The following is a 570897-nucleotide window of genomic DNA, read 5'->3' as shown; positions in this document are numbered from 1 at the left end:
GGCTGGACCCTGGGTTCTTGAGCGTGCCCAAGTGTGCACTCTACCAGGAGAGCTATCTCCCCACCCCTCTAGCCGGCTCTCAGGAGGCTGTTTCCCCTCCCCCCAGTGCTGGCCCTAGCCCACCAGGGACCCACCTGTGCTCTCCAGCGGCATCTGCTGGTTGTTCAGAGTCACCACCAGATCGTTAGCCCCAAAGGGGGCAGCAGCAGAGGGTACAGGGGCTTGGGGGGGATCCTCCGAACTATACATGGTGTTGAAGTAGTTGCTGAAAACGTTGCTGATTTCACAGGTTGCAGCCATGAGGTTACCTGGGGAGGGAGGAGGACCAGGCCAGTGAGGGGTGCAGGTCCAACGGCGCCACTGCCGCCACCACCACCACCACCACCACCACACTAGCCCAGCACTTGGGGCACAAAGGTCAACATCTCTTGAGACACCCTCCTTTCAAGAAGGGCGCTGAAATCCCAGGTTCGGTTGGGGGAGTAGCCTCGGGCTGAGATTCCCCCCTCAGTCCACCTGAACTCCACTGTGAATGGGACCGGCAGAATCACGGTGGTCACTCTGCCCCTCCCAGGGTGGCACCCTCTAAGCTCTAGGAGCCCCCCCCCTACTATCCCACATGCTGAATGGAACCACCAGCCCCAAGTCCTGAACCGCAATCCCCAGGCCCCTCCCCAATCTCTCTAGCTCCAAGTTACTGAGTAGTGGGGACCTACCGGGAGTGCTGGGGCGTGGCAGACAGCAGGATCAGGGGACGGCGGGCAGGTGAGGGAACCAGAAGGGAAAAAGCTCCACCAGGTAGCACAGGCACCTGGGCTCAGACTTCCCACCCGTCCTGGCTAAAGGCTGCGCGCTCCACCGGGCACTGGCCTTTATAGCGTGGCCCCGCGGTAACCCGAGCCGGTGGCTCATTGGACGGCGGGGATTTCCTGGCCTTGGACTGGGCTCCTGGCCCCAGGTGATTTGCATACTGTGTGCCATTTGGCCCTGATCCGAGCGGGCGGTGCTGGGAAATCAGGCCCAGCTGGTTTAATGATTGCCAGAGTCTCATCCCGCGCCCTGTGGGGCTGGGCACGGGGCACCAGCGGGTGGGCAGCGGAGCTGTCTGCCACCCACCGGCTCAGGAAGTTGGTTCCTCCCGGCCACACCTGGGAGGGGTTAAGGGATGGGGGGAGCCTGACCCTACGTCAGAGTGGCTGCTACTCCTCACCCCCCAGTGACCGCTGCAGGAAGAGAAGAGCCTGAAGTTTCGAATGCTCTGCCACAGTGCCCACGGTTGGAGTCAGAGTCTTGGGGTCAGAGAAAACAGCCAGGGGCCAGCAGTGGGATCCATTCTCAGGCCCACACACTGCCATCCACTTTGTGGGCAATGTCTCTAAAGACCATCTGTGAAGGCTTGTGGGGAGACCAGACTGCTGAAAGGGCCAGCCTCCAAAGGTCCTCCGAGGAGCCCTTCCTTCCTCAGGCTGCCTGAGGTGCTGGAATCCACCTGGATCTGTTTATTCCCTCGATCCAGACTCCATCTAATCTATCTATCTATACAGGCTCCAGCAGCTCACTAGCACCTGTCTGCTGCCCCCTAGTGGCCAGAAGCTTGAATACCTGGGCCAAAGAAAAGGCAATTTGTAATCATTGTAACCATATGCCATTTACCATCCCATAACCCGCAGGGACACCCAAGACAGGGTGGGCAGAGTGGTAAGGAGGCAGAGACGCTGTTCTGGGGTCTCCCCAACTGTGTGATCTCAGATGAGATTCTTGGATTGTGCATTTCAGTTCCTCTGTCTATAAACGTGCTGTGCTGTGCTGTGCTGTGCTGTGCTGTGCTGTGCTGTGCTGTGCTGTTGCAAGTCTCATATCTTCCAGATCTGGGTTTGGAGACACCTGCGACACCAGCTCAGTGGCCTTTCCCTTCCCTCCATCAGTGCCACAAGACTCTGGGTGAAACGGTTCAGCAGGCAAAAGGCAGTTCCACCTCTTCTAAAGAAAGAGCCCCCCCACCCCCACCCCACCCCTAAGACAGCCAGAGGGCCTACAAGGGTTCCCGCCACTGTCACTTCCCAGACACCCCCACCTCTCACCATGGTCTATCTCCCAAGTGCTGGGTGCCCTCAGAGAGGGCTGAAGTCCAGAGGCCCCTCTGCTGGCGGGGAGCCCAGCCCAGAGGCAGGATTTTCCCCAGCCCTTCAGGGGGCCCTCCCGGGAGCCTAGCGGCACACCCTCTACCCAGTCACTGGCCCTGGAATGCAGGGGAACCGGCTCTTAGCCCTGGGGCTGGTCACGTGCTCCCAGGCCCCAGAGAACACCTGGCTGGGGCTCTGGAGGTGGGATGAGGCTGAAGAGAAAGGGTTGTGCTCCCTGGCCTTCATGGGCTTCAGAGACTGGGGGCCAAGATAAGGAATCCCCGGAGGCTAGCATGTGCCTTAGATCCTTAGTGTTCACAATAGCCCAACAGCCTGGGAAAGACTAAGATCTGAAGTCTGTGCCTTGGAGAGATGGGGGTGGGGCGAGGGGAAGGTCCCAGCACAGTGGTCAGAGCCTGAGGAGATGAAGGTCTTCCCAGCAGGCTGCCCAAGGCAAGAAGGGTCACTGAGCACCCCCTGAGCTCCTCTCCGTGTTGGTAGTGGCCACATCACTTCCCAGCCTTATAAAGGAACAGGCACATCTAGCAGGACTGCTGGGAGGCAAAGAGAATAGGGGGTGGAGGACTGGTAGAGCAAGGACCCAGGTTCAAGTCCTGATTGCCAGCTTCATGAGCTGTGTGTAAAGCAGGGTCGTTGCTGTCTCTCTCCCTCTCTGTCTCCCCCTCACTCTCTCTATCAGAGCACTGTTCAGCTCTGGCTTATGGGGGGGGGTTTGAACCTGGGGACTTTGAAGCCTCAGGCATGAAAGTGTCTTTGCATAACCATTATACTATCTACCCCCACCCTTCCCCTCATGCTCTCAATTTCTTTTTGTCCTACCAAATGACATTTTAAAAGAAGTAAGTTTAAAGGGGGCTGTACGGGGCAGGCAGAGCGACTCTGGATGCCTGTGCTGTGAAACGGGGCCCAGTCTGTCGGAGCCAAATAACAGCAGCGGTTGGAGGCACCGACCTCTTGCTTCCACCCTGGGTTCAGTAGCATGGCAGGAGAAACAGCCATAGGCCTCAGACCCATTAAACTAGATACCAAGCCGGGGATCCAGAAAGCAGTCCTTGCCTGTGACAGCCAAGAACAGCTAAGAAGGAACTATGGAGACAGTCTGCTCTCAAAAGGCCAGAGTCCAGACTGAGGATACAGCTCACCAGGATAATGTGCATGCCTTGCCCTGTACAGGACCCAGGTCCCAGATCCCCAGCACCAAATGAGAAGCTCTGGTGCTGTGGTGTCTCTCCTGTCTCTAGCTGAGTGAAAAAGCACCCCGGAATGGTGAAATCGCTTATGTGTAAGGCTTTGAAAAAAACAAAAAATTAAGAGTCTACAGGAGGTCTTAACAGTCCTGGGTCCCCAACTCCCCGAGAGCCACTCACCAGGGAAGCCCCAGGTGCCAGCCTGGCCCTTCCACTCTGCTGAGTGAGGAGAATCCTCCCGCAGCCGGGCAGAGGCGGCACACCCTCCCTGATGACCTCAAGCAACAACAGCCAAGGACAAGGCACAAAGGGAAGCAGGGGGGCCTGTGTGTAACAAAAGCAACTTCCACCTACCGGATTGTTGCTCTGCAGCCCTCCCCACACCCCACTCTAACTGCTCAGGTCTCCGGGTGAGTCCAGGAAATCAGAGCTGGTTGCCAGGTCTGGAGCAGACTCCTCATGACGTGGCCGTCAAGGTAGCCGTCCAGGATCAAAGGCAGGGGCAGTCTGGCGAAGCCCTGGGGTGATGAGAAGGCAGAGAAAAAAGCACTGGCCTGCACCTCCTTTCCTGAGTGATGAGTAGGATGAGCACAGCGAAATCAGCTGCCTCTGTGGACAACTGGCTGCTATATATCTGTGCTGCAGCTACGCTTATTCATTTATTTTCAATAATTTTTATTTATTTTATTGAGAGATACAGAGATGAAAGAACTGATCAACTTTGGCTTATGACAATGCTGGAAACTGAACCAGGGACCTCGGAGCCTCAGGCCTGAGTCGTTAGCATGACCAGTAAGATGTCCTTCCAGCCCCTCTCTTTGTCTTTTTACCCTATTATCTTATGTCTTAGTTGTTTGTTTATTTATTTATTTTTTACCAGAGCACTGCTCAGCTCTGGCTCATGGTTGTGCTGGGGGGTGAACCTGGGACCTCAGAGCCTCAGGCATGAACGTCTTTTGCATCACCACAAGCTGTCTCTCCGGTCCTATATTTTCTTTGTTTAATAATAGTATTATTGCTTTTCCTTTGAAAGAGACCAGAGCACCCACTCCAGCATATGGGGTGTCGGGGAGTGAACCCAGGGCCTCATGAACGCAAGGTCTGTGCTCCTCCTCCCCAGCCGCTGTCCTCTGCCTTTCATACCCTGTGTGGGGCCAGGCCCTTGAGTCAGGGAGTTCTTGCAGGACTGGGAAATACAGCCAACCTCTGGAGGCCCCCAGGTGACCTCAGGAAACACAAGGAACAAGGAGGGGGGTGAATTGCACTCCAAATTAAATCTTTTTTCACTTAAAAATATTTATTAAAGTAAGGATTAAACCTGGGGGAAAGAAAAAGAATTAACAGGAGGCAGCCCTTTGCATAGTGATCAAGAATCATGGAAAGAGAATCTCTTCGTTGCTCCTCCCCAGACTTCAGTGGGGAGGAGGGAGAAAAGGTCGGCCCCTCGGCAGCTATTGAGAGTCCAGGGCCCAGGAACCTGAGCTGGGGAGGCCCCTGGCCTCAGGACCCAGCCATCCAGAAAAAGTCTAACCACAGATGGGCCCCTAGAGTCAGATCAGTCAGGATCCAACCAGATTCTCTTCAGGGATACAAGCTTTAGAAAGTGTATTGGAAAACTGGCCTTCAGGAATCACAATTCTCAGGCTGTGGTGGCCACACCCGAACTCTAGCTGCCCTTGGGTTTCAGGATCTGCTGGACGTAGTGAACCACGTTGCTGTGGAGCTGGGAGGCTGTGGCCTCGAAGGTTTCCTTGGCGAGGGCCCGGGCCACCTCGCTGCCGCCCATCATGGCGTGGTACAGCGGGAGGGTATACTTCTGCTTCCCCTGCAAGAGACACGGGTGTGGGTCTGGCCACCCCTTGGACCCTGAGGATCTAACAGCCCCATGGTCAGTTCCCAGAAGGGGTTTGAGCATCAAGACCTGATGCTCCAACTCTGGCGTCTTCCCGGGGTCAACAACCCAAGGAGAAGGAGCTGCAAACACCCACAAACAGGCACACAGCGCCCTCCGCCATCAGACCAGGCAGGTGACCGTTGCCAACAGGCCAGCTCTCACGGGGGACTGGGATGCAGTGAACAGGAACCTATGATCTCAGCCATCACGGGCCTGGTGTTTTGGCCTCTCTCCTGCTGAGTTGTCCCAAAGACCAGCCCGCATTTCACGTCACCCATTACCCTTCTTCCCAGTTACCGTCAGCTCTGGCCAGCCCTTTTCCCCCAAGGCCTCACACGCTGATCTGCACAAAGTTCTCTGGCCCACACACCTCACCTGGCCTCCCCCCTGCCCCCAGGCAATGCCTTCTCAGCCACTCAGGCTCCTCCTCTCCCCTCCGCTCTGCCCACAAGCCCCAGGGCACCAGGCAGTGGGGGCCCACCTGGCTCTGCAGGAACTCCTTCACTTTCCAGAAGTCCCCCTGGTGGTCGTTCTTAAGGACAATCTGGCCCCACCGCAGCCGCAGCTCTGCATTGCGAGCATTTGAGATGGTGGGGTACATCTCGCCCAGTTTCTGTACATTCCCTGGAAAAAAAAATTTGGGCCCTCGGAGCCTGGGAGGACAGAGCCTGGGAGGACCGAGTCTGCCGCCACTGAAACCACACTCTTTGTTTTGTTTCAGAGTCAGTGTGTGTGTGTGTGTGGGGGGGGGGGGGGGTGGCTTTCCCACTCCCAGCCAACTTTCTCACCCAGAGGGAGAGACACTACAGCAGTAGGCCTCCCCCTAGTTCTGTGACACCCCCACAAGCCTGGCCCACACACAGCAAAGCATGTGCCCTACCTGGCGAGCAATCTCTCCACCCTCATCCTGCTCATGTGTAGCTCCTAATGGGCTTCTCCCAGGCCCAAACTGACCCTAATTCCTAAGACTCGCCCTCCAAACGCCACTTAGTAATATTAGTGTCAGCATGAATCCTAGTTCCCGTCCAGCACAAGTGGTTCAGAGAGAGCTTTAGCCAGTGAAGACACGTCAGCACCAGCCCTGGCAGCCATGCTGCCACCTGTGAGAGCCTCAAGTCCGTTCTCCGTGGCCTGGGATTGGAGTCACAGAGCGGTTACAAAGATGAGATGACTTCATGGGAGCGAGGAGTCTAGGAGAAGCACCAAGCCACGGCAGCCCAGCTCTGTAACTGGGCACTTGGGCCTATTGCCCCCACTCCCTGCAAAGTGCTCAGCTCTCACCCACCCCCCTCCTCCCTGGCAGCAGCTCGGGCAGGCACTTGTCCGAACCGGCAGGGAGAGGGGACTTCTGCAGGATCTTATCCAGGAAGTAGACCAGCTGGTAGGTCTTCCAGGCAGAGATGGCCACGGCGCCAATGGCCTTCATGTCCAGCTCCTCGGCCACCCACAGCTGGGCCAGCTCCTCGGCTGGCTTCATGAGAGAATCCCCCGGGGAGAGGTCAGGGAGGTAGGGGGGCCAGCCAGGGGTATTCAGCCAGCGGTCAAACTCAAGGCCTGTCGGGTAGGAGGAAGAAAGACGCTGTCAGAATTCTCTAGCAGCCTCATGGTCAGCTTGCCCAGGCACCTCCCAGAGGCCTCCGGCACCTCCCACTGCCTCCATCCACACCCCACACTGTCTGCCATCTCTCTCTCTACGAACCCCTGCTGCAGCGGCATCCCATGGAGGGCAGCTGGGGAGTGTCCTCATTATAAGTAACTATCCCGGGAATCGGGCGGTAGTGCAGCGGGTTAAGCGCACATGGCGTGAAGCGCAAGGACCTGTGTGAAGGATCCCCCGGCTCCCCACCTGCAGGGGAGTCGCTTCACAGGCGGTGAAGCAGGTCTGCAGGTGTCTATCTTTCTCTGCCCCTCTCTGTCTTCCCCTCCTCTCTCCATTTCTCTCTGTCCTATCCAACAACGACGATATCAACAACAACAACTACAACAACAATAAAAAGCAACAAGGGCAACAAAAGGGAAAATAATAAATATTTAAATAATGAAATAAATACATAACTATTATTTAAAGAAAAAAAAACAAATTCACTATCCCTTCTGCTGTGAAGGTGCATTTGCTCCAAGTTAGTACTGCAGAGGCAAGTGCAGACACTTCGCTTTTCTTTCTTTTTTAATTTTCTAAATCTGTATTTATTTATTTATTATTGGATTGAGACAGAGAGAAATTGAGAAGTGGAGAGAGAGAGGGAAAGAGAGAGAGACACCTGCAGCCCTGCTTCACCATTTGTGACGTTTTCCCCCTGCAGGTGGGGATCAGGGGCTTGAACCCAGGTCCCTGAACACTGTAATGTTTGCACTTAACCAGGTGCACCACTGCCTGGCCCCCTTTCTTTCTTTCTTTCTTTCTTTCTTTCTTAACATAGAGACAAAGATGCAGAGACCTGGCCCTCTTTCTTTCTTTCTTCTTTCTTCCTAACATAGAGACAGAGATGCAGAGAGACCACAGCTCAAACCTTGTGCGCATGGCAAAGCAGTACACTATTCCAAGCCAGCTATCTCTCAGGCCCACAGAAACACTTTTCTAACTCCAAGTTCACGTTCACCTCCTGGGACTCTGGGTTTGTCTCCCAGCTCAGCTCAGCCAGGGGCCAGGGCACCCCAGTGTCATCTGTACAGTAAACAGGCTGTTGTGAGGATTAAGTAGACAAATCCTCACTGAGAACATACGCTTAATAAGCACCCAATAATCACTAACCCTGATTCACTGAGTGTCCCACGGCCTTGAGAGGTGGGCCTCCAAACAGGGGCCAGGGCCCAGCCAGTCCCAGCAGCTGACCTCAGGAGGCCAGCACAGGAGCTCACAGCATGGAGTGCAGAAGGGGGGGCGGTGTTCAGCCCACCTGGATGGTCTCCACATTGCCTCGGGAAGCAGTGGCTCCCAGCAAGGACCCAGGGCCACCATGGAACTGTCCTTTGCCCAGGAGGTGAGATGGGCAGCTGTCACTGCTCTGGCCTGTGTGTCATCTCGGTCAGTGGAGGCCCTCTGGCCAGCTTGTGTGTGTGTGACTGTGTGTGTCCAGGCGCACAGACAGGAGTGGAGGATGAGGGAGCAAGGTGGGAGAGAAGGCTGCTGCTGAGAAGATTCCAGAAAAGCCATCCTCAGGGGGCAAAGTCTGGGGTCCTGAGATTGCTCCCCCAAAGTGTGGCTTTCCCACTCTTTCTTTTTTATATAAAACTTTATTGGCATAAGGACCCCAGTTCAAGTCCCCGACTCCCCAGCTGCAGGGGAGTCGCTTCACAGGCGGTGAAGCAGGTCTGCAGGTGTCTGTCTTTCTCTCCCCCGTCTTCCCCTCCTCTCTCCATTTCTCTCTGTCCTATCCAACAACGAACGACATCAACAACAACAATAACTACAATAAGGCTACAACAACAAAGGCAACAAAAGGGGGGAAAAATGGCCTCCAGGAGCAGTGGACTCACGGTGCAGGCACTGAGCCCCAGCGATGACCCTGGAGGCAAATATATATACATTATTGGATAGATACAGCTTTCCCCCTGCAGGTGGGACCAGGGGCTTGAACTAGGTCCTTGTGTACTGTAGTGTGTGTGCTTCAGCAGGCATGCCAGCTCCTGGCCCCCTCCCATTCTTTTTTTTTTTTTTTATTGCCACCAGCATTCTCACTAGAGCTCAGTGTCTGCACCACAAATCCACCACTCCTAGCAGCCATTATTTCTCTTTTTCTTTTCTTTCTTTCTTCCTTTCTTTTCTTTTTTCTTTTTGTATTGAATAGGACAGAGAAATTGAGAGGGGGGGAGATATAGAGGGAGGGAAAGAAAAGGCACCTGCAGCCCTACTTCACCACTCGTGAAACATCCCCTCTGTAGGTGGGGAGCAGGGGCTCAAACCCAGTGTGTGGTCATATGTGCGCTTAACACGGTGCACCAATGCCTGCCACCACCACCACCACCACCCTTTTTAAAAAAATATTTTATTTGTTTTATTTTTGAGAGAGATGCAGAGGAAGAGAGACCGAAAAAAACACCAGAGCACTGCTCAGTTCTGGCTTATGGTGGTGTGGGGGATTGAACCTGGGATTTTTGGGCCTCAGGCATGAGAGTCTGTTTGCATAACCATTATGCTATCTCCCCTGCTCCACCCCACCCCCTTTTTAACCGCTTGAACTCAGTGGCTGCACGATGAATCCACCACTCCCAATGGCCATTTCTCTCTCTCTTTCATTTATTTATTTTACATGAAAGCAAGAAATTGAGAGGGGATGGAGAAAGACTCCCCTCCCCCTCCAGCAGATGGGGACCAGGGGCTTGAACCCAGATCCTTGCACATGATAACTCGTGCACTCAACCAGCTGTGCCACCACCCAGCCCTAAAGTGCAGCTTTTGATCCACTGTCTTCCTCCTAGTGTGGGGCCAGTCCCCATGCTCACCTGGGGTAGAATCTACTTTCCTTTTCTTCAGCTCAGGGAAATACTCCAAGTAGAACTCCAGAAAGTCATCAGCTAAGATACTTTTGAATTTAAATTCATCAACATAGGCCTGTGAGGAGGGAGGGGCTTCTCAGTTACTCTGCATCCTGTGGGGAAGGGGTGGCCTCTGTGCCCAGCCCTATATCCGGCTGCCTCAGCCCCTGTCCTCACTGTCCTGCACCCCCCTTCCTCCGCCCTCTGCCATCTCCTCCAGTTTCCCACTTGACTGTACCTTGAGGAATTTGTCGAACTGATCCTGGTCCCCCACCAGGTGGGCCAGGTAGGAAACAAAGCAGAAGCCCTTCTCGTAGGGAGTCTCATTGTAGGTGTCGTCTGGGTCGACCCCTGGCAGAGGAGAAAGCAGGTCGGTGAGACGAGAGCCATTGCGAACCTCCCTATGGTGTGGGGCTCAGACTCAGGTCCCTAAAAGTATCAGCTACAGGGGAGATGAGAGCTCAGCTCCCCTACCGACAGCCAGGCCAGGGGCTCCTCCACAACTTGCCTCTCCCAAAGTGAGCCCTAAAAAGAGGATGGAGACCAGCCTTCCCAGGGAGCCACCTGGGTTCCCCCTGCTGAACTGTTTTGCTTAGGGGGCTGGGGGGGCCCATGGACTTCAGCCCCCTCACCTGCACACTCAACCACCCCGTCCCCCAGCAATGGCTGTGTCCACCAATGATCTCAGCTGAAATATTCTAACCACTAGTCTGTAAGAAGTCAGTCACAATCCACCGCAGCAAGGAACATGAGCTCCAAACTGCACAGAAAAGCTTCTCAGGTTAGTCACACATGGGCTGGGAGACGGCTCGCCCAGTAGAGCGTGTGCCCTTCCATGACTGAGGCCCTGGGTTCGACCCCCAGCACCACGCAGAAGCACAGGGGGAAGCTCCACAGAGGGTGGAACAGTCTCTTCTCTCTCTCTCTCTCTCTCTCTCTCCTTCCCTCCCACCTCCCTCTGAAAAAGCATACCCAGGAGCAGTGGAGCTGTGCATGCGTGTGGCCCTGGAGCCACCGAGATATAAAGAGATGAGTCACAGGTGGAAGGAAAGAAAAATGTGAGCAAACAAAAACAGATGACCTTGTCCAAGTCACTGAGCCTGTCACGTCCCCTGCACAGTGGAGCCAACACTGGCTCCACTAACCCCACAGGTCGGACCAGAAACAGACAGAAGAGGAATGGCAAGGGGCCCTGTAAAGGCTCACAGCCCTGCACTGAGGCCGGAGGGGGGGGGGGGGCATGCAAAGCCATTAACGTTGGACAGAAGCAGACAGGCCTCCCAGTGGGCACCCGCAAAGCGCCCCTCCTGGCAGGAGTGAACCCGCACAGGCCAGCCTGGATGAAAAGACCCGGGTCTCCAAGTTGGGGGACGGAAGGAGGGAAGGGGGGGGCCGAGGCGCCTCCCGGACCTGGTTCGATCTTCACCCGGAGTTTGTTGAGCGGGTGCTCCTCGCCGGTGATGTCCATGTGCTGCCGCAGCAGAGCTCGCCCGGTCGCTGCCTCCAGGCAGGTGTAGGCGGCGCCTGGGGTGAAGAGAGACCCCAGAGCTTGTGAGAGGCGCCCACATCCCAGCAGCCTCCCATCAGGCAGATGGGACGGTGCTGCCCTCTGGTGGTCACAGGAGCAACATGCCGCCTCCTCTGATGGTTCCAGCTCCCTATCAGTCTTCTCCCCGCCCCCCCCAGAGATAGTAATTGATCTCTGAGGAAATTAGAACATGGGGGGGGGGGGGCGGGCAGGTGGTGGTGCACCTAGTTGAGTGCACTTGTTAGCATGTGCAAGGACCTGGATTGAAGCCCCTGGTCGTGAAGCTTCACGAGTGGTAAAGCAGTGCTGTATCTCGGATTCCTCTTCTCTCAACTTCTCTGTCCTATCAAATTAAACAAATACTTGTTTCAAAAAGAAAGGAACTGGGGAGTCGGCGGTAGCGCAGCGGATTATGCGCAGGTGGCGCAAAGCACAAGGGCCAGGGTAAGGATACCGGGTTCTAGCCCCTGGCTCCCCATCTGCAGGGGAGTCGCTTCATAGGCGGTGAAGCAGGTCTGCATGTGTCTTTCTCTATCCCTCTCTGTCTCCCCCTCCTCTCTCCATTTCTCTCTGTCCTATCTAACTACAACAATAAAACAACAAGGGCTCTACCTGCAGGGGGGTCGCTTCGCAGGCGGTGAAGCAGGTCTGCAGGTGTCTATCTTTCTCTCCTCTCTGTCCTCCCCATCTCTCTCCATTTCTCTCTGTCCTATCCAACAACAACGACATCAATAACAACAACAATAATAACTACAACAATAAAACAACAAGGGCAACAAATGGGAATAAACATTTTTAAAGAAAAGGGCAACAAAGGGAAATAAATATTTTTTAAAAACTTAAAAAGAAAAAAAAATAAAGGAACTAGAACATGTTCATCTATTCCTGCTACTGGAAATGTACTAGGGTCTGGGCATGGGTAAATAGTATAATGATTCTGAAAAGAGACACTCATGCCTGAGGCTCTGAAGTCCCTGGTTCAATCCCCCCACACCACCATAAGCCAAAGCTGAGCAGTAATCTGGGCTTTTTTTTTGTTTTTTTTTGTTGTTTTTTTTTAAAGGAAATATACCAGGGTCTCCAAGTTCTGGCTCTAAAAATGACTGGGGGGGTGGAGGAGGGAAAGAGTCATGGTTTTTATTACTTTTTTTTATTATTGTTGTTTATTTGCTATTTATTTTTGTTTGTTTTTTCCTTTATTGGGGATTAATGTTTTACATTCAACAGTAAATACAATAGTTTGTACATGCATAACATTTCTCAGTTTTCCACATAACAATACAACCCCATGAGGTCCTCTGTCATCCTTTTCCAGAACCTGTATTCTCCCCTCCCACCCACCCCAGAGTCTTTTACTTTGGTGCAGTACACCAACTCTAGTCCAGGTTATTTATTTATTTATTTATTTATTTATTTATTTATTTATTTTAACCAAAGCACTGCTAGACTCTGGCTTCTGGTGGTGCTTGGATTTGAACCTGAGGCACCCTATGCTAACATGATGTCAGATGAGGACCTTGTGGGGCTTGAACTGTTATGTGGAAAACTGAGAAATGCAACACATGTACAGACTATTATGCTTTACTGTTGACTGTAAACCATTAATTCTCCAATAAAGAAATTAAAAAAAATATGCTATCTCCATATATTTTACTACTATTTATTTATTGTTACCAGAGTTCTTGCTGGGGTGCAGTGCTTACACAACAAATCCATCATTTCTGGTGATCATTTTTTAAAAATTTCTTTTCTTGTGGTCGGGGAGGTGGCGCAGTGATAAAGCTTTAGACTCTCAAGCATGAGGTCCTGAGTTTGATGCAGCACATCAAACATGTGTGATGTCTGGTTCTTTCTCTCTCCTCCTGTCTTTCTGATAAATAAATAAATAAAATCTTTAAAAATATATTTCCTTTTTTTCCCCTTATTTTTTCTTTTGGATAGAAACAGAAATTAAGAGGAGGGCAAGGAGGAGATGGCATAACGGCCATGCAAAGACTTTCATGCCTGAGGCTCAGTCCCAGGTTCAGCGACATCCGTAACAACAATAAGAGCGACAACAACAATAAGCAACAAGGGCAACAAAAAGGAGAATAAATAAATAAATAAATGAAAATTTCAGCTCCACTGCATCCAGGGAGGTTTCAGGTTCAATACTCTGCACTGCATATGGTGGAGTGAATGGTCTGGCCTGTCTCAATCTCTCTCTCTCTCTCTTTCATATTTTATTTATTATTTTCCCCTTTTTTTGTTGCCTTTGTTGTTTTTATCATTGTTGTGGTTATTATTACTGTTGTTATTGATGTCGTTGTTGCCAGATAGGACAGAGATAAATGGAGAGAGTAAGGGAAGACAGAGAGGGGAAGAGAAAGACAGACACCTGCAGACCTGCTTCACCGCCTGTGAAGTGCATCCCTGCAGGTGGGGAGCCTGGGACTCAAACCAGGATCCTTACACCAGTCCTTGCACTTTGCGCCATATGCATTTAACCCACTGCACTACCGCCTGACTCCCTCAATCTCTTTTTTTTTTTAATTATCTTTATTTATTAGATAGAGACAGAAATCGAGGGGGAAGGGGGTGATAGAGAGGGACAGAGACAGACAGACACCTGCAGCCCTGCTTCAGCACTTACGAAGCTTTCCCCCTGCAGGTGGGGACCAGGGGCTTGAACCTGGGTCCTTGTGCACTGTGATGTGACCGCTTAGCCAGGTGCGCCACCACCCAGCCCCCTCAATCTCTTTCTTAATAAATATATATATTTTTTGCCTCCAGGGTTATTGCTGGGGCTCAGTGCCTGCACCATGAATCCACTGCTCCTGGAGGCCATTTTCCCCCCTTTTTGTTGCCCTTGTTGTTGTAGCCTTGTTGTGGTTATTTTTTTATTTTATTTGTTTATTTATTTATTTTTATTATATTTATTTATTTTCCCTTTTGTTGCCCCTTGTTTTTATTGTTGCTATTGCTATTGATGTTGTTGTTGTTGTTGGATAGGACAGAGAGAAATGGAGAAAGGAGGGGAAGACAGAGAGGGGGAGAGAAAGATAGACACCTGCAGACCTGCTTCATGGCTTGTGAAGTGACTTCCCTGCAGGTGGGGAGCCGGGGGCTCGAACTGAAATCTTTCCGCCTATCCCTGCGCTTTGCGCCACCTGTGCTTAACCTGCTGCGCTACCACCCGACTCTCAAAATAAATATGTTTTTTTAAATGTTCACATTTAGGATTTTTCCCCCCACTGGGGATATAGCTGGAGCTTGGTGCAAGCACAGTAAATCCACTGCTCCTGGCAACCATTTTCCCTTTTTTTCAACCCCCCTGGAGGTGGGGAGCAGGAGTTCGAACCCAGGTTCTTGCAAACATGGTAATATGTATGCTTAACAGAAATTGTGTTTCTAATAACTTACTATATTGAAATCATGTAAGTTGGTGGGGAGACAGCACAGTGGTTATGCAAAGAGACACTCATGCCTGGGGCTCCAAAGTCTCAGGTTAAATCCCCCACACCACCATCAAGCAGAGCTGAGATGTGCTCTGGTAAAAGAAAAAAATCATGGGCCTGGCAGTGGCACACCTGGTTAAGTGCACACACTACTGTGTGCAAGGACCTGGGTTCAAGCCCCTTGTCCCCATCTACAGGGGGAAAGCTTCATGAGTGGTGAAGCAGGGCTGCAGGTGTCTCTCTGTCTCTCTCCATCTCTATCTCACCTTCTCAATTTCTCTGTCTCTAACAAAAATAAAGGTTTTTTTAAAAGAAAAAAAGAAAAAATAATCTGCAATATAAATCAATACATAGTAGTGAAAATACTTGTTAAAGTGTTTTACTGGAGGGTTGAGGAGAAAGCATAATAGTTATGTAGAAAGATTTTCAGGGACATGGGGAGATAGCATAATGTTTATGCAAAGAGACTCATGCCTGAGGCTCTTAAGTCCCAGGTTCAATCCCCAGCACCACCATAAACCAGAGCTGAGCAATATTCTGGTAAATAACAATTACAGTAATAATAATAAAAATAGGGAGTTGGGTGGTAGCACAGGTGGTGCAAAGCGCAAGGACCCGAGTAAGGATCCTGGTGCGAGGCCCCCACTCCCCACCTGCAGGAAAGTCCCTTCACAGGTGGTGAAGCAGGTCTGCAAGTGTCTGTCTTTCTCTCTCCCTCTCTCCATTTCTCTCTGTCCTATCCAAACAACGATGACATCAATAACACAATAATAACTACAACAATAAAACAAGGGCAACAAAAGGGAATAAATATTTTTTAAAAGAATGTAAAAAAAAGTTTTTTTAAAACAAAATAATAATAATAGTAAGTTTTTTTAAAACAAAATAATAGTAGGGGGTCGGGCGGTGGCGCAGTGGGTTAAGCGCATGTGGCGCAAAACACATGTGGCGCAAAGCGCAGGGATGGCGTAAGGATCCCGGTTCGAGCCCCCGGCTCCCCACCTGCAGGGGAGTCGCTTCACAGGTGGTGAAGCAGGTCTGCAGGTGTCTCTCTTTCTCTACCCTTCTCTGTCTTCCCCTCCTCTCTCCATTTCTCTCTGTCCTATCCAACAACGAATTGCGTCAACAAGGGCAATAATAATAACCACAACGAAGCTACAACAAGGGCAACAAAAGGGGGGAAAAAATGGCCTCCAGGAGCGGTGGATTCATGGTGCAGGCACCGAGCCCAGCAATAACCCTGGAGGAGGAAAAAAATAATACTAATAATAATAATAGTAAGTCGATTTTAAACAACCTCTCTAACAACTAGAGGCTTAAGAAACTATGGAGGAGGTCGGGCAGTAGCGCAGCGGGTTAAGTGCACATGGCACAAAGCACAAGGACCAGAGTAAGGATCCAGGTTCGAGCCCCCAGCTCCCCACCTGCAGGGGAGTTGCTTCACAATCGGTGAAGCAGGTCTGCGGGTGTCTATCTTTCTCTCCTCCTCTGTCTTCCCCTTCTCTCTCCATTTATCTCTGTCCTATCCAACAACAACATCAATAACAACACTAATAACTACAACAATAAAACAATAAGGGCAACAAAAGGGAAAATAAATAAATATATATATTTTTTAAGTTTTTTAAAAAATTATTTACTGGATAGAGACAGTCAGAAATCAAGAGGGAAAGGAGGAATAGAGAGGGTAAGAGATAGACACACCTGCAGCATTGCTTCACCACTTGTGAAGCTTTTCCCCTGCAGGTGGGGACCGGGAGCTCAAACCTGGGTCCTTAGCACTATAACATGTGCACTCAACCAGGTGCGCCACCACCCGGCCCCAATAAATATTTTTTTAAAACCCAAAAAAACTATGGAGTGGGATTCGGAGATTGCATAATGATTGTGCAAACAGATTCTTATGCCTTACACTCCAAGGTACCAGGTTCAATCCCCCACACCACCATGAGCCAGAGCTGAGCAGTGCTCTGGTCTCTCTATCTCTATCTCTCTTATATTAAAAATAAATAAAATAGGGAGTCGGGTGGTAGCGCAGCAGGTTAAGTGCACGTGGCATGAAGCACAAGGACCGGCACAAGGATTCCAGTTCAAGCCCCCGGCTCCCCACCTGCAGGGGAGTTGCTTCATAGGCGGTGAAGCAGGTCTGCGGGTGTCTGTCTTTCTCTCCCCCTCTCTGTCTTCCCCTCCTCTCTCCATTTCTCTCTGTCCTATCCAACAACGACGACATCATCAACAACAATAATAACCACAACAGTAAAACAAGGGCAACAAAAGGAAAAATAAATAATAATGATCTTTTATAAATAAATAAATAAATATTAGGGCCAGGCAGTGGCGCACCTGGTTAGACGCATACATAACGGTGCGTAAGGACCCGGGTTTGAGCCCCCGGTCCCCACCTGCAGGGGGAAAGCTTCATGAGTGGTGAAGCAGGGCTGCAGGTGTCTGTCTCTCTGTCTCTCTCTCTATCCCCCTCTCAATTTCTCAGTCTCTATCTAATAAATAAAGACTCATGCTTTAAAACTATGAATAAAAATAAATATTTTTAAAATAACATTTTTAAAAAAGGTGATTGGTTGTAAAATGCTGTGGCAGTCTGATGACCTCCATGCACAGGAGACAGAAAGGGTATGCGATCAGTAGGTTTAAGCAGTGCAGTTATAATTATGAGTGTGCTTTTTCATATATGCCATATTTTCAAATCTTAAGCTGTTTTTAAGCTTAGTTATTTATTAATGAAGGGGTGGTAGGGGCAGTAGAGAAAGAACCAGACCATCACTCTGGCACATATGATGCCAGGAATTGAACTCAAGACCTCATGCTTGAGAGTCCAACGCTCTCTCTTCTGCATCACCCCCTGGGCTCCTGAAATCTGCTTTAGATTTGGAAATGTAATAAAGAACAAAAGGTACATTTCTAAAGTACCTGATAGTGGGTGATTAGTTGAGGGCGTCTCTTTTTTTATTTTATTTTTTTGCCTCCAGGGTTATTGCTGGGACTCAGTGCCTGCACTACGAATCCACTGCTCCTAAAGGCTATTTTTTCCCTTTTGTTGCCCTTGTTATTTTTCACTGTTGTGCTTATTATTGTTGTTGTTGGATAGGACAGAAAGAAATCAAGAGAGATGGGAAAGCCAGAGAGGAGGAGAGAAAGATAGACACCTGCAGGTGGGGAGCTGGGGGCTCAAACTGGGATCCTTAAGATGGTCCTCGCGCTTTGCATTATGTGCGCTTAACCTGCTGCACTAACGATCCCCCCCCCCCCCGACATCTCTTTTAAAAAACGCCTGGTTTAGTTTGAGAGTCTGCTCGCCCCTGCTAAGTAGCTGCTATGCGTTTCCTATTCTTGGTGTCAACAGGAACACACACATAGAAAACAGAGATAATAATGTCTCTCCCATAAGGTGACCGGGAAACTCTTTCACAAGGTACTGAAGACTAAGCCAGTCAACGCATAGTCAATAGACAGTAACAGGGAGAGAAACAGTTAAGCTTGTAGGGCACCTGCCCTGCCATTTGTTCGAGACCCAGCCTTACATGTGAAGTGTTATAGTTACAGAGGACACTCTGGAGCTGTGGTGTCTCTCCCTCTATCTCTGTCTCTTTATATAAATGAAAAAAAAAAGCAGTTTTTCAGCAAAATCATTCGTGCAAGGGGAGTCGGGCGGTAGCACAGCAGGTTAAGCACACGTGGTGCAAAGTGCAAGCACCAGCGTAAGGATCCTGGTTCCAGCCCCCAGCTCCCCACCTGCAGGGGAGTCGCTTCACAAGCAGTGAAGCAGGTCTGCAGGTGTCTATCTTTCTCTCCCCCTCTCTGTCTTCCCCTCCTCTCTCCATTCTCTCAGTCCTATCCAGCAATGACGACATCAATAACAATAACTACAACAACAATAAAAAACAACAAGGGCAACAAAAGGGAAAATAAATAAATATTTAAAAATTATGTTTAAAAAAAATCACTCGTGTGCAAGGCTCTGGTTCCTCAAAAGAAAAAAAAAGGTAATAATTAGAATGATTTTATAATTCATTCGTAAAATTAAGTAGCCACCTGGGTGGACAGCTGTGGGGAGGTCTCACCTTAAACCACCATGGATTATACTGACTGTAGCAAAGATAATATCAAGTGGGTGGCGATACATGTTACCATGCACAAGGATCTGGGTTCAAGCCCCACCTGCTGAGGGGACAGTTCAGGAGCGGTGAAGCAGTTATCTCTCTCTCTCCCCCTCTCTAACACCCTCTCCCCTCTCAGTTTCTCTCTGTCCTGTCTAGTAAAAATTTAAATTAGTGGTCAGGGAGGTGGCGCAGTGGATAAAGCATTGAACTCTCAAGCATGAGGTCCTGAGTTCGATCCCCGGCAGCACATGTGCCAGAGTGATGTCTGGTTCTTTCTCTCTCCTATCTTTCTCATTAATAAATAAATCAAATCTTTGAAGCCAGCTTAGATTTTTTGGGGGGGAGTGTGTGCTAAAGTCCAAGGACTTTAATTGTTGTCATCACAGGGTTTCACTGCCCCAGGCCAGCTTTTTCAAACAGAAAGAGAGACTCCACAGCTCTGAGGCCTCCCCAGTGCCACAACACTGCCAAGTGGTGTACCATGCTTGAACCGGGTTAGTACACACAGCAAGGCGGGCACCTTCCCAGGTGAGCTCGCCTATGAGCTCATTAGGTCAGTATGTTTTTTGAGACCCCCTCACCATTCCCACTGAGTTCATGGGTCGCTGTGAGATGGTGATGATTTGACTAAAATGAGCTTTTCCCCAGCCTTGGGCCTCCAGGGCCTTTCTCCAGCACTATCTGCACACTGCTACCTCCTCCTGTAAGCCCACCTGACTCCTGGAACTCCAGGAGCAGCCCCTCACACCCCCAGGCTCAGGGCCAAGAGGTTTGGCTCACCGAAGAGTGTGGTGGAGATCCTACGCTGGGCGTACATGGTGAAGCCCTCGTTGAGCCAGAACTCGCCCCAGTTGGCGTTGGTAACCAGGTTCCCAAACCAGCTGTGGGAGATCTCATGGATGATGACATCAGCCAGTGAGCGGTCCCCCGCCAGCAGGCAGGGAGTGACAAAAGTCAGGCACGGGTTTTCCATCCCTCCAAACGGAAAGGACGGCGGCATGAAGAGCACATCATACCTGCTGGGGAACTGGGGGTCAGGGAGTGCCCCCATCCCAGCAGAGAAATTCCCAGACCCTCTCCAGGCCCCTAGAGCTGCCACCTGGCTCCTTGATTCCCAGGGATGCCCCCTTCTGTGACAGCTCTCTTGAGTCCTCTGCTTGGCACCCTTCCTCTAAGAGGGCCACACCATCAGCTCTGTCACAGGGAGCAGGTGGTCAGCTTGAGATGACAAAGACCAAAGCAGAGCCGCTTATCAGCTGAAGTGTGAAGATGCCAGAGGGAAGCGTGGGGATGTGCGGTGGAACAAGAAAGGTCAGACAGCAAGCAGGTGATGTGCTCCACACCCAGCAGCTTAAGGTCCATTCTCATCACTTCCAGGCCATTCTCTCGCATGCCGCCCCCCTCCCTGACCTCCAGCCCCGGGGTTGGGAAGCTCTGCTCCAGCAGGCAGCAGGGACAGAGAGAGAAGCCAGAGGCGCAGCTGGACCAAGGACACGAGCGCCCATGGGATACCCACCTTCCCCAGACGTAGGGTCCGAAAAGCTTCTCCCCCGTTGCCAGGAATTCTTCTATCACCCCATCATACTCGTCCTTGGCCTCCTTGATCAGGCAGGGCTCAGCCCACACGTGGCTCCTATAGACGAGAGCACAGGGACAGGGACAGGGACACGGACACAAGGTGTAGGTGAGAGGCCGGCTCGGTGGCCTCACCCTGTATCATTTGAAGAAAAACACAGTTTCACATCTGAGCTGAATGTGATCATGCAGTCAGTCAGGGACACCAGGCGCAAGGTCAGGCCGCCTGCACAGAGGCAGGGGACTGTTCCCCACAACTGAGAGGAGAGAGCCCAAGGCGACCCTGTGTGTGGGGGGGGGCTGCCAGCCACCCCCATCCCTACAATAGGTTTGGCCCCACTGAGCTGCCATTTTCCAACTCTAATACCAAATATAATCTTGCAGAAGTTGTTTAACCTCTCTGCACCTTCATTTGCTCATCTTTAAAAGCAAGTGGTGAAGGGACAGGCAATGGTGCACCTGACTGAGCACACGTTACCATGCGCAAGAACCCAGGTTCAAGCCCCTGCACCCCACCTGCAGGGGGAAGCTTCACAAGCAGTGAAGAGTGTTGCAGCTGTCTCTCTTTATCCCTCTCTCTCTTCCCCCACCCCATCAGTTTCTCTCTATCCTACCACATACAAAAAAAAAAAAAAAAAAGGAAAAGGTAACAGCAGCAAATGCTGGAGAGGGTGTGGGGTCAAAGGAACCCTCCTGCACTGCTGGTGGGAATGTCAATTGGTCCAGCCTCTGTGGAGAACAGTCTGGAGAACTCTCAGAAGGCTAGAAATGGACCTACCCTATGACCCTGCAATTCCCCTCCTGGGGATAGATCCTGAGGAACCCAACACATCCATCCAAAAAGATCTGTGTACACATATGTTCTTGGCAGCACAATTTGTAATAGCCAAAACCTGGAAGCAACCCAGGTGTCCAACAACAGATGAGTGGCTGAGCAAGTTGTGGTATATATACACAATGGAATACTACTCAGCTGTAAAAAATGGTGACTTGACCATTTTCAGCCGATCTTGGATGGACCTTGAAAAATTCATGTTAAGTGAAAGAAGTCAGAAACAGAAGGATGAATATGGGATGATCTCACTCTCGGGCAGAAGTTGAAAAACAAGATCAGAAACGAAAACACAAGTAGAACCTGAAATGGAATTGGCGTATTGCACCAAAGTAAAAGACTCTGGGGTGGGTGGGTGGGTGGGTGGGGAGAATACAGGTCCATGAAGGATGATAGATGACATAGTGGGGGTTGTATTGTTAAATGGGAAACTGGGGAATGTTATGCATGTACAAACTATTGTATTTACTGTTGAACGTAAAACATTAATTCCCCAATAAAGAAATAAATTTTAAAAAATAAATAAATGTTAAAAAAAAATAGCCTCCAGGAGCAGTGGATTCGTGGTGCAGACACCAAATCCTAGTGATAACTCTGGAGGAAAAAATAATAATAATAATAATATAAAATACTATTTATTGGGGCTGGGGAGATAGCATAATGGTTATGCAAATGCCTTAAAAGCCTGAGGCTCTGAGATCTCAAGTTCAATCCCCAGCACCACCATAAGCCAGAACTGAGCAGTCCTCTGGTCTCTCTCTCTCAGTATCTTTCTCTCTGTATCTGCTCTTTCTCATTAAAATAAAGTAATTCAAAATATTTTTTTAAATACTATTTATTGGGCAGAGGTAGATAGCATAATGGTTATGCAAAGAGACTCTCATGCCTGAGATTCCAAAGTCCCAGGTTCAAACCCCTGCACCACCATAAGCCAGAGCTGAGCAGTGCTCTGGTAACAACAACAACAACAACAAAAACTGTTTCTTTATCCTAGGTGTAATAATTATTGTGATTATAAGGGAGAATGCCTTTACTCTTAGGTGTCCTGATTATCTTTTTATAAGATTTATCCATGGGAGTCGGGCGGTTAAGCGCATGTGGCACAAAGCGCAAGGACAGATGTAAAGATCCCGGTTCGAGGCCCTGCAGGGGAGTCGCTTCGCAGGCGGTGAAGCAGGTCTGTAGGTGTCTGTCTTTCTCTCCCCCTCTCTGTCACCCCCTCCTCTCTCCATTTCTCTCTGTCCTATCCAACAACGACAACATCATCATCAACAACAATAATCACAACAACAATAAAAAACAAGGGCAACAAGAAGGGAAAATAAATAAATATTAAAGATTTATCTTGGTGTTAACCAATGAGGGAGAGAAAACCAGAGCATCACTCTGGTATATATAATGCTGGTGATCAAACTCAAAACCTCATGCTTTTAAACCCAGCACTTTATCCACTGGGCTACCTCCTGGGCCCCCCAGGTTTCTTTTTTTTTTTCCTTTTAAATATTTATTTATTTATTTATTTATTCCTTTTTGTTGCCCTTGTTGTTTTATTGTTGTAGTTGTTATTGCTACTGATGTTATTATTATTGTTGTTGTTGTTATTATTGTTATTGATACCGTTGTTTGGATAGGACAGAGAGAAATGGAGAGAGGAGGGGAAGACAGAGACGGGGAGAGAAAGACAGACACCTGCAGACCTGCTTCACCACTTGTGAAGCGACTCCCCTGCAGGTGGGGAGCCGGGGGTGCTCGAACCGGGATCCTTATGCTGGTCCTTGCGCTTTGCGCCACCTGCACTTAGCCCACTGCGCTACCACCTGGCTCCCTAGCAGGTTTATTTTTAAATGGTCTAGTAAACAGAAAATCTAATCCACATATAAATAAAATGAATGTGAGGGTTGGGAGACAGCTCATCCAGTAGAGTGCATGCCTTCCATGTGTAAGACCTGAGTTTGAGGCCCAGCACTACATGGGAACAGCGTAGATGATATCTGGGAAACTCCACAGATGGTGAACTGTGCTGTAGTATCTCTCCTCTCTGTATATCTGTCTCTCTCTCTCTTTACTTGCTCGAAAATGAATGACAGACAGGAAGATAGCATAATGAGGAAAGTGTTGAGCTCTCAAGCATGATGGCCCGAGTTCCTTCCCCAGCATCACATGTGCCAGAGTGATACTCTCATTCTCTATCTTTCTCTCTCTCTCTCTTCTCATTAATAAAAAGTCCTTAAATTTTTTGAAAAAATAAAGAAAGAAGGGGAAAAAATTGGAGTAAGGAGGCCACTCAGCAGTGGTAGTTATACAGGTCTGAGGACCTGGGTTCACTCCCCAGCACTGCATATGTGAAAGAAAACTAGTATCACAAAATGTATGAAGGCATTCAATAGATCATTCTTGCAACTTTCTGTATGAAATTTTCAGGACAAAAAGAAGGGTAAACAGAGGTGAAAGGGCAGAGAACGCAGCTCAACGGGAAGTGAGGCCTCCTGTGAGTGCTTAAGGCCCAAAGCCAGTCATGGCCTTCAGGACTGAGCTGAGAGCAAAGCTCACCCACAGCTGAGCCTGTGCCTTGGCCAAGAGCCCCCACGCTCATGGCACTGTTTTCCACACAGCCGTGCTGGACCAAGAGGCAGACAGCAGAGCGGATGCATGCCAAGGACAGGAGGAAGAAAGGCTTCCTTTCTGTCCCTTCATGAACCTCGGGAGAGCCATGGAAGACAGTAATATTAGCTCTAAGTCTTGTAACTAACACTGTTAAGGACACCGCCAGCTCCAGGAACTGAGAGCAGGGTCCAGAGATAAAAATCAGTCACGGCTCTGGCCAACCTCTGAGCCTCTCAACCCAGGACAAAGCTGTACCGGCAGATAGCACGACAGCCAGGAACAACCTGCACTCTTGGTCAAATTTCCCAGGAAAACTTCCCGAATCCTTATGGCTAATAAATCCATCAAGCTTCACTGGAGGTGAACTCATAGGTTCAAGTTTATGCATCTGGTGAAGGAGAGAGAGAGAGAGAGAGAGAGAGAGAGAATAGGGAAGTCTCACTTCTCTCTCTGGTGGGAAACAATGAGCTTGAAGTCATTTATTTCCAGGAATTAAGTGCTAGAGAAAAATGGAACATTTGGCACAGAGTTTGAAAAAAGAAATGAGGGAGTTGGGCGGTAGCACAGTGGGTTAAGCGCATGTGGCATGAAGTACACGGACCGACGTGAGGATCCCAGTTTGAGCCCCCGGCTCCCCACCTGCAGGGGAGTCGCTTCACAGGCGGTGAAGCAGGTCTGCAGGTGTCTGTTTTTCTCTCCCCCTCTCTGTCTTCCCCTCCTCTCTCCATTTCTCTCTGTCCTATCCAACAATGACGACATCAATAACATTAACAATAATAACTACAACAATAAAACAAGGGCTAGAAAAATGGAATAAACAAATATTTTTTAAAAAATTAAATAAATAAATGAAGCATCACTGCTAGAAGGGAATTTAGAACTTAAAGATGCCACTGGGGCCAGGTGGTGGTGCAACTGGTTAAGCACATACACTATAATGCACAAGGACCCAGGTTTCAAGCCCCCAGTCCCCACCTGCAGGGGGAAAGCTTCACAAGTGGTGAAGCAGAGCTGCAAATGTCACTCTGTCTCTTTCTCCTTCTCTATCTGCCCTCCCTCTCAATTTCTCTCTGTCCTATTGAATTAAATAAAGTTAAAAATATTTTTAAAAACCATTATTTAAAAAGATGCTAATAAATAATAAAGTTCAATCTTCTAAAATGAGTGTCTTCGGGACCAGGTGGTAGTGCACCTGGTTAAGTGCTCATATTACAATGTTCAAGGACCCAGGTTCAAGCCCCTGGTCCCTACCTGCAAGGAGGAAGCTTCATAAATGGTGAAGCAGTGCTGCAGGTCTCTCTGTCTCTCTTCCTCTCTGTCTCTCTCCCTTTCTCCCTCCCCCTTCCCTCTCGATTTCTGCCTGTCTCTAGCCAATAAATAAAATAAAATAAAATAAAATGAGTGCCTTAACTCTAAAGTCACTTCTAGGCAAGACAGCACAGGACGACAATTTCTGCAGATCTGCTTCCAGACAGCAGGGTTAGAACTGGAGGGAGGGAGGGAGGGGAAGGAAAGGGAGACAGGAAGAAACTCTGCCAGCTGCACTCTGCTGCCCACTTCCCTGTGGTAGGAGAGCTCTAGACCCAGAGAGAATTCCAGCTGCTCCCAGAACCACACCAGCAGGTCCACTGGTCAGAGGGCCCCTTGCCTTCAAGGTCTTTATCTCCTACCTGGGTCCAACTTTAGCAGAAACCAGATCTCCAATGGCCAAGGCAACCAGATAGGAGGGGATGGGCTGGTCCATATGGAAGAAGAACTTATTTGGACCTCGTTTCTCCCAGATGTTAGAACTCATCACAGCTGTGAAGCCATCTGGGACCTGTCAACAGAGGAACTTTCATTTGACCTGAGGAGTCTTCTACTCTCCAGTCTGTATGATGACAACAGTGACCTGGAGTCCATCTTTGGGAGCACAAAGGTTTCAAGAAACAGAAGGAATTTAGCACCAATGAAATTTCTGTAAGTGGAGGAATTTCCCAGAGGCCCCACTGGATGGATGTAATAATTTACCAGATAGAACATGGCCTGATGTCTGAAATTATATTTTGAATCCCAAGGGCAGACACATCTGAGCTTTGCCTGCTTACCTCAATAAGAGCTGAATACGTGAACTTCACTGCAGGAGTGTCAAAGCAAGGGAAGAAGGCTCGGTTCAGGACAGCCTGGCCCTGGGTGTACAGGAAGGGCTTCTTCTTTCCTGCAGTCTGCTCAGGAGACAGCCAGCAAACCTGGGAGAACACAAGGACATTGCCCTCCCTTCTTCATTTCTCTTTTCACCTCTCTTCCCACCCTTTCCCTCTCCTTCCTTCTTCCCTCCCTCCCCCTCCTTCCCTTCCTTCCTTCCTTCTTATAGAAGCAAAAAGACAGGGAGAGAGTGAAAGCAGCTTCCTTCAATGCAGTGGGGGTCATGCTTGAGCCTGTGTCATGCACGGGAGTACCACATAGTCTATTTATCTGACTGAACTATTTTGCTGACCCCAGAAAACACTTCAAGACTGGAGATGTAACTCAGTGGCAGAGTACCTACTTCATACATGAGACCCTGAGTTTGGCCTCTGGTACCAGAAGAGAGAGAGAGAGAGAGAGAGAGAGAGAGAGAAGATAGGGAGGGAGGAAGGGAAGAAGGGAGAATAAAAGAATAAAAGTGAAGAACATTTCAGAAATGTCTCTCCCTAGCTGAGCTCAAGTGAGCCAGAGAAAGGAGCAGTTTGCAGGGGAAATCTTGGGTCACCATTCAGTCTCTCCTGGATCTGTCTGGGAAACTCTCCTGTGTATTCAGCCCATGCCAAGGTACTGCACATACTTCATAGGGAGCAGACACTCCTCACTGGACCCCATGGGCCATCTCCGGAATCCCAGCCTGGCCTCTGAGCTCCCTCCTCTCTTCTGGCCCCCTCTGGATGCCCTGCTCCCTGTAAGACGGAGACACCACCACATCAAACCTTCCTCCGTTGCTTTAGTACCTCCCATGTGGAGCTAGGGCCCAGAACTGAGTCCATGCATGGCAAGGCAGGCACCCTACCTGGTGAGCTAGCTCTGCAGCCCTGGCTGACTTTCTGTTCCTTCCTGTTCTCCTTTAATCAAGGGCAGATCTGAGCCATCACAAACGCAACTGTTGCCCAGCACAAAAAAAAGGTCCCTCATGGCACAGGTATGAATGAGGGTAGGGGACAAGGACATGTCAAAACCAAATGCCATTCCAAATTGAGGAAAGGACTAGATGATTCCAGAAAAATGTCATCAGAACACAAAAAAGCATTTTGGCTGGATCTCAAAAACTGAAAGGGAGAAGACATTCTTTTCTCTTTCTCTTTTTAAAGATTTTATTTATTTATCTTTTAAATATTTATTCCCTTTTGTTGCCTTAGTTGTTTTATTGATGTTATTGATGTCATTGTTGTTGGATAGGACAGAGAGAAATGGAGAGAGGAGGGGAAGCCAGAGAGGGGAGAGAAAGAAAGACACCTGCAGACCTGCTTCACTGCCTGTGAAGCGACTACCCTGCAGGTGGGGAGCCAGGGGCTCAAACTGGGATCCTTACTCCAGTCCTTGTGCTTTGTACCACCTGCACTTAACCCGCTGCACTACCGCTCAACTCCCAAAGATTCTATTTATTAATGAGAAAGAAAGATAGGAGGAGAGCAAGAGAGAAAGAACCAGACTTCACCCTGGTATATGTGCTGCCAGGGATTGAACTCAAGACCTCATGCTTGAGAGTCTAATGCTTTATCCACTGCGTCACCTCCCAGACCACTTCTTTTTTAAATTTTTATTTTATTATGTAGTGACAGACATGGAGAGGGAAGAGGGAGAAAGAGAGGGAGAGAGACACCTGTAGCACTGCTTCACTATTAATGAAACTTCCCCCTTGTAAGTGGGGACCAAAGGCTTGAACCTGTGTCCTCATGGACTGCAGCATGTGCCTTCAACCAAGTGCACCACCCAACTCTCGCACTCTTCCCCCCCCCCCCCCCGTTTTAAAGATTTTACTTATTTCTTGGCAGAAGAAGGAAACAGAGAAGCAGAACAGCACTATGGCACACGCAATACCAGGGACTGAACTCAGTACTTGATGCTTCCAAGGCCAATACTCTAACCACTGTGCCTCCTGTGTCACATCGTTAAGGAGGTAGGCAGTCACAGAAAAGACACGGAGGGATGCCAGCTCTGGGTGGTCAGGTTCCAGACACCAAAGTGGGAGGTGTGATGAAGGCTTGACTCACAGGTAGTTGAGACACTTTTTTTTTTTCAATTTTCTCTTTTTTGCCCTTGTTTGGTTTTTTTGTTGTTGTAGTTATTGTTGTTATTGATGTCGTCATTGATAGATAGGACAGAGATAAATGGGGAGAGGAGGGGAAGACAGAGAAGGGGAAAGACAGACACCTGGTCCAGGAGGTGGCGCAGTGACAGGGCTTTGGACTCGCATGCATGAGGTCCTCAGTTCGATCCCAGGCAGCGCATGTGCCACAGTGATGTCTGGTTTTTTCTCTCTCCTCCTATCTTTCTCATTAATAAAAATATAAATAAAATCTTTAAAGGGTGAGGGTATGGTATAATGGTTAGGCAAAGAGACTTTCATGCCTGAGGCTCTCAAGTCCCAGGTTCAATCTCCCACACTGCCATAAGCCAGAGCTGAGCACTGCTCTGGTAAAAAAAATAAAATAAATAAAAATAAAAAACACGATACCTGCAGACCTGCTTCACCACCTGTGAAGCAACTCCCCTGCAGGTGGGGAGCCTCAGCCTCAAACCGGGATCCTTATGCTGGTCCTTGCACTTTGCACCACGAGCGATTAACCCGTGGCGCTACCGCCCAACTCCCAAGACACTATTTTTAAGAGACATAAAGAGGGAGTCGGGCGGTGGCGCAGCGGGTTAAGCGCACGTGGCGCGAATCACAAGGACCATCGCAAGGATCCGGGTTTGAGCCCCCGGCTCCCCACTGCAGCGGAGTCGCTTCACATGCGGTGAAGCAGATCTGCAGGTGCCTGTGTTTCTCTCCTCCCTCTGTCTTCCCTCCTCTCTCCATTTCTCTCTGTTTTATCCAACAACAACGACATCAATGACAATAATAACCACAGCTATAAAGCAAGGGCAACAAAAGCGAATAAATGTTTTTAAAAAACAAGAGACATAAAGAAGCTACTATGGGATGTCAAGTCTTTCTCTGCTTGGGTGTGCAAGTTGAGTAAGTCTCCTGGCCAAGGCTAAGTTAAGTTGACAGTGGGGAGAACTAGAGGCGCCATTTCAGCTCGGGGGTGAGGTTAACATCAATAGTCACACGTAGGAGTCGGGCGGTAGCGCAGCCGGTAAGTGCACGTGGCGCAAAGTGCAAGGATCAGCGTAAGGATCCCGGTTTGAGCCCCCGACTCCCCACCTGCAGGGGAGTTGCTTCGCAGGTGGTGAAGCAGGTCTGCAGGTGTCTATCTTTCTCTCTCCCTCTCTATCTTCCCCTCCTCTCTCCATTTCTTTTTTTTTTTTTTTTAATTTTGTTTATTGATCCATGAGAAATGGTAGGAGAAAGAGAAAGAACCAGACATCACTCTGTACATGTGCGCCAGGAATTGAACTGAGGACCTCATGCTTGAGAGTCCAATGCCTTATCCACTGCACCACCTCCCGGAGCACTCCTCTCTCCATTTCTCTCTGTTCTATCCAACAACAACGACATCAATAATAGCTACAACAAACTATAACAATAAAACAACAAGGGCAACTAAAGATAATAAATAAATATTTTAAAATAATAGTAATAACTACAACAATAAAACCACAAGGACAACAAAAGGGAATAAGTAAATAAATATTTTTAAAAAATTTTTAAATAGTCAGACGTGTCTACAATATAATGCAATAAAAAAGGCATCTTAGTGATCTGGGAGGTAGCACAGTGGATAAAGCACTGGACTGTCAAGCATGAGATCCTAAGTTCAATTACTGGCAATACATGTACCAGAGTGATGTCTGATTCAATCTTTCTCTCTCTTCCTATCTTTCTCATTAAATAAATAAATAAAATCTTTTAAAAAGAAGAAAGAAATCTTATGGCTGATGGGGGAGACAGCATAATGGTTATGCAAAGAGACTCTTAAGCCCAGGGCTGGGGAGACAGCATAACGGTGATGTAAAAGGTTTTCATGCCTGAGTGTGCAAGATCCCAGGTTCAATACCCAGCTCCACCATAAGCCAGAGCTAAACTGTGCTCTGGTTTCTGTATCTTCCTCTGTATCAGTCTGTCTCTTTCTCTCTCTCTAAAATAAAATACAATATTTTTTTAATTAAAGAAAAAAACTCTTATGCCTGAGGCTTCAAGATCTCAGGTTCAATCCTCAAACCACTGTAAGTCACAGCTAAGCAATGCTGTGGTAAGGGGGGGGGGGAGAAGAAGAAGGAGAAGGAAGAGGAGGAGGAGGAGGAGGAGGAGGAGGAGGAGGAGGAGGAGGAGGAGAAGAAGAAGAAGCATTTTAGGCCTGGGGAGACAGCTCACTGAGTCCACCATCTTACCTCACCAGGCACAGCATGTGCCAGAGTAATTAATGTTCTGGTTCTCTCTGTCCCATTGATAAAGCGAATAAATATATTTAAAAAGATAGAAACAGAGAGGTAACCCCTACCCCAGACCTCCATCAGGGGCAGGAAGGGAAGAAAACAAAGCTTCCTTCCGTGTAATAGGTATGATGCAGCAGTAAATTTAATCCCCGATACTGCAAATGTCAGAGGTGCTCTGGTCTCGGTATCTCTCTGTCTATCTGTCTGTCTCATAAAACAAGGAAAGGCCCAGGAGGTGGTGCAGTAATGGGGTTCTGGACTTACAAGCCTGAGTTCCTTAGAGCCCTGACATTAAATATGCCAAAGTTATGCTCTGGCTCCTTCCCTCTCTCTCTTGTGAAGTAAATAGAATATTCTTAAATAAATAAACATTAAAAAAAACTTATTTACCCCAGCTCCCCACCTGCAGGGGAGTCGCTTCACAGGCAGTGAAGCAGGTCTGCAGGTGTCTGTCTTTCTCTCCCCTCCTCTCTCCTCTCTCTATTTCTCTCTGTCCTATCTAACAACGACGACATCAATAACTACAACAACAATGAAAAACAAGGGCAACAAAAGGGAAAATAAATAAATATAAAAAAATTAAAAGAAAAAACCGTATTTAACTTTTGTCAACCACAGGGACTTATGCCTGACATATCAATTTTTTTTCTTGCATCTCTGAGGTCACCCAAGTGTGACTTCACTGCTGTGTAGCTAGAGAGAGAGAGAGAGAGAGAGCAAGAATAAGAGACACACAGAGAGATACCAGAGCACCAGAACTTCCTCCAGTGCAATGACACTTCCCATGTGGTGCCAGGGATCAGACCTGGGTTCCAGGCTTAGCAAAACACTCTACCTAGTAAGCTAGCTCTCTGATCCACTAGCATATTTTAATCATTTTTCATGTGGTGCCTGGGGATTAGCTGAAGACCTCCCTGTCCCAGTTTTTTTTAAAAAATTAGTTGACTGATTTATGAGAGAAAGCCAAAACATCACTCTGGCATATGCAGTGCTAGGGGTGGAACATGGGACTTCATCTTTGCAAGTGTTGTGCTTTTACCACTGTGCCAGCTCATGGGCTGCTCTGGTCCAACTTTTAAATTCTATATATTTAGAGATAAAGACAAAGAAACAGAGGGGGGCACCAAAGCACAGCTCCACCACCCATGACGTTCCCCTTGGTGCTGCCCGTGGTGGTCACCACACGTGGTGCTGGGGACTGAGCCCAGGGCCTCGAGCACAGCAAAACACAGGTTCTTAACCCTTAATAAATAGTGGTCATCACCCTGTTCCACCCACTCTGCACTCCTTGAGTTTTTTATGACATTAAAAAAAATAAGAAGAGGCCTAGGACACAATAGAAAAATCAGAGGCAGCGGTAGATAGCATAATGGTTCCGCAAAGAGACTCTACTGCCTGAGTCTCCAAAGTCCCAGGTTTTGTCCTTCACATCACCATAAGCCAGAGCTGAGCAGTGTTCTGGTAAAAAAAAAAAAGGGGGGGGGTCGGGCGGTAGTGCAGTGGGTTGAGCGAACATGGCGCAAAACGCAAGGATCAGCGTGAGGATCCCAGTTCAAGCCCCGGGCTCGCCACCTGCAGGGGAGTCACTTCACAAGTGGTGAAGCAGGTCTGTAGGTGTCTATCTTTCTCTCCCCATCTGTGTCTTCCCCTCTTCCCTCCATTTCACTCTGTCCTATCCAACGACGATGACATCAATAACAACAATAATAACTACAACAATAAAACAAGGGCAACAATGGCAAGAAGAAAGAAACGCAGCTGCCATTCATGTAGACCTTAAGGTGCCAAGGACAGTTCTTTGCAAAGCATGGGTCTGGGCCATGATGTCTAAAGTGAACGCTTCTGGGAGGTGGCACAGTAGGTAGAGTGCAGGGTTAACAATCAGAGGGTCCTGAGTTCAATGCTGAACTGTATTAGTCAGCGGGAAGCTCCAGTTCCCCCTCATTACGCCAGAGCTGAGCTGTGATCCAGTTTAAAACAGTAAAAATAAAACTGAGGGCTGGGGAAACAACACAATGGCTATGAAAAAAGACATTCACACCCCCGGCACTAAAGGTTCAGTCCCCAGCACCACCATAAGCCAGAGCTGAGTAGTGCTCCGGTAAAAGTAATAAATAAATAAATAAATATCAAAGCTATTTGGTTTTGGTGTTTAGCTGGAGGATATTTTCAATCAAGTTGGGAGGGAGGGGACGCTTGATTTTTCCTGCTACCCTGTAAATTTTCTAGTTCCTGCCCCAAACCAGGAACAAAAATATATAGCAGACCAAACTATCATCTGAGTTACCCGCCCCAGGGTCCTACGCTTCTCCTTTGCCTTCAAAGGAGATCAGCTTGCATTAGTCTAAACTTTCATTTTTAGACAAGTTCTACCTGTTCACATATCCGCCAATCCCCTAAGAGAAAATGGAAGCAAAAATGCCCTTTACTCTAGGAGTGAAAGGAACCTTCCAGCCACGTCCGCAAATTCTTATCTCTGCTACGTGTGTGCAGTTTGCATCTGCGCCTAGTAAGAGCTTTCTGACTGTATGATGAAAGCACCTAACTTTCCATCCTTTTATTTGTAATAACCTCCCCATCAAAAAAAGAAAAGGGCGAGGGAGAGAGGGAAGGAAGGAGGGAAGAAGGGAGAAAAGGAGAAAGAGAAAGAGGGAGGGGGAAAGAAGGAAAGACTTCAGAGTCGACAGCGAGAGGGTCAGGTGCACAGCCCAGCGCGCCCTAGCTCCTGTCCCCGCTTGCGAGGCTCTGCCGCTAAATCGCCGCAGGAGGGAGGCTGCCCGGGCCGCCAGGAAGGGCCGGAACAAAGGCCTGAGTCACCGGGCCGAGCGGCAGCCCGACCCCGGCTGCGAGGAAGGAGGCGCCGAGGCCTTGACCACGAGGACCCAGGAGCAGCGCCGGGCGGCCACACTAGAAGCGATTTGCGCCGAGGTCCTCATTCACGAGGTGGTAGAGGGGACCCCGGGGGCACAGCCGGGGCGGGCACCGGTCGGACCCGGGCCCCCTGCCCTCCCTCGCTGCGCGTGGAGGAAAAGAGGGTCCCCGGAGGCGGGAAGGGGGGCAGTGCGGCGGGGCGGGGCGGGGCCGGAGCGGTGGGCACTCACCCCGGGTCCCTCCCCGACGCGGTAGCTGAGCCGCAGCTCGAAGCAGGCGCCGCGGGCCCAGGGCTGCGGGGGCACCACGCACAGGGCCTGGCCGTAGCGCGCGAAGGGCTCGGTGCGGAAGGCCGCGGGCTCCCAGGCCGGCTCCTCCGCGCCCGAGCGCGCCCGCCGCAGCGCCGCGGCCGTCACCTCCAGGCACTGGTGCGAGTCGAGCCGCAGCTCGGGGGCGCCGTCGGGCTCCAGGCAGCAAAGTTCCAGCACGGCCGTGCCGCGCAGCGCCCGCGTCCCCGGCGGCCCGAAGTCGGCGCGCAGCTCCAGCGACAAGTGGCGCATCTGGAAGGCGCGGAAGCTGGAGGCCGTGGCCACGTCCACCGCGCTCGCCGAGTGCAGCGGCCGCCCGGCCGTGCCGTCCCCGGGCCCCGCGCCCGCCATGGCCCTGCCGCGCTGCGTTCCCGCTGGGGACTGGGGACCAGAGAGCGGGGACCCGGGGCCAGGGACGGTCCTTGGCCAAGCCCCGCCCCGGGCCCGCCCCCAAGGCGCCCCGCCCTGCCCCCGAATCTGCCACCTCCTTGGGTTTCTCTTTTTCTCCCCCTTCTTCTTTTACATTATTTGAATAGGAAGGAGAGGTATACACCTGCAGCCCTGCTTCGCCACCCGTGAAGCTTTCTTTCCCCTGCAGGTGGTGACTACGGGCTTGAACCCGGGTCCTTGTGTATGGTGATTGTATGCTAAATTAGGTGCCCCAGGGCCTGGCCCCAAAACCTGACACATTTTTCTCCCCTCTTCCTGGCAAAGCACGGGACTGTGCACGCCAGAGGATGGTGGAATGACTTAGTCCACGTGTGTGGCCACTCATCCCACTGAGTGTCCCCGTAGCACCTTTATGTTGTTGTTTTCTTTTACCAGAGCACTGGCTAGCTCTGGCTTGTGGTGGTGGTGATGGGGATTGATTTGGGACTTCGGAACTTTAGGAATGAGAGTCACTTTGCACAATCATTCTGCTATCTACCCCTGCCCTGGCACGCCCTTCTCTGTTCCTTGATCACCTGCCCCTGTACTCACCCCACCTGTGGTGTGTGGGTACAGCCCAGACTGAGCTCACACCGCACACACACACACACACACACACCCTCATGAGGACTGTCACTCTGGGCAAGTCCCTACCCCCTCCCAGAACCCCAATAAGAAGAATCTTCAAAGTCGCCATCTGCAATAATATCTACCCCACCTTGAGCACTAATGCATTTGTTAAACATGGTAGTTCACACACACTGGGCCAGGGTTCAAGGTTCAGTGCCCAAGGACTCCAGGCACCCCCTTCTTTACATTTCTTCTGGCAAGGACCAGGTATCTACAGAAGCCCAGGGCAGTAGCACAGCGGGTTAAGTGCACATGGTGCAAAGCACAAGGACAGTGTAAGAATCTGGGCTCAAGCCCCCCCCCCCCACACACACACACTGCTCCCCACCTACAGGGGAGTCGCTTCACTGGTGGTGAAGCAGGTCTGAAGGTATCTTTCTTTCCTTTTTTTTTTAATATTTATTTATTTATTTTCCCTTTTGTTGCCCTTGTTTTTCATTGTTGTTGTAGTTATTGTTGTTATTGATGTCGTTGTTAGATAGGACAGAGAGAAATGGAGAGAGGAGGGGGAGAGAGAGAGACACCTACACACCTGCTTCACTGCCTGTGAAGCGGCTCCCCTACAGGTGGGGAGTCGGGGGCTCAAACCGGGATTCTTTAAAAAAATATATTTATTATTTATTCCCTTTTGTTGCCCTTGTTGTTTTATTGTTATAGTTATTGTTGATGTCGTTGTTGTTGGATAGGACAGAGAGAAATGGAGAGAGGAGGGGAAGACTGAGAGGGGGAGAGAAAGATAGACACCTGCAGACCTGCTTCACTGCTTGTGAAGTGACTCCCCTGCAGGTGGGGAGTTGGGGGCTCGAACTGGGATCCTTACTCTGGTCCTTGTGCTTTGTGCCATGTGCGCTTAACCCACTGCGCTACCACCCAACTCCCGGTGTCTATATTTCTTTCCCCCTCTCTGTCTTCCCCTCCTCTCTCCATTTCTCTGTCCTATCCAACAACGATGACATCAATAACAATAATAACTACAACACAATAAAAAAAAAGGGCAACAAAAGGGAAAATAAATATAAAAAATTAAAAAGAAAAAAAGAAGCCCGGTAGTTTCTCTTGTGGAAGTAAATGTAAGTCAAGAGAAAAGTAATAGGTTTCCCGATCAGCCCTCAGAAATATTTTCCTTTGAGGCAAGCTAGGAAGGGGATTAAAGACACCCTCCCCTTTTTGGTTTTTACATCAAGGGCCTGACACTCCTCTCAAAGCAGATGCAGTGCACCCTTTTGTCACTTATTTTGTATTTTCTCTCATCTGGAGCGGACTTCTGCCCAAGAGATACTGGGACGTCTGCCCAGAGAGACACTGCGCTATTCAGGTGACAAAAGATGTTAATGTGTGCCCCATGGAAAGCATCACCCTCACTTCTGATTGCATCATGGTCCATGTGGTGTGAACTTTTTTTTAGCCAAAGCACTGCTCAACTCCAGTTTATGGTGGGGGGGTGGGGGGGATTGAACCTGGGGTTTTGGAGCCTCAGGCGTGAGATTCTCTGCATAACCATTAAGGTATTTACCCCGCCCTAGTGTGAACTTCTATCATGGAAATTTCTCCTCTTCAGTTTATAAACGCACCTCTGCCCTAGACTGGAGAGAAGCAGCCTGGCCCTTCAACAGGCGGAAATGTAACAACTCTAAAATCAAAATCAAGAGGAAGTCCTTTTGTCTTTTTCTCCCCTTGCCATGGTGGTGATTTTGTAGAACTTCACCCAGGCTTGGCTGAGCCGGTAGAGCAGTTCTGCTTTCTCTGCCTTGGCTGCTGCTTCTTCTTCTTCTCCTTCTCCTTCTCCTTCTCCTTCTCCTTCTCCTTCTCCTTCTCCTTCTCCTTCTCCTTCTCCCTTTTTCTTTGTAACATTTGTAGAAGTAGGTCCATTGTCAGCTTCCTTTTTCTTCTGTGTGGTTGGGATCCACAACCCTTCTGACATGAAGGCATCTTTTTTCTCTCTCTTTTTTTTAGTTTTATTTATTCCCTTTTGTTGCCCTTTGTCGTTTTATTGTTGTAGTTATTATTGTTGTTGTTCTTAATGTCATTGTTGTATAGGACAGAGAGAAATGGAGAGTGGAGGGGAGGACAGAGAGGGGGAGAGAAAGACAGACACCTGCAGACCTGCTTCACCAATCAACTCCCCTGCAGGTGGGTAGCCAGGGGCTCAAACAAAGGCATCTTTCTTACTCATCAGCAGAGAACCCTCTAAAGAAACTGTAGGGAACTTTACATGAAAGAAGTCTTCTTCTATGTGTTTCCTAGTCTTACAGTGTTAACATATATTTATTTTACTAGATTCCTAAGGTAGTTTGTTTTTTCTTTTAGCTCCACATGAAGTCAATGTTAGTTTTATTTTTCCTTTTTGTTTGTTTCTGCATAAACATTATGTCATCTCCCCAGCCCCCCCCCCATATTTATTTACTTATTTTGCTACTGGGGTTATTGCTAAGGCTTGGTGCTTGCAGCTCCCAATAGTTTTTTTTCCTCCCCTTCTTTTTTTTTTTAATAATTATCTTTATTTATTGGATAGAGGCAGCCAGAAATCACGAGGGGAGGGGGAGATCGAGGAGAGACAGAGAGACACCTGCAGCCCTGCTTCATCACTCGTGAGGCTTCCCCCTGCAAGTGGGGACCAGAGCTCGACCTGAGTCCTTGTGCATTGTAACGTGTGTGCTCAGTCAGGTGCACCATCACCCCCCCTTCTTTCTAATAGAAGTGGGAGACAGAGACGTGCTGCTCCATTGCTTGCAAAGCTTCCCCTTTGCAAATGTAGACTGGAGGCTTGAACCTCAGGTCATCAGGCATGATAATATGTGTACTCTATACCAGGTCCCAAGAATTTATTTACTAACATAAGCTTTTTTTTAATTTAAAAAAAAATATTTTTAAAGTATTTTATTTATTTATTTATATTTTTGAGAGAGATGCAGAGAGAGAAAGACACAGTGAGAAACACCAGAGCACTGTTCAGCTCTGGCTTATGGTGGTGTGGGGGATTGAACCTGGGACTTCGGAGCCTCAGGCATGAGAGTTTCTTTGCATGACCATTATGCTATCCCCACCCTTTAAAAAAATTTTTTATTATTTATTTTCCCTTTTGTTGTCTTTGTTGTTTTACTGTTGTTGTAGTTATTGTTGCTGTTGTTGATGTCATTGTTGTTGGATAGGACAGAGAGGAATTGGAGAGAGGAGAGGAAGACAGAGACCCTGGGGGAGAGAAAGACAGACACCTGCAGACCTGCCTCCCCACCTGTGAAGCAACTCTCCTACAGGTGGGGAGCGGGGCTGAAACCAGGATCCTTACACTGGTCCTTGTGCTTTGAGCCATGTCTGCTTAACCCGCTGTGCTACCGCCCAACCCACTGCACTACCGCCCGACCCCCTAACATAACCTTCTTATGTTCCCCATGTGTCTAACTAACCTGCTTCAGTAAGTTATGCAATTTAATCACTGAGACATTTCCCAGACCTTTAGTTTATTTCTTTTTCATTTTTATTTTTTTATTATCTTTATTGGGTAGAGACAGCTAGAAATAGAGATAGGAGGGGGAGGCAGAGAGGGAGAGACAGAGACCTGCAGGCCTGCTTCACCGCTTGCAAAGACTCCCCCCTGCAGGTGGGGACTTGGGGCTCAAACCCAGGCCCTTGCACATGGTAACATGCCACCACCCAGCTCCCCAAGACTACATTTGTAAAAATACATATTTATTTTTCATAAGAAAGGAAGAGGGAGGGGCCAGGTGGTGCCGTACCTGGTTCTTCTTCTTCTAGCGTTTGCCCTTCTTCCGTAGCCAGTCAACAGCGTCAGGTTGAGCCTGATGTCAAGTTTCGAGACCTCCTTTGAATCTGGAGAGGTGGCAGTCGTTGACTATGTGGGTCATAGTCTGTCTGGAGCCGCAGGGGCAGTTCGGGTCGTCTCTGGCTCCCCAGCGATGGAACATAGCGGCGCACCGGCCATGGCCTGTTCGATAGCGATTGAGGAGGGCCCAATCATAACGTGCTAGGTCAAAGCCGGGTTGACGCTTGCAGGGGTCTGTGATGAGGTGTTTGTTCTTCACCTCAGCTGACTGCCAACTCTGTTTCCAAGAGACTGGAACAGAGAAGTTCAGTGTAGGCGTAGGGGACCAGATTGGGTGACGAGACGTCAAGCGTTGGACAGGGTGGGCGAAGATATCCGCGTATATTGGCAGGTCCGGTTGAGCGTAGACGCGGGAAATGAACTTAGAGGATGCCGCATCCCGACGAATATCTGGCGGGGCGATGTTGCTAAAGACTGGCAGTCATGGAACCGGGGTGGAACAGATGGTTCCAGAAATTATCCTCATGGAGGAATATAATTTGGAATCGTCCAAGTGGACATGGGGGCTACGGAACCATACTGGGGCACAGTATTCTGCAGTGGAATAGCATCATGCCAGAGAGGATGATCGTAGTGTGGAAGCGCTCGCGCCCCATGAGGAGCTGGCCAGTCTTGCAATGATGTTATTCCTCGCGCCCACCTTTGCTGCAGTTTTTATGAGATGTTCCTGAAATGACAGGGTGCGATCGAGAGTAACGCCAAGATAGACTGGCTGGGCTTCATGCCGGATGGATTCTCGTATCGCCAAGCTGCACATTAAGCTCACGCGAGGCCGAGGCACAGTGTAGATGGAAAACAGATGATACCATTTTTGCAGTGCTAGGGATTAGTCGCCATTTTTTACAGTAATCAGATATCAGAGACATATCTTTCGTGAGTGTTTCGTCGAGGATGTCGAACTTGGATGCCTGAGTTGCACAGAGTTGTACCTGGTTGAGTGCATGTACAATGCGCATGGACGTGGGTTCAAGCCCCCGGCCCCACCTGCAGGCAGAAAGCTTTGAGAGTGGTGAAGCAGTGCTGCAGGTGTCTCTCTGTTTCTTTCCCTCTCTATCACCCCCTTCCCTCTTGATTTCTGGCTGTCCTTATCCAATAAACAAATAAAAAAATTAATAATAATAAAAAAAAGTGGTCCATGAGGTGGCGCAGTGATAAAGCTTTGGACTCTCCAGCATAAGGTCCTGAGTTCGATCCCCGGCAGCACATGTGCCAGAGTGATGTCTGGTTCTTTCTCTCTCTTCCTATCTTCCTCATTAATAAATAAATAAAATCTTTAAAAAAGAAAGAAAGAAAGAAATGAAGAAAGGGAGCTGGTGGTAGCGCAGTGAATTAAGTGCCCATGGCACAAAGCACAAGGACCAGCCTAAGGATCCCAGTTCAAGCCCCTGGCTCCCCTCCTGAAGGGGGGGGCTGCTTCACCAGTGGTGAAGGAGGTCTGCAGGTGTCTTTCTCTCCCCCGGGGTCTCTGTCTTCCCCTCCTCTCTCTAATTCTCTGTGTTCTGTCCAACAACAACAGCATTAACAATGGCAAGAGCAGTAACAAGGGCAACAAAAATGGGGAAAATGATTTCCAGGACCAGTGGATCTGTAGTGCAGGCACTGAGCCCGAACCAGAACATCATGCTGGTCACACTGGTGAAGCCTCAAGCATGCAGTTCTAAATTTAATCCTCAGAAAAGCCAGTTAGTCTGTTTATTTAAGTGTCACGTGCAGTCCAGTAGTTGGTGCAAAAGCTGAAGTGTTGGAATGGAGAGCAGGAAGTACCAAGTTGAGTCTCTGGTGCTGCATGTGCCAGAGTGATACTCTGATTCTCTTCACCCCTCTCATACATAAATAAACTAATTTAAAAATCAACACTGCAGGAGTCGGGCAGTAGCAGCAGGTTAAGCGCACGTGGCGCAAAGCGCAAGGACCCGCGTAAGGATCCCGGTTCGAGCCCCCCAGCTCCCCACCTGCAGGGGAGTCCCTTCACAAGTGGTGAAGCAGGTCTGCAGGTGTCTATCTTTCTCTCCCCCTCTCTGTCTTCCCCTCCTCTCTCCATTTCTCTCTGTCCTATCCAACAATGATGACAACAGCAGCAGCAGTAATAACTACAACACTAATAAACAACAAGGGCAACAAAAGGGAAAATAAATAAATATTTTTAAAAAAATCACCACTTCATGGGAAAAAGCAGGAATTTTATTCTATTTTACCTTTGTACCTGAGGCTGAGGCCTCAAGTACAGTCTTAATTTTTTAAATATTTATTTATTTTCCCTTTTGTTGCTCTTGTTTTAAAATTGTTGTTGTAGTTGTTGTTGTTATTGATGTTGTTGTGGTTAGATAGGACAGAGAGAAATGGAGAGAGGAGGGGAAGACAGAGATGGGGAGAGAAAGACACCTGCAGGCCTGCTTCACTGCCTGTGAAGAGACTCTCCTGCAAGTAGGGAGCCAGGGACTCAAACTGGGATCCTTATGCCAGCCCTTGCGCTTTGCGTGGGCCACGTGCGCTTAACCCGCTGTGCTACCGCCCAACTCTGTCTTTGTTTTTTTTTTTAATATTTATTTATTACTGGATAAAGATAGAGAGAAATTGAGAGGGGAGGGGGAGATAGAGGGAAAGAGTCAGAGAGAGACACCTGCAGCTCTGCTCTACCACTCGTGAAGCTTTCCCCTGCAGGTGTAGACCAGAGGCTTGAATCCAGGTCCTTGCGCACTGTAATGTGTGCGCTTAACCTGGAATTGTATTTTTTTTAAAATATTATCTTTATTTATTTGATAGAGACAGCCAGAAATTGAGAGGAAGGGGAGATAGAGAGCAACAGAGAGACACCTGCAGCACTGCTTCACCACTTGTGAAGCTTTCGCCCCTGCAGGTGGTAACTGGGGACTTGAACCCAGGTCCTTGCACATTGTAACATGTGTGCTCAACCAGGTGCGCCTCCAGCCGGCCCCTGGAATTGTATTTTTAATGTTAGAACTGGTGTCATGGGTAGCACACCTGGTTGACTGTACACATTACCATGCACTTAGATTCAAGCCCCTGACCCCCATTTACGGGGGGGAAGCTTCATGAGTGATGAAGCAGAGCTGCAGGTCTCTCTCTCTCTTTTTCCTCCAGCGTTATTGCTGGGCCTCACCGCCTGCACTACAAATCCACTGCTCCTGGAGGCCATTTTTCCCTGTTTATTGGATATAACAGTGAGAAATTGAGAGAGGAGGGGGAAATAGAGAGGGAGAGAAAAAGACACCTGCAGACCTGCTTCACTGCTTGTGAAGTGACTCCCCCAATCCCCCGCAGGTGGGAAGCCAGGGGCTTGAACTGATATCCTCGCATGGGTTCTTGAACTTCGTATTATGTGTACCTCTCTTCCTGTCTCTCTCAATAAGATTTTATTTATTTATTTATTTATTCATGAGAAAGATAAGAGTGAGAGAAAGCACCAGACATCACTCTGGTACATATGCTGCCAGGAATCGAACTCAGGACCTCATGCTTCAGAGTCCAATGCTTTATCCACTGCACCACCTCCCCAACCCCCCTCTCTTCCTCTCTATTCCACCTTCCCTCTCAATTTCTCTCTGTACTATTAAAATTAAAAAAGTGGGGGCCAGATGGTGGAGCACCTGGTTGAGCACACAGGTTACAATGCGCAAGGACCCAGGTTTGAGCCCCCGGTCCCCACCTGCATGGGGAAAGCTTCACAAGTGGTGAAGCAGGGCTGCAGGTGTCTCTCTGTCTCTCACCCTCTCTATCCCTCCCTTCCCTCTAGATTTCTGACTGTCTCTATCCAATAAATAAAGATAATTAAAATAACTTAAAAAAAAGAAAAGATCTCTGTGTAGATGTGGGGGGAGCAGAACTAGTACAGAAATACTGACCTATTTCTGCACCTCTTTTTATAACCAAAATTTGTGTAACATTAGAAAAAAAATTCCCATAGTTTAAGGTAAAAAAAAAAAACAAACACTTGTCTGTGAGGGCATGAGGTGACTCCTAGTGAAATAATAATGAATGTCTCCTAAGTGACTCACACTTTTTTTAAAAAATTTTTTTCTTTGTTCATGAGAAAGATAGGACGAGCGAAAGAACCAGACATCATTCTGGTATATGTGCTGCCGGGGATCGAACTCAGGACCTCATCGTTGAAAATGCAATGCTTTATCCACTGCGCCACCTCCTGGACCACACACTTTTTTTAAAAAAAAGATTTATTTATTTATTTATGAGAGAGACAGAAGGAGAGCATCACTCTATCACATGTGATGTGAATGCTGGAACCCAGGACCTGACACTTGAGTCTGACACCCTACCCACTGTACCACCTCTCAGGCAGAAAAATCACCCTACTCGATCCCGGTTCGAACCCCCGGCTCCCCACCTGCAGGGGAGTCGCTTCACAGGCAGTGAAGCAGGTCTGCAGGTGTCTTTCTCTCCCCCTCTCTGTCTTCCCCTCCTCTCTCCATTTCTCTCTGTCCTATCCAACAACAACGACATCAATAATAACTACAACAATAAAACAACAAGGACAACAAAAGGGAATAAATAAATAATTTTTTTTTAAATCACCCTAGGTGAGGAGAAGTGCAAATTAAGGCAAAAGGTCTGCTCAATGTTTGTTTTTGTTGTTGGTTTTGGTCATCACTGGGGTTTCAAAACTCCTGGCCCACATTTTCAGCTAAAGAGAAAGGGGGGTGGGGGGCAAGTAGCCACAGCACCAAAATTTCCTCCAATGCAGTGGGAGCAGGGCTTGAACCTGGGTCACACACATAGTAAAGCAGCACACTACCCCAGTGAGCCATTTGTCAGCCCTGTTCATTGTCTTAAGAGATCTTTCTGGTCTGTCTCCAGTCTTCCTGCCTGCTGTCAAAAGGAGCTGGAAATAAATGAGAAGGCAGAAGTAGGAGTGACTGAGTGTGTGTGTGTGTGTGTGTGTGTTTGCCACTGGGGTTCTTTTCTTAAAAAATATTTATTCCCTTTGTTTTATTGTTGTAGTTATTATTGTTGTCGTCATTGTTGGATAGGACAGAGAGAAATGGAGAGAGGAGGGAAAGACAGAGAGGAGAAGAGGAAGACAGACACCTGCAGACCTGCTTCACTGCTTGTGAAGCAACTCCCCTCCCTGCAGGTGGGGAACCGAAGGCTTGAACCGGGATCCTTACGCTGGTACTTGCGCTTTGTGCCACCTGCCGCTGAGGTTCTATGCTGACACATTCCACTGTTCCCAGCAGACATGAGTTTTTCTAGGTAGAAGATGAGAAGGGAGTCAGGCGGTAGCGCAGTGGGTTAAGTACAGGTGATGCAAAGTGCAAGGACCGGCATAAGGATCCCGGTTCGAACCCCCGGCTCCCCACCTGCAGGGAAGTCGCTTCACAGATGGTGAAGCAGGTCTGCAGGTGTCTATCTTTCTCTCCCCCTCTTCTCTCCATTTCTCTCTGTCCTAGCTAACAACAATGACATCAATAACAACAACAAGAATAACTACAACACAATAAATAACAAGGGCAACAAAAGAGGAAATAAATATTTAAAAAATAAATAAAAAATAAAAAGATTTAAAAAATGTCACATCTCATAAAGTTTATCAATGAATTTCATAAATAGGTCTAGTATAAAGCAAGTATTGCAAAAACGGTAACAGCATTATCTAGATAATGGGTATGTGGATGCTCACCATAAAATTCAACTTTACTATCTGAGATTTTTCATTGGGAAAAAGGGAGGAGAAAAACCAAAAACAAGTCCCTTCCAATCCCTTCCTACTGTGTTGGGTTTGACAGCAGAGCAGAGAAAGGAGATCTGGCCCAGTTCAAGTACTCAGAAGGCTGCAGAAACACCCTTATGGGGTCTTTGAAACTATCAAGAAAGGGTTAGGAACTGTGGCCTGGGAGGTGGTGCAGTGCACAAAGTGTTAGACTATCAAACATGAGGTCCCAGGTTTGATTCCCCCAGCATTGCATGTGCCAGAGTGATGCTCTGGCTTCCTCTTTCTTACTGATAAATAAAACTTTAAGAAAGAAAACAGAGAGGCCAGGAGGTAGCACACCTGGTTAAGCGCACGCTATATTGCTCAAAGACCCAGGTTTGAGCCCCCAGTACCCACCTGCAGGTGGAAAGCTATGCGAGAGGTGAAGCAGTGCTGCAGGTGCCTTTCTCTCTCTCCCTCACCTCTTAATTTCTGGCTGTCTCTATTCAATAAAGAAAATTGAAAAGAAAGAAAGAAAGAAAGAAAGAAAGAAAGAAAGAAAGAAAGAAAGAAAGAAAGAAAGAGAAAAAGAAAACAAAGAGCCGCCAACAAGAAAGGGAAACAACCCAACTAGAAACTTGTGAGTGGTTAAAAGTTCTTACATCTTCAAACTAAAAGAATAGGGCAGGAGAGACAGCATAATGGTTATTCAAACTCATGCCTGAGACTTTGAGGTCCCAGTTTCAATCCCTGGCACCACCATAAGCCCCAGCTGAGCAGTGCTCTGGTAAAATAAATAAATGTCTTTCCATGTCTTCCACTTTTTCACACTATCCTCACCTCCAGGTTGAACTTGGGAACACATCAGGAGTAAGACTGAACTTTCTAAGATAGAGAAATAGCATGATGGTCATGCAAGATTTTCATGCCCAAGACTTTTTGAAATCCCAGGTTCAATCCCTAGCACCACCATAAGCCAGAGATGAACAGAGCACTGGTGCCTCTCCTTCCCCGTTACAGTAAAATAAAGGATATTAAGACAGAGAGAGACAGAGACATAACCAGAAAGATTCCTCTAAGGGTCTCCACCCACTGTCCTGCATACAATGGGATAAAAATTAAAGCCATTTAAGAAAAACTGGTTTTCCATCTTTCTCAAGCCTCTCTCCCACTGCATCCCTTATTCCAAGGGATACTGCAGACAAGCTGAGTTGGACACCAGAATTAACCAATAAACCAGCAAAAATAATACCAGCATCACACATCCGCAACAGTTAAGAGTGGGATCAAGGAACTTTTTGAGTTGATCTAAGAGAAGCAATTTAGGAGACATTAAAGAGAAGCAATTTAGGAGACGTTAAGAAATAAATCTGAAACAAGAGCCAGGCAGTGGTGCACTGGGCTAAGTGTACATAGTACAAAGTGCAAGGACCCACAAAAAGATCCCTGTTCAAGCCCCCAGCTCCCCACCTGCGGTGTGCGTGCGTGCGTGCGTGCGTGCGTGCGTGCGTGTGTGTGTGTGTGTGTGTGTGTGTGTGAATCACTTTGTGAAATGAAGCAGGTCTGCAAGTATCTTTCTCCTACTTTCTCAATTTCTCTCTGCCCTTCCCAATGGGGAAAATGGCCTCCAGGAGCAGCAGACTCACAGTGCAGGCACCAAGCCCCAGTGATAACCCCCAGCATGGTGCATGCCAGAATGATGCACTGGTTCTCTCATCTTCTTTTATCTGTAATTTATGTTCTCATCTCTAAACTGCTCTTCTGGTACATCTTGTATTTATGATCAAACATCCCAGAGATAATAGAGTTACAAACAGATCTCCACAGAAGATAAAAATCAGCCAGTTGGGTAGATTAGCAGGCAGAGGACTTACATGCATGTATGAGGCCTAGGTTGACTTTCTGCACCAAACCAAAGCACTGCTGTGGTCTCTCTTGCGAATCCACCTTTTAAAAAGTTATAGTGGTGGGGTCCGGGTGGTAGCTCAGTGGGTTAAGCGCACACAGCGCAAAGTGCAAGGACTGGCGTAAGGATCCCTGTTCTAGCCCTTGGCTCCCCACCTCCAGGGGGGTCACTTCACAAATGGTGAAGTAGGTCTTCTGGTGTCTATCTTTCTCTCCCCCTCTGCTCGCCATTTCTTTCTTTCCTATCCAACAATGACTGCAATAACAACAATAACAACAACAATAGACAACAAGGGCAACAAAAGGAAAAAAATAGCCTCCAGGAGCAGTGGATTCGTAGTGCAGGCACTGAGCCCCAGCAATAAAAAAAAAAAAAAAAGGGTCTGTGTTCAACAATTTGTTTGGCTTTGTATATTAACTCTCTTTTCAGCCACCAGGTTCCGGATGCCAGCAAGATGCTGACCAGACTTCCTTGGACAGACGACCCCATCAATGTGTACTGGAGCTCCGCTTCCTCAGAGCCCCACTCTACTAGGGAAAGAGAGAGGCTGACTGGGAGTACGGATCGACTGTCAATGCCCATGTTCAGCGGGGAAGCAATTACAGAAGCCAGACCTTCCACCCTCTGCAACCCACAACGACCCTGGATCCATACTCCCAGAGAGATAATGGGAAGGCTATCAGGGGAGGGGATGGGATGGGATATGGAGATCGGGTTATGGGAATTGTGCGGAATTGTACCCCTCTTATTCTATGGTTTTGTTAATGACTCCTTTCTTAAAAAAAAAATGGTCTGGACAGTGGTATACATGGTAGAGTATATGTTACATTTTTTTTAGAATAGAGCTGCTTAGATCTGGTTTATGGTAGTGCTGGGGATTGAACACAGGATCAAGAAGCCTCAGGCATGAGTTTTTACATAATCATTATGTTATTTCCCCACCCAAGAATACACATTACAACAGGGACCCAAGTTCAAGCCCTTAGTCCCCACCTGCAGGGCCATGATTCATGAGCAGTGAAGCAGATGTCCTTCTCTCCCTCTTGTTTCTGTCTCTATCCACTAGTAACTTCTTGAAATAATATTCTTAATAGATTTGAAAATAAATGTATCTTTAATTTTTCAAAAGGGACTTTAGAGCCTTTAGTAAGTATACAATTTCTATCCATTAGAGAAATGCAAACCAAAATCAGGGTAAGGCTCCACACATACTGTGACGGCTGTACTTACTTTTGTCATTACAGGGCTTCACCACTGTAGGTGGACATTTTTACACAGAAAGACAGAAAAACAGCACAGCACTGACACTTCCTTGAGTAGTGTGAGCTGGGCTTGAACCTGGGTCATGACCATAACAAAGCAAGTGCATGAACCCAGTGAGCTACCTTGCCAACCCAAGGATGACTGTACTTGGGGACTCCCTTCATCCATGTGCTCTTGACTCGCTGTGCTACAGCCCGACTCCCCAGCCTTTATTTTTTAATTTTATTTTTAAAATTTTTTAATATTTATTTTCCCTTCTGTTGCCCTTTTTTATTGTTGTAGTTATTGTTATTGATGTCATTTTTGGATAGAACAGAGAGAAATTGAGAGAGGAGGGGAAGACAGAGACGTGGAAAGATAGACATCTGCACACCTGCTTCACCACCTGTGAAGCGAACCCCCTTGCTGGTGGGGAGCTGGAGGCTCAAACCGGGATCCTTAGGCTGGTCCTTGCGCTTTGCACACGTGAGCTTAATCCTCTGTGCTACCACCCGACTCCCAGCCTTTATTTTATTTTTAAAAATTATCTTTGTTTATTGGATACTAGAAACAGCCAGAAATAGAGAGGGAGGGGGTAGATAGAGATAGAGACACCTGCAGCCCTGCTTCACCACTTGTGAAGTTTTCCCCTGCAGGTGGGGACCAGGGGTTCAAACCTGGGTCCTTGCACAATGTAACATGTGTGCTGAACCAAGTGCAACGCCACCTGGCCCCGAAAACTAGCTTTTAGAAATGGTTAAACATAAAAGGTTAAGTGTAAAGTTAACATGCACCTTAGCAAATTCACCCCTCAGTATGTTCAAAAGAACCCCAAACAGCTATCTGTACACCAGTGCTCACAGAGCATTGTCCATGATAGTCAAAAAAGTTAGCAAGGACACGCGACCGACAGATAAGCAAAATGGGGTCCATACACAAAATGGGGTTTTGTCCATTCATATAAATGAAATCTTGGAAGGCCCTGAAACACACTAAATAACACAAGCACATGATAAATATTGTGTGATTTCACTTACGCGAGGTACCTAGAATAGTTAAATTCAGGACAGAAAATAGAATGATGGTTATTAGGGACTGGGAGAAGGGTGAATGATGATTATCTGATGGGTACAGAGTGGGGTGGGGGAAGGCAGCAGGACAGTGCCTGGCTTGCATGAGTGAGGTTCTGGGTTGGGTCTCTAGCACCACAAGAGCAACAAATTCCAAATGACTGTGTGTGTGTGTGTGTATGTGTGGTGGTGGGGGGAGGGCAGTGTTCTGCATATGCTACAAATAGGTAGAGTGGACGTTGCTGATGACAAGTGTTGGGTATACATCATGGTGGTGGCTACACGCCATTTTAACTGTATTCAAATTGAAATATTGGCCAAGGAAATGCACAATGGCTCTCAGGCATGGGTTCCCAAGTTCGATTCCCAGCATAACATGTACTAGAATGATGCTCTGGTTTTATCTTTTATTAGTAAGTAAGCTGGCCTATTTTAAAACTGCCTATCTACTTCCCAGTCAGATCACAAAATGTTACTTTAAAGACACCCGCAGTACTGCTTCGCCACTGGTGAAGATTTATCTCCCTCTGCAGGTGAGGATGAGGGGCTTGAACCTGGGTCCTTGTGCATGGTTAACTTGTACACTAAAACTAGGCCCCACAGATAAACTTCAAGGGACCTGGAACACATCAAAAACAAGATATATGGGAGTCGGGCAGTAGTGCAGCGGGTTAAGCGCACATGACGCCAAGCGCAAGGCCCGGCATAAGGATCCCGGTTTGAGGGCCCTGCTCCCCACCTGCAAGGGAGTCGCTTCACAGGCAGTGAAGCAGGTCTGCAGGTGTCTGTTTCTCTCCCGTCTTCCACTCCTCTATTTCTCTCTGTCCTATCCAACAATGACGACAACAATAACTACTACAACAATAAAACAAGGTCAACAAAAGGGAATAAAAAAATTTAAAAAACAAGATATATACTATTAAATATTTATTTATTCCCTTTTGTTGCCCTTGTTGTTTTATTGTTGTAGTTATTATTGATGTCCTTGTTGTTGGATAGGACAGAGAGAAATGGAGAGAGGAAGTGAGGACAGAGGGGGGAAAGAAAGACACCTGCAGACCTGCTTCACTTCTTGTGAAGTGTCTCCCCTGCAGGTGGGGAGCCAGGGGGCTTGAACTGGGATCCTTATGCCGGTCCTTGCACTTGGCACCACGTGTGCTTAACTGGCTGCGCTACCGCCCGACTCCCAAGATATGTATTATTTGAAAGCACACAAAGCCCCTATAACTTTCCCAGTGCTATTACACCTCCACAAGAAAGGATGTACTGGAAGCTAGTTGCTTCTGGTGGATTCCAAATGACCAGGAGTCAACACACACACACACAATAGCCTCAAAGGTAAAGAATTCTGTTATCTGGGGAGCCGCGTGGTGGTGCAGCCGGTTAAGCCCACCTGGCAGAAAACGCACAAACCGGCATCAGGATCCCAGTTCGAGCCCCTGGCTCCCCACCTGCAGGGTGTTCATTTCACAAGTGGTGAAGCAGGTCTACAGGTGTCTGTCTTTCTCTCCCCATCTTCCCCATCCCTCTCCATTTCTCTCTGTCCTATCCAACAACGATGATGACTATGAACAAGGACAACAAAAGGGAAAAAAAGAATTTTGTTATCTGTCACCCCCAAATTAAGACAAACCATATTTTACTTTCAAAATAAAGGTTAAGTGCATCGTCACACCCTTCAATTCACAAGAGAATCACCGCTGAATAATTCACATTGACACATCATTTAGCTCAAGTGAGATAAGGACCCAACCATGAAGCATACCACTCTCAGCGGGACTTTGCATCATTTGAAGTAGTTGCGGATAAAAAGCAGAACTCTACAAGTTATCTGAAAAGCAAAGGCAAGTTCCAGGAGTATTTTTTTATTTTACTGATTAACAGGACACACAAAACCAGGCACAGAAGTCCCCAAGGAAATGGTGATTATATTTCACTGCTGCTTGCCCTTTGGTCCCGTCATCTTCTAAGCACTTATCACATTCTCTTTTACAGATATCAGACATTTATTTGGATCACAAATGCAGTTCAAGTGTGAATAAATAAATGTATTATCTTTTAACAGCCCCTCCCCTCGAGTTTCTTTAAATAGAAAAAAAGTGCTAAATGTCTCTTCATAGCCCATTTGGCCATAGTTGTCACTCCTATGGTTGTAAAAACAAGACTAACTTGATCTGCAATCCCTTCTTCAACTATAGCACATTCTGTTTAAGAAATCCTGGGAAAGAAATCCTATTGATATTGTCGATAGTCTCCAAAAGGTGATGGTGGCAACTGAGTTGAAGGCAACTGGGAGGGGTCTTCAGCGAACTGAGGACCTGCAACAAAGAAAGAAAATCTCTAAAACCATCTGAATATAATTGAAACGAGTAAGTCCCAGGTTCAATCCCCCGCACCACCATAAGCCAGAGCTGAACAGTGCTCTGGTTAAAAAAAAGAAGAAGAAGAAAGAAAGGGAGAGGAAGAAGGAATGGAGGGAGGAAGTACAATGGACGAACTACCTCCAAAACCGCCCCACTACTTATGAAGCTTACCCCCTACAGGTGGGTACCAGGGACTTGAACCCAAATCCTTACATGCTGGGGAATTATGCAGATGCAGTCTTTGCCCTCAGGCTTTGCCACTTCCCACGATATTTTCAAGTGCGTGTCCCAACCAATCCTGTCCTGACACGTCACTCCTGGCTGTTGCCCTATGAAAAGCCCTCCTACTTCCGCCCCCCCACCCCTGGATTTTACCTGGGGGATGGAAGGGTGGTGCGGGTAGCGGGCTTGCTGCAGGACGCGGAGGAGAGAGAATCCAAGCACAGAGGGAACACAATCTTTTATTCGTGCACGGGACCCTCAGGGTTGGGTCCAAGTGCAGTGGTTCGGGCCACGTGGAGTTAGCCAAAAATGGCCATCCCCCACTACCCGCACCACGTGAAAAAAACCGGGAGGGGGGCCTGAGGGCAAAGACTGCATCTGCACAATTCCCCAGCACTTAAACATGGTAATGTCTGCACTTAACATGGTGTGCCACCACCTGCCCTGAAAAAAGTTAACTTCTAAAAGACAATGTAACCTAAGATTTTATTATATCAATTTCTTTTATTATTATTATTTTTTAACTTTTTCATTTTGGTTGCCTTTGCTGTTTATCATTGTTGTTGTTACTGCTGTCATTGTTGGATAGGACAGAGAAAAATGGAGAGAAGAGGGGAAGACAGACACCTACAGACCTGCTTCACTGCCTATGAAGCAAGCCTGCAGGTGGGGAACCAGGCACTCAAACCGGGATCCTGAAGACGGTCTGTGCACTTTCTGCCATTGTGCGCTTAACCTGCTGCACCACCGCCTGGCTCCCTGTATCAATTTCTAAAGTAAAAGCCAGCAAGAGGGAGTCAGGCGGTAGCACAGTGGATTAAGCACATGTGGCGCAAAGCACAAGGACCGGCGTAAGGATCCCGGTTCAAGCCCCCGGCTCCCCACCTGCAGGGGAGTCGCTTCACAGGCAGTGAAGCAGGTCTGCAGGTGTCTGTCTTTCTGTCCGCCTCTCTGTCTTCCCTTCCTCTCTCCATTTCTCTCTGTCCTATCCAACAACGATGACATCAATAATAACTACAACAATAAAAAAAAACAAGGACAACAAAAGGGGATAAATAAATATTAAAAATATATATATATTAAAAAAAAAAAAAGCCAGCAAGAGAGTTCCCCTGGGACAGTGCTGCTTTGCCATGCGAGCTACGCAGGTTGGAGCCCAGTCCCCAGCACACAGGGGAAGACATAACCGGGGTTATGGCTGGGGTCAGTGCCAGGACTATGAATACACTGCCCCTGGCAGTCCTTTTTTAAAAAAATTTTTTTCTGTTGCATTCAATAGAATAGAGAAAAACTGAGACAGGAGGGGGGAGATAAAAGGGAGAGATCTGCTTCACTGCTGAGAAGTGCCCCCACTTCAGGTGGGGAGTGGGGGGCTTAAACCCTGGTTCCTGCATGAGTCCTTGTGCATGGTACTATCTGCGTTTAGCCGGGTGGGCCACCACCCAGCCCGTCTATTTGAAAATAAACAAATAAATAAATAAATAAATCAGTCCAGAGCAGTGAAGCTCCACCAAGGGAAATGGGGGGAACAACAGCCTTTTCTGATGTTTTAAGTGAAGTCTTTCATGCAAAAGTGGTAAAAACAGGGCAGGGGTAGATAGCATAATGATGATGCAAAGAGACTCTCATGCCTGAAGTACCAGGTTCAATCCCCTGCACCACCATAAGCCAGAGCTGAGCAGCACTCTGGTAAAAAAGAAAAGGGGGAGTCAGGCAGTAGCACAGCAGGTTAAGCTCACATGATGCAAAGCACAAGGACCCATAAGGATCCAGGTTTGAGCCCCCGGCTCCCCACCTGCAGGGGAGTCACTTCACAGGCGGTGAAGCAGGTCTGCAGGTGTCTCTCTTTCCCCCTGTCTTCCCCTCCTCTCACCATTTCTCTCTGTCCTATCCAACAACAACTACAATAATAACTACAACAATAGAACAACAAGGGCAACAGAAGGGAAAATAAATATTTTTTTAAAAAGTGGTATAAAACAAACTAGGATGCAAGATGAGAAAGTGGTCTTCACTCAAGAGTATTAACTCAGAGCAAGGACCGAGAAGCAGAAACACAAGCTGAGAAGGTCCATGAGGTCATCCAGGTCATCCTGCCGGCATTTAGTGAGCAGGCACAAGGAAACTGTGCCAAGAGGACACTTAACTCTCTCTAGGTGCCACAGGGAAATCAAATCAATCGAGAGCTATGATCTAGTCCTGATTCTGCGCTGAATCTTTTTCAAGTTCCAAAAATGGTTTCCAATGTGTCTCACTAGTCTTTGCCTCAGCAAAGACCTGGGCAAGGTTTTTTAATCTATAATCCTCTTATCTCTCTGCTTCCTCCTAACACCCAGGCATATTTTCATCTCAGACCAGTTATGAGAAACTGCATAAGTTCCCACTGAGCAGAGTTCCACGATGATGGTGTGCTCACTGCACAAGATGGGCAAGGAGGGAGGGAGCTGGTTCACGGAATGCAGGACTTGCAGACAAACAACACGGCAACTAGTAACAAATTAGATTACCAACTTCTCAGAGATATTCCCTAAAGTGACCCTTACAAATGGTCACTTCCACCAATAGCAATTTAACCAAAAATGTCTGGTTAAATTGCAGCTATAAGCAAGATTCCACCCATATCCACTTTCTCAAATAAAACCAGAACCTGGTTATCATAATCTTTAATAAAAACTATATCTATTATTGATGAGGGAGGACAGGGGGAGACAAAGCCAAAGCATCACTGGCTTGTGTGGTGCTGGGGATCAAACCCTGGGCTGAGTGGCACTTTATCCACAGTGCCATCTCCCAGTTCATTATCATAATCTTGAATGACAACATATTAATATATAAAGGACAAATGACCTCCTTTAAGCAGACGGAAGACTCACCATTGGGGAATTGTGTTGAGGCAAATCTTGTCAATAAGATACCAGCTCCTTCAATTAAAGCGAGGAGAATGCCGCCCATTGCAGCCGACCCGACCATGGCCACTGGTCCATCTAAACAGACCAACAACAGAGACTGCTATTAGCAACTAGGCAGGGAGTGATTACTGGATTGAGAAAAGAGAGGGTTCGAGTGGTGGTGCACATGTTACCATGCTCAAGCCCCTGGTCCCCATCGGGAGGTGAAGTGGTGAAGCAGTGCTGCAGGTGTCTTTCTCCCCCCCCTAGTGGTGAAGCAGTGCTGCAGGTGTCTCTCTCCCCCCCTAGTGGCTGCAGGTGTCTCTCTCCCCCCCTAGTGGTGAAGCAGTGCTGCAGGTGTCTTTCTCCCCCCCTAGTGGTGAAGCAGTGCTGCAGGTGTCTCTCTCCCCCCCTAGTGGCTGCAGGTGTCTCTCTCCCCCCCTAGTGGTGAAGCAGTGCTGCAGGTGTCTCTCTCCCCCCCTAGTGGCTGCAGGTGTCTCTCTCCCCCCCTAGTGGTGAAGCAGTGCTGCAGGTGTCTCTCTCCCCCTATCTCTCCCTTCCATTTCAGTTTATCTTTGTCTCTACCCAGTAAATGAATAATTTTTTTTTAAAAAGGAAAGGAAAGTTGTGTTTATGACTGTATGTTATCCCCTTTCCCAAATCCTACTACTGGTCCAAACCAAGTCAAATTCAGCTCACTGTTGGGTCTTGCTTTCTAATTTTTCTTATTTATTTTTTGCTTTTATTTTATTTATAAAAGTTTTTTTTTTAATTTAAAGTATAGTTTCACATGGTATGTCTTCCTAATGTATGTTTGAGTGGTCCCTCCTGCTTCTTTTTTCTTTTAATATATATATATTATTATTTTTTAGAAGATTTTATTTATGAGAAAGATAGGAGAGAGAAAGAAGCAGACATCACGCTGGCACACGTGCTGCCGGGGATCGAACTTGGGCCCGAGGGCCCTCGTGCTTGAGAGTCTAAAGCTTTATCACTGTGCCACCTCCCAGACCACTTAATATATTTTTTATATTTATTTATTTTCCCTTTTGTTGCCCTTGTTTTTTTGTTGTTGTAGTTATTATTGCTGTTGTTGTTGTCATCATTGTTGGATAGAACAGAGAGAAATGGAGAGAGGAAGGGAAGACAGAGAGGGGGAGAGAAAGATAGACACCTGCAGACCTGCTTCACTGCTTGTGAAGCGACTCCCCTGCAGGTGGGGAGCTGGGGGCTTGAACCAGGATCCTTATGCTGGTCCTTGCGCTTTGCACCACTTGCACTTAATCCACTGTGCTACCGTCCGACTCCCTTTATAAAAGATTTTAATTTTTATTTTCTTTTATTGCCCTTGTTTTTTGTTGTTGTAGTAGTTATTGTTGGATAGGACAGAGAAATGGAGAGAGATGGGGAAGACAGAGAAGGGGAGAGAAAGACAACTGCAGACCTGCTTCGACGCCTGTGAAGCAACTCCCCTGCAGGTGGGGAGCTGGGGGCTTGAACTGGGATCCTTACGCCAGTTCTTATTTTATTTTTTAATCAGAGCACTGATCAGATCTGGCTTATGCAAGTATGGGGGATTGAACCTGGGACTTCAGAGCCTCAGATATGAGAGTTTCTTTGTGCTGGTATTCTTCGTGTTGGTTTGGCCCCCTTCCCGCTACCTCTGAGAGAAATGGTTTGGCCCTTGCTAGTTTCGCGCCCCGCTTTCTCCCCGCCCCGTACGCTAAGGACGTGCAGAGTCCCAGCAGCAGCCGCGGAGGGAGAATGATGGGGAAGCACATGGTGTGATTTGCCCACTCGTGAATAAAGATTAAACTGCAGCTTCTCAGCCCAGCCGTGTGTCCCCGAGTCTCTGTCTCTGTCTACCGCCGCGACACTAGCCCGGCCAGCTGGCGCCCCCGAAATTTAAACAACATCTTTGCATAACCATTATGCTGTCTACCCCGGCCTCACTGTTGAGTTTTAATGAAGACACAATCTTGCCCATTCACTGATGTATGCGTGCTGTGATGGCAGAATTCACAGTTGGGACAAAGCCTGAAATAATTTACTAGATGGCCCTTCATGAAATTTTTCAAATTATTCAAAGGAATTTGGGGCTGTTCTGTCACAAAGATTCAGATGGCAGGCATTAATTTCAGAGTACTGATGAGGAAACAATGGTACAAGTTTGGTGAACTGCCCCATCACATTCCTGGGCAATGGAAGAATTGGGACTTGAACTGTCCTCATCCACTGGAATGACAGGTGAGAGCTTCATGATCTTTCACTTTGCAAATTATTCCAAATACATTTACTCCATCACCTGAACCCCTCAAGTCTCCACATACACTCACACTCTACCAGATTAAGCTATGCTTGGTGTTCTACTGCAGCTGTCACTAAATTAGGGCAGATAAGGTCTGCTAACTTCTATGAAAGACTGCTTACTTCTTGCTGCCAGGATGGCTCCGGTTAAGGCACCACTTGTGATGGAGTTCCAGGGGTCTTCTTTCCCTCTGACTTGAACCATACTGCAGTCAATCATGGAAAACAAGCCCCCCCAAACTGCAAAGCTTCCTATGATTGAAAAATGAAAGAAAACACAAATTAAATTTTCTTACATTTAAAATGTCTAAGTAACACTCACTTAAAAAAAATTTTATTATCTTTATTTATTTATTTACTTATTGGATAGACACCTGCAGCCCTGCTTAACCACTCGCAAAGCTCTCCCCTTGCAGGTGGGGACTAAGGGCTTGAACCCGGATCCTTGTGCCATCGTAACATGTGCACTCAACCAGGTGCGCCAACACCCAGCCCAACACTCCCTTGTTAAAGTTTATTTTTATTTTATTTTTTTGCCTCCAGGGTTAGCTATTTCCCCCAATTTGTTGCCCTTGTTGTGGTTGTTATTGCTGTTGTTGTCGTTGGATAGGACAGAGAGAAATGGAGAGAGGAGGGGAAGACAGACAGGGGGAGAGAAAGACACCTGCAGACCTGCTTCACCGCTTGTGAAGCGACTCCCCTGCAGGTGGGGAGCTGGGGGCTTGAACCAGGATCCTTATGCAGGTCCTTGCGCTTTGTACCATGTGCACTTTAACCTGCTGTGCTACCACCCAACCCCTAAAGTTGTTTTTTTTTTATCTTTTTTTTTTTAATTTTCCCCTTTGTTGCGCTTGTTGTTTTTCATTGTTATAGTTATTGATGTCGTCTTTGTTGTTGGATAGGACCGACAGAAATGAAGAGAAAACAGGGGGGGGGGAGACAGACACCTGCAGACCTGCTTCACCACCTGTGAAGTGACTCTCCTGCAGGTGGGGAGCCGGGGGCTCAAACCGGGATCCTTACACTGGTCCTTGCGCCACCTGCACTTAACCCACTGCGCTACTGCTGACTCCCATCTTTTTTTTTTTTTTTTTAACCAGAGCCCCACTCAGCTCTAGTTTATAGTGGTGCAGGGGATTGAACCTGGGACTTTGGAGCCTCAGGCACAAGAGTCTCTTTGTATAACCATTATGCTATTTACCCCGCTTAAGCTCTACCACTGGGCCCATCCTCCATGGCCTGTGACCCTATAATATTCTTTTATTTTTTTATCAAACAGAGACAAATCAAAAGGGAAAGGGAGATAGAAAGGCACCTGCAGCACTACTTCACCACTCATGAAGTCTTCTCCCTGCAGGAGGGGGTCAGGGGCTTGAACGCGGGTCCTTGTACATGGTAATATATGCCAATACCCAGCCCCATAAGTGAAAATAGTCTCTGACCTATACAATCTTTTTTTTTTCTTTTCCCAGCTTCTGAATAAGCAAGCTGGCAAAGTGTAGAGGACATGTACCTTTTCAAATTCTGCACTAACTTCTGCATAATATCCAAAAGCTAAATTTGGAGACAAGTCAAACCAGCTTTGGTCGGTTTCTCTCAGGAAACCCTGACTCTGCAAATCACATTGTCTTCAGCTCTAAGTGACCTTAGGAGGTATCACTCCTGACCCACAAACCTGACCTTTTTTTTAAAAAAAACTTATTAATGAGAAAGATAGGAGGAAAGACAGAACCAGACATTACTCTGGTACATGTGCTGCCAGGGACTGAACTCGGGACCTCATGTCTGAGAGTCCAGTGCTTCATCGCCTGCGCCACCTCCAGGACCACCAAACCTGAGCATTGTAGTCTTTCTCCTAGATAAAAGTGCAAAATAATAAGAATAAAACTACAAGTAAACAACCTTACAGAGGGGCGGGGGTAGATAGCAGTGGTTATGCAAAGAGACTGTCATGCCTGAGGCTCCAAAGTCCCAGGTTCAATCCCCCGCACCACCATAAACCAGAGCTGAGCAGTGGTTTGGTGTTTCTCTGTGTCTTTCTCTCTCTGCATCTCTCTCAAAAAGAAATAAAAAATACTTAAAAAGATAATAATTCATGACAAATTGGTAGAAAGGTAAAGCCACTAATTGAGAGCCAGTGAAATAGCTATCTTGGGTAGTGTATGGCTTTGCCATGTCTGTGATTTATGTTGGAGCCTGGCCTTTAACAGCACTGAAGGAAGCTTTGGTGCTGAGGTCTCTTTCACTCTCTTTCCTCTAAGAAGGGAGGGTGAGGGAAGAATGAAGGGCAAATGCTTGAAAGTTAAGTGCAAACTATCAGATGGTTTCACTCATATGAGGAATCTAGAGATCTGATTTACATTAATATGCAAAAAAAAAAAAAATCCCCAAACAGATGCAAGCAAACTGACTTGTGAAAACTCTGGTGGTTATCTTTGGGAGGTGGGGAGAAGGAACTTTGGTGGTGGGTTGATGTGTAACTATACATTGTATTCTTACAATCTTATGACAAACTATTAATAACAAAAATATCAAAAAATAAAAAATAATAAAAGTGAGTGCGGCCCGAAGTCAGATCCTCAACAACACACAGGAGAACGATTGACAACGTCACGGGGGTATGATGGATGGTACAGCACTGCTTTGGCGGCTCTCCCTTTTCTCTTTTTTTTAAAAAAAATTATTTATTTATTCCCTTTTGTTGCCCTTGTTTTTTTACTGTTCTAGTTACTATTGTTGTTTCTGATGTCGTCGTCGTTGGATAGGACAGAGAGAAATGGAGAGAGGAGGCGAAGACAGAGAGGGGGAGAGAAAGATAGACAGACCTGCTTCACCACCTGTGAAGCGACTCCCCTGCAGGTGGGGAGCCGGGGGGGGGGGGGCAGGGGGCCCCCTCGAACTGGGATCCTTACTCTGGTCCTTGCGCTTTGCACCACCTATGCTTAACCTGCTGCGCTATCACCCAACTCCCCCCCTCCTTTCTTTTTTAAATTTCTTTATTGGAGAATTAATGTTTTACATTCAACAGTAAATACAATAGTTTGTACATACATAACATTTCTCAGTTTTCCATATAACAATACAGGTCCAACGCGGGGGAGACAGCATAATGGTTATGCAAACAGACTCTCATGCCTGAGGTTCCTAAATCCCAGGTTCAATCCCCCATACCACCTCTCTCCTTTCTAAGTACACAGAATACAAAAAGAAAATAGTTGAAGAGGCTCTTGGTTTACTCCCTAGTGCCACATTAAAGAGAGGGAGGGAGAGCCAGAACTTTGTCTTCAAATGGGAAAAAGATATTTTTGAGTACAAATGGAAAAATTCTGCTTACCTCCCAACTGTGGAGCCCTGGTTTTGATAGCTGTCAAACTCCCCCATAGTCTGTGGTTTACTCCCTATAAGCAAACAACCAAAAATACATTAGAAGTTCAATACCTTTCCATCCCACTGGGGGGGGGGGGGATTGGAGACACCAGGGACATTGGGCTCCAAATAATGAGAAGATAAAAACCAGTTAATCACTTACCACTGGGGAATTCCGAAAACCTTTGATTGCTTGAAAGATGCCACCGCCTATCGTACCCATGGTAAAGGCCCCACCGCAGTCATCCACAATCCGCCAGGGGCTAAAACAGATCGGGGAATAAAGATGACTATTATTTCTCATTTACAACCACAAAACCTTCACTAACATCCTGGTACAAGAGATTCCAATGTGGGGCCTTCTGTAACCAATAAACATGTGGCCCCTAAAATAAAAACAAGAAGAGATCCAGGACATACCCACACCCCCCCCCCCCAATCATCTACAGTAGAAGGAATGGCATTGGCTCACTCCCTATAGCTCCCAGCACTTATGAATTCATTAAACAGCATATTTGTAAGTGAGCACTGTGCAAAAGCAAACAAGCATGTGAGCAATTACATTATAATCAACAATGTCAAAATCCAGTGGTCTATAAAGAGACACACCCGGCCTATGTTGGTGGCAGTGCTCTTTGCATAGAATAGACAAGATGTAGTAAATATATGTAAAAAAGATGTAGCAGATATTTACACAATGGGCTACTATTAATACTTAGTTGTAAGAAAGGAGGAGTGGTCTGGGAGGTGGAGCAGTGGATAAAGCTCAGGACTCTCAAGCATGAGGTCCTGAGTTCAATTCCCGGCAGCACATGCACCAGAGTGATGTCTGGCTCTTTCTCTCTCCTCCAATGTTTCTCATTAATAAATAAAAAATTTATTTTAAAAAAAAGAGTAGAGCTTGCCTTCTGCTACAATATGGATCAAGCTGGAGGTGGCCATGTTAAAAAAATAAACCAGGAGGTCAAGGAACTGGATGATCTCACACAGGCATGCACAGAGACAAAAGCACAGAGCAAAGCAACAAAATCAACTGAAACAAACCTTGAGGTTACCAAAGGAGGGGTGGGGAGAGGAAAGGGAGAGCAGGAGGAGAGAGTTCCGGGGACTGAGGGAGAGAAAGAATGACCTCTTGGTGGTAAGAAATGGTGTAAGAACACACAATTTGAAGCGAGATGAAATCATAGTCTTATCAACCAATAATCAAGTTTCAATAGCGGCCCAGGAGGTGGCACTGTGGCTAAAGCTTTGTACTTAAAACTCATGAGGTACTGAGTTCAATGCCAGCATTGCAAATGCCAAAGTTATACTCTGGTTCTCTTTTTCTGTGTCCCCTTCTCTCCCTCAGGTTAATAAATATATTTTTAAAATATGCCACAACCAAACAAAACAAAAACAATGTTGATCCATCTACAATGGAAGTTCTCCAGCTGCAGGAAAATTTAAAGCCAAAAGAATGAAAAATGAAGAGGCAGAGGAAGCAAATTTGGAAAGGTCTGAAATTCTTTTTGGGTTTGAGTCCAAGTGGGCATTGAGAACCAGTTCGTGTTAAATTCATTTAACACACTGGGATATGCAAATATCCAACAATCAGGTTAGATTTTTGTGTTTTTTAGATTTTACTTATTAATGAGAAAGATAGGAGAGAAAGAACCAGACATCACTCTGGCACATGCCTCAGGCATGGGAGTCTTTTGCAATAACCACTATACTCTCTCCCCAACCCAGAAACTCATCCCCCCCCCTTTATTGGGAGATTAATATTTTATAGTTAACAGTAAATACAATAGTTTGTACATGCACACTTCTCAGTTTTCCAAATAACAATACAAGCCCCACTAGGTAATCTACCATCATGTTCCAGAACCTGAACTCTCCCCTCTACCCACCACTCCAGCATCTTTTACTTTGGTGCAATACACCAACTCCAATCCAAGTTCTGCTTAGTGAAACTCATTATTCTTTTATTTTTTAAAGACTTTTTTTAAAATATTTATTTTATTTATTCCCTTTTGTTGCCCTTGTTGTTTTATTGTTGTAGTTATTATTGTTGTTGTCATTGTTGGATAGGACAGAGAGAAATGGAGAGAGGAGGGGAAGACAGAGAGGAGGAGAGAAAGATAGACACCTGCAGACCTGCTTCACTGCCTGTGAAGCGACTCCCCTGCAGGTGGGGAGCCGGGGTTCGAACGGGGATCCTTATGCTGGTCCTTGTGCTTTGCGCCACCTGCGCTTAACCCGCTGCGCTACAGCCCGACTCCCTAAACTCATTATTCTTATAACCTTTTCTTTCTTTCTCTCTCTCTCTCTTTTTTTTTTTTTTGAAGACAGGTACAAGAATTCAGTTGTGGATACAGCTCTGAAGTTTTTCTTTTTTTCTTTTTAATTTAATTTTATTTATTTATTCCCTTTTGTTGCCCTTGTTGTTTTATTGTTGTAGTTATTATTGTTGTCGTTGTTGGATAAGACAGAGAGAAATGGAGAGAGGAGGGGAAGACAGAGAGGGGGAGAGAAAGACAGACACCTGCAGACCTGCTTCACCGCCTGTGAAGCGACTCCCCTGCAGGTGGGGAACCGGGGTTCGAACCGGGATCCTTATGCTGGTCCTTGAACTTTGTGCCACATGCGCTTAACCCACTGCGCTACAGCCCGACTTCCAGCTCTGAAGTTTTTCTAAGAAAAAGGAAAGGCCAGCCATCTCTCTGGCACCAACAGGACAAAGGACTATACATTCAAATTCACCTGCATTAAACTTGGTAAAATTCCACTTCTTAGAAATGTGGGTCTTGTAGAGGCCAGGGAACTTGAAACTGCCCCTGTCCTAGGGTCTCAATCACTTGCTCCTTACTCTGCAGCTAGAGGCAATAGTCACGATGACCGGCCAATGTGGATCCTGGAGCTTTCCAAAGACACCCTGCATACCTGCCTGGAGTCTAATACTGGGGACAGAAGGTCTGGCATCAATGTCCCCTGTGAAGGCTCCAAGGTCCCTCAGGACACCTAGACAAACAACAGGCCACACTGCAGGCATTGCACACCAGTCCTATGAAGCGCACGGTCTGCTTCATTGGTGGGAGAATTATTTTCTTTCTTTCTTTTTTTAAAAAAAAATAAATATTTCTTATTGGGTAGAGATAGAGAGAATTTGAGAGGGGATGGGGAAACAGAGAGGGAGAGAGACAGAGAGATACCTGCAGCCCTGCTTCACCACTTGCGAAGCTTTCCCCCTGCAGGTGGGGATCAGGGGCTTGAACCTGGGTACTTGCACATTGTAATGTGGGCGCTTAACCAGGTGTCCCTCTGCCTGGCACAAGGATTTTTTTAAAGGAATTATTTATGGGGCTGGGTGGTAGCACACCTGGTGAGTGCACCCATTTGTGTGCATGTACCCGGGTTCAGGCCCCTGGTTCCCACTTGCAGGGAGAAAACTTTACAAGCACTGAAGCAGTGCTACAGATCTTTCTCTCCCCATCTCAATTTCTCTGTCTCTATCTGAAATTAATATATTTTTAAAAGTGTGTGTGTGTGTGTGTGTGTGTGTGTGTGTGTGTGTGTGTGTGTTTTACCAGAGCACTGTTCAGCACTGGCTTATGGTGGTGTGGGGGATTGAACCTGGGACTTTGAAACCTCAGGTATGAGCTTCTTTGCATAACCATTATGCTATCTACCCTCCGCCCAACTATTTATTTTCATGGCAGCAACAGTGTGTGTGTGTGTGTGTGTGTGTGTGTGTGTGTGTAAGAGACTAGAGCACACAGTGCAGGGACCCACACCTGGTGCCTCAGGTGCTCACATTCTGTGCCCTACTGCTGAGCACTCTCCCCAACTGGAGCATTTTTACTCAACGAAGTCAAATAATTTACCCATCTGCCAACATGTCATTATAAATAAACTTATCAACCAGCAATGACAACATCAGTCTACAATGTGCTGAGCCCTGCCTATCTGTGTACGACTACCTTTGCAGAAGGGAAGCTTACAGGGCTGGGAAGCACTGACACAGGCAAGGCACAGAAGCATAAAAAGGCAGCAAGCGGGACGGTAGCGCAGCGGGTTAAGCACAGGTGGTGCAAAACGCAAGGGCCGGCTAAGGATCCGGGTTTGAGCCCCCGGCTCCCCATCTGCAGGGGTCGCTTCGCAAGCAGTGAAGCAGGTCTGCAGGTGTCTATCTTTGTCTACCCCTGTCTTCCTCATCTCTCTCTGTCCTACCCAACAACAATAAAACAAAGGCAACAAAAGGAAATTGACTTTTCATTTATAATCCCCGAAACCTAAACTCGGGAAAACGTGTGGCTGACGGTAATATTAAAAAAAAAAAAAATTTTTTTTCTTTTGAACGTAAGTGGTGGGCAGTCTTCACTTAGCACACGGTGAGTGAATGAATGAGCTGAGGCTTTTCAGGGAACACGTGCTATTATCTCTACTTTCCAAATAACGTGCGACCCCTTCTCATCCTCAAAGAGAGAAATCTAAGCAAGAAAACGAAGCAACTACCTACAGGAGCTTATGCAGACCCTTTGGACAAAGCCTATGCTCCGATCATTTGGAATACCTCACCCTGTAAATCACAAGTAAAGCCTCAAAAATGGCACCTGCCTCTGAGGCCTCTTTCCTTCTCAACGACAAGACCCTGGGCAGAGGGAAGTGAACGGACGCGTCCAAGGTCACCTCGGCGGGCGTGGGGAATTATTACTGTCCTAGCACAAGGTCGACCGGGCCCTGGGTTGGGGGCGGGCCTCGATGCCCCGCCAAGCCCAAGCCTGGACGCCGAATCTCTCCCCGCAAGGTCACCGAGGAGCTGGGCGGACTCAGCGGGCGGCGGACAGGGCTAAGGAGTCTACTGGCCTCTCGAGCCCGCGCGGCCTATGGTCACCGAGTCCAGGCCGGATTGCACCTCGGAAGACTGGACAGAGGACAACACGGGCGGTGGACACAGGAGCAGGAGGCAGGCAAGGAGAGTTGCTGAAACTCACCAGGGCTCTCGCGCGTACTCCTCCATCTTGACTCGGGCGCCCAAAGAGAAGCCGGGCCAGCTGGGCGGAGCCTGACCCCAGCGGCGGAAGTCATCCTGAGAGGAGGGCGTTAAACTCTACGGGGATTGGTTCGTCTCTTCTTCAGCCAGCCAATGAGAGCCGGCCAATGAGAGCTCTAGGGTGTGGGGCGGGGCATCGGCAAGGCGAGCCCCGCCCAGGTCCTTGAGGTGGCGTGTCTGGGCTGCGTGGGTGGCAGGAAGTCAAATTACCTGGTTAGAGAAGGGTCAGTGGCCTGAAGTAAACCCAGTGTTATGTGAGGTTCAGTAGAGTTCACCAAACATCAGAAATACACACACACACACACACACACATATATATATATATACATATATATATATATGTATGTATATATATATATATGTATATATATATATATTTAGTATTTTGCCAACTGTGAATTAATGCTCCCTAACTCATAAAGGTTAGTAAGCCCTTTCAGAAAGTCTTTGTTCTTCATAGCGCTGGAATGTACCGCTTGTTCAACACAAGTTTGTGAAATGGAAAACCCTGGTCATCTCCAGTGCCCCCTTTACTGGAGGCACAAGAGCAACAGCGCCTCCTCCTGACCGCTCTCCTAATATCAACCAGATTTTAGGATGTGTAGCTCAGAGAATGATACAGAAGGATAGAGACTCATTTTACTTTACGGTCAGCAAACCTCAGTCAACGCTTCTCCATTCTGCAATTTTGAGATTGACTTTTAATTTTGTATCTGATGGGACAGTGTGCTAAATAACAGAAAACTGAAAGTGAGATGTGTCTTTTTTATTATAAGCATTTATTTATTAATGATGGAGAACCAGAGCGTCACTATGGCATATGCAATGCCAGGGATCAAACTCAGGACGACATGGTTGTCAGTATATCATTCTAACCACTGTTACACCTTCAGAACAGTTCAAATTCATCACCTGCTTTGGATGTGTACAAGAAGTCCTTTTTGTAATATGAGTCTAATGAAGCTTAATTTTTAAATTTTTATTTATAAAAAGGAAACACTGACAAAAACCATAGGATAAGAGGGGTACAACTCCACACAATTCCCACCACCAGAACTCTGTATCCCATCCCCTCCCCTGATAGCTTTCCTATTCTTTTTTTTTTTTTCTTCTTTTTTAAATATTTATTTTATTTATTCCCTTTTGTTGCCCTTGTTGTTTTATTGTTGTAGTTATTATTGTTGTTGTTGTTGTTGGATAGGACAGAGAGAAATGGAGAGAGGAGGGGAAGACAGAGAGGAGGAGAGAAAGACAGACACCTGCAGACCTGCTTCACCGCCTGTGAGGCGACTCCCCTGCAGGTGGGGAGCCGGGGTTCGAACCGGGATCCTTATGCCGGTCCTTGTGCTTTGCGCCACCTGCGCTTAGCCCGCTGCGCTACAGCTTTCCTATTCTTTATCCCTCTGGGAGTATGGACCCAGGGTCATTATGGGGTGCAGAAGGTGGAAGGTCTGGCTTCTGTAATTGCTTCCCCGCTGAACATGGGCGTTGGCAGGTCGATCCATACTCCCAGCCTGTCTCTCTTTGCCTAGTGGGGCAGGGCTCTGGGGAAGCGGGGCTCCAGGACACATTGGTGCGGTAATTAAGCTTAATTTAATAGGTTGGAGTGAGAGAGAGGATGATGGACATCATGGAACTTAGAAAGAGGAACTCCAGGTGGTCCAGGAAGTGACGTAGTGGATAAAGCATTGGACTCTCAAGCTGAGGTCATGTATTCAGTCCCCGGCAGCACATGTACCAGAATAATGTCTGGTTCTTTCTCTTGCTCCTTTTTCATGAATAAGTAAATAAATTCTAAAAAATAAAAAAAAAAAATGAGGAAGTCGGGGAGCAAGAATCTGCTGTGTAGCCAGCATTCCAGATCTGGTGTGTATTGGGATCAACACCCCCAACCACAGTTGTGTTCAATTGGTAACTTGAATATAGTGGTCTCCCCTCATTTGCAGTTTCAGTCAATAGCAGTCAACTGAGATTTAGAATGTTGTGTGCGATAAGAAAATTTGAGAGGAAGAAACCATATTTGCATCTCTGTATTTACAGTACATGGTTATACCTCTTCTACTTTACTAGGTTCTTTCCCCCCCCATTTGTTGCCCTTGTTGTTTAACATTGTTGTGGTTATTGATGTCATTTTTGGATAGGACAGAGAGAAATGGAGAAGTCCTTGTACTTTGCGCCACGTGTGCTTAACCCGCTGCGCCACTGCCCGACTCCCTCTTTTTTAAAAAATATTTATTGGGAGTCGGGCTGTAGTGCAGCGGGCTAAGCGCAGGTGGCGCAAAGCACAAGGACCGGCATAAGGATCCCGGTTCGAACCCCGGCTCCCCACCTGCAGGGGAGTCACTTCACAGGCGGTGAAGCAGGTCTGCAGGTGTCTATCTTTCTCTCCTCCTCTCTGTCTTCCCCTCCCTCTCTCCATTTCTCTCTGTCCTATCCAACAACGACAACAACAATAATAACTACAACAATAAAACAACAAGGGCAACAAAAGGGAATCAATAAATAAAATAAATATTAAAAAAAAATTTTGAAAAAAAAAAATAAAAAAAAATAAAAAATATTTATTTATTTATTCCCTTTTGTTGCCCTTGTTTTTATTGTTGTAGTTATTATTATTATTATTATTATTGTTATTGTTATTCATGTCATCATTGTTGGATAGGACAGAGAGAAATGGAGAGAGGAGGAGAAGACAGAGGGGGAAAGAAAGATAGTCACCTGCAGACCTGCTTCACCGCTTGTGAAGTGACTTCCCTGCAGGTGGGGACCCGGGGGCTCGAACCGGGATCCTTATGCTGGTCCTTGAGCTTTGTGCCACCTGTGCTTAACCCAATGCACTACCACCCGAATCCCCAACTCCCTCTTTTTAAAATTTTGTTTATTGGATAGAGATGGAGAAAAAAAAATTAAAGGAGTAGTTAGGGAGAGAGAGAGAGAGACCTAGAACACTGCTTTACCACTACTGATGTCTCCTCCCTTCAGATGGGGGTGGGCACTTGAACTTGGAAGAATTTTTATCTCCTTCACTTATGATCCAAACATTTATGAGTATGGGGCAAAAGAGTAAGTAGAAGCCCACATACTATAGCTCTAAAGCTTACAAGTTATAAACCAATGTATTCTTTCTAGTTTTTTTTTTTTTTTTCTTCCAGGGTTATTGCTGGGGCTTAGTGTCTGCACTACAAATCCACTGCCCCAGGAGGCCATTTTTCCCATTTTGTTGCCCTTGTTGCAGTTATTGTTGTTATAGCTGTTATTGTTGGATAGGACAGAGAGAAATCGAGAAAGGAGGGGGAGAGAGAGAGAAGAGCAAAAGATAGACACCTGCAGACCTGCTTCACTGCTTATGAAGTGACCCCCCCCGCAGGTGGGGACCTGGGGGCTCAAACCGGGACCCTTACACCAGCCCTTGCATTTTGCACCATGTGCGCTTAACCTCCTGTGCTACCTTCCAGCCTCCTGCTCTCTAGTTTATTAGTAGTTATTGTTGCTTATCACTTACTGTGTCTAATTTATTTACTTAATCTTAAAGATGGGTTTTATTTATTAGTGTCATAGATAGGAGAGAGGAATAGAACCAGAGCATCAGTCTGGGACTTGTGAAGCCAGGGATTGAACTTGGCTTGTAAGTGCAGAATTCTAGCCAATGCAAAATCCCATCCACTTCTGTGTCTAACTTACAAATCAAACATATAAGTGAGTGCACATAGATGAAAAGTGTTCAGCTCCCTCTGTGGTTTGCATCATCTGGTAGGTACCTTGGGGCACACTCTCCATGGACGTGGGCAAACTACTGTACTAGCATATTACATGCTTCTACTGAGTCTGATGCTAGGCACTTTACATGCATTATCTAACTTAATAACTCCATAACCCATAGGGACATTTTCCCCCTTTAAGCAGATATTTTTAATATCCTCATGTTCTATTTCATAAGCCTTAGAGAGGTTAAGTAACTGACTCAAGGTCACAGATCTCAGATTTGAACCCATGTCACTTGACTCCAAATCCTGTGACCTTATCTGCTATACTATACTGTCACCCTATATTCCTGAAAATGTGACTTTCCTGGGGTCATTCAACCCAGTAGAGAGACTCCCTGAACATTAGTTAAATTAGCTCTGATTCCCTGTTCTTCACCTGTGCCTATTTTGCTTAGACCCTGGGCAGCTCTCCTTTCTTCTCTCCCCACCCCTCTGGCACTAGAGCACTTTTTTTTCTCTGGGGATAAGCCATGCCAGAATCCCCAAAGCCCAAGAAGAGTTTGTTTCAGGCAGAAGGAGGTTCTGAAGTTGAATAACCATGACCCACCCCATGATCCCCTCCCACACAGAACAGTGGGGCAAGGTCAAGTATTATAAGGGCTAGAGAAGCTATACTCCTGGGTTCTGGGTTCCAGAATACTCCAGTCCCAGCTGTGAGGCCTTTGAAATAAGGCTTTTAGAATCTGTGAATGGTAGAAGGGTAGCTCTAGGGCTCTAGGAAATGAAAGACATCAGTCTGAACCATATGAAAAAAGCCAGTGGTTTGGCATTGTGGGTCCTAGGGTGGAGACAGAGGTGCCTATGTGGACACCGTCAGTAGGAAGCCAGTTCTTCCCTTCGAGTCTGGGAACTCTGGATTCATAATTGGAATATGTCCCTGGAAAGAGCCCACTCGGCCCAGACGAGAAGGGTGCTGAATGCAGATTGCCCATGAGCTAGAGGAGAGTGTTTGCATTCAGACCCCAGCTCCTGTTTGGGAAACACATTTTTTTTTTAATCTTCACTTATTGGATAGAGACAGCCAGAAATCAAGAGGGAAGGAGGAGACAGAGAGACACCTGCAGCCCTGCTTCACTACTTGCAAAGTTTTCTCCCTGCAGATGGGGACTGGGGACTTGAACCCAGGTCTTTGTGCATTATAACATGTGCACTCATCCAGATGTGCCACCACCCGGCCCCCAAGAAGCACAATATATTTTTTTAAGATTTTATTTATTCATTCATGAGAAATGATAGGAGAGAGATATCACTCTGAACATGTGTTGCTGGGAATTGAACTCAGGACCTCATGCTTGAGAGTCCAAAGCCTCATCCACTGTGCCACCTTCCGGACCACGCACAGACATTTTTGACAGAAAGCCTAAGAAAGAAGGATTGTAGGGGACTGGGTAAGAAAGCTGCTCTTGGCGTAGGTAGACCTCAACTTAGATGCTGCAGAGGACAATAGATCCCAGAGGATGATGCCTCTTTTGGAAGTCCTTTCTGGACTAGAATGAAAAGGAAAGCAGACTGAAACAGCAGTTTCTTTTTCTTCTTTCTTTCTTCCTTCATTCCTTCCTTCCTTTCTTTCTTTCTTTTGTTTTTTTAGGGGGGAAGTGGTGGTAATAAGACAAAGGGGGATCTATATGATGGTCACCAGTGATGTACACTAAAATCTATATACCACTTTTGCAGTTTGTTTTCACCAGAACACTGGCTTATGGTGGTGCCGGGGACTGAGCCTGCTACCTTTGAGCCCCAAGTGTGAGAGTCTGTTACATAGCCACTCAACTATCTTGCCAGTCCCCTATTACATTTTAATACAGTGATACTTCAATTAAATAATCTGTTACTGTGAGTGTCGGGTGGTAGCGTAGCGGGTTAAGCGCACGTGGCATAAAGCGCGAGGACCGCGTAAGGATCCCAGTTTGAGCCCCCGGCTCCCCACCTGCAGGGGAGTTGTTTCACAGGTGGTGAAGCAGGTCTGCAGGTGTCTGTCTTTCTCTCCCCCTCTCGATCTTCCCCTCCTCTCTCCATTTCTCTCTGTCCTATCCAACAACGATGATATCAATAATAACAACAATAATAACTACAATAGTAAAACAACAAGGGCAACAAATGGGAATAAATAAATAAATAAATAAATAAATAAATAAATAAATAAATCTGTTTCTGGAGAGCCAGGCAGTAGCGCAGTGGATTAAGTGCACATGGCCCAAAGCGCAAGGACTGGTAAGGATCCCAGTGCAAGCCCCCAGCTCCCCACCTACAAGGGGGTCACTTCACAATCAGTGAAGCAGGTCTGCAGGTGTCTGTCTCTCCCCTCTCTGTCTTCCTCTCCTCTTTTGATTTCTCTCTGGTCTATCCAACAGCAATAACAACAGCTGGGCGGGGGAGATAGCATAATGGTTATGCAAAGAAACACTCATGCCTGAGGCTCCAAAGTCCCAGATTCAATCCCCCATACCACCATAAGCCAGAGCTGAGCAGTGCTCTGGTGTTCCTCTCTCTCTCTCCCTCTGTATCTCTCTCAAAAATAAAATAAATAAAATATTAAAAAAACAAACAAAACAATAACAACAGCTATAACACCAATAACAATAAAAACACCAAGGGCAACAAAAATGGGAAAATGGCCTCCAGGAGCAGAGGATTCGTGGTGCAGGCACTGAGCCCCAGCAATAACCCTGGAGGCAAAAAAAAATTTTGTTACTGTTGCCAGGCAGTGACATACCCATTAGAGTGCATGCATTACCATGTGCAAGGACCTGGGTTCAAGCTCTTGGTCTCCATCTGGGGGGAGAAGTTTCACAAGTGGTGGAGCAGTGCTGCAGGTGTCTCTCTTCCTCCCTCTCTCTTCCTCCTCCCTCTGTATTTCAGTATCAAATAAAAGAGAAACAAATAATGGAATAGGAAATTAAGATTTATTAAAAAAAAATGGTTAATGGGGCCAGAAGATACCTCACCTGGTAGAAAGGACACTTTACATGCAAGGACCCAAATTCAAGATCCTGAGCACTACATAGAAGCACCATGCAAAAGAGAAGCTTCATGAGTGATGCTGTGATATCTTTCCTCTATCTGGATCTCTGTCTCTCACCCTTTAGCTGGAAAAAAAAATAGGAGTCTGGGGAGTCGGGCGGTAGCACAGTGGGTTAAGCGCAGGTGCTGCATCCCGGTTTGAGCCTCCAGCTCCCCACCTGCAGGGGGGTCGCTTCACAACTGGTGAAGCAGGTCTACAGGTGTCTCTGTTTCTCTCCCCCTCTTTGTCTTCCCTCTTCTCTCCATTTCTCTCTGTCCTATTGAATGACTACAATGACTACAACAACAATAAAAAAACAAGGGCAACAAAAGAGAAAATAATAATAAAAATTTTAAAAATTAGGAGTCTGTCAGGAGCTGTTGGTATCTTTTAATTCTGCTTTTAAAAACCCCTTCTGTTTCATTTGGTTTAAATCCCCCCTGCTTAACACTGCATTCTATTTACATAACCACTGTATTCTATTTACATAACCACTGCCGTCTATTTACATAAATCACTTTTACATTTACATAAAGCACCACCTTCCCTCCAGGGCATTGGTGGTTTAGTGGTAGAATTCTCACCTGCTCCACCCCCTCTCCTTGTCACACCCTGATCCTCTCCTTGTCACACCCTGATTTTCACCAGTCACTTTTCTCTCCACCCTCTCTGCATCACATCCTGTTCACACCCTACTTGGGAAATATATCACACCCTACTTGGGAAATATATATAAAGACAACATTGTTCGTTTTAGTTAGTTGTTAGTTTAGTCTAGCTTGGTATAGATTGCGCTGCGTCCTGCATGAATAAAGAGATACTGCGTACAGCTCAACCATGAGTTCCTGGTCGTCTGTCTCCCGTCAACAACCTCAGCCCGACAAGGAGCAGTGGAATGACACATACAAAATAGAATACAATTAAAACTAGGGGTTGGTCCTGGAGGTGGTGCAGTGGATAAAGCATTGGACTCTCAAGCATTAGGTCCTAAGTTTGATCCCCGTCAGCACATGTACCAGAATGATGTCTGGTTCTTTCCCTCTCTCTTCCTATCCCTCTCATTGATAAATAAATAAAAAATATTTTTTTAAAAAAGTTAAAACTAACAAGTCGAACCTAAAATGGAATTGGAGTATTACACCAAAGTAAAAGACTCTGGGGTGGGTGGGTGGGTGGGGAGAATACAGGTCCATGAAAAATGATGAATGAAATAGTGGGGGTTGTATTGCTAAATGGGAATCTGGGGAATGTTATGCATGTAAAAAAAAAAAAAAAAAAGGAAGAAGAAGTAGAAACGCAAAGCAGAAATTGACTGAGTTTGGAGTATGGCACCAAAGTAAGAAAGCAGAAGTATACTAGAGTTTGCAGCGAGTACCTCCCTAATACTTCCTCTCCACTCTTCCAAGCTTTGGGTCCATGATTGCTCAACAATTTGTTTGGCTTTGTATGTTAACTCTCTTTTCAGTCACCAGGTTCCAGGTGTCATCAGGATGCCAGCCAGACTTCCCTGGATTGAAGACACCACCAATGTGTCCTGGAGCTCAGCTTCCCCAGAGACCCATCCTACTAGGGAAAGAGAGAGGCAGACTGGGAGTGTGGACCGACCAGTCAACGCCCATGTTCAGCGAGGAAGCAATTACAGAAGCCAGACCTTCTACCTTCTGCAACCCTCAATGACCCTGGGTCCATGCTCCCAGAGGGATAGAGAATGGGAAAGCTATCGGGGGAGGGGGTGGGATATGGAGATTGGGCGGTGGGAATTGTGTAAAAAAAAAAAAAAAAAAAAAAAGTTAAAACTGGGGGGGGGGGAAATCACATGCCTGAGGTTCCAGGTTTGATCCCTAGCACAGCATGGTGCTCTGACATCTCTCATGAAATAAATTAAAATTTTAAAATTATATATATTATATAGGGCTCGACGCTTTCCTGATTGCACCATTCCTAGTAGATACTTTATTTTATACTTTACTTTATTCTTTCAATCTCCGTGCTCCCATGGAATGTCAGAGGTTCGAACCCAGGTCTTTAAGCATGGTAAAATGTGCACTTTACTAGCAGAGCTACTTTTTAGTTCTAAAAGAATTTTATTTTATTTTATCTTATTTTATCTTATTTTATTTTATTTTATTTTATTTTATTTTTTGTCTCCAGGGTTATTGTTGGAGCTCGGTGCCTGCACCATGAATCCACAGCTCCTGGAGGCCTTTTTTTTTTTTTTTCCCCTTTTGTTGCCCTTGTGGTTATTATTGTTTTTGTTGATGTCGTTCGTTGTTGGGTTGGACAGAGAGAAATGGAGAAAGAAGGGGAAGACGGAGAGGGGTAGAGAAAGATAGACACTTGCAAACCTCCTTCACCACCTGTGAAGTGACACTCCTGCAGGTGGGGAGCAGGGAGGGGTGGGGGCGGGGCTCGAACCGGGATCCTTATGGTGCTTGCGCTTTGCGCCAAGTGCACTTAGCCCGCTGTGCTACCGCTCGACCACCCTAAAAGAATTTTAAACAGTGGTCCGGGAGATGGCAGTGATAAAGCTTTGGACTCTCAAGCAGGAGGTCCTGAGTTCGATCCCTGGCCGCACATGTGCCAGAGTGATATCTGGTTCTTTCTCTCTCCTCCTATCTTTCTCATTAATAAATAAAATATTTTTTAAAAATTTAAACAAACAAAAAATGCACTTACCTTGGGTGGGGGAGAGATAGCATGATGGTTATGCAAATAGACTAACTCCCAAGGCTCTGAGGTCCTAGGTTCAATCCTCCATACCACCATAAGCTATAGCTGTGCTGCGCATAGATAAATAAACAAATATAAATAATAAGAAGAAATTTAAATTACAAAATAAACAAAAAGCCCCAAAGTGCTTATCTTTATTCTTCACTTTACCTTAGAACACACTTATTTTCATTCCATTAAACTATGCATTTCACTTTATTAAACATTTCTTTGTTTCTTTTTATATTTATTTATTTTCCCTTCTGTTGTCCTTGTTGTTTTATTGTTGTAGTTATTATTGTTGTTCTTGATGTCATCCTTGTTGGATAGGACAGAGAAATGGAGAGAGGCGGGGAAGACAGACGGGGAGAGAAAGATAGACATCTGCAGACCTGCTTCAACGCCTGTGAAGTGATGCCCCTGTAGGTGGGGAGCCGGAGGCTCAACCGGGATCCTTATGCCAGTCCTTGCGCTTTGCGCCACGTGCGCTTAACCCGCTGCGCCACCGCCAGACTCCCTCATTAAATATTTTAAAACCATTTTTTAATTAATTAATTAATTAATTTTTATTTTCCCTTTTGTTGCCCTTGTTTTTCATTGTTGTTGTAGTTACTGCTGTTGTTATTGATGTCGTTGTTGTTAGATAGGACAGAGAGAAATGGAGAGAGGAGGGGAAGACAGAGATGGGGAGAGAAAGATACACACCTGCAGACCTGCTTCACCGCCTGTGAAGCGACTCCCCTGCAGGTGGGGAGCCGGGGGGCTCCAACCGGGATCCCTACGATGGTCCTTGCGCTTGGTTCCATGTGGGCTTAACCAACTGCACTACCGCCGACTCCCACCATTTCTGTTTTTTGTTTGTTTGTTTATTTATTTATTTTCCCTTTTGTTGCCCTTGTTTTTTAATCGTTGTTCTAGTTATTATTGTTGTTGTTATTGATGTCGTCTTTGTTAAGACAGATAGAAACGGAGAGAGGAGGGGAAGACAGAGAGGAGGAAGCGACTCCCCTGCAGGTGGGGAGCTAGCTAGGGGCTCGAACCGGGATCCTTCTTCTGGTCACTGCGCTTCGCGCACGTGTGCTTAACCCACTGCGCTACCGCCCGACTCCCAAACCATTCCTTTTTACTTGTGATTAATCAATAGTGGTCTACAAGATTGTAAAATTTGGAGGCTGGGTGGTGGTACACCTGGTTAAGCACATATATTATCAAGTGCAAAGACCTTCGGGGGAGCGGGGAGACACTTCATAAGCGGTGAAGTGGGTCTGCAGGTGTCTTTCTCTCACTTTCTCTATCTCCTTGTCCTCTCTCAATTTCTCTCCATCATAGCTAAAAATAAAATAAAATAAAAATAGGAAAAATTGACTGCCTGGAGCAGTGAGTGGATTTGTAGTGCCGACGCCAAACCCCATTAATAGCCCTGATCACAATTAAAATAACAATAATAAGTAAAAATAAAATTACAGGATATATGCAGTTCCACGGCACCAAAGTTATTATTTTTTTAATTAGTTAACTTATCTTTTACCAGAGCACTGTTCAGCTCTGGTTTATGGTGGTGCAGGGAATTGAACCTGGAACTTTGGAGCCTCAGGTACAAGAAATAAAATAAATATTTTATCTCTTTGCATAAGCATTATGCTATCTCTCCTCAAATAACCAGCATAGTTCTCTCTCTACACTTCTCAGAGAATGATCTTGTTGTAAGTAATTTTCTATGATGACCGGCAGGGTGTTATATAAACATAATAGTAGTAGAATAAATGTGTCATTGAATGAATGAAAAGATCAGTATGTGTGCACATGTGTGTTTAGGGAGGTTGCTGCTGACAAATAGAAAGACAAAGAGGAGAGAAGTGGCAGGGTGGCGAATGAGCCCAGGACAAGAAGAAACACAAATAATTTTAATAGTTACAAATTATTATTGTCTGTTTAGTGTGTGAGAGGCAAATGGACTAGGTGGGTTAACTGATTCAAATGTCTGTGTACATTCAGCTTTCATGTTCTTATCAGTTCTACAAGGTCAGCACAACCACCTTATTGTCAAGATGATGGAGCCCAGGCTCAGAGAAGAGGGTGCAGTCACACACAGAGGCCCTGACACAGGGTCCCAGAGGTGGCAGAGGCTACACTTTAATCCAGAGGCCATCCTACTGCCCCGCTTCCCCTACTGTATTTGTTCATGACTCTAGTACACTTTTGAGGCACTTTGCAGACTTTTAATATTTTCCTCCCTTCTTTTAAAATTTTTTTAAATATTTATTTTCCCTTTTGTTGCCCTTGTTGTTTAACATTGTTGTGGTTATTGATGTTGTTATTATTGGATAGGACAGAGAGAAATGGAGAGAGGAGAGGAAGACAGAGAGGGGGAGAGAAAGATAGACACTTGCAGACCTGCTTCACCCCTTGTGAAGCAACTCCCCTACAGGTGGGGAGCCGGGGGCTCGAACTGGGACCCTTACGCCAGTCCTTGTGCTTTGCGCCACGTCCACTTAACCCGCTGCGCCACCACATGACTCCCTAATTTTTTTTTAAAGATGTGTTTATTGGGGCCAGCCCCAACTAAGCACACACAGTATAGTGTACAAGGACCAGATATGAGTCCCTGGTCTCCACCTGCAGTGAGAAGCTTCATGAGCAATTTCTTTCTTTCTTTTTTTTTTTTAATTGAACATTTTTATTTATTTGGACCAGAACACTACTTAGCTTGGGCTTATAGTCGTGTGGGGGATTAAACCTGGGAATTTGAAACCTCTTTGCATATAACTATTATGCTATCTCCTCTGCCCAGCAATTTCTCTCTGTCCTATCACATCAAAAAAAAAAAAGGGGGGGGGGAGGAGCACAAGAACTGGCTCAAGGATCCCGGTTCAAGCCCCGGCTCCCCACCTGCAGGGGAGTCGCTTCGCAGGCGGTGAAGCAGGTCTGCAGGTGTCTATCTTTCTCTCCCCCTCTCTGTCTTCCCCCTACTCTCTCCATTTCTCTCTGTTCTATCCAACAACAAATACAACAATAAAACAACAAGGGCAACAAAAAGGAATAAATAAAATAAATATTTTAAAAAAGGAAAAATGGCTGTCACCAAGAGCAATGGATTCATAGTGCCAGCACCTAGTCCCAAGTCGCGAGCCCCGAGCCGCGAGCCCCAAGCCCCAAGCCCCAAGCTCCAAGCCCCAAGCTCCATCGATAACCTAGTAGCAATAAAATAGAAAAAATATATTTACTTGTGAGAGAGCGATGGAAAGAACTAGAGCATCACTGTGGCGCATGTGATGCCGGGGATTGAAACCGGGGTCTCGTGCTTGAGAGCTTGACACTTTTCTGGACCACTATTTATTTGAACTTATTTTATATGAGGTAAAGTTGAGAGAGAAGGAAACTAGTGCACCACTCTGTTTTATGTGATGCTAGGGATCAAACCAGGAGCCTTAGGCTTGCAAGTCTTTGCCTTACCGGATGAGCTTTTTCCTTAGTTTAAGGTTTTTTTTAAGTTTTAAAAAATTTTTTTAAAGTTTTTTTTTAGGTTTTTTAAAAAGTATTTTATTTATTTATTATTTTTGAGAGAGATGCAGAGAGAGAAAGATACAGAGAGAAATACCAGAGCACTGCTCAGCTCTGGATTATGGTGGTGTGGGGGATTGAACCTGGGACTTTGGAGCCTCAGGTGTGAGAATCTCTTTGCATAACCATTATGCTATCTTCCCCCACCCATTTCTAGGTTTTAAAAAAAAATTTTTTGTTATCTTTATTTATTGGATAGAGAGTCAGAAATCAAGAGGGTAGGGGAGATAGAGAGGGAGAGAGAAAGAGAGACACCTGCAGCCCTGCTTCACCACTTGCAAAGCTTTCCTTCTGCAGGTGGGCACCAGGGGCTCGAACCCGGGTCCTTGTGCACTATAACATGTGCGTTCAACCAGGTACACGACCACCCAGTCCTTAAGCTTAAATTTCTTTCTTTCTTTCTTTCTTTTTTTAAAAGACTTTATTTATTTATGAGAAAGATAGGAGGAGAGAGAGAGAAAGAACCAGACATCACTCTGGTACATGTGCTGCTGGGGATTGAACTCAGTACCTCATGCTTGAGAGTCCAATGTTTATCTACTGCGCCACCTCCCGGACCACTAAACTTAAATTTCTTTTAAAGATTTATGTATTTATTAACACAAGGGAAAACCAGAACATCGATTTGACAATTAATGAGCTCACTAATTCATGCTTTAATCTGTTTTGTTTTTTTTTACCAGAGCACTGCTCAACTCTGGCTTATGTTGGTGTGGGGGATTGAACCTGTGACCTTAGAGCCTCAGGCAGGAGAGTCTGTTTGCATAACCATTATGCTATCACCCCCACCCGCTTTTATCTTTTTATTTATTTCAATTTTTTTCTTAGTGCTGTTTTTTTTTTTTTTTCCCCAGAGCACTTCAGTTCTGGCTTATGGTGCTGTGGTGGATTAAACTTGGGAATTTGGAGCCTTAGACACCAGAATCTCTTTGCATAATCATTATGCTATTTACCTCCAGTATTTTTTTCTTTATGATTTATTCATTAAATATGTGTGTGAGAGTGAAAGCTTCACATGAGACACACACATACAGAGAGAGAAAAGCCAGAGCACCACTCTGGTAAATGTGGTGCTGGGAATTGAACCAGGAACCTCAGACATGTGAGCCCAACATTGTACCAGTTATTTCTCCATTCACCCTTGTGCTTTAAAATCCAAACTTCAAAGCCACTGCGCCACCTTCTGGGCCTTAACTTTGACTTTTTATTTATTTTTTAAAATTTATTTAAATTTATTTTTTATTTTATTTATTTTCCCTTTTGTTGCCATTGTTGTTGTAGTTATTATTGTTATTGATATTGTCGTTGTTAGGACAGAGAAATGGATAGAGGAGGAGGAGACAGACAGGGGGAGAGAAAGATAGACACCTGCAGACCTGCTTCACCGCTTGTGAAGCGACTCCCCTGCAGGTGGGGAGCCGGGGGCTCAAACTGGATCCTTACTCCAGTCCTTGCGCTTTGTGCCACGTGCACTTAACCCGCTGCTCTACCGCCGCCCGATTCCCAACTTTGACTTTTTAAATGAATCATTTGAAATGAGTCGTTTACTGTCTTCACTGACAGAGTGGCAAACGCTAGGAGAAGAACTGACAGTCTCCAAGAAGGCAGGGGCTAAGCTGGCTTGGTCTCTGTATTCCACCTACTGCTCTGAGAACAAGCCCTGGCATGCAGTCAGCACTCAGAAGCACCAAGTGCTTAAACCTAGGCTTCTTCTCCCCTCTTTCTCTGAAGCTAGCCGCCTCCCCTCTGGACCCTCCCCACCAACCCCCTCACCCCCAGCCAGCCATTCCCCACTTCAGCCTTCACCTGAAGCTGGACTAGTGAGTGTGAAGAGGCTGGGCCAAGTTTTTGTCCCGGGTGATCCCTGGACTCAGTAAATGCTGATCAAGTGACTGTCTCTCTGCCTTAGGATGGAAAGATGCCAGGAAAGATCGAAGCATCTACCCCGATGGGTTACACCAGGGCTTCTAGAAGGGATTTTGTGGCTGGAGGGAGGGGGGCAGGAGATTGAATGTCTCTGTGACTTGTGCAGGGCGGTGTGATGGATGAGCAGTGGAAAGCCCTTCTACAAAAGCTGCCAGCCCTGCTGCAACCGTATCTCTCCCTGCAGCCCAGAACTGCGTTTCCCTGAAGAAGCTCTGATGAGTCCCTCTGGATTTCTGTGTGGGTGGTGGCCTGTGGGCGCCGGCTCCTCTTCACTTTTCCAGAGGAGGTCTGGTCTGTCTGGTGCTGCTGTAGCAGGGGAAGAGACAGATAAGAATGAAGGGAGCCTCAGGCCCGCTTCCCATGAGCCTCGGAGTGTTGTGGGAATCCACAGCCATTTAAGAGGTCCCTGACTTCAAACATGGAGTCCCAGATGGCCTGCCAGGGCTCAGCTCGGGCACACACACAGTAGGGGTTTGTGTTCATTTTCTCTCGCTCTCTCAAGTGGCCAAAGTGGACAGGGGCTCCGATGCTCAGCTCTTAGACTCTCCCAGGCAGAAGAAGTGTGTGTGTGTGTGTGTGTGTGTGTGTGTGTGTGTGTGTGTTGGGGGGGGTTGGGGGGTTCCCCAGTGCCTTGAACCCAGGCTCTTCCCAGGTGCTATAAAAGACCAGGAGTCCCCCCAGCACATGCCCAAATACAGCAGAGAGGAGTCAGTGGACCACACACTGACCACAGCAGCGTCTCCTCCACAGAGAATTCCTAATGAACCCAGTGCTCCAACCCTGCCCTGCTCTCCTGGCTCTCGGTGGTTCTAGTCCGCCTCTGCCAGCCTCTGCCAGCCTCTGCATATTTTGGTATCTTTTTCTCATTGCATACCCCCCCCCCCAACTTGTCTTTAAAAGGCTAAATGCTCCGAACTAAATTTGGTCACACAGCGCTCCAAGATTCCCTGGAATGTCCTCAAGTTTCAAACAGCTCTGACAGAGAGGCAGGCCCGCCCCCCAGGAGATGATTGGCTTGCCAGGGCCAGGCCGGCAGGCCTGGGGCCTCATTGGTCGCTGGGGAGGCAGCCAGGGTCCACTAGCCCCAGGCCTGGGGACCGTGCTCCTCCAGTTAACGCTTGAGCACCTGCACTCAGCTCAACTGGGCAGAGGAGCTGCGGTCCTCAACCAGCTGGGGGTTTGCTTCCAAGTCTGCTCTGCTCCTTCCGGAACAGCTCAGCCCCCTCACCAGGAATCCCCTGGAACAGCCCAGCCAGCCCTTTCCCAGCCCACAAGGACCCCCCTGAAACAGTTCAGCCAGCCCCTTCACAGACCACCAGGACCCCCTGTTACCACACATAAGAGCTGTAGCCCACTTTGCCAAGATGTCCAAGGTGGCTAAGTACCGGCGGCAGGTGAGCGAGGACCCTGACATTGACAGCCTGCTGTCCACCCTGTCCCCCGAGGAGATGGAGGAGCTGGAGAAGGAGCTGGACGTGGTAGACCCCGACGGGAGCGTCCCGGTGGGGCTGCTGCAGAGAAACCAGACTGACAAGCCAGCCACAGGTACCTACAACCGCGAGGCCATGCTCAACTTCTGTGAAAAGGAGACTAAGAAGATACTCCAGAAGGAGATGTCCATGGAGGTGAGTGAGTGACAGTGGGGCTGGGGACGGGGGGGGGGGCGGAGGGGGGACTGGAGGGAGGCCCGGAGATCCCGACCCCACCACTAGGATGTGTCTCCCCTTAGAGATGAAGAGTGTTGGCAAAGCACTTGGTGCTTCAGAAGTGATGGCCCTGCAAAGAGCTGGCAGTATGGATCTCTCCTTCACCCCAATTTCTGCTTCATGAAACAGAAGCTCAATAGTGTGTGGGGGGAGACCTCCTCACTATCCCATAATATGAAATGGGACTGCTATCAGATGGGGGGCTTGGGGTGTCCTGAAGATGTTCATTATCAAGACTCCTCTCTCCTGGTCCCCCAACACCTGCCTTTCTTTCTGTCTCTCTCCTTTCTTTCTGTCTCTCTCTCTCTCTCTCTCTCTCTCTCTCTCTCTCACACACACACACACACACACACACACACACACACACACACACACACACACACATACATTTCCCATCCTCTCTGAGGATATGTGGAAGGATAGAATGATGCTTGTGGCTGTGGGACCAGGGGTCTGAGGAGGGTGACACGTTTTATTCTGCCAGCTTCAGGTTCATTTCCAGGGGAACTGGGGTGCTGGCACATTCTGGAGGTGCTTCTGGGAGGAACCAGTTGGCAAGTCCACAGGGCTCACCCCAGAATGCAGATGTCTCCCAGCAGTGTTTTGTCACCAGGAGGGGCCGGAGCCGGGAGGGGGGTGTCCTACCCTGTTTTCCTGGGGTTGGCATGGGAAGTCTCTCCTCCGTGCGTGGGCATGTGAATTTCCTTGTGACAAATGAGGCTGCTTCCAGAGGAGGCGGAACCTGAGTCGGCCCTAGTGGGGAGTGTTTACTGGGAAGACTGCCCTGAGACTGTGCACTGGCTCTCTCTGTGTGGCTTACCACTGCCTGGTTGTGGTGCTGGGCACTGTCCTTAACTTGGGACTTCTTGCAAGGAACAGTGAGCTCCCGGCAGCGCTGGTCCATTGCACACTCCTGTGGAAAATGGGGGTCCCAGAACTTCCAGTGACACCCTCATTCTCCTGGCAGGATGGAAGCGGGATGGAGATAAGCACTTGTCCTTTCTGAGACTTCTATGAGGTCTCTGGCTGGGTGTGCAAGGACACTGGTTACGGGTCCCCGGGCATGCTCGTGGACACAGCCCTGGCTTCTGCCATGTGTGGGTGGGGGGTGGGGGAGAAGGATGTTTAAGAAGTTCCGGGAAGCACAAAGTCCTAATCCTGTGAGCTAGGGGCTGATTCTGGTGCAGCTCTGATCCTCATTAATGAATGCTAGAATGATCTAGAGAAAACGAGAGGGTGTAGGGGACTTACCGTGAGGGCTTGGACGCTCCAGACAGAAAACACAGGGGATGAAATAAGGAGAGGAAGGTGGCTGAGAGGAGAGGGTAGCTTTGGCTGAAGCTTGGTGGTGCTCAGGCCAATCTCTCTCAGGTGCTCCCCCCCCCCACACACACACACACATAAGAAAAGAAATGACATGTATCCAAAGGCTATGGTACATTTGTTACATGAATCCAAACTCTCTCTCTCTCTCTCTGGAGTTCAGCCTCCCCCTCCCTCATTCCTTGTCCCCAGGGCCCAGTGACTTCTTTGTGACTTTCTTGACTTCCTTGTGGCTTATGTCAAGCACATAGCCCTCTTAAAGCCAAATAAGATGTAGGGGCTGCAGAGAGTGTGGGACTCTCAGGCCCCTCTGACATGTCTTTTTCCTTGTCCAGTTACTGCCCCAGGAAGTCTCCCCCTGCACCCACCCCCTGAGTTTCTGTAGACTAAGTCAGAGTTAGGGAAGACAAGGTGGTGTGTGCATGTATATGTCCGTGTGTGTTCATGTGTGCACATACTGGCATGAGGACAGTCACATAGGTGTACAGGCTTGGCCAAGAAGGACACTCTTAGGGACCTTCTTCCATTGGGGGACACACTGTCCCTGACCCCTTGCAGTCTGCAGAGTGGTTGGCTGGAGTTCCCATGCACCTTGAAAAACAAACAGAGGTCTTCTCTGCAAATCCAAGTGGGTAGGAAAGAACTCTTTTTAAAAAAGTGGTTTCTACTGCAATAATAAAACAACAAGGGCAACAAAAGGGAATAAATAAATAAATATTAAAAACAAAAACAAACAAATGGTTTCTCCCAGGCACTATTTCCCTTATGGGGGGGGGGGGAGGAAGGACATTTGGAAATAGTAATAGGTGTAGGTGTGACTTAGAAAGGAAGTGAAGGGGGGTCGGGATGTAGCACAGAGGGTTAAGTGCAGAGGGTTAAGCGCAGGTGGCGCTAAGAACAAGGACCGGAGCAAGGATCCTGGTTCGAGCCCTGGCTCCCCACCTGCAGGTCTGCAGGTGTCTATCTTTCTCTCCCTCCCTCTGTCTTCCCCTCCTCTCTCCATTTCTCTCTGTCCTATCCAACAACAATGACAACAATAATAACTACAACAATAAAACAACAAGGGCAACAAAAAGGGAATAAATAAATAAAATATTTTTTAAAATCCTTTTAAAAAAAAGAAAGGAAGTGAAGGCAAGAACATAGAAAAATTGGGCATATATGTAGTTATAGATAATTATAAGGTCAACCCATATCTGTGACCATGGGAGAACTATTGCAGTTTCCAATAAGGGAAATGAGGACACAGAACTCTGGTGGCAGGAACGTTGTGGAATTATATCCCTATTATCTTAAGATTTTGTGAATCAATATTAAATCACTAATAAAAAGGAAAAGAAGGTGCCAGGCGGTGGCACACCTGATTAAGCGCACACATTACACTGCACAAGGTCCCAGGTTCCTGGTGCCCACCTGTAAAGGGGAAAGCTTCACAAGTGTGAGGCAGCGTTGTAGGTGTCTGTCTCCCTCTCCCTCTCTATCTCCCCAACTCCTCTCAATTTCTCTCTATCTCTATCCAAAAATAAACAAATAAATAAATATAAAAAATAAATAAAAAGGAAAAGAAAGTGGCTTCTCCAGCATCATTAGTCAAGAAAAAAAATAATAATAGGGCAGAGAACCTGGATTTAAGTAGCAGAAAGACCCAGTATGAGTTCTTTTATTTATTTATTTATTTTTATAAAAAGGAAACATTTACAAAACCATAGGATAAGAGGGGTACAACTCCACACAATTCCCACCACCAGAACTCCGTATCCCATCCCCTCCCCTGATAGCTTTCCTATTCTTTAACCCTCTGGGAGTATGGACCGACCCAAGGTCATTATGGGATGCAGAAGGTGGAAAGTCTGGCTTCTGTAACTGCTTCCCCATTGAACATGGGCATTGACAGGTCAATCCATACTCCCAGCCTGTCTCTCTCTTTCCCTAGTAGGGTGGGTCTCTGGGGAAGCGGAGCTCCAGGACACATTGGTGGGGTTGTCTGTCCAGGGAAGTCTAGTTGGCATCATTCTAGTATCTGGAGCCTGATGGCTGAAAAGAGAGTTAACATACAAAGCCAAACAAACTGTTGAACACCAGTGTGAGTTCTGGCCTCTCTTCTTCTATATGAAACAAGTTATCGAGGCCTCAGTTTCCTCATCTGCAGAAATACCCATGTGGTAGGGTGGCTGTGAAAATGACCACAACCATGGCAGGTACACAGAGTGAGCTTGATATGTGACAAATGCTCAGTGCGTGACAGCTATGGAATGACAAGTCCATTTGGGTGAAAGAAGCCCAGAGTTGGCAGAGTGAACACAGTCTATCTAGCCCCCAGCCCCCACTACTTTGTCCCAGGTATGGGAGGGCTGTTCAGGCTAGGCCTGTGTGTCTGGCCAGTGACCAGAGGAAACATGCAAACTGGGAGCTCAAGGGGGGCCTTCCACTTGGGCACAGTGCTGCAGTTCTCTCCACCTCTGGCCTTGGTCACATGTCAGGGACCGAGTACTGTGCACCTAGTCTCCTTGACTTTCAGAAGCCCAGCGAAACTGAGCTTCAATTTAACTGAGCGCCGTTGACATTAGGAGCAAACTCACCTTGTATTTAGGCCTCATGATTCTTAGGATGAAGGTGCTATGTCCACACTACACAGATCAGGAAACTGAGGCTCACAGATGTTGAATGACTGGCACACAGCTAACAGGCAGTCCACCTGACTGAGGGAAACGAACAATGCCTTTCGTAATACTGAAGAATTCAGGGTCAGGGTCATGGGACACAGCTGAGTGCTGGCACAGGAGTGGAGCTCTGACACAGTGGGGTCTGGCTGCATACTTGTGTTCTGTCCCCGTAGATAGAAACAAAACAAACAAGATGGCGTCAGGGAGGTGTCTCCGTGGTAGAGCACAGGACTTGCACACAGAAGGTGCTGCAGTTGGATCTCCTGCTCCACACACGCTAGAGCGGCACTGATCCTCTTTCTCTCCGCCTCTCAAAATAAATAAATCTAAAGAAAAAAAAACTTGCAATAAAAAATGAAGTGTGTGTATGTGGTACGGGAAGTGGCACAGTGGCTAAGGCACTAGACTCTCAAGCATGAGGTCCTGAGTTCAATCCCTGACAGCACATGTACCAGAGTGATGTCTGGTTCTTTCTCTCTCTCCTATCTTTCTCATTAGTAAATAAATAAATTTTTAAAAAATGAAGTTGTGTGGCCAGAGAGGTGGCACAGTGGATGAAATATTGAAGTCTGAAGCGTGATGTCTTGAGTTCTGTCCCTGGTATCACGTGTACCAGAGTAATGTTCAGTTTCTCTTTCCTCCTCTCTCTCTGCCACCAGGCTTATTGCTGGGGCTCAGTACCTGTACTATGAATTCACTCTTCCTGGTGGCCATTTTTTTACTTTCTATTCTTATTTGATAGGACAGAGAAATTGAGAGGGAAGGGGAGACAGAAGGGGATAAAGAAAGACACCTGCAGACCTTTTTTATTTTCTTTACTCATATGCTTTTTTAAAATTAAAAAAAATTATTTATTTATTCCCTTTTGTTGCGCTTGTTGTTTTATTGTTGTAGTTATTATTGTTGTTGTCATTGTTGTTGGAGAGAGAGAAATGGAGAGAGGAAGGGAATACAGGGGGAGAGAAAGATAGACACCTGCAGACCTGCTTCACTGCCTGTGAAGTGACCCCTGCAGGTGGGGAGCCAGGGGCTCGAACCAGGATCCTTATGCCGGTCCTTGCGCTTTGTGCTGCCTGTGCTTAACCCGTTTTAATTTTTTTTTAATATTTATTTTATTTATTTATTCCCTTTTGTTGCCCTTGTTGTTCTATTGTTGTAGTTATTATTGTTGTTGTCGTTGTTGGATAGGACAGAGAGAAATGGAGAGAGGAGGGGAAGACAGAGAGGAGGAGAGAAAGACAGACACCTGCAGACCTGCTTCACCGCCTGTGAAGCGACTCCCCTGCAGGTGGGGAGCCAGGGTTTGAACCGGGATCCTTATGCCAGTCCTTGTGCTTTGCGCCACCTGCGCTTAACCCGCTGCGCTACAGCCCGACTCCCTTAATTTTTTTTTTATTGCTGCACTTGTTTAATTTTTTTTAAAATTTTAAACCTGGGTTCCCACACATGGTGATATGTGTACTTAGCCAAATGTGCCACCGCCCAGCCCATTCTTCTTTCTCTCATTAATCAATAGGTAAGTCTATAAAATAAAAGAGTGTGGATAGGGGATCAAAACTATTCAAAACAGATGTGATTAAGAGGTCTCAATTTCTTTTTAAAAATTTTTAGAAATTATATTTATTTATTTATTTTGTCTCCAGGGTTATTGCTGGGGCTCAGTGCCTGTACCACAAATCCACTGCTCCTAGAGGCCTTTTTTTTTTTCTCCCCCTTTTGTTGCCCTTGTTGTAGCCTTGTTGTGGTTATTATTGTTGTTGTTGATGTCGTTCATTGTTGGATAGGACAGAGAGAAATGGAGAGAGGAGGAAAGACAGAGGGGGAGAGAAAGATAGACACCTGCAGACCTGCTTCATCGTCTGTGAAGTGACTTCCCTGCAGGTAGGGAGCCGGGAGCTTGAACCAGAATCCTTATGCCGGTTCCTGCGTTCTGTGCCATGTGCGCTCAACCCGCTGCGCTACCGCCTAACCCCCAATTATCTTTATTTTTAAAAAGTATTTTATTTTTGAGAGAGATGCAGAGAGAGATGCAGAGAGAGAATGACACAGAGAAACACCAGAGCACTGCACAGCTCTGGCTTATGGTGGTGTGCTACCACCCAGCCCCACCCAGAAAATATTCTTAGATTTTTTTTTCTAGAAAAAAATGATAAGAGACAGAAAGAGATGAAAGAGACCACAGCCCCAAGGGGTCAGGGTATAGGCTGACTGAGGTCGCTCAGGTGCTGCTGAGTGCTGAGCCGGGCAGTGGGGTCCTCTGGTAGTCACATGTCGCTCTCTTGCCTTCTGTGTGTGTGTCCGTCATTCCCCATAATAAAATGCGGGCTGGAACATTTTAGACCAGGAGTGGAAGGCAGACCCAATGTGAGTCTAGTGTTTCTTTTTTTATTTTTTAATATTTATTTATTTATTCCCTTTTGTTGCCCTTGTTGTTTTATTGTTGTTGTTATTGGACAGAGATAAATGGAGAGAAGAGGGGGGAAGATGGAGAGGGGGAGAGAAAGATAGACACCTGCAGACCTGCTTCACAGCCTGTGAAGCGACTCCCCTGCAGGTGGGGAGCCAGGGGCTTGAACCGGGATCCTTATGCACTTAACTCGCTGCGTCACCGCCAGACTCCCGAGTGTAGTATTTCATGAGAAGAAGCTCTAAGTTTCACTCTCTGCCCTTTCTGGCAGGTGGGTCCACTCTGTGCAGGGGACACTGGGCTGCCTCTCCCTTAGTGGCAGTGGGATGCAACATTCCAGAGATTTCCTGCACAGGTTTATGGTTTCTTTTGTGAATACCCCTCTCTATGCCTCTCCTTATTCCTACAGTTCTCTCAACTCCTGTTCAACTCTCAAGTGCCAATTCCTCCAGGCAGTCTTCCATGATGCCCTGACAAGATCAAGGACCTTGTCTGATCTGAGCATTCTAACACCTCAGGACTATAACAAACCCATCCTGAGGTCACACTGTTGTCATATCTGTTTTCTTTCTTTCTTTCTTTCTTTCTTTCTTTCTTTCTTTCTTTCTTCCTTCCTTCCTTTCTTCCTTTCTTCCTTTCTTTCTTTCTTTCTTTCTTTCTTTCTCCGTCATTGGCATGAGTGATTGTGAAGGCTAATTGCTAACACTGGGTCTGGCATGCCTTAGCCTTTGCTGGTTGAGTGAATCTTAGGGGGAGGTAGGAAGCAGCTTCCTTCCCTCCCTCTGGGGCCAGATCTCCCAGCTGGCATGTGCCACCCTGGTCCCTGCAGCCTGGCTGCCTGCCTCCCTTCTGCTCAGGTAGAAAGAAGACTAAGCCCCCGGCCAGGTGTGTTGTCAGCCACACAGTGACACCCTCGCCCATCCCCAGCTCAGCTTTCAGGAACTGACTCCCACTAGGCCAACCCAGTCTGTTCTCTTTCCTCCCCAAATGGGAAAGAAAATCCCCAGCCTCTTTCCCCCTCCTCCTCCTGGCGAGACCAGGCCTGGGATTAGCACCTGAGCCCAGCCAGGCAGGGGCAGCTGGGGCAAGGATGCATGAGCCCTTTTAGCCTCTCCCTTGGAGAAAACTCAAGAAGCCAACCAGGAGCACCCCACTAGCCAGCCACTGTGGGGCTCAAGCCCATGCTGTCCCCTTTTGTCACCAACTGTTCAGCCCCAGCTCACACCCCGAGCCCCGGGTCTCTCCCTCGCAGGCACAGGGGTGTGGGCAGCCCAGTCCGAGGCACTAACCCTCAGCTTGCTCTTTGCAGAGGCGGGCCTGCGGAGTGCACCTCGCAGCACGGCTCATCGCTTAAGGAGATTAACCCCAACTGGTACACACCCAAAATAGCCCTGGAGGCCGGGCTAGAGGGCAGCAGAGGTGATGGGGGCCTGCTGACCTGAGGAGGCAGGAGGGTTAGATCAACATAGACTCTCCCTGGAATTTGAAAGCTGACTCCTTTCACTCAGAATTTGAAAAACCAGGTGACCTTCAGTTAGGCAGTGGGGTCCACAGGCCTTCATTTTCATTATGCCCTTATCTGTAAGTGAAACTTTTCTGCTTGTAGAGAATACGTGGAGAGCTTGAAGCCAGTGAAGCCTCAGCACCTGCTCCCACCCTCACTACCACCCCTGGGTGCTTCCTTCCCCTTCAGGACGGGGGTGAGGGGTAAGAGCTCAGCAGGGTGGGGATCAGCACAGGTGGACGCAGCTGAGGAGGACTTGCAAAACCAAAATGACTCCAAATGAGAGGCCATGTTCACAATCAGAAATGGGGTATGGGCTGGAGCCAGGCAGTGGTGCATCTGGTTGAGCACACACATCTCAGGGTGCAAGGACCCGTGCTCAAGCCCCCAGTTCCCACCTGCAGGGGGGAAGCTTCATGAGCAGTGAAACAATGTTGCAGGTGTCTCTCTTCCTATCTCCCCTTCTCCTCTCAATTTATGTCTCTGTTCAAAATAAAAATTAAAAAGTAAATAAATAGAAATTGGATACAGGTGCCACCAGACATGGGGAAGCTGCTCCCAATACCTGGCAGGCTGAAGGCATCAGGGTTTCGGGGAGCCCTGGGTGCCCAGGCTGGGGCAGGACAGACATCTGAGCAGACACACTGTACAAAACCATAGGGAGGTGCACACAGAGAGAAGGACAGAGGACAGTGAGGTCACTAGTGTTGTCCTTGGAATCACATGCACCTTGTGCATGTGAGCACACACATACACACACACATACACACACACACACACTCGCACACACACACATGCACATGCACACGCACTCGAACACACACACTCACACTCACACACACACACTCGCACACACGCACACGCACTCGCACTCGAACACACACACTCACACACACACACACACACACTCTCGCACACATGCATGCTTGTGCACAAAAGGTAGTGAGGTCGACACTAGTGTTGGATGCACAAGGCACCAGCACAGCAAACATGGCCCACCAGCTGTTTTTTTTCTACAAACTTATTTTTATTTTTATTTATTTATTTATTTTTAAGAAAGGATTAATTAACAAAACCATAGGGTAGGAAGGGTACAACTCCACACAATTCCCACCACCCAATCTCCATATCCCACCCCCTCCCCCGATAGCTTTCCCATTCTCTATCCCTCTGGGAGCATGGACCCAGGGTCATTAACATGGACCCAGGGTCATTCAAACTTATTTTTATTAATGATTGAATAATGGTCATAAGATAAGATTATAAGGGTAGAGCTCCAAACTACACCCACCGCATTCCTGTGCCCACCTCCCTCCCCAAGGATAATCACTGTAGTTTTCACAGTCTTAGCAACAGTTTGACATGGTTTTTAAAACAGGTCCAGGTGTTTCAATTCTTTATATTGCATAGATGAGTGAATCCATCAACCAGTTGTTTTTCAGAGAAAATGCAAGTCATTTGATAACAGAGAAACTATTCTCAACAAGAGTTTTGAACACAAACACCAAATTAAAGAAATTCAGGGTATTATGTATGATAAGAAGGATGAGATAAGCAAACAAAAAAGATATTAGAAAGATTAAAAATACTAGAGAAAAAATAACATCTGTTAAATGCATTATACAAAAAGTGTTGGGGGAGTTGGGCGGTAGCACAGCAGGTTAAGCACAGGTGGCGCAAAGCCCAAGGACCAGCATAAGGATCCCAGTCCGAGCCCCCAGCTCCCCACCTACAGGGGAGTCACTTCACAAGCAGTGAAGCAGGTCTGCAGGTGTCTGTCTTTTTTCTCCCCCTCTCTGTCTTCTCCTCCTCTCTTCATTTCTCTCTATCCTATCCAACAACGACAACATCAATAACAACAACAACTACAACAATGAAAAACAACAAGGGCAACAAAAAGGAATAAATAAATATTTTTTCAATTTATTTTTTATTTAAGAAAGGATAAATTAACAAAACCATAGGGTAGGAGGGGTACGACTGCACACAATTCCCACCACCCAATCTCCATATCCCATCCCCTCTCCTGATAGCTTTTCCATGCTCTATCCCTCTGGGAGCATGGACCCAGGGTCGTTGTGGGAATAAATAAATATTGAAAAAATTTTTAAAAAGTGTTGGGCCATCAGAAAAGTCATGACACTTCTTTGCATAGAAAAACATAGGGGAGGGCAAGGGTAGATAGCATAATGGTTATGCAAAGAGACTCTCAAGCCTGAGGCTTCAAAGTCTCAGGTTCAGTCCCCTGTACCACCATAAGCAAGAGCTGAGCAGTGCTCTGGTAAGAAAGAAAGAAAGAAAGAAAGAAAGAAAGAAAGAAAGAAAGAAAGAAAGAAAGAAAGAAAAGAAAAACATAAGGGAACTGGCGTAAGGATCCTGGTTTGAGCCCCCGGCTCCCTACCTGCAGGAAAGTTGCTTCACAGGCGGTGAAGCAGGTCTGCAGGTGTCTATCTTTCTCTCCTTCTCTGTCTTCCCCTTCTCTCTCCATTTCTCTCTGTCCTATCTAACGACAATGACATCAATAACAACAACAGTAACAACAACAATAATAACTACAACAACAATAAAAATAATAAGGGCAACAAAAGGGAAAATAAATATTAAAAAAAATAAAAGAAAAACATGGGGGGGGGGCATGCTGTAGTGCAGTGGGTTAAACAAACATAGCACAAAGCACAAGGACCGGCGCAAGGATCCCAGTTCAAGCCCCCGGCTCCCCACCAGCCAGGGAGGTCACCTCACAAGCGGTGAAGCAGGTCTGCAGGTGTCTATCTTTCTCTCCTTCTCTATCTTCCCCTCCTCTCTCAGTTTCTCTCTGTCCTATACAATAACAACAACAACAACAATAATAGCAACAACAAGGGCAACAAAAATAGGAAAAAATGACCTCCAGGAGCAGTGGATTTGTAGGGTAGGCACTGAGCCCCAGAGATAACTCTGGAATTAAACAGAAAAGAAAAGGAAAACATAGGAAATTTTGTCATGATTTTTCCAACGACACACCATCATATATATATATATGGGAGTTTTTTTTTATTATAGGGGAATTAATGTTTTACATTCAACAGTAAGTACAATAGTTTGTACATGCATAACATTCCCCAGTTTCCCATATAACAATACAACCCCCACTAGGTCCTCTGAATCCGAGAGTCTTTTTTTAATATTTATTTATTTATTTATTCCCTTTTGTTGCCCTTGTTCTTTTTTATTGTTGTAGTTATTGTTGTTGTTATTGATGTCGTCGTTGTTGGATAGGACAGAGAGAAATGGAGAGAGGAGGGGAAGACAGAGAGAGGGGAGAGAAAGATAGACACCTGCAGATCTGCTTCACCACCTGTGAAGCGATTCCCCTGCAGGTGAGGAGCCGGGAGCTCGAACCGGGATCCTTATGCCGGTCCTTGTGCTTAGTGCCACATGAGCTTTACCTGCTGCACTACCACCCAACTCCCAGTCTTTCTTAAATTGTTCTCGTCTCACGACTCTGCTTGAACAATCCCTATCCATTTCTGCCTCCTCTTTCATACTTTAAATGGTTTTGTTTCTGGGGCTGCTTTACTGAACCCACCAGCTTTTATGAAGAGTTGCTTAAATTGACCTCCCCTTTCTTTGTTTTAGAGACTTTTGAAGGCGGAATTAGAAACTTCTGTCTTGTTTATTTCTTGATAAACAGGGCTGGCCTCTTAGAGGTCATCAAGCCATCTGATTTTCTGGATCATGACAGGATTTTCTTGACTTCTGCAAAACAGTTTCTATGATAGAGTGCAAAAGGGCTGGCTACCTGGAAGGTGTATGTGTGTGTTTGTGTGTGTGTGTGATGTTATCAGTGTCAGATCACTTCACCCCTCCAGGGTCATGGCAGGTAGCCCTGTTCCCATGGAGCCTTGGTCCCAGCAGTCACAGCAGCAAAGCACAGTGAATGGGGGGTGGAGAAAGGTTGAAATTGCCTACCAACCTGGATAGACAGGTTTAACCTAGACTATAACGCTCAGACCTTTCCAGACCAGTATGTCTTTTCTTGTTTTTTGGGTCATTTTTGGCAAACACTGGCAAAAAGAAGGGATCTGAACTCAGAGTCTTTGTTCCCTCCTCCCTCCCCTGAGGACTTGTCTGGACCTGACAGCCTGGAAGGAGAAAGCCCATGGGTGTCAGGAATGTCTGAGTTCTGTTTCTGCACCTTTCTGAGCCGGTGAACCTGATAAGCCACCTAAGGCAGAAAGAACATTAACTCTATTGCATCCCTTCTGGTGCCAGAGCCATTATCAAAGCCATCTCATTCAGGTAGCTTCTTGAAGCTCAGTTACTTTACCTGGCAAGTGGGCTGGATAACATCAACCTTGAGGGGATACTACAGGGATGAAAATGGATCAGGTATTGAAGAGTTTGGCAGAATGAGGAGAGAACTCCGTCTCACTCTGAACTCTTCAGACTGTGTACCTGTGCATATGTCTTGTCGACCCTTTGAAGATGAAACCCACCAGTGGGAGCTAGGGAGTGGCAGAAAAAAAGAGGGAGAAGGGAGGAAGAGAAGCAAGGAGCTAGGGGGTGGGAGTGGGTAGATAACATAATGCTTATGCAAAAAGACTCTCATGCCTGAGGTTCCAAGGTTCCAGGTTCAATCCATTCCCTGCACCACCATAAGCCAGAGCTGATCAGTGCTCTGGCAAGAAAAAAGAAAGAAGAAAAAAAAATCAAGTTGCTGACTGAAAGAAGGCAGTCAGGTTGATTTAATGACTTCCTGCCTGGCCCCAGCAGCTCAACTTTCTTTGAGCTGCTGCCCAATTTATTTTACACCCCAGGCTTCAGGGCCCACTAGGAGTGGCTGGGATGGTGACGTGACAGGGCCAGGGCAAGACTTGGAGAAGGCTGGAGGGCTGCTGAATTCTCCTTGTGTACAACCTTCCACCCCAGTGAGAGCTCAGAGAAACTCAAGCTGCTGTGGAAGAGCCTGGTCCCTGGGGTCCACTTCAGAAAAGACAGCCAGGTCTCCAGGACACTGTTTACAAACAGCTAGGAATAGAAAAGCCTGCCACTTGCACACCCCCTCTGCCCTCCTGTCCCCTCAATGTGCATTCTCTGATCGAGGACCCACAGGCTTCTGGGGTCCCCACTTCATCAGCCCTTACTTCTCCATCAATTCGGCAGGGCCAGCAGGACCCCTGAGTCTGGCACGTGAGTGGTAGAACATTCCAGTGGCATCACGGGTGCAGAATACGTTTAGTCTAGTGGTTGGATTCGTGTCTTCCCAGGCCAACTAGACACCGTTCCTGACTACATGACCCAAACAAGTGACTTTCCCTTTCTGAGCCCTAGTCTCCCCACATGTAAAATGGAAATGGTCACATTTAGTCCTGGAATCATTGTGAGGTTTGAACAGAATACTCTGAATACAGTGCTGAGCTGGAAGGTGCTGTCGTAGCAAGAGTTCACGACTATGCCTCTCGCCTCCTGTCTCCTCCTTTTTAGCCTTTTGTTGTTTTTTGTTTTAATTTTTTATATTTACTTATTTATTTTCCCTTTTGTTGCCCTTGTTTTTTATTGTTGTTGTAGTTATTGTTGTTATTTATGTCGTTGTTAGGACAGAGAGAAATGGAGAGAGGAGGTGAAGACAGAGAGGGGGAGAGAAAGATAGACACCTGCAGACCTGCTTCACCACCTGTGAAGCGACTCACCTGCAAGTCTTTTTAGCCTTTGTTTGTAGGCAGGAGTCATAAATTGTGCCTTATGTTTAGAAGGAGGAAGAAGGACTCTATCAAATAACGGACTCTGCAGCCATGCAGGGATCTCCTGTGGCACTAAGCACTCACTAAACGTTAGAACAGTGTGGCGTGTCAGACGCATTCAGGATCCTTGCCCTTGTGGAGCTTATATTCTTCTTCATCTTCATCTTCCTCTTCCTCTTCCTCTTCACTAAGCACTCACTAAACTAAGCACTCACTAAGCATTAAGCACTCACTAAACGTTAGAACAGTGTGGCGTGTCAGACGCATTCAGGATCCTTGCCCTTGTGGAGCTTATATTCTTCATCTTCCTCTTCCTCTTCCTCTTCTTCTCCTCCTCCTCCCCCTCCCCCTCCCCTCCCCCTCCCCCTACCCACGTATGAAGTGACCCCCCCTCCCTGCAGGTGGGGAGGTGGGGGTTCAAACCAGGATCCTTGAACCAGCCCTTGTGTTTTGTACTATGTGTCCTTAACCCAGTGCATGGTCCCTCTTTTTTTTTTTTTATTTGATAGGATGATAGAACAGAGAGAAATTGAGAGGGGTGAAGAAACTGAAAATGGGGATAGAAAGAGAAATACCTGTAGCCCTGCTTCATCATTTGTGTAGATTTCCCTTTTGCTAGTGGGGACCAGAGGCTTGAACTCTGGTCTTTGAGCATGGCAATATATGCTCTCAATATGTGCACCACTGCCCAATCTCTGAAGCTTCTATTCTTTTTTTTTTTTTTCCTTTATTGGGTGATTTAATGGTTTACAGTCAACAGTAAAATACAATAGTTTGTACATGTGTAATATTTCTCAGTTTTCCACACAACAACTTAACCCCCTCTAGGTCCCCCTCTGCCATCATGCTCCAGGACCTGAACCCTCCCCCCACCCCAGAATCCTTTACTTTAGTGGAGTCCACCAACTCTAGTCCAAGTTCTGCTTTATGTTTTTCCTTCTGATCTTATTTTTCAACTCGTGTATATGAGTGAGCTGATCCCATATTCATCCTTCTGTTTCTGACTCGACTCACTTAACATGAATCTGAAGCTTATATTCTAATGTTCTTGTGGGTGGAATGGCAATCATATACTTATATAATACATTAGAACAGGCACACATAAAATATATGGGTCTGCCTGTCTGCCTGTCTGTCTGTGGGTACAAGAGCCACAGAATTGGTGAGGAACGATTTCTCCTTGGGTGGTCAGGAAAGTCATCCCCAAAGAGATGACCTTGGAGCAGAGCCTGGACTGGACCGCAGGAGCCAGCCACGAGACGGTCTGGGAACAGAGCTTTCCTAGCAGAGAGAACAGCAAACACAGAGAGCAGGTGTGAGCAGGTTTAGTGTATTGGGAGGAAGCCAGGCCACGTGACTGGAGCAGAGCAAGAGCAGGGGAAGCAGAGGAGGCAAGCAGGGCGCAGGTGATGCAGGCTCAGAAGCGCAGCACAGGGAAGCCTGGGTTCTGAGTCCAGCTACAGGAAGACTTCACTGGGTGACTGTTTTATATTTGTCACCAAGGCTATCCCTGGGGCTCTGTGCCTATACAAATCCACCACTCCTGGTGGCCAATTTTTAACAGAGGATGACAGACGAAGAGATATGAGAGGAAGGTAGTCAGGGAGAGAGAGACAGGGAGAAGGAAACACAGGCAGTACTACTCCACCACTCATGAAATTTCCCCTGGGGCTTACACCCCAGTCTTTGCACACGGGTAACATGCACTCTACCTGTTAGCCACTGCCCACCCACCCCGCATGTGGAGGGCTTTGAGCACCTGGAGAGATGTGATCCAATTCATGTCTTTAAAAGGAATTACTCATTCTATGAGGTTGAAAATGAAGAGATAATTGCTGGGGAAGACTGAAGGAGAAAGGAGACTAGTTAGAAGAGTTATGATGGACAACTCAGGAGGTGGCACAATGGATAAAGCATTGGGCTTACAAGTAGGAGGTCCTGAATTTGATCCCCAGCATTGCATGTGCCAGAGCGATGTACTGGTTCCTTCTCTTTTTCTCTTGTAAATAAATCTAAGGAGGAAAGGAGAGAATGCCTGAGAGAAGTAGCTTGGCAGAACCTTGGGTTGATGTAAGGAAAAGTTAACTGATTCAGGAAAAACTTAGGGAAAAAATGTTTTTAATTATTTCACTTTAATGAGAAATACTAGAGCCAGGTAGTGGCGCACCTGGATGGGTGCCATGTTATAATGTGCAAGGACCCAAGTTCAAGCCCCCAGTCCCTACCTGCAGGGGGAAAGCTTTGCGAGTGGTGAAGCAGGGCTGCAGGTGTCTTTCTCCCTTTCTTTCTTTTTTTATTTAATTTAATTTAATTTTATTTATTTATTTTCCTTTTGTTGCCCTTGTTGTTTAACATTGTTGTGGTTATTGATGTTGTTGTTGTTGGATAGGACAGAGAGAAATGGAGAGAGGAGGGGAAGACAGAGAAGGGGAGAGAAAGACAGACACCTACAGACCTGCTTCACCACTTGTGAAGTGACTCCCCTGCAGGTGGGGAGCTGGGGGACTCGAACTGGGATCCTTATACCCGTCCTTGCGCTTTGCACCACGTGCGCTTAAACCGCTACACCACTGCCCTACTCCCTCTTTTTCCCTTTCTATCACCCCCTTCCCTCTTGATTTCTGACTGTTTCTATTCAATAAATAAATAGAGATAATTTAAAACAAAAAGCCAAATTTACCAAAAAAGAAAGAAAGAGAGAAAGAAGGAAAGAAAGAAAGAAAGAGAGGAAGGGAGGAAGGGAGAAAGGAAGGAAGAAGGAAATAAAGGAAGGAAGGAAGGAAGGAAGAAAAAAAGAAAGAAAGAAAGAAAGAAAGAAAGAAAGAAAGAAAGAAAGAAAGAAAGAAAGAAAATACTGAATGAAAGGCATAGAGAGACCAGAGCACTATTGAGCTCTGGCTTATGGTGATGCAAGAGATAGGACCATTATGCTGTCTTCATAACACTGAGGAAATACTTTAAAGATAGTCACCATATTGGGGGAAAAGAAGAGTCAGGATGACAGATTGTGCTGGGCCATTGCATGCATTGGCTGTAACTTACTGAGCTAGGACACAAGAAGAGAAATGGTCTTGAGGAGATCCTGAATTCTGACCTAATAAATTCAGGTCGTTGTGCTGAGTACATCTCCAAGGAGAGCTAATGGGTTGGTGGAGAAACAGATCTGGAGCTCAGTGGGGAGATAGGCCTGGAGATTACACTGGAGCCTGTCAGTATGTAGCTGATACATGAGCCGAGAAGAGACCGTCTGGAGTGAGTGCAGACAAAGATGTGAGTGAAGGCCCAAGGCCTCTGTTGGTCTGACATGTAGGCCTTGGAACAGGAGGAGAATCCAGGAGAGCACAGTGGAAAAGGATTCAAAATGGTTTCACAACAAAGAGAAACAGACTTAAAGGAGCAAGCATCCACCAGGTTCCTCCCTGCTGACATGCTCCCTAAAATGAAGACAGAGAACCAGCCATAGTGACTGGCAAGATGGCCCCAGGGGCTGTTGAAAAGATTGGTCCTTGGCTGGGATGAGTTCACTCATCATTAGTGGAACAGTAACCGGGTCTGAACAATAATAACATGAAGCAGCGAGGAGCTGACTCTGTGAGGAGAATGGTAAGGCCTGGAAACATGGTTCAGCTGTGCTTGGGTGGAAGGCTCCAAGTCTTTTATTTTACCTCTGAGTGTTGCTCTAGTGGAAAGCAAAGAAGTAGGGTAGTAGCAGGAGCTAAGTGTAGAATAATGAGAGGATTTTGCTTTCTTTATGTATTTACCTATTTAAATTTTGACCAGAGTACCACCCACTCTGGGTGTTGATGGTACTGGGGATAGACCCTGGGCCCTCTCACACACATATCCTGTGTGTTACCTCTATGCTGTCTCCCCTGTCCAGAGAATTTCTTTCTGAAACAGCGATAGTCTAGCGTGCCTGATGAGGATAATTCAGTTGTGAAAGTGAGAAAGGAAGCAAGTAGGCCGTTGCCTCTGAGAGTAGAAGGGGAGGGAGGGGACTGGTCAGTGGCACACCTGGCAAAGCACATATATTGCCATGTGGAAGGACCCAGGTTCAAGCCCCTGTCCCCTCTTGCAGGGGGGCACTTGAAAGGCAGTGAAGCAGTAATGCAGGTGTGTCTTTATCTCTCTCCCTCTCTAGTCTCCCTTCCCCTCTCAATATCTCTCTCTGTCCTATCAAATAAAATAAGGTAATTAATTTAAAAAAAGATATGAAAATAAAATTAAAAGGAGTGGAGGCAGCAGAAAAGGGCAGGGGTGAGTCAAAATGATGAGGAGGGGAAGATGAGATTGGTCTCTCTTGTGTTGATATGTACAAAATATGGGCCAGGTTAAAGGGTTAAAGAAACCCAGGAGGCAGTGACAACAGCCAGAGGTTAAGCCTCAAGTCACAAGAAAAATGCCAGCGCTCCCAGGGTGAGGTAGAGAAAACATGAAAATGTTCTCAGAGATGAACCAACCCTGCCATGCGCACAGCCAACAGACACCAGCCAACTGCCAGAGCTGTTTGAAACTCCAGTAGATTTTCACCTCCAGGGCATCCGTCTCTGTCCTTAAGGCTGCTGGTGCCCAAGGAGAAGGAAAGAGCCCAGGACCCTCACCTGCCCCCCAGCTGATGGTGGGGATGCTGAGACAAGCACTTGGGGGTGCCAGCTGAGCTGGGAAGCTAGGACTCCCCCCCTGTTTACTAGTCCCGGCCTCAGACAAGCACTTCCCGCTGGTGAGCTTTACCTCCTTTCACTTTTTTTTTTTTTTTTAGAAAATGACCACATCATTTCTTTTTTAAACTTTTAAAAAAGTTTTTAAATATTTATTTTATTTATTTATTCCCTTTTGTTGCCTTTATTGTTGTAGTTATTGTTGTTGTTGTTGTTATTGATGTTGTCGTTGTTGGATAGGACAGAGAGAAATGGAGAGAGGAGGGGAAGACAGAGAGGGGGAGAGAAAGACAGACACCTGCAGACCTGCTTCACCGCCTGTGAAGCAACTCCACTGCAAGTGGAGAGCCGGCGGCTCGAACCGGGATCCTTACGCCAGTCCATTAACACTTTGCGCCACATGCGCTTAACCCACTGTGCTACCTCCCAGCTCCCTCCTTTCACTTTTTTATTCTTTTATTTTACTTATTTATTTTTTAATACCAGAGCACTGCTCAGCTTATGGTGGTTCGGGGGATTGAACCTGGGACATTGCAGCCTCAAGCATGAGAATCTCTTTGCATAACCATTATGCTATCTACCCTCTCCCCCTCCTTTCACTTTTTTATTCTTTTTTCTTTGCCTCCAGGGTTATCACTAGGGCTCAGTGCCTGCACTACAAATCCACTGCTCCTGGAGTCTATTTTTCCCATTTTGTTGCCCTTGTTGTTGTTATTATTGTTGTTATTATAGCTGTTGTTGTTAGATAGGACAGAGAGAAATTGAGAGAGGAGGGGAAGACAGAGAGGGGGAGAGAAAGATAGACACACCTGCAGACCTGCTTCACCACTTGTGAAGTGACTCCTCTGCAGGTGGGGAACTGGGGGCTCGAACCGGGATCTTTACACTGGTCCTTGCGCTCGTGCCATGTGCCCTTAACCCTTTGAGCTACTGCCCAGCCCCCCTTTTTATTCTTTTTTTAAAGGAAATTTTGATTAATTTTTTTAGAAAAATAATTTTATTTAATTTACTTATTATTGTATAGAGCCAGAGAGAAACTGAGAGGGGCAGGGGAGATAGGGAGATAGACAGATGCCTGCAGCTCTACTTCCCCACTTGTGAAGCTTTCTCCCTGCAGGTGGGGAGCAGGGGCTTGAACACAGGACCTTGTGTACTGTTACATGTACACTTAACCAAGCGCACCACCGCCTGGCCCTTCATTTTTTACTATTTTTTAAAAACACTTTATTTATTTATTCATGAAGAATGATAGGCAGAGAGAGAGAGAAAGAACCAGATAGCACTCTGGTACATGTGCTGCTGGGGATTGAACTCCAGACCTCATGCTTGAGAGTCCAACACTTTATCCACTGCACCATCTCCCAGACCACTCATTTTTTATTCTTTAGTGTCTGTCACTCATGTTGTACTTGACCATAATGGACTTATTTTTTAAATAATGTATTTTTTTTCTAATCCATGTCATTACTGAAATAGAAGCTGCAAAACAGAAAAGTAGACACAATCTGAATTCTCACCAAGTGAACAGGAACCTGAATACTGCCCATACTGCAATGCCCCACCCCCAAGAAACTTCTAACCCACTTTCCAAACCCTATTTTTATTTTGGTTTGATTTTGTTTTTCTTATTGATAGGAAAGAGATATATTGAAAGGAGAGAGAAAGAGAGAGGGAGAGGACGAGAGACCTGCAGTGCTGCTTCATCATTTGTGAAGAACCTGGGTCCCTGCGCTTGCTAACATGTGTGTTCAAGCAGGTACACCTCCACCTGGCCCTTTTATTTTGTTTTGCTCTATTTTTTGCGTGTTTATTTATTTTACTAGAGTACTGATCACCTCTGGTTTTTGATGGTGCAAGGGTGAACCTGGGACCTCTGGTACCTTTGGCATCAAAGTCTGTGTATGAAGTCTCTGTGTTATTTCCCTGGTCCTTGTTTTTGTTTTTCAAAAAAAAAAAAAAAGATTGAACATGAGTATAGCACTCTGGTAGATTCAGTGTCAGGAATTGAACTCTGGACTTCTTTCTTTCTTCCTTCCTTCCTTCCTTCCTTCCTTTCTTCCCTTTTGTTGCCCTTGTTGTTTTATTGTAGTTGTTGTTGTTATTAGTGTGGTTATTGTTGGGTAGGACAGATAGAAATGGAGAGAGGAAGGAAAGACAGAGAGGGGGAGAGAAAGAGAGACACCTGCAGACCTGCTTCACCACTTGTGAAGCGACTCCCCTCCAGGTGGGGAGCCGGGGCTGGAACCAGGATCCTTACGCCGGTCCTTGTGCTTTGCGCCCCCTGCGCTTAACCCGCTGCGCTACCGCCCGACTCCCTGCTGTACTTATTTTCTTGGTTGATTTATGACCATTCTCGACATTATCTTTTGTTCTCACACTCAATCCCCAAGCTTTCATCATCTCCAACCTCAACAAGACTTCAGTCCCAGAGGGATAGAGTCATACAGCTTTGCCTAGTCGAGTGATTGTCCGATTTTGAGAGAGTAGGGGAATCTGTATATTTCAGTGCTGCTATGATTTAAAGTCCTATGTCTTTCCTCAGGGCTGTCCAGAACCCTTCCTCTGCATGTGTGCTTCTCAGTCTCTATGAGGTCACTTGCCTTTCTCCCTGTTTCCCCACCACCTCTAATATGGTGCTGGGTTCGGATCTGGGCTGTGCACATGGCAAGGCAGGTACCCCACCTGGTGAGCTATCTCTCCAGCCTTGCTTCGCTCCTTTGAATATCCATTCTCACTCAGCCTCTTTCAGAGTCTCTTTCTCCTCTTCAACACTCCTTCCCACGGGCGCTCCCTCTCCAGTTCCCACCTTCTCTCCTTTCCTTCCTCACCAAGCTGTAGGAAACAGAATCTATGCTCACTCTCACACCACCACCCTGAGCCCCTTGCCACATGGACACCAGCCTAGGGGGTCAGCAAGACCTCCACTGTGCTTCAGCCAGTGGGCCCTTTCCCTTTACTACCCTCTGTGTTTACTGGGTGGTGCCAGACCTCTCGTTCTTGCTCAAAACACTGCTTACTTTTTAAATGTCCTATTAGTTTATTAGTTAATGATGTGGGGGTTAGAGAGAACCAGGGTATCACCCTGTCTCATGCGATGCTGAGACTCGTACTCAGGACCTCTTGCTTGAAAGCCCAACTCCTTATCCACAGCACCACCTCCCAGGCTGCTCACCTGTTTCTTGCTGTTGCTTATTGCTTTGAGCCTGTCTGCGCTGCATCCCCGAATGCCTCAGTCCCCATGTTCTTCAGGGCTCCCCCCCAACCCCATGCCATCTTCACCCCCCACCCAGATGCTCCACCTCTATCTCTGGCCTAGATCTCTATTTTGAGTTCTAGATCATTCACTTGCTTCTTGGACTCCTCCAGTGTCTCAAATTCAAGCAGTCTAAAAATAAATGCACCAGCGTCACCTCACCGCACCCTACCCTACCCCACCCTTCAGCTTACTTTTCCTCCCTACCCTGCTCTCTAACCAGACACCTGGGTCACAGCTCTGGGGACTAGCCGGCTCTAATCCTGCCTCCCACCCCAGCCACCTCTACTATAGCCCATATCACTGCTCAGCTAGAAGAGTGCTGTGACCTCCTAGCAGACGTCCTGCCATCTTTCCCACCCTGCTGCAACCCATCCTTCCCAAGCTGCTGGCGTCTTATTATAAGACGAAGGAATGAGCTCAACACCCTTCTGCGCAAAAGCCTTCAGTTGCTCAACACAGGACCATGATTGAATTCACACTCTTCCATGGGGCTTAGAAAGCCCTTGGCAGCCCAGCGCCTGCCTGGTTCTCTGGCAACTGAGATTGTCTCCTCCTTGACTTTTACCCTTCGCTAGAGCTGGACCTAAACTTTGGTTCTCCAAAGAGTCCGCTTTCACTGCACTTCCTCTGAGCCTTTTGCACAGACTTTTGCCTCCACTTGGGTCTTGCTGATGCTCACCATTCGCTCAGGGCTCAGCTCAGGAGACAGCCCTCTGTGGCTTTGTGTGTTATACACCCCTAGGCACCTTGCCTGGCTTTCCCCAAACTTCCCTTCCTCTCTCAGCTTCTCTCTGTCCTATCCAACAACAACAATAACAACAAAAATGGAAAAAATGGCCACCAGGAGCAGTGGATTTGTAGTGCAGGCACTGAGCCCCAGTGGTAACCCTGGAGGCAAACAAAACAAAATAAAACAAAATAAAAAACTCACTGGACGCAGAACTCTTCTGATGTCCACATCTCTTAGGAGAGCATCCCTCCTCCTGGCACTCAGAGACCATCTCTGGGGACAGGTTCAAGGACATGTAGACAAATGACCCAGCAGGTCTGCGGCCATGCAGAAACCTGACCCACTGTAGCTGCAGCTGTGAGGCAGGAGCAGAGGTGAGGCAGACATAGGTTCAGAACCCTGTGTGCCAACCACCAGCCCTTCTCAGCCAGGGTTTTACAAAAGAATGAAGACCCACAGAAACTGAACTGAGTGACTGTTTTCTCATTTCTCCCAAAGCTGGTCCCATTCTGGGTACTCAGGAAAGAAAGTAGTTCATGCCATACAGCAGACCCCTTAGGGCATTAAGGGCTGAGGAGTTCTCCTGGAGTCCCAACTGGCAGGACTGACACCAGGCATTTTGTCTGTACCACATTTCCCCAAGGTGGATAACCCTACCTACTCCAGTGTGTCTCCCCCACTGGCTCCCAAGTGACAGCCTACCTGTCCCTTGTCCATAAGTACCCTGCAATCAATTTCTAAATCGCAAGGATAATGACCCCAGAGTGCTAAGGACACAAGTACTCCTGTGGTCAGGGGTCTTTCAGGCTAGGGACACCGTTTACCTCTGGTCCATGTGGTCTTTCCCTTAATAGACAGGAGCAGGGAGTGGAGCACAGAGTATAGAGGAGCTATTGCTTTCTCTCTCTCTCTCTCTCTTTCTTTCTTTCTTTTTTTTTTGCCTCCACAGTTGTTGCTGGGGCTTGGTACCTGCCCTACAAATCCACTACTTCTGTGGCCATTTAAAAAATATTTTTGGATAGGACAGAGAGAAAATGAGAGGGAAGGGGAAGACAGAGAGAGAGGGGGAAGGAAGATAGACACCTGCAGACCTGTTTCACTGCTTGTGAAGTGACCCCCCCTGCAGGTGGGGAGGCAGGGGCTCGAACCGGGATCCTTGTGCCTGTCCTTTTGCATCCTACTATGTGCACTACTGCCTGGCCCCTAGGAGCTATTTCTATATGTGTGCTTACAATGTTATAAAGCTCACTGCAGACAATGCACAAAACAACAAGGGGGGGGAAGGAAAAAAAAAAAGAAGAGGAAATTGTTGTTTTGTCTTCTTAACTCAAGGTACTTGTCATTGCCAGGTTTTTAAGTGTACACATTTTCTTCTTGAGTTGAAGTCATTTAATGCACATTCAGATATTCACATAAATTCTACTCTTAGCTCTTTTTTATTATTATGTGCATATCACAGTCATGCTCCCACATTACTAAGAATTCTCACTAAGCAGCATTTTCAATGGATGTTATCATAGTCCATCCTATGGCTGGAGAAAGCCATTTGTCTATATTTGGACATTTACATGGTTTCCAATAAATGTACTTTCCAAGGCTCCAAACAGCTCCCCAGAGCTCAAGCTCCTTCCCTTGGCCTTTGGCACCCATCCCCAGAGAGAAAGAGTCAGCCAAACAAGATGATGAATGGGGCTGTTAACACAATCTTTCCCCCCAGCTGAGAGTCAGGGCCAAATGAGTGAAACAAAACCCCAAAAGGAGAGGAAAGTCTCACTGAACACAGGAAGTGAAAGGAACCAATGGTCACAAACTAGACCGATACCCCAGGGGAACAGGAAGCCACACATGTTTTGGTTTAGGGGATCCAGTTCCTGGTGTTGGAAGATCCTCCAGGTCAGGCAAACCTCTCAGGATGCGCTAGCTTATGTGACTGAGGATGGAGCCCTGGGCTGGGCCTGCTTTCTCTCGGCTCAGCAGGAAAGTCATCACTGCTTTTGCGTGTTCTGCTCCCCAAGCCTGGCCATGCTCTCTTACAGCTCCCTGAAGGCATGGGAGTCAGCCTTACTGCCTGTTATTAATGATATTTAGAGGGGTTTCTTGCCTGTCACCAATGAGTCAAGGAAGGCCGTAAGACTAGGCCACAGGGAAAGGGAGAATCAAATGGACCTGCACTGGCCAATATGGTGGCCCCTGTCTTTTCTGAAGTAGCCAGTCGACGCTGAGCTGTATGAAACAGCTTGGCCAGAAAAAAGGTAAAACATTTTATTAGCGAGTATTTATTGTCTGCATGTTGAAAAATACTCTTTTTATGGGTTCAAACTGGATATTGGGAAAATTAGCTTATTACTTTTTCTTTTTTATTGTGATGACTAGAGCATTTAAATGTGTGTACTGAAATAAATTATATGTCCATCAGCGAGTGCTGGCCTGCAGTGCGTTGCTTCTAATCATAATTCTTGGCATAAAGCCCCCCCTTTTTTTGTTAAGGTTTTTTTTGTTACTGTTGTGTTTTCCCTCTTATATTTTTAGTTCTTCATTTAACCTTTACCCTTCAGAAATAAAAGCAAGAAGAGGGAAGCAGTGTGTGGAGTAAGATATTTTTAAAGGGAGCAATGCTCAGCACTAGTACTGGGAACTAAGCCTGGGACTTCACAACCTCAGGCTGCTGTGCCATCTACCCAACACTGGAATAAGATTTTGTTTAGTGTGGCCCTTCTGTTATTGTCTGTGTGGTTAAGACTAGAATCTCTTTCACATGTGTGAGGACCCAGGTTCAAGGCCCTGGTCCTCATTATAGGAGTGAGGCTTCTTTAGCAGTGAAGCAGTGTGTCAGGAGTCTTTCTCTCTCTCCCTTCCTCTTTATCTCTCCTTCCCTCTCAACTCCTCTGTTCTATCAAATAAAAGAAAGATAAAAAGGGAAAAAAAATAAATATGCGGGAGTCTGGTGGTAGCACAGCGGGTTAAGCGCACGTGGCACAAAGCGCAAGGACTGGAGTAAGAATCCGGGTTCAAGCCCCTGGCTCCCCACCTGCAGGGGAGTCGCTTCACAGGCGGTGAAGTAGGTCTGCAGGTGTCTATCTTTCTCTCCCCCTCTCTGTCTTCCCCTCCTCTCTCCATTTCTCTCTGTCCTATCCAACAATGACGACAACAATAATAACTATAATAATGGGGAAAAGGGGGGCAATAAAAGGGAATCAATAAATATTAAAAATAAATAAAGTCATTTAAAAATAAATAAATAAATAAACGTGCACACGTGCACACACACACACACACACACACACACACAGGGAGAGAGAGAGAGCCATGGCACTCCCATGTGGTTCTGGGGCTCCAACCCCTGCCATGCAGGTGGCAAGGCATGCAACCTCCCAGGTGAGACACCCCTTGTCTAAACCACTTTTTCTTTTCTTTTTTTTTTTTACCACCAGGATTATCACTGGGGCTCGGTGACTACTCCACCATTCCTGGTGGTTATTTTTCCTTTTTCTGATAAAGGCTGAGAGAGAAGGGGTGGGAGAGACACCTGAAACACTGCTCCACCCCTTGTGAAGCTGCCACCTGCGTCCTTAGGCCTGGTGATGTGTCTTCTATTCATGTGCCCGCAGAGTCTGACAGGCTTGGTCAGGTATAGGTGTTAGAATGACCTCCCTGGCTGCGGCGTACAGCTGGTTTGATGGGAAGATAGATGGGAGGCAGGGAAAAAGGGCAGGGGAGACAGCATAATGGTTATGCACCAGACTTTTATGCCTGAGGCTCTGAGTGCCCAGGTTCAATCCCCAGCACCACCATAAGCCAGAGATGAACAGTACTCTGGTAAACAAACAAACACTGAGGCAAGGAGGCAGAGAGAGCAGCCAGGAGGCAAAAGGTGAAGGTGCTCCCCAGCCCAGAAGTGGCTGTGAATACAGGAAGAGAGGAAGCTGATGAAGGGAATGTGGAGAGGGAACAGACACCCCCATATCCTGGATTGTGGGGGTGCCATTTTATTTAATTTTATTTATTCTCTTTTGTTATCCTTGTTGTTTTATTGTTGTAGTTATTGTTGTTGTTATTGATGTCTTCGTTCTTGGATAGGATAGAGAGAAATGGAGAGAGGAGGGAAAGACAGAGAGGGGGAGAGAAAGATAAACACCTGCAAGCCTGCTTCACCGCTTGTGAAGCGACTCCTCTGCAGGTGGGGAGCTGGGGGCTCGAACTGGGATCCTTATGCCGGTCCTTGTGCTTTGCACCGTGTGCAATTAACCCGCTGTGCTACTGCCTGACTCCCCCTTCTTAATTTCTGGCTGTCTCTATGTAATAGAAAAAAATTTTTTTTAAAGAGAGAGAAAATGAGAGTGAGCCCAGGAGACAGCTCTGAGGGCCCTGGTTCAGTCTCGGGGATTATGCCCTGTGTGGGGCCCTTTGGAGCACGAGGTCCTGAGTGCTGCAGAGGTGACAGCACACAGAACTGATCTCCAGGGACTCTGCAGCCTTTTCTGGTGAGGACAGGCAGGAGGGTGACTGTGAGAGCGAGGCAAGAGGACAGCGCGTTCCCTTGCCTCCCCCAGGAGTCTGCAGGGCTGGCCGGCTCCGGGGACACAGGCTCCCATCTAAGTGGCTCTTCACAATGTTTCCAAACTGGCGCTGGGAGGAGGGGAGCCCGGCACCCAAGTGGCTTGCTTTCTTCTCCCAAGACTTTGTCGGGTTTCTCCACAAACAAGGGTTCACTATGGGCTTCCCAGTGTGAGTCGGCAGACCACCTGGCAAGCATTCAGGTCCACAGAGATCTCTGAAGCTCACCCTTCACAGGAGAGAAGACCACCCCCAACAAGACCTCTGTCCAGGCCAGCAACCCTCCCCTCCCCACCCCCCAAACCATGGAAGACCTGTCCCCAGAAACAGAAAAACATGGAAGTTAAACTGTTGGGGAGGGAGGTGACAAGGCCCCAAGCCTAGCAGGGTGGCTCTGGGTGGGGCGGGAGGGCTGATCTAGATGCCGCAAGGGCAGGCAGTCGGCACTGGCGTTCCTGTAGCAGGGCGTGGGGGCCAGTTCCCAGGGTGAGTACAGTGAGGGAGAGTTGCTCTGTCCCTGACAGCCCCTGCTTTCCTCCCTTCCCCTTCCCCTTCCCACTTCCAGTCCTTTCTTTGTTTTAGCATTTATTTACTTATTCCTTGTGCTTTGTACCACTTGCCCTTAACCCGCTGCGCTACTGCCCGACTTCCATTTATTTACTTATTCCTAATCAGAGACCCGGACCAGAACCCTGCTCAGCTCTAGCCTATGCAGTGAACCTGGGACTGAACCTGGGACCTCTGGGCCTCCAGCCCTCAAGTCTGGTGCACTACTGCTGTGCTGTCTCCGGCAACCTTGCCCCTGTGTCTCTCTCTTTTAAATATGATTTAATTATTTAAGGGGCTGGGTGGCGGTGCACCTAGCTGAGCACACATGTTATCATGTACAAGCACCCAGGTTCAAGCCTCCAGTCCTCACCCACAGGGGGCAGCTTCCCAAGGGGTGAAGCAGGGCTGCAGGTGTTTATCTTTGCCACTCCCTCTCTATCCCCACTTCCTTTTCAGTTTCTCTCCGCCTCTATCAAATAGACACATATTTTATTTTATTTTATTTTATTTTATTTTATTTTAATGAGTGAGAGAGAGAGAGAGAGAACATATCACTGTTAAGCTCTGGCTGATGGTGGTGCTGGGGGTTGAAACTGGGACATCAAAACCTCAAACATAAGAGTCTTTTGCAGGGAGTCAGGCAGTAGATCCACAGGTTAAGCGCACATGGTACAAAATTCAAGGACCAGCCTAAGGATCCCAGTTCTAGCCCCCTGCTCCCCACCCGCAGGGGAGTCGCTTCACAGGCCGTGAAGTAGGTCTGCAGGTATCTTCCTTTCTCTCCCCCCTCTGTCTTCCCCTCCTCTCTACATTTCTCTCTGTCTAACAACGATGACAACAATAACAACAACAATAATAACAACAACAACAATAAAAAAACAAGGGCAACAAAAAGGGAAAAATAAATATAAATAAATTATTAAAAAGAGTCTTTTGCAAAACCATTATGCTGCCTCCCCAGCCTGTCACTGTTTTTCGTTTCTTTTTAATATGTCTTGTTTATTTATTTTAGATAAAGACAGAGAGATTGAGAGGGAAGTGGGAGATAGATGATAGATAGATAGGTAGATAGGTAGATAGGTAGATAGATAGATAGATAGATAGATAGATAGATAGATAGAGACTAGCAGCACTGCTTCGCCACTCATGGAGCTTCCCCCTCTGTAGGTGGAGACTGAGGACTTGAACCCAGGCTATTGCACACTGTAATGTGTACACTCAACTAGGTGAAGTCCCAACTGGCTCCACACCCCTGTTTTCCTCTGAAGCCCACCACTGACTCCAGATTTGCAGGACTTGATACAGAATCACCACACAAGTGGCTTGCTCTAGAACTAGTAAGACTTGCACAGCAGTCCTCCAACCTTGGGAACTTTACGCGGGTCCTTGTGCCACCTGTGCTTAACCCATTGTACTACCACCCAACTCCCAGACACACTTGTTTTGTTTTGTTTTGTTTTTAAATAGAAGCAGAGTGAAAAAGATCATGGTACTGAAGCTTCCTTCAAAGTGGTGGGGGCTGCACTCAAACCTGAGTCGTGCACATGGCAAAGCAGTGAACTATTCAATGAGCCGTTTTGATGCCTCAAGCCCTTGCTCTTAAACACTGAAAGCATTAGGGGTCACTGCCTGAGGGGCTGGGGCTGTTGCTCAGAGATAGAGCACATGCCTTAAGATGTATGTGATCAAACCCCTCACTGCCCCCACCCTAATCATCCCTGGAAGGAAGCCTGGAGGTGGCCTGTTTATACTGGAGTCAGTGGCATTGCCTCAGACGCTCTGGCCCTTCTGCTGTTCATCACCAGTTGGTGTGTCGTTGCTGGGCTGGAACCAGAAGGGGGTCAGGCACACTGGGTTCTGGGCAGGCCGACCTCCCCCATCCCAGCCCCCTAAGTTCTGTTCCCACCCAGCCCTCCATCTCTTCTCTCCACCCCTGGCCTGCTCCCTCCTTTCTGTTGTATTTTCCCTATAAAATTGAGTTCTGTTAAGACAGTTTCCAGAGGGCTAGGCGGTGGTGTTCCTGCCTAAAGTGATGTATATAATCCACAAGGACCTGGGTTTAAGCCTCTAATCCCCAACAGCATGAAGAAAGTTTCACAAGCAGTGAAGCTGTGCTGGATCCTTTCTCTCTCTCTTTCCATCTCCTCTTGATTTCTCTTTCTTTCCAATAAATAAGTACACAAAACTAAAAATAAAGATAATTCCTTTCTTTATTCCTTTCTTCTTCATCTTCTTATTTTAAATTTATTTTTTAATTATTGTATAGATAAAGACAGAGAGAAATTGAGAGAGGAAGGGTAGATAGAGAGGAAGAGAGACACCTGCAGCCCTGCTTCACCACTTGTGAAAATTTTTCCCTGCAGATGGGGACCAGGGACTTGAACCTGGGTCCTTCCACACTGTAATGTTAGCACTTAGCCAGGTGTGCTGCCATCTGCCCCCTTCTTGTTTTTAAAGAGCCTTTGTTTTTTCCTCATCATAAAAGCAGTCTAAGCATCAAATACTTGCTTGGGAAAGAAAAAAGTCAGATTGCTATCACACTCCAAATTAAACAGCCTTCACAGTGTTATTCTCACCACACAGCTTTCTGTGATCTTCCTCTTTTTCCTAGAGAGGATGAGTGAAGGTTGGGGGATGGGCACCACTGGGAGGGGCAAGCTAGGGGGCTGTGGGAGGTTAGAATCAACCAAAAAGACCCCTGGAAGAAGTGGTCAAGTGGAGTTGTGCCCCAAGAGCCCCCCATGACTGCTGTGTGCAGCCTGCCCTCCATGGGGGGCGTGGTGGTGGTGGTGGCAGGAGACACCTGTGAAATGACCAGCTCCACAGCCTCCTTCCCTGGCCTTTGAGGTGGGGAGGAGGAGTGGGGGAATGGGGGCTCTTCGGGTTGCTCCAGGTCCCCCACCTCCCTGGTCAGCAGTGGCAAAGGGTCAGAGCGGCCCTCTGGGAGATGTAGGGTGGCTCCACGTGGCGAGGGCAAAGTTCGCAGAGAGATAAATCAAATAGTCAGCTCCGGGAGGGCCTCAGAGGGTCATCTCATTTATTGGGGGAGAAAGCAAGCAGATTTACCCATAGTCCAGGAAGAAGGTTGAGGTGATCATTAACCCTAACACAATGCATAGTTACATCCTGACCTACAAACTATTTGATCACAAGTATAAAGTTACCATACAAGGTTTGATCACAAGCTTCACAATGTGTATTTCTCTAGAGGTAAATTGCAGGCGCTTAAAAAAAAAATTCAGGCACTTCAGGACAGGGGGGGAAGGGGGGAAGGGGGGCAGTTGAGCAACAGAATGTTTGCAGCAGTTTTCAAGTTAGCCATACACAGTAATTCATGGCCTTTGTTTAAAGGGGGGGGGGGAGTGGCATGTGTAGACAGGCACCCATGTCCAGGGGTCCAACCATCACAAATCCAGAGGTCAGGGGACCTGCCACTGTCTCAACCCGGAGGGGGGAGGGCCTGGGGTCTACTCGCTCAGATTTTCATGGAAACAATGGCTTGGACTTCCCAGACATTGAGCCCAGTTCCCAACAGGGCTCTCCATCCTCTCCCCCACACCCCCACCCCCACTGTGGTTTTAGCCAGAGCGTGTTCACAGGAGCTGTTCACAAGGCGGGGCGGGGGGGGTGGCGGTTGGAGCAGTTGCGGGGGGATGACTTTGACTCTGGAGGAACATGGGGACTCACAGCCGAGATGTGAAAGTTCATGACAGTTGGTCCAGAGAACCACCTCAGGGGACAGGAGAACCACAGGGGTCACCACTGATGCCCCCAGGGTGAGTTTTAAGTCCGGGGGGGGCAGGTGGTGGTGCACCTGGTTGAGCACATATGTTATCATACGCAAGGACCTGGGTTCAAGCCCACACTCCCCAGCTGCACCCACCTGCAGGGGGGGGGAGATTCATGAACAGTGAAGTAGTGCTGCAGGCACCTCTTTCTCCTTCTCTATCACCTCCTCCTCTCTCAATTTCTCTCAGTCCTATCAAATAAAATAGAAAGAAAGAAAGAAAGAAAGAAAGAAAAAGAAAGAAAAAGAAAGAAAGAAAGGAAGAAAGAAAGAAAGAAAGAAAGAAAGAAAGAAAGAAAGAAGAGGGAGGGAGGGGAAAATGGCCATGTGGAGAGATGGATTCATAATGTCAGCATCAAGCCCCGGCAACGACTCTGGTGGCAGAGAAAGAGAGACGGAGAGGGAGAGAGAGAGAAAGAAGGAAAGAAAGAAAGAAAAGAAAGAAGGGGCTGAGCGCTAGCACAGCGGGTTAAGCGCACGTGGTGCATAGCGCAAGGACCAGCACAAGGATCCCAATTCGAGCCTCTGGCTCCCCACCTGCAGGGGCGTCACTTCACAGGCGGTGAAGCAGGTCTGCGGGTGTCTATCTTTCTCTCCCCCTCTCTGTCTTCCCTCCTCTCTCGATTTTTCTTTGTCCTATCCAACAACAACAGCTATAACAACAATAACAAACACAACAAAAAGGGCAACAAAATGGGAAAACTAGCCTCCAGGAAAGAGCACATGTCTCCAGTTTGACTAAACCAACCTGCCCTCCCTCAGCTGCTCAGTAGATTTGTAGAGCTGGCACTGAGCCCCAGCGACAACCCTGGAGAAGAAGAGAGGAGAGAGAGAGAGAGAGAGAGAGAGAGAGAGAGAGAGGAGGAAGAGGAGACTGGAACCAGGGAGGTTTCGTAAACCCTGGAGCAGGCAGGGTAAAACTCGATGCAGCAATAGTTTCCATGGAATGCAGGGACTTAGGGAAGATTCCTCATGAAGAGATGATGAAGGGTTACAAAAGGACTCGGGGCTGGAAACATAGTCCCCTGGGTCAAGCATGTACCCTGCCAGGTGTGACCCAGGTTCAAGCCCTGGCATCACATGGCAGTGCCATGGTAGTGCCAGGGGCAGCTCTGATTCTTTGTTGTCTCTCTCCTTCTCTCTGCTGTGGGGTGGAGAGGCAGAGATGTCGCCATGGATGGGATGTGAGCATGTTCACAGAGCAGCAGGAAGGAGCTGGAGAGACAGAGGTTGGGCTGTGATCACAGTGGAGGTGCTCCGTGTGGTGGTGGGGAGGGGGAGCAGAGCCACTGAAGGTGCAGCTTCCTTCCCAGGAGAGGAGGCAGGGCTGAGGCTGAGGGAGGCTGCAGGAAGACTCCCCCGTGCTCCCTGTCTGTGCCTGGGCAGTGTGACGGGAGCGATTTTGGGAGAGAGACAAAGATATAGAGATGCTATGGAGAAGCAAGAGAATGCTGGGTGGAGGCTGTGCCCAAGGCTGCCATGGGGTGCTTCCTTGAGGTGTCAGAACCTGGTGAGAGGGTGTCACCCCATATTCACACACAGCAGCAGTCCAGGGTTCCAGCTCCAGAGCAGACTGTCAGCACCCCCATGCCATATGTGAGGTCGCCAAGTGTGAGTGGTGTGACCCCAGCTGGATGGCTATGTGGGGGAAGGGAGGATAACAGACATGGAGGGAGATGTGGGGGGGTGGTAGTGTTGTGTCCCTGTGGAAAGATTTGCAAGAATGTGACTAAGGTGGTGACTAAGGTGGTGGTGACAGAGGGTGGCACTGTCAAGGAAGATAGTTTAGAAAAGTCAGAATTCAGTGGTTTGGAAGATGGTGCAGTAGATAAAGTATGAGGTCCCAAGTTCAGTCCCTGGCAGCACATGTACCAGAGTGATGTCTGGTCCTTTCTCTCTCTCCTCTTAACTTTCTCATTAATAAACAAATAAAATATTTTTTAAAAAAAGAAAGAAAGAAGGGGGGATCAGGCGGTAGCACCATGGGTTAAGCACACATGGCACAAAGCAAGGACTGGCCAAAGGATCCCGGTTCGAGCCCCCAGCTCCCCACCTGCAAAGTAGTTGCTTCACAAGCAGTGAAGCAGGTCTGCAGGTATCTCTCTTCCTCTCCCCCTCTCTGTCTTCCCATTCTCTCTCCATTTCTTTCTGTCCTATCCAACAACAACAGTATCAATAATAACTACAACAATAAAACAAGGGCAACAAATAGGGAATAAATAAATAATTTTTTTTTAAAAAAAAAGGAAGGAAGGAAGGAAGGAAGGAAGGAAGGAAGAAAGAAAGAAAGAAAGAAAGAAAGAAAGAAAGAAAGAAAAGAAAAGTCAGAATTTGAATCTTCTTTCAATGATGTCACTTTTGGGTACAGAGTCCCAAAGAACTGAGAACAGGATGCCATGTAGGTAACACTCACGCCTGAGGCTCAGAGCCCCAAGTTCACCCCCCCCAGCACAACCATATGCCAGAGCTGAGTAGTGCCCTGCTCTCTCTCTCATCCTCTCTCTCTCTCTCTCTCTCTCTCACACACACACACACACACATTTAAATAAATACATCTTTAAAAGGGGAGGGGGTGGGCTGGAGAGTGTCACATATGGTAGAGCACACATATTACCAAGCACAAGCACCTGGATTCAAGGTCCCAGTCCTCACCTCCTACCTGCAGGGGGAAGCTTTACAAGTTGTGAAGCAGTGCTGCAGATGTCACTCTTTTTCTATCTCTCTCTCCTCTCTCAAATTTTCTCTGTCCTATAAAATAATAAAGAAAAAAAAGAAAGACGAAAAAACGGTCACCAGGATCCATGGTGCAGACACTGAGCTTCAGCAATAACCCTGGTGGAAATTTTAAAAAAATTAAAAGAATTGAAAGCAGAAACTCAAGTAGATATTTGTTGCATCCATAGTGGTTACTTATAATAGCAGGAGGTAGAAGCAGGGATGGATGGGTTAATAAAATATGGTATGTACATGCAATGGAAAATTATTCTGCCTTAAAAAAGGACGGATCTTCTGAATCTAAACTTTCTGAGGTGTTCCCATTTACCACCTGGTGACATCCTCCATTATGCTGGGCTCATCTTGTCTCCTTGATGCTCTGGGTGAGAACTGAGGCATCCAGGGGAACCCAGTCTCATGCCAAGAGAACATTTTTTTTTCTTGCCTTCAGGGTTATTGCTGGGACCCGGTGCCTGTACCATGAATCCACTGCTCCTGGAGGCCTTTTTTTTTTTCTCCTTTTGTTGCCCTTGTTGTTGTGGCCTTGTTGTGGTTATTATTGTTGTTGATGTCATTCGTTGTTGGATAGAACACAGAGAAATGGAGAGAGGAAGGGATGACAGAGAGGGAGAGAGAAAGATAGACACCTGCAGACCTGCTTCACCGCCTGTGAAGCGACTGCCCTGAAGGTAGGGACCCAGGGGCTTGAACCAGGATCCCCATGCCGGTCTTTGCACCTTGTGCCACGTGCACCCAATCTGCTGCACTACCATCCAATCCCCGAGAGCATGTTTTGAGTAGCGGCCCAGGAAGAAGGCACGCAAGAGAGGGACTAGTGGGGATGTTTCTGGGCTCAGCCTTTTCACCTGGAGCTGGCATGTCTCAGGTTTGGCTAAACCAATCTGCCCTCCCTCAGCTGCTCAGTCCTTGGGTGCAAAGTGGCCTGAGAGGACAATAAGTAGGCTCTGCAGTCCCTCTGTCCCCCGCCCCCCAGCTCTAGCCCTGATGTTTACTACATTCCTGCGAGAAGCATCACTGCAGGCAGACAGCCGCTCAACCTCCTCCCGCTAGCTTGGACAGACAGCCTCAAGGCCACAGCCTCTGCTGGCAGCCGCAGAGCAGAGGCCAGCTCAGTGTGGACACTAGGAAATAACATATTCAGTGTCCACACTTCTACTGGTGAGGAGGCGGCCGGGGACACAAGGACCAGGGCTCGTGGCAGCACCTAGGCCATGCCTTCCGAGCAGAAGGTGCCTCAGGGTCCTGCCCTCACACTGGTCCCATGGCTGACTGTGCCTGTGCTGCACCTCAGCTGTGTCCCACAGCAACCCCAGCCCAAGGGGTCGTGAGGTGAAGGTGCAGGGTGTGGCTTCAGGGCTAGGTCAGGTCCACATAGGCTGAGAAGGTGAGCTCTTGCTTCCAGTCTGGGGGCTGCCTGTGGTGACACTGGCTCTCAATATCCCTGGGGCAGCTTCATCCTCAGATGGCCATTTTCAGTCCCCAGCCACTCATTGTGCTCAAGTCCTTGTGCACAGTTCTCTCTCTCTCTTTAATATGTATTCAATATATAGTATATATTAAGTATGCATAGACAGATATTAATACTAGCACTGCTCAGCTCTGGCTTATGGTGGTGCCAAGGATTGAAACTGGGACCTCTGAGTCCCAGGCTTGAAAGCTTGTTACATAAGCCACCATACTACTTCCTCTGCCTTTACAACTGATTTTTTTTAAAAAACTACTATTGTTTCCACTGTGATTTATAATATTTTTTAATTTTTTATTTGCTATTAATAGTCGGTCACAAAATTGTAAGATTGTGGTCCAGTGGATAAAGCGTTGGGACCTCAAGCAAGAAGTCCCCAGTTCTATCTCTGGCAGCACATGTACAGAGTGATGTCTGGTTCTTTTTCTCTCTTTCTTCCTATCTTTATCATTAATTAATAAATAAAATATTTTTAAAAAGTAATTATAAGATTACAGTGTACAGTTCCACACTATGCCCGCCACCAGAGTTCTGTATCCCTACCCTCTTACCTCCCAAAGATAACCACCAGAGTTCTTGGAAGTCTTAAAAATAGTTTTCTTGGGTGCCAGTGCAGTGGGTTAATCACACATGCCTCAAAGAGCAAAGAACAGCTTAAAGATCCAGGTTCGAGCCCCCGGCTCCCCACTTGCAGGGGGGCCGCTTCACTGGAGGTGAAGTAGGTCTGTAGGTGTCTTATCTTTCTCTTCCCCTCTCTATCTTCCCCTCCTTTCTCGATTTCTCTCTGTCCTACCCAACAACAACAGCAATGGAAACAATAACAGTAACAACAACAAGGGCAACAAAATGGGGAAAATGGCCTCCAGGAGCAGTGGATTCGTAGTGCAGTCCCAGCAATAGCCCTGGAGGTAAAAAAAAAAAAAAAAAAAAGGAAAAAGAAAAAGAAGAAAAAGAAAAAAGAAAAAAAAAGGGAGTCAGGCGGTAGAACAATGGGTTAAGCGCACATGGCACAAAGCACAAGGACCCGCGTAAGGTTCCCGGTTCGAGCGCCGGGCTCCCCATCTGCAGGGGAGTCGCTTCACAGGCGGTGAAGCAGTCTGCAGGTGTCAATCTTTCTCTCCCCCTGTCTTCCCTCCTCTTTCCATTTCTCTCTGTCCTATCCAACAACGACAACAATAACAACAACAATAATAACTACAACAATAAAACAACAAGGGCAACAAAAGGGAAAATAAATAAATTAATTAATTAATATAAAAAAAGAAAGGGGGCTGTGCAGAGGGTAATGCGCAGGTGACACAAAGCACAGGGACTGGCGTAAGGATCCAGGTTGGAACCCCCGGCTCCTCACCTGCAGGGGAGTCGCTTCACAGGCGGTGAGGCAGGAAAAAAAGAAAGAAAGAAAGTTTTCTAGCTCCTGTTTTTCTTTTCCCCAAGTTCATAGATCTCTAGATTCCACAATGAGTGGAGCCATCTTGTAGTTGTCTTTCACCTCGTTGCTTATTTCGCTAAGCATCATCACCTCCAATTCCACCCATTTTGTCCCAGAGGACACAATATCATCTTTTTGATTACAGAGTAGTATTCCTTGGAGTATAGATGCCATAACTTCTTTTTTTTAATTTTTTTATATTTATTTTCCCTTTTGTTTACCTTGTTTTTTTATTGTTGTTATAGTTATTATTGTTGTTGTTATTGATGTCATCATTGTTGGATAGGACAGAGAGAAATGGAGAGAGGAGGGGAAGACAGAGAGGGGGAGAGAAAGATAGACACCTACAGACCTGCTTCACCGCTTGTGAAGTGACTCTCCTGCAGATGGGGAGTGGGGGGCTTGAACCGGGATCCTTACATTGGTCCTTGTGCTTTGTACCATGTGCACTTAACCCACTGCACTACTGCCCAACTCCCCCCATAACTTCTTTATCCAGTCATCTGTTGATGGGCATTTAGGCTGCTTCCACTCTCTGGCTATTGTGAATAATGCAGCTATGAACATAGAGGTACATATGTTCCTTCAAATTAACGTTTTCATGATCTTTGGGTAACTAAGATCATAAGGTAACTATCTTTACTTGTTTAAGGACTCTCCATACAGTCTTCCAAAGGGGCTGCACAGTTTTCACTCCCACAGCTCCACTGTGATTTATTATAAAAGAAAAGAAAGGGGGGCCGGGTAGTACTGCAGTGGGTTAAGCACACGTGGCACAAAGTGCAAGGACCAACTGAAAAATCCAGGTTCGAGCCCCCGGCTCCCCACCTGCAAGGGGGTCGCTTCACAGGCAATGAAGCAGGTCTTTAGATGTCTGTCTTTCTCTCCCCCCTCTCTATCTCCCCTTCCTCTCTCCATTTCCCTTTGCCCTATCCAACAATAACAACAGCAACAACAACAACAATAATAACAACAACGATAAACAACAAGGGCAACAAAAAGGAAAAAATAGCCTCCAGGAGCAGTGGATTCATAGTGCAGGCACTGAGCCCCAGCAATAACCCTGGAGGAATAAAAAAGGAAAGGAAAGAAAGCGAAGGGAAGGGAAGGGAAGGGAAGGGAAGGGAAGGGAAGGGAAGGGAAGGGAAGGGAAGGGAAGGGAAGGGAAGGGAAGGGAAGGGAAGGGAAGGGAAGGGAAGGGAAGGGAAGGGAAGGGAAGGGAAGGGAAGGGTGGGGTGAGAGGACCAGGCCACACCTTGGTTCTGATATAAAGGGATACCTGTGATTGATCCTGCGGCCTCTGGGGCTCCATCATGCACTTCGTGCTCTTGGAGTCAGAGCTATTTCCCAGCCCTCAAAGCTTCACAACTCTGAGATAATTTTTTTTTTCCCAAATAGACTGAGACAGAGATGACACCACAACACCAAAACTTCCCCCAGTGCAATGGAGGCCAAGCTCCAATCCGAGCTATGAGGATGGCAAAGCAGGCACCTTCCAAGGGAGCTATCTCTCTCTCTCTCTCTTTTTTTTTTTTTTGCCTCCAGAGTTATTGTTGGGACTCGATGCCTGCACTATGAATCCACTGCTCCTGGAGGTCATCTTTTTGCCATTGTTGTCACCATTATTGTTGGATAGGACAGAGAGAAATGGAGAGAGGAGGAGAAGACAGAGGGGGAGAGAAACATAGACACCTGCAGACCTGCTTCACTGCTTGTAAAGTGACTCCCCTGCAGGTGGGGAGCTGGGGGCTCGAACCAGGATCCTTACGCAGGTCCTTACACTTTGCCACCATATGCACTTAACCTGCTGCGCTACCGCCTGACCACTACCCCCCCCCTCGAGGGAGCTATCTTACTGGCCCTGATTTCTTTCTTTATGTGGTGTTGGGACATGGACCAAGGCCTCGTGCTTGTATGACACTGCTGAGTGACCCTTCTAGCACACTTTCCTAAATTCTCATTTATCTTGAGGGAAGGAAGTAGTGACAGGACCACTCCACCACCCATGGTGCTTCCCCTGGTGCCACTGAGCTGCTCTCAGGTGGTGCCAGGGCTCAAACCCAGGGCCTCACACACAGCAGACAGGTACTCTACCAGGTGAACTCTGACCTACCCCTCAGCAAGCTATCTTCTGTCTGATATTTGTCTTCATTTAGAGGCCGTCACCCCTTCACTTATATGATAGCTGCCTGTCAGAACTTGTGTGCCAGGCACCGCATGACCTGCTGGGCGGGACCCAGTGGGTGAGCAGGCAGAGACCAACGGAAGGAGGAGTGATAGGAGGGGAGGAGGGAGACCAGGTGACTACCCCAATGCCCACAGCACTGATTCCTTTTGTTCTTTCCCAGAGCACTGCTTGGCTCTGGCTTATGCTGGTGTCAGGGGTTGAACCTGGGACCTCAAGCCAGAGACATGTAGGTCTTTTACTGACTGCTTTGTGTCTCCTGGGCTCCCTGGCTCTGTATGCATCATTGCCCTATAAGGTCCCTCAAAGATAAACTTGCCCCCTCACCTGTGCTGTCATCACCAGCAGGGCACCCACAGCCCAGCACTGCCTGCCCCTTGCAGTGCCCAGGGCCCTGTGCCCTCTGCTTTCATCTCCCAACACCAATGGCAGAGTCTGGCCGTTTTCCCAATTCCCCACCTGCAGTGCAGGGGCGTCACTTCACAGGTGGTGAAGCAGATCTACAGGTGTCTATCTTTCTCTCCCCCTCTCTATCTTCCCTTCCTCTCTCAGTTTCTCTCTGTCCTATCCAACGACAACAGCAACAGCAACAGCAGTAACAACAACAGTGGAAAAAGATGGCTGCCGGGAGCAGTGGATTTGTCGTGCCTACACCAAGCCCCAGCGATAACCCTGGAGGGAAAAAAAAAAAAGAGTTACAGAGAAGCTGCATGTAAATCACTTAACCTGGTGTCTTATTCCTCAGCCACTAGACTGAAAGCCAGGTACTCTTTGTGTTTTAGTGCTTCACACCTGGGGCTGAAGGGCTCTCCCTGCTTGAGAGAGAATGGCCTAGCCTGTGGCCTGACTAGGCCTTAGACTTGTTCATATTCCAGAGCCTGAATCCTTGCTTCACACAACAGCTGGAGGGATGGGGCTCCAGCTCTTTCTGTAGAATGGGGAGACTGACAGAACTACCCAGGAGAGCCCCTTGGTGAAGACCAGCAATGCTGTGGTGGGGATCAGACATTGGGCAGCTGCGGTGGCTGGGGAGGTGGGGAACATGGCTTCTCAGGTACCCTGTCAACCATAGGTGGGGACTATGATCTTTAGAGAAAGGAGGGTCAGGGGCTGTGTGGTAACGAAGTGGGTTAAGCGCAAGTGGCATAAAGTGCAAGGACCAGTGGAAGGATCCCAGTTCAAGCCTCCGGCTCCCCATCTGAAGGGGAGTCACTTCACAGGTGGTGAACCAGGTCTGCAGGTGTCTATCTTTCTCTCCCCCTCTCTGTTGTCCCCTCCTCTCTCCATTTCTCTCTGTCTATCCAACAACAACAACAATAATAGTAACAACACCACCAATAAACAGCAAGGGCAACAAAAGGGAAAAAATGGCCTCCAGGAGCAGTGGAATCATAGTGCAGGCACCAAGCCCCAGCAATAACCCTGGAGGTAAAAAAGAAAGAAAGAAGAAAGAAAGAAAGAAAGAGAGAAAGAAAGAAAGAAAGAAAGAAAGAAAAAGGCGCATCTTAGGGCCAGGTGGTGGCACACCCAGGAGAATATGCTTGAGGAGCCGAGTTCAAGGCCCAGGTTCCCATCTGCAAAAGGGAAGCTTCACAAACAGTACTGCAAATCTCTCTCCTTCTCTCTCCATCTCTATCTCTCTTTGTCTCTTAGCCTCTGTCAAAGAGAAAGAAAGGAAAGGAAAGGAAAGGAAAGGAAAGGAAAGGAAAGGAAAGGAAAGGAAAGGAAAAAAATGGTCACAGGGAGAAGTGGATTTTCCATGCAGGTGCTATCCCTGGTGGGGGGAAAAAGAAAGAAAGAAAGAAAGAAAGAAAGTGAGAGAAAGAAAGAAAGAAAGAAGGAAAGAAAGAAAGACATTTATTTATTAACATAAGCAAGACAGAGAATTAGAGCATCACTCTGGCACATGTGATACTGGGGGCTCAAGCCCAGGACCTCCTGCCAATGTTTTAGCCACCATGCCATCTCGAGGCCACTCCTCCACTTCTAGGTGGGCCAAGTTTGCCTTGGTCCACCCCCACCTTCCATGGAGCCCCTCCACCCACCCCCAACCCTCTGTATTATCCTTGGTGTTCCCATGTGATGTCTGGATTCAAACCCAGTGGCCCAAGTTCTGCAGGAAGATGAGGGGACCCACCACCTGCCATGTTGAGGAGTGTGGGCCAGCACCCACACTGCCAGTTCATAGGACTTCCAGCTGGAAGCAGGAGGTTGTGTTTTTTTTTTTTGAATATTTTATTCCCTTTTGTTGCCCTTGTTGTTTTATTGTTGTAGTTATTGATGTCGTCATTGTTGGATAGGACAGACAGAAATGGAGAGAGGAGGGGGAGCCAGAGAGGGGGAGAGAAAGATAGACACCTGCAGACCTGCTTCACCACCTGTGAAGCGACTCCCCTGCAGGTGGGGAGCCGGGGGCTCGAACCGGGATACTTAGGCCGGTCCTTGTGCTTTGTGCAGCGTGCGCTTAACCCGCTAAGCTACAGCCCGACTCCCTGGAAGCAGGGGGTTCTGAGACAGCACTGGTGTCTGAGGTTGAGGGGCCCTGGTGAAGCCTGCGGTGGGGGGGGGTCTCCTCTGATCTGTGGATGCCTTCCCTTTTCTCTCATTCTCCTTGTGAATTATCTGTGGTCTCCCTGTGGGTGATACCCTCATCCCATGAGGCTCACCGAGCGCCTGGAGTATGCACCCCCCCCATTGCTGGCCCTTACAGCCCCTGCTGGCCACATGAAGGGGGCGGCCAGGAGCTTAGTACTGTGTCTCTGCACAATGAGAAGGCAGGGCTGCAGCCCCTTACATCCATGATCTGGCCCTGAACCCCCAAACTGGGGATTCAGTTTTAAAGAAAAATACGTATGTGTCTATTTTCATGAGAAAGAAACTGAGTGAGAGAGACAGAGAACAGAGCACTGCTAAGCCCTGGCATATGGGAGTGGGGGTGGGGACTGAAGCTTGAAGTTCTGGGGCCTTGGACGTGCTGGCCTGGGGCACAAAACTCCGCTCTGAGCCATTCCTGGGGGATTATCTGTGCTCCAATCCTGAGTGGAAACCATATGTGCGTATGCGACTCTGGAGCCCTAGAGCCCCCAAAAGGATGCGGTAAGACAGGCGACTCCCCTCCAAGGGGAGATGAGTCAAAAGCCCAGCCATCTCTCCCCCCCAATTCCCTACCATCTTCCCAACTCATCCTCTGAAGCCTCAGTTTCCATGTAACCCTGGAAGAGTAGGGAGGAGGTCACAGGGATCTTGGGAAGGGGAGCTTTGTGGCTTTGTCCCTGAGCCACGAAAAGACAGAACATTAAACTGGGAAGGGTCAGTCAAGAAGGGCTCAGGGGTTGTTTATTCATGAGAGAGAGAAAACCAGAGTATCGCTCTGGCACATGTGAAGCGTGGGATTGAACTCAGGACCTCACACTGTGAGTCCAGCATTTTACATGCTGTGCCACCTTCCAGGCTACTTCTCTGGGCTTTGCAGGGAGGCCATGCTGAGTCTGTGGTCAGGCTAAAGGAATGCTGTGGATAGGAGCAGTGTCTCTTGGGCAGGGGATCCCTGCCCTGTGGGGTCCTCCCTCCTTAGCATCCTCTGCTGTAGGCACTGTGATACCAGCTGCCTTCCTTGTGCTCCCACCCCTACCTTCAGCCTTCACTGCCAGGGCTCCCAGGCTGGTTTGGGCACAGACCTCCTGGAGTGAGGCTCTGAGTGGAGGAATGGGCCAGGCCTCCAGGAGCCCAGTGGGGGAAGTACAGGAGGTCTGTCCCCCAGGAGCACAGACACCCCTGCACCCTATTCCGCACACTCCAAGGCCCCTAGTACTAGTTGTCATTGTAGGTGAGGATGATGCCTGCCCCCCACTCTTTTCCATCCTTTCTCCACCACCAGTGGGGGTCGGGGTGGCAGGGTAACTATGGCTGGTTTCTTGTCCAAGCCCTTATCGGCAAGGAGCCCAAAGCCTATGTTCTGGTTCTGCCACTGACAACCCACAGAAGAGCTCTAGACCAATCAGGCTCATTTTTAGTGAGGCAATACATTCAGGGGGGGTAAGTAACTTCCTCTAAGCCACACAGCTAATTGGGATGGGGGCCAGACTGGGATTTACCCACTGCTTCCTGCAGAGCCAGTGAACTCCCATAGTTCTTTTAGAACAATCTTCAGACAGCCCTGGAGGACTCCAGCTTTCCTGCACAAAGTCAGCTGTTAAGGGATCTGAGATTCTGCCTGGTAGACTGTCTGAAGCTTCAGCAGGGAAGCCCTTGCTCCACAGACCAGGGGAAGCTGTCATTGTCCCTAAGGCAGCTGACCGTCCAGAGACTGTGGGGCCAGGCCAAGGTGCAGCAGATCTGGGGAGAGGGCACATTGCACACTGAGGTGGAAACTCCACAGTCTCTGCAATTTGGCTGGAACATTCTGGATGCCTCTAGTGAGAAAATCTTCAGGGTCCTGGACAGCTCTGGAGCCACTTGGGCAAGTCGCCTCTGGCCTGGCTCTGGAGAAGGAGCAGCAGGGTCACACATGAGGGGGTTGCTGTCCTCTTGGCTTGGCCCACCTCGCAGGCATGGTCCTGAACTTCCTTCCCCTTTGAGAAGCTTCCATAGGTCTCTCTTGTCCTGGTGCTGTCCTCCTGGGAAACCCCCAAAACACACACACACACACACACACACACACACACACCTACCTGAAGACAGTAGGACTGCCCTGAAGAGAATCACACTCCCCCCCCAGTCCTGGGATAGGAAAAGGTGCCCTTGGTGGCATTTGGTGGTAGGCTAAGGGCTGAGTAGCAGCGAGTTTGGCCCTCACCCTTAGCAAGTTCTCATTTTGGAGGGTGTCAGGGCTGGGGAGACAGCACAGCAGACTCACAAGCCTGCGGCACCAGAAGTCACAGGTTCAATCCTGAGGATGACTAGGAAGTCCGGTCAGTGATTCCTCTCCTCCATGGCAGTGGAGAGGGTGAAAGAGTCTCTGCCCAGTCAGCTCAGATATGCAGGGGACAGACTGTCAGAGGGCCCAGCTAGGAGGACAGATGCCCATGTTTCTACCCATCAGAAGCACCCAAGGGACAAGGCTTGATCCAGCCACACAGCTGCATGGGTGGCCACAGATGGGGAAAGCCACTGCTCCTGGCTCACCAAGTCTTCCCAAACCCCATCCTAGGCTTCCCTGGACCTGAAAAATCTCCCCAAAAGGAGACAGAAATAGTGCTGCTGAAGTCTCTCCTCTAAAGCAGCTCAGACCTTTGTTCTCGAATGTTCTCTGTGTCTCACCTAAACCACCTCCCGGCCTCCTCCTGTTCTATGGGACACATGGGCCACCGAGGCACAGAGACAGGGACAAGGCAAGCGTGACCCCCGGCTGGGCTGTACAGCCAGTTCTAGTAGCCCAAGCATTTGGCCTGGGCTCCCTGCAGATAAGCAGGAAGGAGGCAGCTCCGCAGAGATCCCAGGACTCAAGGCTCCTTCTCCTTTTAAGGCAACAGTCTGAGCTCTGCACTGCCTCAACCTCAGCCCAGATCATTCCTGGCTGTTTGGAGGGCCGGTGGTGATTAATCAACCCCCCCCCACACACACACACACACACACACAGCCTGTTTCTCATTAGGTTCTTTTTAAAGGGTTGGCACACCTCTTTCAGAGCGGGCACACAGTGGGGCCAAGCCAACTGGGACCCTGTGAAGAGGGAGCTGGGGTGGGCCCAGGAGTGATTCTGGGTGAAGGAAGACAAAGGAATGAGGTGGGGGCTGGGGGGTCAGAGGTCAGGAGAGGAGTGAAGTGTTGTGTGGAAAGTGAGTTCTGGCTTGGTGGGGGGTGTTGGAAGGGGAGCGGGGTGGAGCCCTACTGGGAAAGAGGCACTGGGCAGACAGAGGGGTGCTACCTTTGTTCCCCAGGAAGGTCAGGGAAGGTCACAGTGACTCTGAAGCTGCTGGTGGGGACAGTCCAGTGTAAAACCTGGTTTTGCCTCTGGTTTGCTTTCTGTCTAGTTCACACTCTACATGATCACTCCCTTCTGAGTGAGGCCTGGGGGGAGGGAGGGCTCGAGTGTGCACATTCAGGGGGAGGGGAGGGCATCTCCCCTGGGGGCCTGACCCGCCCCCTCCTATAGAGCTGGGAGTCTGTGATGCAGTCGCTCTGAACTTCGTGGGTGAGGCTGGCAGAGGGAGAGCCCAGGCCTCACTGAGGGCAGCTCTGGGGTATTCAGTCCTCAGCCACCTGCTGTTCCCACATGCCTCTCCTCCTCTCCCTTTCAAACCAGGCACAGGAAACCACAGAGGGTCCAGTGGGGTCTGGCAGAGAGTTCCCTGGGATGATCACTGGTAGCTCCATCACCACCACCACCCCCCTACCATGGGTCTTAGTTACCATCCAGCCAGCAGAGGCCTAAGGAGCGCATTCCGAGGCCCTGGCTCACCACAGCCTGGGGGAGGGTGGGGTTTGCCCTGGCTGCTGGTGCTGTGATTCTAGGCCGAAGCCAAGGACTCTTGCTGTTAAATAAACTCCAGGCTGGTCCCCAAGGACCTGTATTTGTGTGGTGCAGGTACAAACAGTCTCCACAGGCTCCCTCTGGGTGGTGGGGGTGGGTAGGGAGAACGGGGCTGGAGGCGGGCTGGGAGTGCTTCTCCTTTCCTCTCCCCACCCCAAGGATCAGCCCCCTCCCCTCCATCCCTGGGGGGATGCCACGGGCCCTTTCCCCTGACCCACCACCTAATCCAGGCAGTTCTGCTGTGCACAGGGTTCCCTGAGGAGGAAGTGTGCAGGTTCTCTTAAAACAAACCTCAGGGGGCTGAGTGGTGGTGCACTTGGTTGAGTGCACATGTTACAGTGCACAAGGACCCAGGTTCGAGTCCCCAGTTCCCACCTGCAGGGGGAAAGCTTCGTGAGTGGTGGAGCAGGGCTGCAGGTGTCTCTCTCTCCCTGTCTATCACCCCCTTCCCTCTTAGTTTCTGGCTGTGTCTATCCAATAAAGAAATAAGTATTTTTTTAAAAAAAGCTCAGACTCATGGAGAAGAAATGGACCCCTGTGGGGGAACAGTCCCCACCCCACCCCACCCCTGTCGTCACACCACCTGCCCCCCACAACCCCCTGAATCAGCTCTGGGTCTGTGTGCTCCCAACAGAGTCACAGCCCCTCAGACCCCAAATCTGGCTGGTCCCCCCCAAAGGTCATTGACCCCGTGGATTCCAGAGCTCCTCTGGGGACATACAGAGATTTTATGATAAAAATAAGGTCACTTTTTCCAAAAGCCACACATCTTCAAAGCAGAAGTCTGTCCTTTATTCTACTCTTGCTTTCCTTATGCTTTTGCTAATGCCTTCTTACTTCAATGTGACAACAGTGACAGAATATATGTCTGTGAATTTTTTTATTTATGAGAGGGGGGGAGAAGAACTCCAGAGCATATTGTGGTGCTGGGGATCAAACTCAGGACCTCATTCATGCAAGTTCAGTCATCTCACCTCTGTGCCACCTCCCGAGTCACAGCTTCATCAGTGTCTCTAACTGATGTGTTGGCAGCCTTGTGCTGAGTCCTCTGATGTTTTCTTTACTCCAGAAACACATGTGCTATAAAATCGCAATGTTGAGGATCTCTGGCCTACATCCTTGGAAACAGGGCCAGGACTACAGAGAGATGTGCAGTAAGAATGGCAGGGAGCGGGAGTTGGGCAGTAGTGCAGCAGGTTAAGTGCAGGTGGTAAAAAGCACAGCTGGTAAAAGCACAAGGATCCTGGTTCGAACCCTGGCTCCCCACCTGCAGGGGAGTCACTTCACAGGCGGTGAAGCAGATCTGCAAGTGTCTGTCTTTCTCTCCCCTCTCTGTCTTCCCCTGCTCTCTCTATTTCTCTCTGTCCTATCCAATAACAACAACAATAAAACAACAAGGGCAACAAAAAGGAAATAAACAAATAAATAAGTGTAAAAAAAAAAAAAAAAAAAAGGTGGTCCGGGAGGTGGCGCAGTAGCTAAGGAACTAGACTCTCAAGCATGAGGTCCTGAGTTCAGTCCCCAGCAGCACATGTACCAGAGTGATGTCTGGCTCTTTCTCTTTCTTCTTCTATCTTTCTCATTAATAAATAAATAAAATCTTTAAAAAATTTATAATAAAAAATAAAAGAATGGCAGGGGGCACCAAAAGCTCGGCAATCAAGATAGGTACATAATAGACAGGAACACAGAGGCAGCAATGGAAAGAGACATGGTCTGGGAGATGGCACAGCTGATAAAGCATTGGACTCACATGCAGGAGGCCCGGAGTTCAATCCCCAGCAACACATATAACAGAGCAATGTCTGGCTCTTTCTCACTCTCCTCCTATTTTTCTCATTAATAAATACAATCTTAAAAAATGAAAGAAAGGGAGTCGGGTGGTAGCACAGCGGGTTAAGCGCACATGGAACAAAGTGCAAGGACTGGGTAAGGATCCCGGTCCAAGCCAGCTCCTCACCTGCAGGGGAGTCACTTCACAAGCGGTAAAGCAGGTCACAACATCAACAACAATAATAACTACAATAAAACTACAAGGGCAACAAAAGGGCATAAATAAGTAAATATTTTTTAAAAGTAAGTAAATAAAATACTAAAAGAGGAATCTATGATGATTTTAAAAAACATTTAAAACTGTCATAGGACCAACGTGAGTGATTTTTCCTCCTCACTTCAGATTTCAGTGCAGATCAGCAGGGCACTGAATCACTAAAATCGAGAAGAAGGGAGGGGAATAAATTTTAAAAAACCACTCAGGACAGAAAAGGGCAGTTCTGGGTTAGGAACCCTCTAGGGAAGGAACTGTGGCAAGCACCATAGATGTCCCTGTGGGATCCCACCAAGTTGAGGTTTGCTGAGGGCCTCAGGCCCCTCCTGCATCCTCACTAGGGGCTGCCCCATCCTCACCCCTCTTCCTCTGTAGTCAGCCCTTCATGCTAGTTCTCCATTTCTGAACTCCTAGGAAAGCAAGCCAGTGGAGCCCCAAACAGATACCAAGAACGGAGGGGACAAGGGCAGCAGCAAGAAGTCCTTGGGCCCCCGACGGGACTCAGACATTAGGAAGGAGCCCAGGAAGGGTGTCTTAAAGAAAAGTTTCTCGAAAGATCTGGAGGCTTCTGACGGTCGGAGCGGAGAGAGGCCCAAGGAGGAGAAGATCATCAGGGGCATTGACAAGGGCCGGGTGCGGGCTGCTGTGGATAAGAAGGAGGCCGGGCGGGACGGGAAAGGGGAGGAGAAGGCCGCGGCCCCGCTCAAGGACGAGGAGAAGAAGGAGACGAAGGGGAGAGACAGGAGCTTAGGCTTGGGCAGAGATGGGGTGAAGAGAGATGAGACGACTACAGAGACCGCAAAGAAGGAGGATGCGGGGAAGACCCCAGGGGACCCCAGGAAGGAGGAAGAGAAGGTGAAGACAGCCAGGGGGAGCTCGGATGTGAAAAAGAAGGAGGAGGAGCAGGTGAAGAGAAGGAGCGCCGAGACCAAAAGGGAGGACGAAAAGGCCCCAGAGAAAGCGCCTCCAAGCGAGAAGGCAGCGAAAGAAGACAGCAAGTCCAAGCAAGCCCCGGGAGTGGCCCCCAAGGCGGAGGAGGAAGCGGCCCCCAGCATCTTCGACGAGCCGCTGGAGAAGGTGCGGAACAACGACCCCGAGATGACGGAGGTGAACGTGAACAACTCGGACTGCATCACCACCGAGATCCTGGTGCGCTTCACCGAGGCCCTGGAGTTCAACAGCGTGGTCAAGGTGTTCGCGCTGGCCAACACGCGCGCCGACGACCACGTGGCCTTCGCCATCGCGCTCATGCTCAAGGCCAACAAGACCATCACCAGCCTGAACCTGGACTCCAACCACATCACGGGCAAGGGCATCCTGGCCATCTTTCGGGCGCTGCTGCAGAACTCCACGCTGACCGAGCTGCGCTTCCACAACCAGCGGCACATCTGCGGCGGCAAGACGGAGATGGAGATCGCCAAGCTGCTCAAGGACAACAGCACGCTGCTCAAGCTGGGCTACCACTTCGAGCTGGCCGGGCCGCGCATGACCGTCACCAACCTGCTCAGCCGCAACATGGACAAGCAGCGCCAGCGGCGGCTGCAGGAGCAACGCCAGGCCCTGGAGGCCCAAGGGACGCTGCAGCCGCCCAAGGCCCCCGCCCTGCCCCGCATCTCCCCGCAGGCCTCGCCGCAGCCCTCGCCCAAGGCGCCCGCCAAGAACTCGCCCAAGAAAGGGGTCACCCCGGCGGCCCCGCCTCCGCCACCCCCTCCGCTGGCCCCGCCGCTCATCGTGGAGAACTTGAAGAACTCCCTCTCGCCTGCCACCCAGAGGAAGATGGGCGACAAGGCCCTCCCCGCCCAGGAGAAGAACTCCCGCGACCAGCTGCTGGCCGCCATCCGCTCCAGCAACCTCAAGCAGCTCAAGAAGGTGAGTGTGTTAGCGCCAGAGGCCCACCCCCAGGCTCAGTTCCCTGCGCCACGAAATTGCTTGCTGAGCTCTTTTTCTGGTCTCTCCCTTAACTCTGGCTCACGCTCATGAAAATAGTTTTAGGGGCCAAGTGGTGGTGAACTTGGCTGAGCTTGTACGTTACAGTGCTCAAGGACCTGGGTTCAAGCCCTGGCTTCCCACCCAAATGGGGGGAAGCATCACCAGCGACGAGGCAGTGTTGTAGATGTTACCTCTCTCAGGCGGGGTGGTGGCCACCTGAGCGCACATGTTATAATGCATAAGGATCCCAGTTGGAGCCCCCGGTTCCCACCTGCAGGGGGAAATCTTTGCCAATGGTGAAGCAGGGCTGCAGGTGTCTCTGTCTCTCTATACATATATATCTCCTCCTTCCTTCTCGATTTCTGGCTGTGTCTATCCAATAAAGATAATTTTTTTGAAACAAGGTTTATAAAGGTGGCCAGGTGGTTGCACACCTGGTTAAGCATACACTTTAAAATAGTCAAGGGCCTGGCGTCAATCAAGCACCTGGTTCCCACCTGCAGAAGGAAAGCTTCATAAGTGGTGAAGCAGGATTCAGGAGTCTCTCTGTTTCTCTCCCTGTCTCCTCCTCCCCTGTCAATTTCTGTCTCTATCCAATAATAAATATTTAAAAGCTTATAAATAGTATATTTCTCTCTCTGTCTCCCCCCTTAATTTCTCTCAGTCCTATCAAAAATAATGAAAATAAAAATAATAAAAGGCCTCCAGGATCAGTGGATCCATCATGCAGACACCAAGCTCCAAGTATAACTATGGTGGCAACGGGGGGGGGGGATAAATATATCATTTAAAAGATTAAAATGCTCTTTGCCATTGCTGGGGTTTCACTGCTCTAGACTGATTTTTTCAGATAGAGATACACAGAGAGAGGGAGAGGGTGGGGAGGGAGGTAGCATAATGGTTATGACTCTCATGAAACTCTCATACCTGAGGATCTGAGGTCCCAGGTTCAATCCCCTTGCACCACCATATACCAGGGCTGAGCAGTGCTTTGGTAAATAAATATATAAATAAAAGTAAAGAGAGACAGAGGAAGAGAGAGAGACACCACAGCACCAAAGCTTCCCCTGAGCTATGGTGCTTCCACATGGTATGTCAAGCACTGAAGCCTGGGTCATGAGTTTGGCAAAGCAAGGCACTTCTTGGATACTACGTCCTAAAATTTCTTTCTTTTTTTCTCCCTTCTTTTAAAAATATTTTATTTATCTTTATTTATTAATTTTTCCTCCTGCTGTCTTATCGTTGTGGTTATTGTTGTTGTTACTGATGTTGTTGTTGTTGGATAGGACAAAGAGAAATCAAGAGAGGAGGGGAAAAGAAAGATAGACACCTACAGATCTGCTTCACTGCCTGTGAGGCGACTCCCCTGCAGGTGGGGAGCTGGGGGCCTGAACCAGGATCCTTATGCCGGTCCTTGCGCTTTGCCATGTGCACTTAACCCTCTGCGCTACCAGCTGATGCCCTCCTCCTTTCCTTCTTTCTTCTGTGTTTCTTTTAGAAAAAAAAATAATAAGTAGATCAGTGAAGTAGCTCACTTGGCTAGTGTTCTGCTTTGCCGTGTGAGTGACCCAGGTTCAAGCCCAGACCCTACCACACAGAAGGAAGCCTCGGTTCTGTGCTCTCTTTTACTCTCTGCCTCTCTGTCTCCATCTGAAAATAAATAAGAAGGTAGCTCTTTTTTTAAAAAAAAATATATGTATGGGAGTCGGGCGGTAGCACAATGGGTTAAACGCATGTGGCACAAAGCGCAAGGACCGCGTAAGGATCCCGGTTCGAGCCTCCGGCTCTCCACCTGTAGGGAGTCACTTCACAAGTGGTGAAGCAGGTCTGCAGGTGTCTGTCTTTCTCTCCCCCTCTCTGTCTTACCCTCCTCTCTCCATTTCTCTCTGTCCTGTCCAACAATGATGACAACAACAATAATAACTACAACAACAATAAAAAACAAGGGCAACAAAAAGGAAAAATAAATAAAATATTTTTTAAAATTTTTAAAAAGTAGGGAGAAAAATTTATTTATTCTTTTTTGTTGCCCTTGTTGTTGTTATTGATGTTGTTGTTGTTGGATAGGATAGAGAGAAATGGAGAGAGGCGGGGAAGACACAGAGGAGGAGAGAAAAATAAACACCTGCAGACCTGCTTCACCACTTGTGAAGTGACTCCGCTGCAGGTGGGGAGCCAGGGGCTCGAACCAGGATCCTTACGCTGGTCCTTGCACTTTGCACCATGTGCACTTAACCTGCTGCGCCACCGCCCGATTACCCTTAAGAAGGTAATTCTTTCAACTGAGGACAAAGCTCAATTGGTAGAACACTGACTTTTCATGCCTGAGGTCCCTGATTCTGTTCCCAGCAACACATACCCTGGAATGGTATTCTGGGCTCTCTTCCTCTCCTCTCCGCCTCACCTGAGTTTATTATCTTAATTGTAACAAGTAAAATAAATAAATTTAAAAAATGGTAAATAGCTAAGTGGTGTAGACTGGGGTCAGCAGGACTGGGGCTGGTGGGGGCCTGGAGGAATGGGTGGGGGTGGCAAAAAAATGTGTGTGCAGAGGCTTGGGGGGGGGGGCTGTGTGGGACTGCAGGTACCCAGAGGCTTTCCTGAGGGGACTCAGCTCTCCACTCTTTCAGCCTCTGCTCAGTAGTTGCATATCCAGCCCTTCCTTCCTCTTCCCCCAAGCACAAATCAGCTCTACTTTATTTACTGGGTTCTTCCTTCCGGCCTATGAGAAACCCAGCCCTCAGGAAGGACCCAGTGTCAGGGACAGGAGAGCCAGCCCTACCTCCCGGGGTTCCAGTTTGTGCTCAGCTGCCAGGCTGGTGACAGTTCACCTCCCACATCATTTGGAAGCAGACACTGAGAGAGAAGAGCCACCTTGGTTGTAATCCCAGTGGCCAGCTGGTGACACCCTGCTTCTGTAGACAAGGGTAGCCTCATTCAGTCACTCAGCAGACACAAGCCAAGGGGCTTGGGGGCCACCCCTTCCAGAAAGAAGGGAGGTGAGACACCACTCCAGGCTCCTGGCTGACCCTCTAACTCATCTCCTCTCTGACCCCCACAGGTGGAGGTGCCCAAACTGCTTCAGTAGGACCAGCCACCGGGCACTGCACAGTAACCCCCCCGCTCGCCTGCCCCCCCTGCTGTGGACACCCCTCTTCTGCCGCGGGAGAGCCAGAGGCCTGAGCCATGCCAGGAGGCCACCTCATCCACCTCACACCCCTTTTCTTGTCCCTGAGGCTCCGCACCAGTTTCTTTGTGATTCTGAAGCCAGGACTTCTGGACCAGAAGAGTCCAGTGAGCTGAAGGTCGAAGCTGGCAGGTTGGGCCCACAGAGCAAGGCCTATGATCCCAGAAAGAGGCCCCACGGCGGCCATACAGCCACCTCAGCCTGCTGCCCACAGGGCCAGGATCCAGGCTTCTGAGGAGCCCTATGGGCAAGGCTGAGGGGAAGTGGTTCCCTGCTGGGGCAGAGGCAGAAGATGGAGGCCCTGAGAGAAGAGGGGCTGAGGGGCCCCCCAACGTCTCCTGGTCTTGTCAGAGGATGTGGCGAGGTGGCTGGCCCAGACTGCCTGGTGGGGAGTGGGCTGCAGAGGGAGAAGGTCAGGCAGCAGCTGGACCTAGGGGTTTGATGCCAAAGCAGACATTTCCCTCACACCCACCTGCTCTTGTATAAATAGCTGTGGACCTGTTTTTCCATAAGATTTTGATAATATATACAAGCCCTTAGCTGATAGGAGTGACAATGCTTCATCGAGGGACCTGGTGCTCACTCTGGGCTCCAGGGAAGATTTGGGAAACACCGACTCTCACAGACCAAGTGCACACCCAGTATCGGGTGAGCCAGAGCCAGTATCGGGGAGCACCTGAGCCCTGAGTAGAGGCTCCGCTCCTGGAGGCACTAGTGGGGCATCCCTCTGTAGGTGGCAGGCCATGGAGCCAGCCAGGATGGCTATATTAGGCATGTTCCCCAGACACTCAGCCCAGGACTCTTCCCACCCTGGGCTCTGGGCCAGCTGCTCTCTGCAGCCTAGCACCCAGAGAGACCGGCAGACAAGTGGGGGGACCACTGGGGTATAGTACCCACACCTGTGTGTTCATCGATGCTGCCCCCCTACTTGCCCACCCCACCTCTGCCCCTCCCCATACACTGGGTGGACTTTCTTTTTCTTTCTTTTTTTTTCTTTTCTTTCACCTGCCTGCCTTTCTTTCCCAGAGCACTGCTCACCTCTACTTATAGTGGTGCTGGGAATTGAACCTGGGACCTTGAAGCCTCAGGCATGAGAGTTTCTTTGCATAACTATTACGCCACCTCCCCCACCCCCGGGGGACACTTTCCAAAGCATCTTCAAGCTCCCTGGTGGCGTGGGCAGCAAGGAGCTGACAGGCTTTTGTGCACAACACACCCGGGGTGTTGCCAGCTCTGCAGGTGTAGACAGAAACAGGCTGGCCGTGGAGTGAGGCTCAGACCACAGGCCTCTCAGGTCTCCGGAGTCCTCCACTTCTGCACCTCAGGAAGCTAAGACTGGCCCAGCAGAGGGAAGACACGCTGCCCCCGCCCCCACCCTGAGCCCCCGAGGGCTTAGCGGAGCCAGGTCCAGCTCGGTTCTGGAACCTGCACTGTGGGTGCAGCACTGCCTGCACCTCAGGTGAGTGGCAGGGCTGTGTGTACTCTGCAGGTAACTGGAGGCCCAGAGAAGTCAGACCTAAGGCTGTAGCCACACAGCCCAGCTCTCCCGCCCTGCACTGCATCTGTAACACCCGCACCAAGCTGCAACACCGCGGGCTAACCGAGCCCGAAGCACACCCCACCACCACCACCACCTTGTGAGAGTCTGTTACTTTAAGAGCCCTTTCTACAGTGAGTCGGGTGGTAGCACAGCAGGTTAAGCGCATGTGGCACAAAGCGCAGGGCAGGCTTAAGGATCCCGATTCGAGCCCCCGATTCAAGCCCCCGATTCGAGCCCCGGCTCCCCACCTGCAGAGGAGTGAAGCAGGTCTGCAGGTGTCTTTCTCTCCCCCTCTCTGTCTTCCCCTCCTCTCTCCATTTTCTTTCTGCCCTATCTAACAACGACGACATCAACAACAACAATAACTATAACAAGGACAAATAAATAAAAATTAAAAAAAATTTTTTTAAAGAGCCCTTTCTACCAAACTTAAGTGTTTAGCCAGAGTGGGGCAAGTTACTTTGTGCTGTCCACAAGCAACCAGGGCAGCGCCCCGCCCTCTCCCGGTGGACCCCGCCCGGCATGACGTCACCAGCCTCTGGCAACTTGGGAGGCCGACGCAAGGGCGCAGCGCCCCCTCGGGGCAGACGGTGCCCCAGGTTCCCTCTCCGCGCGGGGAGCGCCAACCCCACTGCCTGGGGGTGAAACTGGGGTGCTGAGTCGGCGCACGCGCCCAGAAACCTGCTGAACTAAGCGGGGTGGGTAGCAGTTAGCCACCCAGCAGCCTCTCTGCCCAGTGAGCCCCTAGGCGGCGGCGGGGACGAGGCTGGAAAGAATCTCCCCTGACCACCACCACCGGTCCACCCCACCCCCGCCCCTTACAAGGACGAAATGAGATTCAAAGGGAGTTTAAGCAAGCTGATGAGTGTGGATTCAAACCCAGGTCTCCTGCCCATCCTAGACGCAGGCGCTCCAGGCTTCATCTCCATCCATCCCACCCCCCCAGCTGAGTTGCTTGGGGACAGTAGACGGTGACTTCTGCTCTGCAGGTCCGTGGGCACCAGCAGTCTTCAAACCAGCCTCGCAACAAGTGCCCTCCTGGGTTGCCCATCCGTCCTTAACGGGCCCTACCTAGCCTAGGGCCCAGCTGTATCTGCTCTACCCTTCCTCACACCCCACGTGCTGGTTACCCTGTCCCTCCAGGTCTGTCTCTGCTTCAGCACCCCCCGCCCTTGGGGGTCTGCTCCCCGCATTCAGCTGAACTGTCCTGCTGTCCCAGACCTCCGCCCTCAATGCCCCCTGCCTGCTTTGTTGAGCTGACAGGCAGCAGAGGTTGGAAGGGGGCAGTCCTGGGCTGGGGGTGCTGTGATATGGACTAACTTGCTCTTGCCTCCTGGTGGGCGCACCTTCACACTCCACTTATTTTTTAAATAATTTTTTTATATTTATTTATTTTCCCTTTTTTTTATTGTTGATGATGTTGTCGTTAGAACAGAGAGAAATGGAGAGAGGAGGGGAAGACAGAGAGGGGGAGAGAAAGATAGATACTTGCAGACCTGTTTCACCGCCTGTGAAGTGACTCCCCTGCAGGTGGGGAGCCGGGGGCTTGACCCGGGATCCTTACACTGGTCCTTGTGCTTTGCGCCATGTGCGCTTAACCCACTATGCTACCGCCTGACTCCCCACACCCGCTTCTTAGGGAAACACAGGAGCTTTATCCACAGGCTTCCTCCTTCTCTAAACTTCAGTAGCACAAAGAAGATGGGCTAAGACCTCCCAGGGCTGGGTGACCCTCTCTCTGGAGAAGGCAGAGCCTATGGGCAGGAACTGGAGGCCCTGTAGTCCCACTCCCACCTTTTATCCATGAGCGAGGGACCGAGAAGTAGAGCATCTCTGACACGTGCGACGTGTGGAGTGAACTCGGGACCCCATGCCTGAGGGCCCTGTGTCTTGCCCACTGCATCACCTCCAGGGCCACATTCTCCTGGAGAGAGAAGGTGGATCCTGGAGAGTCCACTGGGCTGAGAGGAGGTGATATCAGGACTGAGCTCTGCTCCCCAGCTTCTTCTCCCCAGGCCCCTAAATCATGTGAGTGGCCGGGCCTGGGAAGAAGCCGAGGGGCAGGAAAAGGAGCTCAATGAGGAAGGTGTGGGGAGTAGGGCTCAGCACAGGGGATGCCTCGAGAAGGGGCCTAAATTAAAGGTCAACATTTCTTCCCTGGACCTGTCACTAAGCAAGACCTTGGGAGCACAAGACCCTTCTCAGACAGGAAGGCAAAGGGGCCAACTGCTCCCCCCCCACACAGTCCCTTGCAGTACATGGGGGGCTAGTCATGCCTCACAGTGCCTGGCTCAGTCAAGTACCAAATTGGGGATGGGCTGGGGGGAGCTACTGTCCTGCGTCCCTGGATGAGTGAGGCACCAGACAAAGCCCTGGGACAGGAGGAAGGGCAGAATGGCAACCTCCCAGTGGCCCTAAGGCAGTGCTCCCCTTCCACACATGGAGAAACTGAGGCAGGAGCCTTGGAGACTTTTGGTGACATGCAACGCCACACAGTGGTGGAGCTCTGTGATCTAAGCACGCCCAGCAGTGGGGGTGGGGGTGGGGGTGGGGGTGGTAGAGCACACATCTTCCTTCCATGCCCACAACCCTGGGTGCAGGCTATGTTCTGCAGCCAAGGACAGAGCTGCTGGGAGGTGCAGATGAGCCCAATGACATCACCACTAGGAGTCACACCTTTACAGTTTTAATCCATCAGATGGGAGCCTGGCTTGGAAGAGAGTTCCTGCAGACTCCAAAGGCAATTCTTCTCCCCTTCCGGTCCTCCCCAGCCCAGGGGTGCAGCACACAGGAGGGGTGCCTGAAAACAGGTGCCCTGTCCCCACCTTGACCCTAAGGACACAGTTCACTGGTCCTCACCCCACCTGTCCAGCCCTCAGTCACTGTCATGTCCCAGATCAGCTCCTGTTGCACGTGCCTCAGGCTCCATCCCCAGGAAGACCCAGGGCCTGGTGAGGAGAGCCCCTGCCCACCCCCAGGGCCAGACGCTGATGCAGGTGGGCATCACTGAAGAGGCAGCAGAGACCAGCTGACTCCTCAGGCTCCAGGGTAGGAGGCTTGTGGTGGCATGTAAGGGGGAGGAGCTGAAAGCCAAGAACACAGGGTGAGGGGTGGTAGTGGCGGGAGAAAGTGACACCCCCCTCCCCGCAGCCCTGGAGCAAGCAGGCCCTATGGGAAAGAGGCAGCTGGAGGCCAGGGAGGTGTGCAGTGGATAAAGCAAGGGGTTTTCAACTATGAGGTCCTGAGTTCAGTGTGGATCGCATGTGCCAGAGTGATGCTCTGGTTCTCTCTCACTCTCTCAAATAAATGAATAAATAAATCAACAAGCAAAGTCAGCCTGGAGGTCTTCCAGCTGGAAGAGGCAGCTGGGTGAGGGTCTCAGGGCAGGGGTGGGGCAGGAGGGAGTGAGAGGACACCCTCCACTCTGCTGCTTACTCACCTGTAGTGTTGTAGATGGGCGGCCCAGCCGGGTAGAGTGGATACTGGGGAGCAGGACCACTAGGTGGGTACATGAAGCCAGGCTGTGCGGATGAAGGGCCAGCTTTGGGGTCCTGGGGGTATGGGTACATGGGCTGTACCGGGATGCCAGTCATGGGAATCTCCTGGCCTGGGTGGGGGGGAAGAGGTCAGGATTCCATGGACTGTCTCCATGGAAGGGCTCCTCTGCCTAGACCTTGGGAAGCACCCTGGGATGCTCCTGCCTCATCTTCTGGACACCGTGGCCAGTCTGTGCTCAGCCTGCTCACATTTCTCAGCCAGATGCAGAGGCCGCATGGGTGTGGCCTAGGGGACAGTCCACTCAGGCAAAGAGAACAGCTTCAGGCCTGCCTGTCATCACCCAGTGGGCCCCACCAAGCGAGTGCTCCTACAGGGCTCTCCCATATGGTGTCACCATCCTGTGTTCAGTGCTTGTGGGTCCACACACAGTCCCACACCCACATGCTGACACGTTCCATCAGATCTCGAGCCCCTTAGTTCATGCTCCCCGTTGCCAGCTGAGAGGCGTGTGCAGGCACTGTGACAGGTGGCTCTCCGTGACATGGTAGTTGTCACAAGCATGCACGTCCACATGGTTTGATGTCTACAGAGCCTTGGTCTGTGCTCAGCTAGGGACCCAGCATCACACAGCTCTGGTCCAGTGGGCCCGGGAATCAAACCCTGATGCTCGCCTCCCTGAGCTTCCCCCACAAAGCCACACTGCTGGCAGGCGTATGTACACTGAAGCACATGCCCTTGAATTCCCTGGTGCCTCAGTGGGGCTCAGCTGCATGTGTGTCACAGGGTTCAGCACCCGTCTGTGTAGTGGTCCCATCCCCCACCCCCACCCCTGTACCTTCGAAGGGGCTCTGCAGCTGCTGGCGCCGGCGGTACAGGTAGCAGCAGGAACAGAGGAAGCAGCAGATGGTGGTGGTGACCACCGCCACAAAGAGGATCACAGCGGAGGCGATGCCTGCTATGGTCTTGGGACTTGAGACAAAGAACAGGTCTTCTCACCTTCCATCATTATGGCCTATCTGGGGGCCATAAACTGTGCCCTCCAACTCCTGGCCAGCAGGGGGCCACGGCGGGCTGAGACTTGGGGGCTCCTGGTGGGGCTGTGCCCAATCCCTGTGGAGGAGATCTTAGGGGACCTCTGCCTCCCAGCAGGCTCTGCTGCCTGAGGCATGCTGGGATCTGGAGTGTGCACCCCACTTTGAGAGGCACCTGTACCCACAGCTTCACTGGTCGGACTTACACTTTATCCTTGAGAGGGGAATAAGACATAAGGGGACTTTTTTTTTCCAACTTCCACTTCAAGCACAGGGTCCGGTCCTGTCTGTCTGTATAGATTAGCGGCCCCCTTCATATAGAAGCCTGAACCGCTACTCTGGGCTCCCCTACTTGATGAAGAAGACTCAGAGACCCAACATGACACAGCTCTGGTTCAGTGGACCCGGGAATCAAAACCTGACCCCCAACTGCCTGAGCTCCCCCTGCAAAGCCACACTTCTGTCTGCGCGCTGATCCTGCACCCTCCTTGGCTCCACCAGGACCGAGGCCAGGGCAGCAGAAGACGCCTGAGAGCCCACCTGGGCCCAGCCCCGAGGGTAAACGATCCGCCTTCCCTGGAACCCCCGCCGCCCGCAGTGGGTGAGGGAGCCCCGGTTCGTGAGAGGCGCGGGCGGCCGGAGCCCACCTGAAGGCCAGGCAGTGCTTCTGTTGCCTCTCGGTGATGAGCAAGGTCACGTCCCGGCAGCAGTAGCGCTGGTAGCAGGTCCCGCAGCAGAAGGTCAAGAACTCGCAGTCGAAGCCCGGATGCCAGGAGCCGTTGCGGTCCAGGTACCACAAGCAGTCCTGGCTGGCCAGCGCTGCGGGGCGTGGGGGGGTGGTTACCCCGCGGCTCGAGGCCAGCTCCCGGTCTCCGTGGGAGGGGTCACCAGCCCACTGGCTCCCGGAAACTGGGAGTTGCGACCCCGTCTCTCTCCACTCCCGGGATCCCCGAATCCCAAAGGATTCGGCTCTGCCAGAGCTGACCCTGCACCCCGGCGTAGGCCTCCAGCGCCGCGCCGCACCGCGCCGCACCGCGCCACCCCCGCCCCAGCCTCCGGGTCGCCCCCTACCCCCAGCTTACCCAGGGGCGCCCCCAGCACCAGCAGGGCGACGGCGGCGAGCGGCGCGGCCCCGCGGAGCCCTGCGAGCTGCATAGCGGGGAGCGACTGGCCGGAGTCCGGCCGCCGTGGATGGACCGCAGCACGGAGCCCGCGGGCCAGAGCTGCAGCCGCCCAGCCCGCCGCCAGGCTCCCGCTCCGCTCCACCCGCCCCCGGGGCGGCGCCACCACCAGGCTGCCCCGCGCGCCCCCACGGCGCTCGCCCCGCCCCGCCCCGCGCCCCCCGGGCCCAATAGCTGCGTGGGACCTAGAACCCGGGTCCAGGGCCAGCGCGCGGCCCAGGCACGTGGGTTGACCCCGGGGGGTGGTAGGGGTGGGGACAGAGCCCGGCCGGGGCTTCCGCGGGGTGGGGGGGAGCGGAGGCCGGAGTCGCCCCACCCCCACTCGGGGACACAGGCGCCCATTGAGAGGCGGCTCAGAGCCGCTTTGTCCCCGCCGGCGGGCGGGCCGCGGGCCTGGACCCTGCCAGCTGCACTGACTGCCCGGCCGCCCTCCCTCTCCAGGGGCAGCGCTGGCACCCACCCGCCTGTGGCCTCGCAGCTGGGGTGCGGGATGCTGTGGCCATCCAGCGAGACAAGACAGGCTTCCCGGTGAATAAACCCGTTTTTTCCCTGAGCAGGCCTGGGGGGTAGCCGCCAGAGCAGTGCAGAGAGTTAATGGCAGTGGAGTCTGCGATTCAGGACCGGAGGGGCCCACAGGCCCCATCTCCAGTATGGTCAGTAGGTTAGGCACTGGCCCCTGACCACACACGCACAGCAAACAGGGAAGATGGGGGGTGGGGGCAGGAGCTGCCTTCAGGATGATCTATTTATGACAGCAGGGGAGAGAGAGAAGGAACCAGACCACCACGCTGGCATATTCAGTGTCAGCAATTTAGCTTGTGTTTGCAAGTCCTGCACTCTACCACTTCACCACTGTCCTGCCTGCTCAGCCCATTAAAAATAATCTGTAGGGAGTCAGGCGGTAGTGCAGCTGGTTAAGCACACCTGGCACTTTACCATAGCGTTAAGGATCCTGGTTGGAGCCCCCGGCTCCCCACCTGCAGGGGAGTCGCTACACAGGCGGTCAAACAGGTCTGCAGGTGTCAATCTTTCTCTCCTCTGTCTTCCCCTCCTCTCTCCATTTCTCTCTGTCCTATCCAACAACGACGACAATAATAACTACAACAATAGAAAAAACAAAAGGGAATAAATAATTAAAAAAAAAAAAAAAGAAGTCAACTTGGCTTGTAAAGCTCCTGGAATTGTGGAGTTACAAGAAGTAGACATTAAAGTGTCCAAAAGGCTGTACATGACAGCGGATTACGGTCAGCTTTTGAGCAACAGGAGCAAAAGCACAGTGTTGGCAGGTAGGACTTGCAGGCACAAGGCCTTGTGATCAGTCCCTGGTGCTGATTATGACAACATGAAAAGCCCTGGTTGTATTTTGCTTTCTCTTTAGTAAATAGATAAATCTTATGACTATTATTATTTTAACTGGGCCAAGGTAGGCAGTACCTTGGCACTGTGGAGACCCCAGTATCACATAAAAAAAAGTTGGGGGTTGGGTGGTGGTGCAGTGGGTTAAGCGCATGAGGCGCAAAGCGCAGGGACCGGCGGAAGGATCCCGGTTCGAGCCCCCAGCTCCCCACTTAAAGGGGAGTCGCTTCACAGGCGGTGAAGCAGGTCTGCAGGTGTCTATCGTTATCTCCCCCTCTCTGTCTTCCCCTCCTCTCTCCATTTCTCTCTGTCCTGTCCAACAACGAACAATATCAACAATGGCAATAATAATAACCACGAGGCTACAACAACAATGGCAACAAAAAGGGGGGAAAATGGCCTCCAGGAGCGGTGGATTCATGGTGCAGGCACCGAGCCCAGCAATAACCCTGGAGGGGAAAAAAAAAAAGTTAAAGCAAGCTCAAGATAATACAGTAAGGGAGACAGCATAATGGTTATATAAAAGACTTCAATCCCTGAGGCACCTGAGGTCTTGGGTTCAATCCCTTGCACCACCATAAACCAGAGCTGAGCCCCCAGCTCCCCACCTGCAGGGGTGTTGCTTCACAGACAGTGAAGCAGGTCCACAGGTGTCTATCTTTCTCTTCCCCTGTCTTCCCCTTCTCTCTCCATTTCTCTCTGTCCTATCTAACAACGATGGCATCAATAACAACAATAATAACTACAACAACAATAAAAAAACAAAAAAGGCAACAAAAGGGAAAATAAATAACTAAATAAATAAACCAGAGCTGAGCAGTGCTCTGGGAAAAAAAAAAAAAAGGTGGTCCGAGAGGTGGCACAGTGGATAAAGCATTGGACTCTCAAGTGTGAGGTCCTGGGTTCAGTCCCTGACAGCACATGTACCAGAGTGATGTCTGGTTCTTTTTCTCTCTCTCCTCCTATGTTTTTCATGAATAAATACAATCTTAAAAAGAAATAAAGTAAACAGCAGAGGCAACAGCGGGATCCAGGTTTTCTGAGTCTGGGTGGGTCCCCGTTGCAACAGCAGGGGCAGCTGCCCCCTCTCTTCTCTTAGTCCCCATGGTCCATGAGGCCACTGAGGACACTGCTGTCCCCAGCCCTAAGCCAGTCAGTCCTCACTGACTGACTCCAAGAGGAAAGGCTCCCGCTCTCTCTCTCTTTCTCTCAGTCTCTCTCTCTTCCTGCCCAGGGTGCTCTAGGCCATAATCTAATCTCTCCTTTTCTCTCTTTTTAATACATACACCTTATATATACTCCTCCTCCCCTTTTTATTTTCCCTTGTTTTTTTTTAATTGTTGTAATTATTATTGGTGTTGTTATTGATATCATCGTTGTTGGATAGGACAGAGAAAAATGGAGAGAGGAGGGGAAGACAGAGAGGGGGAGAGAAAGTTAGACACCTGCAGACCTGCTTCACTGCCTGTGAAGTGACTCCCCTGCAGGTGGGAAGCTGGGGGCTCAAACCGGGATCCTCCCACCAGTCCTTGCGCTTTGCACCACGCGCCACATGTGCGCTACCGCCTGACTCCCACTCCTTCCCTTCTTCTCCTCCTCCTTCTCTTTCTCCTCCTGCTCCTTTTTCTTTGCCTCCAGGATTATTGCTGGGGCTCAGTGCACCTGCACTATGAATCCACTGCTCCTGGTGGCCATTTTTTCCTTTTCTTTTTTTTGTTGTTGTTGGATAGGACAGAGAGAAGTTGAGAAAGGAGGAAGAGATAGAGATGGAGATAGATAAAGATAAGACACTGGGTTGGGGAGCTGGGTGGTAGCACAGCAGGTTAAGCGCACATGGTGCAAAGCGCAAGGGCCGGCATAAGGATCCCGATTCAAGCCCCGGTTCTCCACCTGCAGGGGGTTGCTTCACAAGCAATGAAGCAGGTCTGCAGGTGTCTTTCTCTTCTTTCTGTCTTCCCCTCCTCTCTTGATTTCTCTCTGTCCTATCCAACAACAATAGCTATGACAACAGTAACAACTACAACAAGCACAACAAGGGCAACAAAATGGGAAAAATAGTCTCCAAGGAGCAGTGGATCTGTAGTGCAGCCACGGAGCCCCAGTGATAACCCTGGAGGCAAAAAAAAAAAAAAAAACCTGGGGTGCAAATAGATAGCATAATGGTTATGCAAAAGACTCTCATGCCTGAGGCTCTGAAGTCCCAGGTTCAATCCCCCGCACCACCATAAACCAGAGCTGAGCAGTGCTCTGGTAAAAAATAAATAAATAGGAAGTCAGGCGGTAGCACAGCGGTTTAAGCACAGGTGGCACAAAGCGCAAGGACCAGAGTAAGGATCCGGGTTCAAGCCCCCGGCTCCCCACCTGCAGGGGAGTCGCTTCACAAGCGGTGAAGCAAGTCTGCAGTTGTCTTTCTCTCCTCCTCTCTGTCTTCCCCTCCTCTCTCCATGTCTCTCTGTCCTATCCAACAACGACATCAGTAACAACAACAATAACTACAACAATTTAAAAAAAAAAGGGCAACAAAAGGGAAAATAAATAAATATAAAAAATTTAAAATAAATAAATAAATAGAAGACACCTGCAGACTTGGTTCACTGCTTGTGAAGTGTCCTCCATGCAGGTTGGGAGTTGGGGGCTCGAACCTGGATCCATGCACAGGTCCTTGCACTTAGTACTATATGCACTTAGCTAGATGCGCCACCCACCACCTAGCCCTTCTTTATTATTTGTCTTTAGGGTCTGTCATTTTCCCTCTCCTTATCATCTTTCTTTCCTCACTGGAAAACAAGCTTCCAAGTCTGTCTCTGTCTCTTTCATTTTAAACCAGAGCACTGCTCAGCTCTGGTTTATGATGATGCAGGGGATTGAACCTGGGACCTTGGAGGCTCAGGCATAAAAGTCTCTTTGCATAACCATTGTGCTGTCTACCCCCTGGCCCCAAGTCTCTTCCAATAAGACAAAGACAAGCCAAATCACATGCTCCTGGTAACAACTCTCCTCCTTTCTCCAGCTAGTTCTCTTGAAAGCTCACCCTCCCCAACTCAGTCCCACTCAGCAGGCCACATAGTGATTTTCTCACTATGGAATTCTAGGAAAGCTGCTCAGTTCATGGGACAGTTTGTGACTGACTAGGACACAGTATGTCTTTGGTTCACTCGTTAGAGGGAACTGTCCCTGCTGGGAATGCTCACACCTCCAAGAAAAGAGGCTGGGGAGGGAGACCTGGACTAGTTACTTGCCACTTGGGGTCTGAGTCCCCACGGAGGCCATGGGGTCAGAAGGGAGAGTGCTGGCAGCAGACTGGGGCTCTGGGAAGTGCTAGTCCAAGCCTTCAGTCCTGGAGGGGCGTCACCACAGCTTTTTCAGGTGCAGACTGGAGCATCTCCCCCTCAAGCCTGTGCCCAGACCCCCTGAGGTGGGGCTTTGTGCAAGCTCTCCCCAGGGTCATGATACTAGTGATGAGCTGGCCCCACTGTACAGATGAGGAAACTGAGGCTAGAAGAAAGTCATTTTCCCAGTTCACACAACTGGAATTTCCACTTGGGCTTCTGTGACTGCAAAAACCTCACGCCCTCTCCCCTCACTCCCCACCCACCCCCATCTGAAGTGCTGGCACACAGCACACACCCAGGGGGACCTGCTCAGTCAAGCTTTTTTTTTTTTAATTTTTTATTTATAAAAAGGAAACATTGAATAAACCATAGGATAAGAGGGGCACAACTCCACACAATTCCCACCACCAGAACTCCACATCCCATCCCCTCCCTTGATAGCTTTCCTATTCTTTAACCCTCTGGGAATATGGACCCAAGGTCATTGTGGGTTGCAGAAGGTGGACGGTCTGGCTTCTGTAATTGCTTCCCCGCAGAACATGGGTGTTGACAGGTCAATCCATACTCCCAGCCTGCCTCTCTTTTTCCCTAGTGGGGCAGGGCTCCGGGGAAGCGGAGCTCCAGGACACAGTGGTGGGACTGTCTGTCCAGGGAAGTCTAGTTGGCATCCTGCTAGCATCTGGAACCTGGTGGTTCAAAAGAGAGTTAACATACAAAGCCAAACAAATTGTTGACCAAACATGGACTCAAAGGCTGGAATAGTGCAGATGAAGAGCTGGTGGTGGTGGTAGTGGTGGTGGTGGTGGTGGTGTGTGTGTGTGTGTGTGTGTGTGTGTATGTGTGTGTCTGTTTTGTAGCTAGCTAGTAGGCATATTTTAGTTATATATATATATATATATATATATTTTTTTTTTTTGGCCTGAGCCTGAAATCTGATATGCAGATGGATCCTAATTATTGTCTGAGGAGATGATGTCATGGCTGGAAGAAGGACCAGAAAGCTGGATCAGGGAAGAGAGTAGCTCCCAAATATGGGAAAGGTGTATAAATATTGTTGACTGTAAACCTAATTGATTTGATGTGATCTGGGGCCTATATTCAGCTTAGGAGCCTATGTGACCTCTGCATCCCTGTAGATCTGAGCTCACATTCTATGGTCATAAGTAGGAACATTCCAAGCTGCCCCAATATCAGAACCCATCTTCCTCAGGTGTAGCATAGAGTATATTGTTCATCCTCCCTTCAGAGGATGGAACATTCTCTACCACTGTTGATCCAAGTTGAGAGCAAGTTCCTATGGGAGTCAGTCAAGCTTTATCTGTGGCAGGCTGTCTGCAGTCACTGGGTGGGGGCAGGATAGGGCCAGCTCATGACCCAGTTTGGATCTGGCCTGGGGCTGTGGTAGGAGTGATCTGCTGAGTCATCTCACTGACCAGCCCTGGGCTCCTCCCAGCCCCATTAGCTCCTCTTCAAATGGGGGCAGATTGAGACCTTGACATTCCCCAGGCCCTCCATTCCAGAGGTTCCTGCCCCACCCCAACAGCTGGCAGATGGTCTGAGCCACTCTGAGGTCAGACTGATTCTCTTCTCCTCTGCTTGCCTTTCTGCTAGTCAGTACTCTGCAGAGTCCTCTGCATAGGTGATTGAATACACAAACTTTTCCTCCCAAGGACCTTGCTTATTTAGTCATACTTATCCACATCACACCCACTCCAAGGTGTGCTGAAGGCGTGAAGTTCTCCTTGCAGTCCTCAGCAGGGGAGAGTAAGGCTCAGGGACCTGCCATGGGCAGTCACGGACTGAAGGAGCCAGATCTGCCAATCCCCACTGCCCCAGAACAGTTGCTGTGGAGATGGCACAGCAATTGAATGCCAGGATCATATGCACATGACCCTGGGTCTGATCCCTGCCATGGCTTATGCCTGAACAGTGTCATAGTCTCTGTCATGAAATAAATAAATGAATAAATAAATAAATAAATAAAATCCTGGGAGTCCGGTGGTAGCGCAGCAGGTTTAAGCACAGGTGGTACAAAGAGCAAGGATCCCTGTTCGAGCCCTGGCTCCCCACCTGCAGGGGAGTCGCTTCACAAGCGGTGAAGCAGGTCTGCAGGTGTCTTTCTCTCCCCCTCTCTATCTTCCCTTCCTCTCTCCATCTGTCTGTCCTATCCAACAACGATGACGACATCAATAACAACAATAATAACTACAACAATTAAAAAAAAAAGGGCAACAAAAGGGAATATTAAAAAAAAAAAAATCTCCACTCCCAAGATGTGTAATCTTTCTTATAAATAAAAGGCTGTCTCCTGCAATTGTCTCCTTGGAAGGAGGGGCCTGCGGCGGTGCTGCCTCAGTTCCTGCGGAGGAGCACCCTCCCAAAGGGCATTGCCAAGGCCTCTGAAGGACAACCCCTCTCAGAGTGCCCAGTTCTGTGCTGCTGAGTCCCGGGCCCATCTGTGCAGACCTTCGGCAGCCTGGGCTCAGGAAAGGAGAGGTGTGGGCAGCCTGGCCTGGTGGCGGAAGTAGCAGTGTCTGGCCTCAGGAGTCCAGGCGGCCAGTGGGGCAGATGGGGAGGGCCAGGTTATCTTTAAATGGCACCTTACTCAGCTTGAAGCCCTGCCAGCTGGGCAGGGTGGGGACAGACAAGTGTTATTTTGGGATCTGAGGGCTAGGAAGGAAGAAGACTGTGTTTATAGCTCTCTTGTCTGTCCCTGCTCCCTCTCCTGGGAAGGGCTGGAGACATGGGCCTCAGCCCTCCCTCCAGTGGCTTGCCCAAAGACCCACGGCCCAAGCTCTTCCACTAGGCTGTCTTCAGCCTAGTCCTGTTAGCCATTTGCACAGACAGAAGTTACTGGATTTGTCAAAGGAACCCTCCTGCACTGCTGGTGGGAATGCAAATTGGTCCAACCTCTGTGGAGAACAGTCTGGAGAACTCTCAGAAGGCTAGAAATGGACCTACCCTATGATCCTGCAATTCCTCTCCTGGGGATATATCCTAAGGAACCCAACATATCCATCCAAAAAGATCTGTGTACACATATGTTTTTGGCAGCATAATTTGTAATAGCCAAAACCTGGAAACAACCCAGGTGTCCAACAACAGATGAGTGGCTGAGCAAGTTGTGGTATATATACACAATGGAATACTACTCAGCTGTAAAAAATGGTGACTTCACCATTTTCAGCCGATCTTGGATGGACCTTGAAAAAATCATGTTGAGTGAAATAAGTGAGAAACAGAAGGATGAATATGGGATGATCTCACTCTCAGGCAGAAGTTGAAAAACAAGATCAGAAAAGAAAACACAAGTCGAACCTGAAATGGAATTGGCGTATTGCACCAAAGTAAAAGACTCTGGGGTGGGTGGGTGGGGAGAATACAGGTCCATGAAGGATGATGAATGACATAGTGGGGGTTGTATTGTTAAATGGGAAACTGGGGAATGTTATGCATGTACAAACTATTGTATTTACTGTTGAATGTAAAACATTAATTCCCCAATAAAGAAATAAATTAAAAAAAAAAAAGAAGTAACTGGATTTGCACAGTCTGCTGATGTTTCTTGGTGACACCAGCCCTGGAAGGACAAGGTTGGATGGTGAGAACTGTATGAAGCTAACAGCTCTCATTAATCATGCTACATGGCGTGCCTGCACAACTTCAATCTTCCCAGTCACTCCATGGGGCAGATACTAACCCTGTACCTGCACTGTGGGCTAGGAAATGGAGGCAAGAATGGTTTAAGTAGCTTGCCTCATCACTGCTGGCACGTCAGCTGGGATTGAATCTGAAGCAGCCTGGTTCCAGAGTTATTCTCAAGCTCAGTGCAAACCTGGCTCTGACACATCAGTAAGCTTGCTTACTGCAGACTTTTTTTTTTAATTATTGTTGTCGTCGTCGTTGTTGGATAGGACAGAGAGAAATGGAGAGAGGAGGGGAAGACAGAGAGGGGGAGAGAAGACACCTGCAGACCTGCTTCACCGCTTGTGAAGCTACTCCCCTGCAGGTGGGGAGCTGGGGGCTTGAACTGAGATCCGTAACGCCAGTCCTTGTACATTGTGCCACATGCGCTTAAACCGCTGCGCTACCGCCCGACTCCCTTCTTACTGCAAACTTTGAGGATGTCCCTGTCCTCCCAATTCTACCGACAGTTCTCTGTTCTTGCCAGTGACCTTCCATGAGTCAGGGATGAGGTCAGTGAGGGCTGCACGACTGGGTATAAATCCGCAATCTCACACCCAGGTATGGAGAAGCGCATTTCTTTTGAACCGACTCAGATCAGAACAAGCTTCTGCCCTGCTAGCTGGTGGGGTCATCAGCCTCTTGCTTCCAGGCTCGCAAAAAGACCCTGGCATCTCACACAGTGCAGTTCTCTCCACACAGACAAGCCTAGGGCCTGTGTGCCCATCAGGCTTGACCCCAGACCCAAGTGCTCTGCTGGGATCAGGGCACGGTCCTCACGACTACGAGCACCATGACTGTTTTCTTTCCATCTGCTGGGACCCCTCCCCATCTCTCCTAGTCTCAGTCTGTGCAAACTTGAGCTCTCCTCAAATACTTCTCCTTTCCATTCTGCAACATTAACTAAGCTAAGAATCCAGCTACCTATGCTCTTGGAGTAAGAGGAACGAGAAAACCTGGAGAACATGACTTAGCACACAGAAACTATGGAGACTACAATGTCATTCTGATAAGCCGGGCGCTGCTTAGCAGGTGGCAGGCAGGCGCTGGGCCACCCACCTGTTTCCATCATGCTCCCCAGGCAGGGCTGCAGTCCCTCCTCACAGCACTGTCCTCCCAAAGACTCAGCGAGGCCCTAATTTAGCAGCGGCATCTGTGAAACTGAATTGAGTCACTCCCCTCCAGTGAGTCAGGGAGACTGAGCCAAACATAGCTTCCAGCTCTTAGTGCGCAGGAGAGACAGGGATGGGGGCACTTTGCAGCATATGAAGTTCCCTTTAATCCTAACCGCAGCCCTATGAGGTAGTATTAGTTCCCCATATTACAGATAAGGAAAGCACAGCTTGGAGGAGGTGTCATTTGTTCCAGCTCCCTCACTTTCCAGGTCTATAATCACACCAAATCAGAACTCCCCGACTTGTCTTTCCAGGCCTTCCAGTTAGCTAAGAGGCCCTTCGCCATTTTCCCTTTACAGCGTCTTTGCATGTAAAACGTTCAACTGTGGGGTTGGGCGGTAGCGCAGAGACGCCTTTCTGCACATGTGGCCAGAGCACAGGGACTGGTGGGCTTAGGGATCCCGGTTCAAGCCCCTGGCAGGTCTGCAGGTCTCTATCTCTGTCTCCCCTCCTCTGTCAGTTTCTCTCTGTCCTATCCAACAACATGGATAGCATAAAGGTTATGCAAGGGACTCTCATGCCTGAGGCTCTAACAACAACATCAGTGACAATAAGGACAACAACAAAGGCAACAAAATGGGAAAAAATGGCCTCCAGGAGCAGTTGACTTGTAGTGCAGGCACCAAGCCCCAGTGACAAGTCTGGAGGCAAAAAAAAAAAAAAATTGGAAAAAAAAATTTTTTTAAACAACTACCACAGTTCGCCATTTAAGGAAATCAATAATACCACCACACCCTTCTCACCTATTCAAACTTCAAGGCAACATGGGGGACCTTATTAGCTGGCTAATGTTGAACTTGCACTAATCCACAAAAAAAACAGGTTGTGGGAAATGGGCCCACTGTCCAGGAAGTCCAGGCCATGGTTTCCAGGAGAGTCTGGGCGAGCAGACCCCAAGTTCTCCCCCTTCCTGGGTAGAGACAATGGCAGGTCTCCCCTGACCTTGTGAACTGATGATGGATGGCTTCTTTGGACTGGGGCTACCTTTCTGTACATGTCACTCTGTCCTCTTAAAACAAAGGCCATGAATTACTGTGCATTGTGTATGGCTGACTTGAAAGCCACCGCAAATGTCCTGATTTTATTCAATTGCTTCCTCCCCTCCTGCCCTGAAGTGCCTGTAATTTACCCCCCGAGAAAACTGCTATTGAGCTCATGACCAAGCCTTGTTTGGGTTAATGATGACCGCAACCTTCTTTCTGGGCTATGGGTATATCTGCTTGCTTGCATCCCCCTAGTAAATGAGATGGCCTTCTGAGGCTTCTCCCAGAGCCGGGTAAGTCTGGCAGAGTCACCCTAGATCTCCCAGGGGCTGCTTCACCCTCCTCCGCCTGCGGCTGGGAAGGCGGGGGACCCAGAGCGACCTGAAACCTGGCAAGTTAGCTTGGGTGGATTGTGTGCCTGGCTTTGTCATGGGCACAACCCAAGTTCAAGTCTAGCCCCTACCACATGGAAGCAAGCTTCAGTGCCTTTCTCTACCTCGATAAAGTGCACATAGTATGAAGCACAAGGACCTGTGATAGGACCCTGGTTTGAGACCCTGGCTCCCCACCTGCAAGGGTAAAGGGAGAGGGGGGAGAGGATTGCTTCATAAGTGGTGAATCAAATCTGCAGGTGTCTTATCTTTTTTTTTTTTTTGTTACCAGAGCTTATGGTGGTGTAGGGGATTGAACCTGGGAATCTGGAGCCTCAGGCATTTTTTTGTATAACCATTATGCTATTATCTACCCTCCACCCTCTCTCCTTCTTTATCTTCCTTTCCCTTGCAGTTTCTCTCTGTCCCATCCTATAAAACAGGTCCTCCAGGAACAGTGGATTCACAGTGGTGGCACAGAGTTCCAGCAATAACCTTGGAGGCAAACCAAACCAAACCAAACCAAACCAAACCAAACCAAAAAGGTACCATCCCGATAAAGTATAGCTAAGGTCCAGTCTAAAGCCCAATGAGAATAAGGCTTTTCCCCAGGGGTCAGCCCCTGGTCCCCATCTGCAGGGGGAAACTTCCTAAGTGAAGTAAGGTTGCGGGTGTGTGTGTCTTTCCCTATCTCCCCCTTCCATCCTCAATTTCTGTCTCTAATAAAATAATAAAAAAGTTTCCCCCCAACAGAACTGTGAATGAATTCAATATCCAGTCTGTGGCCAGGTCCCTTTGTTGATGAGAAGGAATTCACTGCAGCACTGCAAGACAACTTAACAGCTTTCGCTTCAAAAGTCACCAGGTCTTGACTCCGCCCACCCACACCACACTCACCTGTCTGCACTCCCTGCCTAGTTACCACCGAGTCCAGGTGCTCAATTCTCACCTAGAATCAATGGCAGCTGCTTCCAAACTGCATAGCTCTCATCCTGTGCACCCAGATTCTAAGCTGCTCTTCTGGTCACATTTGGTTCAGCATCAGAATGCTTCTTAAATTGCTAACTTCATCAGTCACATCTCTGATTATAAACCTTGGGTGGTCTGGGGCTGGGTGGTGGCACACCTGGTTGAGCGCACATTACAGTGGACAAGGACCCAGGTTCGAACCCCAGGTCTCCACCTGCAGGGGAAAAGCTTTGCAAGTGGTGAGGCAGTGCTGCTGGTGTCTTTCTCCCTGTCTCCCCCACCCTCTTGACTTTTGGCTGTCTCTATCTAACAAAGATAATAAAAAATAAATCTTGGGTGGTCAGGCCTGGGCAGTGGTGTACACAATAGAGCACAAACAGCACCATGTGTGAGGACCGGGGTTCAAGCCCCAGTCCCTACCTGTAGGTGGTTAGCTTCATGAGCAGTGCTGTATTTCTCCTGTCCAAAAAAAATAATAATAAAAAAAATCTTGGGATGGTCTAGTGTTTGAAGAGAAGGCTTTTCAGTGCCCTTCACCATGTGGGCCTCAATCTTTCCAACTTATTTCTGGCCAGGACATTGTGGGCCATCATGAATTTTAACACTTTTTTTTGCTTCCAGTTGCTGGGGCTTGGTGCTGGCTCTATGAATTCACTGCTTCTGGCAGCCTTGGGACATTTAGAGAGTAGATAGCAAGAGGGAAAGATAGACACCTGCTTCACCGCTTGTGGAGCGACCAGGGCCTGAACCAGGATCCTTGCGCTTTGTACTAGGTGTGCTTAACCTGGTGTGCCATCAGCTGGCCCCCAAATTAAAATACCATTTCTTTACTATCGGATAGAGACAGAGAAATTAAGAGTGGAAGGCGAGAGACAGAGCATCACCACTTGTGAAGCTTTCCCCCTACAGGCAGGGACCAGGGGCTTGAACCTGGGTCCTTGTGCACTGTAATGTCTCTGGAATGTTTTAACCCCCTTGTTCTGTCTAGAAGGTGCTCTGGGGAGGCAAGACAGAATCAAGAAAAGATGAGGTCAACCTGAATTGGTATCACACACTTGCTATGTGACCTGTGGTTGGTAGTGCTTGTCTCTGTACCTACTTTCACCAATCTGTGTTTGGAGTAAACAAAATCAGCTACTTTGTAAGGTTATCAGATGCTCCAAATGACCCAAATACAACTCTAAACTTTCAGTAACGGTCTATCAATTGAAGGTTTACCCCCAAGTAAGCTTACCTGGCTAACTTCTGCACTCACTACCATGAACCATTTCCTGTCTTTGGGCCATGGCAACAAAATCCACTACATCTTCTAATTGCCCTCTCCACATTATTTATTTCCAATTGCCTACTAGATGAGACTGGAAGGAGCCAAACAGAGCTCTGGAGGTGGCACAGCAGATAAAGCATTGCATTTGGGAGTATAAGGTTCCGAGTTTGATCCCTGGCATAGCATGTGCCAGACTGATGTTCTGTTTCTAATAAGACTTTTTTAAAGACTTTCATATATGTATATATTCCCTTTTGTTGCCCTTGTTGTTTAACATTGTGGTTATTGATGTTGTCATTGTTGGATAGGACAGAGAAATGGAGAGAGGAGGGGAAGACAGAGGGGGAGAGAAAGACAGACACCTGCAGACCTGCTTCACTGCCTATGAAGCAACTCCCCTGCAGGTGGGGAACCGGGGGCTCGAACCGGAATCCTTACGCTGGTCCTTGTATTTTGTGCCACATGCGCTTAACCCGCTGCACTACCGCCCGACTCCCAACCTTTTTTTAAAAGAAATATGCTGAAACAGAATAGCCAGAATTTAAAAAAAATTTTTATTTTATCTATTTACAGGCCATAGTCCTGCCTGCCTGGGGAAAGAAGCATTTTTTTTTTTTAATTATATTTATTTTCCCTTTTGTTGCCCTTGTTGTTTAACATTGTTGTGGTAAGAAGCACTCTTTCACTAGACGAGACCTTACTTTCCCTAAGTCTTCCCTTAATAGTCTTCTTGGTTCTATCCAGCTCTCTCCTTGGACATACCTGGGTTCAATACCCCTTGGTTTTCCTCTTACAGAGAACTGTCTGTCAGGGAGTCTGACTGACTGCCAGAACTGAGCAGCACTCTAAGATCAACAAAAGGCACAGAAACACCAAAATAAATGCCACCGTCTGGTCAATCTGTGTCTACTCCCCCATTATGGGGGGACAATGTCACATTGGATTTTAATTTTATTTATTTTAAAAATATTTATTTATTCCCTTTTGTTGCCCTTGTTTTTTTATTGTTGTAGTTATTATTATTGTTGTTGTCATTGTTGGATAGGACAGAGAGAAATGGAGAGAGAAGGGGATGACAGAAGGGGAGAGAAAGATAGACACATGCAGACCTGCTTCACCGCCTGTGAAGCGACTCCCCTACAGGTGGGGAGCCAGGGCTCGAACCGGGATCCTTGAGCCAGTCCTTGCACTCTGCGCCACCAGCACTTAACCCGCTACGCTACAGCCTGACTCCCCCACATTGGATTTTTAATGTTAAAAAAAAAAGTTTCTGACATCACAAATACTATTGACACAAAGAATTGTTAACAAGAGCATGCAGTGCTTTATACTCTACAATCCTTACCTATTTCCAGATGCTCTCACCAATCCATATTTACTGAAACAATCTGACAATTAGATCCTGCCAACTTTTCCAGTTTCCAGTTATCTGGATGCCTACTTGTCATTCTCCCCAAGGGATTCCTGTCATATGAAATAGTGATCAGCATCTCTCTCATATCTAGTGATCTCTCTCTTACGACCACTCTCAAATTTTCTTCTGGGACAAGTAAGATATTAAAAATAAAAAAGACTTAATTTATAGCAAGGGTCGAGGAGATAGCATATCTGTTAATGCAAAAGATTTTCATGCCTGAGGCTCAGAAGTCTCAGGTTTAATCCCTGGTGTCATCAAACACCAGAGCTGAGCAGTGCCGTGGTTAAAAATAATAATGGGGCCAGGTGGTGGCGCTCCTGGTTAAGTGCATGTTACAGTGCTCAAGGACCCAGGTTCAAGCCCCCAGTCCCCACCTATGGAAGGAAAGCTTCACAGTGGTGAAGCAGGGCTCTAGGTGTCTCTCTCTCTCCTTTTCTGTCACTCCCTTCCCTCTCCATTTCTGGCTGTCTCAAATAAATATTAAAAAAAAAATTAATAGCAACAGAGGGAGTAGAGGACAAAGCCCCGAGGCACATCATAAACCACCTCACAGCAGGCAAGTTTATGGTCTGGCAGCTGGCAGCCAGATAACTTAAATTTCCCTGTTTCTTTTTCAAAAAAATCTTTTTATTATATTTATTTATTGGGTACAGTCAGAAATTGAGAGGGAAGGGGGAGACAGAGACACCTGCAGCACTGCTTCACCACTCACAAAGCTTTCGCCCTGTAGGTGGAGAACAGGGGCTCGAACCCCGGTCCTTGCGCATCGTAACATGGATGCTCAACCAGGTGCACCACCACTTGTCCCCTCCCTAACGTTTCCATCTTTCTGTGTCCAGATTTTATCTTGTCTATTAACAAAATTGACTATGAAGCCAGGTTGGCATCATAAGGTCTTTTTTCCTTCTTTTCCACCAGGGTTACAAGCCTGTGTAAGATTTAAAATATTTCCCCCTCCAGTCAGGGACAGAGAGACAGAAGACACCCTCTGAAGCATCCCCTTTACAAGGTGCTACCTACCCTGTGGTGGTTGGGAGGCTTGAACTCAGGTTCTTAAGCACTGTTAGGTGAGCTGTCCTCTGGCCCCGAGTTTGGCACCCCAAGTTAGACTCAACATCTATTAAACCTCAGTGATGACTTCCTCATCCTGACTCTCTCCCTCTAATCAGTGTCCCTCACAGCTGTTGAGCTTTCTCCAACTTTCACCTCCTTTTCTGTTTTCCCTGATATATTCTCTCCAACCAACTCCAACTAAGAGCTCAGCTAGCTCTTGGGAAGCCTGGCAGTAGCCTTGCTGGTATTCACCTGTGTCGGGAGACCTCTAATCATTACCTCATCTGTCTTACCTCGAGCTAGTTAGGTGGTTCTTTTCAGACTGGAACTAATTCTTTTTGATGAAAGAGTTACCAGGAGAGTTCAAGTTTCTGTCAATATTACTGGTCTCAAGCAGATCTTTTTATCCTTCTGCTCTGACACTGAATGTGGTCTAAATGCTTTTCCTCTTCAGTAAAACGGAAGTGACATGTGCCCACTGCCAACAGTGAGGCGCTGCATATGAAAATGTTCTAGTAATGCCAAGTGCCTGCACACCGAGGGATCTAAGAGACCCTCTGCTTTCTTCTGCCGCAGTTTAGCTGTTGGGCTGGGGAGGCCTCTACAGTGATTTTGGGATCTTTCTCTTCAGGACTCAAAGTTCTCTATAGCTGAGGTCTAGCAACAGATCAGAAGAGGACTTTTGCTCAAGGACTGTTTTTGGCACTTCAACAGTCCATTTTCCCAACTGGCCAGCTCCAAAAGGGCCCACATCATTCCCAGCCTATGTGTGGGAGTTCCAAGCCTTCTCAGACTCAGCAGTCGGTGCTGTTGGCACAAGATCATTCTTTCATACCAAAATCAAGGGCTGATCTGGCCTCATAAAACCTCTGGCACTGAACCCAACTGGCATTCCTCTGAGATCATCAACTATGGAGTGAGTTCCGAGGCTCAGAATCTGTTTCTTCTGAGCTTCAACTGGCCAGATATGCCAATTTCCCAAGACCAGTGACTCTCCCAACTCAAGGGGGAGGTCGAGGCAGTATCATCTGTGGAGCCTGACTGGTAGCAGAGCTAGTGAACACACACCCTACCCCACTCAGTTGTGGGGGCTGAACACTGGTGACACCTAGTGGTCCGAACGCGCTATTAGCTTCAAATTGTTTTAAGTGGTCCTCAACAGGCTGTAGGGCAAGTGTCTCACTGTGAGCCTCCTGGAGAGTGGAGGTTTACATCTGCTTTATATATGACTGCCTTGAGTGTGACCACTAGCTCAAGAAATATTCTGACTCATTTCAAACGGGATTAGCTAAAACAGTAGATGTGGGCTCCACCTAGTGACCCCCCCCCCCCCTTCTTACCTTCCAATGGGAAGAGAAGGCAGAGGTGCCAAGGCTATTTATACCATGTGGACTAAATTCATTTGTAAAGATTACTTTACTCTCCTATAAAAATACAACATTGCAAATTTGAGGGCTACAACTTAACCACTTCAGAGGATTCCTGAGGGAGAGAGGGTGACCTTTGAATATCAGACTGTGGTAATGTGTGGGAGAGGCAATATTAAATATAGTTGGGTCAGGAGGACATTTTTTTTTTAAAAAAAAATCTGTTTTTCCCACTTTCTTTCTAAAAAAAGGAAAAACAAATTGCCATCTGTCTGGCTTACTGTGTGTGTGCGTGTATACAGAGGACTAGCTTGGGCGGAGGGGCTGTGTCATGCAACCAGGCAAAAACAAGACGACTTCCTCTGGCAGGGGAGCCTTAGTGTTGCAGGTGGGGAACAGGCGTGGTCACAGGAGAGGATTAGAAGGTAGCTGCTGCTTCTTGTTCCTATGGAGAACCCAGAGCGTCTGTGTGGGAGGGCAGGAAGTTTAACTGTCTCTCAAGAGTTTTCCTAACTGAAAACACCCAATGTCCTATGAAAGCAGCCAGGTCTGTTTTTAGGATAGAAATGGTCGTGACTTCCTGTGCTTCTGAGATGGAACAAAGTAATTCATAATCCTACTGGGTAGTAATGTTTCTGAGCTGGCCAGCAGAAGACTCTAGAAATAGAGGTAGGGGCATAGTTGGGGGGCGGGGGGAGAAGGGCTCTAGAGATGGTCTATCTTCGGGGGGACTTTGAGAACTGTCCTTGTTCCAGCATTCCTAAGAGACAGCACTGGTGAGCTTTATCTGAATTATTATCAGTGTCACTCTGCAATGGCCCCTGGCCAAGCATCAGGAGGCCACTCTAGGTTGAGAGCAAATGTACACCTCAAGGCCAGCAGGGCTGCAAGATGGTTTGTGGCTGGGCCAGAGGAGCAGACGTGGAAAAGCTCTTTTCTAGATGCCGATGGTCTGTAGAACGCGCCTCTCGTTGTCATTGAGGTGGCCTGAGAACATTATGTAGCAGGGCTGCTGAGCAAACTGGCAGAGGAAGTTCGTGAGATATGCCTGGGCGGAGGGAGGGAGGAGAAAAAGAGCGGCGTTACTGAAGGCTCCCGCTTAGCTGCAGTAGGGTGAGAAGCACAGTGGCACAGGGAGGAAACACTGGTATATAGACCGGTGCCAGCACCCTGAGGAATGACTTCCTACGTTAAGTTCAACCTTGAGATTAAACGCCACAGTTAACAACAGTTCCCCCTAGAATATACCTCATGCTCCACCCCAAGGATGTTTACACCATCACCTCAAGAAGCTGGGCTATAAAACTGGTTTAAATTCCACGGTGCAAGTTCCAGCCCATCCAAAGTCCTTGACCACTCTGTCCCGAGACCCCCGAGAATGCACTGCGAAAAGCTTCCAGCCCATTTGCTGTGTTGGTGGACTGAAGCGCTGTCACCCGCAAGAGACATCTCCAGACACCCTCACCTGCAGATCAATCTGATAGAGGGGATCTTTCAGGGCGTCAGGGTCGTCTTCCTCATCATCCTCGTAGTAATCTTCTTCTGTCAGACGCAGCCAACACAGGGAAGAGGGTAAAAGCCATGGAATGCCTGTCCCTGTGGACCCACTTTTTCCCCGCTCTCAGGAGCCCCATTCAGGATGCAAAGCAAAATGTCAAAATGGGCAGGCCTCCTCCCAAGGTGCTTACCGTATTTACTTGTGGCTAAAATGTCAGATAACAGTTGTCCACCTAAACTGTCCTCTTCCTCCTCATCTTCTTCCTCTTGGTCCTCCCACATATCATTGGAGTCATCTACTTGGAGGTGAAAGGCAGTTGGGATACATTTGGGCTTTTTCTTCCCAAATCCGAGCAAGGCAGAAAAGAAGTATCCCAGACATTTCCGTGACACACCCTCTCGTTCCCAGAGGCACAGAACAGGGGTGACCAAACCCTACTACTAAGTCTGATTAGAAGAACCAAGAGTGTTCTGGTGGGGAGATAACAGGCCTTGAGCAAACCAAACATGGGCAGGAAGACCATGTTTGGAGACCTAAAAAGCAGCTCTTCATATGCCTAGGCATACACTAGACACTACAGACAAAACAACAAAACCCTGAGCCAATGATCCAAACTGATACTCTGAAAATTGCAGCCACCTGCTCTCTCACTAAAGGTCCTGGAGGAGGGAAGAGCCCGGAGCACCTTGATTCCATTCTGCAGGGGTAGCCTGGCGGGCAGCGTTGGCCTCCATGACGTTGGAGAGCTCGTTGATGATCAGCTTTAAGATCTTGACCAGCAGAGGAATGTTTGTCCAGCGCTCGGGGTCTGGTGGGGGTGGGGGGGGGCAGGTTTTAAGGGAGGTGCACCCAGGGCTCAGTCCTGACCCTGGCAGTGCTGCTCCCCATCCCAGACCACCACAGCCACCACAGAATGCCTTAAACTGGACTCCATTCTGCTTGCTGTTAAGAGCTCAGAAATTCGAGCCCCTGGCTCCCCACCTGCAGGGGCGTCAATTCACAGGTGGTGAAGCAAGTCTGCAGGTGTCTATCTTTCTTTCTCCCTCTTTGTCTTCCCCTCCTCTCTCCATTTCTCTCTGTCTTATCTAACAAGGACATCAATAACTATAACAACAATAAAAACCAAGGGCAACAAAAGGGAAAATAAATAAATAAAAGAAAAAAGAGCTCAGAAATTAGCAGAGATGACAAATTCAGGAGTTAAAGGAGAGAGCTTTTGGTTTGTATTCTTCTTTTTGTTTTTAACCAGAGCACTCACTGCTCAGCTCTAGATTGTGGTGATGCTAGGGATTGAACCGAGGACTTTGGAGACTCGGGCACGGAGTCGGTTTGCATAACTATTATGCTGTCTGCCCCAGAGAGCACAGTACTCCAGTGCACAGGTTATCACCTACAGAGAGCAGCTCTGTGCTCACCCCCACGAGCCATCAGTCTCAGGCCAAAGCCAATGTTAACAAAGACCTGTTGCCAGTGGGTCTCTAAGCCCCGATGAAGCTCAGGCCATCTTGGTCTATTTTCCACACCAGAAAGGATCTGTATTTCTCCTCGGATCCATCCCTAACAATTGTGTCTTTAAAAATAGAACTCAGTAGTGCAGCAGGTTAAGCGCACATGGCTTGAAGCACAAGGGCCGGCTTAAGGATCCTGGTTCCAGCCCCCAGCTCCCCACCACAGAAATCACCATGATCACCTGCAGGGGAGTCACTTCACAAGCAGTGAAATGGGTCTACAGGTGTCCTTCTCTCCCCCTCTCTGTCTTCCCCTCCTCTCTCCATTTCTCTCTGTCCTATCCAACAATGACATCAACAACAACAACAACTACAACAACAATAAAAAACAACAAGGGCAACAAAGGGGAAAATAAATAGTTGGACACAGGTTCAAGCCCCCAGTCCCCACCTGCAGGGGAAAGCTTTGCAAATGGTGAAGCAGGGCTGCAGTGTCTGTCTCCCCCTCTGTATCACACCCTTCCTTCTCATTTCTGCCTGTCTCTGACAAATAAATAAAGATAATTCAAACTAAAGTAAGTAAAATAAAATACAGCTTATAGTGCACTTCTGCTCTCTCCCCCAAATGTCCTTAGTCATTCAGGAGGGGTTTGGAGGGACAGCAGCGTCACCCACTTTTGGCGGTCTTGGAGCGGGTGCGGATGCCCTCGTCCATGCTGTAGATCTCCTCGCCCTTCACACGGATGTCCTGCAGTCGCTTGTCGTCGGCATTGATGCCATGCTGGAGTAGCTTACACAGCGCCACCGAGCTGGCAAGGGAAAATCAAGATGGACCAGTTAGCTCCCCCATGCTCAGCCCACTGCAAAGAGAAGCAACTGTGACCTAAGAGAAGCAACTGTGACCTTTCGCTCATGGTGAAACTGTCTGTGACTAATCAGGAAGAGAGTTCAGCTGGTAATGCTGTTAGTATTCAAGAGGATGGTCTGTGAACAAAGGTGGGGGTGGGGAGTGGCAGGTGATGAAAAACAGTGTGAAAGAAGTCCAGGAGAGAAAGTGGGCTTGAAGGAAGAATGAGCCACGGGCAGGACTTGGCAGGGCAGAGTCTGTGGCAGAGGAAGGCTGCCAGCAGGAGTAGTCAAAAACATATGGTCTGTCTGTGGCTGTCTTTGGGGAATTTTAGGATGGCAATTATTAAAACAGAAAGGTTAAATAAAGAGCAAAATAAAAGAGGGGGGATGTAAAGGGCGATATGATGTATCCAACAAAAATCAGGTCAGGGAAAGATGAGGAGAAGCCGAACATCCCAAGGAGAAAGATGCAGCCCTACCTGACTTTGCCTTCATACTGCCCATAGAACAGGTGCTGCCGGCTCGTCCACTCGGCCATCACAAACTCCAGGGCGGGCTTGCCGGTAGGCCCCGGGAGGCTGCAGAGGAACTCAAGGAGGGGCTCCAGCTGTGTGTGCACCAGATGAGCGAACACCATGATCAGGGACTGGAGGGGGAGGGGTGACAAGAAGGACAACTGCTTCAGGGAAAGCACTTCCACAGACACAGGAGATGAGGTGGATGGGGCTGGTCAGTCAACAAACAGGAACACAGGAAGACTTTCTCCCTGATATTGCTTGGCAGAGAATACTTTTTACTAAGCTGTTCTCCAAGGGCAGTGAGAAAGAGTCAGACAGTTCAGGAGCAGCATAATGATTTCCACAGGCCGGGAGGTGGTGTAGTAGATGAAGTGTGGATGCTCAAGCAGGAGGTCCCAAGTTCAATCCCTGACACTGTATGTGCCAGGGTGGTGTCCTGGTTCTCTCTCCTCTCTTTTTTCTAATGAAGACACTAATGTCCCTCTCTCCCACCCGAGTGAGGGCGGGCATGCCCAGGCTACGTGGCCCACTCACCTGCATGACACTGAGCGTCTCCGCCTGCTGCATCTTACTGAGGATGGCACGAAGAATCTGGTCCAGGTTCTCTCCCAGCTCGCGTCCCGCCTTGGAGATCAGGGTGGAGACCAGGCGGCCCACAAAGGCTGCAGTGAACTCTGAGGTGCGGGGGTCCAGGAGCTGGCTCACGACTTGCATCACATACCACAGCCCATTATGGCCCTGCTCATCGTGCCACTGGGCCACCTGCTCCAGCGTCACAGACACGTAGGCCCGCAAGCACTCACCACCATTCTGGGAGGACAAGGGTGTCAAGTTATCAGTGAGATGAGCAGCTGGGGCTACAGGTCGGGAGGCCCTCAGTCTGACTGGTGAGTGTTACTTTAGAGGTCTACGTGTGCGCCCATGTCACAGAGAGACCTGTATCACTCAGCCCCCACTTCACCTACCAAGGTTCTAAAAACAAAAAAGCATGTTTCTGATCACAAGGGACAATAACTTAAGTCTTTCTTTTTAAAGATTTATTTATTTACTAGATAAAACAGAAAAATTGAGAGACAAAAGGAAGACAGAGAGGGTGAGAGACAGACAACTGCAGAACTGCTTCACCACTTGTGAAGCTTTCCTCCGCAAGTGGAGACTGGGGGCTTGAACCTGGGGCCTTGCTCAGCTGGGTGTGCCACTGTCCAGTCCCAGGAGATTTTCTTTCTTTCTTTTTATTTTTAATTTTAATATTTTCCCTTTTGTTGCCCTTGTTTTTTATTGTTAGTTATTGTCGTTATTACTGATGTTGTTGTTGGAAAGGACAGAGAAAAATGGAGCGAGGACGAGAAGACAGAGAGAGGGGAAAGACAGACATCTGCACATCCGCTTTACCGCCTGTGAAGCGACTCCCCTGCAGGTGGGGAGCTGGGGGCTCGAACTGGAATCCTTACGCCGGTCCTTATGCTTTGTGCCACGTGTGCTTAACCTGCTGTGCTACCGCCCGACTCCCCCCCAGGAGACTTTCTTATGGCCCCGAAGTCTATGTTTGTAATCTTTCCCATAGTAGCAATACCCAGATACTACTGGGTTGAACGCCTGACATCTACTGGGTTGTCAGAAAACTCATGACACATTTTTGCAGAGAAAAACACAACATAGCTTTTCTGACGCCAAAACAATTCAGGAAGATTATAATCTTTTATTTATTTAAAAATTTTTTCCCTTCTGTTGCCCTTGTTGTTTATTGTTATTGTTATCATTGTTATTAGATAGGACAGAGAGAAATGGGAGAGAGGAGAAGACAGAGAGGGGGGAGAAAAAGACAGACACCTGCAGATCTGCTTCATCGCTTGTGAAGTGACTCCCCCTGCAGGTAGGGAACCAGGGGCTTGAACTGGGATCCATGCACCTGTCTGTAAGCTTTCTGCCATGTGAGCTTAACCCGTTGCGTCACTGCCCGGCTCCCGAAAATTATAATCTTATCCCCAAAGGATAGAACGCTTGCTTTCCCTGGGTCCTTTAGGTAAACGTGGATTTGAGACTTAGGTCTCAAAAGCAAGCAACTGTGTCAGACTTCTCAGCCTACGATAAGCCCACACCAGGGAACAACTTTGTGTTTTCTGGTCGCTGTGGCTCCAGTACCTGCATAGTGGCATTGTCATCCGTGTGGAGCGTGCACTGTGCTACAGCAGGGAACGCCTGGCAGATGAGGAGCTGGGAGAGAGGAGGCTTTGTGTTCCGTACTACTGTGGTCAGGATGTCAATGGCTGTCTGAAGAAGAGGAGAAAGAAGAGTCAGAATGGCCTCTGGGGTGGGGGAGGAGGGGAAGGAACCAAAATCCCTACTGGAGGGGGGACACTCAGCATAGCAAGGCAGAGACAAGCAAGTTCCTGAAAGAAACCAGTGATGTGCTCTCCTTATGACAGCTCGTTACTTGGCACTGCAGAGGCAGGTGGTGTTTGCAGTCTAAGGTGGGATTTGTGGATGACCCCTTTCTCCCCCACCCATCACTTACTGCACAGAGGCCTGCAGGGATCTTGTCTGCTGGAGCCTGCATAATGCTGACCAGAGTGGGAATCAGCCGCATCTGCATTGGGCCCTGACAGGCTTCAATCTGGGACAACTCCTTGAAGATGTCCTGAGCCAGCGAGGCGACGACGGGATCTGAAGTGGACAAGGCAACAGGGGATGTCCCCACCTCATGGTCTATGTGTGACTCAGGCTAAATTATGCCTGTCATTTGGCTCTAATGTACAGCGATAACTTCTTTCATTGCAAATCGCATACTCAGGACCTAGTAGGGGCACAGAATTTAAGTTGGGGGGGCCAAGTGGTGAGTGCCACCTGGTTGAGTGCACACATTACAGTGCACAAGGACCCAGGTTCAAGTCCTTGGTCCCTAAATTTGTGTATGTGTGTGTTTGGGGGGGGGCTTCATAAGTGGTGAAGCAGTGTTGTGGGTCACTCTCTCTCTCATCTCCCCTTCCCTCTCGATGTCTGTCTTTATTAAGAAAATTAGTTTGAAGACAAGAAGAGATGCTGATTTCCTAAGACAAAGTTTGCATGGCTTTGCTATGGCAGGAACAGCCAGTGACAAGTTACTCCTTAGACACAAATCTGGTTTTTCTGGGGCAAAAATTTCATGTCTTTATGCCTGTAAAACATGAATTGACTATAAATTTGAATGCTTAAATAAATAATAAAGTCCCCTGATATTTTGTCAGGAAGATAGAAAAGTTTTAAAAACTGGCAGCCAGGAATGAGGTGGTGCAGTGAGTAAAAGCATTAAACTCTCAAGCATGAGGTCCTGAGGTCAATCCCCACCCAGCATGTAATACTCTGGCTCTCATTCTTTCTCATTAATAAATAATTTTTTTAATGTTTCACTAACTGTTCTCTCCCAACTTTTCTCTAGCTGTCAGGGGTTGAAGACTGCTTATCTCTTGGTGGGCAGCTATGACAGACCTAAGAATGGCTCAAATGTTTCCAGGGGAAAAGGTAACCTTTTGTGTATAGAAAAACATGTCATGACTTTGCCAACAACAGTGTTTTCTTCTGATATTTTTCTATGTACAGATTAATTCATCCTTTCTGTTTTTTTGTTGACTGAGTTGGAGTTTAACACATGTGCCATTTCATTGCTGCTGGGCTTTTTCATCCAGATAGAAGAGAGACATACAACACCAGAGCTTTCTTCATTACTGTACAGAATTCTTTTCTAAGACACCCTCCCAAATTTGGGATTAAAATCTATGCACTTTTGGGAGAAAACTGTCTTTTATTTATTTACTGTACATGCTATAATATGACTACTTTCTTGTGGTTTTAAGGATTCGTTTTGAAGTAGCAATTTTAACGTCTGTGTGGTATTTCATACAGAATTAATCTTATTTCCAATTTATGTTATTATAAAAACACATGATGGCCACAAATTTGTGATCTTTGCTCACAAAAATTTGCATCTATCTTCTTTTCTAAATTATAGTTCTAGGCCTTTTCATTCAAGAAGTTTTTGATTTAGTTGTTCAGTTTCTTGCTTTTTCACTAAAGTTTGTAATTATACTTTAGTCTTTTTTTTTTTTTTTTTCCATTTACATCAGAGCACACTGATCAGCCTTGGTTTATGGTGGTGCAGGGGATTGAACCTAGGACCTCAGAGCCTCAGGCACGAGAGTCTCTTTGCATAACCCTTACGCTATCTACCCCTGCCCATCTTTAGTCATTTATTCACCCTCACCTCCCGGCCTAATTTTTATTATTAGAGTTTGAGCTATAGGAATAGGCACTCTCCTTTTAGCGCTGCCAGGGCTATAACCCAACTCTACACTCTGCAAATTTCAAGCTGCGTTCTATGTTTATGATGCTTCAAACCATCAGAGCCATGGGAACATTGTCAGATTCACCACCCCACCACCTTAGCACCCCCCTCCCAACCTATCTCCCCTGGCAGCGTACCATTACTGTACTTAAGGAAAATGGCAATGGTGAAGGGGCAGATTTTGCTTTCCATGCTTGCTGTGAATTCTGGGTCTACTGTACAGACGATGCACAGGGTCTCCATCACCAGGTTGAGGACCTCTGAGCTGAATTGGGCTGCTAGGTGAATCAAACCGTCCAGGATGCTGGGGAGGAAGGGCTGGAGCACGTGGGTACTCTCAGAGACTTTCAGCTGGTCGCAATAACTAGAGAGAGAGAAGCCAGAATTACTCACAGGTGGACCTGTCAATGTGATTTCTTTTTTTTTTAAATTATTTTTATTTACTTATTAGAGATAGAGAGAAATTGAGAAGGGAGGGGAAATAAAGAGGGAAAGAGACAGAGAGAGACACCTGCAACCCTACATCAACACTCATGAAGCTTTCCCCCTGCAGGTGGGACCTGGGTCCTTGTGCACTGTAATGTGTGTACTTAACCAGGGCCTCAATGGGATTTCTCCAGCTAAAAGCACAAGGAACAGCATTTGAATGTATAACTTTATGACACTACTTGTAGAGTTACTTTTTGTAACGCAGGTCATAAACCAGCACCACCATTTCTTTTTAAAAAAATATTTATTCATTTTTTGTTGCCCTTGTTTTATTGTTGTAGTTATTATTGTTGTTGTTATTGATGGTTCTGTTGGATAGGACAGAGAAATGGAGAGAGGAGAGGAAGACAGAGAGGGGGAGACAAAGATAGACACCTGCAGACCTGCTTCACCACCTGTGAAGCGACACCCCTGCAGGTGGGGAGCTGAGGGATCTTTATGCCGGTCCTTGAGCTTTGCGCCACCTGCGCTTAACCCGCTGTGCTACCGCCCGACTCCTGACACCACCATTTCTATGCTTTCTAATGTAGTTCAGCTTTGCTATTTCCTATAAAAAAATAGCTCACTGGGACAGTGTACCTGCTTTGTTATGTGCACAGCCCAGGTGTAAGCCCGATCTCCACTGCACTGAAGCAAGTTTTGGTGCTGTGACCTCTGTCTCTCTTTCTATGGCTGTCTGTCAGTCTACCTGAAAAAGTTGGCTCAGGTAGTGAAGCCCTGGTGATAACAGCAAAAATATTTCTCTCATCCCTCTGCCACTTCCTTTTGAAACTTAAAAATTATTAAGATATGTTAACTATTTCATTTCCTCAGACTGCTGTGTTAGACACATTACTAAGGGGTGTGTGTATGTGTGTTATTTGGGGAAAACTGGGAATACTGTATATATTCCTAATTTTTTCCAAATAGTTACAGTATTTAAAAAATATTTTGAACTTAACCATTACTTAAGGCTACTTATTGTCACATTATAAAAAATTGTTTTGAGGGGGTTGGGCGGTAGCACAGTGGGTTAAGTGCAAGGACCAGAGCAAGGATCATGGTTCAAACCCCTGGCTCCCCACCCGCAGAAGAGTCGCTGCATAGCCGGTGAAGCAGGTCTGTAGGTGTCTTTCTCTCCCCCACTCTGTCTTCCCCATCTCTCTTGATTTCTCTCTGTCCTATCCAACAACAACAACGATAAGCAACAAGGACAACAAAAGAGAAAAAATAGCTACCAGGAGCAGTGGATTCATAGTGCAGGCACCGAGCCCCAGCAATATCCCTGGAGACAAACAAAAAATTGTCTTGAATTTTTCCATCCTAAAATTAGATCAATTCATGTAAATGTTCTAGTGCACATTTCTAAAACTGGAGTCCTGTGGCTGGGGAAAGAGCTCCAATGGTAGAACACTGGACTTTCATGTCTGTGGTTCCTATTTCCACTGATGGAATTGCATTTACTGGTCTCTCATGTGAAACTCACATTCTCACATGTAATAAGTCAAAGACTGGTGTACTATTATTTGTAAAATTTGACATTTTATGTAATAGTTCTACATTATTCACTCAGTCAAGAGTGGCACTGCCTGATGTTCAATGCGGTGCAACTATTAACTACATTGTCTAAGTTTTTACTATTGTTTAATTCAGAATAGTAACAAATTAAAATTAACCAAACACACTGTATCTGCATGTTAAAAGGACAGACTGTTAGGATAAAAACAGTTCCTAAGTCCGCCTCAATACTTGTTTTGTTCTAAGTGTTTCATAACCATGCTACTTGTATCAGTTGCTAGGTTCAAAGTCTCACAAAGGTCTGAAATTGTGGGCTTAGAGCTCAGATTTACTCACAGACTTTTTATTCTACCATTTTTGACCTATCAACACCTTTTTTCAGTACCACCTTGCTCACAGTGGGTTATATACGCTGAATCATCTTTATATTCCAGGAGTAAACCCCATATCATCATGTGTGATCCTCTAATGTGCTTTTGAAATCTGGTTTGATAGAATTCTGTTGAGTCATTTCTGAACTATATTTATCAGGAATATTGGCCTGCAGTTTTCTTTTTCTTCTTTTATTGGTGCATGATAATGAAGTTCCATTCTTTTTTTTTTTTGCCGGGTTATTGCTGTTGCTTGGTGCCATCACTAAGAATCCACTGCTCCTGGCGGCCTTTTTTTTTTTTTTTTTAAATTGGACAGGACAGAGAGAAATTGAGAGGGGAAGGGGAGATAGAAAGAGAATGGTCTGAGAGGTGGCACAGTAGATAAAGTGTTGGATAAAGCTTGAGAAAGCATGAGGTCCCGAGTTCAATCCCCAGCAGCACATGTGTCAGAGTGTTGTCTGGTTCTTTCTCTCTCTCCTACTATCCCTTTCATAAAAAGAGGGGGGAGAAAGATAGACTTTCTTTCTGCAGACTTGCTTCACTGCTTGTTGCTTGTGAAGTGTCCGCCTTGAAGGTGGAGAGGCAGGGGCTCAAACCTGGATCCTTGCACTTAGTACTATGTGTGCTTAATCAGGTGTATGCCAGGCCTCACTCCTTTCTTTCTTTTTTTAAAATATTTATTTATTTCCCCTTTTGTTGCCCTTGTTCTTTTTATTGTTGTTGTTATTGATGTCGTCGTTATTGGATAGGACAGAGAGAAATGGAGAGAGGAGGGGAAGACAGAGAGGGGGAGAGAAAGACAGACACCTGCAGACCTGCTTCACCGCCTGTGAAGCGATTCCCCTGCAGGCGGGGAGCCGGGGGCTCGAACCGAGATCCTTTCGCCAGTCCTTGTGCTTTGCGCCGAGTGCGCTTAACCTGCTGAGCTACCGCCTGACTCCCCACTCCTTTCTTTTTAAATTTGGTGGTAGAGAATTAATTCAGGACTCCACATAAACTCATGTGATACTCCCGGTCTTTCTATTTCTTTATTTTATTTTTCAATCTTTCTTTCCTTCTTCCTTCCTTCCTTCCTCCTTTCCTTCCCTTCCCTCCCCTCCCCTCCCCTCCCCTCCCCTCCCCTTCCCTTTCCTTCCCTTCCCTCCCCTCCCCTTCCCTTTCCTTCCCTTCCCAGAGCACTTATCAATTCTGGCTTATGGTGGTATGGTGGATAGAACCTAGGACCTTGGAGCCTCAGGTATGAGTCTTTGTACAATTATTATGCTTTCTACCCCCACTCAATTTTCTATTACTTATTCCTTCTTTCTACCTACATGCCTATCAGGAGAGAAAGGAGTGAGCAAGAGACAGACAGAGAGTACAAACACCTCCCCACCATCAATGGGCTCCCATGTAGTGCCAGGGCTTGCATTCAGTGCCTCACACACAGAAGAACATGTTCTTTACATGCTCTGGTAGCAACTGCCTTATAAAGGCACTGCTGGGGTTGCTCCCTCCTCTTCAATTTTTGAGAAGAGTTTGAGAAATAAATCAACAAATATATATATATATTTGCCACCAGGGTTATTGCTGAGGCTCAGTGCAGGTTCAACAAAGCCATTGCTTTGGCTTTTCTTGGGTGTGGGGTGGGAAATAGAGACAAAAAAAAATTAAGGGATGGGGAGATGGGGAGAAAGAGAGACACCTGCAGCACTGTTCCACCCTTATTGAAGCTTCTGCACTACAGGTAGGGTTCATGGGCTTGACTTACTCCTTGAGTAGTAACATCTAAGAAGTCAGAAAATAACCTCAAACTATCCGATTTCTAAAAATAATCTAGATCCAAAGTAACTAACAAGTCTCAATATTTCTTTTAAAAAATCTGTTCAAATTCATTAGTAAGTGTCTCATTTCAGGCCTTTCTCTCTAAACAAAAAAATTCAACACATAACCCTTCCCTCTCACCCCTTCCACATACACTAGGGTTATCACTGGGGCTTGGTAACGGCATGAGAACACTATTCCAGCACCCATTTCTTTTCTTTTTAATAATGATAGAGACAGAGAGAAACAGGGAGACTAAGAGATACCTGCAGCCTTCTCCACTGCTCATGAAGCTTTCCCCTTGCAGATGGGGACCAAGGGCTCGAACCTGGGTCCTTGTGCATGGTAACTTGTATACTTACCAGATGCACTACAACCTGGCCCCTTTACCCCTATTTTTTAAATCAAACTTTTAAATTTGGTTTTGAGGTACCCTGGTATGTAGGACTATACATATTTAAGAAGTACAATTTCACACTTCTTCAAAATATGTAACCACATCACATGACATTTCCATCATTGGGGTGCCCAAAGGAGAAAAGAGAAAGGGACCAAATACTTATTTAAAAAGACTAGTGTAAGGATCCTGGTTCGAGCCCCCGGCTCCCCACCTGCAGGGGAGTCGCTTCACAGGCAGTGAAGCAGGTCTGCAGGTGTCTTTCTTTCCCCTTCTCTGTATTCCCCTCCTCTCTCCATTTCTCTCTGTCCTATCCAACAACAATGACAGTAATAATAACAACAATAATTATCACAACAATGATAAAACAAAAAGGGCAGTGGTCCAGGATGTGGCACAATGGATAAAGTATTTGACTCTCAAGCATGAGGACTGGAGTTCGATCCCCAGCAGCACATGTACTAGAGTGATGTCTGGGTCTTTCTCTCTTTCCTATCTTTCTCATTAATAAATAAACAAAATCTTTAAAAAACAAACAAAAGGGAAAAAAGTAGCCTCTAGGAGCAGTGGATTCGTAGTGCAGGCACCGAGCCCCAACAATAACCCTGGAGGCAAAATAAATAAATAAATAAAGCCAAGAACTTCCCAAACTGAAATAGACTCTCAGAAGCAGGAAGCTCTAAGAGTTATTTTAAAAAATAAACCCACACCTAAGCTTGAGAAGATATGCAGTAATTTAAAAAGTTCATTTTCTTTTCATGGAGGCTTTTGATGATTCTCATTTTTTTAAATAGTTTTTATTTGTTTTAATATTTATTTTCTCTCTTGTTGCCCTTGCTTTGTTGTTGTAGTTATAATTGTTGTTGTTATTGATGTCATCATTGTTGGATAGGATAGAGAGAAATGGAGAGAGGAGGAGAAGACAGAAGGGGAGAGAAAGACAGAACTGCTTTACCACCTGTGCAGCAACTCCCTTGCAAGTGGGGAGCCGGGGGCTCAAGCCAGGGTCTTTAGGCCAGTCCTTGTGCTTTGCGTCACGTGCACTTAACCCACTGCGCTACCACCCGACCCCCTCAGTCTCTTTATTGATCTGTGTTGGTCTGTTCAGATTTTTAAAAAAAATATATTTATTTATTCCCTTTTGTTGCCCTTGTTGTTTTACTGTTGTCATCATTGTTGGATAGGACAGAGGAAAATGGAGAGAGATGGGGAAGACAGAGAGGAGGAGAGAAAGATAGACACACCTGCAGAACTGCTTTACCGTCTGTAAAGCGACTCCCCTGCAGGTGGGGAGCTGGGGAGCTGGGGACTCGAACCGGGATCTTTACCCTAGTCCTTGCGTTTGTACTACCTGCGCTTAACCCACTGCGTTACCGCCCAACTCCCCCTCCCCCCTTTTTTTTAACCAGAGCACTGCTCAGCTCTGACTTGTGGTGGTGCAGGGGACTGAACCTGGGATTTTTGGAGCCTCAGGCATGAGAGTCTCTTGGCATAACCATTATGCAATCTATCCTTGCCCCAGATTTCTATTTCTTCATGATTCAGTCTGTATGTTTCTAGAATTTATCCATTCTTTTTAAACAATTTTTTAAAATATTTGCTTATGCCCTTTTGTTGCCCTTGTTTTATTGTTGTAGTCACTATTATTATTATTGATGTCATTGTCATTGTTGGATAGGACAGAGAGAAATGGAGAGAGGAGGGGAAGACCGAGGGGAGAGAGAAAGATATACACCTGCAGACCTTTTGGGAGTTGCAGTAGTGCAGTTGGTTAAGTGCACGTGGCACAAAGTGCAAGAACCGGTGTAAAGATCCCGGTTCCCCACCTGCAGGGGAGTCACTTCACAAGTGGTGAAGCAGGTCTGCAGGTTCTATCTTTCTCTCCCCCTCTGTCTTCCCCTCCTCTCTCCATTTCTCTCTGTCCTATCCAACAATGAAGACATCAATAACAACAATAATGACTACAACAACAATAATAATAACTACAACAATAAAACAACAAGGGCAATGAAAGGGAATAAAATAAATTAAAAATAAATAAATGACTGGTTGACGCACTATCCACTAGGACACAGGTTTGTGGCAAAAAGGTAGACTAGATACGAAGAAGGTAAAATTGGAAGGCGGAGGGTAGACAGCATAATGGTTATGCAAACAGACTCTCATAGCTGAGGCTCCAAAGTCCCAGGTTCAATGCCCCACACCACCATAACCTAGAGCTGAACGGAGGTAAAATTAGGAAACTAAAAAAGCAGGGCTTCTAGGTCACATTTTTCCCAACTTGGTTTCTTATACAGAGGCAATCAATCAACAAAATGACCTGGGACGATTTTGTTTCAACGACTTATCACTGTGCACCTCTGAAAGTTATGTTTCTTAGAGCCTCGGGGTCTTCCTCTTTTCAAGAAGGGAGTTGGCCTACATTATGCCAATGTTGGGGTGAATTTAAAGGACACAAGAAGCCAAAGGGACCAAGTATCTTTGGCATTCACAGCAGCCATGTTCCTGATGTGGCTTCCTTTCTTGTCCATCCAACATTTATTCTGCAGGAGTGCTTCATCTGAAATGTCCAAACACAGTCCACTAGAAAACTTGTTTTGGGACATCTACTCTGAGTAATTGTCTCTTAAAATAGAGTTCATGTTGCCCGAAGGTGGCAAACTCACCCCCAGATGGCTCTCACAGCAGAAATGCGAACAGATGGCGGTTGGGTCTCGTGGAGACCACTGACTGTTGCCTGGAGGAACTGCTGGATCAATTCAGGGGACATGGCAACAGTGAACCGGCTGGCAGCCCAAAGTGCCCGGCCCAAGAGGAAAGGAGACACTAGGAGAAAAACAAAAAGACAATTAGGGCTTCAGTGGTAAAGGTTTCTGCTGCTTTGTCTTTCTTTCTTTCTTTTCACCTCAACTTATCTGAGAGGAAAACATCATTTTATAAGACAAAACCTCAATGGCCTATGGGTACAGAAGCATGTTCTTAGTTTAACTTTTCATTATCTGCAAAGCAGATCACAAATGGGGTTTTCTTAGACTTGGTATCCCTGTTCACATCCTGAGCTCTCGTTATGCCTTACCTGCACTACTACTCCTTCCTCTAACTGCTTTCCCCACCACCAGTTTGTTCCTACTCTTAAAAGAGTTATTGGGCCATAAATTACAGCTGCCATTCTTTCATTTAAAAATTGTCAATGAATGCCACAGTTCATTAAATATAGAACAATATAGGTAGAGTGGCATTCAAGATCCCCTAAAAGCAATGAGTCTAGAATCACTAAAGATTTTCCTTTATTCCTTCTTAGTAAACTCTCATCGTACGAACATCTTTTTTTTATTTTATTTTATTTATTTATTCCCTTTTGTTGCCCTTGTTGTTTTATTGTTGTGGTTATTATTGTTGTCGTCGTTGTTGGATAGGACAGAGAGAAACGGAGAGAGGAGGGGAAGACAGAGAGGGGGAGAGAAAGATAGACACCTGCAGACCTGCTTCACCGCCTGTGAAGCGACTCCCCTGCAGATGGGGAGCCGGGGTTTGAACCGGGATCCTTATGCCGGTCCTTGTGCTTTGCGCCACCTGCGCTTAACCCGCTGCACTACAGCCCGACTCCCCGTACGAACATCTTATTTCACTACTTCTTTGCTTTGTCTATATTACAAGTCAGTATATCCACCTTTCCTCATATTACCTAGCTCATCTCTAAATTAAGCAATCCCAACCGTCTCTGTATCATTTAATACTGTCTTTAACTTTATTGTAAGCCAAGTGGATTGGATTATCCATGTGAACTATCTTGTCAGCTCTTTATCTATTTTTTAATTTAATATTCCAATCACTGGTATAAGGATAACAGTCAGTTGCTTTCTAGAAGCTGCTTTAGAAGAGTCTATAGTAATTCAGTCTCTCAAAGGGCTCAGTTTAGATACAAAGTTCTTAAGAACTATAGAATCTGACAAATTATGTCATTATAATAATTGTGTACTAATTTATGTAATATAGAAAAGCAGTCCTCAAAGTATGGCCCAGAGACTACTTTGAGTCCAAAAGTTAAGATTCTTTTCCTTTCCTTTTAATATTTTTATATTTATTTAAAAAAAATTTTTTTTTATTCCCTTTGTAGCCCTTTGTTGTTTTATTGTTGTAGTTATTATTGTTGCTGTTATTGATGTCATTGTTGTTGGATAGGACAGAGAGAAATGGAGAGAGGAGGGGAAGAGAAAGACAGACACCTGCAGACCTGCTTCACCGCCTGTGAAGCAACTCCCCTGCAGGTGGAGAGCCGGGGGCTTGAACCGGGATCCTTATGCTGGTCCTTGCACTTTGTACCACGTACGCTTAACCAGCTGCACTACTGCCCGACTCCCATTTTTAATTTACTTATTCCCTTTTGTAGCCCTTGTTGTTTGATTGTTGTAGTTATTATTGTTGTTACTGATGTCGTTGTTGTTGGATAGGACAGAGAGAAATGTAAAGAGGAGGGGAAGACAGAGAGGGGGAGAGAAAGATAGACACCTGGAGATCTGCTTCACCACTTGTGAAGCGACTTCTCTGCAGGTGGGGAGCCAGGGGCTTGAACCAGGATTCTTAAGCCGGTCCTTGCACTTTGCACCACCTGTGCTTAAACCACTGCACTACCACCCAACTCTCAGTTATTATTTTCATAGTAACACCAAGATATTACTGGTCTTTTTCATCTTTCATTGTCATTCTTTTTGAACATACAATGGAGTTTCTCAGAGGTTACACAATGTACACAATCATGGTTCTGAAAATTAATAGAATGTGCACTTGTAGAGGCCAGGTGGTGGCACATCTGGTTGAGTGCACATTACAATGCGCAAAGACTCAAGTTCAGGCCCCTGGTCCCCACCCACAGTGGGAAAGCTTCACAAGTGGTGAAGCAGGACTGCAGGTGTCTCTGTCTCTATCCCTCTCTCTATCCCCCTTCCTCTTGATTTCTGGCTGTTTCTATCAAATAAAGATGAGATTTTTAAAATAAAAAATGTGTACATGTACTTCTTATATTTAAAAAAACTGCTCAGGTCAATAATTTCTAATATGCTCAACTGCTGACATGTAAACTCAATAAAATCTCTCTGGTGATAATATTTAAGAATAAAATGGGGTCAGGTGGTAATACACTTGGTTGAGCACACAGGTTACATTGCACAAGAACTAACCTAGTTCCCAAGTCCCCAAGTCCCCAGTGCCCACCTTCATGAGGGAAGTTTCATGAGCAGTGAAGCAGCACTGCAGGTCTCTGTCTCTCTGCTTCTCTCTCTCTGCTTCTCTCTCTCTCTCTCTCCCCCCTAGCTCCCAAATGGTTGACAGAGAAGTTATTAGCAGTGCCTGGCAGTGGAGCTCTTGGTAGAGAACACACATTACCATGTGTGAGAACCCAAACTCAAGTCCTTAGCCCCACCTGCAGGGAGCAAGCTTCATGAGGGGTAGAACAATGTTATCAGCTTCTCTTTTTTTCTACCTCTCTCACTCTCCCTGGAGGAGGAGAGCAGGAGGGAAAAGGAGAAGAAAGAGGAGGAAAAGGCCACCAGGAATGTGGAGTTGTGATGTAGGCACTGAGCCCCAGTGATAAACCCTGGTGCCCCCCCCCCAAAAAAAAAAAACTTTTTGTGGGCTATAAGCAAGATAATAAAGACTACATATTAAACTTTTATTTTTCTTTCTTTTCTTTTCTTTCTTTTTTTAAAAAGATTTTTATTTATTAATCAGAAAGATAGGAGAAGAGGGAAAGAACCAGACATCATTCTGGCAGATGTGCTGCCAAGGATCGAACTCAGGACCTCATGTTTGAAAGTCCAACGCTTTACCACTGCAGCATCACCTCCCAGACCACAACTTTTCTTTTTCTTTTTTCCTTCCTTCCTTCCTTCCTTCCTTCCTTCCTTTCTTTTTACCGGAGCACTGTTCAGCTTTGGCTTATGGTGATGTGAGGGATTGAACCTGGAACTTTGGGGTCTCAGGCATGAATCTGTTTGCATAGCCATTATGCTATCAACCTTCCGCCCCATATTAAAATTTTTCTATACTTAATTTTTGAAGATTCTTTGCTGGGACACAATCTGTAAGAAGTATCTTTGAGAAATTCTTTTTTTTTTTTAAGACTTATTTTTTTAACTCAGCTTCTTTATTATTATTTATTCCCTTTTGTTGTAGTTATTGTTGTTGTTATTATGTCATCGTTGTTGGATAAGACAGAGAGAAATAGAGAGAGGGGGGGAAGATAGAGAGGGGGAGAGAAAGATAGACACCTGCAGATGTGCTTCACTGCTTGTGAAGTGACTCCCCTGTGGGTGGCGAGCTGGGGGCTCAAACCGGGATCTTTACACCAGTCCTTGCGCTTCGCAGAACGTGCACATTTGGGAAATTCTAGCACATTCATACAAAACATAAACATTGAATGCCTAGACTATGTCGTCGGCTATGAGACACACAGATGTGTCAGATTCAAAGAGCACATTCATTGACTGTAGGATATAAGCACAGAGTGAAAAAGCATATTCCCAATCTGAAAGTGGCTGTCCAACAGTTGTTTTTTTAATATTTATTTATTTATTCCCTTTTGTTGCCCTGTTGTTTTATTGTTGTAGTTATTATTGTTGTTGATGTCATCATTGTTGGATAGGACAGAGAGAAATCGAGAGAGAAGACAGAGAGAGAGAAAGAAAGACACTTGCAGACCTGCTTTACCGCCTGTGAAGCAACTTCTGTGCAGATGGGGAGCCAGGGGCTTGAACTGGGATCCTTAAGCTGGTCCTTGCGCTTTGCACATGTGATTAACCCGCTGCGCTACTGACTGACTCCCACTGTCCAACTTTTTAATTTTATAATGCCAAGAATGGGAGTGAGAGAGATTTCCTGTAACAGATTACATATTCAGAACTGCAGTGAAAATGTTTTCAAATGACTTAAGCTACTTCTCTCTCTTTTTTTTCACTCCAGGGTTATTGCTGGGGCTCGGTGCTTGCACTAGGAATCCACTGCTTCTGGAGGCTATTTTTTCCCCTTTTGTTGCCCTTGTTGTTTAACTTTGTTGTGATTGCTGTCTTTGTTTTTGGACAGGACAGAGAGAGACTTAAGCTACTTCTATGTCTACCCTATGAAGGAGAAAAGTGAATAGACTGACGAACAATGGCAAAGACAGCACTTCAGTGATGCAGACTTGGCTCTAAGGGTGAAACAAGATGGGACAAGAGCAGAAACAATGCAGCAGGAAAATTTACATAGCGAGAAAATAATTCTTTAGCTATGTACCTTCACTGCTATCTGAAAAATCAGTTTAAACCCAGTAAACAATTAGTTGACAAGGACAAGAGAATGGAATGTTTTAATTATGTGGATGCTGGCTGAGAACAAAGTTTGAGGGGAAAAATGACAGGAAATCAACAGGAAGAATCGGCTTGACAAACTGCCTGAGGGTCTTCTGAATAATGAGCAGAATGCAAACTAGAATTCAGGGTAGACAATCAGATTTGCATTCTATCCAAATACCAAAGCAGCCATCATTACCAAGGAAACATAAATAACAGGGAAGAAAGATTTATGAACTAGGCAGTATGTAGTCTCTTAGTTGGTGAAGCTTGAGCAGCTGGCTGCTTTAGAGATTCAGATGAGTCCATACATTAAAGTGGAAAAGAATGCTCGCCCAAAAGACACAGAATACCTGGTGTGCCTGAGTCAAAACTATGTGGTTAAGTTGCTGACAAGTCTAGAAGCCTTCCAGAACCCTGGCATTATGCTGAGATATACCTGAGAGGTTGAGGTCTGCAAGGATGACGCTGGTGAGGAAGCCGTGCATGTCAAAATGGATCCTGCCATTTTTCACACTGTCCGTGATGATGGACTTCACTGAGCCAAGGGCAAGCATGCATGCCTCGTGGATCTTCCACCTGTGAAAGGGTTGATACCAACGTCTGATAAAACAATCCACACCAACAAAATGATAAATATGTGAGGAGAGAGGAGTCTGGAAAGGGATGACTCCAAAAGGCTATTTACCTGGTATTCCAATCTAAACATATCTCAGCTAACGAGACTGAGCTTTATGAAAACAGGATTCTTCTAATTAAAGACAAAGTTAAGGAAACTCTATGAAAGTTCCTTACAGAACTCTCAGCAATTCTACCTTGGATACTTATCTAAAGAAAATGAAAACACTAGCCCTTGTTCAGTGCAGTATTATTAAGAATAAACAATATATAGAAATAACCCAAGTGTTTATCAATGGATAAAGGAAAAAAAAAATGTCACACACACTGGAATAAGATTTGTGACAATATGGGTGGACCTTGAAGGTGTTATGTTAAGTGAAATGAGACAAAAAAAGACAGCTACTACATAATCTCTCTCACTCACTCAATAAATAAATAAATAAAAGAAAAACCAAGCTCACAGACAGAAAACAAATCAATGGCTGTCAGAGGCAGGCTGAATGAATTGAGTAAGGGGGAATGAAAAGGTACAAAAAAAAAAGAAAAACCAGTTCAGGCAAGAATTGAAAAACGAAGTTGAAGGAGACACTGTCTTCAGCCTGGTAACACATCCTTAGAAGATTTCCGTATTTTTATGAGGGGAGGAGAGATCAGCGCTTCACTCTGGCATATATGTTGCCGGGGACCGAATCCAGGGCCCTGTGCTTGCTAGTACTGCACTCTACCCACTGAGCCATCTCTTCAACTGCTAAGACATTTCTAAGTGTGTAGTTATGACTAGCATTGCCAGAACTCAAGGGAAACTGGCTAGAACTATACCACACAACTTTTTAAGAGGGTGACTGGTGGAAGCCAGGTAGTACCGCAGCAGGTCAAGTGCACATGGCGCAAAGCACAAGGACAGGCATAAGGATCTCGGTTCGAACTCCTGGCTCCCCACCTGCAGGGGAGGGTCGCTATAACATAATGGTTATGCAAAGAGACTTTTATGCCTGAGGCTTCAAAATCTCAGGTTCAATCCCTAATCCCACCCTAAACCAGAGCTGAGCAGTACTCTGGTAAAATGAATGAATAAAATATCTTAAGAAAAAAAAAAAAAGAAAAGAAAAGGTACAAACTTTTAGCTAAAAGATAAATAGGCCTGGTGTATTGCACCAAAGGAAGGACTCTGGTGGAGGAAGAGGTGAAGAAGACCTGGGGTCCTGGTGCGTGACAGTGAAAAGGACCCAAGTTGGGGTGAGAGTGTTTTGCAGACACCTATCGTAGGGAGATGAGGAACTGTACCATGTGTCAGTAACTGTGCTGTAGACCAGTTATCCCCAACAAAGCAGATACTCCACAAATAAATAATCCATGGAAGAGTAATGGAAAATATAGCATCCATAAATAATTTTTTACTGTACACTTGAAAGCTGCTACGAACAAATACATATTTCTTGGTTGTCATGGGGATTTCACTGCTCCAGGCTGACTCCTTAGACAGCTACCTGTATGCAGGTAGATAGGTCGATGATAGATAGGTAATAGCACCAAAGTTTTCCCCAATGCCAGTGTGCCACATGCTACACTAGGGACTTGAGCCTGGATCACGTGTATGGCATAGTGGGCGCCCTCCCACGTGAGCCACCTCATAGCCCTCCTGCTAAGAGTAAATCTTAACTAACTACTAGACTTCTAATGGCAACCATATCATCATACATACATACAAATACTGAAATATTTTATACACCTGAAATCACACCATTTATATATTAATGCCATATTATGTGCGTTATGCTAATTATACCTCAAAAATCAAGTCAAACACAGAATCAAAATAATACATCCTCCTTTTCAAGGCCTTTTAAAAAGAGGTTAAGCAAATTAATTAATTAATTTTAAAAAAAGGAGGTTAACGAAAAGCCCATCAGCCAACTATGTTAAGGCTTAGGAGAGCATTCATTTACTTCACAGCTAATGCCCATAACTGAGCCCTACAATGAGGATCTGCTGCCCACTCATACCAGTGCTCAGTGCCGCTATTTTTGGTTTGCTCAGCTTCTTGTAAATGTCGAGTGGCTGCAGCAGCCAGGGCTGCTGCGCTCTCATTCTGGAAATCTGTGGCCACAGCCTAGGGACAAGGAAGAGTGGTTAATACAGCTGTGCAAATCAAACCCAATTTAACTGTTGGTTCCATTCAAATCATATGACTGAAACTTTTACAAGAACTTGATGAGACTTGATTAGGCATACTAAATATGACCACCATCAGCTCCAAGTGCCTAATGAAGTTGAAGTAATACCTCTATTTCTCTCTCTCTCTCTCTCTCTATTTTTATTGGACAGAGATAGCCAGAAATTGAGAGGGAAGAGCATGATACAGAGGGAGACAGAAAGACACCTGCAACACTGCTTCTTCAGCAAAGTTTTCCCCTGCAGGTGGGTGCCAAGAACTCAAACCTGGGTCCTTGTGCATCGTCGTGTGTGCTCAACCAGGTGTGCCACCACCTGGCCCACATGCCCCTAGTTCTCTAGTTCTCAGGCACTATAGAGCCAGCCAGTTGCTACTTATTTCTAGATTTAGCAGAGTAAAAATGAGCAATAACAGATTCAGTTCTGGATGACAACAGATCACATATTTATTTTCTGGGAACCTGACTGCGGAGAAATCAAGATCATCTACCAAGTGGAACAGAGTGGTCTTTCATAAGTGCCCTAGAGATACTAAAGGGGTGGTCTGGGAAGTGGCGCAGTGGATAAAGCACTGAACTCTCAAGCATGAGGTCCTAAGTTCGCTCCCCAGTGGCACATGTACTAGAGTCATGGTTCTTTCTCTCCTCCTTTCTCATTAATAAATAAATAAAATTTAAAAAAGAAAAAAGATATACTAAGGGGGGGGAAGGTGGTGGCGCATCTGGTTGAGTGCATGTGTTACAATGCACAAGGACCAGGGTTCAAGCCCTCGGTCCTCACTTGCAAGGGGAAAGCTTCACGAGTGGTGAAGCAGTACTGTAGGCCTCTCTCTCTCTCTCTCTCTCTCTACCTTCTTCTTCCTCTCAATTTCTGGCTGCCTCTATCCAATAAACAAACAAACAAAACTAAAGAGGCCAGGTACTTAGCTTAGTGGTAGAGCACATGCTTTGCATGGATGAGGACTACTGACATTCTTCCCCCCGCCACTCCCACCCAAGAAACCTGAATATGAGATGTGATTCACCAACAAGAGCAAGCCTCCCACCTCAGACAGAAAGAGGCATCTTCTTCATGGAACTTCAGCCTACAGATGAGTCTATGCTCTAGTCAGAGCCAAAGAAAACAGAAGCAGATTGGATGCTCATCTCGGTAATCTGCTTTTAAAAAAGACTTGCCAGCGCCAAGGGTGGTGGCTCAATAACTCAAGTGCTGGACTTAAGGCATAAAGTCCTGAGTTTGATCCCCAGCACAGCATGTGTAGAGTGATTCTCTGGTTCATTTTCTATTTCTGTGTCTCTCTCTTTCCCACCCCCCATCATTAATAAAGAAAAAAAGATACTGTTGACTGTAAACCATTAATGCCCCCAATAAAGAAAAGAAAAAAAAAGATTTACCAGGCTATGGTTTGGGTGGATCAAACTAATGTTTTGGATTCAACTATGCTTACTCATTTAAATACGTTGACCTTTGAACAGTCTTCTACCTTAAACTTAGCTGTAAATCAAAACTATCAGTAATGACTTCAAGCTTATTTGAAATGATCTCTCATTTCAGAATATGAAATAAAGTTATTCACCAACATAACAGTGTTCAGCTTCAGTTAGGTGTTTAGAAAGAAAAGGAAAAACTTAAGTGACAGATTTGGATTATTTAATTCAAACAGTAAGGCCGGCCTCTTACCAGCAGTAGATCTTGAGCTGCAATCCTGACAGTATAAGAGAAAGTATCATCATCTTCATCTTCCACAAACTGCTGGGGATTGGCCGTCCATACTTTAATCTGAAAGGACCATGAATTTAGGTCTTTGTGATACTGTCAATTTGGTTCACATGCTCCTTGTCATCAACTGACAGATCTCAACTTTTTTTTTGTAATCTTGAATAGAACCCTAGCCTCAAAACTCTTCATTGTAATATATAAGCAAATCTTTACCAAGAAATGCTAACTTCTGGGGCCAGGTGATGGCACACCTGGTTGAGCGCATGTGTTACTGTGCACAAGGACCCAGGTTGGAGCCCCTGGTTCCCACCTGCAGGGGGGAAAGCTTCATGAGTGGTGAAGCAGGGATGCAGTTGTCTCTCTTTCTCTTTCCCTCCCCCTTCCCTCTCAATTTCCTGCTGTCTCTATCCAAAAAAGAGGTAATAAAAAAAAATTAAAAATAGAAAAGAAATGGTAATTTCTCTAACATTTTATTTTAGAATGGGGGGGCTGATTATTAGCTCTCTGCTATTATCAATCAGCTTTTTATACTTGACAGATCGATTTTTTGAATACATTGAGACATTTAATGTGAATGTCACGTCAATTCTTAAGCTATTACAATGAGAGGTATTACAGGGAATATTTTAGCCTTTTTTTTTTTAATTGCCACCAGGGTTATCACTGGAGCTCAGTGTTGGCACTACAAACCACTGTTACCAGGAGCCTTTCTTTCCCACCCACCCCCTTTCTCCTTTCTTCCTATTTTAATTAATAGGACCGAGAAACTGGGAGGGGAGAGAGAGGAAGAAAGAAAAGGAGACACCTGCAGACCCGCTTCACTTCTCCTGAAGCATCCCTGAAGCAGATGGGGAGTGGGGGCTGAACCCGGGTCCTAGTGCATGGTGACATGTGTGCTTAACAGGTTATGCCACTGCCTGGCCCTCAATATTTTAATTCTCGTTTCTGGAGTCAGTGAAATAGCTCACTTCAGTAGTGTGCTGCTTTGCCACTCTCGTAAGACCCAGGTTTGAACCTGGTCTCCACTGTATTGAAGGAAGTTTTGGTGCTATGATCTCTTTTACACACACACACTCTGTGTCTTTCTGCCTGTCTCTAGGGGATAAAAATCCTTTCTGGCCTAATTATCCACCAACCAGGCTAATCACTTAATCTTTTTTTTTTAATATATACGTTTATTTATTTTCCCTTTTGTTGCCCTTGTTGTTTTATTGTTGTAGTCATTATTATTATTGATGTCATCATTGTTGATAGGACAGAGAGAAATGGAGAGAGGAGGGGAAGACAGAGAGGAGGAGAGAAAGATAGACACCTGCAGACCTGCTTCACCGCTTGTGAAGCGACTTCCCTGCAGGTGGGGAGCCGGCGGCTTGAACCGGGGGCTCCAACCAGGATCCGTACACCGGTCCTTGTGCTTTGTGCCATGTGTGTGTGCTTAACCCGCTGTGCTACCGCCCAACTCCCATTACTTAATCTTTCTATTACACTTTATGAAAAGTTCTTCTAGGGGGTTGGGCGGTAGCGCAGCGGGTTAAGCGCATGTGGCGAAAAGCGCAAGGACCGGTGTAAGGATCCCGGTTCGAGCCCCCAGCTCCCCACCTGCCGGGGAGTCTCTTCACAGGCAGTGAAGCAGTTCTGCAGGTGTCTATCTTTCTCTCCCCCCTCTTCTCTCCATTTCTCTCTGTCCTATCTAACAACGACGACATCAATAACAACATTAATAACTACAACAACAATGAAAAACAACAAGGGCAACAAAAAGGGAAAATAAATAAATAATATCAGGTTCTTTGCATTTGTTAATGGTTAAAGTATTCTGAAGTCCAGTCAGTTAGTACAGGAGTTAATAAAGCCTCAACACCCAGGGATTTGGCAAAATTACATCAAAGCTCTCCTAGAACTTCACATGAAGCAATTTTCCTGGAGCCTATTTTTGGAAATAAATTGTTCTCTTGGCCTACATCTCCCACTGAAATTGTACTTCCCAAATATAAACTGTAAGTCGCCCCAAACACCACTTACCTGCTCCTCAGTGATCTGCATGTACAGGATAATGTAGTAAATCAACTCAGGCAAAGCTTTCTTAACAGTGCTTTTGAATTTGCTATTTTCAAGTAGAGCGTGGACAAATTCGAAAATGCTAAAGACAAGATTTTCAAAGCCCAGGACTTCACCTACAGAAAAGACATGGCAGAAAATCTAACAAAAAGACATGGTTGCTGGAAATAGAGATATCTTAATAAATCAATGAGTTAAGTATTCATTAGTTACCATCCCAAGGGAATGGAAGAAAGGGCTGAGTAATCACAGAAATGAACTTTGATAGTAAGTTATTTTTCAACAGAAAAAATCAGAACACTGAATATATCTTTAGAACATCTATCTTTCATCTAAAATCCAGAAATAGAAGCACAATCACTTAGTACACCAAAATTGAAAGAGGAAATGTCAAAAGCAGACTGAATTTGATAGCCTTTACATAGTTTCTTCCAACTGAAAAATTCTGATTTTTAAAAAATTTATGCAAATGCTTGAGGAACAGATTAATTTTTTTATTTTTTAATATGTTTATTTATTTATTTAAAATATTTATTCCCTTTTGTTGTCCTTGCTGTTTTTTATTGTTTTAGTTATTATTGTTATTGTTACTGATGTCATCATTGTTGGATAGGACAGAGAGAAGTGGAGAGAGGAGGGAAAGACAGAGAGGGGGAGAGAAAGATAGACACCTGCAGACCTGCTTCACTGCTTGTGAAGCGACTTCCCTGCAGATGGGGAGCCAGGGGCTCAAACTGGGATCCTTACGACACTCCTTGCACTTTGTGCTACCTGCGCTTAACCCACCGCATTACCACACAACTCCCTAAACATTTTTCCTTTAATTTTTTTTTTATTATCTTTAGTTATTGGATAGAGACAGAAATCAAGAGGGAAATAGGTGATAGAAAGGGAGAAAGACAGACAGACATCTGCAGCACTTGCAAAGCTGTTCCCCTCCAGGTGGGGACTGGGGCTCAAACCCAGGTCCTTGTGTATTGTAACATGTGCTCAGTTGCGCCACCACCCAGCCCCCAGATTTTCAATTTGTAATTTCCCCACACACTAAATAGAAACTCAAGTAGAAAACTCATTTAAAAGAGTGGCGCTTCTAAATCACAGTTGTGTTATTTTTTTTCCCATCTGACTTTTCTTTTCCTAACCCTCTTGATTTTTCGGTTAAAGATACTTTTGTAAAGTTAAGTTACATACCATCGGAATCCACAGGATCTTCCACTTCCTCTGTGTAATTGACTTCTGTCCTCACATAAGTATGATGAAGAGTAAAGAAACAGAATTTGGAGTCTACTTTACAACAAATTATAAATTCTAACTACGAGGAGATATTTTGAAAACCTCGCTTAAAGAAGAGCAACTAACCGTATGCAAGACCCAGTGCTAGCCTCCCAACCAGGGGTGGTGGCAGGTCCCCGAGCTTTCTAGAAAGGATATAAAGCTGCACTCTCGGTCAGCGTGTTCCAGACAATAGGCAGAATCTGCTGCATGGAGGACACCATGTGCTTTGGGAAATTTTTCACCAGGGCTGTCACTGCCTGAAAAGATAAAGAGAAAATACTCAAGAGTTACAAGTGATACAGTGGGGAAAAAAATCACATCACTCGAATAATCAAACTACAAGTATCTCCACTGTAGTAAGGTTACCTTCAGGACTTCCATCTTAAACCCACTGTCAGATGTGGGGCCATCTGGTATCTGGAGGGCCTGAACAAAGGCCTCTGTAAACTGCTGCACCACAGGAAAGATCAAGACTTTGGCTGCGCCCTGACAACAGAAACTGAGGTCAATATTGGGCATTAACAATTGTCTTCAACGCACATATCAGAAACACTGAGATTAGAGACACCAGGATATATCTAGGCTCCAGTTCCAACAGAAGGGTATAGTCGAGAGTCGGGTGGTAGCGCACTAGGTTAAGTACAGATGGCGCAAAGTGCAAGGACCAGGGTAATGATCCTGGTTCGAGCCCCTGGCTCCCCACCTGCAGGGGAATCACTTCACAGGCAGTGAAGCAGATCTGCAGGTGTCTGTCTTTCTCTCCCCCCTCTGTCTTCCCCTCCTCTCTCCATTTCTCTCTGTCCTATCCAAGAACGAGGATATCAATAACAACAATAGCTATAACAATAAAACAAGGGCAACAAAAGAGAATAAATAAATAAATATAAAAATAAATAAAGTTTTTTAAAAAAGAAGGGTATAGTCTTTGGAGGTACTACAAAAGTTTCATATTTTCTTAACACTTCCAGTTTCTCACCCTGATTTATTTTCTTTTTAAAATATTCACTTAACTGAAGGGGGGGGTAGGATACTCTATATGCTTTTAGCATATGCATTGCTCGGGATCAAACTCAGGACTTCATGTCTGAAAGCCCAACACTTTCTCCACTGTGCCACCTCCTGTGCTGTACTATGATTTTCTTAGAAAGTGATTATACATGCCTAATTTTTCATCCTACTTCTAAATCACCAGGACTAGTGATTTTCAGCTACTTTGTTTCACATAAGAGGAGTAAAGAGGTGGTCGGGCGGTGGCGCAGTGGGTTAAGCACATGTGGCGCAAAGCGCAGGGACCGGCTTAAGGATCCCGGTTAGAGCCCCCAGCTCCCCACCTGCAGGGGAGTCGCTTCACAGGCGGTGAAGCAGGTCTGCAGGTGTCTATCTTTCTCTCCCCTTCTCTGTCTTCCCCTCCTCTCTCCATTTCTCTCTGTCCTATCCAACAACGAATTGCGTCAATAAGGGCAATAATAATAGCCACAACGAAGCTACAACAAGGGCAACAAAAGGGGGAAAAAATGGCCTCCAGGAGCAGTGGATTCATGGTGCAGGCACCGAGCCCAGCAATAACCCTGGAGGAGGCAAAAAAAAAAAAAAAAGAAAAAAAAAAAAGAGGAGTAAAGAGTAGTAAAGTTCTGGGTAAGGGTTAGTGTGAAAAGAATGCAAGAAAAAAAAATTAGAATAAGGCCAAAACAAAAAAAATAAGCTATATACCAATGAAAATTTTAATCACCAAGTTAAATCTATGCTATAAAGCAAAGAGCCATTGTTTTGCCTGTAGTGGCAGACACTAAAATGCCTAGTAAAGAGTGGTAGTTAATAAGATCAGTTACTGAGCCCATAGGTTAGCTTACCTTTTCCAGTTCCTCCATGTTACAGATCATATGGGCACAAGTGGTAAAAATCTCCACAGCGCGGGAACGGGTTCGAATCCCATACACCTGGGGAGAGTAAGAGCACAGATAAGAGACTGCTGTGTGTATGCAGCAGTCCCCCCTCCCCAACCCCCCAGCACTGCTCAGCTCTGGTTTATGATGGTACAGGGGACTGAACCTGGGACTTCAGAGAGTCACAGGCATGACAGTCTCTTTTCATAACCATTATGCTAGCTACCCCCTGCACTGCAGCAGTTTTGAAAAACCATTGAATCCTGACATGGAACTAGATTTCTCAGAGATGAGAAATGTCATCCACTTGAGTCTGCTCAGGAAACAGACGGCTGCAATTCAGAGAGTCAGCAGAATCATGCCAGGATTTACTGGAATTGGTCTTGCATACTGATCTCTGCAGGGTGGTATAATTAAAAACATTAAGTAGGGTAGTGCTTATAATTCCATCAGGGTCAGTGTATTTCTTTCAGAATAAAGACTTTTGGCTGGGGGTGGGGGTGGGCAGTGAATAGGGAAGCTAAAGCACTACCCACCCTGTATGTACACTTTACTGTTAATGAAATATCATTCAAATACATCAAATGAATATATATTTATCAACATAGCACAAAGGCACTAGATAATTATGGAGTATAGGATGCCCAGAGGTTTGAAATATGAGAAGAAATATTGTAGCAACTGTACTAGAGGCTTATGCTTGTAGTTTATACATAAAGGTAATCTGAAGAACCATGCAGATTCAGAGATTTCTGAGTTTTCCCAGTGGTGCTGGCTGACCAATGTCTGAGCAGCTCTTACTGCTGTAATCGTGGAGCTGGGATCGCCTACCTCGGCCATGGTGAAGATCTTATACATCTCTGGGAGAATGACAGGAGCAACAAGTGGCATCTGTGTGTCTGTTACTTCTCGAGTGAATTCTACAAAGGAGAAAGTAGAGTTTCTAAATACTTCTCTTTTTAAATAAAAACATTAAGTGTGAAAAAATATTAACGACTTCCATGAGGAAGTTCCCGACTAGCATACATAGAAGGACACTGGCCTGGTGGCCTTCTCTTAGGGAAAGAAAATCTGCACTAGTTACTGACAATTTGTTAGAAGAGGAAAGGAAGCAATGTGGAGAAAAGGGAAAACTACTTAAGATCAAGAAATCAAACATACATATTAGGGAAAAAATTAAAACAGACTTGCATAAAAGTTCTTGGAAAAAGTCTGGATTCTTCTAATTCCCGCCCAAGTATCAACATTCAGGTGGATGTTGAGGTCACTTGCCTTTAGTTCCATTTTTTTAAAAAATAATTTTAAATTTATTTATTTATTTTCTCTTTTGTTGCCCTTGTTTTTCATTGTTGTTGTAGTTATTGTTGTTGTGGTTATTGATGTCATCGTCGTTGTACAGGACAGAGAGAAATGTGTGGGGGGGGACAGAGAGGGGAGAGAAAGATAGACACCTGCAGACTTGCTTCACTGCCTGTGAAGCGACTCCCTGGCAGGTGGGGAGCTAGGGGATCACTTTAGTTCTATTTTAAATACTCTTCCTTGGCAAGCTGCTTTGATTCACATAAAATATGCACAGACTGGGAGTCGGGTGGTAGCACAGTGGGTTAAGTGCATGTGGCGCGAAGCTCAAAGACCAGCATAAGGATCCTGGTTCGAGCCTCCACCTGCAGGGGAGTCACTTCACAGGCGGTAAAGCAGGTCTGCAGGTATCTATCTTTCTCTCCTTCTCCTCTCTCCATTTCTCTGTGTCCTATCCAACAATGAAGACATCAATAACAACAATAATCACTACAGCAACAATAAAAAACAAGGGCAACAAAAGGGAAAATAAATTTAAAAAAATAAAATAAAAATATGCACAGACTAACTAGGCTTCAGCTCCATTCTGTATATGTTACTGATGCCAGAGAATGACAGTGTTTCATTGGAAAAGAGACTCCCTGCTCCCCGCCATATGAATGCGGCAAAAGCAACCTATACATGGAGTGAAACATGAAGAAGAAAAATATTGATAATAGCTTTTCTTTATTATTATTACTATATTTATTTATTTATTTGGATAGAGACAGCCAGAAGTTGAGAGGAAGGGGAGACAGAGGGGACATCTGCAGCACTTGAACCTGAGTCTTTGCACCACCCAGCCCCTTTTTTTCTTTCAATTCCAATCGTTTCTTCCTGAGGAATAAATCTGAGCTTTGAATAAGAAATAAGTGTCCTATTTAGAAACCCCAAGAAATCAGTCCTAACAACTGTGATGGACAGAATATTAATGAAAACAAGTTTTGGCCGGTAAGACAGCACACCTGGGAGAGAGCCTGCTTTACCAAGCAACCCAGGTTCAAGACCCTAGCATGCCACATAGAACACTAAGGCATTGGGGGAAGCTTCAGTGCTTGGGTGTCTTTCTCAATCTGTGAAAAAGTTGGCCTGAAGTAGTGAAGCAGCCCTGGTGAAGATGGGGGGGGGGGAGGAAGGGAGGAAGGAAGGCAGGAAAGAAGGAAGAGGAGGAAGGCAATATTACCAATAAAAAACAAATCTTATGAAAGATTTGGTATAGCTTAATTTTACCAATCAAGTGCTTAACCACATTTTAGGTTCTCCTGTCATCAATTAATCAGTCATTTCTGGTAGTCCCAATTTATTATTTTACAGGCTTGTATCCAAAACAATTCTTCTGAGGTCACTTAGTAAGTCAGAAAAGGCTTGGGACACCATCAATGTTTCAATTTCTGATATTTGAAACTGAAGATTCGGTTTATGCATCAAATACAATCCTTGGCTGGAATGTTTAAATTTCCTTCACTCTATTACCCTCAGTAAGTCTTCCTTTAAAAATTTAAAAGAGGGCAGGGGTAGATAGCATAATGCTTATGCAAACAGACTCCCATGCCTGAGGCTCCAAAGTCCCAGTTTCAATACCCTGCACCACCATAAACCAGAGCTGAGCAATGCTCTGGTAAAAAAAAAAAAAAAAAAAAAAAATTAAAAGAGAAATGTTAGTAAAGGGAGACCGGTATAGAAGATTAATCCTGAAGTTCTATTCTAATGATTTTCCAATCATAGCTCCCAATCATTGCTATGTTCATGTGTGCCTGAGTTGCTGTGGTCAGAGTACAGCTGACCCTCACTTGAAAGTATGTGGAACAACTATTTGGGGAAAGGACATTGAGTGTTAGCCATTCTGAATCTGTTGACTCCATTACAAAAAGATGCATATTTCTCCTGAAGTTCTTCTATGTACTCTCACTGAATATTAATTTTGTTTCTTAGTCACAACAATGAAGGTTCTTCAGTATCCCAATTCCAATGAACATGAAACCATCTCCTCTTTTTAGATTAACAAATCTAACCAACCAACCAACCAAACAAACAAATAAACCAAACCTGAACTTTGTGAGGGGAAGCAGGAAGGGAGCAGGCAATGTCTGTGAATTGACATTCTGGCACCATGAACTCATGCAAAACTTCTACTGAGAAGAGTGTGATGAGTCATAAAAGAGAAACCAGGGAAGCAAGATCTGAGTAAAGAATGCTTTGATCTTTTCTGGTAAGCCTGCTCTACATCCTACTATAGATAACCCCTAAGAATTTAGAGTTCAAAAAGGCAGCTGAGGTATGGGAAGGAGGCTTTGAAATAAAAAGAGAGTGGGAGCCAGGCGGTAGCGGTAGCACAGTAAGTTAAACGCACTGTGGTGCAAAGTGCAAAGACAGGCGTAAGGATCCAGGTTAGAGCCCTGGCTCCCCACCTGCGGGGGGCGGGGGGGTCGCTTTCACAGGCAGTGAAGCAGGTCTGCAGGTGTCTATCTTTCCCTCCCTCTCTCTGTCTTCCCCTCCTCTCTCCATTTCGCTCTGTCCTATCCAACGACGACGACAGCAATAACAACAATAATAATCACAACAATAAAAAACGGGCAACAAAAGGGAAAATAAATAAATAAGTAAATATGAAATAAAAAGAGAGATTTGTTTTTGAATGCAGTACTGATATTATCTATTACCAATATTTTGCAGACTAGTAAAATTATGCCTAATATCAAGCTTGGTAAGGTGAGAGTAAAAAAAAAAAAGTAGAAATGGTACTTATGATTGGCATAAAGAAACAAAACGAACAACAACAAAAAGACCACTTCAGGTAAGACAGCAAAAAACAGAGACAGATAAGAAGTGGCGGGCAGCCCGGGTGGGGGTGGGGGCGGGGGGTGGCACAGTGGCTACAGCCACAAACTTACAAGCCTAATTCTGGCTTATGTCAGAATGATGTTGTTTCTCTTTCATTAATCAATAATAGACATATTGTGGGGGCCGGACAGTGGTGCATTCAGTTGAGCACACTCATTACTATGCTCAAGGACCTGGGTACGAGCCCTAACTCCTCACTGCAGGGGGGAAGTTTCACAAGTGGTTAAGTAGGTCTACAGGTGTCTATCTTCCCCATTTTTTTCAATTTCTCTGTCCTATCAAATAAAAATCAGAAAGAAAAAAATTTATTTATTTATTTACTTAATTTAGGATAGAGAGAAATTGAGAAGGAAGGGGTAGACAGGAAGAAAGAGAAACACCTGTATCACTGCTTCACCAACTCATGAAGCTTCCCCCTTACAACTGGGGCCTGGAGGCTTGAAATCAAGTCTTTGCACATGGTAGCATGTGTACTCAACTGGGTTTGCCACCACCCTACCTATAAACACATTAAGAAGGAGGACGGGGAGATACAGGAGGGACTTCTACAATTTTTATGAACAGAAGAGAAATAAATTTTCTTTCTTTTTAAATATCTTATTTATTTCATTTGAATGAGAGAGATACAGAAACCCGAGCAATACTCAGCTCTGGCTTATGGTGTCAGTGATTGAACCTGTGATCTCAGTGTCTTATGCATCAAAGTCTTTTGCATCACTGTTATGCTGTCTCCCTGGTCTGATCAAAGATTTTTTTTTTGCCTCCAGGGTTATTGCTGACCGGGGCTTATTACCAGCACTACAAATCCACTGCTCCTGGTGGCCACCCCCACCCCCTTTCATTGATAGGACAGAGATAAATTGAGAGGGGAGGGGGAGATAATGAGGGAGAGAAAAAGACACCTTCAGACCTGCTTCACCCCTTATGAAGCATCTCCCTTGTAGGTGGGGAGCAAGGGGCTTGAACCCAGATCTTTGCACAGGCCGTTGTGCTTCATACTATATGTGCTTAGCTGGGTGCAACACTGTTCAGCCCCAAAAAGAGAATTTCTAAAAGACCAGTAGAAGCTGGTTAATGTCCAGGTAAGAATTCCTTGATGGCCAACCAGAGTTGAGACTTTTTCTAGAGGAAAGAGGCAAGGAAGAACTTGTAGGAGACTGGGACACTCAAGTCACTTATCAGGAATATGTGACAACAGATTCTGTGAGAGGCCGACAGATTACTCATGCTGAGAAAAGATATCCAAAATATCTCCTTTGTAAAAGTTCACATGTTGTTACCACTTTCTCAGAACAGAAAAAAGAAATCACAGACTCAAAGCTAACCATATGAAGGTTACCTACATTATTTTAAGCTTTTTTTTTAATTTTTAATATTTTCATAACTTTGTCCAGGCTAAGTTGAAAAATAATATAACTATATAACTAATATATATATATATATATATATATTATTTATATATAACTATTCTTTTTTTTTTTTCCTCCAGGGTTATTGCTGGGCTTGGTGCCTGCACCATGAATCCACCGCTCCTGGAGGCCATTTTCCCCCCTTTTTGTTGCCCTAGTTGTTGCAGCCTCGTTGCAGTTATTATTGCCATTGTTGACGTTGTTTTGTTGTTGGATAGGACAGAGAGAAATGGAGAGAGGAGGGGAAGACAGAGAGAGAGGGGGAGAGAAAGATAGACACCAGCAGACCTGCTTCACCGCCTGTGAAGGGACTCCCCTGCAGGTGGGGAGCCGGAGGCTCGAACCGGGATCCTTACGCCGGTCCCTGCGCTTTGCGCCACGTGCGCTTAACCCACTGTGCCACCCCCATATATAACTATTCTTATATATTATATATATCTATAAAAATAATATAACTAAGTTGAAAAATAATATAACTATGCTAAGCATAATGGCCAACATTCACAGAATGCTGACCACATATCAGATATATAGATCAGTTGATTCAAAATAACAAAAATTCTTTCAAGGTACATATTACTATTATTTTAATATATGTGGAATTCAGGGTTAAGAGACTAAGCAACTAGGACCAAGGTGAAGCCAAAATACAAACTGAAGTCTATGTACTTAATTAGCCCGCTGTGGTGAAATTTCAATATTAGTAAGAGCAGTGAACCAACTTAATTTCCTGGAAAGAGGCAACAAAAGAGAAGGACATAGAGACAAAAACAACAACAGTAACAGCAACGAAGGAGTAACATCAGAGGAATTATGCATGTCAATTCCAGCTAGTCTGAGCCATTTTGTCACATGGCTTCTAAGCATTCTTGGGGGTCCATGCACCAACACTGGGGAGAAGGCTTCTGATACCTGTCAGCACGCGCATGGCTCCATGGACTGCATTTAAGTCTCCGCTCACCAACATCTCCATGAGCAGGTTGAAGAGTTGTGGCCAGGCTTCAGGCCAGTCCCAGTGGGCAATGGCGGACACTGCATAGGCCACACTAGAACGCACTTTGCTTATTGATTCTCTCAACCCATTGGGCAATAGCTCCCGGATAACAATTTTTGCCTGTGAAGAAGAAAAGTCCACCTGACATTAGACCAGGTAGGTTCGAAGTGACTGGTAGAGTCTTATCCAATTGATATTAGAAAAATGGCATGCCCAAGATATTGTGTATCTGGTGAAAACTACATATAGCCTTGACAAATAATTCATTCAGGAAGTCCATTTCTGATCTCTACATTTATATGGTCTGTTACTGTATACACTAGGCTACACATAAATTAACTAAATAAATTAAATAAAATTAAAATTGACTAAAATGAAGTAGAATTTCACTTCACTAGCCACATGGAAAGTGTATAACACCTATACATGGCTAGTAGCTGCTGTACTATGCTGCACAGACAAAGAGCCTTGTCATCACCCCAGGATGTTTCGATGGACAGCTCCTCTCAAGACGATGCACCTCAAAATCTCCTGAGGGAGGCAAAATGTTAACAGTTTCTAAGCAAAAACAACTATTGTCTCTCATTTTCAATCCTTTGATGTTGACATTTTAATTCTAATTTTATTTAGGACACTGAAACTTAGAAGTTAAAATACATTTCCAATATTTCAATGCTAGTACACTAGGAGTCTGAGCACTGGCCAGCCTGATACTTGAGCTCTCTCTAGTATAGATCCATAATCCAGTTATCAACAGCCCTGCCCTCTGCCCTAATCTTCAGATGGCTTCACACTGTCAAAGAATGCCAACAGCCTAATCTCTTAACATGGCTCCCGAAGTCTCTACATGTAGATGAATCAAGTAATTCTCCTTACCCGCTCTGTGGTTTCAGGAGGCCTAAACTTCTCTGACTGAGCACACCAGTGCGTCTCCACATACTGCTTCAAAATGACTGATGCCAGCTGTGAAAAGAACAAGCCAAACAGGACAGTGAGGAGAAAACTTTCTGCACATATAAAAATCACACGTGTCCGTATGAAGTACAAGTAAATCTGGGATAGATTCCTAGGCCATTTGTAAAGTGGCCTTATTTTCCTCTTTGCTGTAGGAACAGCTCATTACCCAAAGTCAAGAGGAAATCACTTACTAACTGGGTCAACCTGGACCTACCTGTCGAATTGCCAGTGCCCCCTGGGGATCTACAGTCAGCTCTGCCAGGTGAACGCCAAATTCTGAAAGACAAAAATTTATTTTCAGTCTTAAGAGCACTCAGGAAGGCTAGTCAATTACTCAGCCCTAGTGCTGATGCCAACAAGTTTTCAGAAAAGAGTATGATGAATGCTTCTACAAATGCTGATAACTATAAGATTAATTCTTCTATGAAGAGAAGTAGGCTGTTCTTCAGGGCAGAGGTGCTGACAATAAACAGTTCCAGCACTCTCATTTTTTTTTTTAAATATTTATTTATTCCCTTTTGTTTCCCTTGTTGTTTCATTGTTGTAGTTATAATTGCTGTTGTTATTAATATCGTCATTGTTAGATAGGTTGTTGGATAGAACAGAGAGAAATGGAGAGAGGAGGGGAAGACAGAGAGGGGGAGAGAAAGAGAGACACCTGCAGACCTGCTTCACCGCTTGTGAAGTGACTCCCCTGCAGGTGGGGAGCCAGGGGCTTGAACTGGGATCCTTACGCTTGTCCTTGCGCTTTGTGTCACATGCGCTTAACGCACTGCGCTACTGCCTGACTCCCAGCACTCTCATTTTCTTTCTTCTTTCTATGGTAATTAATAGGATGGAGAGAAACTGAGAGAGGAGGGGGAGTTAGAAATGGAGAGAAAGGGGGTCGGGCGGTGGCGCTGTGGGTTAAGCGCATGTGGCGCAAAGCGCAGGGACCGGCTTAAGGATCCCGGTTCGAGCCCCCGGCTCCCCACCTGCAGGGGAGTCGCTTCACAGGCGGTGAAGCAGGTCTGCAGGTGTCTGTCTTTCTCTCCCCTTCTCTGTCTTCCCCTCCTCTCTCCATTTCTCTCTGTCCTATCCAACAACGAATTGCGTCAACAAGGGCAATAATAATAGCCACAACGAAGCTGCAACAAGGGTAACAAAAGGGGGAAAAATGGCCTCCAGGAGCGGTGGATTCATGGTGCAGGCACCGAGCCCAGCAATAACCCTGGAGGAGGCAAAAAAAAAAAAAAAAAAAAAAAAAAAGAAAGAAAAAGAAAGGGAGAGAAAGGAGGCCAGCTGTAGCGCAGTGGGTTGGGCGCATGTGGCGCAAAGCACAGGGACCAGCGGGAGGATCCCCACTTGCAGGGGAGTCGCTTCACAGGTGGTGAAGCAGATCTGCATGTGTCTGTCTTTCTCTCCCCCTCTCTGTCTTCCCCTCGCCTTTCCATTTCTCTCTATCCAATGGAAACGACAACAATAATAGTAACAACAACACCGATAAACAAGGGCAACAAAAGGGAAAAAATGGCCTCCAGGAGCAGTGGATTCGTAGTGCAGGCACCGAGCCCCAGTAATTAAAAAAAGAAAGAAAGAAAGAGAAAAAGATAAGACACCTGCAGACCTGCTTCACTGTGAAGTGTCCCCCCTGCAGGTGGGGAGCGGGGGCTTGAACCTGGGTCCTTGCACATGGTGGTATGTGCCACTGCTCTACCCCCTTAGCACCCTCATCTTCTCTACCATTGTGTAGTATCCAATCATCTTTCCTTCCAAGATGGCAACACTCCTTAGATCAGTAAATTCAGCATCTACTATCTAACTCCAAGTAATAATTAAAAGGTGTGATTTCAGGGGCTGCCCAGATACACATCACCAGACAAGACATGATTAAGAAGTCTAAAAAAATCTGGCATTAAACTTGTAGTGGATAAAGATCCTGGGAGAGATGAGCTGAGGTTGTGCCAATGTCTTATTTCTCTCTACATTTCCAACCACTGATTTTAGCATCCATCTAAAACTCCTGCCTAATATCTTCACTATGCTGTTTGGCATATATCAGTATGGACTCATGATTACTTGTTTTACAGCTTTTTAAAAACATTTTCTTGGGAATTGGACAGTAGTGCAGTGGGTTAAGTGCACATGGTGCAAAATGCAAGGACCGGTGTAAGGATCTGGGTTCGAGCCCCCAGCTCCCCACCTGCATGGGAGTCGCTTCACAAGCAGTGAAGCAGGACTGCAGGTGTCTTTCTCTCCCCCTTTCTGTCTCCCCTCCTCTCTCCATTTCTCTCTGTCCTATCCAACAACGACATCAATAACAACAACAATAAAAAACAAGGGCAACAAAAGGGAAAATAAGTAAATAAAAACATAATTTTTTTTTTCTCTTAGCGAAAGAAAGATACAGAGAAAGACCAAAGCACGGCTCAGCTGACTAGGAGCTCAGAGCCTCAGGAATTTAAGTCTTTTGCAGTGTCTTTATGGTATCTCCCCCAGCCCTACAGGGCTTTGTTTGTTTTAGATTTTATTTATTTATTAATTTATTAATTATTTATTTACCCTGGAGGCATCACTCTGGCACACATAACCCCAACAACTGAACTGGGGGGCCTCATGTTTGTCAACCCATCATGCTAGGCAGGCACTGTGCTGCCTCCCAGGCTGCTGCTTTTCTAGGTTTGAACATACTACTGCCATTATTTATTTCACTGCTCAATGTAACTGTTCCACTTTGATCACTGGGACTCCTTCCAGTTGGCTCCTGTGTAGTTCTCCATGCTCCCAATCTTTTTTAAGCACTTCCTCATTTCCTGTTATCTAGGTTCACCTTGTATTATCTCTGCTTAAGCCACAGAAACAATGTTGCCTCCCCCTACCCCTGAGCATCTGAGGCAGGTAGAGCACATGCCTTGCCAAGCATGAGGTCCAGGTTCAAGCCTCAGCATCATATGGGAGGTGCTGGGGCACCAGAAACAGCTGTGGTGCAGTGGTCTCTCTCTCCCTCTCTCCTTTCTAGGGGGTGGGGAGGATCAGTCCAGAGTTGTAAAAACTACCCATGTGCAAGGTGAGAGAGAGAGAGAAAGAGAGAGAGAGAGAGAGAGAGAGAGAGAGAGGCACTAAAATCTGGGTACTAGTGTTTCCATTGTGACTAAGGTGTTACTGTTCTTAGCCCCTCCCAGAAAACCTGCATACTTGCCTGCTTGCCTGCCATCCATCCATCCATCCATCCATCCATCCATCCACCCACCCACCCACCCACCCATCCATCCATCCATCCATCCATCCCATTACACATATGACAATCTAATGCCTTAAGGCATATTCTACGAGCTTTCCTTTCCTTAGTCCTATTTTTAATCTGACAGTGATAAATCTGGGTCTCACTATCTACATTAAGTTTTAGTATATACATAATTACAAAATAACCCATGTTTGTGAAAATAGATATGTAATATATAATACAAATATAATGTAATATAATACAATATAATACAAATATTACGTAAGTACAGTTTTTCTTGTTGCAGGCATATAAATGGTGGTCAAAATACTACTACAGTTATGTTACTAATTATAACAGATGCACTTGTTACTACTTGTTTTACATTTTGGCTCCTTCCATTGCTTGCTTTAGATTTGTACTTATTTGGAGGGTTATACAGAACATTACTAGGATTCTTAGAGGCAAAGCTATACCAAAAAAGCATTCTTCCTTATCACCCTTGGTTCCTCCTAGCTTTCCCACACCCACTCAATGTAATGTCTCCGGTTTGTTTTTTCTGTCTTTCTTTTGCAAAAATGAGCAGATAGAGGTGCATTTGTATGCGTGGACAATATAGCTAGCTACTCTTCCGCTTTATTCAGTTATGAGACTCTTCATTCTCTTCTGCAATGTTACAGTACTCACAACATATACATAGATAGTTCTTCATTCAACCACTGTCCTAGGTCTGGGTAGTTAGCAGAAAATGACTACAGTTGTTTATTTATTTATTACATTATCAAATGTGAACTCTAGGCAGCCTGGAGTAAAACGCAGGTAGGTGTGTAGTACACATGTGGCCAAATTTCCCTCCTGAAAGATCTTCTAATTTGCATCCCCACCAACGATGTTAAAAGTGTTTCTCCACAATCTTAAAACAGAATGTGTTTTCATATAGTAGATTTTTTGCCAATCTGTTGAGAAATGGCACTCATGTATTTTTTTTTTTTTTAATTTTGTATTTCTTTAACCACAAGTAATTTTCGACTTTCCCTCTATGCTTTACTTTCTTTTTTATGGGGACAGAGGTGAACTGTCTGTTCATGTCTCTGTGTCTCTCTTTCTTTCTCTCTCTCTCTCTTTTTTTTTTTTTTGTCTCCAGGGTTATCGCTGGGGCTTGGTGCTGACACTATGAATTCACTGCTCTTGGCAAGCATCCTTTTTTCCCATTGTTGTTGTTGTTGGACCGGACACAGAGAAATCGATAGAGATGGGGGAACACACAGAGGTGGATAGAAAGATACAGACACCTGAAGACCTGCTCCACTACTTGTGAAGTGAGCCCCCTGCAGGTGGGGAGCTGGGGGCTTGAACCAGGATCCTTGTGCTTTGCACTATGTGTGCCACCATCCGGCTCCCTCCCTATCTCATTTTTTCTACCAGGGTTTTGGTATTTTGTTCCTCAATTTCCAAGTGTTCTTGATATATTATATATTAAGGATATGTTCCTTTTGTCTGTGATATACGCTGTAAAAACTCTCCAGATCTGTCAGTTGTCTACTTAAGGTGTTTTGTCATGCAAATTAAATGTTTAAATATAGTTAAAATTATATAATCTTTTATTATCTCTAGATTTTGAGTCATAGAAAGCTTTTTTTGTACATCAAGGTTAGGGAACAATTCTTTTTTTTTTTTTTTAAATATTTATTTTATTTATTTATTTCCTTTTGTTGCCCTTGTTGTTTTATTGTTGTAGTTATTATTGTTGTTGTCGTTGTTGGATAGGACAGAGAGAAATGGAGAGAGGAGGGGAAGACAGAGAGGAGGAGAGAAAGACAGACACCTGCAGACCTGCTTCACCGCCTGTGAAGCGTCTCCCCTGCAGGTGGGGAGCCGGGGTTCGAACCGAGATCCTTATTCCGGTCCTTGTGCTTTGCGCCACCTGCGCTTAACCCGCTGCGCTACTGCCCGACTCCCGGGAACAATTCTTTTTTAAAAATTTTTTTCAAATATTTATTTTCCCTTTTTGTTACCCCTGTTTTTCATTGTTGTTGTAGTTGTTATTGATGTCATTGTTGTTGGATAGGACAGAGAGAAATGGAGAGGAGGGGAAGACAGAGAGGGAGAGAGAAAGATAGATACCTGCAGACCTGCTTCACCACCTGTGAAGCGACTCCCCTGCAGGTGAGGAGTGGGGGGCTTGAACCGGGATCCTTAAGCCAGTCCTTGCACTGTGCGCCACGTGTGCTTAACCTGCTGTGCTACCATCTGACTCTCGGAACAACTCATTTGTATTTTCTTCTAGAATATATATGTTTCTGTTTTGTTTTTTTTTTAAATAGTGATTCTTTTTTTCTTTTTCTTTTTAATTTTTATTTTCCCCTTTTGTTGCCCTTGTTGTTTATCATCGTTATTATTGTTGATATTCTGCTGTCATTGTTGTTGGATAGGACAGAGAGAAATCGAAAGAGATGGGGAAGACAGAAGGGGAGAGAAAGATAGACACCTGCAGACCTGCTTTCACCTCTGCCTGTGAAGAGAACCCCCTGCAGGTGGGGAGCCGGGGGCTCGAAACATCCTGATGTCAGTCTGTGCACTTTCTGCCATGTGCGCTTAACCACTGCACCACCGCCGGCTCCCAGTATTTAGAGTCTTAACCCATCTGGGTGTGTGTGTGTGTGTGTGTGTGTGTGTGTGTGTGTGTGCGTGTTTCACATAGTGTGTGCGTGAGTGTGCGTGCGTGTGTTTCACATAGTGTGAGATACTGACTAAAACCCAAAGGCTCTTCACCCATCCAGAGGTGTGTGTATGTTTCACATAGTGTGAGATACTGACCTAATCTCAATGGCTCCCAGTTACTACAGCACTTTTTATTAAAAATTTTCTTGGGGTAGAGTGGGGGGGGGGTGGCCTGCAGAATATGGCTCAGTAGGTAGAGTGCATAGTTTATACATAGCTTACCATGCCTTAGGCCTTGAGTTTTAGTTCCTGGTACTACATCACAGTACCAAACACAGACCAGGGAAATTTAATGGATAGCAGATAGGTGCTAACCATGTCCCAAAGAAATACAGGATTTAAAAAATGATGACAGAGGGGCTGGGTGGTAGCACACGTAGTACGTGAAGCGTAAGGAGCACACAAGGTCTCATGCCCTGGCTCCCCATCTGCGGCGGGGGGATGTCCCCCCACTTTGCAAATGGTGAAGCAGGTCTTCAGATGTCTTTCTTTGCCCTCTCCTCTCTCAATTTATCTATGTCCTATCCAGTAAAATGCAAAAAATGGTCTCCAGGAGCAGTGGATTCGTAGTGTTAGCATCAAGTCCCAGCAATAACCCTGAAGGTAATAAATAAATAAATTCAGAAGTAAGCTTAAGGTAGTATATATGCACGAGGCTCTGGGTTCAATCCCTGGCATCACACTAAAATAAATCAAAGTCCACCATTATGCCCAGTGATTCGAGATGCTACCTTTTTATACTTAATTTCCGTAAATACTTCTATTTATTTGTAGACTTTTACTTCTGTTCTATAGTTCTCAGTCTATTCACACGCCAGTGGCATGCTATTTGTTAATTAATTAGAAAAGCTTTAAATAAGAGGCTGGGCAATGGTACACCTGGTAGAATGCACACTTCACAGTGCGCAAGGACTCAGGTTCAAGCTCCCAGTCCATACCTGTAGGGGGAAAGCTTCATGGTGAAATAGTGCTGCAGGTGTCTCTTCCCCAGACCCATCTCCCCCTTCACTTTTAATTTCTGTCCAAAATAAATAAATAAATACCCTTGACTATTTTAATGTCTGGGAGAAAGCTCCTCCTCTTCACAGCTTTCCTTTTTCAGTGTTTTAGTTCTATTCTAACAGGCTTTTTTTTTTTTTTTTTTTTTTTGCCTCCAGGGTTATTGCTGGGGCCTGGAGTCTGCACTACGAATTCACGGCTCCTGGTAGCCATTCTTTAAATTTTTTGGATAGGACAGAGAAAAACTGAGCAGGGAGGAGAAGATAGAGAGGGAGAGAAAGACAGACACCTGCAGACCTGCTTCACCACTTGTGAAGCGAACACTCTGCAGGTGGGGACCAGGAGCTTGAACCCAGTCACTTGCGTGCATGCTCAACCAGGTGCCCGAGCGCTTGCCCCACCCCTGCTTATTTTTCTATGAAGTTAAGAATCAACCATAATGGCATCCTGGGAGGTAGGGCAGTAGCTAGAACACCACACTTAAAGCATGAGGTCCTGGGTTTGATCCCTGGCATCACAGGTGCCAGAGTGATGCTTTGGTGTCTTCTTCCTTCCTGCCTTCAAAAAAAAAAAAAATATATATATATATATATACCATAATGTTGAATTGTTCTATCCAAGGACAGTGTCTTTCCATTTGTTCACATCTACATATTTGTGACTAATTTATTTATTAAATGAATGATGTGGGTGTCTGTCTCTCTACCCCACTTCCCTCTAAATTTCTCTTTGTCCTATTAAGTTAAATAAAGTTCTCTCCCCCTTCTGTCTCCCCTCCTCTCTTGATTTCTCTTTGTCCTATACAACAACAGCAATGAAAACAACAATAATAACAACAACAACAAGGGCAACACAATAGGAAAAAGGGTTAAGGGTTAAGTAATAACCCTGGAGGCAAAAAGATAGTAATAATAAAATAAAAATTAATTAATTAATAAAAAAGACATTTTATCAGGGGAAATAATGGCTTACAGGACAGTTGCTGGCACATGAAAACAAACTCTCATCTCCCCGCGGTAGTGTCCCACCACCTGAGTGGGAAACAGTCTGGTGATTCCTTCGAACATGAGAAATAGGTTTACTCTTAAGTTTGCTTTTAAGTCTTTCAGGAGTGCTTGAAATGTCCTCTAACAGGTTATTATATATTTCTATTGCTAAATATCTGGGTTATTTTTTTTTTGTTACTGTAAATGTACTTGGAAAAAAAGTTATCATTTATATGAATGTACTGTTTGCTTGTGAAGACCTGTGTTCAATACAACCCCTGGCATTTCATATTCCCAGGCAGAACTAGTCTCTCTTGCTTTCATAAAACTCATAATAAATCTCTCAAAAAAAAAAAAAAAGAAAGAAAGCAACATCATTGATGTCTTCTGCTCTGTTAATTGTCTGTGTATATAAGTTATTGATTTTTGAATTTCAACTTTATGTTCTGCTATTTGTACTGCCTTCTTAGGTTCTCATTATACCGACATCTCAAGCCATACTTTCTGCGACCTCTGATGGCAACTATCATTTCACTCAGGATAGGAGATGATGGTGATTACTGCAAGTCACATTCTTTCTAAAGTATCAAGTGACACATGAAACTTGCTGAGTTAGCTCTAGAGATACATGAAATCCACTCCAATTATTAGATCTGGCTAGTTTATACTCTAATGATCTATAAAATTCCTTTTTGTGATCACCAGGGTCCTGCAGGAAGAATTCATTGCTTCCAGTGGCTATTTTAGTTTATTGCTGTTGATAGAAAGAAATAGAGAGAGAGAGAGAGAGAGAGAGAGACAAAGACACCCAGCCCTCTATAAAACTCATTTTTAGCAGAAGCAGTTGAGCAGTCGGTGTCTATAACCTAAAGATGTAGATGTCTGCTTTCAGAATTAAATCAAATATAGCTAAGTCAGACATAATTTACAAAGACCTCTGAAATACCAATGCCCACGCTTAGTGAGAAAATAAAAAACCCGCTCCAGGATGCATGTATGAAATTTAAAGAAGAAAGAAGAACAAATACTTGAATTCAGATACTGAATTCTACATAATGAATTCTAACTTTATAGTCTCAGTGTCCCTGCCCATCCAGGCTTGGCCTCCTCGGGTACAGCCAATTGATCCTGGTATGCCTTACACGACACTCCTCAGAATGATCTGCATGGGTTACCTGAGACTCATGGTACCTTCTTTTAAGGTACCATTTCAATGACTTTTGTATCATTACTCTAGGGACAAACTGAGATAGGGTCAAGATGAACAAAATCTTTAATTGTGTGGTGTGAAAAAGATACTGAGGAATAAAATGAAATTTGGGGGGAAGGGCTTGTACTCCGAGTCGAGACTATCTGGCTTAAACAAACTAATCACTGCCACAGCTGTGGGTGACCCTGAGACTCATGACCCCTAGATTTTCCATCAGGCAGTCCATGCTGGCACCAAGTGAAGAGTCAATACAGCAGGAAGAGCAGGCAACCTTGTACACTGGTCAGTGGCATGTATGTGTGTATGGGGGGGAAGGCACTTTCTCATTAACCTGAGAACTTCAAGTCTACTTTTTTCAGAGAACAGTTTACTTCCTTTTCCATATTAGTGCCTGGAGCAGGTAGTGCTCTAAGGATGAACACAGTGGCTGGGAACTCTTTATTCTAACTCAGTCTTTAAATAGTATCTGGCAACCTGTCAAAGGTCACACACCCTGATTCCAACTAATCACTCTGCTTCATTTATCAGTAAGGCGATGATGATGAGAGTAAGAGATCAAGAGAAGATTAATGGCGTAGAGGCCGGAGTAGGAGAAATGGCCCAGAAACCCAAGTCAACTAGGGGAGATGCAGCTAGGACAGACATAAGATGGGTTTTCTCTGCAAGTTTATTTCCTCACGAAGTAAAGAAGTATGCAGGTTTGAGTAGCATGAATCTCTGCACAAGTCTCAATAGACAAGAACATCTTCAAAGAACAGAACTCATTTATATTAGGCTATAGGCACATATGACGGCGAAATCACTGATTATTCTTTTTTTTTTTTTTTTTTTTTTTAACCAGAGCACTGTTCAGCTCTGGCTTATGGTGGTGTTTGGAGCCTCAGGCATGAGAGTCTGTTTGCATAACCATTATGCTACCTACCCTCTGCCCATCACTGATTATTCTATTGAATCTAATTCATTCCACCAACACCAGATGTCCATTAGAAATGGGGTGCAACTCAGTCACTATAGAAAAGTTATTTTATGGGAGTTGGGCGGTAGCACAGCAGGTTAAGCGCACGTGGCGCAAAGTGCAAGGACCGACGTAGGGACCCCAGTTCGAGCCCCCGACTCCCAACCTGCAGGGGAGTAGGTGCCTATCTTTCTTCCCTCCCCCTCCATTTCTATGTAAAAACAACGACATCATCAACAACAACAATAACTACAACAACAATGAAAAACAACAAGGGCAACAAAAGGGAAAATAAAAAAAAAAAGTTATTTTATTCAGGGCCAGGCAGTGGTACACATGGTTAAGCATACACAAGGACCCAGGTTCAAACTCCTGGTCCCTACTTGCAGGGGTCTCTCTGTCTCTATTTAATAAAATAAACAAATAAATAAAAAGACTTAAAAAAAAAAGAAAATTTATTTTACTCTATAAAAATTTAGTCTACGGGAGTCGGGTGGTGGCGCAGTGGGTTAAGTGCACATGGCGCAAAGTGCAAGGACTGGCGTAAGGATCCCAGTTCAAGCCCCTGGCTCCCCACCTACAGGGGAGTCACTTCACAGGCGGTGAAGCAGGTCTGCAGGTGTTTGCCTTTCTCTCCCCCTGTCTGCCCCTCCTCTCTCCATTTCTCTCTGTCCTATCCAACAACAACGACATCAATAACCACAACAATGTTAAACAACAAGGGCAACAAAAGGGAAAGATAAATAAGTATATAAAATAAAAATTAAAAAAAATTTAGTCTACTTAAAAGCTACATGAAGAATTGCTTACAAGGAGTGACAATGATGGTACAGTGTTAATGGTGAACTCAACTATAAAAGGAATGCACAGAAAGGGGAAGTCAGGAAAAATTCCAACTTATATTTTAAGTCTGATCAACCCACTTGCTCCTAATTTTTGTTAAGTAGTAAACATCTCAAGATATGTTTTCAAAGTGACTTCTACTGAGATGTGAGTCAGGATAAAAGTACTTTTATTTTAGTATATGCTGAGGATTTTCTCTCTTTGCTTATGGTGTTTTTCAACATAATTTATTTAAAAAGCAATAGCTAGAGTAGCTGATTAACTTCATTGGAATATTAAAGGCAGGGAAAATACAAAAGAAACACAGTTGTCTTATACAGTCTTTCACATAAAGGGTCAATCCAGATTAAACTAGATTCAATCTAAAATTAAGCCAAAAAGGAAGACATCCATGTAGGTTGTATAAAGTCAGTCTTCTAAAGTTGTTTTCATTAAGAAATTAAATTTCTCTCTGTGTGATTTCTCTAGGGAAGATAAAGACAGTGCCATTCTGTTCCTCTGAGTTTTCACTGATTATACCTCTGTCCACTACAAAAAGGCATCCTAACTCTCTGGGAGTTACTGAAGAAATCCTTAGACCCTCTCTCAATTCATTCTCTGTGTTTTTATCCTTGTTCCCCTTTCTCTTCTGTTATGCCCCCAGGCCAAAGCACTATCTAGAATTTGGCTCAGAAGGGAAGATGCAAAGGAGAGTATGGTGGATAGAGGGTAAATTAAGAACAATCTGCTACTAGCCTTAAGGACCTACCAGAAAGACATGAGACCTGGCAGTGATTTGATAGGTAGGGTAGCTGCTAGTAGGAAGAGCTGTGAACGGGGATTATCTGGGGAAAGCGGGAGTACTGAATACAGTTTAGAGAGGCCCAACTTTTACTCATGGAGGCTAATAAGCACCACGAAACCACAGATGAAAAGAAAAAGAAAACTCCACCACTGGCCTTTTTCCGAGCGTGGCCGCCTTCAGCTCAGCTCAGTGCCCGCCACATGCCCAGGTGTGCGTCTGGATCCTGGAGGGGCTCACTTCGCAGGTGACAGTGCTTACGCTATACTGTAAGAGAGCCAGAAAAGCGCCCATGAGAAGCAGAAAGCAAACCTCCAGCCTGCAGAATTCTAGACACCTAAGATGGAGGAAGTCAACGCCGACATCTGGGCAACATTTGAGTGCCAGCAAAAGTGAGGGAGAGATAACTTCACCTCCCCAGTTAAATCTAACAGTGATGGGAGGAAAGGGGGTGAGGGGAGTCTGTTTTCTGTGACATATTCACTGGGAGAAAGAAAAGTAAAAGCCAAGACCAAATGCTGGTAGGGGTGTCTTCAATTCTAACAGACAAGAAATACCTAAAAGAAGAAAAATTCTGGTCTATTCAACCTACAGAAAAAAGCCTGTGCTGTGCATTGCATTGCATTGCAGTGCAGTGCAGTGTTGTGTTGTGCAGTGCTGTGCAGTGCTGTGCAGTGCTGTGCTGTGCAGTGTTGTGCAGTGCTGTGCTGTGCAGTGCTGTGCTGTGCTGTGCTGTGCTGTGCTGTGCTGTGCTGTGCTGTGCTGTGCTGTGCTGTGCTGTGCTGTGCTGTGCTGTGCTGTGCTGTGCTGGCCTGGAATGTTAGTGAATAAAAGCAACCATTCTACCTCTTGGATAATGTTGCTCTTAGAAGATAGTAGAGAGAGAATAGGGAACAATTTCATTGTAAGATCTGTGTCTGTGTGTGTGTGTGTGTGTGTGTGTGTGTGTGTGTAACAAATAAAGAGCTAACATTCTGAAAAGTCATGACTTCATCCTAAGTCAGACAAAAGAGTAGATGAAGCTGAGTACAGAATATCAGATTTTGACATAAGGAATATTTGGTAGTCCACTTTTTAATTCTTTTTTAATTCACTATATTTATTAAATGGTTTATGGGACTAATCTACTAAATACAATAGAATAAGAAGAATCTTGGGAGTTGGGCGGTAGCTCAGTGGGTTAAGCGCACGTAGCGCAAAGCACAAGGACCGGCGTAAGGGTCCTGGTTCCAGCCCCCAGCTCCCCACCTGCAGGGGAGTCGCTTCATAAGCAGTGAAGCAAGTCTGCAGGTGTCTTTCTTTCTCTCCCCCTCTACCTTCTCCTACTTTCTCCATTTCTCTGTTCTATCTAATAATGACGACAACAATAATAACTACAACAATAAAACAACAAGGACAACAAAAGGAATAAATATTTTTAAAAAATAATAATCCTGTAATAGATCTAAAAAGGCTTTTATTTTTACTCTATTAATGCAGAACTATAGTCCCACAATCCCTGTTGATCAAACTAAAACTATAAATCCTTGTAAGAAAAATGAGAAGGTACCAATGATCTGAGCAAACATTTTCCAGTATAGAAACTTAAAGTTCAAGTAACATGCTTCCCATTAGGATGGTGAGCTGACTAAAGAAGGTGGTCAGGGGCAGGGGTAGGTAGCATAATGGTTATGAAGAGACTCTCATGACTGAGGCTCCAAAGTCCCAGGTTCAATTCCCTGCACCACCGTAAGACAGAGCAGAGCAGTGCTCTGGGAAAAAAAAAAAAAAAAGTGGTCAGAGCCATCGTCTCCTCTAATTAACTTTCATAAACAGGCTTTAACTATTCAGAAAGGTGTACTGGGTCACTCCCAAATCTAAGTACTAGGGAAAACCCAAAGCGCAGGGACTCAAGAAAATTCTCCCAGGTCAGGTTATTTTGATTCTCTCAAAATCGACCCACTGTAAGAGTCAGGTGAGTCTCTCACTTACACACACTTCCTTGGTTCCTATTCCAGAGAACACAACAAGCTCATTATATGCAAATTATTGCTTGGAAAATTATACCAAACTAAATGACCAGAATGTACTCTGGGCTACAGCAATCTCAGCTTCCTAAAAATCACTGCTTCCTAAAAACCTCTTCTACCCTACAATCCAGTGAGAACATGTCAACAGGGTTTTGACAGTTGACCTGCACACTTTCCTTCAAGATCCAGAGATTCTTTCACTTACATCTTGAAGACTGTGCACCATCATTGAGCAGCCAAGGAGGGCGCTACACAGATTTGTCAAAGGGAAGAGACTGGTTAATCTCAAAGATCAGCTGAGACCAGCCTCCCATGTAAGGTAATAATACACTGTGGTTATTTGAAGGGACAAATGAGACTGAAAATAACCAGGCCTAGCTGTCATATGATTTCGCTTTTTACATGAAACGTAAAAAGAATCAAGAGATTGCCAAGATACAAATAAACACAGATCATAATTCCCAGCTTTCTCGTTGACTTTGTTTTAAAGAAGTATTTCCTAGGACCAGAATACACCGTGAATGAAGCAACTTCCGAGGCATGGAAAATGATTCCATTCATTTGATTCAAATGATCTATTTGTTCAATCACTTGCAAGAATGGCCCTGGCCTTGGCCTTGGCCTCGGCCAGAGTTTTCTAACAGTAAGAGTAAAGGCCTGCCAGACTAAACTCTGGCTGGGAAGGCAGGTGGTTTTTTTTTTTTTTTTTTTGTGATGGAGGCAATGGCTAGGAAGAAACAGTTAAGGAGACACTTGAGATTCAGATGAAGACAGAAGGTACTCTGGACCCAGAAGCAAAAGAAAAAAAAAAATTGTCAAGGGCAGAGAAAGGAAAGGGAATAAGAAAGGGTCTCTTCCTCCATTTTCAACATAGGTTATTGTAGGGGGTACATTTCCAGCTTTAAAACAGTCAGACTGTTTTAAAAACACAAAGAGCCTCTAATGGGTCCAAAGCACCACATCCAGCTCTGTATACCACATCTCAAGCTATGAGTCATGTTACACTTAGACCACTGATGTTATCACTGTATCAGTCTTTTCCATGTATCCCATAATAGCCCTCGGCGCCCCTCAGCTAAGGGGTGAATGTGTGTATGTTTCCATCTCTTTCTGTCAGTCACCTAGGCCAAATGAAAATTCTGCATTTTTTATTTCAAGACAAAAAAAGAAAGAGAGAGAGAGAGACGGAACTTAACTTCAAGAACACCTCAAGAACATTACAAGTGACTTTGCCCAGTCTGATCAGAGCCCAACAAGAACTGCTTGGAACTGTTCAAACACAAGCCAAGGGACACTTTTCCTAGGTCCTTTTGGGGCACCAGGAACAGTGGGTATCATTCAGGGAAGGCATTAGCTCCTCCACTTGTATCCGTGTGGTAGCCTTCATGTGCTGAGGTGCCTCTGCTTTGTGACTCTTCCTCCTTCATACCCAAGGGAGGCAGACACTAATGTGAATGAATTCTGAATCAGAGGCAATAATAACAATTTAGTGTATATGAGGCTCTCAAAGAGCTTCCTCCTATCCAGTGGAGGCTCATGGAGGACCAGACACTTCATAGAACAATGACAGTTACAACCAGGCCTCCAAATACTCATTAGTTGGTGAGATCCCCTGCATCAAATATTGCCAATAGAGGGAAACTGGTTTTCAACAGCTGTTGTAGTGCAAGGGAATATAAAATTAAAGTTAGGGGGTCAGAGAGTGGCACCCCTGGTTGAACACACACTTGTAGTAGACAAGGTTCAAGCCCCTGGTCCCCACCCACACAAGTGACATTAACAGTGATGTCTATTTCTCTCTCCCTTTCCTCTCAATTTCCAATTTGCTTCAATCCAACAAACAATAAAACATTTATTTTTTTAAAATATTTTATTCCCTTTTGTTGCCCTTGTTGTTTTGTTGTTGTAGTTATTATTGATGTCATTGTTGTTGGATAGGACAGAGAGAAATGGAGAGAGGCGGGGAAAACAGAGAAGGGGAGAAAAGACAGACACCTGCAGACCTGCTTCACCGCCTGTGAAGCGACTCCCATGCACGTGGGGAGCCAGGGGCTCGAACCAGGATCCTTATGCTGGTCCTTGCTAACCTGCTGGGTTACCGCCCAGCTCCCAACAATAAAACATTTTTAAGATGACATTTAAAGGCTATTTCATGAGGTCCGGGAGGTGGAGCAGTGGATAAAGCATTGGACTCTCAAGCATGAGGTCCTGAGTTCAATCCCTGGCAGCACATGTACCAGAGTGATGTCTGGATCTTTCTCTCTCTTCTCTTCTCATGAATAAAATAAATACATAAAAAAAAAGGCTATTTCTTCCTAACTGCTCCCAATAACAATACTAAGTCCTACAGCAGAGACAGTTCAAGGTTCTGTGTGTAACTGGTAAGATCTTGGACAATTACAGGCCTTTGAGGGATGGCGGGGATCCTCTTGAACTGGGGGGGGGGGGACTCTGAGAATTTGGAATGCTTTCAGAGAAGCCCTGACAGACAAGATACATTTTAAAGGCCAATGGGATTGTCCCCTCCTCCTGTTTCAGGATCAAACTGTTCTTTGTTAGAGTGGCTACTCTGGGTTTGGCGAAAGGCCCACTCAGCAGGAAACTGACAGTCTCAAAACACTTTCTTTTCCTCCATCACCTATCTTCAAGCATACAATAGGAGGATGGGGACAAAGGATCAAAGACAAAGGCTGGTCTGCTCCTCCAAAGAGAACCAGGGGTACTTAATAGGTGCAAACTATTATTATTTGCCAATACAGGGAGGGTGAAGCAGCTCCACTTAATCTGAATTGGGTGGGGGGCTTAAAGGGAGGAAGACAACCCGCTAGCTTTATGACCTGGGAGGAAGAAAACTTGTCTGATGACACCTAGGACGCTCTGATAGCCTCCCAGGCCATCTCCTTCCTCTCACCGCCCCAGGAATAGCAGCTGCCCTCGCTCTTCGCCCAGCGCAGGCGAGCGGGCGGCGAGGAGCACCGGAGCCCGGCCCCCCGCGCAGGCCGCGACTCGTCCCGAGCATCCCGCCGGCTCGTCCCGTCTCCACCCTCCAGCGCCCCCGCGGCCCCACCTCCCCGACCCTCTCCCCCGGGCGCGCCTGCCCACTCGGGACTTTCTCAGCCAGCCGACACCCAGCCGCCAGCCCACTCCCGCCGCGGGGCCGCGCTCTCCACGGCTCGGGCTCCCGGTGCGCGGCCAGACCGGAGTCGCGGTCAGCGGAACGCACTGGGGGCCCAGGTCCGAGCCATCCTCGAGATGGTCCCGCCTCACTCACCCTCTGTCACCTCGAGCACCTTAATCTGTTCCTCGGCAGCCGCCCGCACCTCCTGCACCGGGGACAGGATCCCGGTGAGCGTATCCACCAACGCCTCCTTCAGTCCTTGTGCCACTGGACCTGGCAGCCCGGAGGCCGCACCAGCCGCCGCCGCTGCCGCCATCTTCCCTCACTCCAGCCCGCCAGCCCCGCGGCCGGGACCCGCCACTGAATGACGGCTCCCGCGCGCGGCCAATCCGCGAAGCCGCGCCTGCGCGCCAGACTTGGGCGGGAGCGAGAAAGGGGCGGGGAGTGAGGCCAAGCCTCCAAAGACAGCGCCTCCTGCGGCATCAAGGAAAACTGCGTCTTCTCAACAAGAATCTCTTGCCCAGGGGGAGGTTCTCCAAAAACCGCACAGCAAGTTAGTGCGCTCCTTGGAATAATGGCAACGAGATACGACTTTAGACTGATGGGTCGTTGAGGAATACATGCATTTTTTTTTGCCCCTCGAACAATGAAACACTGTTAGCTAAAGTGTCTTAGCCTCAGGAAACCCAAATCAGAGTGTGTGGGAGAAATTAGCAGACTGGGCAGCAGTCCTTTGGTCCAGACCATTGGCTTTGCAGCTTGGATGAGCACAGTCTCAAAGCTGGAAATTGACAAGCCAGGAGGGCACTTGCATACCCAAGGATCACTCCTCCAGAGTAGATACTATATACCACTATTTGAAAATGAATCCTATTGGCTGAGGATGCTTAAAATTGTTTTGCCCCGAGAAATAATGGCTGGACATTTAAGAAATGGAGGAACAAGAGTGGTCTAATATGAATAACTTGGGTGTGGGTTTTAAGGTATAGAGAGATACACCCCAATAGTAGAACAAATAGGATTCTCAAAAGGGGTTTACAACACAGGGCAGGACGATGAGCTCTTAGTGGCAGGAAGGATGGAGTGGCATGTTTGGAGTGGGACGTTCCAGAGCAAGGGAACAGGTATCTTTTAGTAAGCTGGTCAAGTTGTGGACTTTACAAGGCTTCCTAGAATCTCTGACTTTCATTCCCAAGTGGCAGAGGACACCAGCTAGCAATTCCCAGTCCAGGTCCAGTTTCAAGTCCGTAGATGTTAAGCTATTTGGGATTTGGGTTGTTAGGAAAGTCATGACACATTTTTGAATTGAAAAAACAGAAAAAGGGAGGTAGCACAGTGGGTTAAGCGCATGTGGCGCGAAGCCCAAGGACCGGCATAAGGATCCCGGTTTGAGCTCCGGCTCCCCAGCTGTAGGGGAGTCGCTGCACAAGCAGTGAAGCAGATCTGCAGGTGTCTATCTTTCTCTCTCCCTCTCTATCTCCCTTCTTCTCTCGATTCCTCTCTGTACTATCCAACGACAATGACAGCAACAATAATGCTACTGATAAAAAACAAGGGCAACGGGGGTCGGGCGGTGGCGCAGTGGGTTAAGTGCATGTGGCGCAAAGCACAGGGACCGGCATAAGGATCCCGGTTGGAGGCCCCGGCTCCCCACCTGCAGGGGAGTCGCTTCACAGGCGGTGAAGCAGGTCTGCAGGTGGCTATCTTTCTCTCCTCTTCTCTGTCTTCCCCTCCTCTCTCCATTTCTCTCTGTCCTATCCAACAACGAATTGTGTCAACAAGGGCAATAATAATAACCACAACGAAGCTACAAGGGCAACAAAAGGGGGGAAAAATGGCCTCCAGGAGCAGTCGTAACTTTCCCGACAACCCAATAGTAAATCACATCATATGAGAATTCATTGCATATTAACGATTCATTCCATTGCACCTGAGAAGTCTATATTCCTTTGCCACCTCTTATCAGAGAGCAGAGGTGGGCTGCCATTGCCTTACCACCAATTTCACAGGGAAAAGATGTGAAAGCGAAAGCCCAAGGTATGAAGAATGGAACTCCTTATTCTCATTTTTTTTTCCTTTTCTCAGTGGTCAGAAGCTGAACTTCATTAGAATAGCTTCATATCTCTGTGGCCAAAGAGGTGGCACATGGACAAAGTGGTGAACTCCCAAGCATGTGGACCAGAGTTTGATCCCCAGATTGCATGTAAAGAATGATTCCCCCTCCCTCCCTCTCTCCCTCTCTTTCTCTCTCTCTCTCTCTCTCTCTCTCTCTCTCTCTATATATATATATATATATATATATATATTTAAAAATAGCTTCTCTCATAGGTTAACCTTTACCCCAAGAAGAAAACTTGGGAAAAGTCCAATATTTGCATTGGTCATTATGGCAGTGTGGTAGAGGACCCAAGAACCATACTTTCTGGGCCGGACACTTTGAGTTCTCACATAGGATTCTGTATCCATAGTATGCAAACAGATTTCTTATCTCTAACCAAAGGAGTCAGGAAGAGACTCTGCTCAGGTACTGGAGAAGACAGCATAATGGTTATGTAAATTGTTTTTCATGCTTGAGGCACCAAATATACCAGGTTCAACCCCTACTACCACAAGCCAGCACCAAGCAGTGCTCTGGTGGGGGGGGGGGGCCTGTTTAGGATTTGAGGATCAGACATTTCCAGGCAGATGGGCTTTTACCACTGGGTAAGTCAAATAACTACAAGCAATCTCATGGTCCACAAGGACCATGGCCCAGGAGTGGGCCACAAGGTAACCAGAGGCAGCAATCAGACAGAGGGAGCTATGGAGAAGCAGTGGACAATACAGGAAATAACTTTATTGAAACGCAAATGGCATTGAACAGGTGATACTTGCTGGGAGGACACATGCCAGAAGGACAGAGGGTCCAGATGAGGGGGGGGCCTTTGGTGTTGATAAAAGAAAGGCCTCTTTAGCAGGCCCTGGCGTAAATGTAATTGTCAACCAATGTTAAAAGGGGATAACCCAGCTCGCTTGGTGATTGTTACCGCAGTTAGATATAGCACTTGGCCTTCCAGACTTAGTTCTGTTTTCTTGACATTAGCTCCAAAAGGGGGTTGATTTAAAAGAAACGAGAGTCAAATTAAAATTTTAAAAAAGCATAAACACACAGACACACATGTATGTGGGGCTTGGGGTCTTGCACCCAATAAATTAAAATTAGCAAGTTTTGCAAGAACTACTGCTGGCTTCCCACCTGAGGCTCACTACAAATCTGAGAAACACACAAGACTCGTCACAGAAACAGGATGAGGTGGGGGACAGAAAGGAATCCGTTTGCTCAAAAGATTGTTCTATTCAAACAAACAGAAAGTTAGGAAGTGGGAGGTTACTGCATAGCAGTAGCTTCAAGACTGGCTAGGTATTAGGGTGGGGGGAAAAAGCTTGGGGGGAAAAAGCTTGTCTTATTAACGTGTATCTGTGGTCTCTTAGCAGGAAAGCAAGAAGAGCCCACAGGAAATGAGCAAAGGACAAGTCACTAGCCTCCTTAGGACTGGGGAAGTGACTAGTGGAATTGGTTTCCATTTGCCTTTCTCCAGATCTTAGTTCTGGGTCTCAGGGCCTGGGCCTGGTGTGCTGCTTTGTTCTCTGCCCACAAGTTCCCTGGCAGGGAAAACTGAGCAACTGGAAACAAACCCAGTTGTAAATAGTCTAACCACCATCCCTGGGGCTCCATCAGCTATAAGACTGTGAATCTGAAGAGATAGGAAACTCCTTTCAGATTTTTTTAAAAATGATTTCACTTTATCACCATGGTTATCTAACTCTGCACCTGGGTCTTGATGTGGGGAAGGGATGAGCCCAAAGACTTAGTGACCCAGCTCAGTATCTTCACTCTGTTGAATTCCCTCCTGTGAGGCCAGCAGAGGCTGGAGAAGATGTTGGAGCCCTAGCTAGAGCTGTTAGCTACCTTGGGAAGAGGTGCTGGTCAGGTTCTCACACCCCACAGGGAAAATGGAAAGAGAAGGATGTTGCTGGGAGAACAAGTTGTCATGGAAACACAAATTAGATTACAAAAAAAAAAGACTTTACCCATCCAATTACATAAGTAGAAAAAAGCTCTGAGCAGATGCAAATCAAATAGCAGAAGAGCGATTGGTTAGAGCTCCCCCCCCCCCAGGAATCTGTCTTTAGATTTTTCTCTGAAGCTGCACATTTTAATCAGCAGAGTCTTACTCTGCTGACTGCCACCCAAAGGCATTCACACCTTTTCTGTGTTAAAAGTCAAAAATCTGAATTACCACCTAGGGCATATCTTATTTTTGGTCCTCTGAAATTTCATTTTCCTTTTAAAAACAGTGACTCTCAAGCAGTGTGCATCACAGCTGCCAAGAGGGTTTATTTAAAAACACAAGTTACAGGGACCCTCCACATAGCTTCTGATTTGGGAGGCCTGGGATGAGGCCTGAGAACTGCATTTTTCTCAAGTTCCCAGAGGCCATCTGTGCGTCTGGCCTGGGATCCTATACTGAGAATCACTCATTTGGAAAGAATCATGATACCTGGAGGTGGGTTATTTACTATGACCACTGCCATAGGATATCCTCTATGTCACCATCATTCAGAGAAACGGTCAAAACATCAACATGGAAGGATCCAGCAAGCCTAGGGTTAGCTCTCAATGGTATTGGTCTCCCTGCAGCTTCTAAATCTCTGGCAGAGTTCTCCCTTTGGGACTTTGCCATCTTCCACAGGTCTGTGGCCTCCAGTGTTTGCTTCCAGGGCTAGACTGAGCAGTTAAAACACTTGGCCCCTTGGTAATGGGGAGCATCAAGCTGGCGGGTCTATATATCCTTTCTAAGGTTTATTTAGGACGTGTGTGGATATACAGCCAATTTAGTTATTAGGGCAGTAGCGCTAGGCATTGATCTTTTGGGGACATTGTGTCTCTAATAGAATTTTATTACTTACAGCCTCACTAGTGGGGTCATGAGCCAGAATTCACTAGCAGTTATTAGTTTTCCTCAAAATGAACCATTTCTGTTGGAACATCCTCTGCAAAAGCAAACTCCACTCCATTGCTGGGCTTGGCTTCTAAAGTTGACATTTTAGAGTTAGCTTAACCCAAGAGGAAGAGAAGAAGAAAGTATGAGGCGAACTCTCTTTGGTGATGCTGATTACTTGAGCACGCAAGCCTCCTGTTAAACATGTGAAGAGGATAAGAGCAACTTCTTCCAGACACTTTGCAAAAGAGAACCCTAAAAATCTCAGGGCCATCTTTCCTTGACCTTGCTTTGTGGGGCAAGGTCTCCCTCAGTCACACCTCTCTACAGGGTCTCCTTATGTAGCTGCTGTCACAGGTCTTCTGCTGAGAAACCCTGCATCTACCACTGCCGCCCCCCACCCCCACCCCTTTGGACAGTTTCCTCTGCAGTCACTATAGAGTGACCCCTCCCTCAAGGAGCTAGAGCAAAGAGCCAGTAAGATTTGGCCCACTTGGGTGGAATCCTACAAACCAGGAAAACCTCCCTTAGAAAAAGAAAACCCATGGCTTCCATTCTTAAGGGATATGGGTAGATTAGCTACAAGGCTGGCAATCTCAAAAGTTAACATACCAGCCACCAAAGACTTGAATATTTGGGGTGTCTCTAGGGACTTTCATCCAATTCCTATTCCCTGCCAGCCTCTAGTTCCCCCAAAGATTAGGCTACACAAAGAAGACACCAGTACAGGGATTTACACAGAGACAGAGGTAAGCACCAGAGAGCTGTTACAAAGAGAAGACTTGGAAAAAAATCACTCCACAAAGCCTCACAAGATAGGAAACAGCAGCAGCAAACTGCCCTTGTGTGACACACACACACACACACACACACACACACACACAGCAGGTCGCATGGTAGCCTCCAGTGACCTAGTATTTTATTGTTAGTACGTAGGCAAGGACTGAGAGACAAATACACTGGACAAGATGTTGTGGTCTTCATCCAGACAAGGAATCCCACCTCGAGCTGGAGCTCCCTACAGGTGGATGTTGGGTATCCAACCCTGGCATCTGCAAGCCAACGTTGCTGATGGGTAGTTGGTAGGGGAAGCTAGAGAGGAGGGGGACAGCACAAGTTCCAGTCTTAGGTAAGCTGGAGTCTTCTGAAGGCGTCTGGGGATGGAGGACGTAGCCGCAGGACTCCGCTGTTCTTTCTAAGAGCTCCTGTTGGTCTCCACCAAGAAGCAGGTGCACAGGTTAGACAGGAGGTTTTGGATCTGCTCTCACCGTGGATTCTGGGGCAGTGTGAGGGGCTCAGGGTTTCTGCTTCCGAGTTTGTTTCTGAGAAGTCTGGATGAGCATCCCAAGGGGTTATAGCACCAGGAGGGGGCTCAACCTTCTACAGATGCCACATCACCAGGACTACTTGGTAAGCTGATCGATTCCAGTGGTGATTATAGGGGCCCAGTGAGCAACTGTAAACAGGGTCCCAGGTTTCCAAGGGAGATCTGAGGGTGCAGTCTTAACTGCTTAGATGGAAACCTACTTCAGGGAGGGAAGCCACTGGAGACCTGGGCTGAATGCAGCAGTCACATGAGAGACAAAAGGGTGGATCCCAGGTCAAGAGCTGAAGAGTCACGCCACCAGAGGCCCCAAGCATCAACCTGCCAGGATCCAGGTCAAATTCCTGGTGGTGTCCATGATTACCAGAGACAAGAATCCCCTTGGGGGAGGGGTCTGAGGCAGTTGGGATGGAGGAAGGGGTTACCTCCTTCCCTTGTTCTCAAGTAGCCAGTAACATCCATAACCCAAGGCACTGGCTGGGCAGCACCAGAAAATAAAGATAGTTAAGGGCTTTTGTCTGAGCCTCATCATGGAACCAGCTAAGGATGGGGTTCAGAAGAGGCCTCAGTCCAAAGAAGGCCTGTCAGGTCTTCCTGTCCTTCCAAGTTAGCACCCCCAGCACTGGGGGCCCCTCCTTCTGCACAGCAGACACCTTAAGGCAGTGTTTCAGCACCATCCTGGGCCAGCCTCTTCCCACTACAGATTGCAGATTGGACAGCTGAGTAGGCTGGGGCATCTTCAGAGCAGGGGAGTGTAGCAACAAGACTAGTCTCCAGCACAGAGGGAGGATCCTCTTTTTATCCCTGGGGCTCCTAGGTGAATGCAGAAGCTTTCTCAGCGTGCAATCTGGACCATCCTTGGGATCTAAGTGAAAACGTTCTGACAGAATGATGCAGATGAACTGGTTCATTGGTTGGGGTGAGGCAGACTGACCCAGGTTAGTGCGCCTCTCTATTCTGATAAGGTCTTGTATTATGGAGGAATCAAAGAGCAGATGCCTGGGCCCAGACTTATCACATAGCCCTGATCTGCAGAGTCCTGGGGCTCTGGCCTCACCAGGCAGCTCAATCTGAATCTGGTCTGAAGAGGCTGTCAGAAGTAGTAGGAAGCTGTCCTATCCACTTGAGACAAACAAGATTACACCATCCTCTGGGTTCTATTTTAACTGACCTCAGATTTTCTCCCATTACAGGATATCTAAGCAAAGACTTTTTCTGGTTAGTTCCTTGGGTTTGGGCTAACTTTTTAGATGATCCTGAAGGTCTAGAAAACCCGGGAACATAAATTTAACAGAAACTAATGTAACCTATTGAATTGAATGGAATTGTAGGGCCCAAGTGTTATGTTTTTGTTTGTTTTTGTTTTTCCTTTTCAACATAATGATTGGTAACGTGTAAGTACTCAATAAGTGCTTGCTTAATCAAGGAATACAGACTGCCAGACCAGGGCAACTTCTGCAAAAATAAGATCCTTTTGGAAGAATCAAGCTCCCTGAGCCTTGAGTCTTAGTTTCTGATTGGGAATATTTCATAAGGTCAACCAATCTCCTGCAAGTGAATATTCACTTGCTGAAAAATTGCAAACACCAGCTAGGGAATGCAGGTAGGCAGGTGGCCACCATCAAAGCAGATAATGAGGGGGGCCACACTGGTCATAAGATTGAAGACTATTTTGAGTTTTCTGGTTTTCCTCCAGGCCATGGTCAAGCTCTGAGTCAATCTTCTAGTAAGACGGTGTGGTAAGTTCTTGTGCCTTATAGAAGCCATTCTTCTTCTTCTAGCGTTTGCCACATAGAAGCCATTAAGGCCTTAGATAGAACATGTGTTTTCTCAGAAGGGAAACCAAGGTTCCTCTTCTCCCACTTCCCTGAGCCAATGCTCCCTATCTCAGTGGGCTCCAAAGATGTTGAGGACAGTGCTACAGCAGGTGTCCAGCCCATGCCAATCAGAAGACATCAGATTCTCTAATGAAAACCCACTTGGAAAATGCAACATTAGCCCAACTTGGGAAAACCAACCTAAGCATCTCTTGGACACATGATAAAAAAAAAAAAAAAAAAGGAAGGTGGGCAGAATAAAGAAAAGGAAAATAAATAGGCAAAGAGGAGAAAAAAAAATTGAAAGGTAGGACTGGTTGACTCTCGTGCATGTTGAATGAGGAGGAAGACAGAGCGAGCAATCTTCCTCTGAGGGCTGGAAGGCAACGCCTGTGGCCTGGCAACGCGTCAGGCTGGCAGCCAGCTTGTCGTGGTCCCTGTGTCATCTAGAGTTTGTGGGAGGCACCCCTCTCTCCAGCTTCATTTTTTTTTCATTCTTTTTTTTTAATCCTTTAGAGATTTAGACTTTTTTTTTTTTTTTTTAAACCACATGCTTCTCTTGCAGGTCTCCAGCCAGATCTCTTGGGGAAGAGTTGTTGGCAGTGGTGTTGGAGTGGGGAAGAAGGGGTGGCGAAAATCTGGGGAGGTTCTGCTCTCAGAGACCTCCCCCAAGCCCCCCAGTCACCAGGATTGTCTCTCAGAGTTGTTGGAGAGAATCAGGAACTGCTGCAGCTTTGGACGGGCTCTCCTGAACCCCTCCCCAGAAACCCCAGGAGTCTATAATTGAGACAAGAAATCAAGGGAAAAGATCCGGATTCACCTTTTCCCCCAAAGTCGTGAGAGGAGGCCGGTAAATGAATCCAAGGGATGTGTGTCCCCAAACTCCACCCCACCAATCCTTACTCAGAAGTTCTCAAATGTGCAGCACCAAGACCTGGCCCCCACCTGGCCCCCTTCCTCCACCCTCCTGGTGTCCCCTTAGGCTGGGGTGCCAAGAGAGGGGAGGGGAGGAGCAAACACGGTGGATGCCAGTGTCCTGCTGTCTGGGGTGATGGTGATGCCACAACCCTCAGAGCGTGGCCTGGAGGTTGGGGTCCAGGATAGTTTCTCGATCTGGAGACTCGATGTAATTGGCAGCTTCTTGAAGTTTCAGCAGCATCGCCATCTATGGAGGGGAGAGAAGGCGGGTTAGTGAAAGCTGAACCTTGGCTTGGAAGTGATTTGGAATCCAAAGAGTTTAGAGATGGTTTATGAACAAGCCTCGAGGATCTCTTGCACCCTGGTCACAAACATATGCAGCATCTTGGCTGTCAAAGGCCCCCCGCTATGATACAGGGGAAGCCAAACAGAGCAAGACCACTGGGCTCAAGAGACAGCTCACCAGGTGAATATGGATTGAGTCATACGAGTGGCCGAGGTTTGAGCCCTGGCACTGGTGGGAGGTGCTATCCACTGGGAAAGCTCCGATCCTGTGGTGTCTCTCCCTTCACCTCTCGATCTGAGAGTCAGACTCCACAAAAATAAAAAGACCTTGAGGTGCTTAGACTCCAGTAGAAGACAGCAGGCCTCTAGAATATACTGGCTAGTACTGCCAAGAATGTGGAAGTGGCAGAAGACCATCTCTACAACTCCATGCACCCAAACTCAGTATTTGAAAATTAAAAAAAAAAAATTTATTTATTCCCTTTTGTTGCCCTTGTTTTATTGTTGTAGTTATTATTGTTGTTGTTGTTGTTGGAAAGGACAGAGAGAAATGGAGAGAGGAGGGGAAGACAGAGAGGGAGAGAGAAAGATAGACACCTGCAGACCTGCTTCACCACCTGTGAAGCGACTCCCCTGCAGGTGGAGGGCCGGGGGCATAAACCAGGATCCTTATGCTGGTCCCTTGTGCTTTGCGCCAGCTGTGCTTAACCTGCTGCACTACCACCTAACTCCCCAAACTCAATATTTTTATAAACCTCTCTTTCCCCAGGTCACAGCCACGCTGCTTCATGTCAAGACTAGACTCTTAGGCATATTCACTTGCATTGCACTTTACCCCACATGCTTCCAGACCTCCATTCAGCTAAGTGAACCCCATTGATTCGCTACTGAATGCACCTTCCCCCAATCTCTATATAGTGTCAGCAACAGCCGCCTTATATGCAAGTGTTTGTAAACAGAGAATGCCTGTTTCTAACAGTCACAATTCAAATTCAAATGAGTTAACATTCAAACAGAAGAACATCCTCCTTGAAAGGCAAAAAAAGAGAGAGAAAAAAAAACTAGTATAGCCACAGGCCCTTTGTAATATAACTAAAATAGGCCTACTAGCTATCTACAAAATGGAGGACACCCCCAACTCTTCATCTGCACTATTCCAGCCTTTAGGTTCATGACTGGTCAACAATTTGTTTGGCTTTGCATGTTAACTCTCTTCTCAACCACCAGATACCAGATGCTAGCATGATGCCAACCAGACTTCCCTGGACAGACAACCCCACCAATGTGTCCTGGAGCTCCGCTTCCCCAGAGCCCTTCCACACTAGAGAAAGAGAGAGACAGGCTGGGAGTATGGATCGACCTGCCAATGCCCATGTTCAGCGGGGAAGCCCATGTTCTGTAATGTTCAATTACAGAAGCCAGACCTTCCACCTTCTGCATCCCATAATGACCTTGGGTCCATACTCCCAGTGGGTTAAAGAATAGGAAAGCTCTCAGGGGAGGGGATGGGATACAGAGTTCTGGTGGTGGGAATTGTGTGGAGTTGTACCCCTCTTATCCTATGGTTTAGTCAATGTTTCCTTTTTATAAATGAAAAATTAAAAAAAAAAAGAAAGCTAACATTTTCACATTTTCACGTTTTAGATGATGGGATTTGTGTACAGGAAGTTTTTTGTTTGTTTGTTTGCCTCCAGGGTTATTGCTGGGGTTCAGTGCCTGCACCGTGAATCCACTGCTCCTGGAGGCCTTCCCCCCCTTTTGTTGCCCTTGTTGTAGCCTTATTGTGGTTATTATTGTTGTTGATGTTGTTCATTGTTGGATAGGACAGAGAGAAATGGAGAGAGGAGGGGAAGAAGAGAGGGGGAGAGAAAGATAGACACCTGCAGACTTGCTTCACCGCCTTGAAGCGACTCCCTTGCAGGTGGGGAGCCAGAGGCTCAAACTGGGATCCTTACACTGGTCCTTGCGCTTTGCGCCACATGCACTTAACCCGCTGCTCTACTGCCCGACCCCCGGAAGATTTTTTCTTCTTTTTTACCTCCAGGGTTATTGCTGGGGCTGGTGCCTGTACTACGAATCCACTACTCCTGGAGGCTACTTTCCCCCCTTTTGTTGCCCTTGTTGTTTTATCATTGTTGTGGTTATTATTTTTGTTGTTATTGATGTCATTGTTGTTGGATAGGACAGAGAGAAACAGAGAGAGGATGGAAGACAAGAGGGGGAGAGAAAGAGAGACACCTGCAGAACTGCTTCACTACTTGTGAATCGACCCCCCTGCAGGTAAGGACCCGGGGGCTTGAACCAGGATCCCTACGCCTATCTTTGCGCTTCGCACCATGTACCCTTAACCAGATGCACTACCGCCTGACCCCCTGTGCAGGAAGTTTTAATATGATCTGTCAAGTCATCCTCCCTAACAGTCTGACTAGGGAACACTCCCACAAGGCAAGTGTGAGTGGCTGTGCTTGCGTTTGCTCTATCCTCCTCCAGCCCCCTCACTTTTGCCAGTGTGCACTTCCTTAATTAGTAGAGTGGTTAAGAATTTATTACTTGGGGCTGGGTGGTGGTGCACCTGGTTGAATGCACGTTACAATGCACAAAGACTGGGTTCAAACCCTCCCCCCCACCCCGTCCCCACCTACGGGGGAATGCTTCATGAGTGGTAAAGCAGGGCTATAGGTGTCTCTCTCCCTCTCTCCCTCTACCTACCCCTTCCCTCTCAATTTCTGGCTTTCTCTATCCAATAAACAAATAAAGATAATTAAAAAATATATCTATTTAATTAATTTTTTGGGTTAAGAATCTCCTCAGGATTTCACTGCTCATTTGGATTTTCTATGGTCAAATGGCCACTCAGTTTTTTTTTTTTTAAAGATTTTATTTATTTATTAATGAGAAACATAGGAGGAGAGAGAAAGAACCAAGCATCACCCTGGTACATGTGCTGCCGGGGATTGAATTCAGGACCTCATGCTTGAGAGTCTGATGCTTTATCTACTGAACCACCTCCCGGATCACAGCTTTTTTTCCCTTCCCATTTCTCATTATGTTATTAGGGAAAGAATGATTCTTATGACAGTTGTTATGATGTGGGTACAATTTCTTTCGTTTTTATTGCCACCAGGGTTATCACTGGGGCTTGGCGCCTGCACTATGAATCCACTGCTCTTGGGGCCACTTTTTCTTCCTCCTTCCTTCCTTTCTTTTTTTAATTTCTAATTTTTTATTCAATAGAACAGAGAGAAATTGAGAGAGGGTGGGGGGAGATAGTAAGAGGGAGAGAAAGACAGACAGCTGCCGATCTGTTTCACCGCTGTTGAAGTAAAATGTCCTGCAGGTGGGAAGTGGGGGCTCGAACCTGGGTCCTTGTGCTTGGCAACATGTGTGCTTACTGGGTGTGCCACCACCCGGCCCCCATGAGTCCAATTTTCTTTTTCTTTTTTAATATTTATTTATTTATTTTCCCTTTTGTTGCCCTTGTTTATTGTTGTTGTGGTTATTATTGTTGTTGTTATTGATGTCGTTAGATAGGACAGAGAGAAATGGAGAGAGGAGGGGAAGACACGGGGCGAGGAGAGAAAGACAGACACATGCAGACCTTTTTCACTGCCTGTAAAGTGACCCCCTGCAGGTGGGGAGCTGGGGGCTCAAACCAGGATCCTTCCGCCAGTCCTTGCACTTCACACTACTGCCCAACCCCCCTTACATTTATTTTTTAAAGTTATGCCAAGGATTTAACCTGGGGCCCAGAGCATGCAAGTCCTGTGCTCCAATGCTGAGCTACCTCCTCTTCACAAGCCAGGACTCTGACCACCAGATCTCCTCACTGGCCTCACAAGACCTTTAGATTCTCCTCAGCACCCAACCTTCAGACCTAGTTAGGGACTGCAAGGAGAGTTCAACTGCATAATACTGTTGACTTTTTTTTTTTTTCCCTCTCTGAACAGCTTATACTCACCAGTGGGTCTGAGTCCAGAGAGTTTGGGGTGCTATCTTTGACTGTCCTGTCCTCAGGGGGTGAGGCGATGCTGTGAGGGCCCACGGTGGGTGGGGGCAGATGGTATAGCTTTGACTGGTCCTGCTGTGCTGATGGCCAAGGAAGAGTGTCCCGGACCCACTCCACTGGGTCTTCCCAAGCGGCTTTCTGTCCGTGTACCTGGAGAACAGGAGGAATGTGGTCACTGGAGAGGAAGCCAGACCTCAAAGAGGCTTCTTCACATATTCTCCAGGTGGAAAAGTGGACAACCTCCATGAGAAAGGCAGAGAGACTGACTCCCAAGGGGATTTTCTTCAGAGAAATAGGTTGATATAAGTCAGTAAAACAACAACAACAATCTGGAATAATTTGGCCAATTGCACTGAAACTTAACATACAAGCATCTTGAGGGAGTAGATAGCATAATGGTTATGCAGAGACCCTTGCCTGAGGCTCTTAAATCCCAGGTTCAATCCTCTGTACCACCATAAACCAGAGTTGACCAGTGCTCTGCTTTTAAAAAAGATATACAGACATCTCAAGACTCTGTGGAATTTTATTATTTATTTATTATTGGATATAAGTAGAGAGAAATTGAGAGGGGGTAGCATATAGAGAGACACCTGGGTCCTTGCACACTATAAGTGCTTAACCACTTGGCCCCCCAAATTTTATTTTTTATCTTGCAAATTCTTCTACTGAAATCATGTAGCTTTAATATTTTTTAAAATTTCCTGAAATCCAATTTCAACTATGAAAACATGCCTTTAAATTGGAAAACTCTTAATAATCAAACAAACTTAAAGGCAATGGTCATTTCTGATATAGATCTGTAGTTAGTATATTTAGAAATGTATTGCCTCAAAAAAAGGGAGGGGGAGGAGGCAGGGGGTGGTGTCCTCAGTTCATCATGTGCTAGGATCCAGATTCAAACCGCACTCCCCATTTGCAAGGATGACACTTTATGAGCAGTGAAGCAGGTCTGCAGGTGTCTTATCATTCTCTCTCCCTCTCTATCTCTCCTTCCCTCTCAATTTCTCTCTGTCCTGTCAAGTAAAAATAAAGTAGAAAGAAGAAAAAAAAAAGAGGCAAAAATGGCCACCAATAGCCGTGGATTCGTAGTGCTGGCACCAAGCACCAGCAATATCCCTGGTGGCAATAAAAGAAGAAAGAAATGTATAGCCTCATCAGGAGATATCTACTGCAATTAGAAATCACTCGCTTTGTTTTGTTTTGTTTTGTTTCCTTTAGCAAAGCACTATTCAGCTCTGGCTTATGGTAGTGCCAGGGACTGAACCTGGAGCTTCAGAGACTCAGGCATGGAAGTCTCTTTGCATAACCATTATACTCACTCTCCAGCCCTACAAATTATGTCTATGGCTAATCCATTAACAATAGGGGGCGACCACAGTTCATTAGTACCAGAAGGAATTTTATTGAGGGATATGCCCAGATTTGCACATGAGCAAACAGTGATTTCAAAACTACCAGTGATTCAAAACTACCAGTTTACAGTGAGTTCAAAACTACCAGTGATTTAGGCAGAACAGATTCTTCTTTGCTTTACATAGATTACTAAATACACAGAGCAAGTTGGGCAAAAGAATGCTTGTTGGGGGGAGTCGGACGATAGCACAGCGAGTTAAGTGCAGCGGGTTAAGCGCACGTGGCGAGAAGCACAAGGACCGGTGGAAGGATCCCGATCAAGCCCCAGGCTCCCCACCTGCAGGGGAATCGCTTCACAAGCGGTGAAACAGGTCTGCAGGTGTCTCTCTTTTTCTCCCCCTCTGTCTTTCCCTCCTTTCTCCATTTCTTTCTGTCCTATCCAACAACAATGACATCAATAACAACAATAATAACTATAACAATAAAACAAGGACAACAAAAGGGAATAAATAAATATTTAAAAAATAATGCTTTTTGGATACAAGTCCCACACACTATTGTCATGTTATCTCCCTGGCCCCCAAAGTAATGCTTTTCATGAGCAGATAGTAAAGAGCTAGAGTTTCAGTTAATTCTTGGTTTGAGCTTAGTCTAGGACAAGAGACATGGCCCCAGAGATAGAAGCCATGCAGTCATCTGGTGAGTGGAGACTAAAGACAGAAAGTTAGCTTTGTCTACCCAGTACCTCCCTCTGCCTGTTGGGAAGAGAGGCTACAATGACTATTAGCCCCCATGCTTTGCACTGAGAAACACTTCTGCTTTGTTAGATGGGACAGCCTGACCTGGGAAGCTAGTAGGGGCAGAGGGTTAGAGGGTCAAAGGTCAAGCAGGGCTCACCTTGATTCCATCCTTGGCTCCTTCCTGTAGGTAGGGGATGATAGAGTTGTTCCACAGGTCAATAAACCAGGTCCGGAAGTCCTCAATGCCAATGGGACAGGATAGGAAGAAACAGGGGCCTAGGGCAAAGGATGTGACTGTGAGGGGATGGCTGAGATCCAAGCTCTCCCTACTCACCTGCCTCTTCTGCCTCTTAACCAGGCAGAGGGGTCTGATAAATTAAAGGCATTGAGAGACGAGCCACAGCCTGATGACTGTCAGTCAGGAGGATGATCGCCTGGCTGGCAACCTTATAATAATGCCTCACTGAGGAAGTGAGATGAGGGAATGCTTTAAAAGTTCCTGTGTCTGGGAAGTCGGGTGGTAGCACAGCGGGTTAAGCGTATGTGGCACAAAGCACAAGGACCAGTTTACGGATCCCGGTTCTAACCCCTAGCTCCCCACCTACAGGGAAGTCGCTTCACAAGTAGTGAAGCAGATCTGCAGGTGTCTGTCTTTCTCTCCCCCTCTGTCTTCCTCTCCTCTATTTCTCTCTGTCCTATCCAACAATGACGACATCAATAACAACTACAACAATAAAACAACAAGGGCAACAAAAGGGAATAAATAAATAAATACTAAAAAGAAAAAGCAAAAAAAAAAAAAAAATCCTTCCTCTGGGGAAGCGAAGTCCTGCTTCCCCAGATCCCTGGGTTGACCTGTCAATGGGGAAGCAATTAGAGAAGGCAGACCTTCCATTTTCTGCACCCCATAATGATCCTGGGTCCACACTCCCAGAGGGATAAAGAATAGGAAAGCTATCAGGAGAGGGGGTGGGATATGGAGTTCTGGTGGTGGGAATTTTATGGTATGGTTTTGTCAGTGTTTCCTTTTTTTTTCTTTTTGCCTCCAGGGTTATTGCTGGGACTCAGTGCCTGCACTATGAATCCACTGCTCCTGGAGGCCATTTTTTGTTGCCCTTGTTGTTTATCCTTGTCATTGTTGTTATTGTTGTCGTTGTTGGATAGGGCTTAGAAAAACCGAGAGAGGAGGGAAAGACAGAGAAGGGGAGAGAAAGACACCTGCAGACCTATTTCACTGCTTGTGAAGTGATCCCTCCTGCAGGTGGGGGCCAGGGGCTTGAACTGGGATCCCTGAGCCTGTCCTTGTGCTAGGCACCAAGTGCACTTAACCCACTGCGCCACCGCCCGACCCCCAGTTTTTCCTTTTTATAAATAAATTTTTTAAAAATCCTTCCTAAGTACCTCCCCCTGCCCTTGAACTGGAGGAAAAACAATGAAGAGCCAGCTTTCTGCAGGTTAGACTTATTTCCCTAAGCCAGGCTGTAGCTGGGCTGGGTGTGCCTGTGGACTAAGTAGGCAGTCTTAAGTCTCCAGTCACAAGACTGGCAATTCCTTTCCATGTCCAGGACACCAGAAAGAAAGGGGTCCCCTCAATCCCAGGTGGCAGACCCCATGGGGAAAACTGAGCCCTGGTACCAATGAGGAAGTCTGAAGTGCTGTGCTTCTCAAGGAAGGTGTGGAGGTGGTACCACAGCTTGGGTACCCAGTCAAGCACCCGCAGCAGCTCCTCCTTGTTGGCATTGATGTCGCTATCTGACTCTACCAGCTTCCTCCTCAGGTAGCGGACCAGGAAGCCATTGGCCGGCTCTACATTGTTGGAGAAGGTCAGCATCCTGCCGGCAGGGGTGGGGAGGGAGATCAGGGTCAGGATGCTGGTGGGGCACATTCCTCCTACTAATGCCTTCCAAGAGTATCTGCCTCTTTCTCATTTTTTAAAATATTATTTACTTATTTGTTTATGAGAAAGGTAGAGAGAGAGAGAACAAGAAAATTACTCTGTGATAGAACTCAGGTCCCCATGCCTGAAAGTCTAATGCCTTATCCACTGTGCCACCTCATAGGCCATGTCTGTTTGGTCTCTTTTCAAATAAAACGGGATAACTGAAACTTAGGGCCTCAGAACTGCTGCCCCAGACAGGCAGAGATGATTCTCAAATCAGTGACCCCCTTCAGCCAGATCTAACCTCTGTCTGACCTCACTGACCCGTATGAGGGGATCTGGGGACAAAGAATCCAGATGATAGCAAACTAGCACCAGCTTGTCCCTTTCCTCACCACAAGAGTCCTTCTCCATCCTGGAACCAACATGGCAGATACTTATTTTCCTTAACTTGGAAGGCTCAGACTAGGCATCCCCACCTTCTGCTTCCTTCCCCCACTCTGTCCAGATCTGGGAACTCTACTAGTTGACAGACTCTTAGACAGTGCCAGAAGGGTCATCTAGGACCACTGTTCTTACCTGAAGCTCAAGTGCAAGCCATGATTGGGTGTCATTTTTACAGGCTGATTGGTGGTACCTATAATATAGGGACTATGGGGAGAAAGAAGAAAAAGATTCACTTAGAACTGCCTTAAAAAAAAAATCATTGTGTGTGTGGGGGGATGGTTTACAGCACAGTTGTTGGCACACAGGCACAACTTCTCATCTCCCCATGATAGGTGTCTGCAAGACATTCTCGCCCCAGCTTGGGTTCTTCCCCACCATCATGCAGGGGACCCTAAAGCCACCCCTCACGGCCTCGTTGCCCTCCTTCTCTAGAGTCTTCTGCTTTGGTGCAATACACTGTAGATTGTCTTTTTTTTTTTTTTTTTTTAATTTTTTAAATTATCTTTATTTTAGTATTTTATTTATTATTTTATTATCTTTATTTACTGGATAGAGACAGCCAGAAATCTGAGAGGGAAGGGGGTTAGAGAGAGAGAGACAGCGAGACACCTGAAACACTGCTTCACAACTTGCAAAGCACTGCCCCTGCAGGTGGGAACTGGGGGCTTGAACCTGGGTCCTTGTGCACTATAACATGTGCGCTCAACCAGGTGTGCCACCATCCGGCCCCTGTAGAATTATCTTAACACTTGCTTCCCATCATGTGCCCACTGGATGGGCCCTCCCTCTCCTCACTACAGTAAGCTTGTCCCCACCTCCCTCTCACCATTTGTGATATTTGCAGGTGAGGGCCCCGTTGACTAGCTCACTGATAGAGCCTGCTTCACTCAGGTCATCCAAAAGGATCACCAGGGGGACATCGCCAATTCCCGTCTCCCGGTCAATCTGGTTGGCTAGGTTGGAGAGATACAGTTGCAGATCCTGGAACGAAAGAAGACAGCAGGTGGGTCGACACAAAGTCGTGGGTACCTGCATCAGCCTTGCAGAGGAGGGTCTCAAAGAGGCGGCTATTTCTAGATTCCTTGGGGCCTCTGGTTCCTGTTTTTTGTACCTGCACATTGCATGGTAGACTCCAAGCACCACAGAGTGGAAATCAGCAGTCCTGAAGACTCTCTTAGAAACCCTCTTAAGCTATGGCCCCTAACTCCTCCAAATATGAGGAACCCACACTATTTCCTGACTGGATCTTCACCAGACAGGTGCAGGGGAGATGCAAGGCTTGAATACCAGGAAGTCACAACATTAGCTTGACAGATACCAGGGCGTGGCAGGGGGCAGCACAACAGGCTAGGCTGAATTTTGAGTGTTTTGTTCCCAGAAAGCCTGAAGTTAGACAGCCAAAGGCAAAGCAACACAGAGTGAAGAAGAGGAGAGGGGAAGGGAGGGGAGGAGAGGAGAGGAAAATAGAAGGGGTGGGATGGACAGGACTGGCATGCAGTGAGATGGAAACAAGGGCATATCCAGTCAATGATCAGCTGGAGAGAGGGACGCTTAAAGAAAGCTAAGTGATGGAGAAAGACAGGAAGGGCATGTCTGGAAAGATGCTGGAGGCAGGGGGGGTACCATAAAGAGGGAGTTGGTGGAAGGGAGGGGAGGGGCAACAAGGGCCTGGGAAAGGGGCAGGGACCTCAGAGGCAGTCACCTTGCAAGACTGCTGGTGCATATTGAAGGTGCTGACGATGCCCTCAGTGACCTCGCGGCCTGAGCGCTCCACCAGGTACTCGGCCAGCCGATTGGTCAGGTAGGTCTTGCCCGTGCCGCTGGGGCCTGAGAGCACAAGGCGCCGGTGCTTGAGCAGGAGGCTGATGTAGTGCTGCATCATGGGCTTGGGGATCAGCGTCTCAAACACCAGGCTGTCCACACACTTCTCCTTCAGACCTGCACCCCAACCCCAGACCCTGTGAGTTGTTGTTCTTTGGAAAGGAGAAGAGGCAGAGACAGAACAGAGAGAAGGGAGAGACACCACGGTACTGCACCACTATTCATGGAGCCCTCCCTGGTGCTGTCTATGGTGCTCTCATGTGATGCTGAGGTTCAAACCCTGGGCCTCACACACACTAAGATGATCACTCTACCAAGTCAGCTACTCTGGGCTCTAAAGACTGAATCTTTATATATATATTTTCCCCCTTTTTGTTGCCCTTGTTTTATTGTTGTAGTTATTATTGCTGTTGTTATTGATATCGTCGTTGTTAGATAGGACAGAGAGAAATAGAGAGAGGAGGGGAAGACAGAGGGGGAGAGAAAGATAAAGACACCTGCAGACCTGCTTCACCGCTTGTGAAGCAACTCCCCTGCAGGTGGGGGGCCAGGGGCTCGAACCGGGATCCTTCCGCTAGTCCTTGTGCTTTGCACAATGTGCACTTAACCCTTTGCGGTACTACCTGACTCCCGGAGACTCAGTCTTAACCAGGGCCCTTAGGACTGGTCTTCCTGCATCAAGGAACCCGCAGAAAAAAACTAGATACATTTGCTTAAGGGCACTACAGAGAGCCTAAACTCCTTTGTTGTGAATAGGGACATCGCCTGGGTTGGTGAGATAGCTCACCTGGGAGGGTGTCTGCTTCATCCTGTCCTTGACCCAGGTTTAAGGCTGGTCCCCAAAAGGAGATTTTGTTTATGGACACAGGGACATGCTATCAATACAGGTGAATCAGCAGACAGCCTAGGGCTGGCTTAAACTCCCCCGGAATACATTATGCTCAGTGGAAAGCTGGTGCTTACTCATCTTCTTCTAGCTCATAATGCTTAAGTGCAGTGAGGTCCTGCTGTTTTGGTGCTGGGACTAAACCCAGGGCATCCTACCCACCAGGCACCGAGCTGTGTCCTTACTGTAATGTCTCTAGTGCTTATTGCTGAATGAACATAGGCTGGATTATCTGACTATCCCCATGATCACCCCAAGAGACAGAAACTGACCTTTGAGGTTGACGGATATGTTATTGACCCCTCGGCGGCAGGGAGGCACCTCTGGGGGCTCGGCATCCAGCACCCGCTTCACGTGGCTGAGGCTGTAGCCATGGATAGACTCAGTGCTCAGTCCCAGGGTAGAGGCTGGGTCCATTTTAGAAATATAGTCCTGACAGAAGAGACAGGGAGACAAGGAGATGGTGAGGGGCTGGGGAGATAGCATGGTGGTTTATGCAACAGGCCTCCATGCCCAAGACCCAGAGGTCCCAGGTTTAATCCCTGGTACAACCATAAGCCAGAGCTGAGTAGTGCCCTGGTAAAAGAAAAAAGAAAAAACAGAGGGAGTCGGGCGGTAGGGCAGTGGGCTAAGCGCAGGTGGCGCAAAGCACAAGGACCGGCGTTAAGGATCCCGGTTTGAACTCCACCTGCAGGGGAGTCACTTCACAAGCAGTGAAGCAGGTCTGCAGGTGTCTGTCTTTCTCTCCCCCTCTCTGTCTTCCCCTCCTCTCTCCATTTCTCTCTGTCCTATCCAACAACAACAATAATAACTACAACAATAAAACAACAAGGGCAACAAAAAGGGAATGAATAAATAAATAAATATATAAAAAGAAAGAAAAAACAGACTCAGCCACCATGTGAGAGCACCACACAGAGGCGGCTTCACGAGAGGTGCGATAGTTGTTTCCGTAGTGTAGTGGTTACCATGTTTGCCTCACAAGAGATGAAGTAGGTAGGGCTGTGGTATCTTCCCTTCTCTTCCTCCCTACTCTGCCTCTTCCTCTCTATTTAAAAAAAGTAAAAAAAAATCCACTGAAAAAGTAGTATTAGGGAAGTAGACAAGAGAAAGGGAGTCCCAGCAGGTGTTTTCTATTAGCTTTGCTCTGTCATATGTTAAAAGCTCCGAGACCCCAGGGCCTGACGGTGCAGCGACCCATAAGAAAACAAGCTCCCTGTACCTTGAACACCTGGAGAACTGCCTCATCCAGCATCTTCCAGTCGACTTTCCCGCTGACCTTGCTGCACCCCAGGAAGAATTCCTGCTGCTTCAAGTCCTGTAAGAACAGGCAGCGGCATGTGAGCCTCAGAGAAACTGAGGAAAGAAAAGTGGCTTCCAAGGGCCCAAACCGTGGAGCACTCAGCTTTGGACAGGATGCTTTGGAGCCCAGATTTTCTTGGATAAAAACATGATCATTGGCCTTCCAAGTTCCTTACCCCTTTGATGATGTGCTGTGGAGGCATCCTCACCACCACCCGAAGCGTCACTTCCTCCTTGGGCCCGCAAGTGCTGATGCCATCCATGGGTGACAGGTCTGCAGGCAGCGGGAGGAGGGCTGGCTTCAGGAATAGCCATGAACTTTGCTGAACCTTCCACGTGATAGCCCTCCTAGACTGCTCTTTATTTACCACAAGGAAGCAGGGGCCCCAAGTGGAAGCAATCAAGGTGCAAGATCAGGCACAACTGCTGGTATCTCACTGCTGGTGTCACATCACTGCTCTCTTCTCTATCCACGAAAACTGCCACCAAAGCAGGCGCCAAGCTCTCCCCCCAGACAAGTACCTGCGTCGGTGAGACTGGGTGCAAAGGAGTGGGTGAGTGCCAGGCCCAGGGAGCGGCGGGGGGATGATAAGGCGGAGGACCCAGGGACCTGCCCTGGAGTGGAGCCCGTCGAGGGCCCAGGGGCAACCTTCAGCCGGTCATTCTCAGCCTTCAGCAGGTCCACCTCCAGCTGCAGCAAAGACAAACAGGGTGGGACAGAATCGGGGCAAACTCCCTGCTCTTCCACAGCTCTGTGCTCACATGCCACCCACCTGCATGTTGTGCATGGTCTCCCGGAGCTGGTCCAGCTGGTGGGCAGAGTTGAGGGCCTCCAGGCGGATGTCTGTGAGCTTCATCTCTTTCTCCCACAGCTCCGAGCGCAGCTCGGAGACCTCCTTCTTCTCTGGCTCCTCCTCCTCATTGGCATGGAACAGCCTGGTATGGGGAACCGAGTGAGCACTGCCCCTGTAAGAAAGCAAGAGTCAGGGGCCAGGTGGTGATGCACCTGGTTGAGCACACATGTTACAATGTGTTCTGGGTTCAAGCAACTGGTCCCCGACCTGCAGGGGGAAAAATTCACAAGTGGTGAAGCAGTGCTGCAAGTGTCTCTCTGCCTCTCTCCCTCTATCTCCCCCTTCCTCTCAATTTCTGGTTGCCTATCAAATAAATAGTTAAAAAAAAAAAAGAGAGAGAGAGAGAAAAGAAAGTAAGAGTCAGTTAGGGGCCAGGTGGTGGCGCACTTGGCTGAGAAACAGGTCAGCATGTATGAGGAACCGGATTCAAGCCTTCACCCCTTGCTCCCTATCTGTAGGTGGGAAGCTTCACAAGTGGTGAAACAGTGCTACAAGTGTCTCTCTCCCTCGTTCCCTCTAGCCTATCAAAAACTACAAAATAAAATAAAATAAAATAAAGGCCACCAGATGCAGTGGACTCAATCCTCAGGCACTGAGCCCCAGGGATAACCCAGCAACAACAACAAAAAGGAGTCAAGCCAGACAGGCTGCACAGCAAGTTCTAGGATCACCAGGTGATGCTGAGGTCGGGGGTGGCAGCCCTGGTTCTTCCTGCCAGCAGACACTCAGCTGGCATTGACAGACAGGTTCGTCTGTCTAGCTCACATGCCCAGGAGAGGCCTGGAGCAGGGCATGTCTTGTCTGGGGTCTTACTGCCACCTCCAGGAAGGGCTGAGAGGCAGGGAGTGAGGGAGCACGTACTCGGTGACTTCGATGCCCACAGAGGACGAGTTAGAGGACTTGATGGAGGGTGAAGCGGCCTCAGTGGAGCTGTGCTGCAGCTTGGGGGACGAAGGGGCTGATGAATCGGGTGTGGCGATCTCCTCGATGTCGGAGTAGGAGGAAGCGGATTTGGGCCCCTTCTTTATGCTGAAGGCCTTGTTGAAGGAGCTTCGGAGCTAGAACAAAGCAGACCCAGGAGGGAGGCAGTCAAGGCTTGGCTCTGGAGCTGGGAGGGCTGGTCTGGGGTTTCTGAGACAGAGTGGTATATAGGCAGGGGGTCTGCTTGCTATGACTAGGCTGCCTCTCTGAGGCTTAAAGTAAGAATGACAGAGTTGCCTAGAGTTAGGGAGCAAGAGGGACACATTCTGACTCATTACTATTGTAGGCTATGGATCATCTAGGGTCTCCTCTGTCCTATGTGGGAACTGTGCCCTAGTGGTCCCATGGGATACCTTTCAGTGGTCTAACTCCACCTTCTCTGCAGCCCTGACAGCTCAGTCTAGAGCCCAGCACACCATGGGTCTCAAGACCCAGCCCAGACCAGGGCTCATCAGGCCAGAATTTATTCATTCATCACCCCCAAACCAACAATCTGATTCCGAGGGGACAGACTGTCAGTAAGGGGTGGTAACAGGTTTGTTGCAGTGCTCAGCACATGGCAGAAGGGTTAAATCAGGCAGGTGCAGGTCGGCATGACCCCCACGTGACACCCCAGAGCAGGGCTGTCCCCCAAGGTTTTCTCACGGTACTTGGGAAAGGTGACCTCAGGCACCCATGGGTTTGGGCATTAGGAGTGTGAGCTGCAGGGGCAACCAGGACCCTGTCGCGCGCCCGCTCCCATGCATCCATTCAGCATGCACACACGCACGGACACAGAGATGGAATGGCAGCAGAAGACAGCAAAGGAGGGCCGCAGGCTTCAGGGGACAAAGGGAAGTCAGAACTCGGGGACAGTGACAGGAGAGGAGGAAAGCCTCTTGAGGCTGCTCTCCTCAAATGTCTCGTGGAGCACTGCAAGGCTGTTGGTAGGGGGTAGTGGGAATGGATGGGAAATGTGTGTTGGGGTCTTCACAGCATGGGGTACAAGAGAGAAGTGTTTGGGCTCTGAGGCTAAGAGACCGTATGTGCAGTTAGCTGGAGTGTATGTCAGGTCTCAAAAGTACTGTGAAGCTTTTTTCCCCCCTCTATTTTATTTGATAGGACAGGGAGAAATTAAGAGGGGGCAGAGAGAGACAGAAAGGGAGAGAGAAAGATAGACACTTCTAGATCTGCTTCACTGCTTGTGAAGGATCCTCCCCACCCCGAAGGTGGGGAGCAGGGGCTTGAACCCGGGTTCTTGTGCAGGTCCTTGCATATAGTATATGTGCACTTTGCCAGGTGAGTCTCTGCTAGGCCCCCAAGCTCACTTCTCTTTAGAGATGAAGAGCTGAGGCTGGGGAGGCCAGAGAGAGATTTGCCTTATTTTGTATAATTAAATGAAGAACTGAGACTGGAATTCAGGCTTCCTAAAAGTTCCCCCAGTACCAGTGCCTGTGGGAAGGTATGTGTATGTAGGTGTGTGTGTAAAGAGACGCTATGGCCATGATCTGCCTGAGACCTCTATGATCACTAAGATGCACAATGAGTACATCCGGTTCTCCCAAAACAGAACCAGGAGATGCTGACAGGGCTGTGGCCAAGGGAGTTCAGGAAATGACAGACAAGCAAAATGAAACAGGACTGTTTACCGAGGGCCGTCTCAGAGCTCCCCGGAGTGGGGTGCTCTGTAGAGAGAAGATGCTCCTCATACTGGCAGGAGCTGCACCACTAGTTTATAAACATCTCAGCTGATGCTTTGGGAAATGCTGACCTTGAGGGTGGCATTCAGACAAGCCCCAGGCACTGAAGCCCTTTGAGGTATGCCCTGTCCCTGTCCCTCTGGCCAACTGGCTCTCACCACCCCACTGTGTCACTCTTCCCCAATAACTCTGTAGGATCCTTGATGGCTAACTCTGTTTTTTGTTTTTTAATTTTTTTTTTACCAGAACACTGTTCAGTTCTGGCTTATGGTGGTGCGGGGGATTGAACCTCGGAGTCTGTTTACATAACCATTATGCTATCTACCTTCCACCCTGCTGGCTAACTCTTTTTTTTTTTTTCCTTTTCTTTTAACCAGAACACTGTTCAGCTCTGGCTTATGGTGGTGCGGGGGATTGAACCTCGGACATTGGAGTCTCAGGCATGAGAGTCTGTTTGCATAACCATTATGCTATCTACCCTCCACCCTGCTGGTTAACTCTTATAGGCTCCATTTCTCATCTCTTTCACAGCCTGAAAAGACAAAGGTTGGGACAGTGGGAGACTAGACTTTGAGGTCTGATTTGTAAAAAAAAAAATAAAATAAAAATTCAGGGTTCCCATTCTGTCCTTCTGAAACTATTTTTATCCCTAAAATGTCTGGAAACTCCACAGATGCTCAGTGGGTTTCAAGATTTGGGGTGACTTCAGGGAAACCCAGAATGAATCACACTCCTCTCCTAGCTCTCTACACAGCCTACTCCAGAGGTACATCTTCATGCTGGGCTCTGTCTGAATGACTTTTAGGAAACTGGTCTCAAAAGAATGTTCATCCAGTGACTCCCATTTTGAGCTTCTGGGTTTGACGGAAGGAAAAGTAAAGACGCTCACTTAGGAGCTCCCTTTACCTTTATGTCCGGCTGCTCTTGTAAGAGGGGATGGGTCAGGATTTTGTCTGACCGTCCCTTTGGTCCCCAGCCAGACTCTTCCTCTGTCCCCGCGTGGGCCCACCGTCGATGGGTCATGCAGTGAAGTGAGTGAGTGAGGAACTCTGGGGTGGGTGGTTATGGTTAGTTTTATGAGTGGTCGCTCTTTATTTAGGGGAAGAAGTCGTTCTGGAAATGGGGAAGGTATGGCACAGGGGAAGAGGAAACAAGGGAGAGGAACTGGGTCTCTTACCTCATAGACCTGGAAAAAAATAGGGATGTGAAGTCAGCATTTTGGGGGGGGGAGAAAAAAAAGCAACACTTAATCACTCATTTCACACAGCGGGCACCTATCTGATCTGCACGGAGGTGAATATCTGAGGGGGACAGAGGAGCAAGAAGTCTCCATTTGTGGGGGGGAGACTCCTTGTTAGCGCCGTCAGCAGAAGACTGTGTATGGGGCAGGGATTCCCATGAATACTGTCAGCAGAGGATTTACAAGTATTTTATTTCATTTAAAATTTATTTTATATTATTATTATTGTAACTAGGGCACTGCTCAGCTCTGGCTTATGGTGGTGGCTGTGTTTGAACATGGGACCTCAGAGCCGTAGACATGAAAGCTTTTTTGTATCACTGACATGCTCTCTCCCTGGTCCTGAGGTGCAAGCATTTTTAGACCTGTCTGGAGCATTTCAGGAAGGTCAAACTTGATTTAAGGTTAAGGGTTATCTGGGCACAAAAAACCCGGCCACTATCTTTGGATCAGACAAAGGCACTATAAAAGGTTCTTTTTGAAGTCCTCCAGGAAAGTTCCCTAAATATCTTTCCAAAAATGGAAGAAGTGGCCTCTAGGAGCATCTAGACTAAATGGCTTTATTGATAAAACCTTCTCTGTGATATGGGAGGGTGAGGGGTTATGGAGGGGGGAGATGACTGAAGGATGTTCACTTTTAGAAAGTCCTCAGCTTCCTGCTATGACCCAATATACCTGTCCGAATCAAATGCGTGAAGGGTCTGAGAAGCAGGTGTGTTGCAGGGAGGCCTGGGGACAGGTAGGGGACAAATGGGGGGGGGGAGGATGAGCTTGGCTGGCCCAGTGCTGAGCAGACACCAGACTCCTTGGTTTCTTGGTTACTCCTGAAAGCAAGTGTTTCCTGCACTGAGGTGGAGTGAGTCCTATGGGGCTCTGCGCCCCACCCTCTTCCTCTCCTGCACCTACCCAGCTCTTCTTCTTCTTCTTCTTTGCATCAGCGTCTTTGCTGCTGCCAATGCTGGAGTGGCTGGTGATGCTGTTGAGGCTGGAGATGCTGTCTGAGGAGTTCTGCCTCTTGATCCGGAGTTCTAGGGGCCAAGTGGAAGGGGGAGGACATAGACAGGGGAGCTTGAAAAAAGACCAGGAATCATGGAGCCTCACTGTGGGAGCTGCCAGGGCCACATTCACTATTTATTTATTTATTTTCCTCCGGTGTTATAGCTGGGGCTTGGTGTTGGCACTATGAATCTCTGCTCCTGGTAGCCTTTTTTTTTTTCTTTCTTTCTATTTTATTTTATAGGACAGAGAGAACTTGAGAGAAGAGGGAAAGGACAGAGAGGGAGAGATCAAGACAGACAACCTGCAGACCTGCTTCATCATTCATGAAGTATCTCCCCTGCAAGTGGGAACCAGAGACCTTGCGCATGATAATGTGTACGCTTAACTGGGTGTGTCAATGCCTGGCCCCATGTCAATCATTTCTTTTCTTTTTTTTTCCTCCAGGGTTATTGCTGGGACTCGGTGCCTATACCATGAATCCACTGCTCCTGGAGGCCGAGTGGAGGAAGGGCAGGAGCAAGGTAAGACCAGGGCAAGAGGCTAAGGAGGAGTCTTTCTGGCTTCGGTGATGGGGTGGATGATAATATTTGAGATGGGAAGAACTGCAGAAAAGAGAAGGCTAGTTAGTGTATTTGTCAGGGAGGGAGGGGGCTTTTTTTTTTTTTTGAGGGAGAGAGCGAGAGAGAGAGAGAGAGGAGAGACAGAAAGGAGTCTTCACAGCATCATTCTACCATCCAAGAATTTCCCCTGATGGTGTCCACTGTGTTCCCATGCGATGCCAAAGTTCAAGCCCAGGGTCTCATACACAGGAAGGCATGGACTCTACTGGGTGAGCCATCCCTACCCCCTAGCAGGGGATGGTTTTTGCCTCTGGATGTGCTGAGTTGCAGATACCCATCCAACATTCTAAGTGGAAACCTGCCAAGTAGATGGAAACAGAGGTCTGGAACTCAATACAATAGGGTGGATAGAGAGATCACATTATGAAGAGGTTATAGAAACCATTTGCTCTGCAAATTAGCTCAGCAAGTTTGTAAGCTACAAGAGCAACGTACAAAAAAAATGGTTTTTTTGCACATTCAAAAAATGTTTATTTATTTTCCCTTTTGTTGCCTTTGTTGTTTTATTGTTGTAGTTATTATGAAGAGAGGAGGGGAAGACAGAGGGGGTAGAGAAAGACAGACACCTGCAGACATTCTTCACCACCTGTGAAGCGACTCCCCTGCAGGTGGGGAGGCAGGGGCTCGAACCCGGATCCTTCCACGGATCCTTGTACTTTGCGCCACCTGCTCTTAACCTGCTGCACTACCACCCGACTCCCTTCTGCACATTCTAATGAATAATCTGAAAAGGAAATTAAGAAAACAATTCTACTTAGAATAGCAGCAAGAATAAATTCAACAAAAGAAATGTAAAACTTGTCGCCTGTGAGCTTACACAGTGGATAAAGCACTGGACTCTCAGACATGAGGACCCAAATTCAATGACCAGCTTGCCATATGCTAGAGTGATGTTGGTTCTCTCTCTCTTCCTCTATCACACATATACTTCCTCTATCACACATATACAAAGAAAAAAAACCAAAGAAAGAAATGCCAGACTATTGCTCAACAATTTGTTTGGCTTCGTATGTTAACTCTCTTTTCAATCACCAGGTTCCAGATGCCATCAGGATGCTGGCCAGGCTTCCCTGGATTAAAGACCCCACCAATGTGTCCTGGAGCTCAGCTTCCCCAGAGACACACCCTACTAGGGAAAGAGAGAGGCAGACTGGGAGTATGGACCGACCAGTCAACGCCCATGTTCAGCGGGGAAGCAATTACAGAAGCCAGACCTTCTACCTTCTGCAACCCTCAATGACCCTGGGTCCATGCTCCCAGAGGGATAGAGAATGGGAAAGCTATCAGGGGAGGGGGTGGGATATGGAGATTGGGTGGTGGGAATTGTGTGGAGTTGTACCCCTCCTACCCTATGGTTTTGTTAATTAATCCTTTCTTAAATAAAAAAAAATTAAAAAAAAAAAAAAAGAAATGCCAGACTGAGGAGTCGGGCAGTAGTGCAGCGGGTTAAGCACACAAGGTGCAAAGTGCAAGGACTGATGTAAGTATCCCGGTTCAAGCCCCTGGCTCCCCACCTGTAGGGGAGTCGCTTCACAAGTGGTAAAGCAGGTCTGCAGGTGTCTATCTTTCTCTCCCCCTCTGTCTTCCCCTCCTCTCTCCATCCTATCCAACAATGACATCAATAACAATAAAAATAATAACCACAACGATTAAAAAAAAACAGGGCAACAAAAGAGGAAAAAAAATAGCCCCCAGGAGCAGTGGCTTCATGGTGCAGGCACTGAGCCCCAGCAATAACCCTGGAGGCCAAAAAAAAGAAATGCCAGACTTAATATACATAAGGTTGCAAAACAACATCAAAAGAAACCAGACTATCTGAATGAATGCAAAGACATGCCCTGTTCATGATTTGGAAAACATATCATGGAAGTGAATAGACATCTTACAGAATGGGAGGATAGTTTTTACAACTCATATCTGGTAAGAATATAGCATCCAGAATGCAGAAATAATTCTTAAATTCTAACAATTAAAAAAGACAGAAACCTCAGTTGAAATGTAGAGCAAAGAGCTGATGAGATGTTCTTCCATGAAGATACATGATAGTAACCACATAGCGAGACGTTCAAGATCCAGTCACGATGAAGTGCATGATACAACCTGGATGACTCATGAAGACATTCTGCTCAATAAAGAACTCCAACCACAAAGACCACAGTGTGTGTGATCCTATGTACATGAAATGTTCAGAATAATCAAATCTAAAGACGCGGATAACAAACCAGTGGTTGACAGAGGCTGGAGACGAAGGAAACGGAGTGACTACTGCTGGATATGGGTTTCTATCTGGGATGGTAAGAATGCTCTGGATTGGGCAGAGGGGTAGATAGTATAATGGTTAAGCAAATAAGACTTTTACGCCTGAGGCTCCAAAATCCCAGGTTCAAGCCCCAGCAACACCATAAACCAGAACTAACAGTGGTCTAGTTAAAAAAATAAATAAATAAAAGAGTGTTCTGGATTTAGACAGTGGAGGTGGCTGCTTTGGGGACAGAAGACATAACCTCGGAGGATAGAGGGTCTCCGCTATCCGGACATGGATTACATCAGCCAGCAGAACAGGGGACCTCCACATCACTGGACCATATACATTCCAGAACCTATCAGGTGGGAGACTATCAGGTGGGACCAAGGCTAAGAAGTGAGCACCTTATTTGGTCAGGAAAAAACAGACAAAAGGGAGGATAGAGGGAAAACCAAGAGGACAAATACAGCTTTTAAAACTGTGTGAGGGACCTGTGCTAGCTCCAGGTCTAATCCTATTTCTGTGTTGTGCACTGTAACTTGCTTCAGAATAAATCCATCCAGCTGTTTCAGCCAGAGGATCTTACTCAATTCTTTGCTGACATCTGCTTGGTCAATTTCCAGGGATCCCCAAGGCCTCCACCAGAAAAGCTGTATGACTCTGTGAATGTGTTAAAAACCAGTGAACTTCAAGAAAGTGAATTTTTTTTTTTAAAAAAAAAATCTTTATTTATTTTGAATAGAGAAAAAGAGAAAAAGACCAGGGGCTTGAACCTAGATCCTTGTGCACTGTAATGTGTGCGCTTAACCAGTACGCCACCACCTGGCCCCCAAGAAAGTGAATTTTTAAGGCATGTGATTTATACCCTAACTTAAAAGAAAAAAGAGGTTCTAGAAGCTTCAGGACTATCGGGAACACTGAGGAAGGATACAGAGTGCTAAGAAAGATGGGCTATGCCTGGAGTCCCAGGCACTCCAGCCCTTGAGGATGAAGTGGAGGGAAAGAATGGGCCAGCACAAGGCCAGCACATGAGTCCCAGCACAAGGCAGAGACCAAGGTTTGAATTACCACCAGAAGCTGGAAGAACTTGAGGGGTCTGGCTCTGTGTGTGTCTAAGTTTTTTGTTTGTTTGCTTGTTTTCCTTTTTTGGAAAAAAAAATTTATTGGACAGAGAGGTGGTGGTGTGCCTGGGTGAATAAACATCACAATGCACAAGGACGCAGGTTCAAACCCCTGGTCCCCAACCACAGGGGTAAAGCTTCACAAGTGGTGAAGCAGTGTTGCAGGAGTTTCGGTCTCTCTCCCTATCACCCCCTTCCCTCTCAAATACTGGCTGTCACTATCCAATAATAAAGATAATTAAAAAAAGAAAGAGAGAGAAAAAAACAAAGCACTGCTCAGTTTTGACTTATGGTGGTGTAGAAGACTGAACTTGGGGGAGTCAGGTGGGTTAAGCGCACAAGGCGCAAAGCACAAGTACCAGTGTAAGGATTCCGGTTCGAGCCCCCGGCTCCCCACCTGCAGGGGAGTCACTTAATGAGTGGTGAAGCAGGTCTGCAAGTATGTATCTATCTTTCTCTCCCCCTCCCTGTTTTCCCCATCTCTCTCCATTTCTCTCTGTCCTATCTAACAACAACATCAACAATAACTACAACAACAATAAAAAACAACAAGGGCAACAAAAGGGAAAATAAATAAATAAATAAAACCTTTTTTTTTTTTAAAAAAAAAAAAAAAAGAAGACTGAACCTGGGACTCTGAAGGCTCAGGCATGAAAATTCTTTTTGCAATTTTCCCCACTATCTTGTTGGTTTTTTTTTTTTTTTTTTAAACCATTAGAATTATTGTTGGGTTGGGACCATTCCAGCTTGTAGCAGCCAGTTTCTTCTTTCTGTTTTGGTAGTGATGGAGAGATACAGATAGAAAGAGGAAAGGCACTTGCAATACTGCTTTACAGCTTGTGAAGCTTCACCCTGAAGGTGGGGACTGAGGGCTCGAACCTGGGTCACCATGCACAGTACTGTGTGTGCTCAACCAGGTGATTTGCCACTCAGCCTCGTGTAAGCTTTTGATTGGACACAGCAACTTGCATGTCTGAGATCCCAGGAACTGAAGATTAAATCCCCAAGTGTCATCTTGTGCCAGAGCTGTGTTGCTCTAGTCCTCTCTCCCTCTTCCCACGTTCTCTCTCTTCCATCTCATACTGAATAAATCTTAAAAGCTACTTTTTTTTTTTGAGCACCAAGTACATGCCTAGTACCGTGGTGAATGCTAATACACAGTCTCTGATTTAACAGACTTCTGGTTCAGAGTTATCTCCATTTTGTAGACATCACATAAAGTAAATACTAAAAACTGTTAAGTGAGATTTTTGAAAACGCCGGTCACTGGTGACATTAGAAAATGAAGTTTTGGTGGGATGATGTAACCGAAGCAAAACTATGGTGGGCTAGGTATGAAAGAGAAATGTGAAAGTAAGTTTGAGTGTAAAGGACAGCAAGAAGTAAGATTTATTTTTTTTCTGCCACAAGGATTATCACTGCCAGCACTATGAATCCACTGCTCCTGGTGACCATCATCTCTATCTTTTTTTTTGTTTGTTTGTTAAATAGGACAGGACAGAGAGAAATTGAGAGGGGAGGAGGAGACAGAAAGGGAGAAAGAAAGACAGATGCCTGCAGACTTACTTCACCGCCCGTGCAAATGGGGAGTGGGGGCTAGAACCTGGGTCCTTGAGCAGGTGCTACCACCTGCCCCTCCCCTAAGAAGCAGCTTTATATGCAAAGAGAAATAAGTGATAGATAAAAAAAACAAAACTAAGACATAGAAAAAATGTGTGTGTGTGTGTGTGTGTGTGAGTGAGTGTACATAGTGCCCTTAGATAAAATGTGCAGCACTGGGGCCAGGTGGTACTACACCCACAGAGTGTAAATATCACCAATTACGAAGAGCTGGGTTTAAGCCACTGCAGGGAGGAAGCTGCACGATAGGGAGCAGTGCTGCAGATGTCTCTCTTACTTTCTCTACCTTTCACTCTCTATCAAAAAGAAAGAGAGGAAAAAAAATCTGGTCACCAGCAATGATGGAGTCATGTAGACACAGAACACCAGAGATAATGTTGATGGCAAACAACAACAAAAAATATGTGAAGTGCTCTTCTTTTTTTTTTTTTTTTTTTTTCCTCCTCCAGGGTTATTGCTGGGCTCGGTGCCTGTACCATGAATCCACCGCTCCTGGAGGCCATTTTTTCCCCCTTTTGTTGCCCTTGTTGTAGCTTCGTTGTGGCTATTATTATTGCCCTTGTTGACGCAATTCGTTGTTGGATAGGACAGAGAGAAATGGAGAGAGGAGGGGAAGACAGAGAAGGGGAGAGAAAGAGAGACACCTGCAGACCTGCTTCACCGCCTGTGAAGCGACTCCCCTGCAGGTGGGGAGCCGGGGGCTCGAACCGGGATCCTTACGCCGGTCCCTGCGCTTTGCGCCACATGCGCTTAACCCACTGCGCCACCGCCCGACCCCCTGTGCTCTTCTTTTTTTTTAAAGTCTTTTTTTAAATTCTTCTTTCTTTTTTTAAATATTTATTTATTCCCTTTTGTTGCCCTTATTGTTTTATTGTTGTAGTTATTATTGTTGTTGTTACTGATGTTGTTGTTGTTGGCTAGGACAGAGGAAAATGGAGAGAGGGGAAGACAGAGAGGAGGAGAGAAAGACAGACACCTGCAGACCTGCTTCACCGCCTGTGAAGTGACTCCCCTGCAGGTGGGGAGCCGGGGCTCGAACCAGGATCCTTATGCCAGTCCTTGTGTTTTGAATCACCTGCGCTTACCCCACTGCACTACCACCCAACTCCTTTTAACTTATTTTTTAAGAGCAGTTTTAGGTTCATTCTATGGGTTCATCTCCTACTCTGGCTGGCTTTCCCCAAGATGTCCAGTGTAGACCTTTCTCTACTACCTGTCACCTTGGATGTGAGGTCAACCGAGGCCCTGAAAGCTGAGGACAGGCTCTTGATTTTTCCTTTCCCAGTCCTTCCTCCCAATTAAAGATAAGACCACTGAATTCTTTAATAATCTAGAAGAATGTAGTGTGTGGGGGATCTGCCCAGGTCTGAGCTTATGAGTGAATATCTGACAGCACCTCTCTGCCTGGTAAACTCATCTTCCTACCGGTCAGAGTGAAGGTGAAGTCATCCATTGCTTCCTGTGTGAGACCTCCCCTTTTTTCCTCAATGCCCCAAACCCCTCAACACAGGATATAAACCAGTTTTACCCCATTTAACTTTAGGAGTTATAGCTATGCAAATTCCCTATATGCATGTTACTAAATTTGGTCTTTTCCTCCTCCGAATATGCCTAATGTTAAAGTATTCATTCGTCCAGACTCAGAAGAAAACAGTGGGATAGAAGAGGCCATCCAGAGATTCCCCGCCTCCCCTTTCCTCTCCCACACACCGTCTCTTCCATTCTCAACCCTGGCAACCACAGATCTTTGTCTTGTCTTTCCAGAGAGTCATATAGTTGGCACTGGTCAACATGTAGCTTCTTCCAATTGGCTTATTTTTTCTCACAGACTAATGTGCATTTAAGAGTCCTCCATATTTTTTTCTAGAGTTTGATGGCTCATTTCTTTTTAATGTTGAGTAATATTTCCTTCTCTGACTAGAGCACAGTTTATTCATCCATTAACCTGCTGAAAGACACCCTTGTTGCTTCCAAGTTTTGTCAATTATGAATAAAGCTGCTATAAACATTACTGTGTAGGGTTTTTGTGGGAACCTAACATTTCAACTCCTTTGGGTAAACACCATGGGCCATGATTGCTGGATCATGTGTTAAGAGTACTTTGAGTTTTGGAAGGACAAAGCGTGAGTTTAAAGAGCTTTCTGGCTCTGAATGAAGGGTTGCGGGAAGGACTCACAGGGACTATGGGTTCCCTCAATTCTCCCTCATTCCTAGGATGGGGGGGAGCAGTGTCCCCAGCACTCCTCACAGACCAGTACAGGGTCCATGGCATCGCTCTGAAGGGCACCCAGGGGCCCTCACCTCCTAGAAGTGTGATATGGGACCTGGCATATTGAGGGCACAGATGAAAGTCTGAGCAGCCTCTCCCACTCAATGCTGTCCTTCCTCAGCCCGTGGCCGGGCCGCCTACCTTTGGGAGCAGTATCTGAGGCGTTGAGGGCTCCCTGAATGACTGCCTGGGCCTCAGAGTTCTTCTTCTTCAGGAAGTCGATGGTTTCTCGTAAGTCCAGCAGCTCAGTGTCCTGAGAAGGGAAGGATGCAGAGCTATCAGATGGGGGTGGAACGCCTACTATGTGCGGGACAGTGGATTGGTGAGGCGCTGGAGTCCTCCCAGACTGACTAGAGAAGAGAAGGAGCTGGGTCACCTGTGCTGAAGGGCAGGAAGAAGAACTCAGGGTGACAGAAAAGGAGGGAGAAGCTGGCACTCAAAGTGGCCAAGAACACAAGTTACACTGCCCAAGGACCCAGGGCCAAATAACTGGTGCCCACCTGTAGGGGGGAAGCTTCATCAGTGGGGACACTTACGAAGGGCTGCAGGTGTCTCTCTCTCTTTCTCTATCTCCCCTTCCCTCTTGATTTCTTTCAGTTTCCATCCAAAAATAAACAAACAACTAGGCTAACATTCAGCAGAGAAAGAGGAAGCAAACCCCTCCCAGCGGCAGCCTCTCCATGCAGAGGCCTCTTACCTTCTCCTCCGCCGTCTCTGCCAGATGTCGCAGGCGTGATGTCATATTCACTAGGCTCTGCTCGAAAGCTGCCACAAGATTAGCCTGCAACAGACAGACAAAGAGGAGGTCCCTGAGGTGCCTGAGATGTGGGCAATGGCTTAGGCTGACTCTCTGAGCAGCATTAGTGAACCGCTTAGTGATTTTCAAACACTGACCTCTGGAGGAGACACCTTTCTAGAACAAGTTTCTGGTGGGGGGGGGGAGGGGAGAGCTTGAGAGCCTGTTGAACTGAGAGGTGACAGAGGCAGCAATAGAGGCAAGGGGGAGGCCAGGGCTTTATTTACTTTTTTTTTTAAAATTGAGAAAGATAGTACAGTGCTATCTTTTTCTTTCTCTCTCTCTCTTTTTTTTCCCCCTTGGTGGTGCTGGTAATCAAATATCAGGCCTCATACCTACTATTAATTAGGGCAAGAGTTTTTGAAGGCTACTGGAGACCTGAGACTTATCATTTACAAGAGGTGGAACTGTCTCGCTACTCAACAGGAGGGCAAGCCCCAGTGCGCATGCCTAGTCTCTGGGTTGAATTCCTTCACTGTTGAGCAGGCAGAGGCTGGTCCCTGAGGCACAGGCTGGTCCCTGAGGCACAGGCTGGTCCCCGAGGTACAGGCTGGTCAAAGCTGCCACCCTGAGAGATTGTATGATTTGGCTTCTCCACTTGAGCCCCCGGTGGATCTCGATTTTTCATGCTTCTTTGCTGCTCCTGCTTCTCCACTGGGCAGGGCTGGTGAGAACTGGAGAAGCTTCTCCCATTTGGCCAGCAGGGGGCGGGGCTGCCTCATGGGGAACAAAGGCTCCCCAAAGCAGGCAGAGGGAAAGTGGAGTGGAGGCCTCCTGCAGCCTGGCTTTTGTGAACTCTGCCTGCCCTACTGGCCACAAGATGTGCAGGAAAGGAGAAAGGAATGAGGTGTGAGGTTGGGAAGGGGGTCACTGAGCAAAAAGTGATGGAGGGACTCTGTATAGCCCCTTCATTCAGAGGTTTAGGAGGTCCAGCTGCCACGACTTCTGGTCAGTTAATAATTCCCTCTCCCTACTGGAGCAACTCCAGTTTCCTTCCCTTTCAAGATTAATTAATTTTTTTTCTTAGATTATTAGTATGAGAGAGAACCAAAGCATCACTCTGGTACATGCAATGCTGGGAACTGAACTCTGGACCTCATGTTTGTCAGGCTAGCACTTAATGTACTGCACTACTTCCTAGGTTGTGATGTTATTATTTGTTGTTTTTTTTTTTAATTTTTCCTTTTGTTGCCCTTATCGTTATTGTTGTTATTGATGTTGTCATTGTTAGATAGGGCAGAGAGAAATGGAGAGAGGAGGGGAAGACAGAGAGGGGGAGAGAAAGATAGACACCGGCAGACCTGCTTCACCGCTTGTGAAGTGACTCCCCTGAAGGTGCGGAGCCAGGGGGCTCGAACCAGGGTCTTTATGCTGGTCCTTGTGCTTTGCGCCATGTGTGTTTAACCTGCTGTGCTACCGCCCGACTCCCGATATTTGTTTTTAGGCCATCAGGTTATTGCCGGGGCCTGGTGCCTGCACAATGACTCTTAACTTTCCTGGCAGTCGTATTTTTTTCTCCCTTTAAAAATTTTTTTTAAGTTTATTTATTTATAAGATGGAAACACTGATAAGACTATAGGATAAGAGGGGTACAATTCTCACCACCAGAGCTCCGGATCCCATCCCCTCCCCTGACAGCTTTCCTGTTCTTTATCCCTGTGGGAGCATGGAGCCAGGGTCATTGTGGGTGCAGAAGGTGGGAGGTCTGGCTTCTGTCACTGCTTCCCCGCTGACCATGGGCCTCTTTTTGATGGAGGGAGGAGGGAGAGAGGAAGAGAAGAAGGAAGGGAGAAAGGTACTTGTAGCACTGCTCCACTGCTCATAAAGCCCCTCCACACACCCTACAAGTGGGCACCAGGGCCTTGAACAGTCCAGCCCTACAAGTGTAGTGCTCACCCTCTGACCTTGGAACATGCCTGGAGGCTACTGTCACTTGGCTGTGGCTGGAGACAGTCCCTTTTGGTCTTGTGAAAATCTCCCTGTCTGCTTGGACCACAAATCTGTCAGGGCTCCTTAGTGGCTCTGCCCTTAACCTTCAGTACGGGTACTCACTGAGCAGGGAATCCTCAGGGTCTCCCTGCTCACGTCTATAAACAGATGCATGGGGTCCCTGGAAGCCTACTCAGGAGAGACCTGAGGACCACTACTTCTCATGTGCATTCTGTGTCTGTCTCAGGAAGAACTGGAAAGGCTCCCCGCCCCATCCCTCATCTAGTTACATTTCTTCTCCCTCCTCTGAGTCGCCCTCAACCTCACTAAGGTGCCTGCCTATAAACTGTGTGCACATGGGAGTTGGGCAGTAGCGCGGCAGTTAAGCACAGGTGGTGCAAAGCATAAGGACCAGCAATAAGGATCCCAGTTCAAGACCCCAGCTCCCCACCTGTAGTTGTTTCACAAGCGGTGAAGCAGGTCTGCAGGTGTCTTTCTCTCCCTCTCTCTGTCTCCCCCTCTTCTCTCCATTTCTCTCTGTCCTATCTAATAGCAATGACATCAATGACAACAACAATAATAACTACAACAATAAAACAACAAAGGCAACAAAAAGGGAAAATGAATAAATATTAAAAAAAAAAGACCAGTCAAAAAAAAATTGTCTGCACATGTATCTGGGACCTCACACACGGGTGATTTAACCATTCCAGGCCACTTTTTCATTCAGTTAGACACAAGAGAGACACACATCACTGGGCCTTCCTCTGTTGCCACACATCCTACCCAGTGAGCTATCTCTCCAGCTCCTCAGGGTGCCCATAAGGCCCCAAGTCTGAGCCACAGTACCAAGAGGCTGGCACTTGGGGTGGGAATGTGGCTGAGGACCCTCCCCTGTTTAGGGCATACCTCCAGCTCAGTCAGCTGGGCAGGTCACTGGAACAAAATAGATGTTCCACCTGGAGTCAGGGGTCCTGAGGAGGCTGTGATCTTCCCAGCGTCCTGGCATCACATCTCCTGCTTGAGGGCAGGGCTCCGACTCTCTGACAAATCTGACTCTTCGACTCAGAACTTGTCATGTCTGGGTGTGTAGTTTGTTCTTCTGGAGCCAAAAGGAACTTCCTGTTCTAAGAAAAATCACTCTCTCGATCCCTTGTCCTGGCCCACACCCAGCCTCGACAGCAGGCTGGCTGACAGACTGCAGTGCAAATGAATCAGACGCACTAGTGTTCTCAGCCTCCCCAGTGCCTCTCCCTCAGCACCTCCCAGACGTGAGTTAGCTGGGGGTGTGCAGGATGTGACCTGGGCCCCTGGCTTTGGTGGCCAAGAGAGAGGAGAGATGGTTTTTGGTACCATGACAATTCTTATCGGTCTCCCAAGAGTGCAAAGAAAGTGCTTGATCTGCGCTTCAAACAAACTTGTAAGCATGTGATTTATGAATTGAGGGTTTGGGAATGGAGAACAGTCATTATGGTGAGGGAACTGCTATTGAAATATATTAGAAACAGGCAAAAAGCCTTCTACCTGATTCCAAGGAAAGACTCTAAGCCTGACAGCTGGGTTCCCCAGAGAGGAAAGGGAAGGGGAGGAAGGGGGGAATAGACCCAGAAACGACTGCGGAAATTGCAGACATGGTTCCTTTTGTGCAAACACTTGGAAAGCTCCTGCAGATCCGGCTCAGCTGTTGTTTACAGCTTTGGGGGGAAAGGGCTCTTATGTTCTGTTTGCAATTCAGTCACAGGGCAGAAACTATCTTGCAACTCAGCTCCATTCTTCCCATCTCACAAGGTAGAGTGATCAAGGCCTCACGAAAGAGAAGAAACTCACTCTAACCAGATGTGCCTGGAGCCAACGGGGGGGGGGGGGGGGGGGGGGGCAGAAACACAGAACTCTAGCTCCCAAGCTAACGCTCCCATCACTTCTATCAGCTACCCAAGGAGGGCAGTTGTAGGCCAGGGAGAGAGCACAGTGGTTATACAAAAAGACTTTGATGCCTGAGGCACTGAGGTCCTAAGTTCAATCCTTGGCACTGCTATATGCCAGAGCTAAGCAGTGCTCTGGTTAAAAACAAAACAAAAAGGGGACCAGGCGGTGGTACACCCGGTTAAGTGCACTTAGTACAAAGTGCAAAGACCAGTGCAAGGATCCCCACCTGCAGGGGGGCCGCTTTGCAAACAGTAAAGCAGGTCTGTAGGAATCTCTCTCTCTCTTTTCCCCTCCTCCCCTCTTCTCCTAATTTCTCTCTATCAAAAAAAAAAAAAAAAAAGCACTGAGCCCCAGCAATAACCCTGGAGGAAAAAAACAAAACAACACAGTAAGGTGGGGCCAGGTGGCGGCACAACTGGTTGAGTGCACAGGTTACAGTGCACAAGGACCCAGGTTTGAGCCCTCGAGCCCCTAGTCCCCACCTGCAGGGGGAAAGCTTTGCAAGTGGTGAAGCAGTGTTGCAGGTGTCTCTCTGTCTCTCTCGCTCTCTATCACCCCCTTCCCTCTAGATTTCTGGCTGTCTATCAAATAAATAAATGAAAAAAATTTAAAAAAAAACCAGTAAGGCAACTGTGCATGAAGGAGTTGGGCTAGGAGGGCTGGGTCCCTATGCCGTATCTTGGTCAGCAGACAGAGTTCTAATAACCAGCTCTGTGCCTGTCCACTTATGTTGCATGAGCATTATCTCAGGGCAGTGAAGAGTTTGCAGAAAGCCCTGGTCCATAATCCATCACTACTTTGGTCCCTGACCAATGACAAAGTTGTGCCACCTCAATGAACAACCAGACAAGCCTCCTTTCTTTCTCTATGGTGTCCAGAGGACATCAGACAAGAGGCCCTCCATATGTGCTAAGGTGGTGACAAAAATGACTCTGTGAGAAGAAGCTGAGAGAAGGTTCTAGAAGGTCACACCGCAAATCTTCTGTTGCAGAGCTCTGGCGAGGACCAATTCCCTTGGGGTTTAAGTGGAGGAGATGCTACATGAGATCATTCACTTTGGCTGAACTCCTTTAACCTGGGGCCAAAGCAGCTGGCTGGGTCTTTACCCACTTCATGGTACTTACGTTGGCAGAGAGTTGAGACGTCAGGGTGGCCACTTTTTCCTGGGATGATTCCAGCTCCCTCCTAAGCTTCCTGATTTGCTATGAAGCAAAGAGAAACACAAACTTAATGGTGGCAGCAGAAATGCAGCACTTGGGGGTGGGGTGGGGAAGGGGACACGGGACACAGTGGTGTTAGTGAGCAGAGACAAAGGCTTTGCACCCTACCTCAGACTGCATCCTCTCCTCAGCCTGAAGCAGGGAGCCCAGGAGGAAAGAGAGAAGGAGATGGTTACCGTGGAGGTGGAGAAGCAGGTCCCAGTAGCAGAGCAAGGAGTGTGGGGAAGTGTGACTTCGAGCTGTGAAGAGGCTGATCCCCAGCCTCCTGAGGCAGCTGCTACAGCACAGGCCCAGACCCCAGACATAGGATTGAACGCAAGAGTTCTTTTTTAGTCACTTCCTATCGGCTCTATCATGGCTAAGACTGCTAAAAATGATCTGGAGGCTAATCCTTCCTGCCACCAACTTGATGGAGTAAAGAATTAGGAGCACAACAAATCTTAAAGTCACAGAACACCTTGCTTCCACAGGCATTGCTGAGCACTGGGGAAAGGCTGTGCGCCATGAGGGCTCTGGTTTTTAGTGGTCCTAGGATCTCAGCCTTCTCACCTGACCAGGAAGGCTGTCCCCTCCTTCTGGCATAGAATGGATGACTTTACAAGGGCCTCTCCATTTATCAGAGGCAACGGAAAGTACCAGGATGGCTCAGGAATTGGTTATAAGGCCAGCAAGACCACTAAGGTTCCCAATTGATTCTCTAGGTTCTTGTCTTTCATTCATGCTCACCCCAGACCTGTGAGTCATATGAAGAGACAGCAGTACCCCCCAACCCCTGCCTCCCAGTTACTCAACTAACGGAGGTCCTGGGGAGCAGGGATGGTTGAGGAGGGAGGATGAGGGAAGAAATGAAGTTGATGTTCTTACTGAGGAGTAGGTGGAGGAGGCACTGGAGGCCAGGGACAGCACCGAGCCATGAACTGGAAGAGAAACAGAGAGCACAGTTAATGGGGGGTGGGGGGTGGGGGGGCTCCAGGGGCCAGGGGCTCCCCGGGGAGAGAAACCCCAAAGCAGGAATTTGGATTCTGGAAGGGATCCACAGCCAGTACAGAGAAAAGTCCAAAGCAGGCTAAGATGTGCTGAGGAGGTGAATTCAAAGCAAAGCTAGCCTCCTCCTTAGCTTGCACTCTCTCTGACAGACCTAGGGTGCCCCCCTTCCTCCCCAAGCCTGCTCTCAGGGGCACTGGAGAAGGGAGAGGGAAAGGCAATGTTTACAGGGAGGCACCATCTTCTTAGACAGGAAAAGGGCTTTAGCTGCAGAAGAGGGGAGTTTCTGATCAGAGCTGCTTAGAACAGACACTACAGTCCCACCTACGCCTCCCCTTCACAGCACTGGGGGTGGGGGGGGCAGAGTTGGGGGGCAGTTGGATTGGAGGTCCTAGGATCCCAGGGAGTGTTCAGAAGAGAAAAAAAATGTGACAGGCAATATGCTCAACCTCATTACTCGGTAGGACCCTGTATAAGAACCAGAACCTCTACAAGGACTGTGTCTTGGGAGCAAACACACTGAAGGTAGTAAAGGAAGGTTTAGCCTCCCACGAAGCCTAGTCCACCCAGCTCTGGTGTCTGACACACACACTGCCACCAGCAGCCACAAGGTGCTCACTGACACTGACACTCTGAACGGTCCTGAAAAATTGATATGCCTACCTAGGTCCTTTAAGGGCTGCCCTTGTGTCCTGTGGCTTTATAGGGACTCTGAGTGATGGTAGGAAGGACAGACTGCCAGGACAAGGACAACAGAGCACTTGGTAAGGGACCTCTGAGCCCCTGTACACTTCAGCTACCTCCCCCTGTACCCGTGGGAGATGCTTCATCCCAGAACTCTGGTGGTAGACAAATAGTGCCACCCAAGGTTTCTGGGCCTACAAAGGGATGGGGAGGAAGAACTGAAATTATGGCCCCGACTTGATGTTCCGTGACTCGTGTGCGTGTGTGAGCGGTGGTGGCAGTAGTGGTGAAGGTGGAGGTGGGTGAGGAGACCCAGCAGAGCTGGAATGAGCGTGAACCGCGCCAGCGTGAAGTCTCACCATCATCCGTGGGGTCTCGGAAGGATCCTGACCGAATCATCCCCTTGGGTCTCTCGGCCAGGGACAGGGTGCTCCCCATTTGGGAGCCGCTGTACAGCTCGAAGGCCGCCTCGTGGGTAGGGATGCTGTTGGAGCGGGTGATTCTTGGCGTGGTGGCCGCAGTGGGACTCACTGGAAGGACAGAGGGGAGGAGGGGGGCAGGAGAAGAGGCAGGGTCATCAGCTCTCCGGTCCCTTGAGGGGTGGAGTACCAGGAGCATGGGGGGCAGATGGTGGGAGGGCAGAAGAGGAGGAGGAGTTGGGGCAGCGGGTGTGTGCATGCAGTTGGTGATTAGGAGCGGGGGTCTCTCTCCTGGGGGGTGCAGGCCCTAGTGGAGAAGACCCCTGTGGTCTGGAACGAGGGTAAACAGTGTCTCCCTCAGTCCCATTTGGCCCCGAGTTGTGGATTTTGAGGGTCAGGCTGGGGGCCTGTCAGCTTATCCGAAACCTTCACATCACTCGGATGTGCCCATGAAAATGGAAATGCGGTGGTTCTCTCCAATACAACACACAGCTTGGGGGCAGGGGGAGACTCTGAATCCTGATCTTGACTTGGGTCAAAATAATGAGAAAAATGCCCGCTAGAGAAGGGAGGCAGACTACAGGATTCGGGGTTGGGGGGCTGCTGTCATCATGGAAAGGAGTGAGGCTTGCCCACTCCCAGAGTAGGGTCATTCTAGGTCACTGGTCGGTTCTATAGCAGCAAGAAATTCAGCCCTCTTTGCCCAGCGTCCCCTTCCTGGCTCAAAGGTCAGACAGACAAGTGAGACTCATTTTCTGATGAGGCTTTTGGAAGCTGGTCTCAGCTGAAGCCCTGTGGACCCACAGAAACCTGCCTCTTTTCCCTGCTGGGGTTACCGTCTCCCTGGGGTTCACACCCATGTGGAGGCCCCTTGGCTTCTCTTGCCTCTACCATGGCTGTTGAGGGGTCTAGTCTCCCTGTAAACACCTGTGAAGGAGAGGTCACACCTCTCCCCTAGTTTTTTTGAGCAAGGAAAGTGATCACTGCGCAGTGCAACCCTTCATCCTATGATATCAGTGCTTTTCCCCTTGTTTGCACTGAGTGGAGATGGAAAACAAGCTGGTCCCATTCTGTCACAGCCCTTGTGGGAGCAGATGAACTTTCCTTAAGAGCTGTTCCCTTGAGGTCTGGAGATGGCCCAGTGGCTCGAGTTCTGGACTTGCAGGCATGAGGTATAGAATCCAGTCTCAGGCTTAGCAAGTGCCAGAGTGATGCTCTGGTTCTTTCTCTAATTCCTGTCATTAATTATATATATACACACTATTTTTTGAAGAACTATTCCTTTTTTTGGTCAACAATATAGCTCACCTGGAGGTATGCCTGCTTTACCATGTACATGAACTAGGGTCAAGTCTGACCCCCCCCCCCCACACACACACACTGGGGGAAAGTTTCTGTAGTTTCTGTTGTGGTCTCTCTCTTGTCTCTGTATTTCTATCTGAAAAAGACAGCCTGGAACAGTAACACTGCCCCCCCCAAAAAAAAATCTAACAACAACAACAACAAAAAAAACCCAACTTCCCAAGTGATCCCCAATTTTTCCCCAAATTCCACAATCTTCTGGCAGGTAACAGGCTCTTTCTTTGTCCTTTCTAACAGGAGAGTCCCAGGACTTAGGCAGATACTGCAAGCAAACATCAGGCCCATCCCAGTACTGTTCTACAAAGGTTCTCTCCAGACCCAGTACTGGGGGATTCTGGGCTGGGGTTGGCTGAAAAGCTATCCCCTCCTGAAAACTTCTGAAAGCTTCACTGAAAGTTTCTCCCCCTCCTGGTCTCTGAGTTCACTCTGAATCATAGAACCACTTCCCTCTCCCCTACCTTTCCTGTCTCCCTGGGCTTAATCAAAGGTGTGGCAAGCTTTAGATAGCTCTGCCTGCAGGGCTAGGATGTTCCTGGACCAGTCAAAGCAGCTTGGGAATCTGCATTTCTCTGGCTTGAAGGCAGATCCCCTCCATCTCCATCAACCTTTCCCACCTTCCCAGCAGCCCATCCTGTTAACATGGCGGCACTGGTACAGTGGTTCCTGTCTAGAATGGATGGCCTGCTCACAGCTCTAACCACCTGAGCCTCAGTCCCAAGCCATCACTCATTCTCTGATGCTCCAGAGAGCCTAACAGTTTGTGCCCAGGGTCAGCTTTTCCATATAGGAGCTTGACACTTTGCCTTTGATCTTATTTTCGAAGGTGCCATGAAGTAGCCCAGCAAACAGGAGAGGAGCCCAGTGCCCAGCCACTTGGGCATGGAGAGCCCTGCTTCATCCCAGGCCACAACGAGTGACTGTAAACACTGACCTATATTGGTGAGCTGGCCCTTAGCACTCAAGGACATGGAGAGTGCAGGGGGGGAAGGCAGCTCTGACTGGTTGTCGGACTCGGGCAGCCCACCGATGGTGTGGGAGTGACGCCGCTCCTTGGCCTCCTCCTGGGACTGAAGCTGGTACCTGTAGGAGGAAGCAGAACTCAGTCTGGGTAGCTATAAAGTATCAAGAGAGGCTCAGTTGGTGGGGGCTGAAAAAAACAGAACAAGAGACAGAGGGAGCAAACAGGGTTGCCCATGGAGAGAAGCAGTGATGAGTGGTCACTCCTAGGCCATGAAGATGGTGCCCAGCAGGTTGAACCATCCAAGTTTTGAGTCTGAGGCTCCCAGTTCAACCCCTGGTGCTGCATGTACCAGAGTGGTGCTCTGGCTTCTCTTTCTCATGTGAAATAAAATAATCCTAGGGCAGGGCTATGGAACACCTGGTAGAGCATTTATCTTACAATGAGCAAGGACCTGAGTTCAAACCCCAGCCCCCACCTGCAAGGGGAAAGCTTTGTGAATGGTGAAGCAGTGTTAGAGGTGTCTCTCTGTTTCTCTTTCTCTCTTGATTTCTATCAAATAAATACAATATTAAAGAAAAAAAAAGAAAGGAATTCTTTGAAAAATCAGCAACAAAAGGTAGCCCTCTGTGGGATTTCTTGAGGTGGGGACTGGAGTAATGGAGACAGGATTAGAACTTCTTTCCTGAAGCTTAGCACAGAGTTGGCTGTGAGCATCAGCATAGCGGGAATTAGCTCGGTGCTGCCATGAGGGTGGAGAGCCAGGTGAATTCTGCCCTGGCCCATCTGGTGGGCACCAGAAGCAGGCTATCTTCCCTTACACTTTGAGAGAGGAAAATTACAGAGGAAGAACAGCCAGGATGGGGAAAACACAGGCTACTACAGGTAAGCAGGCGCATCCCAAGTAAGAACTTGTTTCTCTTCCGTGGCTGAAGAGGAGCAGCTGGCTACAAGGCTGACTCATCCATCACGTGTAATGGCTCCCTTGGGCAGGACGCAAGGAGGGGTATGTACACACAGGGACCACAAAGACATGACTCTGCTAAACAGGGTCACTCACTTAACCACAGGGGAGTAGAAGGGGGGCTGGGACAGAGCAACTTCTGGTTTGCCAGACAGATCAGGGGCCCTTGTTTCAATGAAGGAAAAACACACTTCAGGGTTTACCTGAGTCCTTTCTTGGGAAGGGTGTTCCGATCCCGCTGAGCACTGTGGAGAAAAAGAAAGAGAAACTTGTGGGTCTGTTTTGGAAACAGAGAATTTGGGATCACAGGCTGGATAGGCAGAACGCTGGAACATGGGCATCAAAAAGCAAGATCCTTCAGTTCTATGGTGAACTGAGGAGACAGTCATGTCTGCCTTTGTGGTTCCCAACTTGAGCAATCTGTCTTTGGATGACAGGTTTAACCCACTATAAGACTTGAATAGTCCTGCATTCTGGCCTCCCCATCTATGAGAATTACATAAGACAAAACAAGGGAGTTGGGCGGTAGCACAGTGCATACGTGTTGCAAAGCGCAAGGACCGGCATAAGGATCCCGGTTCATGCCCCTGGCTCCCCACCTGCAGGGGAGTCACTTCACAGGTGGTGAAGCAGGTCTGCAGGTGTCTGTTTGTCTCTCCCCCTCTCTGTCTTCCCCTCTTCTCTCCATTTCTCTCTGTCCTATCCAACAACGATGACATCAATAACAACAATAATAACTACAACAATAAAACCACAAGGGCAACAAAAGGGAATAGATAAATATTTTTTTTTAAAAAAAGACAAAACAAAATCCCACCGAATGCCTGGCACTGTTGTGAAGCAAAGGGAATTAAGTGTATGTGGGAAAAAAGTAAGAGAAAGCGACAAAGTGGCAAATCGAATCTTTGAGATTATCAGCAAGGAAGCAATGAGCCAGAGGGGTTGGGACAGACAGGCCCAACTCTGTCTCTGTCTACCTACCTATCCATCTGCCCAGCTCTGGGGCTCCCACTCCATGTCAGCTCTTCTGTCTCTTCATCTGGGGGTGCAGCCGGGGGAACAGGAGGCGTGGGGATGGGAGAGCTGCTGGGGAAGGCACTGGGCAGGCTCATTGGCATCTGGAGGGACTCCATGCTCCTGTGCAGGCCTGAGAGTTTGGGGTACATGCGGGTCTCTTTGGGTACGCTGAAACCGCTCATTAGCTCCAGGCCCTGGGAGAAGCTGGCAGAGTTAATATTGAGGATGGGTGCTGGGCTGGGGGTGAAGCAGGAAGGGAGAGGGACCCCAGTTGCCGAGCTGGTGGTGTGCAGATCCGGAACCTTCGTGGTGTGGGCATCACCACCGGATGAAGGGAGGTCCAGACTGTTGGAGTTGACTTTGTCAAGATTGGCCAGTGAAGGGGGCTTGACGAAGCTCTTAGATGTGGTCCTGACGGGGGTGGAGAGAAAGCAACATGCTTAGAGGGACAGAGTCACCACATCAAAAAGTAGATGGGACTTTAGAGAAATGTTAATCTGCTTTCCTTACTTTCTGGCTACTGGCTAAGCACTGCTGTGAGTGACAGTGGAAGGAATTCCAATACCTGACTTGGGGCACCTTCTGCTCTATGTGAGGGTATGGGTATGCAGAAGGGAGGCATAGATGGGGTATCTGCAAGAGGGTATTTGTGTAAAAACGAGCACAGTAAAATCACCTATGAGTATGGAAGACAGGTGAGGGGTTGATCTGGGAATGGAACAAGTGAAATGAGCTTTGAATGCAGTTTTGAAAGAGGGTGAAGGAAAGGGGAACCGAGGGGAGAAAGCCACCCGAAAGCTGGAGATGACGCCTCACTGAGCCTCAAGAGGGCAGGACACGTAAAAGATACGGCAGGAGCGGCCTGGGAGGTGGCACAATAGCTAAAAGTGCTGGACTCTCAGGCATGTGGTCTCAAGTCTGATCCTCAGCATCATGTGAGCCAGCCAGAGTGATGCTCTGATTTGTTTTCTCTTCCTCCTCTCTCAGTATGTAAATATAGACAGAGAAAGCAGTAAAAGAGAGGTAGAGAGAGAGAGAGAGAGAGGCCGAGACCACAGCACCAAAGCTCCCTTCAATTTGGTGTGTGTGTGGGGGTGTCAAACCCGGGTTGCACACATGGCAAAGTAGTACACTGTCCCAAGTAAGCCATTCTGTCATTTCTAAATAAGTGAATCTTTGGAAGCCACCCAGTCTGGGTACCTGAGAGGGGTGGGTGGTAGCTCTGCCAGTTTGGTGACTGGGGGGTGGCTTGGCTGGTTCTTGGGAGTACTCTCCGGGGAACCAATACTCTTGAGGGAGATGTTGTCGGAGTCCAAGGCCACTGCTTTGGCCTTGGCCTTCTCCTTCTCCCGGTCAGTTTGGTTAACTGGAGCCGGTGTGCTCCGTCCGCTGGCCACCTTAGAGGGCTCCTTTAGCCTGGAGGGGGTCAGGCCACCCTGCTTGGTGCTGAGAAGACTAGGGTCGATGCTGCTGCTCACAGGCCGAGGTCCTGGCCGCCCACCAGTCACACTCATGGAGCTGGACTTGGCCGGCCGCGGTAGGCTTCGGTACTGGATGTTGGAGCGGGCCCCAGGGGCCAGGAAGCCAGGTTCTGCACCAGACACATCTAGGCTCGTCTTACGTCCATTCACTGGCTTGACAGGGATGCCAGAAGTCTTTTGGATCTTGCTGAGCGTGGCCGAGCCTCCAGTCTGCATGACGGTGGCCGTGCCAGTAGCAGGGGGTGGCTTCTTGTAGCCAAAAGACCCCGATGTGGAGGGGCGCGCGATGCCTGAGGGGGGCTTCTTGGCGTCGCTCAGACGGTCTCGGCCAGCGTCAGAGGAGGAACGCTGCAGTCCAGTGTTCTTCACTGCAAGCTTCCCTTTGTCAGTGGCTTTGCCTTCAGGTTTACCTGCAAGAGGGGCAGGGCGAGGTGAGAGGGCCAAACACTGGCCTTTTACTCTTTTCTTTCAGCTCAGTGGCCTCCACAGCCCAACTTTGTTTTAAATCTATGTAGTTACTATTTCTTAATTTTATAAGACAGAGAGAGATTGAGAGGGGAGGAAGAGGTAAAGAGGAAGAGAGAAGGAGAGACACCTGCAGACCTGCTTCAGCATTTGTGAAGCGTCCCTTCTGCAGGTGGGGACTGGGGGCTCAAATCCGGGTCCTTACACATGGTAACGTGTGCTAAACTAGGTGTGTTACCTACCATTAAGCACTGCCCCCCCCCTTCTTATTAGTTATGGGTGTTTTTATGGTCTTGCTTCCACATCTGCAGGATGGGGCTACATACCTGTCCTTACAGGGCAGTTGTGAAGTCCATATAAGACACTAAGGTAAAGCTCTCTGCAAATGTTTGCTCCTACCTTATGGATCAATGACCAGTAAAGGAGTGGAGCAACTGGGTGGGGTGAGATAGAATAATAGTTATGCAAAGAGACTCTCATGCTTGAGGCTCCAAGGTCCCAGGTTCAATCCCCTACACCACCATAAACCAGAGCTGAGCAATGCTCTGGTAAACAACCAACCAGAGTGGAGCAACCAGAGAGACAACACCCCCCCCCCCCATTATTCTGGGCTTACCAGCAACTTTGAGGGCACTCTGGGCGGTGTGAGTGATGGGTGAAGTGACCGCCACAGGTGGCGTCTTGCCCTTCTTCAGGTGGCCCAGGCTGATGGGCTTCTTCAGCTCTCCGATCTTGGAGGAATCGTCACAGCTCTCGGGCCGCTCTCGCCGCCATTTGGAAGTCCCAGGCTCCATCTTCAGACTGCCACTGTCGTATTCCAGCTTCTTGGGGGCCTTCTCCTCCGACTCACTGAACCAGCTCAGCCCACTCTCTGCCAGCGAGCGCTTCTCTGAGTCTGTGCGGAGCTGGAGAGAGGAGACAAGGCAGAAGGAGGAAGGTTGTATTTCTGGGTGACCCTACTCTTCCCAACCTGTGGTCTGTACCCACAGCTCTAGGGTACCTAGAGATACCTGCAACATTGCTTCACCACTCGCAGTACCTGCAGGTGGGGACTATGGGCTGGAACCCAGGCCCTTATGCATTGTAACATGTGCACTCAAGCAGGTGCGCCACCACCCAGCCCTGGGTTTACTTTCTTCTCTTTCTCTCTCTCTCTCTTTAAATTTTATTTAATTTAGTAGGACAGAGAGAAATTAAGAGGGAAGAAGGAGAAAGAGAGGGAAAGAGAGACAGGGAGACATCTATAGTCTTGCTTTCCCACTTGTGAAGCTTTTTCCCCCTGCAGGTGGGGACTGGGGGCTTGAATCCAGCTCCTTGAGCATGGAACATGTGCACTGAACTAGATATGCCACCACCTGGCTCCCTGGAGTTTTCTTCTCTAGCTGGAACGGGTGTTAGTCAGTTCAGTTCAAATTGGTGTGGGCACCAGGTACAGGCACAGCTCATTAAGGAAACCACTAATGCCTTAGGTGTCTGCTAGGCAGCTCCAAGTTTCTCCCCCGGGCTGTAAGGAGACTCGGCCAGGGCTTAACCTGGTTAAGCGCACATGTTACAGTGTTCAAGGGCCTGGGTTCAAGCTGCTGGTCCCCCCCAGCAGGGGGAAAACTTCATAAGTGGTGAAGTAGGGTTGCAGATGTCTCTCCGTCTCTTTCTCTATCTCCTCCTCCCATCTCAATTTCTCTCTGTCTTTATCCAATAATAAATAAAAGATGAAAGGAAGAAAGAAAGGAAGAAAGGAAGGAAGGAAGGAAGGAAGGAAGGAAGGAAGGAAGAAAGAAAGAAAGAAAGAAAGAAAGAAAGAAAGAAAGAAAGAAAGAAAGAAAGAAAGAAAGAGAAAGAAGAGGAAAAAATCTTTAAAAAGACTTGGCCAAGAACATCAGGCATAAATTGCATGGAGGGGAAGAGTGTGTCTGTGAACACGTAACCAGGCACTGTTCAGTGTGCCCTGTGGTTCACGGTGTGTGTGGGGAGGGGGTCATGTAGACTCACATACCACTACTGTAGAGTTCCTGCGAGAAGCAGTGGGTGTGGTTGGGAGGGAGTTGAGGGAGGAGCTGGCATTGAACTCTTCTGAGCTGAGGTTGTCGGAGGCATCGCTGAGCCCGCTGCTGATGGAGCTGCTTTCATCCCAACTGCAGGGTGGGAGAGAGAATGGTAAACAGTTCAAATAGAAGCCGAGGCAAGATGGGTTTTTCTTAGTAAAGGAAAGATGGCTCCGGTCCAGTAGACAGACTGGCTCAAGGAGACAGCCTAGGTGCTACTCCCAGGTATGCCAGTAACTCAAAGTGCGACTTAACCCCACCTTGTAATGTGGGGTCTCCTTTTCCCTCTTCACTGAAGTGCTGTGGCCATGCACAAGTGTGATTCCCCCTATCCTGGGCTGATCTTTCGTTCTTTTTATTTCTGAATTTTATATGGTCAGATAGAGACAGAGATAGAGAGAGAGATATCACAGCACAGTCCCACAATCCATGGAACCGCTCCAGGTGCTGTGGTGCTTATAGAGGGTCCTAGGTTTTGAATCTGAGGCCTCACACATAGTGAGGTTCATGGGCTTTACCAGGTGAGCTAACGCCGGACTGTGGCAATTCTCTTTGATAAAGAGACTACCCTCACCTGGGGAAAGGAGATGCTACGTCTCCTTAAGGGAAAAGCCTATTGTAAAGACAAGGTAATTGCTGGAGCAATCTAATTCTGTAAGCCAGCCTCTTCTTCCTGTCAACAGCCTTCATTCTTATAACTACTGTTTTTGTTGTTTTTCATTTTTAGGTGTGCTCTCCAGGAATTTTCTCTTCCTTTTCTAAAATTTTTCATGCTGCATAGTAAGGGCCAGGATAAAGATCTTTTCTAGAGCCTCTGAGATCTATCATTTCTCACTGTTCCCATTTCTGCAGTTGACCCTCTCCCGGGACCAGACTTTGTTTCTAAACAGCATGCACTGCCCACCTGGTAGACAAACCACGCTTAAGGTGCCACTGCTAAGCAGAGGTGCCAAATGTGTCCTGAATGGATCCCATGCGTCTGTTTCCAAGAATAGATTCGAGGCATCTGCAGAGACTGCTCTTAAACATCTGTCTGACCATGCTGAAGTAAACTCAACCCAGCCTCTGTGTCTTGAACTCAGCACCCTTCTTTTACTGTTCACACTTGCATCAAACAACTTTCACAGACAGAGCATTTATTCTTAAAATCTGAACACTCTTAAGCATAGGTGGTGCAAAGCTCAAGGACCGGCGTAAGAACCCTGATTCGAGCCCCCGGCTCCCCACCTGCAGGGGAGTCGCTTCACAGGCGGTGAAGCAGGTTTGCGGGTGTCTATCTATCTCTCCCCCTCTCTGTCTTCCCCTCCTCTCTCCATTTCTCTGTCCTATCCAACAATGACGACGTCAATAACAATAAAACAAGGGCAACACAAGGGAATAAATAAATAAATAAATAAATACTTTTAAAAAATCTGGACACTCTCCTCCTGCCATTTATACCAATGTCCTTTTGTTTTATCCTGTGCACTGTTCACAAACTTCCTGTTGATCACATCGTTTCTAAGTTGAAATTCTGCCTGCTACAAACTTTCTTCCGAGGTCCCATTTTCCATAAGGGTGCGGGAGATAGTGTGGCAGCAAAGCACTGGATCGCATGAGAGAAGGTCTAGGCTCAATTATTGGCACCAATAATCGCTAAAGTTGGACAGTATTCTAGTCATCAATAATCGTCCCTCCTATTCCCCAAGTCTCCCACCATTTCAATGACTTCTTTCTGGAATCTAAAACATTCAAATATCAAGTCTTAATGCAAAATTGAATGCAGTTCTTTAGTAACTTTAGAACTGCAATATTCTACAGATGTCTTATATTCATTTCTAAATCCTTATGTATGCACCCATGTTTATCAGTTTTGTGTGCATGCAAAAAGGGAAAAAAATCGATGTGTGTGTTTGTGTGTGTGTATATGTGTGTGTGTGTGTGTGAACTAGCTGGTCTTCTCTGATTTATTTGAAGTTTCATATCACAGAATAACAAGCAGACATGCAAGTTATTTAAGTGCTTGGCTCAGATTTCAGCTGGCCTCCTAATTCATGTGCTGGGAATAGGAAGTGGGTGGTTTGGACATTTGGCTTGGCTGCTTTGTGGTGATTAATCCAAACACATTGAGAAAGAACAAAGGAAGCAGGAATCAGAAAACCCTACAGAGTGATTCCAATTTTACTGCCACAAAATATAACCATTATTAAAAGACTGCCTCACGCACAGCATATAGGAAATTTCACATTTTGTCCTGGGCTAAGCCACTGCATTCCCCATTCTTTCTTCTTTATATTTATATATTTATTATTTTTTAAGTAGAGATAGAGAAGGCAGAAAGAGAGCGTGTGAAAGAAACCCTAGCACCGGGAGTTGGACTATAGCACAGCAGGTTAAGCGCAGGTGGCACAAAGCTCAAGGACCAGCGTAAGGATCCCGGTTCGAGCCCCTGGCCCCCCACCTACAGGGGAGTTGCTTCACAAGTGGTAAAGCAGGTCTGCAGATGTCTATCTTTCTCTCTCCCCCTGTCTTCCTCCATCTCTCTCCATTTCTCTCTGTCCTGTCCAACAACGATGACAACAATAATAATAACCACAACAATAAAACAACAAGGGCAACAAAAGGGAATAAATAAATAAATAAATATTTTTTAAAAAGAAAGAAATCCTAGCACCAAAGCTTCCTTCAATATGTGTGTGTGTGTGTGTGTGTGTGTGTGTGTGTGTGTATTGGGGTGGGGGGGGAGGCTGAGCTCAAACCTGGGGTGCATGCCTGGCAAAGCAACACACTATCCAAGCAAGCTAACTTGCTGGCCCCATATCCTCACTTTGCAGAGAAGGAAAGATCAGTTCTGGCTATATGCTCTCATTAGCTCTTCTGAATCAAGAGACCATCTCTGGCAAACAAACTCTTCACACATTCTCTTAGGTCACAGAGGAAGCCCACTGAGATGAATCACTGTTGGCTAAGGTCCTGGCAAAGAAAGCTCCTGTGGAAGGGTCCTTGAGAAAAGGAAGGGACGGCTGTAGCCACAGCCTGGAAGAAACCCTGTCTTTGCCCTGTATTCATAAAAAAACCTAATATTGGGGAGTTGGGCTGTAGCTCAGTAGGTTAAGTGCATGTTGAGCAAAACACAAGGACCAATGTAAGGATCCTGTTTCAAGCCCCGGGCTCCCCACCTGCAGGGGGATCGCTTCACAAGCAGTGAAGCAGGTCTGCAGGTGTCTATCTTTCTCTCCCCCTCTCTGTCTTCCCCTCCTCTCTCCATTTCTCTCTGTCCTATCCAACAGCGACATCAATAACAACAACAATATAACTACAACAACAATAAAAAACCCCAAGGGCAACAAAAGGGAAAATAAATAAATAAATAAATATTTAAAAAAAAAACGTAATACTAAAGTGGAAGGGGCTTTCACTGTCTGAGTTCAGGTCCTCCTTGCTCAAAAGTTAAGTTCCTATAGCAGGAACTTAAAAACGTATCCCTCTTCAGATCTCTGTCTCCTAGCTCTTGCTCTCTGCACTAGCCAAGGAGCTGCCGCTGTGACCCCATCTCATCCTGGACACTTCTTTACCTGTCCCTTAGGCTGGAACCTCACTCTTCCTTTTTTTTCTTAAAAATATTTATTTATTTTCCCTTTTATTGCCCTTGTTTTTCATTGTTGTTGTTGTTGATGTTGTTGTTAGATAGGACAGACAGAAATGGAGAGAGGAGGGGAAGACAGAGAGGGGGAGAGAAAGATAGACACCTGCAGACCTGCTTCACCACCTGTGAAGTGACGCCCCTGCAGGTGGGGAGCCGGGTCCTCGCCCTTTGCACCACATGAGCTTAACTTGCTGTGCTACCGCCTGACTCCCCTCACTCTTCCTCTTTATCGGCTTGCTCTTGTTTGGTGATGTACACCTCCCAGGAGGCTCCTTGAGAAGGATACTGGAAAGCAGTCTTTGTAAGATCTGAGATACCACACAACATCTTTTTTTATTTTTTTGCCTCCAGGGTTATTGCTGGGGCTCAGTGCCTGCACCATGAGTCCACTGCTCCTGGAGGCCACCTTTTCCCCTTTTGTTGCCCTTGTTGTTGTAGCCTTGTTGTGGTTATTATTGTTATTGCTGACGTTCGTTGTTCGATAGGACAGAGAGAAATGGAGAGAGGAGGGGAAGACAGAGAAGGGGAGAGAAAGACAGACACCTGCAGACCTGCTTCACCGTTTGTGAATCGACTCTTCTGCAGGTGGGGAGCCAGGGGCTCAAACCAGGATCCTTACTCCAGTCCTTGCACTTTGCATCACGAGTGCTCAACCCGCTGCACTACCACCCGACCCCCAACATCTTTTTTTAAAATATTTATTTATTCCCTTTTGTCGTCCTTGTTTTTTATTGTTGTAGTTATTGTTGTTGTTACTGATGTTGTTGTTGTTGGATAAGACAGAGAGAAATGGAGAGAGGAGGGGAAGACAGGGGGAGAGAAAGATACCTGCAGACCTGCTTCACCGCTTGTGAAGCAACTCCCCTGCAGGTGGGAGCCGGGGTCTCGAACTGGGATCCTTACTCCAGTCCTTGCGCTTTGCGCCACATGTGCTTAACCTGCTGCACTACCACCCGACTCCCACAATATAACATCTTTATTCTATTCTCGTGTGAGACTGCTGGCTAGGTATACAATTCCAAGATGAAAATAATCTCCTTTCAGAATATAAAGGTATCAGTCCATTGTCTACTCCCTACTGCTGTCACTCTGATTTCCTTGCGCTCATAAATTGTTAGTAACTTTCCCACTGCTCTAAATATCATTAATGAGGCGTCTGACAGTAGTCAAATTTAAAATAAAATTATGCTGCTTTAAAAATATTTTATGAGGCCTGATGGTGGTGCACCTGGTTAAGCGCACAGACTACAGTGTGCAAGGACCCAGGTTCAAGCCCCTGGTTCCCACCACCAGGGGGAACGCTTCACGAATGGTCAGTTAGAACTGCAGGTGTCTCCCTTTCTATCTTCTCCTCCCCTCACAATTTCTCTGTTTCTATCCAATAATAAATAAAAATTTAAAAAATATTTTAGGAAAATATTTAAATATTTTACTTATTATCAAGAGGGGAGGAGGAAAAGGGGGGGAGAAAGAGGTGTCATCACTAACATGTGATGCCACGAGTCAAACCTGGGGCCTCTCTCTCACACACACACACAGCGCACTATACCTCAGGTAATAGCAGAAGCCAATGTTCACTCACTGAGTTGGATGCATTACTGGACCCTTGTAATCCAGATGTCTACCCTTATGTTTGGGGAAATTTTCTCAATTTTTTTTTCCAAATTATTTCTTTGATGATTACCTCTCTTCTTTTGGACTGGTTTCCTTTCCTTTTCTTTTTTTATTCTCTAGGGCTATACAGAGTTCAACCCTATTGTGTTTTTTAAAAATATTTATTTATTCCTTTTTGTCACTTTTTTATTGTTGTAGTTGTTGTTGGATAGGACAGAGAGAAGTGGAGAGAGGGGGAGAGAAAGACAGACACCTGCAGACCTGTTTCACCTCCTGTGAAGTGACTCCCCTGCAGGTGGGGAGCTGGGGGCTCGAACCGGGATCCTTAACGCCGGTCCTTGTGCTTTGCGCCACCTGTGCTTAACCCGCTGCGCTACCGCCCGACTCCCTGACCCTACTGTTTAGGGAAGGGCCTCAACTTTATTGTATATTTCCTCCATTAAATTTTTCCTGGCTCTTTGTGCGCTGTATCATGTGCATTTAACCAAGTACACCAATACCTGGCCCCCTTAGGTTTCCTCTTGGGCCTCTAGTGGGCCCCCTACTTCTACTTCCAGCTAGAGTGTCTCCTCAGCACACCAGGTGCCAAGAGCCATGCCCTTCCTCTGCTTGGACACCTTCGGCAGCTTCCATTGGCCATGGGCACAGTGGCTCCTGGAAGACGTGCCCTGCCCTGAGCCTACTCAGTGTGACCTTATTTGCAAAGAGGGTCTCTGTACACGTTGCTATGCTGGGGGTCTGCAGTGAGAGCATCCTGCCTAATCCAGGTGGGCCTGAGTCCAATGGCACATTTGCACACAGGAAAAGCAGACAGGGACACAGACCAGGGAGGAGACCCTGGGAAGAACAGGCAGAGAAGGAATGCCTTCACACTGCAGTCCCCAGAGCCACAGAGAAGACAGACCCTGTAGTTGTTTATGACCCAGGGTGGCTCCATCTTCGGGAGACAGCCTTGATTTTGTTATTTATTTATTATGTATTGGATAATAATTACTAGAGAAATTAAGGGGGGAAGACAGAGAGCAAGAGAACGCAAGAGAGATACCTGTAGCACTGCTTCACCACTTGTGAAGCTTCCTCCTGAAGGTAAGGATGGGGACTTGAACTTGGGTCTTATATATTGTAGTATGTGCACTCAACTGGTGCACCACTACCTGGCCCAGATCAGAAAGTCTTTAGGAGAGTCAGAATATCACAGAGTAACTGCCTGGCCATCTCATATAGCAAGGAGAAAAGCAAGCAGTTTACTACAGCACCAAGAGGAATGGGGTCACTGAATCTGTTGTTTGGCATAAGGATCCTTCTGTTGGGGCTGAGTGGTGGTGCACCCAGAAGAGGGCACACATTGCTTACTGTGTGTGAGGACCTCGGTTCAAGCCCAGTTCCTACCTGCTAGAAGCTTCTTGAGCAGTAATTTCTGTCTCTGACTGAAAAAAGAAGAGAGAGAAGAGAAGAAGAAAGGAAGAAAAAAAGAAAGAAGGAAGAGAAAAATAACAAAAACTCGGCCACCAGAAGCTGAACCCCAACAATTATCCTAGTGGGGGGAAAAAAACCTTTCTATTTACTCTTAGCTGGAGCTGGACTTTGCCATCTCCATTTCTCTTTAAAGTTGTTTCTCACATCAATCTCAAGACAAGAAGGTTGAACAGAAACAAGCTAGCTCTAAATTCAGGAGGACAGGGAGAAAAGAGAGATCGCAGACCCTAATATTCCTATCTAATCTAATCTAATCTAATCTATTTCTGAATCCAAACAACAACCATCAAAAGTCAACTGATGTAAGAGAAAGAGAAGTGTGAATGTCTGCATCTGGGAGGGTTAATATAAGGACAATGATACTTCAGTCTCATCTGCTCTGGGGAGAGACTAGGAAATTAGTCTGAATAAGCAAATGGGAGATGAAGTCAGATAGAGACAAGACAATAAAAATGACTTGTCAAAGGATATTTCTAAAGTGATGACACAGGACAGAGGTATATTAACTTTTTTTTCCCTGCAGGGTATTATTTTCTCATTTATTGATCGCTTATCCCTAGATTCTTTCTCCCAATCTTAAACGTCTCATTTCCTATTTTCTCTAGAAGTATGCCCCCCTTTCCCTATCATCTTAAAAAATAGAAGCTAAGTTATGACTTCAGCTTTCTTCTCTTCACATTCCTTGTCAAGGAATCTCAATGACTGTATTCCCACTTGCTTGCCTTCTTCATGTTTGTTTTGCTCTTGTCTTCACACTTGAACTACTGCCAAAGCCTTCTTACTGGCCTCATTGCCTATGGAGTCTCCCTCCTCCCAACACACAGGTTTGGTCATCTCTAAAGTGTAGCCCTTCCCAGCACCTTAATTAGCTCCTTGTTGTTATAACACAGTCAAATACCACACGCCATCAGTGGCAATGTAGTAATGACTAAGAACACAGACTCAGGAACCAGACTCTGAATTTGAGTCTAACAAACTCTGTCCAGGCTAGGGTTCAAATCAATTCCAACTTGGTAAACTTTCACTAGCTCCTATTATTAACCAGTATCAGTTACCAGGTCATTTAAAAATGACAGTTTATAAGGGCCGGGTGGTGGTGCACCTGGTTGAGTGCACAAGCTGCAATGCACAAGGACTCAAGTTTAAGCCCCTGGCCCCCACCTGCATGGGGAAAGCTTTGTGAGTGGTGAAGCACTGTTACAGGTGTCTCTCTGTTTTTGTATCACCCGCTTCCCTCTTCATTTCTGGTTGTTTCTAGACAAGAAACAAATAAAGATAATTTTTTAAATGACAGTTTATAGGGGTCAAGTTGTGGCACACCTGAATAAGTGTATGTGTTACAATGTGTTAAGACCCAGGTTCAAGTCCCCAGTCTCCACCTGCAGGGGGAAAGCTTCATCAGCGGTGAAGCAGTGCTACAGGTTTCTCTCTTACTCTCTCTTTTAAACAATATTTTATTTATCTTATGAGAGAGAGAGAGAGATATGCACCTCCAGAGCTCTGGTCCACTAGGGAAAGATAGAAACAGGCTGGGTGTATGGATCAACCTGCCAATGCCCATGTTCAGCAGAGAAGCAATTATGGAAGCCAGAACTCCTATCTTCTGCATCCCATAAACAACCTTGATCCATACTCCCAGTGGGGAAGAAGTGATAGGCTGAAGATAAGAGGGCTCTGAACTCCAGCTCCATCAGCACCCAGAGAGAGAGAAAGAAAAGGAGAGGGACATATGGAGGTAGTAATGTTGTCATGAGTGACTTGGAAGGGAAGAGAGGACTGAATCAGGGAAACAAAGGGGGGAGGATTATGTGTAAATGGAGACAGATAGTCGTAGAGATGATGGTTGGCCCATGTCTACAACCTTAGGGGAACTGCGGTGGATTGCAGTGGGGAGAACTAAAGATTCAGAACTCTGGTGGTGGGAATGGTGTGGATTTAAACCCCTGTTGACATGTAATTTAGTAAAATAAAAAAAATTTAAAAAGGCAAGGACAAGAGAGAAAGAGAGAGAGAGACAGAGAGAGAGAGAGAGACAGAGAGAGAGAGACTCCGAGACTCAGAGCACTGCTTAGCTTTGGCTTATGGTGTTGCTAGGGATTGAACCTGGGACCTCAGCACTTTAAGCATGGAAATCTTTTGCAGAACTATTATGCTATTTCCCCAGCTCACAGTGCTTCTCTCTCTGTTTTTTAAATCCCTCTACTTCCCCATCCCCTCTCAATTTCTCTCTGTCCCATCAAATAAATGAATTTTTAAAAAATGGCAGTTCAGGATGAACTCATAATCCAAGGGGAGAAAAAGATATATAAAATGACATGAAGTCCATGTCACAAATATAAACAACATACAAGAGAATTCAGAAGGTGGAATTATTTATTCCTCCATAGAATCCATCAATATGACTCCACTGTACTAGCATACAGATAAACACAACACTCACCTCCTTTCTCCCACCCTGCTCCCAGTTCCTGTGGCTCTGAAAATTCCTCTTAGGCGATCAGCTACCTCACATCATTTCTTTTGGGAATTACAGATTCACATTCCTGTCATGCCACAACCTGGCAGCTGCCCAAGGTTCTGGCATCCTGGTATAATCCAGAGATATCATAGCAATGGCCACAAACATGTTTCCCAGTGCCCCCCACCCCCTGCATTTTAATGATTTCACCATTCTTCAAGGCCCAAAGCAAATGCCAAGTTTTCTACAAGACTTCCCGTGAGCTTCCTGGTCAGAATAATCTCATCCATTGTATGTTTCTGTGGACTCATCTATTAGAGCATTCTGCTTGAAATGCAGCTCTGAAGGCTAGCCCAGGGCCTCAAGCCATAGTCTGGAGGGTGGGTGGGAGCAGTAAAAGGAGAGACACTAAAACATTACTCCATCATCCATGCAGTTCCTCTGGTACAGTCCCTAGTGCTCTTTTGTGGTTCTAGGGATGAAACCTGAGGATCTAAGGTCTGATAAGGCATGTGTTCTATCTGCTGGGCGCTCTCTCTCTCTCTCTCTTTTAGGTTTAAGGAGGTGCTAGGGAATGAAACTGGAACTTTGGAGCCTCAGGTATGAATTTTTTTTTTCATTTAAAAATATTTTATTTATTTTAATTAGAGACATACAGAAAGACCAAAACACTGTTCAGTTCTGGTTTATGGTAGTGCTAGGGATTGAACCTGGGATCTTTGGGGCCTCTGGCATAAAAGTCATTTACAAATTTTTTTTCCTTATTGGGGGGATTAATGGTTTACAGTCAGGTAAAATATAGTAGTTTGTACATCTGTAACATTTCTCCATTTTCCACATAACAATATAAAAAAGTCACTCTGTGTAACTATTATGCTGTCCTCTAGCGCTGGATACCATCAGGCTATCTGTCCAGCCTCCTAGGCTGAGTTGTGGGTTATAGTTACTCCCAAATATTTCTTTACAAGATTCTATTTCCACAAGGGTTAGGTCTAAGTGTTACTGTATACTTGTACCCTCTTATAAATCGTTTCTATAGTATACTTGTACATGCTTGCACATTTGAATTCCTGACTTACTCAGGGAAGGGATTATGATTTTGGAACTGCTAATCAACTATTCCTCAACATGGACTAGAAGCTGGTTTCCAGATAACACTTGCTTCTGTGGGATGTATATATATATATATATATTTGTGTGTGTGAGTGTTTTCATTTTTTTATTTCTTTCTTGAGGAATTAATGTTTTACATACAACAGTAAATGCAATAGTTTGTACATGCATAACATTTCTCCATTTTCCATATAACAATACAACCCCCACTAGGTCCTCTGTCATCCTTCTTGGACCTGTATTCTGCCCCGCCCCCCCATTCCCAGTGGGGATTTTTTTTACCTAAATTTTCTTGTTAGAAATTCTGATTCTCTACTGAAATTTTCATCTGCCTACGAATATCCTACCTTCTCTCCAAGATCCCCGCAAATATTTTTTTTTTAAGTAGATTACAATCAGGTCCTCAGTCATTATTACAACATTTGTGTCACCTGCAGGTCTGCTTCTATTGACCATTTTTTCCTCTCAGGCATATTTGTCCACTTTTTCGGGAATCTCCTAACTTTGTATCATCTGTTAGACGTGTGTGTGGACAAGGTAAAACTAGAAAAGGACCTGTCCTGCCATGTCAGGGCTGAGAGCTGAGTGAGCCTCATCTCTAGCAGGGTTAGGTGCGGACTTTGTTGACACTTGTGTTAAATCAGTTCACTACTGACTTCAAGTGTCTGGAGAACAGGATCTAGACTGTTCAGCAGGGCTTGGGATGATGAGCTTAGTGAGACATCTCCCTCTATGCTTCAGAGTTCAGCACCAGCTTTAAGAGCTACTGTAGAGTTTTCTTTTCTCTAGGTGGGTCACTTCTCTGCACTTGATCACGAGTCCTTTCTTAGGGGGGTGGCTTCTTTCCTCTCCTGCACTGCTCTCAAGGTTTCTCTGTCATAGGCTCTGCTGTATTTTAATGAATTCTCTGTATACCTGGGATGGGGTAGCATGTGTCTTTCTCAGCTTTCTGCTCTGCTTCCTAGTCATCAGCTGTGTAGAATTAAAACATATACAGTGCGAGAAAGTCAGAAAGACAATCAAGAGTTTCTGTCTAAAATCCCATCATCTGAACAAGAGATATTTTATATGAAAGTTGAACTGAAAAACAGAGAGGAGTAAGCCAACGAAGAAATAATTGGAGAAAATTTCCCACAACAGGAGGAGCATGAACTTCTAGATATCCAATGCAACAAGTAAAAATTGGCCCAAGGCACTTCCATTGTGTATCAATGAAGGTCTCATTAAAAGAAAGAAAGAAAGAAAGAAAGAAAGAAAGAAAGAAAGAAAGAAAGAAAGAAAGAAAAGAAAGTAAATAAAAAGGAAGTTGATTGTTACATATTTGCCATGTGACTGAGTCTCCTTATAGCCAATCCACATATAGTGTCAAAAGTTTTTCTTTATGAAACTCAGCTATCTTCTCCTTATCTAGCGGTAGATTTGCTTCCTTCTGCTGTGCCCCCAGGAGAAAAGCAGCCAGGCATTCCTTTGCTCCTAGGAAGAGCCTCTTTCTGAAATTCAGTTCCATTAGAATTCAGTACTCTCAGAAGGCTAGAAATCGACCTACCCTATGACCCTGCAATTCCTCTCCTGGGGATAGATCCTAAGGAACCCAACACATCCATCCAAAAAGATCTGTGTACACATATGTTCTTGGCAGCACAATTTGTAATAGCCAAAACCTGGAAGCAACCCAGGTGTCCAACAACAGATGAGTGGCTGAGCAAGTTGTGGTATATATACACAATGGAATACTACTCAGCTGTAAAAAATGGTGACTTCACCGTTTTCAGCCGATCTTGGATGGACCTTGAAAAAATCATGTTGAGTGAAATAAGTGAGAAACAGAAGGATGAATATGGGATGATCTCACTCTCAGGTAGAAGTTGAAAAACAAGATCAGAAAAGAAAACACAAGTAGAACCTGAAATGGAATTGGCGTATTGCACCAAAGTAAAAGACTCTGGGGTGGGTGGGAGGGTGGGGAGAATACAGGTCCATGAAGGATGATAAATGACATAGTGGGGGTTGTATTGTTAAATGGGAAACTGGGGAATGTTATGCATGTACAAACTATTATATTTACTGTTGAATGTAAAACATTAATTCCCCAATAAAGAAATAAATTAAAAAAAAAAGAATTCAGTACTTTGTGGCCTTAAATTTCTTTCTCCTCCCCCTTTTTCTAAGTTATGTTTATTATTTGGCCAGCTGTCCCTTGTTTTTAGCCGTGAAGAGACAGTCCACTGTGACATTACACCATCCTTTTCAATAAATTGCCTCTTGAGCACTAATTTATTAAACCCTCCAGCCAGAGCCACAAGCCTAGTAACTGAGCCTTCTTCTTGTTCCCTTGCCCACTTCCTAACATTGATACCACAGTAGAGGGGACACTCTGGTGCACCCGTTCCCCTCTGCAGCATGAAAAGAAGGACTGTGAGGAGGCCAGTGGGACTGAACACTGCTCTGTTTGTGTCCATTGAGACACATGGCTGTGCACGGAGCAGGGTACTCGCCTCCCTCCGGGAAAAGCACCAACACTAACGTAGCTCTTGGCCAGGGTCAGGCAACCTCCCACACATCTCTCACAGCATGTTCCCCACATCTCAGGCCTGGTCACTCTGCAACTCGAATGACCAAGGGAACTTGCAAGAGCCAGAAGACCAAGGGTGTGGGCTGGCTAGCAGGCAGGGTGGACTAGTTGCTGACAGCACAGGAAAAAATCCTTAATGCTGGGGGTCGGGCGGTGGCGCAGTGGGTTAAACGCATGTGGTGCAAAGCGCAGGGACCGGAGCCCCCGGCTCCCCACCTGCAGGGGAGTCGCTTCATGGGCGGTGAAGCAGATCTGCAGGTGTCTATTTTTCTCTCCCCCTCTCTCTGTCTTCCCCTCCTCTCTCCATTTCTCTCTGTCCTATCCAACAACAAAGCAACGTCAACAATGGCAATAATAACCGCAACGAGGCTGCAACAACTAGGGCAACAAAAAGGGGGAAAAATGGCCTCCAGGAGCGGTGGATTCATGGTGCAGGCACTGAGCCCAGCAATAACCCTGGAGGAAAAAAAAAAAAAATCCTTAATGCTGCTCCAACACAGCCTGGCTCTCAAAACTCAAACACTGCAATAGTTCCCCTTTGGTCTAGAATTGCTATGCCTGATGCATCAGTAACCACATTTCTGATAATCTGTCATTTAATGGCTTTAAGCTCAGAATTTGGGGCCTACTTTCTCTACCAAGAGTGGTGAAATAACTGTAGCCCACTTTTGGACTTATTTCTGTTTCCAAGCACTTAGAAGCCTAATGTTATACCTTCAGGAGATATAGCTCTTCTATCCAGGGGAGAGAACTATCCTTACTCTAAAAGCTGGAAACAGGCTCAAGGGCAGCTTGAAGCTAGTTTGATCACTTGTGGACCCAACTTCCAGGAAATGAAACCCCACAATACCAGAACAAAGAAGTCAGAATCAGACTTGGGAGCTTTTGTCCCTATCAGGCCCATAGGGGTGACTGCTTTCTGTGAAGGGGATACGTATCAAGTTGGGGAGAGAGGGGAAGAGCTGAAGTTGTCCTCTCGCTTGCTACACATTGGATGGTCACCAAGGTTAGGCAGTTAAGGAGGGGACAGTGGCTGGTGGGGAGAAAAAGTGAATGAGACCCAGGGCACAAGCAGCATCAGGTGAGCTGTGTGACAGGCAAGTAGAGCTTGAGACTGGCTCAAAGTCCCTGGAGGCCAGAATGGCTATGGGTCAAGATACAAGGGACATGTCCACAGTGTAAACATTTCATTGCTGCTGTTATTGATGGTTCTGCAGACATCTGCCCCAGAACTCTGATTACTTTCCAAAGGTGGAGGAAAAAGAAGGCATAAAGCATGGCTAGACCAGGAAGACAAGAGTAGATACAGAGATGAAATAATGATCTGTCCTGTTGCCTATAACCTGATGGCTAGAAACAGCTGGACTGACTTCAAACACTAAACCAGGATGGGCCAGAATACATTCCTGACACTTACTCTTATCTCAGAATTCTCCACAATGTCCATGGAACTATATCAGCTTAGCATAAAGATGTCATTTTCCAGGGCCAGGCGATGGCATACCTGGTTAAGCACATATAATACTATGTGCAAGGACCCAGGTTCGAGCCCCACCCCTCACCTGCAGAGGTAATGCTTCACAAGCAGGTGTCTTTCTCTCTCCCTACCCCCACCCCCTCAATTTCTCTCAGTCCTATCCAATAAAATGGGGAAAATTAATGGTGGGTTTGTAGTGCCATCACTGAGCCCCAGCGATAACCCTGGAGGCCAAAAAAAAAAGTCATTTTTCTTGCTCACTACTGCATCAAATACATTCACGTTTGGCCTATGCTTTGGTACTTATCTGCTCCTTACAAGTGTGGTTGTAGATTCTAAACTCTTTTTGTTGTTTTTAGGATTAAAACAACAACAACAACAACAACAAGATTTTATTTAAAAAAGATTCACTGGCCAATGGGGGGAAAGAGGAGGGAGAAGTTAATGCCTGAAGTCATTTTAAAATTATTTCCCTAGATTTTAAATACTTAATACAGAGAAATCGAGTTTTGAAATCCAAGTCAAATGACAGAAATGCCAATCTGTCTAAACTTTGTTTGGAACAGCTGAAGAAGGGAACATACTTCAAACTTGCCTTATTCCAAAGCCCCAGAGACTTCCCACTCTTCCTCTTTTTAGGGGGTGATTGCTGAGGCTTTCCACTCCATGTAGACTTTCCCAGGTAGAACTACACATGCAGTGCTCCCAAATGGTGAGCGAGGGCTTGAGCCTTATGCATGGGTCATGTGCATGGCAAAGCAAGTGCCCTCCTCAGGTGAGCTAACTCACCCTCTCTTTTAACTCCCTCTCTTTTAACTTTCTTCAGGCCTCTTCTTGGAGGGAAGTCATGCAGCTGATGGCCAAGTTAGGCTTCCCCAAAGGTCATTTAGATAGCCAAGGAGATCTTTTTTTTTTTTTTTTTTTACGTCACCACAGGAGCTTTGCTTTGTGACACAGAGAAACAGAGACAGAGACACAGAGGGGGGAAGATACCAAAGCATTGCAACCGCCTCCAATGTGGTGGGGGCCAGGCATGAGCCTGGGTGCATTGGCCAGGTGAGCTGTTTTTCTGGCCTTGGATGTGGGCTCCTCAGGAGAGGATTAGTGCACACTGTTTCATCCCTGGTCCCGGCACTGAGCACATACTCTTGCTTCCCTTTGATAACAAGGCACCATCTCCTATAGCTGCAAACCACCTGTGACGACTGAGGACTTGAAATCTGGCTTGTTCCAGGCAGAGAACAAACCCAGAAGAGCAGAGCACACACGTTACAATGCCCAGGGACCTGGATTCAAGGCCCCAGTCCTCACCTGCAGAGAGAGGAAAAGCTCCCTGAGCAGTAAAGCGATGCTTTAAGTCTCTCTCTCACTCTATCTCCCCAATCTCTCTCGATTTCTCTGTCACTACCCCCAAAATACATACACAAATAAAATGTAAAAAGAGAGATGGAGAAAATTTTAAGTATCTGGCTTGTCCAAATGGAGATGTGCAGTGAGATTTCAAAGACTTAGTATGAAGAATGGAAAAGACCTTATTAATAACTGTACAATTAGACATTAAGCTCACAGTACTTTAAATGTGTTGGGTGGAATAAAACATTGCTGTAATTGATTTCACCTGTTTTTAACATTGCAACATGTCCCTGCCAGAAAATTGAAACTCACATATGTGTGCATTCCATTTCTATTGGAAAGCGCTGTCACAAACAGAAAACGTCTGTCTGGTTGATGCTGTGTCAGCTGTGAAGAGGTGGCATTCTTTCATTATGACAGCGGCTACATTTGGTCCCTGGCCTGAGAGACGAATGGAAGAATTGAGTGAAACTGTGCACTACTGTGACAATCAGCTTCAAAAGTGAAGCAAGGCCACACAGAGAAACTAACATTCTCCTCAGGTACCATTGGAGATCGAAGTTGGTAAGCTCTTCTCCTTTCCCATCCCACGACTACCCTCCCAGTGTGGCTTCAGAATGTTCCAAGAGCAAGGGCAGTCCAGTGTCTGCTTCATTACATGTCTGTGGTTTGGCAGAGAACACAACAAGCCAGGCAGCTCTGGCCCACAGAGCCAGGCAGAGGGAGAAGAGGATGAATTGCAGGGTGAAAGGTTTGGAGAAGGGGTGGGGGTAGGGAGTGAAATGCCAATACCCATTTTTTGAGCTAACGGCTTGTCAGACATTAATGGTAAAGATTCCCAAGAAGAGTGGGGTGGGGGATAGCATAATGGTTATGCGAAAGATCACCAATAAGAAGGGACTCTAAAATTCAACGTAGCCAGTCTAGCAGGAAATTGGAGGATATATACAATTACAGAAATTTTTCTGACATCCTTGATGTTTTGGCAGCAAGCTCAAACTCTGAATCCACTTTGTAAGAAAACTATTTTTCTTTTTATAAAACATTCAAAGAAGAACTGATACCCATCCTCCTCAAACTCTTCCACAAAATAGAAGGGACACCCCCAGACACATTTTATGAGGCTAATATCACTCTAATCCCCAAATCAGGAAAGGACTCCACCAAAAAAGAAAACTATAGACCTATATCCCTGATGAACATTGATGCAAAGATCCTCAACAAAATCTTGGCTAACTGGATCCAACATAATAAGAGGATAATCCATTAAGACCAGGTGGGAAACATCCACAAGTCAATCAATATAAGCCAACATATCAACAAAAAGAAAGATAAAAATCACAGGATCTTATCAATTGATGCAGAAAAAATCATTTGGGTTCAATACCCATTTATGATAAAGGCCTTCCAGAAACTGGGAGTGGAAGGAAGAGTTCTCAACATAGTAAAGGCAATATATATGACAAACCCATAGCTAACATCATGTTCAATGGCGAAAACTGAAAGTCTCCCCCCCTAAAAATCAGGAACCAGGCAAGGATGTCCACTCCCACCACTTCTATTCAACATAGTCCTAGAAGTCCTTGCCACTGCAATCAGGTAAGAAGGACATCTTAAAGGAATCCAAATTGGGAAGGATGAAATTAAATTATCATTATTTGCATATGATATGCTGTTATACCTAGAGTATCCTAAAAGCTCTGCCAAAAAACTACTGGAAATCATCAGTAAATTCAGGACAGCAGCAGGTTACAAAATCAATACTCAGAAATCTGTGGCATTTCTTTATACAAAAGATGGGCCAGAGGAAAGGGAACTCAAGGAAGCGATCCCATTTACAACTGAATCCAAAAAGGTAAAATACCTAGGAATAAATCTAACAAAGAAGGTGATGAACCTTTTCACTGAAAATTATAAGACACTGCTAAAAGAAACAGAGGATGGCACAAAGAAACAGAAGAACATGCCCTGTTCATGTATTAGAAGAGTAAATAACGTTAAAATGGCAATCCTGCCAAAAGTGATCTATAGGTTCAACGCAATCTCTATTTAAATCCCAATGACATATTTCAAGGAAACTGAATAACTTATTCAAAAATTCTTATAGAACTATAAAAGAACAACAACACATGAATTGAAAGGAAGCACTCCTGAGAAAAAGAAGAAAAACAGAGGCATCACAATTCCTGACTTCAGCTTATATTACAAAGCAATAGTGGCTAAAACAGTGTGGCACTGGAACAAAAATGGACATATGGACCAATGGAACAGGCTAGAGAGCCCAGAACTAAACTCACACATGTACAGGCACATAATATAAATGGGCCAAAACAGTTCAGTGGGGGAAAAGAAAGTCTCTTTAATAAATGGTATCGGGTGAATTGGACAAACAAGAAAGGAGGAAGTGAGGAAGAGAGAAAAAAGCCAGGCAGGAAGAGAGGAACAAACAAATGAAAGAAGAAAAAGAGGGGCTGGGGAATTAGCATATGGTTATGCAAAGAGACTTTCATGCCTGAAGCTCTGAGATCCCAGGTTCAATCTTCAGCACCACCATAAACCTGGTCTCTCTATCTCTCTCTCATTAAGATAAAATATTGAAAGAAAGAAAAGGGGCGAGATAACGAGACATATAGGCCAGGGGAGTGATTCAATAATATCACACATGATTTTGGTTCATTCACACTAAAGAAAAAAGATGAAAGGTAAATACTACAGGTGTATTTATATTTATTATCCTTTATTGCCAAATCTCATCAGGGTTATTGCTGAGGTTTGGTACTGGTACTATGAATCCATCCACCACTGCCAGCAACTATATATGTATGTATATACATACATACATATATACACACACACACACACATATATATATATGATTTTTTTTTTTGATAGGACAGAGACAAATGGAGAGGGGAAGAGGAGGCAGAGAGAGAGAAAGATACCTGTAGACCTGTTTCCCCAATTGTGAAGGTTTCTCCCATAAACACATAGGTGGGGAGTGGGGCTTGAACCTGGTGCTTGCCCATGGTAACGTGTGTGTTCAACCATGTGTACCACCTTTGGCCCCGATCCTACAGATTTCTAAAATAATTATTGCCTACCAAATCCAGCTGAAGCAAAAGTCAAGGAAAGTCAACCCAGATGCTCAACTGTACTGCAACAGATTTCTGCTGCTCTCTTAAAATTTCTTTAGTGACTACCATGTTTCTTGTGGCATCTAGCTAAGAGTTAATGTAAATAGACTCGGGGCACCTTCTCATCAAGAGAGGCACTCCAACACAGTCACTGAAAGAGGACTTCATTGTTATCTCTGACAAGTTTCCCTCAGGGCACGCAGTGAGAGTCCCAGCAGCACTTCCTGGAACTCACTCTCCTCTCCTACATAGTGAGGGTGCCCAAAGCGCCACATGGCCCATTCCTAGCAAAATCAATCCCTGGGATTGGGTGGCAGCACACCTGGTAGATTGCATATACTGCCATGCTTGCTCGAGGACCTAGTGCAATCCTTCTGTCCAGCCTGCAGAGGGAGAAGCTTCAGAAGTGGTGAAGTAATGCTATCAGAGAAAGGAAGGAAGGAAGGGAGGGAGGGAGGGAGGGAGGAAGGGAGGGAGGGAGGAAGGAAGGAAGGAAAGAGGAGGTGCAAGAGGAAGAGGGAGGAGGAATAAGTGGGGGGGGGGTACAGGAAGCCTGCATAACACTGTGGCAAAGAAATAAACATCAAAATAAAGCCCCGGGGGGGGGGGGGCTGGGTCGTAGTGCAGCAGGTTAAGCACACATGGCACAAAGTGCAAGGACTGGCATAAGGATCCTGGTTCAGGCCCCTGGTTCCCACCTGCAGGGGGGTAGCTTCACGGGTGGTGAAGCAGGTCTGCAGGTGTCTGTCTTTCTCTCCTCCTCTCTGTCTTCCCCTCCTCTCTCCATTTCTCTCTGTCCTATCCAACAACAAAGGCAACAAACCAGGGAAAATGGCCTCCAGGAGCAGTGGATGTGTAGTGCAGGCAGAGAGCCCCAGCAAAACCCCTGGAGGCAAAATAAACAAATAAATAAAAAATAAAGCCGCAAACTCAAAAAAACGCAAAACGTTTATTTTTTCCCCCTCCAGGGTTATTGCTGGGGCTTGGTGCCTGCACCATGAATCCACTGCTCCTGAAGACTATTTTTTCCCTTTTGTTGCCCTTGTTGTTTATCATTGTTATTATTATTGTTATTGCTGTCATTGGAAAGAACAGAGAAATGGAGAGAGGAGGGGAAGACAGAGAGGGGGAGAGAAAGACACCTGCAGACCTGCTTCACCACCTGTGAAGTGACCCCCCCCCATAGGTGGGGAGCCAGGGGCTCAAACCAGGATCCTTACACTGGTCCTCGCACATGGCACCATGTGTGCTTAACCCTCTGTGCTACCACCCAGCCCCCCAAACTCGTATTTTATAACCTGGGCCTGAATTGGTATAGACACCCCCCCCCCCCCCGCAGTGGCAGATGTGCCTACTGGCAGGAAGTGTTTTCTTGGTTTGGAGCCCTGTATGTACAAAATCCTATGCATCTGTGCCATTTCCTGGCCTCTGATTCTCATGTGTCTGTCACCTAGGGGAAAAAAAATAACATCTTGCCTCACGACACCACAATTTAAACTCTTTTGATGCTGGTATTTATTCGCTTATTTTCTAATGAGTTTTGTTGGTTTGTTTCCAGTGGTTTTCCGCCCCTTCATTTTTATTTATTTTTAAATATATTTTATTTATTTATTTATTTTCCCTTTTTTGTTGCCCTTGTTTTTTATTGTTGTTGTAGTTATTATTGTTGTTGTTATTGATATCATCATTGTTAGGACAGAGAGAAATGGAGAGAGGAGGGGAAGACAAAGGGGGAGAGAAAGACAGACACCTGTAGACCTACTTCACCGCCTGTGAAGCGACTCCCCTGCAGGTGGGGAGCCAGGGGTTTGAACCGGGATCCTTACGCCAGTCCTTGGGCTTTGCGCCACGTGCGCTTAACCCGCTGTGCTACCACCTAACTGCCTGCCACTTCATCTTTAATTCCAGGTAGAGAGACAGAGAGAGAAGGAAAGATGAAACAGTACTGCTGCACCATCTATGAATCTTGCCCTGGGGCAGTGCACACTGTTACTGTGTGGTGCTAGAGGCTTGAGCCCTGGTCATTGTGCATAGTAAGGCGTGTGCTCTACCTGGTGAGCTATTTCCTGGCTTCTAAGGCTGATACTTAAACTTTGCTCTAAGGGTAAGAGTTCCATCAACTCTACTAATTGTTCTTTTTAAAAAAAATGTTATTGTGTCTATTTATTGGATAGAGATTGCTAGAAATTGAGAGGAAGGTGGAGAGAGACAGACAACTGCAGCCCTGCTTCACCACTCGCAAAGCTTTCCCCCTGCAGATGAGGACTAGGGGCTTAAACTCGGGTCCTTGAGCATTATAACATGTGCACTCAACCAGGTGCACAACCACCCGGCCCCTCTAGTCTTCTTCTTACTACGACTATGACTACGACTACTAATATTACAGAGAAGGCTGGGGAGAAGTGAGTGAATGCACCAGTAAGTGAAAGAGACCATAGCCCTGTAGCTTCCTTCAACGTGGTGGGGGCTGGGCTCGAACCTGGGTTGTGCACATGGCAAAGCAGCTCACTATTCAACTGAGCTATTTTGCTGGCCCTGAGTTTCCTAAACTCATGGAAAAAAAAAAGTGTATGTGTGGGGGGCAAGACCTCACATTTCAATGCATGTGCAATTCCACTGCTCCTTTTTCATCCTCTTTATTTCAGGGAGGGATGGGGGGCAGGCTTCAGTGACACCCACCATCCATAGAACTTCCTCTGGTGGTGCGGTGCTCCCCTGTGAAGGTGGACTCTGAAGCCAGGACTTCAAGCACAGTAAGGTATACACTCTACTGGCTGAGCCATCTCCCAGTGTTACACACTGACTGTGAACCCTTAAATTCATAGGCTGAAGTCATAGCCACCATCGACTACAACTGAAGACAAAGTCTTTAGGGAGGTAACTAATTTAAATGAAGTCATTCTGGTGGGCCCAGATCTAATGGGACCTGCCCCCTCCCGTGAAGAGGAAGTGGCGATGTGAGAGCAGAGAACAGGCCACATGAGGACAGAGAGAAGGCCAGCGAGAGGGAAACCACTCCTATGGGCACCTTGTACTTACACTTCCAGTCTCCAGAACTGTCAGAAGAGAAATTTCTGTTGCTGAAACCACCCAGGCCTTGACATCGTGGTGAAGCAGCTCAAACAGTTTTTTTTTTTTTTTTTTTGGCTTATGGTGGTGTGGTACGGGGTATTGAACCTGGGATGTTGAAGCCTCAGGCATGAGAGTCTGTTTGCATAACCATTATGCTATCTACCCTCTGCCCTCAAACAGATTAATGTAGCTGACAGGGATGGAAACTAACTCTTAAAAACAATTTTTTGGGGGGTCGGGCGGTGGCGCAGTGGGTTAAGCGCATGTGGCGCAAAGCGCAGGGACCGGCGTAAGGATCCCGGTTCGAGTCCCTGGCTCCCCACCTGCAGGGGAGTCGCTTCACAGGCGGTGAAGCAGGTCTGCAGGTGTCTATCTTTCTCTCCCCTTCTCTGTCTTCCCCTCCTTTCTCCATTTCTCTCTGTCCTATCCAACAACGAATTGTGTCAACAAGGGCAATAATAATAACCACAATGAAGCTACAACAAGGGCAACAAAAGGGGGAAAAAATGGCCTCCAGGAGCGGTGGATTCATGGTGCAGGCACCGAGCCAAGCCCAGCAATAACCCTGGAGGAGGAAAAAAAAAAATTTTTTTTTTTGCCTCCAGGGCTATCACTGGGGCTCATTGCCTGCACTACGAATCCACTGCTCCTGGTGGCTAGGACAGAGAGAAATTGAAAGAGGAGGGGGAGACAGAGAGAGGAAGAAAAAGACAAGACACTTGTAGAGTTGCTTCACTGCTTGTGAAGTGAGCCCTTGCAGATGGGGAGGTGGGGGCTCGAACCAGGATCCTTGTGCTTCCTATAATGTGCACTTAACCCGGTGCACTACCACCCAGTCCCCCCAAAATTATTTCTTTATTGGATAGAGACAGAGAGAAATTGAGAGGGAAGGGGAAGGTAGAGAGGGAGAGACAAAGAAAGACACCTGCAGCTCTGCTTCACCCCTCTGAAGCTCTCCCTCTGCAGGTAGGGACCAGGGCTTGAACTTAGGTCCTTTTGCATTACAGCATGTACACTCAACTGGGTGTGTCACCGCCCAGCCCCATAACTGACTCTGTTCATACATCACTGCCTCGTTAACCAAACAGGGCATGGACACCTGCTGTGATTCAGGCTCATTTTCATCTCTAAGACTTACTAATAGAGGGTTTTTGATTCTAGGACCAAGGACATGACAGTTAAAATAAAATACCCAAATCCAGGCTTGGGAAGTGGCACAATGGATAATGTATTGAGACTTTCAGGCATGAGGTAATCAGTTTGATCTCTGGTGTCCCACATGCCAGAGTGATGCTTGGATTCTCGCTCTCTCCCTCCCACCCCTAACCCCCCCCTTTTTTTAACCAGAGCACTGCTCAGCTCTCGCTTACGGTGGTGCTGGGGATTGAACCTGGGATCTCAGATATGACAGTCTTTTTGTATAACCATTAGGATATTTTCCCAGGGAATTGGGCGGTAGTGTAGCAGGTTAAGCACACGTGGTGTGAAGTGCAAGGATCAGCATAAGGATCCCAGTTCGAGCCCCTCGCTCCCCACTTGCAGAGGGGTCACTTCACAGGTGGTGAAGCAGGTCTGCAGGTGTCTATCTTTCTCTCCCCCTGTCTTCCCCTCCTCTCTCCATTTCTCCCTGTCCTATCCAACAATGACGACATCAATAACAACAATAATAACTACAACAACAATAAAAAAAGACCAAGGGCAACAAAAGAGAAAATAAATAAATTTTAAAAAGGGTATTTTCCCAGTCCAATAAATATTTAAATGAAAGGAAGATGGTGAATTCACCTTCTTTACCCCATCTTGGATGGAGCTTGAAGAAATCATGTTAAATGAGATAAGTCAGAAACAAATGGATAAATATGGGATGATCCCACTCACAGACAGAAGTTGAAAAACAAGATCAGAAGAGAAAATACTAAGCGGAACTTGGACTGGAGTTGGTATACTGCACCAAAGTAAAAGACCCTTGGGGGGGAGGGGTCACGTCCTTGAACATGACGACAGAGGAAGACCTAGTGGGGGCTATATTGCTATGTGGAATGTTATACATGTATACATGTACAAGCTATTGTATTTTACTGTCAACTGTAATCCACTAATGAAATAATAAAATAATAAATAATATTAATAAATAATAATGAACTGTAATCCATTAATGAAATAATAAAAAAAAGAAAGATAGAAAGAGAGGAAGGAAGAAGGAAGAATGCCCAAATCTATTCCATAGGCACAAGAGAAGACATGGAGAAAGACTGAGTGGAAGGATGATCATTGCTAATTGGACTTACCACCAATACCAAAGATGTTATCTTTCTCATTCTCTTTCTATCACTCTCTCTGACAAAACCAGTTTCCACAAGTACCCCTGGAGGAAAAGGAAAGACTCGCAGTCCCTCAGCCCCACAATGAGCTCGAGCAGCACTTGGTGGACCTCAATGGAGGCGGGTGGATGAGGGTCTCTGCAGTCTTTACTGGGATCTCCATGTGGGAAAGGGTAAGTGCTGGCAGTGGGAATGGGGCAGAGAAGTTTGAGTTGCAGGGGGCAGGCATGAAAGTCTGTTTCCGAGCTGCGGGCTCAGGCGGCTCAGGCTTTGCCGCGTCAGCTGGCAGGGCCAGAGCAAAGCAAAAAAGAAAAAAAAGAGCAGAAAGTTAGAAAGTTGAGCTGTTTTACTGGGAGTCTCTAGAAGAGGACCAACTGTGGGCGAGGAGCGCTGACTCAGCCGACCACAATTTATTTGAGTTTTCTCTAGTTTCTGAGATTTCCCTTTCTGTCTGCTCCAAACCTCCTCTCCTTTTCACAGGGCTAAAGATGAAAACAAAGCAAAACAATAACAAGGCACCTTCCTCTCTTTCACAGAGGTTTCCAGACAAAGAAATGTAAATCCTTGAAGGAGCAAAAGGTGACTGGGAATCTCTCAGGGGGGTTACCCATCCCACCTCAGAAGATCAAAGGCAGCTGGCCCAGAAATCGGGGAGCCCGCCTTCCTGCCTGCCGCCTGCCCAGCTCTTTTTACCAGAGTGGAATCAGTTTATTGTCTCAGCCTAGATTTCCCCAAGGACAAATAAACAGGGAATCCAACCCACTAACTCAAGTATCTGGACAGTTGACCAACAGGGTAAATCATTCTGATTTTTCACTTGGGCAAAAGAGACACAATAAAAATCTTGAGAAAATAGAAAAGGTCACCAAATGAAGGTGTCCACTGATAAAAGTCATCTTAGTTTTATTTATTTATTTATTTTTTACCAGAGCATTATTTCAGCTTTGGGGATTGAACCTGGGATTCTGTAGTTTCTGGCATGAAGGTCTTTTTGTATAACCATTATGCTATCTTGCCTGCCAGACTTTAATTTTCGTTTCCAGATTTTTATTAAGAGGGGACCAGAGGGAGGCCCTGAGGATAGTTAGGAGGGTCCCATTTAGAATCATTTTAAGGATATGGGGGGGGGATAGAAAATGACATTTGATTTAAAAAATCTGCAAGATACTTCTTTTCTACTTCCCACCCATAGTCTCGCTCAGATACTTCTTTGGGAGTATTACATGTTTCAAAAATCCCTGACTTATTAAATGAAACGACATAACTGTGTGTGTATTTCTGCACTCCCTGGTCCCCATCTCTCTGTCTCCATCTCTGAAATATTAGCCTCATGAATGACAAAAAATCAGAAGAGATCATTCATAATATTTTGAAAGGTAAAATGCCTAGAACTGGAGTTAGCATATTTTTTTTCCTGTAAAGGATAAAATGGTAAATTCCTTAGGCTTTGAGGGTATATAGCTTTTTTCTTTATTGTTTTGTTTGTTTGACCAGAGACCTGCTCAGCTCTGGCTTATGGTCGTTCGGGGAATAGAACCTGGGATGTCCGGGACCTCAGAAATGCAAGTCTTTTGCATCACCACTATGCTGTCTCACCAGCCCTGTACAGCCCTGTACACAGCCTTTGTTGCAATGATTCAACTCTGCCTTTATCACAGGAAAATCATTGTAGGCGATATGCAAACAGGTGAATGTTGTGATGGTCAGATTAAGTATGGACAATGAATTAATACATTTGAATTAATTCAATTTTCATGTATCACAAACTATTTTCCTTCTACTGCTTCCCCCATTACTTAAAAATGTGAAAATCATTTGAAGTTTGTGGGCCAGACAAAAACAGGCAGTGGACTGGATTTGGCTCAAAAGCCGAAGCCTCCCGACCACCAGGCTAGACCAAAGGGGGGAAAAACACCACAACTTCTAAAAGTGAAAAGAGAAATAACAAGTCCACAGTCAAGATGCAACTGGAGACTAAGAATGGCTTCCCGAATTTCTCCTCTCATTCCATTTATCGTGCCTTTCTAATCTAACCTGCTCAGTTATGAGTCAGAAGTCAAAACAGGACTTACTTATTTACTTTACCAAAAAAACTCTTGGCTCACTCTTGACTCAGGAAAAATAAAGGGTTGAAGGGAGGTTGTAGAAGGCAGGGGGAGGAACAAAAAAGGAAAAGAAAAAGAAAGCACTAAGACTGCTTGGCACCAAGACGGCCAAGACTTCAGAGTGGGTGGGATTCTAAGGTATTTGTAGCTTTCTGAATGATGAAGGACTAAGGCAGGGTTGGCAGAAGCAAAAGCCTTTCTACAGACAGGCTGGAGAAGTCACCTAGCCTGGCTGTGACACCTGAAGAGAGGCTCTGATATCCATCTTCAGATTTCAAATCACTCTGTTAGGTCAACGTAAGTATCAAAAAGAGGTAAAAAGGACTAGAACTCAGGGTCCAAGTTCATGCTACCAGAGTCGAGAATCTGCAGATCAGAGCAGTTTCTGACAGCTCTGGGATATTCAAGCCAGACTTCTAGTGTGAAATGCTGAGCTAGCAATAAACACCTCTAGCTTGCATGTCAGGATCTCTCTCTCTCTCTCTCACCACAAACCAAACGCACTGCCAGGAGGAAAGTTTCCCTCTGAACACATGGCTCTCCTGATTTCTTTTTAACTTGTTTGTATCCTGTTCACTCTTCTCCCTCCAGAGTCCCTAGTCTTCTATTATCCCCTTTTCTCTCTTTCATTCTATAAAACAAGTACACTTGCAAACTCCCTGAATGCGTTGGTCCACACAGGTTGAGGAAAATCACCATTTCCCTACTCACTGAGCCTCTGTATTCAGTGGAAAATCCTGACAAAGTAGAGGGCTGAGGTGCCCCAGCCTTCTGCTTGCAGTTACCCCAACCTGGTCCACACTCCTCCCAACAAAGAAGGAGACAAGGAGCAGGCAAACAGAAACAAACAAAATCCAAAATTCAGAGAAAAGTGTTGGCCCCCAAGCCCTCATGCCCACCTGCTTGGCTACCACCACAATAAATGGCAGGGCAGCACTGAGGAGAGATGGGGGGGGAGGAACATGAACCAGAGCATCACTCTGCCATATGGGATGCCAGGGACTGAACTTGGGACCCCCATTTCAGCACCCTACTCAAGGGCCCTACCCAAGTACCTCTTTAGACCCAAAGGCTTGAGCACTAAGATAACAACTCTGGAAAAGCATAGGGTGTGTGGTAGTAGGTTGCTGTATGCTCTCCCCCTGCCAAGAAAATTGGTTCAGTCCTGCTAGTTTTCGCGGGCCTGCTTGTCCCCGCCCCAAGGAACCCCGAGAGAGTTCCAGAGTTCCAGAGTTCCAGAGTTCTTGGTGCCGCCATGTGAGAAAGATACAAGAGAGTTCTGTTTGGTGATTAGTTTGGGTTAGTTTATGAATCGTTGTTTCTGAATAAAGAAATACAGCTTCCCTGCCCAGCCATGTGTCCTCGAGTCTCTGTTACCCGCCCGTGAAGCTAGCCCGGCCAGCTGGAGCCTCCGAATTTTAACAACAGTAGGTCATCGAGCAAGACACAGAAAGGGCCTGTCAACTGAGTCCATGGTTTCACCGAGACACTCTAGATTAGTTCTCCAGCTCCAAAACAACAGAATAAACCAGCACAGAGAGACTCTTCCAGAACCCGACACCCTCCTGCGATCCCTGGGGAGAAACCCTATAAACAACCCAGGATGAGGAAGATCACTCTAGCACAAGTCAAATACAGGATCCCACCAAACAGTCATTGTCCCTTCATGTTCCATGGGGGGAATAAACAGTTGGACTGGCTGGAGAGTCACCAGTGAGGTCAGCATACCTTCGAGGTGACAGCAGCCACCCTCCATAGTCACTCTGACTCATGCTGAAGCTTTGACCTCAGTTACTCTGGCTAGATTTCTCCATCTCTGTAACCTTCAATGTCCCAGTAATTATTCCAGTCTCTAAAAAATATCAAGCATGTAGTCTGGAAGGCAGTGCAGTAGAGAAAGAGTTGTATTTTCTTCTCAAGAATTAGGTCCTGAGTTCATATGTGTCAGGGTGATGTTCTGGTTCTCTAAGTAAGTTTTTTTAAATTTATCTATTTATTCCCTTCTGCTGCCCTTGTTTTATTATTAATGTTGCTGTTGTTGGATAGGACAGAGAGAAAGGGAGAAAGGAGGGGAAGACAGAGAGGGGGAGAGAAAGACACCTGCAGAACTGCTTCACCACTGTGAAGCGATTCCCCTGCAGGTAGGGAGCCAGGGGCTTGAACTGGGATCCTTATGCTGGTCCTTGTGCTCTGCGCCACGTGCGCTTAACCCAATGCGCTATTGCCCTATGCCCGTAAGTTTTTTTTAAAAAAATTAAATCCAATCAAAGGCTGGTGGATAGCATAATGGTTGCTCAAAATGTTTTCAAGCTTGATCTGAGGTCCAGGTTCAATTCCCAGCACCAACAGCAGCCAGAGCTGAGCAGTCCTCTGGTTTCTGTCTCTTTCTCATACACATATACAAAAATAAATGAATCAATAAATTCAATCATATGTGACTGGAGAGGTCCCAGGGTTCAGAGTACAGGGTGGTAACAGTTCTGTCTTTTTACCTGGCCACAAAGAACCTGAGACCTCAAAGGAGCTTCCATGTGTTCTCACGGGTAGGAGCTGAGTGATGTGTCACTGTGGGGGCTGAGTTAAAGCCTCAGGCGGCACCTGGACCTCACTATTTCAAGATAGTTGCAAGAGGGTAGAGGAATCGGGGCCGGGCAGTGGAGCACCTAGTAGAGTGGTACACTCATGTGTGAGGACCTGGGTTCAAGACCCCATCCCTACTTGCCATGGGAAGCTTCATGAGTGGTGAGGCAGGTGTCTTTTCTATCTACCTCTACCATCTGTATCCAATAAGTTAATAAATAAATTATATATATATACACACTGTATATATATATTTTTTTCAAAGAAGACAGTTATAAAAAAGGAGAAGGTAGAGGAATTTTAAGTATACCCTTTGTGACTGGACATTTCCGAGGAGTGGTGAAGTACAGCAGAGTCAAAGCCTCAAACACATGTGATTTCATGTCTCCCTGGCTGCTTTTTCATGCAGCAGGAGACACAGCCAGACAGGGGGAGATACCAACGCTCCAGCACTTATCCCAGGGCCATGTTCCTCCTAGGTGGTACTGGGGCTCGAACCTAGTACACAGCCTACCTGGAGAGCTGGCTCTTCAAACCAACATTTCGCATCTTTTACCCCCTTCCCCTTTAGATAGAGACAAGGAGGAAGGGGACAGGGGAGGGGAGGGAAGATGATCGTAACACTGAGGCTTCCTTCAATGCATTGGGGGCCAGGCTCGAACCCAAGTCACGCATAAAGCAAAGCAGTGCACTATCCAAATGAACTATGTCCCCAGCCCCCAACGTTGCTCAACCCAAATGGAGTCAACTGTTAAGATCTGCATGGCTGCAACGCAACCCAGTAGAAGCCCAGGCCTGCCCTGTGGAAAGCTGCCTTTCAACTCAGCGTGCAGGCTGGGGTCTGAGTCAACACTCCAGATAGCCACCCGCCCAGCACAAAGTGCGTAAGTGCTGCGTCATGGGACAGGCATGCAGCTGCGTCCCGCACTTACCCAGAGCATAGCCTGCAGCTTCACTGAGGGCTCATGGCTTTCCAGAAGCCACCTCAAACAGCACAGGACATGGCGGTCAGATAATCCCAACTCATTTGAGAAGCTCTGCCTCATACTAACACCAGAATGCTGATTCCCAGTGGTGGCCCCCTCCTACCTGGAGTCCATGAAATTATCTGGTTCACTTCTGTGCTATCTACCCAGTACTCTGCATCAGATCAAGACAGTTGATTTGTGTCCCTATTACCTAATGCATGGTGGAAATCCAACCTCTTCTTCCTCCTCCTCTTTTCTCTCTCTCTCCCCCTCTGAACCTATTTATCTATTAACATGAGAGAGGACAGAAAAATGGAAACCACAGCATTACTCTGGCACACATGAGGCTAAGGGCTGAACTTGGGACCTCAGGCTTGAGAGTTTAAAGCTGTATCCACAACACTACTTCTGGGCTGCTGTTTCTTTTTCTTTCTTTTTTAAATATTTATTTATTTATTTCCTTTTGTTGCCCTTGCTTTTTATTGTTGTAGTTATTGTTGTTATTGATGTCATCATTGTTAGATAGGACAGAAAGAAATGGAGAGAGGAGGGGAAGACAGAAAGGGGGAGAGAAAGAAAGACACCTGCAGACCTGCTTCACCGCCTGTGAAAGGACTCGCCTGCAGGTAGGAAGCCGGGGGCTCAAACCAGGATCCTCACGCCGGTCCTTGCGCTTTGTGCCACGTTTGCTTAACCCGCTGCGCTACCGCCCGACTCCCTGGGCTGCTGTTTCTTACAAAGAGGCATCTTTAGAATGCTACTTTTGGGGTCTGAGAGAGACAGTTCACTAGGCAGAGTGCCTGCCTGGCCATTGGCATGGTCTAGGTTCCAGCCCCGGCACTGCACGGGAGGTGCTGTGGCTTTGGTGGAAATTCAAGTGCTGTGATGTCTCTCCCTCTTGATGTCTCTCTCCCTGCCTCTCTTTCCCAATGAAAACGTAGGTAGAAGTGATGACACTGCCCCTGCATGAGGCCCAGGACCCACAAATCAAAGCAAACAAGAAGAGAAAAGCTGCCTTTTATGCTGATCTACAGCGCCTGCATTTGCCCAAAGGGCATGCATTTTACATTATTTCTTCTGTGGAGACATTAGATTTGTGCTGACCCATGCAAACATTTTTCTTTGCTCTTCATGTGGATCACCAGATCAATATTGAAACAAGAGCTCACCATATGTCCAGCAGTTAAAGACATAAGCCATGCACTGTGCTGGGTATACTCACATACATGCCCAAACTTGTTTAAGCTTCACACCATGAGCTGGCAAAACAGCTCACTTGGACAGTGCTCTGCTTTGCCATGTGTGAACCCAGGTCCGAGCCTGGTCTCCATCACATTGAAGAAAGCGTTGGTACTGTGATCTTCTTTCACTCTCTCTCTCTTTCTGCCTCTCTCTAAACAAAACAAAACAAAAAAACTGTAAACTTCCCACCACCCTGACTTATATACATATCACTTCCATTTTACCTACAAGAGAACTGAGACTTAAGTCAGGAAAGTGATAAGCCCGTTGTGCCAAGGCTCCTAAGGTTCAGTTTAACACCACGTGTCTGATGCTATGACTCACTACATGTGCTCTGAAGAGTCCCATCACAGGAGGAGACTGAAGCTATTCCACCAGCCCGGCTAACCTAGGCATTCCTGCAGATAACAGGGGAACCAGAGGGCATTTCTACACACACTTGGCAGTGGTCCAAACAGCACTCTGCCACAGGGCAAGGATCACTTACTTCTGTATCTCCTGGGGGCTCTTTGTGTTCCAAATAAAGTGGTCCCCGGGTCAAATTGAATTTGTTATTGCTCTGTCACTCTTACACTGCACCTCACCCATTAGCAAGTTTTGGAGCTGAGAACTGTGAAACAGAAACAGGGTGAGTTCCCAGACCGCAAACAGCCTGCAAAGGCAAACACACGCTGCCTGAAGGAATAACATGCTCCTTGCAGACTACAGGAAGAGCAGAAAGAAACATGGAAACCACGGAAAGCTCTCTCTTGTGCTCAGAAAGGTTCCTGTGGTTTCCACAGGAAGATCGGTGCACTTCCTTAGACACGAGCACCAAATAAAGCCTCCTGTGCTTGGCCTGAGTTAAGATGGCAGAAAAAGAGCTGGTGTAAAGAACAGCTAGTGGGAAGAGAGTTCATTCAGTCCATCTTTCTGGACTGTTTTAGTGTCTTTCCTCTAGAAATACCCATCAACAAATCTACCTGGTCCTTGTTAAGCCCGATCTTCTGGGTTTTGGTGCAGAGGAAGTCTTTGCAGGTCATGGGTAAGAATCCAAACACCATAGCCCAGGAGGTGACACAATGAATAAACACTGGACTCCCAAGCATGAGGTTCCCAGTTCAATCCCGGCATTGCATGTGCCAGAGTGATGATCTGGCTCTTTCTCTTCTCTTGCTGATAAATAAATAAATAAATAAACAATAAAAAAAAAAAAAGAGAGAAAGAATCCCAAGCACCAGTCTCACATTAGAGAGAGGGGGAAATGCTAGCTCAGTCCCCAGAAGGAGGCCACTTCAACAGAATACTGTGACCTTGTGATGCTAAGAGCCAGCAGTGTTGCAAGGGTCCTGTAACATCAAGGCTTTATGGAGAGTTCACTCTCTTATGCCAGACCTCAGGCTACTGAAGGTGGAACCTTTGGGGCTAAGGGAAAATCATCTTCTTTTCTTTTCAAGATTTATGCGTCAATGAAAGTGAACCAGAACATTACTCTGATACATGTGATGCCTGGGATTACTGGGTGTGTGTGTGCGTGTGAGAGAGAGAGAGAGAACAAGAACCAGAGCATCACTTTGGCATATGCTGGAGATGAAATTTCATGCTTTCAAGTCCAATGCTCTATCTAGATGTCTCCAGAGCTTTCTCTTTCTCTTCTTTCCTCCCCTCCTTTCTTTCTATCTTCCTTCCTTGTTTGTTTTCTCTTCATTCTTTTTTTTTTCTTTTTAACTTAATTTTTCAAATTTACTTATTTATATTGACCAGAGCTCTTGGAAATGGCAAGGTTCAAACCTGGGAGTTCTTGCCTTCAAGTCTTGCGTACTACTGCTACACGATGTCCCTGGTAAAAGTTCAAACACAAGGACAAGAAAAAACCTTCCTCAGGGAGGCAGGCGGTAGCACAGCGGGTTAAGTGCAGGTGGTGCCAAGTGCAAGGACCGGCTGAAGGATCCCTGTTTGAGCCCCTGGCTCCCCACCTGCAGGGAAGTCGCTTCACAAGTAGTAAAGCAGGTCTGCAGGTGTCTTTCTCTCCCCCTCTTTGTCTTCCCCTCCTCTCTCCATTCCTCTCTGTCCTATCCAACAACGATGACATCAATAACAATAATAACTACAGCAATAAAACAAGGGCAACAAAAGGAAATAAATAATTAAAAAAAAAAAAAAAAAGAATAATGAAAAAAAAAACCTTCCTCATTGTTTCCATGCCCCTTTCAGAGACCCCTGGAGAAGGAAGAAACATAAAAACACCACACGATAACATGGAGAAAAATTTGTCAATCTAAAGAATTTTTCTTCAGGGTGAACATACAGAGCATTTCCTCACATTTAGTCAGGTAAAGGCAAAATGCTAAATGAAAAACCAGGCATCAGGGAAAGAGGGGCTTCTGAGGTGTTATAAACAAGAAAGTTCTGGTGTTCCGGGAGGTGGCACAGTGGCTAAGGTACTAGACTCTCAAGCATGAGGTCCTGAGTTCAATCCCCGGCAGCACATGTACCAGAGTGATATTTGGTTCTTTCTCTCTCTCCTCCTATCTTTCTCATTAATAAATAAATAAAAATTAAAAAAAAAACAACAAGAAAGTTCTGGAAGGTCTGCCCTGCTAGCAGCAGCCCAAGTCACCACTGTCCAGAGAGGCCACATGTCCAGCTGTCCATGTAAAGGCCCTGTAGACACTTCTTGGGTACCATGTGGCCATCTTAGAGAGAGATATAAAATAAATGGAGAACTGATAGAATGGTTTTTGTTCCATAGTTAACTAGGAAGCACATAGTGTTCAGAGGAGCAGGGTTTGAAATGCTAAAAATATGACAAAGTACAATAATCGAGATAAACAAAAAACACACGAAAGCTAAGGCTTTAAATGCTTTCATGTCAGTTCTGCACGATACTCACACTTGTGCACGGATCCCACCACATACCCTACCTCTCTTTTTCAGCCTATTTCCGGAACATTTCAACTCTCAGAGGTAACTTGTAACTCGCAAGAAACAAAATCCTTCTAGGGGCCTTTCTTCATCTCATGCTCCAGAAGCAACTTCCCTTAATGATGAGAACCTTCCAGGTACTTCCCCGTGTAGAGGATTTCATGTATCCATCACACTTGCCAAATCGCACAGGCTACAGCCCCATGAATCTTAGATTACAGCCTCTAAAGACAACCACATTAAGAATTCCCTAGCCTGGGGGCCGGGCGGTAGCGCAACAGGTTAAGTGCACAAGGCACAAAGCACAGGGACCAGTGTAAGGATCCCGGTTTGGGCCCATGGCTCCCCACCTTCAGGGGGGTTGCTTCACAAGTGGTGAAGCAGGTCTGCAGGTGTCTCTCTCTATCCCCTTCTGTCTTCCTGTCCTCTCTCATTTTCTCTCTGTCCTACTCAACAATAATGACAGCAATAACAACAACAACAACAATGATGAACAACAAGGGCAACAAAAGGGGAAAGAAAACAAAAAGCCTTGTGGTCCAGGAGGTGACACAGTGGATAGGGCATCGGACTCTCAAGTGTGAGGTTCCTGAGTTCAGTCCCCAGCAGCACGTGTACCAGAGTGATGTCTGGTTCTTTCTCTCTCTCGATCTTTCTCATTAATAAATAAATAAAATCTAAAGAAAAAGAAAAGAAAAAAAAAGCCTCCAGGAGCAGTGGATTCATAGTGTAGGCACCAAGCCCCAGCAATAACCCTGGAGACAAAAAAAAAAAAAGAAAGAATTCCCTAGCCTGCATGTGCTTCTGGACCAACGCTGATGGTCAAGTCCTATAGCATCCAGGGAATCACCATAAACACTATGCTGAGCTAGAAATACATATAGCCTTGTTGCATCTTACTTTTCTTTCTTTTTTTTTTTTAATTTTTTGCCTCCAGGGTTATTGCTGGGGCTCGGTGCCTGCACTATGAATCCACTGCTCCTGGAGGCCATTTTCCCCCCTTTTGTTGCCCTTGTTGTTTAATGAACTTTTTTTTTTTATTGCCACCAAGGTTATGAATCCACTGCTCCTGGAGGTCATCCCTCAGCCCCCTTTATTTGAGAGGGCAGAGGGGAGAGAGAAAGATAGATACTTGCAGACTTGTTTTATTGTTTCTGAAGTCTCCCCCATGCAGGTGGGGAGCTGGAGTTTGAACTTGGGTCCTTGTGCATCACTACCCAGCCCCCTCAAACATTTTAAATAAAGTTTACTTGTTTTATTTTTAATGAGTGAAAAAGTGATACAGATTTGGGGGGGGAGGGAGAGGGAGGTGGGTAGGAGAAATCAAAACACTACTCAGCTCTGGTTTATGGTGGTGTGAGGGTACAGCACCCGGTTAAGCGCACATGTTACAATGCTCAAGAACTTAGGTTCAGGCCCCAGTTCCCACCTGCAGGGATAAAACTTTGAAAGTGAAGCAGGTCTGTAGGGGTCTCTCTTTCTCTCTCCCTCTTTACCTCCCCCTACCCTCTTGGTTTCTGACCATCTGTAGTCAATAAATAAAGATTAATTTAAAAATTAGAAAAATAAATAAAACACTTGTGACACGAGTGAGTCATTTAAAAATATCTCCTCCATTATGGAAAAAAAAACATGCCACATGGAAAAAAAACAATTGATAAATATTTTATTCCGAATAATTTTGTCCCATTCGGAGTCCTGAGGCTCTAACTTTTCTGTTTGTTGGGTATTCACTGCCATCAAAGTGACAGTATACCTATTTTTGGCAAAGAGTTTAGTAAATTAGGCTGAAATTCAACAGCAGTAATCCCAAACATTTGTCCATTTAAGGCCAACAAGTTATGCCCCCAGTGTGACTCAAGAAAACACTCCTAAGCAGAGTTTATCCAGGATAGAAGAGGAAAGTGGAATCTGCTGTAAAGATGTGTGATCTTTCTGGATGAAAGCACCCAGTAGAGTTATTTCTGAAGCGCTCGCCAAAGAAGTGCTACTGTGGTAACACATTACCCATTCTTTCTCTGCTAAAGACATCTGAAAGACACATTCTAACACCAGCTCTAACCACTTTCTCATTTCAGACAATCATCGAAACCGAAGGTCACCAAATTTTCCCCGTGTACACTGGACAGTGGAATTTAATTAAATAGGGTCTTCTCCAGTTACTCAATTTGGGCTGTAATTTAAGAGCATGTTAGTGTCTGCTTTTCCACTTAAGGACACACGCTCTGGGGTTCCTACAGGAGCTCATTCATTATGTTTTCTGGGATGGACCATGGTGCTCACAAGAAGCTAACAGAGAATGTCACCCACAAAAAGACAATGCATAAAGTACTTATATTGTCATCCTTTCCCCAGAAATAGCCACGACTTTGATGGGTGAATGCTCTTCATCTGGGAACACAGTTATGGATGACTAAGAGAACTTTCTTTTCCTGGCAGGGAGGCTGGGGGGGGGGGGGGTGTCAGGATCTCCATTTTCCAATCCAGATCTGAGTTACTATACAAGGTAATCTTCAATTTGGGCCTCCTTTCTCCCTGAGAAGCAACCCGTACAGTGCATTCTTTCCTAATGTAAAGATTTCCAATAACAGCAAGAAGCTAGCTGTTAACAGTAGGCCACAGCATGTAAATTACAGTGGTCTCCAGGAAAAAAGGAGAAAGCTTCATTTCATGGGGGAAGAATTTGTGAGTTACCACTGTGAGGTAGATGAAGGAAAAAGAAAAAGTCTGCTCACACCACAGAAATCTGGATGTCTTCTGGCAACTGGCAGACACAGATCCTGAACCCAGGCCCTGGAAACAGCATTTAGGAGCACAAGCCATACCAGACTGCCTCCCTACTCTGCCTCTCTGTCTCAGCCAACCTCACAATTAAACATACCAGGCTTGCCTAGGTCTAAGCATGTCCTCCCATATCTAGAGAGCAGGAAGAGAGAGGTAAAAGCCAATGCTGTAATCCTTTTCCTTCTTAGCACTCTGTCTACAGTGATGACAGGACTGTATGTGACTTGCCCAGCCCATTAAGATTTGCTTCCTTGGGACCCTTAGGTTAAGAATGTTTGTTAAGGATTTGAAAAGAAATGGGGGGTGGGGGGCTGGGAGGTGGTGGTGGTGGTGGTGTTCTCCAGATCCATGCTGTCTGAATGGCTTTCCTGCTCTTATCAGCAGCACCAAAGGCTACAGCACAGGTTTGTTGCAAGAGATGCAGCATGAAGCAATCCTACTGGGCAGCCAGTCTGTGTGTCTCTTTCACTGAGGTCTTAAGGGAGGCTGAGCTGAGGCTCTGTGGGCATTGTCACTCTGAGAGCCCTCAGGCCTTCACCTTTATCTTAAGTCATTTAGTTCATGGGCCGCTTACTCTGGGTGAAATATCTTTGTTGAGGGCTCCCGGAAGGTTTTCACTTCAGAGAGCAGGATAGCTGAATACCTCATTGTGCCTGGAGGTCAAAGGTCAGCATCAGAGGGAAAGCCCAGCTAATGCATTGTGAAAGACCTGCATTTTTACAGAGTGGGGAAGGGGGGAGCGGGACTCTTTCACACACCCCCCATGTGAAAGTAAGTACATCACTCACCTAACACAAAGACTGAACAACAACAAAAAATACAGAGTGAAAAGAGGATCTTAAGTCAGAACCATTATGTGGATAAAGCAGACAGAAAAACGGGGCTCTATGCAGGTGTTCAGGCCAGGTAAAAAGCCACTTATTCTGAGGGCCTCAGGTGTGACATCCTGTCCACTTAACGATGAAGGGTGAATGAGGGGAAAATAACAGGGAACTGAAAAGATCTCAATCGTTTCAGACATTCACCTGCACACGCCAGCCAGCCCCCACATTTCTGAAAGGCAGATGGTCTTGTTGGCATTTTACAGAACCAGGTATTGAAGTACATGAAGGGCTTTGCAGACCTCAATACCTGGCCATTCTCCTGCCTGGCAACTGCTTTCAACACCTCCCTGGAGGGAACTGCCTGATCTCTGCTACAAATCCTTCCATTCAGACAACATTCCAATCCCCCCAGCTGTATCCAGCCCACTCTGCAGGCATGTGCCTCTCAACAGCCCCTCCATAAGCATCAATGAAGGGGACCCTCAAACTCAACGCTTTGCCCAAGCAGGGCACCTTCCTTGTCATGGGCGAGGCCAGGTTTACAGTCCCTGTATCACATGGGAGAACCACAGTATTGGGGGCAGCTCTAATGCTGCTCCTCCCTCTCTCTATTAGAAAGAAAAAGCTGACCTTGGAGTGGTGGAATCATGCATGCATGAAGTCCAGCTTAAAAAAAATAAAAGTCCTGGGTCACAGAACAAGTCAGTGGCAAAGTCAATATTTGATTTCCGGATGCTTTGTCTCTTCACTTCAGCATCAAATATGCACTCTGGACCCGAAGCCAGGAATCTCTTTCCCCCTTCTCTCTAGTGGCCCTTTCACTGATGCTTTCCTCAAAAGGCCCCTGTTCACATCATCTCTTCTGGGTGAGAGGGAGAGAGAAGGATTCTTACTATCCAAAGATATACATCTCACCAAAGATACACATCTCAAGGAAAGAGCAATTTTGAAAACACAGGAAATGAGTGGCTAGGAAGTTACTTTTGATATAAGCCTGCTTTTCTGGGGGCAAGGAGGAGCTGAAGTCTCTGCTCTGAAGCTTTATGATCAGACAGGGGCTTTGGGCATAATCCTGTAAAGAAGTCGAAAGAGAAGAAAGGCAGAAATGGGAGGAAGAGAAAGTTAATAAAAAAATCAAGCTGGTTTTCTTTCTGGGGAAAGTGGCTGTGGGCAACCGGAACAAAAACACCTTGCCTTTCTCCCACTCCACCCCCCTCCCATTCACTTGTGAGGCTCAGAGGTCGAAGGTTCAATCCCCAGCATCTTCATTATAAAACAGAGCTGAGCAGGGCTCTGGCCTTTCACCCAGTCTCTCATTAACATAATAAGTGAGGGCCTCTCAACACCACCTGGCCCACAGCCTAGCTCTGCTGCACAGTGAGGGCCCTGCTTCTCTTTCTGAGAAGAGGAAGAACAGTCCTAATGGGGCACCCCACAGAGGTGACAGTCCCCCTGGGCAGCCACCAGGTGTTAGGTTTGAGTAAACACAAATCACACCAATTATCATGCCAGAGGGGCTGGAAATGAATGGATGTCAGCTAGGACTTGGGCTCCCTGGGGGGAGTTTATTCAAGTCTCACCCAGACACGCAAGCGCACGCGCACAACACACACACACACACACACACACACACACACACACACGCACACGCGCACACGCGAGACCTCAGCTAGGAATCTGCAAGGCCTTCTTAGTCCCCAGTGTATAAAACAGGTAAAGAGGTGGGGGGGGAAGGGTGGTGTGCCCAACTGAGTGCAAGGACCTGGGTTCAAGCCCCAGTCCCCAGTTGCAGGGAGTTTCACAAGTGAAGCAGTGCTGCAAGGTGTCTCTACTTCTCTCTCCTACCTCTCTCAATTTCTCTCTGTCCTATCAAATAAAGGGAAACAACAGGGTGAGGGAGGCAGAAACTCAGGGTCCTGTTCCTCCTGCTCATCTCCATCCAGAAATAGTTCAATCCCAGAGATTTCTTCCCTCATCACCAGTGCACTTGAGTGGTGGTGCAGGCGAATTGGCTAGGGTAGCCAGGTGGAGGGGGTGGTGGTCCAGGGGCAGAGCACAAGACTGCATGTATGAGGGCCCACACTCCATTCCAGGGGCCACATATGCTGCAGCAATGCTCTGGCTTCCTCTCTCATTCAATCATTTCTTTTCTTTTTTTTCCTCCAGGGTTATTGCTGGGGCTCGGTGCCTGCACTACAAATCCACTGCTACTGGAGGCCATTTTTCCCATTTTGTTGGCCTTGTTGTTGTTGTTGGAAGGGACAGAGAGAAATCAAGAGAAGAGGGGAAGACAGAGAGGAGGAGAGAAAGATAGACACCTGCGGACCTGCTTCACCACCTTCAATCATTTCTTTTAATTACAAGGAATGCCCTGCCACATCTTCCTGAGGCGCATACATTTATGTAACAATCCTGCAGTAGTTAAGTACCTTGCACAGAAAACCCCACAGACTGGCACAGAGGAACCAGGGCTGTGCACAAGACTAGAACCCTGAGATGTCTCCATCTCACCTCTGCATCCTCACACTCACCTAGCCTTATTCCTCCATGGGGAGTGAGACACTCAGGACACAAAGCAGCCTGTGAACAAAGTCTTTCTAGAGTTTGATAAACACCCCCACACAAACTTAACCTTTTATGCTCAACAACCATTTGTCTTTCAAGCCTTCCAAAGCAGCTATTTTACAGAAACGATCCCATCACTCACATTTCATCAGGTTTTTTTTTGTTTTTTTTTGTAATAATTACATATGACCATCTCAACTGGCACAGGCTGGTTTGGGACCAACAGCTCTGGGAAAGGTACACTAGCGGGAGAGGAGTGTGGGCACAGAACCCCATGGGCAGCCAGGGCTCTGCGTGCAGAGGGTATGAAGAGGAAGTCGGGGTTAAGGGTTGTGCCCACTGCAGAGTGAGGTTCATGAGGCTAAGGACATGCTCACAGCTGCTCCCATTTTTTTCAGTTTTATCCTCCGCACTCCCCCACATATCAATCAATATAAAGACCAGAAAAGGGGGTGAAGAAATGGGGGGGCAGAATGGAAAATCCTGGCTATTTCTGAATTGTCTAGGCTCAAATCACATAAGTATCATTATTTTAATGAGATGTGTTCTTCTTTAAAAATTTTTAATTGCTTATTAGTGGACAGAGACAGAGAGAAATTGAGAGGAGAGGGGAGATGGAGAAGGAAAGAGACAGAGAGACACCTGCAGCCCTACTTCACCACTCGTGAAGCTTCCTCCCTGTAGATGGGGATCAGGGGTTTGGGTCCAGGTCCTTGTGCACTGTAATGTGTACACTTAACCTGGTGCACCACTGCCTGGCCCCAATGGGATGGTTTTTTATCTTGCTGGTGGAATCGGCATGCAAGAGACAGTCCTAGCTCAGCTCCATGAGAGACATGAGTGGCTCTGAAGCTTGCCTGGGCACAGACGGTGACGGGAGAACCAGACAGACAGACATTCCACCCTGTAGTCTCGACTTTTTTTTTTGGGGGGTGGGGGGGCTTCTCCAGGTGCAGTGCCTCCTTGGCACAGAAAGATTTTTTCCCAAATTTTTGGGATTCTCTGGGGATCAAAAGCTGCTTTCACAATGAACAGCTCTGTGCAAGTGACAGAATGAGTTTCTCAGACAGCACGAAAGCTCTGGAAGCAGGTTGGTTGTGCGTGAGTGAGTAAGCACTCATTCCTTCTGGACCCTTCTGTAAGGGCTCTGGGTTTGTTCCCAGGCAGAGGACTTGCTGGGCTTTGATGCCCTGGAGTTCAGAGGTGGGGGGAGGGGGGTGCTGGATGCAGGGACCCCTGCTGAGGCCACTGAGGGGTAGCGGCCCAGATCTCAGAGATCTAACACTCCTCCACCGCCCCCTGCCCACCAATGATACTAGTCTACTCTGGGGACCACAGCTTTGCCAGACCTTCCACAGGGGAAGAACCCCCTCGAATCACAGTGCTAGCTCTGAGGTATATTTATAAAGGGTGAAAACGTGGGCGCATTAGTAGCAACTTGGTGTTGTTACATGGAGTGGGAGGGAAGGAAGGCTCCTTTGCTAACAGGACCAGGAAAATCCTCACACACTGCTGATCACATTTTAAAGGGGATTTCAAGATGCGTTATAAGCACCAGCTTCCTCCTTCTAAGAGTCACCCTTCCAACAGAAAAAAAAAGGTGATTTATGAGCCCTCCCTGTGGCTGGGGGAAAAAGATCACCAGACTTTCATGCCTGATGCCTGGCACCTCAGGTACTGCAGTGGTGCTCTGTCATTTCTCTCTCTCCTTCTGGCCTCATAAAGTTCTCTTCTTGCACATAATATTCTTTTCTTTCTTTTTATTTATTTATTACCATCTTTATTTATTTATCAGATGGAGATAGCCAGAAATTGAGAGGAGGGGAGACAGAGAGGGAAAGAGACAGAGTGACACCTGTAGACTTGCTTCACCACTCGCAAAGCTTACCCCTTGCAGGTGGAGATGGAAACTCGAACCCGGGTCCTTGTGCACTCAACTAGCTGCACCACCACCCAGCCTGTTTTCTATTTTATTTTTTTAAATATTTATTTATTCCCTTTTGTTGCCCTTGTTTTTTTATTGTTGTTATAGTTATTATTGTTATTCATGTTATCATTGTTGGATAGGACAGAGAGGGGAAGGCGGGGGTGGGGGGAGAGAAAGATAGACACCTGCAGACCTGCTTCACCACTTGTGAAATGACTTTCCTGCAGGTGAGGAGCCCGGAGCTTGAACCGGGATCTTTACACAGGTCCCTGCGTTTTGCACCACTTGCGCTTAGCCCACTGCGCTACCACCCGACTCCCTCTTCTCTTCTCTTCTTCCTTCCTTTCTTTTTTTTTTTGCCACCACTTGTTGTTGGCGGTTGGTGCTGGTACTACGAATCCATCACTCCCAGTGACCAACTCCCCACCCCTCTTCTGTTTTCTTGGATAGGACAGGGAGGAATTGAGAAGGGAGCAGGAGACAGAGAGGGAGAGAAAAAGAGAGACACCTGCAGACCTGCTTCACTAACTATGAAGCATCGCCCCTGCAGGTGAGGAGCAGGGGCTCGAACCCAGGAACTTGCACACAGTAATTAAGTGTGTGCTCAACTGGGTGTCCCACATGCCCTCTCTTATGGTAGGTAATAAACAAAACATTTTAAAAAATAGTCTTCCCTAAGATAACATTTCAGTACTAGCCTACAAGACATCTGAAAAGCTGCTAAGCTCAAGCCCCATGTATCAGAACCAAGGTGGTGTATTCAATGGGGAGAAACAGTACAAAGCACGGGAACCAAATACATTATGTTTCAGAGAAAACAGGAAGATATGGCACAAACCGTCAGAACACGGTAATATATCATACACTCAGGAATCTTCACTCAGGACCTCTTTCCAGACAGACAACAGCCACTCGCAGGGACCTGATGATCCAATCAAATGCCACTTTTCAACAGCATGGCACATCCCTGTGAATTTAGGAGCAGAGTCTAGGCAGGCTTCGTGCTAAGAAGTCAGCGCTGCTGTTGGCTTAGCACTGTACCTAGGAGGTCAGATTCCAGAAACCTTTAACACCCAGGAATAAAGCCCAAGTATTTGTTTTTCTTGAGGGCTGCTGAGCCATCAATCTACTCACTGGCGGCAGAAATATGACTTCTGTGTTAAAACATCTATTTTGAACGTCATGTAGTTGGCAGATCACCAGGATCTAAACTTGGTGGTCTAGTGCAGCAGTGTAGAAGAGTTTATAATAATCCGTGGGAAAATGTTCCACCACTTAACAGTAACACTTTCATACTACCCTCCCAACCTCCCTCCATGTCTCCTCTCTCCAGCACCAGGGCAGGTGTACAGCACCTGCCCACTGTCAGCACAGCCTCCAAACAGGACAGCAGAGAGAGTGGGTATGTGATGCTCTGGTTACTTTCACATTGCCCTTTGACACCATCGCCCCATTAACTTCTCAAGATGCTTCTCAGGCACAGCGCTCTCCCTCCCCACAACTTTCCTTCTGACCTGAAAGCCTCCTTCCCTCCTGAATATCCTCTCTCCATATTTCCATGCAGCCTAATTTGAAACTTGCAGGACTGGGCAGGGGAAGATAGCATAATGGTTATGCAAAGTGACTCTCATGCCCAAGGCTTCCAAGTCCCAGGTTCAATCCCCTGCACCACCATAAGCCAGAGCTGAGCAGTGCTCTGGCAATAATAATAATTTTTAAAAAAATCTTTAAAAAATCATTAATGAAATTTTTTAAACTATTTTTATTTATTTCCTTTTGTCGCCCTTGTTATTTTATTGTTGTAGTTATTGATGTAGTCGTTGTTGGATAGGACAGAGAAATGGAGAGAGGAGGGGAAGACAGAGAGGAGGAGAGAAAGAGACACCTGCAGACCTGCTTCACAACCTGTGAAGCGACTCCCCTGCAGGTGGGGAGCTGGGGTCTTGAACCGGGATCCTTACCGATTAATGAAATATTTTATTATTAAAAAAGAAAGAATGAATGAATGAATGAAACTTGCAGGGCTTTGCCCCATGCATTGCCTTCTTAATGCAAGGTGTAAAAAAAAAAAAAAAAAAAGATCTTATTTAAGAAACAGAGAGAGAGAGGAGAGAGAGAGAGAGAGAGAAAATGCAGAGCACCTGCTCTGGCAATATGCAGTGCCAAGAGCCAGGGATGGAAGCTGAGGCTCAGGCTGGCCAATCATGAACTTTACCCAAAGAACAGTTTCTGGACTGGGCATTAGCCTTCTTTTATATTTCTGACTTGCTGCTTCCTATTTCCACTTATTCCTGATGTCAGAAGTTAACACCCAACTAATTCTGTTAACAACGCATTCAGGGGTTGCAAAGTAGCTCACTTGGATTGTGCGTTGTTTTGCCATGTGTGTGACCTGCGTGTGAACCCAGTCCCCCACTGTTGGAGGAAGCTTCAGTGCTGTGGTCTCTCACTCTTTCTCTGCCTCTCTGTCTTCTCTGTCTCTATCTACAAAGAAAAACAAGCTATTCAGACTATACTGTGGATGGAAATAAATCATCTGTGTTCCCCTTAGTGATTAACAGAATTCTTGACACACAGTAGGTGATTAATAAGTGCTGGCGGATGACTGATTTGTCTCTGCTTTATGCAGTTGTCTCGTTTTAGGAGATATGATTTATCCTAATCTAGAGAACCCTAAGAGTGACAAGGCACAGGACAAACAAGGCCTCTCCAAATCTATATGTTGTCTGTGGCTTGATGAACACATTTGCATATCCCTTATTCTATTAGCTATTTGCTGTTACCATGCAAAGACCATTATTAAACTGCGCCTATACGTCACCTGCCTAAAGTCTCTGGTCCTTAGGGGCTTATAACTAGACAAAACTACCACTGCAGAGTGAAAGCATTTGGGGAAAATATACAAATGGCTAAGACTGGAGAACTCATTAGCACCTCTCTTTTATAGAAAATGACAGTCCCCAAAGGGAGCCAGGGCATTCCTGAGCCTGCAGAAAGCGCCACGCTCCTGAATTCCCATTTAGTCTGGCACAGAATGGGGTGTGGAGCTGCCTGAGCTGCCTTTGCTTGTCTGCTCCACTGTGTCCAGCTCTGACTTGGGATAAGCACTGTTCCTCTCGGCACTGAGATGGGCTTATTACCATCAGCCCCGTAGGGTTAAAAATAAATAGTCCAGTTAAGAGTGAGTAGAGACACAATTTCAATCTGAAAAGAAAGCAGGTCAGTGATGTCTGCCCAGCACCCAGCTTGGGGACTGGGACAAAGCAACCACACAGCAAAGGATGGATTGATCAGGCTTTTTAAAAAAATGACATGAACTTTAGAAACAGCAAGCTATTTTCATGTAAATTGCCATGGAAATAGATGTATAAATACACTGCCCTAATTAGCATGGAATCTGGACTGAATAGACATCTGAAGAGGAGCAATTAAGACTCTAAGTACAGGGGCCGGGTGGTGGCGCACCTGGCTAAGTTCAGACATTATAGTGTGCAAGGATCCAGGTTCAAACCTCGGTCCTCACTTGCAGGGGAAAAGCTTCATGAGTGGTGAAGTGGTGCTGCAGGTCTCTCTCTGTCTCTGTTCCTGTCTATCTTACCCCTTCCCTCTCAATTTCTGTCTCTATCCAATGAATAAATAAATAAATTTTAAAAATACTAAGTACAAACTAAAGATATAGTGTAAGTAGGCAAGAACCAATTTACTCTATTATATTGCTAGGCACCTTCATTAGTGTCCCATAGAGACGGGGAAAGGAGGGTCAGGAAAAAAGCAACCAGAGACTCCAGGAAAGACTCCACTGCCTGGGAAGTCCCACAACCATGTCACTTGTCAAAAGAACACTGCTTTGGGCTGGAGAAATAGTTGCTTCATGTGAGTGACCCAGATTTGAGTCTGACTCCCATCACATTGAAGAAAATTTCATTGCTGTGGTCTCTTTCACTATTTCTAGAAAAAAAAAAAAAAAGGAAGAAAAGAGAGAAAGACGAAAGGGCTGTATTCTTCACTTTATCACACTATCACTATGACCATGTTCCAGTGAACTAAAGGCCAGGAGTTATGCCCATTTTATGGAGAGGGAAACTGAGTCTGGAAGCAAAGCCACTTCTGTAAGGTCACAAAGCTCATCAGAACTAGAGCTCAAATTAGGTCAGTTGGCTCCAGATCCAGTGCTCTTCCCATCACATACCTGCTAGTGTCTCAGGCCACCTCACACAGCTCCAACTGTCTTGATCAGCATTAGTGACAATAGTGGTTTTAGAGTGAGCCTAACGGAGTCAGGTGTGGGCACAGACTTACAACTGTGCTCTAAGTGCCTTTCGTTCACCTTGAAGCCTCAGTGTCTCTTTCTGTGACACAGGATGACGGTGACTACAGCTTGCAAGATCAGGGTGAGGAGGCTATGACTGAGATGCACGAGAGGCACAAGTGGCATTTTTGAAAACTGGCAGCTCAGGCTGTGGCTACACACACTGTTTTCCTTATTAAAAGGCTTCCTGTGCCTGGGCAGTGGCTCACCAAGTAGAGCACAGCAGCCACCATATATGAGGACCAGGGTTCAAGGCCCCTGTCCCCACTTGCAAGGGGGAAACTTTATGAGCGGTGAAGCAGTGCTCCAGTTGTCTCTCACCCTCTAAGTATCAAAAAGAAGCGGGGGGAGGATGGAAGCAGGGAATGGAGGAGTCATGTAAGCACCAAGCCCCAGCAATAACCCTGATGGTTAACACTTTTTTGCACCCCTCTCTTTCTTGCGTCTGAGGCAAAGCTCAGGAGCTACGTGGGAAGAAGAAAAGCAGCAAGTATAGCTTCTCTGCAGGGAGTGTGACCAACCTCTGAGCCCCTGGAACAGGAAGCAGCTCTGCAGTCAGCTGTGCCAAGGCCTTCAGTCTTCAGAGGCCAGTGTGTGCCAGGCTGGAGTGTTCAGCATAGGGGTCTCTGTGGGTTGAACGGGGTGGGTCTTGTTCTCGCTAACTCAGGGGACTTTCCTGAACGGAAGCTGTAATTGCCAAATGGGATGCACCCTAGGACTCAGGTGTTGTGCTGGGGATCCTGAAAGAGAGTGTTTCCAGGGCCACATGAAGAGGGGTGCTTCCTGGAGAGATTTGAACATACTGCGATTTCAGATGCGGTGTTCAGGGAGGCGCCCTCCATGAGAGGCACACTGACTCTGACTATCTGGGCAAGAAAGGCATTCGCTCCTGGGGAACAGAGGAGCCTGGAGCTACTCACAGCTCAACTCATCAAAAGTGGTTAAGGGAGATGTCTGAGGGCCAATTAAGTCATTCACCCCAAGACCCTCACAACCTCCCTGAGACTCTCACATCCTCCAAGGTCCGAAGCATGGCATCACTTTGATCCCCAGTGGCTTAGGGGAAAGGCTGTGAGTTGTTCCCAGGGCACGGGCAGGGGCTGAGCTCACCCTCTGTGGATTAGGGCCAGAGTAGTTAAGTTTTATATCTGAACTCTGGCAATTGAGGCTGACCTCCACTTTACAACATCCTCTCTCCCTACTGCTGACAACAATGTGTCTGGAACTTTTGTGCTTCAATGAGAGAGAGAGAGAGAGAGAGAGAGCACACAGGCCAACTGGCTCCCTGAGCTCCCCACCAAGCGACAGGTTGGATGGGTGTAACCCGACCTGCCCCTCTCCCAGGCTGGGGCAGACAGGACCCCGCCCTGGCACACCTGCCCAGAGATCCCTGCCGGGAAGGAGCTAGCTAGGTGAGGCTTCCACAGCTGTGGCCCCAGGCTCACCTTACAAAGCCCAGGTGCCCTGGGGGATGGGGTGGGGCAGGGTAGAGAAGGGAGTAGGGAGAATAAAGACTTTAAAAAAAAAAAAGAATGATGGGGGTGACCCAGAAAAGGCCTGGGCTCAGGGTCAAGGTGCTGGAGCCAGAGGGTTTTCACATCTCCCAGGTTTGGGGTAGTGGTGGTGTCAGTGGGAACCACAGCTTGCCAAGGGTGCATCCCATGTGGATCCGAAGCAGATTCCAAAGGGGGGCGTGGCAGTGGGACATCAGCAGCGGTTAACTTAACCCAGGACCTCCCGGAAGTAAGAACCCCCAGAGGTCCTCAAATGAATCTCTGTTCTCCACTCATGCTGCCCTTCCTGAACCGGGCATTTTAGCAAAGGGTTTCAGGTCACTTTCCAGAAAGACTGCAGTGTGTCTGTCCTCCCTGGGAGAATGGAACTGCTGGGCAAAAAGTTTGGGGTCAGCAGGACTCTAGCCTCTAAAGCAGGTTGCAAGAGACCCCTTGAAGAGCACTTGGGCTTCCTTCCCTCCAAGGACCTGTGGGAAGGCAGAGCCTAGGGCTGGGTGCTAGGCTAAGGTCTTGGGGCTGAAGGCTGCAAGGCTGTTGGGAGATGGGAGTGGCCATAGCTGCAGGCGCCCACTGGACCCCACACTGCCTTTCCCCAGTCAAACAGATTATAGGGGACAATGTGTGCATATATAGGGGAGGGAAAAAAAAAACAGAAAGCACCAGCTCACTTTCTCTGGCCTTTGGAATTTCCCACCTTCCTCAGGAAGTACAGTTTCCCTGTCAGCTCCAGTCTCCGAGGGTTCCTGTGGTCATACTCAGTCCCTCTCCTGCACAGGTCCCCCAGCAAGAAAGAGGCCCAGGCGAACCTTCTTCTGGAGGAATCCCACCGGCTGTGGGGTCACAAATTCGCCCCACCTCCACCACTTCGGGGGTGCTTCCAGACAGCCCAGACCTACCCCCCCCACACACACTCCCCAACACACACAACGCACTGCAGTAGCAATCCTGCAAGTTCAATCAAGTTGTGCTATTGTCTCAGCTCCCATGGGTCTCTGGGGGGGATTTCCTCCCCCCCCCGCACCCCCTCCTCAGATTCTCTCCAGATAAACACACACCCGAACCCCAAATGCAAACAAGCACAGTGTCCCTGAAGCCAGAGGGTCTGGGTCCGAGCACCCATCCTTCTGTCAGCCAAGAAGCGCAGCCAAGACCCTCCTCCTTGCAGACCCCACACCCACCGCCCCCAGGCTGCAGAGAGATGGGAGTAGCGGGAGTGGGGGGCAGGGGCGGGGCTGGAGGGTGGCACAAACACGACCCAGGCTGGGTTCCCCGCTGGCGCTTACCTGCGGGGGAGATTGAGCGTCCTTCCGGACCTGGGCAGGGGCTGGTGGAGCATCTTCCCCGGCTCAGGCGGCCATCCGCTGGCTGGGCACCCCGCGCCCCGCACCCGGCACCCGGAACCCCTCACCCCGGCCGGCACCCAGAGGTCTGCGCCACGCGGAGGCCAGAAAGCCAGCGCCTCTCCCGCCCCTCCGCGCCTCCCGATCCGCACTAGAGGCTCCAGCTGCACTTAAAGCGACAGAGCCCCATTTCCCCGCCGCCGACTTCCGTCCCCGGCTGCGACGAGGCGGGCTGCGAGCGGTCTCTTTAACGCCCAGAGCAGGTAGACAAAGAGCTACCGCAGCCTCCACCGGCCGGTGTCCCCGAGAGCAGGGAGGTGCGCGGCGGAGCCAGGGAACCCCACGTCCTCCGGGGATGCAAGGGTGGCTACCCCGGGCCGCCAGCTGCCGTCCCTAGGGCGCTCCAGTTAAGCCTCCCCTCACGGGAGTGTGAGAGGGAGGCTTGGCGGGGTCGCGGGATGTGGCTGATGTGCAGGGAGTTGCCGGGGTGGGGGGCACAGCTAGCTGGAGCCTCTCCGCAGAGGGTTTTATTTACCCCCCAACCCCCATCATAGCGTTTACATTAGACTAGGAGCATCCAGGTATCTGCACTTCACTAACTCAAGGTCACTCGGTGGGAGGTTGGCTCAGAAGAGTTAGTTCCACTGGGGTGGGGGTGGGGGTATAAGACACCCTCTCCCCCCAGACAAGCTGCCAACCCCTGGGAGGGGGCTAGCATTTCAGTAGCTCTGGTTAAAGAGGTGTCTGAAGTGTAGAACACTGTAAGGCATTTCTAGCTGACTCATTAGAGGGGAAAGGACCCGAAACATGAAGGGGGATGCCCACAGCCAGACTCATCCACAAAGCCCTCCTACCCACTGTCACCCCAGTTTCTTCTAGTCCTCACTCCTGGCTAAAGGGGCTGAATGTCTCTGGTGGGATCCTAATCACCTAACCTGGTGGGATCCAATACATGGGGCAAAGTGGGAAGACTGCATTTATAAATGGATACATGATAGCCCCAGTTTCTTCAAGCAGCACAAATAATGGTCCCCTCACACACCTCTACCACCATCTCCAAGTCTGGAACCTGGACCATGAATCACAGAGCGGCCCTGGTCCCTGCTTTGGGCAGCCTGCCAGGACAGAGCCACATACAGAGATCTTGGCCATGCCAGCTCTCCTGGGGTTAGTTTTCACCAGCACTGGAGGAGGAGAGAGACATACTCTGGCTTCCTGCAGGTTCAGTGTCACTGGCCTGGATCTGTAGTTCTATCAGGGTGCACCTCTCCTCTTGGGGTAGGGGCACTGAAAAGCCTTCCAGAAGGAGCTCTGTCTCTGGGTCTCCAACAGCCAGAGTTCTGAGGGTACACATTGTGTCCACTGTCTAAATCTGCCATGTGATCAAAGAGGCATAAAGAGCTGGCAGTGGGTAGTCCTGTACCTGCTGGCATGAGGGGCCACTTCACTCTGCCCTGAAGGTCTCGGGGCTAAGACAGGAAAGACTTCTAGCTCCCAAGCAGACCAGGTCTGGGGAGAGCAGAGTCAGACAGATGTTTCTCTCTTTTTAAAATTTTATTTGTTTTATTTGATGGGACAGAGAGAAATTGAGGAGGGGGACAGAACGGGAGAGAGACAGACACCTGCAGTACTGCTTCACCACTTGTGAAGCTTCCCCTGCAGGTGGGGACAGACCTGGCCATGAACCTGGGCCTTGCACTTGGTAACATGTGCACATAACCAGGTGTATCACTGCCTGGCCCGGATGCTTCTCTCCAGAATGCTCTCCCATCCCAGTGCAGGAAGGTCATCATTGCCCCAGTGGAGCCTGAATATCATCAATTCTTTCTAGAGAGTTTTGCTGCAGCTGTGTGGGGGCTGGCCCATCATCTGGGGAACCACTCAGAGTATGACCATAAGGGATTCTCTTCAGCCCAGCCAGCATGAGGTCCCCAGTAAAATGATTTAGTCTTAGGGAGGAATGTCACCAGCGGGGGATGTTTTCCAAAGGACCTCATAGTGCATTTTCCAGACTCAGGAAGGGAGGGGAGCCCTGGGGGTGGGAGCAAGGCACAGGGAATCTCCAATGGGGGTGGACATCCTTTCTCAGCCCCCTGCAGTGCCCATTCCCCCTCTTACTCACACCTGTGGCTTGCATACCCTCCCATCCACTCCCCCTCCCCCCACTTCACCCCTGCAGGGACTGGGGCAGAGTGTCACAATGACAGTAAGTCTCAGTAACAACTGGGGAAGGGGGGGTAATTGAAACTTTCTGATATCCTACCCCTACACCTGCCCACAACAAGGTCCTGGACTAGAGGATATCCAGACCCTGTATGTGTTCTCTCTCACCTGGAGGAGAAGAAGGTGGTTGCTCCTGTGACTCCCCCCCCCCCATCTTTCTACCCCTTTCTGCTCCATGGTGGGATTTTACAGGGGAGGGGCACAAGGTCTTGAGAGGCTGCCCTACTGAAATAAGCAGCCTGTAGACCAGCACCAAGCTGGGGCACTTGGGATAACTGGGCAGCAGAAGTGCTATCTGGGGGCTTATTTATTAATTTATTTTTAAATAAGAGATACAGAGAGACCAGAGAACTGCTCAATTCTGGCTTATGATGGTGCTGAGGATTGAACCTGGGACTTTAGATCCTCAGCCATGGAAGCAGCCATGGAACCATTATGCTGTCTCCCTATCTGAGGGCTTTTCCAAAGTTGGGAAAACAGTATCCCTCCACTTCAGCACACCCTACCCCTGCCCCTCAAGGGGTGTGGCAGAGTGGGGGTGGTGGTGGCCTAGCTGTGGGACTACAGTAGGACATCAGGTGCTCTGGGGATCTGAGTTCCTCTTCTTGGGCCTCAGGCTGCATGGACCCCAGGGCCAAGGGAGTGGGGGAAGTTGAGGCATGTGTGTGTGTTGTGTCTGTGTGTGTGTGTGTGTGCGCGTGCGTACACACATGTGTATGTGCATGTGTTATGGGGAGGGGTTACACCCGCTGACAGGGGCAAGGAGGCAGGGACTTTTCCAGAAAGAAAGCCCAGCCACAGAGGGAGAGAGGAGAAAGGCCCCTGTGTCTGTGACAGGCCTCCTCTGTGTTCCACTGGACTGTGCTCTCTGCTAAGAGCCCTTGGGAGCCACAACCTCAGTGTCTCTTGTGCCAAAGTCATGCGAACGGTTCTTTACAGAGGGAAACTGAGGCATGTGAAAGGCCAGGAAATGTCCAAAGCAGAGGGCAGAGCCTGATCTAACTCAAGAGGTCCCTGAGGCAGATTCCTGAGGGGAGGGTTAGCTCTCCTCCACCCCCATCCCCACTCCACCTTCACCCTCAAAGGATCTCAGGAGCCACTCAGACTCAGGTCCAAGGTCACGTAGATCAACATTTCCTTTCCAAGAGTCTGTGGAAAGTTCTGGTTATCTCTCTGGCAAAAATTTCCAAGGCTAAAGTGGCTGGTTAGAGCAAGGTTAGAGAGGGAGGGAGGGAGGGAGAGAGAGAGAGAGAGGGAGAGAGAGAGAGAGGGAGAGAGAGAGCACACCAGAGACAGCTCACTGTGTGTGCTCAAGTCCCCTCAGGCTACAGCACTGGGAAAAGCTCTGGTGCTGTGATGTCTGTCCTCTCCTGCTCTATCTGAATGAAAGAGTTGACTGGGGCTTACTCCATGGGCAAAGAAAAAAAAAAAAAAAGCATAGGAAAATGATCTATATATATATGAGAGACAACAGAAAAACTCTCCAGGAAGTTCCTTGTCCCATTTTTACCTGTCTGGGGGATTCTGGATTTTAGTATCACCTGTCTGAGGCCAGACCACTCATCTGCTTCTCCTGGGGAACCTTGAGAAGTTTGGGTTTCAGAGCAGGCACTAATGTGTCTATCATGGAACTAGCCCATCAATTATAGGGTCATTTAATCCCTCAGAATGGTGGCAGGTCAGAGGAGCTCCCTAGGTGAGTCCGACCCCACATAGCCGGCCAGACTAAACAGTCAGCACCTGGCAAAGGCAAACTGAGCACATCTGCCATGTAGAGAGCGTTGAGACAGACAGACAGACAGACAGACAGACAACCTAAGACCACCTGGAGGGGCAGTGACCAGGAAGGAAGGAGCTGCCAGGGACCTGCCACAGCTCTGATCCCTAGCATCCAGAGGCCACAGTAACCCCATGGAATTCTGGGGCATCAGCTGCTGTGAGTGTCCTAGAAAGATCCATAATTTTCATTCCTGTAGCTTGTGTAACACCTTGACAACTGATTTTATTTCCAAAGGAGTAAGTAGTGCGTGTGTGGACTTGCTTGGGACAGCAAAACCCAGGAGGGCTAGAGAATGATCTTGTGTAATTTGGTCACAGGCAACAAAGCCACAATGACACTCCCCTACCCCCGACCCCCAACCACCGAGGCCATTCCCTATCAGACCTGCAGTGGGTTTCCTGACCTCACAGGGAAACCTGAGTTTTCAAGAGCTTATGCGAGGCCCTGACAATCATTGCTCTGCTGCTGTGGATTTGCAGGTCCTACAAGGCTGCCACCACCTTTCGTCGCCTGCCAGCAGTCCCTACTGTGTGTGGTCATAGCACCTACAAGGGCAAAGGCTCCAAACTGGGGGCACATATGCAACTGTGCACCCCACCTGCTGATCCACCTCTACAGTTGTCCCCCAGATCTTGAAATATCACTGGTTTAGGCCCAGGAGACAGCATAATGGTTATGTAGAGAGACTCTCATGCCTGAGGCTCCATAGTCCCAGGTCAAATCCCCCATTCCACCATAAGCCAGAGCTGAGCCATGCTCTGGATAAAAAAACCAAACAAATAAAATAAATATAAAAAAATAAGTAAATAAAATTTAAAAAAGAAAAAGAACTCTCATGCTTGAAGCTCTGAGATCCCAGGTTCAGTCCCAAGCACCACCATGAGCCAGAGCTGAGCAGTGCTCTAGTAAAAGAAAGAGAAAACATGAAATTAAGTAAGTAAGTAAATAAATAAAGGTTATGTGGTTCAATTCTTCATTTTCTGAGTGGAGGAAATAAGGTCTCGTATGAGGCCGGTGACTTGTGGGAGGCCCCTGCACAGAACCCAGGCTCCCTGACTCCCAGGCTTGTGCTCTCTCTGCCAGTCAACACTGTGACTTCTGAGCAACTCCCTCCAGGGCCAGCAGGCACTCAGGTAGAAGTTTTATTTATTTATTTTCTATTATTATTATTTTTTTTGTCTCCAGGGTTATTGCTGGGGCTCAGTACCTGCACCATGAATCCACTGCTCCTGGAGGCCTTTCCCCCCCCCCCTTTTGTTGCCCTTGTTGTTGTAGCCTTGTGGCTATTATTGTTGTTGATGTCATTTGTTGTTGAATAGGACAGAGAGAAATGGAGAGAGGAGGGGAAGATAGAGAGGGGGAGAGAAAGATAGACACCTGCAGACCTGCTTCACCGCCAGTAAAGCGACTCCCCTGCAGGTGGGGAACCAGGGGCTCGAACTGGGATCCTTACACCGGTCCTTGTGCTTTGTGCCACATGTGCTTAACCCGCTGCGCTACCACCCGACCCCCAGGTGGAAGGTTTTGAGGGCCAGAGAAAGAGTGGGACCCAGAACAGTGAAGTCTGAAGCACTAAAGGAGACACACAGCGAACATCCCAAAGCCCAGCCTGGATTCCAGCTGAGAAACCTCTGGGGCTGGGAAGAAGCCAGCTGGAGGAAGGGGCCACTCCCAGCTGTGCCCTGACCTGCAAATATTTATACAACATCTGGGGAAGTAGCAGAGAGGACCTGGCACAGAGCTTACACACTGAGCTACCGACTTAGCCTCCTGGCTTAATCACACCCCCCACCCCGTCCACCTTGGTTGGTGTCTGAGTGGTTCTGAGAACAGGGGCAAAAAGGCTGCAGTCATTTCAGAACCCTAAGAGTGGGTACTGTCCCCAGCTCTCTAGGACTGAGCTAGGTTGCTCATCTCACACAACTGAAGTAGTCCCTGCAAACCTGTTACAGCCTTTGAGCCTCCAACTCCACCTGCACCAACCTGGTCCCTACCACCAGATCCTCCCCTCTAGACGGGGACAGGAGTGCCCAGGTCCTCCTGCTTTCCCTGTCACCTTGTCACCTTGTCTTCTTACAGAAGCCAGACTCCATCCACAAAGCTGCCAGATCTCATCACACCACAAGGCCCAAATCCCCAGGTCCCCAGCTACTCCCAAACCCACTTTCCACCTCTCTTCCTGCATTACACTGACCTTCTTACCACCCCTCAAGATGTGTCTGCCCTTGTCTCAGGGCCTGTGCACATGTGGTTCCATCCAGAACTCACCAGAGAAGCTGAGTCCAGGCACCCTCTCTCTCCAGAGTTCCCATCCCAGTTCTGTGCCCTTCCCCGGGCTCCCTCTACCTGATACTGATTTGCCCTTTATTATTATTTTTTTTCTGCTGCTACACTCCAGTTGTCTGGCTAGCAGGTGCTCTGCAAATACTTTCTGACTATATAAATAAAGACCAGAAGGTTGGTGTTATTGTCCTTTCAAGACAAATAGACAAAAAGCTTCAATGGGCTAAGTAACTTGTACAAGGTCAAACAGGCAGTGAGAGGCAAACTGAGACTCAATTCTGGGTTGGCCAGATTCCAGAATGTTCACTGATTTTGCCCACCTACCTCCCAAGAACAGGAACCTAGCCACAGGTGGAGAGGGGTGAGCTTGTACACCCACTGCCTCCCAGACGCAGGCACCTCACACTAGCAGCTCCATGCACTCGCTGAACCCCCAAACAGGGCTCATCTGGGGGAAAGTCTCCATTCTAGCATGAGCTCAGGGCAGCTGGCTCTCCACCAGGTCCCTCCGCAGAAGCGTGTCAGGACCTGGAAAGGGACAGTGGCAGCAAGGAGATCAGCTCTGTCTCTTTTCCTCTGACAACACTCAGCAGGGTGTCAGCAGCCTGGGACCCCTGCTGCTAGACCTCCCCCCCCCCCCAACACCAGTGTCCACATGGCCACCATGTACGTGTGGTTGCTGTTCAATAGTCCCTTGTCACCAGACTCACAGGGACCAAGATGGAAGCCAGACACTGAAGCAGGAAAGGCTGGGAGACTCAGCAAGGTGACCCAGGCTGAGCGCAGGGTGGTTCCCCCTTTCTAGCAGAGTCCCTCCACTCTGAGCCTCTGCATCAGCCTGTTTGCTGCCACTTCCCCGCCCCCAGGCCCTTCATGCAACAAAGGACCTGAGTCCTAGTCCGGGGTGGTCACCCAGCACACACAGCCTCTCTGTGTGCCAGCACCTCTTGCTCATGTCTGGCTGGGTCCACTCCCCTCCTTGGCTGCGCACCATGGACTTACTGCCTCTGCTTATGGGGGCTCCCCTCTCCTGTCTTCTTTCTCCAAGACACGATGAGGAACACCAAGCTATGTGCTCAGGTCTCTCTGGGCTCGACTCTCTCAAATCCAGGTGCCTCTGCCTTTGCCTGTATCATCATCCCTTGACATACACATAAGAACAATTCGCTTCTTCAGCCTCCTTAGCACCCCCTCCCCCCAGCCCCTGCGCACGGCTCAGGGGAAGTGGCCCTGCCTGGCCTGCTGGCTTTTCCTTAGCTGCAGTGAATGATCCTTTGCTGTCTGGCCAGAGACAGCGATAGCCCGGAGGCCAGTGCCGGCCCTCATACATCCTGGGACAGCTCAGCCTTTGAGGCAGAGTCAACAAGGACTTGATTCAGAGCTTGAGTCTCTTCGCCTGCCCTTGGCCCTGAGCTCCTGGCTCTGGCTGCTTTGGGGCTCTCAGAGGCAGGGCCCTCTCCTGGAAGATGGTCAGAGTGCTTTGGGACTGGCCAGAAGAGGGTCCCCAACAGTGATTCAGTCTGTAGGCTGCTGGGCGTGGAGAACAAACTGAGAGGAGATGGGGTTTTGTTTTTGGGGACCTCCGACTCCAGGGAGCCCAGCCAACACCTCTGGCTCAGTGGTACGTGGAGGAAAAGGGCTCCCTGTGCACAGGGCCCCGGGGTTGTCCCTGAGAGCAGGCTATGACCATCAGAGGCTGGCTCTGCTCTGGTGCCACCACATTCAAGTCCCGTGATCCCGGCCAGCACCTAAGCAGAGCTCCACATTCCCTCCCCGCCCGCCAACTGGGGTGAAGAAGGCCTATTTCAAGGTTTAAGTAAGGTCATGCCAGTACGCAACCTGTAGGCCATATGTACAATGAGATCATTAGGGAAGCATAAAAGCACAAGTTACTACAGTAGAAAGTCCATATCATAGCACAATTGGAGTCAGAGAGCAATCATGTCAGAGGGAGGAATTAGGGAAGGCTTCCTGGAAGAAGGGGATTTGCAAAGGCAAGTGGGCCACAGGGTATCATGACAGAGGTGTAAAGGTCCTGTGTGCTGCTGGTTTTAGTCTGTATAGCTCTGGATTTCTAGAAGCCAAGCAAGAGAACTGAGGGAGGTACGATTTCCTGAGCACCAAGTACACACCAAGGGCAGCAATACAATTCAGTGCGCTCGTCTCATTTCCATATTACCAGTCCTTCTAGAAATCGAATGGACACACAGCTTCCTAGAGTCTCAGAGCTGGAGTCGGAACCTGGGTATTTCCAAACCCACGTTCTTTCTGTAATATCAGGTTGCACGAAGCGTCTAGGCACCACACCCACCCAACTGGTTTATCACAGAGCATGAGGTCTGCAGAAAGAAGGGGGAGGTGGACAGTTAGGTGAGAAAAACAGACAGGTGGGCAGGACAAGTGGAAGGGAGAGCCAAATCTATCTTAACAGACTCCCCCACCCCTTCTCCATCCTGATTGTCAACCCAGTAATATGTCATCAAACTCAGCGAAACCCCCAGTCACTAGATAGTAGGTTACTAGGACACACCTTGCCTGCATTGGTTGTTATGGCAACCAGCGCACATCCAGCTGCCCTCTGGAATACCTGCTTCATTCACTCCAGCCTTCTTCCAACCCAAGTGCTGGGTCTGAATAGACACTGCCATCCAGGTTAACCCCACACAGGCCACGAAGGACAGCCGTTGTCCTGTGTTAATAATTACAGGGTGCTTCTTCACGAGTCACGGGTTCTCTGAAGCCATCTTCTCCCTCCCCACAGACCCAGGAAACTGGCTCATACCCTCCTTCTGGATAATCCACGCTACCTGCGTCTCACTTCTGTCTCCTCTACAGTCATTCTCCCTACTGACATCAACAGAGCAACACTACAGGCGCCTATGAGTCTCAACTTCTGTTGGCCTCTGGGAAGCAGGCCTGAAAAACCAGGCTGCGATGCTCCCAGGAGCAGCCCTCCCCCAATAGTGAGGGAGAGTGGAAAGTCATTAGGCAGGGGCTGGGAGATACTTCATCTGGTGGAGCAAGCACCTTGCTGTGCCTGAGGTCCTGGGATCCAGCCCCGGAACCATGTAGGAGCTCTACGGATGGTGGAACACTGCTGTGATGTTTCTTCTCTCAAAATAATAATAATAATAATAATAATAATAATAATAATAATAATAATAATAGTAATAATAGTAATAATAAAGAATAGAACCCTGGGCTGGAAGGGCTGCTCAACAATGTCCCTCAGGCATCAGGCCAACAGGTTCATTCTCCAGCACCACATTAAAAATGGTGAGTGACAGAAGCTGAACAAGGTGGGGCAGCTGTGAGGTGTTCTCTGTGTAACCTCCCAGAAGGCCCTGAGCCCCGGCTGCCCAGTGTGGTGTGCTCACAGGTATATCCTATGCCACTTCCCTGGTCCTTGCCTGACTCTCTTCCCCATAACTCCCCAGTGCTTTCTGGAATCACCTCCCAAACACACCTCCTGCACAAAAACCCTCACCTCAAGGGCTCCATCTGGGCACACTGATGCCAAGTACGAAAGCATAAGAAGCGAGCAACAGAGAGTTCTGTCAGCCAGGTGACATGGGAGAGAAGCCATGCACACTCACCTGTGAGATTCCGCATGCAGTCAGCTTAACCACACGGCAGAGCTACATGCTAAGCCTGTGGCCTTGACCCCCAAGTCACAGGAGCCACCAGTGGTCTCTACCCCAGAGATGGCACAAGCAGGCAAGACTGACTGAGGAATGGCCTAGCCTGCTGGGCAAAACACTCAAGTCTGTCTTCTCCTTCTACAAGTCAGAAACATTATTTTATTTCTTAACACACACACACACACACACACACACACACACACACACACCTCTACCTGATTTATTAACTTCAGAGAGAGAAGGAGGGAGAAGGACTGGGCAGTGGTACATCTGGTTGAGTGCACACATTACAGCACACAAGGACCAGGGTTCAAGCCCCTAGTCCCCACCTGTAGGAAGCAAGCTTCATGAGCAGTGAAGCAGTGCTACAGATGTCTTTCCCCACCACTCCAGTCTCTATCCAAAATAAAGAAATAAGATATTAAAAATAAAAGAGGGGGCAGGATAGAAAGAGAGAACATACCAGAGCACCAGTCTGGCATAGGCAGTACTAGGGATTGAACTCAGAACCTGCATATCTACAAGCCCATCACTCTGCACACTGTGTCACTTCCTCAGCTGCTGCCTCCCTTCCTTTGTGCCTTCCTCTCCCATGAATAATTTCATTGCTCTGGGCCAACTTTTTCAGAGAAAAACGGACACCCACCACCACCACCACCACCACCACCACATCTTCTCCAGGGGTGTGGGCCTCTGCTATGGTGTGCCAGGGCTCAAACCTTGGCTGCATGTTTGGCAAGACAGGTGTTCTATTCAGTGAGCTATCTATCTGTCCCAGAAACACCCCCCGAAACACCCCCACCTTCTTTAACTAGAGCACTGTTCAGCTCTGGTTTATGGTGGTGGTGGGGGATTGAACCTTGGACTTTGAAGCCTCAGGCATGAAGAGTCTCTTTACATAGCCATTATGCTATCTGCACCCTCCTGAAACATTCTTTTCAAACATGAAAGTGTGATCCTTGCACCCTCACTGGAAAAGTGTGTGTGACAGCGCACACCCATCAATTTGCTAATGTCTGTCGTCACATAGCTAATTAATGCTAATGAGAATTTGTTAAACATGTTCTAGGTAAAGTAAACCTGTGTGGCAAAGTAAACGTGTGTGGCGGGGGGTGGGGTGGGGGTGGGGTGGGGTGGTGGTGGTGGTGGTGGCACCAAAGCCTTGAACATGTGTGATTTCCACACTCCTGGCTTGGTTTTTTTCATTCTTTCTGTTTCAGATAGAGCAAAAGACAAAGGGGAGAAGAGGGAAAGGACAAGGACAGCACAGCCCTAGAACTTCCCCTGGTGCCATGGGACTCCCATAGGGTGACAGGGTTTGAACTAAGCCTGTAAGAATGATAAGACATGTGACCTACAGGGTGAACTATTGTCTGGCACCTAAATGTATGAACTGTGTGAATCCTGATATCAATCTTACCAACAAGCCACCATTACTCTTGGCATTTTCCAGCTATGAAACTGAAGCAGAGGGAGACAAGCCAGGATTCATACCCAGGCCTTCACCCCCTACCCCTGACCATTCTCAACTATACTGCCAAATCTGGGTCCAACTTCAATAAGTCTGTTCACCATAGGATGTCTATCTAACTACAGCCTTCAAGACTCAAAAATCATCAAGACAGTGTTAAAAAGCAAAATAAGACTCTTCTCTGCAATGGAAGTTCTCTGCAATGCAAAAGCCTCAGTTCCATGAGCTTAGCGGATACGTTTAGAAAGTCTCATTTTGTTGGTATGCTTCTAATTCTGCTTCTAAAACCCCTTCTGTCTCATTGGTTTAATCCCCCCTGCTTAACACTGTATTCTATTTACATAACCACTGTTAAGTAAGCACGACCCTGCCTGCAGGGCATTGGTTTAATCCCACTGGTTCACGATGTCCTTTGGCTCTGCCCCTTCTTGTAGTCACCCTGACTTTCCACCATTGTCTTTTCGTGCCACCCTCTCTACGTCACATCCTGTTTCCACCCTACTTGGCGAGTATATATATGTAAGGACAGGATTGTGAATATAAATAGTTTAGAGATAGCTTGGCTTACATTGCGCTGAGTTCCACATGAATAAAGAGATACTGCTGCCCAGCTTAGCCATGAGTCCCTGGTCGTCTGTCTCCCGCCCGCTAAGCTAGCCAGCCTGGCATCATTTCATTTTACCCTCTAAGACCTCCGAATGAAGACAGAGGCCTTTGCATACACAATGGGCTAGGATACTGAAGTCTCGGGACAGGACACTTAAGTCTCGAGAACAGATCTCCAGCCAATAGTTACTCACATTCTGCAAACTCATAAGTTTCTGTCCTCTGCCACCCAGAAATGGTCATGTTTTCACAAAGGAGCAAAATGAGACTCCAAGGTTGTAGAACCTGCACAGGACCACACAGCCAGGGTGGAAGCCCAGGTCCTCAGATTAGTGCAGGACTTCTTTCCTCTGACAGAGAAGTGTCAGCCAAGGTCAAGGTTGCTTGATAGTCACTCTTCCCAAAGAGACAACAACTATCTACTTACATATTGCTTTTGTTTCTTTCTTTTAAGTATTTTGTTTCTTTTATTTTAATGAAAGGGAGACCAGAACATTGCTCAGCACTAGCTTAGGGTAGTGCTGGGAACTGAACCTGGGACCTCAGAGTCTCAGGTACGAAGGTCTTCTGCATAACCATTATGCTGTCTCCCCAGCCCCAGAATGTTTATTTCCTGTGGTCCCAAAGGCACCCAAACCCAAAGGAGTTTGCGTCTGAAGGCCTCCCACTGAGGGCAGAGTCTGAGTTTCCTTCTTGAGCTTGAATGCTGGGTCTTCCCCAAGGATGGTCTCCTCCCTCTGCCCTAATCCCCGTACTTTGTGGACAAAAGCCAGGCCTGACTCATCTACCCACTACATGGGATGCCCAGCAAAAAGGCAGCAAAAGACTCTCCTTGCTACTCATCCAAAGCCCAAAGGATCTGTGTGAACCCTGCCAGGCCTGTGCCTACTTCTAGGGAACTCTTGCTACTGGTGGTGGTTGGGTTGGGCACCATGGGGTCTGTCAGTCAGCCGCCAATCACACTGGAGCATGAATGAGGCTTCTTCCTGGGCAGGTGTGTGGCTGCAGAGGCCAAGAACCACTTAGCAAGTCCTAGAGGTTTGGGCACATGGCCTCTGGGAGCAGAGAGCCAGCCTGGGAGAAGGCAGGGGCCCACAGTTTATTTTATTTGACATTTCTCAATGTCAAGGCACTTCAGAGCCAAGGAGGAAACAAATCCCAGCTGTTCCCCAGCCCCCAAACACAGTTCAAGAGGACAGTCTAGGGAAGGGAGGTAAGGAGAAAATGAGAACACGGAGTATCCAGCCACCCACACAGAGCAGGGGAGTCCCGGGGAGGCATAGGGAATAGCGGATACGCAACATGAGATCCTACTTTATCTTTTCCACACATTCACAAGAGTTCTTTCCAGACGGGGTCCATTGGCTATAAGACTCTGCAGCCTTTGGCATGGGTCACTGGACAGCAGTCCTGCCAGGGTCACTGACGCCACAAGTCTATATAATGCAAGCAGCGTCCTCTAGAGGTGTGCAGCATGCCAGGCCTGTAATGGGTCAGTCTGGGATTCCTGCCCATGGCTGCTGCCAGGCTCAGGCACAGTCTGCACAGATCACCACTTATGAACAGAAATGAAGGCCCTAAGTGGTGGGTCCAAGCTGAAGCACGAAGCAGTAGACTGGCCCTGGCCCTCTTCCCCTCCCAGTGCACCTGCACTCCCCCCCTCCCCCGCCGCCCACTTCTCAACACAGTGCCCATTCTCTGGTTCCTGGGTGTCAGGGATAGAAGGACAGATGGTTGTGGAAATTATCTTCTTACTTTGATTAAATTCCAAGCCTTCCTATTATTAGAAAAACAAATTCCTCTCCTCTTTTCACGAGGTGAAAATGTCCCAAGCTGTCACCCAGGACAGTCAGCAGCCATCATTGTTGTCCACACTGCTCTGCTCTGTCACCCTGGGGGGACCAGTGTCAGGTGGTTGTCAGTCAAGGTGCCAGATTTTAAGAGGCTTGTTGACAGCTTGAGAGCTTCCAGAGGAGGGCAGCCGGAGGACTGGAGCTGGAAAGCAGAGCCTTTTAGGAAAGTACTGAAGAAGTTGGTACTACTTTTTTTTCTTTTTGGTCTAGAGGAGAGAACAACTGAACAACCATTAAAACTATGTCAAGAAGTCTGGGAGGTGGTGCAGTAGATAATACATCAGACTCTCAAGCATGAAGTCCAGAGTTCAATTCTCTGCATCGCGTGTGCCTAAGTGGTGCTCTGGTTCTCTCTCCAGCTCTCATTGCTAACATATAAACATTGAAAACCAACAAACAGGTTGAATAAAAATGTGCAATTCTTTGGGTGAGTGAAATAACTCACTTGGGTACTGCACTGCTTTACTTGACTCAGGTTTGAGCCTGGCCCCCACTGCACTGAAGGAAGCTTCAGTGCTGTCTTTTTTACTCTCTCTCTCTCTGCCTCTATCAGGAGGAAAGAAAGGAAAAAAGAAAGAAAGAGAGAGAGAGTGAAAGAAAGGGAGGGAGGGAGGGAAGGAGAGAGTAGTGGGTGGCATTCTTTTCTTTATCCTAAGTGCCACCATTTGGGCAAACAGGCAGCTGTCGGCATGGGGCAGAATCCAGGTAGAAGTGCAGAAACCTTCCTGCCACCTGGTGTACTTGCAAAGAACAAGGCCTTGTGCCTGTATCCAGAAGGCCAAGGAGAGGGTCTGGTGCCTGTACAGACTTGAGACTGTGCTCTGGCCTGGGAAAAACCCCTCGTGGGTGATCCCCTAGCAAAGAATAGATACTTGGAAGCCTCAGAGCCACTGTTATCTCCACAGCTCAGGAGAATGGCTTGTGATCAGTCACATCCCCAGTGAGGACAGTGGGAGTTCAGTGGGCAGCTAAACTCTGTTAATAGTGTGGGTAGTACCTGAGAGGTGGAAAAGTGATGGTAACAGACAGTGCCCACTGGGGTGGGTGGGGGTTTACCATGAGGAGAAGGGAATAGCCCCTTCTTTATTATGGACAGAGCAGGCATCTGTCTCTGGAACTTTTAAAATGGTGTGTGTGTGTGTGGGGGGGGAGAACCAGAGCATCAATCTGGCACATGTGATATGAACCCAGGCTTGACAGTCCAATGTTTTATGTGCTGTGTGACATCCTGGGCTGTAGAACAAGACATTTTCTAAACTACTAGACCTAGACAGAATCCACAGTGGGAACGACAGGAAAGAATCTGAGCAGAGAGGCATAGGTCTGACATTCTTTTTAAGATGTGCTGGAATTCAGGCATCCCCCTTTCTAATAAAGAAGCACCATGCTCAACCAAGACCACAGAGATGCAAAACTGTGGGGCAACTGTTTACATTCAAATTACTGGGGCTCAGAAATGGGCTCCCCTCCACTCCAACTTCCTAAGCACACTGAAGGACGGGTGTGTTCACAGTTCTGGCAGGGGGGTTCACAGCAGAAAGCCCTGCATACTGAAGCCTTGAGGATTCTTGCTAATTGCAGGCTGACCATAAAGAACACAGGTGAAATGGCACTGGAAAGAACCATAGCTGGCAGCCTGGTGGGTCCTTGCTGTGGTCATGGCCAGCTTGACACTTATTCAGACCTCCCCTTAGAAACTAACTCCAGGGTCCTCTGGGCTTACAGTGGGTGGGGTTTGGGCAATCTCATCTGAGCCAACCTCAGCGCTCTTCTTACAGAATCAGGTACACACACTGTATAGCAAAGAGGTTTAGAAAGCTGGTACATGAAAGGCATCTCTCCTGGTTCCCCCTGCCCAGCACCTCGTACTCCCACACTCCCATATCTGTGTCACCAGGACTGGTGGGCTGTGACATCTGTCCTCACTCCTGATTCTGTTAGTGCTCTGGTCAGATCACACATTCCCTGAGGGCAAGTCTGGCTTTCTCACAAGGCAGGACTCCTTCACCTCCTTCAATAGGATACTTAATAGCGGTAGCGTGGTGGTGGTCATTAACACTGATAATGAAAATAGTAGCTAAGGCTGTGGAGACAACATAATGGTGACACAAAGACTCTGATGCCCAAGGCATCAGATGTTCCAGGCTCAATGCCCAGCATTGAAATGTAAGCCAGAGCTAACAGTGCTCTGAAAGATCAAAAGAAAACAAACCATCCAAAATCCAAACAACCAAACAAACCATCCAAAATCCAAACAACCAAACAAAAATAGTAGCCGACATTGATGGAGAATCTATAAGGAATCAGGTGTTTTCCAAGTACTTTACAGCTATTAATTCATCTCATCCTCATAATCATTCAAAGACAGCTTCTATCGTCACCGGTATTTAGCAAGTAGATAAACTGAAGGCTGTGGGGCCTTGCCTAAGCTGAGGTCGAGCGTGGAGCGTGGCATGGGCCATGGCGGGGGTGGGGGGAACCCCTGGATGCCTGGGAGGTAAAGGCCTTCTGTCAGTCTCTCTAGGGTTTTTTTCACCTCTATGGGTTGAGCAAGATACTGTCCTTCGGGTTGCCCCATTGTTCTCCACTGATAATGTCTATAACTCAGACGCCTGGAATAGGTTCACATATCTCGCACAAAGAAGGGTCAGAGGGGCTCATAGAACTTCCTGTGCAATTTCTGGCCATTGTCGCTGCTCTCCGACAGTGTGCTGGCCCCCCTCAAAAGGTGCCGAAAAGTCCTCCTCAGATACCCCTCCCGGGCCTTCAGCTGAATCCGAGGAAACTGACTCCGACTGTGAGTCTGACTCAGCCGCTCTAGAAGCAGCGATTCTAGATTTAAAAGAACAGATCTCCCTCTTAGCCCAATCTCAGGCAAATCCCCCAGAACCTGTTTCTAAAACCCCTCCCTTTTCACTTCCCCTCCCTCCATACTCCAAGGCAGCCACCGTTCTGCCCACCTCACCTCCTGCTCAGCTGCTCTAAACCCTCCGCCCCACTACTTCTGCTTCTGCCACTCCCTTGTCAGATACCGAATATCTCTGTCAGCTTCGCTATCAGGCCTTTCCCCCCAAACCTGTCCACACCTTTCCTGTTAATATTGCCCCTAACCGCCAGAGGCCCCAACTGTGGTACCCTTACCCTTCTGGAGATCTAAGGGAACTCTGCCAAGCCATAAAATAGGATGATATTCATGCCCCATGGACCTGGTCCATCCTCCAGAGCCTACTCCAAAACCTTAATACCTTAATGCCCCCCAAGATTGGAGAGACGTGGCTCGTTCCACTTTCCCGGGCCCCCTCTTCCCACAGTGGGATGAGTGTCTCCAACAGTTCCTTTTTTTGGGATGAGTGTCTCCCAACAGTCCTGAAGAAATAATCAGACCTGGCCTAACTGGGATTTTGAGGCACTCTTTGGAAAGGGGCAGTGGGAGACCAGCCTCCAGCATGCTGGGGCTGAATTCCCCCCTGGTTAGGTCCGTCTTTGTGCATTACAAGCCTGGGAGTGGTTCACACCTCCCACAGGCGAGGGTACCGCCCCTCTTTTGTCCCTCCGCCAAGAACCAGATGAGTCCCTAGCTAAATTTATCATTAGAGTTCAATTGGGCCTTGAGAGGAAAATTTCCAATCCCAACACTCGCCACCTCTTCTTGCACTCCGTTGTCTAGGAAGGAATGCTCCCCGATTTCCGTCAGGCCTGCCTCGGTCTTAAGGACGAACACCCTGACCAATGGATTGTGGCCACCCAAGAGATAGGCTCTAAGACCCATCAGGCCATGTCTATGGCACAGGCCTTTGCTGGTGCCTTAGAAAGAAAGGGGGAGTCTGTTTTCACTGTGGGAACCCAGGCCACTGGCAGCGAGAGTGCCCTGGTGCCAAACAAGGGACCAGGAGCCCTTCCTCCATCTGTCCCCAATGCAAGAGAGGCTTCCACTGGAAGAGGGATTGCAGTGCCAAATTCCATAAAGATGATACTCCCCTTCCGCCTTCAAACTAAATTCGGGGCAGCCCTCAGCCTCACACCAAAGAGGGGGCCCCACCAAGTCTCCCTGCATTATGTGGACCAGACCAATTGAGGAGGGCTGGCACCCCAAGATTACAGTCAAGATTGGGGGTATTGCCTTCAAATGTCTTATTGACATAGGCGCTGACAAGACCATTCTAAGACAGTCTGAGATACCTACCGATTGGGTTCCAGGCCCCCTATGAGTCTCCTTCGTGCAGGGGCCTACATCCCCTCTGTGCTAGCTGGTGGTTTCGCTTCCTCATTCTCTAAACTAGCTTGACCACTTACCCAAGGGTTACTGGGAAGACCCTCATCATTTCTCTACCCCATGCTGTCTTGACCATGTAAGGTATCCCTTAACATTCCTGACCTTATAAGGCTAGGCCATAGCTGCCCTGTTCTTCCCCCTACCCCAGCCTATAAAAACTCTTGCTTGCCACGCAATAAATGCACTATTCATAGGCAAATAGTGTCCTGGGGTAATCCTTGGCTTCATCTCTTGCTGTAACCCACAGGGACAGACCCCCAGCTCGTATTCACCCCTGATGCCCTTGGTCCAACCCCTTCAGCCCCCTCCTCTGGTGCACAACAGAGTGGATCAGCTGACTCAGTCGGATTGAGAAGCAGGGTCTTCGTCAGGACCCCGATAAAGGCTAGCAGTGTTCACTAACTTGCCCAAGGGGTGACAGAAGTCCAGTTACCTGCCCCACCTTGCCCAAGGAAGGAGTCTTGTGCCTTCCAACATTTGGAGGACTTTTCTGCCACAGTCTTTGGGCAAGTGGCAGGGAGCTGGGGTGGGTGTGGCTCTCACCTCCCTTGTCTGGGAGCCCCCTTCAGGATGGGGCCCCCTCCTTCCAACAAAGGGGCTGTCCCATGGAGACTGAGCCTCCTGCTATGTGATCTAGCTGGAGTCTCTAGAGGGGAAGGCCCTGACACTTATCAGAGAAATGGCATTTGGGGCAGTGACCCAGGCATCTTGTCTCTCCTTCCTGCCCCATAGCCTCTGAGCACAGAAGGATCTGGATGATTTCTCTTCAGTCCTAGTTCCAGGCCAGCAGATCTGAGTGTGAGGTCGGGCGGGCCCCAGGGATTGAACAGGCAGTAAACAACCCTGCTCATGCGTCAGCTGTTTTGCTCTAGAGCAGTCTCGTAAGCTGGACAAGCCCTAGCCAGATCCCTCCAAGTTTATCCCCTGGGGTGGGGAATGGCGGATAGCCTGAGCTCGGCTCTCAATGCTTCTCGTTCTCTTAAAGCTTGAGAGTTTTATGGGGCTGTCTCTGGGAGGGGAAAGGGGAGAGCTGCTGCTGCTAGCTGTGTGGTCCCTTGGAAGGCCTCAGCCAACTAAGAAGGGAAAAGTGTAAGTTAACAGTCAGCTGAGAGAAGGTTCTAGAACTAATGAAGCTTCTGGTCACAGGCATAGTTGGCCTGGACCAACTTAAACCCTGCCTTTTTCTCACTTCCCACACTGTCTGTCACCTATGCCCAAGTTTCTTCACAGGCCCAACCTGCCAACTGAGGCAAGAAAAGATAAAATGGCCGGAAACAGAGGGTTGAGTAGATGTAGTTAAGAACTAGGAAGCTGCAGTATGGGCAGAAGTTATACAAAGGTAGAAACCTGAAGAGGAGAAACTGAAGGCTCCACGGGGAGGCTGAGGACTCTGAAGAAGGAAGTAGAACTAAGTAGCTTTCTTTTTCACCAGCAGGTCTGTGCTACACCCTCAATTTCTCTTCTTAGCGGGCCTTGAGGTAGAGGTATAGCATCTCCATCCTCTTTCATAAATGATAGAGCGGATTAAGGTCAGGATCACATAGAATCTGAAGTTTCCAGTAGAGATGATTTTCCTGGGCACTCAACCATGTGAGGAGGGTGGACAGACCAGGAATGACAACAGTGGGAACCAATGAAGAAGCGGTGGCACAGTCATTGGCCAATCAGCTCCTTAGGTGTTGGCCCCGCCCACTACAAAGCAGGGAACATGGCGCATTCCATTCCTGGAGCTGTCCCGTGCTCAAAGGCTAAGGTCCCCCATCCACTCACTGGCCTTCCCACCTCTGCCACCACCCCCAGCTGTCCCTGTGGCCTAGTCCTTACCCGGTGGTGATGTCGTCGTCCTCCGTCATGGTCTTGCCCATGAGGTCACTGTCACTCATGTATCCCGACTTGAGGTCCACCTCGTCTGAGTCCAGGGACTCCACTAGCTCCAGGCGGGAGATGTGGCTGAGCTTGCTGGGGCTGCGCATGGGCATGGTGTGCGAGTAGTGGGCCCGCTCCCCGTGCATGTACCATGCGGGAGGCCCCTCCGAGCGGCAGCCGCCCCCCACTGACGGCGCGTCGCCCGCCTGCAGGCGCGGACTGGACTGGCCATAGCGCCAGGAAAGCGGGGACGAGCGGTTGGAGAGGCTGGACACGCTGCGCGGGTTGGCATCGTCGCTGTCATAGCAGGTCATCTCCAGGGCGCTGGGCAGAGAGCAGAGGGGCACTGATTTACTCGGAGCACCGCAGAGTACAGGAGGTGCTCACCCTCCACTCACCTGTCCTCCCCCTAGCGTAGCTCCACCCATACAGGAGCCAATAGTACGTCTGTCACCCCTTTGCATGTTATCTCAGGTTGTTAAAAGGAGACCAACTAGAAAAAAGATTTGTTTTTATGAGAGAAAAGGAGAGAGGAACTAGAGCACTGCTCTGCTCTGGCATATGACAGCACTGGGGAGTGAACCTGGGACCACCAGGATTGAACCAGGGGCTTCAGGTACCTAAGTCCTGTGTTCTAACACTGAAATATCTCCCTGGCCCCAGAGGAAAATGATTTTGGGTGTCAGTGAAGCAACTTCATATACCAACAACATGGATCTGGCTGGGCTTTTTTTTTTTTTTTTTTTTTGCTATTATCAGAAAGCAAACTACAAGAAAGTAATTAACCAAGTTAAGTCTCCTTTCTTTTTCTCATCTGTAAAATGGGGACGGTAGAGTGACAGCTAGATCACAGAACTGTAAAGACCACATGATGTAGGGACCATAGTGGGGCATGTAGAAGGTAAATGGAAAGGGACTGGTGGGAGTAACATCCATCCGTCACACAGCGAAAACAAACACAAAATCAAATTAGTGAGGAGTCAAGCCATGGCTCCTTTGCAGAGTAGAAGTACAGGGACATCCTTGTATGACTCAATACAGGGCCTCATGCAGTCAGGACTTAGTAAGAACAAGCTGGTCATGACAAGGAGATGAGAAGGAGGAAGAGGCTGTGCAGGACAGCAGGTCTTGTAAGCCGTCTGCATCTGGGGAATGAAATTAGGGTCGAGTCTGGGTGGGGCAGCCCTAGTCTTCTGCCTCACTGGCTTCTGGTTCCCCCAAACATCTCCAGTCCTGCTGAAGTTGATGGAATTGACAGGGAAGGACTGTAGCTCGGAGGTCTGTTCTAACTTCCAGCCCTTCAAACTGCCTCTCTGGAAGGAGGCCTTGGGGGCTGGGCAAGGGGAGGGCAGACTTTCATTTCCTCCCTAGCCCAGCCCTCACTAGCCAGACTGCCACCCCCCAACCCCCCCACCGCCACCAGGGAAACAGGGCACTGGAAATAGAGGAAGCAGGGCAGGAGTCAAGGTTGCTGAAAGGGAACTAACTGCATCTAGAGTTAACCCCGAGGTCCCAGGGGGAGCAACTCTGCCAGAGACACCCCCTGCCTGGACTCGTACCCAGGACAGATCCCAGGCTTGTCCCAAGGGTCAGAGCAGGCACAGGGGCTGAACTCCTGAGTCAGAAGCAGAGCCCACCTGTGTCTGCCCACCAGGCCCTTGCCTGGCCTTCAGCTCAGAGGACAGGTGGAGGCCATGTCTGCTCCTAGAGCAGGGATGCTGGATGGGAAAACCTCTCCAAAGCAAAGGAGTCATTAAAAAGTGACTTTCAGGGGCCAGACAGTGGAGCTCCTGGTTAAGCACTCACATTAGTGGGCAAGGACCCAGGTTCAAGCCCATCGTCCCCACCTGCAAGGGGCAAGCTTCACAAGTGGTGAAGCAGGGCTGCAGGTTTCTCTCTTTCTCTCTATCTCCCCCTCCCTTCTCAATTTCTGTCTCTATCTAAGAATAAATTTTAATTTTTTTTTTTTAAAGAAGTGACTTCTGGGGCAGGGATAAGATAAACCAAAGGCTGTGGGAGAGGAAGTGGCCCTGGGCCCACTATAAACAGAAACACCAGCTCCAGGGCTCTTGGTTCCTTTTCCAAAACAGGGAGACAGAAGCCAGAGAGGACACACACACACACACACACACACACACACACACAGACACACACACACACAGACACACACACACACAGACACACACACACAGACACACACACAGTAGTCATGCTGTCCTCCACCTGGGGGAGGGGCTGGCTGCTCAGAGCTGGTGGCACCTGGCCTGCCCCTCTCCTCTGGGTGAGTCACCCTCAGGGTGTACCCCACTTAGTGCTTTCTGCCTGCTTCGGCACAGGGTGATGGGTGACTGGGTACTGACAACTGTGGCAACAGCTTCCCAGATGGGGGAAGGGAACATTCCAAGATGCATAAGGCCCTGGGTTCGAGTTCTAGCACTACAAGAGAGCCCCATGAGCAGTGGAGTGGTGTAGTGCTGCATTTCCTCAATCTCTCTCAAAAACAGAGAAGAAAAGGAGTCAGGGAGATATCATAGTGGTTCCAGGTTCAACTTCCAGCAGCACCATAAGCCAGAGCTCAACAGTATACTCTGGCATATTGCAGAGGACTCTGGGAAAGGGACAAGATGAACGAACATTGGAGTCCTGGTGTGTCTTCTAGATATCAATCAAGGGGAGGTGAAAGGCTGTGCCTATGTGTTAAAAAACTATACTTTAAACCATTATAAACCCCCCCCAATAAAACAGAAACAAAAGGAGGAAGAAGGCAAGGAGGAGGAAGAGAAGAAAAGTACAAAAGAAACTGGACCAAGGAGGCTTCTCAGTGAGATCACACATGTGTTGGATTCAGTCCCCAGTGCCATATGAAAACAGACACATAAATATTTCTGCCCGGGAACAGAGGGCTGAATCCAGTGTGGAGGCTGGGAGGGAGCTGTCAGAGTGGGGAGGGGCCAGAGGCAGAAGGACTGGAGCTGGAAGCTACAGCACAGCCCTGCCTTGGGCTGGCCTGACAGCAAGAGCGTGAGTTCCCTGTCAATGGAGGTATGCAAGCCCAGCCTGCAGACTCCTGAAATCAGTCCTCTTGCCATTGCTCCCATGTCCTAACTTTGCTCCTGATCTCCAGCCCCAGGAGGTAGGGAGGAACCTGCTCACAGTCCAAAGGGAGAGGCTGCCCTGTGGCTCCACACCCCCCACCCCCCACGACTGATTTCCCAATCCTGGCCGCCTGCTTGGCTCTGGGCTCTCGTCCCCCCATGGTGTGAGCTCACCCGGGCAGCGGGAAACCATGAGTCAGAGCAGGGGCTGTGGCCAGAGGAGCTATGGGAGGGGGGCACCCCGCCAGGGTTCTGCAGGGGGGAAACTGTGTGGACCCCATTGAGCCTGTCTTGTGAACAAGGGACCCTCACTGTAAACTGGGCTACAGAAACTTCAGAACTGAAGGAGGGGAGCACTTAGCAACCCCATCTGACAAACAGGGAGACTGAACCCTAAGCACTGAGGATGGAATGCTGAGTCTGGGTTGATGTCAGCACCGCAGCCCCCAGCAAGCTTTTCAAACTTCTGGGTTTAAACGTAACCTAACTGGCACCCAAGCAGAAAAGACTTGAAGCCAAGAGTCTACCGGGAGGTGGCAGCCTCGCCCCTCCTGGTGGTGGTCGTGGGCTCAGCAGGGGGATCCTCCACCCTGCTCCAGGTGGAACAGGGCAGCTCGCTCACCTGTGTGTCACCTGGGACCCGCGCAGGCTGGACATGGTCTCTTCCAGGTTCTGCCGCAGATCCAGAACATTCTGCACAGTCCGCTTGCGCTGCGACTCTGGGTCTGAGAAAGGAAGGAAGGTCAGGTGAGTAAAGAGATCTCACTGCTGGGCACAGAGGGGTCAGGGAAGGGGGATGGCCACCCCTGGTGCCACACCAGCTGCCTGCCTCTCAGGGCCTTCTATGACCACGTGCTCCTCTCGGATGCTCTTAGCACCGGCCTCTGATCCTGGCTCCACTGGGGGGAGATCCTGCTCCTCAGAACAGAGGCCCAGAAAAGGCTGCATGGGTGAGGGCAGCTGGACCACTGTCTGGACCCCACCTCCCTCCAGTGTTGCTCTGGGGGGGACACTTAGCAACAGGTGCCTGGAGGAGGGACACTGACAAGCAGCTCCTACCAATTGCTCTGGTGCAAACACTCCTGTCTCGGCAGTTTTCTCTTTTCTTTCTTACTTTTCCCTCTCTCTCTGAGTCTGGGCTTCACAAGTGCATGCTCTCACCATTCCAGGGCAGCTTTTTCCATTCAGGGAGGCAGGGAGAGACACCACAGCACCAGAGCTTCCCTGAGGGCCATGGCATCTCCTGTGTGGTGGCAGGACTCTAACCAGGGCTGTGCGTGTGGAGAGGCAGGGGGCTCTCTCCAGCGCGTCATCTCTTCATCTCTGCTTCCCAGAGTGCCACAGTGCACCGGTGGGGTGTAACTGGGTTCGCACACAAGGCAAAGCTGGTGCTATCCCACCAGCTTCTAATCCTGCTTCCTTTTTCAAAGATGTATTTACTTTACATGAGAGAGAGAAAAGGATATCAACCAGAGCAGGAGACCTGGCACAATCAGTGTGCAGGATTGAACTCAGGTCCTCACACGTCAAGTCCTGAGCTTAAGCAGCTAAGCCACCTCCCTGGCCACTACCATGACTGCTAAGAAGCTATAGAGTGAGGAAGAGATGCCAGTAGTAGCTGGTTTGGGGGAGTCAGTGAGTCTGTGTTGACCTCTGGGAGCACATGGATAGAGCCCAGCTGTGTGTGTGAAGTGGAAAGGATGGGTGGTCACTTGCTAGAGTGTGGACTGCATGCTGGAAATCCAGATTCTTGGCAAGAGGTACAATCTGAGGGCAGGGGGTACAGGGGATGTAGGGCGTGGCCCCACCCTGAGGGTGCTAAGAACCAGGAGTCATTCTGTGTAGCCTCAGTGACAGGCAAGACAGATGGGACTCACAGCAACAAACAGAAACCTACCCCATTGCTTTCCCAGGGTGCAAGCAGCCTCCAAATGCATGCACGGGCCCAAAGACTGTCAGCCCCTCAGGGGAGCTGCAGAAAGCACCCCTGAAGCCTTCCCAGAAGTGTATTTCCCTGACACTGAGCACAGGCTGGCTGGTGGGCACTGTGCTATCCTGTCTGCAAGGGGTGGATGGGGGGTGGGCAGGGAGCCAGTGGCACCACCATCTCCATTGCCCCTCCACCCCCAGACCCCACCAGCTTTCCGTCTGCTCCCCTGGGGACTCTGCAGGAGACTGGCGAGTGAGGGCTCTCTCTTGTGGCCAGCACCCTGTCTCCAGTGCTGCCATCACTGTCTATGGCTGCCAGTGACTGTTTATCCTGGCGAGTGTCACCCGGCGAGCTTGTCCACAGCTTGGCATGAAAGGCAGGCAGAAAGTGCATATACATATTTGTAAGCTCGGTTCTAAGATGCCTGCCTGGGGACAAAGAGCCCGGTGCCAAGACGTGGGTATCTGGGCCAGGGCAGTGTTTCTCTGGTTGGCAAGAGAGAGGAAGAAGGCACAGAAAACTGCAAGGGTGAGTCACAAAGGGGAAGGAGATCATTCTAAGACTTGTGTGTGTGCCAGCGTCTCACGCGCCATCTAGCTGACGCTGCATCCTAGGAGCTTCTAGGACAGTCCCCACTTCACCGAGGAGAAAACCAAGACCCTGGGGTGAAGCGTAAGGTAACATGTGATACAACTGTCTCTTCTTTTCAAATAGCCTGGCACATCTCTGGATCATAGCAGGAAGCAGTGACAGCACATAGTAGGTGCTCAATGAACATTTCAATGCCATGGATGCTCTAGCTACCACTATAAAAATAAACCACGTATTCTAAAGAAAGTTGAATGGTCTGGGAGGTGGCGCAGTGGATAAAGCATTGGACTCTCAAGCCTGAGGTCCTGAGTTCAATCCCCGGCAGCACATGTACCACAGTGATGTCTGGTTCTCTTCCCCCCCCCATCTCTTTCCCCTCCTATCTTTTTCATAAATAAATAAATAAATAAATAAAGTCTTTAAAAAGAAGTAGAGAGGTCAGTGAAATAGCTCAATTGGGTAGTGTGCTGCTTTGCCATGTATGTGACCCAGGATTGAGCCTGGAGCCCCCATAGCACTGAAGGAAGCTCTGATGCTGTGGTCTCTTTCACTCACTCTCTGTGCCTCTAAATAAATATAGAAATTCACACTGGGCTGTTGGAAAAGTCATGATGTATTTCTGCACTGAAAAAACAGAAAAATAAATTAAAAAGTGAAATTAACACATGTCTTATACAAGGATGTCTTTTATCTTGAGGAGAAAACATTATTTTATTTTATTTTATTTATTTATTTTTGCCTCCAGGATTATTGCTGGGGCTCTGTGCCTGCACCACAAATCTACTGCTTCTGGAGACCATTCCCCCCCCTTTTTTTGCCCTTGTTGTTTTATCATTGTTGTGGTTATTATTGTTGTTGCTGCTGTCGTTGGATAGGACAGAGAGAAATGGAGAGAGGAGGGGAAGACAGAGAGGGGGAGAAAGACAGACACCTGCAGATCTGCTTTACCGCCTGTGAATCAACTCCCCAGCAGGTGGGGATTCAGGGGCTCGAACTGGGATCCTTACACTGGTCCTTACATTATTTTATTTTTAAGATTGGTTTATATAAGAGAAAGCGGAAAGGAGAAGCAGATCTTCAATCTGGCATAACACAATGCTGAGGACTGAAATTAAGACCTCAGGCTTGAGAGTCCAGCCCTTTATTCACTACACTGCCTCTTTGGCCATATTAGGGGGGAAATGTTTTATGTGCACTATGAGTAGTCTGGGTAGGAGGGTCTTTCAGTGGCCCTGGAGATGGAGGTGGGCTGTGGGAACCTAGACGTGAGAGAAAAAAACTCGGGTCTCCACTTCTCACTGCACTGATCACAGCAACCTCCCATCTGCCCTCAGAGATATACTGTGGCCCCCAAGCTTGACTCCACAAGATTGGAGTGGGCAGAATACTCCTCAAGTCCATGAGCTTGCCAACAACCAGAGCCCCAGTAGTCCCTGGGCATGCTGGGAGGGTGGAGTCCAGGGAAAGGTAGCAGAACACCCAGGAGGAGGACATGACAAAGTTTGGTCTCTTGGGGGGAGTCTGGTCCCTGCTCTTAGGTCAGGCTGGGTCCTACAGAGGCTGCACCCAAAGGTACCCTCTGTGCCCCAGTAGTGCCCCCTGGTGGCCACATTCAGTATGCCATCCTGCTTCAGGAGGAAGACCTGAGAAGCCCAGCAACTTCCTGCACAAAAGGGGTACAAACAGCAGTGACCCTGAGATGAGCCGGCTGCATGTGCCTGAAGCAGCTGTAGGTGTATCTTTCTCTCTCTCTCTTCCCCCTATCTCTACCCTCTTGATTCTGTCTCTATCAGGAAGAGAGAGAAGGGGGGAAAAATGGCCACAGGAGCAGTTAATATGTCATGCAGGAACCCAGTCCTAGCAATAACAAATACAAACTAAACTTAAAGAATGAACGGCTCAGTAGCCTGGATGTGTGGGCAAGAAGGAGAGGAGAGTACATCGATTGGGGAAGAGAGGGTTCGGGCAGGTCCACCACCCCCACCCCCCTACCCCCAGCCTGCAGCCACTAGGCAAGAGCTCTTTCTGATCACCAACACCTTTGATTTTGACTGAATGGGAGACTCGCACTGACTGCAAGAGGGCTGGAGCGGCATCGGGCAGGTGGGCAGCTCCAGAGTTCTCCCCAAGACACACCCATGAGCGGTGGAGCCAGCAGGCGAACTGCCTCCCCCTCTGGGCCTCAGTTTCTCTGTAAGATAAGGAGGCTGGGGAAGGGGAGACCCAGGGCCCTTGAATTGCTTTGAGTTGGATGAGTCCCTTCTACAGTTTTGTAGCTGGCTGAAGTGCATATACATTTATACGCAGGCATGGAGCCACTGGGCTTGCGCAGTGGTGGCACACAGGACTTGTATGACAGGGCCCCCGCTTGATCCCCAGCATTGTCTATGCCAGAGCTGGGCAGTACTCTGGCATCACACTTGAAAAAAAATACAAAGTAATATAATACACACACACACACACACACACACACACACACTTTTTAAATAAATAAAAGTACAGGTGTACAAGATTAGAATCAGCAGGCCAGAGTTGGGGCCTAGGAATCTCCAATCTGAGAAGCTCTTCACACAGACCATCAAAAGATGTCAACCACAGGACCAGGCCAGCCTGTGGGGCAGTGAGTGCTAGGCCTTCAGCCCACATCTGCTCCCTGGGCTCAATTCCACGTCGGTTCTCTGGGGAGGCACTCTGCATACCCATTCATTGGGGAAACTGACGATCCTTCCTAGCCGACTGAATCCACATGGATCCCAGTCACTTTCAAAGCCAGCAACAAGCAGCTCCTGACAGCTTTCAACCTGACACTGTTGACTGGCTACGGAAGAAGGGCAAACGCTAGAAGAAGAAGGGGATGTCTACCCCCGCCCAGCCCACCTGGGTCTCTGGGGCTTGCTGCTGGGAACAGCCACAAGGGGGCGGTGCCGTCCTCTGCCAGCGGTGGCTTCATGTGCTGTCGCAGTGCTGCAAGCAGGCAACTGGTAGCTCTGCGGTTTGGGAGGAGCTGCCCTTAAGGCTTCTGTCTTCTTTCTGCACAGTTCCACCCCAAGCCTTGGTTCAGCCCCCCACTCTAGGGTGCCTGCCTGATGCTGGGGAGAGGGAGCCTGGTTTCTGGGGGGTGAGGGAGGCAGCTCTGAGCAGAGGAGGGCTGCGGTCCCCTTCACAGGCGCAGAGTCAAGGACTCCGGTCACTCTGCCTGCCCTGCAGGGCAGCACTGCCTGTGGGGAAAGGCTTGGCTCAGGAGGGGGGGTGTTTCACCCTTTCTCAGTGCTCCAGGGGTCTCTGGCTCATGATGGCGGCTGGGACTGAGCCTGGGGTACTGGGCATGCAGTCCAGCTCTCTAAATCCCATTCCTCAGCCAGGGTACAAGCCTTGAGACCTGAAGAGTCAGCACCGCAGCCCTGATCATGCCTCAGCCCCTAGCACTGATACCCCCCTTAGGGAAGGAGGGGAATGCTGGGCTGGGCAGCTGCTGTGGAGGGAGGGCCAAGGGGCAGGGAGAGGACATGTGCCCAGCCTCTCTGGAGTGGCTGCTACTTCCTGTCTCTTCTATTCCTGCCACCCTACTTTCTTCTGAATATCAGAGAACCAGAGAGAAGATTCTAGAACCTATCAGTATTCTCTCATTTAGAGACCTGGGTGGGGCTCCACTTGGCAGAGGGGACAAGGTGTCTTGCAGAAAAGGCCCGTGTGCCTCTCAGCCTAGGGACCCGGTCTAGTCTCCTGCCTGGCCCTCAGTCCATGCCCTGGACCACATCCAGCTCCTAGGGAGTTGGGGCTGCCTGCAGCTGGGAGGGGTTGCTATAGCAACAGTTTACACAGTGCAGGGAGCCATCTGCAGGAAGGGAGCACAGGGACCAGAAGAGGAGTGGGACTTGGTGGAGGCCCTGAGGTCAGGTTCTGGTTGGAGCTAACACTAACGGTGCTCATGCTTGGTGATTTTCTGGCAGGTCTGTATCGTAGCCCTCACCTTCATACTATCCTCTGAGGTGGTCCAGAAACCTGCCCCCTTCCCACAGTCAGAGAACTAAAACTAGGAGAGCAAGTCCACGGGGGGGGGGGGGGGGGGGGCGACTTGCAGGATTTGAACCCAGGTCCTCTAACTCCAGGGCTTCTAGTCCACTAACCACAGATGGACAGATGGAAATCCACAGACTATAAAGCTCACTCTTTCTCATTCATGGATGAGAGCTGGTGAAATCACTCAATGGGTACTGTGCTGCTTTGCCATGTGCACAACCCAGGTTAAAGCCTGGCCGCCGCTGCACCAACAGAAGCTTCAGTACTGAGGTCTCTCTCTCTTCCTGTCTCCCTTGCAGTCTCTATCTAAAATAACTATTCATTAAGTAATGAAAGAAGCAGAACATTGCCCTGGCACATGCAATGCCAGGAATTGAACTTGGGGCTTTATGCTTGAGAGTCTAATACCTTATCCACTAAGCCACCTCCTGGGCTGTGTTTCCTTTTTTTTTTGTCTTGTTTTGTTTTTAAATCTATTATGAATAAGGTATTCTATGAACATTCTAGGCAAATTGTACAGGGGCATATATTTTCATGTCTCTTGGCCACATGCCCAGAGTGCAAGGCTGTGTCACACGCAGACTCTGTGTGATGTTTCAGGGAGCTGCCAGGCTGTTTCCAGAGTGGCTGCCCCAGCCCCCAGTCCCCAATCCTGCTCCTAGTAGTGTGTGTGAGGGGTCCCATCTCCCGAGCCCTCCAACACTTGTTATTCTCTGGCTTTTGTTTCTTTTTTCCCACTATAGGTAACTTGATGGGTGTAAAGTGGTTGGCTCTCACTGTTGAGTGGATTTACATTTTCTTACTGACTAGCAGTACAGAGCATCCTTATACTTAAAGTAACCAACACCCCAGTGGGAGATAGCTCACTCGGCAGAGTGCACAAGTCACCAGGCATGAGGCCTAGGTTCAAGCCCTCAACCCCATGCACGGGGGAAGTTTCATGTGTGGTGGGGTGGTGCTGAAGCACCTCTCCTTCTGTCTCCCAGCCTTACTAAAAACACGGAGGAGGAGTCTTCTGGGAGTGGTGGAGCGACGCAGGCACGAAGCCGCTCTGAAAACAAATAGTAAAAAAAAGAAAAACCAGGGGCCAGGTGGTGGCACACCTGGTTGAGTGCACACATTACTGTGTACAAGGACCCAGGTTCAAGGCCCCCAATCCCTACCTGCAGAGGGAAAGCTTCACGAACAATCCAGCAGGGCTGTAGATGTTTTTCTGTCTCTCTCTCTCTCCCTCCGTTTCTTCCCTTTCTCCTCTCAATTTCCCTGTCTCTACCTAATAATACATACTAATTTTAAAGGATCAGAGCTGGCATGAGCTTCAGAGAGGTTAGCAGGGTGGGTGAGAGCGCAGCGGATCAGAGCTTCTGTGCTGGCCCCACAGGGGAGAGCAGCCAGGAAGCACCATGGACAGCGCAGGGTGTGTGTGTGAGGGGGCAGGCTGGAATGGTGGGCTGTGCTGTGGAGTCTCTCCTCTCTCCCTCTAAACCAGAGAATGCAAGAATGGGCCCCAGGAGGCCACTTGGTGGTGCTGCATATGTATGAGGACCTGGACTCATTGCCAGGTGCCACATACAAAAGGGGGGGCAGGATCCATGGGGAATAGGATGGGGGGGGTGACTTGGCCCAGGGGACTGATGCTGCTAATAGTGGGGGTGGGAGACGAGGAAGCAGGTCTGCAAGGGGGATTCTCAGGGCAGGGCAAGGGGCAGGTTTGGGGTACCCTCTCTGCCCCTGGCTTCTCCCTTGAGGCTGCTCACACACCCTCGCCCCAGCTCCATTCTGCCCGCCCAGCACCTGCTCCCACATCCAAGGGCTGCCTCCCTGTAGGATCATCTTTCTGCAAAAGCCTTCCTGTCACCGATCCCCTTGACCCTCTGCTGCACCACTAGGGACCCTCCAGCCTAGCCCATCTGCCACCAGCAGGCTGGTCCCCAAGTCACCAAAAGGACCCAGCTGAGACAAAGGCTGGGCAGCCCCAGCACAGACATGAGCGGAAGCAAGGAGGAGAAAGCACAGAGGGAGACTTTGAGAGTTTGGGTGAAGATTTTAGAAAGCAGACACTGTCCTGGGAGGGAGAGCAGACACTCAGAGTGGCCTTGCAGAGAGCTGGGGGCTCTGCTCTCCCAGCCTGGCAGCCTTGGGAGTTAAGAGGACAACCCCCCCTTCCAAAAAAAAAAAAAGATGTTTGGCTCAGGGAAGCCAGTTAATTCCCTAAGCTGTCACACAGCTTGTGTGGGAGGTGGAGTAGGAATGTGAACCCAAGGGGGATTCTTGCTCCCTGCTTCTTCCAGAATAAATTCTATATGGTGACAAGGACAGCCCAGGGGACATGGGGTTGGGGGGGGGGGACACACTGGCCTCAAGCCCTCATAGCCCCCGGGAAGGGCTGCCTTCTGCTCTGGGAATGAATGAACAGGACAGCCAGAAGGCAGCCTTCTCTCCCTCTTCCGCCTCAGGACTCTTGCCCACAGGCCTCGCTGGGCAGTCGGCTCTGCCCCCGCTTCCTCGAGGGCACCCTTCCTCCTCCCTGGCCCATGTCCCAGCCCTGGAACCTGCAAGTCTCCTGGCCTCGCCAGAAGCTTCCTCGAGCGCCTGGCAGGCAGGGTGAGCAGCTCCAGCCAAGAGCAAGCTGGGCAGCCTCCTCAGATCCTTCCCAGCTCTCCTCTCCCCATCCAGGTCCAGGGCAGAGGCCTGCGAACCAGCTGCAGCCAGAGAGCAGCCTCAGTTACCCTTTCCTGCCAGGTGACAGACTGCTGGATGTACACATGCATGGGAGAGACTCCTAGAGAACTTTCCTGGCCCCATGAGTGGGCCTCTCACTGGAGCAGCTCACCTCACCTAGCCAATCTCAGGGCAGGGCCCCAGGAGCAGCTGAGAGGTCTCTGTACATCTAGAAGGGGCCCCCCACACATCTGGAGGGGAACTGCTTTCAGGACTTGAACCCTCTTAGGTCCCAGGTTCAGCACCTTCTTGTATACAGCAGTGAGGGGCTCAGTCTGCCTAGAGCTCATCTTCTTTTGAGAGACAACCACCCTATCCCCACATGAGAGACCCAGAGAGAAGAGCTTATGGGTACTCATATGTTTTTGCTTTATTTTGTATCTTTTAAAATACTGGATAAGACAAAGAGAAATTGAGAGGGGAGGGAAACAGAGAAAGAGACACCTGCTGTCCTGCTTCTTTCCTCCTGCAGGTGGGGACCTGGGACTCGAATCTGGGTGGCCCAAGCTAGGCTACATGGTCAGCCAGCATCTTAGGGCTGGTCACCATTCAGATAGCACCAGATTCCCAAAAGAGTCTTTCCCTGGAGGAACAGTCACATCTGCCAAGGCTACAGGGCAGTATCTCTAAGCTGACGGTGAGGGGAACCCAGCCCTTGTCCACACCCCACACCTTCTGGGACTGCCAGCCCTCCCTTAAGAGTCCCGAATGACTTAGTCTATTTAACTTAGAGGAATTAGGGCCTTGCATATGTGGTGTCACTGTTCTGGGCCACCCTCCACCCACAGCGGGAGACACAGGGTGAGGGACACCACAGCATGAGAACCTCCTCTGTTGCCACGGCCCTCCTATGTGGCACTGGGTCTGGAACCTGGGTCACAGGTGTACATGGCAAGGCAGGTGCCCTCCCAGTGAGAAGTCTCCTGGACTAGCTGTGGCCCTAAAAGCAGAGCAGAGCTCAACAGATGACTGGAGAAAGGAGCTATGGGGGGCATATTTTCAAGGGACTACTACTCAGCCATCAAAAATGTGGAATTGTAACTTTTGGGGATGAAGTAGCCTGAATCCTGGGTGCCACACTGAGGAGGGGGTATGAGTCCTGCACCTGCTGTGTCTCAGGCCTTCATACTATACTGCAGAGCTGGTGTGGTGACAGGGACCCTCATAAGGGGGTGCTCTCAGGCTCTGACTCCAACCCAGAGGATCCTCCCTGTGCCCCTGTCCTTGCCCTGCTGCCCCCACACCACTTCCCTCTTGTGGGACTGCCAGCACCCCTTTGCCAAAAAGAGTAAAACACTGAGCCTCAAACTCAGCCATTCTGACACCTTGTCACCAGAATGTACCTTTTCCACAGAGGCCACCACCCCTTTCTCTCCTGACATGGCTCAGTGCCACCCCTCACCCACCACCAGGACACATTCTCCCTGAAAATGGCTCCTAGCCCATCTCAGGGCAGGAGGTCCTGGGCAGTCAGTGACCTCACCCCACTGTCGGGGGCACCTATTTTTAAAGAGGGAGAGGCCTGAGGGAATCCCCCAGGATTGTGAGCAGGGAGTGAGGGGGGAACAGAAGGGACCTGCCCCCCTGCATCCAGCACACCCTCATGCTCCTCCTCCCTGGAAAGACAAAGGCTCACTGGCCAATGCTTTCACTCCCATTCCACACGTGGCGCCCCTACACCCAGGCAGAGGAAGCCCCAGTGAGGGAGGGGCTGCATCTTTGGCTCTGATAAGCTGTTGCCATGGCAACAGTGGGGCTGTGCTCCTGGAGACCTGCAAGCAGACTGACTGAACTGACATCCCCTCCTCCCACAGAGGTCAAGCCCGGGGGTCAATGCTGGGGGTGGGGTTTGTATGTGTGTGGGGGGGTTGTCTTTCCTAGGAGCCCCGGCTCATGTTGGAGGCTGGAGGCTCAGGTGGCTGCAAGCACCTCTCCATCCCTGTCCTGGGGTCACCAGCCCTGTCCCCTCAGCCCTCACTGCCGGGGCCTCCGGGCTGATGCTGGAACCTGAAGACTGGGTCACCTCATCTCCTCGGAGTCCCGCCAAACACCTGACCCACCAGTGGCACACGCCAGCCTTTGTCTTCCTCCCTGACCTCTGGCCTCAGTGCTCTCCTGTCAGACACAAATCAAAGGGAGATAACTCCCTGGCGCCAGGAACACTCAGCCTGGAGACCAGAGCTCACTCTGACGAGTTCCAGCATTCTCTAGGCCATCACAGACTCTGACTGCTGGGGCCACAGTCATGTTCCCCAGGCAAGAGGACACAGTTCCTTGGACCTGCAAGTCTTTAACATGCATGGAAGAAGCGACCATGATACCCAACACCATCTGTCACCTCACCCTAGTGAGCCTAGAAGAATCCCAACAAGCCTGACCAGTCCACTCTTACCAGGGGTCACTCTAGGCTCCCAGGGACCTCCACCAAACACTGGGACAGAGACCCACTGGCACAGAGACACAGGGACACTACATTCCCCACCTTGTGATGCAGTGATCTGGCTGCTTGTTGACACTCTCATGTGACCAGGTGGCAACTTCACAGCCGTACTCCAAGGGCACAGCTTGTCAGTCTGTGAATGAATGAATGACTGAATGAATGAATGAGGGCGAGCGACTGGCATCAGGTGCAGAGCTATGCCTGTCCCACACCCCCAATTTTGCAATCAGATCCCTGCCCACTTCTTTTTTTTATATTTATTTATTCATTTTCCCTTTGTTTTTGCCCTTGTTTTATTGTTGTAGTTATTGTTGTTGTTGTTATTGATGTCTTCGTTGTAGGATAGGACAAAGAGAAATGGAGAGAGGAGGGGGAGATAGAGAGGGAAGAGAAAGATAGACACCTGCAGACCTGCTTCACCGCTTGTGAAACGACTCCCCTGCAGGTGGGGAGCTGGGGGCTTGAACCGGGATCCTCTCGCCGGTCATTGTGCTTTGCGCCACCTGCGCTTAACCGCTGTGCTACCGCCCGACTCCCCCCTGCCCACTTCTATTAAGGAGCTTAGGAAGAGAAAGCAGCTCCATGTCTTGGACTTGGAAGGGAGTGTGGGGGGGTGTACAGAGGCTGCCACAAGTCCTGGACATGCTGACCACATGCTGGACCACCAGCCTGAACCCCCCTCTCTCACCTGCACACTCACACTCTGAGGTGAACATTCAAAGCTCGGCTCCTCTTTACCAAATACCAGGGCGGCTCTTAGGGTCAAAAGCTGAACCAACCAGCTGCACAAAAACGGTGCTTTCTGACTGGGGTCCCTAACCCTCTACTTCCAGGGAGTCCTCTCGGATGCCCAGAATCCATCTCAGAAACACTGAGACCATCAGACACTGCTCTGCCCATCAAGGATTTCCTCAGCTGGGGATGGTGTCACCCACTCAGGGGCCCTTGGAAGTGTCAGGACTCGGGAAGGGGTGCTATTCTAAGTCTTACAGTGTGCAGGATCCCCCACCTCCCGAGCAAAGTATAAACTGGGCCCAAATGTCAGTATTGCCTAGGCTGAGCCCCTCGTCAGCTGTCCCTTTTCTGTGGGACTGTACAGCTAATGGTAGTGCTGAGGGGTTGAAAGGCTAACTGGGACTGTTCTCAGCTCTCTGACCCCCATGAGTTCGTCACAGTCTGTGAAAGAATTATAAGAGAACACCTGTGATAGGTATGTGATTCCCAATCTTTATGAAGTTTTGCAATGGATATTATACAGATGTGAAGTTAGAGTTAGTTCAGCTCAGGGATAAAAGGGCCTCTTCCTATAAAAACCCTCTCCTCTTAAACCTTACACACATCACACCTGGGGCAGCCTCGTATTGGCCCACTGGAAGTGCCAGGTGTGGTTCCTTTACTTAGACTCCTTCCATACTGTGCAAGTCCCCAAGTTCCCGCTTTTCATGTGCTCATGCAAAATCCGTGTATTGCAAATCCTGTGTGCAAACACAGTGCAACAAAGTGTCTGTGCTCTCCAAACTAGCTCTCCTGGCTCTTCCTAGTCTTTCCCTGACCTCAACAGCATCTCTGCCCCTGGCTTTAGCCCCTTTGGAGGGTGTTCAGGCTTTGTAATTCCTGGGGGTGCTCATGTACACCTACAGAAGGATCAGAAACTCCCCCAAAGCAAATGCAAGGCGCTGTAGCCTTGTGCAGATGGTGCCTTTTCTGAGGGGTCTGAGGCCAGTGAGGAGACAGCGGCCTGGAGCCCAGCTATAATAAGAGTGGCTTACTGAGGGGGGACCCTTGGAGGCAGGGTCCCCATCACACTCCCACAACTACCCATGTCTCTCCGAAGTGTTTGTTTTTATTGTCACTGGGGCTCCACTAAAAACCGACTGCTCTTGGTGGACATTTTTCCCTTCTTAATTTCTTCTATTTTATTGGATAGGACAGAGAAATTGAGAAGGGAGGGGAGATGAAGAGGGAGATAAATATCTGAAGACTTGCTTCACTGCTCATGAAGTGTTTCCCCACTCCTGCAGGTGGGGACTGAGGTACCCTCCCACATGGTAAACATGTGTGCTCTACCAAGTTCACCACTGCCCAACCACCCAGTATTTTCTGACAGTGTTAAAGCTTCAAGTATGAGCCATCCTGCTGCTCCTAGGCCTACTTTTTTCATTCTTTTAAATTTCAGATGGAGAGAACAGGAGAGAGATGGAGAGAACAGGAGAGGTAGCAATGCATCGTTCCGCTAGTCATGGTGTTTCCCCTGGTGCTGCAGTGCTCCTAGGTGATGCCAAGGTCTGAATCCAGGGCCTCCTGCTTAGTAAAAGAAGTGCTTAACTGGGTGAGCTATCCCCCCAGCCACCTTCAAATCTGGGGTGGGAATCTGGATGAGGAAAGGAAGCCCATTAGACAAAGCTGCACTCTGGAGCCTCCCCCTCCACTAAGGGAACTCCAGACAAGTCAGTTATGGAAAGCGAGTTGTAACAAGGAGGGGGGGAGGGGGAGGGGGAGGAAGAGGAGGAGGAGGAGGAGGAAGAAGAGGAGGAGGGCTTTTATCTTAGGATTCCTTGAGAGCACTCTAGCAAAAGAAAAAAAAAAGGCACCTTCTTTCAGAGGCATGTTGGGAGCCACAGCTACTAGGAAGCCCATGGATATTCTGTCTAACCAGCCAACTGAAGACAGAGCTTCCACTCACTTCTCCCAGGTTTCTGCTGGGTAAACTGAAGCTGGCAGGTAGAGACAGAGTGTGAGCAGGTGGCAAAGCTTGGAATCACCACCTCCCAGCAGTGCCTGGTGAATGGAGACAGAACTCATTAGTGAGGGAGGGTCTCACCCTCTTCTGTTGGGGACAAGGAAGGACACTGGACTCCCCACCGTCAGCTAGAGCCGCTAATGACGTTTTCACTTCTGAAGACAATTATCGGACAGCGTAATTCATCGCTTGAGATTAATTGGACTAATTATGCCGGCTCTTGGAATCCCCTGTATAGTCATTTTCTGTGAGGTGGGCGTCAGTGATGATTGTGTGATATCTGAGCCTCGTCCCCCGAGTGAGAGTCCGCAGACAAGAGCCCTGTTTTTTTCTTTCCTTTTTTTTCAACAGGGGTTGAGAAGCAAACACCTCAGATGGTTAAGGTACAGCTCTGAGCTGGGTATCCAGTGCCTGGGTTTTGTGTGTGTGTGAATGTATGTGTGTGCGCGCGCGCGTGTGTGTGTGTGTGTGTGTGTGTGTGTGTGTGTGTGTGTGTGTGTAGAATTCCTTATTCAGCGAACTCTGACCACTTCCAATCCTCATCTGGCACCTTTTTCAAAACATTCTGCCTTCTCCAGGAAGTCTGCCCTTATTCCACAGGAGGTTCACACAAGTCGTGTGAATACACACATTGTCAGGGGAGAGTTTTGCCTAACCTGCCAGGGCCCCTTCTCCAGTTCACCCCCACCCCAATCCCACCAAGGAGCCGTAGACCCTCACACAGGCAGAGCAACCCCTTCCATCAGCGTGGACTCTCTGCCTCTTCTAGCTGAGAGGCAGCACTTGTGTTCTGACACAGGCTGAGAGCACAGCGATGAAGGCAGGGCTTAAATAAAGCCCACAACCAAGTGACTGTGACAGGTGGTGCGTGGCCCTGTCACTCTCCTGCTCTGTGGCAATTAAGACAGGAAGTGGCCTGGCAGTCCTTCCTCCCAACCACATGCCATGGAATGGGGAGTGTTTAGGACCTTGGGGTTGGGGAAGGGGGTTTGGGGGTGAGGAACTCTGGCTCCACCACCTCTCCTCACCCCAAGGCAGGGGGCTCTGGGGACCCTGGTTTTTGCTCTTCTTCCCTGAAGCCTCTGGTCTACAAACCAAGCTGGTTTCTGGAGGGGAGGGGCCACTATACTAGGTAGGGCTCCATCAAGGGGTCCATTCTGCTCTAATTCAACACCCAAGGTAGGTAGGGGACTGAAAAGTAGACAGACAGACGGGGAGAATCACCATGAACTTCCCAGAAGCAATGCCTGCTCACACAACCCCTGAAGGCTTTTTTTTTTTTTTTGCTAGAATGTTCTCAAAGAACTTTAAGGTGAAAAGTCCTCCATCTCTGCTAGAAATTAGTTTATGGACAACAACAATAATAACTACAACACTAAAATAACAAGGGCAACAAAAGGGAATAAATAAATAAATATATTTTTTTTTAAAAAAAGAAAGAAATTACTTTACGGAGCCAGGTGCCACACCTGGTTGAGAGCACAAGTTACAATATGAAGGAACTGGGTTCAAGCCCCTGACCCCCACCTGCAGGGGGAAAACTTCACAAGCGGTAAAGCAGTGCTATAGCTCACTCACTCTCTCCCCTTCCCTCTCAATTTCTCTCTGTTTCTATCCAATAATAAGTACGTAAATAAAATTACATCATTTACTTGTCTCAAACTCATACTGTGTGTGTGTGCGCGTGTGCGTGTGCATGTACATATTCACACTAGGGTCTCATACAAAATACCAGGTGGAGGGGTGACAGGACTTAAAAGAAGTCTAACCTGCCTCACTATCTACCTAGCTCCCCCTGCTGCTCAGAGGCAGAACACCCCCCACACACACTTGCTCTGAGAACCCTGGCTGAACTTTGGCTGCATTCCCTCCCCCCCCCCCTCCCCCCCCCCGCATGGCCCCCTCCAAATCCAGGGTCGGGCTCGGATCAAACCTGGAGTCAGACACCACCCCCCACCCCCACCCCCTAAGTCCTGTGTCCAGCAAACTGCTCTAGACCTGCAAATTGTGCAGTCAGGTCTGACCCGGAGGCCCAGAACACTTCCTGAGAATGTCTGCTCGAACATTATTATTATTATTTTATTTTAATGAGAGATAGAGAGAGAACAGAGTACTGCTCAGCTCTGGCTTATGGTGGTATGAGGGATTGAACCTTGGACTTTGTGGGGCCTCAGGCATGAGAGTCTTCTTGCATCAACATTATGCTGTCTCCCTAGCCCTCTGACCCTGTAGTTTAATCAGGCCATTTTTCATCTACTTCATCTAGAGGCACAGTGTTTTGGTGGGGACTCTAGTAAACAGCTGCTCTGTGCCAGAGTCATCGGGGGCAGGGAGGAGGGAGGCAGAACAGCATCCCTAAGGAGGCAGGGCAACTGTCACCTAACCCTTGTGAGGCCTGCCCCAATCCATAACTTCTCCTCTGGCCTGGGAGCCTCAGGTGAGAGTGGAAGAAAAGCAATGCTCTGGGTAGGGAGATAGTGCAGCCTTTACCATGTGAAGGCCTGGGTTTCAGCCCCTGGCACCACATGGTAGCACCTACACAGCAACAAAGGAAACTCCATGAACAGTGGAGTGTGGCTTGTAATGTTCCTCCTCTCTATTTCTCTCTGTCTCTTTCCCTGAAATCTGGAAGGAGAGAAAGGAGAAAGGAAGTCACCTGGGGGCAGAGGAACTGCACAGGCACAAAGTTTAGGGAGGCAATTAACAAAATGCATGGGCTGAGGGCCTCCTGTCCTGCTGGTCTGTCAAAGTCCCCAGTGCCCTGTGGAGAGACAGGTGCAGAAAGCAGGCCACGAGCAGTCTGTGGTATCTCAGGCCACAGGGGTCTTAAGACATGTGGCCCAGGGCCATCCCTCAGGTCCAGGAGGTGACACAATCACAGGGCACCTGGATGATGGTTGGGGGATGGAGTGGCTTTGAGAAGCACTATGGGCTTAGGGCTTGGGTCCTGCTTCCTGCATCCTGCGTGGTGCTCTGCCACCAAGTGCTCATGTAGCCTGGTCCTGTTCCCCACCTGGAAAATGATCTCAGAGCCAGTCCAGGCTCCAGGGGCTGTTTAAAGACCTCCAAGAACCTTGGCTGTCACTGCAGGGAGAACAAGAACTGGCTGCTGAGCCTAGAGGGGAGGGGGGTGACAGGCAGGGCTGTGACTGAGGGCTCAGCAGCAGGTAGTCAAGGGATCCAGATAGTCTGGCCGCACCCCAGGAAGTACCAGGTGCTCGTGGAATCTGATCCAGGAGGAAGTGAGCAGATACACCCAAACATGGGGTAATGGGCACAGTGGTGGGGCTGCTAGCTCTTTCCTGCTCTGTGTTGGTGGAGGTGGGGGGATGGGCTTGGCTTACCTGCAGCCCTGGGTGCAGAGAGAGATGCAGTGGGCTACATGCCTGTGGGGGTGCTGGCCGGGCTTTCTCTGAACCCAGTCACATTTTTTAAAGATTATTTATGGGGCCAGGTGGTAGCACATCCACTTGAGTACAAGGACCCAAGTTCAAGCCTCTGGTTCCCACCTAAAGAGGGAAGATTCATGAACGGTGAAGCAGTGCTGCAGGTGTCTGTCTTTCTCCCTTCCTCTCTTGATATCTCTTAGTCTCTGACCAATAAAAATCAATAAAATATATTTTATAAAGATGACTTTATTGTATTAATGGATGGGGAGAGAGATAATCAGAGCATATGAAATGCTGGAGATTGAACTCAGGGTCTCATGCTTGCGAAGCCAATGTTTCCGGAGTCGGGCGGTAGCTCCGCGGGTTAAGCGCACTTGGAGAGAATCCAGTGCTTCATGCACTGCACCACCTCCTGGGGTATGGGATCCAGTCATGTTTAATAAGCAACTGAGTGCTTGCTGCGGTGTGTCTCAGTCCATAAAGAGCATTGCTCGGGTGGTCCTGGAGGTGGCATTGGACTCTCAAACAGGAGGTCTCAAGTTCTATTCCTGGCAGCACATGTACCAGAGTGATGTCTGGTTCTTTCTCTCTCTCTTCCTATCTTTCTCATTAATAAAAAAAAAAAATTTTTTTTTAAAAAGGAGCATTTCTCGGTCCAGCCTGGCAGACTGTGATTCAGAAAAAACAGAGATTTAAAAGGCAGAAAGGTGAGAATGAACTGTCAGAGCTGGAGACTAACTGACCAATACTTAGCTACACTCATGGAGCTGAAAATCTGTGTCTGAATAGCTCAGCACACACACATGTATTTCCGGGCTGTCCACTGGGATTCTAGAAGCAGTGATACCCCAGCAGCAAGGAGCACAGCCCACATTCAGGTCTTGGTTTCTAACACCACCCTCTAATGACAGGTCACAGGACTCTGGAGAAATGGTGGATTCACGGACTCAGCCACAGAAAGTACAAGATGAGCTTAAACACCTCGTAGACTCAGAAGGCTAAATAGCCCTTGGGGGCATCAAAGGGACACAGCTAACAACTGAACGAGCTCCTGACACCAGAGCTGAAACAGCCAGAACAGTGAGGTAAAGAACAAAAGAAATCATTATCCCATGATTATAATTCAAAGTGCAAACACCCATCAGCATGTACTGATTTCAATAAATAAATGAAGAAGAGATAAATCTCCCACAGAGAAGAGCTTATGCAAACACTCTCCAGCCAGAGGGTGGCATGCGACTCTCTTTCCTTGAATGTTGGATGCTCTAGGAGAACACAAGTTAGCATGCACAAGGACCAGGGTTTCAACCCCAGTGACCACATGGGAGTGGCTTTGGGGAGAGGAAGGGGGGCTTCATGAGTGATGGAGCAGTGCTGTAGTCTCTCTCTGCTTCTCTCCTTTATCCTCTCTTTCTCAAGGAAGCAAAAAGAAATGACCCGTGGGAACAATAGAGTCATGAAGACTGAACCCTGGCAATAATTCTGGTGGCCAAAGTGCTCCTCAGAGAAAGGGGTGTGAAGCTGAGCAGACTGCCTGAGCAGATGCCCAAGGTCAACGTCAGAGTGATAAGCGATGCTTGGAGCACACGCCCCCCTTTGTGAGATGTCGTGAGAAGAGCACTTTATCTCACCCAAACTGATAACTCCTGTCTAGCCATGAAATGAATGTCATACAAGCTCATGCTGAAGGCTGGTCTAAGAGACCACTGACTAGTACCCTTCAAAACTACCAAGGCCATCAAACAAGGCAGGCTGGGAGCCCGTCTGCATGGGGGAGTCAAAAGGGAATTGATGAGGAAATGAAAGTGTCCTAGAGGTGATGGAAACAGAAAGAGCAAAAGAAATCCAAACAGGGGAGCTGTGTGGTGGTGCACCTGGTAGAACACATATGTCACCATGCTCAAGGACCTAGGTTCAAGCCCCTCGTCCCCAACTACAGGGAGGAAGCTTCAGGAGAGATGAAGCAGTGCTGCAGGTTCTCTTTCCTCCTCCTCCTCCACCACCACTACCACCCCCACCAACTCTCTTTCTCTTTTTCTAAGAAAGAAAGAAAGGCCACCTAGCGTGGGGGAACTGTCCTGCAGGCACCGAACGCCAGGGATAACCTTAGTGACACCGTCAGATGTCACCAAGAAGGAAAATGGAGCCCGGGGTAGATGCCAATTCTGCCATATCTTTTCAACTTTTAGGAAATTTCGAATGATTCCATTTTACAAGTTTATCTGAAAAGAGCTGCACAGATGATTCCAAGGCATAATCAAGGCTATATGAAATCAAAGATCTGGAAGAGGATAAAGAAGCAAGTGACTCAGTTCTGTTATCACGGTCTAAGCAAACAGAGGACTGGGAAGTCTACCCCCCGCCAAACAGACACAAATACAGGGCTCCCACTGATGACAGTTGCCCTAAGTACTTCTGGGTTTAAAAAAGAAGAAGTTCATGGCTGGGGTGAAGAATGATCCCCCCCAAAAAGAAACATTTGGGGGCAAGGAGATAGAGTACTAGCACACCAGAGGCCTCAGAAGTCTCAGGTTCAGTCCCTGGTGTCACCATGTGGCAGGGCTGAGTAGTCTCTCTCCCATGAAAATAAATGTATACTCTTTTAATTTAAGGGATGGAAAGACTTTTATAGGTGAAAATGGAAGGAGAGGGGCTTCAGACTGTGGGTATGGCTCACACCAAGAAAGAGAGGCCAGAAAATTGAGGCAGACTTATGGAACAGCAAAGAGCCTGGCAGTGTCCCCCACAGGGTTCCAAGAACCACAACCCACACAGATCATCTTGCAAAAAACAGAACCTCATGGGCAAACATACCACAGGGCATTTTGCTTCCGGGGGAGTCACAGATCCCTGGACTGCAGAAGACTCTGTAAAGCTTCCAGGGAAAGAAGCCCATTTGACCTTTCAATCCCGACTAGTTTAACCACTGGGTCTGTTCTTAGGTAAATACCAGGAGAGTTTTCTGGGGAAATTGTTGGCAGAGAGATAAAGGAAGTTAAGCAAGAAGGAAGGTATAGCTGTGGGGGGCTGGAAAGTTGGGATAAGACATCAGGATGTTCAAGAACTATCACTGATCCAGCAATCTGTTTGGTTAATTATCCAAAGAATATGAAAGAAGCCTGGGAGGTGACACAGTGGGTCAACTGTTGAGCTCTCAAGAATGAGGTCCTGAGTTCCATCTTTTTATTATTTTAATATTTATTTATTTATTCCCTTTTGTTACCCTTGTTTTTTTATTGTTATAGTTATTATTGTTGTTGTTGATGTCATTGTTGTTGGATAGGACAGAGAGAAATGGAGAGAGATGAGGAAGACAGAGGAGGGAAGAGAAAGATAGACTCCTGCAGACTTGCTTCACTGCTTGTGAAGCAACTCCCCTGCAGGTGGGGATCCGGAGGCTTGAACCGGGATCCTTACACTGATCCTTGCATTTTGCGCCACATGCGCTTAACCCACTGCGCTACCACCCAACTTCCTCATCTTTTTTTTTTTTTTTTGCCTCCAGGGTTACTGCTGGGGCTCGGTGCCTGCACTATGAATCCACTGCTCCTGGAGGCTACTTTTTTCCTTTTGTTGCCCTTGTTGTTTTATTGTTGTTGTGTTTATTATTATTGCTGTTATTGATGTCATTGTTGCTGGATAGGATACAGAGAAATGGAGAGAGGAGGGGAAGACAAAGATAGAAACCTGCAGACCTGCTTCACCGCCTGTGAATCAACCCGACCCCCTGCAGGTAGGGAGCTGGGGGCTCAAACCAGGATCCTTATACTGGCCTTTGCGCTTTGCACCGTGTGCACTTAACCTGCTATGCTACCGCCCAACATCCCTGAGTTCCATCTTTTATAAATAAATAAAAATTTTTAAAGAAAATGAAAACACTTTCAAAAAGATGCATGTACATCTACAGCATTGGTTACAGTAGCCAAGGTGTGGAAACTGCTCACCAATGCATGAAGGGACAAAGAAAATGGGAAGTGTGTGAGCACACACACACACACACACACACACACACAGAGAGAGACAGAGAGAGAGAGAAAGGGAGATACTACTAAGTTGTAAAAATTCAGAATTTCACCCATTTGCAATAGCATGGGTGAAATTTGAGGGTTAAATTAAATAAGTCAGAGAAAAGCAAGTGCTTTGTAATCTCATTTACATGCAAAGTCTAAAAACAACAACATCCTAAGCACAGATCTAAAGGCAGCAGTGGAGGTGGGTGGGATGGGTGAGGTTATCAGAGTTCTAGTAATATTATATAATAAGAAAGGCCGGGCCAGGGATGGCATAGGCAGTAGAGTGCAGGACTTGACATGAAGACTCAAGTTTGAAGCCCTGCACTGCGTATCATTGTCTGTCTCTTTCTTTCTTTTTTTTTTTTTAATATTTTATTTTTTATTTATTCCCTTTTGTTGCCCTTGTTGTTTTATTGTTGTAGTTATTATTGTTGTTGTCGTAGTTGTTGGATAGGACAGAGAGAAATGGAGAGAGGAGGGGAAGACAGAGAGGGGGAGAGAAAGATAGACACCTGCAGGCCTGCTTCACTGCCTGTGAAGCGACTCCCCTGCAGGTGGGGAGCCAGGGTTCGAACCGGGATCCTTATGCCGGTCCTTGTGCTTTGCGCCACCTGCGCTTAACCCGCTGCGCTACAGCCCGACTCCCTGTCTCTTTCTTTCTTATAAAACAAATACATCTTTAAAAATAAAAAAATGTTTTTTTTATGATTGCTCAACAATTTGTTTGGCTTTGTATGTTAACTCTCTTTTCAGTCACCAGGTTCCAGGTGTCATCAGGATGCCAGCCAGACTTCCCTGGATTGAAGACACCACCAATGTGTCCTGGAGCTCAGCTTCCCCAGAGACCCATCCTACTAGGGAAAGAGAGAGGCAGACTGGGAGTGTGGACCGACCAGTCAACGCCCATGTTCAGTGAGGAAGCAATTACAGAAGCCAGACCTTCTACCTTCTGCAACCCTCAATGACCCTGGGTCCATGCTCCCAGAGGGATAGAGAATGGGAAAGCTATCGGGGGAGGGGGTGGGATATGGAGATTGGGCGGTGGGAATTGTGTGGAGTTGTACCCCTCCTACCCTATGGTTTTGTTAATTAATAAAAAAAAATAAAATAAAAAAATAAAAAAATGTAATATAGAAGGGCTGGGAAGGAAGCATAATGGCTATGCAAATATGAGGCTCTAAGGTTTCAGGTTCAATCCCCAGCACCACCATAAGCCAGAACTGAGCAGTGCTCTGGTATTTTGCTCTGTCTTTCTATCTCTCTCTCATTAAAATAAAAACAATAAACTGTAATATAGACTCATAACATAAACATCCACAAATCTGGTTGGTCTCCATGGTTGGATGAATAGGGGAGAAAAGGCAAATCTCTTATGCTATGCAGAAGAGTTGCTGGCAATCCCCAATGGCTGTGATCTGCTTAATGGCCCAGACGCAGTGCCTCCCTGGCCCAGGGCCTCCTGACAGCAGCACAAGGCCAGAGGGAGGGGTCAGGAGTCAGGTACCTGTTCCAGCCCCTTTCTACCACCTATTTGCTGGGCAATTTAAGGGGAGTCACTCAAGCCCTCTGCCACATTCCAACTCATCAGAAGAGGCTCAACTGTGTAAAGTCCTTAGTTTGTACTAAGCTCTTCTGATTCGGTGGGGCTGGGAAATGAGGTGACAGGATGGAGGACTCTGGAGCCCCAGAGAAGGCTGAACACAAACTGATCTCTGTGGGGAAAGTGCCCAGTGAGGCTGAGGATCTGAAGTGGGGTGGGGGTAGCAGCCGCTGGGGGCTGTCATCTGCCTGGGCTGCCTCACTGGGCCAGATGCACACCCAGTAATCAGCAGCCCAGGGGTCTCCTCCAAGCACCCCCCAGGTCCTGGGGGGAGGGGCATGTGCAGAGAAAGGTGTTAACGGGCCAGCTGGCCTCCTGCCTCCATGCCACCTCTTTCTGCCTGCAGGCTCTGAGAGGCACAGATTGGGAGGGGAGCACCCCAGCCCCCAGCAATTTGACCACCTCCATCCCAACCCCCTTCCAGGGTCCATGATGACCTTGGTTTCTAGGCACCTCCACTGGGAGCAGATGGAGAGGAGGGGCTGCTACTTTCCTCCCCAGTCTCTCAGAGCTGCTCTGGCACTCCCTTCCTCCTCCAAGCCTCTTTGTCTGCTGGGATGCGGTGAAGTTGGGCTGGGAGGGAAAGACAGACAGTGGACAGACAGCTAGCTCCTCCATGAGCTGGAGCTGATGGCTGGGCTGGGTGCAGCGGTAAGTGGTGGAGAGAAACAGGGTGGACAGGGGTGAGGGTAGCAGGGGCTTGGGAAAGCAGCCTCTTCAGATGGAGGCTGGATGGAAGCTGAGAGCTTCTTCTTCCTCGACAGCACTAGGAAACCCATTATAGGTGGAGAGCTAATGGCTTAGGGTTCACAGGACAGAGAGATAGTCCAGCTAGCTGTGGAATAGGACTTGCACACACGAGGGCCAAGAGTCCCTCCCTGGCACTATATCTGCCAAAATTGATCGGTTCTCAGGTCTCTTTCACTCTCTCTCTCTCTCTCTCTCTCTCTCTATGAAATGGGGCAAAAGCTCATACCCCCACCCCTAGTGAGTGGCAGGGAAGAGTGAACTCCATATAAAACACAGGGCTTTGGACATGGTCAGCCTTCAAAACACACCGGCCACTGCCAAGTTTAGCCTGTGGCCTCCTGGAGACTTGGGAGCTCAGACAGGCGTGCCCTAGCAGTGGCCCAGTCCGGGGGTGGGGTGGGGGGGGTGGGAGGCCTGAATTCCTGTCCCAGCACTGTCACGCATTCACGGCTTCCACTGCAGCGCCCTCCTCCGTCTAACGGGGCTATTAATACTTGCCCTACCTACTTTTAAAGGATGGGGTGAGAAGGGAGAGACAGAACGTGGCAGGGCTTGTCTCCTCTGCTCTCTCTACTCTACCCCCCAGCATCCCCCGGTCTGAACGGGCCAAGAGTTCCCAAAGCTCACTTCCAGAACACTGGTCAGGGCCAGAAGCAGAACCAGAGGACTCAGTGAAAACTTCATGCTATTGAGGATGTGACTGTAGGGGCAGGGGAGAGGCTCTCCATGTAAGCAGCAGACACAGGGCAAGGATCTCCAGACAGACGGGAAAAGGGCCTGGGAGCAAGCAGCCGCTGTGTCCCTATGCAGTGGGAGAGGATGGGGTGGTACCGGAGGGGAGACATGGAGCCCAGACTCCCTGCAGTAAAGAGGTCCAGGTCCACTGTGGGGCAGACTGGGACAGCCACTGGCCTGAGTGGGCTAACACCTTCTGGTTCTGGGTGCAAGCTTGGGAACTGGGGGTAGGACCCCAGTGAGTGGCATGGAATGTTTTGACATGCCAGTAAACAGGGCATTAGAACTAACACTGATGGAGTCGGGCTGTAGTGCAGCGGGCTAAGTGCAGGTGGCGCAAAGCACAAGGACCAGCATAAGGATCCCGGTTCGAACCCTGGCTCCCCAACTGCAGGGGAGTCGCTTCACAGGCGGTGAAGCAGGTCTGCAGGTGTCTATCTTTCTCTCCTCCTCTCTGTCTTCCCCTCCTTCTCTCCATTTCTCTCTGTCTTATCCAACAACGACAACAATAATAACTACAACAATAAAACAACAAGGGCAACAAAAAGGGAATAAATAAATAAAATAAAATAAAAAGTCTCTGTTATAAAAAAAAAAAAGAACTAACACTGAGGTGATTTAGGGACAATCAGGAGGGTTAAAAGAAGGCTTTTGGGGGTCAGGCGGTAGTGCAATGGGTTAAGTGCAGGTAGTGCAAAGCGCAAGGACCAGCGTAAGGATCCCAGTTCGAACCCCTGGCTCCCCACCTGCAGGGGAGTCGCTTCACAGGTGGTGAAGCAGGTCTGCAGGTGTCTATCTTTCTCTCTCCCTCTCTGTCTTCCCCATCTCTCTCCATTTCTCTCTGTCCTGTCCAACAATGACTACATCAATTAACAACTACAATAATAACTACAACTACTATAAAAAAATAACAAGGGAACAAAAGGGGAAATAAATAAATATTAAAAATATTTAAAAAAAAAAAAAGAAGAAGAAGAAGGCTCTCTCAGTGAGGCATGGGCTTGCATGTGCTAGGCCTGGGTTCGAGCCATGACACCACATGAGAAGTACTATGGGGGGTGGGGGCTGGGAAGATAGAATAATGGCTCTGCAAAAGACTTTCATGCCTGAGGCTTGAGGTCCTACGTTCAATCCCCAGGATCACCATAAACCAGAGCTGAACAGTGCTCTGGTCAAAAGAAAAAAAATACATTAATAAGTAAATAAAATTAATATTTAAAAGTATTATGGTAAAAAAAAGTATTATGGCATCAGGGGCTTCTCTGGTACTGTGGTCTCCTCACCACCCCAAAATGAAAAGAATGAAAAAGCTGGACCAGGAACAATGACATCATATATGCATGAGGCCCTGGGTGCTGTAAAAATAACAATAAGAGACAGTTGAGAGTAGGATGCTTCTTTATTGTCTGAGTTTAAACTTTTTAATATTTAGTTTATTTTTTTGAATTTTATTGCCATAAGGGTGTTTGGTGCTTATACAATGAACCCACCACTCCAATTGATACTTTTCCTTTCTTTCCTTTTCTTCCTTTCTTTATTTCCTTTTCTTTTTCTTTCTGACAACTGTAGCAGGGCTTTACCATTCATGAAGCTTCTTCCCCTGCAGGTGGGGAGCTAGAGCTTGAACCTGGGTCCTTGGACACTATAACATGTACACTCTATCAGGTGAGCCATGCCTGGCCCTGCAGTGTCTGAGTTTACGAGCTGACTTTTCTATCTACTACTCTCAGCTTCCGAAATGTAAAAGGCCTGGAGTCCTTGAGATAGAGAAGCTGATGTGACTATTAACCACCTGTTTACTCTGGCACAGAACTGCCTGGCAGGAGGGGACAGGCGGGTGTCACCAGGGCAAGGCAGGTTTGAGCTGGAGTTCCTGAGAGACATTGCTGAACTCTCAGCAACACTGGCAGGTGTGTGTGTGTGGGGGGGGGAGCAGGACTAGGGACCCTGGCCTTGACCACTCAGGTGAAACCACTTCCTTGCTCATGTGACCCATGACTCCCTTGTCACCTGGCTCCCTGGAACTCCCTGCATGAGGACCCAGGATAGAGCTGGGCCTCGCCTGGGTAACCTGTTAGGGGCCCCTTGGTTTCAGGAAACAGTTTTTCCTGGGCCAGAAAGCTCTGCTTAGGAGTCACACTTCAGACCCCAGTGTCCTTTCTGGAGGAAAGAGAAGGAAGGGTGTGATCACCACATCCTGGGGTCTCCAGTGTATGGCTCCGTGTCCTCTACAGCGTTCCTACACTATGCTGTCCCTCCTCCCCCACCTGGGCACCTTGTACCTCCAGGGGCCCAGATACCTTCTCCTCACAGCCATGTTTCAGAAGCTGGTGGATTGGGATCAGCTTCTGTTCCAGGGGGAAACTGAGGCCCAAAGACAAAGCTAATCATGAGGGGCAAATAGGTTAGCACACTGAGGGAAGGAATCTGACCCTCGCTCAGGAGGCGTGATTTCTTTTCCCCCTCTCAAGGTCCCTTTCCTGCTGCCTAGCTCTGGAAAACGGCTTTAGGAAGACTAAGCCTCAGGGTCTCAAAGGACTCTAAGCAAAAGCATCCAAGCTTGGGGTGAAGGGATAAGTACAGAGGAAGTCACAAAACTCACATGGAGCAGCTGGGGGGGTGGCACACCCAGTAGAGTGCACGTATTACCATGCCCGAGGACCTGGGTCTGAGCACCTGCATCCCACCTACAGGGAAAAGCTTCATGAACAGTGAAGCAGGTCTGCAGATGTCTCTCTCCCTCTCTGTTGCCTCTCCCCTCTCAATTTCTCTCTGCCTGCTGTGTGTGCGTGTTGGGGGAGGGAATGGCCACTGGGAGCAGTGGATTCTTAATGCTGGCACCAAAACCCAGCATTAACACTGGTGGCAAAAAAACCAAAGACAACCCTCACATGCAGAAATGCAGGGGTTGAGGGTAGGGGACCCTACTGGGTTCCTAAAAGGACTTCAGATCCCACGGTTCTTTTTTACTTATTTATTTTTCCCAGTTTTTATTAGTGATTTCATAATGATTTATATGATCATAAAATAATATCAGAATAACTCCCACTACCAAAGTTCTGTGTCCCTTCTCCTCCAAGGAGAACCACCATAGTTCTCCCAAAGTCTTAGAGGGACAGGTGGTTCTTTTAAAGGTATAATATTAAAAATATATATATTATCTTTATTTACTTACTGGATAGAGACAGCCAGTAATCAAGAGGGAAGAGGGAGGGATAAAGAGGAAGAGAGAGAGACACTTGCAGCACTGCTTCACCACTCATGAACCTTTCCCCCTGCAGGTGGGGACCGAGGACTCGAATCTGGGCTCTTGCGCACTGTAACATGTGCGCTCAACCAGGTGCGCCATCACCCGCCCGTTTTTTTTTAAGTTCATATGTTTCAGTTCTCTCTATTTCCATGAGTGGAGCCATCCAGTCGTTGTCTTTCACCTCCTTACTTCACTAAGCATAATCACCTAGTTTCCTCCACTTTGACCCAAAGGATACAGCATCATCTCTTAATTGTCATGGCTTTGTCTCAAACATTATCTCACTCTGAGAAAAGGTTAAGTGGGAGGAAGTAATGAAGAGAAACCTTTTCCCCTCTTTATGGCCAAGATTATCCCTGGGATTCCATGCCTCCATGATTCTACCACTCCTAGTGGGCTGTTCTCTGTCTGACAGGTGAGATATACAGAAGGACAGAGGAGAGACAGCATGGCCCCACACACGTGTAAAGCTTCTCCCAGAAGGTGCCCCCATGTTGTGGCTAGGGGTTTGAACCCAGGTCCTGGTTCATGGCAAAGCACGTGCTCTGCTGAAAGATACACTAGTTTAAACATGCCAGTTTTTCTCCTTGCTCTTCACTGTCGGGGAATGTCAGATAAGAACAATGTCTGAGGGTCAGTCCCCTGAGACCAGCAAGCTGATATGACCACACTGCTCTCTAACCACACAGAAGGGGGAGGGAGCTTTCCTCTCTCCATGAGTAGACTGAGTCCCAGGAAGTAGCTGGCCTGCCTTGTGACAGGAAGGCCCTGTCAGAAGAGGATGCATGTGTGGCCTCAGGCAGGGACGGGGCACCCAGGAGAGGGGCAGGCAGCTGCTTTCCAGGTTTTTCCAAAGAGCAGACATGGCACTGAGTCTGTGTGACACTCACAGGGTACTGAAGGGATATCTGGCCTGGAGGCTGCCTGTGGGCAGCTGATGACCACTCCTGGCAGCCTGGGGCTGGAGCTGGAAAAGCCCCCAGCCAGCAGGCTCCAAGGACAGCACAGAATGGAAATCAAGGCAGTGTCACTGCCACAGATGGTCCCCCTCCTTCTGCTCTGCTGTACCCCTCCTAAAAAAGACTTTTTTGGTTTCAGACAAGTTTCCATAGTAACCCAGTCCCAATCCGTTAGAGGGTTGCCATGGTGACACAGTTTGGCCGAGTCAACAGTTAGGGAGGCCTGGACACCTTATCTGTCAGGACACGCTCACAGGAAACCAAGTGTAGTGAGGACAGAGGCCTGGGCTGGCCATGGGGCCCAGGGCAAGGAGGGAAGGGGCAGGAGGGGGGCTGGGGCTGGTCACGGGGCCAAGGGCGCCAGGTAGGGGAACTGGGGCTGGCCATAGGGCCAAGGGCACAGAGATAGGGTGAGGTGGGGAGGTACCAGGCTGCCTGCCAGGAAGGCCTCAGGACAGGGCTGGGCTTTAACTGTCCAGAGACACTGCCTGACATTCTTTCATTCATTAATTCTCTCTCTCTCTTTCCTTTTTTATTTTTTCTTCTTTTTTGCTACCGGGGTTGTCACTTGGGCTTGGTGCCTATATGATGATTCCACTGCTCCCAAGAGCCATTCATTTTTTTCTCACAGAGACAGAAATAAGGAGAGAGAAGGAGAGACACCTGTAGCACTGCTCCATCGCTTGTGAAACTTCCCCTCTGCAGGTGGAGATGGGGGCTTGAAGCCAGGTTGCTTGAATGGTACTGACTATTCTACCAGGTATGTCCCTGCCTGGCCCTCTGGAGTGCTTTCTGAAGACTGACCTCTGTAGCTGCTTCTTGCTGACCCTGCTCCTCAATCTAAGACTCATTAATTCCATCTGGCTTCCAATCTGACTCCTCAGCATTCTTTGAATATTCACAGACTCAGTGTACAATGCTCACACTGGTCAGAGTCCCACACCCAAGCTGCAGAAAGGGGCCTGGGGCCTGCCTGTGGTCTGAGGGTGTGCTAGCCCTCTCTGATGCCCATGTCTCCTCTTGCTAAGGGGCCCTGAGTTCCCCATAAGACTGGAGGTTCCTGAGGGCGGGGCCTGCTCCCTGCCTGCACATCAGCACTGGGCTGAGTGGAGAGTGAAGGAAGCAGGGGGCTAGGAGGGGCTGGCATGATGAGAATCACCCCCTGTTGTAAAAAAGGAAAGGTGTGAGGTCAAGTCGTACTTTCTTTTTAATATTTATTTTCCCTTTTGTTGCCTTTTTTTATTGTTGTCAGTAGTTGTTGTTGTGTTGTTGTTATTGATGTCTTCATTGTTAGATAGGACAGAGAGAAATGGAGAGAGGAGGGGAAGACAGAGGGGGGAGAGAAGGCTAGACACCTGCAGACTTGCTTCACCACCTGTGAAGCAACTCCCCTACAGGTGGGGAGCCAGGGGCTCAAACCGAGATCCTTACGCCGGTCCTTGCGTTTTGCACCACCTGCACTTAACCTGCTGTGCTACTTCCAAGTTGCACTTTTCTGAGGCTGCCTGTCCAGTCTGAAGAAAACAGGGGCTTCCTCTTCAGCAGCTCCACTCCGCTCACCCCCTCCCATCTCCCCACCCGCCAGCCACTGTGCCAAGAGAAAAGAGCAGAAATCTGCTAAGTGTGTGCCTCCCACGGCCAGTCCTTATGCAGTCTCCCCATCTCCCCTACTCCCCCCTCCCCCGACACCCCACGGCCATCTGCAGGCCGCTGCCCACATGCCAGGCGCACTGGGACTCACAGCTCCACAGCCATCCGTCAAATGTGAGCCACATTCTTCCTAGGCCCTGAAATAAATTTTTACGACTTGGGTTGCTTGCTCTCAGAACCTAAAACAATACAGGCATTAAAAACAGTGAGTGTTTGGTTAAGCTTCTTTTCTTTTTTCTTTTTTTTGCCTGCAAACAGTGTTAGGCGTAAAATTAGCAGCAGATCCCGCCCCCCCCCCCAAAGAATAGAATCTTTTTCTCTCCACTCAGAAAGGGTCAGGGTGAGGGCAAGAGATAGCTCATTCAGTAGGGCAGATGCCTCTAAATGCGTGCAGGGCGTGTGTTCAAATCCTGACAACACACAGAGGGCCAGCCTCGGCGTCTTGGGAAGATCTAATGCTGTGGTATCTCTCTCCCTCTCTCTGTCCTTCCCTGAAATAAAAAGAATGAAAAAAGAAGCCTGGGAGCAGTGTCACTGAGCACCTTGAGGCCCAAGCTCTACAACAGGAAAATAAGAACAACAAAACAAGCAAAAAAAAATAAATAAATAAAAGCTGCCTTGACCTGTCCGTTGCCAAGACCCCACCCAAATCTCTTTCTTTTTAGATTTTTCACTTACAATTTATTCATCTTTCTTTCTTTTGTATAGAGGCAGAGAAACCAAGGGTAGGGGGACAGAGAGTGAAAGAGACACCTGTAGTTCTATTTCACCGCTCGTCAAGCTCCCCTCTACTGGGGGCCTGAACCTGGGTCCTTGTGCCTGGTAATATGTGCACTCAACCAGGTGCACCACCATCCCGTCCCTGTTTTCATCTCCACATGTGTGCCCACTGGCTGTCTAGCTTGAGGCTGATAGGCAGTGGCTTCTTAGGGCCCTGTCTGTCTGTCTGTCTCATAGGTTCTCAACAGCCTACATGTCTCAGTAGTGTGGCTCTAAGTTAAGTGGCTGAGCCTCTCTGTGCCTCAGTTTCCCTGGCCCTGACTTCAAGAGTAGTGGTGAAGATTAGTGGAACTATTACTGACAATGCTGAGAAAACTGTCTGGCACAACAGAAGCCTTTAGTACTCAAAGTCAGGCTAATCTGAGCTGACACCGTTTCCAGAGGCTCTTAGAGAGTTCTGTGCTAAGGCTGGGCAGTGTCATACCTGGCAGAGCACACACACTAATATGCATGAGGACCTGGGTTCAAGAAGCTAGGGAGGATACTTCATGAGGAGTGGAGCAGTGTTGCAGGTGTCTCTCTTATTCTCTAACCTGTCAAAAATAGCAAAGAGGGAGTTGGGCGGATAGCGCAGCGGGTTAAGCGCACGTGGCGCCAAGCGCAAGGACCAGCATAACGATCCCGGTTCAAGCCTCCCGCTTCCCACCTGCAGGGAAGTCGCTTCACAGGTAGTGAAGCAGGTCTGCTGGTGTCTATTTTTCTCTCCCCCTCTCTGTCTTCCCCTCCTCTCTCCATTTCTCTCTGTCCTATCCAACAACAACAACAGCAATAACAACAATAATAACTACAACAATAAAACAGGGGCAACAAAAGGGAATAAATAAATAAATATTTTTAAAAATAGCAAAGAAAGGCACCAAACTTGTGTGATAACTCTGGTGGCAAAAGTGGGGGGGGGGAGGGGAAGAAGAAGATGAGGAAGGGGGAGGAGAAGGAGAAGAAGGAAGTTCTAGGCTTGGAAAGATCCTTTCAGGCCAGGGATTTGCAAAGTAGAAGCTGCAACTGATTTGCAGTCACAAAATCAGCTTAGTGGAATGAATCAGCAAAACAAAACAAACAAACACCCCCAAAACCAAACTGCTCAGAATAGAAATCCAGGACACTGCATGTAATACTGTTTCACAGCGTTTTGGACAGGATACTGTGTATACCAGAGCTGCTGGCAGGTCGATTCTTCCCAGGAGGGCAAAGCAGGCTGGCAGAGCACAACACCTGCAAGGCTGAGGCTCCCAGTTCCTGCATGAGGCTCACTCTACTTTATATGAAATACATTAAAAACAAAAACAAAAAACCTTTAAACTTTCTTTGGAAAAGTTTTTTGACTACACAACTCTGGGGTGCCAAAAGTTGGTGACAATCTCATAGCATGAATTCTTAGCTGTTTTGAGGGACAGAAGGGCAGAGAGAGTGAGGCAAAAGAAAAGAACTGTTGTGATGGGTGAAGGGAAGAGACAGGATGAGGGGTTGGGGAGGGGAGGGACAGTGTAGCGGCCACAGCAGTCTCTTAGCTCTCATTCTTCTGCCCTGAGCTGGGCTTAACCTCCTAGACGTAGGAGCATCTCCTTTTCAAGAGTTTCACCTCCCTGAAGTAAGCAGAGAGGTGAGAGGCAGCTATGGGATAGGCTTGCTCATGTGGGAAACAGAGACACTAAACCAAAGACGCTTGAAAAAAGAACAGCTGCCAAACTGTTGCTCAGACTTGGTGAGAACTGAGGTGTTGGGGGGGGGGGGGCGGTAGAGGGATGGCAGGATTGAGGTGTGACTGACATACACAAGAATGAGTCTACAACCTAAAATTTCATAATTTTGGAAACCACTGTTAAATCACTAGTGAAAAAAAAATTACAGGCAGCCTCTTTGGAAGACTGCAGAGTCCTTGAATAGAAAATATGCAATTACCTTATGATCCAACAATAGCACTCTTAGACAATTGCCCAAATATCATGCAAACACTAATTTAAAGGGACATATGTACCTCTATGTTCACAGTTGCATTATTCACAATAGCCAAAGAGTGGAAGCAGCCTAAAAGCCCATCAACAGATGACCGGATAAAGAAGTTACAGGATATATACTCCCTGGAACACTACTCTGCAATCAAAAAAAGATGATATTGTATCAAAAATGGGGACAAAATGGATTAAAACTGGAGGTGACAATGCTAAGAGAACTAAGAGATGTAGACAACTACTGAATGGTTTTACTCAAATGTGCAATCTAGAGAACTGATATGCATGAACTTGCAAAAAAAAGAGATAAATTTGCAAGAAACAAACCAATACAAAAGCAAAAGACTATCTTAAGGCTTGGTAAGAACTACCATGGTTATTACTGGGAGTATGGAGGCACAGAACTATGTGGAACTGTACCCTATAATCTTATAATACTGTAAACCACAATTAATTACAAATAAATGGCTTTTAAAAATTAAACAGGAGAGAAAGAACTTTCCCTCTAGACAGCCTTGTATCCCTGACTGGAAATACAGTGCCCACCCATGTGACCAGCAGCATGGTTCTCTCCTTGGGGGACCTGCAGACAAGGCTCACTTGTGGGTCAGGCCCGCTGACCAAACAGCTGGGAGACTCAGTGAGAGCCCTTGGCCTAGCCCCACACACCCACAGTCTCTCTTGCCCTGAGACCTCCAACCTGCAGTGTCCTTTTGGGACCAGTGAAGCAATGGGCCTCCCAGTAGCTCTTGAGTTGGAAAGAGTGGCGCACACGGCCTGCAGCTGGACTAGGTAAGAGGTGTTGCCTAAAGGGACACAGAAAACAGGCCCTATGAAAGTCACCTGCTGATGTTGAAACTGTGTTTCCTTGGGGCAGAAATGAGGAGCCTGCCAGCTGGCCCAGCCCTGCCTGGGGCTGTAAGCCCCATGGAGACTCTGGGAGGATGAGGGCTCTGGCCATCACGACTGGCACCACCACCACCACCACCCACACCCATGGCCCCTTCCACCATCACATCACCAATACACCTGCATGCCCAGCACTAGCAGGGAGGGACACAGCACTGCCACCACTTCAGCCACCCCCACCCACCACACACACCTGCCTTGTCAGGACTCTCACTGCCCCTCCCTTCCCCAAGTTCACTCTCACGCACCCCCAGTTTAGCTGAGACGAGCTTAGTTTCTGGAACAGGTCCTGATGCTAAATACCAGAAGGATTTGTTTTACATATGCATGTATGTATTTATTCCTTTGCCGGTAAAACAGTTCCATAGTTCAGTAAACTAAAAAGAATCCTGTCCCCAGTCAGTTCTTTCATCCTTGCCCTCCACCCATTGGTCCCACCACCTGCTCTGCCTACTCCCAAAGCTGCGTCACTGGCCAGGACCTCAGCCTCCTGGCCTCCTCTAATTACACTCATACAGCAGCTTCTGTGGCCTTACTGCTTATTTTAAAAACAGTTTTAATGTTTTTATTTATTTATTTATGTTTTTTTAAAATATTTATTTATTTACTCCCTTTTGTTGCCCTTGTTTTATTGTTGTAGTTATTATTGTTGTTGTTGTTGTTGATGTCGTTGTTGGATAGGACAGAGAGAAATGGAGAGAGGAGGGGAAGACAGAGAGGGGGAGAGAAAGACAGACACCTGCAGACCTGCTTCACTGTCTGTGAAGTGACTCCCCTGCAGGTGGGGAGCCGGGGACTCGAACTGGGATCCTTCCACCAGGCCTTGCACTCTGCGACCCATGTGCTTAACCCGCTGCACTACCGCCCGACTCCCTTGTTTATTTATTTTGACAGAGAAAAACAGAGAGGAGAAGATTGAGAGGGAGAGAGACAGAGACACCTGCAAGCCCTGCTTCACCCCTCATGAAGCTTCCTCCCTGCAGGAGGGGGTGAGAGATTAAACCAGGGTTTTGTGCACTGTAGTGAAGGCACTCTACCAGAAGCACCGCTACCTTGGCCCCTTGTTGTTATAGTAAGAGAGAGACAAGCCAGAGAGCACTGCTCTGCAGTCCTGGGAACCAAACCAGGAATGCAGGCATGCAAGTCCAGTGCTCTAGCAACTGAGCTATTGCCCCAGCCACCCATGTGACTTTCTAGCAACACAGACCACCCACTGCACGTGGGCACAGAACTCAGAGTCGGCCCCCAGCCTACAGGGCCAGGGCTGCCACCTGCCACCTTCCTGGCCTCGCAGGCCCGATCCCTGCTGTCTTGCTCTTCTTTCATCTCCCATAAGCATCCATGTCCGTTCCTATTCCAGAGCCGCTACGCATGCTGCCCCTCTGCCTGCCTGACTGTCCATCTCTAGGGTCCTGCTGTAAGGCTCACCTCCTCAGGGAAGCCCTCCCTGATTAGCTCCTGCAAACCACTGTCCTGCCTAACATCCCTCCAGTGTGAATGGAGGAGTCCTTCTTGCCAAAACTAGCTCAGGGCCGCCTTCTTCTCCCCCCCAAACTGGACTGTTCTGGCTCTATTTTGCTCACTGCTGTGACCAGAAGGACTAAAAAGCCACCTGGCATATGGTTGGTACCCAGCACAAGTCCATGGGGCCCCATGCATCCTTGCCAAGGACCGCAACAAACTTCACACTTAAAAAAAAAGGGCTTGCTTGCTTATTACCCTAAAAAAATTACTATCATCTTTATTTGTTGGATAGAGACAGTCAGGAATCAGAGGCTAGGAGGAGACCGAGCAGGAGAGAGAGAGAGAGAGAGAGAGAGAGAGAGAGAGACGCCTGTAGCACTGCTTCACTGCTCGTGAAGCTTCCTCCCCTGCAGGTGGGGACCAGGGGCTTGAACCCGGGTCCTTGTGCAATGTGACACGTGCACTCAACCAGAAGTGCCACCACCTGGCCCTGCTTGTTTATGGCTTTTTCTTGTGAGACAGTGAGAGGAGGGAGGGAGAGATTACAGAGTACGGGCACAATGTACTGCCAGGGACTGAACCTGCGACCTCTGGGGCCTTGGGTCTGCATATCAGTGCTCTACCAGCTTCAGCTGTCTCTCCTACCCCAGACACCACATTTGCTGAGTGAGATATCACTGCCAGTCTCAGCACCTCATGCTAAAAATAATAATAATAGGGAGTCGGGAGGTAGCGCAGTGGGTTAAGTGCACATGGCACAAAGCGCAAGGACCGGGGAAGGATCCTTGAGTCCTCGGCTCCCCACCTGCAGGGGAGTTGCTTCACAGGTAGTGAAGCAGGTCTGCAGGTGTCTATCTTTCTCTCCCCATCTCTGTCTTCCTCTCCTCTCTCCATTTCTCTCTGTCTTACCCAACAATGACGACATCAATAACAACAACAACTAACTACAACAACAATAAAAAAAATTAAGGGCAACAAAAGGGAAAAATAAATAAATATAAAAAATTAAAAATAGTACTAACTATCCCAGGTAGGTGGCAGGAGCATAACTCCCAGCCAGCAGAGCTGTCAGGCCTGCTGTAGTCATCAGAGTTGGGGTGTCAGAGGGGGGCACTGGGGTGGGCATCTGCCTGCTCTTTGGGTGAGGAGCTGAAGAGGGAAACTGAGACTGTTCTCCAGATCCCAGGATCCCTGAGTGGGAGGAAACTGAGCCTTTTCTGGTTTAAGTGCCTCAGGCTGGGATTGTGGGACCCTGAATTTCCCAAGGGTCTGGGCCCTAGCCTGTGGGGACAGTGGCCATCAGGTGGGACATTAGCCAGGAGAGATCCCCTCAGCCACCCTCACAGCTCCAGCCAGCCACCAGGTTTCACTGAGGGGTTATGTGAGCCTCCATAGGTGGGAATAAACATGGAGCGACTTTTAAAAGCTTATTTATGAGGTTTAAAAGCCACAGGGAGAGAGAGAGAGAGAGGCGTGTTTGTTATTTGACCCTAAAGCCTCAGCAGACAGGGTTTTAAAAATTCATGGGCTGGACCATTTGCTGAGTGAGATGTGGCTGCTAGTCTCAGCACTCTCCCCCATGCAGCCCTCCAGGAGGTTCTCATGGCAGGAAGGGAACCCGGGAGATCTGGGCCTCTCATGGGTTGGGAGGGTGGGTATATTATGTGTATCTGGCACCTAGGTTTCCTTGTCTGTTAGGCAGGAAGGTGCTGAGGGCCCTCTGGCACTTCAGGGTGCACCCGGGACCCCATCTGCTCCCTGCCCAGCTGTGACATCACCAGCTGGGAGGGACATCTGCTGGGGTGGGGACAGGGCTTGTTCTATGGCTTTGTTGCAAGGACCTGATGCAGGCACCGAACCAGATGCCCCAGAAAGAGAAGCCCCTGATTAGACCACAGGGGCTCAGCTGCTGAGCACAAGACTTACAGGCCTGAGGTTCTAGACTCAATCCCTGGCACTACCATCTGCCAGAGCTGAGCAGGCCCCAGGCTTCTCTTTCTCAAAGGAACATTGTGAGGGTGAAAAGGGGGCTGGAGCAGAGGTTGGGGAGCCTTGGGGTCCTGAGCAGGCCTCAGTCTCCCCATCTGCATAAAGGGATTTTTGCTTTATTATTATTATTACTTAAGATTTATTAATGAAAGAAGGAGAGAGAGAAGCAAAGCTCACTGGCACACATGACGTCAGTGATTGAACTTGGGACCTCACGCTTAAGAATCCAAAACCGTATCCACTTGCCCAGCTTCCAGGCTCCTGCTCTTCATGCCAAGGTCCTCTTGAGGAATGACACCATGACGCCAGAGTCAGGGGTGCAAGATGTGCTCAGTGTGCATGCCCTCATCTAAACCCCCATACCTGCTGATGGAGAAGACTCTCTCTCTCTCTCCCTCTCTCCCTCTCTCCCTCTCTCTCTCTCTCTCTCTCTCTCTCTCTCTCTATATATATATATATATATATATATATATATATATGGCATTCTTAGGCTTTCTCACTTTTTTTTTTTTTCAGTTCAGAGCAAGGGAAAAAATGGCCCACCTGAACTTCCCCAGATGCTGTGACATCCATGTGATGCCGGGGCTCAACGTTGGGCTGTGAGTCTGGTAAGGCAAGCTCCATGTCTCTGAACCTAATCTGGGAAGGCTGGCTTGGTGGCCCCTTTACCCCACTCGTGGCTCTCATTTCTGAACTCTGCTGAGAAATCCTGATAAGCAGCACAACTAGGGGGAGAGGGGGTTGCAGCTGGCCCCACAAGGAGGCTCAGATGGAGCCAGGCCCTCTCTCTCTCTCTCTCTCTCACACACACACACACACACACACACACCCCGCCACACACACACACACACACACACACACACACACACACACACACACACCCCGCCCCATCTGCTTTCCCTACAGACTTCTGCTGCCTCTGAACCAGCTCTTGAGATAATAGAAGGGCTTTTTTTTTTTTTTTTTTTTTTTTTTGTAAGGAGGGAGACAAGATGAGAGTGGGTGTGGGGATAGATCCTTTCCAATTCTGTCTGGCTCAGGCTGGTGTAGTGTCAGCTTGTATTCACTGAGTGCACAGGCGCCAAGAAGTAGGAGGCAGGAAAGCGAGATGGGGTGCTGGTCCCCCCAGATTCCTGGGTGGCAGCCCCAAGGAGCCCAGGTGGGGGTATAGGTGGAGGGTAAGGATGAGGGTCTATTGAGAAGCTGGTGGGACCTGGAGCTCTTGTCCCTTAGTTCTGTGACCTGACCCTGTGGTCTCAGCTTCCTGTGTGAAGGAAGGGGACAGATCTAAGGGGGAGCCTTTACCTCCCTCCAACTTCTTCTTCACACGTGGACAACATTTGTGGTGCACAGTGATCAGAGAAAAAATAAAACTGCTCTCCCCAAGATCTCAAGAGCCATTAAAGGCAGATGGAATTTTTTTTTTTTTTTTGACTTTTACGCTCACTTGTGCAGGCAAGTGGGAAGCAAGCGTATTTGCACTGCGGTTGGCAGAAGCTGCTCTTAAGTTTAGCAGGCTACCTTTAGGCTGAGAGAGGGCAGGGGGCAGAGACAATGCTGGCCTCTGAATGAAGATCCTCCCAAAAATGGATGCAGAAGAGGAGCCTGGAGTTCCCAGTGGCACCCTGCTCCTGCCCTCTCATCAGTCAAGGGAGGAATGACAGGGACACAGCTCCCAAGGTTACTCTGCACCCAGTGGCTTCCTGTGCATAGGGACGCCAGGAGCCAGAGGGTATAAAGAGGGAGGGCAGGTAAGCCCCCAGCACAGGCATTCAAGATGCAGGCAGGCAGCTGGAGTTCTGACCAAGATCTCCAGGAACTGACAGAGTTGAAGGCACAAGGAGAAAGGACTGGACACCCACATCTGAAGGGCAGCCCTGAAAGAGAGGTGGGTGCCCAGAGGCTCTGCAGGAGTGGCCAAGGGAGGGTGGGGGAGCCCAAGCGAGGGGTTTCCTGAGCTTCATAAAGAGATGAGGGCTTAGGAGAATGGGGGAAGGGTGCACTTAGAGACAGGAAGGTGGAGGGGGAGAGTGGGTGGAAGGACCTGGTACCTCTTAATCAGATGCAAATGGAAGGCAGACAGCATGCAAACTGACAGGCTTCATCTCTGTGTCTGCAGCTGTGTCTGTGTGTGGGAAGGAGCTGGCACCCAAAGGAGCACCATGACAATAGGCCAGGCACCCCAGGATTTGAACTCAGGCCTGTCTGACCCCACAGCTGGTGCATCTGACGCCAGTATCCTGAGGCCTTCCTCCCAGGACCCAGAAAAGTATGGGTGATGGCTAAGGGCACACAGGGCTGCTGCACGGAGGAGCCTGGGTCGAGGTGCTGGGAACTTTCTGGCTGTGAATCGAGATATGAATTCAGCAGGAAACCCAATCTGTGTGCAGAGTGTGGGAAAGTGGCAGGAGTCCAGCCCCTGCCCAGGCCAGACTGCCCCTCTGGCTCTGAGGCAGGGCTGGAATTCTGTGGCAAAGCTAACGCCCACCCCCACCCCCAACACCCTGGCTTCAGGCCCCCCTCTCATGGCTTAGCACCCACGCCATCTACCTGCCCTTCAGGCCAGGAGCTGGGATGTCTTGGCCTCTTTCCTCCCCAGATGTCCTCTCAGCTGTGTGTCAACAAGCCACCACAGTGGGCCCCAAGCCTTGGTTGAGAGGATCTGCGAGGACCCCCAGAGGGGTCAGTGGCCAATGCAGGCACAGGGGACACAGCAGGGTGGTCTTGGGAGTGGAGCTGGGTTAGCCAGGGGACAGACAAGCCCAGGGGACAGCTATGGGTCAGGTCTGAGTCCTGCTGCTCCCAGAAATTAGGGTGCTGCCAGCTTCATCCCAGTTCAGGACCAGGGGCAAAGAAATGGAACAAAGTGTGCAACCATTTTTTTCACCTGGCTTTTGCTATTTCTTCTGAATCAAAGTCTAAACAACCACTACGCTAATGTAGTTCCTTAAAGCCAAGTTCCAGAGAATGTAGCATTTTTTTCTCTCTCTTCAGTGATCAGGAGTTAGCTACTCCATAAGAAAGACTGGCTGAGTGTTTGGACAGAGGAAGCACTTTCTCATTTGCATAGAAAAACACAGAAAAAACATGCAAATGGGGAGCTGGGTGGTGGCCGCAGTGGGTTAAGCACAAGGACCAGCATAAGAATCCCAGTTCAAGCCCTCGGCTCCCCACCTACAGGGGGGTCACTTCACGGGCAGTGAAGCAGGTCTACAGGTGTCTATCTTTCTCTTCCCTCTCTGTCTTCCCCTCCTCTCTTGATTTCTCTCTGTCCTACCCAACAACAATGGCAGCAATAATAACAACAACGATGACAATAAACAAGAAGGACAACAAAAGGGGAAAAATTAAAAATAAAGTTTCTTTAAAAATAAACATGCAGGGAGTCGGGCTGTAGCTCAGCGGGTTAAGTGCAGGTGGCACAAAGCACAAGGACCGACATAAGGATCCCGGTTCGAGGCCCTGACTCCCCACCTGCAGTGGAGTCGCTTCACAGATGGTGAAGCAGGTCTGCAGGTGTCTATCTTTCTCTCCCCCTGTCTGTCTTCCCCTCCTCTCTCCATTTCTCTCTGTCCTATCCAATAACAACATCAATAATGATATAACAAGGGCAACAAAAGGGAAAGAATGAATAAAGTTTATTTATAAAAAAATTAAAAATAAACATGCAAATGACTTAGAACAGCACAGATCTATCACACAGAACATTCTAGATGTTACTCAGTTCACAGATCATCCGCAAAGCTAACTCACCTCCAGAAGCGATATGATGCCTCAGGAAATCTAATCTGGAAAGCAGAGGCTATCAACCAGCCAAAAGGGGGCACTAGAAGAGGGGAGAGAGGAAGTGGCATCTGGAGGTGCAGGCAGGGCTGAATCTGCGGCTCCAGCCCCAGCCAGCCAAGGCCACAGTGTCCCCTGATGCCCCACTTCTGGGTGCTGGGAAGCCTCAGCCCGATTTTGCCAAGGAAGGCGGCTGGGACTTAGGCAGTAAGCGGGTAATTCAAGATGACAGCTATCCTGAGTGACAGAGCCAGGAGGCATGATTGGAAGGGCCAGAGGAGGTGCTCATCCCACTTGGACACTTGGGGCTCTCACTCTTCCAGAATGTTCTAGCCATCCCATCTCAGGCCGTTAGCACTAACTCTTCACAACCACTCAGAGAGGCCTCACTTCAGGCCCTCCTGCCACTCCCTGGTGTAGCGGTCATATCACTGCCCATTGTGTGCACTGGAATTGCCAGGAGACAGTGAGAGCCTGGGAACAAGGTCCTGTCAGCAGCCAGGACTGAGTGGATATGTGCAGAGGACAGGAGAGTGCGATTCTGTGTACTTGGACTCCAACTGCAGGACTGCTTCAGCCAGAAAGTTCTAAAACATCTAGAGGGTTGAAGAGACAGGTAGTTGCTACTAGCCATGCAAAAATCAACAGAGTTGGTAAAATGCATAAACCTGAACCCAGACACTTCTGACTCAGTTTTGGCATGAACTTGCCCCATGACCCTAGACAATGTCTGTGATCTCCTCAGGGTCTCCCCCTGGCCCCCCCGCAGCCTGCTCTAATTTCCTTGATATGAGTCTTGTGTAACATTGGGGTGATCAGCCCACAAGAATGCACCAGGTGGGCTGTTACAACTATTCAAAATGACAAAACACGTGGCCCAGGAGATGGCCCAGTGGCTAGAGTGGAGGGCTTAAAATAAGTCTTAGCTCCTGAGTTTGATCCATCCCCACCATCACATGTGCCAGAGTGATGCTCTGGTTCTTCTGTGCTAATAAACAAATATCTTTTTATGTTTATTTAGGATAGAGATAGAAATTAAGAGGGAAAGGGAGACAGAGAGGGAGAGACAAAGACACCTGCAACACTGCTTCATACTCACGAAGTTCCCCCTCTGCATGTGGGAACTAGAGGCTTGAACCCGGGTCCTTATGCGCTGTAATGTGTGTGCCCAACCAGGTGCACCACTGCTCAGCCCCAAGCAATACCTACAGACCAACCTGTGCTTCCCTGAACCCCCAGCCACTCCCTGCCACCCTGGTCATGTGAGTCCTTCCTCTGGACCCTCTCCCCCAACCCAGCAGTCACTGGGTCTGCACCTGCCAGAAACCGCAGGGCTCTAGGACTGTTCCAGCCAGGGAGACTTGTCACTATATTCCTTGAAGATGAGCTGACAGGAGGCCACCACGGGCAAAGGGCAGTAGTTCAAATACCAGCATCATCACTGATCACTTCCAGGCACAGCTGTCTGTGAGAGGCCAAGGGACCACTCAGCACTGCCAGGGCTGCTGGTGCACCTGCAGAGCTTGAGGCCTCCATGTGAGGCCGAACCCCTGGGACATTCCTCCCAGGGAACCCAAAGCTGCAGCTGGGCCCCTGGGGAGGCTTGGAACCCTGGGAGTCCATAGGTTCCCTGCTGGTGCAGAGCCCCTGAGCAGACCCCAGGAGGCCACCAGAGCCACATACTGGCCTGGCCTTCTCTGCTGCTCAGAGCCACCTCCCTGGGGTGGGGTGGGGACTGCAGCCAGAGGAGATGATGCTGTGAGACCCCCTGCACACCCCGGAACCACTGAGATCCCATGGGCACATTAGGGATCCCTCCGTAGAACACCACGACGTTCAATAGTACTCACAGCCAATGGCAACTCCTAAACTCCAGGGCAATGCCCCTAGGGCATAGGACAGTCTGGGTAGGACAGACAGGCCCTCTACAGCACATGACTGAGCTCCCATCATAGCAGGCCAGGCTCACCAGCCCGCCTAGCAGAGTGGAGGAGGAAAGAGGTGCATTAGCAGTACAACCTGTGGGGCGTCCTCACTCCCTCTGGGCCCTGCTACCCTCCCCCTCTTCCTTAACCCAGTCCTCCCACTCCAGCCAGGCAGAGCTGGATGACTAGGGAGCTTCCTCTCCTCCCACCAAGAGTTTTGAATTTCTCTCTATATCTCCCCACTGTCGACTCCTCTAGGAAGTCTTCCTGGATGAAAGCCAGTAAGCTAGGAGTTCAGATATGGCCCCCAACCTACGTATGCCTATTTCTGAATTGCCTGCAATATCTGTCCTTTGCCATCAGGCTGATTTTGCCATGTGCAGTCTGCAGCAAACTTTGCTAAGGGGGGGGGGGGAGCACAGGATTCTTTCAGGGAGTGAACCCTGATGCTTGGCTCTAATGTCTTCCCAGGGTCTTACTCTAGGGCTCTCGGACCCTGCTAGCCTTTGCACCTCTTTCCCTCCCACCTCTTCTGCTCCCACCCACAAAGCTGCACCTGCTGCTGCCCCCCCCATTCCCTGCCCCAGGTGACTTTGATCCTGGCCCTTCACAGTCTGCACTACACGTTGGCTGGTGCATGGGGAAAGGGGAACTAGTTAACATCCACATTGTTGAGATGAAAACTAGTTAATATCCACATTGTTAAGATGAAAATTATTTAATATCCACATTGTTAAGATGAAAACTCTGGTCTTAAGAGATTTTAATTTATTCATTTAGTTTGGATAGAGACAGAGAGAAATTGAGAGGAAAGGGATAGATAGGGAGGAAGAGAGAGAGACCTGCAATGCTGCTTGACCACTCATGATGCTTTCCCCCTACAGGTGGGGACAGACGCCTCGAACCTGGATCCTTGTGCAATGTAATATGTGCGCTCAACCAGGTGTGCCACCGCATGGCCCCGAGAGAGATTAAAAAAAAATTTTTTTTTAATTTATTTTCCTTTTTTGTTGCCCTTGTTGTTTTTATCATTGTTGTGATTATTATTGTTGTTGTTATTGATGTTGTTGTTGCCGGATAGGACAGAGAGAAATAGAGAAAGGAGGAGAAGAGAGAGATGGGGAGAGAAAGATAGACACCTGCAGATCTGCTCTACCGCTTGTGAAGCGACACCCCTGCAGGTGGGGAGCAGGGGCTCGAACCGGGATCCTTACGTTGGTCCTCAAGTTTCATGCCATGTGCACTTAACCTGCTGAGCTACCACCTGACCCCCAAGAGAGAGATTTTAATTCATACCTGTTAATGTTAGTGGTGGGAAAGGAATTCTTTTGAATATCTTCTGGTGTTTACTGTAGTTTGAATATCGATGGGTATTTACTATAGCTTGAACATCTAAGAGCTTTTATTAACAGTTTGAATATCTACTGCGGTGGTAGTGCAGTGGGTTAAGCACATGTGGCGTGAAGCACAAGGGCTAGTGTAAGGATCCTAGTTCGAGCCTCTGGCTCCCCACCTTCAGGGGAGTCACTTCACAATCTGATCTGCAGGTGTCTTTCTCTCCCCCTCTCTATCTTCCCCGCCTCTCTCCATTTCTCTCTGTCCTAGCCAACAACAACATCAATAACAACAACAATAGTAACTACAATAAAACAACAAGGGCAACAAAAGGGAATAAATAAATAAGCATTTTTAAAAAGAATATATTATTCCCAGATTCTTTTAAGTGCTGGAATAAGCTTGGCCTTTCTCTCCTCTTACAGTCAGTAATGAGAGCAAGCTTTGCCCCTTAAACTCTAAGAGGTCCTCGACTCCACTCCGAGACTTTTGGACAAGCGATCCTGAGTTAGATGGCATCAGCTCAGCCCGGGAGCTGGCAGCGAGGGTCCTGAGGCTCCCATGAGCAGTATGTCATAGGGGTTGAGTCCAAACCCTGGCTCTCCTGTCCACTTGTTTTATGGGCTTTAGGTTGATAGCATCTATTTCAGTGCCTCAGCTTCCTCCTCGGTAAGTCCCACGGTAGCAGGCTGATGGTGAGCACCAAGCGACTCCTTATACACTAGGAACATAGTGCCAGGTGTTCCTTGGGCCTATTTCTCCCCTGAGGAAGTCAAGTTGCAGAGCTGCTAGGAGCCCACAGCCAGGGTCTGGTGGCAGCTTGGGGATCTGGCACAGGGAAGCCAGAGCCTCCTGGGGGGCTGCCTCCCTTCCTCCCCAGGAAAGAGAAGGCAGCAGGAGCCCAGGGCAAAGGGAGCCGGTGACCCCAGCCTGAGAGTGACAGCACTAATGGTGCTTCTCTGGGACAAGTACAGGGAGCTGCACCCCCAGTAGTGAAATGCCAGACTATCCCCACCTAAGATCTATTTATTATTTTTAAACATCTTTTTATTATCTTTATTTATTTGTTGGATAGAGACAGCTAGAAATCAAGAGGGAAGGAGATGATAGAGAGGAAGAAAGACACCCACAACACTACTTTACCACTCGCAAAGCTTTCCCACTGCAGGTGGGGCCCAGGGGCTTGAACTCGGGTCCTTGCACATTGTAATATGCAACCAGGTATGCCACCACCCGGCCCTAGGTCTATTTATTTATTCATTTACTATTTTTTCATTGCAGACAGAGTTATTGCTGGGGCTTGGTGCCTCTATGACAAACTCACCATTCCTGGTAACCATTTTATCCTTATTTATTTGATAGGATAGAGAAAAAATAAGAGACAGACAGGGAAAGGGAAAGAGAGACACCTGTAGTCCTGTTTTATTGCTTGTATAGCTGCCCCCCATGGTGGGGACCAGGGGTTTGAACACAGGTCTTTGCACCTGGCAATGTGTATGCCCAACTAGATGCACAACTTCCCAGTCCTCTTAATTTATTTTTATGACAGAGATATCCCACAGGGTCCCTTCCAACATATATGGTGCCAGGGGGTTGAGCCTGAGGCTCCCTGCACTCTGCCCACTGCCCCCCCCCACCTCCCTGTTGAACTTGCCTAGTTCTGGTGCGTGTATGCACATACACAAAGACACACTCAAGCGTACCTTAGCAAGCACATATATGCTGAAAGGCAGTGAGTGTGCGAGCCTGTCTGTGTGCTGCTACAGGTGAGTGTGCACTGTCCATGGCACACCCTTCTTGCTCACACCCTGCACCCAGGCTCACCCATGGTGTGAGGTCTGGGTCGCTGCCATCCACGCTGTCTGCCCCTGCCTGTCCTCTCTCTCTCCCTGCCCAGCCCGAGCCCATGGGTAAACATCTGGACATGACATTGGGTCCCTGGAAACACTGGGTGGGGTGTTAAACAACCTCTCAGACCAGATCCCCAAGTGCATGCCCTTCAGGAGGTTTCTGGGGGTCCATGGGGACCCACTCAGAGAGCCCTCAAAGCAGCCAGGCTCCAGGTACTTCGTATCCCCCACCCCACAACTCACCACAAGGAGCTGGGGGAGCCCAGAGCTGGAAGTGCTACTCAGAAACCTGGAGATGCCCTGGAGAGGCCGCCCACCCTGTGGCCTGGAATGTATCACTGGGGGATTAGAAACAGCTTCCAGGACTCACACCCCTCACTCCCCCAGCCCACCAAGCCCAAGCCCTGGCCGCCTCGCTGAGGTCTGGTAGGAGCTGAGCTAGCGCAAGCAGTGTGTATACAAGAGCACTGGCAGGAGAGCCTGGAACCTGGCGCAGCCCAGGCTCTGGGGGTGAACCTGTGTCCTGCAGCTGTGCTCTGCACTTGCCCCACTATGGCAAGGGACCTGGGGACTCCAACTGGGCTTCTTCCTCCTCCTCCTCCTCCTCCTAGCTCCTACTTTGCTCCTTCCCCTGCCAGAGGCCAAGGTGTTGATGGGAGCCCCTGCCCCCCACTGCCTTATGCCAGGCAGGAACTGTGCCCATGCAGCCCACAGCAGTGACATGCCTGACACACTCTTGGCACAACATCCCTGGCCTCCAGCTGGGAAATGCAAACAGTTCCTGGGGCCTTTCCCAGCCTACCCCCTAGACTCTACCAGCCAGAATGAAGCACAGAGCTATGTCCATTGCACGAGGAAGACTAAGGCCAAGGAGCCCTGAGTCCTCCATGCAACCTCCAGGAGGCCCAGAAGTGTCAGAGTGAGGGAAGTCGTGGGAGGTGGTGGCTGTCCTGGCATTCCAGGGGTCCATGTAGGGCCCGTGAGCTGGGCCTGGCCCCCGGTCTTTCCTGTGTGCGAAGGGACATCAAACGCATCTGGGTAATGCAAACAGGGTGTGGGGGAGGTCAGCCAGCGCAAATGGGAAACATGTGGTCCACTTCCCCTCCTTGGGCTGGCTGGCCTGCTGCTTCCAGGCTGAGGGAGAGGGCTGCGGAGCCTGGAAGGGGCTGAGGGGAGCAGGAGAGAGAGCAGCCAGGTGCTGTGGATCCCCCAGCAAGGAGCCACTGTGCCAGCAGACATCATGGGGGGGGTAGGAAACGGTGACCAGGCCCAGGCAACTCCTGCAGTGGAGCCTTATTCGCAAAGACCAGTGCCAGGAGGCAGCAAGGGAAGAAGAGCCAGAGGAGTACAGACAGGTGTCTGACCTTAACCATGAGAACTGGCAGGCTGGCTGGATCTGCAGGGGTGCAGAGAGCAGATGGGGGCCAATGGCTGGGAATCCACAGAAGACAGAACCTTGGCTCAACAGATGGGAGAGAGATCTTTAATAGTGAGCGCTTTCCAGGAAAATTAGGTAGTGAGCCCTCTGTCACAGGGAGCGTGTAAACAGAACACCCACCTGCCTAAAAGACTGAGGGAGTCACTGCAGCGTTAGGTGGGTGGCTGCACTAGACAGTTCTATTGCCTGGTTCTGGGAGAGCCCAGAGCATGTGTGTGTGTGTGGGGGGTGGGGGGCAGCAGCTCTACAGAGAGGAGGGTCTCTGCCTGATCTAGCCTTCTTTCTCCAGGCTGCACAGGGACAGCCAGAATGCTTGGTCCCCCCCCCCCCTCTCTCTCTCTCTCTCTCTGGTGCGCATGCCCTGTGCACTGACTTGGGGTAAGAGGCTGCAAGGTGCATGGAGCCACAGCTGCAGAAAAGGGTGTCGGAACAGGAGAAAGAGTCTAGTCTGGGCACAGGAACAGATGCTGGGGATCAGAAGTGAGGCTTGAATTGAGAAGGCAAGGGGCCAGGCAGTAGTGCAGAGGGTTAAGCGCACATGGTGTGAAGCACAAGAACTGAGTTAGGATCCCAGTTCATGTAAGGATCCCGGTTCGAGCCCCTGGCTCCCCACCTGCAGGGGCGTTGCTTGACAAGCGGTGAAGCAGGTCTGCAGGTGTTTATGTTTCTCTCCTCCCCCTCTGCCTCCTCTATGGATTTCTCTCTGTCCTATCCAATAACAATAGTAATAACAGCAGCAATGACAACAAGGGCAACAAAATGGGAAAAAGGGCCTCCAGGAGCAGTGGATTTGTAGTGCAGGCACTGAGCCCCAGTAATAACCCTGGAGCCAGAGAGAGAGAGAGAGAGAGAGAGAGGGAGAGAGACAGAAAGAAATGAGAAGATAGTGGCAAGGAAACACTCTAGGATACCAGCCCTCTCATTCCTGTCTCCCATTTCATCTGGGCCTATGGCCTGGGGGTGGCACCACCATTCTGACAAAAGGCATCTTCCCCCAGGCTGGTTTAAGCTGCAGGGGAGCAGGCTGGCTTCCAAGGGCAGGAGGCCTTAGCCTGGAAGGATCTGGCTTCTCTGCATGCCCAGTGCAGGCTGGTACCACACCACAGCCCTCCCTTTAGCCTGAGACCCTGTAGGCATGTCAGTGAATTTCACTCTCAGGCTCCTTTGAGCCTGGGGACCCTTTGGCATGGGGATAATGGGCAGGCTGGCACACATTACCAGTTCATTCTGAGTCTCACTTCCTCTTCAGAGAACTCACAAGCCCTCTGCCTGCCCAGCCTTTCAACATGCTGACCCAACCTGAAGAAAACCCTGGAACATGTCCTCCAAGTAACGCCCCCCCCCCACCTCCTACCCCAAAAGAGACACATATCAACCAGCTGCCCAGGAAGCTGATGACTTACTTCCTCCCCTGCTTTGTTTAGCCAGTGTTTCTGGGGACCTGACTGTTGTCATGACAACCACTCCTGTGGTCCAGACACCTTCCCCAAGAAGAGAGACTAGAACTCCAGCCCCTGGGATGTAGCACTGCCTTAGCTGTTCCACTTCATCCCTTTGCCTGGAGGAGGGGGGAGGGAAGGGCAAGTAGGGAGTCAACAGACCTATCTTGCCTGGAGCCCTTTTGGCCCAGGGTTGTTGGGGTAGGAAGACTGTGATTTGAGCATCACCATAGTATTTAACACGCTCTATTTAAACCACCTGGAATCTTCCCAAGGTCCAGCCAATTTTTTTTAAGGCTTATTTCACAAGAGAAACCCGCTCACAGAAAAACAAGAAACACTCAAGTAGAGAGACATCCCTTCTGGCATATGTAATGCTGGGGATTGAACGCAGGACCTCAAGCTTTTAAGTCCATAATTCTACCGCCGCCCTACCTTCTGGGCCACAGTCCAGCCAGCTCAGTCTACACCTCCCCTACAATGAGGGTAAAGACAAGCTATGGAAGGGAGGGTCTCTTTCATTTACACATAGGGCAACTGAGTCTCGGAGGAAGGCACAAAGTTTAGAGAACTCAAGCCCCAGAACCAGTCTTGGGGACAAGTGGCCTTCTCTCTATCTGGTTTGGACCATGGCCAGGGGCATCTGACCCTGAGACTGGGCATTCACCCCTCCCCCTGGGCATTCACCTCTAAGGCTTCCAAGTTTCTGGGGTTCCCCAGTGGTATCCTGGTTTCTGGCAGCTTGGAAGGCAAGGGAAGGGGCAGGGAGCTGGCCTGGGCCATCTGTCCCCCAGCTGATCCTGGGAAGGGGTCAATCAGGTTTCAGCTGTTCCCTTTGATTCCAGAAATGCTCTCATTTGGGGCTGTCCCCAGCCCTCCCCCTCCAAAAAAATAAAATACATACACACAGCCTCAGAAATTGAACTTCGGCAGCTTCTTGGGCCTGCGATGGTGGAAGGGAATGAGCAGAACTTGACTCTGAACCTCATGAGTGAGGAACAAGTACCCCGTGTCTTTGGTCACCATTCCAAGGTGCCAAGGTGGCCAATTTTTCCCTGGGGGACCTCCAGGTGTGGGGACAGCCCAGATGCCTTAAGTCATGGGAAGTGGGTGAAGCCTGACCTTGAAAGCAGAGCTGAGTCCTGGGGGCCCCATGTGCTGAACTCTCACTCCCCAAGTCAGGCAGCCCAGCTCCCCGCTTTGTGTCTACCCTCTTCCTCGCCCTTTGGAAAACGCTCTGCCTGGTGCCAACCTGCCCCAATTCAATCACCACCTCTGACAGAGGACTAAAGCAGTCCTGACCACTCCTGTCCCTGTCACATGGGCCCCTTCCATTTTCTCCTTAGCCCTCCTAGGCTATTTCACAATCAGTTGCTTTTGCCTTTGCTGAAGAAGTACGGGGAAGAAGTACCTAGCACGGGCTGCTGCCCTCTCTGCGCGGTGCCCCCCCCCCTCCCCGCAGAGAATCTTGTCGGGGCCTCACTTCTCTGCCCTTGTCCCGCCTCCCCGCCGCCCCCCCCCCCCCGCAAAGCCCAGCTGCTACCTCCTGCTGGAGACTCCAAGCGGCAAAGCCTCATCCTGGTCTGGGAGTAGGGGGCCTGGGTTCCCTGTTCCGGCCCACGTCAGGGCCGAAGCACTGCGGCGTGCCCACCCAGGGGCTCCAGCTCACCCTTGCCCCCTCTCCAGCCCCCCTAGCGTGTCCAGCCATGCCGGGCCCGCCCCCTCGCACGCGCAGGGACACGCCCCTTCCCGGCCCGCTGGGCGGGGGTTGCGGGCACCCAATGCTCTGGTCCCTGGGCGCCGGAGACCCCGCAGCTCAGCAGCCGCAACAAGTTCGCTCTCTCTGAGGCCGCCAGTCGGTCAGGCCTCGCCGCAGTGCCTCAGAAGACCCAGCGCGGCCTCGCGGGTGCCCATGGGCGTCGCAGCCCCGCGGCCCACGCCCCGCACCTCCCGGGACGGCCCTCTCAGCGCTGGGCTCCCTGGGGAAGACCAGCGCAGCTACGGGCCTCTCCGGGTTTTTTGCACAGACTCTCCGGGCTCGAAGAACAATGGAGCCGCTCTCGGCGCTTCCTCCGCCCGGCGAGCTTTGTTCCTCCCTTCCCGCCCGCTCGGCTTCCAGCAGCCAATGCCGGGGGGCTTGGGCCGCCCGGGGCGCACTCACTCCGAAACCTGGGGCAAAGGTGCCAGGCGCGCATCCAGATGCGCTCAGCTGGCCGCCCCCCCTCTAGCCCCGCAGCCCCACACGCGTCTCCCCGCCAGAGCCCCCACCTCGGGAAAGCCAGCTCGCACTCCCGCCAGAGCCCCTCAGAGGAAGTGGAGCCCCAGCTCTGCGCTCGGCCAGGCTGCCCTCACATCTGCTCTCCCCACATCTGTACAGCCTCGCAGCACCGGCGAGCCCCCATTCCGCCCGATTTCGGTGCTGGGCTGCACAATGCAGGGAAGCAAGCGGCTCTCTTTGAGAGAGTGGTTTGGTGGCCCGCCCCATTGTGCAGCCTCACCTCCTGCAGGTGCGGCACAGCCCGGCTCTCTAGGAAGGCGTACACACAGCAGCCCTGCGCCTCTGGAGGTGGGCCGGCGCTGCACATCTGCCCCAAGCTCTGGTCAGCCCTACCGGGGGAACCCAAGGACTAATCAGTGCCCACACCTTCTCCAGCAGCGGGCTGGACGCCCTGGGGGTGAGAGGGGAGGGTTGGGGCAGGCAGGACTTACCCAGCATCTGGCTAAACAGCAGCTGCTCCAGGTCGCCCAGCACAGTCACCACCAGCTCGGGGTCCACCTTGAGGAAGGCCCGCTCCTCTTGGCCTTTGGCGGAGGGCGCAGGCCCTGAGCCCTTCTGCGCCTTGGCCTTGCTGGAAAGCAGCTCGTCGTCCGACTTGCCATCGTCGCTCACAGCCGCCTCGGGAGCCTTGCTGAGCGGCTTGACCTCGGCGTAGGGGCCGCGCGGGATGCGGCTGGGCTTCCCCAGGCTGGGCGCCAGCGGGGCCAGCGGCGTCTTGGCGCCGCCCGCCGGACTGCCCTTGGCCTGGAAGAGCGAGTGCTCGGATTTGGATAGCGTCTTGGACATGAGCGGGCCCTCGCGGCCTTTGGCGCCTGCCTTGCCCAAGCCCTTGGGCGCCTTGGCCATGTCGTCGCTCCATTCGGGCTCGTAGAGCTGCAGCTTCTTTTCGGAGTCAGTGAGGAACGAGAGGTTGGTGAGCGACTTCTGCTTGCGCAGGTTGGAGGCAGGCGGCCCGCCGGGGACGCGGCTGTCCACGCTGCCGGACTTGAAGACCTTCAGCTCGGCCCCGCTGGCCTTGGCCGTGCCGCCGGCGCCAGGCGCCTTGGCGCGCTTGGGCAGCATGGCCCTGCCGTCCGCCGCCCTCCGGCCCGTGCCCCGGGGCTCGTCCGCACCCTCGTCGCCGCCGCCGCTCAGCTCCAGCTCGGGCTGCGCGCTCTTGACGCCGCTGCCCAGCATTCTGCCCGCCAGGAGCGCATGGACGATCCGCGCGTCTGCAGGGGGGAGCACGGGGAGAGGCGGGGAGGGCAGGGAGGGGGAGAGAAAGGACGGAAGAAACCCCGGAGGAGGGGAGGGGAAGGGGAGGGAGCCAGGGAGGAGGGAGGAGGCGAGTCCCGGGCGCAGGGGGAAGAAACGCACAGAAGAGAACCGGAGAGAAGGAAGGAGCGCGGAAGCCGGGAGCGGCGGGGCGGGGTCCGGGGGAAAGGGGCGGGGCGGGGAGAGAGAAATTCTAATTTAAAAAGCAATCCGAGGGAGAAAGGCAGCCCCACCGCCCCGCCGGCTCTCGGAGGTGCTGGGGACCCCGGTCACCGCCCTCCTGCTCACTGCTGGAGAGGAGGCTGCGGGCTGTAGCTCGCCGCGGGGGAGAGGGGAGGGGGCGGAGGAGCCTGCGGGAGGAGGGAGGAGTGTGCGCCCGGAGGGGTGGGGAGAGCGTGAGCGTCTATTTCTGGCTCTGGAGCGGGTGGTATCTGCTGCGGAGATGCAGGGGCGGCTGAGTGGGGGGTTGGGGGAACAGAGGATCCCACCGATATTTCTTCCCATGTTCCCTGCAAAAGCGGGGCGGGCTCTCTGAGGACGCAGAGTGTCCCTGCCGCGGGGGTCTGTTGGAGATGTGGACGTGCAGGTAAAAGGGACTGAGACAGGGCGCCTCTGGATGCGCAAGGGAGCGTGGACCCCGGTGCGTGAGAAGTAATTGGGGGGGGTCCCCAAGGGAGGGAGTAGTGTTGGGGAAGTAATAACCAGGTGGCCGCCTCCCCTACTTTCAACCCTATCTCCAGGGTTCTTTCCAGGAAATTCCCTGCCTCACCAGACTTCAGCTTCCTGGAGTTATCTCCACAGGTAGGGATGAGGTGGGGCAGGGCCTGGGGTCCTCGGGGAAGAAGTAACTCTTGGGAACAGCAACCAGGATTCTAATGAACCGCGTGACCTTGTCAAAGTCACTGCGCCCGAAGGCTTTGAGTCTCTGGCAGCAGCTGCACCAGCTCCCCAGGGAGAACTCGCTGCTGTGGTGCCCAGGAACTCAGGGGGAGGCTGGGCAGGGTCCTGCTTGTGCTCATGTGGAGCCACACCACTTAAACGGGTTTCCCTAACCCTTCTGTCCCACCTGAGCCCAAAGAAAAGCTATGGGGGGGGGGGGGAAGGCAGCAGTTTAGAGGGAAAAATGACCTGTCTCCCATGGCCTCTGAGTCAGGGCCAAGTTATCTGAGCAGAAGGTCCCTGAGGCAAGGAGGTGTGTGTGTGTGTGTGTGTGTGTGTGTGTGTGTGTGTGTGTGTGTTCCCGTGTCTGTGACAGCAAAGCTCAATCCAGGGGATCCACACCAGAGTGGGAAAAAGACCCTAAGAACTTCTCCTCCCATCTGATTATCCACCCGACCCACCCCCAGATCTTCAGAATCCTGTGTCTACACAGGTGCGACAACTCCATGACACAGTGGACCTGACTGAGATCTGCTGTGTGCTGGTCCTGCAGGGGTCCCCAGGTCTCTGCCTTCCATGGTCTGCAGGGACAGGGGTCACAGCAGGGGCGACGTGCTGACCACAGTAGTGAGAGTAGTGCTTGGTAAAAGGCAGAGTTGCCTTTGGCCTTAGAGATGCAGAGAGCAACGGCCAGGCTGTGCACCAGGAGTGTCAGATCGGCCAAACAAAACCTGAGCAAATAGCAAATGGCTCCATTTGAAGCACACACACACACACTCACCCCAGGCAGTTGGGGGGGGGGGTGCTAGTGACCCTAATGACAAGAGGGTGACTGAGCCCTGGAGAGCAGGGACCCTGACATCTGACCACTAGAATACACATCCAGTGTTTACTTAGTAGCTGCTGAATGAATGAATGAATGAATGACTGTGGGAGGCAGAGACTGTGCCAGCAGGTGAAGAGCTCTCAAGACTTTTCTAGAAGATGCAGTGTTAATAGGGAGGGCTCAGAGATCACAGTTGCAGTGGTATCCTGTCAGAAGTTGGCTGGAGTCCAGACAGCACCCCAAGGCTGAGGCCCGTCATGGGGTATTCCCTCTAGGCTCACATGATGTAATCAAGCTTATACCCAGATAGAAGTTTCCAGACACAGGGAGGGGTGAAAGCCCTATCAATGGTGCCAACTGTCTGGGTAATCAGACCCTTCTTCCTGCCCCATCCCATAGGCCATTTCCAAGGAAATTGCAGACTGTCTCTGTGATCCTCATCAACACTCAGAAGCTGTTCTCTACTTTGCACCAGGCACATCTCCTTTAGTCACAAGCGAGCCTCACCTTTCCCAAAAATAGCTACCTGAGAAGCTGGGGACACATGCTCTGATTTGCCAGGCTATGGGTGCTCAGGCCTGTTGCCTAAAGCTGTTGTCTTCTGCATCCTCACCATCTCCCCTCAGCAGACATGGGGCCACCCTGTGACCAACAAGTGTAACCTCCCTCACTGTGGTCCACTCCACCTCAGGTGCACTGCTGTGGGTGAGCCTGAAGGTCCAAGCTTGGTTAATTGGTCTCTTGTCCCTGCAGGTTTGGCTCCCCAGAGTTAATCTTTAGACCTGCTGTGGGGTGCCATCCACTTGTTGCTCAGTTCACCTCAGCTGGCTGCTTGGCCACCTCAGGTCCACTGTCCTCTGGACCTGAACTTCTTCTGACTCTCACTCCCTCCCTCCTTCCTTCCTGTGCTCCAGCTTGGTCCCTTCCCCCTCTCTAATTTGTCTTTGTTCCTCTGTGCCTCCTTTCCAGGAAAGCTCCTGCAGCAAGCTCAAGCCTTTCTCTCCTGAAATTCCTCTTCCTTCCAGAGGAGGGCTGTTCATAAGAGGTGTGCCCGCCCCTCTGTGCCATCCAAACCTCTACCTACTCTCCAGCAGGAAATGTCACCTGTGTGAGCTGGGCAACATCTTCCAGGCTTGATTCGTGAGTAAATTTGTCTCATGACCACTCACCCTCTCCCTCAGCTCTCACTTCCCCATTGGCCAGAGTCTCACACCGGCCCCTTTAAATAGCCATCTCTGAGTGGTGCAACTTGCAGACGCTCCCTAATGCGACCTCTCTTCTGCCAGACTCTTTTTGATTCCTTTCTCATCCCAGGAGTTTCCCACCATCCTCCACTGCAGTGGGAGTGCCCTGCTGCCGTGGCAACGGCCATTCCAGCATCAGTAGATGAAGCCAGTGTACTCTGAAAGCTTCTGAAAGCCATTCTTAAAAAGAGAGGGACCTGCCCTCCCAGCCCCTTATCCCACCCCCACCCCACCCCACCCCACCCCTAGGACAGACTGACTGACAGAGGAGGCTCTGCAGGCACATGAAGGGGACTGGTCCTGCCAGTCTTCTGAAGGGGGCAGACGGACAGCCCCCAACTCTCAGCTCCCTAAAGGCCAGCTCATCACCCCACTTCTCTCTCTCAAAGGCACCAGCCATTGCAGGGCTGGGATGAGTGATTCAACCACATCTGTTGGCCACAAACTTAAAGTAATTTGAGGAATGAAGATGTAGGCTGGGAGCCAGGGGGAGGCCATCCCTGGGCTACATTCTCACACCCCTGTAACTGGAACCGGATGTAGCCAGGTGGGGGGGGGGCATGCTCTGCCCCCAGAACTGGGTTAGGTGTTTAGCATTGTTGGGGGTGGGGGGGAGGGGAGAGTGAGCAGAGGGCAGGATCTGGCTGTTGCCCTTGAAGTGTGACCTTGGGAGAAAACTGGGCAGGGGAGTCCACATTTGGCAGAGGGGCAGGATCTGACAGTTGTGCCACTGTGAGAATCTGGAGGGCACAGGCTGGGAACTGTCACAGCACAGGGGACAGTCCCCAACCCTGTTAAGCATTTCTGAAGGTGGATAAACAGACCAACATCAGGCAGATGAGCAAGGGGGAAAGACCTCGGGATTTACAGCAAGGCCAATTCTCCACACATGTTATTAACTATAGTCTTTTATGAAGACAGCTAGGGGTGGCATCACAGAGTACGGCAGAAGATGGAAGGGACCAGCATTCTCGTCTTCATGGAACTTCCATCATAACAAGGGGGGCAGGCAGTAAGTTAGAAATGTTAGATGTGGGGCTGGGCTGTGGTGTACCCGTCTAAGCACATACATTACCATCCTCAAGGATCCAGGTTCAAGTCCCTGCTCTCTACCTGCAGGGGGTGAAGCTTCAAGATCAGTGAAGGAAGTATTGCTGGTGTCTTTCTGTTTCTATCTCTCTATCTCTACCTCCTCTCTCAATTTGTCTTATCAAATAAAGGGCGGGGGGGTGGCCTCCAGGAGGGGAGGATTCATCAATGTAGACACTGAGCCCCAATAATAACCCTGATGGCAAACCAGGCAAATGATAGCCCTGAGGAAACAGCATAATGGTTATGCAAGAGACCTTCATGCCTGACACTCTCAGGTTCAATCCCCAGTACCACCATAAGCCAGAGCTGAATAGTGCTCTGGTCTCTATATATTCTCTTATTAAAATAAAGAAAATGTTTTTGTTTTTAATTGTGAGTTGCTAAAAAGCACTACAATAAAAAAACAAGCAAGAAGGGGACTACAAAAGGGACAAAGGCAGGGTTGAAATTTCAATTTGGGGGCTGGGTGGTGGCACACCTGGTTGAGTGCACATGTTACAATGCACAAGGACCCAGGTTCGAGCCCCCAGTCCCCACCTGCAGGGGGCAGGCTTCACAAGTGGTGAAGCAGTGTTGCAGGCGTCTCTTGGTCTCTCACCCTCTCTACCCCTCCCTTCCCTCTTGATTTCTGACTCTCTCTATCCAATAAATAAATAGAGATAATAAAAAAAGAAAAAAAAAAGAAATTTCAATTTGGCAGCATGAGTGAGTGACTGAGAAGGAGCTGTCTGAGTCGAGTTCTTGTAGGAATTTTCTTTATCTGTGGGAAAAGATTTCCAGGCAGAGGGAGCAGACCAAGGAAGAGTGTGGCTGGCGTGTTTGGGGAACTGCAAGATCATCAGGGCTGCCCAGAGAGGAAGGAAGTGGGCAGGGCAGGAGGGGAGGCCAGATGTGGAGGGCTCTTTGGGTCATTGTGAGGATTTGGCCTTTCACCCCGGATGACATGGGAGTCCCTGGCAATTTGGAGCAGAGCCTAGTGTCCTGGAAAAGGTCACCCTGGTGATGTGGGACATGGTACAGTGGACCAAGCATTGGACTCTCAAGCATGGGGTCCTGAGTTCAATCCCTGGCATTGAATTTGTCAGGGAAGCTCTGGTGGCCTCTCTACCCCATGCCATTCATTAATAACATAAATGAAAATACAAGGCAAAAACATCACTCTAGCTCACAGAAGCAGCTGCAATAACCTAGGTGCAGCTGATAGTAGCTTAGAACAAGGTGGTGGCTTGAGTGGCAATAGGAGTGACACATGTTTACAAGCCAAGAGAGCTTGCAGGGGGCCTGTGTGGGAGTGTAGGGGGCAGGAATCAAGACTACTCCTGTGGTTGTGCCCCAGCCAAGGCTGAGACTGAAGATGGTCCCAGTCCAGGTGGGGAATCTTTTGGGGAAAGGATTGGGGCCTTTTTTCTCGCTGGTCCTTCCTGGGGCCCACAGGCCTGCACTGGGCCCTCCCTGTCTCCCCCCACACAGCTTGCTGCACCTTTTCTATGATCCCTAACATCTACAGCCAACAGGGTTTTGTTTGTTTGTTTGTTTTCCTTTTGTTGCCCTTTTTTTATTGTTGTTCTGGTTATTATTATTGTTGTTACTGGTTGATGTCATCATTGTTGGATAGGACAGAAAGAAATGGAGAGAGGAGGGGAAGACAGAGAGGTAGAGAGAGAAAGATAGACACTTGCAGACCTGTTTCACAGCTTGTAAAGTGATCCCCCTGTAGGAGGGGAGCCAGGGGCTCGAACCGGGATCCTTACACCAGTCCTGTGCTTCATGCCATGTGTACTTAACTCACTGTGCTACCACCGAACCCCCTGCCAACAGTTGGCTTTTTAAAAAATATTTATTTATTCCCTTTTGTTATCCTTGTTATTTTCTTGTTGTAGTTATTATTGTTGTTGTTACTAATCTTGTTTGCTCAGCTTGGGACTTTTTCTCAGCTGCCACCATGGCTTGCTGAGCATATAGGGCCTTCAGAAATGTTTGGTGCATTCTGCCGGACTCAGATGAATGGACGAGTGACTCAGAGCAGATGTGTGGGGGGTTGTAAACAACAGTGACCTCTCGATCCCCCCATGAGACAGTGCAGCTGGTGTTCTGGAGTGGACGCCTGTCTTCTGGGATGGTGGCCCAGGACCTTCTTTTCCTCCCTGCAGCCCAGGAGTCCAAACAGAGCTTCTCTCCATCCCTTCTGGGGACACTCCACATTTTCAGGGGACCAGCCTGGGCTCTCCTGCCCACCTCTCTGATCTGGGAGACAACAGTAAAAGGGGGGGGGGCCCACACCCAGGCTCCTGGCATGTGTAGTTCCCAGGTGGAACTGGAGGACCTCTCTCCACTGTCATCTACAAAAGAAAAAGGGCCAGTGGACACTGATCCAATATGGGTACACCAGCTACTTCACACCTCTTTCAGGAAGCCTTCTCAGACTGATCTACTTGCTTTCTTCCAGCCTAGTCACTGTTTTTGCTTTGCCAGAATCTTGGCAGCTGATACATTCCTGGGGAGTCTGCAGGATCCTGACTCAACTTCTCTGGCCCCTGAAGGTCCCCTGAGCTCAGGGACTGGGGATTTTTCTTCCAGATCATAAGCTTAGGAAGTGGGGCTCATAGATGTGCCGTTTGTCTGCAGGGGGGAAATGAGGCTATATGACCTTAAGGGAATTTCTACATTCTCTGCACTCCAGCTGCTCTTGGAGGGAATGAAGTAGGGGGCCAGGGTGGAGCACAGAATCCCTACTCCCTGTTGGGCTTCCAACAGGAAAAGGCTGGAGGAATCCATGTAATCTGAGGTGCTGTGTCTGAAAATGTGCTCATCTGAAATCAGATCCTCCTGCTCTGTGGGCTAATAAAGAGACCCGGATAAGGAGTCTCGATGCTTCCCAGATGTGCCTGGCTTGCACACAACTGTCCCAGAAACACCTGCTGGGACGTCCACTGTACCATGGGCCCCTGATGAGCTCTGAGCCATCCAGGTGCATGGTCCCTTGCCCAGGACCAGCCCAGCTAGGTTGCTATGGGAACCACAGGCCCCAGAGGGATACACCTGGCTTGGCCAGTGAGAAAGGGAGGCAGGGACAAATGGAGACATGCAATCTGCCAGGTGGAAGCACAAAGAAGTCTTTTTCTCAACCTTCCACCTCAGGACAGAGCTGGTCCATTAGTGATGGGTCCTGTTACCCCACTGTGGTCACTAGGAAGGACACAAGGTCCAAACCCAGACACCAGGTGTCCTACCAAGACTATGATGATATCTGAACCACTAAACTTCCCCCCCTCCAACGCTATGCTGGGACTCATTGCCTGCATGACTCCATAGCCCCCAGTGGCCATCTTCTCCTTTCTTCTAGATAACAGGGTGGGAGACAGCGAAGGAGAGAGATAGAGAGAAGGAGAAACACTGCAGAACTACTCTGCCACTAGTGAGAAACTTCTCCCTTGCAGACATGTCCACATGTGGTGGCCTAGGGTTCAAACCTGGGTCCTCATGCATGGAAATGTGTGAGCCACCTGTCACCTTCCTCCACACCTCCAGTCCCCCTCCCCATACAGAACTTCTTAACCTGTGCTCATAGCCTGGCGGCAGAATGTCTAGAAAACCAGCCAGAGTCTCCTAGCAGGGGGCCCTAATCCTCTTATCTTAAGGATGGGAGGGGGCCACTGGGAAGCTGTGGTTTACTTTCTGCCCATTCACTGGTGTCCAATGAGGGAGGGAGGGAGGGAGGGAGGGACATCAGCCTTGAACTTGACCATCTCAGAGATGAAGGCCCCTTTTGGGAAACTAAGAAAAGCAAGGAAGGGACCGGGTGGTGGTGCACCTGGTTGAGCGCACATGTTACAGTGCACAAGGACCCGGGTTTCAGCCCCCGGTCCCCACCTGCAGGGGGAAAGCTTTGAGTGGTGAAGTAGGGCTGCAGTTGTCTCTCTCTCTCCCTCTCTATCTCCCCTACCCTCTTGATTTCTGGCTGTCTCTATCCAATAAATAAAGATAAGATAAGATAAGATAAGATAAGATAAGATAAGATAAGAAAGAAAGAAAGAAAGAAAGAAAGAAAGAAAGGAAGAAAGAAAGAAAGAAAGAAAGACAAGGAGACTGGGGAGAATGCGAGGGGTAGCACACCTTGCATGCCTGAGGTTCCAGGGTCCCGGGTTCTGTCCCACCATATACCAGTGCTCATGCCTTTCCTTATATCCCAAAATAATTTTTATTTTATCCATTCATTCATTCATTCATTTTTATTAAGAAAGAGGACTGACAAACTATTGTACTTACTGTTGAATGTAAAACATTAATTCCCCAATTAAAAAAGAAAGAAAGAAAGAAAGATAGATAGATAGATAGATAGATAGATAGATAGATAGATAGATAGATAGAAAGGGGACTGGCCAAGGGCAGGCAGTGGCTCAACTGGTTAAACACACATTACCCACCTCAAAGAACCTGGCTTGAGCTTGGCTCCACACCTGCAGGAGGGACGCTTCACAAGCAGTGAAGCAGGTCTGCAGGTGTCTATCTTTCTCTCTCCCTCTCTATCTCCTTTTCCTTTCAAATTCTCTCTGTCCTATCAAACAAAAGAAAAAGACAAAGAAAAAAAATGCCTACTGGAAGCTGTGGATTTGCCGGGTTGGCACTAAGCCCTAGTGATAACCCTAGTAGCAATTAAATTTTTTTTAAATAAAGTAAAAATTTTAAAATAAAATAAGAGGACTGGCCAACCTTTGTCCAGGGGTAGAATAAAGATCAGGTGAACCATGCACCAAGGGAGGTTTCTGTGACTGAGTCAAGGAATTCAAAGGAACAGGTGGAGGGCTAGCAAACTGTCTGGATGCTTCCCCCCACCCCAGGGCTGACAGTTCTGGCTGTCCCACATCTCTCTGGCCAAGAGAGATTCTAGCAGCCAGGCCCACCTCCTCCTGTGTCCACTATCACTATCTTCAGATCCATCCTGTGGCCAAGGGGCCAGAATTTGCTAGAAGGAACTGAAGCATCTTGGCTCAGGCTGGAGAACTAAGATTCTTAGTGAGGAGAACCTGCCAGGAGGAGGCTGGGTTGAGGGAAAACAGGGGATAGAGTGGAGGGGAGTAAGCTAGGAAAGCCGGAAGTTTTGTTTGTTGGTTTTTTAACTAGAGTCACGATCAGCTCTGTGTATGGGGGTGCCAGGGATGGAACCTGTGACTGTGGAGCCTCAGGCTGAGAGTCTGCTATGCTGTCTCAACAGTCTCTGCAGAAGGCATTTTATCACTCTGCTCTTCAGTTTTCCTTTCTCAGCATCAAAGGCTTGGGGGTGAAAGGGGTGACTTAGAGCTAGTCTTGAGGGGGTATCCTGAAGTCAGAGCCCTGCCCTTTGATCTTTATTTTTATTCTTTATTTACTGGATATAGACATCCAGAAATTGAGAAGGGAGGGGGAGAGAAAGAGGTGAGAGAGAGGGAGAGGGAGAGAGGGAGAGGGAGAGAGGGAGAGAGGGAGAGGGAGAGGGAGAGGGAGAGGGAGAGGGAGAGGGAGAGGGAGAGGGAGAAAGACTTGCAGCATTGCTTCACCACTTTGCAAAGCTTTCCTCCTGCTGGTGGGGCTGGGGACTTGATCCCAGGTCCCTGTGCATTGCAATATGTGCTCTCAACCAGGGGTGCCACTACCTGGCCCCTGCCCTTTGCTCTTTGCAGTGCTAGGGCATCTTCAGGGCCACCATGTACGTCAAGCACAGTTACACAAGCTGTGCACTGTACAGCTCCAGATTCTATTGATACATGAGCTTGAGCCTGGCAAGGTCTTGCTTATATTCAGGGCTCAGCCCAGAGCAAGCACTGGATGCAAACTTGGTGGATGCATATAGATTCGCTAGAGTGAAGAGACCCCGGTTCTTCTGGAAGGAACAGGAAACAGGGAAGCCAGACCATATAACCCTCATGTATTCCTTTTTTATATATAATTATCTTTATTTATTTATTTATTGGATAAAGACAGTCAGAATTTGAGAAGGAAGGGGGAGATAGAGAGGGAGAGAGGGAGAGAGACACTTGCAGCCCTGCTTCACCACTTGTAAAGCTTTCCCCCTGCAGGTGGGGACCAGGGGCTTGAACTCTGGTCCTTGAGCACTGTAACATATGTGCTCAACCAGGTGCGCTACCACCCAGCTCCTGTGTATTCCTTTTTTGGTAAAGATTTATTTATTGATTATAATGAGAGAGGTGGGGGCAGGGGAGTGGGTGGAGACCAGAGCACTGCTCAGCTCCAAATTATGGTGGTACTGGGGATTAAACCTGGGACCTCAGAGCCTCAGGCATAGTAACACTGCTCTAGCACATTGAGCTAGTTCTTGTAGCCTGGCTCTAGGTATGTATGTATTTTTGGGGAGGGGGGCCTACTGAAGCTTTCTTAAATGCTGTGGGGACTGACTGAGCTCAAACCTGGCTTGTGCACGTGGCAAAGCAGCGCACTATCTCAGTGAGCTATTCAACTGGCCCTCAAGTGTTTTTTCAGTATTCACAATTGTACTCACCCACCTTCTCCAGTGCGGAGGGTCTAGGGAGGATTCGGCCCAGGGTCCCAATGCCTTTCCTGGCCTCCCCACCCACCTCTACTCCCAGAGGTGGTGGCCCATTTGGCTAAAAGTGTCACTTCTAAGAACAGCTGCCTGGGTCCGGCACCACCTTTTGGCATCCACAAAGAGAACATGGAATGTAGAGCACAGGCTCCACAACCAACAATACCCAACATGCCTCCTGGGCATCTGAGCTCTTTTGAGCACTGTACCTGAACAGGGGGTGGGGAGTGGGGGGGGGTTATAATCCTTACAAAACCCCATCAGCACACAGAGATTAAATGACTTGTCAGAGGCTGCACAGCGAGCAGGTATTCGAGCTGTGAGGGCAGCTAGGGAGTTCGGGCTGTTAGAAGGATTAAGGGTGTTTATGCCAGTGCTGGTTCAAAGGATGCCATTCTGATTCCTTTCTCAGCTCCCCGAAGTTTGCTCTGTCCCAGAAGGCTGCTCTGCTGCCCAGACAGGGCCTACAGGGCCCCCACCCCTACCCCCAGCAGTACTGACCAGCTCCAGCCCCAAACAGCTTATATCATCTGCTTCAACTCTGTGCGTCCTAGTCAATTGTCTGCACGGATGGCTGGGACATGAGCCTCAGTTTGGCCTCAGAGTCCCCAGAGGGCAGAGAAGGCTGCCGTGTGAACTCAGCATGAAATGACACGCGGCTGGAATGAGAGAAGCCAGTGACATTCCAGGGCCCGCTCAGGATGAGGGTGATGACAGCGGGGGTGGTGGCTCACTGACCCACTTTCCTGCCCCACTGCCTGGCAGAGGCGAATAGAGGCGGACTTGAACTTGGAGGACATACAAGGAACACAGTGAGTAGTACCAGCCGCACGCGGGAGGCAGAGCAGTGACAGGGCTCTGTGACAAGCCTGCATTCAGATCCCAGCACAGGCCCCTGTGTGAGTTATTTCAGAACTTAGCTGAGTTGGATTTTCCTCACTAACACAGAATAACAGGACTACCTGTAAAGTGCTCATTGGTGGTACATAGTAGGTGTTCAGTGCTTTTTACCACTGTTTAAAGTAGTTAGGGGAAGTTGGAAGGTTTCAGTTCATCTGCTAACACCCTTCCCATTTCCCTCTTCTCTCTCTGTCTCTCTCTCTGTCTCTCTCTCTCTCTATATATATATATATATATTTGTTTTCTCTTGCTCTACTGGGTAAACTATGTTATGGCTTTAACCCTGCAATATATTTTTTTAATATTTATTTATTCCCTTTTGTTGCCCTTGTTTTATTGTTGTAGTCATTATTGTTGTTATTGATGTCATTGTTGTTGGATAGGACAGAGAGAAATCGAGAGAGGAGGGGACGACTGAGAGGTGGAGAGAAAGAAAGACACCTTTAGACCTGCTTCACCGCCTGTGAAGCGACTCCCCTGCAGGTGGGGAGCTGGAGGCTCGAACTGGAATCCTTATGCTGGTCCTTGCGCTTTGCGCCATGTGTGCTTAACCCGCTGCGCTACCGCCCGACTCCCCAACCCTGCAATATTTTTAAAAAGATTTATTTATTTATTTATGAGAGAGAGAGAACCAGAGCATCATTCTAGTACATGAAAAGCTAGGGGTTGAACTCAGGACTACCTGTCCAAGAAGCCAATGCATTATCCACTGCACCACCTTTTTTTTTTTTTTTTTAGCTAGGACACCATTCAACTCTGGCAATAAATGGGTACTGTAGTTTGAACCTGGGACTCTCTCAAGCAGGTCACCTGTACTACTGTTGTGCTGTCTCCCAGGACCTTAGTCCTATAATCTTAATCAAGTAACTCAGGTCTTTGCTTCTCCCCATTGAAAAGAATGCGGTATTGGGAAGAGATGGGTGGTATACTAGAGCTCTGATTTCCTAAATTCTTTTATTCCAAGTCACCTGTGCCCAGGGATTCTCGGGTTTGACTCAAGAAGTTGGGGGGGGGGGGCTTGCACTAGTGTATAGGGCTCAGGGGGCACTCCCTGACAAGCCCAGAACAATCTCCTCTCCCAGAAGCAATACACAGGCCTCTCTCATGCCTGCCTGAGGGCACATCAGGTCTGCAAGCTTTTTTAGAATAGAGTTCCCTTCCCCCCTCCTGAACCCACAGAAAACCTTAATTGTGGCTTAAAGACAAAGTCAGCTCAGAAAGAGAGAAGAGACAAACGGCCCCAGTGGGAGGCCAAACTCCAGCTGCCCCTCCTGTCCTATGTCCTATATATATCCCCCTCCTGCCAGAGGCAGGGCAGAGGCTCCCTGGGCTCCCAGAGACACATGTTGTGCAGAGTGAACACCCATCATTATGGGTCCACTTAGTGTTCGTGCAGACACACCCCACAGTGGAAGCAATTAGGGAATCGGTGTCGACCTCAGAGTGACCTTGCCAGCACACAGCCTCACGCATGCATGCTGCACATGGACACGCCTGCCTTCAGCAACTTCCCAAATCAAGACCAGATGGCGGGGCCTGATGGTGGAGTATCTGGTAGGTCACACATTGCCATGCATAAGGACTCTGGTTGGGATGCATTGGATCAACCTTCTAGTGGTGCATCCCGTAAGTACCCATTTATTGAGGAAACTGACGATCCTTCCTAGCTGACTGAATCCAACATGGATCCCAGTCACTTTCAAAGCCAGCAACAAGCAGACATCAGGCTCAACCTGACGCTGTTGACTGGCTACGGAAGAAGGGCAAACGCTAGAAGACGAAGGACTCTGGTTCAAGCCCCAGGTCCCTCCTGCAGGAGGAAAGCTACACGAGTAGTGACCTAGTACTTCAGGTGTCTTTCTCTGTCAATCTCCCTCCCTTTCTTAATTTCTCTGTATGTATCCAAAATAAAAGTAAGAGAAGCTTTGGCAGACAAGAGAGTCCCTTATGTTCTCCAATAGAGCTGGTGGGCTGTGCCCCAGGAGCAGCAGACTGTGAGCAGCCTTCTGGACAGATGAAGAGCAGCCCCCAACCCCAAATTCCTGCTCAGTGGCAAGTCATCACGGGAAATTCTCTTCCTGCCAGCCCAAGATTGCCCGGCCTCAACTCCACTGCCAGGCAGAGTAAGCCCAAAGTCCCACAGGGCTGAGGAAGGTCTGGGGCCTTCTGCTCCCCTCAGGACCCTGCCCTGTACCCTGGAGACAGTGGGCTTGGATGCTGGAGAGGATATTTCCAGGAGAGACAGAAGAGAAAGCATGGCCTATCTGTCCTATCAAATAAAATAGGGGGAAAAAAAAAGAGTTAACAATGGCCACTGAGCATGGCGGATTCATAATGCACGGTGCCCCAGCAATAAGCCTGGAGGCAAAAAAACAGACAAAACCAACAACAACAACAAAACCCTACCAGTGATGGGGCAGGGAGACAGCACAGCTGCATTGCACAGTACTTGCATGGAAGCAGTCCTAGGTCCCGTCCCTGATAGCCACAGCTGAGCAGTGTTCTAAAAGCTGACCTGACCTGTCACCTACAAACGATACGGAGATAACACGATCAGTAACTGCATTGGGTCCTGTGGCCGACACTGCTACATGACACAACACTGTCCAGGGGAACCCAGCTCTTCTCTTACTAGGGGTTGAGGAAGGGCATAAGCTCAGTGCCTTCCTGGTGCTATGGGGATTTGGTGGCTCCTATGAGGACAGGGAGACGGGTGCCCTTTGGGGATTCCAACAGACTCCAGAGCTCAGGCTCATGGAGTGAGTCTCTGGACCAAGACCTGTTAGGTCAGTCCTGCTCATCTTTTACCCCAGTGTCCAACACAGTGTTTAACACAAAGCAAACACCCATTGGTGGCCCGTCAATGAAATGAAAAAAAGGAATAAATGCCTTCTTCGGTCCCAGGACTGGCTTCCCTACCAGAGGCAGATCCACGTGTCTCCCCCAATCCCCACCACCATGACAACTAGCTAAGGTCAGAGCAGATGTGGGTAGAGAGCCCTGCTCCCTTCCCCAGGCCCCAGGGAACCTTCGTGGTTCTCCATGTCCCTTGTAAAATGTCCCCTCCCCTCCAGAGTGCACCTGGTTGAATGCACATGTTACAATGCACAAGGACCCGGCTTCGAGCACTCCCTCCAGTCTCCACTTGCAGAGGGAAAGCTTAGCGAGTGGTGAAGCAGTACTACAGGTGTCTCTGTCTTTCTCCCTCTGTCACCTCAATCCCTCTTGATTTCTGGCTGTCTCTATCTAATAAATAAGTAAATACCAAAAAAAAAAAAAAAAAAGAATTAAACCCACCTCCGGAGGCCCACTTGCCCCACACCCCACAAGGTGACCCAGCCTGCAGCCTTTCAGACCAGGGCACCTTCAGATGTGGGAAGGGCAAGTCCCCTCACGGACACCTGGCCATAAGGAGTAAGCAGTGCCTGGATCCATGCAGTCCGTTAAGCCCTGGCCATGCAGCGTGCACATAAGGAAAGCATTATGCTACCAAAACTACAAATGTAAAAATAGAGCTGTGCATAGTTTCCTGGTTACCACATTCTAATTCTGATGGCTTTTCAGTGCCAGGGAGATTTGGGTTCCTTTTGTCCCCTGCCATGCCCTGTACACCCTGCATGTAGACTATTGTGGGAGGGGGTGGCCTGCTTTTCTAGAGGCTTACCTGTTGCCCCACAGCCCTCCTCTGGTAGGCTTGCTGTGGATGAGTGGACGGAACTGCTCTGTTTTCATTGTCACAGTGACTCTACAGTTGCTGCAGGTGACCAGGCCCACAGAGGGCTCAGAAGGGCCCAGCTTCCAGGTGGAGGTGGGGACAAAGAGGGCAAGGAGGACACACCACTAGTGTCCAAGGACATTGGGGTCAGACTTGACCCAAGGCAGGGCACCAAGGTGAAGCTGTAAGATGATCTTTGGTGGAGGCCAGGCAATGATGCGCCTGGTTAAACACACACATTACCATGTACAAGGACCTAGATTCGAGCCTCAACTACCTGCCTGCAAGGGGGAAGCTTCACATATACTGAAGCAGGTCTGTAGGTGTCTTTTTCTTTCTCTCTCTAGCTTCCCCTCCCCTCTCAATTTCTATCTGTCCTACCTAATAAAAACAGAAAGGGGGGATAGATAATATTGGGTTTGCCAATATCAAATCCATTCCTTTCCCTGGAAGTAAAGGATGGATCATGAATCAGGTTCCTCATGGTGTGGCATCTCCTACATCCCTGGTGTGGATAAAAGCCATCTTCTGCACGTGCTTTCAGTGCTGTAAGGAAATCTACACACATTCCTGAACTCGGAGGGAGGTTCAAATCTGACCCCTTGCCTACAGGGCACAAGGCATTCACTCACCATCCATTCACTCAGAGACACCCACAGAGCCCCTGCCACGAGCCACCTGGCAGCTTTGTCTCTGCCCTTACAGAAGAAAAGCACTGCACTCTGATTTCTAGAATCTCCCAGAAGATTCTGGGTCTTTTTGCTAAGTCTCATGTTCTGGTTCCTGAGACTCAGTTGACAATATTCTGGTGGCACAGGCAGGTGACAGTTTGGAAGCGGTCAGTTAAAAGTGGTCCTGAGACAGAAAACATCTGCAGGGAAGTTTAGCCAGAGACCTGGGGACTGTTTCCCTGCTTTCCAGAATCTTCATCTTCAGCGTGGGCTTGGCTTAGAAACCAAGCTTTTGACTCTCAGTGTCTTCAAGTTCTGACAAGGCCCCAGTGACTCTCACAGCCTGAGCACCCACAGCCATTTCCCCCTCTTGGCCTGGATTCGACAGCCTGGCCCTGGGTGCAAATCACAAGTATATCTCTTATTGTTAAGAGATGCCCATGGGCTGTCTGTGCAGGCAGTGAGGAGAGTTCTAGCCCAGTGGCCTCTCAGCCCCAGGAGGAGGACCCTTCCAAGCACTTACCCATGCAGAAGTCCTCCTCAGTCCTGACAGGGGGCCCAGAGTCCTCGCCCAAGGCCCAACTATCTTGGGGGAGGGGCTCAGGCTCCTGGTCTGTCTGTACCCTGTGGGAGAGGGATAAAAAAGGGGGTTAAGGGGGTCACTTATAGCAGGGGTTGTCCTGACCTTGTGACCTCTCCCAGAGATCAGATCCCTTAGAGCTTGGTCCTTCCTGCCCACTGGTCCCTGCACCCTACTCTTCTTTTGAGTTTCTTCTGTCAATAAAGCCAGCAGCCTCCCTTGAGCCCCTCTGCTCTTTCTCCCCTCCCCGACCCCAGCCACCTCAGTGCCCACTCATTTGGTTTTATCTTAGTGTGTTCTTTCATGGATATCCCCCCGCCCCCACTGGGGCCTCACAACTTTCAAGCTTCCACTGCTCCAGCAGATTTTCCTCACTTATATGGGACTGCAAAATAGCTCACTTGGGAGGATATGCTTAGCTCTGCATGTCACCGGGGTTCAAGTCCCAGGCCACCCTAGCAATGACGGAGGCTTCAGGGCTACAGTATCTCTCCCTCCCTGAAAAAAAAAAAAAGACCTGGAGTGATGAAGCCCTCATCACAACATAAAATTCTGATAGAGACAGAGAGAGGTAGAGAGAGAGGAGACAACACAGCACTGCCATACTGTTCATGAAACTTCCCCTGGCCATGCATGATGCTCCCATGTGGAGCCCTGTACATGGCTGAGGTGTGAGCCTACCACACAAACTATCTCCCAGTCCCGCCATCAATTTCAGTCCCTTCTAGTGCACACATGGGTCATCATCCAGACAGGATATATCTTGCTTCTGACTTATTTCACTTTGCATAACCCCCTTGAGGTCTTTCCATTTTTCTGCAGGTGGAAAGAAGTTCATTTTAAAAAAAATTTTTTTAAAAATATTTATTTATTTCCTTTTGTTGCCCTAGAAGTTCATTTTTAAATTATTTATTTATTTATCCATGAGAGAGATAGGAGGAGAGAAAGAACCAGACATCACTCTGGTACATGTGCTGCCAGGGATTGAACTCAGGACCTTGTGGTTGAGGATCCAATGTTTTATCCACTGCGCCACCTCCCAGACCACAAGAAGTTCATTTTTTATGGCTGAGTAGTATTCTATTGTGCACCTCTACCATGCCTTCTCTGGCCAAACATCTAGCGATTCAGCGGTCTCACTGCTTAGCTATTGTAAACACTGCTGTTTGTTTTGACTTCAGGATTTTCTGTTTCTTTTGTTGTAGATAGAGAAAGAGAAGGCAGAGAGAGAGGGAGAGAGAGAGAGAGAGAGAGGAAGAGATAGAGAGGGAGGGAGAGAGAGAGAAAGAGAAGGAGAGGGAGGGGGAGAGGGAGAAGGAGAGGGAGGGAAAAGGAGGGAGGGAAGAAGGGGGGGGAGAGAGAGAGAGAGAGGCTACAGCACCAAGTGATAGGCCCAAACCTGGGTCACACTCACGGTAAAGCAATGTATGATCCCAGTGAGTATTTCACCAGTCCAGCTGTCATGTTGTTTTAACCCTTCCCTGGAGGCTGAGTCACCCTGGGACAGAGCCATGGAAGAACTCTAGCTGAAGCTGGGGTCACGACCCCTCAGGAGAACTCAGGGGGCACCTGGCCCTCCCCAGGCTAAGTCTGGGGCAGTGAGGAGATGGGGACAGCAGGTGGGCTCAGTGGGAGCTGCAGTGAGTCCCTGGAGAGGGCCACTGTGGAGCAGGCAGGAAGGGTAAGGTCTCTGGGCACCAACGCCCAAGTCCACACAGGCCTCTGAGCAGAACCCCAACCACACAGAGGCTCCAGGAGCAAAGGCAGTGGTAGCTCTCATTGTGGGTAATTAGCTGGGCTCTGAGCTTGCCCGCCCTCCGGCCCAGCCGCCACTGTCTCCAGTAAATGGGCCCTTTGGCAGCTGGGCTGGAGGCTGGGAGGCACCGGGTCAGGGGACTCTGTCTCCAGTCCTAGGAGACTTGGTCTCCTCACTAGCTTTTTGTTGTTCGATGCCTTGGAGGCTGGGACTTAATTCTGCTGTTCCCTGGCTATGCAGCACAGAGGAGATGTCTTCCCTTCTCTGGTTCTGCTGGCTCAGGGGTTGATGGTCAGGCCTCAGCTGGTGTGACAATTCAGGGTTGCTGTTGCAGCCCTGCTATTCCTCAGGCATTTAGCTGAGCTCTGTAACCTTAGAGGACCCTGTCCTGGGCTCTGGGAAGAGCATCAGAGAGAGTGGGCACCTCAGCTTGCCCCAAGGAGGGCTCAGTGTGCTGAGGTCACTCATCCTAGTGCTGTCACCAGCTAAGTGCCAGTCCAGATATGACAGGAGACACAGATAAAAGAGCTGGTTGGCTAGACTTCCCTAGACAGACGACCCCACCAATGTGTCCTGGAGCTCCGCTTTCCCAGAGCCCCACCCCTTAGGGAAAGAGAGAGGCAGGCTGGGAGTATGGATTGATTTGTCAACGCCCATGTTCAGTGGTAAGCAATTACAGAAGCCAGACCTTCCACCTTCTGCATCCCACAATGACCTTAGATGGATCCCACAATGGGTCCATACTCCCAGAGGGATAAAGAATAGGAAAGCTATCAGGGGAGGGGATGGGCTACAGAGATCTGGTGGTGAGAATTGTGTGGAGTTGTACCCCTCTTATCCTATGGTTTTGGTAATGTCTCCTTTTTTAAATTAAAAAAAAAAAAAGAGCTGGTTGGCTCCTGGGAAGAAACTAGAAGTAAGGATGTAGAAGTAAGGGAATGTGACATACAGATAAGGAGGTGGTAGGTGTAGGGGGGATAGAAGCTCCAAAGTCTCAGGTTCAATCCCCCATACCACTATAAACCAGGGCTGAGCTGTGCTGGGGGTGAGGGGGAGAAGAAGGAAAAAGAGGTGATAGGACTTTATATTGGGGGAAGGACATGTCTGTAGTGTGTGAATGTTTCCTTGAGAGAGGCCCAGGAGGTGGCTCAGTGGGTAGACCAGAAGCTTTACCATGTACCAGGCCCTAACTTCAATTAGCATCAACAGGAGCACCATGGATAGCACCAAGGGTACCTCCATGGATGGTGGAGTGGTGCTCTCCTATCTACAGCCTCAAAAATGAATCGAGGCAGCTGGGGAAACAGCTTTACTGGTTCAGTGTTGGACTTTGCAAGCCTGAGGTTTCCCAGTTTGATCCCTGGCACTGCCTGTACCAGAGTGGAGCTCTGGCTTCTTCTGATCTTTCTGCCTCATGCAAAACTCCTTCTGTCATGTGTAATAAATCTTTAAGAAAAATACAGAAATGGGAGGAATTAGGTGGTAGCGCAGTGGGTTAAGCGCACGTGGCGTGAAGCACAAGGATTGGCCTAAGGATCCCAGTTTGAGCCCCCTGCTCCCCACCTGCAGGGGAGTCGCTTCACAGGTGGTGAAGCAGGTCTGCAGGTGTCTATCTTTCTCTCCCCCTCTGTCTTCTCCTCTCTCCATTTTTCTCTGTCCTATCCAACATTGACAACATCAATAACAACAACACTAATAACTACAACAATGATAAAAAAATAACAAGGGTTGGGGGTCGGGCGGTAGTGCAGTGGGTTAAGTGCACATGGCACAAAGCACAAGGACTGGTGTAAGGATCCTGGTTCAAGCCCCCGGCTCCCCACCTGCAGGGGAGTCACTTCACAAGCAGTGAAGCAGATCTGCAGGTGTCTATCTTTCTCTCCCCCTGTCTTCCCCTCCTCTCTCCATTTCTCTCTGTTCTATCCAACAACGACTCAATAACAACGATATACTAACCACAACAATGGTAAAACAACCAGGGTAACAAAAGGGGAAAAATGGCTTCCAGGAACAGTGGATTCATGGTGCAGGCACTGAGCCCCAGCAATAACCCTGGAGGCAAAAAAAAAAAAAAAAAACAAGGGCAACAAAAGGGAAAATAAATATAAATTTTTTAAAAAAAATCTTTAAAAAATACAGAAATGTAAAAAGTGGACTAAGAAGTGGTTTCATAGTACTAATATCATTACATGACACACAAATAAGTACAGAAATAAATGGGTGGATGGATGTTTCATGGAATGACATCTCACATGCCAATTGTTCAGCACAGTGGGACTCAGACAACATTGGCAATCTAGACCCTCCACGATCATGCAACTACTGTGGAGTGGGCTAGGTGAGGGTGCCTGGGCATGTGGGCAGCGCCTCCAATTCCAGGAGGGCAGTCTTCATCTCCCTGACCTCAGTCTGCCTCTCCCGTCCTCCTGCTCTGCCTCCCAGCCTCTCCAGCTTGAGCAGACAGCACCCTCCAATGTGGGTCAGACTGAGGCTGAGCCTGAGAGAAGAAAGCCAATATCCCTATACCTCTGACCCCATGAGCCAGCCCCTCAGAATTGTGTTCACAGGTCCATCTGAGAGGGTAGGGAAGTATCTAAGGGGGAGAGGAAGCCCTTGGCAAGGGGGAAAGGGCAGAAAGAGGCATATTGAAGCCAGGGGTACTTTATCAGGGGGCAGAGGGGAAGAAGGCTGCAGATCTGATGGACACAAACACTCCTGGATTCAGGAAGCAGGGATACCTAGGAGGGGCGTGGGTCATAGTCAGAGGAGACACAGGGGATGTGCGTCATTCAAAAGGACATGCTCAGGCTCCAGGCATGAGATGGCTGGAAGGGGAGGGCAGGGAGCCGGAAGGCTGAGAGACGTGCTCCCTGTTGGACTTGGGAGGGACACATGGTCCCCTCTGCTCCTGCCATCAATGGGGGAGCTCTGCAGAAGGCCAAGGGGCCAGGCGGGGGAGCAGATTTCCAGGAAAACAGGAGGCCTGTGGCTTCTGGGGACCAGATGGCACTTCCCTGGCTGTGAAACCCGAAAGAGGAGCCCAGCCTGGTCCTTGGCAGTGCTGGCCACAGTGGCGACTCTAGGCCTCATGGCACACTGGGTTCCCCATCTGGCCTCTGCAGTCACTGCGTGTGGGGATTCTTGGCCTTAATCTTCCCTTGCCTGATTCATGACCTACTCACAGCCCTAATCCAGGGGATCCAGGAGGAGGCCTGGGAGCTGGGATGGTGACAGAAACCCCCTTGGACGCCTGTGGAGAACTTTCCTATTTTCTTTCAAGACTAGATCGAAAAAGACAGAAAGGAAGAGAGAGCAGGAGAGACCCCAAAGCACTGCCCCACCCGTCATGAAGCTCCTTTGGTGCCTGGTGCTCCCCATGTAGTGTCGGGGGCTTGAACCTGGGTCCCTGAGCACAGTAAACCATGAGCTCTAGCAGGTGAGCCAGGAGTTGGCTCTGACACTTTTCTATTGCTCTTGAAAATGTGAACACATAGTCAATGTTTGCTGAGTGGAGCAAACACAGTTTAAGTTGCACTGAAATGTTTTGAAGAAAAAGTTCTAACCTTTTTGGGGAAATGTCAAGTTCTATATATACATACATGCCAGGGGATTTGGAGGGTAGGTAATGCAAAATCATAATGAATTCAAAATGCAGGAAATCAAAGAGGCAAAGCAAATCATAAAGCAACATTGTACTGCTGAGAAAAAGGCCCTTCAGGGATGTCTGCCTAAATTCCTGTTTCCTGATATTCTCTCATGCATTGAAGAGCCCACAAGAAGGCCGTGAGGGTTAATTATATTTCTGCATATTAAAAATGTCCAGTTCCAGGGCCAGAGAGATAGCATAATAGCTATGCAAATATATTTTCATGTCTGACGCTCTGAGGTACCAGGTTCATGCACTAGCACAACCATAAGCCAAAGCTGAGCATTGCTCTAGAAGGAGAATAAAAATAAAAGAAAGAAAGAAAGAAAGAAAAGAAAAAACAAAAAAAATTCCTTTGGTCATGAAGTTTGCAAGAAGTTCTGCAGAACTGGCAAGTTCACTATCTCACAGGCCATTTGTAAACCTCCCCTTGTTGGAAAGGCCTTCCTATTGAGCTGCGAATAGGTCTCTAACTAATCCACACCCCCCCCCATGAACCCATGAAGCTGACTCAGTTCTCTGGAAACACACCAAGTAAATCTACTTCATCTTATGACATGACAACCCTTCAAGTCTTTGAAAACAGTTCTTAGTTCTCTAGAAAGTTTTCTAAACTTTCCTTTTCCAAAAGGAAAAAAAAAAAAAAGCTGCTTCATTTCTTTTATCGTTCCTAGAACAACATTTTTTAAACACCCCCCCACCAACCTGTCAGTCTTTCTAAGTGAGTTCACCTGTGCCCTCTCAAATCATAGTATGGGGGGGCTGGGTGGTAGTGCAGAGGATTAAGCGCATATAAAACAAAGCACAAGCACCAGCTTAAAGATCCCAGTTCAAGCCCCCAGCTCCCCACCTGCAGGGGAGTTTCTTTACAAGCAGTGAAGCAGGTCTGCAAGTGTCTATCTTTCTCTCCCCCTCTCTGTCTTCCCCATCTCTCTCGATTTCTCTCTGTCCTATCCAAGAACAATGACAACAATGACAACAGTAACAATCACAACAATAATAAACAAGGGAACTTCCTGAGGTGGGGCTACGAGCAGCAGCAGCAGATCTCTTTCTCTCCTCTCCTCTCCAGGATCAACTAGGAATATCAAGGGAGACCACCTGGGACCTACAAGACAGGATTAGAACGACTATAGGAACCCACATAATCACCAGTGCAAACACATGTGGCTGGTGACAGAAAGGAGCCTAGGGAGAGATTAAGTGGCTGGTAACAGTCCAGCAGTTTACCAGTTGAGACACCACCTCCAGTCTGTTCCACCAACAAGGGGACAGCTGAAGGGAGGAGAGGACTCCCCTGAGACTCACCAAGTGCAACTCTGAGTCTACATTGCTACTGCCCTCAGAATCTGGGGCAGCGACAGGGAGGGACACCAGGGGACAGAGATCTAACCAGGAAACTCAGGAGAAGACCTATACCTTAGTGGCATAGCTGTGGGGCTGTGAAAGTCTCTTTGCATAACCACTGGATTATCTCTGCCACACCCTGCTTTATCTCTTGGTCAGGAGTCAGTAATTAAGCTGTAGTTTAAAAGCCCTCAGGCTCCCATAGCCTACAGGGAAGAAAAAGAGAAAAAAAAGAGGCTTTTAAACCACTGAGTTCCAACTCAGGGATTTAAATACTATTGAAGCAACTGTTAACTTCCACCACTGTGAACCCTTTAATTAACTTACTTAGACACAAGTCAATCCAGGCAAAGTATTCAGTAATTTGAAAAGTACTGATAAAGGGAACTCATAGCATAATATATAAAATGGTTAAAGCAACAAGAAGAAATATTGGAGAAACAAACCAGGACAAGAGTATACCTAAAAGCCCCTAAAAGAGTGAAGCACAAAATAACGGGTTCAACATCCAAACATTAGCTAAGGAAATAATCACAGGAGTGAGTAAAGAATTTGAAAGAATTGTAATCAGAAATACAGGAACAACAAATGAGACTCTGGAAGAAAACACTAACTATCTCAAGGTTATTAGAGAGCTGAAAGCTAAAATAGCTGAGCTAAGAACAAAACTAGCTGAACAAACACTATCAGAACAGGGTAGCAAAATAGATGAACTCCAGAAAACAGTAGAGGGCAGAGAGAATAAAATCAATGAGGCTGAAGACAGAATTAGCAAGATTGAGGATGAATTAGAGACAACTAAAAAAGAAGTAAGAGATCTCAAAAAGAGATTAAGAGATGCTAAAAACAACAACAGAGTCCTATGGGATGACTTCAAAAGAAACAATATACACATTATAGGCTTACCAGAGGAAGAAAGAGAGGGAGAGGAAGAAAGCATTCTTCAGGCCATAATAGCTGAAAACTTCTCTAGTCTAGACAACATCAAAGACATAAAGATTCAAGAAGCTCAGAGGGTCCCAAACAGAATTAACCCAGACTTAAAGACACCAAGACACATCATACTTAGAATGGAAAGGAATAATGATAAAGAAAGGATCCTGAAGGCTGCAAGAGAAAAACAGAGTCACCTACAGAGGAAAACCCATAAGATTAGCAGCAGACTTCTCCCCAAAAACACTCCAGGCCAGAAGAGAATGGCAAGATATCTATCGAGTGCTCAATGAGAAAGGCTTTCAACCAAGAATACTATATCCTGTTAGACTGTCATTCAAACTAGATGGAGGCATCAAAACCTTCTCAGACAAGCAACAGTTGAAGGAATCAACTATCACCAAGCCTCCCCTGAAAGAAGTTCTGAAAGGTCTTCTATAAAAGGTCTTCAGACCACCATAAACAGGACATATATCAGGACACTCTAAAACTCTACAAGAATGGCATTAAAATATCTTCAATCTTTGATATCAATAAATATCAATGGCCTGAATTCACCTATTAAAAGACACAGAGTAGGAAGATGGATCAGAAAATACAACCCCACAATATGCTGTCTACAGAAAACCCACCTAACTCAACAAGACGAACACAGACTTAAAGTGAAAGGATGGAAAACTATCATACAAGCCAATGGCCCACAAAAAAGGGCAGGAACAGCTATTCTCATATCTGACACGATAGACTTTAAAATAGTTAAGATTTTAAAAAGATAGGAATGGACACTACTTAATGCTCAGAGGATAAGTCAATCAAGAGGACTTAACAGTTATTAACATCTATGCACCCAATGAGAAGCAATCTAAATACAGCAAACTTCTACTGAAAGAGCTACAGCAGTATATTAACAGCAACACAATCATAGTAGGGGACTTCAACACCCCACTCTCTCAACTTGACAGATCATACAGGCAGAAAATCAATAAAGACATAAGGCAGCTAAACGAAGAGATAGGTAAACTAGAACTATTGGACATTTTCAGAGTCATTCATCCCAAAAAACTGGAATACACACCAAGGTGTCCAACAACAGATGAGTGGCTGAGCAAGTTGCGGTTTATATACACAATGGAACACTACTCAGCTGTAAAAAATGGTAACTTCACCGTTTTCAGCCGATCTTGGATGGACCTTGAAAAAATCATGTTGAGTGAAATAAGTGAGAAACAGAAGGATGAATATGGGATGATCTCACTCTTAGGCAGAAGTTGAAAAACAAGATCAGAAAAGAAAACACAAGTAGAACCTGAAATGGAATTGGCGTATTGCACCAAAGTAAAAGACTCTGGGGTGGGTGGGTGGGGAGAATACAGGTCCATGAAGGATGATAAATGATATAGTGGGGGTTGTATTGTTAAATGGGAAACTGGGGAATGTTATGCATGTACAAACTATTGTATTTACTGTTGAATGTAAAACATTAATTCCCCAATAAAGAAATAAATTTAAAAAAACAACAAGGGCAACAAAAGGGAATAAATAATGAATAAATATTTAAAAAAACAAAGAAAAAAAAGAGAAATTGGAATACACATTTTACTCAAATCCACATGGGTCATTCTCAAGGATAGACCAGATATTAGGCCACAAAGACAGCATCAGCCAATTCAAGAGCATTGAAATCATCCCAAGCATCTTCAATTATTAACATCTATGCACCCAATGAGAAGCCATCTAAATACATCAAATGTCTACTGAAAGAGCTACAGCAATATATTAACAGCAACACAGTAATAGTCGGGGATTTCAACACCCCACTCTCTCAACTTGACAGATAATCAAGGCAGAAAATCAATAAAGACATAAGGGAGCTCAATGAAGAGATAGATAAACTAGAACTATTGGACATTTTCAGAGTCATTCATCCCAAGAAACTAGAATACACATTTTACTCAAATCCACATGGGTCATTCTCAAGGATAGACCATTTGTTAGGACACAAAGACAGCATCAGAAAATTCAAGAGCATTGAAATCATCCCAAGCATCTTCTCAGACCACAGTGGAATTAAACTAACACTTAACAATCAACAAGAGATTAGTAATAGTCCCAAAATGTGGAAGCTCAACAGTACACTTCTTAACAACTTCTGGGTCAAAGAGGAAATAAAGGAAGAAATCAAAATGTTTCCAGAGTTCAATGAAAACGAAGACACAAACTATCAAAAATATTTGGGACACAGCTAAAGCAGTACTGAGAGGGAAGTTCATAGCTATACAAGCACACATTAGAAAACAAGAAAAAGCACAAATGAACAGCCTGATTGCACATCTTAAAGACCTAGAAGAAGAACAAAGGAAGGACATAAATCACTAAAGTTAGGGCAGAAATCAGTAACATTGAAAATAAGAAAACCATACAAAAAAATCAACTAAAGTAAATGTTGGTTCTTCGAAAGAGTGAACAAAATCGACAAACCTTTAGCCAGACTCACAAAACAAAAAAGGGAGAAGACCCAAATAAATTGGATAGTAAATGAAAGAGGAGATATCACAACAGACACCGCAGAAATTCAACATATCATGCGAGGCTTCTATGAACAACTATATGCCACCAAGCTAGAGAACCTGGAAGAAATGGACGATTTCCTAGATACCTACCAACTTCCAGAACTAAGTAAAGAGGAAGTGGATAACATGAACAGGCCCATCACAGCTAATGAAATTGAATCAGTTATCAAAAATCTCGACAAAAATAAAAGTCCTGGACCAGTTGGTTTTACAAATGAATTCTATAAAACTTTCAAAGAAGAACTAATACCTCTACTTTTAAAAGTCTTCCAGAAGATTAAAGACACTGGAATACTCCCTGCCAGCTTCTATGAAGCCAACATCACTCTGATACCAAAAGCAGACAGGGACACAACCAAAAAAGAAAACTACAGACCAATATCTCTGATGAACATAGATGTGAAAATATTGAACAAAATTCTAGCCAACCAGATACAGCAGTATATTAAAAAGATTGTTCATCATGACCAAGTGGGGTTTATCCCAGCCATGCAAGGTTGGTTTAATATACGTAAATCAATCAGTGTGATCCACCAATCAACAAAAGCAAGACCAAAAACCACATGGTCATATCAATAGATGCAGAGAAAGCCTTTGACAAAATACAACATCTCTTTATGATCAAAACACTACAAAAAATGGGAATAGATGGAAAATTCCTGAATATAGTGGAGTCTCTATATAGCAAACCTACAGCCAACATCATACTCAATGGTGAAAAACTGGAAGCATTTCCACTCAGATCAGGTACTAGACAGGGCTGCCCACTATCACCATTACTATTTAACATAGTGTTGGAAGTTCTTGCCATAGCAATCAGGCAGAGGCAAGGAATTAAAGGGATACAGATTGGAAGAGAAGTCAAACTCTCCTTATTTGCAGATGACATGATAGTATACATGGAAAAACCTAAGGAATCCAGCAAGAAGCTTTTGGAAATCATCAGGCAGTAAAGTAAGGTGTCAGGCTACAAAATTAACATTCAAAAGTGGCATTCCTCTATGCAAACACTAAGAAGAAATTGAGATCCAGATATCAATTCCTTTTACTATAGCAACAAAAACAATAAAATATCTAGGAGTAAATCTAACCAAAGAAATGAAAGACTTGTATACTAAAAATTATGAGTCACTACTCAAAGAAATTGAAAAAGACACAAAGAAGTGGAAAGATATTCCATGTTCATGGGTTGGAAGAATTAACATCATCAGAATGAATATATTGCCCAGAGCCATCTACAAATTTAATGCTATCCCCATCAAGATCCCAAGCACATTTTTCAGGAGAATAGAAAAAAATGCTACAAATGTTTATCTGGAACCAGAAAAGACCTAGAATTGCCAAAACAATCTTGAGAAGAAAGAACAGAACCGGAGGCATCACACTCCCAGATCTCAAACTGTATTCTAGGGCCACTGTCATCAAAACTGCTTGGTACTGGAGCATGAATGGACACACTGACCAATGGAATAGAATTGAGAGCCCAGAAATGAGGCCCACACCTATGCACATCTAATCTTTGACAAAGGTGCCCAGACTATTAAATGGGGAAAGCAGAATCTCTTCAATAAATGGTGTTGGAAACAATAGGTTGAAACATGCAGAAGAATGAAACTGAATCACTGTATTTAACCAAATACAAAGTAAATTCCAAGTGGATCAATGACTTGGATGTTAGACCACAAACTATCAGATACTTAGAGGAAAATATTGGCAGAACTCTTTTCCGCATAAATTTTAAAGATATCTTCAATGAAACGAATCCAATTACAAGGAAGACTAAGGCAAGTATAAACCTATGGGACTACATCAAATTAAAAAGCTTCTTCACAGCAAAAGAAACCACTACCCAAAACAAGAGACCCCTTACAGAATGCGAGAAGATCTTTACATGCCATACATCAGACAAGAGTTTAATAACCAACATATATAAAGAGCTTGCCAAACTCAACAACAAGACAACAAATAACCCCATCCAAAAATGGGGGGGAGGACATGGAAAGAATATTCACCACAGAAGAGATCCAAAAGGCTGAGAAACACATGAAAAAATGCTCCAAGTCTCTGATTGTCAGAGAAATGCAAATAAAGACAACAATGAGATACCACTTCCCTGCTGTGAGAATGTCATACATCATAAAAGGTAACAGCAGCAAATGCTGGAGAGGGTGTAAGAGGGTCAAAGGAACCCTCCTGCACTGCTGGTAGGAATGTCAATTGGTCCAACCTCTGTGGAGAACAGTCTGGAGAACTCTCAGAAGGCTAGAAATTGACCTACAATTCCTGCTATTCCTCTCCTGGGGAATATATCCTAAGGAACCCAACACATCCATACAAAAAGATCTGTGTACACATATGTTCTTGGCAGCACAATCTATAATGGCCAAAACCTGGAAGCAACCCAGGTGTCCAACAACAGATGAGTGGCTGAGCAAGTTGTGGTTTATATACACAATGGAATACTACTCAGCTGTAAAAAATGGTGACTTCACCATTTTCAGCCGATCTTGGATGGACCTTGAAAAATTCATGTTATGTGAAATAAGTCAGAAACAGAAAGATGAATATGGGATGATCTCACTCTCAGGAAGAAGTGGAAAAACAAGATCAGAAAAGAAAACACAAGTAGAACCTGAAATGGAATTGGCATATCACACCAAAGTAAAAGACTCTGGGGTGGGTGGGTGGGGAGAATACAGGTCCATGAAGGATGATAAATGACATAGTGGGGGTTGTATTGTTAAATGGGAAACTGGGGAATGTTATGCATGTACAGACTATTGTATTTATTGTTGAATGTAAAACATTAATTCCCAATTAAAGAAATTAAAATAATAATAATAACAATAATAATAAACAAGGGTAACAAAAGGGAAAAAATAGCCTCCAGGAGCAGTGGATTCTTGGTGCAGGCACTGAGCCCCAGTGATAACCCTGGAGGCAAAAAAAAAAAAAAATCATGGTGACTCACCTGGTAGAGACCTCCTCCTCCCTCTTCCTCCTTCTCCCTGAGAGAAATTGAGAGAGGAGGGGAAGACAGAGAGGGGGAGAGAAAGATAGACACCTGCAGACACCACATGAGAGTACCCTGGTTCAAGCCCCCCAGTTGCCATCTATAAGGGGGAAGCTTCACAAGTGTAGAGCAGTACTACAGGTGTCTACGTATCTCTGTCTCTCACCCCCTATTTTAAAAAAAATGGAGTAGAAAAATCGGTCACTGGAAACACTATACCTCAGCAATAACTCTGGTGGTAAAACAATTAAGAATAAAGTATAGTGTTCAGACTGGATGCAATTCTCTAAACGGAGCCAGAATGCATGCAGAATATGTAGAGTGGCCAGCTTCCATTTCCTGGACCCCTAAGAGCCATCACTGTGGTCTGAGTGCCATAGACTTCAGAGACTTGAGTCACATTAACATCGGGGGTCCCTGGCGTCCAGAGAATGAGGTACAAGCTTCTTTCTACCCCAAATATCAGTGGTTGTGCTCACATAAGCAGAGGAAAAAAAACAAGAACAGGAAGTTAGGTACTTAAATTGCATGGTCACATTTCTGAACTAGGTAACAGCGAGTCATTCAAACTTAGTTTTCTTAATGCAGTCACTTGCTTGGAGAGTTCTCTTCTTACTGTAAAAGCAGAGTTGATGCAAGTGTTTGTTTTTCTCTGCACTCAACTCATTGTGTCTGAAGGAAGCTAGAGAAACTAGCTGCCTGACCACTTTTTCTTTTTTTTTTTAAATTAAAAAAAATTTATTTCTTTATTGGGGAATTAATATTTTACATTCAACAGTAAATACAATAGTTTGTTCATGCATAACATTCCCCAGTTTCCCATTTAACAATACAACCCCCACTATGTCATTTATCATCCTTCATGGACCTGTATTCTCCCCACCCACCCACCCCAGAGTCTTTTACTTTGGTGTGATATGCCAATTCCATTTCAGGTTCTACTTGTGTTTTCTTTTCTGATCTTGTTTTTCCACTTCTTCCTGAGAGTGAGATCATCCCATATTCATCTTTCTGTTTCTGACTTATTTCACATAACATGAATTTTTCAAGGTCCATCCAAGATCGGCTGAAAATGGTGAAGTCACCATTTTTTACAGCTGAGTAGTATTCCATTGTGTATATAAACCACAACTTGCTCAGCCACTCATCTGTTGTTGGACACCTGGGTTGCTTCCAGGTTTTGGCCATTATAGATTGTGCTGCCAAGAACATATGTGTACACAGATCTTTTTGTATGGATGTGTTGGGTTCCTTAGGATATATTCCCCAGGAGAGGAATAGCAGGAATTGTAGGTCAATTTCTAGCCTTCTGAGAGTTCTCCAGACTGTTCTCCACAGAGGTTGGACCAATTGACATTCCTACCAGCAGTGCAGGAGGGTTCCTTTGACCCTCTTACACCCTCTCCAGCATTTGCTGCTGTTACCTTTTATGATGTATGACATTCTCACAGCAGGGAAGTGGTATCTCATTGTTGTCTTTATTTGCATTTCTCTGACAATCAGAGACTTGGAGCATTTTTTCATGTGTTTCTCAGCCTTTTGGATCTCTTCTGTGGTGAATATTCTTTCCATGTCCTCCCCCCATTTTTGGATGGGGTTATTTGTTGTCTTGTTGTTGAGTTTGGCAAGCTCTTTATATATGTTGGTTATTAAACTCTTGTCTGATGTATGGCATGTAAAGATCTTCTCGCATTAATTAATTTTCTCCTATATTTATTTATTTATTTTCCTTTTTGTTGCCCTTGTTGTTTCATTGTTGTTGTAGTTGGTGTTGTCGTTGTTGGATAGGACAGAGAGAAATGGAGAGAGGAGGGGAAGACAGAGAGGGGGAGAGAAAGATAGACACCTGCAGACCTGCTACACCTCCTGTGAAGCGACTCCCCTGCAGGTGGGGAGCTGGGGGGCTTGAACCAGGATCCTTACGCTGGTCCTTGAGCTTCATGCCATGTGTGCTTAACCCGCTGTGCTACCGCCCAACTCCCATTCTCACATTTTTTATTTGTGATTAATAGTGGGTTACAAGATTATAAGATTATAGTATATAGTTCCAGACCACACCCACCACCAAATTCTGTGTCTCCACCCTCCCGCTTAACATTTAATTAATTTTTATTATCTTCATTTTAATTTATTAGAGACAGCCAGAAATTGAGAGGGAAGGGGGTGATAGAGAGGGAGAGAGACAACTTGTGAAGCTTTCCCTGCAGGTGGGGACCAGGGGACTTGAACCCAGGTCCTTGCGCATTGTAACATGTGTGCTCAACCAGGTGAGCCACTCCCTGGCCCTACACTTAATTTATTGTTAATGACAGATAGACACAAAGAGAAAGATGCACAAAAGGAGGAAGGGAGGGAGAGAGACAGAGCACTGCTCAGCTCTGGCTTATGGTGGTGCTGGGGGATTGAACTTGGGATCTTGGAGTCTCAGGCATGAGTCTTTTGCAAAGCCATTATGCTGCCATCCCAGCCCTAGAAATGGGCATTTTAGGGGTGCCTTCCACACAGCCTTCTTATATATTGAGAAAGATCCATTTCAGCACTGGGGAATTGGGGGGGGGCTATAGAGGTGGGGAAACCCTACCTCTGTAGCCTACCCCTCCCACAATTCCTTCAAGTTTCTATTCTCCAGGTTTCCCCCAGCTTCCCATCATCAAGCACCTCCTCAACCCCACCCCTTGCTCCCCAACTCACCTGTACTGGAAGGGGGCCACAGTGGCCATGACAGGTGGGCTCTGTTGATGGACTGAGGAGAAGCTGATGGCTCCGGGCGCCGGGGAGGGCCGTTTGCTTGGCCCAGGGCTGCAGGTGGGTGAGGAGGCCCCTGAAGCTGCCTCATCATCAGGATCCGAAGGCCTGGAGATCCCCACACCCCTGTAACTTCCATCTGTTGGATCTTTTCCTAGGCAGCTAGGTGGCTTGCGACCTCTGGGAGCTCCTGGTATTTGTGTTTCTCCAAGAGAACTGGTCCGAGGTGGGCTCCTTCCCCGAGTCTGGCAGACTGGAATCCCTTCCTGGACTGCCTTCTTCTTCCCCTGAGGGCCCTGTATCTCCCCAACTTTTCTGGACCCAGCCCAGCTGGAGAGGGTAGCTTTGGGGGTGGCCCTGGGACTGCTCCATGGGGAGCTGGAAAGGCTGTCCCCAACCTCAGCTGAAGCCTTGGAGGAGCCTCTCCCCCGGGTGGTGCGAGGAGAGGAGCTTCTGGAAGGGCCTGCGGCCTTGCCTGGTCTTGGAGAGACTGCTCTCTGGGGGCTCAGGGCCAGGCCGGCCTGACGCGGCCGCAGCTGGGGTGAGGTGCCAGGCGTGTGACTCCGGGACTGGGAGGCAGGTCGAGGAACCGGGATGGAGGAGGCATAGTGGGCACGGCTGGCAGAGTTGACATTGGCCATCCCATTCATGGTCAGCGCTGTGCTCTCCTGCCCTGTGGAGAGAGGAGAGAAGCCCATGAGGCGCGTCCCTGAGACCCTTATAGTGAGGCCACACTATCAAAGGCTGCCTGCCTTTCCCCTGTCCCCTGAAAGGCTGCTCTGGAGGCTTGTGTGCAAACACATGAGAGAACTTTGTGAACTCAACATGCTGCCTTCATATTAGGGCGTCATCCGACTTTCCTGGACTCCATCCCCATCCACTGATCAGGGCCACACTCTTCTTGAAGACTTTTCAGTGTACCCTGCTTCTAGAACATTCTACCCCAGTGAACAACTCTTCTCCCTGCATGTTCCTTGTACTTGTCACTGAATCCTGCTCCTGGATGTCCCCCACAATGCCCCCCCTCTTTTTTTTCTTTTATTGCCACCAGTGTACAGTGGGGCTCCACTGCTCCTAGCAGCCTTTTTTTTTTTTTTTTTTTCCTATTTTAATTGATAGGACAAAGAGAAAATGAGAAGGGAGTGGAAGATAAAGAGTGATAGAGAATGAGAAACACCTGCAGACCTATTTCACCACCACTCATGAAACATCCCCGTGCAGGTGGGGAGTGGGGGGCTGGAACATTGGTCCTGTGCATGGTAATGTGCACTCAATTGGGTACACTACCATCCGACCCCAGGATGTCTCTCCAGTAAAAAGGAACCTTCCAGATCCCATTGGTTCTAAAAGCAGGGTAGCCGATCACAAGTTCCCCAAATCCCAAGCTTGTAGACCACACCCCTAGGCCCTGCCACTTGAGTCACATGGTGGGTCCTCCTCACTGAGGCCTTGCTCCTGGCCCCTCCTTTTTCAGTTGTTGGAGGTGTGAGTACATGGTTTCTTGCCTTACTTCCTAGCTCATTCCTTCCTTACCAAGCCCCTGCTGTGGCTAGAGTGACCTCTGCATTCTTCTTCTTCTAGCGTTTGCCAGAAGAAGAAGAAGAAGAAGAAGAAAGCTGCATTCTCCTCTGGATTCAGACACAGATATTCCACCTTTAGATCAAGGCAGAGCCCTCCGGCACTCCTGCCCCTTGCCCCCAGCACCTGATCTCTTCTCTTCCAAAAACTTGACCCATTAACCACACATCTTGTTCTTGAGTCTCTCCTCCCTGCCATGCTAATTTATGAATTAATTGATCTATTAATCACTTTCACTCCAGAGAGAATTTAAATTTGAATTGGGTACAAAGACCCAAGCAATCAATTGCAAATAGATTAAAGAGTTAAATGTAGCAAATGAAACCATAAAAGAATGTGCAGAACACATGCATGAAATGTTTCCATAGTTTTGTTGTGGGAAAGGCTACTTGAAGTCTCAAAGGCATAATCATAAAGGAAAACGTGGACAGATTGGAATGTACAAAGAACAAAGTCTCTATACGAACATAAAAGTACTTTCAAAAGGTTTGAGTCATCAATAAACTATATAAAAATACTTACAGCACATATGAGAGACAAGGAGTTAATACCTTTCCATGTGGGGAGTTCTGCCAAATCAATAATAAAACACAAACACTCCCTAGAATGGGAAGAGACTTGAATAAGAAATGCACTAAATAACAAATACAACTGGGCAAACTGAAAGTGAAAGGTTTCATTTACATGGAGGAGATGCAGATAAAACAAGTCATTCATTTGTTATCAAATCTACTTTTTTTTTTTTTTTTTTTTAGAAAAGTATAGTACCCAGCAAGGGAACCAGACCCTTATATACATACCAGACCTAAAAATGTTTCCTAGGAAGATGATGAAAGATGTGTGTAAAGATTTGAACACATGGAAAATGCTTAAGGTGACTCCCAAAGATCAGCCTGATGATAGAGGTGGAGGGCACACATGGCTCATCCACTGAGGCCCCTGGGAGGCCTCCTTCAGATGAGGAGAGAGCTGTCAGCAAGGACCCAGGAGTAGCTCCTGGCTGCTGCTGATCTTCCACCCTCACCTTCGACCCTGGGCCAGGGCCAGTTACAAGCAAAACTACAAGAAGTCAATGTACGCTCTTGAGTGTTGATGGATTTCTACAACTACAGCTTGAAATGTGAGAGTCCCTGCTTACAGGATCACCATACTGACAGCTAAAAGAGAAATTCCGGGCAGGGGTAGATAGCATAATGGTTATGCAAAGAGACTCTTCATGTCTGAGGCTCCAAAGTCCCAGGCTCAATCCCCTGCCCCATCATAAGCCAGAGCCGAGTAGTGCTCTGGTTTAAAAAGAGAGAGAGGGGAGTCAGGTGGTAGCGCAGTGGGTTAAGCACAGGTGGCGCAAAGCACAAGGGCCTGTGTAAGGATCCCTGTTCGAGCCCCCCGATCTCCACCTGCAGGGGAATCGCTTCGTTGGCAGTGAAGCAGGTCTGCAGGTGTCTATCTTTCTTTCCCCCTCTGTGTCCTCCCCTCCTCTCTCCATTTCTCTGTCTTATCCAACAACGACGATGACAATAATAACTACAACAATAAAACAACAAGGGCAACAAAAGGGAACAAATAAATAAACATCTGAGAGAGAGAGAGAGAGATTCCATGCCCTTCCTCCTTCCCTCTCATTTGTATTGTCATGACTTGATATTACTACTGATTGAATCAAAACAAACCCACTCCTCAAGCCAAGAGGGACAGCCAAACCATGTATATTTATTCAGGGCACCATAGCCAGCTTGTCTCCCCCATCCCAGTGGCTGCCCACCTCTGGACCCACAAGGTCACATTTAAGTCTTGTCTATCTCTTGCTTCCTCCCCCTTCACCTGAGGCTACTCCCACCCACTCACCAGGACACAGACTAGAAGGACACTATGCCTACTCATAGCCTCCCAAACTGGGCATCCTCAGGCCAAGCATGGCAAGGACAGTCCCAAGCAGAGGCTTAGAAGCACTTTCATAGTGGAATCTCAGAAGGTATCAAGCAGGTACTGCCCGCAGCTCTGAGGATTTGGGTAAATTGCTCAACTTCCTCATGCCCAGTCTATACAACGAAGGTCGGATGAAACCCCAGGTTTGACCCCTGGCACCACATATGCCAGAGCTGAGCTTTGGTCTTTCTCTGGAAATAAATCCTTAAATCTAGAAACCACAGTCAGCAGTCAGGCAGAGAGACAGTCTTTAAGACAAAAAGAGGACACTAGCAGACTTGAGGGGGTGCAGTGAAAGAAGTGTTGGCCTCACAAGCATGAGGTCCTGAGTTCGAGCCTCAGTATCGCATGTATCAGAGTAATGATCTCTTTCTAATTAATTAATTAAAAAGAAATAGCATGCTTTCATGTGAAGTCAGAATTCTCCCTCAGCAGAGATGAGAGTGGACTGTCTTTGTCACCACCCAGTCATCCCACCTTCAGCTGCCACAGTGACAGTGCCAGACACACGGGTGGGAATCTGCTCAGACACATGCGGCTCTGAACCACTGACCTTGGCCTCCAGTGCAGAGCTAGGCCACACACTGACCATCCGAGCTGCCCACTGACCCCCTTGGAAAGGCCCAAGTCCACGACCCCAGTTCGGCCATAGCAGTGAGATGTCAGCGGCACATTTCAGGCTGGATTCCAGTGCTGGTTTAGTGCCACAAGGCGCATTTTTGCTCAACACTGCCCCAGTCACCATGTGTGGGGACAAAGCCATGTCAACACCCTACTACCCCCCACAGCTGTAAGGAGTCCAGTACTGCAGCTGGCTTGCATAGTGTCTCTCCCAGGAGCTGCTCCCCACCCAGGCTGCATGGTACCCGGGACTCCTGGGAGCCACACCTACCTCGTCCTTTGGGCTCCAGCTCTGCAGTCCTCCCATCTATGATCAGTTGGACTCCAGCCCCAAGAGCCTCCAAGAGGTTCTGAGAGCCCCTGAGAACCAAGGCCCAGGCAGGTAGGCTGCTCCTACAGCACTTACTAATGGAGCAGATGAGAGGCAGCTGCTGCTTTTATTCCATCATCATTTTTTCAAAAGCTTGATGGGGGAGGATTGTAAAACTTCAGTGTTGGTCACAGGAGCTGCGCCCCGCCCTCTGCCCTGCAGCTCCCTACCTCACACCTCCAGTGATCAGGAGCAGCAGGAGTGGCAGCCACTGGGGGTGGCAGAGGGCTCTCCAAACACAGGGGCTAGTGGGCCTGGCAGAGAAGGGGGTATGAGGTGAAGTTTTGCTTTGCTCAGGGGCTTCCAGGAATGGACTCTCAGCTCTGTCACCCTGGGTTTTCAATGCTGCGGCAGCATCTCCTGCTCAGAGACAGTGTCTCTATCGTCTCAACACCCTTCTGGGTAGGTTTGATTGTTCCTACTTCTGGGACAGGAAACAGAGACTAAGACAGGAAAGTGAGCTGCCCAAGGGTACACCCATCGGAAAGGTGCAAGACTTGGAGGCCCAAATAGATATCCCCTGGGCCACACCCCCAAAAGCAAGTCCAGCCTCAGGATGCACACCCCAGCCTCCAGGATCACACTTTAATACATTAAATATATAAGAGACGAGAGAAAGAGAGAGAGAAGGAGAGCACTGTTCTGGCAAATGGCAATGCCAGGGACTTAACTCAGGACTTCATGCCTTTAAGTCTAATGCTCTAGTCATTGCACCACCTCCTAGGAGGTGATTTTATTAATATTTTATGAGAGAGACTAGAGCATCACTCAGTTATACATGATGCCAGGAATCCAACCTAGGACCTCATGTGTGCTGGGGGGGGGGGGGCAGGCAGTGGCGCATCTGATTAAAGGCACACATTACAGTGAACAAGGCCCTGGGTTCAGGCCCCTGGTCCCCACCTGCAGGGGGAAAGCTTCAAAAGTGGTGAAGCAGGGTTGCAGGTGTTTCCCTATATCTCTCCCTCTTTCTCCCCCTCCCCTCTCAATTTCTCTCTGTCTCTACCTAATAAAAATATATATTAAGAAAGAGATGTACTATATCACCATGTCTATAGCCCATTACAGCAGTCACACCCAGCTCCAGAACTTCTATGCAGAGTTTTAAGGTGGTGCAATGACGGAGCTCGGACTTCAGAAGACCTCATGTGTGCCAGCCTATAGCGAGCCTCCTCCTAGGCTCTTGGCCAGCAGATTCTGTTTTTAATGCATCAGGTGACTTGCGAGACCCCCATACTTGCTCAGGGTCTCAGTTCTTCCAGTCACCTTAGGTCCCGACAGGCAACATCTGGCTGCTGTTGGACCTCCTGATGTGCTCAATGGTTCTACTGTCTGGCTCTCTAGTAAACAACTGTTTTTTGGGATAGGCCTCTGCTCAAGCCAAGGAGCTAGCTATCAGTATTGTTTATGTGTGTGTGTGTGAGTGACATCTTCACAATATATCCAGGGAGTCTCAAGGGCAGTAGGCTGGAGGTGGAATGAAGGAGATCTGTGTGTGTGTGTGTGTGTGTGTGTGTGTGTGTGTGTGTGTGTGTGTGTGTGTGTGTGTGTATGTGTTGCGCACACACACCTACTGCTGGTCAATTCTACCAGACTCCCAAATCCCAGTCAAAGTCTTTACTCTTCCTCCCTCTAATCTAAAACATTTCAGATATCCTCTCCTGTTCCCTCATTCTGGGACTCCCACTAGGGAACTGGAGCTCCCCTCATTACCAAAGCTCAGTGTGCTTACAAAGTGCTTTGCAGCAGGAGCCCATTTCTACACTCAGTGCTCTCCCTTGCTCGGTGCTTCCCCAGCAGTGCTGTGGGGACCCAGGCTCTGCTCTTCAGGAGTGAACAGTCTGGTGTGGAAGGAACACATGCACACTCATTACAAGCATATGTACAGTGTGTCAAGGAAGACACAACAGAGTGCTCTGGGGAGGGATGTGTGTATGAGAGAGAGAAAGAGAGATCCTGTCAATGAGACAGGATCTGGGAAGATTTCAAGGGAGAGGCAGCAGCAGGCTGGGGGTGGTGGTTTAGATCTGAGAAACAGCAAACTAGATGACTGAACTCCTGCCTATGAGGCTGTGTAACTGTCAGTGCCCCCTGCTCATCAAGGAGACTCCAGTGGTGTAGTGCTTATAGAAAAAACACAAGAGCCAGGAAGCCTGGGTCCAAAGCTCGTGGTGTGATCTGAAGTATAATCTCTGAGTTGTCTTGCCTGTAAAGTGAGAATGGGAATAGGACCTCTTTCACTGCTGTACTTTGGAGAGTAAATCTATTCCTAAGTGCTTAGAACAGCACATATATATATATATATATATATATATATATATATATATATATATATATACACATATATATATGTGGTACTTAGTGAGTGTTGTCATTATTATCACAAGGATAAACAACTTACTTTTTCAAATGTCCCTCAATTCCCAGTGCCCAGGATGGAGGCTGAACCACCTGGTTTTCCAGACACTTCAACAGACAGAGCAAAGGGGACCAGAGGACCTGCCAGCCCAGGTCAGAAAGCTGTGGCATCGGACTAGGACTAGAAAGCTGGATGAGGGAGGAGAGTAGCTCCCAAATATGGGAAAGCATGTGAATATGGTTAACTGTAAACCCATCGATCTGATCTGGGGCCCATAGTCATTGCAGGAGCCTGTGTAACTTCTGCATCCCTGTAGGTTTGAGCTCACATTCTGTGGTCAGAGCTAGGAACATTCTAGGCTGTACTCATTGTTGGACCCATCTTCCTCAAGTGGTAGAGTATGTTGGCCCAACTTCCCTCCCAAGAATCGAACAGTCCCTACCATTGCTGATACACATTGAGAACAAGGTCCTGTGTTGGCCCACAAAGGGGTCCACTATGTTCCTGATGGAGATGACCAGTGACAGTGGAAAGAAGGATCTGTTAGAGATCTATTAATTTAATTTTTGTCACCAGGGTTATTACTGGGGCTTGGTGCCTACGAGACAAATCCACCATTCTTGGATGCCAGTTTTTCTTTTTCTTTTCCTCCCCCCCCCCTTTCATTTGATAGGACAGAGTGAAATTGAGATGGGGAGGGAGAGAGAGAGAGAGAAAGAGAGACACTTAAGACCTGCTTCACAACTCTTGAAGATTCCTCCTGCAGTTGGAGACCAGGGGCTTGAACCCGCATCCATGTGGATGGTGATGTGTACACTTAACCAGTGGTGTGTAACTTAATCACTGCCTGGCCCCCTCATTTGGTCTTTACAAAGCTTTATAACTGCTGCCTACAGATGTGAGCTCTGGGCTCAAAAGATCTGAGTGGATTCCCTAAAGCCCCCCCCACACACACACAGACAGACAAAGTGGCAGAGCTAGGATTGAATCCAAATCTTCCTGACTCCAAGGCCTTTCTCTCTTCCTGTCAAGCTTCCCCAGCTATTGAGTCCCCATCCTCTCCTGCTGGAAGCTAGTAATGACCAGGGGCTGCACAGATAGCATTTCTCCCACTGATGCCACAGCTTTCTTTCTTTCTTTCTTTCTTTCTTTCTTTCTTTCTTTCTTTCTTTCTTTCTTCTTCTCCCTTCCTTCCTTTCTTTCTCTCCTTCTTTCTTTCTTCCTGCCTTCCTTCCTCTTTCTTTCTTTATTCCCTTTTGTTGCCCTTGTTGTTTTATTGTTGTAGTTATTATTGTTGTTGATGATGTCGTCGACATTGGATAGGACAGAGAGAAATGGAGAGAGGAGGGGCAGACAGAGAGGGGGAGAGAAAGCTAGACACCTGCAGACCTGCTTCACTGCTTGTGAAGTGACTCCCCTGCAGGTGGGGAGCCAGGGGCTTGAACTGGGATCCTTATGATGGTCCTTGCACTTGGTGCCACATGCAGTTAACCCACTGTGCTACCATCTGACTCCCCCTACTTTATATCTTAATGCTTTTCAACCACCAAGTTGCAGATGCTGCCATGACACCAACCTGACTTCCCTGAGGAGATGACCCACCATCGTGCCCTTGAACCCCCATCTCTCCAGAGCCCTTGCCCCACTAGGGAAAGATAGAGACAGGCTGGGAGTATGGATCAACCTGCCAACACTTGTGTTCAGCAGAGAAGCAATTACAGAAACCAGACCTTCTACCTTCTGCACCCCATAATGATCCTGGGTCCATGCTCCCAGAGAGATAAAGAATAGGAAAGCATGTGGTCAGGGAGGTGGTGCAGTGGATAAAGCACTGGATTCTCAACCATGAAGTCCCAAGTTTGATTCCCGGAAGCACATGTACCAGAGTGATATCTGGTTCTTTCTCTCTCTCTTATCTTTCTCATGAATAAATAAATTCTTAAAAAAAAAGAATAGAAAAGCTTTCAAGAGAGAGGATGGGATACATAAATCTGGTAATGGGAATTGTATGGAATTGTACCTCTCTCATCCTATGGTCTTGTCGAAAATTTTTTTATGAATAAAAAAATTAAATGAGAGAAAAAGGCAAGGCACCCAACCAAGTGCTTGGTACATAGTAGGAGTCAAGAAACAGAAATAAGTTATGCCAGGGAGGTGGCTCAACTGTAGAGTGTGCTTTGCATGTGTGAAGCTCTTGGTTTGAATCCAAATAGAAACTCATTAATGGCAAAGTGGTACTTTGGTCTCTCCTACCTTCCACATCCCCTATCCCCAATACATACAGAGACACAGGCACACACACACACACACACACACACACACACACACACACACACACACACACACACCAGCAGAATCTGTGTTAAGGAGAACAGCTGCCCCTTTTCCCAGAATGGAAGGAGCCAAATCCAGACACAGAACAGAACTGCCTGTGGGTGGCAATTCGGAGGAGAGGCTGGTGGCTTTGGGAGTGAGGTGGAGGTGGCACAGACCCAGACCCTGAAGGTGGAGTGGAGGTCAGTTCCACCCAATGTGCACTATGCCTCGCCCTGCTCCCCTCTTAGCAGTCTACACTCCACTGTCAGCTCTGCCCTCTCCACTCTGATGCTTTATTTTAAAATCCAATACCTTTTAGTTGCCTTTGCTGACTTCATGCCAAGCCCTGCTCTAAGTGCTTTATCCAAATTCAACTGCAGTCTCCAAAGACCAGGGGCTGCTGCCCTGATTTCAGTCAAGGATGTCAACTCACAGAGAGGCCAAGGAATGTACTCTTGGTGGCACAGCTATCAAACTGGTAGAGTGGAGACAGGACCCAGACGGGCTTGCTCCAGTTCAGACTCCTGACCACTCAGTTTGCTCACACTGCAGCCTGGCTTCCTCCTAGCCCTCCCTCCTCCCACACTCTCCCAGGCCCCAGCCTGGAGTCAGTCATTCTGTCCTGGGACCCCCATCACACCAGAGGAAACTCCCTGGGCCCCATTTTATGAATATTTCACTCCAGCTCAGAGGTGGCAAGAGTAAAAGCAACACTGTGGGGCTGGGAAGTCCCTCGGGGGACTAGGACTCCCAGCTCCTCGCCCTTTCTGCCCTTGAGGCGGCTGCTGTGGGCGGGACGGTTGGGCGGGGGTGAGTGGTGCTGATAGGACAGCTCCTCCTGCAGCTTAAAGGAGCCGCGCTAGCTTTCCCGATGCCGTGAAGATGCCTGGAAGATGCTAGTCCAAGAAGGTCAAACAGTTCAAACAGAGCATCAAGAGGCTAGGTGTGCTAAATTTTTAAAGAAAGAGAAAGGTAAGTTGGAGTCTCCAGGGTTTAGGGCCCTTTGCCTTTTGGGTAAAACATTACCCCTCCTGTTGTGAAAAGGGAGGGCAGGAAGGGAAGGGAAGGGCTGGAGCTAGGAGGTTGTATAGTAAGTAGCCACGCCCCTCCCCGCCAACCCCTCTCCACCCTGTGAAGTACAAATCTCATTTGCACTCCAATTTCCAGAGCTGATTACTTAACCTCCTGGGCTGTTTCCTCTTTTGTACACAGGGGTTAATAATAATGCCTCCATTCGAATGCTTTTTAAAAAAATATAAAGATTAAGTGAATTATAGACACATCATTCCACAACAGTGCTTGGCCCATAGTAAGCACAACAGAAAGGTTGTTTTTTATTACCTCAGACAGATCAGAAGCACTGCCTTTATTTCCCATGGCCACTCTAGCCACTTGTCCCACAAAAGCCTTTTGTTACTGTTTCTGAAGTGACATAATCATCATCACCAGAAGGTTTCCACGCAAACCCACATTTCTGTTTTCATACCTGGGTGTGAGTAGGGAAGTCACTTTATGTGGGATTGGTTGGGGGTAGACAAAGACAAGTTTCCAAAATAATTGGTGGCAGAGTTGGTAAGAGAAAGCAGGTCATTCCTCATGGAGATGGTTCTGAAGTTGAGGTTGCCTGCCCATGAAAGAATGACTCAAGTGCAGTCTCTTTAGGGAGAGAAGCTGGACAGAATGGGTTTCAGGGGTTCACAAGCTCAGACACAACTCCTGGACTGAAGACAGGCCTCTGTGCAAATGTCCCCATGTCCCTGCCATGAATAGCCTTCTTCAAATCCTTCCCAGGATCCCACCACAGTGTGGGCCTGACTTACACCTAGAGGCTCAGTCTGGTCCTGGGGGATGAACCACATCAGGGATCAGAGAGCTGTGTCCTCTGATACCAAAGTCAAGTGTCCTGTCCTGTTACTCCCCTCAGACACCACGTGTGTACTAACTCAGATACACACCTGCTCACTCACACCCATACATAGACACACACACACACACACACACACACACACACTCACATGCATTATACATCTATGTTTGCCCAGATCACAAACATTCTCAAGCATACACAAGCACATACACACACACACACACACACACACACACATCTGTGTCCAACATCTTTGGCCAACTTGGGACTCTAGGCTCCCCATTGAGTCCCCCCCCCCCACACACACACACACACACTAGATATCTGCAGTGTCCCTTCAGTATCTGTGGGCTTATGGCTGCCTGCAGCTCACATGGTGCCAGGGATGAGGGCAAAGGAGAATGTTCCTCAGCTGAGAGAAAATGACCTGCCCCAAGCCACACTACTGAGTGACAGCTGTCCCCAGGTGACATTTGGTCTGGCATATGTCCCCAGATCTCAGCCTCCCCCCTCCACATAAGCCCCTGAGAGTGGGCATTGTGGGAAGCCCTCAGGGCTGAGGGCAGAACTCCAACAGGTGCTTATTAAATGCCTCTCCTTCTCATTCAGTCTCTAGTTTCTGGCCATCTCCCAAGAGAAAGATGAAGGGAAACCTGAATATGGGCAGTGGTGAGCACTGTGGGAGAGACCTGGGATCACCTACTTTTCCCAAGCTCTTATCCTATAGATCCTGCCATTCAGCTGGGCCTGGAGCTTGGCAGAGAAGGTATGTGCCCCCGTCAGTGTTAAGAGGGGCAGGAGAGGTGGCCAGGGGTGTCATGTCAGTGGTCATGGGCAGTGTGGGTTGAGCACTGGCAGGAGGCAGAGGACACAGGGGTCCACTAACCAAGACTTGGCAAGCCAGGCTGGGGGATCAGTCCTCCATCGTCCGCCTGGATGGCTCCTGGCTCTGAATGGGGGTTAAGATTTCCCAGGAGCTGTGGGGCTCATTCTCCTCCAGCCACCACCCCCAGAGCTCAGCTCTGCCAACATCCCCCAGAAATCCTTTAGCTTTGAAATTGCAGGAAGCTCTCCTTCCTAGCCAGATGGCATCATGCTCTTACCCAGGAGAGAAGGGACTGGCTATAGCACCCTCAGTGATGTCCATATAGTTCTGCTTCCTGACCTTTACAGCAAGTGATCGAGCTGGTGCCAGGATGCCCTTTCATCCCAGCCCCGTCTATTTTCCCAGGAGAGAGGCTGAATGCCCCATGGCCCAGACTGGGCATTCCCAGAACCCCAGGAGAGCTCCTAGCCCCCTGCCTGCCCTGGTGAGAGTCTGGCTGCCATAGAAGTCAGATACTTGGGAGCCAGGTGGTAGCGCAGCAGTTTAAGCGCATGTGGCGCGAAGCACAAGAACCGGAATAAAGATCCTGGTTTGAGCCCCTGGCTCTCCACCTGCAGGGGAGTCACTTCATAAGTGGTGAAGTAGGTCTGCAGGTGTCTGTCTTTCTCTCCCCCTCTCTGTCTTCCCCTCCTCTCTCCATTTCTCTGTCCTATTCAACAACAATGACAGCAATAACAACAATAATAACTACAACAATAAAAAAACAAGGGCAACAAAAGAGAATAAATAAATATTGAAAAAAAAAAGAAGTCAGACACTCATCCAGAAGAGATGCTCAGAGCCCAGGGAGGTGGATCAACAGATAGAGTGCATACTGTGTGTGTGTGTGTGTGTGTGTGTGTGTGTGTGTGGCACTGGGTTCCAGCTTTAGTAGTCATCTACATGACAGATTAGCCTCTCCCTCTCCTAAAAGTTAAAAAAAAATTAAAGAGACATCCACCATCCTCCAACACTTCTCCCAGAAGCTCTCACCCCATCTCCCTGAACTGGCAGCTCTTCTAAATGGCTACCCCATCCCTCCTGCCGAGGATCCAGCTGATTTGCTGGTTCTCCATCCTGGGGGCTGAGCTCTGGGAAGGGCCCTGAGCCACCCAGCTGGGGACTGGGTCAGCAGATTGGTATTTTTCACAGATTTGATCCATATAAAGGGCTTCGCTGTCAGCAGCTTCACTTCCTCTCCAACGAGTCAAGAGAAATGAATGATTCAGTGATCATGAAAAATCAATACCTAAAACTGTCCCACAAATCACAGGGTCTGGGGACTCGTTAACAAATGCCTCCCAGGAAGTCGGACTGGAAGCAGGGAGAGGGCGCTGAGGCCACACATAGCCCCTTTCATCCCAGCCCAAAAAAGGGGACCAGAACCCCCACTGCCCTATAGTCCCCAGCTTCCACTCCAGGGTGGGGGGGGGTTTCCTAGTAGGTGGCCTGCCCTCCTGGAACCCAGGAGGAGATTAGGACTCAGAGTTACTCTGTCAATGTCACAAGGATGGGAACCCAGGACCTTGGCTGCATCCCCCATCTATTTTCTCACACTCTCTGTCTACTTGCCCAAGTCCAGGTCTGGCTTGCCAGGAACAGCTTAGATTCCAGATGAACCTTGATGAGTGGGGGAGGAGCAGGAGTAAGAGGAGTTTTGGGGGAGGGGTGGGACTGGGGGTGGAGAGACAACTCCTCCCAGAGGCTGGTACTGGAGCCTAAATAGACCCCCAGGCAGCTGCCCAGACCTGTCAGTGTCCTCTTTCTCACTTCACTTTATTATGATTTGCTCCCTGGGCTTAAACCCTGTAGTCTTCTCCAGGGATGATTCTTCTAGCCAGGCACAGGGAAGAGGCCCAGACTCTCAGATCCCCACATCAGGGTCTGGGCCTAGGCCTGGGTCTGGGAAAGAAAGGTCTGGGGGACTCTGGCCAGCTCTTAAACCCTGAGGGACAGAGAGGGTGCTGCTTTGTATTGTGTGTGTGGGAGGGGAGGGGGGCTGTCATGTCTAGAAGACCACATCCTCATATTCAGAGGCTGGACTTTGTTCTCAGGGCTGCCTCTCTAAGACCCTCTAGTGAGACTTACTCTGAGTGCCAATCAGCCTTTCCTCACCAGCCATAACTCCACAGCCCCCCTAGACCTCAGAGGGTGTGCCCACTGGGGTGGGGAACAGAAGCACAAGTTGGAAGTTGGGGGCAAGCCTGACAGTCAAGAGCACCCCAAAAGTCAGACCCCCAGACTGGGTGCAGTGCTAAGTCTGCAACTGAATTACTCAGTCTCCAGGCCTCAGTGTTACCACTGGGAAAATCTTGGCCAGCATGGAAGGGTATCCCATGTGGGTTCTCTGGTTCTGAGTCTATCTCCAGCAGAATCCAGGGACCCATCCACCTGTTCTGGCAGCTCCAGCAGCTCTCCCTCAGACTCACACTAAACCTGCACTTGCACCCCCATTCCTGCCAGTAAATACTGCCAGCGCAAGGCAGCTCTGCTGTGTCCTCCTAAGCATAAGCAGACCCGATGGCTACCCCAGGCCCTGGTGCCAGGCTACAGGAGAGACCCTCCTCCCCCAACAGACTCCAACCTCAGGAAAAAGGGTTCCAGAGCCACCAAACTCCCAAAACACAGCTCCCCAAAGTCCAGGGTCCCGCCACTCTACTCCCCCAAAAGGCTGAAACTAGGTAACCTTCCATGGGGAAATCCACAAAAGCTGAGGGGAGAGGACTTCCTCTTCCTCCCTCTCCACCACACCAGGCAGCTCCAGAGGGCCCCTGCCTAAGCACCCCACTCCCTGTCAATACTGAGAAACCATTCTTGGGGTGTCTGTGTGGAGTCACTTCTGCCTGACTGGGAGGTGTGAACAGAGTTGCCCAGTGAGCAACAGAGCCACAGAGGAGGGAGACACAGAAATTAGCACCACACATGCTAAGTGACAATGTCAACTCATTACATCTTTTTTGAGGGGTGTGGGAGGTGTTTAGGGTCTGGTTGCTTTTTCTGAAAAATGAGACTAGTAATATCACTGAGCTGATATTACAGAATGATCTTTGTTCACTCAACAAAATGTATCTTTGTTCACTCAACCTGCTTTGCCTTTTTAAAATAAGAAATATTTTTAAAATACATTTATTACTGATTGATGAAAAGAGGAGGAAGAGAGCATCATTCTGGCACCTGTGATGCCAGGGAACTGAACTTGGGGCCTCATGCTTACAAGTCCAGCACTCTAGCCGCTGGGCCGTCTCCTGAGCCACCATTCTGGCTGTTGTAATAGGATATTATAGACTTGTAAACAACAGAAAGTAAGTTCTCGTAGTTCTAGAGGGCAGCAAGCCCAAGCCTAGGTCCCAAGCAGACAGGGTATCTGGCTGAGGGTCTGCTTCCTGCCTCACAGTTAGCTGTCTCTCCACTGTGTCCTCATAACAGGAAGCTGCAGGCTATCCGGAAAGGGGGCTGACACCCTTTCCAAGAGGGTTGTGCCCTCCTACCTCTTAATACTGTCACCTTGGGGTGTTGCAGTTTCAACATGAATTATTTTGGCTGGGGGAGGAATGAACATTTAATCCAAAGAAGTGTGAAAAATGTTTACTTAGTACATGAGACATGTTTCATACAGAGTAATTATTTTTTTATTTATTTATAATTGGATAGAGACAGAGAGATATTGAGAGGCGATAGAGAGACAGAGAGACAGAGAGATGCCCCTGCAGCCCTGCTCCACCACTCATGAAGCTTTCCCTCTGTAGGTAGGGACCAGGAGCTTGAACCTGGGTCCTTGCACACTGCAATGTGAGTGTTTAACACTGCCTGGCTCTCAGAGTAATTCTTACTGCTTACGAAAGGATTAACATGCTTATTAGGAAGAAAAACAACAACAACAACTTGGAAGAGCCATGAGATAGGTCACCTGGCAGGGAACACGCCTCTCATGCACAAAGTCTTGGGTTCAAGCCTTGGCACCTCATGGGAGCTGGGGGGAGCACCACAGATGATAGAGTAGTGGTACGGTGTCTCTCCCTCTCTGTGTCTTTGTCTGAAATAAAGAGAATGAAAAAAACTGCCCTGGGTGTATTGGAATCAAGAACGTTTGAGACCCTGGTGCAAAAAATAAAAACTTTTTTTCAGTTTGGAAAAAAATCTAAATAATATAAAGAAGGGACTAAGGAGATAATGTGGGTGTGGAGTACAGGACTTGCAAGCCTGTGGCCCCAGAGACCTCAGGTTCAGTCCCTAGTAACATATGCCAGAGCTGAGCAATACTCTGGTCTCTCTTTCATGACACGAAATTAGGACTATTTATAAAGAAGAGGACATCTACCACCTCTAAGCCTACTATCCTACATTTAGCATAATTAAGTGTTTGGGTTTCTCTTAGGCTTTTAAAATTATTTACACTCATACAAATAAAGCTGTAATTATACTCTACATAGAGTTTATACAATCTTACTTTTTACTCTGAATGTTCAAAAATTGTTCAAAAGCATACTTGGGAATGGATAATAAAGTATCATGTGACAACATTCAGTAAAGACAAGCATTTCACCATCACCAAGTTGGTCTTGATTTTCTACCATGGTGGACGACACTGTGTAAATACCCAAATGGACTTTGAGCCTCAGCCTATTTCCACAGGCTACATGCTTAGAATTATAGGGTCCCAGGCTAGGATTTTATAAAGACTGGCTTACAAATTGCAGATTGCTGTTTGGAAAGATTCAGCCCACTTGTTCCTCCTCCACTGGTGTCTGACTCACCCCATCCTTGCCAGAAATTAGGATCGTGGTGGTTGGGAGGTAGCCCAGTGGATGCTTTACCAGTATGAGCAGTACCCTGGTCTCTGGTCTCTCTCATAAAAAAAAAAAATGCATGGGAGCAGGTAGTGGTGCACCTGGTTAAGTGCATGTATTACCATAAATAAGGACCCAGGTTCAAGCTCCTGGTCCTCACCTGCAGGGGGAAAGCCTCATGAGTGGTGAAGTAGTGCTGCAGATGTCTCTCTCTCTCTCTCTTTCTCCCCCCTTTCTATCTCTCCTCCCTCTCAATTTCTCTCTGTTCTATCAAATACAATAAATAAAAGTTTGGGCGGAGGGTAGATAGCATAATGGTTATGCAAAGAGGCTCTCATGCCTGAGGCTCCAACATCCCAGGTTCAATCCCCCACACCACCATAAGCCAAGATTGAACAGTGTTCTGGTAAAAATAAATAAATTAAATAAATTTTAAAAAATAAAGCTTACCTTAAAAATGCATGAATAGATCTTTGTGAAATAATAAAATGGACAGAGGATATAGCACAATGGTTTTGAAAAGACTTTCTTGCCAGAGGAACTGAGGTCCCAAATTCAATTCCTGGCATCATCACAAGCCAGAGCTAAGTCATGCTCTGGCAAAAAAATAAAAAATAAAAAAGTAAAATGTTTTTTTAAAAAAAGAAATTAGGATCAGGGACGGGTGGTGACTCAACTTGTAAAGTGCACACATTACCGTGCCCAAAGGCCTGGGGTTCGAGTCCCCAGTCGGTACCTGCAGGGGGGAACTTCATGAGTAGTAGAGCAGTGCTGTAAGTATCTCTCTCTCCTGTTTCTCCTTGTTGCTTGCTCTCTATCAAAAAGAAAAGAAACAGTCACTGGCAAAAGTGGAGTCACACAGGCACTGAGCTCTAGCAATAACCCTGGTGGCAAGAACAAAACACAAGAAAAAAACACAGAATCACGCATCTGGAACCTCTTGCTGAGTGGGCGGCCCGTGGCCGGCCAGCCTCTTGTCCATATGCGATAAGACCTTTAACAATGGTTCCAGTTAGTAAGGCCAAGGAGGGGGGCAAAGTTAGAGGAGAAATAGGTGTCAACTGGTCTTGCTCTCCCTCCCATGAATGCAGAACAAGAAACGAGCTGCTCTGCTTTGGGGCTTTGCAGCAGAGGCTAGGAAGAACTTTCTGTCCATGCAGAGAACTACATGCTGGGACTGGGGCACCTTGGAGATTTGGAGGGGCAGACAGTGCTCAGGGTCAGGTGCATGGACAGGGTGACATCTGGGGGTACCCTGGCCTCAAGAGAGCCTTGAAGTACTTGGCAGTACCAGTGAGGAAGGTGCCAGGGGGCTGGCTGTGTTCTTTGAGTCCTTTCAGGAGTCAGGCAGTGGACTGCAGGGGTACACATTATCTACCCTGGACAGAAAATCAGACACAGCTCAAGCAGATTCTGCACACGGAGTGGGGGTTAACAATACAAAGGCCTTAGCTTACTTCTTCTTTGGAATTAATAAGAGAGGGAGAGGGAGAGGGAGCCAGAGCATCACTTAAGTACATGCAATGCTGGGGATTGAATTTAGGAGTTTATGTTTACAATTCCAATACTCTATCTACTACGCCGCTTCCCAGGCCATAGTCCCTTTGCCTTCCTGAGGGTCCTGGCTGATCCTGTCACACATGCCAGTAGCCAGTACCTGGTGCTCTGAGCAGCCTGGGCTTCCTCCCTTTCCTGACAATCCTTCCCCTCTCTGAGCATCACTCCATTCTCTGTAGGCCCTGGAACCACCTGGTGACCCTATCAGGCCTCAGAGACCACAGACACCAATCTGGCAGCTGGACACCAGCACTGTCCTCACTTCCCTTTCCACCTCTTCTTTCCTGCAGGCATCCTCTGGGGCTTTGGAACAGGAAGTTAAGAGTGCAGGGCTGTGAGGCCTGGAGAACCATCACCTTTTGGAGCCGGAAGTCTCACCAGGTTACACAGAGTCCTGTGCAGGAGCCCGGGGAGTTCAGAACCTGTGCTTATGGCAGCACCATCTGTAATAGCTAAGACTTGGAACAACCAAATGTCCAATAGCGGGCAAGTGGCTCATGTGGTATCTGTGCATAACAGAGTACTACTCAGACATGAGAAATGATAGTCTCCTCTTTGTCACACCTTGGGTGGACCTTGAAGGAAATCATGGTGAGATAAGTCAAAGGGAGATGGATAGCTTCCTGCATAGGTGGAACTTAAGAAACAAAGAAAGGGAGTCTGGAAAATAGTATAGTGATTATGCAAAAAGATATTTATGCCTGAGGCTTCAAGGTCGAGGGTTTAAGCCCCAGCACTGCCATAAACCAGAGCTGAGCAGTGCTCAGCAAAAAGGGAGGGAGGGCGGGAGGGGAAACACAAGGCGAAATGTAGACTAGCTGTGGTCTATTGCAATGGATCTAAGGTTCTAAAAGGTGGAGGCAGAAGTGGGTTGAGAGAACATGGGCACCCTGCACATGATGGTGAGGAAGACGTCAGTTGGTGGTGGGTGTGGTGCATAGACACCTATCACGGGAGATAAGACACTGTGCTTGGACTGGGGCTGAGCAGTAGCACACCCAGTTAAGTGCAAAGGTCACCATACAAAAGGATCTGGGTTTAAACTCCCCCCCCCCCCCCGTCCCCTCCTTCAAGGGGAAAGCTTCAGGAGTGGTAAAGCAATGCTGCAGGTGTCTTTTTTTTGTCTCTCCCCCTCAACTTCTCTATGTCTCTAGCTAATAAATAATATTTTCAAAAATTGCACTTGGTCCAATGAAATAGTTCACCTGGATAGTGTGCCGTTTTGTCCTGTGCATGACCCAGGTTTGAGCCCAGCCCCCACTGCACTGAAGGAAGTTCTGGTGCTGCAGTTTCTCACTCTGTCTCTCTGCCTTTCTGTCTCTATCTAAAAAAATAAGTAAAAATAAAAGACTGTCTCTCTGCTAACAACAACTGTTTTATTAATCATTAATTTCTCCACGAAAGTTGATTTTTAAAAGTCTTATTTGTGTGGTGTGGCTCAGCCCTCCCTAGATGTGCCAGCTTCAGGCATGGTCCTGCTCAGTAGACCTATCCACGGTCCACTCAAGAACACTCTCCACCACCTGACTGGAAAAACTGTTGAAATATCCCCTCCCCTCTGCCGGTAAGATAGCTCCACTAGGAAAGGGGCAGGGCTCGCCTGCCTCTGGCTCCCAGTTTGATCCCTGGCATCGTGTATACCAGAAGGGTGTTTTAGGGTGCTCTCTCTCTCTAATATGCAGCTCTCTCCTATTTCAAATAAAATCAGTAAGATAAATATTGAAAAAATAAAGGAAAATCTTTGCCCAGCTGGCTTCCCAAGCTGACCCACAGGAAGGGGCCCACGTGATCACATGGCCCAGTTCCACTCTGTCCAGAGACTGGCTTTCCTCCCAGGCCCCTCCCTCCAGGTGGCCTGCCAACCTCACAGCAAGGATTTTCAGTTTAAGACATTTGTGACACACTCCGAGGGCCTTGACAGACAGCCAGTCCTTGCTGGCAAAACTGCACAAATGACCTAAACACAGGGTCTTGCCGCCTCCCCCCAACCCAGTTCCTCCCTTTTGGCAGGACCTGTTGTCATGGAGATTCTAACACAATGGTGCAGGTAGGAAGCCTGTTGCTTAGCAACAGGATGCTGGAGGTGGAGGATTGGCTGCTGAGGTCCACAGGAGCAGAAAGGATGATGAGAGAAAGTGGGGAAGTCAGACACCCTGGGGACACAAAGGCACAGGAGAGAAGGAGCCGGGACTGGGGTGAGCAGGAAAAAATAGAGGTGAGGAGAGAGAAGGTGGCTCCTCCCTGGAGCCGAGGCCGCTGTGTGTGTGTGTGTGTGTGTGTGTGTGTGTGTGTGTGTGTGTGTGTGTGTGTGTGTGTGTAGGGTGCCCTCGGCAGATGCAACAGAGCAAAACAAACACACTATTGCCTCTTCATAGCTGTGCTTCCATTGTGGCAGGAAGAGTGGAGGCTGGAAGAAGAAATGTTTTAAAACAGTCTTCCATGGGATGGTGGAAAGAGGATGGACTTAGGGTCAAAAGCTTGGGTTTGAGTCTCTAATTGTTCCTTTTTTGAAAGATAGAGATGTGGGTGGGGGAGAGAAAGAATAAATATAGCACAGAAGCCACACATGCAGGGGCTCAGAAGTGACTCATTTATTAGAGTATGCACATTACCATGTGCAAGGGATCCAGGTTCAAGGCCCTGGCCACCACGTGTAGGAAGGAAGCTTCAGGAATGGAGGAGCAGTACTGTGGTGTCTATCCTTCTCTCTCTGTCTCTGTCTCTCCACCTATGTCTCTCATCCTCTACCTAAAGAAAAAAAAATCCCAAGTATATAGCATGGAAGCTTCCTTCAGTGCAGTAGGGGTCAGACTTGAACCTGGGTCACATACATGACAATACAGTGTATTATCCAAGGGAGCTATTCTGCCTGCCCTCTTTTTCTTTTTTTTTTGTCTCCAGGGCTATCACTGGGGCTCAGTGCCTACACTATGAATCCACTGTTCCTGGAGGTGGGGAGACGGGGGCTCGAATCGGGATCCTTAAGCTGGTTCTTGCGCTTTGCCCCATGTGTGCTTAAGCCGCTGCGCTACCGCCTGGCCCCCTTCCCCTTTTTTAAAGTTTATTTTCTCTCCTATAAGATAAGGGAAAGTTTCATATAGGAGAGAAAGAGAAGCCTGGGCACCAATCTGGTACATACAGTACAAGGGATCAAACCAGGGTCAAACTCAGGCACGCAAGTCCCCAACTCCACCAGCTGTGTGGTCTCCTCACATGTTCCTCACTTCTTGGTCTGGGGCCCCACATGACAAAATGCTTTTGTGCTTCAGTCTTCTTATCTGTAAAATGGGAAGAGCACCACTAAGCATGTGTTTATTTCAGGAAAGAGAGGTAAGGAGGGAGGGAGGGAGGGGGAGAGAGAGAGAGAGACAAAGAGATCATTTCAACATATGCAGTGCCTGAAATCAGATACACAGTCCTGTGCATGCAAGGCCTGTACTCTGCCTGCTGGGCAGAAACAGTACCACACCTAGTTATCATTTTCATTGTCATTATCACAGCCAGAATTGAAGGTCTTTGTGATGGAGTGGAAACAGCCCTTTTTCTGGCATCCAAAGGCCAGGTGTCTGTCCAGAGGCACACGCTGAGTATCTTGAAGCTCGGGCAAGCACCTCGCTGCTGCTCTGGGTCTCAGCTGTGCATCTGTGATGAAGGGAGAGCACCTTCCCCTTTGGTTTATGCTTAAGTTTGCTGACAAGAGCCTGCCCCTACCTTGTGCACTGGACTGATGTCCTCTGGGCTGGGTGCTCCCCCTCCTGAACCCCCACCTCTGTCTCTCTGGGGTAGAGCCTCCTCTGAGGAAGGGAGGCTTCTGGGACCCCCTCCTCAGCACCCAGCCACACACAGCTCTGGAAGAGTGGGAGAGAGAGCATGGCTGTGTGGAGGGTGGAAGATGGAGCCGAGGCTGATTTTGCCAAAACTGTGACTTCTGTCCCCAGAAGCAAAAGGCAGCATCCACTGTTTGTCAGGACCAGCAGGTGAAGCCACCACCTCTGTCTGTTTCCCATGGGTACAGCCATCCCACATGGGGACTCCACAGGCACTGTCCCCAAGCGCAGAGTCACCATGTCACAGCAGAAGAAGTGTTCAGGAGGGCAGGACTGACCCAGGCTCCCCAACAAACACGGGGCTTCTCTCAAGGAAACCAACCCCATCATGCCCTGGGGGGCATAATGTCCAGGGGATTTGTCTTGACACCCCCACTCTGCCAGCTCAGTCCACCCAGCATGTCATCAGTGTCTCACTGAGAGGTACGTGGCTTCTAGGTTCACGTGAGGACTAGGAGGGCAGGCAGGGGAGCTGTGAGTCATGGTGCTGTTTCACTCAGCTGTCTCCAGTCTGTGGTGCTCCCCGCTAAGCCCCCTCACATGCTCAGTCCCTCTGCGGTTCCAAGCTGACTTTTCCAATTATACAGACAGCCATCAGGGGAGTGCTAGGCCCCGAGGTTGCTCAGCCTGAGCCAGGCTTGCAGGAGTGAGGGGGACAGAGTGAGCCCGGGAGAAGGTCAGAAGCATGTGAGCAGGGGCTTCACCCAGCCTGGAGCACCTCCTTCCTCTGAACCCCTTATTCAGTGGGTTCAGAAGATTCATCTAAGCAATTTCATGGTGAAAAAGATTATTTAAGGCAGATCAGAAGGGCCAGGTAGATAGAATAATGGGTATACTAAAGACTGAAGCTTGGAGGTCCCAAGTTCAATTCCCAGCACCACCACATCCCAGAGCTGAGAAATGCTCAGGCAAAATAAATAAAAAGCAACAGCCTGGGGGGAGGGTTGCATAGTGGGCAGAGCACTGGACCTATGTAGAAGCATTAGTGCTCAAAAATCTGATCTCCAATAATACTTGAGTTCTCTCTCTCTCTCTCTCTCCCTCTCTCTCTCATACATAAACAAGTCTTTTTTTTTTTTTTTTTAAAGGGACTGTAGAGACGGCTCATCTACGGCTTCAAAGGAAACTGCTACTTTAGATTTGGTGATGTTTAATTCTTCTTCTGCTGCATGGAAGGAAATATGGGGAAACCAGTTTGCCACTCTGGGTTTGCGAGAGTGAGAGCAAACAGGCCTTGCATGTGCTCCTTGTGTAGGCTGGGGGTTCAAAAAATTTGAGCCCTTAAGAGGACCTCTTGGGGGTCAGGGGGTAGGGGCTATCGGGAAGGGACAGGGTGAGTTCATCCTAAGTTGTAGCAAGAGGAGGCAGTTGATCACTGTAGCTGGGTAGGGATTGGTCACTACAAAGGCTTACAGAGGGCCTAGAGATGGCTCAGTGGATATAAATTACACCCTTTCTCTGCATGAAGTCCTGGGTTCAATCTCTGGGGCCACATGGAAACACTGCAGTTGGCAGCTGGGGAGCTTCATGGATGGTGGAATGGTGTTGTGTTCTCTCTCCTCTCTCACTACTTCTCCCTAAATAAGGAGAGAGGAGGAGACGAGAGGGGGAAGAAAGGGGAAGGCTGGTAAGGAGGAGGAAGAGGCAGGGAGGAGGGAGAGAGTAGCAGGAGGCAAGGAGGAAGAAGAGGAGGAGAGAAGGGAGAGAAAGAAAACTTATTTTTACAATCTATTTTAGACCTTGGCTCTCCTTGCTGTATTTATTTGAATTGTACATTGCCCAACAGAAGCCCCCTGAAGTTTGTGAGTGTAGGCACTGGTTGGGGGGGGGGGGCTTTCGCAGACTGTCTCTGGCCAGAAGCTGGGAGCCAGTGATCTTCACTGGGGGTGGGAGAGCTGCAAGCAGAGCCCCCCCCCCCCCCCCCCCAGGGAGGGCATGCCTCCTGGGAGACAGGAAAGTTTCAAGAGGCAGCCTTCGGGTAGGGAATCTGTCAAGTGCTCAAGGGTGGTTATCTCAGGATAACCGTGATCCTTAGGGCTTTGGGTTCAGGAGAGCTCTCTGCCTCAGCGCAGATCCAGGGATCAGACTCCAGAGCACCATAAGCTTCACTGTTCTTGAAGTTTCCAATCTACCTTTCTTTTTTCCTTCTTCCACTTAAAAAAAGTTAAGTTTAGGGGCCAGGCAGTGGTACACCCAGTTAAGCAAACATATTACCAAGTACAAGAGGCTGCGTTGGAGCCCCTGCTTCCCACTTGCAGGGGGTCCCTCTCTATAGCCTTCCATCCTCTCTCAATATCTCTGTCATATCTAATAAAAATTAGAAAGAGAGAGAGAGAGAAGAAAAATAATGGCCAATGGGAGCAGTGTATTTGTAGTATAGGCATCAAGCGAGGACCCAAGTTCAAACCCCCATCTCCACTTGCTGGGCGAAAGCTTCACAAACTCTCTCTCTCTCTCTCTCATCTTCCTTCCCTTCTTCCCTCCCTCTCTATCTTCCCCCTCACTTGATTTATTTCTGTCCTATCAAATATAAGAAAAGTAAAATAAATATAAAAAATTTAAGTTTCTAGGGAGTTGTGTGGTAGTGCAATGGGTTAAGTGCAGATGGCACAAAGTGCAAGGACTAGCATGTAAGGATCCTGGTTTGAGTCCCTGGCTCCCCACCTGCAGGGGAGTCACTTCACAAGTGGTGAAGCAGGTCTGCAGGGAGCTGTCTTTCATTCCCCCTCTGTCTTCTCCTCCTCTCTCCATTTCTCTCTGTCCTATCCAACAGTGACGACAACTATAATAACTACAACAATAAAACAACAAGGGCAGCAAAAGGGAATAAATAAATATATTTTTTAACTAAGTTTCTAGTTTGAAGTCATTTCCAGATATCCAGAGAAATTAAAACGACAGCCCCCTCATTCCCATACACTTTGCCTGCCTCCATTCTGCAGGACCATGTGAGGCAGAGAAACGAAGACACGAACATCAGCAGAACTGACTGCCAACGAGACAGCATAGTTCATGCAGAGTCCTCCAGCTTCCTCATTCATCTCTCTTCTGATCGAGATTTTTTATATTTATTTATTTATTTTCCTTTTTGTTGCCCTTATTTTTTTTTTATTGTTGTAGTTATTATTGTTGTTGTTGATGTCATCGTTGTTAGATAGGACAGAGAGAAATGGGGAGAGGAGGGGAAGACAGAGGGGGGGAGAGAAAGACAGACACCTGCAGACCTGCTTCACCATCTGTGAAGCGACTCCCCTGCAGTGGGGAGCCGGGGGCTCGAACAAGGATCCTTAAGCCGGTCCTTGTGCTTTGCGCCACATGCACTTAACCAACTGCACTACCACCCAATTCCCATGATTGAGATTCTGATTCAGGCTCACCGATTGCATTTAACTCCCCACCATTCCAATTTTTAAAGAAATCTCTTTATTTATTTACTTTATGGAGAGACAGAAACTCAGAGGAAAGGGAAGAGAGGGAGGGAGAGAGAGAGAGAGAGAGAGAGAGAGAGAGACCTGCAGCACTGCTTCGGCATTCCTAAAGCTTCCCCCCTACAGAGGGGGAGTGGGGACTTGAACATGTATTCTGCCAGGTGCATCATCACCTGGCTCCTCAAATTTCAGTTTCTCTTTTGTAAAACCCAGTCTGTCTCCACCATGCATGGGGTGGGAGCCGGGGGGGGGGGGGGAGGCAGAGAGGACTATGGGGTTACTGCCCACCCCTGGGGTGCCCTGACCAGGGCAGGGAGAAAGGAAGATGCAGGGAGCCCAGATAAGAGTTCAGCAAGGTGTCCTGTCCACCTGGACGGTTTCTCTGAAGCTGTTCTCTGCTCTAGCCTTCAGTATGTCCTACACAGGAACACTGAAAGTTACAACAGTCTCTGTCCCCAAAAGCCAGGCATGGCTGAGGCACACTGTTCCAGCTCTCTCTCTCTCTCTCCAGGAAAGCTGTCCCCTGCAGGAAAGCTGTCCTCTCAGCTCCTTCCTGACCCTGGGCTCCAGCCCCTCTTCCTGAGCACATGACACTTGGGAATACACAGCAGGGAAAGTACAACTGAGACGAGGCTGTGTCTGGGCTGAAAGCTTCCAAACAATGTGTTATTTTTTTTCCTTCTCAAGCTCTCCCCAGAGACCACTGCAGGCCACTAAGTATCGCTCCTTGTTTAACACACACACACACACACACACACACACACACCTTCCCCTCCCTCCGGGCCCTTAGCTTGGTCTCATTTATAGCAGTCACGTGCATGGCACTGAATAAGAATCAGAGCAGATGCAGTGAAGCCTGCTTGCCGGGTCCCCCTTATTAAGAGGGGTGCACAGCAAAGGCCTTGATTTCCTAGAGACACACAATTCACAGGGAAAGGTGGCCAAGGCTTGAGCATCAGAGCAAACCAGCAGTCATGGTTGGGGCTGGCTGTCTGCCATGGATGCAGAGATGCCAGGGAAATCCACCCTCCTGTGATCAGTGGGCTTCGGGAAGTATCAGCCAGTGTGCAGTTGGGCTGTGACCTGATGAGGGTGCATGGGGTACAGGGAACTGGAACCGCTGCACAGAGGTCAGCTGATGAGAAGCTGGTGGGCTGCAGTGAAGGCCAGGGGAACACTGGCTAATGGGCTTTGCAGACACAAGGCCTTTGTTTTCCCTTCCAATGGAAAACAGGGTGTTGAAAAAAGGAAGTTCCCTTCCAGCAGGACATTCGTGGCCTGGACACAAGCAAAGGACAAGGCGCAGAGCAGGACACCTGCAAATATGTGAGCCGAGGAGTGACCTTTTCTTCCCCGAGGTCCTCCCTGGAGGAGCACACATGGTGGGCCATGGTAGGTGCTGCACCCCAGCCAGGCCCCGCACTGAGGGTGAGGAATGAGGGGAGGGTGATGACACAGGCACAGACCTTGCTCCTGTCCTTCAAGGACTGTCACCAACAGAAGCCTGGTCTCTAGGAAGGTCCTGAAATAATCTCTAAAGGGCAGATTTCTCCTTGCTGAAATCCCACGTGATAATCAGCTGTCCGGGGGGAGGGAGAGAGAGAGGGAGGAGTGACCTCCATGGAGCTCAGGCAGCTGCAGCTGCAGCCACAGCAAGTGACAGCATGCCCCTCCTGTCCACCTGTCACTGAACTGAAAGATCAGAGCTGGATCCTAAGAGGCCCCAACCCACCACTGGGCGACCATCAACTCCAGGGCCGTCCTGCCTGCTGAGGTTTCTCTACCATCAGCTCCTGTCAGACAGGTGTGCACCTGACTTGGGAGGAACTTGAGCGCCAGAGAGCACTGTCTAAGGCCACAGAATGACCAGCTAGGTACAATAAAGGCCCCTCAATTCCTGTGTCAGGTCCTTAGAATGGTTCTGCCAGCCTGCCAACCTTCCTTCCTTCCTGCCTGCCTGCCTTTCTTCTTTTTAGGTTTATTTGTTAGTGAGCAAGGGAAAGGAGTGGGGGGGACGCGGTTTTGGAGAGAACCAGAGCATCACTCTGGCACAAATAATGCAGGTGAACAAACTTAGGACCTCAAGCTTGCAAGTTCAACACACATCATCCACTTACTGCATCACCTCCCTGGCTGCCTGGCACTTTTTCAAGGCTCACACTCCAGTGCCACCACCCTAGCTCAGGACAGAGCATTTCTCAGTAGGATGCACTCACTCTCCTGGCTCCACTGTGGCTGAAACCCTCCCCCATCCCATTTCTTCAGCGAGGCCATGAGGGCTGCCCATAACTCTCTGTGTAATGAAATCAAGGCCCCCCTCCCAGTCTCACCTGCCAGCACTCCGTGTCTCACACGGGTCCTGTATTTATGCACCATGTGGTTCAAGCCTTTCTTGAGCTCATTTGTACTCATCCTTTGTGTTCAGCCAGACAGCATCCCCTCCAGGAAGGCCTCCAGGATCTCAATGGGGGGACTAAGTGTTCTCCCTAAGCTGTCAGTTATCATGCAGGCTTGGCTCAGCTCCAAGGCTGCATTCTAGAGGAGTGAGGTCTTACTTAGCCTTGGGCTCCTGGCACCAGGAAGAGTGCCTGGCATGCAGTAGACACACTGCAGATGTTGGGGGGACTGGATGGCAGGCTGCTTTCCACAACAGAACTGTACCCCTGCTCCCAGAAAAACACATTAAGCAGGAGGAGGCAGTAGGCACCTCAACCTGTCACCTCTCATGGGAGGGAGAAGAGGAAGAGAGACCCAGCTGGCGACAAGGCAGAGGGGACACCTTTTCCAGGCACAGGAAGGAGTGGGGTACCAGGCAAAGAGCTTGGGGGGAGTAGGCCTCCTTGTCAGGACCTGCACTGCAAGGCCCCCCAGGCTGGCCTGAGGCTTGCAGGAAGGGATCCCTGTGACTCCCAGCCTCAAGCTTGACCAGAGTCCCCAGGGGCGTGTTAGAAGGCATGTGACAGTCTGTGGCTTGCACAGTGAGGCCTGATCAGAAGCCCCATGATGGAAGGGCTGCAGACCACCCCAACCCTCAGAAGCACACCTGACTGACTTCAGGGTGGCAGGTTTGATGATCCGGGAGCAGGGAAGGTGCTGGTTCAAGGCAGGAAAGCCAGCTGGGGCTGCAGGAGGCCTAGAACTTTCTCTTTTCTCATCCCACTTCACCACCTCCCTTTGTCACCTCTAACTTCTCACAATACGTCACTTCTTCAGCCACGGTTTCCATTACTGCTTCCCCTCCAGAATCCCCAACCGCAAGAGCAGACTAGCGTTCCCATTGTTCCTCTCCCGTTAAAATCCACTGCACCTCCTCAGTATCTGCCCCCCTCCCCAGGGGATCAGGCTGTCATACCAGGATAGTAGTCTGTTCACCAATGTACCCTCCACACCTCCATCAGCCCTGTAGATGTTCAGCTAACATGATCTAAGGCAGGGGTAGAATATCATCTAGTCTGATCTTGTCAGGACAACCTCAGGGAAGACTTAAAATCCAGTAAATCTAGGAGCTTTCTTTTCCATAACAACATTAAGAGGCAGAGAGAAGGGAAGGAGGGAGGGAAGGAAGGATGAAAGGGGGGGGAGAGAGACCACAGCACCAAAATTTCCTTCAATGTGGTGGAGGCTGAGCTTGAACCTGGTCACACACATGGCAAAGCAGCACACTATCCAAGTGAGCTATTTTGCCAACCCTAGTATGAAATTTTAAGTCGATTATTCTGTATGTCCTGCAAATGATGTTATAAATATCCAAATGTCCCTTGGCAGAAAAAAGATTCACCACTACTGGTCTATGTGTGACTCTAGTGTCACACAAGAAAGATGGAAAAGGGACTCTCACACCTGGGCACTATATCTGGATCAAGACTCAGATAAAAGTCATTTAGGTCAGCTCTTACACAAGCCACTAAAACAACCTGCCTCCAGTGCTGACTCTGTTCCCATGGTCCTGTCCACTTACAGTGACAGTGGCAGTGATCCAACCTACCCCCACCCCATCCCCAGTGACTATATGAAGCCTGGTGTGGTCCACAGAAGAATACTAGTAAGTGGAGGCGAGAGGCAGACTTTGCATCTCTGGCACTTAGGGGCAGTGAGGGGGCTTGGGGAAACACTTGAAGGGTGATGTGGGGTGCAGAGAATAGAAAAGGGACAGCTGGGGGGGGTCTGGGGTTTGAGTTACTGAGAAGGCTTCCATTGACAGGGAAAGTCTAAGGAAGAGAAGCACAGTGGGACTCAGTGCTAATCAATAATCAAGATGCCTCTTGTGTGGGGATTTTTACATGGGCCCCTGCCTAGCTCTGGGCAAGGGTCACAAAAGGGCCTGGAAGAAGTAGAAGTGACTGGGAGTCAGGCGGTGGCGCAGCGGGTTAAGCACACGTGGCACAAAGTGCAAGGACCAGCATAAGGATCCCTGTTCGAGCCTCCGGCTCCCCACCTGCAGGGGAGTCGCTTCACAGGCGGTAAAGCAGGTCTGCAGGTGTCTATCTTTCTCTCCCCCTCTCTGTCTTCTCCATCTCTCTCCATTTCTCTCTGTCCTAACCAACAACAATGATATCAATAACAAAAACAATAATAACTACAATAATAAAACAACAAGGGCAACAAAAGGGAACAAATAAATATTTAGAAAAAAAAAGCAGAAGTGACTGGAACTGTGGGCTGCGCAGCCATGGGTCTGGGCTATCGGCACACAGGACTGGGAGCCCACCAGTGGGAGACTTAGAGACTTGGAATCGTGCATGGACACACCAGCCCTCAGCTATGCATCAGGTGCAATGGCCACCACGAAACGTTCAGTCTTGGCTAGATGGTCAACACTAGAGACAGGAAGCAACCCTTGAAGGCTTGCGGCCCCTCTCACTGGGGCCATGCTAGCTGCATGTCACCTGAGAACTGCAGAGCAGGACAGACTAAGGGCCCTGGACTGGGGCTTGGCTTTACTGCGATGTCCTCTACTCTCCCCAGTGGCATCTCCATAAAGAGGGGTCAGAGCTGCTCTGCTCAGTGTTACTTTCTCAGGGATCACGCTCTAAGCTGGTCTCTCAGTCTCTGGAGCAGAGCAGGGTGGGGTGAGTGCCCTGGTAGAGCCACCCTGTTCTCCCTCAGGCCTCCTTCAGGTTGGGCCCTGCTGGGTTCAGCAGCTTTTGTGCTGGACAGCTCCCTGCTGCTCCTGAGAGGCTGGTGCCACCTTCCAGTCTCAGGCTCCTTTCACAGTGGGGCCTGACCTCAGAGCTTCTGTAGCTTTGCCTTCCAGTGGCTTCCTCCCCTCCCTTCCTTCTGGGCCATCCCCAGAATTCCAATCCTCCAAGCTGGGAGGTTCTGAGATGCACAAGTGAGGCACAGGTAAAGGAGCACTGAGCTAGGAGTTGCCGGGGAGTCACTTCAGACTCAACAGCCCAGGGATGCAGAGTTCTCAGGAAGGGCTGGTAGGGAGTTGGGCAGTAGCGCAGCGGGTTAAGCGCAAGTGGCACAAAGCATAAGGACAGGCATAAGGAAGGGCTGGTGCTCTTGGCCTCTCCTCACCTCCTCTCTTCTCCTCCACTGACTCCGCCTCCCCCCCCCCAGGAGGGAGCAGAAATTAGTCTATCAGCTTTAATTTTGGGGTTGTATCTGTGCAAGGGATTGAGCCCAGGGCTTCACACAAGAAAACCATTTTAGCATCAAGCTACACCTCCAGTCCAGAAATCAGTCCTAGCACCTGCTCTAAATGCATCCCCAGGCCAGTGAGCCATGGGCATCTGAGGGTCCTGGATGCCTTCACACTCCATAAAGGAGGAAGAGGAAGAAGAGGAGGAAGAGAAGGAGGAGGAGGAGGAGGAGGCAGTACTAGAAAGTCAGGCACATACTCATTCACCCCCAGCACAGGCTCGGCAGAGAGATGGCACAGAGGCTGGCGAAACTGTGGATGAAGGAGGGATCAGAAGAGTGCAGGACCAGCAGGAAGGTCACTGGCATGTGGACAAGACCTCAGTTCTGGGTTTGGTTCTTGGGCCTCTGACTCATGTATGTCTAGCCACTGCCCCAGCCTAACTAACTGGAGGCCAGGTGAACACAGCTAGAACAAACAAGGCCCAGTGCTTGGAGGGCGAGCAGAGGCCTTAGCTGAGGTGACCGGGGAGGGGACGTTGTCTCTGGCCTGAAGTGGATGAGCCTAGACCCAATCTGCTGACAACATGGGAGGAGCTGAAGGATGGTCAGGATGGTGATGCAGAAAGTTGGGGGGCTGGAAAAACAGAGAGTTCACCCTCACCCCCAACGCATACCCCCCAACTCTTGTCTGCAAGCTCATGCCAGTTGAAGACCCAGATTTCCACCTTCTGGATGGGGAGCGCTGCTAGGGGTTGGTGAACCCCGAGGCAGGGCTGCATATTTCTGATGTGGGCCAAGCAGTGGGGAGACAGTCTGAGATGTGCCCTGCTCTCTTGGCCCTGTCCAGCAGAGCGCCTGGGGGACAGGAGAAGGGCCCAGTTGTGACAGCACACAACTTGACTGAACAGAAACTCTGCAATTGGACCTTTAGTGCTGTAGAAGCTGTTCGCTCTCCTCTCTCTGCCTCTAGCTTCCCTGTGCTCCAGTATGCGAGCACACGTACACACACACACACACACACACACACACACACCTGCCAAAAGCTGGTTTCTGTGGATCCAGTGATATTAGCACAGTCTTGAGTTGAGGAAGTCACACAGCTTGGCCTCAAGGAAGCCTACAGTTCCCCTGAAAAGAATGTGCTGAACCCCTGGTTTTCTTGTTGGTGAGAACAATCCAGAGTGTGGAAGGGATTCTCCTGGGCCTGCACAGATGGGGTGCTGGCAGTGGCCTCCTGGTTTCCAGGCCGGTGCTCTGTAGATTGTACCCACATCCTGAAACTGGAGTGAGGAGAGCTTGGGGAGGCAGAGTCTCCTATCACATCCATCTGCAGTCACTCTCAGTGTGCAGCCATGTCCCTTGCTGTCCCTGCCTCATGACTCAGCTTTCTCTTTCCCAGGCCTCCTGTGCAGTTGGGGGATGTGGGGATGAGAGGGGTGAAGACTCTCGGGAGGAGAAGCAGGAAGCAGGAATTCTCAGCTAGAGATGTGGCACCTGGGGTGAGGCCCAGAGGGCAGCACAGCAGGCCTAGATTTGCATACATCTGCATACATCTGCATACATCTGCACATGTTTTTTTCTGAGCCAACCTGACTCCCCGCCCCTGCCCCCTTATGCCAGGCCTGCTCAGCCCCCACTCAGAGCTGGAAGCACAGGGGTCCCCCCTACTGATTACGGCCTAGAGAGGTTGTGCAAAGAGCCCTTTTCCTCCAAGCACTCACTCCTTACCTCACTCACCTGTCACTCACTATTAAAGGTGACAATCTGAGCAGCCTGCTCACTTCTCCCAGGTGACCCTAAGAGAGAGGCCAGCTCCCCTCTCCCAGGTGACCCTAAGAGAGAGAAGAAATTCAAAGCAAGCCTCAGAGATGTTAGGATCCGACACCCTCTTTTACAGAAGAGGGAAAGGAGGGGGCGGACCACTTATTCATTCATCCAAGACCACTCTGAAAATGATGTCATTCTAAAGGCTGGGAACTCACCCTAGATTCTTAGCCTGGGAGAGTCAACTCCATCCTTGAAAGAGGGGTGGTGGGGAAAGCAGGCAGGGAGTGGTTTAGATGGTGCTAAGTGTGCATACAGAGAAAGGGGAAGTAGGACACAGAGAGGGGATGCCATGGCCATTGGGCAGACCTGTCTCTGTTTGGAGGACATGGGTGAATCAGTCACAGAGACAGACACACAGTTGGGTCCCCTAACTCCTATCTGCACCCAGACTTGCAGTAACCCATTTTCCCCTGGCTTGAAGGAGGCAGGGGCCTAGAGAACTTAGTAGGAAGAACAAGGCCCAGCCCTCTGACCTATGACCTAGGTGCTCTGCTCTCCAGCCCCACACCTGGGAGCAAACAGCTCCTCCCCAGCTGAGTCTGGACCCCTCTCCTCATGCCATCATGAACACATTTGTCATCAAGAGCAAGGGGTGGGGCTGCCAAAGGCAGGGAGCAAGGGGTTGATGACACTGAAGACATGGACAGGTTGGAAAAATAGCTCACTTGGCTAGTGCACTGCTTTGCCATGTACGTGATCCAGGTTTGAGTCTGGCCCCCACTGCACTGAAGCGGTGCTGTTGATTTTCTCTCTCTCTCTGAAGACATGGACATGTTCTAAAGCAGGACGGTGGTATTTGTTAGCCAAGTCTACACATTCTTAGAGACTAAGTTTTCTTGCTGTCAGTCCCTGTCAACCACTAACTTATTTTCTCTACCCATAGATTGGCTTATTCTGAACATTTCATTTAAATGAGATCACATACTACATGGCCTTTTGGGTCTGGTCATGAAACCTAATGTTTTCAAGCTTCGTCCATCTTGTAGCACTTGGCTGACAGATATTCCACTGTGATGCCGTACATCATGTCACTTACCCACTTAACAGCTGGGGGACATTTAAGTTGTTTCCATTGTTTGGCTTATTATGAAGAATGCAGCTATAAAAATTAATGCCAGAGATTTTGTGTAACTTATGTCTTTAGTTCTCTTGGGTATATGCCTTGGAGTGGAGGTGCTGGGTCAAATGGTACCTCTATGTTTATTATTGTTGTTGTTGTTGTTCTCACTGGGACATTCCTACTCTGGGCTGAGTTTTACATTTTTACTTGTTTATTTATTTATTTAGGGTAGAGACAGAGAAACTGAGTAGGGGAAGATAGAGAGGGACACACACACACACACACACACACACACCTGCAGCACTGTTCCACAGCTCGTAAAGCATTCACCTTGCAGGTGGGAACCAGGGGCTTGAACCTTGTGGACTGTAGTGTGTGCTTTCAGCCTAGTCCCTGGACTTACTTTTTCAGGTAGGGAGAGACAGAGACAATGGGAAAGATCCCACACACAGAAGCTTCCTCCACTGCAGTGGACACCAGGCTTGAAGCCGGTCACACACATGGCAAAGCAGGTACACTCTCCTGGTGAGCTGTTTTGCCAGCCCGGTATGCTGAATTTTCTTGAGATGCGGCAGAGCTGTTTCCCAAAGCAGCTACACTATTTTGCATTCCCTCCAGTGAACTTGAATCAAGGCCAATTTCTCCACATTCTCATCACCACTGGCCATCTCTTTGATAAGTCTTTCTAGTGGGTGTAAAGTGGCATCTCACTGTGCTTTTGACTTGTATTTCCTTGATGACTAATGACACTGAACATCTTTTCATGTGCTTGTTGGGCATTTCTAGATTTGCTTTGGAGAAATGTCTATTCAAACCTTTGTTTCTTTTCTTTTCAGTTGAGCTATTAGTCTTTTTGTTGTTGAGTTGTAAGAATACCCTTTATATTCTGAATGCTAGGACCTTATCAGATACACACACATTTTCCCTCATATGTGGATTGTCAATTCACTTCCTTGATGCTGTCTTACAAACAAACAAACAAAAACCCAGATTCAATTGTTTTTAATCATGGCAAAATCCAGAGAACATAAAATGTCCTACCTTAGACATTTTTAAGTGTACAGACAGTCCAGTGATGCTATGAACTGAACTATGTCTGCCCCCTTTAATTCTTATTGAAGCCTCAACCCCCACTATGACTATATTTAGAGTAGGGTCAAAAGGGAGGTCACTGAGGTTAAATGAGGTCACAGGGTGGAGCCCTAATCTAAAAGGACTGGTGTCTTCAGGCGAGGCAGGACACTAGCACTCTCACACAGTGCAAAGGCTCTGTGAGGATGCAGTGAGAAGGCGACATCTGCGAGCCAAGAAGGAGCCCTCAGCAAATGGCGGTCCTGCACCTTCATCTTGGCCTTCTGGCCTCCAGAACGATGAGCAAATGGATTTCCATGGCTTAAGTCATCCAGTCTGTGATTTAGTTACGGAGGGCAACCCAAGCTGACTGAGACAAGTGGTATTCAGTCAGCCCTCTGTTCCTGCAGCCAGCACCACTCCATCTCCAGAATGCTTTTCATTTGCCAAAACTGAAGCTAATTAAACAAGGACCCCCTCTTTCTTTCCATACACTCCCCAACCAGCCCCCGACACCTACCATTCTACTGTCTTTATCAATTTGACTCCTCTATGTAACTAAGATAAGTGTGATCACGCACTAGCGGTCTTTTCATGGCTGATTTATATCACCTAGCACAGTGTCCTCAAGCTTCATCTGTGTTGTAACAAGCATCAAAATTCCTTTCATTTCCAAGGCTGAATAAGACACTATTGCCTGAATATACCATCTTTGTTTATTCACTCAGTGATGGGCACCTGAGTTGCTTCCACATCTGAGCTTTTGTGAACAGCACTGCTGTGAACACAGAGGTACAGCTCTTTGAGATCTTGCCTTCAGTTCTTTTGGATGTGTATCCAGATGTGGAATTCTTGCATCATGGGATAATTCTGTTTTGGGGGGACTTGGTATCTGCTTTCCATAGCAGCTGTACAATTTTCCGTTCCCACCAACAAAGCACATGGGCTCCATTCCAACTATTCCACATCCTCACCAACTTCTGTTATTTTCTTTTTATTTTAATTAGAGAGAGAGAGAGGGGAAAAAAAACCCACATTGGATTGTTCTGATATTTTATGCATTACCAGTGATGAAGTCTAGGGTCTCATGCATGCAAGGCATCCATTCTACTATTGAGCCACTTCTCTGGACTATCTCTCTCTTCTCCACCATGGTTATTGCTGGAGTTAAGTGCCTGTACCATGAATCTAAAGCTCTCAGCAGCCATTTTCTCCTTTTTATTTCTTAATTTCTTTCCTCCTCCTTCTTCTTTTTTGATAGAAGGTATGACAGTGGGAAAGAGTAGAGAGAGAAAATGAGAGAGAAACAGAGAAGAGACTACAGCAGCACTACTCCACTACTCCTAAAGCTTCCTCCTGCAGCTGGGACCAAGGGCTTGAACCCAGGTCCTGGCTCATGATAACTGTGTGTATTGACCCAGTGAGCCACTGCCCGGCCCCCATAGCAGTTATCTTAACGATGACGTTTCCCTTTCACTCTGGTTTGCATTGTCCTCATGATGAGTAATGTTGAGCACCTTTTCACATGCTTGTTGGCCATTTTATGTCTTCTTTTTTTTTTTTCTACCAGAGCACTAATCAGCTCCGGCTGATGGTGGTGTGGGGAATTGAACCTGGGACTTCAAAGCCTCAGGCATGAAGAGTCTCTTTGCATAACTATTAGCTATTTACCCCTGCCCCATTTTATGTCTTCTTTGGAGAAGTGCCATTTAAGCTCTGTGTTCATTTCAGAATCAGGTTGTTTCTTGCTGTTGTTGAGTTGTAGTTCTTCCATAGAACTCCTGAATATCAGACCCTTGTCAGATATATGACTTGTAATGAGTTTCTCACATTCTGCGGGGTGTCTTTTTCACTCTCCTGATAGTCCTTCGAAACCCCAAAGTTTCTCATTCTGATGAAGCACAGTCCATCTCCTTTTTGTTCTTGGATGCTTCTGAATGAAGGTCTTTTCAGAGTCTTTCCTGTGTTGACGGAGACCAGGATTCCAAAAGGCAGATGGATTTTGCTGCATTTCCAAGTCCCAGCTGACCTCAGGAGCCATCAGCATGCCTCCTCCATCCTCTTTCTCACCCTCAGACTAGTTTGTGAAACCAAGAGTAACAGCTGACACTCTTGAGACTCGCTGATCTCGGGGCTCTCTCAGTGTTCCATAAACACACCCCAGGCCAAAGGCAATGCACTACAAATCCAGAGTCCAGAGGCCAGAGGAGACAGGCCTGGCGCTGACACCAGGTGGCAGTTCCAAGGGCCTGCTCAGAATCCCGAGGCTGGGGGCAAGCACAGATCCCCGGGGCAACTGCCCAGCTGGGAAAGCGAGAGGACAGGGCCTTCTCAACTATGGGTGGGGCAGGACAGTGGGTGGGAAGATCTGGGCCAGCTGCTTGCAGGGTAAGATTTCAGGCCTGCCATTTCTTTGCTCTCCTTGATTTGGAAATGTTGGGGCTCTTCTCCCTGCTCTCCACTGCCTTCCTCATGGAAATCCAGGGCCAGGGCTCCAGTGGCAGCCAGCCAAGCCTTTCCTGGATCCTGTCTCCTCCAGACTCTCCCTGATCCCTCTCTCCAGATGACTCAGGAGCAGATTAGCCACCGGCATCCAGGCATCTGCTCTGTCTCAGTCTGTCTGACAGCTGCCCTGGTCAGTTTCCTGAGGACTCAGAGAAAATTCCAGAAATTGACTCAGGAAGGCTCTAGCTCTGCTGCTGTGGGTTTTGCTGAGTCAGACTATCACATGCTGAAGCAGGTGCTACCTCAGTGTCTAAGTTTCATCTCTAAGACTCAGTTTACCCAGATGGCATCAAGGATCCAATGCCTTATACTAACTCATATTTCAGACAATCTCTCAGTCACACAGGGAGCAAATTCTTTCTCACTCCCTCTTCCAAGCACACTAGGATTCTGGAGAAGGGATCAGAATTCAGCCTTTGAGCTAGGCAATGTTTACCCTCTATATTCAGCTGGGCAGTGTATGGAGTCATTGAGATGGGCAGCTTTAGGCCTGAGGTCATGAACAGAGCCATAGCTGACAGTCTCATAAATTGGATTTGAGCTCAGAGTCTTCCATGGACTGGATGCTTGACCTTGGACAATTTATATAATCTCTCTGAACCTCATTGCTCTCACATCTGAAATGGAAATGAAGGCTGGAGGAGAGGTCTGACACAATAGTGGTAAGTGCTAATTCCTTTCCATCCCCCTCAATTGTGCTGTGTAGTGGAATCACTGTGGGCAGTGGGGTTTCTCAGAAATCATCCTTGAGATGATCCCATTGGATTCCATAACTTTTCTGTGAGGAGGAAAGGAAAGAGAACCAAGGCATCACTCTGGCACATCCAACACTGGGGACCGAACTCAGGGCCTTGCGTCTGCAAATCCAGCACTCTATCCACTGCACAGTCTGCTGGGGTGCTGGATTGCCCAATTTCTCAGAGGAAAGCAGAGCACAAGATTAAGTGACTCACTGAAAGGACACACTGAAAAGTGGAGCTTCAAATCCTGCTAAATCAGAGTCCCTTGGGGGCAGTTCCAGGTCTAAGCACAAAGCCTCCTGGGCAGGAACACCACCGGTTGTTAAGCTGTTCACGTTTATCTTGAACACAGACTATTGGAAAATATTGTTAGCCATGAAGGTGCAAGGTTGGGTATCTGCACAGTTACTCTAGGAACAGACAATGTGAGTGGCTTCTTGTCCACTTCCAGTGTTCCTGGGCAGCGGGGGGGGGGAGGATGAGAAGGGCTTTCTCCCCATCTCAGCAAAGGTGACTTGTCTGCCCACATCACCCTGTCAGTCTCACAGAGAAAGAAATCCCCTCTCCCTCCAGCCCCAGCTTCTTCTCTTCGGTGTTGGGGTCCCCAGGGTGGCAGAGAAGGAGTTAATGCCAACCTCTGCAGGTGCTGCCTGGGGAACAGGCTCCACACAGAGTCTGCGGATAATGGAGCCGGAGATAACGAGCCTTCTGTCTTAATTGCGGACGAGGAAAACAGGGTTGGCTTGTTGGAGGACTTGGACAATTAACACAGCTGGGGTGCAGGGCTGATGAGCCCCGGCTGGGGCCCTGGCCTGCTGTCTGCTCGCCCACAAGCTCAGGGATCAGGGCTATTATGCCAACACAAGTGGCCTGGCACGGCGGGAGCCAGGCTGAAACGCACAAAGGAATCAGCCGGACGGGCGGAGACCACTGAGCCCCCAAGGCTGCTGGGCCCACTCAGACACTGGGCTGTTGGGCCCAGCTGAGCCAGGTGTCAGAAATTGGGGGGGGGGGTGCACACAGCCTCCAAATGCTATCAAACAAGAAGTAGCAAAGATAAGAGTGTGAGAGTCACAATGGGATCAGAAGGGAAGGCCAGGAGGAGATAGCTCAGGGTGTTAGAGCACAAGACTTGCTGGCCTGAGGATCCAGGCTCCATCCCTGACATCTCAATACGCCAGAGATCAACAGTTCTCCCTCTCTCTCTCTCTCTCCCTCTCCCTCCCTCTCCCTCCCTCTCCCTCTCCCTCTCCCTCTCTCTCTCTCTCTCTCTCTCTCTCTCTCTCGTGTGTGTGCGCGCGCACACGCGTGTTAAAATAAGCAGATTTCAGAAGGGAAACAAACAGCTGTGTCTCGGATGTGGCCCCACTTAGCAAAGGAAGTTGTGGACCCATTCCTGGGTTAGCCACGCTGGAGTCAGCTAGGTGAGGCTGCTTACCTTCAAGGTCATGATGATTCAAGGTCATGTTTCTAATCTTCCAGCCCAGTAGGCTCTTCCTCCTCCTCCTCCTCTTTCCTTTCCTTCTCTTTAAAATGTATTTGTTAATCAGAGAGATAGAGATTCATAGCATCACTCTGGCACATGAGATGCCAGGGTTTGAACTCATGACCTCACAGGACCAAGGCTTTATCATCTTTTTGCTTTTATTTTTTTTACCAGAACACTTCTCAGCTTTGGCCTGTGGTGGATTGGGGGACTGAACCTCAGATCTCAGAGCCTCAAGCATGAGAATCTGTTTGCATAACCATTATGCTACCTCCCCCACCCCCCAAGGCTTTATCCAATGCACCACCTCTTGGGCCCCAGAGGACAGTTCTTAGTTCTATGACCTCTCTATGGCACTGAATGCTGCTGAATCACCCTGCTGCTTGGCCTCCATGCCAGTCCTGGCCCTGCCCTTGTGTCTTTCCTCAGTCCTTGCCTGTGTGGGAGGCCAGTGGGCTCCTGAGCTGACTTCCAGCTGAGTTCTGGCAACAGGAAGCACTGACATCACATGGAGAATGGGAGGAAGGGAGCAGCTGGGGGCTGATGGGGGTGGGTATTTCTCAGGTTCCCTCAACCATGGGAGGCTGCAGCCCTGGCAGCGTCTGAGTCCACTTGGTGCCCTAGTCCCTGCTAGACTGGCAATTTGTGTTCCAGCCTCCACAGGCTTCTAGGTCCTCTTCTGAGGTGGTGGTGCTTCCTGTTCCTCTAAGGGCTCCTCTTCCACTGTCTACTATTCTCTGCTATGCTTCACATCCAAAGCCCTCACAGTGAGCAGTGAGCGTAGCTTTAACTCCCAGCTCCATGTAGTGACTTCTAAATCTGTCTCTCTGTGGCTTTAACTCCTCCTCTGCTAAGACTCTTAGCCATTTGACACCCAACTGGGTCGTTCAGATCTTCCAAACACACCAGGTCCTAGCTGAACAAACTTTTTTTTCTTTCCTCAAAACCTTGGGTGGGGGAGATAGTGCACCAGATCTGTATGCCAAGGCTTCAGAGCCCCCAGGCTCAATCCCCAGCACTGCTACATGCCAGAGTTAAGCAGTGCACTGGACTCTATCATTATAATAATAATAATAATAATAATAATAATAATAATAATAATAATAATAAATGAAGTAAAGGGAAATTACACCACCGGTAGTGACACAAACTGCCCTGCCTAAGGCACTGGATGTGCCAGGCTAACTCACCACCACAAGCCAGAGCTGAGCAGTGCTCTGATTAAAAAATATATATTGGGGAGTCGGGCGGTAGCGCAGCGGGTTAAGCACAGGTGGTGCAAAGTGCAAGGATCAGTGTAAGGATCCCGGTTCGAGCCCCAGCTCCCCACCTGCAGGGGAGTCACTCCACAAGTGGCACGTCTGCAGGTATTTACCTTTCTCTTTCCCTCTCTGTCTTACCCACCCTCTCCATTTCTCTCTGGTCCTATCCAACAACGATGACATCAATAATAACTACAACAATAAAACAAAAAGGGAATAAATAAATAAATATTAACTATATATAACTGAAAAACCCTGATATTCCTTTTCTCAACTGAGGGTACTGAGCCAAGGAACCCAGTTCTTCCTTTCTCCTGCATTTATTTCATCCACATAAACCCTGTCTCCCCTTCAATGCAGCCCCTAACCACTGCTTATGTTCACCCCTCACTGAACCAGAAAACCCTGCTTGCTGGTCTCTGCACTTCCTGTGTCCTCCCTTCCAAGACCAGCCAGAAATACAAATCTGACCATATAATTTCAGGCTTGGAACCATCCACGGGTTAGGAGAGCAAACAATGCCTGCTGTGATCTAGTGCCCACACCCTGCCCTACCTCTGCCAGCTTCTCCAGTTCCAGTTTGCCACCCCCTCCCACGCTATGCCCGCTCCAGAAGCAGCCTCCATGAGAGCTCGGAGCCCCCTGCCGCTGTCTGATGCACCAAACCCTTGGACCTGCTGCTTCCCCTGCTGGAGTGGCCCTTCTCATCATGTCCATCCAGAAAGATGCTTGTTTCCACAGTTTAGCTTGAGTACCATCTACCTCCCATCTACCTGGGAGCCAATGTTGCCCTTAGCCCCTGCCAGGTAGGGTCCCCATCTCTTTCACCTCTCCAGCATACTCCAGAGCATCTCCTAATGAAATGTCTAGACAGCCATATTCAATCTCTTCACTCCCAGGCTCCTGCTACACTTTGAGCAATCAATTAATAAACAGGCTCTTTTCTTTCTTTCCTCCTTCCTTCCTTCCTTCCTTCCTTTCTTTCTTTCTTTCTTTCTTTCTTTCTTTCTTTCTTTCTTTCTTCTGTCCATTTCGCTTAGGATAGACATAAACTGGTGTCCCAAACAGAATTCCTACAAGATCTGGATTTTTCCTAGTTCCTCTAATGAAGTACAACTAATTACACACACACACACACACACACACACACACACACACACACACACACACACACACACAATTCACTATATTTTTTAAAAGTGTAAGAAGACTAAAAGGCAGAGAGGAAAAAAGCAGATGGCTTAGGGAGCCACAAGACTGGGGGTCACACAGGGTGAGATCCCTGGGCTTGCTTTCTGCCTCATGAATCCCACCCAGGCTTGGAACCAATGAAGCCAGAAGCTCAGAGATGCCAATGGACACACATGAAAATGCCTCAACAAAACAACAAAAACCTGTTCCCTTCAATCAAACAGCCAGGAAAGAGGGAGCCTAGAAAGACAGAAATCTTTTGGACACTCTGTCCAGGCACATATCACAAAAGAAGATGGCTTAGCTCCGCCCAACACAGAGCTCCCCTCTTTTTCCCCCTCCCCAGTCAGGCTGTAAAGACACAGAAGGCCAAGGATGAAGCAGGAGGACATCTCCACCTCCTGGCAATAAGGCTACAAGGCCCCTTCATTGTGAGTGGAGACCAAGGGAACTCCCAGTCTCCACCCAGCAGTAATAAAAAGCAAAAACCAGACCATATAAAGAAGAACTTAATGGAAAGAAAATGTAAACTGGAAAACAAAATAACAGGAGTATACATCTCAGTGAATGGGATTGCTGACAGAATGGAAGAGACAGAACAAAGAATCAGTGAACTAGAAGGTGGGACTGTTGAAGTCCCCCATTATGAACAACAGAAAGACCCTGGGGGTGAGGCGGTGTAGGACATCTCCAAAGGGTCTCTGGGACGACAACCAAAGACTTAGCTTTCATGGCATTAAGTTCTAGTCAGAGAGGAGAAAGAGGGTGAATTGCAAAAGAAAGCATCACCCCAAGTAATAATTTCTAAAAGCTTTCCAAAGTCTGAGGAGACATAAGCTTGAAGGAAGGTTCTTTGTTTCTTCCCCAAGAGGCTAAGGAAATATTAATATCAAACAGGGCAAATTCAAAAGAGACTCACACCACGATGCATCACAATTACACTTCTGCAAACTAAAAACACAGTAATGAAGGCATCCAAAAGTAAATAATAGTAATAACGACGATAATGATTTTTTAAAAGAAAGCATCCAGGAGAAGCTATCTATCAGGGGCAAAAAGACAGTGAATTTTTCATTAAAGACCCTAGCAGTCAGAAGAAAGCAGTGTGATATTTTTCAAGTTATGAGAAAAATAATTATCTACTCAAGAGTTCTACACAGGGCAAAAAACATCCTACTGGAATAAAGAGGAAATCAAGACCATTCTCAGATAAAAGGAAATTAAGAAAATTTGTTGCCAGCAGATCTAGCCTAAAAGAATGGCTAGAGGAAGTTGTCTGAATAGAAAGGAAATGAAATAAGAGAAAAATTTGGAATATCAGGATGAAAGAATGAGCTTAAGCAAAATATGGGTAAATGCAATAGAACTTCTTATGCTTGAATTTTCTAAATCATACTTGATGTTTGAAGCAAAACTTACAGTACCATCTGATGTTCTAAATTATGTATCTATGTAAACATATAAAGTATTCTAGAGGCACTGTTTATAATAATTACACTATAAACACAAGAAGGTAAAGGATGCAAAGGGAAATAAACTGGTTATGATAATACCAGGACATGGAGGTACGCTATGCATATAGTTTAAGGCTTACAATAACCATTGTAAAGGTGTGCAAAAAGAGGGGCCAGGCAGCTGCACACCGATTAAGAGCAAGTCCACGGTTTGAGCCCCCGCTCTCCACCTGCAGACAGACTACTTTACAAGTGGTAAAGCATGTTTGCAGATGTCTATCATTCTCTCTATCAATTTTTCTCTGCCCTATCCAATAAAATGGAAAAAAATGGCCACCGGGAACAGTGAATTCATAATGTAGGCACCAAGCCCCAGCAATAACCCTGGAAGCAAAAAAAAAGAAAGAAAGAAAAAAAAAGAGATACACTAAAAACACTACAAATAAGGATAGAATTCTAAAAAATATATATTCAAATAGTCCACAGGAAAGGAGGAAAAAGAAAATATAGTGGAAAAACAAAGAGAAGAAATAGAAAACAAAAAAATAAAAGGGAAAATTTAATCCCTAACAGATCATTAAATGCATAATCGTAGTGGTATTAATATAAGATTTTAAACAGACTGAATTAAAAACATGGTGTAACCAGATGCTGTCTCTGAGAGAGTAGCTTCAGATATAACAATGTAGGCATGTTAAAGTAAAAGAGGAAAAGGGATGAAAAATTAATCAAGGGAGTCGGGTGGTAGCGCAGTGGGTTAAGCGCACGTGGTGCAAAGCACAAGGACCGGCTTTAAGGATTCGGATTCGAGCCCCGGCTCCCCACCTGCAGGGGAGTCGATTCACAAGCGGTGAAGCAGGTCTACAGGTGTCTTTGTCTCCTCCTCTCTGTCTTCCCCATCTCTCTCCATTTCTCTCTGTCCTATCTAACAACATCAATAACAAAAACAATAATAACTACAACAATAAAGCAACAAGGGCAACAAAAGGGAATAAATAAATATTTTTAAAAAAGAAAAATTAATCAAAAGGAAGCAGGAATGACTATACTAATACTAGGTAAGGTATATTTCAGAACAAAGAAAGTTACTAGAGACAGAAAGGGACATATGATATATTGGAAAAAGGGAAAATTACTAAGAAAACAGCAATCCAAAATGTGTATGCACCAAACAAAAGAGCCACAAAATGTGTGAAAGTAGAACTGAAAGAGACAAATTCATTGTATACTTGAAGACTTCACATCCCCCTTTCCAAAATGGAAAAATCACCAGGACAGAAAATCAACAAAGAGTAGAATGCAACAGTGCCATTAATGAATAGGATCTAATCAATATTTAAAGAGCAGAATACATATTATTTGCAAGTGCCCATGGAACATGTACCAAGAGAGACTGCAGGTCTTGAGTCATAAAACAAATATCGCTGTACATTCACGCCAGCACCGCCTGAATCCGCCCACAACCCCCTATGCGCCTGCGCAGACCATTGCATACTGTCGCCAAGGCTGACTTCAGCACTGTGTCGCGACTTCCGTCCATGGTCACTGGCATATTGCGTCACCACACAGAAACATTATGTTCTATGAGGAGAATCTCAGGTAACCTACCAGAAAAAACTCCTAGAAGTGATAAGTGAATTCAGTAGGTCACAGGCTCCAAGATAACATAGAAAAATCTATTATCAGAACAGAGGCTAATAACAAACACAGGGAAAACAACATGAAAAATATGCCATTTGTACTATTCAAAGGGGGGGGGGGGACTAGCTCATCCAGCATGACACCAGGCAGGTGGGCACGTTTCCTCTGACCCACTGGACAAGGTGGGTAGAAGCTCTGGCATGGTCCTGCACCAGTGCCTTCTGGGAAATGGCAGTGCTCAATGAGGAGACTGTGCAAGATCCTGCCAGGCCGGTGGCCACACTCCCAGCTGGTCTGGGCTTTCTTGTGCCTGTGCCCAGGGCAGCCCCAGCTGGAGCAATCGCCAAGGAGAAGCAGGCTAGCCGGGGCAGAGGACATGGAGCCTCCCTCTAGCATCGTGGAGGGGCCTGACTGCTGATGCCAGGGTGTGTGTGTGACAGAACTGAGAGGTACAGCAAAACCTTTAGTCAGGGGCTGTGCTGGGAGGTACTGGGTCATATTAGGGGTCGTGGGAGGCTTTGTGGGGGCTGACCTGGGGTCACAGGGTCCATGCTCAAATATTTACTTTAGTTCCCCACCCACTATATTAGAGACAGAGAAAATTGAGAGGGACTAGGGAGCTAGAGATAGACAGACACCTGCAGCATTGCTTTACTGTTATGAAGTAACAGTACACCCTCCCTACAGGTGTAGACCAGGGGCTTGACCCCAGGTCCTTGCACAAGGCAATGTATGTGCTCTACAAGGTAAGCTATCCCCCCACCCCAATCCTTCCCTCAGTCCGTCTTCCCTCCTTTTTTTTCTCGTTAGAGAAGACTAATGCAAGTCCTTATACTCAGGGTTGGCTGCCATATTCTGGGAAATTAACACCCTTGGGTATACCCTGCAACCCTCTGCTCAGCCTCTGAGCCAGACTTGGAGTCTGGCACCAATGGTCAGTTCCTCAGGGACAGGCCCTGTGCCCAAGTAATTCAATCTATGCTTGACCAACACAAACACACAATGTGTCAGAGTTGCAAACCACGGTTGGTTGTTTCCTTTCAAGGGGAGGGCTCACCCCTGGAGCTTCCCCCATGATGACAGTTTCAGAGACACAGCCCCTGGACTGTGGAGTAACACCACGCTTGGGCTTCTCTGTTCTAGGCTGGGGAGGGTGGGATGGGACAGGCAGCATGGAGGAGAGGGCCACTAGAGCAGAGAGGAGAGATCCCCAAGGACACAGCTGGACACCCCTCCTCCCACCCACAGGGCATCTCTTCCAGCACTGAGGAGCTCACTGTTCTAGAAAATGCCATTTCGTGGTCCGGGAGGTAATGCAGTGATAAAGCTTTGGACTCTGAAGCATGAGGTCCCGAGTTTGATCCCCAGCAGCACATGTGCCAGAGTGATGTCTGGTTCTTTCTCTCTCCTCCTATCTTTCTCATAAACAAAATCTTAAAAAAATAAAATAAAAAGAAAAGAAAATGCCATCTCTGCACTGCTTGGAGAGGGCTAGTTAACCACCTTCTAATGGTCAGACCAGCATGACTGCCCAATTTCACTGATGGCAACAACAGCTAAGAGAAATAGAGCCCAGGTCTCAAGACTCCAAGCCTGGAATTTGCCTTCCCCCACAACACAGCTCTTGGGGAGCTATGAAGGCATCCTGGGACCCCAAATCTGGAGGTTGGAGAGGCTTTGGCACTGCATACCTCAGTCTGGAAATATCCAAATAACCGCTGCCTCAGCTGCCTCCCCATCACATCACGAGACCCCACTTTTCTCCCCTAGTCTCTGATAGCTCTCACCCACAAACTTGAATGAAACACTCTCCTCCCTGAGGTCCTTTGTCCAAAGGGTGGTCTTTGGACCTCAGCTGAATGGGTGATTGGGTCGATGAGAGAACGAATGATGGAATGAATGAATGAGTTGCTAACAGCCCCCATGGGCACAGCTATCCATTCCCCTTTCCATGTGATGATTGTCCCAGGCCATGATTAACCCTTCTTGTGTCATTGTCACTTTAATTGCCAGCAACATTTCCCTAGGAATAAGCCACGGAGCAGAGAACATTCTCGAAGCTACAGCCCTGTACACACTTATGTCACTTACTCAGAATAAATGCTGTTGTAATCCCATTTTAATGGTGGGATATACAAAGCCAAATTAGGAAGCAGAATTTGCTGTTTTAAAAGAAGAAGCCCTCTAATAAGCGTTTTGAGGCAAAGCAGAGAGCCTGGCTAGGCCCCAGCTCTGACTGGGGAAGCAAAGAGGGGCCTGCCATCCTACTGTGGGGCTCCTACAGCCAGCAGTGGGAGCATGGTGTCAAGGGCTCACTCTGAGGGCACTTCTGGTCTGTCACCTCATTATGGCAGGGGTCATGGGGTTTTTAGGTGTGTAGGTGTGTGTGTGTGTGTGTGTGTGTGTGTGTGTGTGTGTGTAGGGGGGCAGGCAGGCATAGCCCTCACAGGCAGGTTCAGTCCCCTTGGCCAGTCCCCAGTCCCCAGTGTGGCCACTCTGCACAAAAGCATCAGTGATACCGCTCTCAGCAGGGGGTATAAAAGCCACTCTAGGCACCCTGCACCCTGGTGGAGTGGGGTGGACTTGGACACAGAGGAAGTGGGTGCTGGGTGTCTATGGTGCTTTGTTGCCTTAGCAACAGGTAAGAGGGGGCAACGGGACTAAAGCCAGAGAACAGGCCAGGCTGGGCCTGAGGCTCCAGAAACTAGCAGCCATGGAGGCCACAGCCCTGGCCTCCAGGCCCAGGTTTCCACTCCTGACAGGCCCTGTAGGGTGCAAAAGCCTTGTTTCACCCGTGGGTGCCAGGCACATGCTCCCTGACCCCTCAAGGAACAGGTGCTTGGAGGGCTGCCACCTGGCAGCGGGAAAGAGGGGTATGACCCTTCTTGGCACTACACAGGCGAGAGGCAAAGGCAGGCTTTGTGATGGACACAGCTCCCTGGGGCTGCCTTCCCTGGTGGTGGGACAGAGGGGTATGACCCTGGTGACTAGCCCAGCACGGCCTGCGTGGGGGCCCCCTGCTCCTGCCGGGTAGGTGTGTGTGGAAGGCGGGGCGGAGGGGGGGTGGCTCCCGCCTGCTCCAGTTTTTCTGTTTGGTGATTTTTCAGGTCAGTTTAATCAGGACACACAGGAGGCCAGAGACACTCCCGCCCAAGACAGCTGTGACACCTATCGTAATAAATGAATCAGAAAAGCACTAAATCAGTAGCCTCAAGTAGCAGAGCACTAGACTTGCATGTGTGTGGCTCCAAAAGTTCAAGCCCCAGCACCGCATCTGCCAGTGTGATGCTCTGGGCCTCTATCTTATCTAGCAAAGTAAGTAAAAAATATATATATTTAATATTTATTTATTCCCTTTTGTTGCCCTTGTTTTTATTGTTGTAGTTATTGTTACTGATGTCGTCACTGTTGGTTAGGACAGAGAGAAATGGAGAGAGGAGGGGAAGACAGAGAGAGGAAGAGAAAGACAGACACCCGCAGACCTGCTTCACCGCCTGTAAAATGACAACCTGCAGGTGGGGAGCCAGGGGCTCGAACTGGGATCCTTACAGCGGTCCTTGTGCTTTGTACCACATGCACTTAACTCGCTGCGCTACCGCCTAACTCCCCAAAATAAATATTTTTAAAGATGATAAATCAGGGGGCCAGGTGGTGGGGTACCCAGTAGAGCATACATGTTAGAATGTGCAAGGAGCTGGTCACGCCCCCAGTCCCCTCCTGCAGGGAGAAGCTTTGTGACCAGTAAAGCAATATTGCAGGTACCTATCTATCTGTCTATCTGTGTGTCGGTGTGTCTGTGTGTCTTCCTATCTATCTGTCTATCAGTCTACCTCTTTCTCTCCCGACCTCCCTCCCTGTCTCCCTGTCTCCCTGTCTCTCTTTCTCTCTTTCTCTCTGTCTCCCCATTCCTTCTTGGTTTCTCTCTGTCTTTATCTAATAGTAATAAAACACCAATAAATCACAGAGATAATACATGCTAATAGACAAAAACATGTGCTGTTTTACCAGGAGGACATTCTCACACACTCTGTTTCTGATTCTCACAGTAACTCGTGAGCTAGGAAGGGCAGATGGCATCTGTCTCTTCTTTTTATAAATAACGTTATGAGTGAGCAGTAAGCTGACTTGTCCCAAGTTCATGCTACTGGTCAGAAGACTGGGCCTGGATTTCTGCCTCTAGACCCTCTGTGCCTTCCCTTCTGCTGTGAACTTGAAACAAGGTCTCTGGTGACATAGGACAGCATGACACAGTGGGCAGCCAGGACCTTCCCAGAGCAGAGTGACTATGTTCACCTCAAGTGGCAACCTCCCCCCCCACCCCCCAGCCGTATAGTGGCGGCCCTGCTTTCTTCACATGTCCCCACAGAACAGGAAACAGCAGCTCTGATGTTCCGGAGTCCTCCCATAATTCCCCCCACCAGGACTGATCCCTAAACCTTTTCTGTGCTCCCTCCCATCTACTCACCCTGATTCTGTCGGCATTAACTCTGCTCCTTGGGGAGAAGCCAGTTGACTCAGTTCTGTGACAGGTTTGTGAAAGAGATCTTCTCCAACAATGCCTGTGCCGATCCCTTCCATTGTTTGAGTTGACGGCAGGCCAAAAATAGTAAAGCTAATGGAAATAGACCCTATTTGGACCACAGCAGCTCCAAATAGGAACAGAGTTCAGGTAGGGCTGGCATAGGAGCTAAGTGGGTTGATTTTTCCACTTCTCCTTTTGCGTTTCTATTGGCATTTTGGGCAGCATCGTGAGCGGAATGTGAGGTGAGGAGAAAGTACTGCCTTTGAGTACACAGACACAACCCCCCCAGTCATTGGAGGGTAAATTGCTAACCTTCTGCCATCACCCCCAGTCACTCTCCTGTTTATTTCTAACATGTCAGTATGTTCTGCCTACCTTCACCATTAAAAAATTGACACTAACACATCCCAACACTCCCACTCCCATTGTAAATACGAAGCTGACTGAAACAAGAAGTGTGCTTTAAAGAGATCACTACTTGGTACTCACTTCTTCCAGAAGAATCCATCCCTACTTAGAGAGCAGTGGCTCCTGTAACAGCTAGACACCATGAATTCATACAAATGCCCTTGGTTTTATAATGATAAATGGAAAACATTAAAATCCTCCCGTCGGACAGGGAGTGCATCACCAGCCAAGCTCCACACCCAACCCCGTGGCTTGTGTGGCCTTGGGCACTGCAGCTCTTCATGGGTGATGTCACCAGATGGATCCCTGACCTGCCCAGGCTACCTCTGCAGCCCCCTCTTCCCAGAGCCCCACTCCCCTCTGCAGGGCTGGTCAGAGAACCACAGGGAGGACCCCTACACTAAGGGAAACTCTCCCCAGGGACAGGGTGGGGTGTGTGTGGGGGTGTCCCTGCAGCTGCTGGTTTTCCCATCTTTGGGCAGGAAAGGGCGTGACATTGGTTTCCAGTCCCACCCAGTCCCAGATCCTAATCAGCCCCCACCCCCAGCCCTCTCTCTTCTGGTGCCTGGTGTGGGGGAGGGGCAAGCTATTTCAAAACACTAATGGGGTTACCACTGGAAGGCTGGGGTGACAGGTGAGGGGTCCCAGGGAGCTGAGGGATGATGGGATAATCACGGGATAGATGATTCAAAGAGCTGCTTGCAGAGGTTTGATTCATGGGGGACTAAGTCTCAGGTAGTATTCTTGTTTTGTCTGGAAGCTAGGGGTGGACCGGGCTCCTCACATAGGAAACTAGTAGAAAGGGGGGGTGTTAGTGCTGGGGATGGAACCTAGAGCTTTGAATATGCAAAGTATACACTCTCCAAAGCGGAGAAATAAAGCTGAAAATAGCAGGTAACTCAGTGGCTCAGACACAGAGTGCAGGACCAACAAGGGTGAGGCACCTGGTGTCCCCCCCCCCCCGCCCCCCCCCCCCCCCGGCACCGGGCACCATGGTGCTGATGCTGCAGTCACCTGCTTCCTCTCGCCCTCTCTCTCTCCCTCTCTCTCTCCCTCTCTCTTGCTCAGTGGAGTATGGGCCTCTCACACACGACTTCACCACTCCTAGGCTTCCCAGGTTACTTTTTCATTTAGGTAGACAGACAGACAGACAGACAGGCGGGAAGGCAGGAAGGCAGGTAGGCATGCAGAGGAGAACAGGGAGCATAACAGCACCAGAGCCCCCCAGTGTCACGTCCCATCCCAGGTGGCACTAGAGCTTGAACTTGGCCTGTGCTCCTGGCCAGCTGAGCTATCACTATGGCCCCACTGCTCTTTCATTGACTGAAGGGGGCAGGGTGGTGGCGCACCTGCTTAATGCACATGTTACCACGTGCAAGGACCTGGGTTCAAGCCCCTGCTCCCTACCTGCTGGGGGTGGGAGCTTCTAATCAGTGAAACAGGTCCTATGGGTATCTTTTTGTCTCTCTCCCTTTCTGTCTCGCCCTACCCTCTCAATTTCTCTCTGTCCTATCAAATGAAAAAAGAAAAATGACCGCCAGGAGTGGTGGAGTCATCATTCAGGCACTGAGCCCCAGTAGTAACCCTGGTGGCAATAAAAACAAAACAAAAAAGCAAAATCACAAAATAGTGTGCAGAGTAAAGAATTAATATCAACCGTGTAGAGACCAACTTACTTAAAAAAGGAGAGAAACACCTCCTCTCTGTCTTCCCCTCCTCTCTCCATTTCTCTCTGTCCTATCCAACAATGACAACAACAATAATAAATACAACAATAAAACAACAAGGGCAACAAAAGGGAATAAATAAACTAAATAAATTAAAAAATAAATAAATAAAATAAATAAAAATTTTTTTAAAAAAAGAGAGAGAAACAGGCCAGGTGGTAGTGTGTCAGGTTAAGCACACATGGTGCGAAGCTCAAGGACCTGCGTAAGAGTCCCAGTTCGAGTCTCCAGCTCCTCACCTGCAGGGGAGTCGCTTCACAAGTGGTGAAGCAGGTCTGTGGGAAACTCTCCCTCTCTGTCTTCCCCTCCTCTCTCGATTTCTCTCTGTCCTAGCCAACAACAACAGCAGTATCATTAATAACAATAACATCAACAAGGTCAACAACTAGGGCAACAAAATGGGAAAAATGGCCTCCAGGAGCAGTGAGTTCATAGTGCAGGCACAGAGCCCCAGCAATAACCCTGGAGGCAAAAAAAAAAAAAAAAAAAAGAGAAAGAGGGAGAGAGGGAGAGGGAGAGAGAGAGGGGGGAGAGGAAGAGGGAGAGGGAGAGGGAGAGGGAGAGAGGGGGAGAGAGAGAGAGACACACACACACCACGGGCTGGTGAGACAGCTCACGTGGATGGTACTTTGTCACGGGTGCGACCCAGGTTTGAGTCCAGCCTCTGCCACACTAGGGGCCAGTGCCATGAAAGCCCTCCTGGAATGGTGAAGCTCCAGTGATGATGATGATATGAGAAAGACAGAGAGAGAGAGGACACTAGAAGGAGTTGTGGACAGAGCAATCACTCCAGGAGTGAGGGTGTGACTGTCCTGCTGTTGTGGGTTGAGGAAGAATCACTGGCTATAGTTTAGAGGGAAGGACCATAATGGCCATTTCAGGGGGCAGGGGGTCTCTGAGTCTGTGGGGGAAGAGGAAGAGGCATTGTATGCAAGGCCAGCAAGGCTGTGGGGCTGGGATGTTGCCATCTGGCCCTGGGGCAGGGGAGGGGCACCCCTCAAAGATGGGTACAAAGTCCCAGGACAGGTGAGGTGAGGAATATGGGCATCAATGGGAGGGAAGCCAGAGTTGGGGAGCAGTGGACTGACTGGTGGTGGGCTCAGTGGGCAGCCTCCTGGGGGCACTGGGAGCTAGACAGAACATTCTGGGCTGGGATGGGCAAATGACAGTGAGCAATAGGAATGAGGCAAGAGGCAGGGCCTGGGGCCCCTTCCCTGAAGCCACCAGATCTGCGGGGTTGGGGGCAGGGGCGGAGCCCACAGAAAGGAGTCTGGACTGGGTAGGGGATGGCTCAGCCTCCCAGGGAAGGGGAGAGCCTAAGAGAGAAAGCATTAAGGATTGCACATCCGGTGGCCTTTCACAGAAAGCCCTGGGGGTGTCCATCTCTACTTCAGTTCAGTGCAGGGGTGGGGGTGGGTGGCCTCCTGTGAGATAAGCTGGACGGAAGCTACAAGGCCCCACTCACCTGGGGGAGGGGCAGCAGGCTCCAGTCTTGTATTATCTGTAGGGCCCAAGGACGCTGTTAATAAAAATGACTGAACCAAAGACCATGTGCAGAGGCACTTTGCTTTCTCACACAGGCTGGTCCGGTCCCTGCAGGCCACCCCCCGAGTCTCAGCCCTCAGCCTGGAAGAAGGGGTCCTTGTGGTCTTGATGAATGCTGCATCCTGGGCGACAGGGGCCGGGCCCTGTGCCGAGGCTGGCAGCCACCGTCCCCCGCACAAGGGAGACTGTGTGTTGCCAAGGCCTGGAGGGGGCTGCCAACACTACAGCTGGTTTTTCATCTGCCATCGGGGGAAACCAAGGCACACAGAGGGAGAGCAATGGAGAGCCCTAGGGAAACCAGACTGTACCCTGACACTTAGAAGAGTCATACTGGCCTGGATGACAGCACAGTGGTTTACACAACAGACTTCCATGCCTAAGGCTCAGAGGTCCAGGTTCAATCCTGGGTACTACCGCAAGCTAGAGCACAGTGGTGATGTGGTTCTCTCTTTTTCTGTTGATAAATACATCTTAGAAAGAAAGAAAGAGGGAGTCGGGCTGTAGCGCAGCGGGTTAAGCGCAGGTGGCGCAAATCACAAGGACCGGCATAAGGATCCCGGTTCGAACCCCGGCTCCCCACCTGCAGGGGAGTCACTTCACAGGCGGTGAAGCAGGTCTGCAGGTGTCTATCTTTCTCTCCCCCTCTCTGTCTTCCCCTCCTCTCTCCATTTCTCTCTGTCCTATCCAACAACGACAACAACAATAATAACTACAACAATAAAAAAAACAACAAGGGCAACAAAAGGGAATAAATAAAATAAAATATTTTTTTAAAAATTTTAAAAAAAAAGAAAGAAAGAGGGAGAGAGAGATAGAGAGAGAAAGAGAAAGAGAAGGAAAGTAGGAAAGGGAAGAAAGAGGAAGAAAGGAAGGAAGGAAGAAAGAAAGAGAAAGAAAGAAGGGGAAAGGGAAGGAAGGAGGAAGGTCAGAAGGAAGGAAGGAAGGGAGGGAGAAAGGAAGAAAGAGAAAGAAAGGAAAGAAAGAGAGAGAGAGAGAAAGAAAGAAAGAAAGGGGGAAAGGAAAGAAAGGAAGGAAGGTTAGAAGGAAGGAAGGATAGAAAAATGGGTTGGGGAAGTTAGGCAGTAGCGCAGCAGGCTGAGCTCAGGTGGCGCAAAGCACAAGGACCGGCTTAAGGATCCCGGTTTGAGCCCCCGGCTCCCCGCCTGCAAGGGAGTCGCTTCATAAGCGGTGAAGCAGGTCTGCAGGTGTCTGTCTTTCTCTCCCCCTCTCTGTCTTCCCCTCCTCTCTCCATTTCTCTCTGTCCTATCCAACAATGACGACATCAATAACAACAAAAATAATAACTACAACAATCAATAAAACAAGGGCAACAAAAGAGAAAATAAATAAATATAAAAGTTAAAAAAAAATAAAGGTTGGAGAGATAGTACAGAGGTTATAACGCAAGACTTTCATGTCTGATGCTGCAAGATTCCAGGTTCAGTCCTCGGCACAATCAAAAGCTAGAGCTGATGGGCCTGGCTGGTGGCGCACCTGGTTGAGCTCACATGTCACAATGCTTAAAGACCCAGGTTCAAGCCCCCATTCCCCACCTGCAGGGGAGATTCACCAGCGCTGAAGCAGGGCTGCAGTTGTTCCTTTGTTTCTCTCCCTATCTCCCCCTTTCATCTCGGTTTCTGTCCAATAAATAAAATAACAATGACAGGGAGTCGGGCTGTAGCTCAGCGGGTTAAGCGCAGGTGGCGCAAAGCGCAAGGACTGGCGTAAGGTTCCCGGTTCGAGCCCCCAGCTCCCCACCTGCAGGGGAGTCGCTTCACAGGTGGTGAAGCAGATCTGCAGGTGTCTGTCTTTCTCTCCCCCTCTCTGTCTTCCCCTCCTCTCTCCATTTCTCTCTGTCCTATCCAACAATGATGACATCAATAACTACAACAATAAAACAACAAGGGCAACAAAAGGGAATCAATAAACTAAATAAGAAAAAAAAAAGAATTAAAAAAAAATAACAATGACAATAATAAATTTTTAAAAAGCCAGAGCTGAAAGATGCTTTGGTCCCCTCATAATAAAAAAAATGAGTTGTAAAAATGGAGGGTAGGGGAGTCGGGCGGTAGCGCAGCAAGTTAAATACACGTGGCGTAAAGCGCAAGGACCTGCGTAAGGGTCCCGGTTCCAGCCCCCGGCTCCCCACCAGCAGGGGAGTCGCTTCACAGGCAGTGAAGCAGGTCTGCAGGTGTCTGTCTTTCTCTCCTCTCTGTCTTCCCCATCTCTCTCCATTTCTCTGTCCTATCCAACAACAACGACATCATTAGTAACAATAATAACTATAACAACAAAAAAACAAGGGCAACAAAAGGGAAAATAAATAAATATTAAGAAATTTTTTAAATGAGGGGTTAGGTAGTGGAACAACTGGTTGAGCACATACCAAGCACAAGAACCTGGGAGATAGCATAATGGTCATGCAAAAGACTGTCCTGCGAGGGGCTGGGCAGTGGCGCACCTGGTTAAGCACACACATTACAGTGCACAAGGAGCCAGGTTCAAGCCCCTGGTCCCTACCTGTAGAGGGGAAGCCACACAAGTAGTGAAGCAGGGCTGCAAGTGTCTGTCTCTCTCCTTCTGTCTTTCCCCCCTCAGTTTCTCTCTGTCTCTATCCAATAATAAACAAACAAACAAACAAACACTTTCCTGTGTGAGGCTGTATGTGCTTAATCCCCAGCAGCACCATGAGCCAGAGCTGAGCTCTGCTCTGGGAATGAAAAAGAAAAGAAGGAGACAAGACGAGTAACCAATGAGGTGTGGCCCAGGAGTTTGCAGAGCACACAGGACACGGAAGCATGAAGTCCCATGTTCAGTCCCTGGCATTTCACATGCCAGCCAGTATGATGCCCTGGTACTGTCTCACTCTTCCACATTTACACATAAAAAGTTTAATGTAGTAATGATAAGAGCAATAACTAAATATCTATTGAGTACTCAGCATATGCCAGTCACTGGGCATATAACACACACATTTATTCCTGCCAGCTGCCTCAGCCAGCCAGCTCTGCCCTCCGACGCCCCGTCACATGTCACCTCCTCTTATCCTGACATCACCCACTTGAAGAGGAATCAAGTACCAGGGAGATGGCTCAGCCTGCTCGAGCATAGAACTGGTGTACCTAAGAGCCCACAGGCTGCAGGTTCAATCCCCGACATTGCCTTGTGTCAGAGCTGAGCAGGACTCTGCCTCTCTCCTGCCTTATAAATGAATACATCTTTGTTTTTTTTTCTTTTTCCTTTTTAAAGAAAGTGGAATCAAGGGAGTCGGGTGGTAGCGCAGTGGGTTAAGCACACATGGCACAAAGTGCAAGTACCTGCGTAAGGTTCAAGCCCCGGGCTCCCCACCTGTAGGGGAGTTGCTTCACAAGTGGTGAAGCAGGTCTGCAGATGTTTACCTTTCTCTCCCCCTCTCTATCTTCCCCATCTCTCTCCATTTCTCTCTGTCCTACCCAACAATGACGACATCAACAACAGCAATAATAATTACAAAAACAATAATAAAAAAAAACCCATCAAGGGCAACAAAAGGGAAAAAAATATATATATATATATAAAGTGGAATCAACATCCTGTATTGCAGACAGGGAAACTGAGGCTCACAGAAAAGGGTGTATGTGTGTGGGGGCGGTGGAGGGGGCTGGTCCAGCCTACAGGCAGATTGCTGTGCCCGGAGGACATGTCCTTGACCCCTGACTCCAGAGTCAGGCTCCTCTTCACAGCAGGATTGGGAGGAGAGCCTTGGGGGTGTCACACGGGGACCAGGACAGCTCAGTCAGGGCCTTGGGCACTGGGACCCTGTGACCTCCAATTCTACCTCCTTCCCGCCACACACTATCACTTTCCGGTGTGGAAGCTGACCTTACGTCCCATGGTGGTGACATCACTGCAGCAGGGGACCCCAGGACCCAGAGTCAGTCTCTGTGCTCCCCTTCCTTCCTGGACACCTGTGGCAGCTTGACAAACACCACTGGAGGGACCAGCCCCTCCTACCCAGCAGGGCTGGTCACCCTATCACCAGAGCCCAGGGGCTGGCACACATAGCACAGAGCCCACTGGTGCTTTTGTATACACCAGCAGGACCTGCTCCACGTGATGATTTACATCCCACCTGGGAATAGAGAGATGGTTCACTGGGTGAAGTATCTTCCTTGCCAGGTGCAACCCAAATAAAGGCCCCAGCACCACATGGGAGGTGCTATGGTACCAGAGAGAGCTCTGGTGCTGTGGACTCTGTCTGTAGCTTTGTCTCTGTCTGAATGAAAATGAAGCCCAAGAGCAATGAAGTCATGTATGCACGAGACTCTGGAACAAATAAAATAAAAAAAATAATAAAATAAAATGCCCTGGGCCAGTGAAATAGCTTGATGTGTTGGAGCACAGGGCCTGAATGCACACCTGAGGCCCCAGAAGTCCCAGCACCAGCGAAAGTAAAAGCCGAGCAGCGCTCTGGTTTCTTTCTCGCTCTGGTAACAATGAGTAAGTAAATCTTCATTTTTTAAAGATCTGTTTATTAGGGAGTCGGACGGTAGCGCAGTGGGTTAAGTGCACGTGGCGCAAAGCGCAAGGACCAGCGTGAGGATCCTAGTTCGAGCCCCCGGCTCCCCACCTGCAGGGGAGCCACTTCACAGGCAGTGAAGCAGGTCTGCAGGTGTCTTTCTCTTCCCCTCTCTGTCTTCCCCATCTCTCTCCATTTCTCTGTCCTATCCAACAACGACGACATCAATCACAACAACACTAATAACTACAACAACAACAACAAAAAACAAGGGCAACAAAAGGGAAAATAAATAAGTAAATAAAAAAATTTTAAAAAAGATCCTTCTATTTATTTCTGAGACAGAGAGGGAGAAGGAGTGAGAGAGAACCAGAGCATCACTCTGGCACATGCAATGCTAGGGACTGAACTCAGGACCTCATGCTTGAGAGTCTAGTGCTTTATCCACTGTGCCCCCTCCTGAGCCATGAACAAACAAATCTCTTTTAAGAAATTTAAAAGCCAGGAGCCAGGCAGTGACACACCCTGTTAAGTGTACACAGTACTAAGTACAAGGACACGTGCAAGGATCCGGGTTCTAGACCCGGCTCCTCACCTGCAGGGCAGACACTTCACAAATGGTGAAGCAGGTCTGCAGTTGTTTGTCTTTCTCTCTCCCTCTCTATATCCCCCTCCTCGCTCAATTTCTCTCTGTCCTATCCATTTAAAAAAATAATGGGAAAATGGCCTCCAGGAGCAGTGGGTTTGTAGTGCCAGCACCAAGCCCCAGCAATAACCCTAAAGGCAAAAAAAAAAAAAAAAAAATTGACAGCCCAACCAGAGGGAAGCTTAAGGCCTTGATAGGGGGGACTACATCACAGAGCCTAGAATCCTAAGCCCCAAGGCCTCACACTTCCCAGCCAGCTGTGTCTGCCCTCAGATGTCTCCACCTCAGAAACACCTTCCTCCAGCAAGGATGCCACTCCAGGGTAGGAGGCAGAACTAGCCCCAGAGCCCCGCCACAGGTACCTCCCCCAATTAGGTGCCCTCACCCCTGTGTGCCAGCCTTGAGGCTTCATACACAAGGCACCTGCTCACCAGTATTCAGTGGGGAAGCAGCAGAAAAAGCTAGAAGCCCCAAGGATGGATGGGAGGTGAGGTTCACTTAGGTTCACTTGCCAGCTATGTTCCAGCTGCTTCACAGGCTGAATCCTTTTCCAGTCCTCGTTGACTTGCTACCTTTCCAGCCCGGGGAAGCCAACGTTCTGGGGTTAGTGGCCCAGCAGGTGAGGAGTAGAAGCAGGACTCAAACCCAAGTCTGCCGCTGAGCCATATGCTGGTTTGTATAAACCTGAGGGGGAGGTGGGCAGGCTGGTTCCCTGTCTTTTTCCACTTTGGCCTTCGAGCTGGGAGCTACCCTCCTCCCTACCCACAAATCAACTGCACATTGTAAAGTCCCTCCTATTTAGGACAGTGGCACTGATGGACACACACCCCCAGTCCCAGCACTGTCCTTTCCAGACAAAGGACTCAGCTCCATTTTCCCCCCAGCTCCACCCACCAGGAGGCCCTGTGGTCAAGGTCAGGGTTTTTTGGTGCCAGGGCATTTGGGCCCCGCCCCAGGGACCACAGGCCAGCCCTCAGGGGAAGACAAGAATAACACCAGGGGACAGGCTGAGTGAGGTCCCGAGCCCACAGTTAACTGGCCTGGCACCACAGACTGGCCGTCCTGACACTGCCCAAGCCCTCAAGGTTTCAGAGTCCAGGGCACTGATCTCAAAGCTGGGGTGGCTCCACCTGCAGAGGGGAAGGTGAAGACACTGCCACGTGGCCTGGGGTCCAGCTTTGTCAGCAATTGGGAACTTGAGGGATGGGAGACAGCATCCCACAACACTCCTGCCTCTCTGGAGGCCTGCCTGGCTCTGGGGGGTGTCCCTGCCTCAGCACCCCAGGCCCCCAGACACAAGGCTCTTGCCTGATGGCTGGGGGTCCAGCTGGCCCCTCACAAGGGGGCCCAGGGCTCAGCCTGGCAAGAGTTGGGTTGATGGTGGAGGGCAGATTGCTCCTGGCTGGGAACCTCCCACACCCAAGGGGAGAAGATTCTAGAAGAATAGCTCTGCTCTTCCACTTCTGCTACCCAGTAGCACCCTAGCCAGCTCCAAGTGTTTTACCCCAGATGCTCAACAGGCCTCATGAGAACTGAAGCCCAAGGGGGAAGGAGTAAGAGTGTAACTGTGGTTTGTTTTTGGCAGGGAAGGGGGTCCTTAGTGATAAAAAGGAGCCAAAATGGAGCTTAAGAGACATTCTGAGGCCACCTTGCAGAGTGGGCACAGACACAGCTGCCCCCACACCACTGAGGTGCCTTGGTTGAGCCTCCCTGCCGGGTTCCCCCACGCTATACCCCGTACCACAGGGGCCTTCCAGCCTGGAGAGGGGAGAAGCCGCCTGAACCAAGGGCGTGGGCTAGGCAGGCTTCTGTGGCGCAAGTGTGCCCTCCAGTGGCTACAGTCGGGAACTGCAAGGACAAGCAGACAAAGGGCCATCCAGTCCCCCTTGTCCCTTTCCCAGAATCCCTCGAGGTGGTTTTCATTGGGCACCTACAAGCAAGTGGCACCTGACCATGCCCAAAGGGAGAGGAGAGACACATCTGCTCTTGAGGGTTCCTCAATGAGAGCCCAGGAGAGGGGTGACCAGCCAATCCTCTTGCAACTTTCAGTAAGCATGCCTTCCCCACCCAAGCTCTGGTTCCAGAAAGTTCTGAGTGAACATAGCTCTTTTCTGTGCCCATGGTCATGGCTCCTCACCCCCAAAACTTGGCCCCAGTCTGAGGTCCCCAATCTCCCAACCCACAGCAGGCCCAAGGGGAGCTGCTGTTGGGAGTCAGGGTTGGACAGTTTGTGTCTATTCTAACTAGTAGCTAACTAAGTAGCTAACTAGTAGCTAACTAAGGGCAGCAGACAGGTGCCACTTCAGGCCAACACATTCTGATCCCCCTCCCTCTCACCCATGCCTTTAAAAAATATTTATCCCCTTTTGTTGCCCTTGTTTTATTATTGTTGTTGTTATTGGTGTCATCATTGTTGGATAGGGCAGAGAGAAATGGAGAGAGGAGGGAAGGATAGAAAGGCGGAGAGAAAGATAGACACCTGGAGACCTGCTTCACCGCCTGTGAAGCGACCCCCCTGCAGGTAGGGAGCCAGGGTCTTGAACTGGGATCCTTACGCAGGTCCTTGCATTTTGTGCCACGTGTGCTTAACCTGCTGTGCTATCGCCCAACTCCCTCACCCATGCCTTCCAATGGAACACAGTTACAGGGGAGGGCAGGCTCCCATGGGTCACAGAAGTGACTAGCTGTTGCTAATTGACCACCAGCTATGACTGCCCTTCTTGGGGAGGGAAACCCCAATTCTGCTGGGTAAGGGATCTCCTGGGAATGAGGCCTAGAGGAGGCCCTCAGGCCCACTGCACGTGTGTTCAGGGACAAAAATATCAGGGCAAGTACGGCCGCTGTCCCACAGTCTGGGCCAAGGGTCACTGACATGGATACACCCTTGTCTGCTATCTTCCTTCCCAAAGGAAGGACCCTTTCACCAAAGCGAAGCCCAAAGCTGACACATGAAGGCTCCTGCAGAGAGGCTGGGGTAGGCGCTGGAATGCTGCCCTGGCGACTGACACCATTCCATCTGGGGCAGGGCTGGGACGCTGACCTGGGAGTCACTTGTCCTTCCTGGCAGAAGGTTGCTGGTGGAAGCGCGGCATCTCAGTGTCCCTGTTCTGGCTTACAGTGGTGCCGGGGATTGAACCTGGGACCTCCAGTGTCGTGGAAGTAAGTTTACGGCATAAACCCCTGTGCTATGTCCCCAGAACCCACCAGGGAATCTTAACTTGACACTGAAATCCACTTCTCCCACAAATCACAGCCTGGATTTATGATTATGATTATGATTATGATTATGATTATTTGGCCTTTCCAGCCACTAGGGGGCGCCTGGTGGCTGAGCAGGACCAGGGAGAGCTGGAGAGTTCAGGTGCCTCTCATGCCTGCCTGGAACCCCCTAACTCTGCCCGCCACACAGACCAGTGTCCTCCTCTGTCCCCCAGCTGGCTACACTGTGAAAAAGAGCTCTCTACTGCTTATCTGTGCATCCTGCCAGCCCCTAGCTGCAGCCAAGGCTCAGTGGATGGATGGATGGATGGATGGATGGATGGATGGATGGATGGATGGATGGATGGATGGATGGATAGATGGATGGATGATGTATCCTTGAAGGTGACTTACTTCTCTAGCCCTCCAGCCCAGACCTCCTGCACCCGGCACAGGCTGTTGTCCTGCCTGGCCCACAGACCCACGAGGACCCCGCACCTGGGAAGCCACCTGCCTCCCAGCCCCACTCCCCGCACTCTTTCTTGGCCTCACTTTAGGAAACACCTTTTTCCTGCCCCTCTAGCCTCGTGTTTCCTGCACAGGAAGAGGTGCTGGGCCCAGGGATGTATTTATAGCTCCCCCCACCCCGGGCCTCTCAGAGTGGGGGGCCTGAAGATACAGACAGAAGGCTAGGATTGCCAGGGACCCAGGCCCCAGAGAGAGAAAGCTGGATGCCTCAGAGTGGAGCAGGGCCTGGCAGAGGCACCGACTGGCACTCAAGTCTGTCCTCAACCGGCTCCTTACCTCCAACGGAGCTGGGGGTGGGGGGTGGAGAGTGTCAGGACTCCCGCAGAACTATTATCATTGTTACTGTAAGTCGTTAATATCAATAAGCCGCCTGGACACCCACTTAGCAGCCTTCCCAACCCAAGTCCTCATCCATTTTAGAGAGAGGGAGAGACAGGCAGGCAGAGAGAGAAGATACCACAGCATGCCCTCAACAGTTGTCCTCAGAACTCCCACAGCACCCCCATCCCCTTGTGGTGTGACCCCATGTGGTGCTGAGGCTTGGACCCAGGGTCTTATGTACAGCCAGACATGTGCTCTAAGGGGAGAGCCATCTCCTGACGCCAAGGATTTAGCTCCGGATAAGACTATTGAGACAGGGCAGGAGAGAGAGCACCTGTCTGCAGCCCAGGTTCAAGCCCCAGCACCACCTGGGGGTCCATCCTATGGCACTGGGGGGGGGGGGAGCTCTGGTACAAGGTCTCCCCCTCTCTCTTTCTCTCTTACTATCTGAATGAAGAGAACAGCCAAGGAGCAGTAAAATGGCGCATGTGCAAGGTCCTGGCTCTATTAGAGAAAACTGAGAGGGGCAGAGACTTGAGCCTGGGCACACAGGAAGCTAAAACAGTCCTGGACACCTCACAGTACAAAGGCCTTCACTCACACGCAGCCTGATTTAGTCTGTGAGGTGGGTGGGAGATGATGGGTCAATGTTACCCCAGAAATTGAAAAGTAACCCCGCCCCCTGCCCCCACCACCCAGTATCTTGGAATTTGAAAGCAGGAACTGCAGTTGCTCCCTCAGCCGACGCCTGACTGGAGTGGGGTATTCTCAGAAAAGCCCTCTGCCCGGCACCCCGCCCCTGCTCCCCCATCACCTCTTTCTCAGAGGCCCAGTGTGCAGGGGTGCTGGGGACCAACCCCTCAGTGAGCAAAGTGGGCTCTCTACTTAGAAAACAACTTTCTTTTTTAAGAAAAAATAGTTACATATTCATTTCATTTTTAAAAGTCTATTCGTAAGAGAAAGCACAAACCAGAGTGTTACTCTGGCACATACGATGCCAGGGATCAAACTCAAGACCTCATGCTTGAGAGTCCAACACTTTATCCACCATGCCACCTCTCAGACAGGTATTTCATATTGATGAAAGAGAGAGACACACACCAGAGCTCTGCTCAGCCTTAGCATCTGGCTGTGGCGGGGACAGAACCCGGGACCTCTGGAGTCTAAGGCATGCAAGCCCTGTGCTCTGCCACTGGACTTCCCAGCCCTGCAGAGAGGGACTTCCTGTTCATGGGGAAACACATGCTTCTCTATGATGCCAGAACTTTCTAGCTTTGGTGGTTCCCAGGCCACAGAAGGGAGAAAAAGCACTGTGGCCTTCTGTGAACAGCCACGGGAGAAGGGAGAAATGGCCTGGAGACAGAGGCGACAGACACAATGTGGACTTCAGAGCCTCCCAGATCGCCTGCACTCACTCCCAGCAGTCACCCCACTGATGACTGTGACTCCCCGAACAGCAAAAGTCCCCTCCCCATCACACACTGAGGCGCAGCCCCACATCAGAAACCAAAGGAGACAAATGACCACAGTCAGCACAGACACACCTATCAGGTGTGACACTCAGCTCAAGAAGCCAGACACAAAAGCAAAGCAGACATTTACACAGAGTTCACAAACAGGACAGTGCTGACCAGGGTGGTGGGGTAACATGGGGGAACAGTGGGGGACGGGGGGAGAGAGGGGCAATGGAGAGGCCTCTGGATTGGGGTGTAGGCTGTGTTGCCTGGTCTCTGTCCAAACCCCAGCGACCTGGCACCCAGGATCTGCACATGTCACAGCTTGCTGGTTCTGTCTTCATTAACATACAATAGACCAAAAGCAGGGAGAAGAAGGAAGGTTCCCCACTGATGGGAGAGAGAGCCGGCTCAGGACACAGGGGAGGGAGTGCCAGGACACACAGTGGGGGCCCGGGACCCAATGTGGGGTGCTGCAGGCTGGGGTGAAGTGTGCTTCCTTCTCTCTCTGGAACCTCTGCTTGGCAGGCAGCAGCTCTCTTAGAGGAGGCAGAGGAAACCCAGCAGGTGGGCAGCTGTGGCCCACGGGTCCTGAGCAGGCACTCGGGCCACAGGGCAGGTCTCCCACCTCCGGCAGAGGCTGAGGCCAAGAAGCCGGCCGGGAGCATCCCCAGGACCCCCCACCTTCCCCTGACGTGGCCACATCTGAACCCTGCTCCACTTGGGAACTGCTTATAAAAACAGGAGAGCCAGCAGGGCACCCAGACCTCAGAGCCCGCTCCCATCTACCACTGGCACCCCAACAGAGACTCCCCCTAGCCTGCTGTGCAAAGGCCCCTTTGGGGGGGACTCTGCCAAGAAGGGTGAAACAGTCTCGGGATGAGTCTCTGCCTCCCCTGGGAGTGAGCAGTGGGCAAGGAGTCCCTGCAGAGTGCCAGTGGCCAGCCAGGCCATGGCTGCCTGGCCCAGCTCTGCCCTGCCCCGCTCTGCCAGCCAGCTCTGTTCACCCAGCTCTGCCCCATCCAGCTCTGCCTTGTGCATCTCTGCCCACTCAGCTTTGCCCACCCAGCTCTGCTCCATCCAGCTCTGCCCCATCCAGCTCTGCCTCACCCAGCTCCACCCATCCCGCCCCTACAGCCTCTCCCAGGCCGTCTGCCCTGCTGTCCAACACAGGGGCCTTTGTCTGGGGCTGGACATGGGTGTGGAGCTCAGAGCGGTGCTCCCCACAGTGTCCCCCTACCCTACCCTGTGGTCACTCTTGGGCCTCCCGAGGCTCTCCTCTGGCCACAGCCACTAGGGAAGTGGTTGCTGACTCAGGGGTGGGACGTGGTCGTTACAGATGTGTCTTCCTGGTGTCATCTTAAGGAGATGGGCAATGAGTTGTTCTGACTTCACTCGAGATGTGGGAGAGTCCAGCTTATCAACTCCAGGAGCCACTAAGAACAGGCTGGTGATCTGTCACTGACACAGACCTGACTCATGCAATGCACTCTTGCTTTATCTCTTTGGCTGTATTAAACGAGGAGGAGTAATTAAACTGGTGTTTTTGTTTGTTTGTTTTTTCCTTTCAGGTAAAGGGGGCAGGGAAAACATCCAAAAAATTGAAAAGATGGCCACAGGAGCAGATAACCCTGGAGGGGGAAAAAAACAAACTATAGATGGCTCTCTTCATCCTCCTTCCTCCTCCCCTATTAACTTCTCTCTGTCTTACCAAATAAAAAAAAACAATAACACTTTAATTTTAATATTTATGTATTTCCTTTTTGTTGCCCTTGTTTTTATTGTTGTTGTAGTTATTATTGTTGTTGACGTCATCATCGTTGGATAGGACAGAGAGAAATGGACAGAGGCGGGGAAGACAGATGGGGGAGAGAAAGACAGACACCTGCAGACCTGCTTCACGGCTTGTGAAGCGACTCCCCTGCAGGTGGAGAGCCAGGGGCTCGAACTGGGATCCTCACGCCGGTCCTTGTGCTTTGTGTCACGTGCGCTTAACCTGCTGTGCTACTGCCCGACTCCCAATGCTTTAATTTTTTAATTAATTAATTTATTTTTTCCCTTTTGTTGCCCTTGTTGTTTTATTGTTATAGTTATTATTGTTGTTGTTGTTGGATAGGACAGAGAGAAATGGAGAGAGGAGGGGAAGACAGAGAGGGGGAGAGAAAGATAGACACTTGCAGACCTGCTTCACCGCCTGTGAAGTGACTCCCCTGCAGGTGGGGAGCCGGGGGCTCAAACCAGGATCCCTACACTGGTCCTTGCGCTTTGCTTTAACCTGCTGTGCTACCGCCTGACTCCCCAATACTTTAATTTTTTTAAGATTAAAAAGAGAGAGAGAGAGAGAGGAAAGTACAGCACGGAAGCTTCTCCCAACAAGGTGGGCGCTAGGTTCAGACTCTGCTTTATTCTTATTCTCTGCCATCAACTGGAGACTATCATCAGTAATCTTTTTGTTTTTTAATTTTATTTTTTTATTTTAATTGTCTCCAAGGTTATCTCTGGGGCTCAGTGCCAGCACTATGAGTCCACTGCTCCTGGTGGCCATCCCCCCCAATTTTATTGGATAGGACAGAGAGAAATTGAGAGAGGAGGGGGATATAGAGAGGGAGAGAGAAAGATAGACACCAGCAGACCTGCTTTGCCACTTGTGAAGCATACGCCTTGCAGGTGGGAGCTGGGGGCTCGAACCCGGATCATTTCATCGGTCCTTGGACAGCACCTACCCGATTGTGACTGTGGAAACAGCATTTTATCCCAGCTTCCTCGGGCCTCGGCCTCATTCTCCTCAGCTGTGAAATAGGTACAGAAAGTGTCCCCACGTATCACGAGACAAGGAGGTCAAGGACACCCAGAAAGCCATCTGGAGACACAGAGCCTTCCCTGCCTGTGACTGTCACATGTAGTGCTGCACTACTGGGCTCCTTAGATAACTCCCTGCACTAGCGAGATTCAGGGGGCGGGGCGGGGGGGGGGCATTCCCGTGAAGTCTCCCTAGGCGGCTGGAGAGATGAAACAGTGCCAGAAATCAAAGGGCTTTGTCTGCAGGCACCACCATCCTGATTTCAACCCTTCCTTGTTGGCCCCTCCATGGAGCAGTCTGCAGTTCAGGCCCCCCACGGTGGGCTGAGAGGTCAGAGAGAGACCTGCTCAGGGAGTCCTTGGGAAGCCTGAGCGAGGACCCATGTAGCATGCAACTAACATGTAACACACAACTGCCATGTAGGTGAAGGCTGTGACAGTCCTGTCCTGACCAGTACACACATGTGCTGAGCTAATGGTGCAGACACAGGAGAATGTTCTTGTCTTTAGAAGCGTGTGTGTGTGTGTGTGTGTGTGTGTGAGAGAGAGAGAGAGAGAGAGAGAGAGAGATTTGGGGATGAAGTGTTATGGGGCCGGGAGGTGACTCCCCTGGAAAATCTGCACAAGGTCTGGACTTGAACCCCTAGCCATCACGTGGGAGTGCCTGCAAGGGGAAGCGTCACGAGCAGCGGAGCAGCACAGGGTGTCTCCCCTTCTCCTTGTCTCTCTCCCTCTCTGCCTCTCACCTTCTATTTTTATTTATTTATTTATTTTCCTTTTTGTTTCCCTTGTTTTTTATTGTTGTTGTAGTTGTTGTTGTTATTGATGTCATCGTTGTTGGATAGGACAGAGAGAAATGGAGAGAGGAGGGGAAGACAGAGAGAGGGGAAGAGAAAGATGAAGCGACTCCCCTGCAGGTGGGGAGCCGGAGGCTTGAACTAGGATCCTTCCGCTGACTTTCACTTGCTCCACTAAGCTGAGATCTTTTTAAAATAGCACCTTCTGGGGGGCCAGGGTATAGCACAGCGGGTTAAGTGCACATGGCACAAATCTGAAGGACCAGCTTAAGGATCCCAGTTCAAGCCCCTGGCTCCCTACCTGCAGGGGGCTTGCTTTACAAGCAGTGAAGCAGGGCTGCAGGTGTCTGTCTTTCTCTCCCTCTCTCTGTTCTATCTAACAACAGTAACAACAAGGGCAACAGGGGCAACAAAAATGGAGAAAATGGCCTCCAGGAGCAGTGGATTCATAGTGCAGGCACCGAGCCCTGGTGATAACCCTAGAGGCAAAAAACAAAACAAACAAACTTTCTGTAGAACCCAGGTTTAAGCCCTGGTCCCTACCTGCAGGAAGGAAGCTTCATGAGTGGTGAAGCAGGGGTGCAAGTGTCTCTCTGTCTCTCTCTCTCTCTACCTCCCCTTCCCCTCTCAATTTCTCTCTGTCTCTACTCAATAATAAATAAATAAATTTATTTTAAAAAACTTTCTGGAAGGAAAAATAAATTGAAAAGCCTTCAGTGTTGGAAAGCACCTTAAGGGTGCAGCGACTGTGGCCCAGGAGGAGGGAAAGGGGTGAGGCACTGGACTTTTGGTTTTTTATTTGTTTATTTTAATGTGAGAGATACAGAGCAAGATAATGATAGATGGATAGATGGATAGATAGATAGACAGACAGACAAATATTCCAGAGCACTGCTCACCTCTGGCATCTGGTGGTATTGGGGATTGAACTTGGGACCTGCGAGCCTCAGGCATGAAAGTCTGAAGAACCTTTATGCTGTCTCCCTAGTCCCTAGACTTTTAAACAAGGGGTCCAGGGTTCAAGCCCTAGAATCACCTGTGCCAGAATGATGCTCTGGTTTTCTCTTTCTGTCTCTCTTCCTCTCATTAATAAACATTTTAAAGTCAATTTGTAAAATTTAAATTTAAAAAGAGTCTGGGTAGGTAACCCTTTCTCCTCCTGTCGGAAGTGAGGTGTGGGCCCCCACTGCAGATTCCACAGTTCCTCCCAGAGAGGTGAGGCCTGGCTGCTGAGCCTCCTGAAAGCCCTTTGTGGAACTGATACAGGAGATGACAGAACACGTGGGGTTGGGGGCCAACAGAAATCCTACTGTGGGATGGGGTCCATGAGCAAGGAATCCTCTCTGTGAAGAGCTGGGGTGGGAGGGGGGTGGCCAGAGGCCCCGTGTAGACCCCACTCGGAGGCAGGACAAGGCAAGCAGCTGCTAGCATTGGGTCCCTGTGCCATCAGCACCCCCCTGCCCCCTTTGCTGACTAGCAGACAGAACAGTTGGCATCTCCACGCTGCCAGAAGCAGTGATATGCCCCAGTCAAGTCAATTACCCGGGCCAGTGAGCCGGGAAGAGGCACCGCTCATCGACCTGAGGGAGCGCGGGCAGATGGGGAGCTGGACGGAAGGAAACCTCTCGACACCACAGCAAGAGGCAGCAGTGGCCACCAGACCCGGGCCACTTTCTGCCTTGGGTCTCCTCCCTGGCCCCAGCTCCAGGGACCCTCTGTAAAGTTGTAAAACAAAACAAAACACCAGCTCTGCCTAAGTGACAACTGGTGCCTGCCTGAGGTTGGTGGGTGTCCATGGGCTCAGAACTGGGGTGCTGCTTGCCATACCGAGCACCCTACCCTCCAAGCAGACCAAAGCCTGCTCTAAGGGTGATCCCATCAAAGGCAAGAGGAGGGTGCTGATGAACTTATGCACTCAGCGTCCCAGCGTGCAGGCTGACAGGGTCCCCCCAAATCTGCCAGCTTAGAGGAATCATTGCAGTGGGTGTGGGGAGAAGATGGGGGCAGAGGAGGAGGGAGAGTGGGCGGACCAGTTGGGGCCTCCTCTGAGGAGGCGCTTTCCAGGCAGTTCCTCCCAGAGGAGAAAGCGAGTCTCTAACAGACACAAGGCCACAGAGAGCGATGCAGATGCCAGCGCAGAGAAGGCAGAGAACAGGAGCTGCAGCTGACAGAATCCTGTGCTGCAGAGCTGCTGTCATCAGTGACTAGTGTTTGCTGAACGCTCATCACGGGCAGAGGACTTCCCTAGCGGAGTCCAGATGGGAGCCAAGCGTGGCTCATGCTGTGCTCTGAATCCTGGCTGTGACACCACAGCTCTTCCCAGCAAAAAGCAAGGAGGACGCATCCAAGGGGAAGTGGGGCCAGAGAGGGGACGAAGGGCTGGAGTGTGGCAGCTGCACCAAATGGGACTGGCTGTCACTTTGCACATGTCACTGTTTCTGCCGGGATGATTCTGAACTACCTCCCACCACACACACACACACACACACACACACACACAATTTATTTGGTGAGGCCAATTCACCTTTTGATACCTTGAACCAATTTTGTGGCTGTTACACCTATGACAAAAGATAAACATTAGCAGAAACTCTGAAGGACTGAGCCAGCCAAACATGGAAAGAGAAGTTTGTTTTTTTTTTTTTTTTTAAGTAATTATTAAAAAAGTGATACTGCCAAGAGATTAATTCTTCAACATGTACAATAAGAGAGAGAGAGAGAGGATGGTCAAAATTAATGATAAAAAAGGGTTACTCATGTAAGAGAGAGAAAAGATGTTAATCACTAACAGTTGGGGGTTCCCAGCAATGTTGGGTTTAAAGCTGAAGGACACCCCCACTCACCCCACTGGGGATGTTTTAGAGGCATCTGGTGTATCAGATAAAGATACAGAGCTACACAGAAGTCAAGTCCTTGCCAGCCCTGACAGTAGAATGCTATAGAAATTAGCGTCTCGGAGTCGGGCAGAAGTGCAGCGGGTTAAGCGCACATGGTGCGAAGCACCAAGGACTGGTGTAAAGATCCCAGTTCGAGCCCCTGGCTCTTCACCTGCAGGGGAGTCGCTTCACAAGCAATGAAGCAGCAGGTCTGCAGGTGTCTATCTTTCTCTCCTCCCTCTCTGTCTTCCCCTCCTCTCTCCATTTCTCTCTGTCCTATCCAACAACGACGGCATCAATAACAACAATAATAACTACAACAACAATAAAAAAACAAGGGCAACAAAAGGGAAGGTAAATAAAAAATATATATAAAAAAGAAGTTAGTGTCTCCCCTCTCTGCAGGTGCGTTTTTTTTTTTTTTTTGCCTCCAGGGTTATTGTTGGGGCTTGGTGCCTATACTATGAATCCCCTGCTCCTGGAGGCCATTTTCTCCCCATTTTTGTTGCCCTTGTTGTTGTATTTGTTGTTATTGCTGTTGTTGTTGGATAGGACAGAGAGAAATCGTGAGAGGAAGGGAAGACAGAAAGGGAGAGAGAAAGATAGACACCTGCAGACCTGCTGCTTCACCGCTTGTGAAGCGACTCCCCTGCAGGTGGGGAGCCAGGGGCTTGAACTGGGATCCTTACGCTGGTCCAGGTGCTTTGAGCCATGTGCGCTTAATCTGCTGTGCTACCACCCAGTTCCCGAGTGTACTTTTAATGTTTCTGAACTATCTGTGGCAGAGTGGCTAGTATAGTCAATTTTCTTTTTTTTTAATATTTATTTATATTTATTTTTCCCTTTTTGTTGCCCTTGTTTTTTATTGCTGTTGTAGTTATTATTGTTGTTGTTGTTGTTAGATAGGACAGAGAAAAATGGAGAGAGGAGGGGAAGACAGAGGGGGAGAGAAAAATAGACACCTGCAGATCTGCTTCAATGCCTGTGAAGCGACTCCCCTACAGGTGGGGAGCTGGGGGCTCGAACCGGGATCCTTAGGCTGGTCCTTGCATTTCGCACCATGTGCGATTAACCAGCTGTGCTACCGCCTGACTCCTTATAGTCAATTTTCTATGATGTATAATTTACCACAATTAAAATTTCCAGCAATAGAACAGGACTGGCAAAGAAGCTCACATGCCGCTGTTTGGCCATGAGTGTGACTCAGGGTCAAGCCTGGCTCTCCTGGCAGTGGAGGAAGCTTCAGTGCTGTGGTCTCTCTCTCTCACCTCTGAAAAAGTCAGCCTGCAGTGGTGAACCCCCAGGGACAACAATAATGATGAAATGAAGCTTGAGATGGAAACAGAACAAAACTCTCAGACGTCCCAGGAATGCAAGGGTAATTCCACATTAGAAAAACTAGCAATGTAAAGTAACTCCCCAAGCACATCATGCTCTCAACTGACACAGGAACGACAACAACAAAAGCAACTGACAAAAATCCAACACATCTTTTATGATAAAAACTCACAGACAAGTGGGAATTTCCAAAACATGGCAAAGGGAAATTATAAAGAACCAGGAGCAAGCGTCAGACTCGACACAAAAGAGCGAGCTTTCCCCATGAGATCAGCAGCAGCAAAGACGCCGCCTTTACCATGGCTGCTCAGCGTGCAGGTGTGAGTGCTCACCTGAGCAGCTGGGCAGGAAAAAGAAATGGAGGCTGTCCCAATGGGAAAAGACGAAGTAAAAACATCTCTACTCACGGGGAACATGAATATACATATTCCCAAGGAAAAGCTACTAGAGCTAATAAATAGATTCAGTAAAGTTGCAGGGTACAAAGCCAACAGACAGAATATACTTGGTTTTCTATAGACCAGCAGCGAACAACTGGAAAAGGAAATTAAGAAGGCAATCCTAGGGCAGGATGTGGCACACTCAGTTAAGTGCACACATAACAGTGCTCAAGGACCTGGGTTCAAGCCTCCAGTCCCCACTTGCAGAGGGAAAGTTTCACAAGTAGTGAAGCAAGTCTACAGGTGTCTCCCTCCCTCCCTGTCTCCCGCTTCCCTCTAAATTTCTCTCTGTCCTATCAAATAAAATAATGTTTTAAAAAAATAAAGTAAAAAAAATAAATAAACCTCTCTATTCTTAAATTAAACAAGAAAGAAAGATGGCGTACAAGACCCAGGTCCCTGCTTGCAGAGGAGAAGCTTCATGAGTGGTGAAGCAGTACTACACAGGTCTCTCACTCTCTCTACACACACACACACACACACACACACTCTCAATTTCTGTCCCCCATATCAAATGAAAGGAAAAGAAGGAGGAGGAGAAGGTGAGAACAATGGAGTGATACCCCAGCTAGGAAAGCTTTCAGAGCATCTGAGGACAGGTCATCAGAGCAGCCTCACAGCCCTCTGAAGGGTATGAACAGCCCCTGGTGGGGAATGAGCCTCAGCCTTTCTTTCTTTCTTTCTTTCTTTCTTTCTTTCTTTCTTTCTTTCTTTTCCAGAGTACTGCTCAGCTCTGGCTTATGGTGCAGGGGATTGAACCTGGAACTCTGGAGCCTCAGGTATGAGAGTCTCTTTGCATAAATATTATGCTATCTAGCCCCACCCACCTACCTTTCACCTTCTATACACATCATGGAATCACACATTAAAATCAAGCAGGGCAAGTAGGTTCACTGGGGGTGACATTTACACTGCACAGGACGTGTGTGAGAAACACGTCCACAGGAGACCAGAAGGGTCTGCCTCTTAGCCATCCTGTCACCACCCCCACCCCCACTCATGTCTCAAGAGTCACAGGAAGCTGGGAAGCAAAACCCCAGGCCCCTTGGAGGAAATCAGGCCTGAGTCAGCCTTCTGAGGAGGTGGGGGAACAGATCAAGCCCAGGAAATTGTGGAGTGGGGAGGGTGTTTTTCCCTTGGCAATCTGGGGCAGGGGGAGTCGATGTGGAAGAAGGAACTGAAAGTGTTTTGAATTACTGTTTGGTGACCAGGGGCCAGAAAGATGAGGCGATGGCCAAGTGTTGCCACGTTTCATAGTTCTCCTTGTTCCAAGCACTCAGAATGGGTGGGACTCCTCGCCCGTTTCTGTTCCTCTCTCCTGCCTACAGCTGAGTGTCATCAGCTGAGACCCACAGGGTGGTCTGGGAGAGCAAGAAACTGAGTGGAAGGACATGACCGGAAGGGAAGGAGCCCTAGTCTGAGACTGAGACCTTTGCTTTCAGCTGGTTTCTGGGGTTCCCTCAGTGGCTCTGGGAACATGGCCTCATGTTTTGATTCTTGTCTGTCAAAGAGAGGAGAGCACAGCAGGGGTGGGGAGAGGAAGGGAGCCTTCTGACTTTGACATTCTCACTTTCTTAAAAGCCCTTGAAGAATTCAGAAGAACTTTGTAAGAAGGGACACTGACGGAAGATGAAATTGACAGCAAGCTTGAAGAGACGGACAAAACATCTTCCTACTCTGGGCTACTGCTTTCTGCAGGACCAGAGCTGAGCTGATAGCAGAAATCACGAGGACTTGGGAGAGGGCCAGATTGGGCAAAGGAAGAGAAACAGCTTTCTTGTTCTTCCGTTTCCCCCAGACCAGGGTTCTCCAAGGAGATCTCAGGAAAGGCCAGTATGCTGAAAACATGGCCACCTATGGGCAAACCAGCCCCACTGTGGACTCTATTTTGAGGGAACAAGGGAGGTTTGAAGCAAGACAACTGCCAAAGAATAAATAAATGGGTTCCTGAATTAGATAGGGGGTCTCTGGGAGGCACTTATGTTTCCAATTTTATTACACCAACTGAAATTTATTAAGTGCCTACTACTTGTGTGCGAGACGTTGTGGTTGATCAAGCAGGGTGTCTGGCTAAGGGTACTCGAGAGTTACGTGCACAATCACCCAGAAATCTCAAACACAAAGCAGAACTCAAGGCCTGACCCCAGGAAGCTGAGGTACAATTTCTGGAGCGCAGAGTCCGGGTACTGCCCTCCCCAGACGGCCAGGAAATGAACCTCTGGGCCTGAGGAATCTCAGCCCTTCCAGCAGTGGCTCATGTCCCCCGCTCCACTTAGCTGCACTCGCTGCTCAGGTAGTGAGCTGCCAGGCGACCACAGAGGACCAGGGTGGTGGGAGGAAGTGTCACTATAAAGCTCACCCACAGGCATAGTTTTCACTCTCCCTCCCTCTCTCCCCAGCTTAACCTGCAAGATACACCAACCCCCATGCAAAACAGAACAAACAGAAAACCCTGAGCAGACAGCGGTGACTGGGGCTTTGGCCAGAAGGGAGCCAAGGACCCGGAGGACTCGCAGTTGCGGGAACCGAGGACACCGGCCGGCCACCGGCGAACCCTAGCTTTTGGAGGCTCCTCGGCATTGGATTTGAACGAGCCAATGGTGTCCCAACCACTGAAACAGGAAGCTGGATAAACAGCACTTTATCACGGGGGGTTCGGGCTCGCCTTAAGCCGGCGCCAGCTGCGCCCCCGGCTGTCCTAACAAAGTCCCATTGAGTCGCCAGCTGATTCCCTCGTGCTAGGCTGCTGGGGACAAGGGACCAGGAAGACTCTCTGCGGGTGGCTGTCACCCCGTCACCCTGCTCCCGCGCCCCGCCCCTTGCCCTCTGCAGACCTGGCCGGTGCTTTAACCCGGGTCCCATCTCCCCCAGTTCCGAGGACAGAAGGAACCCCGAGGGTCCCAGCACCCGGCGCCCAGAGGTGCTCCCGGCAGCCCCTGACTCCCTCTTGTCTCCTCCCGGGGCGGGAGCCTGCGGGGCGTTGCTCAGCACATCCCGGGGCCCAGGGAGACTTTGTCGCGCAAGGTCACCTGCCCGGTGGTCCCGCGGGCTCGGGGCGCGAGAGATGCGGGAAAGGGAGCGGAGCCCCGGGGCCTCTGCCGACCGCACCCCGACTCGCTCTAAGTTACATGCATTTCACAGGAAGGGAAACTGAGGCTCGCCAAGGCTAGAGCCGAGGAGCCCCGAGCGCGTCCCCTCGACTGAGTCCCCGACGGCCGCCCAGCCGCCTGCCCGAGCCGCCCGGAGCTCGGCTCCCCCGCGCCCCCACTCACCGTCCGGGCGGCGCTACCGCGTTCGGGCCCCGCTCGCATCCCGGGCCGGCGGGCCGTGCAGGGAAGTTTTCTGGCTCCCAGGCTCGGAGCGGCCGCGCTGGGGCCGCCGGCTGGGGCCCGGCAGTGGGCGGGGAGCCGGCGTCCGGAACAAAGTGCGCCCCCCGCGGGCCGGGCGGCCGGGGCGGAGCCTCTAGACCCGCTGCCCCCGGCACACGCCGGCCGGCCGGCCGGCCCCGCCCCGGCCCCGCCCCGACCCCACTGGGCCCGCCCTTTCCCGGGCTCCGTCGGCCCCGCCCCTCCCCCGGCCCCGCCCCTCTCGCCCCAGCTCGGTGTCCGCGAGCAGCAGGAGGGGCGGGAGCCCGGCCCTTGCAGATGCAGCCGCGGCCTGCCAGCGCGCGTAACCCTTTCCTACCTCCCCGCCGCCCCGGGGCCGCAGCGCGCTGGCCGGGCAGGGCAGGAAGCCTGAACACAATTGCGCCTTTCCTCTGCTCGGGGGGCCTGCCACCACCACTTCCAGCTCAGGCCGCCGCCCGCCCCCACACACGTCCTCTGGCTCAGGGGCGGGATGGGGGTCAGCGGGCTTCGAGAAGTGGACACGGGCTGGGCAGCCTTCAGCCCGCTGCTGAGTCCCAGCCACTTCCTCCTGCACCCCGGCCTGAGCTGGGGCACTGGAGTGCACAAGTTATCAGCAAATAGTAGGTGCTCAATAAAAATCCGTGCGCTCTTCCCAGGCCTCCAGCTGGCCCTCAGCCACCACCACCCATCCCCCTCCCAGTGCCCTGCAGTGGGTGGGAAGCAGGCCCTCAACTCCCTGCCAGGCCCCACCCCTGTCCCTGCCTTCAGGCCTGGGGGCTTCCAGGCCGCACAGGAAGGAGGAAATTGGGGCCAGGGGCGTGGCCCAGCTCTGGGAGACTAGGAGTCACTGGCCCAGGACCCCGCCAATGGGATCCAGACTTCCCAGGATCCGCCAGCACTCTGATTTATCTCTGGGTTGTTGAGGTTGGAGGGCTAGGCCGCCAAAATGCCTGCTCCCTGGGAGGCCTCTGAACTCCCTGCCAGTGAAATCAGCCTGGACGTTGAGTCAGGACTAGGGGAGCCCCTCCGCCCACTCGGGTCACCGTGGCTTGGACAAAAAGAGATGCTGGGAAGTAGACTGGCAATGCCGTTGGGGAAAGCTGCAACCTTCAGGGGAAAGGATGTTTATATGAGTTTCGGGTTCTCTGTGGGGATCTGGGCTTGGTGTGGCCCGATTCAGAGGGACACCTGTGGCGAACTCCTTGTCTTCAATGGCTAAACATGTAGCCTCTGAGGATCTAGTACGCTGATTCAAAACCTGTGTATACTAGCAATAAGAATGTTCTACCTTTTTTATTTAAAAATATTTTTATTTTATTTATTATTGGATACAGAGAAATTGGGGGGGGGATAGAGAGGGAAAGAGACAGAGAGAGACCTGTAGCCCTGCTTCACTACTCCAGAAGTTTTCCCCCTGCAGGTGGGGACCAGGGGCTTAAACCTGGGTCCTTGTGCACTGCTAAGTATGTGCTTAACCAAGTGCGCCACTGCCTGGCCCCCTTATTTAAATTTTTTTTAATTTGTTTTTAAAATTTTTGCCAACAGGGTTATCGCTTGGGACTTAGTGCCTGCAAGATGAATCTGCCACTCCTGGTGGTCTTCCCCCCTTCACTTATTTGATAGGACAGAGAGAAGTTGAGAGGGGAAGGGATGATAGAGCTAGACAGAGACACCTGTAGACCTGCTTGCCCCCTGCAGGTGGGGGCCAGGGGCTTGAACTGGGTCCTTGTGCATGCTAACGTATGTGTTCTACTGGTTGCATCAGTCTAGCCTCTAACATGTTCTTTTTTTAAAGCTATATTTATTTGTTAATATGCTGTGTCAGGGATTGACCTCAAGACCAGAGACATATAAGTCTTTCTACCCACATGGTCACCTCCTTGAATATTTGAACAGGCTCTTTAACTTCTGAGCCTGTTTCTTCTTCTGAATAGGAATAATGAGTCCAACCTCACAGGATTGCCAGGAAGAAGAAATGCAATGATATTGGTGGCACACTGAGTTTGGCACTGCTCAGTAAATGTATTCCTTGGTTTGTTTATTACCAAAGCACTGCTCAGCTCTGGCTTCTGGTGGTGCTAGGGATTGAACCTGAGACCTTTGGTGCCTCTGGCATGAAGTTCTTTTTGCATAACCATTATGCTGTCTCTCCAGCCCTATGTCATTATTTTTATCTCTGACCCTAATCTAATCTGGCATTGGCTGCTCTGCTAGCTGGTATCCTGCCTTGCCTTCACAACCCCACTGGTCAGGTGGGGGGCAGGTGTTGCATCAGGGTCATTTCCTGAGGTCTTGGGGTGGGCTTGATTGAACTGCCCTGGCCCTGCAGGTCCTTGAACCAAGGGCACTTGGCAAACACTCAAACCACAGCTTGGTCACCATAAGAGATGGAGCTGCCCCCTGCTGGCCGTGAGGGGTATTGTCTAACCTTGGGTGCCCCAGATGGGACAGAAGGCCAATGACTTGTGGAGGTTAAATCTCCTCCCTCCAGGACAGGACTGGCATTTCCCCTTCCTGAGTGGGTGACCGGGCAAGTCCTCCCTAGTCTCTCTCTAGATGTCCTGACCACGAGCTTCTGGCAGAGTAATGTGTGCAGATGGGCAGGTGGGGCCTGGGGGTGATTTGGCATTTGGCTGCCATGCATATCAGAGCGCAGGTGGGTGGGACCCAAGCCCAGATGGGAGAAGCCAGAGCAAGGAAGCACAGCATCCCAGCCCAGCCCCAAAAGTCCCCTGCCACATTGCACCTGGCTTTCTCCTAGTCACCCTGGAGCCAGCAAATGGGGTTTCCTCAACTATGAAAATCAACAAGGAACAAGGGGCCTGAGAGCAGGAGGGGGTGGTGGAAGGAGTGACAGACAGGTTCACTGCAGGGGGCCCTTGGTGGCACTGTGTCCCCATTATCCCACCCATCACCAAGAAGGTGGCCCCTGAGACCTGCTGTCCTTACTGAGACTATTAAAACCCAGCCGCTCCTGTGTCCCTGGTCCCCTTTACCCCCCCCCCCCACACACACACTTTGGGGCCAGTTCTGTTTGGGGACAGGACACTGTTCACAAGAATATTCATGTCCCTGTGACAAAAAGGTCTTAACAAATCAGCCCGGGGCTGAGTGGCGGCGCAGCTGGTTGAGCGCACATATTACAGTGCACAAGGACCCGGGTTTGAGCCCCTGGTCCCCACCTGCAGGGGGAAAGCTTCATGAGTGGTGAAGCAGGGCTGCAGGTGTCTCTCTGTCTCTCTCCTCTCTATCTCCCCTCCTCCTCTCAATTTCTGGCTGTCTCTATCCAATAAATAAATAAAGATAAAAAAAGTCAGCCCAAGGTTCAAGTGCTGGATGCCCACCTGCAGGGGGAGGCTTCATAAGTGGTGAAGCAGTGCTTCTGGCGTCTCTGTCTCTCTCCCTCTCTATCTACCCCTCCCCTCTCAATTTCTGTCTGTCCTATCCAACAAAATAGCAACAAACAAACAAAATCAGCCCAGAATCCCCCATCCTCTGACTCTGACCTTGCTTGATCTGAGGTCAGTATTTGAGGACCCCCAGAAGGCAGAGCCCCAGCCTGGGGGGGGGAGAGGGAGCACTGCCTGTTTTCCTGACACTCTGATATCTGTAGATCCCCACTGATTGATTTCACTGTTGGGGATCTTTGGAGGTCAGAAGAGTCAGGGGGCTGCACTCCTTATGGCCCAGGAGTGGGTGTCTGGAGCCCCTGGCTCTCCATCCAGGCTCCCAGAGCTGTGTGTGAGGCCTTGGCAGGGTGTGGAGCTGGGCTGTGTCTGGTGGATGTCCTCGAGCTCCCTCCTCCCCCAGCTCACTGGAAAAACACTGGGCCCAGCCCCCAGCAGCTTCCACGCCTGGCCCTGGCTGCTGGCAGAAGCACCACCTCAGTGGGCTCAGTGTAGAAAGAGGCATGGACCCCAGGGACACACTGCCCACCTGGCAGGGCCTGAGTGAGGCTCCCAGAGCAGATGGGAGAGAGGAGTTTATTGAGTGTGGGGCAGACAGAGCAGGAGGCTGCTTCTCCAGTGGGCAGCATTGGGTAGCTCCTGGTCCTGGCCCCACTTTCAGTCTGGTCATAGACCCCCGAGTTTGAAAAATGTATATTTTTAGGCCAGAGAGACAGCACAACCATTGTGCAACAGATCCTCATGTCTGAGGCTCAGAGACCCCTCATTCAATTCCCATAACCACTGTACACCGGAGCTAAGGAGTGCTCTGGCTAAAAGAGTAAAAAAGAAGATGGAAGAGGAGGAGAGGAAGGGGGAGGGGGAGCAAAGACTCACATTTGAATGGAAACTTAGTTCTCTGACTTGATTCATTAGCCAGCTAAGGGCTTCATGTCCATGGTGGGGCAGGATTCCTAGCCCTGGCCACACTGGCCTCCTCATGGCACAACTCCCTTAGCTGGTTATTTTCATTTGTGTGGGCCTGGGAGGGTGGGTCTGTGGGCAAAACTGGCACAGTCATGAATGTTTTAGGAGAGCAAGCAAGTCAGAGCCTTATCTGGAAGATGCTATTCCTCCCTCCCTCCCTCCCTCCTTACCTCTCTCCCTCCCTCCTTACCTCCCCTCTCCCTCTTCCTCCCTCCCTCCTTCTCTCTCCCTCTCTCTTTCCCTCTCTCCCTCCCTCCCTCCCTCTCTCTCTTTTTCCCTTTCTACATTACCAGGAAGTGAGAGATACTGGAAGTCATCACAGTGTTATTCCAAAGATGGCTATTGAGGAGAGGTGTTTCTTTAAGGGACTGTGAGGGCAGGGCAAGGACTGGCAGAGAGAAATGTTCCTCTGGAAGAAGTCAGGCTCCATCGTGGCATTCCCGGAGGGAGAGATAATGGCAGTCCCGCTTTGTGCCAACTGCTGCTCTCAGCACTTAGTGCAGATCAATCCTTAGCACCCTTGTAGCAGCCCCGTGGGGTTTTAATCTCAAGGTTACAGGTGCTTCAACAGACATCAAGTTTCTTGCCAGGGTCTCAATAGCAGGTAAGTGTTAGGGCCAGGATTTGAACCTAGGCCATCTGGATCCAGAACCCCTGCTTTTAAGGAGTGTGTGTGTGTGTGTGTGTGTGTGTGTGTGTGTGTAAAGAGGAAAGGAGTGAGAGGTGGTGAAGGGCTCAGTTAAGCACTAGCTTCACAACTCTTCCTGAGTTTTCAAAAGATTCACTTATTTCAGGAAAAGAGGAGCCAGAGCAGTACCCAGGATTAAACTTTTAAAATTTAATTAATTATTATTATTATTTTTTTTTGGTAACCAGAGCAGTACCCAGGATTAAACTTTAAAAAATTAATTTATTATTATTATTATTATTATTATTGGTAACCAGAGCAGTACCCAGGATTAAACTTTTAAAATTTAATTAATTATTATTATTTTTTGGTAACCAGAGCAGTACCCAGGATTAAACTTTTAAAATTTAATTAATTATTATTATTATTTTTTTGGTAACCAGAGCAGTACCCAGGATTAAACTTTTAAAATTTAATTAATTATTTTTTTTTGGTAACCAGAGCAGTACCCAGGATTAAACTTTTAAAATTTAATTAATTATTACTATTATTTTTTTTTGGTAACCAGAGCAGTACTCAGCTCTGATTTATGGTGCTATGGGGGACTGAATCTAGGACTTTTGGAGCCACAGGCATGAGAGTCTCTTTGCATAAACATTATGCTATCAACACCTCCCCCCAGGATTGAACTTTTAACCTCACAAGAGCAAGTCCTGCTCTCTACTCTCTGAACCACCTCTCTGGCTACTTGATCTTTCCCACATCTTTTTTTTTTTGGGGGGGGGGGGATATAGTTTACATGCAAGCCAAGACTCTCATTCTAAGTGCACGAGTCTGTGATTTATAGTAAATTTTCAGAGTTGTGCAGCTGTCACCATAACTAAGGCTGGGAGCATTTGCTTCACTCCAAATGGTGTCTTAGCTCAATATAAGTTTTCATTATTATTATTATGTTGTTGTTGTCGTTGTCAATTGTGTTTTGCTATGGCGCTGCCAGGGATTGAGTGTGGGACCTCTGGGGCCTCAAGCTTTGTGACAGGCTGGTGTTCTCACAGGCTGAACTATCTCCCCAGCCCAACTTTTGTTTTACAGGGAGAATGCGCGTATTCATGTTTGTACAAACCAACAAGCTACTCTGTGGGGTGCTCCCAGTGTCTTCTTTTTAAAATATTTTATTTTTTAAATTATTTTGGATAGAGACAGAGAGAAATTGAGAGAGAAGGGGGAACCAAGTGGGAGGGAGACATCCGCAGCACGGCTTCACTGCTTGTGAAGATTTCCCTGTATTATTATTCTGAAAATACTAAGAAGAGAAAAGTCTTGAGAAGGAGGAGGAGGTGTGGAGTAGGAGCACTGGAGAGGAGCAGCAAGGATCAAGGGGAGAGTTTCAGGCCCAGATGGGGGTCAGGGGGCAGGCTGGATACAGGCTGGACTCAGGAGGATATGGAGGCCATGGTGTGTGTGTGTGTGTGTGTGTGTGTCCTGGTGCACGAGTAGGCATTAGGGAGCTGTAAATGGCAAATAAACCTGGAGCTAAAGGTGCAGTCAGGGTGAGGTGGGGTAGGCAGGAGACCCAGACCTGGGATTTAACAGGAACAGGAAATTCCAGAGATGCCCAGCAGAGGGCGCAAAGCTTTGTTGCCAGGGTTGTGGTCAAGTCACAATTCACTATGTCCCCACAGCGTGGAAATGCCTGGGTCTCTCCCTGAGGGAAAATGGTCCTGACCGTTCCTATGTGCAGGAATCAAGGAGATGCTATAGTGAAGCATCAGACCCAGTGCCTGGCATAAGCTGGGAGCCCCTGAATGTTCCCCTCCCTTTTATTAATGTTGTGGTTTGAGGCACTAAGACAAGAAATCATTGGCTTGTGGAAGAAGCTATTCTTTGGAGCACAGCGTCTGTCTTCTGGGGGAGCCACTGAAAGCCAGGATCTTGAGTTCCATCCTGCAAGGTCCCAAGCTGAGCCAACCAGGAAGGGAGAAGAGCAGGCTGCAGCCAAAGGAAGGGCTGGCAAGACAGATGAGGGGGACCCAGTCTCCCCAGCTGTCTGGGTGGGTGAGCCTGCCTTTGGGGCAACCTGCCTGGGGCCCAGCTGAACCTGTAAAGTGGAGCCCATACCTGCTTCCCAGACAGCTGCCATTACAGTATTCCTGGGGGCCAGGCCAGGTGCTCAGACTTCAACCCCACTCACTCTTCCTTCCCCAAAGGCTAGTGAGCAGGGGAGGCACCTGGGGGTCATGGTACCCAGATGGAGGGTGCCTGGAAGGTTTCAGGGCCTGGGAGCCTTGGCCACAAGCTGTACCCCGCTTCCAGGAGAGAGCTGCTTCTATCTGTTCAGCTGTCCACTGCTCCCATGGCTCTTTGGCCATCTGAGCCCCGCCACATTAGAGTGGGGACACTGAGGGTTAGGAAGGCTTACATGGAACCCCTCCTGGGAGGTGGAGATGCTGGGAGAAGGCTGGCCAAGGGGCTGGGGGAGGGAGGAGAGGATGAGTCTGGAAACCAGAGCAGAACTGACTTCTGTGGTTTTGGCTGCTCAGATTTTTGTTCTGGAGAATTCCATGCCAAGCCACTCATGGGGGAGGGGAAACACAGCCTGGGCAGGCACCGTGGGAGCACAGTGAGAATGCTTCTCTAAGTGACATCCAGGAGCACAGTGACCTTCAGGGAGAGCCTGGCAAATGAACGAACCTGGACATAGCAGCAGAGCCAACCCAGAGTCTGTACGTGGGCCACAGTGCACCCACCTTAGCCTTGGAGCCACATGCCTCCACCTCCCCATCTTGCTCTGCTTCCAGGCACAGGCACCTTGAGTCAAGGATGCTCAGAATGAGGCCAAGGCTTCTGCCGGCAGGTGCTTCCCCCTCTCCTCCCCCAACAGCCCTGGCTGTGCCAGACTTTCAAAAAAGCACATGTGGCAGGCGGCCCTGGGCCAGCGATGAAACTCGGCTGCCCCTGCTGGTCTTCCTCTGTCTCTGCAGCTGGTGGGGAAGCCCTGGGGAAGGCAGAGCATTGGAAAAACCTTGCAAGGCTTCTGGCAGGGGTACAGAGGATCACACACACACACACACACACACACACCCAGCTCTGAGTCTCCTCATCTGGATGCCCTTTGATGAGACTGAGGAGAAATTAGAATACAACCCAGACTGATGGCTGGGAGGAGTGAGACAGACTGGTAGCAGGTCCCTTCAGTCTCTGTGGCCTGGAGAAGTGCTGGCTGCCAATTCCCTGGATCCTGCACTGGGAACCATTAGCAACACTTTCTCAGCCAAGCTTAGCCATTCAGACACACACACACACACACACACACACACACACACACACACACACACACACACAGGAAGAAGGAGGAGGAGGAAGAGGAGGACAAGAAGGAGGAGGAGAAAAAGAAGTAAAGAAAGGAAGGAAGAAAAGGTGGGGAGAGACTTTTTCCTCCCTCCTCTCTGTCTTGACTGCAGATTTCCCTGAACTCTCCACTTCATTTTCTGTGAGTCTTGATGGTCCCCCTTGGACCTGAGGCCAGCATGTGCTGATCATTATGCTTTGGTATCGCTCTTTCCTTGGGGAAAGCTGATATTTGGCTCTTTGGAAAACCACAACTGAAAAGGCTGACATCTAGAGTATTCATATCTGTGATTAGGTATTTTCAAAGTCGTCTTGTATGCACAAAGGCCTAAGGTTCAAGTCTCCCAGAATCTTCACTGGAATAGTCATAGGAACTACTGAGCTCCAGGACTCTGGGTGATCCTAATAGAATTAGTGTGGAAGTCCCAAGAAGTGAAGTAACATTTTTTTCAAGATTTTATTTATTTACTTATTTATGAGAAAGAGAGGGAGGGAAGGAGGGAGAACCAGAGAATCACTCTGGCATATGTGGCTCCAGGTATCGAACTGAGGACCTCATGCTTGACACTTCAGTGCTTTATCCACTGTACTACCTCCCAGGCTGCTGAAGCCATATATTTTATTTATTTATTTATTTGTTTGTTTGAAACATGGCCAACAATAAACATGTTCTTTTTTTTTTTTTTTGCCTCCAGGGTTATTGCTGGGGCTCAGTGGCATGAATCCACTCCTCCTGGAGGTTTTCCCCCTTTTGTTGCCCTTGTTGTTTTATCATTGTTGTGGTTATTATTATTGCTGTTATTGCTGTTGTTGTTGTTGTTGGATAGGACAGAGAGAAGTGGAGAGAGGAGGGGAAGACAGAGAGGGGGAGAGAAAGACAGACACCTGCAGACCTAATTCACCACTTGTGAAGCGACTCCCCTACAGGTGGGGAGCCGGGGACTCAAACCAGGATCCTTACACTGGTCCTTTTGCTGCACACCATGTGTGCTTAACCCACTGAACTACCACTGGACATATTTTTTTAAAGACATTTAATTTTTAAAATCTATTTTATTTTGATGAGAGAGACAGAGAGACCAGAGTACTGCTCAGTTCTGGCTTACTGTGGTGCTGGAAACCTCAGAGCCTCAGGCATGAGATGTTTTGCATAACCATTATGCTATCTCCCCAGCCCATCACTTGATTTTTTTTTTTTATTACCTCCAGGGTAGTCGATGGGGCATACACTACAAATCCACTGCTCCTAGCGGCCACCTTTTTTCCATTGTTGTAGTAGCCGCTATTACTATTGTTGCTGTTGTTGTTGGATAGGACAGAGAGAAATCAAAAAAGAACTTAGCAGTGCTCTGGTCATCTCTTTCTCTCAATTTTCTCTCCCCCATGACATATAAGTAAACAAACAGTTTGTAAAAGCTAACATCAAATGTGCATCTTCTCATTATCATTTTACTTGGTCTCATAGCATCTGACATTTTGAAGCTCATTCATTATTTATTTACTGAAACTTCCATGAATATTTTAGACATGCCAAAGAAGTAGAAAACTACATAACACACCTGTTACATTAATGCAGTTATCAAGAGAAGCTGAACCAACAGGATATATAGCCATTCATTTACGTTTTTTCATCTAGCACTTACTACAAGTACAGAGGCTGACACTTTAAGAGTACAGAGAGTGCTGGCAAGATGGAGAGAGCATCCAGGGCTGAGTTCACATGTTAGCTAGGTGGCTTGGCTTCCACAGAAGGGATGCTGTGATTCCAGCATGAAGTTCCAGACCCATCTTGACAAGCAGCCAGGGTCCCATTCCAAACAGCCAGGCAGGAGGGAGTCTCTCCTCTTTGGCAGAGGGTCTGCCTTTTAGTTCTGTTCAGGCCTCCAGCTAACAGACAAGGCCCAGCACACTACAGAGAGCACTTTGATTTGATTGCACCACTGATTTCAATGTTCATCTCATGTTTAAAGTCCTTTCCTAGTGGCCTGGAATGTTGTGCAGTGGATGAGGCACTGGACTCTCAAGCATGACGTCTTGGGTTTGGTCCTTGGCATCTCGGGTGCCAGAGTGATGCTCTGGCTTACTCCTAAACAAATAAATCTTCTAAAAATCCTACATTTATCTTTTTTTTTGTTTGTGATTAATATTGGGATTATAAGATTATAAAATTGCAGTGTCTAGCTCCACACCACACTCACTACCAGAGCTCTGTGTTTCCACACTCCCACCTCCCAAAGACAACCACCAGAGTTATCACAGTCTTAGAGACAGTTCGCTTATTTTTTTTTTCTTGCAAGTTCATGTACATCAGTTCTCTAGGTTCCATATATGAGTGAAACCATCCAGTGGTTTTCTTTCATCTCTTTACTGAGCATAATCACCTCCAGTTCTGTCCGTTGTGTCCCAAAAGACACAATATTATCTTTTTTGATTGCAGAGTAGTATTCCATGGAGTCTACATCCCATAACTTCTTTATTCAGCCATCTGTTGATGGGCATTTAGGCTGCTCCCAGTCTTTGGCTATTGTGAATAGTGCAACTGTGATCAAAGTGTGCCATATGTCCCTTCAAGTTCAAAAGACTTTATTTAAAAATAAAAATACACTCACCGAAACACCCAGGATAATTTTGCCAAACACTTAGGCACACCATGCTCTAGTCAAATTAACATGTGAAACTAGCCAGCATGCTACTACCCATCACACAGCTTAGGAAGTAAATTAGTACCAATATAGTTTAAATCCCTCTTCTGCTGCATTCTACTCTCTCCACAGAGAAAGTACTATTCAGAATTGGGTATAACCATTCCCAAGCACATATTTCTACTATTGAGTTGTTGGTAATATCATGACACATTTCTGCATATAAAAATATATAAAAATACATCATCATTTTTTCTGACAACCCAATACATTAAGCCCTGTCTCCACTGCATATCTGACACTGAGGCCTTGCACTTGCTTAATAACACCACACTGTGGCTTTCCTAAGCCAACCTTTTCATTCTTTATTTTAGAGTGAAAGAGAAGAAGGAGGAGGAGGAGGAGATACAGAGTGAGAGGACAGATGCCACAGCATTGTTCCACCATCCTTGGAGCTTCCCCAGTGCCATTCATGGTGTTCCCATGTGGTGCCAGGGCTTGAACCCATGGCTGTGTACATGGTAAGGCAGGTGCTCCACTAAGTGAACTATCTACTGATCCCTCTTCATTAGAATTTCTGTCTACTGTCTGTCTATATCTATCTATCTATCTATCTATCTATCTATCTATCTATCTATCTATCTATCATCAAAGTAAATGCTTCACTATCGGTTTTCACTCCCTAAATGCTTTGTACTTTATGCCACTCACTTCCTTCCCCACTCCCTGACTCCCCAATCTCTGTACTATATTGTTCATTCTCTCCTTTGAGATCTGGCCAGAGGACATGACTTAAGGTGGTGCCAAGGGCTCCAGATGGTTGCTAAGAATCACACAGAACCTGGGCACACTTTGGCTGTGGGAGGCTGGTTTATGCCACACCTTGAATCCAGTAAGGGGAGCAGAGGCTAAAGCAACTTGCCTTGACCTCCTACTAGCAAATTCTCACCTAAGCAAGCCCCCTTCTGCCCCCACCCCCTTCTGCCTGTATGGGAGAATCCCTGACTCAGGGAGGCCTGGCCTCATGGGGTGTTTAGACTGGGGTGCTGAAATATCTCTCCTCTCACTATCTCTTCTCTCTAAAAAAAATAATAATAGTACCGGCAAGATAGCTCACCTGCTTTGTTGTGTGTAGAACCCAAGTTCGAACCTGGCTCACCTCACTGGAGGAAGTTTTGGTGTCTTTCTCTTTCTGTCTGAAAAAATCATCCCAGACTGATGAAACCCCAGTGATTAAAAAAAAACTTAATTAGCAAATTAAGTAATCCACATAAAGAAATTACTGTTGTTTTAAGCTACTCAATTTGGGGTGACTTGTTACCCAGCAATAGAAAACACTGAGACACCCCCATGCCCAGTTGCCTGTTCAGGACCAGCTTAAAGCTTATCTAGATCAGGCTTGTGATGCCTTCCCAGACTCCTGCAGGGGAGGGTTCCCCCTCCCGAACCCCCAGGGATGTTACTCATGCCGTATCTGGGCACACACTTTGCCTCCTCTGATGGCCGACATGTGTGTGGCCGACAGAATCCTGATTTATACGCAGCTGGCATGTAACCCAGTGTCTGGTGCACAGTGAGGGTTCAGGCCTCCATCAGGATGGACATTAGAGACAGGAGTCTGGGGGGTGGGGGTGTAGAGAGAAGAGGGCCTTGAGCTGCAAGGCAGAACTTGCACTGTTTTTTCTCTACCCAGTGCCCCAGGGAATTTTTAGTGTCTGTCTAGGATATCTAGGAGTGAGGGTGAAAATGACTCACGAGTCAGGTTACCTCAGGAGGCAGGGATGGAGTGGGCAGCTTTATCTCAGCTGAGGCTTTTCTTAACAGATAAGGAGTGAAAGGCCACTGGGGCTGCAGACCCCAGAGAGGTGTCTTTCACAATCTAGCCAGCAGGTGGCAGCCTTACTACTATTTCAGTCTTACTTCTGGTTCTTGCAAAGTTAAGTGAGAATTTACTCATGCCTGCACTCAGTGAGATGCCTATTCTGTGGGAGGCACCCTGTAAGCTACAAAGGAGAGGACCCTACAGCACTGCTTTCTGGATTCATCTCATCTGTTTCCTCACCCTCCTCCTCCTCCTTCTCCTTCTCCTCTTCTTCCCCCATCCCCGCCCCCCACCAGCCCTGCTCAGCTCTTTCTTATGATGGTGCTGGGAATTGAACCTGGTCTCAGAAAAGAAAGTCTGTACTTATTTATTCATTTAATGTTTGCCATCAGGATCATCACTGGGGCTCGGTGCCTGCATGATGAATCCACCACTCCCAGTGCTCATTTTTCCTTTTTAAACTTTCCTTTTGATAGAGACAGAGCTAAGTTGAGAGGGGAGGGGAAGACAGAGGGGAAGAGATAAAAAAAAAAGAGAGATACTACAGCACTGCTTCTGCTGGTGGGGGCTAGGGGCTTGAAACCCTGGGTTCCTTGCAGGGAACCTGAGTGATGTGTGTGCTTAACCAAATGTGCCTCTGGCTGGCCCCCGAGAAAGTCTGTTGCATAACCAGAACTCTATCTCCTCAGCTCCCACCTATCAAATTTTATGCCTCCTGAGCCCCTCTGGGGACTGTTAGTTCCCAAAGACAAACATTCCTTTCTTCTGTCTCAGAGTCTGATTTCAGAGAGTTGACCTTGATGGGACAAAGATATCAAAGGTCATTGGTTGAAGTTTGGCTACTTCCGGTCTGCTTCACTGCCTCACACCACCATTAATCACAGAGGAGCTGGGGCATCAAATGTGGAGCTTCTAAGGTCAGAAAAGGGTGAAAGAGAGATTTTAAAGCTGAGGAGACAGCCTAATGGTGATTAAAAAACTCTCATGCCTGAGGTTCTGAGGTCCCAGATCAATCTCCAGTACCACCATAGCCAGAGCTGAGCAGTGCTCTGGTATAATAATAATAATAATAATAATAATAATAATAATAATAATAATAAATAATAAATAAAACAAGAAGGAGGAGAAGTAAGGACAAGCAGAGGAGAGAACTGGAGTGATGGAATCCCAGCCAGAGACCACGCTGCTTCCTAGAACCTGCAGTCTGGGGGCTCCTTCACCCCTTGCCTCCTGTTCTCCCGGGATTCCCCTGCCCCTCTCTGTTGGGTGTAGGGAGAGGCCTGGGCAGAGGCTGGGCCAGCAGGCAGAAGGGGCTCTGCCTGGTTCTCACAAGGGAGGGGGGAGGGGAGGAAGTGCTCCTCAGAGGTCATGCTGTGGCTTCCTGCAGGGCCTGCCCAGTTCTCAAACACCTTTGTCCCAGCTCCCTGAGCATAAGGTGCTTTCCAGAGGCCACACCAGTTGAAACCAGACTCTTCCCCAGTGTCTTCCCCCCCCAACATGAGCCCCTACCACAGCCCTCAATCCCTTCTTTCCAGGTGATTTCCTCCTCCTTTTGCCTCCAAGACATTCACACATAGGCTCACTGTCGGCTTTTGCCTTTAGCTGTTAGGATGATTTCTTCCCCAGGCCCTCAGAGATTCCAGGTCTTCTCTGGAAGCCTGACCAGGAGACAAAGTCCCCCGGTAGGAAACCACCACCTATGACTCAGCAGTCAGAGCAGGGTCCAGGGACACCTCCCAAAGAGTCCTGAGACCCCTGTGTTTCATGCTGAGGATACTCATGAGCTACCCCCCCCCCCTGGGGAGGGTACAGCCAGCCTGCCAGGGGTTCCTGAAATGGCACAAAAACATAACAGGTGGGAGTTGGGCAGTAGCGCAGCGGGTTAAGCGCACATGGCGCAAAGTGCAAGGACCGGCATAAGGATCCGGGTTCCAGTCCCGGCTCCCCACCTGTGGGGAGTCGCTTCACAGGCGGTTAAGCAGGTCTGCAGGTGTCTATCTTTCTCTCCCCCCTCTGTCTTCCCCCTCTCTCTCTATTTCTCTGTGTCCTATCCAACAACGGCGACATCAATAACAACAGTAATAACTACAACAATAAAAACAAGGGCAACACAAAGGAAAAAAAATATATTAAAAAAATAAAAACAACATGACAGGTTTTCCAAGAGCTTCCATTGCTCCCAGCAGCAAATAGCATCCATATTCTCGTCTTCTGGAGACAGTCGTTTGCGAAAGGAGCAAATACACACTGACAATCCAAACTACAGGATCAAAGGCCTATGAGCTACTTGGTGTCTGCTCAGCCCCGAGACCCTCAAGGCGCTCAGTGAGTTTCAGTGGTATCTTTGGGGAAGCCATGAGGCTGTCTAGCTGTCACTCCACACAGGAGGAAAGCTGAGAGTTAAGTTGGGGTCCCACAGCCACCAAGGTGGGTACTGCCCTGAACCTTGGTCCCCTCACATGCAAAATTTGTAACAGGGAAGGGTGGTGGGGGAGAGTAATAGTGCCATTCAGTTACTGTGTGGAGATGATGGTGGAAGCAGCTAGCATATCAGCTACTCACAAATAAAGCCCAAACATTAAAAAATTATTATCTTTATTTATTGATAGAGATAGTTAGAAATCAAGAGGGAAGGGGGTGAGAAAGAGAGAGAGAGAGAGAGAGAGAGAGAGAGAGAGAGAGAGAGAGAAACAGTGAATCACCTGCAGCACTGCTTCACCACTTGCAAAGCTTTCCCCCTGCAGGTGGGGGCTGGGCTCTCAAACCCGGGTCCTTGTGCACTGTAACATGTGCGCTCAGCCAGGTGCACCACCACCTGGCCCTGAGTTCAATAATTGTCAAGGGCACTAGTATTATTATTGTTGTTTTGTTTATTTTTAGTGCTGCCAGAGCTGATGCAATTTCACTGCTCCCGGTGGATCCTTTATTTTCCTTTCCATCTCAGAGGGAGAGACAGACAGCAGAGGAGGGACAGCAGGGCACTGCTCCACTGCTCATGGAACGTCCCCCCGGTGCTATTCATGGCACTCTCATAAGGTGCTACAGGCTTGAACCTGGGCCTCTGTGCATGGAGAAGGGTGTGCTCTGCAGGATGGGTGATCTCTAGTTCCTATTAATATAATTTTAATGATAAATGACAAAGCTGAAAGTCAAACTTCAGTTTGAGTCCTGAAACCCTTTATTTCAATTCAAGAGTTATTTATTGGAGAGAGAGAGATGGAGAGAAGGTGTACCAGAACATCACTCCAGTGTATGCAGGCCCTCCCTCTCTCTCTCTCTCACACACACACACACACACACACACACACACAAACTCTGCCACTGGGGCACCTCCTTGGGTTGAAAGCCTCATAGTTCTTGACCTGCGGGTCCTTGCTTTTCTCCAGATTCTGCTGCAGTAAGAAATAACTCCGTGTAGTTCCCAAGAGGTGTGAACAGCAGTGTCTTGTGATCACCACACTTGGATCTGTGCAGTGAGGCCTTTATCCTTTGTACCTTCTCTCTCCCCATGCTCATGGCTGTCGCTCTGCAGAACTCTCAGTCCCTCCGAGAAGAGCTTGGGGGAAGCGAAGAAGGCACACAATTACTGGAGTCTGAGGAGGGACATCTCAGTGCTTTATTACTTTTAAAATAATATTTCATTTGTTTATTTATTGGACAGAAACAAGGAGAAATTATGAGGGGAGGGGATACATATATGGAGAGAGAGAGAGAGAGGGAGAGGGAGAGAAAGAGAGAGAGAGAGAGGCATTTGTAGCACTGTTCAGGAAGCTTTCCCCCTTGCAGGTGGAGGCCAAGGGCTTGAATCCAGGTCCTTGGAGCTCAGTACTTTAACCCTAGTATTTATTTATTTATTTATTTATTTATTGCCTCCAGGGTTATTGCTGGGGCTTGGTGCTTTCACTACAAATCCACTGCTCCTAGAGATTATTTTTTACCTTTTATTGCCCTTGCTGTTTGTTGTTAATTGTTATTATTATTGTTATTGCTGTCATTGTTGTTGGATAGAACAGAGAGAAATTGAAAGAGGAAGGGAAGACAGAGAGGAGGAGAGAAAGATAGACACCTGTAGACCTGCTTCACTGCCTGTGAAGCGACTCCTCTGCAGGTGGGGAGCCGGGGGCTCGAACCGGGATCCTTATGCCGATCCTTGCTCTTCGCACCTTGTGCGCTTAACCTGCTGCACTACTGTTTGGCCCCCTGCCCTAGCTTTTTTTTTTTTAATTTATTATCTTTGCTTATTTGATAGAGGTAGCCAAAAATTGGGAGGAAGGGGGAGACAGAGAGGGAGAGAGACAGAGACACCTGCAGACCGGCTTCACCACTCTCAAAGCTTTCCCCCTGCAGGTGGGAACTGGGGGCTTGAATCCTGGTCCTTGCACATTATAATGTGCATTCAACCAGGTGAGCCCCCACTGGGCCCCCAACCCAGGTCTTGACTCCCTAGTGTTGTCTAACTAGCTCTGGTTCTCTTTCTCATTCTTGCTCCCCTGTAAATAAATACATAACTTAAAAGTGAAGCAGAATTCTGGTTCAAACTCCTTTCCCCTTTAATATTCTCTTGACCTCGGTATTGTGGGATGTCCTCTCCCCTATCCTTAATCATTCCTGGCTTCCTTGGTGATCTCTCAGTTCCCCTCAAATGGTGATGTCACAGTCTTCCCCTGTGTCTCAGCACCTGTGGCACATGACCACTGACAGAGATCTGCTAAGTGGTGGACAGGTGAACAAATGGGTACCTAACCAGCTGGATGGATGGATGGATGGATGGATGGATGGATGGATGGATGGATGGATGGGCAATCTCTGACCCAGTCTGAATCTCTTGAGTTCTCTGGGATGATGGATAGAGCTAAATCACTCACATTTTTAGCCTCATTTCACACTCAAGCCCCTCCTCCTCAACCTGGTGTCAATGAGAAAAAGAAACATTTGACAGCAGGAAGGGAGAAAGAAGGTGCGACATCAGACTGTTGGTGAGGGAGGGAAAAAAAGATGCCAGAGAAGTGGGGGTTGTTGGAGGGCAGGGGTCCTCCTGTCAGCTTGGAGCACTCGCTGTAGCTGGATTGAACCCCAAGGGCTTTGGGGGAGGGGCAGAGTGCTCAGAGAGGAGGAGAGGGGTACAAAGGCATTTAGATATTTTTGAGAGTCCAGAGTGCCTGTTGAAGGGCAGGTATCTTTTCGGAACCCCAGCAGAGAATCTCTGCCACTAACATTCTCACAGCTCCAGTGTCAGGAGCGCGTCTCTGTCCTAAGGAGGAGGTCTTGCCCTGTATGCCCTTTCTATGACTGGCCAAATGGCTGTTTGCTTAGTTAGATGGGAGACTCTAGTGTAAGCCCACCGTTGACTCCCCTTAGCCCCAGAGTCCTTCAGCTCCCAAGTCTTCTGTAACTGCATGTGGACTCTTGGAGCCCAAATGTGGATATGTGCAGGGAGGTGACATAACCAATAGGAACAAAGTTTTGGAAACACAGCAGACCAGGCTGGGCTGCTGCCTCAGTGTGAAACTACCACTTCCCTGTGCACCCTCTGAGGCATTCCAGAGGGATGACACCATGCACAGGGCTCCCTGAACTCTTCTTGGAGGAGCCTGAGGGGGCAGCAGCTCCTGATCATCCTTCCAGGGCCTTCCAGAAGGATGTGTCACAGCACAGGTTGGTCCAGGGACACTTGTGCTTTGTGCCACCTGTGCTTAACCCGCTGTGCTACCGCCTGACTCCCTCTCTTATAATCTTGACTGTATTGTATAAGACTTAGGAAACTATTTTAGGGTGGGGTTATAAAAACGACTTTTTACAGTCAACAATTTATACACCTTTCCCATATTTGGGAGCTACTCTCTTCTCTGATCCAGCTTTCTGGTCCTTTTTCCAGCCATGACATCATCTCCCCAGACAATAACTTGGATCCACCTGCATATCAGATTTCAGGCTCAGGGAAAAAAAAAAAAACTAGTATAGCCACAGGGCCTTTCGAACAGGACTAAAATAGGCCTACTAGCTATCTATAAAACAGAGACATCCTTCCCGCGCCCCCCCCTCTCCCCAGCCCAGACCACCAGCCCAGGTCTCCAGGACGAGGACATGCAACAGTCTGCCTCCTGTAAACATCTTGGATGAGCCTCCCAGGCCCATTTCTCAGGGTCCTGGAGATTAAAGGAATGGGGTAATCCCACAGACTGCCACCTCTGGGCCAGGAGCCTGGTCCCTGACACTTAGTGGGAGCGCAGTGCACAGTGGGCCATTAAGGGTTCTCTTGGCTTCTGCTCCCACATCTTGGCTGTTTCAGATGTGTGCAGGGGATGGCCTATCCTATGAAAACACGGTCAGTTATAGACTGGGGGTGTCAGTCTTTTGTTTTTCTTTTTTTTAAATATTTATTTATTCCCTTATTGTTACCTTTGTTGTTTTATTATTGTAGTTATTATTGTTATCATTGTTGGATAGAACAGAGAGAAATGGAGAGAGAAGGGGAAGACAGAGAGGGGGAGAGAAAGATAGACACCTGCAGACCTGCTTCACCGCTTGTGAAATAACTCCCTACAGGTGGGGAGCCGGGGCTCGAACCAGGATCCTTACACTGGTCCTTGCGCTTTGCACCACCTGCGCTTAACCCATTGCTCTACAGCCCAACTCCCTGTTTTGTTTTTCTATACCAGAACACTGCTCTGTCTGGCTTATGGTCGTGTTGGGAATTGAACCTAGGACCTCAGAGCCTCAGGCTTGAAAGGCTTTTAGCATAACCATTATGCTGTCTCCCCAGCCCTCAGTCTTAAAGGAAATATTTGCCAAGATTTTTTTTTGTGTGTATTTGTTTGTTTTAGATTGACTGATTGATTGGTTTTGTGAGACAGAGAGAACAGAGCATAACTCTGGCATATGTAGTGCTGGGACTTGAACCAGGGGCCTTGTATATACCAGCCCTGCACTGACTCACTTCTCTTGCTGTAGAAAGTTTTTCTCTATTCTCTCTTTGGAGCTAGAACTGGGACTGGGGCTTTGCTCCAAAGAGAGAAAACTGCTGCCCAGCAAACTCACCAGGGTGTCTGACTAGCTGCTATGGACAGGAGGAGGCTGTAACAATTAAACCTCGACAGCTCAGGAAAGCAGCAGAAACCTGCCCATAGTCATGCCCACATGGCCTCCCCCACCTCAGGGACGGGAACATGGAGACCTGGTGGGGGTCATTTCCCACTCAGTCTGTGACACAGTCTAGAGACTGAGAGGTAACCCTACGCCCTCTGCTCTCAGAAAAAACTGAACCCTTCAAACTAGAGCACTTGCTTCTCCCTAGGGACTCACACTTCCTAGGTCCGCCTGCTCCTATGGGAGCTTCAGTTCTGCTTTCAGCTCCTTGGAATCCAAACCTCCAAGTTCCAAACAAAGGATAATGCTCCTTGCTGGGGCAGTGGTGGCCTGGGGGTGAGGGTTAGAGTGGGGAGTCACATGCAAACTTCTTCTAAAGCCTAGTACTCTTTGCTCCCTCACCCCAACTCTCTCTCCCAGGGAGTTCCCAGGGAGCCTTCTTTGTCTCCAGCACTGGGCTTCTGAACTGTTGCCTCTTGTAGGAGAGAAGCCAAGGGTGGTCCCCTGAGTGGGTCAGCTAGGCAGTGGGGGTGAGGATCTCTGCCCCTGCAATGCCTGGGCAGACCCTCTTCAAGTCAGGACTCTCTGTGGTGTGAGTGAAGGGGGTTATACTCCTCACAACCACCCCAGGGACAACTTTAAGTAGCTCCAGCCTGTGTCTGTCATGCTGTGTCACAAATTATTTCTAAAATAAGGCTATCTGTGAACCCCCCCCCCGCCCATTTAAGACATTTACAAGGCAAAAACGTAACATCTACCTTCTAGTCAGTCTTCTGCATATGAAAAGATAAGACCTCCAGGAGGCCAGGCCTTAGCACACTGGGTTAAGCGCACATAGTACTAAGCACAGGGACTGGTGCAAGGATCCCAGTTGGAGGACCCCCACCTGCAGAGGGGTTGCTTCACAAGTGGTGAAGTAGGTCTACAGATGTCTGTCTATCTTTCTCTCCCCTCTCTATCTGCCCTATCTCTCTCAGTCTCTCTCTGTCCTATCCAACAAACAAAATAAATAAATAAATAAATAAATAAATAAGATGTCCACCAGGAGCGAGGAGCAAGCCCCAGCGATAACCCTGGAAGCAAACAAACAAACAAAAAAAGATAAGGGTTCCATACTTCGGCATTGAATGGAGGCCATTAAGCGGAAATCTGTCCCTGACTCCAAGGTGGCTACAAACACGCTCTTTCCCCTACTTTCCCACAGACCGTTTTCGTGGAAATGCATGCAGCCAAGGCTTTCCTGTTAGCAGGCAGGCAGCTAGCTCTCTCTTTGTTGGCTGGCCTCCTTGTCTCACCTGTGAGGCAGACGGCTCCTTTTTACTGTTCACCCTACCCTTCTCTTAGTGACTATTTTTTCAGCTTAAAAAAAATTTTTTTTAAATGTGCTTTATTGAGAAATGATGATTTAGTGGTCCGGGAGGTGGCGCAGCAGATAAAGCACTGGGCTCTCAAGCATGAGGTCCCTAGTTTAATCCCTGGCGGCAAATGTACCAGAGTGATGTCTGGTTTTCTCTCTCTCTCAGTCTCTCTCTCTTCCTATCTTTCTCATTATCAGATAAACAAAATCTTAAAAAAAAAAGAAATGATGATTTAAAAGACTGTTGTTGCCAATGTATATAGTTTATTTCCCCGTGACAGATGTCAGCACACCACACCTTTTTTTCCTACAGATTTAACAATATTTATTTCAAACATACAATGGAGGTGTCCTTTTACATAGATGACTCCTTTTTTTCTTTATTGAGGGGTTAATGGTTTGCATTCAAGAATAAACTACAGTCATTTGTACATGTGTAACATTTCTCAGTTTTCCACATAACAATTCCACCCCTTCTAGGTCCTCCTCTGTCATCATGTTCCAGGACCTGAACCCTATCCCCCCTTCTACCCCAGAGTTTTTTACACCAAACCCAGTCCAAGTTCTGCCTTCTGTTTTATTTTTCAACTTTTTATATTATTATTGGTGATTTAATAATGATCGACAAGACTGTGGAATAAGAGGGGTACAATTCATACAGTTCCCATCACCAGAGTGCGGTATCCCATCCCTCCATCGGAGGCTTCCCTATTCTTATTTATTTATTTATTATAGAGACAGCCAGAAATCGAGAGGGAAGGGGGAGATAGAGAGGGAGAGAGACAGAGAGTCACCAGCAGCCCTGCTTCACCACACGCAAAGCTTTCCCCTCCGGTGGGGACCAGAGGCTCAAACCTCTGGTACTTGTGCACAGCAACAGGTAAGCTCAACGAGGTGCGTCACCACCCGGACCTGGAAGCTTCGCTATTCTTTAACCTTCTGGGCGTATGGACCAAAGATCTCTATGGGGCACAGAAGGTGGGGTGTTAGATTTCTGTAATTGCTTCTTCGGCTTCTCCGCTGGACATGGGCGTTGGCAGGTTTTTCCATATCCTCAGCCTGTTAGTGGCTATTTCTTAAGTTGTTTATTTCAATAAACTTTATAAAACCTTTTGCAGTCTGCAAGGACTCAGCTGGGTTAGGGAAGGTTCAGGGTCAGGGTCTTACTCCGGAATCCAAACGTGTCCTTTACACTTTGTCAACAGGACTTGCAAAATGAGGGGCTGTCTTCGACCCACACCTGTCTTTTAGGGACCTCTTGGCAAGCGAGCCGTTTCTTTGGCCACCACCCCCACCCCCAATCCCGCCACGCTCACCCTAGGTCGGCGCTCGGGCCAGGCGTGTGGAGCTTGCGGTCGGGGCTGGGGGAGGTGGGGGGGGGCGCCCGGACTCCGCAATGACATCACCCTGGAGTGGTGCAGTGTGCAAAATGCACAGCCCACTGGTTAGTGTGGCCGGGACACGCCTTCCGCCGAGCGGAACAAAACGGGGCGCGGGTAGGACGCACCCAACAGCCGCTTCCGAGAGTGAGAGCGCTTCCTGCCGCCTGCGCCCCCAAGCCGAGTCCGCAGCCAGGTGAGTGCGGCGTGCGCCCCGCGCCGGGCCACCGGGTCCACAGCTGCCGGGAAGTTGGAAAGAAAAGTGGCCCGGCCCCTGCAGAAGCAGCGCTACAGCGGGGCGCCAGTTACCGCTCCAGTTACCCCTCTTCCCCCCGCCCAGGCCCTCCGACACTCGGGGTGCCCGGCTCCCCGGCTCCCCGCCACCGGGGTCCCCTCCGCTCCCCCCCCCCGCCCCCCCCGCTGCAGAACAATCGGCGATTCTGCCGCCTGTGTGGCTCTTTTGTGAGGGGCCTGAGGGTATCCGTGCCACCTCCTCCTCCTGCACCTTTCCGCGCCGCTCTGCCCGGGGCGAACATCTGGCGTTAGGGCACCCAGCTGTGCCTGATGCAGGTGCCTTTCTCTTGGGAAGAACTGCTGGAAGGGCAGCCGGCAGAGGCTTCGCGGGCTCACCTTCCCTGGCTCTGGTCCTAGTGCTATGGTGGCCTCGGTCCTGGAAAAGTGTGAACGAGAAGGGGGCTGGTTTTATTATTATTGTTATTTAAATTATTTGTTTTCATTTTAATGAGAGAGCAAACCAGACAGAGCGCTGAGCAGCTCCGGCTTATGGTGGTGCTGGTGATTGAACTTGGGACCTCAGAGCCTCAGGCATGAAAGCCATTTGCCTAACCACTAAACTGTCTCTCTCTCACTCTGGCTGGCAAGCAGCAGAAAGCAAGTTGGAGTGTATTATTCTACCAGCAGCCTCTGAGCCTGGTGCTAACCAATCACAGGCCTGACACCAGTGTTTTGCAGCCCATGGGTCCAGTGCTGTAGTCCCTGTTGGGGCTGCAGGCTGAGCTGGGCTAAGGCCCTCACCTCCCCCTGAAGGTATCTGGTCAGGTGATGGTGAGTGTGGTGAGTGGTGGTGTTGAGTGGCCAGTCCCCTCACCTTCCCCTTACTGTCCTGCTCTTGGGGTCTTGTCACAGGGTGGCCAAAAGCCCCCCTCAGCCCCCTGGGCTCTGGTGGAAAGTGCATCTCAGAGGCAGCCTGGAATCTTAGTGAGAAATTATTTGCAAGGTGGCCTCTTTCGGTTTTGCCACTTAACCCCTGGACAAGTGACTTTGGGGACAGATTACACAAAGCTCAGTGACACTCTTCCCCTCTGCCACTGCCACCTTCTGACCACCCCCTTTCCCTCCCAGAAGCTGCTTCCCTCTCCTTTCTAAGTGCAGGGGGGGGGGTGTCCTGAAGAGGTGTTGAGGGGAGAGAGGTTTAGTGTCCCCTGCCCAGCTCAACTGCTCCCTCTTGACTTCCCATCCAGGCCTGGGCTTGGGCCACCTCTCCTGAGAAGAGACACTGCCCTTAGCCCTCACAGTTGTTAGGCAGCTCCTGACCCAGCTTTTTCCCAAACCCAGCCTTGCACCCCATCTCCAGTCTCCTGGGGACTGGTGTCTCAGGAGGATATCCGGGACTGGGGCTGGTGAAGCAGGGAAGGAAGTTTCTCCCACAGAGGGTGTGGCCAGAGCTGGAAAGGGCAGTAGGTGACCTGAGCTGTTCACTATGAGGGTCTGGGGTGTGAGAAACTGGACAGCAGGCCCCCAGCACTGCCTCAGTGGGACACTGCCTGAGTGTGAGACTCTCCTCGGTGGAGTTCTCCTCTGCTCTGCCCTGGCACCTTCCTCCCCACACCTTCCTCTTCTATGTGCAAACACCAGCTTCTGGAGCTTGGAGCACTCCCTGCGCCTCAGCAGCTGTGAGTGGGAGTGCGCAGCTCTGGGCTCCTGGCTGGCGCTCAGTAAATATTTGGTGAAAAGAAGGAGGCAGGAATAGGTTTAGCTGAGTTGTCTTACAGAACACTCAGAACCTTGTAAACAATCTTTCCTTGAGAGTGGTGTTGAGGACACCTTGCTTTCACATCCAGCCCAGTTTCTGGTGGGGAAAGCCAGTTAGGAAAGCTTTTCAGGTTGGCTGTTTTAAATATTTATGAAAGCCTGGCCTATGGTGACTAGCTGGCTGGCTTGAGGGCTGTGAGGAGTCACACAAACACTTGGAGGTGCTAATGAGAGGCAATGAATACAGAGGTGTTGCCTCTTAGCCACTGGCCAGGAGTGTCTGCAAGAGACAGGCAACTGAATCAGTTGGCCTTTCTGTGGAATGAGAATTAGCAGAGAGCAGTGCTCTGGCTGCTCAGTGGTTTGGCATAGCCCATCCCCGTGGATTGTCTTGGGCAGTCTGTAAGGTAGGTCTGATGCACCCTGTTTTACAGACAGAGAGACTTGGGTGCTCTGTGCCTCACCATTCAAACAGAGGCAGACTACTGCCCAAGCCCATGCCCAGCCACTATGTTGTAAATGATTCTCTTTGCTCCTGAACATTTCCTGTTTCCAGACCAACTCATGTCTGCCATGTGGGAACCACATTAAGCCCCCGCAAGCCAGTTATGCAAGACACTTTTTGACAGGCCAGCCCTGGCTGGACTCAGGATCGTATCTCACAGCCCTAGATTTCCCCTCTGTTGCTGGCCAGGAGGAGAGGGGGCCCTCTGGAAGTTACTAGATTCATTTCTCACTAGGTCTGATGTGCTTGAATTTGGGAGTCAGGTTTGCAGACAAGAGAAAGCTGGAAAAGAGCCTGATTCATTTACTATCTCTCTCTCTCTCTCTCTCTCTCACACACACACACACACACACACACACACACACACACGTGCACAGTAGCTGCCGGAGGTGGGGGAAGGGTCCTTGGTTCAGACAGGAGTCTAGGTAATGACGTGGCTAGGCTACGCAGCTCCCCAGGAATTTGTCTGACGTCAGCAGGGAGCCGTTCCCATGTATGGTAAAGTGTGTAAATACCCAGACAGCTAGTTCTGTCAGTGCTTCCCCACAGTCACAAAGGAGGAAAGACTAGAAAATTCCTAGCTGGAGCACAGGCCCTGGCAGCCCAACCTTTCCTCTGCTCTGTATCCAGATGGTGTGGGCTGGGGCTTCCTGCCATGCCAGATGCAAGTGATCTGCTTTAATAAGGTCCGAGTGCTAATTGGGTTTTGCTTTTTAAAAATCAATCAAAGGAAAAGTACTCCAGCCTTTCAGACAAAGGCAGCTAATTGTTAACATGCAAAGCTGACATCATTTGGTGTACACGCAAGGCAAGGCGATCTGTTCCTTGGTGTGTGGGATCCTTCTGTATGTAGTGCAGGGTTTCCTCTCTTAGTTCTCAAGCACTTGGAGGAAGCCACAGGCCTCCTCTCTTCTACCTTTGTTGACCTTCAGATTTCTGACCCCTGGGATGGGGGAGGGGGAGACTGCTGTTGTAAAAGACATGGGGGAGGGGTGGGGCGGAAGCCAAGGAGGTGAGTTAGTGGGCCAGCACAGAGCCTGCCTGTGTGAAGAAGTCCTGAGTCCCATTCCAGCACCACCTTTCTTTCTCTCATTAAGTAAGTGTAGGGAGTTGGGCATACATAGCACAGTGGGTTAAGCGTGTGGCTTGAAGCACAAGGACTGGCTTAAGGATCCTAGTTCGAGCCCCTCGCTCCCCACCTGCAGAGGAGTTGCTTCACAGGTGGTGAAGCAGGTCTGCAGGTGTCTATCTTTCTCTCCCCCTCTCTGTCTTCCCCTCCTCTCTCCATTTCTCTCTGCCCTAGCTAACAACAACAACAATAACTATAACAACAATATAAAAAACAAGGGCAATAAAAGGGAAAATAAATATAAAAACATTTTTAAAAAGATTTTAAAAAGTTAACTAAGTGTAGGGGGGTTGGGTGGTAGCGCACTGGATTAAGTGCATATAGTGCAAAGCACAAGTTTCCGTGGAAGGATTCCGGTTTGAGTCTGGGCTCCCCACCTGCAGAGGGGTGACTTTGCAAGCAGTACAGCAGGTCTGCAGGTGTCTATCTTTCTCTCCCCCTTTCTATCTTCCCCTCCTCTCTTAATTTCTTCTCTCTGTCCTATCCAACATCAGCAGCAGCAACAATAACAGCAACAATGGAAAAAAAAAAGATGTCTGTCAGGAGCAGTGCATTCCTGGTGCAGGCACCAAGCCCCAGCAATAACCCTGGAGGCCAAAAAAGAGAAAAATATAAAAAAGTAACTAAGTGTACTTTTTTTTTATGACACGGGGGGTGTTGGTAGGGTAGTTGGGGATGCAGCTCATGGTAGAGTGTGGGATTTGCCTGATGAGGCCCTGGCCTTGATCACCAACAATAGCAAGAAAAAAAAATATGGCCTGACTCAGAGCTCACCTGGCTAGTACACCTGCTGTTATATGTTTATTTTAAATATAGGAACAGAAAGGCAGATGAGAGAGTAAAAGAGACCCCAGCACTGAAGTCACCTTCAAAATATGGTGGAGGCCAACCTCGAACCTGGGCTGCACACACGGCAAAGCAGTGCACTGTCCCAGTGAGCTAACTCGCTGGTATGACAGTGTGCCTGCTTTGTCACTTGCACAAACCAGGTTTCTGCCTGGTCCTCACAGAGACAGGAGGAAGCTTCTGTTTTATGGTATCTTTCCTTCTCTCCCTCTGTCTCCGTCTCTTTGTCTCTGAGTGTCTGAAAAACTCAGCTCAGAGCAGTAAAACCCTGGTGACAGCAGCAGAAGATAGTAGTTACAACAAACTAAGGGCATTAGGGGGTAAGTGGGAAAGGAAGAGATAGCACCACTCTGTCATTTCATAGCCCCACAGGACCACAGGGAAAACTCAACGCTCCACAGAGAATGGGAGCTGAGCTAGAATAGCAGTCAAGGTCTAGGGTGCTTCTGAGTTGGGGTGACAGAGGCTGGATGATGCTGTCAGCTTCTTAGAATTGAGTCCTATGCAGGGCTCTGTTGGGGGGTAAGAGATACTGAGGCCTGGCTTGTACCTCCATATCATCCATTCACCCTCCACCCCCACTGGTGACCATTCCTTTCAAGGGGTTCTGCACCCTGACTGCTCTCTCGCCCCAGGCTGCTCACTTGGCTTGGGACTGACGGGGGAGAAACTACAGGCTGGGAAGGGTGCCGGTTCTCCTGACTACCTGGCCAGGTACCACCCAGCCCAGGTAACCCTAGCTGTACTTTTCTAACTTAGCACCTGACAGGTCTCTACCAGCCCGAGTGGGTTGGGGCTTCAGCTCGGTGCCCAGAAGTCACTCTCTTTGGCCCCAAGGGAGCAAGAGGTTTTGCAGTGGCAGGGGTGGAGACAGGGCCTGGCTTGTCAGATGGGTGGTTTGATGGGAGGGAGCTGTTCCTTCAGGGGCCAGTGGCTGGTGGTTAGGGACAACACATGTCACAGCTGAGGACATGGTTCAGCAGGTAGAACATTGGCCTTGCATGTCTGAGGTTCCCAGTTCAATCCCCCCTTATCATGTGATTCCCTCTTATATACAGTAAATAAATACATTTTAAAAGTATTATACACCTCTGAAATGTATTTTTTCATTTTATTATTTTTTAAGGAAAGTATAGATAGATAGATAGATCCATAATACTGCTCAGTTCTGGCTTGTGGTTGTGCTGGGAATGAACCTGGGATCCCAGAACCTCAGGCATGAATGTTTCTTTGCATAGCCATTATTCTGTGTCCCTAGCTCTGAGGTAGTTTCTTAAACCTGAAACCTGGCCACAATGAACCCATCTCCTCAGCCCAACTTTGATAAAAACTCAGGGCTGAACATGGGAGATCCTCCCATGGGAGGGTCTAGATCCAGCTCTTGACGGGAGACTGGATAGCCAGGTGTGGGCAGCAGGCTGGAGCTGATCTTTATTAGAAGATGCTAGTCTCAGCTTCTAGCTTCTAGCCATCCCCGAGGAGCCTGATTTTTCAGGCTCTGAATAAATATCTGACTGTATATTTCCAGTCACTCAGCAGAAAACTCATGCCCCATGACCACCAGCTCCCCCTGGGGTTGGCACACTCTAAGGTGGACAGTGTAACCACAGGCAATGTGTCTCATTCACTCAGAACAGTGCTCTACATAGCTGGAGAGAGAGACAAGTTTCTGCCTGCCTCAGGTGTGTGTGTGGGGTGGGGGGTGGTGGTGGAGGTGGGAGCATGTGCAGAACTAAGCCCAAAGAAGGCCAAGCCACTGGTACCAGAGGCTGACAGAACGGACAGGAATTCCTGGCCCTTATTTGGCACGTTGCCTCTCAGGAGCCTTGCTCCATCCAGAAGTCAACTAGCCAGGTAGGAGAGTAGCATCTGGCACCACATCTGGCATGGTGGTATCCAGGGGTGAGTGGCTGGCTGGGAATGTGGCTTCAAGCCCTTGGAAGGTGATTTTGGAGCCTTAGTATGTGGCTCAGTTCAGAGAGGAGCAAACAAATTCTCAGAGAGGGAAGGAATTTCCCAAGAGCACACAGGAGTCTGGAGCCCACCTTCCTCACTCTGACCTAGGGAAGGCCCCCCTCAATCCCCCAGAACCAGAGAGGCAGTTGTTAAGGAAGCAGAAACCCCCAAGGCTCTCAGACTCACAGAAGCTTTCCTTTTAAGGCCATGCAGCTTCCTTACAGACAGCTGGAGTCTGACTGCGGAGAGAAGGGGCTGGACTGAAAGGAGGGAGTGCAGGAGGAGCCAGGGAGGAGGCCAGCACTCCTCCAAGACTCTGCTCCACTGTTAGTGTCCTCTGAAAGGGTCCCCATGTGGGCCAATGGGGGACAGGTGCCCACCTGCAGGCTACCTTCTCAAAGCAGACACAGTCATTGCTTCTCACTCTCAGGCCTTCTTCCTGGCCCTCCAGAGGCCTAACCAGCTGCAGCCCAGGCTGCTTCCCCAACACCCCCCTCAGGCCCTTGGGGCTCACCACCCTCTGCCACAACAGTTTCCTCGGGGCTCAGCTGGACAGGCAGCCAGGGAGAACAAGGGAGGCCTGTGTGGAGCTGCAGGACTCCCCCAAGAGGGAGCAGGGCTTTTGTATCTGGGAACAAAGCACTACTTGCCTCCCCAAGGGGTATCCCTGGGGGCTGGAAGGCTGCCTCCCCCCTCCCCCCACTGCCCCCATCCTTGTTGGAGAAGACCACATAGCTGCCCATCGTGTGCAGGGCTTCTTGAGTATGGTGTGGGATGACAGCATGGTTGTTGGGGTGTCAGAAAATTCAGATGGGCTGGACCACGCTTGAAGTCCAGTCTACAAACTAGTTGAGGGCATGCTCAGAGCTCTGGCTTCCTTATCTGCAACAGGGGCGTTTATTCTATGTGTAGGTGGTGACCAGGTGGTCCTTATGGGTTGTCTGTTCTGGGGGTCACCACAGAGATGGAACATTGCCTCTGGGGCTGCAGGTGAATGGGGAACCCCTGTCCCTCCCCCAGAAGATTCCAAGTCTCCCATGCTTCTCATGGTCTGTCCTGAGTTAGTCACCAGCAGGAGGCTGGAAATGCCACCTCTGACATGGAGCTCTCTCCTGAGAATTGGGGACAGAGCACCTGCCCTGGGTCCCACTACACAGACGGTAGACTGCCTGAATCTCACCAGGGATCTATAGTCAGGAAGAGGAGGAATGGCAGTAGTAATCTTGTTAATCTTTCTAAAAATAAAATGTTTATTCATTTGTAATGAGAGAGAGCAACACGGAGAGGAAAGATCAGAGCACTGCTCAGATCTGGCACAAGGTGGTACAGGGACTTGAACCTGCAGCCTCTGGGGACTCGGGCATGTAAGTCCTGTGCTCTAGTTCATTGAGTTCATGGAGAGATATCCAGTCCCAGCACTGTTCTTTCTTCTTCCTCCTTTCCTTTCCTTTCCTTTCCTTTCCTTTCCTTTCCTTTCCTTTCCTTTCCTTTCCTTTCCTTTCCTTTCCTTTCCTTTCCTTTCCTTTCCTTCCCTTCCCTTCCCTTTCCTTCCCTTCCCTTCCCTTCCCTTCCCTTCCCTTCCCTTCCCTTCCCTTCCCTTCCCTTCCCTTCCCTTCCCTTCTCTTCCCTCTCCTCTCCTCTCCTTTTCTTTTATTCTCTGCTCTTTTCTCTCCTTTTCCTTTGTCATCAATAGGGCTTCATTGCTCTGGGATAACTTTTCAGATTATAAAAGGAGAGAAGACAGTGGCATATCCAATAAAATGCTCATATTACCATCTGCAAGAACCTGGGTTCAAGCTTCCAATCCTCCTCACCTGCAGAGGGGAAGCTTCACAAGTGGTGAAGCAGTGTGTAAGTGTCTCTTTCTCTCTTCCTCTCTATGTCCCCCTTTCCTCTCAATTTCTCTGTTTTTTTTTTTTTTTTTTTTTAAAAAAAGACTGCCAGGCCAGGAGCAGCAGATTCATTGTGCAGGCACCAAGCCTCAGAAATAAGCCTGGTGCAGGAGAGGGAGAGAGAGAGAGAGAGAGAGAGAGAGAGAGAGAGAAAGCGCTGACCTGTATGTTGTGCATGCTTTGTCATGTGCATGGTTCAGGTGTAGCCCTCACTGCATGGGGGCCGGTGGTGGAGGTGGTAGTGGTGGTGGGTAGGGGGCTCAGTGCTGTGGTGTCTCTCTGTCTCTCTCCATTTACAAAAGTCAGTCTGGAATAGTGAAGCTAGTGATAGAAAAGCAGAAAGAAAGAGAGAGAGAGACAAAGATAAGTGTGTGTCTGGGAGACACCCTAGCACCTTTGCTTCCTTCAGTGTATGTGTGGGGGCAGGCTTGTGCCATTCTTGTCAGATAGCCCTTAGTGTCACACAAGCTGGCAGCCTCAAGCTCCTGCTCAGCCAGGCAGAAGCCTCTGGAGTCCCCATGGCAGAAGGTAGCTGAGGGAATGGGGGTATCAGGCTGGCATGGGTTCTGGGTCCGGGGGGCTGGCATCTTGGCTCAGTGTGTTTTCTGAGGAGGGCAGAGCTAGTGAAACTCTCCACAGGCCACAGCAAGCCAAACATTGTCTGGGCAGCTCTGCTCTAAGGGAATGCACTCCTTCAGTGCCATTGCACCTGTGACGGAGGAAGTTGTTGGAGGGCTGGGGAGCCAGGGCTTGGGCGCTGGGGGCAGCAGGGAGTGCTCTTCCCACCTGCGTCTCATTTCAGGGCCTCATAGAGCTTCCTCCTCGAATCAAAAGCATCTGATGGGCCTTAGCCAGTATTAATCAGAAGGGCTTGGCCGGGAGTCGGGCAATAGTGCAGTGGGTTAAGCGCAGGTAGCACAAAGTGCAAGGATCAGCATAAGGGTCCCAGTTTGAGCCCCCGGCTCCCCACCTGAAGGGAAGTTGCTTCACAAGCTCTGAAGCAGGTCTGCAGGTGTCTATCTTTCTCTCCTCCTCTCTGTCTTCCCCTCCTCTCTCCATTACTCTCTGTCCTATCCAACAATGACGACATTAATAACTACAACATAAAAAAAAAAGAAGGGCATGGCCAGCATGGTGGGGGACTGAGGTTCTCCTCCCATTCCCAGATTCAGCTGAGCAGAGAGCCACAGCTGGCCAAGTACTGATGGCACCATTTGGCTCAATCTCTTGATCCATCAGTCTCAGGTCACCCCCACTCCCCAGGTCATATCTGATTGTCCCTGCTTGGGGCCTCACTTTCAAGAGGTCAGGTTCAGTCAGAGAAATCTTACCTGCAGTCATGTCGGTGAGGAGCCCAGGACAGGGAGAGGGGACAGCTGGCCCATCTAGACCATCCCCTCTGGAGAGGAGGGAGGGCCCCAGTCCACTTCATCTACTGTCTGTCTCAGCCTCCCAAGGCACTATCTGACTGTTTCCAATGCCAGGCAGGAAGGGACAAAAACAAGGTGACTCGGGGGACAGGTGGTTAGGGCACTGGGTTAAGTGCACATAGTGCGAAGTGCAAGGATCCTGGTTTGACCCCTTGGCTTCCCACCTGCAGGGGGTTGCTTCGCAGGCAGGCAGTAAAGCAGGTTTGCAGATGTCTGTCTGTCTGTCTGTCTGTCTGTCTATCTTTCCTTGTCTTCCCCTTCTCTCTCAATTTCTCTCTGTCCTGTCCAACAACAATACTAACAGCAACAACAATAATGGAAAAAAAAATGATGGCTGCCAGGAGCAGTGGACCAAGCCCCAGCAATAACCCTGGATACAAGGTGACTGAGACAGCCACCAGCCCCAGAGCTGGAGAGCTGGAGATGAATGTAGGCAGAGACCTCAAGCTAGGGCTTTGCTCCTTCTCAGCAGGGAACCTTTCTTGTAGGGGAAGCTCCATGACAAAGGTCTGACAGCTTATTGAGTGATGGTTTCAGAAGATCCCAGAAACAGGGTGGTTCTGATTGTTGTCTTCCTGGGGTATATAGTCCTTGTTAAAGTGACTGACTTTAACAGGCAGGAGAATTTGCTGCTTTCACTGGAAAGTGCAGACATAGGTTGAACTTGGTTGAGCTTTATTCGGTGGCTCCCTGATGTCAGAGTTGGCTTCTTTTGTCTTTCAGGTTTATCTGCCCAGCTGCCAACTTCATCTGGGACTCCTTGTCCCCTTTGGGATAACAGCCCTAGAGATGGGGACCTGGCAGCTGGGACCCAGTGGCAGAGAGAGAGTGAAGCTGAACCTGGGTGCGCTACCAAAAGCCAGAGACAGTCACACCAGCTTTTGCATTCAAGGGGAAAATGCTCTTTTGCTGCTGTTTGAATCATCAATAAAGGAATGAGTTCTTACTCAAATCACCCCCTCAAACCCCCTAAAGAGAGAGAGCTTTACTCATACAGGTGGGGGTATAGGACTGCTGTTGTCTCTTTTCTCAGAGGGTGGAGGGTGCAGATTGAATTTCATTTAGAAACCCCTCTCCCTGATCTGACAGGCTGTAAACAAAGTTTAAGGTGCCAAGGAGATAGCTCAGCCTGCTAGAACAAAACTTGTTTGCCTGAGGTCCCAGAGAGCCCAGGATCAATCCCCCAACCCTCTTATGTCAGAGCTGAGCAGTGCTCTTGTTTCTCTCCTTGCTCATTCTCTCTTTATCATAATAAATAAATAAATAAATAAGTATATCTTTAAAAAGCGTTTAAGACTACTTCATGCAATAGAGCCAGACATGGGCCTTTCTTCTTCTGTGGATGCATACAGAAAAATTTATAGGCCTGGAAGGAAATGAAACCAAAAACCTTTTGGATCTTTCTGTTGCTGCCCTGAGGCTGTGACAGGAAGTTCACATACTCCAAGAGGACTCGGAGGGCCTGGCCAAGAACCTCTAAGCTGTGTCAGGATGAAGTTTAATTCCCTGAAGTTTTGCTTTGTGTGTTAAGAACAGGACTCTAATTCAGAGCGGCAGGAAGGTCCTCACTCAGACCCGACACACCACAGCCAGAAACCCCATTAGAACTCACTGTCCTGGCTTTGATCCCTGTGCTGCTCCAGCTGAATAATGGGCTACCCCCTTTCTTTTCCAAGGAGTACCATCCTGTTCAGACCTGCTACTGGCTGAGCAGCTCTTCGAGTAAAATCAGACTGGTCCTGGGTTTAAATCTTCACTTGATGATTTAGTAAGCTGTGCTGAATATCAAGACCTACTGTCATGGTCAGCCAGGGCTAGCTTCCAGGAAACTCTTTCAGAAGGCCAGGATTTTATTTTCTGCTGGAATCCCCTCTCCTATTACATTGATTTGAATTATGTAATTGGCTTATCTCTGAGCTAGTGATCTTGGTTGCTCAGGTCAAGCCCAAGACAAATTAGGGTCATTTCCAAGTAGGGTGGCATTCTCTTCCGGAGGATAAGCATGTGCTAGGCTAAGTGAGGGGGAGTGGAAATTAGCCTGAGCTGGGAGGGGGAGCGATGGGGAGGGGAGGTCAAAGGGCTCATCATCTTGTTTGGGGGTGAGTGGGCTCAGGGGGCACAGAGTGGGCTGTAACTTGGGGAGGGAGAAGATTCATCCTCATTCTAGGGCTTGGCATAAGATTCCTCAGTGATGGAGATACCATCAGCCATAGTTGGAAAGTTCTAGAAAAGAACAGGTCAGAGGAAAATGGGTTCCTGATCTGACAGGTTGTAAACAAAGTTTAAGGTGCCAAGGAGATAGCTCAGCCTGCTAGAACAGAACTTGCTTGCCTGAGGTCCCAGAGAGCCCAGGATCAATCCCCAAACCCTCTTATGTCAGAGCTTCCGGGTCACCCAGGTGGAATCACTCACCTAAACTTTGATATCTGAACCTGGGCTCAAGGGACAGGTCAAGGTTGAAGAACAGACAGCAGGCGTGGGGGTGAGGGTGGGGAGACCACACTTGGGAGCCACAGGGACCAGGGCAGGACCAAAGGGGATTTCAGCTTGTGGGCCTAGTGGCCATAGAGCAGAGGGTGTCTGTTGCCTCCCTTTTGGCCAAACCTTGTTATGCCTCCCCTGTGTCTTCCCTGCCACCTTGAACCCACTTCTCAGCACATGTTCCACCCCCACACACATACACCTTGTGGTTTTAAGTACTAGAATATCCTCTGTTCTTCCCTAAACTCAATGGACACCTGTGTGAACATCTGCATGTCATGGGCTGTGCAGGATGTGGGGATCCCACCCTGAACACAGCCCTCACCTCTCCTTGAGCATTTGGACGGAAGCTTCCAGTGGTAGAAACTGTCTCTCCTGCCCTTGGCAGTACCTCTGGCAGGAAGGGGGGGTGGCCGTGGCTGCACTGTCCTTGTGTTCAATGCTTCTGTGACATGTGTTACAGTGAGCCTCTCCATCCCCAGCCCCCTTCGTCTCCTAGCAATCTGCACTCTCCTCCACTCAGGTGTCCTGGGCACCCCCTGTACCTACCTGCACCCATAGTTACCTGTACCTGGCACCTCTGTGCTTCCCTGCCACATACTTCTGTTGAAAGAGCCAGAAAAGAGTCAGAAGGGTTCTGCTCCTTCAGTCCCTGCCTGGTGAGCTAGTAATAGCCATGGAGGGTGAGAAGCAGAGACCTAGAAGCATTAGAGCTTCCCTGCCTGTGGCACTCACCTCCCAGGCTTCTCTTCTCCCCTTGTGTCAGGCAATGACCTGTAGCCTCACCTCTCCTGCATCTTGGGCTTCTCCTTAGTTTTAATTATGAGGTGCTGACTCTGCCATGCTGTGACTCTGACATGCCAAAACTCATTTAATCCTCAGGTTAAGTAACCTGTGAGGTGGCTTTTATTTTGATCCCCACTGTTCAGATGCAGAAATCAAGGTTTAGAAAGCTATATATAGAGGGACAGGTGGTAGTGTACTCAGTAGAGTATACACATTACCATGTGCAAGGTTCAAGCCCTTAGTCCCCACTTTTTTTTTGGGGGGGAGCTTCACAAGTGGTGGTGTAGTGCTTTAGCTGTCTCTATTTTTCATTCTTTTTCTGTCTATTTTTTTTTTCCTGTCTTTTTCTGTCTCTTACCCTCTGTCAGGAACAACAACAACAACAAAAGGCTGCTAGGAACTGTAGAGACACATAGGCATTGAGTCCCAGTAATAACTCAAGTGGAAAAAAAAAAAGGAAAAGAAGAAAGACTTATAGAAAGGCCTTCCTTGCCTGATCAACACAGCAGTGAGCGCCAGTTAGCTCCAGGACTGGCATCAAGCCCCTAGTTTGGACTCAGTGCCCAGCGCTTCTCAAAATCAGTCTTAGGTCACCTGTTTGGAATCACCTGGGGTGTTTATTAAAGCTTCAGATTCCCCTGCCTTAACCTTCAATAGATCTGGGTGGCACCCGTGAATCTGATTCTGCCAAGTCATCCCTCTGATTCTAACAGATCTGAAAACTTGAGAATTCACTCTCCTTGGGTGCCTGCCACCTGCCTGCTTTATTTCTAAGGAAAGCCTGGTCCCCACCCCCAACCCCACTGGGGATTCACCATTGTCTCTTAACTTTTTTCCCCAGATAGATGGATAGATAGATAGATAGATAGATAGATAGATAGATAGATAGATAGATAGATAGATAGAAACAAGCACCAAAGCTTCCTCTAGTGTGTTTCGGGCTGGGGTTGAATATGGGTTGTGTACATGGCAAAGCAGGCAGGCACACTGTCCAGTTGAGCCTTTGCTTATCATTTAAGAGATTTACCTTTTTTTTCATGAGAGAATGTGTGTGAGTGAATGTTCTGGCATATGGTGGTGCTGTGGATTGAACCTGGGACTTCAGGTATGCAAGTCTGGTGCATTATCACTGTGATATCACCCCCATTTAGCTTATATTCTTCAGTGCTTCTCACAGGGCTGAATAATTTCTCACTGTCCACTCAACTGGGGGAGGGAGCCCCCCCAGTAACAGTTTGGGGAGTCCTGGAGAGAAGGTAGGATGCCTCATCACCCAGGGCTAGCCCCCCCCTCCCCGCACCTCCTTCTCTCCTTCTCAGTCTCTGCCTGCTGCCTTCTTCACAAGTGATCTCCACTCCATGCCCTGGAAGAGTCACGTCTGTTTCTGTGTCCTTTTCCAGAATGCCCAACTGGGGAGGAGGCAAGAAGTGTGGCGTGTGCCAGAAGAGCGTTTACTTTGCCGAAGAGGTTCAGTGTGAAGGCAACAGCTTCCATAAATCCTGCTTCCTGTGCAGTGAGTGCAGCTCTGTGGGGCCGGCTGTTGGAGGTGGGGGGACTGGGGTCCAGCCTGCCAGCACCCCAGAACTGGCTCCAGGGGACATAAACAGCTTGACATTTGGCTGCAGTGCAGCAGGGGAGGGAGCCACTTAAGGGCTCTTTGTTCCTCTCAGAAGCTGCTTCCTAAGGGGCTGGGGGGTGGTGGTGAGTGAAGGGGGGCTGAGGGCACTGAGGGGACAGGGCCAAGCTCTAAAGACTTGGTCGGAAGTTTCTAGTCCACTTTATCTCCTTTCTCTCCCAGCTGTAACATGTTCATTTAAGACATTCTTTGGATCCAAATTATGCCCCTTAAGAGGTAGCAGAGCTGTGCCATGTGGAGAGACTGAGTCAGGAGAAGGATCTGGCTGCTTCTTCCCTCTGCCTCTTCCAGACCACTCATTTACAGCTCACTTCTGGTCCTACTCCAAGGCAGGATGGAAGAAGCCGAAGCTCTGTGACCCCACTCCTAAGGCCCCAGGCCTCCACTCTAGTGACCAATCAGCCTGAGAAGTAAGAAAGCCCGTGACTGAGACACCAGGTGGCCAAGCTCCTGTTAGTTGGTGCCTGCCTGGAAGTGGTGACTTGGGGAAGCCTCCCCCAAGCTCCCCAGAGACTCCTGCACTAGTGTGTGTGATTCTCCCTGAGGGCAGCGAGGAGCTGGCAGGTGGAGAGCTCAGTGAAGGACCAGGTTTCTGTCTGTCAGTTAAGGTTTGAGTCTGAATTCAGGCTTTGTTATCTGTGTGGCAATGGTCAGTGACTCATTTGGTCTCTGGCTGTTTTCTCCTCTGTGCAGGGTAGCTAATGGCATTCACCTCATGGGGCTGTGATAAGAGAGCCAGACAGCAGAGCACAGGAGTAGCTGCCTATGTTCAGTAAAGTGGCAGACACTGCTCTGACATACACACAGCCAAACACACCACACACCCTGTATACACCACACACACTCTGTACACAGACACATACATTCCATATGCACACAAACCATGGATGTATGTATATATTCTTCATACAACACAATACACACCCCCACCTCTACACACGTATACACACATGTGGTGCTGAAGGCCCAGGCCAGGTGAGGCACCAGGCCATGGCCCCCTCTACCTGGCATCCTAAGACACACAGTTGGGAGAGTCTGTGGGGGTTTTGTCCCTGCAGTTGGTGCCCAGAGTAGGATCCAGATGTCCAAGGTGTCCACCGGCTGCAGGGAACAACAAGCAGCCACCCAGCACAGGCCGAAGGGCGCACCCTGCCCCCTGGCCTGCGCCCCAGGCTGCCTGATGGGTGGGGAGCCCTGATCTGGGTCAGGGTGGCCTCCTGCCCACAGAGCAGTTGCCAACAGCAGTGTTCTGTTATCAGCAGCTCCCTGCACTTAGGAATTTTTCTCCACTTTCCCCAGAGGCAGGAGGGCTGGACACTGATCAGGAATCAGGGCCAGACTGTGGGGGGCCTTTGGACCCCCCTTTGCTCTCAGATGTTGCTTAACCGCTGACTGAAAGGGCCCAGCTGTGGCCAGGAGGTCCTGCCTGTTCTCCTTGTGCTGCAGAGACATCTGAAGGAAGCCAGGAATTCAGGGGGTGGCCTGGGACAAGGTGTGGGGGTGCTGGGGATTAGAAACAGTTGCTGAAAGTTGGATTAGGGGGCAGGACTGGAAGGTGGTGTTGTGAAACCAGCAGCTGCAGTTAGCAGTCGTGGCAGGGAGGGACTTGGGGTCCCCAGGCCAGCACAGGTCTGGGTCCCGCTCAGCGGCCCTAGCTTCTCCTCTCCCCTGCCGCCACACCTGGGAGGGCACCAGCATGCAGTAGGTCCTTAGGAAGTTTGTTTGTAAGCAGGAAGAGAGTCAGTTGTCTCTTTCAGTGGTTCTGGGTGTTTCTTGTGTGGCCTCTGCATTCCCTTTCTGGAGGGCCTGGGCCAGAGAGGGTGATGGGACAGACAAAGTCAGGGAGAGGGGCCTCTGCCCTGGGCTTGACTTTTGACCCAGGAGCTGGGCCACATGGGGCGTTCATCCTACTGGTCTCAGCAGAAGCAGCAAGTTCCCATTAGCAGCGGGCAGGAGGCTCAGCCCTGCTCAGTGCCCAGTATCCTCCTGGGTGGGTGGAGCTGAGGGCAGTGGAACAGGCTTTTCCCCAGCACCCACCAGATCACAGGCCCTGCATCTCCTCACCTATGGGGTCATTAAGGCTCCCCTGCTTGTATTTGCCCTTCCAGGGCCTCCTGCTTGTCCCACCTGTGAAGGTAGAGGGGGCTCTGCCCAGTGCTGTGAGCATGAACATTTCCACAGGCCTTGGTTTCCTTCAGAAACAGAGAGAATCACCATATTAGGGGCTGGAGGTGTGTGTGTGTGTGTGTGTGTGAGGGAGAGAGAGAGAGAGAGAGAGAGAGAGAGAGAGAGAGAGAGACAGAGACACCTGCAGTATTGCTCAACTGCTTGTGAAGCTCCCCCTCTGCAGCTGAGGACCAGGGGCTTGAACCTGGGTTCTTGCTCATAGTAATATGTGTGCTCTACTGCTGCACAGACAGTCTTTGATGGACAGAGTCTGAAGGGAGCCTACATTACCTGGGTGAAATGGGGTTTGGGGAAGATGTAGAAAATGAGTCCCAGGGGGCAAGATGGGGACTGTGGGAAAATCCAGGCATAACAGAACGCCTTGCAGGAGACTCAGCTTTGGTGGTAGGAAGTCAGAGGACCCCCTGGGGACCATTTGGAAGTGTCAGGAGCCTGGTGTCTCCTACCTGTTGTGAAAACTCTGTCCCCTCAGTTGCTCCTGTCTGTGCTTTCTGCCTTCCTTTTGCTCCTGGAATCTCCAGCTCAGCTGGGGGTTTACTGGAAGCTGTTGCAGGCCAGCTCCTGACGGCCCACCCTAGAAGGGAATGCTGTTGCCTGCAGCACTCTCTCTCCTTCCTGGGAGCCAAGCCCCAGGGAGCCGGTGGGAAGCTCCATATTTGGGCTGCCCAGAGTGCAGGAATGAGGTGAGGAGCTCAAGGGCAGGACAAGAGGGTCCTTATTTAGTCCGAAGTCTCCACTCTGTGGCTCAGGGGGAGAGGAGCTGGCAGAGGACTGGACCTTTCGCAGGCAAAAGGGTGCCATGTCCAAGGTGTTGAGCTGAGAGCCTTCTCAGTGAATGGTGTGGACTCTGGTTGGATTCCTTGTGTTTTCATGGTCAGAAGGACCTGCCTGTGGAGCCAGTCAGACCAGACACACTGAGTTCCAGTCTTCAGGGACTGAAGGAGGACAGAGTGAGCACCCTAGGACAAGACCTGGAGAAACAGAGCCAAGTCATGAGAAGTAACTGGAGGCTGGAAACATGTGGCCTTTTGAGGCCTAGACCTTCTCCCCTGGCCTTGTCTCCCCATGACACTCACTCACTTTCTCTAAGCTAAGAGGAACCAACATTTATCATGCGCCTGCTGTATGAAGGGGATTGTGTTAAGCACTTCACATATAAAATCTTGTTCTTTTTTCCTCACCATCTTCTGGGGAAATTTTGATCTGCATCTGTGAAGGGGGAACATCAAGATTAGAAAGGCCAACTACCTGCCCCAGGCCACACACCTGCACAGGGGGAGTGTGATGACTTGGCACTGGCTGGTTGGCTGTGCCTGCCTCCGGCTCTGAGTGGTCTTACCCCCAGGAACCTGGGCACATGAAGCTCCCCGTTTAGATTTGCCAGAAGATAAACGAGGTCCACAGCTTTTTAAAAAATTTTTTAAAATTTTATTTATTTTCCCTTTTGTTGTCCTTGTTTTTATTGTTGTTGTTTTTGATGTCGTCGTTGTTAGATAGGACAGAGAGAAATGGAGAGAGGAGGGGAAGACAGAGGGGGAGAGAAAGATAGACACCTGCAGACCTGCTTCACCACCTGTGAAGCGACTCCCCTGCAGGTGGGGAGGCGGGGGCTGGAACCAGGATCCTTCCGTTGGTCCTTGCACTTTGTACCACTTGTGCTTAACCTGCTGCGCTACCGCCTGACTCCCGCCACAGCTTTTCTTCTCTTTTCTCTCTCTTTCTTTTTTAAATTGTCACCAGGGCTACTGATAGAGCTCGACACCTTCAGGACAAATCCACTGCTCCTGGTGGGCCATTCCCTCCTTCCTTCCTTCCTTTCTTCCTTCCTTCCTTCCTTCCTTCCTTCCTTCCCTCTTCCTTCCTTCCTTCCTTCCTTCTTTCTTGCCTCCCTTTTTTGCTTCCTTCCTTCCTTTTATTTAAAAAAAACCCCAGATTTTATTTATTCTTAGAGAAGATGGGCAGGGAGAGAGAGAGAGAGAGAGAGTGAGAGAAAGAGGTGGGGGGAGAGAGAACCAGACATCACTCTGGTACATGTGCTGCTGGGGATTAATCTCAGGACCTCATGCTTGAGAGTTCAATGCCTTATTCACTGCACCACCTCCCAAACTATCATTTCTCCTTCCCTTCCTCCCTTCCTTCCTTCCTTCCTTCCTTCCTTCCTTCTTTCCTTTTTTTCACCCTTTTGTTCTTTATTTTAATAGGATAGAGGAAATTTTGTGAGAGAAGGGGAAGATACATTTAGAGAAAGACACCTGTTGCCCTGCTTCACCACAGTGAAGCATCCCCGCTACAGGTAGGGACCAGGGGCTTGAACCTGGATCCTTGAGTATGGTCACATGCACTCAACTGGGGGGGTGTCACCTGTCTACCCACACCCATATCCACAAACTTTCTTCTTCTTCTCTTTCTCCTCCTCCTTCTTCTAACATTCTCTTTTAAAAATATTTATTTATTTTATTTGATAGGACAGAGAGAAATTAAAGGGGGTGAGGGAGACACAAACAGAGAGAGATCTACAGCACTGCTTCACTCCCTGTGAAGCTTCCCCGCTCCTGGTGGGGTCTGGTGACTTGGATCTAGACCCTTGTACGTAGTGTTGTGTGCACTGAACCAGGTGCACCACTGCCTGGCCCCCGTCCATAAGCTTTCTAAGGCTCACCCAGTTCTGATCTCTAACTGATCCCAGCCCAGGCTGAGCCCGGCAGCCAGAACATTCTTTCCAGTGTATGACCTTACTTTTCCTGCCGCACACGGAGATGCCTGAGATGAGAGGCTTCCAGTCCTGTTGTGATTAGCATGACCTGCATCTCATTTGGGGCAGCCCACACTAGCTGCTTAATGGAAACCTCTCTTCTGAGTACCTCTCTCTGCCTGCCTTCCCACCCCTCCCCACTGCACCCCCGCTGTGAAAGTGCAGATGGCCCTTTCTGGACTCCACTCCTGGAGACAGGAAAGCCCTACACTTCTCCTTTTTTCCTTCCTTCCTTCCTTCCTTCCTTCCTTCCTTCCTTCCTTCCATTAGGACACATGGTGTCTTTGTCCAGTATAGAATGAGGGCCCTGGCCCACCTTCCTGAGGCCTTGGATGGGGGGGGGGGTTGGGGAAGAGCCTGGCTGCTGCCTCCCAGGAGCCCCAGGGTGTGCTGCAGCCAGGGGAGATGGGAAGATACAGAAGATAGAGGAAGGCACACATGGGCTTCTGGGCAGGTGGCTGGGGCAGGGTTCTCAGATTTGAGCCACTTGGGACCCCTCTTCCCAGCACCCCGGGCACCCTGGCTCCCACTTCTGGGCTGCTAAGAGGGTGCCAGGGCTGCAGGACCTCGATGCTTCAGCTCCCCATCCTCCTTCCTCCCCCCAGTGGTGTGTAAGAAGAACCTGGACAGCACCACTGTGGCCGTTCATGGGGAAGAGATCTACTGCAAGTCCTGCTATGGCAAGAAGTATGGGCCGAAGGGCTACGGATACGGGCAGGGCGCTGGCACACTGAGCACCGACAAGGGGGAGTCGCTGGGCATCAAGCCTGAGGAGTGAGTCACGGCCCCTTCTCCTCCTCACCTCCTTTCTCCCCCTTCTGCCTTCCCTGGAGTTCTATCCAGCTGAGCTAGCTCCCTGGCCCCCTTCTTAGATGAGAAAAGCCTAGTCTTGACTCAGTGACTATTTTTTCTTCTTCTTTTTTCATTGATAGGACAGAGAGAGAAGTTGAGGGGAGGGGAAGACAGAGAGGAATTGGGAAAGAGGGACACCTGCAGCACTGCTTCACTACTTGTGAGGCTTCTCCCTTGTAGCTGGGGACTGAGGGCTTGAACCTGGGTTCTTTCACATGATAATGTGTGTGTTCAACTGGGTATGCCAGTCTCCATGACTTTTTTTTTAAAAAAAAATATTTTATTTGTTTTGTTTTAAAGAGAGAGTTACAGAAAGAAATACACAGAAAGACCAGAGCACTGCTCAGTTCTGGCTTATGGTAGTGGTGGAAACTGAACCTGGGACCTCAGAGCCTCAGGCAACAAAGTCTTTGAATAACCATTATGCTGTCTCCCCAGCCCAACTCAGTGACTTTCAAAGGTCTGGTCTGGAGGAGATGGTGTCTCCTAGCCAGTGATTGCCCAAGCCAGTCTGGAGCTCAAAAGTGACACCCTTGCCACACCAGCTTCACAGTTGGTCACTTCTCACTTTTCTTCCTTGGGAAGGTCACAGGGTGTCATTTTCTTGCAACCACTGACCTCTGACCTGTAGTTAGCAGGTGGCCTGTCTAGCTCCTCTGCCCTGGGAGTCTGGAAGAAGATGATGAATGAACAACCTGTCCAGCCCAGACCCCCTCCCCAGCTAGGCAGAGGGAGTGGTGTGTCAGCTGATTTCTGCTGAACAGAATCCCATCCTGGGGTGGGGAGTGCATTCTCAGAAAATGAGGTGTTAAGTTATCCTTTCAGTTCAACTAAAGGGCTGAGGGAAGGATGCTGCTTTAAAAGATTTATGAGTCTGAAAAGTCATGATGTACTTTTTTGTTTTTCTACACCTAAAATGCCTTGATTTTTTCTGATACCCCAATATTTATTTTATAAGAAAGAGAAAAAGATTTGTTTACTGGTATACTGTTGTGAGGTGTGGTGACAGGGATTGAACCAGGGACCTCACGCATGTGAGTCCTCAGCTCTGCGGGCTGAGCCTCCTGTGCATCCATGAGTGTTACCCGGTGCTGAGCCTCAGCTTATTCATGTGCAAAGTGGGAGAGGAAATCACGGTGGACTGAGTAAGGGGGTCCTGTCCAGGTGGTGCCAGCCCCCCTTGCTCCTCCGTGTCACTGTTACATGTGCTTCTCTGCCCCTGCAGGGCTCCAGGGCACAGGCCTACCACCAACCCCAATGCGTCCAAGTTCGCCCAGAAGATCGGGGGCTCCGAGCGCTGCCCCCGGTGCAGCCAGGCAGTCTATGCTGCCGAGAAGGTGATCGGTGCTGGGAAGGTGAGGCCTTTAAAAGATTTCTTTTGAAGGGTCAGGCTGTAGTGCAGCTGGTTAAGCGCATGTGGCACAAAGTGCAAGGAGCGGCATAAGGATCCTGGTTCCAGCCCCCAGCTCCCCACCTGCAGGGGAGTCGCTTCACAAGCGGTGAGACAGGTCTGCGGGTATCTATCTTTCTCTCCCCCTCTCTGTCTTCCCCTCCTCTCTCCATTTCTCTCTTTCCTATCCAACAATGAACGACATCAGCAATAATAATAATAACCACAACAAGGCTACAACAAGGGCAGCAAAAGGGGGAAAAATGGCCTCCAGGAGCAGTGGATTCATGGTGCAGGCACTGAGCCTCAGCAATAACCCTGCAGGCAAAAAAAAAGATTTCTTTTATTTATACATAAAATATATGAGCTGTACATGAGACAGAGAGAGCAGTCAGGTGGTCTGCGAGGTGGTGCAGTGGATAAAGCCTTGGATTCTCAAGCATGATGTCCTGAGTTCAATCCCTGGTGGCACATATACCAGAGTGATATCTGGTTCTTTCTCTCTCTCTCTCTCTCTCTCTCTCTCTCCTCCTATTTTTCTTATTAGTAAGTAAATAAAAATCTTGAGAGAGAGAGAGATATCAAACTGAGAGCCTTGGGCATTTGAGTTGCCATTTCTCCAGTCCCTTCTCTAGACTGCCGAAGGACTGACCAATGGTGCTTTGCTCCCAGACTGGGAAGAGCCTATCTCACTGGTGAGCACAGAGGCACCAGCATGATGGGAATAGGTAACCAGGTGTCTCTGTGTAATCAGAAGAAAGCTGCGAAGATCCATCCAGGTCTCTAAGGCTTGGGGCCCACAGACTCTGAATTTACAAGGGTCCACGGGACCCATACACTGATGTATGAATTTCTTTTTGTCATCACAGAGGCTTCACTGCTCCAGGACAACTTTTGTTCCTAGAGAGACAGAGAAAAAATATTATAGCACTGAAGCTGTAGTGTCCACTAGTGTGTGTGTGTGTGTGTGTGTGTGTGTGTGTGTGTGTGTGTGTGTGTGTGTGTGTGGCGGGAGCTGGCAGCATGAGGGTGGGTAGGGGTCTGGTGCAGCCTTTTCTTAGCTTGGAGATTTCACATGGGCCCTACTTTGAGGGGGGAGCAGAGGCAGGTGAATGCTGAGGGCACAGCAGGCCTAGAGGGGGTCTGAGGCCCAGGCCCCCATCCTAGCTCTCTGGACTAGGCTGTCTCTGGATCCCGTGCTAGAGGTATGCAGGGTGCCTGCTTTCCTCCCCTGCCTCAGGCCTGGGCACTGGGCTATCCTGCTGAAGGTATCTTTGCCCTTAAAAGGCTTTGCTTTGCCTTATCTGAGTGCTGCCTGCCTCTTGCTCTCCAGGCCTTGAAGAGTTCTGTCCACACCAGCCACTCAGCCTTCTTATGAATCCAACCCAGGCCCAGTCTTTCCCGTGGGTGGGGGCTGGGGGAGCTAGTGCCTTTGAGCTGCTATCTGAACCACAAAGTGCCTTTTCCTGAAGGAGTCACTGTACTCCAGATGCTCCTGCTTCATCCATTTTCACCCCAGAGCACTAGATGGCACGGAGACAGGGACTCCTCTGTGTCAGCCCCTGTGCAGATCTGGTCTACTGGCAGAGCCATGCCATCCTAACAGCTAGTGAGGGGGAGATGGTTACCCCTCACCTGGCTGAGAGGTGATAGCTTTTGGGCAAACATGGTAGCCCATTCTCCAAATACATGGAAGGATCTGGAATCCTCATGGCTGTGTAGAAGTCTGGTCCCAGCATGCAAGAAGGCTGGAGGAGCAAGCAGGCAGATGGGCAGGAAACCTCATGCCAGCCTGGCCCTTGCTCTCACCCTGCCTTCAGTCCCAGGCAGGACGGCTGTGGAGAAGGCTGTTGGCCTCCTCAGCTCCCCACCATTGCTGGGGGGTGGGGGGAAATGGGGGCACTGCCAGCTCTAGGGGCAGCAGTGACCGTTTCCTTTCTCTACAGTCCTGGCACAAGTCCTGCTTCCGATGTGCCAAGTGTGGCAAAGGCCTGGAGTCCACCACGTTGGCCGACAAGGATGGCGAGATCTATTGCAAAGGTGCCTGGTCTGACTTTCAGGTGGGGGGCGGGGAGGGGTGAGAGTACATCATCATGAGTCCCTGGGGGCTACAACTCCAGAGAAGTTAGCATGACCCTTTCCTGTTAGGAGTGGGAGTGAGCCCGGTGGTGGGGGGTGGTGGTGGTGGAGGAAGTAAGTCTGAGCAAATGGCAGAGTGAAAGCCAGAGGGGCCAGTATGCTTTCACTGACTCCCAGCCCAGTGCTCCCATGGCCAGTGAGGATTCTCATCATTCAGGGTGATGGGGTACAGTGTGGAGCCAAGGACCTCCTCCCCACTGGGGTTGGGGTGTCTCAGTAGTGTCACCACATCTGCTGGTGGGCTCTGTGCCCCAGGTGCTGGCTTGCAGAGGGGTGTTCTCTGAACTGGGGTGGGTGAGGTATGGGGATAGGGTGCAGACCCTCAACCTCCCCCCTCTTTCTGCAGGATGCTATGCAAAAAATTTTGGGCCTAAGGGCTTCGGTTTTGGACAAGGAGCTGGGGCTTTGGTTCACTCAGAGTGAGGCCTACACCGCCGCCCACCGCGCCTGCTTTCCATCGCCACCTGCTCCCTGCAGCCTCCAGGATTCCTCCCCCTCACAGCTCTGACACACACCACTAATAACTTGAACTTGGTTGTCTGGCTCACCTTGGTTTTTTTTTTTTTTTTCGGGGGGACGGTGCCTATCCAAAGTTCTACCTTCCAAGAGACTCCCCCTGCCTCGGACCTGGGACCTGGGACTGGCAGCAGCAGGAGGCTTCAAGGCTCTGAGTCAGGGTGGCCCATGCCCCCCGCCCCTGCCTGTACCTCTGTTTTTAGCCTCCCAGGCCAAGTGCCCATCAGCAACTTGAGCCCACATCTCAGAGGCCAGTGGAACAGCACTGGGGCCCAGAGAGGAAGGCAGGCTTGGTTGGGGGGAAGAGGGGAGATAGAGGAAGGAAGATGGTGCTTCAGTGAGAAGCCACTCACGAAACCACTGAGTTGAGGGGACAGAGGGTCATATGCCATAGAAGCCCCCTGCTTCCCTAGTTCCTCGCCTCCAAAGAGTAAGAGAACAGCTCAGGTCTGAGCACCCCACAGTCAGGATGTCTTGAGCCCCAGCCCCAGACTTCCCACTCCCTGTTTGGCTGGAAGGAGAGCTCTCATAGCTCTCCTCTAGCACGCACTTCCATCTCCCAGCCTCCCTGGCCTGAGGGGTGATGCCCCTACCTTCCCCGGGGGTCCCTAGGCTCTGCTGACAGCTCCCCCATCCTAGTGTGGCCTGGGTCCCTGCAGCTGCATCCCTGGAGGGAGGCATTCAGCCTTGGGCTTCAGCCCTCACACCCTCCCTTGGTCCTGGGTCCTTTCTGCCCCCTCCCTTCACCTCTCTCTAGGGTCATGTCACCCCCATCCCTTCCAGGCCTCCTGGGTAGAAGGAGCAGCATCAGGGAAGCAAGGGAAGGGGCCAGGCCTCTACTCTCAAGTGACTAAAAGGACAACACTCTGACGCTATAGGCTGAAAGGGCTGCCCAAGTGCTGCACTCAAACTCACTTTTCTCTGGCCAATAAAGCTGTTAGAACAGACCTCCTGTGTCCGTGTCCAGCCCTGCTTCCCTAGGCCCTTCCCTCTACAGAACGTGACCACAGCAATCAAGTCAGGAGGCCTGGCGGAACGTGAAGCTTTCAGTTCCTGCTTCTCGGAGAACTGCCTGCTTCCCTGTGTCATCTCTACCGAACCCCTCAGCCCAGAGTGACCCCACTTACTTACTGAGTCTTGTCACCTGGTGCCCCAGCCCTGCTGTGTGAATTGTGTGGGCTTCAGAGTTTAAGGGGTTTGGGAAGCTCCCGACACTATGCTTAGAAATTCCCTCAGCTTGGAAATCCCCAGAATGAGAGGAGAACTCAGCCAGAGGAACTTTGATGTCAAATCCAGAAAGCTCACTTCTGCCTGAGGGATGGAGTGCAGGGGCCCATGGGCTCTGTCCATTGGTCCACTGGCCACGTCACATAAACAGCAGGGGTGTCTGCCTCCCTTTCAAGTGCTGGAGGGTCCAAGATGAAGGTGCTGGCAAACCTGGTGTCTGGTTAGGACTTGCTTTCTGGTCCACAGAGGTCTCTTCTCATCAGATCTTTACAGGCCAGAAAGGACAATATCACTCCCTGGAATGTCTTCCATAAGGGCACTAATCTCATCCAAGATGGCACCACCCTTATGACCTAGTCACCCCTCAAAGACCTTATCTCCTAATGCCTTTGTTGTTTGTTATTGTTGCCATTGCTGCTGTTATTGTTGCCATTGCTGCTGTTATTGTTGCCATTGCTGTTGTTATTGTTGCCATTGCTGCTGTTGTTGGATAGGACAGAGAGAAATCGAGAGAGGAGGGGAAGAAAGAGAGGGGAAAAGAAAGATAGACACCTGCAGACCTGCTTCACTGCTTGTGAAGTGACCCCCCCCACACACACACAGGTGGGGAATCAGGGGCTCGAACTGGTGGTACCCTTAAGCCTATTCTTGCGTTTCGCACCATGTGGCTTAACCCGTTGTGCTACCGCTCGGCCCCCAGGAAAATATTTTTTCAAATCTTGGGACAATCCAAGATCAAGGTGCTGGCAGATTCAGTGTCTGCTGAGAACTCACTTCTTGGTGTACAGAGACTCGGCTTCTTGTTGTCCCCACATGGCAGGAGGGGCTCTCTGGTATAAAGGCACTTATCCCATTCAGGCAGGCCCCCACCCTCATGGCTTAGTCACTCTCCAGAGGCCCTCAAAATACCTTAGGATGGCAGGCAAGGATGCTGGTAGATGGATTTTGTGAGGACAATGACACCCAGTTAAGTCCATGGCAGGCTGGACATTTGAGCCTGAGCTCATCAGAGAACTGACACTGACTTTTATTTAAGCCATGCCTGCCTTGGGCTGCTCTGCTCACACTGTGAATTTATAAATCAGGGAGCAGATGCTATAACTACAAGGAGCCTCCAGGACATGTCCAGCTGACCGGACCCATCAGAGGCTTTGATGGGTCCCCCTCCTTGACTGTGTATGGGAGACACAGACAAGCCCCACTGTGTACAGAGGACAGAAAGCTGTAGGGGGTTCAGAGGCGAATACAGCTGTCGGGACACAGAGGGAAGCACCCTCTGGATTTCTCCAGACATGCCAATAATCAGACCGACATGCGTGGTAAGCTCCCACACGCAGGAGGTGCATGTTCTTCTTCAGTTTCTTTGTGGCCTTTGCTCTTCTCTATCTGCCTGATGTTTCTTTGCAAGTCTACAGTTCTCTGATCTTGCAATTTCCTGCTGGTTGTGGTCATCTTGACATTATCTCTTGGAGGCTCCTTGTGGTTATAAAAACTCATCTGAGCTAATGCAAGGGCAGTAGGAGGTGGAGGATGGGGAGGAGAAAGAGGTTGGCCAGTTGCTGAGGCTACAAGGGGAGGTACAGTGAACACAGCTCTGCTTGTTACCCAGGCTCAAGATTTGTCTTCTCCAAGATGAGCTTCCCTGTGCAGTGAGGGGGACACCCTTACAGAGTGAGAGCAATTGAAATGTTTGTCTTTTTCAAAGGCAGCCTCATTCATCCAGCCTTCAGATACCTTTCTATGGAATCAGTTTTTTGCCAGAGAGAAATCGGAGGGGGGAGGGGGCAAATTTTTTGCTCCCCTACACTGTCTAGGTGTGTACTGGTTACAGACTCCCAGGAGAAGACGATGTCCTCTTCCTCTTGAGAGCTTCCTTTGGTCAAGCCCAGGATGTGGCCCACCTGAAGTTCTCTGGAAGGGTTTCCGCATCTGGACTCTGGGAGGGGAGGGGCCCACCTGCGTGGCCAGGTGAGGAAACTTCCTTAAGGTTCTCCAAGTTGGAGACAGGCTGCCCTCTGCTGGCAGTTTGGGGAGACCTCGGGTACCCCAGCATAATGCCAACAATTTAGCCTCTCCAGTGTCGGGGATCAAGCTCGGGGGCCACGGAGCAGCCCTTTGATGGGTGGGCTGGGGGTCCCAGGTAACTTCTCGGAGGGAGTAAAATTGGGGAGAAGGCAGAAGGCTGCAAATCCATTGGCCAGCCAGGAAGTTCCTTTGGGTGGTGGCGGGAGCGGCTAGGGAGGGGCCGTGGATGGCGAGGAGAGGGAGGGGCACCCAGAGTTGCTGGGAAACCCTTTGGACGGTTCCTATGCTCCGGCTCAGCCAGGCGGTGTATCTGTGGGCTTACTCTCCCATCCTCCCCCCACCCACAGCCCCTCTGCCCACAGCCCCAGCAGCTGCTCAGTCCCGGCAGCTCAGTCCCTAGCAGGCAGCTGGCACACACTCCTCCTGCTTAGAGAGGTGGTCCGGGTGGGAGATGGTTGGAACCGCCTGTGGGGAGGGGGTCCTCACAGCCCGCGCCGTTCTCACGGGGAGACACCAGGTGGCGCTGTGGGGTTGGGGCAAATGTAGGTGTTGTCGGTCCCCCCCCCCACCCCCCCCACCCCCGCCTTTTCTGTGTTCCAACCGGACAGACCGCTATTCTTCCTGCGCCCACAGTCTACGCATTCGAGGGTTTGCACGCTACTAGTTCCTGCGTTGTGTCAAAACTGTGGGGCACACACAACAAAGAGAGTGGGGGTCCTGTGTCCATCCAGGTGTATGCTGTGATCTCTCCTGGGCGTGGCGGCCGAGCCCTGGCAATTAGGGTCACCTAGAAAGGAGCTCCCCTCCCACTGGGAGGCAGGCCAGGCCTCAATTCCAGAAGCTTCAAGGAACTTGAAGCCTGTTTAGGTGAGCCAAGTGGCTGGGTATGGGAAGAAAGGCCAGAGGGGCCAAATGGAGGCTGATGAAGGCGGGCTGGGGGGAAGGGGTGGGGTTGTTGCTTAGAGCTGCCAATAAGGGTAGGCTATCCCCTCAGTGAAAGAGAAGCCAGTGGTGGGGTGGGGAGGGAAGACACCCTATGAGACCACCTCCCCCAGCCTGTGAGCAGGTGAGCCACAGCAGGGTGAGGAACCCCCCAAGATCAACTGCTGGATGGGGCCTCTCCCCACTCACACACCTCCGTTTTCCTGGAGAATCATTGGGAGTTTTCAAAATGGACCCCTACCCACATTACTCCTAGAGTTTCTTATTCATTGAACCTGGGTGGTACCTGGGAGTCTGTATTTGTAAAGCCCCTTGGATGGTTCCTATGCTCCAGCTCAGCCAAGCGGTGGATCTGTGGGCTCACTCCCCTCCCCCTCCCCCCACTGCCCACAGTCCCAGAATCTGCTCAGCCTGGGCAGCTCACTCCCCAGCCGGCAGCTGGCACACACTTCTCCCGCTTAGAGAGGACTTCCGGGAACTTCCTATTTCTGTCTCCTGGAGTCATTCAGAATAGGTCTAATCCCCATCTTTTGTGACAGTGTTTCAGAAGCTTGGGGACAGCTGCCCTGGTGCCTGGTCTGCTGTTCTCCAGGCCTCCTGCCCCTGAGCATCCTGGAGGTCCTGCTTGAGGCCACAGCTTCAGGGGCTGGGTGTTGTCTAGGTCCCTGGAGAAGCTCTCTGGGGATCTGTAACAGGCCAGCAGACAAAGCTCCCTCTGAGAAAGCTCCTCAGCCAGCCTGGGGCCCTGGGACCTGAATCCTACTACTTCACCCCAGCTTTCCTCTTTTGGAAACTGTCTGTGAAGACATCATCTGGTGCACTCACTCATTCAGTCCTCAAAATAAGCTTGTGATGCAGGGCCTGTCTTATGTTGGGGGGAGCAGGTTCCCAAGTCAGGAGCAATGTTGCAGCTCTCTTGGGGAAGCTCTCATGGGCCTTCCAGTACAGAGTCAGTTATGATAGTTACCATGAAGAATCAGAGGGACCCTGTGAGTGAGGCAAGGTGAGCGTTATTTGCAGGGGAGGCAAACAGAAGAGATGCACCAATGTGCAGGACACCAGACAGTGACTGGCTTCCCAGGGTCAAGTCTTTTTCTAGGCTATTGACGGACCCAAATGAAAGCAGGCGGTCCCTTCTGCTACTGGTCATTTCAGCTCCTCTGCTGTTGGTCCCTGTGGCACACCATCAGCCAAAAGGGGCTAGGTCCTTCCAAGGTAGTTGGTTTACAAAGCATAGTCCTTTCCCCCAGGGCCTCCTTCTATCCCTAAGACCACATCCATTTAATATAACAAGTGGTCAAACTGAAGCCTTCAGTCAAAGAACAATTTAGGAGCTAGTACAAGACTAAATGGCAGAGCAGGCTAGGAGCATGGGCAGCTGGGTCCAACAATTAGGTGTTCTTCATTGTCTTCCTGAGAGCCTGGTGCCAGAGGATATGAGCAATGCATTAGAACTACAGCAGTAGGCAATAACATTAACTGAGCACCTACTACGTGTCCGCCTCTGGTCTAGATGCCTACGTGATGCTGAAGCGGTTACGCTCACACTTTGTTACAGAGGAAACAGAGTCGCTGAATGATTTATTTATTTGCCACTGCAGTTATCACTGGGGCTTGGTGCCTGCATACAGAATCCATAACTCCCATTGGCCATTCTTTTTTATTATTACTATCATAAGCATCACCATTATTACACTGCCACCAGGGTTATCGCTGGGGCTCAGTGCTGACACAACAAATCCACTGCTCCCGGCAGCCATTTTTTTCTCTTCTTTTTTCTTTCTCTTTTATTTGATAGGGCAGAGAGAAATTGAGGGGGTTACATAGAGGGGGAGAGGAAGACACCTGCAGAGTGATTTACTGCTCATGAAGCTTCCCCCTGCAAGTGGGAAGCGGAGGCTCAAACCCAGGTCCTTTACATAGTAACATGTGTTCAACCAGGTGTACTACCACCTGCCCCTTATTATCGTTTTATTTCTTTTCTTTCCTCGTCTTCTTCTTCTTCTCCTCCTCCTTCTTCTCCTTCTTCTTCTTCTTCTCCTTCTCCTTCTTCTCCTCCTTCTCCTTCTTCTTCTTCTTCTCCTACTCCTTCTCCTTCTTCTTCTCCTTCTCCTCCTTCTTCTTTTTTATTATCACAAATACAAAGATAAATAGGAGGACAGGGAGAGAGAGGGGGGAAAGAGAACACCTACAGCCTGCTCCATTGATCATGACGCTTCCTCCTTGCAGGTGGGGAGTGGGAGCTTGAACCCAGGTCCTGGCACATGGTAATTTGTGGGCTTTCCAAATTGTGACACTAGCTGGTAACCACCCCCAAATCACAAAGTTAAAAAAAAGTGTTTTATAGATTCAGTGAGTTTTATTTATTTAATTATGATAGACAAGTTTGTTGGATAAGAGGGGTACAATTTCACACAGTTCCCATCATGAGAGTTCCTTATCCCATCCCATCCATTGGAGGCTTTCCTATTCTTTATCCCTCTGAGAGTATGGACCCAGGAACATTATAGGGCACAGAGGTGGAAGGTCGGGCTTCTGTAACTGCTTCTCCATTGGCAGGTCAACCTATACCCCCAGCCTATTTCTGTCTTTCCCTAGTGGGACAGGGCGCTGAAGAGGTGGTCTTCTAGGACACATTGGTGAGGTCATCAGCCCAGGGAATTCAGGTTGGCGTCATGGTGGCATCTGCAACTTGGAGGCTGAAAAACACTAAGATATAAAGCAGAACAAATTGTATAATAATCAGGAACCTAAAGTTAAGAGTATAGCAGATGAGATTTGGGGTCTCCATTTTGGAAAAAGCTAGGAGGTGTATTTTAGGTATATTCCAAGGCCCCGTGACTTTATTTTTTGCCTGAGCCAGACAGCTAACATGCAGGTGGGCTAAAGGTATTGTCTGGGGAGATGATGTCAGAGTTGAAAATAAGACTAGAAAGCTGGATCAGGGAAGAGCGTAGCTCCCAAATATGGGAAAAGTATATAAATACCATTAACTGTAAACCCCATCAATCTGATCTGGGGCCCATATTAAGCTCAGTGAGTTTTTAAGTGACTTATTCAGAGTCCTTGGCACATGGTGGAATCAAACAATATTGGAACCAGCCGTGTGACTGTGGGCACCACCTCCTCCCTGCTGGGTGTTACCTTCTCATTCATGAAATGAAGACACTTGGCCTAAATTCCCTCCAGCAAAGTGCTTCACTGGCTTCCCCAGCTTCCCCAGGCAGGGACTCTCCCACAGAGCTTGTGGAGATACAGGAGCGGGGTGGGGCCTGAGACCTGGCCTCCCTCATCGGCTCCCAGAGGGAGGTGGTGGTGATGGTATCCACCCAGACCACACTCAGCCAGACTCCACCCCATGCTGATGCTCTGAGTTTATGGGCTGAGGGTGACTCGCTCCAGAGGCCATGCTAATTGGGAAGCAGGTTGCTGTGAATAAAGCCCTCTGTGGCACCTTCTACACCCCGACAAGCCCTTGGTGTCTTTTCTGAAGCACCTGCCCCTGAGTCTTTACTTCCGCTCTGTCGACCTTGACCTGACTCCCCCTGAGAGTTGAGGGTGAGGTGGGGTGGTGTTTGTCCCTACTGCAGGAGTGAAAGCACGCTTCATGGCCCAGCTCCCTGCGGCCACCCTCTGGTAGCACTTTGGCCACTTTAGCCCTTCAGGGCAATTTGATGCTCCCCACCTTCTGGACAAAAGATGGGGGTTACATGATTAGATTTTGCCCCCCTCCTTTCCCATGGCAGATGTGCCCATGTGACTTGCTCTGGCTAATACGTTGAGATGAGGAGTGACTCTGTGACTGTGTGAGTCACTGTATCCCTTTCCCTGTCACAGAGACTGTCATTCATTCATCCCATCATACCTGCCTGCAATGACCCAATATGAGGAGTTGGAGCCTCCGTCAGCCTGGACCCTTGAGCCCCACATGGAGGGGCATCCCCTGCCCCTCAGCTTGAGTGAGCATGTGACCGAGTGGATAACCTGTGCTATGTGATGCCCTTGGAATCTGGGGGATATTCATTAGTGCAGCATAACTGAGCCCATCCTTACTAACACACATGCACTTATCTGTGACTAGTACTGGGGGCTGTGTTCCTACAAAATCAGGATCGTGACCTGTCAAAGACTTCTTGCTGACCTCTGGGATCCTCTCAGTAAGGGTGGCCATTTTGTTGAACATTGGAAGGGTTCTCCGAAGATTCAAACTCTCCTTTCCCATTTTACTGATCCCCATGGAAAAGAGACTGTGACCCCTTGATTCATTACTGAATCCCTAGTGCCTGGCCCATCATTGAATTCACACATGACAGGACTGTCCTGGTGTTTCTTCCCCAAGAATCTTCTTGTAGATCACATTTGAGAATGAGCCAGGAGCTTCCCTTCCCTTCCCTCCCTCAGGTACCCCAGATGACTTCCTTGTGACATCAGTTAATTTTAGTTTGACTCCAGCCCCAGGCCTGGAAATTCACTACCTCCTTCTCTGCTTGATCTTGACTGTATCACTATATAGGAACTCCTCTATTGTCAAAAAAACACTCGGGAGTCGGGTGGTAGCACAGCGGGTTAAGCACACACGGCACAAAGCACAAGGACCAGTCTAAGGATCCTGGTTCGAGCCCACAGCTCCCCACCTGCAGGGGAGTCGCTTCACAAGCACTGAAGCAGGTCTGCAGGTGTCTGTCTTTCCTCCTCTCTGCCTTCCCCTCTCTCCATTTCTTTCTGTCTTATCCACCAACGATGGCATCAGTAACAATAACAATAATAACTACAGCAATAAAAACAATAAGGGCAACAAAAAGGGAAAATAAATAAATATTTTTTTAAAAGAAATGCTCATGAAAATTCAACCAGGTGGTGCAGCTGGTTGAGGACACGCATTACAATGTACAAGTACTCAGGTTTAAGCCCCTGGTCCCCACCTGCAAGGAGGGAGCTTCATGAACAGTGAAGCAGTGCTGCAGTTGCCTCTCTCTCCCCCTTCTACTTCCCTTCCCAATTTCTCTGTCTCTATCCTAAATAAATAAACAAATATTTTTAAAAAGAAAGCAAAATCTATGATCCACACTATGACACAATGGAAAACTATAAGCAGGTAGGAGGTAGCCTGGGAGGTTGCCCAGTGGATAAAAAATTAGACTCCCAAGCAAGATGTCCTGAATTCAATCCCTGGCATCACAAGTACCAGAAGGATGCTCTGGTTTGTACTCTTTCTCATTAAGAAATAAATACATTTTGGGAGCCAGGAGGTGGCGCAGCTGGTTAAGTGCACACATAACTGTGCACAAGGACTTGAGTTCAAGCCACTAGTCCCCACTTGCAGGGGGAAGCTTCATGAGTAGTGAAGCAGTGCTGCAGATAGCTCTCTGTCTCTCTCCTTCTCTACCCCCTTCCCTCTAAATTTCTCTCTGTCTTACCAAACAAAATGAATAAAGTGTCTATTGCATCCAAGTAAAAAACTCAGGTGGCAGAAGGGTCGGGGGTAAGGATTCAGGTCCTGGAATATGATGGCAGAGGAGGACCTAGTGGGAGTTGAAGTGTTATGTAGAAAACTGGGACATGTTATGCATGTACAAACTATTGTATTTTACTGTCAGCTGTAAACTGTTAATCCCCCAATAAAGAAATTTTTAAAAATGTTTAAAAATAGGTTTTAATAAGAAAAAATACATCTTTTTAATATTTATTTATTTTCCCTTTTGTTGCCCTTGTTCTTTTTTTATTGTTGTTGTAGTTATTATTGTTGTTATTGATGCCATCATTGTTGGATAGGACAGAGAGAAATGGAGAGAGGAGGGGAAGACAGAGAGGGGGAGAAAAAGATAGCCATCTGCAGACCTGCTTCACCGCCTGTGAAGCGACTCCCCTGCAGGTGGGGAGCCAGGGGCTCGAACCAGGATCCTTCCGCTGGTCCTTGCACTTTGGCCACATGTGCTTAACCCGCTGTGCTACCATTCAACTCCCCCCCAAAATACATCTTTAAAAAGCAAGCAAGCAGGCAAGAAAAAGCATTTCCAACACAACGATTGCCACCTCAACATGCTTCACTTCAGACTGTGTCCAGAGACTTCACGTGTGGAATGACAACCCTTCAGCTTCATTACATTAAAGGAAAGGTGAGACCTTTCCTTTCATAGTACACTCTAATTCCATCTCAGGTGGTTCACTTTCTAACAAAGTCCCAAAACCTAGATATACACCAGTTTCTGTGAGAGAGAGCATATGTTCACACGTATCTATAAACTACTGCAAAATATATACCTGAAAGCAGAAGTACACTAGAGTTTGCAGTACCTCCCTAACACTTCCTCTCCACTATTCCAAGCTTTGGGTCCATGATTGCTCAACAATTTGTTTGGCTTCGTATGTTAACTCTCTTTTCAGTCACCAGGTTCCAGATGCCATCAGGATGCTGGCCAGGCTTCCCTGGATTGAAGACCCCACCAATGTGTCCTGGAGCTCCGCGTCCCCAGAGACCCACCCTACTAGGGAAAGAGAGAGGCAGACTGGGAGTATGGACCGACCAGTCAACGCCCATGTTCAGCGGGGAAGCAATTACAGAAGACCTTCCACTTCTGCAACCCACAATGACCCTGGGTCCATGCTCCCAGAGGAATGGAGAATGGGAAAGCTATCACAGGAGGGGGTGGGATATGGAGATTGGGTGGTGGGAATTGTGTGGAGTTGTACCCCTCCTACCCTATGGTTTTGTTAATTAATCCTTTCTTAAATAAAAAAATAAAAATAAAAAAGAAAATTATAACTGAAAAAAAAAAGCATTTCCATGACCCTTCACCTAGAAGGGTTTGTTGTTGATACCATCCTTCCTGTGATGTTTTTTTCTCTATTCAATACTGCCCCCCCCCCCAAGGAAAACACACACACACACACACACACACACACACACACACACACACACACTTTTAGTGACATCCTGCAAACAGTTGCTCTCCAGGAGGGGCAGGAAGAGCCACTCCTAGATGCAGAAAGTGTCAGAGTTGGAAGGGGACTTTTGTCTCCTCCGGCTACCCCAGACCCTTCATATGATCAGCAAGAAAGCTTCTTTATTGAATCCTGGATGCAAATGTGTATAAAGGGAATAATATTTGACAAGACTTACACCAGGCTAAGTGACAGTCGTGGGGGGGGTATAAATTGACTTTCTGGGCTTTCTTTTCTTTTTTTTAATTTATTTTTTATTTAAGAAAGGATTAATTAACAAAACCATAGGGTAGGAGGGATACAACTCCACACAATTCCCACCACCCAATCTCCATATCCCATCCCCTCCCCTGATAGTCCTCCCATTCTCTATCCCTCTGGGAGTATGGACCCAGGGTCATTGTGGGTTGCAGAAGGTGGAAGGTCTGGCTTCTGTAATTGCTTCCCTGCTGAACATGGGCGTTGACTGGTCAGTCCACACTCCCTTCTTCTCTTTTCTATTCTTTTCTTCTCTCTCTGTCTCTCTCTCTTTTTTTTTTTTTTTTTTTTTACAACGGAAGTGTGTTCCAGTGACGGGGAGCTGACTCAGTGGAGAAGCACAGGAGTTTCTTGTGTCAGGTTTCAGGTTCAGTCCCCCCCACTGTGTACTAGAGCTGAGTGGTGCTCTCCTCTTTGGTAAAAGAAATGAATGAATCTTTGAAAAATGTAGTCAAGTATTGCTGTACTTGAAACACATCACTATCATTGTTGAAAAGGAAGGAAAAGCAAGCCATGAAATAGAAAGGTCTTGGCCTGTCGAGGGGTCCCCAACTGTTATTTGCAGCAGCACCCTGGGCTCCAGTCATGCTTCTGATGGCCCTGCCCTTCTGCCCAGTGCCCCTGAGGGGGAGGTTCACTGCATGGCAGTACCTTTGCTCCTCAGGCATGGGTACCCAATGCCAACATGACATGGGAAAAAGGGGAACTCTGCAGGCCCCAACCTGAACCCCGGGCCCACAAGGCCAATCTCTGCCCGACCCAAGCGGGGATCAAATGGCTTCAAGCCCAGACGCAGCCCCTCCAGAGAGGGGGCAGCAGGCGTGCTGGAGACGAAAGGGCTCCCTGGTGAATCAGGAAAGTTATTGGGCTGGAAAGTGATTAAAGGGCTGAGCGTGGGAGGGGATTTCCACCGAGAGAGCCAGGCCCAGGAGCAAGTCTGGGCGGGCCAGCTCGGGTGCTGCCCACTGCAGCTCTGTTGTAATGGGGCCTGTAAAACCAGGATCGTTAGCGACATGAAACCTGGATCAGCTCTGCCTTCTGCTTCCCTTTAGAAAAGCAGGTTCCAGGGAACCCCAGAGCAGACAATAAAGGCCTAACATCAAAGGGGCACAGGCAGGTCAGGAGGAGTCTGAGGGAGAGGGCAATGGAGGTGCTGAGGCACAGGAGCTGGGAGGGACTTGTAGGCTGGGGTTGGGGGGAGCTGTGAACCTGAGGCCACAGGACTGTGAGTGGCCATGCCCTTGCCTTACCTAAGGGGGAGGCAGCCCCAGTTCCCGCCCATAAAACTAGCCGGGATTTCCAGCAGATTCCATACAGGCCAGGGAACAGACACAGAGACAGTCTGGCCAGAGAGGGGAAGTGACTTGCTCCAGATGCCATGGAGCTGCCAGCTGGACAGGCAGTGCAGTGGGCATAGCACAGGACTTGCTTATGGAAGGTCCTGACTTTGATCCTTGGTACCACATATGCCAGAGTGATCCTCTGGATCCCTCTGTGTGTTTCATTCTCTCCCCACACCCATTAAAATAAGTGTGTGTGTGTGTGTGTGTGTGTGTGTAGTGTGTGTGTGTGTGTGTGTGTGTGTGTGTGTGTGTGTGTGTGTGTTTTAAACCTTAAAAAAAAAAGATGTCACCAGGTTGGGCCTGTACCACAACTGTCAGCTGGCTGAGTGCTGCCTCCCTTCTACACCAGTGACCCCCATCCTACAGTTTGTGAAAACACAGATTGCTTAGCTCCAAGCCCAGGGTTTCTGCCTCTCTCTATAGTCCTGGACTGAAACCTAAATTTTCATTATGAGGAAGTTCCTAGGGTTCCTGATGTTGCTACCCTACTTCAAGATCCACTGTTTAGCCCTTTGCTAGCTATTGTAGCTTGTGGTCTTAGAAGCACTGTCAGCTCCTGTTTTTCTTAGTGTAGACTTAGAAGAAGTATATATGGGTCTATTTGACTCCTGTCCTGTGAGTCAAATCCAAGCAACCTAGATAGGTCTTCCTATTTCAGATCCAGAGGACACTGGTTCAGGTGCCCAGCGGTCTATCTGGGGACCTGCTGTTTGTTCTTAGGACCAGGCCAGGGGGCTGAAAAGTTAGGAGAAACAGTTTGGGGGCCAGACACCACCCCTAGAAGTTCTTCAGTGCCCATCGTGGAGAATGGTGCAGCTGGTAACTGCTGCTCAAGTCTCTAGGCTTGCTTTCATGTTAGCCCTGGTGTATTTAGATTTTATTTCTATTTCTACTATTTATCTTTTTATTTTCCATTATCTTTATCTATTGATTGGCTAGAGACAGTCAGAAATTGAGAGGGATGGGGATATAGAGAGGGTGAGAGAAAGAGAGACACCTACAACACTGCTTCACCACTTACTTTCCCCGGCAGGTGGGGATGGTGGCTTGAACACGGGTCCTTGCACATTGTTAACATGTGCACTCAACTAGGGGTGATACCACCCAGCCCCTAAATTTTATTTTGAAAGTATACATGTGACCAGGCAGGTGACATGGTGGGTAGAACTAAGGACTCACATGTAAAAGCCCCAGGTTCAATTCCTGGCACCACATATGTTGGAGAGGAACAGTGGCCTTTCCCTGCCCCCTCTCTCTAAACAGAACTTTCAAAAAGAAAAGTATGTGTTATATATGTGTTCATTTAATTCTTAAAATACATGTCACACACACATGCATATGACATTCAAGTCATATAAAAGGACAAACTTTATCCTACTGTCTGTCTGCATCCTGAAAATTCTTCAGGTGGATTTTAGAGTTGATGTGAATCATTGTTCATATCACTTGTCTAAGAAAGAGAGAGGGACTTTGGTTCATTTGGGACCACACTGCACATCACTTTACACTTACACATTCAACCAGCTCCCCCAAGAAACCATTGGTTTTAAACCTTTCTCCCTCTTCAGACCAGAGACTTGTTTCATTATTTATTATTATCACTTTTTAATAATCAGGGCTTCACTGCACTGAGTTGACTTTTTCAGACAGAAAGAGAGAAGCAGAGGGGGCCAGGTGGTGGTGCACTTAGTTAAACACACATATCACAGTGTGCAAGAACCCAGGTTCAAACCATTGGTCTCCACTTGCAAGAGGGAAGCTTCAGGAGTGGTGAAGCAGAGCTGTCTCTCTCCCTCTCTTCCTCCCTATCCCTCTGTCTCTCTCTCTCTCTCTCCCTCTCTTCCTCCCTGTCCCTCTCAATTTCTCTGTCTCTATCCAATAATAAATAAACAAAAATATTAAAGAGAGAAAGAAAGAAGGAGAGAGGAAAGATATCCTAATGCTGAAGTTTAATCTGGTGCAGTGGGGGCCGGACTCAACAGAAACCTGAATTGTAAGCATGACCAAGCAGGCACCTTCACAGATGAGCTGTCATTATTATTTTGTTACCTGCCCCCCTGAATGCTTGTGTATTGTGCTTTTAAGCAGATTTTCAAGGGAAGCAATGTGTGCATGTGGTAAGAAACACACACACACATACACACACACACACACACACACACACACACACACACACACACACACACAGCATTATCAAATGACCAACACGAAAATGTCAAAGCCTTTATCTTCAGTCCCCATCCTCCCCACCCTTACAAGAAGAATTCATGTTAATTCTGTAAGCAGAAAGCTTGAAGTTTAGATACGTTTTAAATGTTTTTTTGCCTCCAAGATTATTGCTGGAGCTAGGTGCCTGCACTATGAATCCACTGCTCCTGGAGGCCATTTTTTCCCCTTTTTGTTGCCCTTGTTGTTGGACAGGTCAAAGAGAAATCGAGAGAGGAGGGGAAGACAGAGAGGGGAGAGAAAGACAGACACCCACAGACTTGCTTCACCACTTGTGAAGTGACCTCCCCTGCAGGTGGGGAGCTGGAGGCTCCAATCAGGATCCCTACTCCAGTCCTTGCGCTTCACGCCATGTGTGTTTAACTGCTGGGCTACCGCCCAGCCCCCTAAATACATTTTAGACTTACAGAAAGAGCAAATTGTGCAGCGCTCCTATGTAACTTCCCCCCATCCCCATAGTTTCTTCTTAAATTCAAAGGGCATATTTATTGCAATTAGTGAAGCAATATTGACACATTATTACTAACTGAACATCCAGTTCACTCTTGGTGTTGCACAGTCAGCTCTGTGGGATCTCACAAAGCAAAATGTCATTATCTGCCATCCCAGTATCATCCGGAATAGTCTCTTCACCCACCCTAAAAATCTCCAGTGATCATCGACAGGATATTATTAGCATTAAATGACATACCCAGACTCCTTTCCATCACTTCACTAAGTCTGGATAGTATTTTGACTCCTTATGACAGCAGGGGAGAAATATGCATTCTTTTTTACCTTCTTTGTTACGTTATTAGTTAATTCATTCCTTCATTCATTCAGCAATGACTTATTGAAGTGGGCGTGCAAATTCATGCAATCATTTCTGGGAAACAGTATGGAGCTTCCTTGAGAAACCAAAGATACATGGCCAGGTTGGGAGATCACAGGACTTGCATGTGTGAGGGTCCAGTTTCTACCCCTGGCACCACATGTACCAAACCAGCACTCCAGTCTCTCTCTCTTTGTCTTAAAACCACAAATAAGTAAGTGAACCAGGTACACAGCACAGTGGTTTCTGCAACTGACTTTTATGTCTGAGACTCAGAGGGCCCAGGTCTAATCCCTGGCACCACCATAAGCCAGAGCTGACATGGCTTGGGCTAAAAATAAACAACTAAGTAAGTAAATATTTTAACAAATGAACTAAGGACTACCATGTAGTCTAGCAATCATATTTTTGGATACAAAAAAAAATGGAAACATTAACACAAAGAGTTATATCCATGATAAGAGTTTACTGAAGCATTATTTGCACGTTAAAGTATGGAACCAGTTGAAATGCCTGTCAACAGATGATTGGACAAAGTAGATATGACGTATCTATACAGTGGAATATTATTCATCCATAAGAAGGCAAAATTTTGTTATTTTCAGCAAAGTGGAAGGAGTTCAGGGTGGGGGTGGGGGGTGAATACAGAGCAAAGTAAGTCAGAAAGAAAAAGACAAGTATTGGAAGAGTTTACTTATACACACAATATAAGAATTAAAAAACTGATGGGCAGATGAACCAGCCCAACAAAACAGACAAGTGGAAAAAAACCAGACAAGTGGACATTGACAACAGAGCTAAAGGGGAGATGGTGAGGGGTAGGAGACAAAGTGGAGGGGAAGGGAGTAAAAAATATTGGTGGGTTTTATGTTTTAAAAAAGATTCATAACCTACCTTATGCCAGGTAACATTTTAGGTGCTGGAGTGACAGGAGAGAAATCAGATAAAAGTCCTGACACCCCACATGATTATTTCAATAGGCACCTTTGATAAACTCCAGCCGCCTTTCATGATCCAAACATTAAAAAGGATGGGGATAGATGGGAAATTCCTCCATCTCGTTGAGTTTACATACAGCAAACCTATAGCTAACTAACATCATATTCAGTGGAGAGAAACTGTTAAGTTTTCCCTCTCCAGTCAGATACAAGCCAGGGCTTCCCATTATCACAGCTACTATAAAACATAGTACTGGAGGTCCTGGCCATCGCAATTAAGCAAAAGAGAAGAATGAGAGGGGCTCATATTGGAAAAGAAGCTAAACTGCTACTATCTGCAGATGATATGACTGCATATATAGAAAACCCTAGAGAGTCTAGTAGAAAACTGGAAATTATTAAACAATATAGTGAAGTGGCAGGCTACAAAAACAACATGCAAAAAAAAAAATCGGTGGTGTTCATCTATGCAAACACTAGACTAGAAGAGAGAGACATCCAGAAATCAATCATTTTTCTATAGCAACAAAAAGTAATCAAATATTTAGGAATAAAGTTAACAAACGACGTGAAAGACTTGTACACTGAAATCTATGAGTCACTCTTCCAGGAAATAGAAAGATATCCCATGTTCTTGGACAGGAAGAATTCACATTGTCAAGATGACCATTTTACCCTGAGCCATACAGAGATTTCATACCATTTCCATCCAGGCACCACCAAATGTCTTTAAAGGGACAGAACAAAAGCTATAGAGATTTATCTGGAACCCTAAAGCAATACTACAGAGGTACTGTAATCTGGTACCGAAACTAAAATAGATGTGCAGGCCAGTGCAATAGAACTGAAAGCCCAGATATAAGGTCCTACATAACTCATTTTTGACAAGGGTACCCAAAACACTAAATGGAGAAGGGAGAATCTCTTCAACAAGTGGTGTTGGGAAAATTGAATTGAAATATGTGAACAAATGAACTTAGGCCACTACATGTCACTGTGCACAAAAGTCAACTCTAAGTGGATAAAAGACATGGGTGTTAGGTCAGTAACTATACAATATATAGAAGAAAACACTGGCAGAACATTTCATGATCTATGCTTCAAAATATCTGTAAAGACTCAAATCCAACAGCAAAGGAAACAAAAATAAGTCGATGGGACTTCATCCAACTAAAAAGGCTTCTGCACAGCAAAGGATACCATCACTCAAAGAGAAAGGCAACCTATAGAGTGGGAGAAGATCTTTACACAACATACTTCAGATAAAACACCAATAACCAAAATATATAAACAGCTCAGTAAACTCAGCACCAGAACAGACAAAACCCCAGACAACCCCGTCAGAAAATAGGGCAAGGGCATGGATAGAAACTTCAGTGAGGAAGAGACCCAGAGGGCCAACAGACACCAGGAGAAAGTGCTCCAAATCACTAGTTATCTGAGAAATGCAAAGAAAAACAGCAGTGAGGTACTACTTACACGTGTGAGAATGCTATACATTAGAAAGGACAGTAACAACAAATGTGGGGGAAAGGGACACTTCTGCACTAATGCTAAGATTGTAGACTGGTTCAACTCCAGTGGAAAACAATCTGGAGATTTCTCAGAACAACAGAAATGGATCTACCCTATGGCTCAATAATTTCTCTCCTGGGGTTTTACCCAAAAGAAACACCTACCAGAAGAGATTTATGTGTACCTATGTTCCTAGCAGCACCATTTGTAATAGCCAAAACCTGGAGGCAACCCAGATATCCAGTGACAGATGAGTGGTATATATACATGAGGAATAGTACTCAGCTGTTAAAAATGACAAAGTCATCTTCTTTACATTACCTTGGATGGAACTCAGAAGCATCATGTTAAGTAAAATATGTCAAAAAGAGAAGGACAACTACTGAATGGGATGGTTCTGGGGGGAGAACACAAAGTGAAACATGGGATGTGCATGGCATACTGCACCAAAGCAAAGGACTCTGGGGAGAGAGGGGGAGGGAGGGGTGGAAGAGAACTTCGGGGTCTTGATGAATAATGAAACTGTACTCAAGTGACAATGAAAACATTGTAAACCATTACCCTCTCTCCCCCATTAAAAAAGTATTTGGTGGCAGAGATCTTACATTGTAATAATAGAGAAAAAAGATAATAAGAAAATCATAAAGAAATTTAGAGGTGATACATGCTATAGAAAATAGCCACTCAGGAAAGGGTCTGTAGAGTGCGAGTCTGGGTGAGAGTGGGAGGGCTTGCAGTTTTGTTGTTGCTTTTAGGAAACATGGTCCCACTGGACTGTAGTTGTCTAAGGGGTTCAGTTTCACACCTCTCCAAACATGTGTGCAGCAGTGATAAGCAGGGTCATTGGGGGGAGACCTCAATGAGAAGGTGCTACTGAGCTATGACGAGCAGAGTGAGGCAAGGCTGGCAGTGACCTGTGGGCTGAGCTTGGCTGGGGGATAATGGCAGGTGCGAAGGCCCAGAGCAAGGAGCACTTGCCTTGCTGCAGGCTTGGTTGGGAGCATGGCTGGCACCAGGGGAGGAGGGGCAGGGCCCAGGCAGGAGGTCTGAGGGGAACAGGTCTGTGGGCTGAGCCTCGGCAGAGCTTGACTCAGCGACGAGCAGGCCCTGCTGGGTTATAGGCAGTGGACAGAGATCATTTAGCTTTGGTTTAAACAATTTTTACAGAGTTGAAATGCATTCTGTTTTGCAATTGAAATGACCTCCTATACTTACATTTTCCCACAGAGGAAAGAGAGAGAGAGAGAGAGACAGAGAGACAGAGAGAGACAGAGACAGGAAGAGAGAGAGAGAGAAAACAATATATCTTAAAAATAACAACCCCAACTGCAAGCCCTCTCACTCAGACTCATACTCTACATACCCCTTCCTGAGAGGTTGTCTTCTCTAGTACATATCACCTCTAAACTGCTTTATGATGTTCTTATTGTCTTTCTGCTCTGTTATTAGAATGGAGAGACAAGGAGGAAGGCACTGCTCTGGCTTCCTCTGTCTGGTGCCATAGCACCTACCACGTGCTGTCAAGATTCCAAGCTGGACAGCATGCATGGCCACACACACACATTCCTGATGAACTACCTCTTTCATCCCCTTTTCTTTCATTCTTCAATTGCAACCTTGATAATGAAACTTGTACAAGTATAATATTGCTGAGAGGCCTCCCTGCCCCAATTTTCTATTTATTTCCCAGATAGACAGACAGACAGATAGCTAGCTAGGCAGACAGATAGAAAGGTAAGTGGGGGAGAGACAACATAGTACCACTCCACCATTCATGATCTTCTCCATGTGTTCTCACGTGGCTCTTGGGCTCAAACCCAGGCCACCTGCACAGAAGAGCACATATGCTCCCGAGTGTGCTGTCTCCTAGCCCTTGTGCTCATTAATGACCTCTAAACAGAACCCAGGAGATTAAGTCCACAGTGGCAACATCACTCTGTGAACCCTCTGGGTCCCCTGCTGGCCCCTGTTCAGACTTAATTTTCTTGTCTTTCCTCCTTGTTCTGGGTGGCTACCCAGCTTGGGTCCAGGACTGTCCCCTCCATGCAAGACCCAGCACACGGTCCCTGCTGTGGGGGCCTGCTCCAGCTGGACTCCCCTGGGTGGACAGAGGGAGGGCTCTAGGCTGTTGCTTGGGCACACTTTGTCCCACATCTAGTCAGCAAGTCAGTGAATGAGCATCTGGCTGCCTAGGGCTGGTGTACGGTTACCTTGGTCAGGAGGGAACACTGAACCCTTCCCCCACCCCTGCACCCTGCTCCCCTTGGCTCCCTGCCTCTCTAGCCTTCTGAGGGCCCAAGTAACCTAGCTGGGCTTGAGCCTCTCCCAGATGGGGCTGCCAGGGGAGAGAGTCAGGGTGAGTCATTGCTCCTGGTCCTGGGTCATGAGACCAGAGGATGGGCTCCCAGGATCCAAGAACATACACGCTGTGTGGGGACTAGTGGGCAAAGGTCCTTCCTCTGAGTCCCTCCTGTAGCTTCCTCTTTATCCACTTACCTCCATAGCCAATGTCCCTGTCCCCTTTGCCACTTCTGGATCTGAAAGCCTGGAACCTTCTAGCTGGTTGCTGAAGAGGAGAGTGTGGGTGTCTGGAGCCCCGATAAGAGCAGCCATGTGCCTCAAAGGCTGTGTGGCGTCACTACTAGATCCCAGGTCCGCTTAGTCGCTAGGTGTTTTTTCCCAGTTTTGCATTTGCAAGGCTGTGTGACTTCCTCTAGGTGACTCTAACTCTCTGATTTCATTTTTCTCCTAAGTAAACCCAGCAAAGTCATAGGACCATCTACCTGTGATGGGGGAGAGGCCTACACGATTTAAAGTCCATGCAATTAATTGTGAATTAAGCTGGGTCTGGAGAGAGTGTAAGGGTGCCTTGGTCCACAAAGGGGAGAGGAGGAAGTGGTGGAGATTAAGGAGGCTTGGGAGCAGAGCCAGGCTTCCAGCTTCATTTCCTCTGTGACAGAGATTTGGATGGCGATGGGGCCATGCCAGTCTGTTGCTTCAGGGAGAACCTGGCTAGAAAGAGGGAATGTGCGGGAGCATGCCTGGCAGATGGGCTGAGACCTTGGGGGTCCTTATGGCAGGGCTGTGGGCACCTCCACTTGCCTCTCTCTGAGCCTCCAGAGATCCTTCTTATCTGTCCCTCTTCTCCAATGGTGCCACCTATCTGGAGAAGCATTTTGGAAGTTAGAGAATTCACTGTCCCTGGTGTATTCCTGAGCGGGGTGCTAGGGGACACCCCTCACCTCCCTCACAGGCATTCTTGTTACTGTTAGGTACTGTGTTCCTGGGCAGGAGGATGGAGACAGGGGGTGTGGGGACAGAGAGGTCTGATTGCTGCTATTGTTCCGTATCGTTCACTACCCCCAGAATAACCTGCCTTTACTAGCCTGGGACTAGGCCTGGAGAAGCTGCCCAGTATGGGGGCGCATGAGAACCTGGCAGGGGCTCTCCCCAAAGATAATCAAGAGTCAGGAATCCGGGAGAGGAGAAATAATCTGTGGTGGCACTCTTTAAAGATACCTTGTCCTGTCCTGAGCTGACAAATGCTGCATCTTCATCACCCTTCCTATCCCCAGATGGAGGGAATTAAGGGCCCAGGGCGACAGATGCGGCCCCTGTGGCTGTCCAGGGTGGCGGGGACACAATCTTTAAGGGGGGGTGGCGGGGACACAATCTTTAAGGGGGGGGCGAGCTGAGGTTCGAGCTTAACTCTGCCAAGCTCACAAATATTGGGGGGTGTGGGGCAGCTCAGCATCCCGGGAAAGGGCCACTTCCTTAGGTCTCCCCACCGCCGGGTGGGTGCAGCGGTTCCCAGAAGCAGCCCGTCTGGGTCCCGCCCTCCCCCGGCGACCCTGGCCCCGCCCCGGCTCGGCCCCAGTCCTGCCTGCTGTGCGCTGGGCGGAGCGGAGGCCGGCAGGGCAGGAATGCGGGCGGGCGGGCGGCCGCGGCGGAACATGTAAGGGCACATCCCGAGTGCTGCCGCCAGCGCGCACAGCGAGCCTCCCGGACGGCAAGGGAACAGCGGGCAGCGGGCAGGGCGCAGGGGGCACGGCGCGGGGACCGGGGCGCAGAGGGCGCCTGCACCGGGCGCTGCGAGCCGGGAGGCCCCGCCGCCTCCTGCGCTGCGGGAGCTGGGCGCCCATGTCGGCGGCCGCCGCGGTGCTCAAGGAGGGGGTGCTGGAGAAGCGCAGCGGGGGACTGCTGCAGCTGTGGAAGCGCAAACGCTGCGTGCTCACGGAGCGCGGGCTGCAGCTCTTCGAGGCCAAGGGCGCGGGCGGGCGGCCCAAGGAGCTGAGCTTCGCGCGCATCAAGGCGGTGGAGTGCGTGGAGAGCACCGGTCGCCACATCTACTTCACGCTGGTGACCGAGGGCGGCGACGAGATCGACTTCCGCTGCCCCCTCGAGGACCCGGGCTGGAACGCGCAGATCACCCTGGGCCTCGTCAAGTTCAAGAACCAACAGGCCATCCAGACCGTGCGGGCGCGCCAGAGCCTGGGGGCCGGCACCCTAGTGTCCTAGGCCGCGGGGTCGCACTGGAGGCATGGCAGGTAAGCTCCCCTGAAGGACCCACGCTCTCCCCTTCCCCGCACAGAGCTGGAGTCTGGGGTGGGAGCTTGGTCGTGGTGGAGCTGGGCCCCAGGTCCATGTTGGAGCTTCCCTTGGGGTGTGGGGGCAGAAGGGCGCATAATGTGACCCGGGGAAAGGGTGTCCCAGAGGAGGATGGGTCAGCAGAGCTCCTGGGCTGTGGTTTCCCTGAGCTGAGTGGCAGGCTGGCTTCCTTCTGCCAGGATGGACGCCTGTCCCAGGAGCGTTCACCTGAGGGGCCCATGCAGCTGTCAGCAGAGTTCTGGGGCCAGGGACCAGAAGCAGGAGCTTCCTAGGTGGGGCCCCAGCAGAGTCTCAGGCTGGGCCCAGGGAGCCCGGAGCTGTCTCCCACTGTGGGTTTTGGTTCTGGGGCTAAGCTGTTAGCAGACATGGCATTTGGGGGTGGGGGTGGGGGTGTCACCAATGCTAAGGGAGGTGGACCTGCCTGTCGGTCTGTCCCTGGGGCCATCAGTGTCCAGATGTGTCCGTGGGGCCAGGCGATGGGTGGGAGCAGCGTGGCATAACCATCATAGATAGTTAACAGCTGTGTTTTAATCCTCCTGCAGTGGGACAGGGGGCACAAGGAGGATTTGTGGTCAGGAAGGCCCAGGGGAGGGCCCCGGAATAGAACCTAGAAGCCTGGCTGGCAGCCCTGTGCCCTCTTGCCCACATGCCACTCCCTCCCTGTGGGAACCCACGGCGGGGCGGGGGAAGGCGTCAAACTACTCTCCTTATAATTTCCCTGAGGAAACCTGGGTCCCCTCGCCCCTGCTGGCTGCTGGCTACTGGCTCCCACATGGTCTTATCTGCCCTGCATTGCAGCCTCCTGAGAGCCCCAGGACCCCATCGGGAGCCATGCACCCCTTCACCCCTGCCTTCATACCCTCCCCCAGGTGGCACAAGGCTGGGAAGTGGCTGAGAAGTGGCCCGAACAGTCCTCAGGGGACCTGAGATCTACTTTTGAATTTTTTCGTTATCTTTATTTATTTATTGGATAGAAACAGCCAGAAATTGAGAAGGAAGGGAGTGATTGAGAGGGAGAGAGACATCTGCAGCCCTACTTCACCACTCACGAAGCTTTCCTTTTGCAGGTGGGGACCGAGGTTTCGAACCTGGGACCTTGTGCTTTGTAACATTTGTGCTCAACCAGTTGTGCTACCACCCAGCTCCCTGAGATCTATTTTCTTTTTCTGTTCCCATGTGGGAAGCAGATGGTGTGAAAGGGCTCAGGGTGGGGGACTGGGTGGTGACTCACTTGGTGGATTGCACATGTTACAGTGCTCAAGGACCCAGGTTCAAGACCCTGGTCCCTACATGCAGGAGGGAGTTTCACAAGTGCTGAAGCAGGGTTGCAGGTGTCTCTCTTCCTCTCTGTCTCTTTCTGTTCCTTCTCAGTTTCTTTTTCTATCCAATAAAGGAATAAATAAATTATTTTAAATAAGTTTTTTAGTGTATTTTTTGTTAGCTTGTATTTACTTATTAGATAGAGCCAGAAGTTGAGAGGGAAGGGGGAGATAGATAGATAGACACCTGCAGCCCTGCTTCACCACTCTCAAAGCTTTCCCCTGCAGGTGTGGACTGGGGGCTTGAACCTGGGTCCTTGTGCATTGTAAGGTGTACCCTCAACCAGTTGTGCCACCACCCAGCTCCTTAAACATGTTTTTAAAAAGAAAGGGCTTGGAATCGGGCAGTAGTGCAGCGGGTTAAGCGCACGTGGCGAAAAGCACAAGAACTGGTTTAAGGATCCCGGTTCGAACCCACGGCTCCCCACCTGTGGGGGAGTAGCTTCACAAGCCGTGAAGCCGGTCTGCAGGTGTGTATCTTTCTCTCCCCCTCTCTGTCTTCCCTTCCTCTCTCCATTTCTCTCTGTCCTATTCAACAACGACTACAACAATAAAATAATAAGGGCAACAAAAGGGAGTAAATATAAAAAATATTTTTAAAATGTTTTTTTTAAAAAAAGGGCTCAGGGCGGCAGCCCTGATGTCTGCCTGCCCCCACCCCCAACACTCTCCACTAACTGCTATTCTTTCTCGCAGCTTCCTGATCCCTTTTGGTTCCTGGAGGCCTGATGGCTCCACTCGGTGAGGCAGAAGCCGTGGACACATGGAGGGGACATTGGAGCTGGAGGGGCTGAGGATGAAGCTTCAGCCCGGGACTCTGGGACACTCTCTCAGGATGGACGCAGCTCCAGCCCTCATGGCCCCAGGCCGGGCCTCATACACCGGGAGGTCCTGGTGGTTCACTAATGCTGTTTGTTAGTCACTGGCATGGTGCCCCTTCTGGAGGAGGGTAACCCTCCGTGGGGTTCCACCCTGGCACCTCAAGACTCAGGAACCCAGACTGGTACCCAGAGGAGGGAAGGTCCAGGGGTGGCCTCTGGACTCGCTGTGGTGGGGGAGCTGATGGGTCTGAGGTTTACCCTTGGGGGTTCTCTGCTGCTTAGGTCCTCTGGGACCCCTGGCCCTGCAGGCCATGTCTTTGCACACTCTCTCTCCCACCTCCCGCCCAGCCTGCCTCCCCCACAGTGCCTGGAGGCCCAGGGCTGGAGGTTTGGCCATTACCATTTCACGCCTGTCCCAAAATGAAGTCACCCTGTCTGGGGCAGTGACCATGCTGTGTGTGGAGTGTACTTCTTTGCCCCTAAAAGACCAGTGTCTGGAGTCTTTCCTCCCACCCACCCCCCAGTTCCCCATGAAATCTCTGGTGGCTAGAGGGGGAAGCCCTGCACCTCCCTCCCCGGAGGTATGGACTCAGGGGTCCCGGCCAGGAGGGCCCAGCAGACATGGCCTGAGTGTGCTGCACTGCCAGCCCCGCCAGTGCCTGGCCCTCCTGCCTTCCTGGGGGGCCCTGCTTCCTGGCAGAGCTCACAGGCCCAATGTGTTCTAACAGTAAGTCTTCCTAGGTGCATATGGGGGGGGGGATTGCTCCAGCTCAGGGGGGCGGCAGTGCTGAGA

General features: G+C 48.6%; 9 protein-coding genes and 1 long non-coding RNA gene across 16 annotated transcripts in view; 3 read left to right on the top strand and 7 right to left on the bottom strand.

Moving 5' to 3' along the window:
* The window catches only part of ELF3 (E74 like ETS transcription factor 3), a 5539-nt gene extending 4657 nt beyond the window's left edge, over positions 1 to 882 (bottom strand). Inside the window, exons 1-2 of the mRNA XM_007522091.3 lie at positions 717 to 882; positions 135 to 308 (exon numbers count right to left, since the gene is read on the bottom strand). Coding sequence (XP_007522153.1) covers positions 135 to 300 — 166 coding nt within the window. The 5' untranslated portion in view covers positions 301 to 308; positions 717 to 882. The remainder of the gene's footprint in view (positions 1 to 134; positions 309 to 716) is intronic.
* A 3725-nt stretch (positions 883 to 4607) lies between these two features.
* On the bottom strand, positions 4608 to 33950 carry RNPEP (arginyl aminopeptidase). Of its 2 annotated transcripts, none has more exons than XM_060178537.1 (11): positions 33446 to 33950; positions 25883 to 26023; positions 25466 to 25614; positions 20301 to 20417; positions 19565 to 19800; positions 11112 to 11225; positions 9940 to 10052; positions 9669 to 9777; positions 6555 to 6779; positions 5707 to 5849; positions 4608 to 5156 (listed from the first exon to the last, which is right to left on the bottom strand). In XM_060178537.1, exons 1-11 carry the CDS (start codon positions 33872 to 33874, stop codon positions 4998 to 5000), a joined length of 1935 nt encoding a protein of 644 aa, XP_060034520.1. In that variant the 5' UTR covers positions 33875 to 33950; the 3' UTR covers positions 4608 to 4997. The 2 variants fall into 2 exon arrangements, with proteins under 2 accessions (XP_060034520.1, XP_016043169.1); XM_016187683.2 differs by lacking the exon at positions 33446 to 33950 and adding an exon at positions 26599 to 26702.
* A 16186-nt stretch (positions 33951 to 50136) lies between these two features.
* Positions 50137 to 64521, bottom strand: TIMM17A (translocase of inner mitochondrial membrane 17A). The gene is made up of 6 exons (XM_060178536.1): positions 64429 to 64521; positions 59619 to 59718; positions 59424 to 59487; positions 56213 to 56341; positions 53768 to 53878; positions 50137 to 50627 (listed from the first exon to the last, which is right to left on the bottom strand). The coding sequence occupies exons 1-6, from the start codon at positions 64452 to 64454 to the stop codon at positions 50542 to 50544; spliced, it is 516 nt and encodes a 171-aa protein (XP_060034519.1). The 5' UTR covers positions 64455 to 64521; the 3' UTR covers positions 50137 to 50541.
* Positions 64522 to 80494: 15973 nt separating this feature from the next.
* On the top strand, positions 80495 to 135707 carry LMOD1 (leiomodin 1). The gene is made up of 3 exons (XM_007522089.3): positions 80495 to 81073; positions 129060 to 130514; positions 133636 to 135707. Exons 1-3 carry the CDS (start codon positions 80813 to 80815, stop codon positions 133660 to 133662), a joined length of 1743 nt encoding a protein of 580 aa, XP_007522151.1. The 5' UTR covers positions 80495 to 80812; the 3' UTR covers positions 133663 to 135707.
* Positions 135708 to 137971: 2264 nt separating this feature from the next.
* Positions 137972 to 141163, bottom strand: SHISA4 (shisa family member 4). Its single transcript, XM_007522087.3, has 5 exons — positions 140913 to 141163; positions 140478 to 140649; positions 139635 to 139768; positions 138741 to 138908; positions 137972 to 138384 (listed from the first exon to the last, which is right to left on the bottom strand). The coding sequence occupies exons 1-5, from the start codon at positions 140983 to 140985 to the stop codon at positions 138338 to 138340; spliced, it is 594 nt and encodes a 197-aa protein (XP_007522149.1). The 5' UTR covers positions 140986 to 141163; the 3' UTR covers positions 137972 to 138337.
* A 16852-nt stretch (positions 141164 to 158015) lies between these two features.
* On the bottom strand, positions 158016 to 212961 carry IPO9 (importin 9). Of its 2 annotated transcripts, none has more exons than XM_007522086.3 (24): positions 212746 to 212961; positions 195983 to 196044; positions 195688 to 195774; positions 194730 to 194931; positions 189061 to 189149; positions 188197 to 188283; positions 186713 to 186832; positions 186503 to 186603; positions 186263 to 186321; positions 185036 to 185187; positions 182975 to 183073; positions 181126 to 181232; positions 178941 to 179080; positions 173843 to 174002; positions 166754 to 166980; positions 164814 to 164962; positions 164441 to 164569; positions 162833 to 163108; positions 162260 to 162426; positions 161607 to 161740; positions 160169 to 160291; positions 159674 to 159778; positions 159451 to 159527; positions 158016 to 159033 (listed from the first exon to the last, which is right to left on the bottom strand). In XM_007522086.3, exons 1-24 carry the CDS (start codon positions 212906 to 212908, stop codon positions 158923 to 158925), a joined length of 3126 nt encoding a protein of 1041 aa, XP_007522148.1. In that variant the 5' UTR covers positions 212909 to 212961; the 3' UTR covers positions 158016 to 158922. The 2 variants fall into 2 exon arrangements, with proteins under 2 accessions (XP_007522148.1, XP_060034517.1); XM_060178534.1 differs by having other exon boundaries at positions 159674 to 159781; positions 212746 to 212937.
* A 2442-nt stretch (positions 212962 to 215403) lies between these two features.
* Positions 215404 to 498153, bottom strand: NAV1 (neuron navigator 1). Of its 5 annotated transcripts, none has more exons than XM_060178529.1 (32): positions 497931 to 498153; positions 422181 to 422907; positions 406168 to 406268; positions 388957 to 389736; positions 337221 to 337323; positions 333462 to 333827; positions 264182 to 264320; positions 262805 to 263093; positions 261443 to 262133; positions 260207 to 260653; positions 259429 to 259470; positions 258235 to 258383; positions 255882 to 256052; positions 254719 to 254771; positions 253963 to 253986; positions 253759 to 253836; positions 248681 to 248764; positions 248125 to 248236; positions 240016 to 240137; positions 236071 to 236267; positions 235129 to 235321; positions 234878 to 235046; positions 234532 to 234629; positions 234276 to 234371; positions 233326 to 233485; positions 232049 to 232284; positions 231173 to 231327; positions 230479 to 230550; positions 229656 to 229852; positions 228178 to 228296; positions 225877 to 226074; positions 215404 to 221880 (listed from the first exon to the last, which is right to left on the bottom strand). In XM_060178529.1, the coding sequence occupies exons 2-32, from the start codon at positions 422882 to 422884 to the stop codon at positions 221785 to 221787; spliced, it is 6441 nt and encodes a 2146-aa protein (XP_060034512.1). In that variant the 5' UTR covers positions 422885 to 422907; positions 497931 to 498153; the 3' UTR covers positions 215404 to 221784. The 5 variants fall into 5 exon arrangements, with proteins under 5 accessions (XP_060034512.1, XP_060034513.1, XP_060034514.1 ...); XM_060178530.1 differs by lacking the exon at positions 497931 to 498153 and adding an exon at positions 443620 to 443733; XM_060178531.1 differs by lacking the exon at positions 253963 to 253986.
* Positions 498154 to 520679: 22526 nt separating this feature from the next.
* CSRP1 (cysteine and glycine rich protein 1) lies at positions 520680 to 546076 on the top strand. The gene is made up of 6 exons (XM_007522083.3): positions 520680 to 520836; positions 535058 to 535170; positions 540838 to 541006; positions 542310 to 542439; positions 544421 to 544514; positions 544960 to 546076. The coding sequence occupies exons 1-6, from the start codon at positions 520691 to 520693 to the stop codon at positions 545034 to 545036; spliced, it is 729 nt and encodes a 242-aa protein (XP_007522145.2). The 5' UTR covers positions 520680 to 520690; the 3' UTR covers positions 545037 to 546076.
* A 5604-nt stretch (positions 546077 to 551680) lies between these two features.
* LOC132534723 (uncharacterized) lies at positions 551681 to 553184 on the bottom strand. The gene is made up of 2 exons (XR_009546433.1): positions 552468 to 553184; positions 551681 to 552022 (listed from the first exon to the last, which is right to left on the bottom strand). It is a non-coding gene; the product is annotated as an uncharacterized LOC132534723 (long non-coding RNA).
* A 14085-nt stretch (positions 553185 to 567269) lies between these two features.
* Positions 567270 to 570552, top strand: PHLDA3 (pleckstrin homology like domain family A member 3). The gene is made up of 2 exons (XM_007522082.3): positions 567270 to 567903; positions 569980 to 570552. Exon 1 carries the CDS (start codon positions 567497 to 567499, stop codon positions 567872 to 567874), a length of 378 nt encoding a protein of 125 aa, XP_007522144.1. The 5' UTR covers positions 567270 to 567496; the 3' UTR covers positions 567875 to 567903; positions 569980 to 570552.
* Positions 570553 to 570897: the final 345 nt, after the last annotated feature.

This window comes from Erinaceus europaeus, chromosome 19 (genome assembly GCF_950295315.1).
Source record: "Erinaceus europaeus chromosome 19, mEriEur2.1, whole genome shotgun sequence".
NCBI classification, from domain to species: Eukaryota; Metazoa; Chordata; class Mammalia; order Eulipotyphla; family Erinaceidae; genus Erinaceus; species Erinaceus europaeus.
Note: the sequence above shows the minus strand (reverse complement) of the source record. Positions and strands in the feature narration are given on the sequence as shown.

Bases quoted from the DNA above. Each gene is read 5' to 3' on its own strand.
- RNPEP (XM_060178537.1), bottom strand. From the start codon at position 33,874: ATGGCGGGCGCGGGGCCCGGGGACGGCACGGCCGGGCGGCCGCTGCAC. The intron at 26,024-33,445 runs GTGAGTGCCCAC...GTGTTCTCCCAG, and splicing joins GCGTCGGGGAGGGACCCGGG to GTTTGCTGGCTGTCTCCTGA. The intron at 5,850-6,554 runs GTTCGGACAAGT...TTTTTTTTCCAG, and splicing joins GAAGTCCCCTCTCCCTGCCG to GGAATGTACAGAAACTGGGC.
- TIMM17A (XM_060178536.1), bottom strand. From the start codon at position 64,454: ATGGAGGAGTACGCGCGAGAGCCCTG. The intron at 59,488-59,618 runs GTAAGTGATTAA...GTTTGCTTATAG, and splicing joins GTTTTCGGAATTCCCCAGTG to GGAGTAAACCACAGACTATG. The intron at 50,628-53,767 runs GTGAGTCTTCCG...TCTTTGTTGCAG, and splicing joins CTCAACACAATTCCCCAATG to GTCCTCAGTTCGCTGAAGAC.
- LMOD1 (XM_007522089.3), top strand. From the start codon at position 80,813: ATGTCCAAGGTGGCTAAGTACCGGCGGCAGGTGAGCGAGGACCCTGAC. The intron at 81,074-129,059 runs GTGAGTGAGTGA...CTGAACTCCTAG, and splicing joins AGAAGGAGATGTCCATGGAG to GAAAGCAAGCCAGTGGAGCC. The intron at 130,515-133,635 runs GTGAGTGTGTTA...TGACCCCCACAG, and splicing joins ACCTCAAGCAGCTCAAGAAG to GTGGAGGTGCCCAAACTGCT.
- SHISA4 (XM_007522087.3), bottom strand. From the start codon at position 140,985: ATGCAGCTCGCAGGGCTCCGCGGGGCCGCGCCGCTCGCCGCCGTCGCC. The intron at 139,769-140,477 runs GTGGGCTCCGGC...CTTTGTCTCAAG, and splicing joins AAGCACTGCCTGGCCTTCAG to TCCCAAGACCATAGCAGGCA. The intron at 138,909-139,634 runs GTACAGGGGTGG...CCCCCCACCCAG, and splicing joins GCTGCAGAGCCCCTTCGAAG to GCCAGGAGATTCCCATGACT.
- IPO9 (XM_060178534.1), bottom strand. From the start codon at position 212,908: ATGGCGGCAGCGGCGGCGGCTGGTGCGGCCTCCGGGCTGCCAGGTCCA. The intron at 164,570-164,813 runs GTAAGTGATGGG...CCTCTTCTTCAG, and splicing joins TCCCTGCAGGCCTCTGTGCA to ACAGCCATTGACATCCTGAC. The intron at 159,528-159,673 runs GTAAGCACCTTG...TGCGTCTGACAG, and splicing joins TTTAGCCACAAGTAAATACG to AAGAAGATTACTACGAGGAT.
- NAV1 (XM_060178529.1), bottom strand. From the start codon at position 422,884: ATGAATGGGATGGCCAATGTCAACTCTGCCAGCCGTGCCCACTATGCC. The intron at 337,324-388,956 runs GTAAGTCCTGCC...TTCCTTTCTCAG, and splicing joins GCTGTTTAGCCAGATGCTGG to ACCCAGAGTCGCAGCGCAAG. The intron at 228,297-229,655 runs GTACCAGGGCTC...CCTTTGCCCTAG, and splicing joins CACTTCAGACTTCCTCATTG to GCCCCTGTTTCTTCCTATCC.
- CSRP1 (XM_007522083.3), top strand. From the start codon at position 520,691: ATGCACAGCCCACTGGTTAGTGTGGCCGGGACACGCCTTCCGCCGAGC. The intron at 542,440-544,420 runs GTGAGGCCTTTA...CTTTCTCTACAG, and splicing joins AGGTGATCGGTGCTGGGAAG to TCCTGGCACAAGTCCTGCTT. The intron at 544,515-544,959 runs GTGCCTGGTCTG...CTCTTTCTGCAG, and splicing joins TGGCGAGATCTATTGCAAAG to GATGCTATGCAAAAAATTTT.
- PHLDA3 (XM_007522082.3), top strand. From the start codon at position 567,497: ATGTCGGCGGCCGCCGCGGTGCTCAAGGAGGGGGTGCTGGAGAAGCGC.